This window comes from Amblyraja radiata, chromosome 5 (assembly GCF_010909765.2).
Source record: "Amblyraja radiata isolate CabotCenter1 chromosome 5, sAmbRad1.1.pri, whole genome shotgun sequence".
Taxonomy (NCBI): domain Eukaryota; kingdom Metazoa; phylum Chordata; class Chondrichthyes; order Rajiformes; family Rajidae; genus Amblyraja; species Amblyraja radiata.
Genome location: NC_045960.1, coordinates 112,674,671 through 113,251,386, shown reverse-complemented (window position 1 = coordinate 113,251,386; position 576,716 = coordinate 112,674,671). Strand labels below are relative to the sequence as shown.

The following is a 576,716-nucleotide window of genomic DNA, read 5'->3' as shown; positions in this document are numbered from 1 at the left end:
ACTCCCGTACTAATCACAAATCTGTCAATCTCAATAGAAAATAGACAATAGGTGCAGGAGTAGGCCATTCGGCCCTTCGAGCCAGCACCGCCATTCAATGTGATCATGGCTGATCATCCCCAATCAGTACCCCGTTCCTGCCTTCTCCCCATATCCCCTGACTCCACTATCTTTAAGGGCCCTATCTAGCTCTCTCTTGAAAGCATCCAGAGAACCTGCCTCCACCGCCCTCTGAGGCAGAGAATTCCACAGACTCACCACTCTCTGTAAAGAAGTGGTTCCTCGTCTCCGTTCTAAATGGCTTACCCCTTATTCTTAAACTGTGGCCCCTGGTTCTGGACTCCCCCAACATCGGGAACATGTTTCCTGCCTCTAGCGTGTCCAAACCATTAAGAATCTTATATGTTTCAAAAAGATCCCCTCTAATCCTTCTAAACTCCAGAGTGTACAAGCCCAGCCGCTCCATTCTCTCAGCATATGACAGGTCCGCAATCCCGGGGATTAACCTTGTAAACCTACGCTGGGCTCCCTCAATAGCAAGAATGTCCTTCCTCAAATTAGGGGACCAAAACTGCACACAATACTCCAGGTGTGGTCTCACTAGGGCTCTGTACAACTGCAGAAGGACCTCTTTGTTCCTATAATCAACTCCTCTTGTTATGAGTACTTCATAGCAATCTCACTATCTTTTTTATCCGTCTCCCTGGTGTATACTCATTTAGTAGATTAGTTTGGTGAAAAGATACCGCACGGACTCAGGCCCTTCGGTTGACCGAGCCCACGCCGCCCAGCGCTGTAAGGCAGCAGCTCTACCGCTGCTCCACCATGCTGCCCCTAACCTCTGATAGGCAGAAGGTGACACGCAGCTACTGAATGGGAGTGGGCTGAGGCTGGGACTAGCACTCTGCTAGATGAAGCATTCTCCGAGTGCCGTTTGGTTTCCTACACCGACCACACTTCCAGCTCACCCCTCGTGGCCCCGATGCATAATTTAATCCCTGTCGTATAAATGCTGTGAGTCAGTTTTCATTAATTAAATGGGAGCTGCTACACAGCAAGATTTGTTACCAGAGCCTTTGTGTGGGGACTGCCGTTGGCTGCAGCTTGGATGTGTCGTGCAGGTCAGCACACATGATGACCCCGACACCTCGTTCCATCGGCCTCCCACCGTAGAGGGTGCGCCAACTACTATGGCCACGGTGGTGCAGCGGTAGAGTCGCTGCCTTACAGCGCCAGAGAGCCGGGCTCCATCCTGACTACTAATTGTATGTGGAATTCTCTGCCTCAGAGGGCGGTGGAGGCAGGTTCTCTGGATGCTTTCAAGAAAGAGCTAGATAGGGCTCTTAAAGATAGTGGAGTCAGGGGATATGGGGAGAAGGCAGGAACGGGGTACTGATTGGGGATGATCAGCCATTGAATGACGGTGCTGGCTCGAAGGGACAAATGGCCTACTCCTGCAACTATTGTCTATTGTCTATTGGGCTGTCTGTACGGAGTTTGTACCTTCTTCTTTTCATGACCCGCGTGGGTTTTCTCCGAGATCTTCGGTTTCCTCCCACACTCCAAAGGCGTGCAGGTTTGTAGGTTAATTGGCTTCAGTAAAATTGTCCCCCTGTGTGTGTGTGTGTGTGTGTGTGTGTGTGTGCGTGTGTGCGTGCGTGCGTGCGTGCGTGCGTGCGTGCGTGCGTGCGTGCGTGCGTGTGTGTGTGTGTGGTATCGTTAGTGTGCGGGGATCGCTGGTCGGTGTGGACTCGGTGGGCCAAAGGGCCTGTTTCCGCGCTGTATCCCTGAACTAAATTACATTAGGAAGGGCACCGTATTTTTCAAGCATTGAATAGGCTGCCCTCATCAATCAGAATGGACATCTGATTGAATTTTACGAGAACAACACTATTGCATTCAATTTTAATCAGACCAGGCAGTTGATTGTTGACTTGGGGAAAGGAAACCCAGGGATCCACAAACATGTCCTCATCAAAGTGACGGCAGTGGTGAGAGTCAACAGCTTCAGGTTCCTGGGCAAGCATATCTCTGGACATCCAACACGTTGATGCAACCATGAAGCAAGCTCATCATTGCTTTGTTACAATAAGGGATTGAGGACAAATGTCGACAAATGCTCGATCTTCCACAGACATTCGGTAGAGACCACACTGACTAGTAGCATCACGCCCTGGTTCAGTAACACAAACGCCCAGGTATGAAGGGGATCTACAGAGAGTCATGGACACTGCCCGCTCCATCACAGGTACTGACCTCCCCACCATCGAAGGTCCATCACAGGTACTGACCTCCCCACCATCGAAGGGATCTACAGGAGGTGCTGCCTCAAAAAGGCAGCCAGCATCATCAGAGACCCACACCACCCTGGCCACGCTCTCATCTCGCTGCTACCATCGGGAAGAAGGTACAGGAGCCTGAAAACTGTGACCTCCAGGTTCAAGAACAGCTTCTTCCCAGCAACCATCAGGCTCCTGAACACTGCACAACACTAGTATTTTACTTCGGAGTCACGTGAGTGACTACGTGAAGAAGGGCCGTCCGTCTGCGTGCGCGTCATTACGTCTGAACGCAACGCGCACGACGGACTGGCAGGCACTGTGTCCTCCCAGCCGTCGGGATGGGCAGGTAAGGAAAGTTGAACTACTTACCTGCGTTCTTTCGGGCTTGAAGCTTTTTTTGTAGTTTCAGAGCCCAGATGTCGAGGAGACGGCCCGCGGGGATGTCGGCTGCCGAAGACCGCAGCATTCCAAGTAGCGGGCGACGGTCTTGTTCCCGACATTAGCGCCGACAGCAGAATCGGCAGGAGACTTTGTGCGGGAGGAGGAGCTCCATGGTGGTCCTGCGGGACGTAATACCACCCGCAAGTCTAACAAACCCGTTGACTCAGATGAGTCCGGGGAAGAGGGATACCCTCCCTCAACGGAGAGCGTCTGAGGACGACTCTCCCACATGGAGCAACTTATGGAGAAGTTGCTCCAACAATGATCTGCTCCGAAGGAGGGAGCAGTATCAGCACGGCCTACAGCAGTGCCGGTGCCGGGAGCCTCGCACATGGGGCAGCCCAATGTCTTCCCCATTGGAGGGGGAAGTACATATGGAAGAAACCACTCTGAATCAGAGTACAAAAGAACAGGGGGGGAAACCTTCCCAGGGACAAGCAGAAGAAAGGAAGTAAGTAAGTAAGTTTTACTTATATTGCACTGTTCAAGTCAACTCGCATTGACATCAATGCTTTACATAAAAGGAATAATAAGCTTCCATACAAACAAACAGAAAATAAGTACTTCTGCAATCATCCAGGTTCCACTGGGTGCTTCCCTGGATGGAGATCTAGCTAATTGACAGCCCGGGTATTATGGAGAACCCGCAGGCAGCAGCACCTGTTTCAGGGCTGCACAAATGTCTCCTGCTCTGAGGAGAGGAGCATTCATGGTCCGTTTCAGTCTGACCCAAAGCTAGAACCTCATTTAGGTCCACTGGAAGGGCCATGTCAGCACAGGTATCCTCAGGGGCCTGCGGCAGCACCTGTTTTCAGGGCTGCCTACGAATCTCACTCTCAGTGGAGGGGAGTGTGAGTGATCAGTAGGTAACTGATCTCGAATTTAAAGTATGAACATACTGAAGCACATGCATATGGCCTCAAGAGCCAGCAGTTGGCAGAATATCCGCACGCTACAATGCCGGCAAGGGAACAGCGCTATCAGCCGCCGAATCCTCTCTTCAGGTAAGACCAGAAGAAGGAAGCAAAAGCTGTCGGACCAATCAAGGTACCAACGACAAGCAAACTTCATCAGTAGGCGACAACACACCCCACACCTCCATAGGGGGTAAGCGGTTCACTGAATCCGGTGGTAGCTTGAAAGCTGGGCACGGAAATATGATCAGAGTCGTCTTTCAAGGCAGACTCAGAATTATGGCCAGAATTGTCCTACAAGGCAGGCTCAGTATGATGAGGTTTTCAGACCAGACCCAAGCAGAGGTCAGGAGAAACATGGAATCCACACTCCCTACCAGTCCTACTCCCAATCAAGGAGAGAAAAAGAACCCGCATCAGGGGCCTTTGGGCTTACCACAAGACCACCGGTAGCCATGGAGGTAGGTGGGTCTGGGTTTACTGAAACAAGGGATTGTGGACCAGTTACATGTTGGTAATTTTACTCTTGTGTTTTTGTTCAAAATGACAATAACATGAATTTTCAGATCTGGTTTTAAAAAACAAATAATAACATGTGATTATTTTTACTGCACAACATACATAGGTTCCAAGCAGACTTGGAACTTGGACTGGAGTTGTCTTCGAGGCAGGCCCAGTATTTTGGGCAGGATTGCCATTCAGGACATGTGACAGATGAAGGATGTCACTTCATCCAGGTTTAACTCATATGTGCAGTATAGACTTTCAGAACAGCAATTTTTGTTACGGTCTAACAACTGTTTTATAGGAGCTTCCTATAAAATGGTCACATGGCATGCATCAACCTCAAAGATGCATACTATTCGGTGTCTATTCACTAAGAACAGGAGATATTTGAAGTTTAACTGGATGGTATGGATCTGCCAAATGGGTTGACATCAGCTCCTAGACTATTGACAAAACTACGGAAACCAATTCTGGGACTACAAAGGTCTCAGAACCACATAGTAATGGCATATTTGCACAATTTCATTTGGAGTCACCAAGAATTGGCAGAAGCATCAGTCAAAGCAAACCAAAACCCTGTTTGATAGAATTGGTTACCTCATCCATCCAGTTAAATCAAAATTGACACCTACAAGGGTAATTGATTACCTAATTTACTATCAAAAACAGTAAATATGTTGGTGACTTTGCCTAGGGGCAAACGACTATATTAATCAAGCCTGCTATGACCTGATAGTCAAATACTAGCCATCTATCAGGTAAACAGCGAGTGTAATTGGCAAATAGTAGCTGCATTCCCAGCAGTACGTACGGACCTTTGCATTACCAGAATTACAGCGAGCAAAGGAACGAACACTCAGATTCCATGCAGGCCAAATTGGCAAAACTATGGATTGCCAGCAGAGGCCATTGTTGAATAACTATGGTGGATAACGAACGTGAGAAAGCTCAAGGTAAATTTTGCTTGAAAGCCATCGAGGGTTCTTCAGACCTATGCAAGCGGCTAAGGATGGGGAGCCACTAACACAGTCTAGAGCTGTGGGGGCAGATGGAATGAGCAGGAGTCTGTAATTCCCCAACACATGGAATCAATTACCCAGAATTGTTGGGGGCACAATTTGGACTCAAGGGTTTCTGTAGCAATATGCAACCGGTGCTTGTTCAAATTCAGATTGATAACACCACTGCGGTGGCACATATCCATTAACAAGGGTGGTGTAAAATCTGTATCTTACGACAGATTGTCGAACCTCATTTGGCACTGGTGTATCAAGAGGAATATTTGGGAAATCTACGAGGTAGATATAACACGGTGACAGATGCTGGATCACGAATGTTTAATAACAACACAGAATGGATGTTGAATCAGGCAGTATTTAACGAAATAACTACACGATTTGGCATACCAGATATTGATCTGTTTGCATCTAGACTAAACCATCAGTTACCCAGATATGTGTCCTGCAAGCTGGATCCAGGAGCAAAGGCAGTGGATGCTTTCTCCCTCAATTGGGGAGGATTGTTTATGTATGCTTTCCGCAAATTTGTCTCACAAACCGATGCTTGACCAAAATCAAGCAAGACTAAGCCACAGGCATATTGGTAGTGCCAGATTGGCCTACTCAAGCCTGGTTCCCAAAATTTTTGGGAACTATAGTCCAGCCAGTTATGGCTGTACCCAAGAGCAGGGACCTCCTAGTGAACCCAGTTACAGGGAGTAATCATCCACTACACGAACGTATTAACTTGTTGGTCTGCAGATTCTGAGGAGGCCATTTCAAGGCATAGGACTGTCCGAACAAATACAACACAGTTCGGATAACAGATGTCTTGGAGTTTCCTATCAACTCTGTACTATAACTATAAACAAAGTTATAGTGCAATCTATAGTGCCAGAGGCGCACTCTCCTCCAATCTGATGCTGGAAGCAGGGCACGGGTCGATAGGAACGCACCCCTTTACAACAAAATTCATGAAGGGAATTTACAATTTAATACCTCTAAGGCCAAGGTACACGGACACATGGGATGTGAGCGTGGTACTAACCCTACTTTGACAGTGGGGACCGCCTATAACTAACCCTGAAGGTGGTATGCTGACAAAGAGTCCAGACACTGCAAAAGCTACGGTTGGACCACATGACCACCAATATGAACAACATAACATTCGTAATCAGGAACCTGATATAAACATAGCAGGCCAGGAATGCCAGGGATGGAGATCCAGTTCTTGGCATATCCAGAGGACCTACGGTTGTGTGTGTGGTAACATACTAACACCACTATCTGAGAGTTACGGAGAACCTCAGAGGCTCAGAACAATCGGTCCTCATCAGCCATAAAAAAAAATTTAAAAAATAAAATTTTCAAAAAACCACACCAGAAGGTGTCAACTCAAACCATCTCCAGATGGTCAAAGGGGGTAATGGCGGTAACAGAGTGAACATTTATATGGTTAAATCTCACTCCACCAGGGCTGCATCTACGTCGGCAGCAAGAGCTATGGACGTGCCTCTTGACGACATCCTAGTGGCTGCAGGATGGATGAATGAAATAACGGTCCACCGGTTTTATAACAAACCTATAACCGGACTGGGGGTGTTTGCACGTACCATTTTAAGTTCTGTCCCTTAGTTTACCCCCAAGGTTGGGAGGGGTAACTAGTTTTTTAAAAAGTTTCTTTCATTTAAAGCATCAGTGTCTTTACTTAACTACATAATGTCTGAATGCTTTAATGATTACACTCATCCATGGTCAATCCATTCAGTGTGTGACGCCTGGATTCGTAACCGGCGTAAAATCACAGAGCTTTGAAATCTTCACGTAGTCACTCACGTGACTCCGAAGTAAAATAGTAAGATTAAACGAGAACTTACCAGTTTGAAGTTTGATCTTGATTTTATGAGGAGTTACGATGAGGGATTACGTGCCCACCGCTCCCACCCTCATACTATCAAGGTCATATGGAAGTTCAAGTTTCTTCACAATCTTACTATTCTCAGGTCATCTTTTTATCTGTGATTTAACACCGCTGCTTTGAAGATTGACGCGCTCGCAGACGGACGGCCCTTCTTCACGTAATCGCTCATCGTAAATCCTCATAAAATCAAGATCAAACTTCAAACTGGTAAGTTCTCATTTAATCTTACTATTTTGTTGGTTCACATGCTTGATCAATGGTGTTTTATCATTAATGTTTTATTATTATTAATGTTTAGTGTTTTCTGAGTCATTTGTAACTGTCACTGTATGTCATGTTGTTACTTGTGGGCGGAGCACCAAGGCAAATTCCTTGTATGTGAATACTTGGCCAATAAACATACTTACTTACACTGACCTCTACTTCAGCAACTATGGTGTCCTATAGACTTTAATTTGCTGCGTTATGGACATATGTTTTATTCTATTATGGTGGGATTACCTATTATTACTGAGGCGGATGAAGGCTGCAGCAGAAAAGGGTCTCAGGTCGTCTTGGACTCCATGCCACTGGATCCTGACCCAGATCTGTCAAGGACCGTGTGGTGGCTGTCTGTGCACCAGTCTCCCCACGTTAAACAAAGTCACGCACAGGCGTCCTCCAACCCTGGAGACTGTGACTCTGTGTCTCTGTGTCTCTGTGTGTCTGTGTCTCTGTGTCTCTGTGTCTCTGTGTCTCTGTGTGTCTGTGTCTCTGTGTCTGTGTGTCTCTGTGACTCTGTGACTCTGTGTCTCTGTGTCTCTGTGTCTCTGTGTCTCTGTGTCTGTGTGTCTGTGTCTCTGTGACTGTGACTCTGTGTCTCTGTGTCTCTGTGACTCTGTGTCTCTGTGTCTCTGTGTCTCTGTGTCTCTGTGTCTCTGTGTCTGTGTCTGTGTCTCTGTGACTGTGACTCTGTGACTGTGTCTCTGTGACTGTGACTCTGTGTCTCTGTGTCTCTGTGACTGTGACTCTGTGTCTCTGTGTCTCTGTGTCTCTGTGACTCTGTGTCTCTGTGTCTCTGTGACTGTGTCTCTGTGTCTCTGTAACTGTGTCTCTGTGACTCTGTGTCTCTGTGACTGTGACTCTGTGTCCCTGTGTCTCTGTGTCTCTGTGTCTCTGTGTCTCTGTGTCTCTGTGACTGTGTCTCTGTGTCTCTGTGTCTCTGTGACTCTGTGTCTCTGTGTCTCTGTGTCTCTGTGTCTCTGTGACTCTGTGTCTCTGTGACTGTGTCTCTGTGTCTCTGTGTCTCTGTGTCTCTGTGTCTCTGTGTGACTGTGTCTCTGTGTCTCTGTGTCTCTGTGTCTCTGTGTCTCTGTGTCTGTGTGACTGTGACTGTGTCTCTGTGTCTCTGTGTCTGTGTCTCTGTGTCTCTGTGTCTCTGTGTCTCTGTGTCTGTGTCTCTGTGACTGTGACTCTGTGTCTGTGACTCTGTGTCTCTGTGTCTCTGTGTCTCCGTGTCTGTGTCTCTGTGTCTCTGTGTCTCTGTGTCTGTGTCTCTGTGACTCTGTGTCTCTGTGACTCTGTGCCTCTGTGTCTCTGTGCCTCTGTGTCTCTGTGTCCCTGTGTGTCTCTGTGTCTCTGTGTCTCTGTGTCTCTGTGTCTGTGTCTGTGTGACTGTGACTGTGACTCTGTGTCTCTGTGTCTCTGTGACTCTTTGTCTCTGTGACTCTGTGTCTCTGTGTCTCTGTGACTCTGTGTCTCTGTGTCTCTGTGTCTCTGTGACTCTGTGTCTCTGTGACTCTGTGTCTCTGTGTCTCTGTGTCTGTGTCTCTGTGACTCTGTGTCTGTGTCTCTGTGACTCTGTGACTCTGTGTCTCTGTGACTGTGACTCTGTGTCTCTGTGACTGTGACTCTGTGTCTCTGTGTCTCTGTGACTCTGTGTCTCTGTGTCTGTGTCTCTGTGACTGTGACTCTGTGACTGTGTCTCTGTGACTGTGACTCTGTGTCTCTGTGACTGTGTCTCTGTGACTCTGTGACTCTGTGACTCTGTGTCTCTGTGACTGTGTCTCTGTGACTCTGTGACTCTGTGTCTCTGTGTCTCTGTGACTGTGTCTCTGTGACTGTGACTCTGTGACTGTGTCTCTGTGACTGTGACTCTGTGTCTCTGTGACTCTGTGTCTCTGTGTCTCTGTGACTCTGTGTCTCTGTGTCTCTGTGACTGTGTCTCTGTGACTCTGTGTTTCTGTGACTGTGTCTCTGTGACTGTGACTGTGACTGTGTCTCTGTGTCTCTGTGACTGTGTCTGTGTCTCTGTGTCTGTGACTCTGTGTCTCTGTGTCTCTGTGTCTCTGTGACTGTGTCCCTGTGTCTCTGTGACCCTGTGACTCTGTGTCTCTGTGTCTCTGTGACTGTGTCTCTGTGTCTCTGTGACTGTGTCTCTGTGACTCTGTGTCTCTGTGACTGTGACTCTGTGTCTCTGTGTCTCTGTGACTGTGTCTCTGTGACTCTGTGTCTCTGTGACTGTGACTCTGTGTCCCTGTGTCTCTGTGTCTCTGTGTCTCTGTGACTGTGTCTCTGTGTCTCTGTGTCTCTGTGACTCTGTGTCTCTGTGTCTCTGTGTCTCTGTGTCTCTGTGTCTCTGTGTCTATGTGTCTCTGTGTCTCTGTGTCTCTGTGTCTGTGTGACTGTGACTGTGACTCTGTGTCTCTGTGTCTCTGTGTCTGTGACTGTGTCTCTGTGTCTCTGTGTCTCTGTGTCTCTGTGTCTCTGTGTCCCTGTGACTCTGTGTCTCTGTGTCTCTGTGTCTCTGTGTCTCAGTGTCTCTGTGTCTCTGTGTGACTGTGTCTCTGTGTCTCTGTGTCTCTGTGTCTCTGTGTGACTGTGTCTCTGTGTCTCTGTGTCTCTGTGTCTCTGTGTCTCTGTGTCTCTGTGTCTCTGTGTCTGTGTGACTGTGACTGTGTCTCTGTGTCTCTGTGTCTCTGTGTCTGTGTCTCTGTGTCTCTGTGTCTCTGTGTCTCTGTGTCTGTGTCTCTGTGACTGTGACTCTGTGTCTGTGACTCTGTGTCTCTGTGTCTCTGTGTCTCTGTGACTCTGTGTCTCTGTGACTCTGTGTCTCTGTGTCTCTGTGTCTCTGTGTCTGTGTCTCTGTGACTCTGTGTCTCTGTGACTCTGTGCCTCTGTGTCTCTGTGCCTCTGTGTCTCTGTGTCCCTGTGTGTCTCTGTGTCTCTGTGTCTCTGTGTCTCTGTGTCTGTGTCTGTGTGACTGTGACTGTGACTCTGTGTCTCTGTGTCTCTGTGACTCTTTGTCTCTGTGACTCTGTGACTCTGTGTCTCTTTGTCTCTGTGACTCTGTGTCTCTGTGTCTCTGTGTCTCTGTGACTCTGTGTCTCTGTGACTCTGTGTCTCTGTGTCTCTGTGTCTGTGTCTCTGTGACTCTGTGTCTGTGTCTCTGTGACTCTGTGACTCTGTGTCTCTGTGACTGTGACTCTGTGTCTGTGACTGTGACTCTGTGTCTCTGTGTCTCTGTGACTCTGTGTCTCTGTGTCTCTGTGTCTCTGTGACTCTGTGTCTCTGTGTCTCTGTGTCTCTGTGACTGTGACTCTGTGACTGTGTCTCTGTGACTGTGACTCTGTGTCTCTGTGACTCTGTGTCTCTGTGACTCTGTGACTCTGTGACTCTGTGTCTCTGTGACTGTGTCTCTGTGACTCTGTGACTCTGTGTCTCTGTGTCTCTGTGACTGTGTCTCTGTGACTGTGACTCTGTGACTGTGTCTCTGTGACTGTGACTCTGTGTCTCTGTGACTCTGTGTCTCTGTGTCTCTGTGACTCTGTGTCTCTGTGACTCTGTGACTCTGTGACTCTGTGTCTCTGTGACTGTGTCTCTGTGACTCTGTGACTCTGTGTCTCTGTGTCTCTGTGACTGTGTCTCTGTGACTCTGTGTTTCTGTGACTGTGTCTCTGTGACTGTGACTGTGACTCTGTGTCTCTGTGTCTCTGTGTCTCTGTGTCTCTGTGTCTCTGTGTCTCTGTGACTCTGTGACTCTGTGACTCTGTGACTCTGTGTCTCTGTGACTGTGTCTCTGTGACTCTGTGACTCTGTGTCTCTGTGTCTCTGTGACTGTGACTCTGTGTCCCTGTGTCTCTGTGTCTCTGTGTCTCTGTGACTGTGTCTCCGTGTCTCTGTGACTGTGTCTGTGTCTCTGTGTCTGTGACTCTGTGTCTCTGTGTCTCTGTGTCTCTGTGACTGTGTCCCTGTGTCTCTGTGACCCTGTGACTCTGTGACTCTGTGTCTCTGTGACTGTCCCTGTGTCTCTGTGTCTCTGTGACTGTGTCTCTGTGTCTCTGTGTCTCTGTGTCTCTGTGACTGTGTCTCTGTGACTCTGTGTCTCTGTGACTCTGTGTCTCTGTGTCCCTGTGTCCCTGTGTCCCTGTGTCCCTGTGTCCCTGTGTCTCTGTGTCTCTGTGTCCCTGTGGCCCTGTGTCCCTGTGTCTCTGTGACTGTGTCTCTGTGTCTCTGTGACTCTGTGTCTCTGTGACTCTGTGTCTCTGTGTCTCTGTGACTCTGTGTCTCTGTGACTCTGTGACTCTGTGTCTCTGTGACTGTGTCCCTGTGTCTCTGTGACCCTGTGACTCTGTGACTCTGTGTCTCTGTGTCTCTGTGACTCTGTGTCTCTGTGTCTCTGTGACTCTGTGTCTCTGTGACTCTGTGACTCTGTGTCTCTGTGACTGTAGTGTAAAACCCATGCGACTATCTGTGCGCTAACAACAGGAGCAAATCTACAATCACATATTACAATCGATCCACACTCTTAAATCTTTACATTTACAGCAACGTTTCTTATTCCCTTATCATGCAGCTGTACACTGTAAATCGTAGAATAGACTGGGTCTATTCACTGTACCTGCTATCAGGCAATTGAATCATCCTACCACAACCAGAGAGCAGTGCGGAACTACTCTCTGTGTTAGATGGAACTACAGATGTTGGTTTAAACCGAAGATAGACACAAAATGCTGGAGTAACTCAGCGGGACAGGCAGCATCTCTCAGGTGAAGGAATGGGTGACGTTTCGAGTCGAGACCCTGTCCCGCTGAGTTACTCCAGCTTTTTGTGTTCATGTTCTATCTACCTCATTGGTGACCCTCGGACTATCCTTGATCGGACATTGCTGGCTTTACCTTGCGCTAAACGTTATTCCCTTATCATGATTAGTACGGGCATCAGGGTTTATGGGGAGAAGGCAGGACATTCTTCCTATTGAGGGAGTTCAGCGTAGGTTTACAAGGTTAATTCCCGGGATGCTGAGAGAATGGAGCAGCTGGGCTTGTACACTCTGGAGTTTAGACGGATAAGAGGGGATCTCATTGAAAAATATAAGATTTTCCAGGGTTTGGACACGCTAGAGGCAGGAAACATGTTCCCGATGTTGGGGGAAACACTTTTTCACACAGAGAGTTGTGAGTCTGTGGAATTCTCTGCCTCAGAGGGCGGTGGAGGCAGGTTCTCTGGATACTTTCAAGAGAGAGCTAGATAGGGCTCTTAAAGATAGCGGAGTCAGGGGATAATGGGAGAAGGCAGGAACTGATTGTGGATGATCAGCCATGATCACATTGAATGACGGAGCTGGCTCAAAGGGCCGAATGGCCTACTCCTGCACCTATTGTCTATTGTCTGATTGTCTATTGAGAATGGGATTAGGAGGGAGAGATAGATCAGTCATGATTGAATGGCGGAGTAGACTTGATGGGCCAAATGGCCTAACTCTACTGCTATTCCGTGTTCAAGAAGGAACTGCAGATGCTGGAAGATCGAAGGTACACAAAAATGCTGGAGAAACTCAGCGGGTGCAGCAGCATCTATGGAGCGAAGGAAATAGGCGACGTTTCGGGCCGAAACCATTCTTCAGGCTTTTCCACACCAGGGCATCGGAAATGTCCTCGTTCTTCAGGGAACGGGGATTCCCCTCCGCCACCATAGATGAGGCTCGCACCAGGGTCTCATCCATACCCCGCAACACTGCTCTCTCTCCCCATCCCCGCACCCGCAACAAGGGCAGAGTCCCCCTAGTCCTCACCTTTCACCCCACCAGCCGGCAAATACAACACATAATCCTCCGCCATTTTCGCCACCTCCAACGTGACCCCACCATTCGCCACATCTTCCCATCTCCCCCTATGTCTGCCTTCCGCAAAGACCGCTCCCTCCGCAACTCCCTTGTCAATTCTTCCCTTCCCTTCCGTACCACCCCCTCCCCGGGCACTTTCCGTTGCAACCGCAAGAAATGCAACACCTGTCCCTTCACCTCCCCCCTCGACTCCATTCAAGGACCCAAGCAGTCGTTCCAGGTGCGACAAAGGTTCACCTGTATCTCCTCCAACCTCATCTATTGCATCCGCTGCTCTAGATGTCAGCTGATTTACATCGGGGAGACTAAGCGGAGGTTGGGCGATCGTTTCGCCGAACACCTCCGCTCAGTCCGCAATAACCTACCTGAACTCCCGGTGGCTCAGCACTTCAACTCCCCCTCCCATTCCCAATCCGACCTCTCTGTCCTGGGTCTCCTCCATTGCCAGAGTGAGCAACACCGGAAATTGGAGGAACAGCACCTCATATTCCGCCTGGGTTGCTTGCGTCCGGATGGCATGAATGTTGAATTCTCCCAGTTTTGCTAGCCCTTGCTGTCTCCTCCCCTTCCTTAACCCTCGAGCTGTCTCCTCCCATCCCCCTGCCCTTGGGCTCCTCCTCCTCCCTTTTTCCTTCCTTCTCCCCCCCACCCCCCATCAGTCTGAAGAAGGGTTTCGGCCCGAAACGTTGCCTATTTCCTTCGCTCCATAGATGCTGCTGCACCCGCAGAGTTTCTCCAGCATTTTTGTGTACCTTCTACTGCTATTCCTATTGATTCGATGACCTCATGTTTGTATGCACTGTGAATGGCTCGATTGTAATCATGTATAGTCTTTCCGCTGACTGGATAGCGCGCAACATAAGCTTTTCATTGTACCTCGGTACACGTGACAATAAACTAAACAGAACTGAAGGGTTTATGACTTTGACTTCATGATTCCATGAATCTGTGCATATTTCTGAAGATCTCTCCTGGTCCGAGAACACTGATGCAATTATAAAGAAAGCACATCAGCGCCTCTACTTCCTGAGAAGATTACGGAGAGTCGGTTTGTCAAGGAGGACTCTCTCTAACTTCAACAGGTGCACAGTAGAGAGCATGCTGACCGGTTGCATCGTGGCTTGGTTCGGCAACTTGCGCGCCCAGGAGTGGAAAAGACTACAAAAAGTAATAAACACTGCCCAGTCCATCATCGGCTCTGACCTTCCTTCCATCGAGGGGATTTATCGCAGTCGCTGCCTCAAAAAGGCTGGCAGTATCATCAAGGACCCACACCATCCTGGCCACACACTCATCTCCCTGCTACCTTCAGGAGCCTGAAGACTGCAACGACCAGGTTCAGGAATAGCTACTTCCCCACAGCCATCAGGCTATTAAACCAGGCTCGGACAAAACTCTGATTATTAATAACCCATTATCTGTTAATTGCTCTTTATCAATTTATTTATTCATGTGTGTATATATTTATATAATGGTATATGGACACACTGATCTGTTTTGTAGTCAATGCCTACTATGTTCTGTTGTGCTGAAGCAAAGCAAGAATTTCATTGTCCTATCAGGGACACATAGAAACATAGACACATAGAAAATAAGTGCAGGAGGAGGCCATTCGGCCCTTAGAACCAGCACCACCATTCATTGTGATCATGGCTGATCGTCCCCAATCAGTAACCCGTGCCTGCCTTCTCCCCATATCCCTTGACTCCACCAGCCCCTAGAACTCTATCTAACTCTCTCTTAAACCCATCCAGTGATTTGGCCTCCACTGTGACAGGGAATTCCATAAATTCACAACTCTGTGGGTGAAACAGTTATTCTCACCTCAGTCTTAAATGACCTCCCCTTTATTCTAAGACTGTGGCCCCTGGTTCTGGACTCGCCCAACATTGGGAACATTTTTCCTGCATCTAGCTTGTCCAGTCCTTTTATAATTGTATGTGTTTCTATAAGATAACCAACCCCTCATCCTTCTAAACTCCAGTGAGACTCCATGAGAATAAACTCTCTTGAATCTTGAAAGACTCTGTGACATAAAACCACGATGACATTATGACGCGGCCCCATTAGCTGATGCTTGTGCTCACACCCTCTCCCCTGTCACCCTCTCAGTGCTGGCCTCTCTCTGACAGCTTGCGATGCTGCGCAGATTTTATAAATTCATTGTTAATCCCAGCAGTTGTCACCCAGGGCATTGGTTTTGTTATTAGCAACCTGATGGGACAGAAACACCATTGAAAAATTAGCGCACACACATCGCAAATTGGTTTCACACGAGGCTACTTGCCTGCTGTAGGGTGATAACATACTGCCGTTGCCAGCCCCGCTCACGGGCTGCTTTGTGAAGGGGAGGAAACGCAGGGAGACGTTTCAGCGTCTGATCGCCGTGGCAATATGACAGGCAGGAAATGAAACACTGTTATTCTCTGCGCTTCTTTCAACAAACTGCGATCTAATCCCACGCCAGCGTGACGGCAGAGTATCATGTTCTGAAAGCAGATCAGAGGCTCAAGCAAGCCCCGTTTCATCCACTCAGAGAGTCGGGCAGCACGGAAACAGGCCATTCGGCCCATCTCATCCATGCTGACCAAGATGAATGAATGAATGAATGAATAGGTTTTTTGGCCAAGTATTCACATACAAGGAATTTGCCTTGGTGCTCCTCCCGCAAGTGACAACATGACATACGGTGACATGTGCTGAGAGAATGGAGCGGCTGGGCTTGTACACTCTGGAGTTTAGAAGGATGAGAGGATATCTCATTGAAACATATAAGATCGTTAAGGGTTTGGACACGCTAGAGGCAGGAAACATGTTCCTGATGTTGGGGGAGTCCAGAACCAGGGGCCACACACAGTTTAAGAATAAGGAGTAAGCCATTTACAACGGAGACAAGGAAAGACTTTTTCACTCAGAGAGTGGTGAGTCTGTGGAATTCTTTGCCTCAGAGGGTGGTGGAGGCCGGTTCTCTGGATACTTTCAAGAGAGAGCTAGATAGGGCTCTTAAAGATAGCAGAGTCAGGGGATATGGGGAGAAGGCAGGAACGGGGTACTGATTGGGGATGATCAGCCATGATCACATTGAATGGTGGTGCTGGCTTGAAGGGCTGAATGGCCTACTCCTGCACCTATTGTCTATTGTCTATACCTCTCATGATCGTATACACCTCTATACGATCATCCCTCATCCTCCTGCGATCTATCTCTCCCACTCACCCCCATTCTACTGCCTTCTCCCCATAACCTTTGCCTCCCGAACTAATCATGAATGACAATCTTCATCTTAACAATACCCAATGACTTTGTCTCCACTGCTGTCTGTGACAATGAATTCCAATTTGAAGCATGGAGACAGATCATATTCATTACGTGCAGTGCAGGGTGCAGCAGTGTGTTCGATTCATCTTAGTTAGAAGATTAATGTTATATCAGGGTGTTGTATCAGAGTTGCCTCGTGCGCACGCTTTGCTGTACAACTGTAGACAAAGTCAGTGTTCCCCCAACTGGAAACCACAGATTAACCGGGCGGATCGCAGGACGATGAGGTCACTGCATGTCATGTTGTCACTTATGGGTGGAGCACCAAGGCAAATTCCTTGTATGTGAATACTTAGAGACATAGAAACATAGAAAATAGGTGCAGGAGTAGGCCATTCGGCCCTTCGAGCCTGCACCGCCATTCAATATGATCATGGCTGATCATCCAACTCAGTATCCTGTACCTGCCTTCTCTCCATACCCCCTGATCCCTTTAGCCACAAGGGCCACATCTAACTTAAATATAGCCAATGAACTGGCCTCAACTACCTTCTGTGGCAGAGAATTCCACAGATTCACCACTCTCTGTGTAAAAAATGTTTTTCTCATCTCGGTCCTAAAAGACTTCCCCTTTATCCTTGAACTGTGACCCCTAGTTCTGGACTTCCCCAACATCGGGAACAATCTTCCTGCATCTAGCATGTCCAACCCCTTAAGAATTTTGTAAGTTTCTATAAGATCACCCCTCAATCTTCTAAATTCTAGCGAGTACAAGCCGAGTACTTGGCCAATAAACTTATTTATTCATTCATTCATTCATTCAGTTAGCAAAGATGGATATCTATAATTGCAACAGGATCTTGATCGATTGGCCAGGTGGGCTGAGGGATGGTTAATAGAGTTTAATGCAGATAAGTGCTAGGTGTTGTATTTTGCAAAGTCAAACCAGGGCAGGCACTAGACAATAGACAATAGACAAGAGGTGCAGGAGTAGGCCATTCGGCCCTTCGAGCCAGCACCGCCATTCAATGTGATCATGGCTGATCATCCCCAATCAGTACCCCGTTCCTGCCTTCTCCCCATATCCCCTGACTCCGCTAGTTTTAAGAGGCAGGACCTTTCCAGTGAATGACAGGGCTCTGGGGAGTGTTGTAGAGCAGAGGGATCTTGGATTGACGTACATAGTTCACTAAAAATGTATCATAGATCTCTACACCCCTCCCTCCACCCTCCCTCTCAACCCCTCCCTCTGTATAGGGATTGTTTAGAGGTATATACGATCATGAGAGGTACAGATCAAAGTCAGTCAAATTTATCGGGTAGATGCACAGATCAGATAGATGCAGAGTCTCTTGCCCAGAGTAGGGGAATCGAGGACCAGAGGACATAGGTTCAAGGTGAAGGGGAAAAGATTTAATAGGAATATGAGCGGTAACTTCTTCACACAGAGGGTGGTGGGTGTATGGAACAAAATGCCGGAGGAGGCAGTTGAGGCTGGGACCATCCCAACATTTAAGAAACAGTTAGACAGGTACATGGATAGGACAGGTTTGGAGGGATATGGGCCAAATGCAGGCAGGTGGGACTAGTGTAGCTGGGACATGTTGGGCGGTGTGGGCAAGTTGGGCTGAAGGGCCTGTTTCCACACTGTATCACTGTGAGTCTATGACTAGTGTAGCTGGGACATGTTAGTCGGTGTGGGCAAGTTGGGCTGAAGGGCCTGTTTCCACACTGTATCACTCTATGACTAGTGTAGATGGGACATTGTTGGCCAGTATGGGCAGGTTGGGCTGAAGGGCCTGTTTCCACACTGTATCACTCTATGACTATGACCTGGCTGCTAATGGCCAGAGGTACATTCAGAGCCTCTCGAAAGGCCCTGGCATTTTATCTACCCCGACTGAGCTCGCCTTTTTGTTTCCATTGACATATTGAATGGCAGTTGACGTCACGACTGTACAGACTCATGTCGACCTTGCCTGCATCTGGCCCTGTGAGTCACATTACGAATGGGCTGACCCAGGAAACTTGCGTGCTGGCAGTGGCAATGCCGGCGATTAACCTTCTGGACACGATGTTGGAGAATTAGATCCATTAACTCCACATCCTGAACACAATTATCAATTCCCTCCATGAAGCATGGTCTACAATTGGAAGAGTAATCGCTAAACGCCTCTTCCATTGCACCTGGAAGAGGGACACAGAGCCAACAGGCTAGGAACTAGAAGTTAGAAGATGGAGGGGGAATCTTATAGAAACTTACAAAATTCTTAAGGGGTTGGACAGGCTAGATGCAAGAAGATTGTTCCCGATGTTGGGGAAGTCCAGAACAAGGGGTCACAGTTTAAGGATAAGGGGGAAGTCTTTTAGGACCGAGATGAGAAAAACATTTTTCACACAGAGAGTGGTGAATCTGTGGAATTCTCTGCCATAGAAGGTAGTTGGGGCCAGTTCATTGGCTATATTTAAGAGGGAGTTAGATGTGGCCCTTGTGGCTAAAGGGACCAGGGGGTATGGAGAGAAGGCAGGTACAGGATACTGAGTTGGATGATCAGCCATGATCATATTGAATGGCGGTGCAGGCTCGAAGGGCCGAATGGCCTACTCCTGCACCTATTGTCTATGTTTCTATGTTTCTATGTTTCTATGAACCAGGCCCATGTCGTCCAAGCCCCTGGTCACTCCCTCTTCTCCCCTCCCCCCTCAGGCAAAATGTATAGAAATGTATGGAGTAACTCAGCGGGTCAGGCAGCATCTGTGGAGAACATGGATAGGTGACGTTTCACAGAGTGCTGGAGTAACTCAGCGGGTCAGGCAGCATCTGTGGAGAACATGGATAGGTGACGTTTCACAGAGTGCTGGAGTAACTCAGCGGGTCAGGCAGCATCTGTGGAGAACATGGATAGGTGACGTTTCACAGAGTGCTGGAGTAACTCAGCGGGTCAGGCAGCATCTGTGGAGAACATGGATAGGTGACATTTCACAGAGTGCTGGAGTAACTCAGCGGGTCAGGCAGCATCTGTGGAGAACATGGATAGGTGACGTTTCACAGAGTGCTGGAGTAACTCAGCGGGTCAGGCAGCATCTGTGGAGAACATGGATAGGTGACGTTTCACAGAGTGCTGGAGTAACTCAGCGGGTCAGGCAGCATCTGTGGAGAACATGGATAGGTGACGTTTCACAGAGTGCTGGAGTAACTCAGCGGGTCAGGCAGCATCTGTGGAGAACATGGATAGGTGACGTTTCACAGAGTGCTGGAGTAACTCAGCGGGTCAGGCAGCATCTGTGGAGAACATGCATAGGTGACGTTTCACAGAGTGCTGGAGTAACTCAGCGGGTCAGGCAGCATCTGTGGAGAACATGGATAGGTGACGTTTCGGGTCAGTATACCTCTTCAGACTGATTGTGGTGGGCGTTAAGAAAGCTGGAGAAGAGAAGATGCAGGAGAAAGTGCGACAGGTGACACAGGCGAGGGGGGTATTCGATATGCTGATGGTTGGTACAGAGGCTTCTGATTGTTAGGGAATGGTAAGTGGAGTTAATATGCTTAGCAACGGAGAGAACCTGCAGGCCCTGCCAGACAGACTGAAATTAAATCCAATGTTTTATGCATAGTAAAACGGAAAGTGATGCTAGTTTAATACAATTTTTTGCGAGATTCATATATTATATTGTTCTCTTCTAGATTTTCAAGACATCAATATGACTCGCATTAAAAATTGAAATTCTCCAATTCGTACATTTTTAAGCATTTTGGCAAAATGGGAATGATTCATAGAGAGATGTTGAGAAATGTAATAATTATATTTAAGTGTACATTATTACAGCCGTCAAGTGACCAGGCTCATCGTCCCAGACCAGGGACTGTGTGATATCTCTTCAGATGCCACCGACGCAGCTGGTCTGATGGCCTGAAGAATGGTCTCCACCCGAAACGTCACCAATTCCCTATCTCCATAGATGCTGCCTCACCCACTGAGTTTCTCCAGCATTTTTGTCTACCTTAGATAATAAATATATTTCAGATGAAAGCTCGTACCATAGTGGTGATGCAAGACCACAGAGTTGTCAATAAACAACAGACAATGGACAATAGGTGCAGGAGTAGGCCATTCGGCCCTTCCAGCCAGCACCGCCATTCAATGTGATCATGGCTGATCATCCCCAATCAGTACCCCGTTCCTGCCTTCTCCCCATATCCCCTGACTCCGCTATTTTTAAGAGCCCTATCTAGCTCTCTCTCGAAAGTATCCAGAGAACCGGCCTCCACCGCCCTCTGAAGCAGAGAATTCCACAGACTCACAACTCTCTGTGAGAAAAAGTGTTTCCTCATCTCCGTTCTAAATGGCTTACTCCTTATTCTTAAACTGTGGCCCCTGGTTCTGGACTCCCCCAACATCGGGAATATGTTTCCTGCCTCTAGTGTTGTGAGTCTGTGGAATTCTCTGCCTTAGAGGGCGGTGGAGGCCAGTTCTCTGGATGCTTTCAACATAGAAACATAGAAATTAGGTGCAGAAGGGAGGAGGAGCCATCTTGGGGAGCGGCTGCAAACCAGCAGCCGTCCGTTTAATTCACTTTTTTTTTGTAGTTCTAGTGAGTCCTGTGTTTTGTTTGTGGGAGAAATAGACTTTTTAATGTGGGGGGAAGGGGGTAACTATATTTCTAGGTCCCTACCTGGTCGGTGAGGCAGCTTTTTTTCCGAGCTGCCCCGTCGACCCGTCCTCGTGGCCTACCAGCGGGCGTGGAGCGCCGTGTCCTGGCGGGGATCGCCCAGCACCTCGGCTTCGGTGGCGGCACAGCACTGGAGCGCTATCGCGGAGCGGAGCGGGCGATGCCTTGCCTGGGTCGCCGCGCTGGATCGACGCGCTGGAGCTCCGGTGAGCTGTGACCGCCGAGTTCAACACCTCCGGGCTGCGGGTCTGCGGAGCGGAGCGGGCGGCGCCGACTTCAACATCGGGAGCCTGGGAGCTCCAAACCGGCACGGCCTTGTCGGCTTCGGAAGCCGCGGTCCCCAGTCAGGAAGTGGCCGTTCCAGGTGGCCCAGCCGCTGTGAGGACTCTCCCGACGCCGGGGCAACACCACCCGGCCAGAACGGCCAGGAACATCGGGCCTCCGTAGAGGCAACAGCGGAGGCCTCAATAAGCCTGACTTTGGGAGAACTGGGGATGGGGACTGGACATTGTGCCTTCCCCCACAGTGGTATCCATTGTAGGGGGATGATTTTTGTGTGTAAGTGATTATGTTAGTCTGTGTCCAAGATGGCTGTCGGAAGGGAGAGTGGACGCTGGCGCGGTTTAGCTGCCGCTGCTCTCTCTTCACATTGTGTTTTTGATTTTTTTGTCTTTGGATCGAATTCTGTCTTTAATTTGTGTATTGGTGATGTCTTTATTATAGATTTTACTCCGATTATATGTTTTTTACTCTTGTTAATCTCTGTAAGGTGTCCTTGAGACTTTTGAAAGGCGCCCACAAATAAAATGTATTATTATTATTTTTAAGTAGGCCATTCGGCCCTTCGAGCCAACACCGCCATTCATTGTGATCATGGCTGATCGTTCCCTATCAATAACCCGTGCCTGCCTTCTCCCCATATCCCTTGACTCCACTAGCCCCTAGAGCTCTATCTAACTCTCTCTTAAATCCATCCAGTGATTTGGCCTCCACTGCCCTCTGTGGCAGGGAATTCCACAAATTCACAACTCTCTGGGTGAAAACGTTTTTTCTCACCTCAGTCTTAAATGGCCTCCCCTTTATTCTAAGACTGTGGCCCCTGGTTCTGGACTAGCCCAACATTGGGAACATTTTTCCTGCATCTAGCTAGTCCAGTCCTTTTATAATTTTATATGTTTCTATAAGATACCCCCCTCATCCTTCTAAACTCCAGTGAATACAAGCCTAGTCTTTTCAATCTTTCCTCATATGACAGTCCCGCCATCCCAGGGATCAATCTGGTGAACCTACGCTGCACTGCCTCAATCACAAGGATGTCCTTCCTCAAATTAGGAGACCAAAACTGTACACAATACTCGAGATGTGGTCTGTTGCGTGTTGCGTGTTCTGTGCTCTGTGTTCTATGTTGTGTGTTCTGTGTTGCATGTTCTGTGTTGCATGTTGCGTGTTCTGTGTACTATGTTACGTGTTCTGTGTTCTACACTCATAAACACACTGTTGCTGATGGGCCTTTAATATTTGACAGTTTAATTTCATGCTTGGCTTGGACATGAATTATCTTTGCTTCGTGCGTTCCTGGATGATCTATTCTTTTTGCTCTGGCTGATCAGACTCTGTGTCACCAGGCGAGCTGTTGGCCAGAGTCTAGCAGCCGGCACCACATCCCCTGTGGCATGTGTATCCCCCACTGGCTCAAAGAACGGGGTGTACGTCGGGTCACTAATGCTGCTCTTTCTCAACACTTCCCGCAGTTATTTACAGAAAAGGGGATCTTATAGAAACATATAAAATCTTAAAGGATTGGACAGGCTAGAGGCAGGAAAAATGTTCCTGATGTTGGGGGAGTCCAGAACCAGGGGCCACAGTTTAAGAATAAGGGATAAGCCATTTAGAACGGAGATGAGGAAGCACTTTTTCACACAGAGAGTTGTGGGGCTGTGGAATTCTCTGCCTCAGAGGGCAGTGGAGGTAAATTCACTGACTGTTTTCAAGAGAGAGTTAGATTTAGCTGTTAGGGCTAACGGAATCAAGGGATATGCCTGACCCGCTGAGTTACTCCATCACTCTGTGAAACGTCACCTATCCATGTTCTCCACAGATGCTGCCTGACCCGCTGAGTTACTCCAGCACTCTGTGAAACGTCACCTATCCATGTTCTCCACAGATGCTGCCTGACCCACTGAGTTACTCCAGCACTCTGTGTTTTGTTGACGATTCCTGCATCTGTTTTTCTTTTGTCTGAATGTTAACATTTGATGTTTGCTGAGGAATATACTGATGAAAATACCACAGTAAAGATAGATCATCTTCAGATATTGGATTGTAAGATAAAGCTTCTTTTGACATAAATGAAATAAATAAACACTGATTGTAGATAAAGTGAATGCTTTCAGGGAATGCTGTGCCAGAGATATTTAATGTCTCAGTAATTAATGTAACTAGCACTAAGTAAACATGTGCAGGAAGGAACTGCAGATGCTGGTTTACTCCCTCTCTACCCCATCCCTCTCTCTACCCCCTCTCCCTCTCTACCCCTCTCCCTCTCTACCCCACTCCCTCTCTACCCCCCTCCCCCTCTCTATGGATAGAAGAGGAAGGGTGAAGAGGAGGAGTAGGGAGTGCTGGGGGATGAGGAGAAATGAGCCGCACCTGCACAATTGGGGGCTATGCGTGAGTGGTGCAATATTGCATTGGGGGCTATGCGTGAGTGGTGCAATATTGCGTTGGGGGCTATGCGTGAGTGGTGCAATATTGCGTTGGGGGCTATGCGTGAGTGGTGGAATCTTGCGTTGGGGGAACGGGTGAGTGGTGGAATATTGCATTGGGGGAGCAGACCCAACGGCTCTGCACTGAGCCAGCACAGTTACGCCTCCATCTTCTACGTCACAACGGGAATCCGTCAGCCGCGCTTGCGCTGTTGGGATCTATGGGTGAGTGGTGGAATATTGCGTTCGGGGACCAGTCCACCCATGTGACGCTGAAACTCCCCCCCTCCCCCCCCACATTGGGGGATGGGACCCAATGGGTCCCACTTGGTCTAGTATGACAATAAAACACTCTTGACTCTGTGGACGGCTTGACTGTAATCACGTGTCATCTTTTCTTTGTCTGGTTGTCACGTAAACAAAAGCTTTTCTCTGTACCTCGGTACACATGACGATAAACTAAACTGAACTTTGACTCTAAACGTTGGTTCTTGACTGGTGAAACCCACACGGTTGGATGTAGAACGTGCAAACTCCACACAAACAATTTGCGAGGGATTCCATGAGCTACGATTCCAAGGACCGCTGTGCCCTGCGGCCTGGTTGCACCCGTTCATCCTGGTGCTCCCGTCTCACGGCCAAAGGCCCGTGTCCACCGACGATATGGACCAATATGGACCAAGCGCCAGCAGGGGGGACTTGTGTAGCTGGGACAATGTTGGCCGGTGTGGGCAAGTTGGGCCGACACCAGGTTCTGGGAAGTACAACGGGATCTGGGGGTCCTTGTTCATCAGTCAATGAAAGTAAGCATGCAGGTACAGCAGGCAGTGAAGAAAGCCAATGGCATGTTGGCCTTCATAACAAGAGAAGTTGAGTATAGGAGCAAATAGGTCCTTCTGTAGTTTTACAGGGCCCTAGTGAGACCACACCTGGAGTATTATGTGCAGTTTTGGTCCCCTAATTTGAGGAAGGACATTCTTGCTATTGAGGGAGTGCAGCGTAGGTTTACAAGGTTAATTCCCGGGATGGCGGGCCTGTCATATGCTGAGAGAATGGAGCGGCTGGGCTTGTACACTCTGGAGTTTAGAAGGATGAGAGGGTATCTCATTGAAACATATAAGATTGTTAAGGGTTTGGATACGCTAGAGGCAGGAAACATGTTCCTGATATTGGGGGAGTCCAGAACCAGGGGTCACAGTTTAAGAATAAGGGGTAAGCCATTTAGAACGGAGACGAGGAAACACTTTTTCTCACAGTGAGTTGTGAGTCTGTGGAATTCTCTGCATCAGAGGGCGGTGGAGGCCGGTTCTCTGGATACTTTCAAGAGAGAGCTAGATAGGGCTCTTAAAAATAGCAGAGTCAGGGGATATGGGGAGAAGGCAGGAACGGGGTACTGATTGGGGATGATCAGCCATGATCACATTGAATGGCGGTGCTGGCTCGAAGGGCCGAATGGCCTACTCCTGCACCTATTGTCTATTGTGTATTGACCAAGCAGACAAGGCAAGACCAGCGTTGCTTTGACTTTCGAGGGGAGGAGGAAAGGTGTTGAGTTCAATTCCACGCATTCCTAAAGCCATCATCAAACATTACATTACACATTCAAAGCCGGAGATAAATGTTGTAGCGAGTTTTTTCCATTAAGATATTGCTCAAGGCAATTCCTCTCTTCAGTGGCTGGTTGCCAAGTTACATTTTCATCAAAGACAGAAGAACTGAGCGTTTAACGGAAGGAATATTACAACTGGTGGACACGTTGGTAGGCACAAGATGCTGGAGTAACTCAGGCAGGCAGGTTCTGGGAAGTACAACGGGATCTGGGGGTCCTTGTACATCAGTCAATGAAAGTATACATGCAGGTACAGCAGGCAGTGAAGAAAGCGACTGGCCTTCATAACAAGAGGAGTTGAGTATAGGAGCAAAGAGGTCCTTCTGCAGTTGTACAGAGCCCTAGTGAGACCACACCTGGAGTACTATGTGCAGTTTTGGTCCCCTAATTTCAGGAAGTAAATTCTTGCTATTGAGGGAGTGCAGCGTAGGTTTACAAGGTTAATTCCTGGGATGGCGAGACTGTCATATGCTGAGCGAATGGAGTGGCTGGGCTTGTACACTCTGGAGTTTTGAAGGATGAGAGGAGATCTTATTGAAACATATAAGATTATTAAGGGTAGAGGCAGGAAACATGTTCCCGATGTTGGGGGAGTCCAGAACCAGGGGCCACAGTTTTAGGATTAGAATTTAGAACGGAGACGAGGAAACACTTTTTCACACAGAGAGTGGCGAGTCTGTGGAATTCTCTTCCTCAGAGGGCGGTGGAGGCCGGTTCTCTGGATGCTTTCAAGAGAGAGCTAGATAGGGCTCTTAAAGATAGCGGAGTCAGGGGATATGGGGAGAAGGCAGGAACGGGGTACTGATTGGGGATGATCAGCCATGATCACATTGAATGGCTCGGGGCCGAATGGCCTACTCCTGCACCTATTGTCTATTGTCTATAGTCTATTGTCTTTCATCTCAACATGCAAACTACTAGTCTAACAGATAGAGAGAGAGATAGCTCTCTAATAAGCCTATGGGCAGAGCCACAGTATGAGTGACAATCTACAGCATAGCATATATTACTTTACCTGTGTGTTACAATGTTGTGATCTATATTCTGCACTTTGTAGTTTTCCTTTCACTTTATCCTTCCTTCCTTTTTAGTTTAGTTTAGTTTAGTTTCGGGAGACAGTTTACAAACCAGCTAATTGGCCCACTGAGTCCATGCCAACCATCGGCCACCCCCTTTCACAGTAGTTCCACGTTATTGAATTAAATCATCCCGCTTTCTCATCCATTCCCTACACACTAGAGGGCAATTCCCATCAGTTTAATCCTGTCTCTGGGCTGTGGGTGGAAAGCGGAGCACCAGGAGAAACCCCACGCGGTCACAGGGAGAATATCATGCAAACTCCACACAGACAGCACCCGAGGTCAGGATGGAACCCGGGTCTCTGGCGCTGTGAGGCAGCGGCTCCACCCGCTGCGTCTTTGTAGAGCCCTATTGTGCTTGCTCCATTCTATTATATAAAGCATTATATAATAAGGACATTCTTGCCATAGAGGGAGTACAGAGAAGGTTCACCAAACTGATTCCTGGGATGTCAGGACTTTCATAAGGAAGAAAGACTGGATAGACTCGGCTTGTACTCGCTAGAATTTAGAAGATTGAGGGGGGATCTTATAGAAACTTGCAAAATTCTTAAGGGGTTGGACAGGCTAGATGCAGGAAGATTATTCCCGATGTTGGGGAAGTCCAGAACAAGGGGTCACAGTTTAAGGATAAGGGGGAAATCTTTTAGGACTGAGATGAGAAAAACATTTTTTACACAGAGAGTGGTGAATCTGTGGAACTCTCTGCCACAGAAGGTAGTTGAGGCCAGTTCATTGGCTATATTTAAGAGGGAGTTAGATGTGGCCCTTGTGGCTAAAGGGATCAGGGGGTATGGAGAGAAGGCAGGTACAGGATACTGAGTTGGATGATCAGCCATGATCATATTGAATGACGGTGCAGGCTCGAAGGGCCGAATGACCTACTCCTGCACCTATTTTCCATATTTCTATCTATCTATTATCTGACGTGATTGGATAGCATGCAAGCTTTTCATTGTAGCTCGCTACACGTGCAAACCCTTATCTCATGACCAGCCGTTGTTTTGTTGAGGGTTGTGTCTGAAGATCTGTCAGTATTGGCCTCATAATGTAACGGATAAAGGATTTTGTCTGCTTCTTGTTCAGTGACATGGCAAATAATAGAGATTGTTTGATTAATAAATTCTCCAAATCAAATTAAGCATAAAATTCCCCTGAGCTCGCTGGAACAAATGCGGTCTGCAAAGTCTGCTCAATAATTTTATAACCAACCTTGATCTCAGGAGAAAGAAAGAGGAGCCCTTATTGATTTTAATAGTGGAGGTAGTTTTATCCGCATTCAGCCAACACTCAATTTCGGGTCAATTTTATCATTCGGTAATTAAACAATTCCTAATTGCCTTACCGTGTCTCTAGAGTATTCAGGAAATTAAAGTATCTTCAAAGGAATTAGGAGACGGCAGCTAATGTTGAGGAAAGAGGAGGCTCTAAGGCAGGGAACTGAATTAATATCATTCTAATGGGGACTAGTTTATCAGATACAGAGATACAGCATTGAAACAGGTGCATCGGCCCATAAACTTCATCCCATGCATTGATCACCCACTTAAACTAGTTCAGAATTATTCCACTTTCTCAGCCACTCCCTACATACTGAGGGCAAATCACAGAGGCCAGGTAACCTGCAAAAATGTGTGCCTTTGGGATGTGGAAGGTAAACCGGAGCACCTGGAGAAAACCCACGAGATCACAGCCAGAACATGCAAACTCCACACAGGCAGCGCATGAGGTCAGGATCGAACCCGGGGTTTCAGGCGCTGTGAGGCAGCAGCCCTACCTGCTGCCCACCGTGTGAACATAGAGTAGTAAACCTTTCATTTGCAGTCGCAGTTGTGAAATGCTTAATACAGTCAACTTAAAATCAGGGTGAGATCAGAAATGTCTACGGTGTTTTAAATAGTTGACAAAAGAACAGCGACTGGCAACTCAGAAGAGTTGACTACATCTCCTCGATATCCCCGCAGCTCCGCTCTCACTCCCCACCCCCACCCCCCCACACCCCCCACTCGTAACAAAGTCCCCCTTCTCCTCACCTTCCACCCCACCAGCCGACATTTACAACAGATAATCCTCCGACATTTCCGCCACCTCCAACGGGATCCCACCACTGCCTACATCTTCCCATCTCCTCCCCTGTCTGCTTTCCGCAGAGACCGCTCCCTCCGTAACTCCCTGGTCAATTTGTCCCTTCCCACCCAAACCACCTACACTTGTCGCTTTACCTCCCCCCTCGACTCCATTCAAGGACCCAAGCAGTCGTTCCAGGTGAGGCAGAGGTTCACCTGTATCACCTCCAACCTCATCTACTGCATCCGCTGCTCTAGGTGTCAGCTGCTCTATATCGGTGAGACCAAGCGTAGGCTTGGGGATCGTTTCGCCCAACACCTCCGCTCGGTTCGCAATAACCAACCTGATCTCCCGGTGGTTCAGCACTTCAACTCCCCCTCCCATTCTGAATCCGACCTTTCTGTCCTGGGCCTCCTCCATGGCCAGAGTGAGGCCCACCATAAATTGGAGGAGCAGCACCTCGTATTTCGCTTGGGTAGTTTACACCCCAGCGGTATGAACATTGACTTCTCCAATTTCAGGTAGTCCCTGCTTTCTCCCTCCTTCCCCTCCCCTTCCCTGCTCTTCCACAGCCCACTGTCTCCGCCTCTTCCTTTCTTCTTCCCGCCCCACTCCCCGACATCAGTCTGAAGAAGGGTCTCAACCCGAAACATTACCCATTCCATCGCTCCACAGATGCTGCCTCACCTGCTGAGTATCTCCAGCATTTTTGTCTACCTTCGATTTTTCAAGCATCTGCAGTTCTTTCTTAAACACTGCGAAGAACATGATTGGTTCAGGTTTATTGTTGTCACATGCACTGAGGTACAGTGAAAAGCTGATCAGATCAGATATGCCATACATATAAGGTAGGCACAAAATGCTGGAGCAACTCAGCGGGACAGGCAGCATCTCTTGGAGATAAGGAATGGGTGACGTTTCGGGTCAAAGGTTTCAAAGGTTACAAATTGTCACATGTACCAATTAAGGTACAGTGATATTCATATTACCAGACTAAAAACAAGAAGACACACAATTATATAAAAGTTAACATAAACATCCACCACAGTGGATTCCCCACATTCCCCACTGTGATGGAAGGCATTAAGTCCAGCCTTCTTCCTCCTTCTTCTCCCGCGGTCGGGGCAGTCGAACCATCCGATCAAAGCCCCCGCTACGGGGCGATCGAAGCCCCCACGTTGGGGTGGTCGAAGCTCTTGCGGCTTGGAGCTCCCGAAGTCGGTCTTGAACCAGGGACCGCGAGTTCCACTATAGTCAAGTCCACAGGTTCCCGCAGTTGGAGCTCCCGAAGTCTGTCCTCCAGCAAGAGGCCACCAGCTCCACGATGTCAGGCCGCAGTGCGGACAGAGATACGATACGGAAACTCTCAGCATTGTAGCGCATCAGTTCCACAGACAAAGTCCAATGTCCACAATGGGGTAGAGGTGAATCGGACAGGACCCTAGCTTATGGAAGGGCCGTTCAGAAGCCTGATAACAGAGGGGAAGAAGCTGTTCCTGAGTCTGGTGGTGCGCGCTTTCAAGCTTCTGTACCTTCTGCCGGACGGGAGCGGGGAGAAGAAGGAATGACCGGGGTGGGACAGGGACAAGTCTTTGATGATGTCGGCTGCTTTCCTGAGGCAGCGTGAAGTGTAGATGGAGTTAATGGTGGGGAGTGTGGTGTGTGTGGGACTGGGCTACATCTACAATGGTGGGGAGTGTGGTGTGTGTGGGACTGGGCTACATCTACAATGGTGGGGAGTGCGGTGTGTGTGGGACTGGGCTACATCTACAATGGTGGGGAGTGTGGTGTGTGTGGGACTGGGCTACATCTACAATGGTGGGGAGTGTGGTGTGTGTGGGACTGGGCTACATCTACAATGGTGGGGAGTGTGGTGTGTGTGGGACTGGGCTACATCTACAATGGTGGGGAGTGTGGTGTGTGTGGGACTGGGTTACATCTACAATGGTGGGGAGTGTGGTGTGTGTGGGACTGGGCTATATCTACAATGGTGGGGAGTGGGGTGTGTGTGGGACTGGGCTACATCTACAATGGTGGGGAGTGTGGTGTGTGTGTGGGACTGGGCTACATCTACAATGGTGGGGAGTGTGGTGTGTGTGGGACTGGGCTATGTCTACAATGAGGGTCATTTAGAAGCCTCTGTGCCTAACATTCTAATAAAACTCACAGCCCCGATCGTCAGACAGAGATTGTCACCAACATTACTACCAATGGCCTTCAATCTGAGACAGGTCAGTCTGAAGATGCGACCCAACTCGAAACGTCACCTATTCCTTTTAGACAACAGATAACAGACAATAGACAATAGGTGCAGGAGTAGGCCATTCAGCCCTTCGAGCCAGCACCGCCATTCAATATGATCACGCCTGATCATCCCCAATCAGTACCCCGTTCCAGCCTTCTCCCCATATCCCCCAACATCGGAACATGTTTCCTGCCTCTAGCGTGTCCAATCTACTTCAAACTTTGGCCCTCTCACTTTCAGGCTAGATTTTTTTGTCATTTTTCCATCTGGGAAAAAGCTTCTGACTGTCTACCTTATCTATAATCTCTCATAATTATATGCACATCTTTCAAAGCTTCCCTCAGCCTCCGACGTTCCAGACAAAAACAATCCGAGTTTGTCCGACATTCTTCTTTAGAAACATAGAAACATAGAAAATAGGTGCAGGAGTAGGCCATTCGGCCCTTCGAGCCAGCACTGCCATTCAATATGATCATGGCTGATCATCCAACTCAGTATCCTGTACCTGCCTTCTCTCCATACCCCCTGATCCCTTTAGCCACAAGGGCCACATCTAACTCCCTCTTAAATATAGCCAATGAACTGGCCTCAACTACCTTCTGCGGGAGAGAGTTCCAGAGATTCACCACTCTCTGTGTGAAAAATGTTTTCCTCATCTCGGTCCTAAAAGATTTCCCCCTTATCCTTAAACTGTGACCCCTTGTTCTGGACTTCCCCAACATCGGGAACAATCTTCCTGCATCTAGCCTGTCCAACCCATTAAGAATTTTGTAAGTTTCTATAAGATCCCCCCTCAATCTTCTAAATTCTAGCGAGTACAAGCCGAGTCTATCCAGTCTTTCTTCATATGAAAGTCCTGCCATCCCAGGAATCAGTCTGGTGAACCTTCTCTGTACTCCCTCTATGGCAAGAATGTCTTTCCTCAGATTATGAGACCAAAACTGTACGCAATACTCCAGGTGTGGTCTCACCAAGACCCTGTACAACTGCAGTAGAACCTCCCTGCTCCTATACTCAAATCCTTTTGCTATGAATGCAAACATACCATTCGCCTTCTTCACTACCTGCTGCACCTGCATGCCTACTTTTAATGACTGGTGTACCATGACACCCAGGTCTCGTTGCATCTACCCTTTTCCGAATCGGCCACCACTCAGATAAAAGACTTCCCCCTTATCGTTAAACGGTGACCCCTTGTTCTGGACTTCCCCAACATCGGGAACAATCTTCCTGCATCTAGCCTGTCCAAACCCTTAAGAATTTTGTAAGTTTCTATAAGATCCTCCCTCAATCTTCTAAATTCTAGCAAGTACATGCCGAGCTCTTGTTGTGTGTTAATTTCCTGCATAGTTTCCACCACGGGAGTCTATGATGGTTCTGGAGGTAAGTACTGATATTGAATGATATAGGCAGCAACTAAAGACTTTTGGAATAAGTTTGAAAAAATCTTTGTGCTTTATTACTTAATCAATACCACTCTGCATCGTAACAAGGAAACACTGTAGCATTTCATCCAATCTGATGTGAGTATCCCACAGGCTCGAGGGGCCGAATGGCCTACTCCTGCACCTATTGTCTTTCTTTCTTTTATAAACCATATAACCATATAACAATTACAGCACGGAAACAGGCCATCTCGGCCGAACAACTTTTTTCCCTTAGTCCCACCTGCCTGCACTCATACCATAACCCTCCATTCCCTTCTCATCCATATGCCTATCCAATTTATTTTTAAATGATACCAACGAACCTGCCGCCACCACTTCCACTGGAAGCTCATTCCACACCGCTACCACTCTCTGAGTAAAGAAGTTCCCCCTCATGTTACCCCTAAACTTCTGTCCCTTAATTCTGAAGTCATGTCCTCTTGTTTGAATATTCCCTATTCTCAAAGGGAAAAGCTTGATCACATCAACTCTGTCTATCCCTCTCATCATTTTAAAGACCTCTATCAAGTCCCCCCTTAACCTTCTGCGCTCCAGAGAATAAAGACCTAACTTACTCAACCTATCTCTGTAACTTAGTTGCTGAAACCCAGGCAACATTCTAGTAAATCTCCTCTGTACTCTCTCTATTTTGTTGACATCCTTCCTATAATTGGGCGACCAAAATTGTACACCATACTCCAGATTTGGTCTCACCAATGCCTTGTACAATTTTAACATTACATCCCAGCTTCTATACTCAATGCTCTGATTTATAAAGTCTAGCATACCAAAAGCTTTCTTTACCACCCTATCTATATGAGATTCCACCTTCAAGGAACTATGCACGGTTATTCCCAGATCCCTCTGTTCAACTGTATTCTTCAATTCCCTACCATTTACCATGTACGTCCTATTTTGATTTGTCCTGCCAAGGTGTCCTGCCAAGGTTTAAAATCTTTTTATTAGCTTTTTTTCAAAAACAAAAACAAAACAACAACAAAAAGAATAATGTTAAACATAACAATGATATTGATACATAGGGATCAGGATTACATTAATAACAGGTATAACCTAAGTATGAGTCCAGTGTCAAAATACACATTGAATATAGACCTCCCGATCTCCATGTAAATATAGTTAAAAGTTTAAAAGAAAACTTATATATAAAAAAAACAAAAATATAAAAAGAAAAAAAAGAGAAAAAAGGAAAAAAACAAACCCCCCTAAACTAAAGAAGAAAAAAAAAGCAAAACATAATCTGGGCTGCAAAGAATGTCAACAATTTAAGTCCCTGTTTGTGGTCAAGTCCGTTCCACCGTATAAAGGTAAACATTTTTTTATAACGGTTGGAGAGGGGACAATTTATGTCGTGTGAAAATGTTGAATAAAACTTCCCCAAGTCCTATCAAATTTAACCTAGGGTTCAACAATGTCACAGGTACACAAAAATGCTGGAGAAACTCAGCGGGTTGCAGGTATGTTTGCATTCATAGCAAAAGGATTTCAGTATAGGAGCAGGGAGGTTCTACTGCAGTTGTACAGGGTCCTTCGCTCCATAGATGCTGCTGCACCCGCTGAGTTTCTCCAGCATTTTGTGTACCTTCGATCTTCCAGCATCTGCAGTTCCTTCTTGAACACTTCAACAATGTCACTCCTGATTTTTTCTAAATTTAAATATAATATCGTTTCAGAGTACCAATGGAGTCTGGTCATCCCCAATCAGTACCCCGTTCCTGCCTTCTCCCCATATCACGGAGGGAGAGAGTACAAACTGCGTACAGACAGCACCCGTAGTCAGGATGGAGCCCGGGTCTCTGGCGCTGTGAGGCAGCAACTCTACCCGCTGCCCCTGATGCTCGCAGTCTCCTCAGCTCCACATTCCAAGTCGAAGGCTAACTCGGTTATTAACAATAAATACTGCTCTGCAGCTGCAAGGCTGATGATTTAAAGGCACTTTAGTTGTTTAAGTGGCCATAATCCCAATATATTTTTTATGCTGCCCCCATATTTTAGACTTCATCATATTTTATTGCTCTCAGTGCAAATATATAGGCAGTCCAATCAGACGGAAAAATTAATCAATGTGTTTCAGTGTGTCAGTGGGCGGTGGGGCTGAGGTTTTATAAGGAGCTGGTCAGACCGCTGTTGGGACTTTGGCCTCCATATCTGAGCAGGGATGTGCTGGCTCTGGAGAGGGTCCAGAGGAGGTTTACAAGAATGATTTTTAAGAATAAGGGGTGAGCCATTTAGAACGGAGACGAGGAAACACTTTTTCACACAGAGAGTTGTGAGTCTGTGGAATTCTCTGCCTCAGAGTGCGGTGGAGGCCGGTTCTCTGGATGTTTTCAAGAGAGAGCTAGAGATCTTCGGCTTTCCTCCCGCACTCCAAAGACGTGCAGGTTTGTCGGTTAATTGGCTTGGTGTAAATGTAAATATTGTCCCCAGTGTGTGTAGGATAGTGTTAATGTGCGGGAATCGTTGGTCGGCGCGGACCCGGTGGGCCGAAGGGCCTGTTTCCGCGCTGTATCTCTAAACTAAACTAAAATGATGAGATGCATCGATCGGGAAGAAGACAAACCCTTTTCCCAGAATGGAAATGCCAAAGATGGACCTCAATGTGTGGAGCAAGTTTTTTACTCAGAGGGTGGTGGGTGCCTGGAACGCGCTGCCAGGGGTGGTGGTGGAGGCAGATACGATAGTGGTGTTTAAGAGGCTTTTAGACTGGCACGTGGATATGCAGGGAATGGAGCGATATGGATTTAGTTTGGCATGGAGTTTGTGGGCCGAAGGGCCTGTTCCTGTTCTATGGTGTATGTTCAATGCCCTAAGTTATAGACAATAGAAACATAGAAACATAGAAAATAGGTGCAGGAGTAGGCCATTCGGCCCTTCGAGCCTGCACCGCTATTCAATATGATCATGGCTGATCATCCAACTCAGTATCCTCTACCTGCCTTCTCTCCATACCCCCTGATCCCTTTAGCCACAAGGGCCACATCTAACTCCCTCTTAAATATAGCCAATGAACTGGCCTCAACTACCTTCTGTGACAGAGAATTCCACAGATTCACCACTCTCTGTGTAAAAAATGATTTTCTCATATCGGTCCTAAAAGATTTCCCTCTTATCCTTAAACTGTGACCCCTTGTTCTGGACTTCCCCAACATCGGGAACAATCTTCCTGCATCTAGCCTGTCCAACCCCTTAAGAATTTTGTAAGTTTCTATAAGATCCCCCCTCAATCGTCTAAATTCTAGCGAGTACAAGCCGAGTCTATCCAGTCTTTCTTCATTTGAAAGTCCTGACATCCCAGGAATCAGTCTGGTCCTGGAAGTAAAGGTCCTGTCCCACGGTACGAGTTCATTCCAAGAGCTCTTCCGAGTTTAAAAAAAATCAAACTCGTGGTAAGCACGGAGAATTAACGTAGCGGGTACGTCGGAGCTCGGGGACGTCTCTTAGCGGCTCGTAACGCTAACGGCAGGTACTCGGGAGGACTCGCTAACGGCAGGTAAGCACGGGAAGACTCGTGAAGATTTTTCAACATGTTGGAAAATGTCCACGAGAGCCCCGAGTACCGACGAGCGGCCATTACCGTAAATTTCCGAGTTCGAATCAGGGGAAACTCAGGAGAGCTCTTGGAATGAACTCGTACAGTGGGACAGGGCTTTAAGGCTTTAATATTGTGGAGTAAGTAACCACAGATTCTAAAACTAGAGGGCAGAGGCCTACTGTGAGAGGGGAAAGAAATATCAGGGACATCAGGGGCAACTTTTTCACTCCGAGTATGGTCCGTATCTGGAATGAGCTGCCAGAGGAAGCTGTAGAAGTGGATCAAATTTAATAATAATAATAATAATACATTTTATTTGTGGGCGCCTTTCAAAGTCTCAAGGACACCTTACAGAAATTAACAAGAGAGAAAAAACATATAGTCGGAGTAAAATAAATAAGGACATCACCAATACACAAATTAAAGACAGAATTCGCTCCAAAGACAAAAAATCAAAAACACAATGTGAAGAGAGAGCAGCGGCAGCTAAACCGCGCCAGCGTCCACTCTCCCTTCCGACAGCCATCTTGGACACAAACTAAAATATTCACATTACACACAAAATTCATCCCCCCACAATGGATACCACTGTGGGGGAAGGCACAATATCCAGTCCCCATCCCCAGTTCTCCCAAAGTCAGGCCTATTGATATAGCCTCTACGGAGGCCCGATGTTCCTGGCCGTTCTGGCCGGGTGGTGTTGCCCCGGCGTCGGGAGAGTCCTCTCAGCGGCTGGGCCACCTGGAACGGCCGCTTCCTAACTGGGGACCGCGGCTTCCGAAGCCGACAAGGCCGCGCCGGTTTGGAGCTCCCAGGCTCCCGATGTTAGAGTCGGCGCCGCCCGCTCCGCTCCGCAGACCCGCAGCCCAGAGGTGATGCTCTCGGCGGTCACAGCTCACCGGAGCTCCAGCGCGTCGATCCATCGCGGCGACCCAGGCAAGGCATCGCCCGCTCCGATCCGCGATAGCGCTCCAGCGCTGTGCTGCCACCGAAGCCGAGGTGCTGGGCGGTCCCCGCCAGGAAACGGCGCTCCACGCCCGCTGGTAGGCCACGAGGACGGGTCGACGGGGCAGCCCGGAGAAAAAGCTGCCTCACTGACCAGGTAGGGACCTAGAAATATAGTTACCCCCTTCCCCCCCACATTAAAATGTCTATTTCTCCCACAAACAAAGCACAGGACTCACTAGAATTAAATGGACGGCTGCTGGTTAGCAGAGAAGGTTAGCAGCCGTTCCCCAAGATGGCTCCTCCAAATTTACAACATATAAAAGAGATTTGGACAGGTGGGAAAGAAGAGTCTAGACGGATATGGAGGAAATGCAGGCAAGAGTATAGTGCATCATTTACCAATACCAGCCTTGCACCTGTCACAGATAATTCAGGGAAGGACAGAAATGTATTAAATGATGATCTTTGTGCAGTTCTGGGGGGGGTCCAAGATGCTAAAAGTAAGTAAGTAAGTTTATTGGCCAAGTATTCCCATACAAGGAATTTGCCTTGGTGCTCCGCCCACAAGTAACAACATGACATACAGTGACAGTTACGAATGACTCCGAAAACACTAAACATTAATAATAATAAAACATTAATGATAAAACACCATTGATCAAGCATGTGAACCAACAAAATACCAGATCTAAGGGAGGCTACAGATTTTTGGCTGTTGAGTAGAGCAACTACTCGTGGATAAAAACTGTTTTTATGTCTGGCTGTGGCAGCTTTGACAGTCCGGAGTCGCCTTCCAGAGGGAAGTGATTCAAAGAGTTTGTGGCCAGGGTGAGAGGGGTCAAGCTCTTCCAGTCCGTGGTCCTCCCTACAACCTTCTCTGCCAGTGAGACATGGAAAATCAATGTGAAGATGACAAGGAAATTGGATGCATTCCAACAAGGCGGCTTGAGGAAGATCCTGAAGATGAGACTGTCATATGCTGAGAGAATGGAGCGGCTGGGCTTGTACACTCTGGAGTTTAGAAGGATGAGAGGTTATCTCATTGAAACATATAAGATTATTAAGGGTTTGGACACGCTAGAGGCAGGAAACATGTTCCCCATGTTGGGGTAGTCCAGAACCAGGGGCCACAGTTTAAGAATAAGGGGCAAGCCATTTGGAACGGAGACGAGGAAACACTTCTTCATACAGAGAGTTGTGAGTCTGTGGAATTCTCTGCCTCAGAGGGCGGTGGAGGCCGGTTCTCCGGATACTTTCAAGAGAGAGCTATAGACAATAGGCAATAATAGACAATAGGTTCAGGAGTAGGCCATTCGGCCCTTCGAGCCAGCACCGCCATTCAATGTGATCATGGCTGATCATCTCCAATCAGTACCGATCAGTGCCCAATCAGTAGCTAGATAGGGCTCTTAAAGATAGTGGTCAGGGGATATGGGGAGAAGGCAGGAACGGGGTACTGATTGGGGATGATCAGCCATGATCACATTGAATTGCGGTGCTGGCTCGAAGGGCCGAATGGCCTACTCCTGCACCTATTGTTTATTGTCTATTGTCTACAATAGGTAGAGCAGAGGGTGGGCAGAATATTGAGTGCAGTGGGAGCAGCCCAGAGTGCAGATTATATTTCTCAGCATTAGGAGACTCCTCCTAATAGACGAACTAGAACAATTCTTAATGAGTTGGTCCCCATTTATTGATCCCTTGGATTCATGTGGCGCCACAGTGTCGTGAAAATTAAAAGTTTCAGGTATGGGTGAAAGACGATCTAGATCCTAAAAATTCATCTCCTTGTGGCGATTGCGTATACTCCCTCCTGCTTTCCCTTCTCACTTATATATTTTCTTCACTATTTTCTTTATCTGCCTTTCACTCACGCTCACTAGTATATCCTTCACTTTCTACAACCACTTCTTCCTTTTTCTCTTCTTAATTTTCTCTTTAACAAAAAAAAGGAAGCTGTACAGAGAATGTAATATGTTAACATAATTTTACTTACTTCTAAGAAATAAAATTAGTTGAAAAAAATATTTTGTTGCACAGGAGCATATCAACAGTGGCCTGTCCAAAGTGATGGGATGGTTTACTTAAACAAAAGTGCTGGAGAAACTCAGCGGGTGAGGCAGCATCTATGGAGCGAAGGAAATAGGCGACGAAACGTCGCCTATTTCCTTCGCTCCATAGATGCTGCCTCACCCGCTGAGTTTCTCCAGCACTTTTGTCTACCTTCGAATTTTCCAGCATCTGCAGTTCCTTCTTAAACGATGGCTTTTGCTTTGTTGTGTTTTATTGTTACTGAAAAGAGCAATCACATTTGCTGAAAGAGCTTTTCATGTGGAACAGTGCCCTTCACGTTAATGGCTCTTGTGCTTTTGACATGAAGAGGATTCCTCTGTCCTTTCAACCCTAGTCCGGTGCCACGAGGCACCGATACTGACAGCATCTATCATCTACACCCGCTCCGTCCACAGCTATGCTGAATTATTGACTCAAGCACATCAACGCTGGCTGCAGCCTGGCTGATTGAATGGTGACTGGAGTACCGTGTGTAGTCCTGCTCGCCCTGCCAGAGGGAGATGTGTGGCATTACGCTGCATAGTGAAAGATTCACAAGGCTTTTCAAGGGCTGGAGGGCTTCAGTTACAGGGAGACAATAGACAATAGACGCAGGAGTAGGCCATTCGGCCCTTCGAGCCAGCACCGCCATTCAATGTGATCATGGCTGATCATCCCCAATCAGTACCCCGTTCCTGCCTTCTCCCCACACCTGGAGTATTGCGTACAGTTTTGGTCTCCAAATCTGAGGAAAAGCATTCTTGCCATAGAGGGAGTACAGAGAAGGTTCACCAGACTGATTCCTGGGATGTCAGGACTTTCATATGAAGAAAGACTGGATAGACTCGGCTTGTACTCGCTAGAATTTAGGAGATTAAGGGGGGATCTTATAGAAACTTACAAAATTCGTAAGGGGTTGGACAGGCTAGATGTTCCTTCCCCCCATATCTCCTGACTCTGCTATCTTTAAAGGGGCTGTCCCACTTGGGCAACCTAATTGGCGAGTTTAGAAGCGTTTAGCTGAGGCGTTGAGTACACGGAGACCACTCTCGAGCATGAAGGAGAGTTACAAACACCTCCTACGACCTCGTGTCGACCATGCTGCGAGTATGAGTCGAGGGCAAACTCGCCAGAACTCGCAGATTAGGTCGCCCAAGTGAAACAGCCTCTTAAGAGCCCTATCTAGCTCTCTATTGAAAATATCCAGAAAACTGGCCTCCGCTGCCCTTTGAGGCAGAGAATTCCACAGACTCACAGCTCTCTGTGTGAAAAAGTGTTTCCTCATCTCCGTTCCTAATGGCTAACCCCTTATTCTTAAACTGTGGCCCCTGGTTCTGGACTCCCCCAACATCGGGAACATGTTTCCTGCCTCTAGCGTGTCCAAACCCTTAATAATCTTCTATGTCTCAATAAGATACCCTCTCATCCTTCTAAACTCCAGAGTATACAAGCCCAGCCGCTCCATTCTCTCAGCATATGACAGTCCCGTCATCCTGGGAATTAACCTGGTGAACCTACACTGCACTCCCTCAATAGCAAGGATGTCCTTCTTCAAATGAGGGGACCAAAACTGCACACAATACTCCAGGTGTGGTCTCACTAGGGCCCTGTACAACTGCAGAAGGACCTCTGTGAGAGGTCAGATAGTTTTACTTTTTAGTTTTTAGAGATACATTCACGGAAACAGGCCCTTCGGCCGACCAGCGATCCCCGCACATTAACACCCACCGGGTCCGTGCCGACCAGCGATCCCCGCACATTAACACCCGCCGGGCCCGTGCCGACCAGCGATCCCCGCACATTAACACCCACCGGGTCCGTGCCGACCAGCGATCCCCGCACATTAACACCCGCCGGGCCCGTGCTGACCAGCGATCCCCGCACATTAACACCCGCCGGGCCCGTGCCGACCAGCGATCCCCGCACATTAACACCCACCGGGCCCGTGCCGACCAGCGATCCCCGCACATTAACACCCACCGGGCCCGTGCCGACCAGCGATCCCCGCACATTAACACCCGCCGGGCCCGCGCCGACCAGCGATCCCCGCACATTAACACCCGCCGGGCCCGTGCCGACCAGCGATCCCCGCACATTAACACCCGCCGGGCCCGTGCCGACCAGCGATCCCCGCACATTAACACCCACCGGGCCCGTGCCGACCAGCGATCCCCGCACATTAACACCCGCCGGGCCCGTGCCGACCAGCGATCCCCGCACATTAACACCCGCCGGGCCCGTGCCGACCAGCGATCCCCGCACATTAACACCCACCGGGCCCGTGCCGACCAGCGATCCCCGCACATTAACACCCGCCGGGCCCGTGCCGACCAGCGATCCCCGCACATTAACACCCGCCGGGCCCGCGCCGACCAGCGATCCCCGCACATTAACACCCGCCGGGCCCGCGCCGACCAGCGATCCCCGCACATTAACACCCGCCGGGCCCGTGCCGACCAGCGATCCCCGCACATTAACACCCGCCGGGCCCGTGCCGACCAGCGATCCCCGCACATTAACACCCGCCGGGCCCGTGCCGACCAGCGATCCCCGCACATTAACACCCGCCGGGCCCGTGCCGACCAGCGATCCCCGCACATTAACACCCGCCGGGCCCGTCCCGACCAGCGATCCCCGCACATTAACACCCGCTGGGCCCGTGCCGACCAGCGATCCCCACACATTAACACCCGCTGGGCCCGTGCCGACCAGCGATCCCCGCACATTAACACCCGCCGGGCCCGTGCCGACCAGCGATCCCCGCACATTAACACCCGCCGGGCCCGTGCCGACCAGCGATCCCCGCACATTAACACCCGCCGGGCCCGTGCCGACCAGCGATCCCCGCACATTAACACCCGCCGGGCCCGCGCCGACCAGCGATCCCCGCACATTAACACCCGCCGGGCCCGTGCCGACCAGCGATCCCCGCACATTAACACCCGCCGGGCCCGTGCCGACCAGCGATCCCCGCACATTAACACCCGCCGGGCCCGTGCCGACCAGCGATCCCCGCACATTAACACCCGCCGGGCCCGTGCCGACCAGCGATCCCCGCACATTAACACCCGCCGGGCCCGTGCCGACCAGCGATCCCCGCACATTAACACCCGCCGGGCCCGTGCCGACCAGCGATCCCCGCACATTAACACCCGCCGGGCCCGTGCCGACCAGCGATCCCCGCACATTAACACCCGCCGGGCCCGTGCCGACCAGCGATCCCCGCACATTAACACCCGCCGGGCCCGTGCCGACCAGCGATCCCCGCACATTAACACCCGCCGGGCCCGTGCCGACCAGCGATCCCCGCACATTAACACCCGCCGGGCCCGTGCCGACCAGCGATCCCCGCACATTAACACCCGCCGGGCCCGTGCCGACCAGCGATCCCCGCACATTAACACCCGCCGGGCCCGTGCCGACCAGCGATCCCCGCACATTAACACCCGCCGGGCCCGTGCCGACCAGCGATCCCCGCACATTAACACCCGCCGGGCCCGTGCCGACCAGCGATCCCCGCACATTAACACCCGCCGGGCCCGTGCCGACCAGCGATCCCCGCACATTAACACCCGCCGGGCCCGTGCCGACCAGCGATCCCCGCACATTAACACCCGCCGGGCCCGTGCCGACCAGCGATCCCCGCACATTAACACCCGCCGGGTCCGTGCCGACCAGCGATCCCCGCACATTAACACCCGCTGGGTCCGTGCCGACCAGCGATCCCCGCACATTAACACCCGCTGGGCCCGTGCCGACCAGCGATCCCCGCACATTAACACCCGCCGGGCCCGTGCCGACCAGCGATCCCCGCACATTAACACCCGCTGGGCCCGTGCCGACCAGCGATCCCCGCACATTAACACCCGCCGGGCCCGTGCCGACCAGCGATCCCCGCACATTAACACCCACCGGGCCCGTGCCGACCAGCGATCCCCGCACATTAACACCCGCCGGGTCCGCGCCGACCAGCGATCCCCGCACATTAACACCCGCTGGGTCCGTGCCGACCAGCGATCCCCGCACATTAACACCCGCAGGGTCCGTGCCGACCAGCGATCCCCGCACATTAACACCCGCCGGGCCCGCGCCGACCAGCGATCCCCGCACATTAACACCCGCCGGGTCCGTGCCGACCAGCGATCCCCGCACATTAACACCCGCCGGGCCCGTGCCGACCAGCGATCCCCGCACATTAACACCCGCCGGGCCCGCGCCGACCAGCGATCCCCGCACATTAACACCCGCCGGGTCCGTGCCGACCAGCGATCCCCGCACATTAACACCATCCTACAACCACTAGGGACATTTACAACAAGCCAATTAACCTACAAACCTGCACGTGTGGGAGGAAACCGAAGGTCTCGGAAAAAACCCACGCAGGTCACGGGGAGAACGTGCAAGCTCTGTACAGACAGCACCCGTAGTCGGGATGGAACCCGGGTCTCTGGCGGTGCATTCGCTGTAAGGCAGCAACTCTACCACAGCGCCACCGTGACTGCCCAGTGTAGTCTAGGAGTGTCGGAGGATGAGAGGTGACCTTATTGAGGGGCACAAGATCATGAGGGGGGCATGGATAAAGTGAACGCTCACAGTCTGTTTCCCAGGGTAGAGGGTTCAGAAACTAGTGTATGTAATAGTAAAGGAGGCAATATGGTATAAGTTCATCTCAGAGAAATAGAATGAGCTATTCAGCCCATCAAGTCTACTCCTGCCATTCAATCATGGCTGATCTATCTTTCCCTCTCAACACCATGTTTGCCTTCATTTAGTATTAAGGGCCTGTTGTCCCACTTGGCCATTTATTTCGGCTTCTGCCGGCAACATATCAGGGTCACCAAAAGATATTGAGCATTTCAAAATCCAGCGGCGACAAAAATAAATGTTGCGATATTTGAAAAAACACTGCCCATCAATACATCATCACGCCGCATCATGCAGCGATTTTTCTTGGTGACCTGATACGTCAGTCAATGATGCCGGCAGTCGCCGAAAAAATATCGGCAAGTGGGACAGGCCCTTAAGACACAGGAAGTCATGTTGCAGTTGTCTCGGACTTTGGTTGGACCGCATTTGGAGTATTAGAAACATAGACATAGAAACATAGAAACATAGACAATAGGTGCAGGAGTAGGCCATTCGGCCCTTCGAGCCTGCACCGCCATTCAATGTGATCATGGCTGATCATCCAACTCGGTATCCCATCCCTGTATTCTCTCCATACCCCCTGATCCCCTTAGCCACAAGGGCCACATCTAATTCCCTCTTAAATATAGCCAATGAACTGGCCTCAACCACCTTCTGTGGCAGAGAATTCCACAGATTCACCACTCTCTGTGTGAAAAATGTTTTTCTCATCTCGGTCCTAAAAGGTTCCCCCCTTATCCTTAAACTGTGACCCCTTGTTCTGGACTTCCCCAACATCGGGAACAATCTTCCTGCATCTAGTCTGTCCAACCCCTTAAGAATTTTGTAAGTTTCTATAAGATCTCCCCTCAATCTTCTAAATTCTAGCGAGTACAAGCCGAGTCTATCCAGTCTATTGCGTGCAGCTCTGGTCACCCCATTAGAGGAAGGATGTGGAGGCTTTGGGGAAAGTGCAGATGAGGTTTACCAGAATGATGGTAGACAAAAGTGCTGGAGAAACTCAGCGGGTGCAGCAGCATCTATGGAGCGAAGGAAATAGCAAACGTTTTGGGCCAAAACCTTTGTTAGGGAGGGTTTTGCCACAAGAGGTTGATTACTGTGGCGGGGACCTGATAGATGTGTATACGATGATGAGAGGCATAGATAGGGCAGACAGTCAGAACCTTTTTCCCAGAGGGGAAAGGTATAAAACCAGAGGGCGTTGCTTTAAGATGAGAGCGGGGGAAAGTTTAAAGAAGATGTGCGGGACAGGTTTTTTTACACAGAGGGTGGTGGAACGTGCTGCCAGAGGTGGTGGTGGAGGCAGATACCATAGTGGTGTTTAAGAGGCTTTTGGATAAGCACGTGGATATGCAGGGAATGGAGGGATACGGATCACGTGCATGCAGAGGGGATCAGTTTAACCTGGCGTCATGTTCGGTATGGACATTGTGGGCCGAAGGGCCTGTTCCTGTGCTGTACTGTTTCATGTGTAGGAAGGGACTGCACATGCTGGTTTACACCGAAGGTAGACACAGAATGCTGGAGTAACTCAGCGGGTCAGGCAGCATCTGTGGAGAGAAGGAATGGGTGAAGATTTAGGTTGAAACTGAAGACTGAGGAAGGGTCTTGATCCAAAACGTCACCCATTGCTTTTCTCCACAGATGCTGCCTGACCCGCTGAGTTACTCCAGCACTCTGTGAAACGTCACCTATCCATGCTCTCCACAGATGCTGCCTGACCCGCTGAGTTACTCCAGCACTCTGTGAAACGTCACCTATCCATGTTCTCCACAGATGCTGCCTGACCCGCTGAGTTACTCCAGCACTCTGTGAAACGTCACCTATCCATTTTCTCCACAGATGCTGCCTGACCCGCTGAGTTACTCCAGCACTCTGTGAAACGTCACCTATCCATGTTCTCCACAGATGCTGCCTGACCCACTGAGTTACTCCAGCACTCGGTGAAACGTCACCTATCCATGTTCTCCACAGATGCTGCCTGACCCGCTGAGTTACTCCAGCTTCTTACGTCTGTCTCCCAAGTTGTTCCATGTTGAATCTTGTACGCTCCATGTGGTTAATTCAACATTGTGTGTTCTACGTTCGTGCCTGTGTTGGCATTGTCCATTTTCTTCCTCATTCACAAGCACCATAGGACAGAGAGGTGGGAAACATAGAAACATAGGAACTAGATGCAGGAGTAGGCCATTCGGCCCTTCTAGCCAGCACCGCCATTCAATGTGATCATGGCTGATCATCCAAAATCAGTATCCCATTCAGTTTTTTCTTCCATATCCCTTGATTCCGTTAGCCCTAAGAGTTATATATCACTCTCTTAAAAAATCCAGTGAATTGGCCTCCACTGCCTTCTGTGGCAGAGAATTTCATAGATTCACAACTCTCTGTGTGACAAAGTTTGTCCTCATCTCAATTCTAAATGGCCCCCCCCTTATTTGTTAAACTGTGACCCTGGTTCTGGACTCCCCCAACATCGGGAACATTTTCAAGAGAGAGCTAGATAGGGCTCTTAACGGTAGCGGAGTCAGGGGATATGGGGAGAAGGCAGGAACGGGGTACTGATTGAGGATGATCAGCCATGATCACATTGAATGGCGGTGCTGGCTCGAAGGGGCAGAACTGTTGACATTTTTTGCAGACCAGATTGTGTTTTGTTTTGTTTTGCTAACTTTAGTCTAGGGGGTTTTGTTGTTACTTTTTTCTCATTTTCTCTTTATTAAAATATATATACAGTTTCTCGTTTAACCGTTTATCTATATTTACATAGAGACTGGGAGGTCTATACCCAATATGTAGTTTGACACTGGATTTATATTTAGGATACATTTGTTATTAATGTAATCCTGATCCCTATGTATTAATATCACTGTTATGTTTATCTTTATTTTTTAAATTGAAATATTAATAAAAAGATTTAAAAAGAAAAAAAGAATGTTATATGTTTCTATAAGATCTCCTCGCATCCTTCTAAATTCCAGTGAAGGAGAGGGAGAGGGGCGCAACGTATTAGACAATAGACAATAGGTGCAGGAGTAGGCCATTCGGCCCTTCCAGCCAGCACCGCCATTCAATGAGATCATGGCTGATCATCCCCAATCAGTACCCCGTTCCTGCCTTCTCCCCATATCCCCTGACTACGCTATCTTTAAGTGCCCTATCGCGGATTAGGTCGCCCACGTGGGACAGGCCCTAAAGAGCCCTATCTAACTCTCTCTTGAAAGGATCCAGAGAACCGGCCTCCACCGCCCTCTGAGGCAGAGAATTCCACAGACTCACAACTCTCTGTGAGAAAAAGTGTTTCCTCGTCTCCGTTCTAAATGGCTTACCCCTTATTCTTAAACCATTGCTTTTTGCACTATTATTGTTTGTTTGTTTGTAAGGGTATGTTCTGTGTGGCTGTGTGTGTATATATATATATATATATATATATATATTTATATACACATACTAAACTTGTTTCGTCGTTTCTGATATTGTTTACAGTGTACTATGTTTACATATTCTCTTGTGCTGCTGCAAGTAAGAATTTCAATATTCATAAGATCATAAATTATAAAAGTATATTTAGGCCATTCGGCCCATCGTCTATGCCGCCATTCAATCGTGGCTGATCTATCTCTCCTAACCCCATTCTCCTGCCTTCTCCTCATGGCCTCTGACACCCGTTCTAATCAAGAATCTATCCATCTCTGCCTTAAAAATATCCATTGACTTGGCCTCCACAGCCGTCTGTGGCAAAGAATTCAACAGATTCACCACCCTCTATCTAAATAAATTCCTCCTTCCTAAAAGAATGCCCTTTAATTCTGAGGCTGTGACCTCTAGGCCTCAGCTCACCGATATGCGATTGGATCCTGAACTTTCTCACGGAGCGACCGCAGGCAGTGAGACTGGGCCCGCACCTGTCCCCCACCATCACCCTGAGCACCGGCACACCACAGGGTTGTGTACTAAGCCCCATGCTCTACTCCCTCTTCACTCATGACTGTGTCCATGCATTCGACACCAACACCATCGTGAAGTTTGCAGACGACACAACAGTGATTGGGCTGATCACCAACGGTGATGAAACAAACTACAGAGCGGAGGTGCAGAACCTGGCGGACTGGTGCGCCAATAACAACTTGTCACTAAACACCTCCAAGACCAAGGAGCTGATTATTGACTTCAGGAGGTCCCATTCTGGTGAACACGCCCCAATCTCCATTTATGGGGAAAGTGTGGAGAGAGTGTCCAGCTTTAAGTTTCTGGGCACTCACATTTCAGAAGACCTCACATGGTCCACAAACACCGCTGCGCTGGTCAAGAAGGCACAGCAACGACTGTTCTTCCTGAGGACATTAAAAAAGACTGGTCTGCCCCAACAGCTGCTGACAACGTTCTACCGCTGCACCACAGAGAGCATATTAACGTATGGCATCTCTGTGTGGTATCTCAGCTGCACGGAGGCGGAGAGGAGAGCTCTTCAGCGCGTCGTCAACAGAGCGCAGCAGATCATCGGGACAGAGCTACCAGCCTTGGAGGGCATCTACCACACGCGGTGCCTCAGGAAGGCCCTCAGCATCCATAAGGACTCATCACACCCCTGTCACGGTCTGTTTCAACTACTTCCCTCCGGCAGACGTTACAAGGCCTTCTACGCCCGAACCTCCAGACTCAGGAACAGTTTTATCCCAAGAGCTATAGCGGCTCTGAACCGGCCCTAATGAGTGCCCCCCCCCACCCACCCCCTTTGGACAGTCTCCCTCAGATGGTCACGTCAATCAATTCAGCTTGTTTATTTATGTATTGTATTTATTTACCTTTCTTGTACATCAGTGGAGCTGCACACTAAATCTCGTTGCACTGACGTGCAATGACAATAAAATATATATTATTATTATTATTATTATCCCACTAGTGGAAACATCCTCTCCACATCCACTCTATCCAGGCCTTTTAACTATTCTGTAAGTTTCAATGAGGGGCCCCCTCATCCTTCTAAACCCCAGCGAGTACAGGCCCAGTGCCGTCAAACGCTCATCATAGGTTAACCCACTCATTCCTGGGATCATTCTTGTAAACCTCCTCTGGACCCTCTCCAGAGCCAGCACATCCTTCCTCAGATATGGGGCCAAAACTGCTCACAATATACCAAATGTGGTCTGACCAGCGCCTTATAGAGCCTCAGCATTACATCCATGTTTTTGTATACAAGCCCTCTTGAAATAAATGCCGGCATTGAGTTTGCTTTCTTTACTAACTGATTCGACTTGCAGATTCACTTTTTGGGAATCCTGCACCAGCTCCCAAGTCCCTTTGCACCTCCGATTTCTGGATTCCCTCCCCATTTAGAAAATAGTCCACGCCTTTATTCCCACGACCAAAATGCATGAGTCCACACTTTGCTCCACTATATTCCATCTGCCACTTCTCTGCCCACTCTCCCAACCTGTCCAAGTCCCTGCTTCCTCTACACTACCTGCCCCTCCACCGATCTTCGAATCACCCGCAAACTTGGCAACAAAGCCTTCAATCCCCTTGTCCAAATCATTAATATACAACGTGAAGAGTAGCGGCCCCAGCACCGACCCCTGCAGCACTCCGCTAGTCACTGGCAGCCAACCAGAAGCAGCCCCCTTTATTACCAGCCAACCTGCTATCCATGCTGGATAGACACAAATGCTGGAGTAACTCAGCGGGACAGGCAGCATGTCTGGAGAGAAGGAACGGGTCGAGACCGTTCTTGAGACATTTTTCTAATTTTTATTAGACTATTTCAAACTAATTGTTTCTCGTCCTGTTTTTGCAATTATATCTTGCTTTTTCTTCTTTCCGTTACTATGCCGTATGTATCATTTATGTATAGTGATATTTTAGTGTGTTGTCATAAGTCTATCTGCTTGTGTCGCTGCTGTGAGCAATATTTTTAATTGTAACTGTATCAAACTGTACTCGTGCATCTGGCAATAAATGTGACTTGAACTTCAATCAATCAATCAATCAATCAATCAATCAATCAATCAATCAATCAATCAATCAATCAATCAATCAATCAATCAATCAATCAATCAATCAATCATTCAATCATTCAATCTTTATTGTCATCTTGCAAAGCAACAGTTGTACAGTGCAAAATGAGAAGACGTTTCCCAGGGAATACCGGAGCATCGCACATGAAACTTAAAACATTTCACACATAATAACAGTAAAAACAATCCAGTCCCTGATGAAACAGTATAAATAGTTAAAAGCAGGTAAAACAGCAACATTAAAATACAGTAAAAACAGTCATTAAATTGTCCAGGGCAACTGATTTGAGTGGCCAGTGCCAGAGTTATTAAAATGTCAGTACAAAGCAGCAGAATCAGGTGGAGTGACTGTTTAGCAGCCTCACAGCCTGTGGCAGGAAGCTGTTTAGCAGTCTGGTAGTCCGGGCTTTGATGCTACGGTATCACTTGCCTGATGGCAGGAGATCCAGGTGTGTGTGGATGGGGTGCATTTTGTCCTTAGCAATTCTCTGAGCTTTTTTCAGACAGCGGCTCTGGAACAGTTCTTGTACCGAGGGTAGGGAGACGCCAATGATCCTCTCTGCTCCCCTCACTACCCTCTGCAGAGCCTTCCTGTCCGAGCAGTTGCAGGTGGAGTACCACGTATTTATGCAGTACGTGAGTACAGACTCCACTGTGCCCCTGTAGAAAGTCCTGAGGATGTTGGTGGGGAGTGAGGCCTGTTTGAGTTTCCTCAGGAAGTGCAGTCGCTGATGGGCCCGTTTGACAATCCCAGTGTTGTTCCTGGACCAGGTGAGACTGTCTGTAATTTGCACACCGAGGAACTTAATACTCTCCACTCTCTCCACCGTGGTGCCACTGATGTTGAGGGGTGTATGTTTTGGCTGCGCCTTCCTGAAGTCGACAATCATCTCCTTAATGCTAGATTGTTGTTGCCGCACCAGACCACTAGTTGTTCCACTTCCTCCCTGTAACATGATGCCAGCGTGGTCATTGTAAACTCCTCTATAGAGCGGCATGGTGGTATGGCGGTGGAGTTGCTGCATTACAGCGCCAGAGAGGCCTGGGATCGATCCTGACTACGGGTGCTGTCAATATCAATATCAATATCAGTTTTATTCGTCACATTGCACGTATGTGCAAGTGAAATGAATTTGCCAGCAGCGGTACAATGAAAAAGAACACACAAAAACACAATAAAGATTTAACACAAACATCCACCACAGCATTCGTCACTGTGGTGGAAGGCACAACATTTGGCCAGTCCTCCTCCATTTTCCCCCGTGGTCGAGACCTCAACTCTCCACAGCCGCCGCTGCGGGCGTCCAGATGTATAGACAGGTAGAGTCCAGACAAAGTCCAGGTAGGTCCTGAATCAGTGCTTCCCCACCGGAGACCGCGGCTTCAGGTTGGTGTCGGTCGCAGGCCGGCGGTCGAAGATCAAAAGACCCCGCCGTGCCGCAGCCAGAAGCACCGCTGACCGCAGGGCCGGCGGTCAAAGCTCCTCTCCAGGGGTCTGGCCATATGGAAGTAACTCGTTCTCCCAGTGACCGTGTGGGTTTTCGACGGGTGCTCCAGTTTCCCCCCCAACACATCTCAAAGACGTGCAGGTTTGTAGGTTAATTGGTTCTGTAAATTGTCTTTGGTGTGCAGGTTAGAACTAGTGTACAGGGTGAATGCTGGTCGGCCCGGATTCAGTGGGCCGAATGGCCTGTTTCAACAGTAACACTAAATCATTAAAAAAAAAAATGAGCACATCTTAATCCAATTTAAAATATTACATAGACTATATTATTCGAAAACTAAACTGAATAAAACGTTCCCAAATGTCTCCCCCATCTGTGATAAATGCTTATCTCAAGAAGCAACTATAGCACACTCCTTTGTCTCTTGCATAAAACTCCATACATTTTGGAAATAAATCTTTGAAATCTTCACAAAATTACTTAAAATAAAAATGGCCCCCCATACAGAATTGATTATTTTTGGAATAACAGGAGCTAACTACATTTCAAAGACGTTTCCATAATTACGGCCTGATAATGGCAAAAGAACTAATACTCAAATTTTGGAAAAATGCATCCACCCCAACACTCAAAATGTGGATAACAAGCATGTTTGAGAAGCTACATCTAGAAGATATGAGACTCGTCTTAGCAGGAAATTCAGAGCAATTTTTAAAGATATGGTCTCCTTTCATTGATTTATTACAAGCTGGGATGTAATGTTAAAATTGTACAAGGCATTGGTGAGACCAAATCTGGAGTATGGTGTACAATTTTGGTCGCCCAATTATAGGAAGGATGTCAACAAAATAGAGAGAAGTACAGAGGAGATTTACTAGAATGTTGCCTGGGTTTCAACAACTAAGTTACAGAGAAAGGTTGAATAAGTTAGGTCTTTATTCTCTGGAGCGCAGAAGGTTAAGGGGGGACTTGATAGAGGTCTTTAAAATGATGAGAAGGATAGACAGAGTTGATGTGGACAAGCTTTTCCCTTTGAGAATAGGGAAGATTCAAACAACAGGACATGACTTCAGAATTAAGGGACAGAAGTTTAGGGGTAACATGAGGGGGAACTTCTTTTCTCAGAGAGTGGTAGCGGTGTGGAATGAGCTTCCAGTGGAAGTGGTGGAGGCAGGTTTGTTGGTATCATTTAAAAATAAATTGGATAGGCATATGGATGAGAAGGGAATGGAGGATTATGGTATGAGTGCAGGCAGGTGGGACTAAGGGGAAATAATTGTTCCGAGATGGCCTGTTTCCGTGCTGTAATTGTTATATGGTTATATTGTTATAGTATGGTGCACCGATTCTGAACTGGGTGATGGGTGTAGTGAGATATGAAGTATGCATATCCCTTCTCTGTTACTAATCTTTCTTTTTTCTCTTTTTTCCTCTTTCTCTCTTTTTCTTCTTCTTTATTTTTCTACAAGTTATCACTTGTTAACCCCAGGCACTCCAGGGGTTTACACGAAACAACTTCTTTCACTCTTTCCTTTTCTCTCTTTCTATTTCTTGTCTTATTTTTCTTTTGTTAAATTTAAAATAGAAGTTGTACACAAAATGTATTATGTCCTATGCCACGCTTTATGTTACTGTACACTGCTTCTAATAATTTTTATTTTTTTAAACCCAAAATAAATGAATAAATAAATGGATATATTTATTATTCGGTTCTAGATTCCCCTACTCTGGGTAAAATATTCTGTGCGTCTACCCGATCTATTCCCCTCATGATCTTATACACCTCTATAAGATCACCCCTCAATAGGCAATAGACAATAGACAATAGGTGCAGGAGTAGGCCATTCGGCCCTTCGAGCCAGCACCGCCATTCAATGTGATCATGGCTGATCATCCCCAATCAATACCCCGTTCCTGCCTTCTCCCCATATCCCCTGACCGCTATTTTTAAGAGCCCTATCTAGCTCTCTCTTGAAAGCATCCAGAGAACCGGCCTCCACCGCCCTCTGAGGCAGTGAATTACACAGACTCACCACTCTCTGTGAGAAAAAGTGTTTCCTCGTCTCCGTTCTAAATGGCTTACTCCTTATTCTTAAACTGTGGCCCCTGGTTCTGGACTGCCCCAACATCGGGAACATGTTTCCTGCCTCTAGCGCGTCCAAACCCTTAATAATCTTATATGTTTCAATAAGATATCCTCTCATCCTTCTAAACTATAGAGTGTACAAACCCAGCCGCTCCATTCTCTCAGCATATGACAGTCCCGCCATCCCGAGAATTAACCTTGTAAACCTACGCTGCACTCCCTCAATAGCAAGAATGTCCTTCCTCAAATTAGGGGACCAAAACTGCACACAATACTCCAGGTGTGGTCTCACTAGGGCTCTGTACAACTGCCTAAGGACCTCTTTGCTCCTATATTCGATTCCTCTAGTTATAAATGTCATTGTCCTGTCATGGGTGCAGATGACAATTAAACTCTCTTGCCTTTCCTGAGTTTGATAATCCAGTCAGCGTATGCTCGATGCTCTAATTATCCTTAGGCGTGTAGCTTCCACCCACCTGTCCCTCACCCTGCCTCACGCCCACAACTGTGCTGAAGGTTTTGTTAATGGAAGGACTATTTTAGTGCCGTACCCTTCATTCAGTGATCTATCGTGGATTATCAAACAGCGAGTTCAAACTCACATTCATCTGCAACGTGTCGGAAGGAACTGCAGATGCAGTTTGCAACGAAGATAGGCACAAAATGCTGGAGTTACTCAGCCGCTCAGGCAGTATCTCTGGCGAGAAGGAATGGGTGACGTTTTCGGGTCAAGAACCTTTTCGTCATAGAAGCCGTCCGTCCCACTGAGTTACTGGAAACTTTTAAGGAGTAAGTCATTTAGAACGGAGACGAGGAAACACTTTTTTACACAGAGAGTTGTGAGTCTGTGGAATTCTCTGCCTCGGAGGGCGGTGGAGGCAGGTTCTCTGGATACTTTCAAGAGAGAGCTAAATAGAGCTCTTAAAGATAGCGGAGTCAGGGTATATGGGGAGAAGGCAGGAACGGGGTACTGATTGGGGATGATCAGCCATGATCACATTGAATGGCGGTGCTGGCTCGAAGGGCCGAATGGCCTACTCCTGCACCTATTGTCTATTATCCCCATATCCCCTGACTCCGCTAGATGAAGGGTCCTGACCCGAAATGTCACCTATCCATGTGCTTCACAGATGCTGCCTGACCCGCTGAGTTACTCCAGCACTCTGTGAAACGTCACCTATCCATGTTCTCCACAGATGCTGCCTGACCCGCTGAGTTACTCCAGCACTTGGTGTCTTTTTGTGTAAGTCAGCATCTGCAGTTCCTTGATTCTACTAGTGTTTGTTTGCCTTCTGACCTGAAGCTCCTCTCTGCCAACGATTTGCATTCCCATCACAGATAGGACGTGCGTGTACTGTAACCCACTCCTTGCAGCCATCACAGGCTTGGATCAAGTGGTGCAGCCTCATGGTTTCAGGTTGGTGATGATAAAATATTAAAACATCTTCTCAACCTGACCCTGATCAGCGTGAACTACAAATCTGCTTAAACCTTTACTTAACCCAGGTGAAGACGTCACCACAGCTTGCTCTGAATCCATGGAAATAGAGTCTTTACCCCAGGGGTGGGGAATCAAGCACTAGCGGAGAAGCAAAAAGGCACAGAGTGCTGGAGTAACTCAGCGGGTCAGGCAGAATCTGTGGAGAACATGGATAGGTGACGTTTCACAGAGTGCTGGAGTAACTCAGCGGGTCAGGCAGCATCTGTGGAGAACATGGATAGGTGACGTTTCACAGAGTGCTGGAGTAACTCAGCGGGTCAGGCAGCATCTGTGGAGAACATGGATAGGTGACGTTTCACAGAGTGCTGGAGTAACTCAGCGGGTCAGGCAGCATCTGTGGAGAACATGGATAGGTGACGTTTCACAGAGTGCTGGAGTAACTCAGCGGGTCAGGCAGCATCTGTGGAGAACATGGATAGGTGACGTTTCGGGTCAGTATACCTCTTCAGACTGATTGTGGTGGGCGAGAAGAAAGCTGGAGAAGAGAAGATGCAGGAGAAAGTGCGACAGGTGACACAGGCGAGGGGGGTATTCGATATGCTGATGGTTGGTACAGAGGCTTCTGATTGTTAGGGAATGGTAAGTGGAGTTAATATGCTTAGCAACGGAGAAAACCTGCAGGCCCTGCCAGACAGACTGAAATTAAATCCAATGTTTTATGCATAGTAAAACGGAAAGTGATGCTAGTTTAATACAATATTTTGCGAGATTCATATATTATATTGATCTCTTCTAGATTTTCATGACATCAATATGACTCGCATTAAAAATTGAAATTCTCCAATTCGTAAATTTTTAAGCATTTTGGCAAAATGGGAATGATTCATAGAGAGATGTTGAGAAATGTAATAATTATATTTAAGTGTACATTATTACAGCTGTCAAGTGACCAGGCTCATCGTCCCAGACCAGGGACTGTGCGATATCTCTTCAGATGCCACCGAGGCAGCTGGTCTGATGGCCTGAAGAATGGTCTCGACCCGAAACGTCACCAATTCCCTATCTCCATAGATGCTGCCTCACCCATTGAGTTTCTCCAGCATTTTTGTCTACCTTAGATAATAAATATATTTCGGATGAAAGCTCGTACCATAGTGGTGATGCAAGACCACAGAGTTGTCAATAGACAACAGACAATAGACAATAGGTGCAGGAGTAGGCCATTCAGCCCTTCCAGCCAGCACCGCCATTCAATGTGATCATGGCTGATCATCCCCAATCAGTACCCCGTTCCTGCCTTCTCCCCATATCCCCTGACTCCGCTATTTTTAAGAGCCCTATCTAGCTCTCTCTTGAGCTGGGACTCTTCTTCAGACTGGTTGTTGGGAGGGGGGGGGGGGGAAGGGTGGATGAGGGGAGGGGCAGGACACCAGCGAGGGGGTGTTTGATAGGCAGATGGTTGGACAAAGGCCAGAGTTCAAAGTGGAAGGGACGAGGGAGTATTGAAGAGCAGTGAAGCCAGAGGGAGGGAAGTATCAGGAGGGGGAGTCGGTGGCAGAGCAAGTGGAAGGCCGCAGGCTGTGGCTACACCTCCTGGAGTGGGAGCCGTGTCCCAGCCTCGTCTCCTGCTCATTCTTAAGGACCGGGAGCTGGAGATTGAAGGTGGGCGGGCGGACAAGGAGAGGGACGATGATTCACTGGACGATCCGGACAGAGGCAACGGATGCAACGGGCCTTTTTAGCCAACTGTAGCAGGCCCTGTGAAATGGCAACAAAACCAGGTGCTGCACTGGGCTAAAGGGCCTGTTTCTATGCTGTACTGAACTATGTTATAGACAATAAACAACAGACAATAGGTGCAGGAGTAGGCCATTTGGCCCTTCCAGCCAGCACCGCCATTCAATGTGTACTGATTGGGGATGATCAGCCATGATCACATTGAATGGCAGTACTGGCTCGATGGGCCATATGGCCTATTCCTGCACCTATTGTTTATTGTCTATTGATCATGGCTGATCATCTCCAATCAGTACCCCGTTCCTGCCTTCTCCCCATATCCCCTGACTCCGCTATCTTTAAGAGACCTATCTAGCTCTCTCTTGAAAGCATCCAGAGAACCGGCCACCACCGCCCTCTGAGGCAGAGAATTCCACAGACTCACCACTCTCTCTGTGAAAAAGTGTTACCTCATCTCCGTTGTAAATGGCTTACCCCTTATTCTTAAACTGTGGCCCCTGGTTCTGGACTCCCCCAACATCAGGAACATGTTTCCTGCCTCTAGCGTGTCCAAACCCTTAATAGAAACATAGAAACATAGAGAATAGGTGCAGGAATAGGCCATTCGGCCCTTCGAGCCTGCACCGCCATTCAATATGATCATGGCTGATCTTATATGTCAGTCAATAATCTTATATGTTTCAATAAGATTCCCTCTCATCCATCTAAACTCCAGTGTACAAGCCCAGCTGCTCCATTCTCTCAGCATATTCTATGTTTATCTGAACTGTGAGTCCAAAGAAGGGTCATGCCCTGAAACGTGGTCTGTCCATTCCCTCTACAGATGCTGCCTGACCAGCGGAGTTGCTCCAGCACTTTGTGCTTGGTTCAAGATTCCAGCATCTGCAGTTCCTGTGTCACCACATAGCCACTATATACTTTAGAGATACAGTGTGAAAACAGGTGCTTCGGTCCATAGAGTCCATGCCGACCAGCGATCACTCCCTTTGCTAATCTATACACAAGCCAAATCATCTACAAACCTGTACGTCTTTGGAGCGTGGGAAGAAACCGGATCACCCGGAGAAAACCCACGCAGGTCACGGGGAGAAGGTACAAACTCCATACAGACAGCGCCCGTAGTCAAGTTGGAACCCGGGTCTTTCAAGTCAAGTCAAGTCACTTTTATTTCTATAGCACATTTAAAAAACAACTCTCGTTGACCAAAGTGATTTACATTGGTAGAGGTACTAACGTTATACAACATTGGTTCATAGATTAAGTACATACATAAATACACACATATAGCCCTCACTCAGAGGATGTCAAGAAAGGCTTGGGAGTAAAGATGAGTTTTTAGTCTTGAATTAAAGGAGTCGATGGAGGGGGCAGTTCTGATAGAAACATAGAAACATAGAAAATAGGTGCAGGAGTAGGTCATTCGGCCCTTCGAGCCTGCACCACCATTCAATATGATCATGGCTGATCATCCAACTCAGTATCCTGTACCTGCCTTCTCTCCATACCCCCTGATCCCTTTAGCCACAAGGGCCACATCTAACTCCCTCTTAAATATAGCCAATGAACTGGCCTCAACTACCTTCTCTGGCAGAGAATTCCACAGATTCACCACTCTCTGTGTAAAAAATGATTTTCTCATCTCGGTCCTAAAAGACTTCCCCCTTATCCTTAAACTGTGACCCCTTGTTCTGGACTTTCCCAACATCGGGAACAATCTTCCTGCATCTAGCCTGTCCAACCCCTTAAGAATTTTGTAAGTTTCTATAAGATCCCCCCTCAATCTTCTAAATTCTAGCGAGTACAAGCCGAGTCTATCCAGTCTTTCTTCATATGAAAATCCTGACATCCCAGCAATCAGTCTGGTGAACCTTCTCTGTACTCCCTCTATGGCAAGAATGTCTTTCCTCAGATTAGGAGACCAAAACTGTACGCAATACTCCAGGTGTGGTCTCACCAAGACACTGTACAACTGCAGTAGAACCTCCCTGCTCCTATACTCAAATCCTTTTGCTATGAAAGCTAACATACCATTGGCTTTCTTCACTGCCTGCTACACCTGCATGCCTACTTTCAATGACTGGTGTACTATGACACCCAGGTCTCGTTGCATCTCCCCTTTTCCTAATCGGCCACCATTCAGATAATAGTCTACTTTCCTGTTTTTGCCACCAAAGTGGATAACCTCACATTTATCCACATTATACTGCATCTGCCATGCATTTGCCCACTCACCCAGCCTATCCAAGTCACCTTGCAGCCTCCTAGCATCCTCCTCACAGCTAACACTGCCCCCCAGCTTCGTGTCATCCGCAAACTTGGAGATGTTGCATTCAATTCCCTCGTCCAAATCATTAATATATATTGTAAATAGCTGGGGTCCCAGCACTGAGCCTTGCGGTACCCCACTAGTCACTGCCTGCCATTGTGAAAAGGATCCGTTTACTCCTACTCTTTGCTTCCTGTCTGCCAGCCAGTTCTCTATCCACATCAATACTGAACCCCCAATACCATGTGCTTTATGTTTGTATACTAATCTCTTATGTGGGACCTTGTTGAAAGCCTTCTGAAAGTCCAGATATAACACATCCACTGGTTCTCCCTTATCCACTCCACTATTTACATCCTACACAATAACATGACAAATGTTATTGACACACAGCTTTGTACAACTAGAATACTGTCTACAGTTCTGATATAAGGCTACGGAAATGAAGTGACTGCTTCAGAGAGAGGACAAATGAGATTTACAAGGATGAAGGACTCTAGTTGGACAGCCAGTGTTTATCTCCAAGGAAGTTTCATCTCAGATTCCTATCTAAATGACGTCAAGTTGGGAAAAGGGGAAGTACAATGGGATCTAGGGGTACTTGTACATCAGTCTATGAAAGTAAGCATGGAGGTACAGCAGGCAGTGAAGAAAGCGAATGGCATGTTGGAGAGAGGAATCGAATATAGGAGCAAAGAGGTCCTTCTGCAGTTGTACAGAGCCCTAGTGAGACCACACCTGGAGTATTGTGTGCAGTTTTGGTCCCCTAATTTGAGGAAGGACATTCTTGCTATTGAGGGAGTGCAGCGTAGGTTTACAAGGTTAATTCCCGGGATGGCGGGACTGTCATATGTGGATGGAATGGAGCAGCTGGGCTTGTATACTCTGGAGTTTAGAAGGATGAGAGGGCATCTCATTGAAACATATAAGATTGTTAAGGGCTTGGACACGCTAGAGGCAGGAAACTTGAGGGCGGTGGAGGCCGGTGGAGGCAGGTTCTCTCTATACTTTCAAGAGAGAGCTAGATAGGGCTCTTAAAGATAGCGGAGTCAGGCCATATGGGGAGAAGGCAGGAACGGGGTACTGATTGTGGATGTTTCACCTTCCATCACAGTGAGGAATGTGGAGGAGTCACTGTGGTGGATGTTTATGTTCAAATGTGTTTTGTGTGTTCTGTTGCTTTTTATTTGTACGACTGACTTGGCAAATGAAATTCCTCGTATGTTTCAAAACATACTTGGCTAATAAAGTATTATTCTGATCCTATTCTATTCTGATATCCTATTCAGGCTCGAAGGGCTGAATGGCCTACTCCTGCACCTATTGTCTGAAGAAGGGTTTCGGTCCGAAACGTTGCCTATTTCCTTCGCTCCATAGATGCTGCTGCACCCGCTGAGTTTCTCCAGCACTTTTGTCTACCTTCGATTTTCCAGCATCTGCAGTTCCTTCTTGAACACCTATTGTCTATTGTCTATTGTTCTGTTGTGTTGTGTCATTTTGCACAATCCCGCAGGCATTGCCTCGTTCACTTCACTGTACATCTTGTATGTGTCTGTGACAAATAAAGTTGACTTGACTTGACCAGGTTGTGAGAGTAGGATAATGGTGAAAGTTTTGTTCTAAGTGGCGGCACTCGTGGATATGAAGCAATAACTGTGAGTGATGCCCTGGCTCTGTCTTACTTCAGCGCTGTCATCGATGGCTTGCCTGACTTTGGTTTTTATGAAGACTGAGGAGACTTGCTAGTGAAGCCTTTGAGGACTTGAGCCGACAGACAATATCAAATGTCAGCAAGAAAGCAATAGGCACAATGAGAGGATAAAACTCAATCACGCCGTCTCCCTCAACTGAGTGCTGGCATTTATTGAAAAGTAATAGCTGAAGCTAATATGTCTCCGCGCTGGTGAACGTACGCAGACACACAGAGCAACAGCGATGGAACGAGCAACGCAACAGAGTAACAGCAAAGTTAGAGTTTGTCTTTAATGGTGTTCACGCTGCAATTATAGCAGCCTCAATAGACAATAGACAATAGGTGCAGGAGTAGGCCATTCGGCCCTTCGAGCCAGCACCGCCATTCAATGTGATCAGGGCTGATCATCCCCAATCAGTACCACGTTCCTGCCTTCTCCCCATATCCCCTGACTCCACTATCTTTAAGAGCCCTATCTAGCTCTCTCTTGAAAGCATCCAGAGAACCGGCCTCCACAGCCCTCTGAGGCAGAGAATTCCACACTCACAACTCTCTGTGTGAAAAAGTGTTTCCTCGTCTCCATTCTAAATGGCTTACTCCTTATTCTTAAACTGTGGCCCCTGGTTCTGGACTCCCCCAACATTGGGAACACATTTCCTGCCTCTAACGTGTCCAAGCCCTTAACAATCTTATATGTTTCAATGACATCACCTCTCATCCTTCTAAACTCTGGAGTATACAAGCCCAGCCGCTCCATTCTCTCAGCATATGACAGTCCCGCCATCCCGGGAATTAGATTAGATTAGATTAAACTTTATTAATCCCCTTATTCAGGGGAAATTCTGATGTCCTTGCAGCACACTAATAAAAATACAACATAGATTCAAAAAGAAGTTCAACACAAAAACATCCCCCCACAGTGATTCCCACTGTGGGGGAAGGCACAAAGTCCAGTCCCCATCCTCTTGTCCACCCATAGTCGGGCCTATTGAGGCCTCCACAGTCGCCGCCACGGCGCCCGATGTTCTCGCCGGGTGATGGTGCTTCGGCGTCGGGAGAACCCCAGCAGCTTGGGGTGCCAGGAACGGCCGCCTTCCCACCGGAGACCGCGGCTTCCAAGCCAACAGACCGCGCCGGACGGAGCTCCGCACACTGGCGATCTCAGCAAGAGTTCCCAGGCTCCGGGATGTAACGTTCAGCGTCGCAGCTGGCCGCTCCGCAGAACCGCGGCTCCACAATGTTCTTATCGGCGGTCCCAGCATACTAGAGTCCCAGCGCGGCGACCCAGGAAAGGCATCGCCCGCTCCGCAATAGCGCTACAGCGCTGCGCCGCCGCCAAAGCCGATGTTCTGCGCCGCCGCCAAAGCCGATGTTCTGGCCAGGTCCCCTCAGGGAAACGTCGCTCCAGGACCCGCTGGTAGGCCGCGAGGACAGGTCGAAGTCGCTGCTCGGAGGAAGGCAACCCCTCCGACCAGGTAGGGACTCGAAAAGCAGTTTCCCCCTTCCCCCCCACCACCCCCCACACATAAAAAGATTAGGCCCCCTGACTACACACTCAACGTACTAAAAATAATAAAAAAGAAGGGAAAAAAAACGGACAGCTGCAGGACAGGCAGCCGTTCAGGACAGCGCCTCCTCCGGTTAACCTTGTAAACCTACGCTGCACTCCCTCAATAGCAAGAATGTCCTTCCTCAAATTAGGGGGCCAAAACTGCACACAATACTCCAGGTGTGGTCTCACTAGGGCTCTGTACAACTGCAGAAGGACCTCTTTGCTACTATATTCGATTCCTCTTGTTATAAAGGCCAACATGCCATTTGCTTTCTTCACTGCCTGCTGTACCTGCATGCTTACTTTCATAGACTGATGTACAAGGACCCCCCAGATCCCGTTGTACTTCCCCTTTTCGCAACTTGACGCGGTGAGTGCTGCCCCAGTACGACTGTCTATCATTTTATGCTCCTTATCGTTTTCGCCGTAGACATAGTGTGGTGAGGATTCACTAGAACTGGTCCCAGTCCTGGCAGGTTTGTCAGCAAAGTGACTATCCTGCTAGGGGTAGGGGTGGCATGGTGACGCAGCGGGTAGAGCTGCTGCCTCACAGCACCAGAGACCCCATCACCCCGATCCTGGCCTCTCTCCACTGGCTCCCTGTGCAGTTCAGAATCAATTTCAAGATCCTCCTCTATGTTTACAAAGCCCCTAACGGGCTTGCCCCCACCTACATCAAAAGTCTGCTTACCCACCACACCACCTCCAGGTCCCTCAGATCGGCCGACTTGGGGTTACTGAACATCCCGCGGTCTAGGCATAAGCTCAGGGGCGACCGTGCCTTTGTGGTTGCAGCTCCTAGACTGTGGAACAGCAACCCTCTTCCCATATAACCCCACTTTTTAAAAAGGGAGGGAGAGAGAAAACGGGGAATTACAGACCAGTTAGTCTAACGTCGGTAGTGGGGAAACTGCTAGAGTCGGTTATTAAAGATGGGATAGCAGCACATTTGGAAAGTGGTGAAATCATTGGACAAAGTCAGCATGGATTTATGAAAGGTAAATTATGTCTGACGAATCTTATAGAATTTTTCGAGGATGTAACTAGTAGAGTGGATAAGGGAGAACCTTGGATAGGCTGGGTGAGTGGGCAAATGCATGGCAGATGCAGTATAATGTGGCTAAATGTGAGGTTATCCACTTTGGTGGCAAAAACAGGAAAGTAGACTATTATCTGAATGGTGGCCGATTAGGAAAAGGGGAGATGCAACGAGACCTGGGTGTCATGGTACACCAGTCATTGAAAGTAGGCATGCAGGTGCAGCAGGCAGTGAAGAAAGCGAATGGTATGTTAGCATTCATAGCAATAGGATTTGAGTATAAGAGCAGGGAGGATCTACTGCAGTTGTACAGGGTCTTGGTGAGACCACACCTGGAGTATTGCGTACAGTTTTGGTCTCCTAATCTGAGAAAAGACATTCTTGCCATAGAGGGAGTACTGAGAAGGTTCACCAGACTGATTGCTGGGATGTCAGGACTTTCATATGAAGAAAGACTGGATAGACTCGACATACTCGCTAGAATTTAGAAGATTGAGGGGGGATCTTATAGAAACTTACAAAATTCTTAAGGGGTTGGACAGGCTAGATGCAGGAAGATTGTTCCCGATGTTGGGGAAGTCCAGAACTAGGGGTCACAGTTTAAGGATAAGGAGGAAATCTTTTAAGACCGAGATCTGAAATTCTCTGCCACAGAAGGTGGTTGAGGCCTGTTCATTGGCTATATTTAAGAGGGAGTTAGATGTGGCCCTTGTGGCTAAAGGGATCAGGGGGTATGGAGAGAAGGCAGGTACAGGATACTAAGTTGGATGATCAGCCATGATCATATTGAATGGCGGTGCCGGCTCGAAGGGCCGAATGGCCTACTCCTGCACCTATTTTCTATGTTTCTATGTTTCTATGCTCTTGTACTTAATGTCTCTACTTAGTTAGGTTTGATTTAGTTTAGTTTAGTTTAGTTTAGAGATACAGCGCGGAAACAGGCCCTTCGGCCCACCGGGTCCGCGCCGACCAGCGATTACTCCGTGCACTAACACTATCCTACCCACACCAGGGACAATTTACAATTTTATCAAAGCTTATTAACCTACAAACCTGCACGTCTTTGGAGTGTGCGAGGAAACTAGAGCACCAGGAGAGAACCCACGCAGGTCACGGGGAGAACGTACAAACTCCGTAGAGACAGCACCCGTAGTCAAGATCGAACCCAGGTCTCTGGCGCTGTAAGGCATAAAGTTCAGGATCACATTTATAGACAATAGACAATAGACAATATGTGCAGGAGTAGGCCATTCGGCCCTTCGAGCACCGCCATCCAATGAGATCATGGCTGATCATTCCCAATCAGTACCCCGTTCCTGCCTTCTCCCCATATCCCCTGACTCCACTATCTTTAAGAGCCCCATCTAACTCTCTCTTGAAAGCATCCAGAGAACCGGCCTCCACCGCCCTCTGAGGCAGAGAATTCCACAGACTCACCACTCTCTGTGAGAAAAAGTTTTCCCTCATCTCCGTTCTAAATGGCTTACCCCTTATTCTTAAACTGTGGCCTTTCTAACTATAAAACGCTAAATTCTGCATGTCTGAAATGTTACATCTCGAAGATATGAGATTTGTCCTAGCAGGTAAAGCAGACCAATTCCTAAAGAGTTGATCTCCTTTTATCGACTTATTACAAGTATAGTATGGTGCAACATAACTCTGGAGATTAACTGTTTCAGAACTGGGTGAGGGGTGTGGAAAGATATTGATTGATTGATTGATTGATTGATTGATTGATTGATATAATTTAATTGCCACACAACCAAGGTCGGTGGTATTTGGGTTGCCAGCAGCGGTACAATAATAAAGAACACAACCACAATAAAATTTTTACACAAACATCCACCACAGCATTCATCACTGTGGTGGAAGGCACAGAGCTTGGCCAGTCCTCCTCCATTTTCCCCCATGGTCGGGACCACCACCCTCCACAGCCGTTGCTGCGGGCGTCCAGATGGTAAGGGACAAAGTCAAAGTCAAGGTGAGTCCAGGATCGGCTCTTCCCAACCAGAGACCGCGGCTTCAGGCTGGTGTAGGCCGCAGGCCGGCGGTCAAAGTTTTAAAGTACCTGCCGTGCCGCAGCCGGAAGCACCGCAGTCTGCAGGGCCGGCGGTCGAAGCTCCCCTCCAGGGGTGATGTTAAGTCCATGCCGCACCCGCGGTAGAAGACGGCCGCGGGCCGGCGGTGGAAGCTTCTTCTTCCACCCGGGTCCCCAACGTGAGATCCCGGGCTGTAGACGCCGCACCAGCTGGAGTTCTGCAGACTGCGGCTTCAGGCTGCCGGCTGCCGGCTGCCGCGGGCCAGCGTAACGGAGCACTCCCCTCCAGCGAGGTCTCACCCGCTCCACGCCGAGAGTCCACGCTGTGCCCGCCGCTGAAGCTCCGGGCGCGTCTCCGGGAAAGTCGGCGCCGATCCATGCTGTTAGGCCACGGGGGAGGCGACCTGAAAAAGTCGCCTCTCCATGGAAGAGGCGGCCGAAACGGTTTCCCCCTCACCCCCCCCCCCCCCCACACCACCCCCCACACATAACACACAAAGAAACATTAAAAACACACTTTTAAACATACTAAAAAAAGAAAAAAATGTTGGAAAAAAACGGACACGCTGCCGACAGGCTGCTGCCAGTGCAGGTATGAAGCAGGTATATCATAGAAACATAGAAACATAGAAAATAGGTGCAGGAGTAGGCCATTCGGCCCTTCGAGCCTGCACCGCCATTCAATATGATCATGGCTGATCATCCAACTCAGTATCCCGTACCTGCCTTCTCTCCATACCCTCTGATCCCTTTAGCCACAAGGGCCACATCTAACTCCCTCTTAAATATAGCCAATGAACTGGCCTCAACTACCTTCTGTGGCAGAGAATTCCACAGATTCACCACTCTCTGTGTGAAAAACATATCCCTTTTCCCTTTTATTTTTTTCTGTTTTGTTTTCTTATTATTTTTTTTTCTTTTCTGTTTTTTCTCGCCTTTTTTCTTCTCTTTCTTGATATATTTACGGGTTCTTTCTATCTATTCTTTCATGAGCTATCAATATCGTTACTTTACTTAACTTTCTCTTCCCCTCTCTTTTTTGCTTCTGTTACTTTTCTATTATTAAATTAAAAACAAGAAGTTGTACAGGTAATGTATTATGTTATACACGGTTTATACGACTGCACATTGCTTCTAATAAAAATATTTTAAAATAAATTTTTTAAAAAACTCTTAATTCCTCCGTTGATTTTTGGAAATTTATCCCCAATCTCTATTTCCGAGAACCTTTTCAGAATCGTTCCCTGTGGTATATATATAGTCTTTCTTCCACTTTCCTGCCAAAATGTAGCACTTTGCATATCCTTGCATTAAACTTCACCCGCCCCATGTCCGCCCATTCCACCATCCTGTCTAGATCCTCTGGCAAGCTTGTTATTATCATCCACACAGTTCACTTCACTTCCCGAGTTTGTCTCATCGGCCGATTTGGAACTTGTCTCAAGTCAAAGTCATCAGAAAGGGCATCACCCTGCCGCAGGAGCAATGATGTGAAGCTGGAAAGAACGCAGATAAGTTTGGGTCTCGGCACAAAACACCACCCGTTCCTTCTCCCCAGAGATGCTGCCTGTCCCGCTGAGTTACTTCAGCACTGTGTCTACCTTAGATGTACCAGGATGTTGCCAGGACATTAGACAATCGACAATAGACAATAGGTGCAAAAGGTGATCACATTGAATGGCGGTGCTGGCTCGAAGGGCTGAATGGCCTACTCCTGCACCTATTGTCTATTGTCTATTGTCTATTGTGTAGGCCATTCGGCCCCAATATGATCATGGCTGATCATCCAACTCAGTATCCTGTACCTGCCTTCTCTCCATACCCCCTGATCCCTTTAGCCACAAGGGCCACATCTAACTCCCTCTTAAATATAGCATATGAACTGGCCTCAACTACCTTCTGTGGCAGAGAATTCCAGAGATTCACCACTCTCTGTGTGAAAAATGTTTTTCTCATCTCGGTCCTAAAAGACTTCCCCCTTATCCTTAAACTGTGACCCTTTGTTCTGGACTACCCCAACATCGGGAACAATCTTCCTGCATCTAGCCTGTCCAACCCCTTAAGAATTTTGTAAGTTTCTATAAGATCCCCCCTCAATCTTCTAAATTCTAGCGAGTACAAGCCAAGTCTATCCAGTCTTTCCTCATATGAAAGTCCTGATCAGTCTGGTGAACCTTCTCTGTACTCCCTCTATGGCAAGAATGTCTTTCCTCAGATTAGGAGACCAAAACTGTACGCAATACTCCAGGTGTGGTCTCACCAAGACCCTGTACAACTGCAGTAGAACCTCCCTGCTCCTGGCTGATCATCCCCAATCAGTACCCCGTTCCTGCCCTCTCCCCATATTCCCTGACTCCGCTATCTTTAAGAGCCCTTTCTAGCTCTCTCTTGAAAGTATCCAGAGAACCGGCCTCCACCATCCTCTGAGGCAGAGAATTCCACAGACTCACCACTCTCTGTGTGAAAAAGTGTTTCCTCGTATCCGTTCTAAATGGCTTACCCCTTATTCTTAAACGGTGGCCCCTGGTTCTGGACTCCCCCAACATCGAGAACATGTTTCCTGCCTCTAGTGTGTCCAAACCCTTAACAATCTCATATGTTTCAATAAGATGCCCTCTCATCCTTCTAAACTCCAGAGTGTACAAGCCCAGCTGCTCCATTCTCTCAGCATATGACAGTCCCGCCATCCCGGGAATTAACCTGGTGAACCTACGCTGCACTCCCTCAATAGCTAGAATGTCCTTCCTCAAATTAGGGGACCAAAAACTGCACACAATACTCCAGGTGTGGTCTCACTAGGGCTCTGTACAACTGCAGAAGGACACGTGAGCTTGAGCTATAGGGGGTGGTTGGGCAGTTTAATTTAGTTTAGTTTAGAGATACAGCGTGGAAACATGCCCTTCGGCCCACTGAGTCCGCGCCGATCAGCGATCCCCAAATACTAACACTATCCTACACACTAGGGACAATTACACAAAGCCAATTAACCTACAAACTTGTAGGTCTTTGGAGTGTGGGAGGAAACCGGAGATCCCGAAGAAAACCCACAGACTCACAACTCTCCGTGAGAAAAAGTGTTTCCTCATCTCCATTCTAAATGGCTTACCCCTTATTCTTAAACTGTGGGTTGTGAGTCTGTGGAATTCTCTGCCTCAGAGGGCGGTGGAGGCCGGTTCTCTGGATAATTTCAAGAGAGAGCTAGATAGGGCTCTTAAAAATAGCGGAGTCAGGGGATATGGGGAGAAGGCAGGAACGGGGTACTGATTGGGGATGATCAGCCATGATCATATTGAATGGCGGTGCTGGCTCGAAGGGCCTGAATGGCCTACTCCTGCACCTATTGTCTATTATCTATTGGGCTGAATGGCCTGTTACCACTCTCTGACTCTATGAGACGAAGGAACACTGATCCATTGCTTCCCACAGCTCAATTAGCTTAGCTCTCTGTTCTCAAGTTACTGACCTCTCTGCTGAGCGAAATACTTGTTAGTTTATCTCTCCTGATCTTACACAGTAAATCTGACCTCAACCTCATGTGTTCCAATACAAACAGCGCCAGCCATGGAAACGCCCTTGCAAATCTCTGCACTCACAGCTATCACAGTCTTGCTCTTTGGTGGTGACCAGATACAGATATCTACATCCCTGTATCAGGTCTCCCTGCAGCCTACAACACTCTAGGGAAAGCAATCCATGTCTGTCCAACCTCCTCTTGTATCTGATACCCTGTAATCCAGACACCATTCTGGTAAACCTCCTCTGCACCATCTCCAAAGCCTCCACTCCCTTCCTGTAACTGCACGCAATACTCCAAATACGCTCTAACAATAGACAATAGGTGCAGGAGTAGGCCATTCGGCCCTTCGAGCCTGACCCGCTGAGTTACTCCAGCACTTTGTGAAACGTCACCTATCCATGTTCTCCACAGATGCTGCCTGACCCGCTGAGTTACTCCAGCACTCTGTGAAACGTCACCTATCCATGTTCTCCACAGATGCTGCCTGACCCACTGAGTTACTCCAGCACTCTGTGAAACGTCACCTATCCATGTTCTCCACAGATGCTGCCTGACCCACTCAGTTATGGTGCAGCAGCATCTATGGAGCTAAGGAAATAGGCAACGTTTCGGGCCGAAATCCTTCTGGAAATAGGCAACGTTTTGGGCCGAAACCCTTCCGGGTTTCGGCCCGAAACGTTGCCTATTTCCTTAGCTCCATAGATGCTGCCTGACCCGCTGAGTTACTCCAGCACTCTGTGAAACGTCACCTATCCATGTTCTCCACAGATGCTGCCTGACCCGCTGAGTTACTCCAGCACTTTGTGAAACGTCACCTATCCATGTTCTCCACAGATGCTGCCTGACCCGCTGAGTTACTCCAGCACTCTGTGAAACGTCACCTATCCATGTTCTCCACAGATGCTGCCTGACCCGCTGAGTTACTCCAGCACTCTGTGAAACGTCACCTATCCATGTTCTCCACAGATGCTGCCTGACCCGCTGAGTTACTCCAGCACTCTGTGTCTTCCATTGTAAGCTAAGTTTAGTTTAGTTTATTGTCACATGTACAGAGTTGCAGAGAAAAACCTTTGTTGCGCGCTATTCAATCAGCGGAAAGACAATACAAGATTACAATCGAGCCGTCCACAGTGTACAGATACAGGATAAAGGGAATAGCGTTTAGTGCAAGGTAAAGTCCAGTAATGTCCAATTAAGGATAGTTCGAGGGTCCCCAATGAGGTAGATGGAAGGTCAGAACTGGTCTCTAGTAGGTGCTAAGATGGTTCAGTTGCTTGATTTATTCTTGCGAATGAAACATAAATAAACCAAAGGAATAGTTAGATCTCGCGCCGGGTGGGTGTTGAGCAGCCAGGTTGTTGTCTGTTGGTGTCAATATCTGCCAGGCCCTGACACAGCTCCATTTGGTGGGTGGTAGAGCGGGCACCCAGAGATGACATGGTTGGCTGTCTGTTGTTCTGCTCCACATTCACAGGCTGGGCTCTGGTGGAGGGAGCCCCCATCTCCACACACTGGCATTGAAACGCCCAACTCCAGTACCAAGTCTGTTGAGCTTCACCCATCCACGCACCTCTGAGGAGCTCAGACCCTGGACAGCTTTTATCTGGTGAAGAGATGTAGCTGTGTAATGGGGATGAGGTTGCCTGATAACAGAAACTGTCCCTGAATCTGGAGGTGTGCGTTCATTTTCACACTTCTGTACCTCTTGCTCGATGGAAGAGGGGAGAAGAGGGAGTGGCCAGGGTGAGACTGGTCCTTGGATGATGCTGCTGGCCTTGCCGAGGCAGCGTGAGGTGTAGATGGAGTGGATGGAAGAGTGTGTGATGGTCTGGGCTGAGTTCACAGCTCATAGAAACATAGAAACGTAGAAAATAGGTGCAGGAGGAGGCCATTCGGCCCTTCAAGCCAGCACCGCCATTCATTGTGATCATGGCTGATCATCCCCTATCAATAACCCGTGCCTGCGTTCTCCCCATATCCCTTGACTCCACCAGCCCCTAGAGCTCTATCTAACTCTCTCTTAAATCCATCCAGTGACTTGGCCTCCACTGCCCTCTGTGGCAGGGAATTCCACAAATTCACAACTATCTGGGTGAAAATGTTTTTTTCTCACCTCAGTCTTAAATGGCCTCCCCTTTATTCTAAGACTGTGGCCCCTGGTTCTGGACTCGCCCAACATTGGGAACATTTTTCCTGCATCTAGCTTGTCCAGTCCTTTTATAATTTTATATGTTTCTATAAGATGCCCCCTCATCCTTCTAAACTCCAGTGAATACAAGCCCAGTCTTTTCAACCGATCCTCATATGACAGTCCCGCCATCCCAGGGATCAATCTCGTGAACCTACGCTGCCTCGTGAACAATCTCGTGAACCTACGATGTCCTTCCTCAAATTAGGAGACCAAAACTGTACACAATACTCCAGATGTGGTCTCACCAGAGCCCTATACAACTGCGGTTCCTCCTGGAGCAGACAGTGGAGAGAGGGAGGCTGCACCAAGAGAGGGAGGTAGGTGGATTCCCACATCTCCCTGAGCACCACTTCAAACTGTTTTTGTTCTTCAAGGATTGACCAAAGGACGGCTGGCGGTTGAGGCTAGAGTGAGGGGAATGCAAACCATACATGGTCCCGAGCAACGTTATCAGTGCAGTCTACAGCACATGACTCCTGTCACCAACACCAGCTGAGGGCCGGCCACTTAGATAAACAAATGAATCACACCGCTAAACTAAACATTACCACTCTGACTTGGAACATGGCACCAGTTCAGTATCGGTTCATAGAACACAGTTGTGTACAGTTTTGGTCTCCTAATTTGAGGAAGGACATCCTTGTGATTGAGGCAGTGCAGCGTAGGTTCACGAGATTGATCCCTGGGATGGCGGGACTGTCATATGAGGAAAGATTGAAAAGACTAGGCTTGTATTCACTGGAGTTTAGAAGGATGAGGAGGGATTCTTATAGAAACATATAAAATTCTAAAAGGACTGGACAAGCTAGATGCAGGAAAAATGTTCCCAATGTTGGGCGAGTCCAGAACCAGGGGCCACAGTCTTAGAATAAAGGGGAGGTCATTTAAGACTGAGGTGAGAAAAAACTTTTTCACCCAGAGAGTTGTGAATTTGTGGAATTCCCTGCCGCAGAGGGCAGTGGAGGCCAAGTCACTGGATGGATTTAAGAGAGAGTTAGATAGAGGTCTAGGGGCTAGTGGAATCAAGGGATATGGGGAGAAGGCAGGCACGGGTTATTGATTGGGGACGATCAGCCATGATCACAATGAATGGCGGTGCTGACTCGAAGGGCCGAATGGTCTACTCCTGCATCTATTGTTCTATGTTTCTATGTTTCTATGTTTCTATGTAACACAGAACAGTACAGCATGGGAACAGGCCCTTCGGCCCGCAATGTTCATACCAAATATGATGTCAAGTTAAACTGATCAATCGATCAATCAATCAGTTTTATTCATCACAAACACATGTAAGTGCAGTGAAATGAATTTGCCAGCAGCGGTACAATAAAAAAGAACGCACAATACACCATAAAATGTAACCCATTCTCTACTGTGGTGGAAGGCACAAAGTTCAGTAATCTCGTCTGCCTGCATGTTATCCATATCCATGTGCCCGTCAAAAAGCCTCTTAAACACCACTATCGTATCTGCCTCCACCACCACCCCTGGCAGCGCGTTCCAGGCACCCACCACCCTCTGTGTAAAAAAACCTGCCCCGCACATCTCCTTTAAACTCTGCCCCTCTCACCTCAAAACTACGCCCTCTAGTGTTGGACATCTCCACCCTGGGAGAAAGGTTCTGAATGTCTACCCTATCATATTGAAACATATAAGATTATTAGGGGCTTGGACACACTAGAGGTTAGGAAACATGTTCCCAATGTTGGGGGAGTCCAGAACCAGGGGCCACAGTTTTAGAATAAGGGGTAAACCATTTGGGACCTATGATGAGCGTTTGATGGCACTGGGCCTGTACTCGCTGGAGTTTAGAAGGATGAGGGGGTACCTCATTGAAACTTATAGAATAGTGAAAGGCCTGGATAGAGTGGATGTGGAGAGGATGTTTTCACTAGTGGGAGAGTATAGGACTAGAGGTCACAGCCGCAGAATTAAAGGGCGTTCTTTTAGGAAGGAGGAATTTATTTAATCAGAGGGTGTTGAATCTGTGGAACTCATTGCCACAGAAGGCTGTGGAGGCCAAGTCAATGGATATATTTAAGGCAGAGATAGATAGATTATTGATTAGAGCAGGTGTCAGAGGCCATGGGGAGAAGGCAGGAGAATGGGGTTAGGAGGGAGAGATAGACCAGCCATGATTGAAATGCGGTGTAGACGATGGGCTGAATGGCCTAATTATACTTCTATCACTTATGATCTTACGAACATTGAAATTCTTGCAGCAGCACAACAGAATATGTAAACATAGTACACAGCAAACAATATCAGAAACGAGGAAAAACATTTAGTGTGTGTATATACATATATATATATACACCCACACAGACATACTTAAAAACAAATAAACAATAATAGTGCAAAAAGCTACAGTTTAAGAATAAGGCGTATGCCATTTAGAATGGAGACGAGAAAATGACAATAGTCAATAGACAATAGACAATAGGTGCCGGAGTAGGACATTCGGCTCTTCGAGCCAGCACCGCCATTCAATGTGATCATGGCTGATCATCCCCAATCAGTACCCCGTTCCTGCCTTCTCCCCATATCCCCTGACTCCACTATCCTTAAGAGCCCTATCTAGCTCTCTCTTGAAAGTATCCAGAGAACCAGCCTCCACCACCCTCTGAGGCAGAGAATTCCACAGACTCACAACTCTCTGTGAGAAAAAGTGTTTCCTCGTCTCCGTTCTAAATGGCTTACCCCTTATTCTTAAACTGTGGCCCCTGGTTCTGGACTCCCCAAACATCAGGAACATGTTTCCTGCCTCTAGCGTGCCCAAACCCTTAATAATCATATGTTTCAATAAGATTTCCTCTCAACCTTCTAAACCCCAGAGTGTACAAGCCCAGCCGCTCCATTCTCTCAGCATATGACAGTCCCGCCATCCCGGGAATTAACCTTGTAAACCTACGCTGCACTCCCTCAAGAGCAAGAATGTCCTTCCTCAAATTTGGAGATGGAAACTGCACACAATACTCCAGGTGTGGTCTCACTAGGGCTCTGTACAACTGCAGAAGGACCTCTTTGCTCCTATATTCGATTCCTCTTGTTATGAAAAGCTGGCGACTCTTGCATATGGACACAGTGAGCTGTTTCTGTGTATTATGTATTAATCAGAGGTTGTATTTATGACAATAACCTAACTGATCTGGATGCAACAAAGTGAGTTTCACTGCAGCTTGGTGCATGCGATAATAATGAAGCATTGTCTAGGTGATGTAAAAATCTGTGTGAAACTGCGGGCACAGTTAATCATCAGTTCTCTTTGCAGGAGACGTACTGACACCAGGAGAAAAAGAGCCTCTTGCCGTGTCTTGCAGTCAGCTGGCTTTGCTGCTGAGAATGAACAGTGCTAACAGGTATTGATCGGATCCCCGTCCCTGCAGTATTTGGTGTCGATCCAGCTCCTCTCTGCCCTACACCTTCCCTCTGTCACTGGGAAATTACAGGAACCATTCTCTGCCTCATGCAGCACAGACACAGGCCCTTCAGCCCAGCTCACACCTGGATTCTTGGACAAAAGTGCTGGAGAAACTCAGCGGGTGCAGCAGCATCTATGGAGGGAAGGAAATAGGCAACATTTCGGCACAAACCCTTCTTCAGACTGATGTAGGGTGGTGGGTGGGGCGGGGAGATGAAAGGAAAAAGGAAGAGGAAGAGCCCTAGGGCTGAGGGAGAGCTGAGAAGGGGAGGAGACAGCAAGGGCTACCGGAAATTGGAGAATTCAATGTTTAAGCCGCTAGGGTGCAGACTGCCCAAGCGGAATATGAGGTGCTGCTCCTCCAGTTTCAGGTGGGACTCACTCTGGCCATGGAGGAGGCCCAGGACAAAGAGGTCAGATTGGGAATGGGAGGGGGAGTTGAAGTGTTGAGCCACCGGGAGGTCAGGTTGGTTAATGCACATCTGCAGTTCCTTCTTAAACACCTGGATTCCTGGATCTTGGTCCTCCAAATGGAATTTATACAGGTTTAAGGTGGCGGTGGGTGGACTTAAGCAAAAAAGGGTTCTTGGAGAAGAAGAGCTCCCTTAAAAGTAGTTGCGTCTGGTTGGGTAACTATAGTAGGGTGAAGACTATTCCATGCTTTAATTGTGCGGGGGAAGAATGAATTGCTCTATACATCTGTCTTGGCAGCTGGTATGTTAAATTGGATCTGCTCCTGATATGTTTGGGTTTGGTGTAGGTTTAGTCATCTATGTCGAGCTGACCATTTAACATTTTGTACAAACAGGTCAAACTATGAGCTTCATGTCTGTCTTGGAGAGGGTTCCACCCCGTCCAGTCAATTCAGGAGTTTGGTGACACTCGCTTCTCTCTCATAGGTATTCGTAACAAATTGAGCTGCCTGTATTTGGACACGTTGGATGGAAGAAATGTTTCTATTTGTGTACGGGTCCCTTCCTCCCACACTCCAAAGACGTGCGGGTTTGTAGGTTAATTGATTAATTGGCTTGATAAAATGTAAAATTGTCCAAGTTGGCGATATGTGGAGTACTGCCCTGCCGACAACAAAATTCAGAAGGTTTAGAAGGTAGTGTACGGGGTGATCGCTGATCAGTGTAGACTTGGTGGGCTGAATGGCTAGTTTCCACGCTCCTGGTGACCACGTGGGTTTCCTCCGGGTGTTCCGGTTTCCTCTCACACTCCAAAGACGTGCAGGTTAGAAACATAGAAACATAGAAATTAGGTGCAGGAGTAGGCCATTCGGCCTTTCGAGCTGATCATCCAACTCAGTATCCCGTACCTGCCTTCTCTCCATACCCTCTGATCCCCTTAGCCACCAGGGCCACACCTAACTCCCTCTTAAATATAGCCAATGAACTGGCCTCGACTACCCTCTGTGGCAGGGAGTTCCAGAGATTCACCACTCTCTGTGTGAAAAAAGTTCTTCTCATCTCGGTTTTAAAGGATTTCCCCCTTATCCTTAAGCTGTGACCCCTTGTCCTGGACTTCCCCAACATCGGGAGCAATCTTCCTGCATCTAGCCTGTCCAACCCCTTAAGAATTTTGTAAGTTTCTATAAGATCCCCTCTCAATCTCCTAAATTCTAGAGAGTATAAACCAAGTCTATCCAGTCTTTCTTCATAAGACAGTCCTGACATCCCAGGAATCAGTCTGGTGAACCTTCTCTGCACTCCCTCTATGGCAATAATGTCCTTCCTCAGATTTGGAGACCAAACTGTACGCAATACTCCAGGTGTGGTCTCACCAAGACCCTGTACAACTGCAGTAGAACCTCCCTGCTCCTATACTCAAATCCTTTTGCTATGAAAGCTAATATACCATTCGCTTTCTTCACTGCCTGCTGCACCTGCATGCCCACTTTCAATGACTGGTGTACCATGACACCCAGGTCTCGCTGCATCTCCCCTTTTCCTAGTCGGCCACCATTTAGATAATAAAGGTTTGTATGTTTATTGCCCTCAGTACATTGCCTCTCGTTTGTTGGGAGTGGGATATCATAAAACCCGTGTGAAGGGGGGATCGATGGTCAATAGACAATAGACAATAGACATTAGGTGCAGGAGTAGGCCATTCGGCCCTTCGAGCCAGCACCGCCATTCATAAAGACTGCAGAGAGGATTATCAGAACGGAACTCCCCTCCAAGGACACAATCTACACACAGCGCTGTCAAAAAAGAGCAGAGAGAATCATCAGAGACACACTACATCCAGCTCACTCCCTGCTCAAACACAAAAACTGCACATACAACCTCAGGCACAGACGAGCAGACAGCTTCGCCACAAACAGAACACGCTTTTTTAAGAGCTTCTTCCCTGCCACAGTGAGACTCTTGGCCAAAACAAAATGAACTGATGTCCTGACCTACCTCATAGCATATCATATTATATCATATTATATTGTCTCCTGGGCCTGTGCAATTTACAATGCAATCGACACTTTTATATAGGGTTTGTGCAAGTTACAATGCTCTCACTTTCCCCTTTATATAGGGTTTTAGGCACTTTCTTTTCTATTTCTAGAGAAGTATATGTTTTTATAGATTATGTGTCTTTCTGTGTGTCTTTTTAATTTGACTTGACTTGACTCTCTGAACAACCGCACAAGAGTTCCTATGTGTGTAAGCACAAATGGCAAATAAAGTTTTTGACCTTTTGACCTTTGACAATGTGATCATGGCTGATCATCCCCAATCAGTACCCCGTTCCTGCCTTCTCCCCATATCCCCTGACTCCGCTATCTTTAAGAGCCCTATCCAGCTCTCTCTTGAAAGTATCCAGAGAACCGGCCTCCACCGCCCTCTGAGGCAGAGAATTCCACAGACTCACAACTCTCTGTGAGAAAAAGTGTTTCCTCATCTCCGTTCTAAACAGCCTACCCCTTTTTTTTTAAACTGTGTGGCCCCTGGTTCTGGACTCCCCCAACATCGGGAACATGTTTCCTGCCTCTAGCGTGTCCAAACCCTTAACAATCTTAGATGTTTCAATGAGATACCCTCTCATCCTTCTAAACTCCAGAGTGTACAAGCCCAGCCGCTCCACTCTCTCAGCATATGACAGTCCCGCCATCCCGGGAATTAACCTTGTAAACCTACGCTGCACTCCCTCAATAGGAAGAATGTCCTTCCTCAAATTAGGGGACCAAAACTGCACACAATATGTGGTCTCACTAGGGCCCTGTACAACTGCAGAAGGACCTCTTTGCTCCCATTTAGCAAGAATGTCCTTCCTCAAATTATAGTCGGTGCGGAGTCGGTGGGCCGGAGAGTCTGTTTCCATGTTGTATCTCCAAACTAGACCACAATATGTTGCCTGACCTGCTGAGTTCAGCACTCTGTATTTTGCCCATGGTTCCAGCATCTGCTGTTCCACGTAACCAGCGACAGAGTAGTAGAGGTTACTAGAGATTAATAGTCAACTCCATAGTAACTGGGACAATGCTCTATTTTAGTAACGCATCTACGACAACAGGAGCACTGTAGAAAAGGTAGGACTATAATCATATCGCTATGGTAACTGCAGGAGGCCATTAACGTCAGCATGATAGTAATATTAGCTGGGACTGGCAGCGTTGCAGTGGGGGCAAGGAGCTCTGTGGCACCAGAGATGGTCCATCTGCCCATTGCGTCGGTTTTAGCTTCAAGACTCAGCGTGGAAACAGGCCCTTCGGCCCACCGAGTCCACGCCGACCCCTTCATACTAGTTCTATGTTATCCCTCTTTCTCATCCACTCCCTGCACACAATAGGCAATCAACAACAGACAATGGACAATAGGTGCAGGAGGAGGCCATTCGGCCCTTCGAGCCTGCACCGCCATTCAATGTGATTATGGCTGATCATCCCCAATCAGTACCCCGTTCCTGCCTTCTCCCCATATCCCCTGACTCTACTATCTTTAAGAGCCCTATCTAGCTCTCTCTTGAAGGCATCCAGAGAACCGGCCTCCACCGCCCTCTGAGGCAGAGAATTCCACAACTCTCTGTGTGAAAAAGTGTTTCCTCGTCTCCGTTCTAAATGGTTTACCCATTATTCTTAAACTGTGTGTGGCCCCTGTAGATGCCTTCGATGGTGGGGAGGACAGTACCTGTGATGGACCGGGCAGTGTCCACCACTCTCTGAGGTCTGAAGAAGGGTTTCGGCCCGAAACGTCGCCTATTTCCTTCGCTCCATAGATGCTGCTGCACCCGTTGAGTTTCCCCAGCAATTTTGTGTACCTTCGATATTCCAGCATCTGCAGTTCCCTTTTGAACACTCTCTGAGGTCTCCTTTGTTCCTGGGCGATCGTGTTACTGAACCAGGCCGTGAAGCAACCAGTCAGTGTGCTCCCCACATTACACCTGTAGGTGTTCGATAGAATATTCAAAGACATACGAAATCGTCCCAGGACAAAGAGGCGTTGATGTGACTGTAACGGACCTTCTCAATGCCCAAGAGATGGAGCCAATCCAAGATGCATTCAGGAAAGCGAGTCCTTCATATTTTGGACCTTAACGCCACATTTCATGGAACCGATTCAAGGGAGTTCTCTCATCTCCGCTCGAATGATTCCCATTGATTCCTTCCACTTACTGCATTGACTGTGTGCCTCTCAGCTTCATCTTTGCCAATTGCTCTTTGCAGTCCTTCTTGGTAATTTATGAGATTTTTTATTGGCTTCCTTGCCAGGTACTAAAGGCCCAAAGCCCACTAATGCTTCCTGGAGACTTATTCTTGGGACAATTCCATGGTTTGATAAGCCTGGCTTAATCGCACTTGTAAAGCTGGTGTCACTACAGATTAAAAAAGTATGCCTCAATTCTAGAAGTTGTTACTTCCAATAGTGTGAGTTTCCATCCAGTGTTATATTCAGCGTCAGGCAACTGACCCACCCTAAAACAACTAGAGAGCAGTCATAGAAACATAGAAACATAGAAACATAGAAAATAGGTGCAGGAGTAGGCCATTCGGCCCTTCGAGCCTGCACCGCCATTCAATGTGATCATGGCTGATCATCCAACTCAGTATCCCATACCTGCCTTCTCTCCATACCCTCTGATCCCTCTAGCCACAAGGGCCACATCTAACTCCCTCTTAAATATAGCCAATGAACTGGCCTCAACTACCTTCTGTGGCAGAGAGTTCCAGAGATTCACCACTCTCTGCGTGAAAAATGTTTTTCTCAGTCCTGAACTACTATATCCCGGTGGCTCAGCACTTCAACTCCCCCTCCCATTCCCAATCCGACCTTTCTGTCCTGGGCCTCCTCCATGGCCAGAGTGAGTCCCACCGCAAATTGGAGGAGCAGCACCTCGTATTTCGCTTGGGTAGTTTACACCCCAGCGGTGTGAACATTGACTTCTCCAATTTCAGGTAGTCCCTGCTTTCTCCCACCTTCCCCTCCCCTTCCCAGCTCTCCCACAGCCCACTGTCTCCGCATCTTCCTTTCTTCTTCCCACCCCCCCCACATCAGTCTGAAGAAGGGTCTCGACCCGAAACGTCACCTATTCCTTCGCTCCATAGATGCTGCCTCACCCGCTGAGTTTCTCCAGCATTTTTGTCTACCAACGATCTACTGTACCACATTGGAGACTTTCAGACTATCTTTGATTGGACTTTACTGGCTTTATCTTGCACTAAAATGTATTCATATTATTCCCTTTATCACGTATCTGTACACTGCGAATGACTGGTTAACACACAACAAAAGCTTTTCACTGTACCTCAGCACACGTGGCAATAAACTAAACTGAACTGAACCCAAAGCAATGGACGAGATCCTTGAGGGACATGTTCCCGATGTTGGGGGAGTCCAGAACCATGGGCCACACAGTTTAAGAATAAGGGGTAAGCCATTTAGAACAGAGACGAGGAAACACTTTTTCACACAGAGAGTTGTGAGTCTGTGGAATTCTCTGCCTCAGAGGGCGGTGGAGGCCGGTTCTCTGGATACTTTCAAGAGAGAGCTGGATAGGGCTCTTAAAAATAGCGGTCAGGGTATATGGGGAGAAGGTAGGAACGGGGTACTGATTGGGGATGATCAGCCATGATCACATTGAATGGCGGTGCTGGCTCGAAGGGCCGAATGGCCTACTCCTGCAACTGTTGTCTATTGAAATAGACAAGTTAAAGCAAGTTCAGGAGGCACGACACACAGGGGGCAGGGAGGGAGGGAGGGACATCTGATGGACACCTATCTCCTGCTCGATGCCCGCACAAACCCCTGCCACCAATGTTTGCTTTAACCTCCTGGCCGTTGATAGTCCTGAACCCAATACAATAAGGCATGCCGGCTCCACTACTTTCTTAGAAAACTATAGGTATGTACCATCGGCACATGGTGCAGCGGGTAGAGCTGATGCTTCACATCGTCATAGACCTGGGTTCGATCATGACCTCAGGTGCTGTCTGTGTGGAGTTTGCACGTTCTCCCCGTAACCAGCTGCTCCAGTTTCCTTCCACATTCCAAAGACATTCCCCTCTTTTGACCCGATATGTCAACTATCCATTTTATCCAGAGATAAGAAAGCTAATGGAATGTTGGCCTTCATAACAAGAGGATTTCAGTATAGGAGTAGAGAGGTTCTTCTGCAGTTGTATAGGGCTCTGGTGAGACCACACCTGGAGTATTGTGTACAGTTTTGGTGTCCTAATTTGAGGAAGGACATCCTTGTGATTGAGGCAGTGCAGCGTAGGTTCACGAGATTGAAAAGACTAGGCTTGTATTCACTGGAGTTTAGAAGGATGAGGGGAGATCTTATAGAAACATATAAAATTATAAAAGGACTGGACAAGCTAGATACAGGAAAAATGTTCCCAATGTTGGGCGAGTCCAGAACCAGGGGCCACAGTCTTAGAATAAAGGGGAGGCCATTTAAGACTGAGGTGAGAAAAAACCTTTTCACCCAGAGAGTTGTGAATTTGTGGAATTCCCTGCCACAGAGGGCAGTGGAGGCCAAGTCACTGGATGGATTTAAGAGAGAGTTAGATAGAGCTCTAGGGGCTAGTGGAGTCAAGGGATATGGGGAGAAGGCAGGCACGGGTTATTGATTGGGGACGAGCAGCCATGATCACAATGAATGGCGGTGCTGGCTCGAAGGGCCGAACGGCCTCCTCCTGCACCAATTTTCTATGTTTCTATGTTTCTATAGGCACAAAATACTGGAGTAACTCAGCAGTGATTTTGTTACATTCTGTTTTGTAGTTGTTTTGCACAATTCGCGAGCATTGCCACTTTTCATTTCACTGCACATCTCGTATGTGTACAGTATGTGACTAATAAACTTGACTTGACTTGGCTTGACAGGCAGTATCTCTGGAGAGAAGGAATGGGTGTTGTTTTTGGGTGGAGACCCTTTCTCAGACTGAGACTCCAGAGATGCTGCCTGACCCACTGTGTTACTCCAGCATTGTGCATCTGTACTGCTCCATGTGTCAGTGAGAACCAGTATAAACTACTTGACGTAGGTTAGGTGAGTAAGGGCTGGATTTGGTTACAGGTGTGAAAACATTTGATCACCTGTATGTTCTCTCTGGCTTCTTGAGTTCAATGTCAAGGGGCAGCTTATTGAGTTCCCACATTTTATTCCACGCACTGATGTCAACATAAATATGACTGATCAATGGAAAGGTGAGAAAGATGGTGAAAACAGTTTCGTTTAGTATAGTTTAAATATACATTGTGACCACACCTGGAGTATTGTGTGCAGTTTTGGTCCCCTAATTTGAGGAAGGACATTCTTGCTATTGAGGGAGTGCAGCGTAGGTTTACAAGTTTAATTCCCGGGATGGCAGGACTGTCATATGCTGAGAGAATGGAGCGGCTGGGCTTGTACACTCTGGAGGTTAGAAGGATGAGAGGGGTCTTATTGAATAATATAAGATTATTAAGGGTTTGGACACACTAGAGGCAGGAAACATGTTCTCGATGTTGGGGGAGTCCAGAAACAGGGGCCACAGTTTAAGAATAAGGGGTAAGCCATTTAGAACGGAGACGAGGAAGCACTTTTTCACACAGAGAGTGGTGAGTCTGTGGAATTCTCTGCCTCAGAGGGCAGTGGAGGCCAATTCTCTCAATGCTTTCAAGAGAGAGTTAGATAGGGCTCTTAAAGATAACGGAGTCAGGGGATATGGGGAGAAGGCAGGAACGGGGTACTGATTGTGGATGATCAGCTATGATCACATTGAATGGCGGTGCTGGCTCGAAGGGCCGAATGGCCTACTCCTGCACCTACTGTCAATTGTCCATTGCTCTCTCTGTGCCTGCGCGGGTTTCCTCCAGATGTTTGTGGGCCTGTTGTGTTCCTGCAAATAAGAATTTAATGATTCCGTTTCAGGATATTTGATAACAAAACACTCTCGACTATATACACTGGTGCTCCAGTTTCAATGGTCAAAGGTGGACAAAAATGCTGGAGAAACTCAGCGGGTGAGGCAGTATCTATGGAGCGAAGGAAATAGGTGACGTTTAGAAATAGGTGACGAATAGAAACGTCACCAATTTCTTCGCTCCATAGATGCTACTTCACCCGCTGAGTTTCTCCAGCATGTTCATCTACCTTCATGGGTCCATAAGTCGTAAGCATAGAATTAGGCCATTTGGCCCATCGAGTATTCTCCTGGATGAAATTCAGTACATCACTCCAGGAATGAGTAGGTTAGCATACGATGTGCGTTTGACAGCACTGGGCCTGAACTCACTGGAGTTTAGAAGGTTGAGGAGGGACCTCATTGAAACTTACAGAATAGTGAAAGGCCTGGATAGAGTGGATGTGGAGAGGATGTTTCCACTAGTGGGAGAGTCTAGGACCTGAGGTCATAGTCTCAGAATTAAAGGGGGCTCCTCTCGAAAGGATGTGAGGAAGAACTTCTTTAGTCACAGGGTAGTTAATTTGTGGAACTTCTCGACACAGAGGGCTGTGGAGGACACGTCAGTGGATATTTTTGAGGCAGATATAGACAATAGACAACAGACAATCGGTGCAGGAGTAGGCCATTCGGCCCTTTGAGCCAGCACAGCCATTTGGCCCTTCGAGAAAGCACCGCCGTTCAATGTGATCATGGCTGATCATCACCAATCAGTACCCCGTTTCTGCCTTCTCCCCATATCCCCTGACTCCGCTATCTTTAAGAGCCCTATCTAGCTCTCTCTTGAAAGTATCAAGAGAACCGGCCTCCACCGCCCTCTGAGGCAGAGAATTCCACAGACTCACAACTCTCTGTGTGAAAAAGTGTTTCCTCGTCTCCATTCTAAATGCCTTACACCTTATTCTTAAACTGTGGCCCCTGGTTCTGGACTCCCCCAAATTCGGGAACATGTTACCTGCCTCTAGCGTGTCCATACCCTTAACAATCTTATATGTTTCAATGAGATACCCTCTCATCCTTCTAAACTCCAGAGTGTACAAGCCCAGCCGCTCCATTCTCTCAGCATATGACAGTCCCGCCATCCCGGGAAATAACCTTGTAAACCTACGCTGCACTCCCTCAATAGCAAGATTCTTGATTAGAACGGGTGTCAGGTGTTATGGGGAGAAGGCAGGAAAATGGGATTAGGAGATCAGCCATGATTGAATGGCGGAGTGGGCTTGATGGGCCGACTGGCCTAATTCTACTCCTATAACGTGAATTTGTGAGGCGCTGCCTCAAAAAGACAGCCAGCATCATCAGAGACCCGCACCACCCTGGCCACGCTCTCATCTCACTGCTACCATCGGGAAGAAGGTACAGGAGCCTGAAAACCGTGACCTCCAGGTTCAAGGACAGATTCTTCCCAGCAACCATCAGGCTCTTGAACACCGCAACCACCAAATAAACTCCAGTCTACAATGACTTGGGGGCTTTGGTTTTGTCTTTGCACAATAATTGTTTGTTTGCTTCTATATATGCAGTATATATATATATATATTCTGTAGAGTCCATAATAAACACAGTACTAGAAACATAGAAACATAGAAAATACTGTAGGTGCAGGAGTAGGCCATTTGGCCCTTCGAGCCTGCACCGCCATTCAATGGCTGATCATCCAACTCAGAATCCTGTACCTGCCTTCTCTCCATACCCCCTGATCCCTTTAGCCACAAGGGACACATCTAACTCCCTCTTAAATATAGCCAATGAACTGGCCTCAACTACTTACTGTGGCAGAGAATTCCACAGATTCACCACTCTCTGTGTGAAAAATGTTTTCCTCATCTCGGTCCTAAAAGATTTCCCCCTTATCCTTAAACTGTGACCCCTTGTTCTGGACTTCCCCAACATCGGGAACAATCTTCCTGCATCTAGCCTGTCACATAAAAGCTCAGGCAATGCTGCAGCCTTGATTGAAGGCCGAGAAACTGCAGGATCTTGTACCTTGCGTAAAACACAAACTTTTGGGGATATGAGTGGTCAACATTTTGGATTGGGACCCTTGTTCAGATTAGTTCTGTCTTCAGAATTCTCAGTTCTGAAAAATAGACATCGACAATAGGTGCAGGAGTAGGGCCATTCGGCCCTTCGAGCCAGCACCGTTGTTCAATGCAAACATGGCTGGTCATCCCCAATCAGTACCCCGTTCCTGCCTTCTCCCCATATCCCCTGACTCCACGATCTTTAAGAGCCCTATCTAGCTCTCTCTTGAAAGTATCCAGAGAACCGGCCTCCACTGCCCTCTGAGACAGAGAATTCCACAGACTCGCAACTCTCAGAAGGGTTTCGGCCCGAAACTTTGCCTATTTCCTTCGCTCCATAGATGCTGCTGCACCCGCTGAGTTTCTCCAGCACTTTTGTCTATCTCTGTGAGAAGAAGTGTTTCCTCGTCTCCGTTCTAAATGGCTTACCCCTTATTCTTAAACTGTGGCCCCTGGTTCTGGACTCCCCCAACATCGGGAACATGTTTCCTGCCTCTAGCGTGGCCAATCCCTTAATAATCTTATATGTTTCAATAAGATACCCTCTCATCCTTCTAAACTCCAGAGTGTACAAGCCCAGCCACTCCATTCTCTCAGCATATGACAGTCCCGCCATCCCGGGAATTAACCTGGTGAACCTACGCTGCACTCCCTCAATAGCAAATAGAAAGTTCCCGACCTGAGATGTCGTCTGTCCATTCCCTCCACCGACGCTGCCTGACCCACTGAGTTCCTCCAGCACTTTGTGTTTTTGCAGCCTTGTTTGTCTCCAATCAGAACAATGACATGACAGAAAAAGACTTCCTTGTTCACCCCAAGTGGCCAAAGAATGATCCTTGTAACCTCATAGTCAAACAGCCGTCACATCTGTTATGTGGCATTCAGTACAATTTAAAAATGATCACACTGTCAGATGACACTCTGCAGCTCAATAGCTTCTGATTTGACTGTCACTGCCATCTCCAACGCAGTGAGCCCCAGACTGCTTGAACTTGCTACTATCTCGAGAAACTAATTTGAGCATTTTACTCCTTGTCACCACAGTACAACTACTGCGAGCCTTTTCCAAAGCTTACAACAATCCAATTCTGTTTGAACAGATCAACTGCCCTGATCTGTTTAGAGTGAGGTTTTGATAGCATTATTTGCTTTTAGACTTCAGAGTTAAACCACAGTCCCACTGTATGAGTTCATTCCAAGAGCTCTCTGATTCCAAGAGTTTGCCCTGATTCGAACTCGGAGATTTACGGTAATGGCCACTCGTCGGTACTCGGGGCTCTCGTGGACATTTTTCAACATGTTGAAAAATCTTCACGAGTCTTCCCGTGCTTACCTGCTGTTAGCGAGTCTTCCCGAGTACCTGCCATTAGCGTTACGAGCCGCTAAGAGACGTTCCCAGGCTCTGACGCACCCGCTACGTCCATTCTCCGTACTTACCACGAGTTTGATTTTTTTTAAACTCGGGAGAGCTCTTGGAATGAACTCGTACCGTGGGACAGGGCTATTACCGCGCAAAAAACAGGCCATTCGGCCCACCGCGTCCAAACCGACCAGCAATCACCCTGTACAATAGTAAGATTAAACGAGAACGTTATTTTATGAGGAGTAACGTTGAGGGATTACGTGAAGAACCCGCTAGGACGCATGCGTGTCATTCTTCAAAGCAGCGGCGTGAAATCACAGATAACGGTAGCGACTAAACATAGTAAGATTAGAGAAGAGATACCAGTTAAGTATATGATCAAGGGTGGGAGCGGAGGGCACGTAATCCCTCAACGTTACTCCTCATAAAAATTTCCCTTTGAGAATAGGGAAGATTCAAACAAGAGGACATGACTTCAGAATTAAGGGACAGAAGTTTAGGGGTAACATGAGGGGGAACTTCTTTACTCAGAGAGTGGTAGCGGTGTGGAATGAGCTTCCAGTGGAAGTGGTGGCGGCAGGTTCGTTGGTATCATTTAAAAATAAATTGGATAGGCATATGGATGAGAAGGGAATGGAGGGTTATGGTATGAGTGCAGGCAGGTGGGACTAAGGGAAAAAAGTTGTTCGGCACGGACTTGGATGGCTGAGATGGCCTGTTTCCGTGCTGAAATTGTTATATTATATGATAAAATAACGATCAAACTTCAAACTGGTAAGTTCTCGTTTAATCTTACTATTTTACTTCGGAGTCACGTTAGTGACTACGTGAAGGTTTTAAAGCTCTGTGATTTCATGCCGTGGAAACGAGTCCATGCATCACATCTGCCTTGATTATGGGGAGAATAGTGTTAACATCATTAGACATCAATACGATATTGAAAACCCAACGATAAATATATTAACACCAAATTATAGCCCCTATTTATGGGCTATAAATAGAACTTAAAATTGTTTCTGCAAATGTTCCAGGTTTAACGACTGGATTGTTATAAAATCGTTGGAAAGTTTTCTCCGTTGACCATCCTGCTGTCTTGAGGATTTGGTCCATAGGAACATCCAACTTCATAGCTGCCGATGTAGCGGCAGCCCTGGTGGAGTGAGATTTAAAATGCTAGTGTCTACTCCAGCCTTATTAGGATCTGTTTTAGCCATCTAGAGATGGTCTGGACTGTCACTGTTTTGAGTGGCTGTTTGTAGCTGATTAAAAGTGACATTTCTTTCCCTCTGATGATCTTAGTATACTCCATATATAATAGTAAGTGTGTTACACTACCGAGACGATCATCTGTCGGGTAGGCCCTGAATTCTGTTTTTAGGCCTGCTGACCCCTGTCTGTTCTGTTTGACTAATTAATTGATGTGAAAAGTGAAATTTCCAGATGAAATAGTCATGTTGTCCAACCTTAGTTTCTGTAGTGACTGGACGCTTTGTGCCGTGACCAAGCCATCAGCATGACTGTTTTCATAGTCAGTTTCTGTAGGGACAGAGCTGTAGCTGGAGACCAGTTCTTAACATGGTCAGTACAATGCTCACATCCCATATTTGGGAGTACCTGGTTCTTGGGGGATTAACATTAAAATGCCCCTCATGAGTTTGGTTACCAGGGTGTGTCCCAACAGAATGCCGCTCTGTTCCTTGCCACAGGTATGTTGACAGAGCACTTCTGGCGCAGTTGATGGCACTATGACTGAGCCTCTCATCATAATGGAGGCTTGCCAGGAATTCCAGAACAGACGGGATGTTCATAGATCTGTGGGTGATCTTTCCTTTGTTACCGGATGGACCAGTAAATTAGGTCTATGATGGATATTGATGCATGGTTCTAATACCATGTCGAGTATCACCGGGAACCATGGTTGAGTAGGCCAATCGGGTACTATCAAAATACCAGACGCCGAGTCTTGCTGTATTTTCCTTAATACCTGACTGATGAGGCAGAAAGGAGGGAATGCATAAATAAACAATTCCCCCCAATGCAGCGAAAATGCATCTGTTGCCGCTGCCCCAGGTCTGGTTCCCATGAAACATAATTTGATAACTGGTGATTGAGCCTGGATGCGAAAAGATCGATATCTGGTGTTCCATACCATGCTGTAATTTCAGCAAATACATTTTTATCCAACATCCATTCAGTGTTTTCATTGAATTTGCGTGACCTGGTGTCTGCCACTAAATTTAGTTTACCTGGTAAGTAGGTAGCTGATATCCAAATATTTCTCTGGATACACCATTGCCAAATTGTGTTGGCCAGATTGTCACATGATGTCGATTTATTTCCACCCATATGGTTGATATATGCTACCACGGTGGTGTTGTCAATTTGTAGTCTAACATGTTGGTGATTTAACCCAGAACAATATGACTTAAGGCCATGGAATGCACTTAACATTTCCAGGTAGTTCATGCCCAGTGTTGTTAATAATGATGCCTCCTGTGCATTCCATCTCCCTCGACAGCTGGAGATGGAATTGGTAGCTCCCCAACCAAGTGCACTGGCATCAGTTTGTAGTACCATAGACGGGTTGCTGATAATTAGTGGATTGGAACAATACTTGATGTTGTTTTCCCACCATTTTAGTTCCATCATGGCCTCTGTTGGTAGCTTCATTGGTCTGTCAAAATGGCCACCATTAATTTTGAGTGCTCTTATTTTTGCTCTCTGTAAATTTCGATAGTGTAAAGGTCCAAATTGTGTGGCTGGAAATACAGCCACTATTTTCCCAATTATTCTAGCTACCAGTCTAATGGATGGTTTGGTGATGTCAATGATTTCGCTACAAGCCTCTTTTAAGGCTGTAACCTTTTCTTTCGGCAAAGTCACTGACATGAGAACTGAGTTAATGGTGAACCCCAGATAATCCATTTTTGTTGAAGGCGTTAATTTAGACTTAACTGGATGGATGATAAATCCCAGTTCTTCAAACAATTGTTTTGTGGCTGTTACTGCTTGTTTAGTCAATTCCAAAGTTTTGCCAACAATAAATATGTCATCTAGATATGCCAGTACCATGTGTTTTTGTTTTCGCAGTAACGCTAGGGCTGGTTTCAAAATGTTTGTGAATAACCTGGGGGCTGATGTCAGCCCATTAGGTAGTGCCCTGTATTGCCAGTGCTGACCCATCCAGTTGAATTTTAAATAACATCTGTGGTCACCTCTTATGGGTACTGTATAGTAAGTATCTTTTAAATCAATGCTTGCCATGTAGTAGCCTTCGGAAATCAATTGCTTAGCAGTAACAAAGGTTTCCATCTTGAAATGAATATATTGTACAAAGGTATTTAAAGTAGTCAAATCGATGATGATGCGGCAACCACCATCTTTCTTGTTTTTTATAAAGATATTGGACACGAATTCCTGTGATTTGTGTTGGGTGTGTTCAATTACTCCTTTTTTATATAGTCGTTGTAGTTCAGCATGTGCTTTAGATTTCTCTATGCCTATGAGCACGAACATTCAGTTCGGTACATGCTGTACTGGAGGGTTATGTTTTTGTATAAATTCTATGGTATAACCCTGGATACTGCATAAAATGTAAGTGTCGGTAGTTATCTTATTCCATGCATCCAAATAATATCGTAATCTCCCACCAACTTTCATGCTCCCTTTAATTTTTAAGGAACCAGACCCACCTACCTCCATGGTTACCAGTGGTAGGTGTGTTATTTCTTCGGCATCCTCCTTGGACGTTGAGGCGCCGTTGTCTGGGTCTGTTGTTGGGATTGTGTTGAAGGTTTGCGCATTTTCCAGGACAGTCGGTCTGGGCCATGGCCTAAAAAAGACCGATGTTGGGTGTTCCTGGTTTTTGCGCTAGCTCCGGTTTGTATTGGCCGACTGGGGGGTCCGTAGGGGTGATATTTTTGGCCGTAGTAGCTTTTGGTTGCTGGTTTTATGAGCCCCAGTGTTTTTGCCTCTTCTTTGACTTGTTTTGGTAAATCCCCTCCAAATAGTTGTATTGGCGGTTTGGAGGTTCCAGGTTTACAGAGGCCGGCAAATTTGGGGTCTAAAGCTGGTTGGATAGCACTTTTCCTGATGTTGTTCAACTCATATTGTGAGTTGCAGAGTAAAGCCAGTGCATCTTGGTGGTCTTGGGTCATGTTTTGCTCCTTCAATGTGCGGGCAAAAGCGGTAATTCCTGCCGTTAGGACTTTTAGGACTTTCTGAATTTTCAAGTCCCTGGTTCTAATTGATGTCCCCACATGTTTCCAGATGCACTGGTTTACACTGGGAACATTTAGCGACTTGCAGTTCCCTGGTGGTAAATGTCGTGCCATGGTGCCTGATAGTGCCTGTGCCTGTAGTTGGTTAAATGACATATAGTCAATGCTTGCCACTATTTTCGGCTCCAGGTCTTGGCCAGTTTGGTCTGGTTGGATAAACTGGGACACCATGTCCAGCATGTTTTCTGTCACCCCAGGCATACTGGGGGTATGTTGTTCACTCCCCTCTTCAGGGTCAGCCCAGAATTGACCCTCCGTGCTCTCCTCTGATGAGGGAGAGACACTGTGCAGCCCCACAAGGGGTACTGCTGTGGGGCTTACTAATTGCCCACTGTGGCTAGCCTCCATCTCCCGGAGACTGCCACTTTGGAGTATTTCCTCCAGCAGCCGCTCCAACCGGCTCCAATGCTCACGGGCACTGGCCGCTCGCGGCTGCTCATCATCCTGCAGCCGCTCCAACCGGCCCTGGTGCTCACGGGCACTGGCCGCTCGCGGCTGCTCGTCATCCTGCAGCCGCTCCAACCGGCTGCTCGTCATCCTGCAGCCGCTCCAACCGGCCCCGGTGCTCACGGGCACTGGCCGCTCGCGGCTGCTCAAAGTCAGACTCATCGGAGTCTGGCATTCGGTCCGTTGTTTGCTTCGCTTTCCCGCCCGGCTTTGCCGGTGCGGGAGCGAAGTCGGGCACAGCTGTTCCCATTTCGGGAGATTGGCGTGCCGTTGGCTGCTGCTGCCGGCTGCCCGCAACTCCGCGGTTCTCCCCCGCCAGCTTTTCCGCAGCCTTCGTGGATCTGGTCCATGTCTCCACCTGTAAGGTAAGTGGAAGGAACGCAGAGTCTCCTTACCTGCTGTTCCCAGCTTTCAAATTCTGCCGCTAAGGGAACGTCGTTCCCCCTGCTGTGACTCATTGCAATGCGTGTAGCGATATGTCACGCATGCGTCCTGGCGGGGTTCTTCACGTAGTCACTCACGTGACTCCGAAGTAAAATAGCACTATCCTACACACTAGGGACAATTTACAATTTTACAGAAGCCAATTAACCTACAAACCTGTACTTCTTTGGAGTGTGGGAGGAAACCGGAGCACCCGGAGAAAACCCACGCAGTCACAGGAACAACATACAAACTTCATACATTTTGAGTTACAGCATGAAAACAGGCCCTTCGGCCCATCAAGTCCACCCCGACTAAGACACGACATTTAGAGTATTGTGTTCAGTTTTGGTCACCCTGTTATTGGAAGGATGTTGTTAAGCTGGAAAGAGTGCAGGAAATATTTACAGATATGTTGCCAGGACTCGAAGGCCCTGAGCTCTGGGGTGGGGTTGGGCAGGCTAGGACTTTATGTTTCATAGGACACAAGGATGAGGGGTGATCTTATCGAGGTGTACAAGATCATGAGAGGAATAGATGAGGTAAAAGGTACAGAGTCTCTTGCTCAGGGTAGGGGAATCGAGAACCAAAGAACATAGGTTTAAGGTGAGGGGGGGAAGACTTAATAGGAACCAGAGGGGCAAGTTTTTTACACCAACGGTGGTAGATGAATGGGTAGTTGAGGCGTGTATTGCAACATTTAGACAATAGACAATAGACAATAGGTGCAGGAGTAGGCCATTCGGCCCTTCGAGGCAGCACCGCCATTCAATGTGATCATGGCTGATCATCCCCAATCAGTACCCCATTCCTGCCTTCTCCCCATATCCCCTGAATCCGCTATTTTTAAGAGCCCTGGATACATGGATAGGACTGGTATAGAGAGACAAGGGCCAAACATAGGCAGCTGGGATTTGTAGATGGGACATGTTGGTCAGCATCAGCAAGCTGGATAGGTAGTATTTCGGGTTGAGATAGATCTTCGGGAAGAAGGCTGACCCGAAATATCACCTACCCATGTTCTCCACAGGTGCTGCCTGACCCGCTGAGTTACTCCAGCACTCTGTGAAACGTCACCTATCCATGTTCTCCACAGACGCTGCCTGACCCACGGAGCTAAGGAAATAGGCAACGTTTCGGGCCGAAATCCTTCTGGAAATAGGCAACGTTTCGGGCCGAAACCCTTACGGGTTTCGTCCCGAAACGTTGCCTATTTCCTTCGCTCCATAGATGCTGCCTGACCCGCTGAGTTACTCCAGCACTCTGTGAAACGTCACCTATCCATGTTCTCCACAGATGCTGCCTGACCCGCTGAGTTACTCCAGCACTCTGTGAAACGTCACCTATCCATGTTCTCCACAGATGCTGCCTGACCCGCTGAGTTACTCCAGCACTCTGTGTCTATCTTTGCAGAATGAAATATATTGTATTGTGTCAATAATATGAACAGGAGTTTATTTGTGATGCATGCCTGGAGCTGGAGCAGTTTGAGATATTATGTCCCTCCCAGAGAGCAGGAAATGAGTTTGGTTTGTTTCCCGAGCTTTCCTATATTAAAGCAAGAAGTGTTTTATCAGATGACATGAGAGTTGAGGAGCCCATCAGTCATTGGCTTCCCTTTTAATCACAAGCAACCTCTATCGACCTGCCTCTGTAACAATATTCACTTCTCTGGATCCTGCCGGATATTTACACAGCGGAAATCTACGCAAGATAATAATTTCCAAAACACCTTTTGGTTCCATGGCCTACAATGTTCGTCCATACTCTTATTTTCCAGAGTCAGGCAAAGAGGCATATAGCATGGAAACAGGCCCTTCGACCCATCTCGTCCATGCTGACCAAGATGACCCATCTTGGACACTTGTTTAGAAGGATGAGTTAGTAAGTAAGTTAGTAAGTAAGTAAGTTTATTGGCCAAGTATTCACATACAAGGAATTTGCCTTGGTGCTCCACCCACAAGTAACAACATGACCTACAGTGACAGTTACGAATGACTCAGAAAACACTAAACATTAATAATAATAAAACATTAATGATAAAACACCATTGATCAAGCACGTGAACCAACAAAATACCAGATCAAAGGGAGGCTACAGATTTTTGGCTGTTGAGTAGAGCAACTACTCATGGATAAAAGCTGTTTTTATGTCTGGCTGCGGCAGCTTTGACAGTCCGGAGAATATAAAAGGAATATTACCATTATCAATCCTATTTCGGATACAGATTATGATCAACCGGCCTGGAGCAGTGGGTCACCAGGATGTTGCCAGGACCCGAGGGTCTGAGCTACAGGAAGAGGTTGGGCTGGCTGGGACTGTATTCCTTGGAGCGCAGGTGGATGAGGGGTGATCTTATCGAGGTGTACAAAATCATGAGAGGAATAGATCGGGTAGATGTCAGGAGAATTTTACCCAGAGTAGTGGAATAAAGAACAGCACTTCAAAGACACTTGGACATGGATGTGGATAGGAGAGGTTGCCTGGGATATGGGCTAAACACAGGAAAAAGGGATTAGCTTAGACAATAGACAATAGGTGCAAGAGTAGGCCATTCCGCTGTTCGTGCCAGCACCGCCATTCAATGTGACCATAGAAACATAGAAACATAGAAATTAGGTGCAGGAGTAGGCCATTCGGCCCTTCGAGCCTGCACCGCCATTCAATATGATCATGGCTGATCATCCAACTCAGTATCCCGTACCTGCCTTCTCTCCATACCCTCTGATCCCCTTAGCCACAAGGGCCACATCTAACTCCCTCTTAAATATAGCCAATGAACTGGCCTCGACTACCCTCTGTGGCAGGGAGTTCCAGAGATTCACCACTCTCTGTGTGAAAAAAGTTCTTCTCATCTCGGTTTTAAAGGATTTCCCCCTTATCCTTAAGCTGTGACCCCTTGTCCTGGACTTCCCCAACATCGGGAGCAATCTTCCTGCATCTAGCCTGTCCAACCCCTTAAGAATTTTGTAAGTTTCTATAAGATCCCCTCTCAATCTCCTAAATTCTAGGGAGTATAAACCAAGTCTATCCAGTCTTTCTTCATAAGACAGTCCTGACATCCCAGGAATCAGTCTGGTGAACCTTCTCTGCACTCCCTCTATGGCAATAATGTCCTTCCTCAGATTTGGAGACCAAAACTGTACGCAATACTCCAGGTGTGGTCTCACCAAGACCCTGTACAACTGCAGTAGAACCTCCCTGCTCCTATACTCAAATCCTTTTGCTATGAAAGCTAACATACCATTCGCTGAAAGCTAACATACCATTCGCTGATCATTCCCAATCAGTACCCCGTTCCTGCCTTCTCCCCATATCCCCTGACTCCGCTATCTTTAAGAGCCCTATCTAGCTCTCTCTTGAAAGTATCCAGATAACCTGCCTCCACCGCCCTCTGAGGCAGAGAATTCCACAGACTCACAAATCTCTGTGAGAAAAAGTGTTTCCTCGTCTCCGTTCTAAATGGCTTACTCCTTATTCTTAAACTGTGGCCCCTGGTTCTGGACTCCCCCAACTTCGGGAACATGTTTCCTGCCTCTAACGTGTCCAAACGCTTAATAATCTTAAATGTTTCAATAAGATCCCCTCTCATGTCATGTTGTTACTTGTGGGTGGAGCACCAAGGCAAATTCCTTGTATGTGAATACTTGGCCAATACACTTACTTACTTACTTATACGCAGGATTGGTCCATGTGGTTCAGAAAGCCCTTTGGTCTAATACGGTGGCGCAGCGGTAGAGTTGCTGCCGTACAACGCTTGCAGCGCCAGAGACCCGGGTTTCATCCTGACTACGGGTGCTGTCTGTACGGAGTTTGTACGTTCTCCCCGTGACCGCGTGGGTTTTCTCTGAGATCTTCTATTTCCTCCCACACTCCAAAGATGTACAGGTTTGTCTTGGTAGAAAGTGAACATTGTCCCTAGTGTGTGTAGGATAGTGTTGGTGTGCGGGGATCGCTGGTCGGCGCGGACTCGGTGGGCCGAAGGGCCTGTTTCTGCGCTGTATCTAAACTAAACTAAAAAACAAAAGACTGCCTATCCTATCAACGCCACTCATTATTTTATATACTTCTATCAGATCTCCTCTTTAAACTCCGATATTATAGAGAACACAATTCATATCTGTCAAACCTCTCAATATTGCAGGTAGAATTATGGAGACATACAGACTGGAAACAGGCCCTTCGGCCTAACTTATCCATGCTGACCAATATGCCTTAACCACACTCGTACCTGCTTGCCCACATTTGCTCATATCAATAGACAATAGACAATAGACAATAGGTGCAGGAGTAGGCCATTCGGGCCCTTTGAGCCAGTACCGCCATTCAATGTGATCATGGCTGATCATCACCAATCAGTACCCCGTTCCTGCCTTCTCCCCATATCCCCTGACTCCGTTATTTTTAAGCCCTATCTAGCTCTCTCTTGAAAGCATCCAGAGAACCTGCCTCCACCGTCCTCTGAGGCAGAGAATTCCACAGACTCACCACTCTCTGTGAGAATTCCACAGACTCACTACTCTCTGTATCCATTTAAACCTTTTCTATTTACTGTATGTCCCTGTTGAAATGTCTTTTAAATTCTGTTATGGTGCCTGCCTCCAATATTTGCCATTCATACCCTTATGATAAGTCTCTGCATACCATCATTGTTCAATAACTCTATATTAAAACCAGGCCAATTCAACTCCCCCAGGAGATCACTGTGTAAAATAAATATTACATTTAAAATACATTATTCTGACCTTTGGAATCCTGTTGAGAAATTCCAATTTTAAAAGCGCTCAAGGTTTTGCTCAGAGCTGACATTTGTACCATGTTCTTGGCATCTAACCTGCCCAGTTCAAACCTAGACCGTCAGGGTTAGTTTTATTACTGACACATGAATCAAGGTACCGTGAAAATCGTGTTTTGCATGCTATCCAAAAATATCAGATAATACCATATATATATATACAATCTAGTCTGAATAAGGGTCCTGACCTAACACGTTTCATATCCATGTTCTCCACAGATGCTGCCTGACCCGCTGAGTTACTCCAGCACTCTGTGAAACGTCACCTATCCATGTTCTCCACAGACGCTGCCTGACCCACGGAGCTAAGGAAATAGGCAACGTTTCGGGCCGAAATCCTTCTGGAAATAGGCAACGTTTCGGGCCGAAACCCTTATGAGTTTCGTCCCGAAACGTTGCCTATTTCCTTCGCTCCATAGATGCTGCCTGACCCGCTGAGTTACTCCAGCACTCTGTGAAACGTCACCTATCCATGTTCTCCACAGATGCTGCCTGACCCGCTGAGTTACTCCAGCACTCTGTGAAACGTCACCTATCCATGTTCTCCACAGATGCTGTCTGACCCGCTGAGTTACTCCAGCACTGTGTGAAACGTCACCTATCCACTCCATAAAATACAGATCTAGCTTACCCGGCCTCTCAGGCACTCGAGTCCTGGCAATATTCTCGTTAATCTTCTCTATATGCTTTCCTGTTTAATGATATCCTCTCTAGAAGGTCACGCAATAATTGTCGCCGATTGTAAAAGGGTTAATATTGCAGGTTGATAAAATGTTGTCAGCAACCATTAGTTCCTATTCTTGGCAATTTCAGTTTAAACCAATAATCACAAAACTGAGCTAGATTTGGAGACATGGTTTGGCACGGGGAAGAGGAAGCAATCTAACTACATTCAAGTCAAGAGTGTTTAATTATAACATGCACCAGCAATGCAACAATTACATTCACACTAGCTGCAGCATAGTAAGTAAGTAAGTAAGTAAATAAGTAAGTTTATTGGCCAAGTATTCCCATACAAGGAATTTGCCTTGGTGCTCCACCCACAAGTAACAACACGACATACAGTGACAGTTAGGAATGACTCAGAAAACACTAAACATTAATAATAATAAAACATTAATGATAAAACACCGTTGATCAAGCATGTGAACCAACAAAATACCAGATCAAAAGGAGGCTACAGATTTTTGGCTGTTGAGTAGAGCAACTACTCGTGGATAAAAACTGTTTTTATGTCTGGCTGTGGCAGCTTTGACAGTCCGGAGTCGCCTTCCAGAGGGAAGTGATTCAAAGAGTTTGTGGCCAGGGTGAGAGGGGTCAGAGATGATCTTGCCCGCTCGCTTCCTGGCCCTTGCAGTGTACAGTTCATCAATGGAGGGAAGGTCCCATTATGCAAAAATACACAGATAGATATATAATAATCAATGATAAACGGCAGGAAGGGCCGAATGGCCGACTCCTACATCTATTGTCTATTGTCTAATATAGGTGGCACAATAGCGCTGCAGGTAGAGCTGCTGCTTCATAGCGCCAGAGACCGGGGTTTAATCCTGATCTCGGGTGCAGTCTGTGTGGAGTTTGCACGTTCTCCCTGTGACCGTGTGGATTTCCTCCGTTTGCTCCGGTTTCATCCCACATCTCAAAGACGTGCGGGTTTGAGGGTTAATCGGCCCTCTGTAAATTGACTCCAGTGTTTCGGGGGTGGGTGGGAAAGTGGAATTAAATAGAACTAGTGTGAAGTGGGGGATCGATGGTCAGCATGGGCCTGGTGGGCCGAAGGGCCTGTTTACTGGTGCCACGTGCTGGTATGGGCATGAAAAGGAAGATAGGACAGGTGAATGTGTGACTGAGGAGTCGCGCAGGGGACAGGGATTCAGATTATTGGAACAATAGACAATAGGTGCAGGAGTAGGCCATTCGGCCCTTCGAGCCAGCACCGCCATTCAATATGATCATGGCTGATCATCTACAATCAGTACTCCGTTCCTGCCTTCTCCCCATATCCCCTGACTCCGCTATCTTTAAGAGCCCTATCTAGCTCTCTCTTGAAAGCATCCAGAGAACCGGCCTCCACCGCCCTCTGAGGCAGAGAATTCCACAGACTCACAACTCTCTGGGGCAGTGGGGCAGGTCGCACCTTAACCGGAGGTGAACCAATATCCTGGCACTGATGGCCTGAAGTGCATTTATTTCAATGCAAGGAGTATAGTGGAGAATGCCGATGAATTCAGAGCCTGGATCAGTGCTTGGGATGATGTTGGGACCATTGCGGAAACGTGGTTGTGAGAGACACGACAATATTCAGGTTGGAGGTCTGTGACCAGCGGAGTTCTCAGGGATCTGAGCTGGGGCTGCTGCTGTTTGAGATACTGTATATATAGACGACTTAGCTATAACCATAAAAGGGAGACATAAATGCTGGAGTAACTCAGCGGGTGAGGCAGCATCTATGGAGCGAAGGAATAGGTGACGTTTCGGGTCGAGACCCTTCTTCAGACTGATGTGGGGGTGGTGGGGTCGGGAAGAAGAAAGGAAGATGCGGAGACAGTGGGCTGTGGGAGAGCTGGGAAGGGGAGGGGAAGGAGGGAGAAAGCAGGGACTACCTGAAATTAGAGGTCAATGTTCATACCGCTGGGGTGTAAACTACCCAAGCGAAATACGAGGTGCTGCTCCTCCAATTTACGGTGGAATGGGATTCGGAATGGGAGGGAGAGGTGAAGTGCTCGGCCACCGGGAGATCAGGTTGGATCCCATTCCGAATCCCATTCCGAATCCGACCTTTCTATCCTGGACCTCTTCCATGGCCAGAGTGAATCCCACCGTAAATTGGAGGAGCAGCACCTCATATTTCGCTTGGGCAGTTTACACCCCAGCGGTATGAACATTGACTTCTCCAATTTCAGGTAGTCCTTGCTTTCTCCCTCCTTCCCCTCCCCTTCCCAGCTCCCCCACAGCCCACTGTCTCCGCCTCTTCGTCCCGTCCCCCTCCCCTCCCCCCACATCAGTCTGAGGAAGGGTCTCGACCCGAAACATCACCTATTCCTTCGCTCCATAGATGCTGCCTCACCCGCTGAGTTTCTCCAGCATTTTTGTCTACCTTCGATTTTTCCCGCATCTGCAGTTCCTTCTTAAACAGTGTTCGATGGTGTTCTAATTAATCCTCAGCTGTAAAAAAAAAACCTTTTATGTCTTGGAGATGAATTTGATTAAGGCAGATATTCCCAACGGAATACTTTCAATGAATGGGTTGTCGACCTTACAAACATCAATGCAGGATTTCATTATTGCTCAGCACATTCCATGATATTTATTTGCATTTTTTCACCAATGAATCAATGATTTACTCCTTCATTTGATCCTCCTATTCTTCGGGGATAATGAAGGCCTGGACAATTTGAACAGGGGAGCAGTATTAAAGATCACCAGTTTTCAAAGGTGCTGCAATCTTAATTAACAACTAAAGGGCCTGTCCCACTTACGCGACTTTTTCGGCGACTGCCGGCACCCGTCATAGGTCGTTGCAGGTCATTGAAAATCCAGCGGCGACCAGAACAAGGTACGACTCTTTGAACGACTACTCACGACCGTACAGGCTTCACCCCGCGACATGTCGCCTGTACGGTCATGAGTCGTCTCCTCAGTCGCCCAAAGAGTCGTAGCGTCTTTCTGGTCGCCGCTGGATTTTCAACATGTTGAACATTTTCCCAGACTATGACAGGTGCCGGCAGTCGCCGAAAAAGTTGTGTAAGTGGGACAGGCCCTTTCAAGCCCCTGTCCCACTTAGGAGACCCAAACAGCAACCTCTGGTGACCTTGCCCGCCACCCAAGGTTTCCATGAGGTCACCGGAGGTTTTGGTCACTCTCCCTAATGGTTGAAAGTGGTTTCCGCGTGGTTGAGGCTTCATCTAGGTCGCTGCTATTTTTTCATCATGATTAATACCGGCCTCGACTAAAAATAGGTTGCCGTTTTAAAAATCAATCATTTTTTAGTCGCGGGTCTAGCCGAACCCGGTTTTTTTCATAGTCGAGGAAGGTTTTCAACATATGCGTGGGAGGTGGTAGGAGGTTGCAGGTCACCTCCACATTGATTTATTTTTGGGTGGTGGGCAAGGTCACTAGAGGTTGCTGTTTAGTTCTCCTAAGTGGGACAGGGGCGTTAGCTTCACATAGTTACACATTATTACAGCACAGGACATAGATCAATATAGCACAGAAACACGATGCTGTTTAACTAATCCCCTCTGCCTGCATGTCCCTCCCTGCATAGCCATGTGCCTGTATAAAAGCCTCATAAACCTCTGCACCCGCTCCAAATCCTCCACATCCTTCCTGCATCGGGACAGCAGGACTGCACGCAAGACTCCAACTGTGGCCTGACCACAGTCCTATAAAGTTGCATCATGGCTTCCTGATACTCGGTGCCCCGACCAACAAAGGCAAGTACCGTGTGCCTTCTTTACATCAGATGGAAGCCGCACTGGGCCACCCCCTGTAATTTTCACTGCCCTTTGATTCTGTTGCCGCACACATACCAAAAAGGCTGATGGTGGCGGGGTGAAAATAGACAATAGGTTCAGGAGTGGGGATGATCTTGGCTGATCATCCCCAATCAGTACCCCGTTCCTGCCTTCTCCCCATATCCCCTGACTCCGCTATCTTTAAGAGCCCTATCCAGCTCTCTCTTGAAAGTGTCCAGAGAACTGGCCTCCACCGCCCTCTGAGGCAGAGAATTCCACAGACTCACCACTCTCTGTGAGAAAAAGTGTTTCCTAGTCTCCGTGACAAATGGCTTACCCCTTATTCTTAAACTGTGGCCCCTTGTTCTGGACTCCCCCAACATCGGGAACATGTTTCCTGCCTCTAGTGTGTCCAAGCCCTTAACAATGAGATCTCCTCTCATCCTTCTAAACTCCAGAGTGTACAAGCCTGCCATCCCGGGAATTAACCTTGTAAACCTACGCTGCACTCCCTCAATAGCCAGAATATCCTTCCTCAAATTAGGGGACCAAAACTTCACACAATACTCCAGGTGTGGTCTCACTAGGGCCCTGTACAACTGCAGAAGGAACTCTTTACTCCTATATTCGACTCCTCTTGTTATAAAGGCCAACATGCCATTCGCTTTCTTCACTGCCTGCTGTACCTGCATACCTACTTTCATAGACTGATGTACAAGGACCCCCAGATCCTGTTGTACTTCCCCTTTTCCCAACTTGACGCCATTTAGATAGTAGTCACGTGGTCACAGGGAGAACGTGCAAACTCCACACAGACAGCACCTGAGTGTCAGGATTGAACCCGAGTCTCTGGCGCTGAGAGGCAGTGGCTCTACCAGCTGCGCCTCTGTATCATGTAGTTAACTATGTGTCCTGAACAAAAAGCCCACTATTCAATAAGGCTTTGCAAACTGAGCTATAACCCAGTTCAAACACAACATGCCCAACACACACAGAACCAGTTCATTACTGTCAACACATCAGCATCTGACTGACATTCTTCCAACGTAGACACAAAATGCTGGAGTAACTCAGCATCTCTGGAGGGAAGGAATGGGTGACGTTTCGGGTCGAATTGCTTTCAGTGTCTGATTAGATCGCTGCTGACCTCATGAAGCATCCATGAAGAATCCAAGCGAGTCTGTTTGAGGAAAATAGGTGTCCGCATTCAAATCCAGTATCAAATCGATCAAAGCAGATTGCAAAAAGCGATGGACACTGCCCGCTCCATCACAGGTACTGACCTCCCCACCATCGAAGGTCCATCACAGGTACTGACCTCCCCACCATCGAAGGGATCTACAGGAGGCGCTGCCTCAAAAATACAGCCAGCATCATCAGAGACCCACACCACCCTGGCCACGCTCTCATCTCACTGCTACCATCGGGAAGAAGGTACAGGAGCCTGAAAACCGTGACCTCCAGGTTCAAGAACAACCATCAGGCTCTTGAACACCACAACTTCCAAATAAACTCTGAACTATATGGACTTGGAGGAATTAGTTTTGATCTTTGCATTATTATTAGTGTTAATATTTTTTTATAAACTGTACTGGATTTTTATTATGTTTTATTATCGTGTTTACAAAGTACTGTGTTTAGAGTCATAAAAACAGGTCCTCCAGCCCAACTTGCCCACGCCAACCAACATGCTACCATTTACACTAGTCCCACCTGCCCGTATTTGGCTCATATCCCACTCAGCGTAACAACATGTACCTATCCAAGTGTCAGTTTAAATGCTGAGTACCTGCCTCAGCTACCACCAAAGATAGACACAAAATGCTGGAATAACAGCGGGTCAGGCAGCATCTCTGGAGAAAAGGAATAGATGCCATTTCGGGTTAAGTCACTCTTCAGACTGCAGCTTAATAACATCTTTCCTATAACACGGTGCCCAAAACATTTACATATTCTGTTGTGCTGATGCAAGAAAAGGGCCTGTCCCACTTGGCGATTTATTTCGGCGACTGCCGGCATCATTGACTGACGTATCAGGTCACCGAAAAATACGCGGCGTGACGACGTGATGACGTATCGACGCGCGGTGTTTTTTCAATTTCCGCAACATTTTTTTTGTCGCCGCTGGATTTTGAAAAGTTTGAAATCTTTTGGCGACACTGACATGAAGCCGGCAGTCGCCGAAAAAATCGCCAGGTGGGACAACAGGCCCTTTAGTAGGTTATTGTTCCATTTTGGGCCATATGGCAATGAAACACTCTTCACAACTTGAGTATCAGACACTTCAATCATTGATTTAGCATCAAACCTGTAAAGAGATCAGGAAGTCTCTGAAAATGAAACTATATTTATAGTACATTTAAAAGTGAGTCTGTGGTGATAATGTGACACGTGTAGAATAGTTATTGTGCTGCCTCTTCCAGCTTTCTTGCCCCCCTAGAAACAGTCTGAAGAAGGGTCCCAACATGAAATGTCACCTAGCCATGTTCTGCAGAGATGCTGCCTGACCCGCTGAAAGTCTTCAGCATTTCCTGGACCCTTCAGGGGTGGAGGCCAACTTCAAAGCCGTCATACCGTGAGATTTTACAGTGGAGTAGCATGATGTAGAAACGAGGAACGCTAGATACTGGTTTACAAAAGAAGGGTCCCGACCCGAAACATCACCTTAACAGCTGCAGCCCACCTGCAGTCCGTCTGGGGTTTTTTCTTTCTTTTTGTTCCTTTGTCATGTTTTAGTTAATTTTGTTTTATTAAGTTGTGTATGTGTGTGTGTGTGGGTGGGTGAAACATAGAAACATAGAAACATAGAAATTAGGTGCAGGAGTAGGCCATTCGGCCCTTCGAGCCTGCACCGCCATTCAATATGATCATGGCTGATCATCCAACTCAGTATCCCGTACCTGCCTTCTCTCCATACCCTCTGATCCCCTTAGCCACAAGGGCCACATCTAACTCCCTCTTAAATATAGCCAATGAACTGGCCTCAACTACCTTCTGTGGCAGGGAGTTCCAGAGATTCACCACTCTCTGTGTGAAAAAAGTTCTTCTCATCTCGGTTTTAAAGGATTTCCCCCTTATCCTTAAGCTGTGACCCCTTGTCCTGGACTTCCCCAACATCGGGAGCAATGTGGGTGGGAGAAACATGTTTTGGTCTCTTCCTTCGGGGGATGCGACTTTTTTTCTGTCGTATTCCCAGTCCCCGTCTCCGTCTGCGCCGAGGCATAATGGCGGAGCTGGCGGCTTCGGAGCTGTGGCGGCGGCGGCAGCGGCAGCGGAGACCTGACTCGGCCCCGGAGCTGTGGTGACAGCGGCAGCGGCAGCGGAGACCTGACTCGGCCCCGGTGCTGTGGTGACAGCGGCAGCGGCAGAAAAGACCCGACTCGGCCCCGGAGCTGTGGCGGCGGCGGCGGCAGCGGCGGCAGCGGAGACCCGACTCGGCCCCGGAACCGTGGCGGCGGCAGCGACCACCCGCGGAGTTTGAACCAGCCCGTTCGCGGAGCACGGTTGAGCCGCAGGATTTACCATCACCCGGTGGGGTCACAACATCTGGAGCCTGGATCGCCTCGGCGCAGAGGGAGAACAAATAGGGAAGAGACAGAGACTTTAAGATTTTGCCTTCCACCACAGTGAGGAGGTTTGGTGAACTCACTGTGGTGGATGTTAAATTTGTGTTGATTGTGTGTTTTTGTCATTTTTTATTATATGTATGACTGCAGGGAAACAAAATTTCGTTCAGACTGAAAGGTCTGAATGACAATAAAGGAATCTAATCTAATCACCTACCATGTTCTCCACAGATGCTGCCTGACCCGTTCAGTTACTCCAGCACTCTGTGGAACGTCACCTATCCATGTTCTTCACAGATGCTGCCTGACCCGCTGAATTACTCCAGCACTCTGTGAAACGTCACCTATCCATGTTCTCCACAGATGCTGCCTGACCCTCTGAGTTACTCCAGCACTCTGTGAAACGTCACCTATCCATGTTCTCCACAGATGCTGCCCGACACACACACACTCATGCACACACACTCATGCACACACACACTCACACACACACGCATGCACACACACACTCACACACACACACACACACATACACACACACACACACACACTCACACATACACACACGCACACACTCACACACACACACACGCACACACACACACACTCATGCACACACACTCACGCACACACACACACACACACGCATGCACACACACACTCACACACACACACACACACATACACACACACACACACACAATCACGCACACACGCGCACGCACACACGCACACACTCATACACACACACACACACACACACACACACATACACACACACACACACACTCACACATACACACACGCACACACACACACACACACGCATGCACACACACACACACACATACACACACACACATACACACACACACATACACATACACACACTCACACACACACACACACACACACACACATACACACACACACAATCACGCACACACGCGCACGCACACACGCACACACTCACGCACGCACACACATGACTGACTGAACTTTGTGCCTTCCTCTACAGTGATGAATGCTGTGGTGGATGTTTTGTGTTTTAAATGTTATTGTATTGTGTGTTTTTTATTGTACCGCTGCTGGCAAATTCATTTCACTGCACCTTCATTGTGTATGTGACGAATAAAACTAACTATTGACTATTGACGTACGCACACACACGCACGCACGCACACACTCCCATGCACTCACGCGCACTCACTCACACGTGCATACATGCACGCATTCATAAGCTCGCACTCACGCTCACGCACGCATGCATTCACACGCACACAAACTCGCACACTCACACTCACATACGCACATACACATGCACGCACACACACACGCACGTACGCACACACTCACATGCACTTACGCGCACTCACTCACACGTGCACACACGCACGCATTCACAAGCTCGCACTCACACTCACGCACGCACACACACACATGCACACACACTCACACGTACACACACGCAGACACACTCACATTCACACACTCGCATGCACATCTGCACATGCACACACATGCACACACACTCACACGTACGTACACACTGACACACACACACTCACACGTACGTACACACTGACACGCACACACACACACTCACACGCACACACACACTCGTGCGCACACACACGCACACGCACACACACACTCACACACACTAACATAGTTGTTTGATGATTTTGTAACATGGCGGTGGGGATGTCATCACCGTTTAGGCTTTTTTAGTTTTTGTATCGTGTTGAAATTAAATAAATTATTTTTTGATACTAATAAAAAGAAACTTCCTCAATGACAGAGAGCTGAGCTGCGTGCAGTGGGATGAACGGGGGCCAGAGTTACTCATGCCTCCACCACACACACACACACACACCCATCTCCTGGTTTCACATCCTCTCTCACAGCTCCTGCCCTTGCGGTTTGCTTCCTCATTACTCTCTGTTCAACGATGTCCACGGCTAGTTCTCCAGAGAGACGTCACCTTCCTGTTTTTGATCTCAGGATCACCGACCTTGCTCTCAATCCAACACCCCAGGCTGTGAACTGACCGCAGAGAATTACTGCTCCCTGACCAGTGTTTTGACCAACACGCCCGTTGTGTGACCATCGGCACTGCAGCTGAGTGAGTCGCAAACTCCCGACTTCCTCAGGACAACTCTTTCAGATCCCATGGAGCGCAGAGGCCGAGGGGTTAGACAATAGACAATAGACAATAGGTGCAGGAGTAGGCCATTCGGCCCTTCGAGCCAGCACCACCATTCAATGTGATCATGGCTGATCATCCCCAATCAGTACCCCGTTCCTGCCTTCTCCCCATATCCCCTGACTCCTCTATCTTTAAGAGCCCTATCTAGCTCTCTCTTGAAAGTATCCAGAGAACCTGCCTCCACCGCCCTCTGAGGCAGAGAATTCCACAGACTCAACACTCTCTGTGAGAAAAAGTGTTTCCTCATCTCCGTTCTAAATGGCTTACTCCTTATTCTTAATTCCCATTGTTTAAGAAACAATTAGACAGCTACATGGATAGGACAAGTTTGGAGGGATATGGACCAAGCGCAGGCGGGTGGGACTAGTATAGCTGGGACATTGTTGGCCAGTGTGGGAGAGTTGGGCCGAAGGGCCTGTATCCACACAGTATCACTCTATGTCTCTCTCCCGCTATATCACAGGGGAACCTTTAAATACAGATCTAGCTTACCCAGCCTCTCAGGCCCTCGAGTCCTGGCAATATCCTCATTAATCTTCTCTACAACCATACCAGTTTAATGATATCCTCTCTAGAAGGTCAGGCAATATTTGTTGGAGGTGAACACAAGGTTAATATTGCAGGTTGATCAAATGTAGTCAGCAACCATTAACCTTCATTAGTTCCTATTCTTGGCAATATCAGTTTAAAACAATAATTACAAAACTGAGGAGGTAGTTGAGGCAGGGACTATAACAGCATATTGGACAGGTACATGTTGAAGAAGGAACTGCAGATGCTGGAAAATCGCAGGTAGACAAAAACGCTGGAGAAACTCAGCGGGTGAGGCAGCATCTGTGGAGCGAAGGAAATAGGCGCCGTCTTGGGTCGAGACCCTTTTTCAGTCTGAAGAAGGGTCTCGACCCGAAACGTTGTCTATTTCCTTCGCTCAATAGACAATAGACAATAGACAATAGGGTGCAGGAGTAGGCCATTCGGCCCTTCGAGCCAGCACCGACATTCAATGTGATGTGATTCAATGTGATTCAATAGATGCTGCCTCACCCGCTGAGTTTCTCCAGCGTTTTTGGACAGGTACATGGTTCAGAAAGGTTTGAGAAAAGTATCGGGCAAATGGGATTCGCTTAAATGGGGCATTTGGGTCGACAGGGAGAAGTGGGACCAATGTTTCCAGTGGATGCAAGGAGTTGCAGATTCCGGATTACAAAACGAGGCATAAAGTACGGGAGTAATTCAGTTGGTTAGGGAGCATCTCTGGGGAACATGGATAGGTGATGTTTCAGGTCGAGATCCTTCTTCAGACTGATTGCGCTGGGGGGTTTGGCAAAGCTGGTTGAGAAGTGGTGATGGGACAAAGTGTGGCAAGCAATGGGAATATACAGAGGAGGGGTGGGTGGTTAATGAATGAATGAATGAATACGTTTATTGGCCAAGTATGTACACATACAAGGAATTTGCTTTGGTGCTCCGCTCGCAGTAACAACACGACACACAGTAACAATGAAGCCAATAGACAATAGACAATAGACAATATACAATAGACAATAGGTGCAGGAGTAGGCCATTCGGCCCTTCGAGCCAGCACCGCCATTCAATGTGATCATGGCTGATCATCCCCAATCAGTACCCCGTTCCTGCCTTCTCCCCATATCCCCTGACTGTGCTATCTTTAAGAGCCCTATCTAGCTCCCTCTTGAAAGCATCCAGAGAACCGGCCTCCACCGCCCTCTGAGGCAGATAATTCCACAGACTCACAACTCTCTGTGAGAAAAAGTGTTTCCTCGTCTCCGTTCTAAATGGCTTCCTCCTTATTCTTAGACTGTGGCCCCTGGTTCTGGACTCCCCCAACATCGGGAACATGTTTCCTGCCTCTAGCGTGTCCAAGCCCTTAACGATCATATGTTTCAATGAGATGCCCTCTCATCCTTCTAAACTCCAGAGTGTACAAGCCCAGCTGCTCCATTCTCTCAGCATATGACAGTCCCGCCATCCCGGGAATTAACCTTGTAAACCTACGCTGCACTCCCTCAATAGCAAGAATGTCCTTCCTCAAATTAGGGGACCAAGACTGCACACAATACTCCAGGTGTGGTCTCACTAGGGCTCTGTACAAACTGCAGAAAGACCTCCTTGCTCCTATATTCGACTCCTCTTGTTATAAAGACCAACATGCCATTCGCTTTCTTCACTGCCTGCTGTACCTGCATGCTTAATTTCATAAGGCTTTGTAAACCGAGCTATAACCCCAGTTCAAAGACAACGTGCCCAACACACACAGAACCAGTTCATTACTGTCAAGACATCAGACCTGTCAGCAGTCTGACTAACGTTCTTCCAAGTTGCTTTCAGTGTGTGATTAGATCGGTGCTGACTTCATGAAGTGTTAAATCCAAGCGAGTCTGTCTGAGGAATAGAGGTGTCTCAGTTCAAATCCCGTATCAAACAGACAAAACATTGATTTAACATCAAACCTGTAAAGAGATTAGGAAGTCTCTGAAAACTGGCGATGAAACTATATTTATAGTAATGTCAAAAGTGGTCTGTGGTGATGATGTGAAATGTATAGAATACTTATTATTCCCCACAGATGCTGCCTGACTCACTGAGTTACTCCAGCACTCTGTGAAACGTCACCTATCCATGTTCTCCACAGATGCTGCCTGACCCGCTGAGTTACTCCAGCACTCTGTGAAACGTCACCTATCCATGTTCTCCACAGATGCTGCCTGACTCACTGAGTTACTCCAGCACTCTGTGAAACGTCACCTATCCATGTTCTCCACAGATGCTGCCTGACCCGCTGAGTTCCTCCAGCACTTTCTGTAAATGAAAGGGTGAGGTGTACCTCTATGCATGACTATACAAAGCTTTGGAGGTTGATGTGTGTGGATGTAATGTGATCCCGTTGGACAGGAAGGTCATGTTGAATTAAAACCAGGAAGTGCTGGGAACACTCAGCAGGTCCGGCAGCATCTGCGGAAAGTGAAGCAGTTGACTGGGTTATGACCAAGGATACTCACACCCAAGACATCAACTCTGCATGATTCTAAAAGTCTCTTGAATGTCTGCCTTCTCCACCACGTCTGGCAGTGAGCTCCACGCACCCACCATTCTGTAAAAAAAACCTGCCCCACCCATCTCCTTTAAACTTTGTCCCTCTCACCTTAACACTATGTTCTTTCGCCCCTGGTTCTGGACTCCCCCAACATCGGGAACATGTTTCCTGTCTCTAGCGTGTCCAAACCATTAATAATCTTATATGTTTCAATATTCCATTCGCTTTCTTCACTGCCTGCTGTACCTGCATGCTTACTTTCATTGACTGATGAACAAGGACCCCCAGATCCCATTGTACTTTCCATTTACCCACCATTTAGATAGTAATTTGCCTTTCTGTTTTTGCTACCAAAGTGGATAACCTCACATTTGTCCACATTAAACTGCATCCGCCATGCACCTGCCCACTCACCCAACCTGTCCAAGTCACCCTGCATTCTCACAGCAATAAACTAAACTGGAAATCTATATAACTAAAAGTCTCATCTTGACCACTTCCTGTTTGCGCTGTATATTGATTTTAGTAAAAACGCTACCCTATATCGCTATAATTTGGGCCATCTTACTCACAGTCCTCCACTGAGGCAGCCCCGAGGATTTTTCCGATCGATGAAAATTAAAAAAGTTATGGATGTTTAAAAAATCTTGAGATCAGCTGATTGGTCCTCTCGCCTGTCAATCACCAAGATGAAGGTAACGCCCCGTCAGGGGGGGGGGGGGGGCGGGGGGGGGGGGGGCAGGACTATAAAACCCCGGATGCCTGGACGTGAGTCAGTCACTCTGGAAGATCGCGAGGAAGAGACAACAACTGTGATTCTGCTGTGAGTCTACTGAACTGTGAGTCTACTGAACTGTGAGTCTTCCTTTTATGTGCTTTGTGTGGTTATGTGCTTTATGTGGTTAACCCTTTATGTGCTTGCAATAAATGATTTGTTAGCCAGCAACGTGCTTGCAATGAATGATGATTTGTTAACCATTAATGTGCTTGCAATAAATGATTTATTAGCCCTTAATGAAATGAGTTGTTTGGCCTACCCTGTGCTTGAAATTGAAATGGAAATTAAATGAAATTAGTTATTTGGCCTGCCCTGTGCTTTTGCTCTTGCTTTGCCTTTGCTTTGCTTGAGCTCACCTGAAATGAAAGCAAATGGATTGTATTGTTGGCTGGCCCCGCCTGCCCTGTGCTTGACTTGACTTGAAATGGATTGAAATGGATTGTTGGCCCTGCACTCACTGTGCTTGACTTGACCCATGCTAGCATTCCAGAACCCCCCCTCCCCCACTAGCCACCAATATTGGAATTGGTGGAGAGGTGGAATATTGCGTTGGGGGACCAGCACTCCTGTGTGAACCTGGAACCCAATGGGGCCCACTTAGTCTAGTTTACCATATGGCTTCTTTCCCACTATCTACTTGTGTTGCCACTTTCAGGGACCGATGAACTTGGACCCCAGGACCTAATGAAATCTGATTACCTGTTCACCATCCTTCCCCTCAGCCAAACACCAGAGGCTACGCACTGAAAGCAAAAACCGTTGCTAATCTAAACCCAATGTTTTCCGTCAGGTTCACTGCAGATCCATTAAATGAAGAGCAAAGTGGACTGGCCTTTAGCCAATGAGGCATGATATCCATGTACAACCATCTGCTCATATACACAGTAAGTTGTCCTAATGACAAGCAAGCTGGCCATCAGGCAGTATCACCTCATTTATCCACATTCATTAACTAGATTGTATGAGCATATTAAACACCATTACCACTCATAAGGGCTGTGGACACGTGGCATGATGATGAGCCCACAGCACTCAACATATCAAATTATAAAAGGACTGGACAAGCTAGATGCAGGAAAAATGTTCCCAATGTTGGGCGAGTCCAGAACCAGGGGCCACAGTCTTAGAATAAAGGGGAGGCCATTTAAGACTGAGGTGAGAAAAAACTTTTTCACCCAGAGTGTTGTGAATTTGTGGAATTCCCTGCCACAGAGGGCAGTGGAGGCCAAGTCACTGGATGGATTTAAGAGAGAGTTAGATAGAGCACTAGGGGCGAGTGGAGTCAAGGGATATGGGGAGAAGGCAGGCACGGGTTATTGATAGGGGACGATCAGCCATGATCACAATGAATGGCGGTGCTGGCTCGAAGGGCCGAATGGCCTCCTCCTGCACCTATTTTCTATGTTTCTATGTAACAGAGCGGCTAACATCTGTAACAACAGCAACCCTATCAACAGTTTAAAACAAATTTGGACACGCACACGGATAGGTAAAGTTTAGAGTGATAAGGGCCAAACCCGGCAAATGGGACTAGTGTAGATGGGGCATCTTTGCCATAGAAAGATACCTGAACAGGCACAAGGATGGGAAAGGTTTAGAGGGATAAGGGCCAAAAACGGGCAAGTGAGACTAGTGTAGAGGGGGCATAGAGTCTTTGTCATAGAGTCATACAGCACAGAAACACGTCTTTCAGCCCAACTTGCCCACGCCGACCACCATGCCCATCTACACTAGTCTCACCTGCCTTGGCCGATATCCCTCTAAACTTTTCCCACCCTTGCGCCTGTCCAGGTGTCTTTTAAATGTTGTTATAGTGGACAATAGACAATAGACAATAGGTGCAGGAGTAGGCCATCATCCCCAATCAGTACCCTGTTCCTGCCTTCTCCCCATATCCCCTGACTCCGCTATTTTTAAGAGCCCTATCTAGCTCTCTCTTGAAAGCATCCAGAGAGCCTGCCTCCACTGCCCTCTTAACAATAATCTTATACGTTTCAATAAGATATCCTCTCAAAGAAACATAGAAACTAGGTGCAGGAGTAGGCCATTCGGCCCTTCGAGCCTGCACCGCCATTCAATATGATCATGGCTGATCATCCAACTCAGTATCCCGTACCTGCCTTCTCTCCAGACCCTCTGATCCCCTTAGCCACAAGGGCCACATCTAACTCCCTCTTAAATATAGCCAATGAACTGGCCTCAACTACCCTCTGTGGCAGAGAGTTCCAGAGATTCACCATTCTCTGTGTGAAAAAGTGTTTCCTCGTCTCCGTTCTAAATGGCTTACTCCTTATTCTTAAACTGTGGCCCCTGGTTCTGGACTCCCCCAACATCGGGAACATGTAATAATAAATACTTTATTGATCCCCTCAGGGAAATTCAGACAATGTTTCCTGCCTCTAGCGTGTCCAAGTCCTTAACAATCTTATATGTTTCAATGAGAAACCCTCTCATCCTTCTAAACTCCAGAGTGTACAAGCCCAGCCGCTCCATTCTCTCAGCCTATGACAGTCCCGCCATCCCGGGAATTAACCTTGTAAACCTACGCTGCACTCCCTCAATAGCAAGAATTGTGGTAGCTCATTGGCTGCAAGACTCCCAGGTGAGTCTGGTGGCCATGGGTGGCCTTCAAGCAGCTGAGGACAGCACCTTGCTCAAGCCTCCCCTCCGTTGCATTTGAGCCTTGGAGCCTCGGTCGTGAAGTGGAGCTTCTGGCGGCAGGCGAGGAGCGGACCTTTCATCGTGTAGCGGGCGATCCCTGGCCGGGGGTCTCCGGAGAAGAGCTCCGACCGCTAGCCTGCGGCCTACAGCATCTGGAAGCCGCGGTCTCTGGTAAGGAGGTGGCCGATTCGGGAGCTCCGGGCCGCGGGGTGTGCTCGACCTGTCCCGACGTCGGCGTTCCGACCATCCCGACCAGAGGACTTGATCATCGGGCCGTCCGTAGCAGCGACTACGGTGGGTCAGGGCCCTGTACACGGGTGGACAAGGGAGGAGGAGGAGGAGGACTGTGTGAAGAACGGTTTCGGCCCGAAACGTCGCCTATTTCCTTCGCTCCATAGATGCTGCTGCACCCGCTGAGTTTCTCCAGCTTTTTTGTGTACCTTCGATTTTCCAGCATCTGCAGTTCCTTCTTAAACACGAGGAGGACTGTGTGTGAATTGTATAGCCTTCCACCACAGTGAAGAATGCTGTGGTGGATGTCTGTGTTGAATTATGTTGTGTATTGGTCCTTTTTTAATTGTAACTCTGCATGGTCAATTATATTTCACTGCACCTTACGGTGCATGTGGCAAACACATTTGAACTTGAACTTGAAGCATCAAAGAGCTGTGGGAACAGGGTGGGAGGGCTCTCTGATGTCCAGGAGGGCCAGAGGAATGATTCCAGACATGCCGATTGCTAGCACACTGCCGGTGATAATTGCAAGGGCACCCCAGTTAACCTGGTGTCCTCAAGGATTACATCTGGGACTGCCAGCGCCTGTGGTAGTCCCTCATCAAGGTTCACGGTGATTTCCATTGACCAGTTGTGGCCAGAAGGGAAATGGTCTTCGACTGTGGGTCTGGTCTTAAAGTCGACGACAACTGCAACCCTTCCCCCTTGAACAAGACACAAAAAATAAGATGCTGGAGAAACTCAGCGGGTGCAGCAGCATCTATGGAGCGAAGGAAATAGGCAATGTTTTGGGACGAAACGTTGCCTATTTCCTTCGCTCCATAGATGCTGCTGAACCCGCTGAGTTTCTCCAGCACTTTTGTGCACCTTCGATTTTCCAGCATCTGCAGTTCCTTCTTAAACAAAAAATATGATGCTGGAACATAGTCATGGAACACAGAAAACAGGGAATTATAGACCAGTTAGCCTGACATCGGTGGTGGGGAAGATGCTGGAGTCAATTATAAAAGATGAGATAGCCGCACATTTGGATAGCAGTAACAGGATCGGTACGAGTCGGCATGGATTTACGAAGGGGAAATCATGCTTGACGAATCTTCTGGAATTTTTTGAGGATGTAACTAGGGAAATGGACAAGGGAGAGCCAGTGGATGTCGTGTACCTGGACTTTCAGAAAGCATTTGATAAGGCCCCACATAGGAGATTAGTGGGCAAAATTAGGGTACGTGGTATTGGGTGTAGAGTGCTGACATGGATAGAGAAGTGGTTGGCAGACAGGAAACAAACAGTAGGGATTAACGGGTCCCTTTCTGAATGGTAGGCAGTGACTAGTGGGGTACCGCAAGGCTCGGTGCTGGGACCGCAGCTATTTACAAGATATATCAATGATTTAGAAGAAGGGATTCAGTAACATTGGCAAATTTGCAGATGACACAAAGCTGGGTGACAGTGTGAACTGTGAGGAGGATGCTATGAGAATGCAGGGTGACTTGGACAGGTTGGGGGAGTGGGCAGATGCATGGCAGATGAAGTTTAATGTGGATAAATGTGAGGTTATCCACTTTGGTAGCAAAAACAGGAAGGCAGATTACTATCTAAATGGTGTCAAGTTGGGAAACGGAGAAGTACAACGGGATCTGGGGGTCCTTGTACATCAGTCAATGAAAGTAAGCATGCAGGTACAGCAGGTAGTGAAGAAAGCGAATGGCATGTTGGCCTTCATAACGAGAGGAGTTGAGTATAGGAGCAAAGAGGTCCTTCTGCAGTTGTACATGGCCCTAGTGAGACCACACCTGGAGTATTGTGTGCAGTTTTGGTCCCCTAATTTGAGGAAGGACATTCTTGATATTGAGGGAGTGCAGCGTAGGTTCACGAGGTTAATTCCCGGGATGGCGGGACTGTCATATGCTGAGAGAATGGAGTGGCTGGGCTTGTATACTCTGGAGTTTAGAAGGATGAGAGGATATCTTATGGAAACATATAAGATTATTAAGGGTTTGGACACACTAGAGGCAGGAAACATGTTCCCGATGTTGGGGGAGTTCAGAACCAGGGGCCACAGTTTAAGAATAAGGGGTAAGCCATTTAGAACGGAGATGAGGAAACACTTTTTCACACAGAGAGTTGCGAGTCTGTGGAATTCTCTGCCTCAGATGGCGGTGGAGGCCGGTTCTCTGGATACTTTCAAGAGAGAGCTAGATAGGGCTCTTAAAGATAGCGGAGTCAGGAGATATGGGGAGAAGGCAGGAACGGGGTACTGATTGGGGATGATCAGCCATGATCACATTGAATGGCGGTGCTGGCTCAAAGGGCTGAATAGCCTAGTCCTGCACCTATTGTCTATTGAACATACAACCAAGAACCTAGAATCTAAAACATTAACATAGAACATACAACACGGAACACAGCGCAGAGCCAGCACATCCTTCCTCAGATACGGGGCCCAAATTTGTTCGCAGTACTCCAAATGTGGCCTGACCAGCGCCTTGTAGAGCCTCAGCATTACATCTGTTTTTGTATTCCAGTCCTCTTGATATAAATACTAGCATTGAATATGCCTTCCTTGCTACAGATTCGACTCGCAAATTAACTCGCAAGTCCCTTTGCAACTCCGAGTTCTGGATTCACTCTCCATTTAGAAAATAATCTACGCCTTTATTCTTTTTACCAAAATGCACGACTCCGCACTTTGCTGCACTGAATTTCATCTGCCACTTCCCTGCCCACTCTCCTAACCTGTCCAAGTCCTTCTACAGAGTCCTTGCTTCCTCTACACTGCCTGCCCCAATCTTAGCATCATCTGCAAACTTGGCCACAAAGCCTTCAATCCCCTTATCTATATCAATAATATGCAAGGTGAAGAGAAGCGGGCCCCAGCACCGACCCTTGCGGAACTCCACTAATCACTGGCAGCCAACGCATTTATTGCAACTCTTGGCCTTCTGCCAACCAGCCATAAAGGGTAGACTCACAGTTCAGTAGACTCACACCATCCTTGCTAGTATCTTCCCTTTAATACCATGGGCTCTCATCTTCCCCAGCAGCCTGACGTGCAGCACCTTATCGAAGGCCTTCTGTAAATCTAGGTAAACAACATCTACAGCCTCCCCTCTATCTGTCCAGCTATTCATTTCCACATAGAACTCCAGCTGATTCGTCAGGCAAGATCTTCCCTTCACAAAACTATGTTGACTTCAGCCTGTTTATCGTGAACTTCGAAGTACTGCGTAACCTCATCCTTTATAATTGACTCTAAAGTTTTACCAATTCAGCACCTATCATTCATGACCTTATGTCTTTATGATCATAGTATAATATCGGTGCCAAACATGATGCCATTAAACTGTCATATGTTGATAGAATGGAGCGGCTGGGCTGGAGTTTAGAAGTATGAGAGGGGATTTAATTAGACCTTATAAGATTATGCGGGGTTTGGACACGCTAGAGGCAGGAAACACGTTCCCGATGTTGGGAGAGTCCAGAACCAGGGGCCACAGTTTTAGAATAAGGGGTAAGCCATTTAGAACGGAGATGAGGAAAATCTTTTTCACACAGAGGGTTGTGAATCTGAATTATCTGGTTCAGAAGGCGGTGGAGTACAATTCTCTGGATGCTTTCAAGAGAGAGTTAGAGCTCTTAAAGATAGCGGAGTCAGGGGATATGGGGAGAAGGCAGGAACGGGGTACTGATTGGGGATGATCAGCCATGATCACAGTGAATGGCGGTGCAGGCTCGAAGGGCCGAATGGCCTACTCCTGCACCTATTGTCTATTGTCTAATCTCTTTTGTCTGCATATCCATCTTAAAGTTCAGAGTAACTCAGCGGGTCAGGCAGCATCTGTGGAGAACATGGATAGGTGACGTTTCACAGAGTGCTGGAGTAACTCAGCGGGTCAGGCAGCATCTGTGGAGAACATGGATAGGTGACGTTTCACAGAGTGCTGGAGTAACTCAGCGGGTCAGGCAGCATCTGTGGAGAACATGGATAGGTGACGTTTCACAGAGTGCTGGAGTAACTCAGCGGGTCAGGCAGCATCTGGGGAGAACATGGATAGGTGACGTTTCGGGTCGAGACCCTTCTTCAGACTCAGATGTTTTCAAACTTTGTGTTCTGCTGAAGATTCCAGCTACATTTCAGTTCCTTGCGACTTGCAGTTATGAATAATAAAATGTAGAATAATATCAGCGCAACTTGCCACGATTGAATACACAGTGACAAGGTTGCATATATTAATAATTGCCTAAATTTGTGTTTTTATTTCCGATGCCTTGGAATGTACCAACATAGTTTGCAACACTTCTCTGGTCGATAGTCAGTGATTGATAGAAAGAAATATCTTTGCTGAAGTTCTGCTTGTTTTATGGAAACTGTTAAGTCGAGGTTGCAGTGAAGAATCAGACATGATTTGGCAGCGGAGGTTAGGAGCTGCGAGTTCCAGCTAGTCTGCGCGGCTCCAGGTCCCCAAAGAGATCTTCAAACAGACAGTCCCAACTCACACCTGTCAAGAGTGTCAGATCTACTATGCCATGTAATAGGCCGTCAGCTCAAAGAAATGCTTGGCCCATCACCTCTCTCTCTCCCTCTCTCAGGCTGAAAGGTTTTTAGAACCTCTTGGTTCATGTTGATCCTTTAAAAACAAGAGTATTCCCAAGATCTGGAGCTCACTGGAGTTTAGAAGGATGAGGGGGATCTTATAGAAACATATAAAATTATAAAAGGACTGGACAAGCTAGATGCAGGAAATATGTTCCCAATGTTGGGCGAGTCCAGAACCAGGGGCCACAGTCTTAGAATAAAGGGGAGGTCATTTAAGACTGAGGTGAGAAAGAACTTTTTCACCCAGAGAGTTGTGAATTTGTGGAATTCCCTGCCACAGAGGGCAGTGGAGGCCAAGTCACTGGATGGATTTAAGAGAGAGTTAGATAGAGCTCTAGGGGCTAGTGGAGTCAAGGGGAGAAGGCAGGCACGGGTTATTGATTGGGGACGATCAGCCATGATCACAATGAATGGCGGTGCTGGCTCGAAGGGCCGAATGGCCTCCTCCTGCACCTATTTTCTACGTTTGTATGTTTCTATCGCTTCCATTCTTATCTACTCAGTCAGAGGCAGGAATTTCTCTTTCTGCTGCCGACTGTTTCATCTGGTATCCTCCAGCACTCTATCCTGTTTGCAACTTAACATTGAACGTAGAACAGTAGAGCACAGGAACAGGCCCTTCGGCCCATAATGTCTGTGCTGAACACGATGCCAAGTTAGTTTGACCTTACACAGGATCCATATCCCTCCATTCCCTGCATATCCATGTGGCTGTTTTAAATGCTTCTATCATCCCTGTCTCCACCATGTTCATGGTGGCCTCTACTCTCTGTGTTAAACATATGCCCCACAAATCTCCTTTAAACTTTGCCTCTCTCACCTTAAAGCTGTGCCCTCAAGTCTTTGATATTTTCACCCTGGGAACTAGGTTCTGACTAGCTACCGTATCTGCACCGCTGTATTCTGTATTCCTGCTATTGAGGGAGTGCAGCATAGGTTTACAAGGTTAATTCCCGGGATGGCGGGACTGTCATATGCTGAGAGAATGGAGCGGCTGGGCTTGTACACTCTGGAGTTTAGAAGGATGAGAGGATATCTTATTGAAACATGTAAGATTATTAAGGGTTTGGTCACGCTAGAGGCAGGAAACATGTTCCCGATGTTGGGAGAGTCCAGAACCAGGGCCCACAGTTTAAGAATAAGGAGTGAGCCATTTAGAACGGAGACGAGGAAACACTTTTTCTCACAGAGAGTGGTGAGTCTGTGGAATTCTCTGCCTCAGAGGGCGGTGGAGGCCGGTTCTCTGGATGCTTTCAAGAGAGACCTAGATAGGGCTCTTAAAGATAGCGGAGTCAGGGGATATGGGGAGAAGGCAGGAACGGGGTACTGATTGGGGATGATCAGCCATGATCACATTGAATGGCGGTGCTGGCTCGAAGGGCCGAATGGCCTACTCCTGCACCTATTGTCTGTTGTCTATTGTCTAATGTCTATTGCAGTCTTTTCAGCTTAGTCATAGAGTAACAGCACGGAAACAGGCCCTTCGGCCCAACTCATCGATGCCGACCAAGATGCCCCATCTGTGCTTGTGTCACTTGTCTGCATTTGGCCCAAGTCCCTGTGAATCTTTGACATCCATGTACCTGTCTACAATCCATTATAAAAGCAGTCGAGGCCATTTGGCTCGAAGGGCCGAATGGCCTACTCCTGCACCTATTGTGTTTTGTCTATGACTATGACGCTAGGGTATAAGACTTTGTGCATAACTGCACAGACATCTGGGTCCCGACCCAAAACATGGCCTAACCATGTCCTCGTGAGATGCTGCCTGACCTACTGGGTGACTCCAGCACTCTGTATTCTGTTCACGGTTCCAGCATTGGCTGTTCTACCTTTCTCCTGTGGACTATTGTTTGTCCCAGGCAACAGATAAGCCACGAGAATGTGAATATTAAGAGCATTGTTCGACTGTGACATGTATTTATACTGAATGTAAACCGCATCAATGTGCTGGCAAGTCTGCCACTGAGTCCACACAGTTAGTGGTATTCACTATTTCACAGTTGCCGCAGCCCCCATTATAACCCTATCCCCATGATATGCAAAAACAAACATATATTTGTGAATAACTCTCATCATGTAACAATGAAACCTGTTTAACAGGACACATGAATTTGCAATCTGCTGATGCAAGCTATATTCAATAGTAATTTATGCAGCATTTTGTTGGCAATGTAACAAAGCTGCAGCTACTGGAGGCTGCTGTAAAGATTGAATCTAGATTCAATTTTCAGTCTGCAATTTCTTTTGATCTCAGACTAAAACAAAATGTTAGCATTGATTTTTCAAGGTTTTCCAGCGCGGTTGTTGTTCTGCACATATATAGTTTTCAGATCTAGTTTCAGATACAGCATGGATACGGATGTTGTCCTAGTTTTACATTTAAGTTGCGATTGTTCCATTGATTGACGGAGAGACACAGCATGGAAACATGCCCTTTGTCCCAGCGGGCCCACGACGACCATCGATCCCCGCCCGCTCACGCCAGTTCAACGTTATACCACTTAATCATCCAGGATCTCTCCTGGTCCCAGAACACTGATGCAATTATTAAGAAAGCTCATCAGTGCCTCTACTTCCTGAGAAGATTACGGAGAGTCGGTTTGTCAAGGAGGACTCTCTCTAACTTCTACAGGTGCACAGTCGAGAGCATGTTGACCGGTTGCATCGTGGCTTGGTTCGGAAACTTGAGCGCCCTGGAGAGGAAAAGACTACAAAAAGTAGTAAACACTGCCCAGTCCATCATCGGCTCTGACTTTCCTTCCATCGAGGGGATCTATCGCAGTTGCTGCCTCAAAAAGGCTGGCAGTATCATCAAGGACCCACACCATCCTGGCCACACACTCATCTCCCTGTTACCTTCAGGTAGAAGGTACAGGAGCCTGAAGACTGCAACGTCCAGGTTCAGGAATAGCTACTTCCCCACAGCCATCAGGCTATTAAACCTGGCTCGGACAAAACTCTGAACATTAATAGCCCATTATCTGTTATTTGCACTTTATCAGTCTATTTATTCATGTGTGTATTTACATATATAATGGTATATGGACGCACTGATCTGTTTTGTAGTAAATGCCTACTATGTTCTGTGTGCTGAAGCAAAGCAAGAATTTCATTGTCCTATCAGGGACACATGACAATAAACTCACTTGACTTGACTTGACTCCCTTCACACCAGGGACAATTTTCAGAGGCCACATAACCTACAGACCCGCACGTCTTTGAGATGTGGGAGGAAACCGGAGCACCCGGAGGAAACCCACGCGGTCACAGGGAGAACGTGCAAACTCCACACAGACAGTACCCGGTCAGGACCAAACCTGGGTCTCTGGCGCTATGAGGCAGTGGCTCTACCAGCTGCGCCACCGTGCCGCCCGTGTTATGGGAAGAGGAATTAGATGAGGACCAACAGATGAAGTTTCCAATGAAGATTATGCATGATTCTAGTTCCAGTCTAGATTGAGAAATACGTTTATTCTAATCCTGACCTTCAGGAAAATGTCTTTCTCAGGTCACATACAGCACGGAATCTGGCCCTTCGGCCCAACTTGGCCAAGCAGGCCCAGGTGCGCCTTCTAAGCTCATCTCATTTACCCACTTTTGCCCATATCCCTCTAAACCTTTCATGTAGAGACATAGAAACATAGAAAATAGCTCCAGGAGTAGGCCATTCGGCCCTTCGAGCCAGCACCGCCATTCAATATGACCATGGCTGATCATCCCCAATCAGTACCCCGTTCCTGCCTTCTCCTCATATCCCTTGGTTCCGTTAGCCCTAAGAGCTAAATCTAACTCTCTCTTGAAAACATCCAGTCAATTGGCCTCCACTGCCTTCTGTGGCAGAGAATTCCACAGATTCACAACTCTCTGGGTGAAAAAGTTTTTTCTCACTTCAGCCTAAATGGCCTACCCCTCAATCTTAAACTGTGACCCTTGGTTCTGGACTCCCCCAACATTGGGAACATGTTTCCTGCATCTAGCGTGTCCAAACCCTTAACAATCTTATATGTTTCAATGAGATCTCCTCTCATCCTTCTAAATTCCAGTGAATACAAGCCCAGTTGATCCATTCTTTCATCATATGACAGTCCTGCCATCCCGGGAATTAACCTGGTGAACCTACGCTGCACTCCCTCAATAGCAAGAATAGGGATTATTAGAATATAGAATAGAATATCCACATATCTGTCCCGATCTCTTAAAGATGAAATGTTCTTCTTCGAAGACTAGTAATAAATCCAAACAGAAGACAAAAAAAAAAATCACTTTCATGTTGACCTTTCTGGACTTGAATGCAACAGAAGCACTGTGGGATATTGAAATAAACAAAACAATGTCTTTCATTGAAATTTGCATTTTTCTCTGTAGTAAACTGTAGTAAAATTAAAATATGCTGGAAATGCTCAGCAGGCATTATTAGGGATAGGAACAGCGTAAACATCTTTCATCGGGTCTGACAAATGTATTTACTCTGTCATTTCTACCATATAATTGGCCTCTGTAATCTCTCATTATAGCCATCACAGCCGATAGGCACGAAACTTGGAAGACTTCACCATGCGCATCCTCCTTGTACAAAATCTGGATTCATTCATTGTTACAACTAAATCCCAGTACATTACGGATTATATCAATAGACAATAGGTGCAGGAGTAAGTCATTCGGCCCTTCGAGCCAGCACCGCCATTCAATGTGATCATGGTTGATCAGCCCCAATCAGTACCCCGTTCCTGCCTTCTCCCCATATCCCCTGACACCGCTATCTTTAAACATGGAAACATAGAAACATAGAAAATAGGCACAGGAGGAGGCCATTCGGCCCTTCGAGCCAGCACCGCCATTCATTGTGATCATGACTGATCGTCCCCTATCAATAACCCGTGCCTGCCTTCTCCCCATATCCCCTGACTCCGCTATCTTTAAGAGCCCTATCCAGCCCTCTCTTGATAGTATCCAGAGAACCTGCCTCCACCGCCCTCTGAGGCAGAGAATTCCACAGACTCACAACTCTCTGTGTCTAAGTGTCTCCTCGTCTCCGTTCTAAATGGCTTACCCCTTATTCTTAAACTGTGTGGCCCCTGGTTCTGGACTCCCCCAACATCGGGAACATGTTTCCTGCCTCTAGCATGTCCAAACCCTTAATAATCTTATATGTTTCACTGAGATCCCCTCTCATCCTTCCAAACTCCAGAGTGTACAAGCCCAGCCGCTCCATTCTCTCAGCATATGACAGTCCTGCCATCCCGGGAATCATCTGCCTATCAATCCCCTTCCCCGTATCCACCTATCCTATCAAACGCTCCCTTGCTTGTTCACTTAGGACGTGCCAGGCTTCCAGCTTTCTTTCCCCCCCCCCCACCCCAATCAGACTGCAGAAGGGTCCCAACCCAAATTACCACCTGTCGATATTCTCCAATTATGCTACCTGACCCGTTTAGTTACTCCAGCACTTAGTGTCTTGATTTGTAAACCAGCATCTGCAGTTCCTTGTTTCTATATCTCACATCCAGGAGACTACTTTGTAATAGACTACATTGAGGTGAAGAAGGTTTAGGCTTATTATTGTTATGTATACCAAGGTGAAAATCTTGCGAGCTATTTATTCAGATCAGAAAATACTACACTTAAATACACTTAAATACAACCAATACAACTCGTACAAAAGGTGGTGCAAAGGAAAGATGCAGAATGCAGAATATACTCAGCAGTGAATAGAAATCCCATTCGCCAGGACAGACATTTAGAAGAACTCATTCTTTGTAAGAACCTTAAGGGGATGGAATAAACTAGACAACAATATAGTCATCACCTTCACTAGACAGTTTTAAGGGGGGCACTAACAGCATGTTAGTATGCACAACACATCCAAGTTGGAGATATGCAGAGTGCATAGAAACTTACAAAATTCTTAAGGGGTTGGACAGGCTAGATGCAGGAAGATTGTTCCCGATGTTGGGGAAGTCCAGAACAAGGGGTCACAGTTTAAGGATAAGAGGGAAATATTTTAGGACCGAGATGAGAAAAACATTTTTTACACAGAGAGTGGTGAATCTGTGGAACTCTCTGCCACAGAATGTAGTTGAGGCCAGTTCATTGGCTATATTTAAGAGGAAGTTAGATGTGGCCCTTGTGGCTAAAGGAATCAGGAGGTATGGAGAGAAGGCAGGTACAGGATACTGAGTTGGATGATCAGCCATGATCATATTGAATGGCGGTGCTGGCTCGAAGGGCCGAATGGCCTCTGCTCCTGCAGCTATTTTCTATGTTTCTATGTTTACTACATAGCTAGATGTAGGAAAAAAATTCCCAATGTTGGGCGAGTCCAGAACCAGGGGCCACAGTCTGAGAATAAAGTGGAGGCCATTTAAGACTGAGGCGAGAAAAAACGTTTTCACCCAGAGAGTTGTGAATTTGTGGAATTCCCTGCCACAGAGGGCAGTGGAGGCCAAGTCACTGGATGGATTTAAGAGAGAGTTAGATAGAGCTCTAGGGGCTAGTGGAGTCAAGGGATACGGGGAGAAGGCAGGCACGGGTTATTGATAGGGGATGATCAGCCATGATCACAATGAATGGCGGTGCTGTCTCGAAGGGCCGAATGGCCTCTTCTTGCACCTATTTTCTATGTTTCTACTGCCCTGCCGACTACACATTCAGAAGATTCAGAAGTTTCATTGTAGCACACCTTGTCCCGAGACAAAGTCCAATGTGTGCAATGGGGAAGAGGTGAATCGGGCAGTATCCTAGCTTATGGACATTCGGCAACTGACCACATTTTGGTGACAAGGGCCTTTGGCTCACAAGTCTTCATTAGTCAGAGTATTAAGTATAGCAGTTAGGATATTATGTTACAGTTGTATATGACGTTGGTGAGGCCGCATTTGTAGTATTGTGTTCAGTATTAGTCACCATGTTACAGGAAAATGCCATGAAGCTGGAATGAGCGCAGAGAAGATTTACGAGGATGTTGCCAGGACGAGAGAACCTGAGCTACAGGGAAAGGTTGAGCAAGCTAGGACTTCATTCCTTGGACAACAGACAATAGACAATAGACAATAGGTGCAGGAGTAGGCCCTTCGAGCCAGCACCGCCATTCACTGTGATCATGGCTGATCATCCCCAATCAGTACCCCGTTCCTGCCTTCTCCCCATATCCCCTGACTCCGCTATTTTTAAAGCCCTATTTGCTCTCTCTTGAAAGCATCCAGAGAACCGGCCTCCACCGCCCTCTGAGGCAGAGAATTCCACAGACTCACCACTCTCTGTGAGAAAAAGTGTTTCCTCGTCTCCGTTCTAAATGGCTTAACCCTTATTCTTAAACTGTGTGGCACCTGGTTCTGGACTCCCCCAACATCGGGAACATGTTTCCTGCCTCCACAGTGTCCAAAGTGGCATGCACGAGATGAGAGGTGATCTTATAGAGGGGTATAAAATCATGAGAGGAGTACACAGGGTGAATGGCAGTGTAGGTGGAGTAAGAAGTAGAGGACATAGGTTGAAGGTGAGAAGGGCTAGGTGTAAAGATGTGCGAGGAGTGGTGAGTGCCTGGAACAGGCTGCCAAGGGAGGTGATGGAGGCAGATATGATAATGGCAATTTAAAAGACATTTGAATAGGCACATGGATATGTTGTGAATGTAGGAATATGGAAGGTAGACAAAAATGCTGGAGAAACTCAGCGGGTGCAGCAGCATCTATGGAGCGAAGGAAATAGGCGACGTTTTGGGCCGAAACCCTTCTTCAGACTGATGTAGGGCGGGGAGAAGAAAGGAAAAAGGAAGAGGAGGAGCCCGAGGGCTGAGGGAGAGCTGAGAAGGGGAGGAGTCAGCAAGGGCTACCAGAAATTGGAGGTCAAAGTTCATGCCGCTAGGGTGCAGACTGCCCAAGCGGAATATGAGGTGCTGCTCCTCCAATTTCCGGTGGTGCTCACTCTGGCCATGGAGGAGGCCCAGGACAGAGAGGCCGGAGTCGGAATGGGAGGGGGAGTTGAAGTGCTGAGCCACCGGGAGATCAGGTTGGTTAATGTGGACTGAGCGGAGATGTTGGGCGAAACGATCGCCGAGCCTATGCTTGGTCTCACCGATGTAGAGCAGCTGACATATCAGCAGGAATATGGAATATGTGCAGGCAGATAAGTTGGTCTTGGAATTATGTTCAGCAGAGACATTGTGGGCCGAAGGGCCTGTTCTTGTGCTGTACTGTTCTTTGTTCTACGTTCCATGTAAAGCAGTCTTTCCAACTCCAATAGAATGATGTTGCTGCACCCACTTGGCCCCCACCAATGCTGAACACCGTCCTTTCTTCCATAGGCCATTGTCTCATCCCTAACCCAGCTCTCGGTCACTGCACCAGAGACCCGGGTTCGATCCTGACTACGGGTGCTGTCTGTATGGAGTCTGCACGTTCTCTCAGTGACCCGCGTGGGTTTTCTCCGGTTTCCTCCCACACTCCAAAGACGTGCAGGTATGTAGGTTAATTGGCTTCTGTGAATTGTTGCTAGTGTGTGTAGGATAGTGTTAGTGTGTGGGGTGATCACTGGTCGGCACCTCGATGGTGCACCACCAACCTTTCCATCCACGCCGACTTGAACATTCTGCCCGACATGCGCCTGAACTCCCGCAAACCCTTCTGGTCTTCCGTTAAACCCCTGGAAGACTTTGACTCCCAATACTGATAATGGAAAGATGCCGACACCAACAACGGAGAGGTCATCGTAGACCCCACCGTGGTGAAACCACCGGGTTTTGGCCCATCGCAACCAATGGCCGACCCTGAACAGAACCCGCACCCTCCATGCAAGAACAGCCCATCACCTCCATCAGTGGGGGATGACAGACAGCTCCTGCTTGTGACTGTGGACATCCAGACTAGACCGTCCCACACATGGTGAATGACTGCCCACTGAGGCACTATTTTTAAGAGCCCTATCTAGCTCTCTCTTGAAAGCATCCAGAGAACCTGCCTCCACCGCCCTCTGAGGCAGAGAATTCCACAGACTCACAACTCTCAGTGAGAAAAAGTGTTTCCTCATCTCCGTTCTAAATGGCTTACTCCTTATTCTTAAACTGTGTGGCCCCTGGTTCTGGACTCCCCCAACATCAGGAACATGTTTCCTGCCTCTAGCGTGTCCAAACCCTTAACAGTCTTATATGTTTCAATGAGACACCCTCTCATCCTTCTAAACTCCAGAGTGTACAAGCCCAGCTGCTCCATTCTCTCAGCATATGACAATCCCGCCATCCCGGGAATGAACCTTGTAAACCTACGCTGCACTCCCTCAATAGCAAGAATGTCCTTCCTCAAATTAGGGGACCAAAACTGCACACAATACTCCAGGTGTGGTCTTTAGGCTGTGCATGCTATACGCATGAAGAAGACTGGTCGGCACAGACTCGGTGGGCTGAAGGGCCTGTTTCCAAGCTGTATCTCCAAAGTGTAAAGTCAAGTCCTCCCTATCATAGTCCTTTCTCCCACCAATCTCTGGCCCACAACCTCTCTCTGGTCCCTTCCTCTCCAGATCACAGTCCATCCCCTCAGGTCGACGGAGCCAGGAAGCGAGCGGGCAAGATCATCTCTGACCCCTCTCACCCTGGCCATAAACTCTTTGAATCACTTCCCTCTGGAAGGCGACTCCGGATTGTCAAAGCTGCCACAGCCAGACATAAAAACAGTTTTTATCCACGAGTAGTTGCCCTACTCAACAGCCACAAATCTGTAGCCTCCCTTTGATCTGGTATTTTGTTAGTTCACATGTTTGATCAATGGTGTTTTATCATTAATGTTTTATTATTATTAATGTTTAGTGTTTTCGGAGTCATTCGTAACTGTCACTGTATGTCATGTTGTTACTTGTGGGCGGAGCACCAAGGCAAATTCCTTGTATGTGAATACATGGCCAATAAACTTACTTACTTACTTACAAGAGTGTTTGCACCAGAGCAGAGTGGGCCTACCTCTGGACTTGCCAACATGAATCCTTCAAACATCTTCAGCGAGGCTGTAATGTACCCCCTCTGCTGCTCGGGGGGGATGTTGCTGCGTGCAAGCTGACACTTGCGTTTTACAACAGCAATTATGATGTAAAATGTTGTTTCACTGGGAACGGTTTTGAGGTGGCCTGAGGGTATAAAAAGCCCTGGATAACAACCTTCTCTCTTTGGATGCAGTCTCTACATACACTGACAGATTTGCACCCTGTAGCTGTTGGTATACTGTGCAGGAACTCTCTGTATTCCAAAGACATTTCAAATGTGCATTCTGTTTAAGAAGGAACTGCAGATGCTGGAAAATCGAAGGTAGACAAAAATGCTGGAGAAACTCAGCAGGTGAGGCAGCATCTGTGGAACGAAGACCCTTCAAGGGTCTCGACCCGAAACGTTGCCTATTTCCTTCACTCCATTGATGCTGCCTCACCCGCTGAGTTTCTCCAGCATTTTTATCTACCTTCATATGTGCATTCTTTCTGTTTACTGCAAACCTTCATAAGTGGGGGGTTATGTTGATTCTGAAGAGCCTGAAGTAGGGTCCCGATCCGAAATGCTGTCTGGCCATTCCTTCCACTACCCAATGAGTTATTCCAGCACTTTGTATTTTGCCCAGGTTTTGGCATCTGTAGTTCCTTGTGTCGCTATTATATACATTTCTCTCATTCTCATCTCTCTCAGATGAGGTGCAGTGGGTGTATGGAACGAGCTACCAGGGGAGGTAATTGAGGCAGGTACTATGACAATATTTATAATGCACTTGGACAGGTACATGGACGGGATAGGCATAGAGGGATATGGGTCAGGTGCAGGCAAATGGGACTAGTTTAGATGGAGAATCTTGGCATGGACGTTGGGCTGAAAGGCCTGTTTCTGTGCTGTATTAACCATGTCTCCATGAGTAATCTTTGTCACTGACTGAATATGCCATTTTGTGTGTCTATTGTCATAGTCAGAGTGCTGTACAGCACGGAAACAGGCCATTCGGCCCACCTTATGTTCCCAATGTTGGGCGAGTCCAGAACCAGGGGCCACAGTCTTAGGATAAAGGGGAGGCCATTTAAGACTGAGGTGAGAAAAAACTTTTTCACCCAGAGAGTTGTGAATTTGTGGAACTCCCTGCCACAGAGGGCAGTGGAGGCCAAATCACTGGATGGATTTAAGAGGGAGTTAGTTAGAGCTCTAGTGGCTAGTGGAGTCAAGGGATATGGGGAGAAGGCAGGCACGGGTTATTGATAGGTGACGATCAGCCATGATCACAATGAATGGCGGTGCTGGCTCGAAGGGCCGAATGGCCTCCTCCTGCACCTATTTTCTATGTTTCTATATTTCTATGAAACTCAGCGGGTGAGGCTGCATCTATGGATCAAAGTAATAGGCGACGTTTCGGGTCGAGACTCTTCTTCAGTGGAGTCAGGGGATGTGGGGAGAAGGCAGGAACGGGGTACTGATTGGGGATGATCAGCCATGATCACATTGAATGGCGGTGCTGGCTCGAAGGGCCGAATGGCCTACTCCTGCACCTGTTGTCTATTGTCTATTGTTGCCTATTCCTTTGCTCCATAGATGCTGCCTCACCCGCTGAGTTTCTCCAGCATTTTTGTCTACCTTACACTTTTTTATTTAAACCTCTGGATTAGTCTAGTAATTGAACCATTATGTTACAATTCAAACTCCAAACAAGCTTTGGGTTGGAGTTGGACTTTATTAGAATAATCAGTGCTAAGTGACCTGAGTTGATACAACAATATCCTATCAGATTATTGAATTATTAATAGTGTTTTTATTTGGCTGTCTATTTCAGAAGCCGGTTGGTTCAGTTACAGGAACACTTCCTGACGTGAAGCTTGAGATTGTCACATACCAACTGGTATCATCAGCTAAATCAGGGGATGAATGATTTAAGGTCTATCAGAATAAATAAGTAATGAATGAGTATAATGAGGGTGACCAGTGTTAAATATCAGTGATGGCGAACGCAGGTAAGAGACCAAGTATAATGCATCGCTGAGGTGAGAAAGGATGGTGAGGAAGAGAGAAGGGAAGGACACAACTCAGAGAGTAGTCTTGCTTGGAATGAGCTGCCAGAGGAAGCTGGAGAAGCTGATCCAATTACCACTTTTAAAAGACATTTGACAGATATATCAATAGGAAACATTTAGAGCAGGGGTGGGGATCCTTAAGCCCGCATGTGGCCTTCCAGCCCATTAAGTGCGGCCTTTTGAATGAATCCAAATTTTATTTTTATTAATATGTTTTTGTTCGTCTATTATTATTTTTATTTTAATCTTAAAATGAACGTATTAATGCCCCTGTCCCACTTAGGAAACCTGAACGGAAACCTCTGGAGACTTTGCGCCCCCACCCAAGGTTTCCGAGCGGTTCCCGGAGGTTGCAGGTGGTTGCCGGAGGTTGCAGGTAGTGGAAGCAGGTAGGGAGACTGACAAAAACCTCCGGGAACCTCTGGGAACCTCCGGGAACCGCACGGAAACCTTGGGTGGGGCGCAAAGTCCCAGGGATTTCCGTTCAGGTTTCCTAAGTGGGACAGGGGCTTTAAGCGACTCCGGACTGTCAAAGCTGCCACAGCCGGATATAAAAAATGTTTTTATCCACGAGTAGTTGCTCTACTCAACAGCCAAAAATCTGTAGCCTCCCTTTGATCTGGTATTTTGTTTGTTCACAGGCTTGATCAATGGTGTTTTATCATTAATGTTTTATTATTATTAATGTTTAGTATTTTCTGAGTCATTCGTAACTGTCACTGTATGTCATGTTGTTACTTGTGGACGGGGCACCAAGGCAAATTCCTTGTATGTGAATACTTGGCCAATAAACTTACTTACTTAGTTAAAATACCAAAGAGTACAAGAAGATTCAACAAAATAATCCTATATCTAATTGACGTTTCTTGGATGCGGCCTAATTAGATTACAGCTAACTTAATGTGGCATTCCAACATGAAAAGGTTCCCCATCCCCTGGTTTAGAGGGATATAGGTAGTCAAATCTGACTAGCCCTCTATGCCAACTTGGTAGGCATGGACAAGGTGGGCTGAAGGGCCTGTTTCCATGCTGCTTGGCTCTCTATGACTATATGGCAGACATTAGATAGTTTTCAAACATGTTAACCACACCTTGTGTCGGATCCAAATCATTCATTCAGGTGACAAAGAGCAATGGACCCAGCACCGAGTCCTGAGGCATCAGATAGTTTGTGTAGGAAAGAACTGCAGATGCTGGTATAAATCGAAGGTAGACACAAAATGCTGGAGTAACTCAGTGGGACAGGCAGCATCTCTGGAGAGAAGGAATGGGTGACGTTTCGTGTCGAGACCCTTCTTCAGACTTAAGAAGACCTCCCCTTTATTCTAAGACTGTGGCCCCTGGTTCTAGACTCGCCCAACATTGGGAACATTTTTCCTGCATCTAGCTTGTCCAGTCCTTTTATAATTTTATATGTTTCTATAAGATATCCTCTCATCCTTCCAAACTCCAGTGAATACAAGCCTAGTCTTTCCTCATATGACAGTCCCGCCATTCCAGGGATCAATCTCGTGAACCTACGCCGCGCTGCCTCAATCACAAGGATACAAGTTTCTCCAGCATTTTTGTCTACCTTCGATTTTTCCAGCATCTGCAGTTCCTTCTTAAAAATAAAAAAGTGTGGTCAAATCCCACTAAAAAATTGAGAGATTTAAATCCATTTTGGTAAATAAACCTGGATATTTTTTTGGAGATACAATATCAATAATGGTGACCATGAGTTTGGTAGATTGTCATAAAGCCTTTTGGGTTTGTTGATGATCTTCTGGTAATGAACTAGAGTCACACAGCATGGAAACAATCCCATTGTCTCCGCCATAGACCCATTGTCCCAATCCCATAGACCCGTTGTCTGTTCGTGCCCTGAAACAAACGCCAACTCTTGGACACCTCCTCCTACTTACCCCTGGACCATGTCCCCACGGACAAGCACCAGGCCACTATCTCTAGCACCATCACTAACTTCATCCACTCCCGCTCCCTGCCCCCCCCCCCCCCCCCGAGCCTCCAACCTCATCGTTCCCCAGCCCCGCACACCCCAATTTTACCTTCTCCCCAAAATCCACAAACCTGACTGTCCTGGTAGACCCATTGTCTCTGCCTGTTCGTGCCCTAAAACAAGCCAGTCTGAAGAAGGGTTTTGACCCGAAACGTTGCCTATTTCCTTCGCTCCATAGATGCTGCTGCACCCGCTGAGTTTCTCTAGCACTTTTGTCTACCTTCCATTTTCCAGCATCTGCAGTTCCTTCTTAAACACATGGAAACAATCCCTTCAGCCCAACTTGCCCATGCCGACCAAGAAGCCCCCATCTACACCAGCCCAACTTTCTCTCATCATCCAAGCTTTCTTGCTCCCTAGCTCTTCACCCTAACCAGAACATGCATGCCCTGAAATCTTGTCATCACAGGTTTAAAAGCATCCCAATATCCGTACGTCCCTTTTCCCACAAACAACCTGCTCCTATCAACTTGAGCAAGTTTCCTGTGTAATACCATCTGTCATCCTTACCCAGTGCAGACTGTGTTTGACTTCACATGCACAGCAGTGTGCCTCATTCTTAACTACCATATCTCAGCAAGCTATTTATTGATTCCAACCTGCTACATAAACACCTGATACGCATCAGAAGGACCGCAGGGGTCCTGGGTAGTTTCCTGCCGTTTCTCAGCAGCATGTACGTTGTCATAGAGTCATAGAGTTGTACAACTTGGAACCAGGACCTATAGACCATTTTGTCCATGCCAATCAAGTTGGCACACGGGCCCAGCCCCATTTGGCCCAATCCATACATCCATACATCTGTCTAAAAGTCTTTTAAAAGTACTTTAAAAGTAAAATGTCTTCTAAATTGTACTCGCTAGAATTTAGAAGATTGAGGGGGAATCTTATAGAAACTTACAAACTTCTTAAGGGGTTGGACAGGCTAGATGCAAGAAGATTGTTCTCGATGTTGGGGAAGTCCAGAACAAGGGGTCACAGTTTAAGGATAAGGGGGAAATCTTTTAGGACCGAGATGAGAAAAACATTTTTCACACAGAGAGTGGTGAATCTGTGGAATTCTCTGCCATAGAAAGTAATTGAGGCCAGTTCATTGGCTATATTTAAGAGGGAGTTAGATGTGGCCCTTGTGGCCACATCTAAGGGGATCAGGGGGTATGGATAGAAGGCAGGTACGGGATACTGAGTTGGATGATCAGCCATGATCTTATTGAATGGTAGGGCTGAATGGCCTACTCCTGCACCTATTTTTTATGTTTCTATGTTCTATGATTCAAAAAGTCGTAATTATATCCACCAATACAGCTTCCTCTGGCAGCTCATTGGAAACATGAACTACAATCTGAGTGAAAAAATTGCCTCTGAGGTCCCTTTTAAATCTCTCCCCTCTCACCTTAAGCCTGTTCCCTCTAGTTTTAGAATCCTCTACCCTGGGAAACAGACTGTGAGCGTTTCCTTTATCTGTGCCCTCATGATCTTGTACACCACAATAAGGTCACCCCTCAGCCTCCTACGCTCCAAAGAAAAAAGTCACAGCCTATCCAAGCTTTCCCCATCGCTAAAGCCCCCAAGCCCAGGTAACATCCTGGTGAATCTCTTCAATGTGCTTTTCAGATGTCAAATGATTCCAGTTCCACCTCTCTGACAAGTACTGAGTTCAGATCATAAAAAGTGTATAAGAAGGAATTGCAGATGCTGGAAAAATCGAAGGTAGACAGAAATGCTGGAGAAACTCAACGGGTGAGGCAGCATCTATTGAGCGAAGGAATAGGTGGTGTTTTGGGTCGAGACCCTTCATCAGACAGATGGTCTGATGAAAAGTGTGTAGTTCACATTCCTGTATCTTGTTGTGGTGGTGTTGGTGGAGGCAGCTGCAAGATCCAGGGAGCGAGTGCATTAAGCACAGCGTGGGCATGCACAAGAGTGTGTTACTGTGATAACAGGCCCGTACAAAGCTTTTCAAAAAGGGGGGTGGCATGATAGGATTACAAAAAATTTAATGTGAAATAATGTGCGCGCTGCGCACATCACGTGCACGAAGCGTGAAGTCCCTCGATGCCTGGGGTTTTTAGATGCTCTCTGATGCATTCTTATTTTATGACCAATATTTCAGAAATTAACAGGAACCTGAGAGGTAGCTTTTTCACACAAAGGGTGCTGGGTGTATGGAACGAGCTGCCAGAGGAGGTAGTTAAGGCTGGGACTATCCTACTGTTTAAGAGACATTTGGACACGTACATGGATAGGACAGATTTAGATGGATATATGGGCCAAACGCGTGTGAGTGGGACTAGTTTAGATGGGACATGTCGGTCGGTGTGGGCAAGTTGGGCTGAAGGGCCTGTTTCCACACTGCATCATCCTATGACTAAAAAGTGAAGAAGAAAAATGCATGTAGATAAGTAGAGCAGATTTGAAAGAGGAGTGAAATGTAAAGGCAGAGAGAGGTTTATGGGTGGAAAGGAACATAGGAAAGGAGGGGGGAGAGTGGGCTTGGGCAGATGGGTGAAGGGAAAATAGACACAGAGTGCTGGAGTAACTCAGCGGGTCAGGCAGCATCTGCAGAGAACATGGATAGGTGACGTTTCACAGAGTGCTGGAGTAACTCAGCGGGTCAGGCAGCATCTGTGGAGAACATGGATAGGTGACGTTTCACAGAGTGCTGGAGTAACTCAGCAGGTCAGGCAGCATCTGTGGAGAACATGGATAGGTGACGTTTCACAGAGTGCTGGAGTAACTCAGCGGGTCAGGCAGCATCTGTGGAGAACATGGATAGGTGACTCTGCTGCCTTAGGTGATGCAGGACAGGACAGGACACGAGCTTTGGGACACGGTGTGAAGCTGTTGCAGTCTGTCCCAGCATGGTAAAAACCTGGATGGAGTGGATGTGGAGAGGATGTTTCCACTAGTGGGAGAGTCTAAGACCAGTGGCCACAGCCTCAGATTTAAAGACATTCCTTTAGGAAGGAGATGAGCAGGAATTTCTTAAGTCAGAGGGTGGTGAACTGTGGAATTCATTGCCACAGACAGCTGTGGAGGTCAAGTCAATGGACACTTTTCAGGAGGAGATTGATAGATTCTTGATTGATAAGGGTGTCAGAGGTAATGGGGAGAAGGCAGGAGAATGTGTTTGAGGGGGAAAGATAGAGTCATAGAGTGATACAGTGTGGAAACAGGCTCTTCGGCCCAGCATGTCCCATCTGCACTAGTCCCACCTGCCCATGTTTGATCCATATCCCTCCGAACCTGTCCTATCCATGTACCTGTCTAACTGTTTCTTAAATGTTGCGATAGTCCCTGCCTCAACTACCTCCTCTGGCAGATTGTTCCATACACCTACCACCCTTTGTGTGAAAAACATACCCCACAGATTCTTATTAAATCTTTTGCCCTTCACCTTAAACTTATGTCCTCTGCTCCTCGATTCACTTACTCTAGGCAAAAGACTCAATCATGATTTTATACACCTCTATTGGATCCTCATCCTCCTGTGCTCCATGAAATAGTCCCAGCCTACTCAACCTCTCCCTAGAGCTCTGGCTCACTAGTCCTGGCAACATCCTCATAAATCTTCACTGTACCCTTTCCAGTTTGATGACATATTTCCTATAACATGGTGCCCAGAACTGAACACAATACTCGTGGCCTCACCAACTTCTTATGCAACTGCAACATGACCTCCCAACTTCTATACTCAGCCTGACCCGCTGAGTTACTCTAGCACTCTGTGAAACGTCACAGAACAGGGCAAGATTAGCAAGTTTGCTGATGATACAGAAGTGAGTGGTTTTGCAGACAGTGAAGATGGTTGTGAAAGATTGCAGCAGGATCTGGATCGATTGACCAGGTGGGCAGAGGAATGGTTGATGGTTGTATGGTTCGTGTCGCAGGTATATCAGGTGGTCAAAAAGTATTTTGGCACTTTGGCCTTCATCAATCAGAGTATTGAGTATAGAAGTTGGGAGGTCATGTTGCAGTTGTATAAGACGTTGGTGAGACCGTATTTAGAATATTGTGTTCAGTTCTGGACACCATGTTATAGGAAAGATGTCAAACTGAAAAGAGTACAGAGATCCCATCCTGGATCAGTCCAATCAGGGTTGTGTCATCCGCAAACTTGAGAAACTTGACAGAGGTGTCTGTGGATGTGCAGTCATTGATGTGGCGAGAGTAGAGGAGAGGGGAGAGTACGCATCTTGTGGTGCTCCTATGCTGAGCGTTTGCGGGTCCAAGATATGCTTTCCCATCTCACATGCTGCTTCCTGTCTGTCAGAAAGCTGGTGATCCACCGACAGAGGGGTTCAGGCACAGTCAACTCAGAAAGTTTGGAGCGTAGTAGCTCTGGCACAATGGTGTTGAATGCAGAGCTAAAATCAATAAAACAAAATCCTCGCATAGGTTCCCTGGCGGTCTAAGTGCTGGAGGATGAAGTGCAGGCCCAGATCATCCACAGATCTATTGGCCCGATATGCAAAATGCAGAGGGTCCAGCAGAGGGATTGTGATATTTTTCAGCTTGGCCAGCACAAGCCTTTCAACGGTCTTCATGACTACAGAGGTCAGTGTAACAGGCCTGTAGTCCTTAGGACCAGTAATCCTTGCCTTTTTGGGTACAGGGACAATAGTGGAAACTTTGAAGCAGGCAGGGACTGGTTAAAAATGAGTAATTGGGTGTGAAGTGGTGATTGGAGTGGGATGGGTGTAGAAGGGTCCAGTGTTTGCAGACTGAGGTCAGGCTGTGAGTAGGTGTGAAGTGGTGAATGGGAAGGAGAGGGTGCAGGGTCCATTCTTTGCAGACTGGGGTCTGGCTGTGTTTGTTGGGGAGGGGGTACCAGGGTTACGTTTCTGATTTTCAAACTTGCAGTAAAACACATTCAGGTCTTTCGTCAGCTGACGATTGTCCAAAGAGCGGGGGGCTTTCCTCTTATAGCTGGTGATTTCTTGCATGCCCTTCCAAATTGAAGAAGAGTTTATTAGCTGAGAACTTGCTCCTCAACTTCTCAGAGTATCTTTCCTTGGCAGCTCTGATTCCTCTTCTCAGCTCTTTATCGATTTGGCTATCTTTTAACTCTTTAACGATTAGGCTATCGGCTTGACGCATATTTGACCCCAACCCCCCCCCCCCCCCCTCCCCCCGATCTCGAAATTGAAATGTTACAAAGAAAGCAGTTCCAATTGTTTGATATTATTTGATATTGTTTAATATTATTCATATGGAGGAGAAAATATAATAGCTCTAAAACCTACCTTAATTTTAATCCCCCTTTCCCTCTCGCCTCCCCCATCTCTCTCTCCCGTCCCTTCCCCTCTCTCCCTCCCCCTCCCCCCTCTCACATCCCCCCCTCTTTCTTGCGGGGGGGGCGAAGATGAAGGTGGTACGGGCCCAGTGGGCGAGGGGGCCTGAGCCCAGCGGGGGTGGTGTGAGCCCAGCGGGGGTCAGTGGGGGTGGCGTGGGCCCAGCAGGGGTCAGCAGGGGTGGCGTGGACCCAGCGGGGGTGGCGTGGGCCCAGCAGGGGTCAGCGGGGGTGGCGTGGACCCAGCGGGGGTGGCGTGGTCCCGGCAGGGGTCAGCGGGGGTGGCGTTGGCCCAGCAGGGGTCAGCGGGGGTGGCGTGGGCCCAGCGGGGTGGGGTGGGCCCAGCAGGGGTCAGCGGGGGTGGCGTGGACCCAGCGGGGGTGGTGTGGTCCCGGCAGGGGTCAGCGGGGGTGGCGTGGGCCCAGCAGGGGTCAGCGGGGGTGGCGTGGGCCCAGCAGGGTCAGCGGGGGTGGCGTGGGCCCTGCGGGGGTGGCGGAGTTCAGTGAGGGTGACGTGGACCCAGCGGAGGTCAGCGGGGGTGGCGTGGGCCCAGCGGGGGTGGCGTGTGCCCAGCGGGGGTGGCGTGGGCCCAGCGGGGGTGGCGTGGGCCCGGCGGGGGTGGCGTGGGCCCAGTGGGGGTGGCGTGGGCCCAGCGGGGGTGGCGTGGGCCCAGCGGGGGTGGCGTGGGCCCAGCGGGGGTGGCGTGGGCCCGGCGGGGGTGGCGTGGGCCCGGCGGGGGTGGCGTGGGCACAGCGGGGGTGGCGTGGGCCCAACGGGGGAGGCGTGGGGGGAAGATGGCTTGGGCCACGGCGGCAGGGGAGGCGAGGGGAGCGGGCTCTGCCGCAGCGGCGTCTGGTGTTGGGGTTACAGCTGTTAGGTTCAGATTCAGCCACTCTTGCCCGGCGATGGGAGAATAGAGAACTGGCCGTTTCCAAAGTGGAAACGTTGATTTTTTTTCCCCCCAATTTTTTTTTGGAGATTTTTTTTTTTTTTGGTGATTTTTTTCGGACGGCCATGGATAATGTACCAATATGGAAGAATGAAATTCTTCCTTGCATTATGCCACAGCATAGAAACATAGAAACATAGAAATTAGGTGCAGGAGTAGGCCATTCGGCCCTTCGAGCCTGCACCGCCATTCAATATGATCATGGCTGATCATCCAACTCAGTATCCCGTACCGCCTTCTCTCCATACCCTCTGATCCCCTTAGCCACCAGGGCCACATCTAACTCCCTCTTAAATATAGCCAATGAACTGGCCTCGACTACCCTCTGTGGCAGGGAGTTCCAGAGATTCACCACTCTCTGTGTGAAATCCCTTTGATGGTGGGGAGACAATAGGCAATAGACAATAGGTGCAGGAGTAGGCCATTCAGCCCTTCGAGCCAGCACCGCCAGCATAATGTTCGTACACACGGCATTCAATACATATAATAAGCAAACAAAAACAAGTTCAAAAAATAAGAAACCCAAAATAATGCAAGAAATAAAACAAGGCCCCTAGTCTTTCGTGAATCTAAGACAGTTCGTAGTTCAGTTCGAGTTCATAGTGTTCAAAGGTTTTTGGAAGGAAGTTGCTCTTGAATCTGAACACTAATAGCCCTGTCCCACGGTACGAGTTCATTCAAGAGCTCTCCCGAGTTTAAAAAAAATCAAACTCGTGGTAAGCACGGAGAATGAACGTAGCGGGTACGTCGGAGCTCGGGGACGTCTCTTAGCGGCTCGTAACGCTAACGGCAGGTACTCAGGAAGACTCGCTAATGGCAGGTAAGCACGGGAAGACTCGTGAAGATTTTTCAACATGTTAAAAAATGTCCACGAGAGCCCCGAGTACCGACGAGTGGCCATTACCGTAAATCTCCGAGTTCGAATCAGGGCAAACTCAGGAGAACTCTTGAATGAACTCGTACAGTGGGACAGGGGTTTAAAGTTTTCAGACTCCTGTACCTTCCTTCTAATGGCAGGAGTTAGGTGAGAGGGTGGTCAGGGTGCTCTGGGTCCCTGATGATGCTGGCTGCCTTTTTGAGGCAATGCACCCCGTAAATCCCTTTGATGGTGGGGAGACAATAGGCAATAGACAATAGGTGCAGGAGTAGGCCATTCAGCCCTTCGAGCCAGCACCGCCATTCAATGTGATCATGGCTGATCATCCCCAATCAGTACCCCGTTCCTGCCTTCACCCCATATCCCCTGACTCCGCTATCTTTAAGAGCCCTATCTAGCTCTCTCTTGAAAGTATCCAGAGAACCGGCCTCCACCGCCCTCTGAGGCAGAGAATTCCACAGACTCACCCCTCTCTGTGAGAAAAAATGTTTCCTCGTCTCCGTCTAAATGGCTTACTCCTTATTCTTAAACTGTGGCCCCTGGTTCTGGACTCCCCCAACATCGGGAACATGTTTCCTGCCTCTAGCGCGTCCAAGCCTTTAATAATCTTATATGTTTCAATGAGATACCCTCTCATCCTTCTAAACTTCAGAGTATACAAGCCCAGCCGCTCCATTCTCTCAGCATATGACAGTCCCGCCATCCCGGGAATTAACTTTGTAAACCTATGCTGCACTCCCTCAATAGCAAAAATGTCCTTCCTCAAATTAGGGGACCAAAACTGCACACTGGAGAATTTGTGAGTAACTCAGGAAAGTGGGACAGGGGGTTAAGACAGCAACTCTACTGCTGTGTCAATGTACCGGCCTATCAAGTCGACTATCAGTTCATTGATTTTATTGACGTTACAAACAAGGTTGTTGCTCTGGCACCATTCAATCTCCGTCCCACGCTCTGACTCATTGCCCGTAATTTGTCCAACAATGGTGATGGAGTTGGAACTGTGTTGGCTACCCAGTCACGGGGTTGAAGTGAGCAGAACAGGGGGCTGGAGGTGCTTCTGTGCTGATGGTTATTGAGGAGGAAGTTATCAATTCATACCCATTGTGTTCCGTTGATGAGGAAGCTGAGGATCCAGTTGCAGACGGATATACACAGACACAATTCCCTCAGCTTGGTAACCAGTTTTGAAGAGATGATGGTGTTGAATGCCGAGCTGTAGTCTATGAACAACGGCCTGACGTATGTCTAGTTTAGGTAGACAAAAATGCTGGAGAAACTCAGCGGGTGAGGCAGCATCTATGGATCGAAGGAAATAGGCAACGTTTCGGGTCGATATCTTTCTTCAGACGAGGTCTCGACCCGAAACGTTGCCTATTTGTGGAACAGCATCCCTCTTCCCATCAGAACTGCCCCCTCCATCGACTCCTTTAAGTCGAGACTTAAAACTCATCTTTACTCCCAAGCCTTTCTTGACGTCCACTGAGGGAGGGCTATATGTGTGTATTTATGTATGTAATTAATCTATGAATCAATGTTGTATAACGTTAGTACCTCCACCAATGTAAAGCACTTTGGCCAACGAGAGTTGTTTTGTAAATGTGCTATAGAAATAAAAGTGACTTGACTTGACAATTTCCTTCGCTCCATAGATGCTGCCTGTCCCGCTGAGTTTCTCCAGCAGTTTTGTCTACCTTCGATTTTCCCACATCTACAGTTCCTTCTCAAACAGTATGTCTAGTTTAGATAGTTCATTGTCAGGTGTACTGGGGCACAGTGAGAAGCTTTTGTTGTGTGCTAAGCAGTCAGCAGAAAGACCATACATGATTCCAATTGAGCCATCCAGTGTACATGTAGTCCAGTGCAGAGTGGAGAGCCAGCAAGATTATATCCCCTGGGAGATCACTCTTGCACTTCACTTCCATTTAAGGGTCAGGAATGTTTAATTGTCATTTATACCAGCAAAACAACAATGAAATTCTTACTTGCATAACAGGTATATAAACACAATGCTGGTGGATAATGAATAATACACAAAAATTTCAATAAATTAATAACCCTAATATTTGTACAAAAATGTAACACAAAGTCCTTAAGCCCCTGTCCCACTTTCACGACCTAATAACCATATAACCATATAACAATTACAGCACGGAAACAGGCCATCTCGACCCTTCTAGTCCGTGCCGAACACGTATTCTCCCCTAGTCCCATATACCTGCGCTCAGACCATAACCCTCCATTCCTTTCCCATCCATATAACTATCCAATTTATTTTTAAATGATAAAAACGAACCTGCCTCCACCACCTTCACTGGAAGCTCATTCCACACAGCCACCACTCTCTGAGTAAAGAAGTTCCCCCTCATGTTCCCCCTAAACTTCTGTCCCTTAATTCTCAAGTCATGTCCCCTTGTTTGAATCTTCCCTACTCTCAGTGGGAAAAGCTTATCCACGTCAACTCTGTCTATCCCTCTCATCATTTTAAAGACCTCTATCAAGTCCCCCCCTTAACCTTCTGCGCTCCAAAGAATAAAGCCCTAATTCACGACCTCTGCCGAGTTTGCCCTTGACTCATACTCGCAGCATGGTCGTCACAAGGTCGTAGGAGGTCGTAGGTAGGTCGTAATCCAGAACCAGGGGCCACAGTTTAGGAATAAGGGGTAAGCCATTTAGAACGGAGACGAGGAAACACTTTTTCTCAGAGAGTGATGAGTCTGTGGAATTATCTGCCTCAGATGGCGGTGGAGGTAGGTTCTCTGGATGCTTTCAAGAGAGAGCTAGATAGGGCTCTTAAAGATAGCGGAGTCAGGGGATATGGGGAGAAGGCAGGAACGGGGTACTGATTGTGGATGATCAGCCATGATCACATTGAATGGCTGTGCTGGCTCGAAGGGCCTACTCCTGCACCTATTGTCTGTTGTCTATTGTCGTGATGTTAGTCGTAGGTACTCGTGGCATCAAGTAGGTCGGGGCGTTTATCTAGCCTGATGAAAAATGTCCACAAGTAAAGCAGGTAGTGAAGTAGGTGGTGAAAGTGGGACAGGCCCTTTAATGCAACTATTTACAATCTGTTGCAAGTAATTGTAGTTAGTCTTGTGCAGTGTTCAAGAGGCTGGTGGTTACTGGGAAGAAGCTGTTCTTGAACCTGGAGGTCACGGTTTTCAGGCTCCTGTACCTTCTTCCCGATGGTAGCAGGGAGATGAGCACGTGGCCAGGGTGGTGTGGGCCTGCGGTCAGTGAGATGAGCACGTGGCCAGGGTGGTGTGGGTCTCTGATGATGCTGGCTGCTTTTATTCACATCACATCCATTCTGCTCCCGAATGGACTCTGCAAGGTATCACGCACTGTTGCAGCAATAGTCCTTGTGATAGTATTTCTCCCTTGTTTATTTATGTGTCAATGACTCAGTGCCAGCAGAGTTATTGATTGATTGAAAGATACAGCAGGGAAACAAGCCTTTAGCCCACAGACCCCAGGCTGACCATCAATCACTGGTTCACACAAGTTCTGTTTTCCCATTTTCTCATCCACTCCCTACACACCAGGAGTAATTTACAGAGGCCAATTAATCTACAAACCGCACGTCTTTGGGATGTGTGGAGAAACCAGAGCACCCTGAGAAAACTCATAGGTTTACAGGGAGAATTAAAGGGCCTGTCCCACTTACGTGTCCTTGGCACGCAAATTACGTGGCCTCATGGTCGCGTTGACCCTCGACGGTCCCGCAAAGATCGGGCGCGATTACATGTGTACGCACAGCTGTCTGGAGAGCGTGACGTCATTTTAAGATAGACACAAAGCTGGAGTAACTCAGCGGGTCAGGCAGCATCCCCGGAGAGAAGGAATGGATGATGTTTCGTGTCGGGACTTTTCTTCAGTCTGAAAAGAAGGGTCTTGACCCGAAACATCACCCATTGCTTCTCTCCAGAGGTGCTGCCGGTCCCGCTGAGTTACTCCAGCATTTTGTGTCCATCTTCAATTTTCTTGGCCCCGCTCTGGGAGTAGACGTGGGGGCGGATCCGGACCGCAACGGCCGTGAGCCCCAGGCCGAGCTCGGCGATCGTTTGCCTGCTTCTGCTGCTGTTGGATGTGAGACGTTGCGTTGTGTCAGGGTCTTGGGCCTGTCCCACTTTGGCCGTCAGTTCCGCGACAGGCTGTTGGCGCGCGAAGATTTCGTTCTACAAAAATTTCGGAGCCCCGCGCGGTGTCGTGCACAACTACATACCCCTCCACGTTTCTCAGTGGGACCGGCCCCGCGTGGCCATACGGTGACCGTACGCCTCAACACGACCACGAGGTCGCGTAATCTGCATGCTAAGGACACGTAAGTGGGACAGGCCATTTACTAACTCCACACTGACAGCACCTGAGGTCAGGATTGAACCTGGGTCTCTGGCGCAGTGAGGCAGCAGCTCTACCCGCTGCACCACTGACTATCCACAAGCTCTGATGTCCTGCTTCACATTGCACCACCTGATCTGCCATCTCCTATATCCCGTGTCTACTCGGTAAGCCTGTCAAAAACTTTATTACACTCAGACCACAAGCAGAAACTGCTTGAATTTGGGCTCAACCCGCTGGACATCTAGCGCAAGGGTGGCAGTGGTGAAACTATCCGAGTGTCCCTGTCTCCACTCAAAGCGACTCACTTCCCAGTGCCCGGTGTCGGGATATTGACCAGGAATCTGAAGTTCCTCTTTTTTTTAGAGAATTTGTTTTAGGAAAAAGTATTCCAACAAATAAAGTGTTATTATTTTTTGATCACTTAAAAAAAAAATTTTTTTTTTAAACTTTGTAAACCTGTCATCTTTCATTGAACATGAAAGCACTGGGGATATTATTACAGAAAGCCTCGTTTACATGAAGAATTACAATTATTGACGGCCAGTGCTCCAACTTCTGCACTAAATCCTCACTCTGACCAAATGCTCAGCATGCACCCTGCTTACAAAGGCTCTGTATAGTTAAAGCTGCCAGGTCTCTGTTAGCAGACCAACATTCACTTTCACTAAGGGCGGCACAGTGCTGCAGCTGGTAGAGTTGCTGCCACACAACACCAGAGACCCCAGTTTGTCTGTGTGGAGTTTGCACGTTCTCCCTGTGACCGCGTGGGCTTCCTCCGGGTGCTCCGGTTTCCTCCCACATCCCAAAGACGTGCGGGCTAGTAAATTGCCCCTAATGTGTAGGGAGTGACTGAGAAAGTAAAATAACACAATTAGTGTGAACAGCTTGTTTAAGAAGGAACTGCAGATGCTGGAAAATCGAAGGTAGACAAAAATGCTGGAGAAACTCAGCGGGTGAGGCAGCATCTATGGAGTGAAGGAAATAGGCAACATTTTGGGCCAAAACCCTTCTTCAAAATGGACAGGTGATTGATGGTCAGCATGGGCTCAGTGGGCTGAAGGGCTATGCTGTTTGTCTAAACAGATGGAACAGGGAGAAATGGTTGTTTGGCAAATGACACTAATAAGTTTTCACTTATCCAATACCGACCCTCATTAAAATATCTCTCACCAAAGGCAGTGTTGAACGAGTGGACACAACACTTGCAGCAAGATCCAGTTTGTAAAATGGTATTTGCAAACGGTTCTATCAATGAATTAATTCCAGCTCAGCAGATGAACAAATTACTATTTGGTCATTTTAATTTCTCCCCTGTGGAAGCCAGCTGTCTCTTTAACTCAAACTGATTAACTTGTCTACCATTCAGCGGCAACTTTCCCAAGGGAGGAAATGGTCATTTCCACTAATGCTTCGGTCTCTGAGGTCATGCTCACCTAACCTCAGCTTCATAGAACAGCACAGCACAGGAACAGGCCCTTCGGCCCACAATGTTTGTGTCGAACATGGTGCCAAGTTAAACTGATCTTCACTGCCTGTTTGTGATCCATATCATAGAAACATAGAAACATACAAACATAGAAAATAGGTGCAGGAGGAGGCCATTCGGCCCTTCGAGCCAGGACCGCCATTCATTGTGATCATGGCTGATCGTCCCCTATTAATAACCCGTGCCTGCCTTCTCCCCATATCACTTGACTCCACTAGCCCCTAGAGCTCTATCTAACTCTCTCTTAAATCCATCCAGTGACTTGGCCTCCACTGCCCTCTGTGGCAGGGAATTCCATAAATTCACAACTCTCTGGATGAAAAAGTTTTTTCTCACCTCAGTCTTAAATGACCTCCCCTTTATTCTAAGACTGTGGCCCCTGGTTCTGGACTCGCCCAACATTGGGAAAATTTTTCCTGCATCTAGCTTGTCCCGTCCTTTTATAATTTTATATGTTTCTATAAGATCCGCCCTCATCCTTCTAAATATCGCTCCAATCCCTGCGTATGTTCATGTCATATGTAAGGTCTATGTAGTTTGGAGCCTATTTGGTCATCATTAATGGCCTGATGGTTCAGTTTAGTTTAGATACAACATGGAAACAGGCCCTTCGGCCCACCAAGTCTACACAACCAGCGATCCCTGCACACTAACACGGCCAATTATCCCTGCACATAACACATAACAATTTTTTTTTTTTTTAATTTATTTTATTAGCAGCAATTGTACAAGAATAAAGCCATCGACATGAAAGTTATACAATTCTCGTACAGCTTCATCTTCTTCTTTCGTGTGGCGTGCACGGCCTAAAGTTGTTGGACAACTTGTTCTATTTGATCTTCCGTTTGTGCACGTCGAGTTAATTGCATTAGTTGAAACAGGGCGGTTGCAATCTTCCACCCTGTACAGCTTCATTTTTAACATTAATACATAAATTTTAAAAAAAAGAGAAAAAAGGAAAGAATGAAGAAGAAGAAAAATGCAAAAAGAGAGAGAGGAAAAGATCCCTAAACTACCAAAGAAGTGCGAGAAGAAAAAAGAGAAATTAGAAAAAAGGAGCTGGAGATATGCCCCACTGTCCTATCCCCCCCGCCCCCCCCCCCCCCCCCCCCCCCCCCCCGCTCACCCATCCCAAGCATCAGTTTTAAATTTGTGTTCAACCATTCTGTTGTTGAAGAAATTCAGTGAAAGGAGACCATGTTTTGAAGAATTGGTATGCTTTTTCAGCCAAGACAAGCCTAATATTTTCTAAATGTAGTGTCTCGGGCATGTCAGTAAGCCACATCTTCACTGTGGGAACTGGTGTCTTTTTCCAGAATCTCAGTATGAGTTTATATCAAACCAATTAACCACGTCTTTGGAGTGTTGGAGGAAACAGGAGCTCCTGGAGAAAGCCCACGCAGGTCATGGGGAGAACGTACAAACTCCGTACAGACAAGCACCCATAGTTAGGATCGAAACCGGGACTCAGGCGCTGTCAGACAGCAACTCTAGCGCTGCGCCCACTGCGCTTGGTTGTTGGGAAGAAGCTGCTTCTGAACCTGAGCATGTTTTCAGGTTTCCTATACCTACAGAACTTCTCAATGGCAGGAGTGAAATAAGAGCATGGCCAGAGTGGCGTGGGTCTCCGATGATATTGGCTGCTTTTTTGAAGCAGCGACTCTGGTAGGGTGGGGAGGTCAGTCCCTGTGAAGGGTCGGACAGTGTTCACCACTGTTTGCAATCTTCTTCGTTCCTGGGCCTTGGAGTTTGCAAGGATGCAAACAGTCAACATGCTCTCTACCGTACACCTGTGGAAGGGAGTATTTGTTGACATACCCAATCTCCTCAATCTTCTCTGGAAGCAGTGGTATTGATGGTGTCAGGTCTCGCGTTTGATCTAGTTTCTGTTTCTTATTGGTTTTTAGTATTAGAGTTTGCATTCTTGTTTTATTTTGGTGTCTCACATCTCCTCTTGTTTCAGGTCCCATTTCCTGTCAGGTCGTTTACCCTCATGTGATTGTTGGCCACGCCCTGATGTGTTTCACCTGTGTCTCGTTATCCCCTGCTAGTCTGTATTTAAGCCTTTTGTGTTTTAGTTCCCATTGCCAGTTCGTGGTGTATGCTACTTGGTATCACCTCGTTCCAGCTCTCGAAATCTTGTGACCTTGTGATCTCGACCTTTGCCTGTATTTTCGACCACTGGTTCTTGCCTGCTCCTATATGGTACTGTTGCCTCTGTTTTGCCTACCTGTGTACTGACTTGGACCAATTAAACGCCAAAGACTGATCTGCCCTGTGTCTGAGCCTGCATTTGTGTCCTCCTCCTCGTTCAGTTCTGACATTACGAACTGGCCAACAATGGACTCAGCGGGCTCTGATCCTTTTCGTGCAGCGCTCCAGAAGCAAGAGGAGCGCATCTCGCATTACGAGGGTCAACTCTCCTCGATCGTCGCCAGGTTCCGGGATCTCGGCGAGCGTCAGCAGGGGTTCCAGGTGAACACTTTAAGTTCTCGGTTTGAAGACCTGGTTACTCGGCTGAATTCTTTGTTTCCTGCTGCGGCTCCCGTGCCTGCCGAGTCTGTTTCCTTGTCTGTGTCTCCAGGAGCTCCGACGGCCACGGCTGCCGCAGCGTCTCCATTCGTCCACCTGGCAAGACCGGAACACTTTTCGGGGGAATCGGAGAAATGTAGACCTTTTTTGATTCAGTGTGGACTGCATTTCGAACTTCAAGCGGCTTCCTTTTCATCAGAACGCTCAAGGGTAGCCTTTATCATCACGCACCTGTCGGGTAGGGCGGAGGCTTGGGCCACGGCGGAGTGGTCTCGGAATTCTCCTGTTTGCCAGACATCGGTCCTGTTCATGGAAGCTCTGTCCCGCACGTTTGATCACTCCAATCCTGGCCGAGAGGCTTCACAGAACCTGGTCTCCATGAAACAAGGTAATCGCTCTGTTATGGATTTTGCTATTGACTTTCGAACTGTTGCTGTTAAGGGTGGATGGAATGAGGCTGCTTTGTTGGATGCTTTTCGCAATGGATTGTCTGAAGCTATCAAAGATCAATTGGCTCCTCTAACCCTGCCTTCCGACGTCGAGTCTATGATTTCCCTGGCTATCCAAATTGACGCTAGGCTCAGAGAGAGAGATCGAGAGAGGAGATCGGCTGCAGTTCGGTCCTCCTCCCAGCAGTGGCGGCAGCGTCGCCCTTCACCTTCCAGTCGGGACTTCTTCCCTCTCGGCCGGTCCAGTCAGCCTACAGCGCCACCTGCATCTTCGGAGGAGCCCATGCAGGTGGGACGAGCCAAACTCAGTCCGGAGGAACGGCAGCGCCGCCTAAGGGAAATGAGGTGTTTTTACTGTGGTGAACTGGGACATTTGTTGAACAGCTGTTCAGTAAAAGACAAAGCTCACCAATGAAAGAGAGGACATTGGTGAGTTGTACCGCTCCTATGAGCCGTTCCTCTCGTCCATTGTCGACGGTACAATTGTTGGTGCATTCCCAGTGGCACTCCCTGCAGGCTTTGGTTGATTCTGGGGCAGATGAGAACTTCATGGACATTCGCTTGGCTGATGAATTGAAGCTGGAACGTGAACAGCTTCAAGATCCTATGGAGGCTAGTGCACTGGATGGGCGCCTATTGTACAGGGTAATTCACCGAACTCAACCTGTTCAACTCATCGTGGCAGGTAATCACCTTGAGACCATCAGTTTTCATCTCCTCGACTGTCCTCTTCATCCTCTGGTTTTGGGGCTCCCTTGGCTGTCTTACCATAATCCTCACATGAACTGGGGTACTGGGGAAGTAATTTCTTGGGGGAATAACTGTAAACTCATCTATCTGCATGATTCTTCTCCTGAGTCTATGAAGGATCCGTCAAGGAGCAGTTTGCTGGGATCTTCCAGGACCACCCTCCGGCAGCCTCCCCGTTCAAGGGAGGAGGATTTTCCAGATCTCACCAAGGTTCCCTCATATTATCTAGACCTAAAGGAGGTGTTCAACAAGGCCAAGGCCACATCTCTTCCACCGCATAGACCGTACGACTGCTGCATCGACCTTCTGCCAGGTACAGCGCCTCCTAAGGGCCATCTCTACTCCTTGTCTTCACCTGAGCGGCTCGCCATGGAAAAGTACATTGACGATGCCCTTGCTGCTGGGATCATCAGACCTTCTTCTTCACCTGCAGGAGCTGGATTCTTCTTTGTGGATAAGAAGGATGGAACACTTCGGCCCTGCATTGACTACAGAGGACTCAATGACATTACTGTTAAGAACAGATACCCTCTTCCTCTTATCTCCTCTGCATTTGAACTGTTAAAAGACGCTGCAGTATTCACTAAGTTAGATCTTAGAAATGCGTATCATCTGGTGAGGATAAGGGACGGGGATGAATGGAAAACTGCGTTTAACACACCCAGTGGTCATTATGAATATCTGGTCATGCCGTTTGGTCTTACTAATGCTCCAGCAGTTTTTCAAGGCATGGTTAATGATGTATTACGGGACATGCTGAACCGATTTGTGTTTGTGTACCTTGATGACATTTTGATTTTTTCTCCAGACGAGACTTCCCATGTGCAGCATGTACACCAGGTGCTAGAACGTTTGCTCCTGAATGATCTGTTTGTGAAAGCTGAGAAATGTGAATTTCATGTTAACACTGTTCAATTCCTTGGTTTTGTTGTATCACCTGCTGGTATACAGATGGACCCGAGCAAGGTCAGTGCTGTGGCCACCTGGCCTACACCCTCCAGTCGTAAGCGACTTCAGGGGTTCCTTGGGTTTGCTAATTTTTATAGGAAGTTTATCCGGAACTTTAGTGTCACTGCTGCACCACTCCATGCTCTTACCTCACCCCACAGGCCTTTCTCTTGGTCCTCTCAAGCAGAAACTGCATTTATGAGACTCAAGAGGAGCTTCTCCTCAGCCCCCATCCTGGTTCACCCTGACCCGTCACTCCAGTTCGTGGTTGAGGTGGACGCCTCGGGTGTGGGCATCGGGGCCGTACTCTCACAGAAATCCCCCACAGATGGTCGATTACATCCCTGCGCTTTCCTCTCAAAGAAGCTTTCTCCTGCTGAGAGAAATTACGATGTGGGTAACCGTGAACTGTTAGCGGTTAAAACAGCCTTGGAGGAATGGAGACATTGGTTGGAGGGTACCAAGCAGCCGTTTCTAGTTTGGACAGACCACAAAAACCTGGAATACATCAAGTCAGCCAAACGCCTCAACTCGCGCCAAGCAAGGTGGGCTCTCTTCTTTAATCGATTTGATTTTGTACTGTCTTACCGCCCTGGTGCCAAGAATGGCAAACCTGATGCTCTCTCCAGACAGTTTGATCCTGACCCATCCCCTAAGGTTTCAACTCCCATTCTGCCTGCTTCCTGTTTTGTTGGGGCGGTTACTTGGGAGATTGAGAAGAGAGTTTCCGAGGCAACTGCTGGTGTTCAGTCTCCGCTAGGGTGTCCTTCTAATCGTCTGTTTGTTCCCGAGTCTCTTCGTTCACAGGTGATTCACTGGGCTCATACGTCTCGGATCTCCTGTCATCCCGGTGTCCGCCGAACCCTGTTTGTGGCCAAACAGCGGTTTTGGTGGCCTTCCATGGAGAGGGGGATTAAGGAGTACGTCGCTGCCTGCAGTATTTGTGCTCAGAACAAGACCTCCCGTCGGGCCGCCTTTGGTCTCCTGAATCCTCTGCCTGTCCCCTCACGCCCCTGGTCAGACATCTCCATGGACTTTGTCACGGGCTTGCCCTCTTCTGAAGGTAACACCTCAGTCATGACTGTAGTGGACAGATTTTCTAAGATGGTCCATTTCATTGCGTTGCACAAGCTTCCCTCCGCCAAGAAGACGGCAGAGGTCATGCTGTCTCATGTTTTTCGCATCCATGGATTTCCCAGAGACATTGTGTCTGACCGGGGGCCTCAGTTCGTGTCCAGGTTTTGGAAGGAGTTTTGTTCTCTGTTGGACGCCACGGTCAGCCTTACATCTGGTTATCACCCGGAATCCAATGGACAGACTGAACGCCTTAACCAGGAATTGGAGACAGGACTGCGGTGCTTGGTGGCACAGAACCCTTCAACTTGGAGCAAACACCTTATTTGGGTGGAGTATGCACACAACACACTTCCTTGCTCATCCTCTGGTCTCTCTCCATTCCAGTGTGCCTATGGTTATCAACCGCCATTGTTCCCTGCTGTGGAGAAGGAGTCCAGTGTGCCCTCCACTCAGGCTCTCGTCCGTCGCTGTCGCAAGGTTTGGAATGGGGCTCGTCAGATGCTGTTGCGCAGTTCTGCGCGTTACAAGAGGATGGCTGACCGTGGAAGAACGCCGGCTCCAGTATACTCGCCTGGTCAAAGGGTGTGGCTCTCCACTCGAGACTTACCGCTGAGGGTGGAATCCCGGAAGCTGGCTCCTCGTTTTGTTGGTCCTTTCCCCATATCGAAGGTCATCAATCCTGTGGCGGTTCGTCTCAAACTCCCCCGTGCCATGAGGGTCCACCCTACTTTCCATGTCTCCCGTCTGAAGCCATTTAAGGAGAGTCCTCTGGTCCCTGCCTCCACACCCCCTCCGCCCCCCCGGTTCCTTGATGGGGGTCCAGTGTTTACGGTCAGCCGGTTGCTGGGGATGCGCCGGCGTGGTCGTGGTTGTCAGTATCTTGTGGATTGGGAGGGGTATGGACCTGAGGAGCGGTCTTGGGTGCCAGCTCGCAACATATGCGACCCGGAACTTATCAGGGACTATCGGCGCCAACATCCTGAAGATCCTGGGCCGTCAGGAGCCGGCCGTGGAGGGGGGGGTATTGTCAGGTCTCGCGTTTGATCTAGTTTCTGTTTCTTATTGGTTTTTAGTATTAGAGTTTGCATTCTTGTTTTATTTTGGTGTCTCACATCTCCTCTTGTTTCAGGTCCCATTTCCTGTCAGGTCGTTTACCCTCATGTGATTGTTGGCCACGCCCTGATGTGTTTCACCTGTGTCTCGTTATCCCCTGCTAGTCTGTATTTAAGCCTTTTGTGTTTTAGTTCCCATTGCCAGTTCGTGGTGTATGCTACTTGGTATCACCTCGTTCCAGCTCTCGAAATCTTGTGACCTTGTGATCTCGACCTTTCCCTGTATTTTCGACCACTGGTTTTTGCCTGCTCCTATATGGTACTGTTGCCTCTGTTTTGCCTACCTGTGTACTGACTTGGACCGATTAAACGCCGAAGACTGATCTGCCCTGTGTCTGAGCCTGCATTTGTGTCCTCCTCCTCGTTCAGTTCTGATAGATGGGATTTCTTCATGATTACATCAATGTGCAACGGCAGGGGAGGACATCCATATGGGAAAGGGAGTCAGTATGGGAATGTGGATGGGAGGTCAGTATGGGAATGTGGATGGGAGGTCAGTATGGGAATGTGGATGGGGAGATCAGTATGGGAATGTGGATGGGGGAGTCAGTATGGGAATGGAGAGGTTAGAATGGGAATGGGAAGAAGTCAATATATTAATGTGATGGGAATATGTCGGTGTGGGAATGGGAAGGAGAGATATCGACATGAGAATGGGAAGAGGAGATCAGTATGGAGATGGGATAGGGAGGTCAGTAGGGGAATGGGGAGGTTAGTATGGGAATGGGAAGAATTTATTATGGGAATGTGATGGGAATATGTCGGTGTGGGACTGGGAAGGAGAGATATCGACATGAGAATGGGAAGAGGAGATCAGTATGGAGATGGGATAGGGAGGTCAGTAGAGGAATGGGGAAGGGAGATCAGTGTGGGAATGGGAAGATGGTCAAACACTTGCATTTGTTGTCCACATTATGTGAATGAATAATTAAACCCTGACTGAGATCACTCGTGCCAGACTGTAAAATATAAGCTTCCTTAATCTTCGCTCATGGCTTATCTTCTCCACCTTTGGCATCAGTTTTGTTGATTGTCTCTACATGCTGAATATATAACCCTTCTGCAGAGTGCTGATTAGAATTGTACACAGTGTCCCAAGCACTGCGGAACCACTGAAGTGGAACATCACGCCCCAAGCTCTATAGAGGTGACACACCAACGTCAGCCCACAACTTGCTGCATTGTGTGTTTCTTTGATCGGAAGTGTTTCCCCCTCATTACCAACAGCAATAACAATGGCTTGGTGTTTTGGAGCTTTTTTTTATGTAAAAACATTGCAACTTCAGATGTTCTGCAGAAAGTACCTCAACTGATTGCACCGCACGTGGCCTGGTGTGGCAACTCCAATGGCCAGTGACACGGGGCTGCAGAGTGGTGGACTCAGTCTGGTCCACCATGTACACAGCCCTCGCCTCCATCAAAAACATTTACATGACTTGCTGCCTTAAGAAGGCAGCATTTATCAGTTAGGATCCCCACCATGCTGGCCATGCCCTCTTGCCACTGCTACCGTCAGGCAGGAAGTTCAGAAGCCTGAACTCGCACAACACCAGGTACAGGAACCATTTTTTTCTTGCAGTGGCACAACAGTAGATTTGCTGCCTTAAGGGTCTGTCCCACTTGGACGACTTAATCCACGAGTTTAGAAGACCATAGACGAGTTGAAAAAAATGTCAAGGTTGTGTTGACTCACCGAAGTAAAAGACCTCCTACGTCTATGTCTACGGCCTCCTATGACTGTCTACAACCTCTTACGACCCCCATCGACCTCAGTCTTCCACACCTAACACGAACTACGACTAGCTACGAGTACACCTGGTCAATTCGTCCCTTCCCACCCTTCCCACCCCCTCCCCGGGCACTTTCCCTTACAACCGCAGGAAATGCTACGCTTGTCGCTTTACTTCCCCCCTTAACTCCATCCAAGGACCCAAGCAGTCTTTCCAGGTGAGGCAGAGGTTCACCTGCACCTCCTCCAACCTCATCCATTGCATCTGCTGCTCTAGGTGTCAGCTGCTCTACATCGGTGAGACCAAGCGTAGGCTTGGGGATCGTTTCGCCCAACACCTCCGCTCGGTTCGCAATAACCAACCTGATCTCCCGGTGGCTCAGCACTTCAACTCCCCCTCCCATTCCCAATCCGACCTTTCCGTCCTGGGCCTCCTCCATGGCCAGAGTGAGGACCACCGTAAATTGGAGGAGCAGCACCTCATATTCCGCTTGGGTAGTTTACACCCCAGCGTTATGAACATTGACTTCTCCAATTTCAGGTAGTCCCTGCTTTCTCCCTCCTTCTCAGCTCTCCCTCAGCCCAATGTCTCCGCCTCTTCCTTTCTTCTTCCCACCACCCCCCCCCCCCCCCCCCACCCCCCCCCCCTAACATCAGTCTGAAGAAGGGTTTCGGCCCGAAACGTTGCCTATTTCCTTCGCTCCATAGATGCTGCTGCACCCGCTGAGTTTTTCCAGCATTTTTGTCTACCTTCGATTTTCCAGCATCTACAGTTCCTTCTTAAATATTCCAAAGACATGCAGGTTTGTAGGTTAATTATACTCAGTAAATTGTCTCTAGCATGTAGGGAGGGGATGGGAAAGTGGGATAACGTGGAACCAGTGTGAGCGTGTGATTGATGGTCAGCGTGGACTCAGTGGGCCGAAGGGCCTGTTTCCATGCTGTATCTTGGAACTCAAGCAGCAGGTTCTTGAACCAATGTAAAGGGTACTAAATATTGTACCCTTTATACATTACCTGCACACTGTGGATGGCTTGATTGCATTCATGTAGTCTTTTCTTTGACTGAATAGCTTGCAAACTAAAGCCTTTCACTGTATCTCGGTACTCATGACAATAACAAACTAAATAAACTCTGAACTAAGATAGTTGTGCAGTCATTGTGCTCATTGGTTCTTCTATCCCCATTCATCCTCTCCATTATTTGTTGTCGCCCCTCTCCTATCCACCCAATAAAGTTATCCCATGTCTTCCTGTTTGCATCTATTTATCTGTCAAAACCAATTTGTTGTGCCACATATTTTTTAATTACATATATTTTTGCCAGAAATATTAATCTTAGACAATAGACAATAGACAATAGGTGCAGGAGTAGGCCATTCAGCCCTTCGTGCCAGCACCGCCATTCAACGTGATCATGGCTAATCATCCCCAATCAGTACCCCGTTCCTGCCTTCTCCCCATATCCCCTGACTCCGCTATCTTTAAGAGCCCTATCTAGCTCTCTCTTGAAAGTATCCAGAGAACCTGCCTCCACCTGAGGCAGAGAATTCCACAGACTCACCACTCTCTGTGAGTCCTTCTGGTCCATTCATGAAACTCCAAAGTTAGGCCTATATGAGGAGCTCCTGCTTTCACCATCGCATACAGTTAAATTGTTAATGTTCGGCCCTAAAATCCTACCCCAAATCCTTCCCTTATCGCAACACGGGCGGCACAGCAGTAGAGTTGTTGTCTTACAGCGCCGGGAACGCGTGTTCGATCCCGACTATGGGTTCTGTCTATACGGAAGCTTTACATTCTCCCCGTGTTTTCTCCGAGATCTTCAGTTTCCTCCCACACTCCAAAGACATATAGGTATGTAGGTCTTCTTCTTGTTGCGTACGGCGTGCACAGCCTAAAGTTGTAGGACAACTTGTTCTATTTGATCTTACTTGATTGTGCACGCCAGGTTGATTGCATTCGTCGAAACAGGGCGGACCATGTGAAGGTTGCAATCTCCCACCCCGGTATGTAGGTAAACAGGCTTGGGAAAAGTGCAAATTGTCCCTAGTGTGTGTAGGATAGTGTTAATGTGCGAGGATCGATGATCGTTGCAGACTCGGTGGGCCAAAGGGCCTGTTTCCGTGCTGTATCTCTAAACTAAACTAAAACTAAACGCAAGTACACCTCAAGGTACTTAAAGAGTTTTGGAATGGTTTGAAACTCTGCAAAGTGAATTAGTCCCACAAGGAGATACGCTAAGATGGAATCACGGAAGCTAACGAAGAAATTGCTGAGATATATGAGGCATCACAAGACATGGGTGAGATGCCGGAAGAGTGGACAGTGCCTAATGTTTCTATATTTAAGAAGGGCTGCAAATAAAAGCCAGGGAACTATAGACCAGTGAGCCAAACATTTCCTAGATTGGCACCGGAGTGAAGCAACTCATTGCATGATGGTCCACAACAATTGCTCCATTCTTTTAAATTTTTATTTCAACAGCAGCATTTCTTACTGAACACTTTACTAAATGTTGTTACGTTTATCCTTTATCTCACAGAGAGTGGTGAGACTGTGGAATTCTCTGGAAGGTGAATGGCCTGGCAGGAAACATGCTCCCAATGTTGGGGGAGTCCAGGACCAGGGGCCACACAGTTTAAGAATAAGGGGTAAGCCATTTAGAACGGAGACGAGGAAACACTTTTTCTCACAGAGAGTGGTGAGTCTGTGGAATTCTCTGCCTCAGAGGGCGGTGGAGGCAGGTTCTCTGGATGCTTTCAAGAGAGAGCTAGATAGGGCTTTTAAAGATAGCAGAGTCAGGGGATATGGGGAGAAGGCAGGAACGGGGTACTGATTGTGGATGTTCAGCCATGATCACATTGAATGGCGGTGCTGGCTCGAAGGGCTGAATGGCCTACTCCTGCACCTATTGTCTATTATCTATTGTCCTTTATCTGTGCACAGTGGATGACTTGATTGTTATCATGAATAGGCTTTTCTTTGACTGGATAGCACGAAAACAAAGGCTTTTCACTGTACCTCAGTACACATGACAATCACAAATTAAACAAAACTAGCAAATTACTAGAGAGGATTCTGAGGGATAAGATATACAGTATATGCATTTGGATAGACAGGGATTAGGAATAATCAGCATGGTTTTGTACGTAGGTGATTGAGTAACCAAAAAGGGCAAAACTGTAGGTGTTGTCTACATGGACTTCAGCAAAGCTTTTGATAAGGTTTGCATGGTAAACTGCTCTGGAAGGTTAGATCACACGGGAGCTAGGGAAAGCCAGCCGACTGGATAGAAGTAGAGTGTCATGTTGAACGGTTGGTTCTTGGACGCGAGGCCTGTGACACAAGGATTGGTCCTGTTTGCTGTTTGTGGTTCATATCCACAATTTGCATGAGATTGTGGAAGGCATGATTAGTAAGATTACTAAAATGAGTGATATCATGAGTGTACATGCAGGTACAGCAGGCAGTAAAGAAAGCAAATTACATGTTGGCCTTCATAACAAGAGGAGTCGAGTACAGGAGCAAAGAGGTCCTTCTGCAGTTGTACAGGGCCCTAGTGAGACCACACCTGGATACTTTCAAGAGAGAGCTAGATAGGGCTCTTAAAGATAGCGGAGTCAGGGGATATGGGGAGAAGGCAGGAACGGGGTACTGATCGGGGATGATCAGCCATGATCACATTGAATGGCGGTGCAGGCTCGAAGGGCCGAATGGCCTACTCCTGCACCTATTGTCTATTAATGACGTAAATTTCAGCGAGAGCACCTGCAACTTCCTCACAAGCTTCCCACAGTTCCTTAGATATATCCCACAGTGTCCTCGGATAATTCCCAGGCTGTTCCCTGCAGGCTTTCTTAAATAGAAGCACATTTGCCACGTGTCTTCAGGCTTTTTTGCACTAATATTGCATTTTTAAATTCATTACACTCGTTTTTGTTTATCATTATCTATGTGTTTGCAGACCTATTATGCTGCTGCAAGTAAGAATTTCATGTTCCGATTCAGTACATATGAAAATTAAATACTCCTGAACTTCATTTTATCTCCTCATTACCTTCAAAGGAAAAGTAGATTACATCGTCATTAAGTGTTTTTTGTGTGTGGAGATTGCTGTGCGATAGGGTGTACAGCATTTCCAGCATAACAGCAAAAAGTACACTTCAGTTATTTTGCTTGTTGTAAAGAGCTGAGACGGCAAAATGTGCCAAAGATAATGAATGTTGCTGGATCTGTACTCACCCAAGCAAACACAAAACACTCCATCAACCCCCTTTCCTCTCTATACTCCAGCTACCTTCCCCCTACACCCCCAGTCGAACATAAAATACTGGAGTAACTCAGCCGCTCAGGCAGCATCTCATGATCAGCCTGAAGAGGGATCCTGACCTGAAACGTCACCTATCCATGTTCTCCACAGATGCTGCCTGACCCGCTGAGTTACTCCAGCACTCTGTGAAACGTCACCTATCCATGTTCTCCACAGATGCTGCCTGACCCGCTGAGTTTCTCCAGCACTCTGTGAAACGTCACCTATCCATGTTCTCCACAGATGCTGCCTGACCCGCTGAGTTACTCCAGCACTCTGTGAAACGTCACCTATCCATGTTCTCCACAGATGCTGCCTGACCCGCTGAGTTACTCCAGCACTCTGTGAAACGTCACCTATCCATGTTCTCCACAGATGCTGCCTGACCCGCTGAGTTACTCCAGCACTCTGTGAAACGTCACCTATCCATGTTCTCCACAGATGCTGCCTGACCCGCTGAGTTACTCCAGCACTCTGTGAAACGTCACCTATCCATGTTCTCCACAGGTGCTGCCTGACCCGCTGAGTTATGGTGCAGCAGCATCTGTGGAGCTAAGGAAATAGGCAACGTTTCGGGCCGAAAACCTTCTGGAAATAGGCAACGTTTCGGGCCGAAACCCTTCCGGGTTTCGGCCCGAAACGTTGCCTATTTCCTTAGCTCCATAGATGCTGCTGCACCCGCTGAGTTACTCCAGCACTCTGTGAAACGTCACCTATCCATGTTCTCCACAGATGCTGCCTGACCCGCTGAGTTACTCCGGCACTTTGTTTCTAAACCAGCATCTGCAGTTCCTTGTTTCCACGTCTCTGGGGGATGTGGACAGGCTACTTTGAAGAAATTCATCACCAGCCTGAAGAAGGGATCCAACCAAAAATGTTGCCGGTCTATGCCCCCCAGAGATGCTGCCTGACCCGCTGAGTTACACTTTATGTTGTACACATGATTCCAGCATCTGCAGTTCTGGAAGAATTTCCCCTCAGGTTACTATTAAACCTTAGATCTCATCATAACCCAATGTCCTCTGGTTCTTAACTAAGATGGCACTGACGATGGCTGCCACGGTAAACTACTCCTTCCTGTTTTGTCTGTGTTTGTTCATTTATGCCTTCTATGGAAATCTCACAAAGATTATTTTCTTGAGAGAGGAACTCATCAACATCAGACATTCGGTTCCTCCAAAACATTGTTCTGGGTTTCACTCACTCACTGGACTATCTGGACATACTTGTCGGCGGGGCTGTGGTTATGTTCAAGGCCATGAGATGTACGAGGAGTCGGGGAAAGCGCTCTGGAGCATTCATCCAACTCCGGCAATGAGGATTACGTACACTGCCCCCGAGTATATTCCTTGCAAACCCATGTTCTCTCAACAACAAAGTGGACAAATTGCAACTCCTGTGCCAAACAAACAAGGACCTCTCTCGATCCGCTGCCCTGTGCTCCACCGAGATCTGGCTGTGTGAGTCGACCCCGGACTATGCGCTGCAACTGGCTGGCTTTCAACTACACAGAGTGGACCGCCAAGCGGAGGCAGTGGGAATATCATGAGGCAGTGGAATATGCGTCAAGTCAAATTCCTTAGCCGTACTTGGCTAATAAATTTATTCTGAGTTTGATTCTGATTGTGCTATCTTTGGTAAGAACTCGATAAGATCAAGGAATAATGTCCCAGCCTGCCCAACTTCTGCCTAAGCCCATTTTGACTTGATTCTTATTTCCCCAATCAAACACTTGCCGGGTTTTTGATGTATATGATTTTGAATACAGAAGTTGCAAGATGGAGAATGGCCAGGCAGGAAACTTGTTCCCCATGTTGGGGGAGTCCAGAACCAGGGGCCACAGTTTAAGAATAAGGAGTAAGCCATTTAGAACGGAGACGAGGAAACACTTTTTCCTCACAGAGAGTTGTGAGTCTGTGGAATTCTCTGCCTCAGGGGGAGGTGGAGGCAGGTTCTCTGGATGCTTTCAAGAGAGAGCTAGATAGGGCTCTTAAAGATAGCGGAGTCAGGAGATATGGGGAGAAGGCAGGAACGGGGTACTGATTGGAGATGATCAGCCATGATCACATTGATCATTTATCACTATCAGTTTATTTATTCATGTGTATATATATTTATACAATGGTACATGGACACACTGATCTGTTCTGTATTCATGCCTACTATGTTCTGTGTGCTGAAGCAAAGCAAGAATTTCATTGTCCTATCAGGGACACATGACAATAAACTCACTTGACTTGACGACTTGAATGGTGGTGCTGGCTCGAAGGGCCGAATGCCCCACTCTTACACCTATTGCCTATCGTCTATTGCCATTCCTAAAACATAGAAACATAGAAACATAGAAAATAGCTGCAGGAGTAGGCCATTCGGCCCTTCGAGCCTGCACCGCCATTCAATATGATCATGGCTGATCATCCAACTCAGTATCCTGTACCTGCCTTCTCTCCCTTTAGCCAGAAGGGCCACATCTAACTCCCTCTTAAATATAGCCAATGAACTGACCTCAACTACCTTCTGTGGCAGAGAATTCCAGCGATTCACCACTCTCTGTGTAAAAAATGTTTTCCTCATCTCGGTCCTAAAAGATTTCCCCCTTATCCTTAAACTGTGACCCCTTGTACTGGACTTCCCCAACATCGGGAACAATCTTCCTGCATCTAGCCTGTCCAACCCCTTAAGAATGTTGTAAGTTTCTATAAGATCCCCCCTCAATCTTCTAAATTCTAGCGAGTACAAGCCGAGTCTGAGAGGGGCAAAGAGGGCAAAGTTTAAAGGAGTTTTGCAGGGCAATGTTTTTATACAGAGGCTGGGTGCCAGGAACGTGTTACCGGAGGTGGTGAAGACAGGTATGATAGTGATGCTTAAGTGGCTTTTAAATAGGCACATAGTTATGCGGGGAATGAAGGGGTGGGGATTATGTGCAGACAGATGAGATTAATATAGCTTGGCATCATGATCGCCACAGACATTGTGGGTCGAAGGGCCTGTGCTGTATTTTTCTACAATCTAAGTTCTATAACAGCAAAATGTACCATTTGGTACATCAGCAAACTGCATGTGGTGTTACCCGTGCTAACTCAAATGGAACCACTGGAAGTCATTGTAATATTCTGCTGCAGATCATGGCAGTGCCCAAAACTGTAATATCCCTTTAAGGTTTATTGTAAAGTATTATTGGTGCAAATGATCACAGCTGGGATCAATTGCCAGCTAATTGCAGTTATATATATTCTGAAGCTAAGTGACCACTCATTATTCCAGGCAAGGCTCTTTGGGAATGGTAGGTAAAGGCTTTTAATTTTGTATTTTAAAAAAAATGATTTTATTTTGGTGCTTGGTTGCTTCTTTCTTGTAGTATATTTTGTATTATTTATCTGAATTTAATTTTGTGACCATTGTTAGTTGGGTTTTTTTGCAACATTGTCATCACCTCAACACCAGCATTCTGTTGCTCCATTCCCATTTACAGATATCAATAGAACGCTTTCCTGCCTTTCCTTCCATATTTCCAGATTATTTATGTCACGTGCAGGTTAACTGGCTGCATGCCAGTTTGCAGAATTTGCATTTGAGCAAATAAACATGAATCATTTTTTGATATGAAGCAATTATTTGATGCAGTTTAACTATCTAGGTCCATTTGGCAGCGGTTGCCTCGGTGTAATGTGCACTGCATTGTGAATTACCTGGCTCTGTGACACAGTCCAATAGCAGTAATTTCTGCTGTAATAACAATCTTGCAGACAGATCAGACCTGACATTCTTGAAAACTGCTTAACACTCTCCTGTGTGGCTTATTGATGGTGGCTGTTTTTGTCTTACAAGCTGTTGAACAAATGGCAGACATTTAACTTACTTCTGAATATGTAATGTTAAATGTATTGTACAGGAATATTTATCTGGTTACACAGTGAGTGGCTCTGTGAGACTGTCTCTGCTGTGTGGAATGATTTATGTAGGCACAATTGGATGAATAAATAGCTCATGGATAAGATTTTGACATAAGGCTTTACTATCTGTTTAATATAAATGTGGATGTGAAAGTGGCTGGCTAGATCCTCTTTTGTTTTAACCAATGTCTAACTGTTACTGCTGAATCCATACTGGCCATAAAAACGTTATCATTCACGTGCTGAGTCCAACTAAAGACTGCCAGACAATACAGTTCAGCACCACTAAGTTAGTGTTGGGAACCAACCCATGTATGGAAGCAAAAGCGGAAAATTACAGATAAGCTCAGACAGAGTTATGCAAACCATGTTTAGAGACACTTAAAGGACAAGAATCTTCCCTGATGCCCGACTTAAATGTAGAGAAGCTACTGAATGCTGCCTTTTTCCACAAAGCTCCCAACGGCTGCAGGAACTCTCCTAAGGTAGGCTGCACAACTGTATTGCTTTTAACACTCATTTTCTCAACATGTATTCCTCATTCTGTCGGCTCCTATCACACCAGGATGCTGACTCTCTCCAAAGAAAGAAGTAACAAGAATTCGGCCCAAGCTATTCCGAGTTAAGGAGAGGTTAGACAAACATGGATTGTTTTCTCTGGCACGTCAGGTTGCGGGGGGAGGGGGGGGGGAGAGAGAGGGAGAGAGAGAGAGACCTGACAGAAGTATGGAAAATTTAGGCATAGATAGGGTAAATGGTCAGAACATGTTTTCCCAGTGCGGAGATGTCAAAGACTAGAGGGCAAATCTTTAAGATGAGAGAAACCAAGTTTAAAGGAGAGGTGAGGGGCAAATATTTTAGTGGGTGCCTGGAATGTGCTGCCAGAGGTGGTGGTAGAGGCAGAAATGATAGTTGCATTTATGGGGCTTCTCAATAGGCACACATATATGCAGGGAACGGGGTGATATCACCATCTGTGGGCAGACATTAGTTTATCTTGGCATCCTATTTGGCACATATTTTGTGGCCCATTAGCCTGTTCTGTTGATTTGTTCATATTTTAATAAACATTGCTTCATGAGTGAATGTTTAAACGTTGAGATAATTAATGCAATAATTTATAGAAATGCATTTTTACATTAACTCTAACCCAGGTGTCATCTACTTCAACATTTCTTGCATAATTGGTGCTGAGGATTTGTGGAAAGTGAGCTGTATTTTCCTAACGTACCATTTGACTTGTAATAGGAACATCGATTATTTCTCATTCTAAAGCTTGGTTGTTTATTCACTGCAGGTGATTGAAATTCTCCTGAATATTGATTTTTAGCATTGACCAAGTTGCCTGAAAGACCATTACCAAAGATGAGTCTAAACATTGGGTGTGAGGGTGGTGCAATTGGATAGTCTGAAGTGACGTCCGAGTCCATCAACACACACTGCCAGTAGGAAAACCCTACTGATCGAACAAACCTGCCTTTCCCCAACCCGAGTGCCAGGGAAAGCTGTAATCAGTCATATAGCATAAAAACTGGCCCATGCTGACCAATATGCCCTGTCTAACCTAGTCCCATTTGCCCATGCATGCCCCATATCCTTCTAAACATTTCCTCTATACATGTCCAAATGCCTTAATAAATGCTATTGGTACCTGCCTCAACTACATATTCTGACAGCTCGTTCCATATACTTGCCACCCTGAGTGAAAACATTGCCCCTCAGATTCCTAAGAAATGTTTCCCCTCTCGCCTTAAACCTATGTCAATAGACAATAGGTGCAGGAGTAGGCCATTCGAGCCAGCACTGCCATTCAATGTGATCATGGCTGATCATCCCCAATCAGTACCCCGTTCCTGCCTTCTCCCCATGTACCCTGACTCCGCTATCTTTAAGAGCCCTATCTAGTTTTCTCTTGAAAGTATCCAGAGAACTGGCCTCCACCGCCCTCTGAGGCAGAGAATTCCACACTCGCAACTCTCTGTGAAAAAGAGTTCTCGAGTTCTTGATTTCCCCATACCCCAAGAAAAAATATCTCTGCATTCACCCTATCTATTTCCCTTGTGGTTGTCTACACCTCTATAAGATCATCTCTTTCTCCTGTGTGCCTGTGAATAAAGTTCTAGCTTGCCCAAGTTCTCCCTATAAGCTCAGGCCCTTGACTCCTGACAACATTCTCATGAATCTTTTAGACAATAGGAGCAGGAGTAGGCCATTCGGCCCTTCGAGCTAGCACCGCAATTCAATGTGATCGTGGCTGATCCCATTCCTGCCTTCTCCCCATATCCCCTGACTCCGCTATCTTTAAGAGCCCTATCCAGCTCTCTCTTGAAAGTATCCAGAGAACCGGCCTCCACCGCCCTCTGAGGCAGAGAATTCCAGACTCACAACTCTCTGTGAGAAAAAGTGTTTCCTCATCTCCGTTCTAAATGGCTTACTCCTTATTCTTAAACTGTGCCCCTAGCTCTGCACTTTACAGCTTGCATTTCCTTCCTCTTGCAAAGATGCTATCCCCTATTTTCTATTATTCTGTCTCCACTGTATCTGCTCCCTAGATTAAATATGTCTTTCTCTTGTACACTTGATTTCTCCCCTTCTGTCAAATATCAATACCTCACCCTTGGTGTCCCTTGCATCTGCTCTTGCTCCCTCTCCATTTTGCCTTCCACCCCACCAGCCTTCATATCCAACACCATCCTCTGACATTTCTGGCACTTCTGACATGATCCCACCAACTGTCATGTCATTCCATTCCAGCCTCAGAAGGCAGTGGAGGCTGATTCTCTGGATGCTTTCAAGAGAGTATAAGATAGAACTCTTAAAAATAGAGGAGTATAGGGAGAAGGCAGGAACAGGGTACTGATTGTGGATGATCAGCCATGATCACATTGAATGGTGGTGCTGGCTCGAAGGGCCGAATGGCCTACTCCTGCACCTATTGTCTATGTATCTATATACATAGATTCTCCACGTTCTGCAGAGACTACTCCCTTTGCAACTCTATGGTTCACTCATCTCTTCCCACTCAGACCACCACCTCCCTAGCTGTCCGTTTTTTCCCCTTCTTTTTTATTATTTTTAGTTCGTTAAGTGTACAGTCAGGGGGTCTAAATCTTTTATGTGTGTGGGGGGAAGGGGGAAACTGCTTTTCTAAGTCCCTACCTGGTCGGAGGCGTTGCCTTCCTCCGAGCAGCGTCTTCGACCTGTCCTCGCGGCCTACCAGCGGGTCCTGGAGCGACGTTTCCCTGAGGGGACCTGGCCAGAACATCGGCTTTGGCGGCGGTGCAGAACGTCGGTGCGGCAGGCGGCGCAGAACATCGGCTTTGGCGGCAGTGCAGCGCTGGAGCGCTATTGCGGAGCGGGCGATGCCTTTCCTGGGTCGCCGCGCTGGGACTCCAGTATGCTGGGACCGCCGAGAAAAAAACATCGTGGAGCCGCGGTTCTGCGGAGCGGTCAGCTGCGACGTTGAACTTACATCTCGCCGAGATCACCAGTGTGCGGAGCTCCGTCTGGCGTGGTCTGTTGGCTTGGAAGCCGCAGGCTCCGGTGGGAAGGCGGCCGTTCCTGGCACCCCAAGCTGCTGGGGGTTCTCCCGACGCCGGAGTACCATCTACCCGGCGAGAACATCGGGCGCCGTGGCGGCGACTGGGGAGGCCTCAATAGGCCCGACTATGGGTGGACAAGAGGATGGGGACTGGACTTTGTGCCTTCCCCCACAGTGGGAATCACTGTGGGGGGATGTTTTGGTGTTGAATTTCTTTATGAATACTGTGTTGTATTTTTATTAGTGTGCTGCAAGGACATCAGAATTTCCCCTGAATAAGGGGATTAATAAAGTATTTATCTATCTATCTATTGCTCCCTGCAATCACAGATGTAACACCTGTCCTTGTACCTCCTCCCTAGCCTCCATCCAGGGACATGAACGGTTCTTTCAGATGTGTCACAGGTTCATATGCACCTCTTCCAAACCCCTCTTACTGCATCTGGGAAGTCGCTGCCTTGCAGTGCATGAAAACCGGATTCAATCCTGACTACAGGCCCCGTCTGTACGGGGTTTGTATGTTCAGGGATTATGGGGAGAAGGCAGTAGAATGGGGTTGAGGGAAAGATAGATCAGCCACAATTGAATGGAGTAGACGAGCCCAATGGCCTAATTCTGCCCCTAGAACTTTGATCTCCTGGTGACTACGTGGACCATCTCCAGCTGCTCAGTGGCCTCCCACACTCCAGATGTGTAGGTTAATTGGCTTCAGTAAAATTGTAAATTGTCCCTTGTGTGTGTAGGATGGTGCTAGTGGACGCGGACTCTGGCCCAAGCATAGACTTGATGACCATTTTGCTGAACACTTGTGCTTGGTCTGCAAGGCATGTGGGGTCTGCCGAGGCCTACACGATACCCCAGTTGCTAACCACTTCAACTTACCTTTCCATTCTGGCCTTTCTGTCCTGGGCTGCCTCCATTGCCAGAGTGGGGCCAAATGGAAACTTGAGGAACGACATCTCCGGTTCCACTTTGGTAGCTTGCACCCCAACGATTTGAACACAAACTTTAAGTAACCTTAAAATCCTCCTCCCCTGAGCCCTGCCTGACCTTGCATTTATTTCCCCTACATTCCTTCCCCAAACTACATAATCTACACTTTGTCCATCCTCTACCTTCACAATTCAAAACTCTCTAATCATTTTGCCTTTCAGCTTGTGTTCATCTGTGCTACCACCTGTCTATTGAAAGGTCCCTCACCTGTTTACCTACGACCTACAATGCTTTGTTCTGTCCCTCCACTCGTCTAGCTTTCTTTCACTCCCACAACCCCGCAATCTGTCTGAAGTCCCAACCCGAAACGTCACCTATCCATCTTCTCCACAGATGCTGCCTGACCCAGAGTTACTCCAGCATTCTGTGAAACGTCACCTATCCATGTTCTCCACAGATGCTGCCTGACCCACTGAGTTACTCCAGCACTCTGTGAAACGTCACCTATCCATGTTCTCCACAGATGCTGCCTGACCCGCTGAGCTACTCCAGCATTTTCTTTCGTTGGGAAAACCAGCATTTGCCACTCCTTGTTTCAACTATATTCCCAGTGTAGTGTTGATCTTGCTCAATCGATTTCTATTTAATTATTTGCGAAAATGAACAAAATTAAACTAAATGCAGGGAAATATAGTAGATTGAGAGATCATGCAATCTGATCATGTTCCTTTTACCAGTTCCATTTGAGTATCGGAATTGGTGTTCCTGTAGGGTTTGACCACGATAGATTACACAACCGGCCACTAAAACGGGGCGGTGGGGGGGGGGGGGGGTTCAATTGTTGAATGTCCATAACCGTAAGAACTCGAAAGGCTTGTCCTAATCAACACAAGTGAAACGAGCAGATCCGTGGAACAGAAACGGATGTGGTCTAGAATGCTGATATTGCGTACAGTACAATGCAATCTATTCTCCATTCCAGTAAGAAGTTCCATAAAATCATCAGCACCCCTTGGTGACGCTTTCAACAGTGTATTGTCATAAGAATCTTTAGTCCCGCTTTCCAGGGAATACTTCGTCTCAAATTACGCTTTCAGTTAAGACTGAGAAATTTGTCAAACCAAATACAATATTTACACCCAAGGAAACTGATCTGCTTAAAGGTCGACTCTATTTTCTAGCTATACATAATGTGCATTGTTTCGGTTATTTTCCGGCTCCTGACCACGTTTCTTTTGATACAATGTGCGTTCATTTATTAGCATTGAACACTGCAGTAATTCGCTAGTTTGCCAGGGGGCACGGTATTAATTCCTTCCTTCCAAGCGCTCTGCATCAATCCCTTGACAAAATATGTTATCAGGTGATTATATTACTGACGTTGAAAAGTGAAATTCATACCCACTTGAGCAAGGAGCTGTAAACGGAGTGGACTATTGCCTTGCGATCGGGTGACATTTAACCATGCAGCGTTCGGGAAGGAACGTAATTTACATTTATTAACCGTGTTTCAGATTGTCACTCAAGTTTATGTAGAATTAAATTGTGTTCGTGTGAATAACCGGAATATATGGTGGTGAGAACATGTAATGTGCTTGTCTTCACGCGTCGGGACTGGAAGGTAACTGGTATATTACAGTACTTTAGGAAACTGGAGTATTATCCGTGCCATCCTGGTACACAATGTGAAGGTTGTCAGTCGTACAGCGTAGAAACAGCCCCTTCTGCCCAACTTGCCACACCGACTCACCTCCCCGTATCCGTCCAAACCTGTCCTAGCCATAAACCTATCGAAATGCTGTTTAAACGTTGCCATAGTATCTGCCTCAACTAATTCCTTCGGCAAATTGTGTTGGAAAGAACAGCAGATGCTGGTGCACAGTAAATCGAAGATAGACACAAAATGTTAGAGTAACTCAGCGGGACAGGCAGCATCTCTGGAGAGAAGGAATGGGTGACGTTTCGGGTCGAGACCCTTCTTCGACCTGAAACGTCACCCATTCCTTCTCTCCAGAGATGCTGCCTGTCCCACGGAGTTACTTCAGCATTTTGTGTCTACATCTTAATTCCTCCAGCATCTCGTTTCATAATCCTACAATACTATTGTGTAGAAAAGTTATCCCTCGGATTTCAAATCTCCCCCCCTCCTCCCCCCAATCTTAAACGTGTCCTCTGGTTCCCAATTCCCCTACATGGTTTGACCCAATATTTTCTTCATTATTTTGTACACCTCTGAATCCTCCTGCATTCCAAGAAATCAAGCCTGCTCAACTTGTCATAGCTCAGGTCCTCATCCTGGCAAAATCCTTGTAAATCTTTCCATCTTGACAGCATATTTCCTACAATGAAGCCCAAATTTGAACACAATACTCTAAATGTGGCCACACCAACTTTGCTACACACTGATGGCCAATGTGCCCAAAGCTGCCTTGCCCACTCTATTCACATGTGGTGGCACTTTCAAGGAGTGGTGTCTTTCAATCACAGCGTAGTTGCATTGAAGAGGGGAGATTTACCTGGTTGTTTCCTAGGCAGGACACTGGGTATGGAGAGATATGAATAGGCTGGAAATGTGAGGGATTGCAGATGCAGGAAATCTTGCATACAACAGTGCTGGAGTAACTGAGCAGGTCGGGCAGCATTTGTGGAGGGCATTGATAGGTGACATTGGATCTGGGTCCTTCCTTCAGACTGGATAAGCTAATTTGTTTTCCTTGGTGTTGAGAAGGGTGGCCTGATTGAAATGCACACAAATTGAGGTGTATATAGCACAGACGGCTTAATCTATTTCCCCATAATACAATTATACCCTCTGGTTTTTTTTATACTTTTAACGTGAGGAGTTGCACTGAAGGCCTGGTTCTGTGCTGTGCAACCCCATGACCCTGCCCTAATTATAGCATTTGGATTAAATTGTATAACAATTGGAATTTATTTTTGGTTTTGTGAGGCATAAGTGCTGACTGGGAAGCAAGAAGTCTCATGGTTAAACATGAATCAATCATACTTTATTAGCCATGTATTTTTTACAACATGGTCCCATTCACAACAAAAGCCCTACACCTTCAACAGTCCAGCAAACTTTAAGGCCAGGGTGCACTAAATTCTCCAGTGGAGATTGAACCCACAAATGTTCAGTTTCAGACTGAATTATGCCACTGCCAAGTCATGGGTTTTTATTGGAAACCCACCTTGGATTACTGACTTGTTTTGGGAAATGATTCACATCGTCTTACTTGCGTACTGCCTATTATGCGTCCTGGCATGTAGGGCAGCAATGAAGGTCCTCCACTCCTGTCTGTTCTGGGCTAGCTTCTGGACACTACCCAGGTCAGGTCCATTGTTTTCATTTCCTCCTCTACAGTTTGACGCCAGGTGGTTTTGGGTCTCCCTCTTTTCCTTTCCCTTCCGGTGTCCAGTGCAGGGCTATTCTTGGGATGCTGTCTGGTACATTCATGCTAGCATCTGTCGATAGCCCTGGAGGTCCATCACGCCCAGTCGTGTTGATTCCTTCAGTTGCTGTTTCCATAACATATTTGTTTTTCGAGAAAGGGTTGTTAGCCCTGTGCTCAACCCCCAACCTGGAGGTCCAGTGGATTGCTCTTTGTCTCGCCTCTACCCTTCGACCTGTCCAGCATGGGAGATCCTAACAGGAGACAAATCTCCCCCTGGCATAGCTCTTGGGGTCACTGAGGCACACAAGCTCCCCGAACACGACAAGGTTGCAATCCAACGGGGAGCACATCATTTTAGCTGAAAGAAAAGTGTGTTAAAGCTTATTTATTGAAATGGAATTGGTTATCTTTGAAACGTGCTGTTTCCTCTCCAGCACCAGAGGTAGTAGTAATAGAAGTATATACAATTGAGGGTATAGTCAACCTTTCTCCTAGCATGGAAGTGTAAAATACTGCAGGGCATGGCTTTAAGGTTTGATGGACAAAGTTAAAAGGACATGTGTAGGGCAAGATGGTGGTGTGCCTGGAATGTGCTGCCAGGGGTGATGGAAGCAGATACAATTGTTAGCCGAGGCTTTTAGGTAGGCCTGTTGATATGATTCACATGCAGGCAGATTAGTTAACTTTGCATTATGTTCAGTAGATACTGTGGACTGAAGGACTTGTTCCATGTATTCAATCTTCCTGTTTCCCTATAGGCAATTTGAATCCCTCCAATTTAATGTTCAGACTGGGAATGCCCAGGTCTGCTGATGACATTGGTGGTCCAGTAAAAAGTGAAAAGATATAGAAATAAATTATATGGTGAAAAGTCTTGCAAACCTATTAATTTAATCGCTTTAAAGCTGCCTCAAAACTTTCCTTCCGTCAGCTTTGAGGCTGCCAATTTAATAATAAATGGTATGAACAACCTTGTTTTTGCCATTGAGCCAGGCAGGGCATTTACTCTACAACAGCAGTCTGCAGACTCTGAGATGGCTGCAATTTGCAATAATACAGCTTGCAAACATTTTCCAAACTAAAGATTCATTGTAACGGTCGCATATTTCAACCTGCACTATGTATTTCCAAAATATGCCTGGCAACTGGTTTTTGGCCTCTTTGACTGGAATTGTTGATCACTAAACTAGCTTCCCTCCAAAGGATTTGGTCACTGAAATGTGCATAAGTAACATCCCAATGTATTCAAATTGATTGTGTGCACCAGGTTTAGTTGTCCATCCCAGTTCAGCAAATGAAAACTGGGGCAACATTGATGAATGAACAAACCTTGAACAACTAAATTGTTGGAACGCAAGGCTTCAATGAGCATGAATGGTTTATGAGAGGCTTCATGATTATGTGAGCTGCTCAGATGACAGTGCCGGAAGTATGTTCTGAAATATTGCTATTACATCATTTGATTAAATTATTAAAGAGACTGCAGCTGCTTGACTTGCTTCTCACTATTGTCTACCGACTAAACAGAAAGGCATATCATCTTGAGCAAAGGGATATCAGATAGAAATAGAACGGGCAACTGATCTTTTGCAATGGAAACCAGTATTTTCATTCTGATCTATATTACAGTATCTCCATAATGTTTAGGATAAAGACCCATCATTTATTTATTTGCCACTGTACTCCACAATTTGAGATTTGTAATTTAAAAAAATCACGTGGTTGAAGTGCACATTGTCATATTTTAATAAAGGCCATTTTTATACATGGTAGACAGAAATGCTGGAGAAACTCAGCGGGTGAGGCAGCATCTATGGAGAGAAGGAAATGGGCAATGTTTCGGGTCGAAACCCTTCTTCAGACCCGAAACATTGCCTATTTCCTTCACTACATAGATGCTGACTCACCTGCTGAGTTTCTCCAGTATTTTTGTCTACCTTTGATTTTCCAGCATCTGCAGTTCCTTCTCAACCATTTTTATACATTTTGGTTTCACCAGAAATTACAGCAATGTTTATACATGATGTTGCTCCCATTTCAGGGCACCATAATGTTTGGGACACAGCAATGTCAGTGTCCCGCAAGGCTCAGTGCTGGGACCCCAGCTATTTACAATATATATTAATGATCTGGATGAGGGAATTGAAGGCAATATCTCTAAGTTTGCGGATGACACTAAGCTGGGGGGCAGTGTTAGCTGTGAGGAGGATGCTAGGAGACTGCAAGGTGACTTGGATAGGCTGGGTGAGTGGGCAAATGTTCAGGCAGATGCAGTATGATGTGGATAAATGTGAGGTTATCCATTTTGGTGGCAAAAACAGGAAAGCAGACTATTATCTAAATGGTGGCCGACTAGGAAAAGGGGAGATGCAGCGAGACCTGGGTGTCATGGTACACCAGTCATTGAAAGTGGGCATGCAGGTGCAGCAGGCAGTGAAGAAAGCGAATGGTATGTTAGCTTTCATAGCAAAAGGATTTGAGTATAGGAGCAGGGAGGTTCTACTGCAGTTGTACAGGGTCTTGGTGAGACCACACCTGGAGTATTGCGTACAGTTTTGGTCTCCAAATCTGAGGAAGGACATTATTGCCATAGAGGGAGTGCAGAGAAGGTTCACCAGACTGATTCCTGGGATGTCAGGACTGTCTTATGAAGAAAGACTGGATAGACTTGGTTTATACTCTCTAGAATTTAGGAGATTGAGAGGGGATCTTATAGAAACTTACAAAATTCTTAAGGGGTTGGACAGGCTAGATGCAGGAAGATTGCTCCCGATGTTGGGGAAGTCCAGGACAAGGGGTCACAGCTTAAGGATAAGGGGGAAATCCTTTAAAACCGAGATGAGAAGAACTTTCTTCACACAGAGAGTGGTGAATCTCTGGAACTCCCTGCCACAGAGGGTAGTCAAGGCCAGTTCATTGGCTATATTTAAGAGGAGTTAGATGTGGCCCTGGTGGCTAAGGGGATCAGAGGGTATGGAGAGAAGGCAGGTACGGGATACTGAGTTGGATGATCAGCCATGATCATATTGAATGGCGGTGCAGGCTCGAAGGGCCGAATGGCCTACTCCTGCACCTAATTTCTATGTTTCTATGTCATGTAAATGAAAGTAATCATGTTTAGTATGTTGTTGTATATCCTTTGCATGCAATGACTGCTTGAAGTCTGCGATTCATGGACGTCACCAGTTGCTGGGTGTCTTCTCTGGTGATGCTTTGCCAGACCCGTATTGCAGCCATCTTTAGCTTGTGCTTGTTTTGGGGGCTAGTCCCCTTCAGTTTTCTCTTCAGCATATAAAAGGCATGCTCAATTGGGTTCAGATCGAGTTATTGACTTTGGCACTCAAGAATTTACCATTTCTTAGCTTTGGAAATACTCCTTTGTTGCTTTAGCAGTATGGTTGGGATCATTGTCTTGCTGTAGACCGAACTGCCAGCCTATGAGTTTTGAGGCATTTGTTTGAACTTGAGCAGATAGGTTGTATCTATACACTTCAGAATTCATTATGTTACTACCATCAACAGTTGTATCATCAATGAAGATAAGTGAGCCAGTACCTTCAGCAGCCATACATGCCCAGGCCATAACACCCCCACCACTGTTTCACAAATAAGGTGGTATGCTTTGGATCTTGGGCAGTTCCTTTTCTCCTCCATATTTTGCTCTTGCCATCACTCTATGTTAATCTTCATTTCATCTGTCCACAAGACCTTTTTCCAGAATTGTGGTTGCTCTTTTAAGTACTTATTGGCAAAGTGTAACCTGGCCATTCTATTTTTGTGGCTAACCAGTGGTTTGCATCTTGCAGTGTAGCCTCTGTATTTCTTTTCATGAAGTCTTCTGCAGACAGTGATCAATGACAAATCCATACCTGAAGAGTGTTTCTGATCTGTTGGACAGGTATTTGAGGATTTTTCTTCAGAGAGAGAATTCTTCTGTCATCAGCTGTGGAAGTCTTCCTTGGCCTGCCAGTCCCTTTGTGATTAAGCTCACCAGTGCTCTCTTTCTTCTTAATGATGTTCCAAACAGTTGATTTTGGTAAGCTTAAGGTTTGGCTGCTGTCTCTTAACAGTTTTATTTTTGTTTCTCACTCATTATGGCTTCCTTGACTTTCATTGGCACAACTTTGGTCCTCGTGTTGATAAACAGCAATAAGTTTCCAAAGGTGATAGAAAGACTAAGTGCTGAGAGCTCTCTTATACCTGCATTAAGGAGGCAATTAAACACACCTGAGCAATTACAAACACCTGTAAAGCCATGTGTCGCAAACATGATGGTGCCCTGAAATGGGGACTATGTATCAACACAGCTGAAATTTCTACACGGTGAAAACAAAATGGATAAAAATGGCCCTTATTAAAATCTGACAAAGTGCACTTTAACCACATGTGATTTCTTTTCTATTACAAATCTCAAATTATGGAGTACAAGGGAAAATAAATAAATGATGGGTCTTTGTCCCAAACATTATGGAGGGCACTGTATGAACCATTAAGTGTTGGTTAGTGATGGAGCAAATTAACCTGTGTTCATTGAATCAGGTGAAGTTTTAAGCAATTATAACACTTTAAATATGTCTTGCAAAAAACACAGTGGCTTGCTATTTGGAAAAACCTCTACAATGTAACTTTGGAAGAAAACTAAACACAAATTAAGTTTTTTGGGGATTGGACTTTGCATCAATCCTTGTGAAGGTAAGTGGCAATTAGAATTGTGTAGGATGACAGAATTAATATTGCATACATGAACTTGCCAAAGATGGCGCAAGTCCCTAATCTAGACATTGGCTCTTGAAATTGAAGGGACAGGTTTTTATTTACTGGCTGCAGCCATCAATGTCGGCCAGCATAAATCATCCAGCCTTATTACATTAAGGAAGAGACTTGAAGTGCTGTTGGGTTCACAATTCCAGCAAGATGGCTCCATTTGCAATGATGAATTGTGACTTTTTTCAAGGTTGGAGTGGGATGTTTTCCTGATGGTTAGTTTTATTCGTGTTCTGTGTACTGGGGTACAGTGAGCTTTGCATGCTTTCCAAACAATACACAGGTACAATTAAGTTGAACTTTAGTGCCATCGAGCAAAGGGGAAAGTAAAGTGCAGAATATGGTTTGCAACAGCTCCCATCCATTGGACTTTTGTCCTATTTTTAGATGGAGGTTGGCGACTTGGTAGGCCCTGTTGATAAAGCAAGATGCAATGTTGGTAGGGTGCCCAAGCTATGGAAATCGAGAACCAGAGGCCATAGGTTTACGATGAAGGATTTTATAGGAATCTGAGGGTTAACTTTTTCACACAAGGTGGGTGTATGGAACAAGATGCTGGAGGAGGTAGTTGAGGTGGGGCCTATCGCAACATTTAAGAAACACACAGGTGCATAAAACATGTTGAGCGAGATTTGGGGCAAATGCAGCCAAGTGTATCAATAGGACATGTTGGTTGGTGTGGGCCACTTGGGCTGAAGGACCTGTTCCCACACTGTATGACTCTGACTCTAAATGCAGTGTATTTTACTCCTGGAACATTTGTAATGGTGGTAAAATATTAGATTATTGAAGGGATGCTAATCAATTTGGCTTTTCCCCCTCGAGGACTAAGTATTTTTATTATGCTGAGTATTTTGTTAATGTGCCTTGGAGCTGGAGACAGAATGGTATGTTGGGAGTTTTCCATTGCTGGATACCCAGCCTGGTTTACCTTTGCCCCAGTGCCCCTGGGATACTGCTGATAAATCGTCCATAATGCTCTGAAAGTGGCAACAGTAGTGATAAAGGCATGTGGTCTGCTTGCCTTCGTCAGTCAGGCCATTGAGTAGATGTAGCTTTAAAGGGCGTTGCTAAGGCTGCATTTGGTGTATTATGTGATGTTCTAGTCAATGCATTGGTGAAAATATTAAATGCTAGAGGATATCTCTTTAAAGTGAGAGGTGGTGAGTGCCTGGAATGTGCTGCCAGGGGTGGTGGAGGCTAATTCAGTAGTGGCATTAAAGATTTTTGGATAGGCACATGGATATGGAGGAATGTGAATTGATGCAGGCAGATACAAGTTAGTCTTGGCATCATTTGGTAGACATTGTGGATCAAAGGACCTGTTCTTGTGCTGTACTGGTCTACCCTGTATGCCATGTGCTGAAAGTTGTGCTCTCAAATGCTCAGTGGCAATGTTGGCCATTCCCCTGCACAGTGCAGGTGTTAACCTGCCACTTACCTGCTCAAATTAGATGAAAATCTGAGGGCACGTCATAGTCTGAGGATTTTCAAATGGAATCTTGTCTGCAATCTCAGTCGGCATCCTCACTTCGGCCCTGACGTGAAGGTAGTTTCACTGACTTGATGAAAGTGAAATTGGTTAAGGTATAGGACGTATAATAGTGAATTATTATTCTCCGTGGAAAGTTCAGTGGTTATATTTGAAACTCAATTGGGGTTGCTATTCTGTGTGCTTGAATAACTAGGATAGAGATAAATTCCTTAGTTCACTGATCTCTGAATTTGTCAAGGTGATAATTCATTGAGGAAAGCTTTGGCATGACGAGTATAGATGCAAACTAATCTGACAAACATAGATAAAATATTTTAAAAATTTATGCCTTTTGGGTAGTATTCCCTGAGTGGAGAAATGTAGCGAGTAAATAGTAATTGTAGGTGAAAGATCAGACCAAGGCACCATTGTTCAAATTTCAAGATTATATGGCCGGTACTTGAAGCATTTCCGCTAAACTCTTTTGATCGCATTGGCTAAGACATGGTTGTCTAACAGCCATTTTTTGGGGGATGTCAAAGTTGAGTTGACTGTAATGGTACTATAGTGCTTGGGGTAGGATTAATATCCTTGGAATAATGAAAGCTATTGGTAGATTTCATAAACTCTTTTCAGCTACTGTAGCAGCAAAATTAAGTTAATTGCCAAAAGTTCAGGACAAGGGGTCACAGCTTAAGGATAAGGGGGAAATCCTTTAAAACCGAGATGAGAAAAACTTTTTTCACACAGAGTGGTGAATCTCTGGAACTCTCTGCCACAGAGGGTAGTTGAGGCCAGTTCATTGGTTATATTTAAGAGGGAGTTAGATGTGGCCCTTACGGCTAAGGGGATCAGAGGGTATGGAGAGAAGGCAGGTACGGGATACTGAGTTGGATGATCAGCCATGATCATATTGAATGGCGGTGCAGGCTCGAAGGACCAAATGGCCTACTCCTGCACCTAATTTCTATGTTTCCAGAGGTCTCTTATGGTCAGTTGTTATGGAGGGGATAAAATAGCCAAAAGACTGGTGGAATCAAATTGAATAATCTTAAAAGATCTGGATGTGATATTCCTAGCAGAGAAAAATGATGTACTCATTTGGATAGACAATAGATGCGGGAGTAGGCCATTCGGCCCTTCGAGCCAGCACTGCTATTCAATGTGATCATGGCTGATCATCCCCAATCAGTACCCCGTTCCTGCATTCTCCCTATATCCCCTGACTCCGCTATTTTTAAGAGCCCTATCTAGCTTCTGGAGTTAATACAAATATTAGACCTAATCTGATAGCTTCTAGAGCTTGTAGAAGTACGCTAGACTAAATGTACCAGCTTTGGTAATTGTAATACCAGAACTGTTATGCTCTTCTGTGAAGAGTAGCCAATACAATTTGGGGAAAACTCTGTATCCAATTTGTACACAGCAAAGTGATACACATTGAAATCTGTTGCTCTTGTGAGTAGTACAATAAGATCTTTATATTCTGGTGTGGAGTTTCTCAATACTGCACTGGGATTGCAGGTATATCCTCTAGAATGGGACTTGATCCCATAAGCATCTAGCAAGAGACCCAGTAGCTGCTCCTGGTTAACCTGGAAATGTAATTGTATTATAGGTGTTTGGATATTACCAGGTTCTTGCTAGCAATGACAAATCAGCCAATCAATCACTTTCTTCCTTCCTCCACCCCCTCCCAAGCAAATGTATTTGATGCATTGATTAACCACACAAGCATTAATGAAATTGTCTCTAAATCAATGCTACGTCGAATCACTGTAGAATTGCTTTCACCCCGAAGGTTCTGATAAAGAAAAAGAATGCCACTTCAAGTTTTTTTTTTCATTTTAATAAAAAAGCTACTTAATGGTTTATTATTCCCTGGGTGCCACATGTCAACCTTAACTGCCTTCAGTGGCTGTTCCTATGAAATGGAAATTGGATTTGCCTTGCAGTTCCATTGTTTCTTGTATTAATTATCAAATGGGCCAATCATTTTAGTGTACATTTAATTTGTAAAGACAGTTTTGTATTAATCAAGTCTAACTGTTCCTTGCACTGAAAACTTCAAGGACAGACAAGCAATGCCTCAGCCATTAAGTTTGACGACTGCTACAAACCTAATTTAGTTTTGACGATTATTGAAGTAATGCGGATCCAAATGCAATAGCAACAAGTGATTGATTTATGCTACATTTGTAGTAACTTGCTATTCATTACTGGATCAAAAATATAGTCTAAGTGTATACAGGTTACAAAACGGTAGCAAGCATGTCTGATGTCGTCAATATTTGAGACTTTTGATAGCACACTTGGTATACATGCCCAAATGTCTGCAGATGAGAGTTTATCTGCCTCCTTCAAACTAATGGTTGAATCCTACATTGCAACTGCAGAGACACGAATTTGGAGATGAAGGCAGTTCACCCCTGGCTGATTAGTGCGTAGATATTTTACAGCCATCCCAGAACCAAAAAAGGTAGTAACAGCGATTCCGAACACTAGGTGTTTCCTTTCGCAAATAGGAAGGAAAGCGCAATTACCCATTCACTTGCATTAATCTGGGCTTTCCGAAGGACATTTTCGTTAAAGCTTTATTGTTAAAGCGGTCCCTTTGTTGGATTTGACTTGCCGTGCTCGCTGGAGAGGGTTCTGCTTTAAGACGGTTAGCAGAATGATCAATGAAGTAGGTGGATCGTACGGAGATAAGGATGCTGGCAAGGGGCCCATGATGCACTGCAAGCCTGGGCTTTCTCACGATCAGAAATAGGAAAATACTAGTTGCCTTGGATAGCCGCGGTGTTCCGGTTGCACAGTGCACGGACGCTTGGGGAGCACGGTTGTATCACGCAGGCATGCTCCACGCATAATAATGGAACCATAATGCGGAGAAACTTTGACAATTCCACCTCTGCTAGGTTTGATCTCTGCTTTCTACTTTCTCCAAGAACCATTAATATTTTCTCCAGCCAGCGTCTAGCGGGTTTCATTTGGCTCGTTCCTCTTTTTTTCTTCCGAGCGCGATGATGGTGAAATCGCTCTGCTCCTGATTTGCAAGAAAGGCAAAGGCAAGTGGACGTCAGATCCAGGAACCACCGATTGAACGCCGTGGTATGTTCGCCTTGCTTTATACAGGATGTGTTTTTTTTGAGATTTGTTTTGTAAATCATTTTTTATGCTTATCGCCCACCAGATTCTGAATCCCGTCAGGGGCTGGAGTTGCACCACTCACTTGGTGTATTTTTTTTAAAAGGTTGCTTACACGGAAATATTGTGTCATGCCGAAGTCTTTATTTTAAAAGTGGGAAGAGTCTCTGTGCAATGTAACAAAGTGACATGGAAATTTTTAAAATCAGTATAGTAACGAGGAACTCCGGCATATTTCGTGGTTAACGGTGTAACATTGCAACTGACATACGTGACTCATTTGCTCATTTCCGAATGCCCCTTGTAGTAATATTTAGGACATATCAGATGACACTAGTTTAGACAAATTAATGTAGTCGAAGTTTTTTTTAATTCTTGGTATAGAGAGGCAAGCGTGTTTATTATCATATGCAGCGGAACAATGGGATTCTTGCTGCAGTTTTACAGGCACATTAGACGCAAGGACTATAAATATGATGTACTATAAATCGGTCTTTGGAGTAAACTAGACCACGGTGTAATTAAAAAAAACCTGATGTGACCATGGTCGTGCAAAGTCGGTTGTGGTCCCGTGAGGCAGGGCGATTGTTGGACCGAGAGAACCACCCTGCACAACGCTACCTCAGCACCGATCCGCTAGGCTGATTCCTGAACTACCCGGTTTGGGATGCGGGACTTGCTTTATTCGCCAATGTTGCTGAATTATACAAGCGAATTGTTTCCCCGCGCTGCCGTGTGGTAGCATCGGGTAGGATTAACCCTGTTACATACCCATCTGTACCTCTTTTTTTTGGATCGGAAACGCCCCATTCATTTGACGGGGAAACGCTCCCGCATCGGCTTTTACTGCATGAGTATGAGAATGCCACTGATCTTGTTTTTTAATTTGTGTATTTTAGATTGAGGCTGGACTCGTGCCGAGGGCCACCATGGTGGGTTCGTGGACGAATGCTGGGTGTCTGCTGGCCGTCTTGTTCAGCTGCCTTCAGCAAGGAGAGGCTGATATAGGCGACGTTAACAACTCCGACTGCACCGGCACGTACAAGTGCAAGGAGGGCGTGATTCTGCCCATTTGGTACCCGCAGGACCCGTCGGTGGGCGACAAGGTGGCCCGGGCCATCGTCTACTTCGTGGCCATGATCTACATGTTCCTGGGCGTGTCGATCGTGGCCGACCGCTTCATGTCGTCCATCGAGGTGATCACATCGCAGGAGCGGGAGATCACGGTGAAGAGGCCGAACGGCGAGACGACCACCACCACGGTGCGCCTGTGGAACGAGACCGTGTCCAACCTGACGCTGATGGCGCTCGGCTCGTCCGCCCCGGAGATCCTGCTGTCGGTGATCGAGGTGTGCGGCCACGGCTTCCACGCCGGCCAGCTGGGCCCCAGCACCATCGTGGGCAGCGCCGCCTTCAACACCTTCGTTATCATCGCCATCTGCGTGTACGTGGTGCCCGACGGCGAGGTGCGCCGCATCAAGCACCTGCGAGTCTTCTTCGTCACGGCCGCCTGGAGCATCTTCGCCTACGCCTGGCTCTACCTCATCCTGGCCGTCATCTCGCCCGCCGTCGTCGAGCTGTGGGAGAGCCTGCTCACCTTCGTCTTCTTCCCCATCTGCGTGCTCTTCGCCTGGGTGGCTGACCGCCGCCTGCTCTTCTACAAGTACATGTACAAGAAGTACCGCGTCGGCCGCCACCGGGCCGTCATCATCGAGTGCGAGGGGGAGAGGCCGGAGAAGGCGGACATCGAGATGGACGGCAAGGTGCTCAACTCTCACCACCACTCGGCCTCGGCCGCCGCCAACGCCGGAGGGGAAGACGACGGCGGCGGCGGCGGCGACTCCTCCAACACCGCCGTCACGGCGACGGGCAAGGAGCAGAAGGAGGAGGAGCAGCGGCGGGAGATGGCGCGCATCCTGAAGGAGCTGAAGCAGAAGCACCCCGACAAGGAGATGGAGCAGCTGCTGGAGCTGGCCAACTACCAGGTGCTGAGCCAGCAGACCAAGAGCCGAGCCTTCTACCGCATCCAGGCCACCCGCCTGATGATCGGCGCCGGCAACGTCCTCAAGCGGCACGCCGCCGACCAGGCGCGCAAGGCCGTCTCCATGCAGGAGGTGAGGCCCGAGGTGGACGAGGGCCCGGTCAGCCGCGTGTACTTCGAGCCGGCCGCCTACCAGTGCCTGGAGAACTGCGGCTCGGTGGCGCTCACCGTGGTGAGGCGGGGCGGCGACCTGACGCGTACACTCACCCTCGACTACCGCACCGAGGACGGCACGGCCAACGCCGGCTCCGACTACGAGTTCACCGAGGGCTGGCTGGTCTTCAAGCCGGGCGAGACGCGGCGGGAGATCGTGGTGGGCATCATCGACGACGACATCTTCGAGGAGGACGAGAACTTCCGCGTGCACCTCAGCAACCTGAGGGCGGGAAGCCCAACGGCCGCCGGCCCAATCGCCGCGCGCGCGCACTCGCCCAAAGCCGGCGCGGGGGCGGGGCCGGCCTCTGTCGCCGGGGCAACGCAGGCGCCCGCCGCCGGAGTGACGGGCGAGGCGGCCAACGAGGCGTCGTCCGCCTCCAACGTCACCACCAGCACGGTTTTGGCGGGAACCAATCACGCGGGGGCGGGGGCGGGCGGCACCTCCGGCGCGTGCGCGCTGGCCGACGTCGCCTGCCTGGCCGAGCCCAGCACGGCCAACGTCACCATCTTCGACGACGACCACGCGGGCATCTTCAACTTCGAGGAGCGGCTGGTGCACGTGAGCGAGAGCGTGGGCGTGATGGAGGCGCGCGTCCTGCGCTCGTCGGGGGCGCGCGGCGCCGTGCTCGTGCCCTACCGCACGGCGGAGGGCAGCGCGCGCGGCGGCGGCGAGGACTTCGAGGACACGGCGGGAGAGCTGCAGTTCGACAACGACGAGATCGTGTAAGTCGGGGGGGTCCGGGGCGGGAAGGCGGGGGGGTGGGTGGGGCGGAGGTGTGAGTGAAGGCCGGGGGTATGAGGAGCGGGCAAGGGCGGGACGGGAGAGGGGTAAATCAATGGCAGTGAGTGAGGGGGTTGGAGAGTGAATGAAGGCCCGGGGGATACGAGGAGAGGGAAAGGGCGGATTGAGGTGTGAGGGGTTGGCTGGGGAGTGAGGTTTGAACAGGTGGGAGAAGGGGCTGGGTCTAGGGTGTGAGTGGGTGGGAAGGTGAGGGCGTTGGGGTGGGGGCTGGGGAGTGTGGATTTAGGGGGGGGGGGGGGAAGATCAGGACTTTGGAGAATGTGGTTGGTGGGGCTGTGAGGGGTACGGCCCTGGAGGGCAGTGAGGTGGAATTCCAGGGTGGGGGTAAAGGGGCTTTTGGGAGGGCCTGTGGGACAAATTGAGGTGGGGAGCACCATGGGGGTAACGGGTGGGAAGCTTGAGGGTAGGGAGGAGGGACTGGATGAGGGGAAGCTGGCAGGTGGAAGGATTTTGAGGGAGAGGGGCTTGAAATGAGGCGGTGACGGAGGCTGAGGGGATGGGTTGATATAGCGGGGGGGGGGGGGGGGGGGGTCAGTAGCTGGGTTTGGATAGGTTTGAGGATACCTGCCCCTCACCTTTTGCTATTGTTAAACCTATTGCTGTGTGCAGTTTGTCAATGGTGCCATATTCTCTTGCATTGGAATGAGGGGTGATGGTGTTAGATTCACCAGCCTGAATGTTCAATTTGGTCTTTCCCCACACACGCTCCAAAAAATGCCCATTGTCTTCACCCTTTAAACCAAACGGTGCTGAATCCTGTGTGTTGTCCTTTATTCAATCAAGGCATCTAAATATAGTATAATGTCTTGGCAACTAGTTGCATAGAAGCGCTGAATGACCCATGTTCCCAGTTGGGTATTGCAACTTCAAGGTTACTTAAGTAAAATAGTGCAGCTATCCTAAATATATTGTAAATACCTGAAATATTTCTGAGCAAGACGGCAAAATCTCTTAAGTAATGCAACTAGTAATCTTTAAAACCTACCTGGTGTTGTGGTTGGGGACGAAAAGGGGAAATACTTCATGTTCCTTACAGATCAAACGTTCTAAATTGAGGTTTTTGGTCAGTTGTTGTCTATGTGACCAGGGTATGTAAATGCAATATAACTTGACCAGTAGTTTAAAGGATTGGTACATAGAATAGAATGCCTTTTATTGTCATTCAAACAGGTTTGAACGAAATTTCATTCCTGCAGTCATGACATTACAAAAAAAAAACCAACACACACTTAACACAATTTACACTGGGTTGGTTGGCCTGTTTCTTGTTGGATTTTGGAGCCATAAGGAATGAAGCCTTTATGTTCTGGAAGAGAAAAATATTATATTGCGGAATCCTTGATGTTAGCGTGGTTATTTTATCTGTCGTTTTGAGGCCATTTCAGTGTGAAAATGTTGCCTGATAATCAATGTTTCCCTATTTCTTGAGTGCAAGAGATGTGGATCGCTATTGTTATAATTTGAGAATAGAATTTGTATTCAGTGGGCCGATGGGCCTGTTTCCATGTGGTATTTTATATATATTTTTGTCTTTGGTGGGTTGAAGGAGATTTGCTGCAGCTTAAACTTTGATTCACAATTTTTGCTCCTTTTGACAGAACGGCATTCGTATGTTATAGGTGCAGAATTGGGCCATTCAGACTATCAAGTCTTCTTGCCCATTCAATCATGGCTAATCTATCTTTCCCCCTCGACCCCATTCTCTTGCCTTCTCCCCATAACCCCTGGGTTTTGGTCAACTCTTGCTGGTTTCAGAGAGACAGAATGGGAGCAGTAGTAAGTAGTCTGTGGCAAGAGCGGAACTCGCTATGAAAACATGGAGGGGACGGGGGACACCATTTTTTGGCGGGCATGCGCACACACGCACGCGAGGCTTCGGAGGCTCAATCCAGCGCTAAATGCAGCTCAACTCTGCCTGTCTCACCGGGTTAACTACAGCCCTGCCTGGACTGATGGGATACCAGCGCTGCTTCTCCGCGCTGGCCATATTTCCCGCAAGTCCAGGAAGGGTTGTAAGCTCACCTGGCGGGTCAGGCAGAGTTAGCTGGGTTTAGCGGTTTCTCTGCGCTGGCCCGCCTGACTGCCGACCAAAGATCCTATAGCAGAGGATCTTTGCTGCCGACCTCTCTGGCCACCCGCGGGGGGGCACTCGGGTGGGGACGGGGCAACGCCGGAGACCCGGCTGGGATCATCCTGGCTGCGGATGAGGCGCAGGTCTGTGCCACGTCTGTGCACACAGTGGCTCCTCCAATCCTCTATCCTCAGTCCCCCCCTCCCCCCCAACTCCCTCCTCCAATTATCGTGCTAAACCATGTCCCGCCCCCATTGCCTGCCGACTGACGTCTCTCTCCTCCAATCAACGCCCTCGATCTCCGGATTTTAAAATCCGGATTACAAAAACTTGGGGGGGGTTGTCCCCCACCTCTCAAAATATGGAAGGGACATGTCCCCTCTGGCCCCCCCTGGTTTTCCACCCCTGGTCTGTGGGCTTGCAAGGAGAGGGAGGTGGCCGTTTGAAGAAATCTTGGTTCTATTTTGTGACTTGACACAATTCTGCAACCTGTTGTGACCAGCTCTGTTCATAACTACTTTCACTTTGAGGTGCCCGGAACTGCATGTGATGTGGTTGTGATTAACATGGTTGCACAATTTGAAGGGTAGCACTTGGGTTTAGACCAAAGCTATAATTTTCACTGCCTCTTTGTTGCACCAATGAACAACCAGCATAATAAGCATTTTAAGCAGGAACTTGAAATGCCTGTAACTTTAGGTTGTTCCTCCAGAAAGTGGTTAATAGAGATGCATTGTTTGTTGGGCTAATGATTTCGTTTTATGCCCCATCTATCTTTACAGCCATGAGTGGGAACCTGATAGCGCATTGAACATGAGACTGTGCCTCTATTCATTTACATCATGGCTGACCTTTAGATAAACTGTTTATTCTTCATTGCTCGGTGTCATTTGATATACTTTAAAAATCTGTTTGATTTTGATCCTAAACTTCGAAAGACAAACTATTCTCAGCTAAATGGCGAAGGCTTTGAATGGGCCAGTATTTTTATCAGTTGAAAAAAATGTTAATTTAGTGTTTTCCTGGGGCATAATTTCTATAGTTTGGAGCAACATGGGTATGTGTTCATCATAATAATCATGGTAATTTATTAGCCAATTATGTTTTGCAACATTTGAGGAATTTGGTTTGCCATAGTCATACCAAAAAAGCAAACAAGATGCACAACTACATAAATTTGACATAAACATCCACCACAGTGGCTCCTCCATTCCCCACTATGATGGAAGGCAATAAAGTCTTATCTTCTTTCCTCCTTTACTCCTGCGTCAGGGCGGTCGAAGCTCCTGCAGGTTGGATCTCCTGAAGTTGGTCTCTAACCAGGGACTGCGAGCCTCCACGATGTTAAAGTCCGCAGGCTCCCGCGGTTGGAGCTCCGAGATCCCAGCAAGAGGCCGCCAGCTCCACGATGTTGGGCCGCAGTGCAGACTGTGATACGACGCGTACAAAGTCACATTTCTGTTGCAGAAAGACATAAAGATTCCCCGACCTCTTCCCCCCCCCCCCCCCCCCCCCCCCATACATAATACAAAACTAAAGATAAACTAAAACATACATTTTACAACAAATTAAAAACACCAGAGGAAAAAGACGAGACAGACCGTTGACGAGGCAGCCATTGTACAGCGCCCCCTGCTGGTAATTGTATTGAACCTTGCTGTCATTAGCCTGATTAACAAGGATATTATCGTAAAGGCATAGGAACTGTAGACGTTGCCTTGCAACTGAAGATGCTTGCTGAAATAACACAGCGGGTCAGGCAGCGTCTCTGGAGAGCAAGGATAGATGACGGGACCCTTCAGATTGATTTTCAATCGGCAATATTTCAGATTGGGACCCTTCAGACTTTTTAAAATCCATCTGAAGGGTCCAGACCCGACAGGCCACCTATCCATGTTACCTTGAAATTATTTCATCTTTGTTTTCATGTGCATTACCATGTCTAGATACAGTGGCTTGCAAAAGTATTCATACCCCTTGAACTTTTCCACATTTTGTCACGTTACAACCACAAACGTAAATGTATTTTATTGGGATTTTATGTGATAGACCAACACAAAGTGGTGCATAATTGTGAAGTGGAAGGAAAATGATACATGGTTTTCAAATTTTTTTACAAATAAAAAACTGAAAAGTGTGGTGTGCAAAAGTATTCAGCCCCCCTGAGTCAATAATTTGTAGAACCACCTTTCGCTGCAATTACAGCTGCAAGTCTTTTGGGGTATGTCTCTACCGGCTTTGCACATCTAGAGACTGACATTTTTGCCCATTCTTCTTTGCAAAATAGCTCAAGCTCAGTCAGATTGGATGGAGAGCGTCTGTGAACAGCAATTTTCAAGTCTTGCCAGAGATTCTCAATTGGATTTAGGTCTGGACTGACTGGGCCATTCTAACACATGAATATGCTTTGATCTAAACCATTCCATTATAGCTCTGGCTGTATGTTTAGGGTCGTTGTCCTGCTGGAAGGCGAACCTCCGCCCCAGTCTCAAGTCTTTTGCAGACTCTAACAGGTTTTCTTCCAAGATTGCCCTGTATTTGGCTCCATCCATCTTCCCATCAACTCTGACCAGCTTCCCTGTCCCTGCTGAAGAAAAGCATCCCCACAGCATGATGCTGCCACCACCATGTTTCACAGTGGGGATGGTGTGTTCAGGGTGATGTGCAGTGTTAGTTTTCCGCCACACATAGCGTTTTGCATTTAGGCCAAAAACTTCGATTTTGGTCTCATCTGACCAGAGCACCTTCCTCCACATGTTTGCTGTGTCCCCCACATGGCTTGTGGCAAATTGCAAACGGGACTTCTTATGGCTTTTTTTCAACAATGGCTTTCTTCTTGCCACTCTTCCATAAAGGCCCGATTTGTGGAGTGCACGACTAATAGTTGTCCTGTGGAAAGATTCTCCCACCTGAGCTGTGGATCTCTGCAGCTCCTCCAGAGTTACCATGGGCCTCTTGGCTGCTTCTCTGATCAATGCTCTCCTTGCCCGGCCTGTCAGTTTAGGTGGACGGCCATGTCTTGGTAGGTTTGCAGTTGTGCCATACTCTTTCCATTTTCGGATGATGGGTTGAACAGTGCTCCGTGAGATGTTCAAAGCTTGGGATATTTTTTTATAACCTAACCCTGCTTTAAACTTCTCCACAACTTTATCCCTGACCTGTCTGGTGTGTTCCTTGGGCTTCATGATGCTGTTTGTTCACTAATGTTTTCTAACAAACCTCTGAGGTCTTCACAGAACAGCTGTATTTATACTGAGATTAGATTACACACAAGTGGACTCTATTTACTAATTAGATGACTTCTGAAGGCAATTGGTTGCACTGGATTTTATTTAGGGGTATCAGAGTAAAGGGGGCTGAATACTTTTGCACGCCACACTTTTCAGTTCTTTATTTGTAAAAAAATTTGAAAACCATGTATCATTTTCCTTCCACTTCACAATTATGCGCCACTTTGTGTTGGTCTATCACATAAAATCCCAATAAAATACATTTACGTTTGTGGTTGTAACGTGGCAAAATGTGGAAAAGTTCAAGGGGTATGAATACTTTTGCAAGCCACTGTACATTACCAAAGCAATGAATACTTCCACAGATGGAGCACTCTGGTATAGGGAAGGCTTACAAGAACTGTTTTAAGTATTGATTGTCTAGACCAGGGATTCAATGGCAGAGCATCTTAGAGGCTTGGAATATAGAATCTTGAATTGAGAAATCAAGGGTTTATTTGACAAATGTAAAACAAAAACACGATATAGATTTGATTGAAGATGAGTATGTTTCCCATCCAAAAGAATGATGGGAATTCTGATGTCCTGCCAGAAAGGATAGAAGGCAGAAAATCTTAAAAGGTACTTGAACACAATAATTGTAATTTGGGAGGTGGGATGTCAGAATAAGTTGTGGCTCCATTTTGTTCAGCGTGGATATAAGGTGCTAAATAGCTTCCTTCTGTGCTGTAAATTTCTGATATCTAAAAGTTGGCTCAAGAACACTTCATGCAAGATAAAGAATTTGGCAACAGTTTTGTCATCCCCTTAGTGACAATTACCCCATGGGTGAGAACATAACAGCAGAGGAACAAGCTCTCGGCCACAATGTCTGTGCTGAATTTGATGCCAAGTTCCACTAATTCCCACTTGCACATGATCCATTCCCAGCATATTCATGTACAGATTTAAAAGCCTCTAATACCACTGTTGTATTTGCCTTCCCCATCCCCAGCAGCATGTTCCAGGTACTCATGATCCTCAGTTAATATTTATTTTTTATTTTTTATGTACTGCACATCTCCTTTAAATTTTTTCCCACTGACCTTAAAGCTATGCCCTCTGGTAGGTGATATTTCCACCCTGGCAATAGATTCTGACTGTCTACTCTAGCTATGCCCCTCAGAATTCTATATACTACTTTGGTCAACCTCCAGTTAGTGAAATAATCCAAATCTGTCAAATCTCTCCAATCCAGGCATCATTCTGGTTCCAATTAAATCTTTCCTCTCTTACCTTAAACCGAATGGCCCCTAGTTCTTTATTCCCATTTGAGTGGGTGGGGGGGGGGGGGGGGGGTGGTGGTGGAAAGACAGCACACAAATCCTATAATTACACACCCCCCCCCCCCCCCCCCCCCCCCTGCCATGCTTGATTTTTTATCACTTGAAAGATCACCCATCTGCCTCTGGCATTCCGAGGAACAAGTCCAATCCTGCCCAACCTCTCTCTCTGGCCCACAACGTTAAGTCCTGGTAGTATCCTCATTTATAGTTTTCTGACTAGGTCAGTATTCACATTGTCCATGACGTTATTTCTCATTTATCATCTTGTGCCTAACACTGCCCAGGTGTTGAATGCATGCTTGGATTGCTTCATTTATGGAGATGCAAAATGAATTAAATTGTGGCCAGCATAATAGCCCACATGTCATTGATAGGACATTGAAATTTCTCCATGGAATACTTTGAGTTGAGGTCATGGCCTTGAAAAAAAAAGATTCTGATTGTAAATTATGACTCCAGTTGGCAGAAGTATTGTCTTGGATCTAATTTACGTCTATTTTACTAATGTATCTTGATGTTACTCTTTTAGCTTGGAGGACATGCACTCTCTCGTATCTGAAATTTGGCTGCTGCCCATTTTGACGGTTAGAAGGTCAAGAATTTATAAGGCTTGGAGCCCTGAGTGTATGGTATCTTTCGGTGAAATATTAAGCATCCCATGACATTTCAAAGAGAAAGTGACACTTATCCCTAAAGATCACTAAAAATGGATTAATTGATCACTATCTGGTTGTTATGTAGGAGGTTGAACTTTAATGAATTGGCCATCACATTACTCGCATTGCTACCCTGACTAATTAACAAACATACCTTTGACTCCAAGGCTTTCTTTCATAACAAACATAACTAGCTCTTTATTTGTGCAAGTTTAACTGGTCTAACACCTGCACCAAATATAAGATTCTAGATTTCTCTCAAAGTTGGCTTTCTGAAAACTTTTCAGACAATTGCCTTCATTTAACTTCACCTTGACTAATGGTAGGCTTCCCTCTATCTAAACCCTTTTAAGTATAACTAATAGAGCCTCAACAGTTTGTTTCGAGGAGCACTCATCACTATCTACAGAACTGACTCTGTGCATTTGGTAATAAATATACCAAAATTTGCATATCCCTGCAATCACTTCAGTAAATATTTCTATAAGCTCTAAAGCTTGCATTGTTTCCTAAAACATAGCCCAGAATTGGATGAAGCTGTTTAGTAAATGTTTTTCATGTCTCGGAACATAGGACAGAAGTATAGCCCAGGAAGAGGCCTTTCAACCCACAATGTTGTGCTAAGCATGATGCCAAGTTAAAATGTCCAATGCCTACACATTGTATCCCTCCATTCCCTGCCTATCTAAAAGCCTCTTCAACATCGCTGTCTTATCTGCCTCCACCATGCCTGGGCAGAATGTTCCAGGCACCCATCACCCTCTGTAAATAATTGTGCGATTAGTTTAATGATACAACGCAGAAACTGGCCTTTCAGCCCACCAAGTCCGCACCGACCAGCAATCCCCACACACTAACACTATCCTCCTACACACACTCAAGACAATTTGCATTTATCCAAGCCAATTAACCTACCAACCTGTACGTCATTGGAGTATGGGAGGAAACCAAAGCTCTCTGAGAAAACCCATGCGGTCACGGGGAGACCGTGCAAGCTCTGTACATGCAGCACCTGTAGTCAGGATCAAATCCAGGTTTCTGGTGCTGTAAGGCTGCAATTCTACCGCTGCACTACCGTGCCACCCATATCTTAAACGAGTACTTTGTTCGTGTCTTCATCCCAGAATGCTCAAGGAGGTAGCCCTTGAAATCGTGGATGCATTGGTGATCATTTTTCAATGTTCGGTAGAATCTGGATCGGTTCCTGTGGGCTGGGGGGTAGCTAATGTAACCCCACTTTTTAAGAAAGGAGGGAGAGAGAAAACCCAATTATGGACCAGTTGGTAGTGGGGAAGACGTTGAGTTGATTATTAAAGATGTAATAGCAGTGCATTTGGAAAGCTGTAACAGGATCGGTCCAAGTCAGCATGGATTTATGAAAGGGAAATCATGCTTGACTTAGCTACTGGAATTTTTTTGAGGATGTAACTTTGAGGATGTAACAAGTAGAATGGATCAGGGAGAGGTAGTAGATGTGGTGTATCTGGAATTTCAAAAATCCTTTGACCAGGTCCCACACAAGATGAGTGTGCAAAATTAGAGCACATGGAAATTGGGGGTAGGGTATTTACATGGATAGAGAACTGGTTGGCAGACAGGAAGCAAAGAGTAGGAATTAACGGTTGTTTAAGAAGGAACTGCAGATGCTAGAAAATCAAAGGTAGACAAAAATGCTGGAGAAACTCAGCGGGTGAAGCGAAGGAATAGGTATGTTTCGGGTCGAAACCTTCAGAATTAATGGGTCCTTTTCAGAATGGCAGGCAGTGACTAGAAGGGTGCCACAAGGCTCAGTGCCTTGTAATATATTTACAATATTAACAATTTAGACAAGGGAATTAAATGTAACATCTCCAAGTTTGTGGCTGACAAAGCTGGGTGGCAGTGTGAGCTGCGAGGAGGATGCTATGAGGCTGGTGACTTGGACAGGTTGGGTGAGTGGGCAGATGCGGTATAATGTGGATAAATGTGAGGTTATTCACTTTGTGGCAAGAACAGGAAGGCAAGTTATTATCTGAATGGTGTCAGATTAGGAAAAGGGTAGGTACATCGAGACCTGGGTGCCCTTGTACATCAAGCACTCGGGTAAAGCAGGCAGTGAAGAAAGCTAATGGCATGTTGGCCTTCATTGCAAGAGCATTTGAGTTTAGGAGCAAGGAGGTCCTACTGCAGTTGTACAGTGAGAATCAGTCTGAAGAAGGGTTTCGGCCCGAAACGTTGCCTATTTCCTTTGCTCCATAGATGCTGCCGCACCCGCTGAGTTTCTCCAGCATTTTTGTCGTACCTTCGATTTTCCAGCATCTACAGTTCTTTCTTGAGCAGTTGTACAGGGCCCTGGTAAGACCACACCTGGAGTATTTTGTGCAATTTTGGTCTCTTCATTTGAGGGACGACATTCTTGCTGGTGTGATGGTGTGCAGCATCGGTTCACCAGGTTAATTCCCAGGATAACTGGACTGACATGATGAAAGAATACATCATCTGGGCTTGTATTTGCTGGAATTTAGAAGGATGAGAGGGCATCTTATAGAAACGTATAAAATTCTTAAGGGTTTGGACATGCAGGAAAAATGTCCCTGGTGTTGGGGGAGTCCAGAACTAGGGATCACAGTTTAGGAATAAGGGGTAGGCCATTTAGGACTGAGATGAGGAAACTTTTTCTCCCAGAGTTGTGGATCTGTGGAATTCTCTGCCTCCAGAAGGCAGTGGAGGCCAATTCACCAGATGTTTTCAAGAGTTAGATTTAGCTCTTGGGGCTAATGAAATCTAGGAATATGGGGGAAAAAGCAGAAAGGGGGTGCTGATTTTGGATGATCAGCCATGAACGTACTGAATGGTGGTGCTGGCTCGAAGGGTTGAAAGGCCTCCTCCTGCACATATGTTCTATGTTTGTTACAGAATTAATTCTGTGGTATACTACTGGTTACAGGCTCAGGCGAAAAAATACTTTCTGCCCTTATTTTATTACCAAGGCAACCTTTGGCTCCAATTTACCATTCATCCTATATACTTTAACTTTGTGACAAGTTGCCCACATTAGATCTTAGTAGAGGATTTGGTCAGGATGTGTATTATATGCACATGTATGGTGAGGCACATATGCAATACAAATCTTGTTTTTGTAGGACCATCACAGGCAGACTTGGACAGCACACTAAAACACATTGTATGTTGCACAAATTTGACAAGACAGTGCAAAGGAAAGACTAAAGTCTTGTAAAACGCAGGTAGAAAATAAGTGCAAAGTAGTCCCAAGAAGCCTATGTGGTGTTCTGTTGCTGAGTTATTGTTGTGCAGGTTAAGAACCTTGTAGAAAGTAGAGGATGCCACCATTGAGGATGTCCTGGATAGTGGGATAATGATGGTGCTGCCATGAAACAGCGCCTCGTGTAGATGGCCTGTGGATGTGATAGTCCTGTATTCTTTGCAGTCTCTGCATTCCTATGTTTGGAATTGTTGCACCAGGCTGTATGGGACCTGTTGGGATAATTTCTACAGTGCATCTGTGTAAGATCTAGTATTTGAGCCATATCTTTCTACTCCAAGAAAGTGGAAGTGCCAATGTGCCACTTTTGTAAAAGCATCTACATGCTGAGCCTAGGACAAGTCATCTGAGATGTTAACAAAAAAATTAAGCTGCTAGCTAACTCGACCATCAATCAAAACTAGCACATGGTAAGCCAAGTTCCACTCAAGTCTAGGATTAGTTCCTAGGTTTTGTTGACATTGGACAAGTGGTTGTTGTTGCAGCACCATTCAACCAGCTTCTAGCTATACACTGACTCGCGACCACTTGTGATTTAGACAAGTGATGTCATTGGTGAATATGCAGATGGAGTTGGAGCTGTGCTTGGCCACAGTTTTGTCTGTAAAGAGTAGAATGGGCCTGGACTCTGGCCGCTTAGACAAGTCACCATTACCTTTCTGAGTCACTGGCATGATAGTTGCCCATTTGAAGCAGGTGGGAACCTTTGCACACAGAAGTGAAAGTTTAAATATGTCCGTGACTAATCCAGCGAGTTGGTCCACATAGGTCTTTAACACTTGGCAAGGTACACCACCTGGGCCAGTCACTTTGCCTGGATTTGCACTCTTGAAGTCTGTCGACTACATCACCAGCACTGCCCTCGTCAATATTCTGCTACTGGACATACCCAGACAATTTTATTCCAGCTCTGTTAGATTGTGTGATAGTTCTGGAGCACAATAAGCTACATTGCCATTGGGACTTGGTTCTGCTGTATCCAGTGCCCTGCTTATTACAAAAAAATGAATCAATCAGTCATCTGTGCGCAAGAAAGTAAAGCAAGGATCATTGGGCACTTTTGGGTGAGGATAGTTGAATTATCAGCTATCACTTGCATTCCAGGTTGCTCTGCTGCCCACAAGGAATGGAAACATCCCTTTAATTGTCTGGGACCATTTGCTTATAGATGTATCATGTCTTCAGAACTTTGTTTACTTGGTTGCAAAATAGCTTTATAGTACGTAAGGGACTGTACACCACAAACGGGTCATCCAATCCAATTTGCCTTAACTGCTGATTGCTGATCTATGTTACTTCCACTGTTAATTCCACTATCTATCTCACCGCTGTTCTTATCCAAGAACCTTCCCAAATGCCCTTTAAACATTGCTTCCTATTTAGCATGCATGTTGTCCTCTGGTGTAGCTTCACAGAATGAACTGAAGACGATTCCGCACTCCAAATTTTGCTGAGCTAGCATTTGATAAAGTCCCTCGTGGTAGGCTGATCCAGAAGATTAAGGTGCATGGGATTCATAGTGTCTTGGTAGTATGGATTTGGAAATAGCTTTGTTAGAGGGTTGTGGTGGCCAGGCACATGGATGTTTAGGGAATGGAAGGATATGGATCATGTGCAGGCAGATGAGATTAGTTCAGCTTGGCATGATTGGTGCAGACATTAGTAATGATATTACTAATGCTTTATTGAGGACCAACCGCATTGATGCGATGGCTACAAAAGCACACCAAAGCCTCTACTTCCTGAGGAGTCCGATGAAGTTGGGTATGTCTCCAGTGACTTACAAACTCCTACCGATGCAACAAAGAAAGCATGCTGTGTAGGAAAGAACTGGAGATGCTGGTTTAAATCGAAGGTAGACACAAAATGCTGGAGTAACTCAGTGGGACAGGCAGCATCTTTGGAGTGAAGGAATGGGTGACATTTCGGGTTTGGACCCTTCAGACTGTCAGGGTAGTGGGCGGGACAGAGATGGATTGTAGTCGGAGACAGTAAGACTGGTGGGAGAACTGGGGAGGGGATGGAGAGAGAGAAAGCAAGGACTATCTGAAGCTGGAAAAGTCAATGCTAATTGGAGGAACAGCACCTAATTTTTCGCTTGGGTAATTGGAGGAACAGCACCTCATATTTTGCTTGGGCAGCTTACACCCCATCAGTATGAACATTGACTTCTCCAACTTCAAATAGCCCTTGCTTTCCCTCTCTCTGCATAGAAAGCATGCTGCCAGCTTGCATTACAGCTTAGTTTGGGAACAGCTTTGCCTTAGACTACACAAAATTGCAGAGTTGTGTATGTAGCCCAATAAATTACGGAGACCAGCCTTCTCACCATTAACTCCATCTGCACTTTGCATTGACTCAGAAAAGCAGCCAACATAATCAAAGACATGTCCCACTCCAGTTTTTTTTGGGGGTTTTTTCCCCTCCCTGTTCCTGTCCAACAAAAACTTTAAAGTGCTCATCACCAGACTGAACATCTTCTTCCCCTCTTATCAGGCTTCGGAATGGTTCTCCCATAAGCTAGGGTACAGTTCGATTCACCACTATCCCATTTGAGGACATTGGACTTTGTCTAGAGAACTTGGGCACTGCAATGCTGAAAATTATATGTGCTGCTCTCTGCATCTTCTTTGCTCTACCTATAGTACTTGAGTTTGACTTTATGTATGCCATATGTCAGGGGCCGGCAACCTTGTTCTGCATAGGGGCCAGGACCCATGCCTGTGAGCAGATGGAGGGCCACGTCTATTGCCATAGTTAATAAGTGGAGGTAATAATTGTACTGGCAGATTATTATATCATTCAAGGAATCTTTCCTCTAGCCACTATGATTGAAGACTTAGTTAGGAGATTATTGAAACTCATTTACGAGCTCTCCACGCACCTTTCAATGCCGTCGAAAGATAAATCTTGCAAAGCACAGTATCTTAATTAATAGTTTACCCAAACATCTTGTTTAAGTACATTTTGATCTTGCTCATAGTCAAACTCGTGCATGGTCGAAAGCTGTGACCTCTCCCCCATGCTTCTTCAAACTAACACTAAAAACTACTAGGGTGTCTGCGCGAGAATCCCAGCAGTAAACACGCCTCCGACTACGTAATAAATCCCACCCACATAATTACAGGTAGATAAAATTTAAAGTTAATTGGTTATAGTTATAACATACTGAGTTAAGCTAAATGGCTACTACAATATTAATACATACTGATTTAATTAGTAATAATACATAAAATAGTAATAATACATACTAATAATACATACTAACTAGTGTGACACTTGGTGTTTTTCACATTAGTTTTCACGTGTTTTTCAATTGGTTTTCTGCACTTCCCAGGTCACCTGCGTGCCCTGGGACTGGCTGCAGCGCCCAGGTCACCTGCGAGTCGCGGGACTGGCTGCAGCGCCCAGGTCACCTGTGTGACCTGGGTCTGGCTGCAGTTCGCAGTTGCTAGGTCATCTGCGAGCCCCGGGACTGGCTGCAGCTGCCAGGTCGCAAAAACTGGTATCTGTGATCATTTTGGATAGCATGTAAAACAAAGCTTTTCACTGTACCTCGGTACATATTGCAATAATTGCCTGGCATACTGGTAGAGAGATGCCATGCTAGGAGTCTGGTGTTGTAGTGGACTACCTGCTACCCCATAGTGACTCTTGCATAGGCTTTAAAAGGTGGACGTTACTGTTTTGTGTAGTCCTGTGGGCTTGCCATGCCAGCAGGCAGGTAGTCATTTATGTAGAGGTAGTTCCTGTTTGCTCTAAGACTGTGGCGATTACTGTCACAAATAAATACGATGGTTATATTGGTGAGTATTTGATTATTGCGTCTCCCAATTTGTGATTTAAACAAAATGCATAATTCTTGTGTTATTAGAGGTGATGCTAAGAAAGTGGTCTTGCACTCTGAAGCACCTCTCCAGTATGTTCTGCCTTGAGTATTTCCAAATGTTATTTAAGCTAGGTACAGCTGCAGGAGGATGACTGGTAGTATTGTGTGTCATTGCTCGGGTTTCTTGATTCCATGGGCCTCTGAGCAAGTGTAGGCTAAAGGCTGCAACTCCTGTTTACCATTGTGTTAGCACCTATGGGTACATAATGGTGATAGAGGTAGCTGGTTGCAGTATAATGTGGATAAATGTAAGGTTATCCACTTTGGTGGAAAAAACAGGAAAGTAGATTATTATCTGAATGGTGGCCGATTAGGAAAGGGGGAGATGCAACGAGACCTGGGTGTCATGGTACACCAATCATTAAAAGTAGGCATGCAGGTGCAGCAGGCAGTGAAGAATGCGAATGGTATGTTAGCATTCATAGCAAAAGGATTTGAGTATAGGAGCAGGGAGGTTCTACTGCAGTTGTACAGGGTCTTGGTGAGACCACACCTGGAGTATTGCGTACAGTTTTGGTCTCCTAATCTGAGGAAAGACATTCTTGCCATAGAGGGAGTACAGAGAAGGTTCACCAGACTGATTCCTGTGATGTCAGGACTTTCATATGAAGAAAGACTGGATAGACTCGGTTTGTACTCGCTAGAATTTAGAAGATTGAGGGGGGATCTTATAGAAACTTACAACATTCTTAAGGGGTTGGACAGGCAGGAAGATTGTTCCTGATGTTGGGGAAGTCCAGAACAAGGGGTCAGAGTTTAAGGATAAGGGGAAAATCTTTTAGGACTGAGATGAGGAAAACTTTTTTCACACAGAGAGTGGTGAATCTCTGGAATTCTCTCCCGCAGAAGGTAGTTGAGGCCAGTTCATTGGCTATATTTAAGAGGGAGTTAGATGTGGCCCTTGTGGCTAAAGGGATCAGGGGGTATGGAGAGAAGGCAGGTACAGGATACTGAGTTGCATGATCAGCCATGATCATATTGAATGGTGGTGCAGGCTCGAAGGGCCGAATGGCCTACTCCTGCACCTATTTTCTATGTTTCTATGGTTCCACGACAGACTAATACAATTTAAATGTTACTATTGTACAATTCTGAGCAATTGTGTAGTTGATAAGCTCTGTGGAGTTGTAGAAACTGTAGTGTCTTTGGGTTAATTCCACTTCTCTCCTTTGTCCCTGCTCTGTAAACAAACACTGACAAACCTGGCAGAAAGCCCCCAAATATTTATGTAGACTTGGCACGATTGATGGGACTAGATGTACCATTGTCTGAATCATCTGTCAGGACTGCAGACTTGTCTGCTTGCTTCCTTCTCGATGTTTGCAATGGTTTCTTAAAGTGGTGGTTTTAATGCTTTAAAAAATAAAAAATAAAAATGCAGCTAATTGTGATCTTGTGTTGGCGACACCATAAGGATAGCAGGTTTCCTTCCTTGAAGGATACGAGTGAACTAGGTAGGTTTCTAGAACAACTTTAAACAGTAAAATTCTGCTAGACATCTAACCTTGTGGAAAGAGGTGTAGTATGCATTTTGAGCGTCTATTTTATTTTAATAATGTGGTGCCTGTTGGTAGTATTGACTAGAGTCGTTGATAATGCATCATTTCCTCACTATAATGAGCCCCTTTAATGCTGGTCCTCAACTCCCAATAATAATAATAATGCATTTTATTTATGGGTGCCTTTCAGAACGCGCAAGGATACCTTACTGTTAAAACAAGCAAATTACAAATATATAAATAAAATGAAACAAACAACATCCATGAATTTGATAAAGTGGAGCTATGTGGGATAGACCAGTTAGTGCACACATTCCTGGGATTGCATCTCAAGCACATGGTGAGGTACATTTATATTTTACATTTGAATCATTCTACTTGAATGGGCAACTGGATAGGAAAGGGTTTGGAGGAATATAGAGCAAACCCACTAGTGAGACTAGTGCACAGATGGAGCATCTTGATCAGCATGGACCAGTTCAGCCGACAGGCCTGTTTCTGTGCTGTATGACAACATTGTCACCAGCTTGAATGGTTCTGCTTAACATCTGAATAGGGTGAAACTTTGCTTCTAAATTTAGATTGCATACTTTGTGCAGGTACCAGGTATATACTTTGTCAGTCGCCATCCGTTTATTAAGATGTTGAATCATTGTTGACTCTAATTGGTAGTTAAAGTGCACCAATTAAAGTCTAATTGGTGCACAAAGTTAAATGTTGCCCCATCACAGTCTTGATTGTCATTCTTTCCTCTATCACTGTGGAAAGGCAATTTATTGCTTTGACATTACTGTTTGGATCTTGGGTACAATAATTACATGTCCATGTAATATCCTTTCCATTTCAAACTACTTATCTGTGAAGTATAATGAGGCACAAGCTTTGAAATGACTTACTCAGTTCAATTTCTGATAAGCTAATGGAAGGCTGGCCTTTAAAATGCAGAATTTGCGTTGTTCTGCCGAGCCTTGGTCAGATTTCATTTAGTAATATTTCAATGTGGGCCGGAGGGATTGATAAATGAAGAATTCTGTGCCTGAGGATCATGAAGAAAATGCTAATTGAGGATAAAGGATGCAATCTTGAGGATAAACAGTTAGGAGGACAATCTAATTATTGAAATGCAAAATGGATTTGACAGAAGTAAAAAAAAAAAAGAATTTCTCTTGTCGAATATCCTGATCAAGGGGACATAAATTGGAGGTTAGTCATTCATTGATAAAATCGGGAAGCGCTGTTTCAGATCTGAGGAAAATGCATTTTCTCACCCCAAAAGGCCTTGGCAACTTGGTCAATTGAAAATCTCAAAACTGAGGTGGATTTAGGATTGAAGAAATTTGGTTCAAAAATCTAATTGAATAATGGAACGGACTTGAGGGACCAGATATTTTACTTGAGTCCTTTTTGTTCCTGTGTAGATAATTAGAACTAATCCCTGAGCAGTGCCACTTCATGTCTGAGATCCTCACCAGCTAATTGTTGTAATTGTATTGAATCTCTCACATTGGGTGACTTTATTTATTTTGTAGTTGTATTCCTCCAACATAAATACAGTTTAATTGCACGACATAGCTGTGCTAAAAGTGACAAATTGAGCTAATTTGTACTGATCTATATCTGAAAATGATTAGTTGGTCTAATGGGGGTTAGAATGGAAACGCATGCAATTGCTTTTAAGGGGTTTATCATTGGAGATAACTTGTGTACGTGTTTATTCTTAGTGGCCTGTACTGGCAATTGTTTTTCCTAAAGGGTTTGACTAAGCTTGATTGTCTTTGATTAACTTTTTTTTTCAAACCACTTTCTTAAATGAGCCTAGTTCTTGTGCTTTTTGAGTATCCCCATGACTTTTCATTTGGGTGTGTTCTACATTGTACCCTGAATAGTGAGCGTGTTGGCAAAGAACTTGGTACTGAAAAAGCAAATTGCTGAGGCTCCCAAATGACATTTTGACAGGTACATGGATAGGAAAGGCTTGGAGGGATATGGGCCAAATGCAGGCAAATTGAACTATTCCTATATGCCAACTTGGCCAGCATGTAAATGGTGGTTTGAAGGGGCTGATTAATGCTATAACTCTGACTTTGTTTGCACAAACTATTCTGACTTTCACCAATAAGCCCATGCTCTTCAAATACCAGATTTAAGAAATTAAAACAAACTGTCAATTTAGTTTTGTAGTGTTAAAATGGCTGATTATAGAAAACATATTGCTATACTGGGGCAAAGGTGTATAATATTTTGATCAACCATGGAAATGTTAAGCTTCATAACATTTGGTCATTTTAAAGATGACAAGCCTTTTATTCCCAGTTGGAGACATTGATCTGACAACAATGGGTTGATAAATCCCCTTCAAAACAGTAACTGGAATCAAGAGTAATCATCTATTAAATTGAAGTAATGCTAATTTTTTTAAGCAGTGGGGGTAATATAAAATAAAAATAGGGCAGATCTTCTGTCACATTTATCTTAATCTGGTTAAATTGTAGTTCTGCTTATTCCCACAGTGATTTAAAAAAAAACCTCTTGGATTCCTGAATGCCACGCAAATTGTCATCCAGCCTCCTATCTAACTATCGACTGCCTTTGGGGCGATCGGACCTCCATCTCTGAATCTATGGAATTCATTGCCACAGATGGCTGCGAGGTCATGTCATTGGGTATTTTTAAAGTGGAAACTTTTAGGTACCTGATTAGTAAGGGCTTCAAAGGTTACATGGAGAAGACGGGAGGATGGGGTTAGGGAAAAATGGATCCGCCGCAATCAAATGGCATAGCAGACCCGACAGGCCAAATGGCCTAATTCTGCTCATGTCTTGCGATTTCCTTGACCATTTTGAACCTCAAGTTCTAAATTGGATTTGGCAAAATCTGAGTTGGATGTTTTCCAGTGCTATTATGGAACAGGCCTCATTTCTTACCAGTCCACCGTAATATTGGCCCTCTCTCCTTCACTGTTAATGGATAGGAAAGGTTTGGAAAGATTATAGGCCAATGGGACATTATGATTATAGGTTAAATGAGGCATCATTGTCTGCATGGATGACTTGGACCGAAGGACTTGTTTCCCTGCTCTGACTGATTATAACTATTTATTTAACCTGTGTTAATGACTTGGTCCCTTGTCTACACCCATTGGTAATAATGGCAACAAAATACTGGAATCTCACAAGACCCTTGATGATTGAAGACTACATGCTATAGTTCAAAATGGCTCTCTATTTTAGCATGCTAAAAAAAAGTAATGATATGATAACATGAGCAGCAGCAGCTTCACACTATGTATGAAGAATGTGGTTGGCCCCATTGCGCATATTAGCATAATGCCTGAAGGTACAAGCTGTGCTCTTTTTATAAAGAAATCCACCACTTCCAGTTTAAATTCCATTTGGAATATTTTGGAGGACCAAGAACCAAATGAATCAATTTTTTCCTCATATATCATAAACATTGTTACAGAAAGTTTTAAGGCTGTAATATTTAGAAATTTGGATAACTACTTGTTTTGCGCGTTTGAATATTAAGCTTCTTGTAAACCTGTCAAAACACTTCCCATCTATTCGTTGGCCAATAAAACATGAAATGAGGTTGTGTATACAACAGATTTCACTGAAGCTTTTTTACATAATTGCACAATTTATAATTAAATTTGATTTGAAGTGTCTCTTTTTTTGCCAAATATTGTCTAAAGTAGTTTGAAGTAGTATAAAAATGATATTTACCTGCAGGGGATACATTTCAGACCATCAGTTTTAAACATAACAGCTGATCAGTGGCTAATTCAAAGGAAATATTTAAAGAAATGGGAATTTAATTCATTTGCAAAGTGTTTCATTTAAATGAAATATTTCCAAGAATTTTAAGCAGAGAGAAACTAAGCAATCTAACAGTGGGAACACATTTGTCACTATGCTTTAAGGGTTTCAGATTGTAATTTTAATCCATAGAACAGTACAGCATAAGAACAGGCCCTTCGGCCCACAATGTATTTGCCAAACATGATGCCAAGACCATCACTTATCTACTTGCATATAACCATATCCCTCTATTCCAAATATGCCTTTCTGAAACATTTTAAATGCCACTAATGTATCTGCTTCAACCACCACTTCTGGCAGCGTGTGTACTCGCCATCCTCTGTATTTATATTTAAAAAACAAGAAACTTGCACCACACATCTCCTTTATACTTGTCTTAAAGCAATGCCCATTTTTTTTTCTTTTTTTTTCTTCCATAGTGGAAAAATGTTTCTGACCAGCCTATGCCTCTCATAATGTTCTACTTTCTATGGTCATCCTGCAACCTCTGGTGTTCCAGATAACTTATTTCTATGAAATATTAAATAAGAAATTTGTAATGTTAAATGGTTAACAGTCAACTGGTCGGGAAAATATCAAAGAAAGTGGAGTCATTCAGTGGGTCAGGCAGCTTCTCTGGAGAATGTGGATAGGCAAAATTGTGGGATGGAAAATGTTCCCTTGGCCATCAAATGGAGGTGAAAATGTGCCCATTAGAATTTCTGTTGGAGCAAAATGCTTGTAATTAATCTGAGCTTCATAAACGTCAATTAACAGGCTTTTAAAATGCAGTTATGAACTTAGCTATTGATTGTCACTTTTTATTCTGGTTTAAACTGAAGGAAGACGCAAAGCTAGAGTCATGGAGTCTGGAAACAGGCTCTACGACCCAACTTACCCACACCGGCCAACAATGTCCTAGCTACATTAGTCCCACTTGCCTGTGCTTGGTCCAAATCCCTTCAAACCTGTCCTATCCATGTACCTGTCTAACTGTTTCTTAAACTATGGGATAGTTCCAGCCTCAACTACCTTCTGGCAGCCTGTTGCATAGGCCCACCACCCTTTGTGTGGAAAAAGTTACCCCTCGGATTCCTATGTTTAAGAAGAAACTGCAGATGCTGGAAAAATCGAAGGTCGACAATGCTGGAGAAACTCAGCTGGTGAGGCAGCATCTATGGAGTGAAGGAATAGGTGACGTTTCGGGTCGAGACCCTTCAACAGATAATCCTCCGACATTTTCGCCTCCAACAGGATCCCACCACTGGCCACATCTTCCCATCTCCTCCCCTTTCGGCTTTCCGCAGAGACCGCTCCCTCCGTAACTCTCTGGTCAATTCGTCCCTTCCCACCCAAACTACCCCCTCCCATGGTACTTTCCCTTGCAACCGCAGGAAATGCTACACTTGTCGCTTTACTTCCCCACCCCCCCTTGACTCCATCCAAGGACCTAAACAGTCTTTCCAGGTGCTGCAGAGGTTCACCTGCACCTCCTCCAACCTCGTCTATTGCATCCGCTGCTCTAGGTGTCAGCTGCTCTACATCAGTGAGACCAAGCGTAGGCTTGAGGATCGCTTCGCCCAACACCTCTGCTCAATTCGCAATAACCAACCTGATCTTCCTGTGGCTCAGCACTTCAACTCCCCCTCCCATTCCAAATCCGACCTTTCTGTCCTGGGCCAGAGTGAGTCACATCGTAAATTGGAGGAGCAACACCTCATATTTCGCTTGGGTAGTCTACACCTCAGCAGTATGAACATTGACTTCTCCAATTTCAGGTAGTTCTTGCTCTCTCCCTCTTTCCCCTCCCCTTCCCAGCACTCCTTTAGCCCACTGTCTCCGCCTATTCCTTTCTTCTTCCCTTCCCCCCCCCTCCACCCCCCCCCGATGTCACCCTATTCCTTCGCTCCATAGATGCTGCCTCACCCGCTGAGTTTCTCCAGCATTTTTGTCTACCTCTGATTCCTATTAAATCTTTTCCCCTTCACCTTGAACCTATGTCCTCTATTCCCCTACTCTGGGCAAGCAACTCTGTGCATCTTCCCAATCTATTCCTCAGTGATTTTGTACACCTCAGCAGGATAGGCAGCATCTCTGGAGAGAAGGAATGGGTGACGTTTTGGGTTGAGACCCTTCTTCAGACTGGTTAGGGGTAAGGGAAACGAGAGATATAGACAGTGATGTGGAAAGATAAAGAACAATGAATGAAAGATATGCAAAAAAAGAATGATGATAAAGGCTATTAAGCCGTTTGTGGGGTGAAAATGAGAAACTAGTGCAACTTGGGTGAGAGTGAGAGAAAGGGAGGGAATGCCAGGGCAACCTGAAGTGAGAGCAATCTATATTCATACCACTGGGCTGTGAGCTTCCCAAACGAAATATGAGATGCTGTTCCTCCAATTTGCGTTTAGCCTCACTGACAATGGAGACTGAAGACAGAAAGGTCTGTGTAGGAATGGGAAGGAGAATTAATGTCCAGCAACCGGGAAATCAGGTTGGCTCACGCGGGCTGAGCGAAGGATTCCCACCAAACGATCGCCCAGTCTGCGTTTGGTCTCGCCAATGTACGAGTCCACATCTTGAACAACGGATATAGTAGATGAGGTTGGAGGAGGTGCAAGGGAACCTCTGCCTAACCTGCAAGGACTGTCGGGGTCCCTGGACAGGGTCCAGGGAGGACGTATTGCGACAGTGTTGTATCTTCTGCGGTTGCAGGGTGTAATGTATATAATGTAATTAGCATATGTTATGTCTTGTGCGATGGGGAAGCATGCGCTAGAGGAGACTCATGGTGGCGTCCAGCAATAAAGAAGCTTGTTAGTTTACTCCTGTATCTGAGAGTTCTTTTGAGTCAGTTCCAAGTACCCAAAATACACTACACAGGGGAAGGTACCTGGGGATGGGGTGGTTTGGGTGGGAAGGGATGAGTTAACCAGGGAGTTGTGGAGGGAAGTGTCTCCACGGAAGGCGGAAAGGGGTGGAGATGGGAAAATGTGGCTAGTGGTGGGATCCTGTTGGAGGTGGCGGAAATTTCGAAGGATTGTGTTATGCGACAGCTGATGGGGTGGAAGGTAAGGACTGGGGGACTGTCTCTGTTGTGATGAGGGGGAACAAGGGCGGAGCTGCGGGGTACCGAGGAGATGCGAGTGAGGGCCATGTCTGATGGGAGCGGGGAGCCCCTGTTCCCTAAAGAAAGCGAACATCTCAGATGTTCTAGTATGGAACCTCATCATGGGCACAGATGCGGCGTAGACGGAGGAATTGGGAGTAGGGGATAGAATCTTTGCAGGAAGCAGGATGGGAAGAAGTGTAGTCGAGATAGTTGTGGGAGTCGGTGGGTTTGTAATAGATGTCAGTCAATAGTCTATTTCCTGTGATGGAGACAGATCAAGAAAGGGGAGGGAGGTGTTGGTGGTGGTCCAAGTAAATTTGAGTGCAGGATGAAAATTGGTGGTGAAGTTGAAGTCCATGAGTTCTGCATGGGTGCAGGAGAGTTGAGGGAGTGTTGTGCAAACTTGTTTTTGGCAGTGAAGTTTAAATGAATGTTGGACTAATTCAAAAAATGCACATTTTCTATATTATTGTTTATTTAGCTTGGTTCAATTTTCATGTTAGACTTTGATGGAAAATTATTATTGCAGATAACATTTAACTTTAAAAAGGCACAATTTTGCTAATCTGTTAATTTAACTTGGCTGCTCTTTGTGACACGATGTCTGGGGAAAATTGGTCAACGCATTAATGAAATTTCTAAATGAATTCCAATTTTTCAGATGTAGCTCAATTTAATGAAGTCTTAAGAAACATGGTTTAGATGGAATGAGGATTTCCTTCCTAAAACATTAAATACTAGATGTTAAGAAGAAAATGATCTCTCGTGAATGCCTGGAATGTGCTGCCAGATGCAGTAATGGATGCAAATATGATGGGTGGCATTTAAGAGGCTTTTAAAGAAGACATGTATATACAGTGAATAATGAGAAATGGTTCGTGTGCAGGGAGAGATTGGTTTAACTTGGCATCCTGCTTGTAACAGACATTGTGGCTGAAGACTCTGTTCCTGTGCTGTGTTCCTGTACTGTTCTGTGTAGGAAGGAACTGCCGATACTGGTTTATACCAAAGATAGACACAAAACTAGTTTCTCCAATTTGCGTGTGGCCTCACTGACAGTGGAGGAAGCCCAGGACCATAAGGTCAATATGGAAAGTGGAGTTAATGTTGGGCAACTGGGAGATCGCGCAAGCCAAGACAGATTAAACGCTAGTGTTCAGCGAAACAATCTCTAAGTCTGAAGAAGAGTCTCTACCTGAAATGTCACCTATTCCTTCACTCCATAGATGCTGCCTCACCCGCTGAGTTTCTCCAGCATTTGTTTTCTACCTCCAAGTCTATGCTTGGTCTTGCTGATACATAAGAGCCCCGGATACAGTCGATGAGTTTGGAAGAGATGCAAGTAAACCTGCCTCACCTGAAAGCACTGTTGAGATCTTTGGATGAAGTCTTGGGAGGAGGTACAAGGACAGGCATTGCACCTCCTGTGGTTGCAGGGGAAAGTCCCTGCGGAGAGGGTGGTTTGGGTGGGAAAGAATGAGTAAGCCAGGGAGTTGCGGAGGGAACGGTCCCTGCGGAAAGCAGAAATGGGGTGGAGATGGAAAGATGTGACTAGTGGTGGGATCCCATTGAAAGTGACAAATGTTGGAGGATGTGTTGTATGTGATGGCTGATAGGGTGAAAGGGGAGCACATCCAGTGATCATTGAATCCGTGTTTCTGGAGCTGTAAGGTAGCAGCTCTACTGCTGTGGTGCCCCGTGAAGATGATAATTGAAAACACTGTAATAAGCAACGTATTTCTATTGCACTTTCATACCATCTTTTTCAGAAGCATTATTGCACACGATTGGCATAAGCCGTGCACCATATGGGACTGGGTTTTGCCAGCAGTTGCATGAGGAATATTGGCATTTCCCTACACACGTGCAACCAAATCCAAGGTTATTCTGTAAATGTGATTGTGAAAGCGTTGAGTGTGTTTGCTGCTCTTCACTTAACAGCTTTCCAAACTGGGGTCTGATGTTGGACTCCAATTGTAGGCACAATATTGTGACAATTTCCCAGCACTTTCACTGGGGAATTTGCCCTCCAAGTTTGGATGAGGTTAGACCTGGCACAGGAACAGAATCTCCATTCATTACATTGAGGGAAAAACTGCAAGGAAAAAGCTGATTTAATCGGGTAGAGTTGAAAATTCCCTTGCTGTTTTTCATGTAGGTATTCCAAACTTTTTTTACTAGAATGATCTTAATTATTGGGCTAATGGTAGCATGTGCTATAGATTAATTCTTTTTGCAAGTTCTAATTGATTTATTTAACATTACAATCTTTTGCATAGAATTATTCATAATTTCAAGTTTTACCAAGCCCTGTACCTTTAGCCAAGGTAACTCGTGGGTAGACTGCTTCTGTAATCAAAGTGTAATCTTGTTTTGTCTAGAGGTTCAGCACCAAAAGTGGCTTTGGCCCACAAGAGTCCACACTGGCCATCAATCACCCGTTCTCCATAGTTCTGTTATCTCACCTACATAGTAGATATGGTAGTGATAATTTATAGGACAGTTCACCTACAAACCCACATGTCTTTCGAACGTGGGAGAAAACCAACAGCACCCACATGAAACACACATAGTTAGAGAACATGCAAACCCCACACAGCACCCAAGGTCGGGATTAAACCAGCATTTCTGGCACCGAGGCAGTTGCACTACCAGCTGCACAATTGGTGGATTGAATCTTGGCTATTATGCCACATTAATGCTATAAACAAATCTGAATCACTCTTGATACCAATGTCTTTGGTTAAGCACAATTATCAAATCTGTTTCATAGATTATAAATTGTAGTTATGTTGGTGAAGCAATTTGCCTCGTGTACCTGACAAGTTCCACCCTACCTCTGTATCCTTGCAGATGTTTCCTCGTCATGTATTACACAATTCCCTATTAAAGGTCATGCTGGAACATGCCTCCTGTACCTTTGGCAGTGCATTACATGCTTTAATTGCATGCTCCTTAATCTCCATTTATCTACCAAGAGCCTGAAGACAGACTATAACTACTCAGTCCTGACCCCTTGTCATTTTATGCTTCTATCGGATTTTTCTTTTTCTAAAGAAAACTGTTTTTGTATCTGCAATGTTTTGCTTCTGCTGGAAGCTGTCAGTAGGTTGGGTCACATCTGTGAAACGTGGAAGTTGATGCTTTGGGTTTAGAACTAGGAAAACTTCATTTTCAGTTGCAGTTAACGTGGGTGAGGGGCAGAATAGGAGATGCAATGGCTAATCGTGTTATCATTGTCGAGTTAAACTGCCCATGGGTTAATGGCATTTAGAGGAAATGAATAGACTGAGAAGGACAGTTAGAAGGTGGGAATATAAAGGAACAGCCACTGCTAAGAGAAGGGAAACGTTCCCTTTATCCTGTATCTGTACACTGTGTGAATGGCTCGATTGTGTGTATAGTCTTTACGTTGACTGGATAGCATGCAACAAAACGTTTTTCATTGTTCCTCGGTACAAGTGTTAAAAACCTAAAAAAGATAGATGTTGCCTACATAGCTGCATGGGAAAAGTATCACAAGTACATAGGAATGGAAAAGTAGGAGTTATGAAGGAAGAAGTACATTTTTGAACAGTGGGGAATCTTGAAGCTGGTTGGAAAATGGAACAATGGCCTGTTGAATACTGGGGCTGATCTGGTGGAAAGTTAGGACCAGGGGACTTGTTCTCCTCGCAGAGGTGAAGTGGTGAGAACAGGAGGTTGGGGAAATGGAGGTTTGGGTCTCTGCGAGAGTAGATGGAAAGCCATTGTCTACTTAAGCTCCAAATAGCAATGAACTGTTCTTGTTTAAAAATGTGAATGCAATGCTTAACACTGGTTGAGGGCTGAATAATGGATTTTGAATTGAAGGAACACGTGGATTGGGTTGCAGCTGGAGGCAGTGGTTTCAAAGGATTTATGAATGGAAATTTGCTGTGACTAATCTGTGGGTTCTATGGGCAATTTTATGGTTCAGGATGGCTGGAGATCTGTCGCAACTGCATGCAACTCAATTGGCCCTTCAATCCAATGATGGGTCCCATTGGCCCCTTTCCTTATTAAAGTGCTTATGCTCATATGCCCACCGATTGCCTCTTGCTGCTTAACCTATTTAGTAGCCTATCAGTCCACCTGCATGGAGTAAATCAAAGCATAGAGGAAAGCCATTACATTCTGGGGAATGTACAGTAAATAAATTCCATCATCTGAGATGGGATCTGAAGCTTGCACATGAGGCTGGAGCTCGCACTATCGCACCCTGGCACTTGTCTGATTATTTATTCTTAACTTGTTTTGATGAAAGGTCATTAACCTGAAATATTCCTCCCTCTGTGCTCCTAGGTATTATGCTTATTATGGAATTACGTGATTTGTACTTGAGTGATTACAAGACGTTGAATGATGCCTGGGTTAGGAGGTATTAGCTACAGGGAGAGGTTGGTCGCATTTGGTTTGTTTTCTCAAGCACCAGAGGTTGCACGGTAACCTGGGAGAAGCATATACAATTCTGTCACAGATAGGGTAGACAGTGAGAACCTTTTATGCAGGATGGAAAAATCAATACCAGAGGACATAGCTGTAAGGTGAGGGGAGCAAAGTTTAGATGTGCAGGGTAAGCTGTTTAAGAGGGTGGTGGGTTCATGGAACATCTTGCCAGAGGAGATGGTAGAGGCATATATGATAGTGCCGTTTGGATAGGCACATGGGTATACATGGAATGGAGGTATATTAATAATGTGCAGGCAGATGAGAGTTGGTCCTGGCGTCATGTACAGCATAGACTTTGTGGGTAGTGGAGCCTGTTTTCGTGCTGTACTGTTCTTTGTTGAATTTAATTGTTCTATCTGGAACATATGACAGTAAAACACCCTTGAGTTTGCTCTAGTTAAACGCGAGTCATAACCCTAATGTTTTTGGACTAATGAGGGAATCTTTGGAATTTCCAACCCCAGATATTTGTTGCTGAGGGATTCCACATGCTCTGTTGCAAATCACTTGAACTGAACAGGTGATGTGAGCAGAGAATGGACTTGAACAGCTGTGATCTCATTGACTAGTAGAAGGGTGGACAAGTCTAATTCTGTAATTTTCTTTTTTCTCTTTCACTTCCTAAGATGTTTCAATAAATAGCAAGATTTGCATCTCATTTTTTAAAGGCTTATCTGGCTCCTTTTAATGTAATAATGGTTTGAATGTTTGCTGTTACGTTGACAGATTGTTATTAGAATAGTGGGTGCTTTATTAAAAATGTAAATGGCACCCTGTAAAGCAATAACATAAGCAAATAGGATTATAGCAACTTTTTCTAGTTTATAGTTAAATTTTCCAGTAAAGGTTAATCATCAATTTTACACATTTATGGTGACATTTGAGAATGTTGCTTTATTGCAGTTGATATTTTGCTTACCCTTTAAAGTATTCTTCCCTAAAAGAATATGGAAACAGAGAAATTAAAGCCAATGTGGATATAAATGAAATGTAGTTTTACGAGTTTTGATTATGCAGAGGGGAACGTTGTTAATTTGAACCATGGTTGATTTATTAATAAAAAATAAAGAGCTTGGGATTAAAGGATGTGGATATAAATTGTACAAATGAATGGCTGTCTTCAGGTTTGAATAGTACATATTCACTATTGAATCGGAACAAACTTTGTTTTAATTTTTACTTGGATAAATAGGACTTTGTTTTCCACAGGGCATGGTATTTTATGTAATGTGTATCAGCTAGCAAAATGGACTTGTGGCGTTGAGCTAACGTGCAGTAAATATCATGTTTAAGAAGGAACTGCAGATGCTGGAACAATCGAAGATAGACAAATGTTGGAGAAACTCAGTAGTTGAGGCGGTATCTATGGAGCGGAGGAATGGGTGACTTTTCGGGTCGAGACCCGAAACGTCATCCATTCCTCCACTCCATAGATGCTGCCTCACCCGCTGAGTTTCTCTAGCATTTTCGTCTACCTCTGCAGTAAATATTATGTTTGTTTTAATAATCAGAAGATGCACTCTTATTTTTGCAAGTGTAGAGATACCATGTGTAGGCAGTGTAATTAGCTTAATTTGACACAGAGGTCAGCAGATATTGTGGCCAAAAGGCACGTTTTCATTAGGTGTATGTACAGTAATTGGCATTCTCCATTATGCTTCAATTGTCAAGGTCATCTGAGTTGGTGGATCTGTAATAAATCATTGATTCAAAACATGTCAACGGCTTCCACATGTAATCAGCATTTCAGGCTATGTACAGGGAATACCACCTGCCTTCCCAATAACCTTCCTGGAGAAGCTAGTTGCCAATTTCACATCAAGAAAGCTCTGGGGTTTTAACTGTGTGCTGAATCCCTAAAGCTTGACCTAGCAAGATGTGAGCACACAGCTCGAATGCAAGCATAGTAGCCTGTAGTATCAAGCATCTGTAGCCTCCCTTTGATCTGGAATTTTGTTGATTAACATGCTTGATCAATGGTGTTTTATCATTAATGTCTTATTATTATTATTAATGTTTAGTGTTTTCTGAGTCATTCGTAACTGTCACTATGTCATGTTACTTGTGGGCGGAGCACCAAGGCAAATTCCTTGTATGTGAATTCTTGGCGAATAAACTTACTTAGTAGCCTCTGGCATCTTCCATACCAGCGGAAGACAGATGGGGGTCTCCATGTCTGGGCGACTCATTGGAAAAAGCTACTGCACAGAAGCTGCACCTTTTTAGTAAACTTTGGTACAAGACCCTGAGCTATCTTTGTTGTTTAATTTTCAAAACTTCAGAGCTGTTAATTTGTTTGTTTGTGAATAGCACATTAACATCTTGGGGCACTGCCTGCTATTTAAACCCAGAGTTCTCCAGAAGAGAAACAAAGCGCTGTTCTAGTTTGAAGGTCACACAGGACATGCAAGGAGACTGTTCTCTTCAATTCAGTTGGTGGTATATATTTGCATCATAGTGTAACAAAGCTATTGGGCAGTGACCATTGTCAAACAGCGTAGAAACGGGTCCATTAGCCCAACTTGCCCATGCCAACCAAGATGCCCCACCTGCCTGCGTTTTGGCTTGTATCCCTCTAAACCTTTCCTATCCATGTATCTTCCCAAATAGCTTTTAAATGTCGCTATTGCACCTGCCTCGACTATTCCTCTTCCCCAAGTACACTTAAGTTCACCCCTCATCCTCTTGCACACCAAAAAATAAAAGCCTAGCCTGCCCAACATTTCCCTGAAGCTTAGGCCCTCTCCCCCTGGCAACATCCTTGTAAATGTGGCTGTGAGTGTACTAAATGTTGCTGCAGATGTCTGTTCATCTGTCTTTAAGTATACAGAAGGCAACTGAATGTTGATTGGCAGGAAGGTCACCTTGTATCACTTAAGCTGGTGCAACTGTAAAGGAAACATTGGGCTTGTGACTTTCCGCTGTGATCAGTTCCACATGGAACCCCAGATCATTGAGCATTGTCAACTAAGGTGGCTTCCTCTCTTCCAACTGCTTGATTTGTCTGCCAGTTTATGGATGATGCCCTACAGGAGTGCATTCCCATTTCCATTCTTCCAAATAAATACACCCCTAAAAAGCCTGTAATTCAGGAGTGGTATTGCTCAATATCTCCATGTCCTTGTCTTGTGATACATTTTGTTCCCTCCCGTTGCATGCTGCTTAACTCTCCTTTGTGTAAAACCTACATCAGTTCTGACAAAGTTACCTAAGTGCTCTTCACATCCCATGTTTTCCTAAATATTTCACAATCACAATAATACTTTATTAGCCAACTATGTTTTGCAACATACGAGGAATTTCATTTGCCAAGTTAGTCATACAAATAAAAGCAACGGAACATGTCATTTTAACATAAACATCCACCACAGTGACTCCTTCACATTCCTCACTGTGATAGAAGGTGAAAAAAAGTTTAATCTCTTCCCTTAGCTCTCCCGCGGTTGGGGTCCTCGAGCCCTCCGTTGACTGGACGATCTTGACTCCTGTAGCCGGCGGTGTTTTGGGCCCTCTGTATTGGTTTGATCCATCTACTGCATCGGCGGGGGGGGGGGGGGGGGGGGGGGTGGCCGAGCCTCTGCGTTCGTCGGAGCTTCCAACTGCGAGCTCTTGATGGTAAGGCCCGCGCGGTTGGAGCGATCCCAGGTAAGGGATCGGCTCCGATATCAAGTTCGTTCCACGTGGTGGGGCCCAAGGTCAGTCCGTGGAGGCTTCCAGCTCCATCGATGGTAGGCCGCAAAGCGACCGGAGACTCGACCCGGAAACATCGTGCCTCCGGCAAGGTAAACTGGAGAAAAAAAAGTCGAAAAAAACAAACTGACTGTTGGCGGGGCTGACAATCGTTCGGCGCCCCTGGTGGTCCAGCATTCACAAACATTTTTAAAATTAGAGATTTAATCGTGTCTAATGAAACTGGTTGAACTTTTAGTTTATTTTGCATTTGTTTGTGAGCTTATCAAAGGCATTTGATTAAGCATCTGCATGAGATTGCCTCCATTTTCACATTTAATTTTTGGCCAATGTTTTGCCATCAAGGTACACGGAGATACTGCACGTGTAGTTGGTGTGATTTGACCAGCGATGTATTTAATTATATTTGCTTTTAACAATATATTTCAGACGTTGGCTGTATGACAAGCCATTTATTTACCCGAACAGGGGCCGTGCGCCCCGAGCGGGATGGGGGGGCGGGATCCATTTGCATACGTGATAGATGTGGCCCGCCATCCGCTCACAGACATATGTCCTGGCCCCTATGCAGAACAAGGTTGCCGACCCCTGCTCTAAGCTAGTATAAAACTAATTGAAACACATATGCCGAGAAGTTGGATTCCACTGCAGAGTGTTGAAAGAGTGCTATGAAATGTTGATACTTTTTGAAGAAACCTGGAAAATTGAGACTTTCAGAATTGAAACATACCTCGCCTTTTTGCAGAGCTGGGCCGATCTGTAGTTATGTAACAAATTCAGCACTGCACCTTTCAACCTGCCAACTAATTAGAGCTCCCGCAAGTGTCTTGTCAGTCATTAAAAATGAGCACTGCCCAGATTTTGAACAAAACTGAATCCAGGAATCTCCATTCCGAATGCATCTTTCACAGCATTAGCCTCATTTTACAGTAGACTAGTTATTTGCAAGTTACAATTACTTCAATGGTGAGTATTTATTTCCAAGGCAAATAATTAAATGGGGATAGGATGCCACACAAGGTCACATTCCACTTCTTTCTCTTGGCAGTCTTGTCTTTTGCTGTAATGGCAGTGAGTCCTTAAGGTCTGACCTTCCTCTGATCATTGTGGTAATAACATGGTAGTTACAAGGTTTGTATGAAGCTCCCATCAGGAAATGTGCAGCTCAATTTACAGCTCAATTCTTGGTAGGAAATTCAGTGGTATGCTTTCAAAGAAACGCATCAAGTTAAGTAGTTTTCGATCGTTATTTTTGATGGGAAGGTGGAGGCAGGAGCTAACGGGCACAGATTCTAGAGCTTTAATGCACTGAAATAGATTCAGTCCAATTTCCAGCTAATATTCAAGAGACATGAATACAGCATGGTAAATCAATTTCTAGTGATTTCAGGCCCTTTTACCACCTTGTCCATGCTGAACAAGTTGACATACTGAATTCATTTGGTCCATAGCCCTCTATACCCACCCTATCCATATCTGTCCAAATGTCCCCTGTCTGAAGTTATATCTGCTTCTGTAGATTTCTCTGGAAGCTTATTCCAGATACAGACCACCCTGAGCAGGTCCCTTTTAAATCTATCCCCTTTCACCATGAGCCTTTGCCCTCTAATATTGGAATCCTCTATCTGGGAAAAATGAGTGTTCAGTTTATCAATGCCCCTTATGATTTTCTTTTTCATGAATTGATGTTTTCTCAATCCTGATGAGGTAAGAATATTGTAGGAGCAATGACATTTTGTCCTGAAATTGCTAAAATGCTGATTCACCAACTCTTATTGCACATGGGACTGCTGCTATCAAGACACGTGGATGATGATTAAAGTAGATAATGTTTAAGAAGGAACTGCAGATGCTGGAAAATCGAAGGTAGACAATGCTGGAGAAACTCAGCGGGTGAGGCAGCATCTATGGAGCAAAGGAAATGGGCAACATTTCGGGTCGAGACCCTTCTTCAGACATAATGTAATGACACGTATGTAACAAAGTCTCATATGAGACAAAGTACATAATGTAATGAGAGCAAGGGAGAGGAGAAAATTGTATCAGCACATAGTATTACATAATTAGTTCTGCGATTGTGTGGTGGTAGCAAAATACTGAAGTGAAACTTGAAAACAAGAATGAAATAACTTCAAGATGGAAGTAGAGCTCCTGTTTGACTTGAATGCGAACAAAACTAGTTATGACCAGGTTCCTTTGTACAGATGTACATAAGTCTTGACAGTCATAAGTCTACAGCATAGAAACGGGCCTTTCAGCATAGCTTGTCCTTGCTGACCAAGCTGCCCCATCCAAGTTAATCCCATTTGGTCCATATCCCTCGAAACGCCTCCTGTCCATGTACTTGTTCAAGTGTCTATTTTGTCCACGAGTCTGGAAATGCACAATTGCACGATAGGTAACCAAATCTCCAATAATGAATCATTTAAAGGCCAATTAACATTGCCTTCCCCACGCTAGTTACAATGGGCTGTCCCATGCTCAATGGTTGGTTTGGCTGGATGTGAAGTATCAGTGGCTGTTTCCTTGTTCAATAGATTACCAATGCACAGATATCAATGAAAGTGATTGCTTGTCAGCATGTCAATTTCCAAAGCAACTCTGAACTGTCCTCCAATGGTGAAGCTGGAAGTCTGTGAGAGGCGGTCAGTGTCTGTTACTGCTGGGAAGTTGCATGTTGGCTGTTTATTCAAGACTTGTTCTCATTTAAGTTAATATTTATGGGAGCTTGCTTTTATCAGAGTCCATGGAAAGGTGTGTGTATGCATGCAATTGAAACGGCTATTCACCTCAAACTATAAAGGAGCAGCAGTTAGATTCTATTCAGTCGCACTCAAAGCATAAGACGGGTAGTCCAAGGATTTTTAAAATGTCCTTTATGAAATTGAGGATTACGCAGGATGTCAGATCAGTCTGCCCTTGGCTAGATTCCTACTTGAAGGAATGCTCCATTGCCACTGCAAGCCACGGGTAATGATTCATGGCCATTTCAGTTGAATGAGAAAGTGGACTTGTGCTTGAGCTGCTACTGGCTACGCCACTCCTCTGCAGTTGCCATGGGGACTCCTAAAGCATGTGGTTAAAATCAGTTTTGAAGCAATCAAGATTTTAACCATCAGCTAATCAGTCATACAGCACTGACTCTGGTCCTTTGGTCCAACTCGCCCGTGCTGACCATGATGCCCCATCTACAGTAGCCCCACCTACCCACGTTTGTCCCATATCCTTCTAAACCTTTCCATGCACCCATCCTACTGGTCTTTAAATGATTTGAAGCTGCATCAATTTCCTCCTCTGCCACAGAAAGTAGTTGAGGCCAGTTCATTGGCTATATTTAAGAGGGAGTTAGATGTGGACCTTGTGGCTAAAGGGATCAGGGGGTATGGAGAGAAGGCAGGTACAGGATACCGAGTTGGATGATCAGCCATGTTCATATTGAATGGCGGTGCTGGCTCGAAGGGCCGAATGGCCTACCTGCACCTATTTTCTATGTTTCTCCTCAGGTAGCTCATTACATATACCCACCACCCTCTCTGGAAAAGGTTACCTCGGGTTTCTATTAAATGTCCCCCTTCCCCCCCCCCCCCCCCCCCTCACCTTTTAACACAAAACACAATGTTTTATTTTCTTCTAACATGATACTTCATACTTGCAGTGATAAAGAACAGTTAAACTTGACCAACAACAACCATCAGGATTAACTTGGAGTGGAACGAATGAGTTCATGTACCAAATCTGATCCTCAATATTTAACAAGTTCCAATACAGGAGTGCTGTCAGTCCACAATTGAGCCAACAAACCTTAGTGTTTTTGATCATTTATCTCTGTGGATTTAAAGAATTAGAATTCTTAATTGCTGTTTCTCTCAAAATGTTACATACTTGCACAAACGTGAATGGGTAACAAGAATTCATTTTAAAATTGGTTTTTATGTGGCAGATTTGGTGGTTTAACCTTATCAGCGGTACAACTGATGGCAGTCTTTTCACTTTGCAGCATGGAAAAGCTGCCCTAGAAATCGTTGCCCTGCTTATTTCAAGGTTACACAATTTAAAGAAAATCTACAGCAAAATGAAGTGGGATGTTCTACTTTAATCATTAAAATGGTCAGTTCCCAGCGTGAGTTGTATATAGAGATTGTTCCATCGATATGCATAGTAATGTTATTCCTGTTCATTGATCTTGAAACTATGTGAGGGCGGGGGAGGAAGGAGTAGGGTGGAAGAGGAGTGAAAGAACTCTGTCCAGGGAGAAAACGTCATTGGAAAATGCCAGGACAATAAAGTCTTGGATTGAAGTTAGGCCAAGCCTTTTACTTTCCCTTTATCCCTAGCAGTTAACTAACTTAGAAAATGGAATATAGAACAGAACGGGAGCAGGCCCTTTGGCCCACAATGTCCATGCTGAACATCATACTAAATTAAGCTGGATTTTGACACAGAACTGACCTCTGATCCTGACTTGGATCTGCAATTGCTGCCGTTGGTACTTTGGGTGCTATTCTGCACCAGTAAGCCCAGGTCCAAAACTGCTGCAATGAATCGTACACAAAGGGCCATTAAAACTTTTAGGCAGAAGTTGCTGTTTGAGGTATTAAACTGTACAGCAGGATAAATTTTGATTTCAAGTTCAATTCTTAACCCGCATTATAAATAGTCATTGATATTTTCCAGATTTCTTGGTGTTCAGTATTTGGTTAGGAAAAACTGCAGGCGCTGGTTTAAATCAAAGGTATAGAAACATAGAAAATAGGTGCAGGAGTAGGCCATTGGGCCCTTTGAGCCTGCACCGCCATTCAATATGATCATGGCTGAAGGTCTGAAGAAGGGTCGGGACCTGAAATGTCACCCATTCCTTCTCTCCAGAGATACTGCCTGTCCTGTGCTGAGTTACTCCAACATTACTCCAACATTTTGTCTACCTTCAGTATTTGGTTGAGTCTTTTTGGGTTTGGGGTGAATTTTGTTGCTAAAAATCAAGGGCTTGAGTAAAGATTTAGCGTAGAAACTGACCCTTTGGCCCGCCGAGTCAGCACTGACCAGAGATCCCCACACACACACTATCCTACACACTAGGGACAATTTAAAATGTTACCAAGCCAATTAACCTATAAACCTCCATCTTTGTGGTGTGGGAGGAAACTGGAGCTCCCATGGAAAAGCCATGCAGGTCATGGGGAGACCATACGAACTCCATACAGACACCATCCGTACTCTGGATCGAGCCCAGGTCTCTGGCATTGTAAGGCAGCAACTCTACACCTGCACCACCGTACCACCCAGTTATTGCTTATTCCTTGCAAATCTATGTTGGGTGAAAAATAGTTGAAGCCTTAATTTACAGATATATTGATATTATTTGGACATGTGAAACTAAGGCTTTGTATTTAAGTAAAGGAATAAAGATGAGTTGGCTGTGGTTGACAGAAAATATATTAGAATATTAGTGCGAGCATTTAAAGTTAATGGATATGCCAAGAATAGATTTTTACCCAAAAACCCAATAGTGAGTGTTCTATCCATGGGCAGATGGGTCTCGTCAGCCTGGGAAGGCAGTCCATCTAGAGGGAAAACTCTGATTTAAAACCTCCACTGCCTTGTGGCCATATCCAGTCATGGAAAAGGTTCCAGGAGTAAACCTCAAGAAAATCAGGAGTTGGAGCCCCTAAGGCAGTTCGTCGTTGTCTACAACCTCGCTCTGGCAGCTCCTGCGACGGCGCTGGTGCCAAACTGTAACGGCCCTGCTGTTCCTTTGGATCTATCAGCGACGTGGAGAGGGGGGACGTGCTGCATGGGCAACAGCCTGTCCTCCATATGACATCGCCCAGGCTGCATCCGACCCGGATGCATCACCCATGGTCAGTCATGACCGAGAGGGGCCTACTATCCATGGTAGAAGAAAATGAAAAATCTTTTACTTCAATTAAATACTATTGATGTCAGGAAAGGGCCTGAGGTTCAAGAGAATTTTAAATGGCAAAAGATGACCAAGAAATTGAGAGAAGGTGATTAATTTAAAACTCAGTTGCAAGTGGTTCAGTTTTCTGTGTAAATAGTAAAAGACTAAGGGTTCTCATTAAAACAGGTAATTAGTCAGCCATACAGCATGGAAACGGGACCTTCGTCCCAACTTATCCATGCCGACCAAGATGCCCCATCTACTCTAGTCCCCACCTGCCCACGTTTATAGTCATACGACATGGAAACGGTTAAAGTACAATAAATGAAATGGCAGAGAAGTTGAACACAAAGTGCACAAATATCTGCCAGACATAGAATTGTGTTTAAGGAAGGAACTAAAGGAAATCTATTTCAAATTCGGATTAGTTTGTCATATACACCAGGTTGCAATGAATATTAAATATTGACTCTTGATATTGGAGCTTAATACTGAAGAAGTCGAGAGTTAAATTTCACCAACTGGTGTTCAATTCTGGGCACCATGTTATAGGAAAGATGAGGTCAAGCTGGAAAGGGGACAGAAGATTTACGAGGATGTTGCATGGACTAGTGTCTGAGCTATAGGGAGAGGTTGAGTAGGCTGGGAATCTATTCCTTGGAGCGCAGGAGGATGAGGAGTAATCTTATAAATGTGTAAAATCACGAGGAATAGATCGTGTAGATGCACAGTCTCTTGGCCAGAGTGGGTGAATCGAGGACCAGAGGGCATAGGTTTAAGGTGAAGGGGAGATTATTTAATAGGAATCTGAGGGATAACTTTTTCACACAAAGGATGGTGGGTGTATGTAACAAACTATCTGAGGAGGTAATTGAGGCTGGGACTATTCCAATGTTTAAGAAACAGACAGGTATATGGATCTCCCCCCCCATGTCTGCCTTCCGCAAAGACCGCTCCCTCCGCAACTCCCTTGTCAATTCTTCCCTTCCCTCCCGTACCACCCCCTCCCCGGGCACTTTCCGTTGCAACCGCAAGAAATGCAACACCTGTCCCTTCACCTCCCCCCTCGACTCCATTCAAGGACCCAAGCAGTCGTTCCAGGTGCGACAAAGGTTCACCTGTATCTCCTCCAACCTCATCTACTGCATCCGCTGCTCTAGATGTCAGCTGATTTACATCGGTGAGACTAAGCGGAGGTTGGGCGATCGTTTCGCCGAACACCTCCGCTCAGTCCGCAATAACCTACCTGAACTCCCGGTGGCTCAGCACTTCAACTCCCCCTCCCATTCCCAATCCGACCTCTCTGTCCTGGGTCTCCTCCATTGCCAGAGTGAGCAACACCGGAAATTGGAGGAACAGCACCTCATATTCCTGGGTTGCTTGCGTCCGGATGGCATGAACATTGAATTCTCCCAATTTTGCTAGCCCTTGCTGTCTCCTCCCCTTCCTTAACCCTCGAGCAGTCTCCTCCCATCCCCCCGCCCTCGGGCTCCTCCTCCTCCCTTTTTCCTTCCTTCTTCCCCCCCCCCACCCCCCATCAGTCTGAAGAAGGGTTTCGGCCCGAAACGTCGCCTATTTCCTTCGCTCCATAGATGCTGCTGCACCCGCTGAGTTTATCCCGCATTTTTGTATACCTTCGACCTTCCAGCATCTGCAGTTCCTTCTTGAACACAGGTATATGGATAGGACCATTTTGGAGGTATATGGACCAAATCTGGGCAGGTGGGACCAGTGTAGCCGGGACATGTTGGGCCGAAGGGCCTGTTTCCATGCTGTATCGCTCCATGACTTTATTCCTACCATCCACATCCCAGTATTTTGAAAGTGTAGAAATGGGGATGCATGCTTTCGTTACCACTTTTAGATTGGTAACTGCAAGTGGAAAGATGACGAATGTCACCTTGCTATTTAATGGAAAAGAGAGTGAGCCATACCTAACATCAGCTGTAGAGAAAATGCTGTTGTCTATTATTACACTATTTATAGAATGTTGGATATTAATGATTTGGATGAGGGGATTGAAGGCTTTGTGGCCAAGTTTGCAAATTATATGAAAATAGGTGGAGGGGCAGGTAGTGAAGAGAAAGCAGGGACACTGCAGAAATACTTGGACAATGTGGGCAGAGAAGTGGCAGATGGAATATAGTGTAGCAAAGTGTGGAGTCGTGCATTTTAGTAGTAGGAATAAAGGAGTAGTCGTAGTCTCAGAATTAAAGGACATTCCTTTTGGAAGGAATGAAAAATGTCTTTAGTCAGTAGTGAATCTGTAGAATTCTTTGCCACAGAAGGCTGTGGAGACCAAGTTAATGGATATTTTTAAGTCAGAGATAGATTTTTGATTAGAACGGGTGTCGGGGGTTACGGGGAGAAGGCAGAAAAATGGGGTTAGGAGGGGGAGATGGATCAGCCATGATTGAATGGTGGTGTAGGCTTGGTGGGCTGAATGGCCTCATTCTGCTCTTGTCACTTATAACTTCATGAGAACTCTTAATAATGAATGAAAGCATTGAATTTATGAAAGGGAAACTTGTTTGAGGTGGAATAGATGAAGAGAAACTGGTAATGTTGTAGATTTTGACTCTCAGGATTTGAATAAGGTTTGGAGTGGAGGTTGGGCAACGACAGTGGCAACTTGAATATACTGGTTGGGATAGCGAATTGGCCAACAGTCTAAAACTGATTCTAGAGTTAGCAGGTTCATGAGGTGCTTTAGGGGTTTGTGCCTTTGGCCAAATGGCACAAACATTGTACATCCTAGATTGCAACTGATACAAAACTAGGTGGGATTGAATCAAGAAGGTGTAGATGCTTTGGAGGGATACAAGAACATGTATGGGGGGGACGACTGTGGTCATTCACTAAAAGCTTTGGTTATTTTGAACGTTAATGTTCAAAGGGACTTGCACATCCTTGTACACGAGTCACGTGAATGCCATCAGTTATGGAATTCATTCAAAACGGTTTGATATCCTGGGTTGAAAGGATGCATTGAAATCTTGAAGTGGGACCAAGGAATAGATGGCTAATGCTAGCGAGCAAATGACATGTTAAACCAAACTCTGCACTTTCTCCACACATTTGTGAGCATGTAAAAGACCCCTTGGTGCCAGCCGGACCAAGGATCTTGTCCTGATAAGAAGACTGTACTGGAGTAACTCAGCGGGTCAGGCAGCATCTCTGGAGAACATGGATAGGTGATGTTTCGGGTTGGGGGCCCTTAATCAGATGATTGTAGGAGGCCTTTCCCCAAATTAGAACTTTATTTTGTACACTAGTTCTGTCCTTTCCCCTAACTATTTTAACTAATTCAAAACTATCCCAATGTACCTGTCACCTGCCCATATTTCCCACGAGCGGGTCAAGATTTGCTCTCCCCTATATTCCTCTACATATTCCATGAGGAAACGTTCTTGAACACATTTGACAAATTCCACTGCGACCATGCCCTTGGCTCTGTGGCAGTTCCAGAGTAATTAGGAAAGTTTAAATTTCCCTTGTGACAACACTATTATTGCAGCTGTCTGCAATCTCCTGGCATATTTTCCTCCCATACCTGTTGACTATTTGGGGGCTGATGATGCCACCCAAACAAGTTGATCATCCCCTTATTTGTCAGCATGCCCCATAAGGTCTCGCTGGATGATCCCCTCAGTAACTTCATCTTGCTCCATTGTCTGAAATCAAAAGTGCAACTCCATCTCAATCCTGCCCGTAGCACCTGTATCCTGGAACATTAAGCTACTACTCTTGTCCATCACTTGGCCATGTTTCTGTAGTGAGTAACTGGCTAATATCCCAAGCTCATACTTATCCATGCCTTCACTTTCTCTGCCTTACCAGCCAGGCCTTTTAAATTGTGTTTTATCTCAATACAACTCACCAGTCTTTCCTTGCTCCTGCCAGACTTGTCCACTGAAATTGCTGTCATTGACTTCTGCCCCAGAAGAAACTAATGTTCAAAAATCTGAATCCTTGCCCCTGCAACAACTCTTCAGCATTTTATTAATCTTATGATTCCTACCCTCACTAGCACATGATGCCAGGAGTGTTCCAGAGATTTCTACCTTCAATCCTGCCTTTTTAACCTTCTGCATAACTCCTTGTATTTATGCTGCAGTATCTGGAAAAGCAGAACGTGTCTTTACACAGAATGAGATAATGTTTCCCATAATTTGAATGCCAGCTATACAAAAAATTACAGGACTTTGAGGTAACCTCTCAAACAAAAATTTTAAACTAGTCATAGATAAGTGTAACATCTGTTCATTCATTTATACTGAGAATTCAAATAGAATCATGTGTTCCATAAAGATCTGTTTATACAGCTGTGCTAATTATGTATTCACCCCAGGAACTCTCCCTTAGAATAGTATAATCTCTGATTCACTGAGCAGAGGCCTCTCGTTTATAGTAGATTATATTTTTGGAAAGTGCACAAGCTATTCTTCCTATTCATCATGGTTCGGCCATTACACTGCTTGTTGGCCCAGAATATGATTGCAGAAAATGTAAAAATTAAAGGGGAAATTGAACAAAAAAGAAGCAAAAGTTACAAATTGAATCGTTCAATGTTTTATCTGCCAGTCTTCTCTTTGAATTGCTGTTTTAATTGTCATTCCACTCGCACTCTAACCTGTCTGTGGCCTTTTGCACGATGACAGCAGCAACTAGAGCACCTTGTCTTCTATCTGGGTAAGTTGCAACCTTCTGCACATGATATAGACCTCAACTTTGGGTGACTTGCTTCCTATGTATCAGCCGGCCACTCCTGCAAGCAATCCAGCTGTGACGCTGGCTGTTTCCCTTGTGCATTAATAACATAGTCTGGACTGCTCGACATGCCCCACAGCCTGGCTATGAGCAACATGTAACACAGGAGCAGGATTATCTTCTAATTGTTTATAATCCATTTGACCCTATCATAGACATTCTTTGTCCTATATATCTCTCCTGCTATCTTTTCTGAAACTTGATACTTTTATCTCTCCCATTTCTGGCTGAAGATCTGACCTAAAATATTAAATGCTTCACTTTGCACGGATGCTGACTGACCTGTCTCCAGCTTTTTCTGTCTGATTATTTTCCAATTTACTTATTTTTGAGGTAAAGAGTAAGCTTGTCTCTGCAAAATTAAATGCATCACATTAGGAAGCTTGTTTGAAGCAAAATGTAGTGGAAACATTTAATAGGTACCAAGTAAAGAAGATTTGTTTTAAAACTAGAATCGGAAAATTCTTCAGAATGGGGTTAAGGTGAAATGGTATTTATGTGATTTGCACAAGAGGCAGCTATTTTGACCCATCGACTGTAGCAACACATTTTTGTCTTTGAAAATCGTCTTGTTTGAAGCACCCTTTGAAATACCCTCTGGTATTTTGCAAGGATAAATCCAGCATTTGCAAGAAATCTTAAAATTAATTTTAGATAGTTAACAGGTCAGGTGGCATCTGTGTAGAAAGAACTTGTTTTGGACTGAAATGTTATCAGATGGGAATGCTAATGAAAGGCAATTGATTTGAAATGTTAACTTTCTCTCTGCCACAGATGCTGCAGACATGCTGAGCAATTCCAGTGCTTTATTTCTAATTGTTGGCTTCTGCAGCTTCATCAGCTTATTTTTGTCAACTGCGAGATATCCTTGATGGTAAGCTATAAACAACTTTCAGGGCTGTGGGCTAAAATATGGTTTAGGCCCTTTAAAGGAAATTGGGTCCACCATGCTCTGCAGTAATCAAAGACCACTGGGCTTTAAAATTGTGTGAGCTTGAGGTCATTCCTTGACTGCTGTTACCTTGCACTTCTCCCAGAGGGTGGCCAGTGGTTGGGGAATTGGCCTTAGTGGCATTGCCTGCCTATCTTTGTATAGGCACAGTGGCACATTACACTTTACCTCTGAAGTAAGGCACCAATGACTTTTCACCTCGTATCAATCAATTTATTCTTCATGCCAGATTAAGTCTAAAGATATATTCAGACTGGTGATGATAAATGCAAGTAATCTTAGTTGATAGTTTTCATGAAATATTTAGCAAATATTGAAATGTTTTGGGTCTAGACCCTTCAGACTGAAGAGTCTGAAAGAAAGGTCTCCACAGGGAACTGTGGACTTGCATCACTGTTCAGCATGTATTTTGTGCTCCATGAATATCGTGTGCGTATATCCTACATCTATTTGACTTTCCAAAATGCATTGCCTTGCACATATTGGGATGAAATTCCATTTGTTAATGCTGTGCTTAACTTTTCAACTGATAAATATCGCAGCAGCCTTGGACAATCTTTTCACTATCCATAACACCAATCCTTTACCTGCTACATCCAAGTCGGTATAATCACAAATGACAAGGGTCCCTGGGGTAAACCATTAATTTCAGATTTACAATCAAAAACCTCCTTCCACTGCTACCTCTGACTCCTATCATCAAGCCAATTTTGGATCCAATTAACCAACTTTTCTTCGATCCAATATGCCTTGCCTTTTAGACCAGCCTACCATTTGAGACTTTGCCAAAGCCCATATAGGCAACATCTACTACCCTACTGTCTTCAATCAAATTAGTGAGAGAATTTCCTTCTCAAAACTATGGTGATCATCCCAGATCAGTCGCTGCCACTCCAAATGTACATACATCCTGTCCCCTTAATTTTCTCCAATATTTCTGATACTACTGGCATTGACTTAATTTCCATGAAGGGCAGTAATTGCTGCTATTGCTGGACCATGGGGCTTGTACCATGTTTAAAGTTTTCATCCTTAATTGCTGAATTGACCAATGGTTAATTTGATCTTCAGTACTTTCCTTCTGAGATGAATCTTCTGAGATATGAGTAGTCCAGGGTCCTGGTGTTAACCTGTCAGAGGGGCAGCTTGGGGGAAGATCTTGGCCTCGTGGCTGTTTCACAAGATCCATAAGCTCATGAGGAATAGTAGAATTAGGCAATTTGGCCTATCATGTCTACTCCGCCTTTCGATTCTGGCTGATCTATCTCTCCCTCCTAACCCCATTCTCCTGCCTTCTCCCCATAACCTCTGACACCCGTACTAATCAAGAATCTATCTGCCTCACTCACTGGCAGCCAACCAGGAAAAGCTCCCTCTATTGCCACTCTTTGCCTTCTGCCATCCAGCCAGCCTGCTATCCATGCTGGTATCTGCCCTTTGATACCGTAGGCTCTCATCTTCCTAAGCAGCCTATCATGTGGCAAATCCTCTTTAATTTGTGCTCGAGTGGAGAAGTTGATCAATACTCTGCTGTTTTTGATCAGGTGCTGTCTAAACCATATCCTTGACTGCGGAGGAGACTAAGTGCCAGAGTAACAGGCGGTATCTCTGGAGAAAACAGATCAGCGATGTTTTGGGTAGAGACTCTGAGGATCAGGATGTTAGTGCAGCTGACACAAATTGAAAGGTTTCCCATACATTTTGAAGATTAGCTCAACTCCCATGGGAAGTATGTTGGAAGACTAAGGAAAAATGTAGAAAGGTATCAAGAGACCCTTGCTTGATGCAAATATTCACTATTTATATTATTACATGCAAGCCTTAGCAATCCAACATTAAAAGCATTGAATTGTGATTGCTGGTAATGAGTGCAAACGTGTATGAGAAATGTATTTTTATTTTGGTTAATATACCAGTGGGGGAAAAATGATTTAAATGCAGATTGTGTATTCTGCTTGGAAATGCAGAAGCAATGGGCTGTAGTTCCACCACTGGTGGGAGGTTGTAGTTGCAAGTAATGGGGCTAATTTCTATGCAAGCACAGACCTAATTTTATAACGTATATGAACATGCAGACTGAAGCATTAGGCATGTCTGAAGTCTCTATATTCAAATTCCAAATGTTTCCAAGGACTTGTTTGAGAACTTCTCCAACATGAACATTATTTTTCCACATAAGGGCTATCTATAGATTCCTGTCCTTGGCTATCCAAAACATCAAACACCACCTGTAAAATGCATTGGCTGCAATTGATTTCATTCCCAAAAACAATGTACTTGGTGTCATGTGGCCAAATGCTAAATTTCTTTTGGTGTAGTGTGGCCAATGATTGTGACCAATGACTAACCAGTTTTCTCCACTGGACTTGAAAAATAGCATATAAAAACAAGTGTTTCGAGACAAATAAACTAAATTGTTTAGGTTTTATCTGAGATTTATTTCCTGGGATCAAAAATAAAGCTGTGTTCTGCATAATCTTTCTCTGGCTTTTTCTCATGCCTTGGCATAGATTCTTGTTTTGAATAGTTGTGTAAACTGCAGTTGGTTTTTCCATTGCCTAAATTTTTTTTCCAAGGTATAAATACTTGAGGGAAATAAATCGCTTGTTCAACAATGAGGAAAGAAATGTAACCGCAGATATACAAGGAAAGGATCTCTGGAGAGATGGACCCAAAACGTCACCCATTCCTTCTCCCCAGAGATGCTGCCTGTCCTGAGTTAATCCAGCATTTTGTCTCTGATTTAAACCAGCATCTGCAGTTCTATCCTGCACAAGGATGAATGTACTCTTTTCAAATGGCAGTTTTAAAAAGTGAATGTGGTTGCTAGAATAAGCGAGTTTGGTATTCCGACTGCATGTGCCCAGGTCACGGGTCACTCGCTATAAACATTCTCGGCAACTGTGGTGCGTTGTGTGAAGGCTTGCGTTTTGTTCGGGGACGAGCCCGGATCTCCAGCGCTGCGTGCATTGTTGAGTTGCTGCCGGGCCGTCCCATTCCCTGTCCGGGGCGGGCGAACGTGCCCATCCCTCTCTGGTGGCGGCCCCGGACTTGCAGGCAGTGCGGGGAGAGGTGCTGGCTCTGCTCCAGCTGCCGGGGGGGGGGGGGGGGGGCCGATCCCAGGCGGGCCAGTGACTGTCGGCCGTGCCTCTCGCCTTTTCCAGTGGCTGTTGAGAACTTGCATTCTCTCAATGGGAAAGATGCCCCTTGCCCCCTCCAGTCTTTTGCACTAGGGTATAACAGCCCCCACAAACCCGGGCCAGCTCCAACTCCAGGTCCTCCGTCTTGTACTTGGGGTGGCAGCTGAGGGAGCGCAGCTTGGCCAGGCCGTGGGCGAACTGGCACTATCTGGGAGCGGGTTCCTCTGGAGTTGGAGCGGGGCTGGGTTTGGCAGCACTTCTCCGTGCTGGCTATGGGCCTGAGGCTGCTGGTGTCATCGGTCCGGGGCTGTCGGTTGGCCTGGAGTGAGAGGCGGAGTTGAGCTGGGGTTGGCGCCACTTCTCCGCGCTGGCTGGGGGCCAGTGTCCCATTTGTCCGGACCTTTGTGGCCACCCCATGGTCGGGGATGGGACTTGCGGGGGGGGGGGGGGCACTCTGGGGGCCCGGGTTCAATCTTGGCTGCAGATGAGGCGCAGCTCTGTGTGCAGCTGCCGAGAATGTCTCTCTGCTCGTCCAGTCTTCTCTCCCCAACCCCCCCCCCCTCCCGTCTCCCACTCGCATCTGCCCCCTCTATCATGCTATTACATCCCGCTACCTGGCACCCTGTTCCTCAGATTACATATATTTTTACACATAAATCATGAATAAAGATAAGAATTTGCAGTTTATATAGTCAATGCTTCGTTCATAATTTGAGTCAGCCATGACAAATACAAGCTTGAAAAAAGACAATCTGACCCAAACTATACTTACTGCATCTACAGCGCTTTGTTCGATTTTTCTTTATAGCGTTTGACCTTTGACAAATCCCATGATTCCTTGTGTTTTTCGGAATACCAAACTCTCTTTTGGAAGATGCAGGGACGAGGAGGGAATGTGGGAGTGTGGATTGGCAATGGGGCTCAATTCCCCTTGTTGTCGTGTTGTCTGGAGATTAAAGAGCAGACAAATTGCTGGATGTTGTAAATGGGTTTTGTGGCAATGGTGATGGTAACCAAGAGTACAATGATTTGTCATAAGTACAGAGGTACAGTAAGCTATTTTGTTACATGCTGTCCAGTCAGTGGAAAGACTACAATCAAGCTGTCCACAGAGTACAGATACAGGATAAAGGCAACAACATTTGGTGCAAAGTAAACCCTAATAGTTGGAGGATCTCCAATGAGGTAGATGGGTCAGAAAAGCTCTGTCGTTGTTGGAAAGATGATCCGGTTGCCTGATAACAACTGGTAATAAGTTATCCCTGATTCTGGAGGTGTGCATTTTCGTACTTCTGTATCTCATGCCTGATGGGAGAGGAGAGGAGGATTGTTCAAGCGCTTTTGATTGCAACATGCGCCTTAATTTAGTTCAACAAAGAAACTGACAAGTTACTAAAGAACCTAAGAGAGGGAGAGGATGGGTGAGACTCGACCTTGATTATGCTGGTTGGTTTTGTAGAGGCAGCCTGAATGTAGATGGAGTCCATGGATGGGAGATTGGTTTGATCTCATGATTTGAGGGAAAGCAAGGAGGGAAGAGACAATGACTTTGGGACTTTAAACTGTGTTGAGTGTTATTTATTCTATGTTATGACTGCAGGCTAAACCATATTGTTTGTTTTGTTTTTGTTTTTGTCTTTTGTTTTTACCTTGTTTGGGATGTGTTTACTTTGTGTGGGACTAAAGATGGAATTTAGCTACTGGCTACAATCTTGCATATTACATGCAAATGTTTATTAATATGCACTGTCCCTAATAAAATCAATTCAAATCAATTCAATCTATGAATGTGATATTAAGGCTTTCCAACTAGTTCGGTGGGATTTGAATTTGCTTCTGGATTACTAATTTAGCTACAATGCAGCTATATAGTGCACTCGCATTGATGGTTTCAAATTGTAGATTAAAATGTTTGCAACTCGTACTACAGAAATTAGAAATTTCCATGAGAAATTACTAATTAACGTATTCAATTTAACACTGATCAACATTGTAAAACTCATTATGGTCGTAACAGAAATAATGTACTAATGAATGATTACTTTGTTAATAGTATACGCTAACATTTATAAATGGCTCATTAATTATTTACAAGCAGGTATGGCAATTAGTTGTCTGTTTTAGTACATTAGACATTATCTTTCAATACCTTGTCTCTCAGGACCCATTATTTTTCTCTCCAGATTTGAGTATCTTCTGTTGCAGTTATTTTCTCTGATGTATTTTTGGGCTAAATTTGAATAACAAACAATGAATGCCTTACTGGATGGGTTATTTCGCTTTTAATTGTCTCGTTTTATGATTCCATTAGAAACCAAGGATTATGTTGCAGTTTTACAAAATACTTCTAGCTATTCACTATTTAACATGTTATGACGGCACCATTTAACAACAACATATCTTGACTGTTCCAAAATATACCCTGCAAACATTTGAACTTGGACACGGGTATTTCACAACACTAATACCACTATGGGGAAGGGAATCTGCTATCCGTGCCTCGTTTGGTGGGTGTACATATGCACGTGCTTGACCCTGCACTATCTTGGTTCAAGGGAAATTGTGCATGTAATAGGGATGGGAGAATAAATGCCGGCAAAGTCTGCATCCCGTGAAGAATGTTTTCATCAGAGCAGAATTGTCTTCAAATGGATGTGGAAATGAAAATTGCAGACTTGAGCTACTTTTTGTTATGATGAGGATATGGATAGGAATTTTCAGTGGGATCTCAACCATCTGAAGAACAAACAACTGTATAGGGTGATTTCACGAAAGGTCACTGGAGCGTAGATCCGCACCCACGTGACCGAAAATTTTAACTGGAGTACATGCGTCACTTCCGGTACATGTTAGTGAATGGGAAAACACGCACTTTCACACCCGTTAAAAACATCGAAAACGGCCCGTTTTTGAGCTGCAATTAACTGTACAGTCGGGGTGACCGTGAGGAACAGCTACCTAAATTTACAGTCCAAAAAAAAGATAGAAACTAAGGTAAATTCAAGAGGGAGCTGAAGGTGTCAAAACGGCGGAAGTTGTTATCGGACATTTGCCGTGGAGATTTAAAGATCGAAAATATCGGGAATTATCGCGTTTGCTCACTGCATTTCATCAAAAGTGAGGCATTATTGACGTTTTATCTTTATTCATTTGTTATATGAAAAGTATTAAAAGTTAAAAATCCGTCAGTAAAATTGCAAAATCGCCCATGGTTCTCAGGTGGGTTTTAACATGCAAAATGAAAATGCTTCTGAAGCTCCATTTACCATTTAAATAATCGTAAACTATCAATGCGTTTTGAAATAAATTTTATTGAGATGCAAGCTAAGGAATGGGAACGTCATGCACGTGCAACAAGAAGAGAGTATTAAAGCAGATTTGGTCGCAGCTCAAGCATCTATAGCTCTGCAAGTTGATGGCGTTCTTGTGCACATTGTCTATCCTGCTCACAGTGGGTGCCCAAGCAGGATTGTTGACATCATTCCATGCTGCAGGCTTGTCTGTTATTAGACGATAAATAAATAAATAAGTAGTTTGGGTGATTGTGCAGGCTTTAAACAAGAAACATTGAGAAATATATTTTGGCAAATAATAAAATGTCCTGCTTTTGTCCAACTAACAGCTGACAATTATCCCATTTATCAATTTATTTCAAAACGCATTGATAGTTTACGATTATTTAAATGGTAAATGGAGCTTCAGAAGCATTTTCATTTTGCATGTTAAAACCCACCTGAGAACCATGGGCGATTTTGCAATTTTACTGACGGATTTTTAACTTTTAATACTTTTCATATAACAAATGAATAAAGATAAAAAGTCAATAATGCCTTACTTTTGATGAAATGCAGCGAGCAAACTCGATAATTCCCGATATTTTCGATCTTTAAATCACCACGGCAAATGTCCGCTATCAACGTCCGCCGTTTTGACACCTTCAGCTCCCTCTTGAATTTACCTTAGTTTCTATCTTTTTTTTGGACTGTAAATTTAGGTAGCTGTTCCTCACGGTCACCCCGACTGGTACAGTTAATTGCAGCTCAAAAACGGGCCGTTTTCGATGTTTTTAACGGGTGTGAAAGTGCGTGTTTTCCCATTCACTAACATGTACCGGAAGTGACGCATGTACTCCAGTTAAAAATTTCAGTCACGTGGGTGCGGATCTACGCTCCAGTGACCTTTCGTGAAATCACCCTATAGCGCAGGAACAGGTCATTCAACCCAAAATGTCTGTGCTAATCATGGTGTCAAGTTAAACTAATCCCCTCTACCTGCATGTGTACTACATGTATCCTAAGTGTACTTTTTGGTGTAATAATAGCAGTGATACCACCTGGGACTTGCTCAAGGCAACACGGCATTTTATAATTCAATAATTCCATTGCATTTGGAATTTTAAGAATGGTAGTCAGTGCAGCAGAAGACTTTAAATTATCTCTGCTTGAATGAAGCAAATAATATTAAGTGCGTATGTTGGTTTTCTAGAAAAAACTGAAAAATTGAGGATCATCTGTGGAAGGAATCCACAGATTTACTTATCAACCATGAGAAGTTGACTTTTCAGATGAAATCATTGATCTGAAACATTTAATTCTGGATGACCCAAGTATTCCCATCTCTTCCTGTCTTTGCATCAGACTCCCAGTTCTAAGTTCTCCCTAAGTTCATGTCTTAGGAGCAGAATTAGTACATTCAGTCCACCAAGTCTATTCCGCCATTCGTTCTCAGCTGATTTATCTCTCCCTCTCAACCCCATTCTCCTGCCCTCTCCCCATAACCTCTGACAACTAATCAAGAACCTGTCAATCTCTGCATTTAAAAAAACCCCAATTACTTGGCCTCCACAACCTTCTGTGGCAATGTATTCCACAAATTCGCCACCCTCCGACGAAATAAATTCCTTATCTCCTTTCCAAAGATGTGTCCTTTCTGAGCCTGTGCCCTATGATCTTAGACTCTCACTACCCACTCGGTCAACCTAATTTTGCCATCTTTTTGTTTAACCCGTACCGGAACATGTGGCCCTGATGTCTTTCTCTCTAAAATATTCCTTGGAGGTAAAATGCGTCCGCTCCCAATCCACTTTTGTCAGGACCTCTTACACTATTAAAATCGCCCCCCTCCCCGAACGCACGCACGCACGCGCACACACATCCCTTTCCCTGGACAGATTGGATTGTTTTTTAAGAAATGCCCAGAAGTTTAGGAGAGATGATTGAGTAGTCTGAAGAAGGGTCTCAACCTGAAACGTCACCCATTCCTTTTCTCTAGAGATGCTACCTGGCCTGCTGAGTTCCTTCAGCTTTTTGTGTCTTTCTGAGATTAGTTTGGTCTATTATTGTTAAGTGTACGAAGGTTCCAGTGATAAGCTTTTGTTATGTCCTATCCAGTCAAACAAAGGTTAATGCATGATTGCAATCAATCTGTTTACAGTGTACAGATAAGGATAAAATATTTAGTGCAAGATAAAGTCCGGTTAAAGATGCCTCTAAGTTCTCTGAGGTAGATGGGAGGTCAAGCTGCACTCTGGCTGATGAGAGGACAGTTGAGTTGCCTCATAGCTGGGAAGAAACTGCCACTGAATCTAGAGGTATGTGTTTTTAAACTTCTGTACCTCTTGTTTGATGGGAGAGGGGTGAAGAGGGAGTGACAAGGGTGAGACCAGTCCATGATTATGCTGGTAGCCTTGCCGAGGCAGCGTGATGTAGATAGTAAGTGAAAGGGAGATTGGTTTGCATAATGGTCAGAGCTACATCCACAACTCTGTAATTTCATGTGGTCATGGATGGAATTGTTTGCCAAACCAAGCTGTGATGCATCCTGATAAAATGCTTTCTACGGCGCATCTGTAAACGTTGGTGAGGGTTGGTGGACATGCTGAACTTTATTTCCTTAGATGGCATAGTGGGGAATCGGTATGCTATCTTGGCTATTGCTTCAATGTGACTGGTTTAGTTGCAGAGTCGTGTGTACAAGGAGTATATTAGATGGCTGTGAGGATTATCATATAGGATGATTCGTCACTAGTCTGTTGGTCAGGAAGTTAAGGTTCCAGTTGCAGAGGGGAGTGCTGACCCAGTTCCACAAGTTTGGAGACTTGGTCTATAAAATAGTGGACGTTTAGAACTTCCCCCCCCCCCCCCGTCGATATCGGTCTAGCGGCATTGCTTTAAAGCCCTGTTCTACTGTACGAGTTCATTCAAAGAGTTCTCCCGAGTTTGCCCTGATTCAAATTCGGAGATTTACGGTAATGGCCGCTCGTCGGTCCTCGGGGCTCTCGTGAAATTTTTCAACGTTGAAAAATCTTCACGAGTCTTCCCGAGCTTACCGCATTTCCCGAGTACCTGCCGTTAGCGTTACGTGCCGCTAAGATACGTCCACAAGGTCCGACGTACTCGCCACGTTCATTCTACGCGCTTACCACGAGTTTGATTTTTTTAGACTCGGGAGAGCACTTGAATGAACTCGTACAGTGGGACAGGGCCATTAAGGTAATGGGGGCAAAATTAAAGGAGATATGGGGGTAAAGTTTTTAGAGGGTGGCATTTTTGAGGCTTAGGTAAGCACATGGATATGGATTGTGCTAGCAGAGGGAATTAATTTATCTTGGAATCATGTTCAAGGCGGACGTTATGTGCCGAAGGGCCTATTCCTGTGCTGTTCTATGTTCCATTTCCATAGCTGCCTTAACTTGCAGAATTGGGTAACTGTTGCCAAAGTATTCCCAAAAGGTTAGTCAGGGCTTCCCTGCTGTAGGTAAACCACTGGAGCTACTCCAATAAGGTTTGGACGTAAAGCTTGGAGGTTCCAATTAAGATTGAATAACTGTTGTTCTGTTAAAACAAAATCAAAACATTGCAGATGTTGACATAAAGTCTGGACAAACCGCAACAGCAGAAAAACAGCAATAGTGTCTCAGTGATGACCTTTGAAGAATGCAGCTTTCCTCATACTTTATCAACTAGATTTCTAATAGGAAATTTGTTTTCTGAAGGCAACTATTGCAGTCTAATTTTCTGTACAAGCCTATTTTCTGAAATTATTTCCATTTGTGGTTATAATATCAAAATTGTGCCATGCTCTATTTTTAATGTAAAATTCCTGGAAATTAGATTTGTTTTTATTTTGAGGATTGCTGGTTGATCCAAACGTGTTATCAAAGTTAAGCTGAGGAATTATTCCATGCGAATTTCCATGAACTGAAAAGCAAGGCATTTATTTGTAATTGTCTACTGTATATAGTGTTACTTGCGAGCAAAGCACCAAGGTAAATTCCTAGGTAGATAAAAATGCTGGAGAAACTCAGCGGTGAGGCAGCATCTATGGAGCAAAGGAATAGGTGATGTTTCGGGTCGAGAACCTTCTTCAGACTGATGTGGGAGCAGGAAGAAAGGAAGAGGCGGAGACAGTGGGCTGTGGGAGAAAGCAAGAACTACCTGAAATTGGAGAAGTCTATGTTCATACCGCTGGGGTGTAGACTGCCCAAGTGAAATATGAGGTGCTGCTCCTCCAATTTACGGTGGGCCTCACTCTGCCCATGGAGGAGGCCCAGGAAAGAAAGGTCGGATTCGGAATGGGAGGGGGAGTTGAAGTGCTGAGCCACCGGGAGATCAGGTTGGTTATTGCGAACTGAGCGAAGGTGTTGGGCGAAGCGATCGCCAAGCCTGCGCTTGGTCTCACTGAAGTAGGGCAGCTGACACCTAGAGCAGCAGATGCAATAGATGAGGGTGGAGGAGGTCCAGGTGTACCTCTGCCGCACCTGGAAAGACTGCTTGGGTCCTTGGATGGAGTCGAGGAGGGGGGGGGGGGAAGGATAAAGCGACAAGTGTAGCATTTCTTGCGGTTGCAAGGGAAAGCACCAGGGAAGGGGCTGGTTTGGGTGGGAAGGGACAAATTGACCAGGGAGTTACGGAGGGAGCGGTCTCTGCGGAAAGCCAAAAGGGGAGGAGATGGGAAGATGTGGCCAGTGGTGGGATCCTGTTGGAGGTGGCATTCCTTGTATGTATACGTACTTGGCTAATAAAATGTATTAAATTTAATTATTTTGTTCACTGTACTAAGTGAACTCTATATTCATTAATTTCTAATGAATGTTTAATTGATGCTGATTCAGATTGCTATGATCTCATGTAAAAAAATGTTTGTGTGTTTTTTTTGATACATCATGAAAACGGGCCCTTTGGCCCACAGACCACATCAACCTGTTTTGAACAAGTTTCTGTTATCCCACTATTGCATCCACTCCCTACACTAGGGGCAATTTAGTGGTCGGCCAATGTACAAACCCACACCTTTGGAATGTGGGAGGAAAACCGAGCAACCAGAGGAAACCCATGCGGTCGCAGGGGGAATAATATTTAAACAGCATTTAAGTAATAATAGACCCGTTGGGTCTGCTCCACAACACAAGATTCCACCACTCACCCATTCCCCAATGCAAGCAGTTTCCCCCAAAGAAATATTAGAAACATAGAAAATAGGTGCAGGAGTAGGCAATTCGGCCCTTCGAGCCTGCACCGCCATTCAATATGATCATGGCTGATCATCCAACTCAGTATCCTGTACCTGCCTTCTCTCCATACCCCCGCAGAGGGAGAAGAGGAGGGAAGAGACAGTAACCCTAAGATGTTTGCCTCCACCACAGTGAGGAGGTGCTTGGAGGATACACTGTGGTGGTGTTAATTTGTGTTTATTGTTGTTTATTATTGTATGATTGTATGTATGACTGCAGGCACGAAATTTCGTTCAGACCGTAAGGTCTGAATGACAATAAAGGTATTCTATTCTATTCTATTCTATCCCTTTAGCCACAAGGGCCACATCTAACTCCCTCTTAAATATAGCCAATGAACTGGCCTCAACTACCTTCTGTGGCAGAGAATTCCACAGATTCACCACTCTCTGTGTGAAAAATGTTTTCCTCATCTCGATCCTAAAAGATTTCCCCCTTATCCTTAAACTCTGACCCCTTGTTCTGGACTTCCCCAACATCGGGAACAATCTTCCTGCATCTAGCCTGTCCAACCCCTTAAGGATGTTGTAAGTTTCTATAAGATCCCCCCCTCAATCTTCTAAATTCTAGCGAGTACAAGCCGAGTCTATCCAGTCTTTCTTCATACGAAAGTCCTGACATCCCAGGAATCAGTCTGGTGAACCTTCTCTGTACTCCCTCTATGGCAAGAATGTCTTTCCTCAGATTAGGAGACCAAAACTGTACGCAATACTCCAGGTGTGGAATCACCAAGATCCTGTACAACTGCAGTAGAACCTCCCTGCTCCTATACTCATCCTTTTGCTATGAATGCTAACATACCATTCTCTTTCTTCACTGCCTGCTGCACCTGCATGCCTACTTTCAATGACTGGTGTACCATGACACCCAGGTCTCGTTGCATCTCCCCTTTTCCTAATCGGCCACCATTCAGATAATAGTCTACTTTCCTGTTTTTGCCACCAAAGTGGATAACCTCACATTTATCCACATTATACTGCATCTGCCATGCATTTGTCCACTCACCCAGCCTATCCAAGTCACCTTGCAGCCTCCTAGCATCCTCCTCACAGCTAACACTGCCCCCCAGCTTCGTGTCATCCGCAAACTTGGAGATGTTGCATTCAATTCCCTCGTCCAAATCATTAATATATATTGTAAATAGCTGGGGTCCCGGCACTGAGCCTTGCGGTACCCCACTAGTCACTGCCTGCCATTTTGAAAAGGACCGGTTTACTGCTACTCTTTGCTTCCTGTTTGCCAGCCAGTTCTCTATCCACATCAATACTGAACCCCCAATACCGTGTGCTTTAAGTTTGTATACTAATCTCTTATGTGGGACCTTGTCGAAAGCCTTCTGAAAGTCCAGATATATTGCACCACTCGCGCGTAGCTCCCAACTGAGCAGGCACGGCTCATTTCTCCTCATCCCCCAGCACTCCGTCCTACTCTTCACCCTCCCTCTTCAATCCCCAGAGAGGGGGGGGTGTTAGAGAGGGAGGGGGAATGGGGGTACAGCGGGATGGGGGTAGAGGGAGGAGAGTAGAGGGGTAGAGAGGGAGAGGGCAAAGAGGTTAGAGAGAGAGGGAGAGGGTAGAGAGGGTGGAAGTGAGGTTAGATAGGGAGGGGGCATCTCCCTCCACTCCACCCCCCCCCCCCCCACCCACACATCTCCCTCCTCCACCACCACCCCCCCCCCCCCCCCCCATCACCCTGGCCCTGGCTGTAGACTCCAGCCATCAGCCCGGCCGCTGCCTGGTCTATAGTGTAGGCTCCGACTTCATCTCCAGACTCCAACCGTTAGCTTGGCCGCCGCCTGGGCTGTAGTGCAGGCTATGACTTCATCTCCTGGCTCGTCCCTGACCACGGACCCAGGCTCGTCCTTGGTTCCAGCGTCGGCTTCTTTCCCTCCCAAGCCCCGGGCTCAGCTCTCACTCCAGCTCGAGCACCAGGCTCGGCTCCAGGGCCCGCAGCTCCACCCTCGCCACCAGGCGTTGTTGGTGCCGGCAGTGCGCGCTGGAGTGGCCCCTCCCTCCCGGAGTGTCCTCTTCTGCCTTGCGAGTCCATTGTGACGTCACTTGGGGGTTTTTCCGAGAGGGTGAGTTTTTGGACTGTTTTTAAAACTTTAAATGATTAAAAAGTTTGGAAATATAGGTGGGAATGCGTCGGGAAGACTTTTATCGCCTCGAGAGGAAAAATTAGTAGAATGTGTGAAAATGGGAAGGCTGTGGCCTAGCGTTTGTAAGGAAATGCGAATCAAGCAGATTGTGCCCAGATGACGCGCATGTGCATACACGATGAGAGTTTTAGTTATATGGATGGCAAAGCAGAACAATATATTTCTTGCACTTGTACAAGCTTGCTTCATAGATCCAGATCCTCCTGTTCTCAACTCGGTCCTTTTCAATCAATTAATTTCTGTCCTTGCAGGGTTGAGAAGAGTCGGATTCATAATTGAGCTAAATGGATCTGTGGTTTTCCTTCATTTGATGTGAAGGATTGCAATGATGCAGTATGCTGATTATGGCAAGCTATTTGATGACCTATTGATCATGAATCAGTCGTGTCATGCCTAAATCAAATAATAGCTGACTGGAGGGTCTAACTACATATAATTCTCTCCAAGGACCAGCATACTGAGAATTTACTTAGAAGGCAGGCTTTATGAAGAATGATTCTGCACATGTTTGAGCCCTGCTACAGGACTTCTGTGGTTACAGTATTCCATAGAGTAATAACGCAAGCAATAATAATGTCAAATTCATTGGCAGGATATTACCTCACTTTTTCCATTTAACAACTTGATGAACACTTTGTTTTGGCTGTTAAATGCCTTTATCCCCAAAATAACCTTGAACTCTGATATTATGAAGTGTTCTTTACAGAATCAGAGTACAATGCTTAGTTTAGGAGACTATTTGGCCCATCTAGTCTGTACTAGCTCCAAGAACACTCCCACTTGGAATTTGTCTTTCAGATACTGAGCAGGTCCCTTTAAACGAGAAGATTTCGATAGTACATGATAGAGAATGAAATACTCGGAGAAAGAGGTGCAGCACACAGGCCTTGAACCTGGTGAGATGCAGGAGGAGCCCGGCCAGGACTCACCCCACAGAGTCCAGTCCCTCCACGCACTAGAGTCTCCCAACCCCTGCAGAGTAGTTAGTAAGATGGCTGATCCGTGGGCGGTTGCTGCTGGGATGCGAGTCGGGGCCTGATCAACCCCGGCTGGGTCGCCTGGGCGAAGGTGTCTGATGTTGTGAGACTCGAAACACCCTATGACCCCAGACAGTGGCGGACTGGGTCTAAAAATATTGGTTGCCAGGAGACAAAGGGGGCCCACTTCATCAGAGGCACACTTGATATAGAGGGCCCACTTCAACAGGGGCACACTTGATATAGAGGGCCCACTTCATCAGGGGCACACTTGGTATAGAGGGCCCACTTCATCAGGGGCACACTTGATATAGAGGGCCCACTTCATCAGGGGCACACTTGATATAGAGGGCCCACTTCATCAGGGGCACACTTGATATAGAGGGCCCACTTCATCAGGGGCACACTTGATATAGAGGGCCCACTTCATCAGGGGCACACTTGATATAGAGGGCCCACTTCATCAGGGGCACACTTGATATAGAGGGCCCACTTCATCAGGGGCACACTTGATATAGAGGGCCCACTTCATCAGGGGCACACTTGATATAGAGGGCCCACTTCATCAGGGGCACACTTGATATAGAGGGCCCACTTCAACAGGGGCACACTTGGTATAGAGGGCCCACTTCATCAGGGGCACACTTGATATAGAGGGCCCACTTCATCAGAGGCACACTTGATATAGAGGGCCCACTTCATCAGGGGCACACTTGCCATCGGGCAAGCTGACACCCTGGCCAGTCCACTACTGACCCCAGATCACATCACTGAGGATGCGTCCCAGCACATCTAGAAGATGTATATATTTTCACATGTTTATAGTAAAGGAAGTACTGATATTTAGCTGTTAACTTCCAGAAAATAGATTTTTATGGTCACTAAGAACTAAGAATTGCAGAGTTTGGGTTGGAAATTCTATTTTTATTGAGCAGACTGACGACATGAATATGTACAGCACAGGAACAGACTCTTCAGTCCACAATGTCTGTGCTGAACATGTCCCTTCAGCCCGCAACATTCATACTAGCGGTACAGAAAGCACTCCCCCCCCCCCCCCACTGGCCACCAATATTGGAATTGGTGGAGAGGTGGAATATTGTGTTGGGGGACCAACCCTCCCTTGTGAACATGGGACCCAACGGGTCCCACTTAGTCTAGTATTATTCTAATCTTTTCATATAAAAAATGCCAATGTTTGGTGCCAAGTTTGAAATTTATTTTGAATTTCATGTTGTCTTGAAGAAACGTTTATCATTTCTGCCCTCCCTCTGCTTCCAAAACTGGCTTGGTTATGACTATTTTGAAAATGTTTACTTAACGAGACGATCCATTTATATAATCTGTCAACAAATTGTATTTGCATGCAGACAGTTTTATCTATTTATGGATGGAAGAGACTGGGAAATGGGGCGGGGATCATTTGCTGAACCTGTTTAGTTAGAGATAAGAAATGGCAAGGCTAAGAAGTCATTGGTGTTAAATGGGGACCTTAACAGTGTGTTATTGTAATTTACCGTACTTCTAATAAAAATAATTTAAAAAAAACAACAACAAAAAACAGTACCCCATCTGTAGTTTTAGATATGTAGTACATATTATAAATCAATGTGCTTGTAGGAAAGACTCTACAATTGTGGATAATCCTAATTAGCTTTGAGGTTGAATTCCTAGTTGATTTCAAATGGCTTCTTCGAGCAGTATATTGAACCAAAGGGCAGGCATTTTGGATCTGCCATTGTGTGATGGGATTAATCTTCATATATTAATCCAGGAAAATAATCATACTATGTTTGGATTTCAAATTTAGTTTCAGTGCAAAACTTCTGATGCCTGTGTCTTAAGTTTAAAAGGAGGCATTTGCATTACTATGAAGACAGTCAATTAGGACTGTACAGCAGAGAAACTGACCCTTCACCCCGCCACATCCATGCTGACTTTTTTGCCCAATTACACATCTCATTTGCATATATTAGGTCCATATCTTCTACGCCTTGAATCTAAAAGCCTCTCAAATTTAGTGATTGTATCTTATTCCATTTTCTCTAGCAAAGTTCAAGATATAAACCAGTTTAAAAATAACTTTCCCCACAAATTCCCTGTAAAATTCCTGTTCTTTGCCTTAATCTGTATCCTCCTTTTGAAATCTTTCCTATGGGAAATATTATTTTATCTATCCTTCCTTTGTCTCGGCATTTTATATATATCTGTCTGGTAATCCTTCTGCCTCCATTAATCCAAGGAAAATGAGCACAGCATCCCCCTCAGAATTGAAATCCTCTAATCCAGGCATCATCCTGGTGAATCTCTTCAGCATAAGCACATGCTTCCCATACAGTGGTGAGCAGGAATGTACAAGTCACTCCAAGTATAGCATAACGGGTGTTTTTATAAAGTTTTAACCTGATATCTTGGCTTTTATATTTCATTGGCTCAATTAGACTGGAAAATAGATTAAAGGATAAATTAGGGGTGGGCAAACAGATTTCATAAATCTGAAAAGGTATTCCAGAGACTGAGAGCTTCACCAGAAGGATTCATTATTTGTGGTAAGCTAAAGAAGTTGATGGTATTAAATTGAAATAAAAAGCACATATTGTTGAGAAGGCCTATGGTAAGCCAGAGAGTTGGGAAATCTTTGCAAATTAAATCTCAATTTAATGAAAGCCAGCTGCTAATTTATAAACAGACGGTAAGTTTTTGTACACGTAGTTATAAAGGAGTACATTAAAGGCCCACTTCCCTGACATCAGTCTGATGAAGGGTCTCGACCCGAAACGTCACCCATTCCATCTCTCCAGAAATGCTGCCTGTTCCGCTGAGTTACTCCAGCTTTTTGTGTCTAGCCCCGATTTAAACCAGCATCTGCAGTTCTTTCCTATACATCAATTAAATGTCTGTCAATGCCGCTGAACGGAGCAGTCACTAGCTGTGACTGAAGAGGAAAGATGCTGTCTGGGCTGCCACGTGACCATCTAGAGGCTAACAATAAGACACACACCCAGGTCTGATCAACCTGCGGTGGGCCTGCCTCGACTGAGGGTGTCTTGTGATAAAAGGCCGAAACACCCAGTGACGTTGAGGTACACAACTGAAGATGTGTCTGATTGTTAGCAAATTCACCTAGTGGTCATACCCAAGAATGTCAATTGTAGTGAAATCTTAGGGATTGTAACATCCAGTCCTACTAATCAATCTGTCCCTTAGATGAGATGAAGGAACCTGGCAGCTTCTATATACTTTTGGTCTTCTTTGGAGAACTTAATGTGCATTGTTTGAAAACGTACAAGGCAAATTTGAATCTGAAGGCTGACAAGTTCTCTTACTGGCATTTAATGGTCTTGAAGGAATTGGCTAGAGATTATGGATGTGTTGATTTGCAATCTACCAACGTTCTCTGGATGCTGATTGAAGTGTTCCCAGAGAATTGGGGAACGCAAATTTAACACCACTGTTCTTAAAAATGAGACTGCAAAGGAAGAGACTTTCTCAGTTAACCTTTTATCTGTCTGAAGGAAATTATGAAATCCATCAAGGAGGCATTGGCAAGACTATGTTTATACACTTCTTGAAATAACAATCTTGAAATAATAAAACCTTGATTATTTGAATAACTTTTAGAAGGAAAATTATTTGATAAAGAAGAATTAATAATGTGTGGTGTTTTTGGATTGGAAGTTCCTTGGGGGTTATATTGATGAGGATAGGGAAGTGGCTAATAGAAATGTCAAGAAATTGGACTTTGAGAATAAGATTTGCCTTGAAAGGACAGAGTGTTGGAATAACTCAGCAGGTGAGGCAGTATCTCTGGGAACATGGATAGGTTATGTTCTGGGTCAACTGGGGAAACCTCACCTATTGCATGTTCACCAGTGATGCTGCCTGACCTGCTGAGTTACTCTGGCACTTTGTATCATTTTGTGTACAAACCAGCATCAGCACTTTGTTTCGAAGATTTGCTGTGATCCTATTGAGTGGCAGAACTGGTATGCGGAGATTAATTGCCATCTATTCCTCCATGTGGACTGGAATAGCCACATATACTGTGATTACTCGAGCAAGTGACCGGTTAGATATTCCTGCATTGATGTCATGTCTTCCTAGCACAAATATTTGGAGACTCGAGTCTGCAGATGCTAATATCTTGAACAGCACAATCTGATGAAGGAATTTGGTGGGTTGAGCAACATTCGTGGTGGGTGGGGAGAATTAAATGGCCTTTTCGGGCCTAAAATGTTAACCATTCCAAACACATGCTGCTTGACCTGCTGAGTCCCTCCAGCAGATTGTTACTCAAATCCTTCCTCCACCTGGCATGTAAGGAATATGAAGCAAGTCTTCACTACCTGGATGAATACAGTTCCAACAGCTCTCGAAATTCAATGTCATTTGAGGTTTGTCTGCTTGATTTTGGTATTGCATCTACCACCCTAAATATTTATATCTTCCATCAGTGCAGAGTGCATCTATACAATACACCTACAGTCGCTCGGAGACCTCCATCAAACCTGTGACTCCACTTCTAGAAGGCCAGGGGAATGCTGCCATCTAGAGGTCAAGTTGCACACCATCTTTGAAATGTCACTTCCTTCATTATTTTGAATCTAATTTCTAGAACTTCCCACAACGGCACCTTGCAGGTATCTGTTTAAGAAAAACTCTGCCTCACCTCCAGGTTCACCTGCACCTCCTCCAACCTCATCTATTGCATCCACTGTTCTAGGTATCCACTGCTCTACATCGGTGAGACCAAACGTGGGCTTGGCGATCGCTTCGCCCAACACCTCCGCTCAGTTCGCAATAACCAACCTGATCTCCCAGTGGCTCAGCACTTCAACTCCCCCTCCCATTTGGAATCCAACCTTTCTGCCCTGGGCCTCCTCCATGGCCAGAGTGAGTCCCACCACAAATTGGAGGAGCACCTCGTATTTCGCTTGGGTAGTTTACAATGAGGCAGAATAAAATGGTAAAATACAGCTCTCTCCGTAACTCCCTGGTACAACGCTCCCTCCGTAACTCCCTGGTATACCGCTCCCTCCGTTACACTCTTGTGTACAACAGATAATCCCCTGACATTTTTGCCACCGCCAACGGGATCCCACCATTGGCTACATCTTCCCATCTCCTCCCCTTTCGGCTTTCCGCAGAGATCGCTCCCTCCGTAACTCCCTGGTCAATTCGTCCCTTCTCATCCAAACCACCCCCTCCCCTGGTACTTTCCCTTGCAACCGCAGGAAATGCTACACTTGTCGCTTTACTTCCCCCCCTTGACTCCATCCAGGGACCCAAGCAGTCTTTCCAGGTGCAGCAGAGGTTCACCTGCACCTCCTCCAACCTCATCTATTGCATCCGCTGCTCTAGGTGTCAGCTGCTCTTCATCGGAGAGATCAAGCGTAGGCTTGGCGATCGCTTCGCCCAACACCTGATCTCCCGGTGGCCTAGAACTTCAACTCCCCCTCCCATTCGGTATCCGACCTTTCTGTCTTGGGCCTCCTCCAGGGCCAGAGTGAGTCCCACCGCAAATTGGAGGAGCAGCACCTCATATTTCGCTTGGGCAGTTTACACCTCAGCGGTATGAACATTGACTTCTCCAATTTCAGGTAGTCCTTGCTTTCTCCCTCCTTCCCCTCCCCTTCCCAGCTCTCCCACAGCCCACCGTCTCCACCTCTTCCTTTCTTCTTCCTGCCCCTTCATCAGTCTGAGGAAGGGTCTCGACCCAAAACGTCACCCATTCCTTCGCTCCATAGATGCTGCCTCACCCGCTGAGTTTCTCCAGCATTTCTGTCTTCCTTATGCAGGTATCTGCATCGGGGACTGGTGGTACAAGGTGGTGAATCACATTGGACCACCTGTTCCAATCTATTGCGTTCTATTTATCCCAGGTGATGCCCAGTTATGGATTACCATACCATTCAGATCCTGCCCCATCTGGCATGCTGTCACAACACAAGAGTATGCATGGTGTAAAGACTGCACTCTCGTCCTACAGGACTCATGTAGGTTAACTTGTCTCTGTAAATTGCCCTGAGTATGTGGCTAGTGGATGAGAAACTGGAAAGCAGAACTAGTGTGAATGGGTGATCGATGGTCAGCGTGAACTCGGTGAGCCATAGGGCCATTTCCATGCTATATTGTATTTTTAATGAAAAGCATTGCAATAGATAAATTATGGAAAACATCAAGTTTGAACTAGTGCAATGTATTTCTATCAATTCTTAGCAATATAAGAACATAGAGTACAGCACTGGAGCAGGCATGTTGGTCCACAATCTGTGCTAGACAGGATGTCAAGACCATCTCGTCTACCAACACATAATCCATATCTGTCCATTCCTTGCATATCCATATCCCAGCAAAGATCCATGTAAAACCCCACTAATCAGACATCCAGGCTGAATAATGCCCTTCCACTGGAACCCTGTTGTTGGAGCAAGATGGAAGGCATCGCAGAGTTAGTGTAACTGAGGAGCTAATCTGACGAGTGTCACTTTGGTATGGTTTTTATATACTCAAATGACAAAGATCACCAACAGTAAAACAAGGTCTTTATTACAGAATGGAGCTCATGGACTTCATTAGGTAACAGAATAAGATGAATATCCATAAGTCTAACTTTGTTAACAGTAGATCCAATTTTCTGTTACAAGGATGGGTATACACTTTGGCATAATCAATGAAGTTCCTGAAACTAGGGTATTGTCTTAATTAGTGCAGAACAGTGGCACAGTGGTAGAATTTCGGCCTTACTGCGCCTTACTTACTACCGGGTTGGATCCTGACTATGGGTGATTGTCTGTACAGAGTTTGTATGTTCTCCCCATGACCTGCATGCATTTTCTCCAGTTGCTCCGGTTTCCTCCCACACTCCAAAGACTTGCAGGTTTGTAGGTTAATTGGCTTGGTATTATTGTAAATTGTCCCAAGTGGGTAGGATATTGTGGGGATCACTGGTTGGGCCGGACTCGGTGGGCCGAAGGACTGTTGTAAACTAAAACTTAATTAGGTAACAAACAGAAGAAGATGATTATCCGCATGTCTCTTTGTTAATATTAGATCCAATTTTCTATTACAATGATGGGGAACGCTATAACATAATCAATGAAGTTCCTGATACTTGGGTGTCGTCACTGCTGCATTCCATGCCTCTACATTTCGGCTTTGCGGCTCCACATTAGCACAATCCACATCCCTATTTATTCGTTATTAGCCCTCGCTATTCTTTCCCCTACAACACCTGTCTTCTGTTGGTAATGTTCTGAATCCAAATGGCCATCACTGTTAATCCTGTTCACTTTAATCTTCTGGATAAGAATACTATGGGGGACTTTATCAAATGCTTAACTAAAATTCATGTAACAAACTTCCTCAACCCGACCCTCCTTCTTCTCGAGTCCACGCACAAGATGAGAGGTTTTTCAGCCAGAGCTGACCACACTTCTCGGCATCTGCACACAATGGTGTCTGTCTTGTGCTTCTTGTGCGTGGTGGTGGAAACAGGGCCGCGACGTGAACGCTCTTTCCTTGACCCCACCCTCATCGATCACCTTCATCGCTCAAAACTCCATTGTAATAAGACACTATCTACCATTTACAAAGCCATGCTCACTATCCCTAATTAACCTATTATTCCCCCCAAATGGGAGTAAATCGTATCATAAAATTCTCCCGAAGCTTCCCCATCACTGACATGAGGTACACTGGCTTATAATTCCCTGGATTCACTCTACTTCCCTTTTTAAATAAAGGGACCACATTATGTTTTTCCCCAGTCCTCCTAGACATTGCCTCTGGCTAATGAAAACATCAAAGCTCCTGCAATCTCCTCTCTTGCCTCTCCCAATAGCCTGGGAATGCAGTGGAGGCCAATTCACTGGATGCTTTCAAGTTGGATTTGGCTCTTGGGGCTAAGGGAATCGAGGGATATGGGGGGAAAAGCTGGAACAGGGGTACTGATTTTGGATGCTCAGCCAATGATCGTATTGAATGGGCCAAATGGCCAACTCCTGCACCTATTTTCTATGTTTCTTCAAGAGCCCATCACTGCCTCCTCAATCTCAAACTGCCCTTGCATATCGGTATTCTCCACACTTATTTCACTGTCCTCCATTTTGTTCTAAGTGAAAGCAGATACCAAATACTCAAAGCACAAATTTCCTTGATCTTGAGTGGTCTTACTTTCATCCTGGTTCCCATCTTGTTTTTAATTTGAGATTTTCTTTAGTCTGACTCACCAAAGCCACTTCATGGCCCCTTTTGGCCCTGCTCATTGCCCACTTGAGTTCTTCCTTTTCTTTGTTGACCTCAAAGACCCTACGCATGTGCTCCTTTTGACCAAATTTACAACCTTTGGTCATCAAAGGTTCCTTTACTTTGCCATTGTTATTCCTCCTTGCGGGAACATGCCTGTTCTGAACAATCAACTGCCTTTAAAAGACTTGCTCTTGTCTGATAGATTTGCCCGATGACAATTGGTCCTAATGAACCCTTCCAAGCTCTTGCCTGATGAAGTTGTAACTTTGTTATGAATCAAATTTGTTTGGAAATTATCCAAATCCTTTTTAGAAGCCAAAAACCTTAAAGTAATCTGATTGACTATAGTTTGAACACTGGCTGCTGGAGTAGTGCTGGAAATGAGATTGTATGGAAGACGTAATTCAAATTGTGAAAGGGTGAAGCAGGTCATCTTCAGCAGTTTAAAGTTAAGGACAAGTTTAGAACACTGCAGGAGGAATTTTAGTTATGAAACTAGAATTTGGTGGTTAATCGGGAAGTTGTGAAAAATTGGATGGGAGAAATGCCTGAAGGGATGTGGCTGGGTGAGTGCACCCAGAGCTGCATTAAAGCCCAACAAATCCATGCTGTAATTTTGTGTTTTACCAATGCTGGTGCAAATTGAATTCATTATACAATGAGGCAGAATAAAATGGTAAAATACAGCTCTCTCCGTAACTCCCTGGTACAACGCTCCCTCCGTAACTCCCTGGTATACCGCTCCCTCCGTTACACTCTTGTATACAACAGATAATCCCCCGACATTTTTGCCACCGCCAACGGGATCCCACCATTGGCCACATCCTCCCATCTCCTCCCCTTTCGGCTTTCCGCAGAGACCGCTCCCTCCGTAACTCCCTGGTCAATTCGTCCCTTCTCATCCAAACCACCCCCTCCCCTGGTACTTTCCCTTGCAACCGCAGGAAATGCTACACTTGTCGCTTTACCTCCCCCCTTGACTCCATCCAGGGACCCAAGCAGTCTTTCCAGGTGCAGCAGAGGTTCACCTGCACCTCCTCCAACCTCATCTATTGCATCCGCTGCTCTAGGTGTCAGCTGCTCTTCATCGGTGAGATCAAGCGTAGGCTTGGCGATCGCTTCGCCCAACACCTGATCTCCCGGTGGCCCAGAACTTCAACTCCCCCTCCCATTCAGTATCCGACCTTTCTGTCCTGGGCCTCCTCCATGGCCAGAGTGAGTCCCACCGCAAATTGGAGGAGCAGCACCTCATATTTCGCTTGGGCAGTTTACACCTCAGCGGTATGAACATTGACTTCTCCAATTTCAGGTAGTCCCTGCTTTCTCCCTCCTTCCCCTCCCCTTCCCAGCTCTCCCACAGCTTACCGTCTCCGCCTCTTCCTTTCTTCTTTCCCCCCCCTCCCCCCCACATCAGTCTGAAGAAGGGTCTTGACCTGAAACGTCACATATTCCTTTGCTCCATAGATGCTGCCTCACCCGCTGAGTTTCTCCAGCATTTTATCTACCTTCTGAATAAAATGAAGATCTTTAAATTTCTGACATTCCATGTTAGCAAGCTTAAACTCGTGTCTTGAAACCTAAGATTTTTAAAAATCAACATCAGATATTTAGGAAGCTGCAATCATTGTGAATTTATGAAGGGAAATTCACACTTAAATCCTTTTTACTGCCCCTGACAGCTGACAACTTTGAAAGATTGATTTAAAATACACACATAGCTGTAATTTAAGGGCACTGACAATTTGTGGTAAAAGTGAAAAGAAAGGCTGAATGACAGGAAGAAGCTAGCTTTGTTAATGAAGTTGTCAGGTTGAGCCCACCACTACATGGCTTGGTGTTGGAAATCCTGTAGGTAATTTTTAATGCATACTACCAGACCTTTTTCTGCCCTAGACAGCCTTGATTCATTGTAGTTTGACTACCATTGCAACAGGTCCATGGCAAATGCCATCTCCATGGTCATTGACTCATTGCTGGAACATCTAGATAACAAGGACTCCTATATCACATACCATAAGTTCATAAGTCATAGGAGCCCATTTGGCCCATCGAGACTATTTGCCATTCAATCATGGCTAATCTATCTTTCCTTCTCAACCCAATACTCCTGCCTACTCCCCATACTCCCCTTGACACCCTTGCTAATCAAGAATCCATATTTAATGACTAGCTCTATCTTCACCATAGTCCTAACTGAACTCTTGGATCTAGGAATCAACATTCACCTCTTCAACTGGATCCCTGACCCATAGACCAGTCAGAGGATTGGTGAAAAACATTCTCCTGGATAATTCTCAACATTGGTATCCCACAAGGATAGTTCTCAGGCCCTTGCTATGCACCCTGTACACATGACTGTGGCCAAATTCTGCTTGGACTCCATCAACAAGTTTACAGATGGCACCATTGTCGTGAGCCAGAACTTGGAACAATGACAATACTGTTATCAAACTACTGAAAGGTCTTCCTATAAACTCTGGTGTAGTCCCAATCTATAATGCTATTACGTTACATTCTGCAGTCTATCTTTCTCTTTGCATTCCTGTTCTTGCACATAGTTTGACTTGTGTGATTTGACTTCCAAACAAAATAATTTCACTATCTCTGAACAATGACAATATACTAATACCAACCTAAGTAGTATTCCTGGAAATGTAAAATTGTGCAAATAGACAAAATAGCAAGTTAAAAATTACTGCACTTGTGGATAAAGTATTCTATGCACAAAAGCAAAATTAATGGCACAAGTACTCCATAACATGATCCTTTATATATGGAGTTGGTATCAGACCCTTGCTTTAAGGATGCTTTCTACATAAGCTTGGGAAATTTAGTATTGTAAGAGTTCTTGACTAAAACTATATTACTGAGAGTCTTGTGTCGCATCTTGTAAACTACCTGTAATGAAGTATCTGGGCAGCTCATCAGACTTCCTGTATAGCACTTATTTCCCTTTGTATGTATTATAGTAGTGTAATGGTTATGCCACTGTATTAGTAATCCAGCAGCCTAGTCTAATAGTGCAGCAGATTTGATCTAAAATCCCTAAATAGCAGGTTTGATTTTGGAATTTGATATAAATCTGGAAAGATTTACTTCTGTAATTGCAAAAGTCATTATTAATTCCTTTTGTGGAAGGAAACCAGTCATCCTTGTCTGATCTGTGACTAAAGCTTAGCACAGCACCATAGTTGGTGGGAGGTGATAACAGACCTTGCATAAATGATAGTCCTATGACAATTGGACAACAGGAGCAAGATGTAATTATGCATTGGAGCAAAATTGTTTTAATGCTCATTAAACATATAATTATTGCAGCAATTTCAAGAATGCAGGTGATTTTGCATTTAAATGCTACTTCTTCCAGGGGTTGGAATACATGCCCAATACAAATATGTTAATGTTGAAGTATGTAAATCTCATGGCATGTGTATATCGTATAGTCTTATCGTTGTTTCTCAAGAGACTGGAACTAACAACTAAAGAGGATCCAAAGTGGTTCCCCATTGTCTTCATGGATCACTTTTGAGTACCTATTTTGATGTGAACGTCAATGACTCAAAGATCACTTTCTTGGTGGTGTCTGAAATAAATGACACTCAAATTGTGGAAAGCATGGGGGTAAAACATTATTGGGACTCCAGTTTGCATTGGACAGAGCATCGAGGACAATAGATGGAAAATGTTGCAACTTTACAAGAAGCCTGGCTGGGAACATTGTGCCATTCTGGTTGCCATACAATAGGATGTCATTAAACTTGATGGTGCAGAAAAGAATCTCAAAGACTGGCATGCTTGCTTTATGGGAAGGGTTTGGATAAGTAGGAATTGTTTTCACTGGAATGAAGGAGGCGGAGGGATGACCTTAGAAATGTGTAAAATGAAGAGGGGTATAAATAAGGAGAATAATCTGTCTGCTTCCCAGGATAGAGGAGTCAAAGAATAAAACTAGTGGGCATGCATTTTAAGGTGTATAAAAACTTAGTGGACTTTGTGAGGCAATCTTTCCACAAAGGATGTGGGCATGTGGAAATGCCAGAGGAGAAGGTAGAGTTGGGTGCAATTACAATGCTTGAGATATTTGGACAGGGACATGGATGGGAAAGGTTTTGAGGAATAATCAGTTTAGCTCAGAAGGAATTTTAGTTGTGTTCCACATAATTAATTATGATCCAGCCCATGGGAGTGGGTTTTGGGCCCTGCACAAATAGAAACTGGTGTAAATGCTCCATCTATAGAGAATTGATGGATCAACATTTTGGTGCAGATCATTGGCTCACGGCCCCCTGACAGGTTTCATTGTTTGAAATCCTGTAATTACTGCAGATGAAGAAAGACCACCAGAAATTCCTGGTGGTTTTTGTATGTATATCCACCATATTCTGGTTCACTTGCTTCAGATGGAGTAAATCTAAGGAAGAGTTTGGACCTAAAACATCTCATATCCATGTCCTCCAGAGAATCTGCCTGCCCTGAGTTGGTCCAAAACTGTGTTCTATGATAGACTTCAAAGTCTTCCCAATCAGTCATCTGAACATCTTTGTATTGGGCATGTATTCCAACCCCTGTAAGAAGTAGCATTTATTGAATAAGTAATGAAATAAAATGGCATGAGATAGAGGCAATGGCTTAAATTAATGAAGTCTTCTTCTTCTTGCGTATGGCGTACACAGCCTAAAGTTGTAGGACAACTTGTTCTATTTGATTGTGCACACCAGGTTGATTGCATTTGTCAAAAAAGGACGGACCACGTGAAGGTTGCAATCTCCCACCCCAATGAATGAAGTGATATACAGCAATAAATGAGGACGTGTTAAACTGATGTATATAAAACAGTAAGAGAAATGGTGATCATAAATTCTACTGAATAACACCAGATTTCAAGATGCAGCATGAGGGGGTATGAACTGGTTATACAGCACAGAGATGCAGCTTATAGAAACTGCATTGAACATTTCATTTCAGTCATTCTATTTTCTGTAACCAAATGTAATCCAAGTTATTAAATGCCTGGATGAACATGCTCTGTTTCATATTGTTGCTGCACCAGATGAATCCCAGCTCAAAAACCTTTGCAATGAGTTTTTATTTCATCAAAATAAGCATTTGATTTGAAGCACTGCACAATGCTTGCCGTTATACATTATTGCAACGGTCTGTCGGCTACGAGTGGTGAATCCTGTTTCACTTAAATAAAATGCTGCACTGAAGAGTTGATAAAACATTTGAAAACAAATTAAGGCCATGAACTCTTGAATAATGTATGAACTGATCATTTAAAGCTGATTATTAAATTGTCACTTAAATTTTGAAAAATGACCTTTTGGCTGTAGAAAAAATGGTATAAGCAAACAATTTATGGATTACATTTGTGGTCCAATATCATTATTTTAAAATTTGTTCAGGTTTTTCAGAATGATTCTGATAGTATGCGTGACATTTTAAAATGAGATTTGAAACAGTGTAGAAAATTCAGTAGCAAATCTGTGAGGTTGGTTGACATTTCTTGAATTAATTTAACTAAAGGCAGTGATGAATATGTGCTATACCTTGTAAGAAGATTAATATGATTCTATCATGACATTTAATACAGCACACAGTAAAGATTAGTTAAAGATTGTGCGTATGGTGTGTCAATTCCACCACAAGCTGTCACTCCTGTCATTCTTTTCATTACATTTGTGGTGACCCAGCGATTATCCTCATCGTTGCATGCCTTCCAGCTTCTGTCTACCAAGTGATTGGCACTGTCTGCAGGTGTTGTCTAATTTGCATCTCCAGCTGATGATACTTGTTCCTCATCACAAGTCCAACCCATTTCAGCTACTCTGTTTCTGCCTGTTTCTTCCATAAGGAGCAAATGTTTTGGCAGAAGCCTCCTGCCTTTGAGCCCATTCAAGAAAGGTTAAATGTTCATGACCGTTTAGATCATTGAAAAATCTCTGGCCACACCAAAACTATGGAGACATTACCAGAGTAACGGAATTTATATGTCACAGATTATAGAATAAAATAAAAAAATGTACAATAGTTTCTATAGCAACTGGCAGCTTCTCTGGAGAGAAGGAATGAATGACGTTTCAGGTTGAGACCCTTCTACAAGAGGAACTGCAGATGCTGATTTAAACCAGATGTATACGAAGCTGGAGTAACTCAGCGGGTCAGAGCATCTCTGGAGAAAAGGAATAGATGACGTTTCTGGTAGAGTCTGAAGAAGGGTCTCTACCCAAAACTTCACCTATTCCTTTTCTCCAGAGATGCTGTCTGACCCACTGATTTACTCCAACTTTTTGTGTCTACCCTGTATATTCTAGATGGGTCGTTTACAACCCAGTGGTATACAAAAAAAAAAAATCTCCAATTTCAAGTAACATTCCCCCTACCATCTCCTGTGCACCCTTACCCCCTCCCACCCTGGTGTGCACACTTCTATCTTGCCTCCTTTCCCCTCTCCATTCTACCTATATCCATTCCTCTAGGTTTAAATTTCACTCATCCTTGCCTGACACTCCTGTCTCATTTTCACCTCAAGCTTTTCTTACTTATTTCACTCATCTGCCAATTAAACTCCTCTCGCCTGTACCGTCCATCACTTGCCAGGCTTTGTCCTGCCCCCAGAGATTGACACAATGCTGGAGTAACTCGGCAGGTCAGGCAGCGTCTGGAGAAAATGGATAGGTAACATTTCAGGTTGGATCTCTTCAAACTGATTGTTGTGGGGAGAGTGAGGGTAGGGTGGGGGGGGGAGATAAAGCTAACGTAAGAAACAGGACAATTTTGGTCTGGTAACAGATGATCTCTGGCAAGGAAATTCCCTGATATGCTGACTGTTGGTTAGACTTATGGGCCTCTCCCACTTAGGCGACTGGAAAGGCGACTGTCACAGTGGCACGCACACCCCACACCCCCCCCCCCCCCCGCCCCCCATGAAATGTACCGGCTACAACCTACAAGAACCTGGCGACCTACCTACGGCACAAGAATTCTCGCTACTCTCCGTGGCGGCTTCATTCTAGTCGCCAATAGTTTTTCAACATGTTGAAATTTTCTCGGCGACCATAATGAGGCTGGGACTAGTTCCCACAATGCGGGAACTCCTCACGACCATGAAGGCAACTCCCCGGCAACCACCCGCCAACATGTGGCGACTGCACGGTCTCCTGAAGCCGCCTAAAAAGTTGCCTAAGTGGGACAGGCCCATTATGAACCCAAGAAGGATACATAATTGCAAACTGTCTCCTGCCCCTACCTCTATCAACTTTGGGCTGCCACGGTAGCGCAGCGGTAGAGTTGCTGCCTCACAGCACTTGCAGTGTCAGTGACCCGCGTTCGATCCCGACTACAGAGTTTGTACGTTCTCCCCGTGACCGCATGGGTTTTCTCCGAGATCGTCGATTTCCTCCCACACTCAAGATTTACTGGTTTGTAGGTTAATTGGCTTGGTGTATGCATAAATTGTCCCTAGTGTGTGTAGGATCGTGTTAATGTGTGGATCGCTGGTCGGTGTGGACTCATTGGGCTGAAGGGCCTGTTTCCGTGCTGTATTTCTAAAACTGAAACTTAATAAAAAAAAACTTCTTTCCCCCCCCCCCCCCCCCACTACATTACTCTAATACCCGTTTCTGTCAAAAACTGGTGGTCACGATTTTGACCCAATGGCCCAGGTGTGTCATTGATTATGGCACCTTTACTTCCATTGGTCACTAACCTGCTCCCATTTGCATGAGTCAGCATTTTGACGCCGTGCCCTGTTCTTGGAAACCCACTGCAACACATTTTAAGCACTAATGCTGTAAGGTATAGGAAGCTAAATTTTGGATTGACCTACATAAGGAACTATTGGGACAGATGCCCAAAGGTTCAGAGACGGGTTTAAAAAGCATCAAAGAAATTGAGAGCAGCAGTTTTGGGAAACAATTCAAGGCACCAGCTGCTGAGAATTTAAGAATTGAGATTTTGTTGATGGGGAAGGTCACAAAGATCTTAAAATCTTAGTTGCATAAATTTGGGTCGGAGTCCACGAGCAATGGATGTACAAAACTTGGTGTGTTAAATCCAGTTTCCAGTATAAACAGGTTAACTTTGATAGCATTTAACTTGGTTCTCACTGAGGTTCACAACTCTCATTTACCATGCAGAGTGCACTGCCTCCATCTTCAGCTGTAAATAGTGCTGTTTAATGCAGGAAATACTGGTTCTGTTCTATTCTGTTCTGTTGTTTTTGCACAATCCGCAGGCGTTGCACTTTCATTTCACTGCACACCTTGTATGTGTATGTGACAAAGTTGACTTGACTCTGTAAATGAAAATGGTTGTAGCATTCACTTAAGAGACTCCATATGAATTCTAGCTCTTCCACTACATTTTGGGAGCAGTGGAATATAGACACTGCTTTTCATTTGGAGTCTTAAATAATTTAGTTTTCTGGTGAATTTGGTGATGGAAGTCTCTCTGGTCTTTCCACATTAGCAGGAAAACTGCTCCATGCAGTGAGTGGTAGCTTTTATATTAACGATTTCAAACCATTCTGAAGGAAATGGCAAGATTTTGGAGGTGGAGTGTGGCTGGAATGCGCTGCCAAGAAGAGTTAGTCTGAGGCAGATACAATAATGGTTTTCGATAAGCACATTGATCGCTTGGGCTGAGGAATGGTTGATGGAAGTTAGGTGTTGCATTTTGGAAAGTCTAAAGTGTTGCAGTTATATAAGACATTGGAGAGGCTGCATTTAGACTTTAGTGTTAGAAAAAGTTGCAGAGAGGATTTACGTTGCCAGAATTCGAGGGTCTGTGCTATATGGAGAGGATGAGCAGGCTTGGGACTCTATTCCCTTGAGGATAGGAGGATGAGGGGTGATCTTATAGAGGTGTATAAAATCACGAGAGGAATAGATTGGGTGGATGCACTGTCTCTTGCCCAGAGTTGGGGAAATCACAACGTTTACTAAGCAATTGGACAGATACATGGATAGGCCAGGCTTAGAGGGATATGGGTCAGGCACAGGCAAGTGGGACTAGTGTAGATTGGATCCTGTATGTTAGTCAGTGTGGGCAAGTTGGGCTGAAGGGCCTGTTTCCACACTATGACTATTACTCTATGATTATGCAGGGAGTGGAGGAGTTTGACCAATTTCTCTCCAGGGATAAATAAAGTTGTATCGTATGGTAATATGGATTATGTGCAGCCAGAGGTTTGATTATTTTGGTATCTTGTTCGGCACAGACGTTGTGGGTTGAAGGTCCTGCTCTTGTGTTGTAGACAATAGATGCAGGAGTAGGCCATTAGGCCTTTTGAGCCAGCACCGCCATTCAATGTGATCATGGTTGATCATCCCCAATCAGTACCCCGTTCCTACCTTCTCCCCATATCCCCTGACTCTGCTATTTTTAAGAGCCCTATCTAGCTGTCTCTTGAAAGCATCCAGAGTTCCTGCCTCCACCACCGAGGCAGAGAATTCCACAGACTCGCCACTCTCTGTGAGAAAAAGTGTTTCCTCGTCTCCGTTCTAAATGGCTTACTCCTTATTACTAAGTTGTAGTTCTATGTTTTGTGATTGGAGGGAGCACTCTGCTCCCATTTAGTGCAAAGATGTTCAACAGCTTGTACACCTTCACTTGCCTCGTGCATAAATGGCAAATGGAGATTTGAGCATAAACAGAATGACAAAGAATATTAATAGCAATATTGTCTTTTAATGACTTTTGTCATAGGTGATGAGTGCATCCAGTGGTTGCTACTTTTGCATGCTTTTAGCAGTGTTAAACTAATTTTCCATCCACCTACGTAAAATTTGTTCAAGGCCTCTTGGTCTGAAGTAGGCCTTGATTCTGCAGGCTTGACAATTAAATGACCTTGTTTACCTGTTCTAAGGCATCAATCTTTTGGCTATATAATCCAATGTATTTTCATCCCAACCCTTCAAGTAGGGTATGATTATCACAGTGTAGAACAATGTGCTGGAGTAACTCAGTGGGTCAGGTTGCATATCTGAATGAAATGGATTGCCGATGTTTCAGGTTGGAATCCTTCAGATCTGAAATATTGCCTGTCCATGCCCTCCACAGATGCTGCCTGACTTACTGAGTTGCTCCAGCACTGTTTTATACAAGATTGCCGCATCTGCAGTTTCTCGTCTTTATCAGGCCAGTGTCCAGAAATAAGAAATCAAATGTAAAGTGTCTAGAAAGGAAATGCATAATCGGCACCAATTTTAGAACTGATCAGGCTTGACTAGCCCCCAAATATTTTGCAGGGATGTTAGCCGTAGTAAAGTGGATATTATTTAGGTACATTTCCAAAAGATTGTCATAATGTATCTCATCTTGCTCTAATGAATAAGAGTATGTGGAGATGGTGGAGAGATATGCAGCAAAATTGATTGCTGGCTCTTTCTAAGATGGAATACACAATTCTGATTATTTGGTACAAGATGTTGCTCTTCTGCCAGAGTTGGTACCAATTCCATAGCTGCTCATAGTTATCAAAGAAACGTGACTTTAAGATGAAAGGAGCTGAGTTTGAAGGAGACATATGGGCACGTTTTTTTTGAGTGGTGGGCGCCTGGAACGTGCTGTCAGAGGGCTTGGTGGTGGAGGCAGATATAATGGCATATGAGGCTTTTAGATAGGAACGTGAATATGCAGAGTACAGAGGGATATGGATCCCGCACAGGTAGAAATAGGTTTAACGCATCATGTTTGGCATGGAAATTATGGGCTGAAATGTCTGTTCTTGTGCTATGTGGTTCAATATGGCTTCACAGTAACATATCATTGAAACGTACAGAATAGTGAAAGGCTTGGATAGAGTGGATGTGGAGAGGATGTTTCCACTAATGGGAGTGTCTAGGACTAGAGGTCAGCCTCAGAATTAAAGGACGTTCCTTTAGGAAGGAGATGAGGAGAAATTTATTTTGTCAGAGGGTGGTGAATCTGTGGAATTCTTTGCCATAGAAGGCTTTAGTTGCCAAGTCAATTAATATTTTTAAGGCAGAGATGGCTAGATTCTTGATTAGTACAGGTGTCAAGAGGTTATGAGGAGAAGCTTTATAGTTGAGTTAGATAGAGCTCTAGGGGCTAGTGGAATCGAGGGATATGGGGAGAAGGCAGGCACGGGTTATTGATTGGGAACGATCAGCCATGATCACAATGAATGGCGGTGCTGGCTCGAAGGGCCGAATGGTCTCCTGCACCTATTTTCTATGTTTCTAAGGCAGGAGAATGGGGTTAGGAGGGAGAAATAGATCAGCCATGATTGAATGGCGGAGTAGACATGATGGGCTGAATTGCCTAATTCTATTCCTTATGACCTTATGATCCATCTGATTTGAGCTATTAATTATTTTTTCCTCCTTGGTATGATTGCTATGGATTGTTTAATTGTGGAAATAAGTCCCCTTGAGGGTAGCGAAGCAATGAAAACTTTATAGTTAGTGTTTACGGTGAAGGTTATTGTGGATATTTCAGCCCTGTCAATTCCTCGGAGGTAGAATGTTCATGCAGCCCTTTACTTTCCCTTGGTTCGTCTACCACCAAATAAGATCAGAATTGTCAAACTTCAGTTGTGGTTCTGCTGCCAACCAAATTGTAGGCGAAACTAACACTTCAATAGACTATTATAACGAGTTGGGACATTTAGACTTGCTGTTTCAAGAGAAGCAGTTTTTCACATACCTGGGACACATGTAATATTTAGAGCTTGCTGAATCCACTAATCTGTGCGAAGTGGCTCTTTTTCACTAAATATTGAGCTGCATCATACTGACAGATAGCCGGGAGTTTATTTTGTGATTCTATTAGAATTATTTAATGTGAATTGTTATTGTAGTTGAATATTCTCTGCCCAGCTGCAGAAATTAACGATTTTCAGTACAACCAGATGAAGGCATTTATCTTTTTTTCTGCTATAAGATCTCATTTGTGAATGGTCCTCTAACATGGCTAAGTACAATGAAGCTGTGTAGTTTTGAGAATAACTGACCTGTGCAAAAGTGTTGAGCTAAATATTGATCACATATTTTCACTGGGACTTGAGTATAATTTCTATAAATGGTGTTCTTGCACTATCTTTTCTTCCCTCGACTAATAAAGGTATGTCGGTCCATAGAGGCAACTTGAGATAACTGAGATAAATGGCAACGGACATAGTCTGAAGAAAGGTCCTGACCCAAAACATCACTTAAAAAAAAATAGAAACATAGGAAATAGGTTCAGGAGTAGGCCATTCAAGCCAGCACCGCCATTCAATATGATCATGGCTGATCATCCAAAAGCAGTACCTTGTTCTGGCTTTTTTTCCCCATATCCCTTGATATCAATGTTCTCCACAAATCCCAATGTTCCCGATGTTGGGGAAGTCCAGGACAACGGATCACAGTTTAAGGATAAAGGGGAAATCCTTTAGGACCGAGATGAGAAAAACATTTTTCACACAGAGTGGTGAATCTCTGGAACTCTCTGCCACAGAAGGTAGTTGAGGCCAGTTAATTGACTATATTTAAGAGGGAGTTAGATGTGGCCCTTGTGGCTAAAGGGATCAGGGGGTATGGAGAGAAGGCAGGTACAGGATACTGAATTGGATGATCAGCCATGATCATATTGAATGGCGGTGCAGGCTCGAAGGGCCGAATGGCCTACTCCTGCACCTATTTTCTATGTTTCTATGAAACAGTTAAACAGATACATAGATGAGATATGTTTTGAAGGATGTGGGACTAGTGTAGATGGGACTTGAGGGGGAACAGCTGTTGGTCAGTGTGGGCACGTTGGGCCAAAGGGTCTGTTTCCACACTGTATGAATCTGACTCCATGACTGAGATGCTCCTTGACCTGTTAAGTAGCTCCAGCACTTTGACTTTTTTTTAGCAGAAATCCCTCATTAGTTTGGGAACACCACACATCTTAAACCCATTGGACAGCCCATATCAATGGGCACATGCCAAAGTTCATAGATATAAATAATTCATCCAATAAAAATAATTGTAGTATATACACAATAGGGAATAACAAGAATAAGCCTGCTGTCACTTCTCCCCAACATATTCCTGGCAAGATTTATGCTTGTGATCAGTAGTTAAAGAGCTCACCTGGTTTCAATGAGCATGAAATTTGGTTGATTAAGTTTTATCTCAAGTCAGAAGGTTGAGCTTGGGTCTCGTAGTATGCAAGCATAAGAGCCATGTGGTATGGGAGCTGCTATAAATCACAAAGACAGTAATTATCTGGAAAATGTTCCTTGTACCAAGGCAGCTGCAGAATTTCAATTCAGTTAATTAAATCTGGAATTGTAAAATGGAATAATTATCTCTAAGTACTACCATTTTCTAATGTTCCTGGAACATTACATGGTGGCTTGCTGGTGCCATCTCAACCCCATAACTGAATTTACAACAATTATTTAAGCTCAAAAAAACAAAGCTATTTAGTACTATTTAGTGTAGTCCATCACTGGCTTGTTGCTTCCTTCCACCCAGCCCGACTTCAGTGCAATGCAGCAGAAAAGCTGAGTAACGTCAATGACGCCTGTCACCCTGGCCATTCCCTATTAAATCCTCCCCTCTCACCAGGATGTCCGGACTTAAGCACAGCTTCCCCCCCCCCCCCCCCCCCCCCCCCCCTTAGATGACTCTTAGATTCATACAGTATGGGAACTGGCACTTTGGCCATGCCAAACAAGATGCCCCATCTAAGCCAGTCCTGTTTGGCCAATATCCATGTGTCAATGTCTTAATGCTATAGTACCTCCTCTGCCAGCTGTGTACCCACCACCCTCTGGAAAAATTCCCCTGTGGGTTGAAAGCGACAGGGGCAACATTTAATAGGAACCTATGTCCTCAATATTTTGAAGAATCGAGAATCAATTTGAAAGCGTATGGAAGTTCTGTTCGTATTTACATTACAAACTAAACTTACCTCATCATTATCACACTGCAAGTTATGCAAATTTCCTATTGCATTACGAATGTTACAGTAAGGAATGGGGGGATATAAGTCACTTGCAGGTAGACGAGATTAGTTTGGCTTGGCATATTCAGCACCGACATTGTGGGCCCAAGGGCTTGTTCCTTTGCTGTTCTATTCTATGATGAACCTGGCTGTCCTTTGCCCTCCAGCTCATTCTGACAGTGAATGGTGACAGCTACCGCAGCATAATGAAGTCTGCGTTAGTCTTGAATCGGCTTGAGTATAGGAGTTGGGACGTTGTTACAAAACATTGAGGCTGAACTTTGACTATTGTGTTCAGTTGTGGTGACGCTGCTATGGATGCTGTACTGTTCTATGTAACCATGTTTCGGTGGTACTCAACGGCTATAAAGGGATGGGCAGAACATGCAGTGGCCGCAAAATGATATTATACATGTTCATTTCTGTACATTTATCAAGTTGGTCTAATTATCTGCTTTATTATAATATTCAGTTCTATATTCGTTGACATCAGTGATCCAACAAATTAGCCTCTGGAAATCATTATATGTTCACTTAAAAAAAAAAAAAATGCTGCAGGAGTCCAGATCTGTAATTTGTACTATAATTCTAATAGAGATTAAAGTGGTGAAAATATGTACCAATTTTTGAAGCTGATGCGCCATGAATTAAGGATTGGTTCAGAGACTAACCACAGGAATAAATGTGCCATTTTCAGGTTGGAAGATTGTGGCAAGTGTAGTCCTGCAGGGTTCTATGCAGGAGCCCAGTTATTCAGTTTTATATTGATTTTGATGAGCGTTCTGAGAATAATATGACCAAATGTAATACAAAGCTAGTTGGCAGTGAGCTTGGAAAATCCAAGAAGTGTCAGAGGGAATTGGACAGGGCAAGTGAATGGCCATAGACATAGTGGAGTTTAGTTTGTCACCATAGGGGTACAGTGAAAAGCTGCTTGCGTGCCAACTGGTCAGCGGGAAGATTGTACATGATTACAATTGAACCGTCCAGTGTACAGATGCATGATAAAGCGAATAATGTTTAGTGCAAGATCAAGTTGGATTAAAGATAGTCGATGGGTCTCCAATGAGGTAAATAGTAGCTCGGGACCACTCTCTAGTTGTTGATGGGATAGTTCTGTTGCCTAGGAAGAAACTGCCCCTGAATCTTGAGGTATGCCTTTTCATGCTTCTGTATCTCTTGCCTGATGGGTGAGAGGAGAAGAAGAGGTGACCAGGGTGAGATTTGTCCTTGATTATGCTGGTGGCCTTGCTGAGTCAGCGTGAGGGAGTGTAAATGGAATCTATGGAAGGGAGGTTGGTTTGTATGATGCGTCAGCAATTTCTTGCCGTCTTGGATGGAGCTGTTCCCAAACCAAGTTGCGATTCATCCCGATAAAATACTTTCCAGTATATCACTAGAGTTGTATTTCTAGACTATGGGTGGTATTTCCTCAACAACAAAGCATAAAGCATTGCATGCTTAGTCCAGAGCCTTCCTTGCTTTCTACTTCAAAAGAATGAAAATCCAAGCAGTTTCTGAAAAGTTACAGTTCTGTGACTTTCTTTTTGGATTCTTGCCAAGGTGCAGCTTAATGCCAAGGTTGTAAAACCTCCTGTCAGAATTGAGTCATGGTCAGTCGTACAAAACACACAGGCCCTTTGGCTCAACTGGTCCATGCTGACCAAGATGCCCCATCTAAGCTGGCTCCATTTGACCCATATAACCTCTTTTCCTTTCCTATGTGTACCTTTATTTTAAATGCTGTTGTAGTGCTTCCCTCAGCCATCACCTCTGGCAGCTCGTTTGTGGTGTTGCAAGAGCAAGAGCTACTAGATAATATCGCCAAGAGCTTGTTAGAAAGGAGGGAAAGGTAATTCATGAAAAGGATTGTGTGTTTATTGAATCTTAGTTTCTGAAAAGATTGTAAATGGAGATTGAAGTCAACCCGAATGGAATCTGCGACTGCATCCTGCTGATCAAACTTGGTGACCACACAAGTGTCCTGATGTTGATTTTATGCATAGAAATCGGATCAACCATGATCTTGAAGAGTGCAACAGACTCAAACGTTTGCATGGCTGCCTCCTATTTATCTTAGTCATAGAGTCATACAGTGTGGAGACTGGCCCTTCAACCCAACTCACCCACACCAGCAAACAATGTCCCAGCTAAACACACAATGCTGAAGTAACTCAGCGCATCAGGCAGCATCTCTGGAGAGAAGGAATGGGTGATGTTTTGGGTCGAGACCCTTCTTCAGCTACCTTAGTCCCACATGCCTGCGCTTGGTCCATATCCCTCCAAACCTGTCCTATCCATGTACCTGTCTAACTGTTTCTTAAATGGTGGGATAGTCCCAGCCTCAACTTCCTCCTCGGGCAACTTGTTCCATACACCCACCACCCTTTGTGTGGAAAAAGTTACCACTTTGATTCCTATTAAATCTTTTCCGCTTCACCTTGAACCTATGTCCTCTGATCCTCGATTCTCCTTGATGGGCAAAAGACATCTACCCCATCTATTCCTCTCATGATTCTATACACCTCTATAAGATCATCTCTCATCCTCCTGAGCTTCATGGAATGGAGACCCAGCCTACTCAACCTCTCCCTATAGCTCAAGTCCTCTAGTCCTGGCAACATCCTCGTAAATCTTTTCTGAACCCTTTCAAGCTTGACAATATCTTTCCTTCATCATGGTGCCCAGAACTGAACACAATATTCTAAATGTGGTCTCACCAACATCTTGTACAACTGCAACATGACCTCCCAACTTCTATACTCAATACACTGACTGATGAAGGCCAAAATGCCAAAAGCCTTTTTGACCACCTTTTCGACCTGCATCTCAACCTTCAAGGAACCATGCACCTGCACTCCTAGATCCCTCTGCTCTACAACACTACCCAGAGGCCTACCATTCACTGTGTAGATCCTACCCTTGTTCGATGTCCCAAAATGCAACACCTCACACTTCTCTGTATTAAATTCCACCCACCTGGTCAATCGATCCAGATCCTGCTGCAATCGTTCACAACCATCTTCACTATCTGCAAAACCACTCACTTTTGTATCATCAGCAAACTTGCTAATCTTGCCCTGTATGTTCTCATTCAAATCACTGATGTAGATGACAAACAGTAACGGGCCCAGCACCGAACCCTGAGCCAAACCACTAGTCACAGGTCTCCAGTCTGAGAAGCAACCTTCCACCATCACCCTCTGCTTCCTTCCATGGAGCCAATTTGCTATCCATTCAGCTTTCTCTCCTGGGATCCCATGCGATCTAACCATCTAGAGCAGCCTACCATGCAGAACCTTGTTGAACCCCTTACTGAAGTCTATGTACACAACATTTACAGCTCTGCCCTCATCAACCTTTTTGGTCACGTCTTCAAAAAAATCAATCGGATTTGTGAGACACGGCCTCCCACGTACAAAACCATGCTGACTGTCCCTAATCAGCCCTTGCCCATCCAAATGCCTGTATAACCTATCCCTCAGAATACTCTAACTTTCCAACTATGGATGTTAAGCTCACCGGCCTATAGTTCCCTGCGTTTTCCCTGCAGCCCTTCTTGAAAAGAGGCACAACATTTGTCAGTTTTCCAGCACCTCTCGTGTATTTAAGGATGACTCGTAAATTTCAACCACGGCTCCCACAATTTCCCCTCTAATTTCCCGCAATGTCGTCTGATATATCTAATCAGGCCCTGGAGATTTGTCTACCTTCAAACATGACCGTACCTTCAGTACTTCTTCGACGGCAACCCTAACTGCTTTCAAGACACTTCCAGTGACTGCTCCAATTTCCTCCGTCCTACTGTCTCTCCTTGGTAAATACAGAGAAATACTCATTTAGGACCTTCCCCATCTTCTGTGGCTCCACACAGAGGTGACCGCTTTGATTCCTGAGAGGTCCCACTCTAGTTCCCCTTTTCCCCTTTATGTATTTATGAAATTAAATTTTGGGATTGTCCTTAATGCTACCTGCCAGAGCTATCTCCTGGCCCCTTTTTGCCCTTCTGATTTTCTTTTTTGGTTACTCCTTCGTTCCTGAAACTCCTCCAGGGATGCACTTGATCCCATCCTGAGCTTTCTTCAGTACACATTTAAAAACATCCCACTTGGCCGATGTTCCTTTCCCCTCAAATAACCTGCTCCAGTCAACTTGAGCGAGATCTTCTCTCGTACCCTCAAAGTTGGCCTTACCCAGGTAGAGCATTTTTTTGGTGAAATCAGTTATTTCTATGGAATAATTGTCTTGTTCTCATTAGAAATTGATTTTAGTTGCAACTGCATTTTCTGTCCTGCTTTTTCTGAGTAGATTGTATGTAATATATGCAATGTCTCTCCAACTCCAACTGGCAAATGCAGCATTATCAATAATTATACAAATTGCAGATTTGTCTTGATTTACACAGCAAGAATCTCCAGGCATGGCATCCAGGCATAGATTTTACCATTTAGTGGTCTAATAAAAGGACTGGAATAAATTATGGTAGAATAAATCATTTTTATTATGCCTGTAACTGTAAATATCAGCAATATAAAATGACTTTCCTGAGTACTGAAGATCATGACTAAATTGAAGGAGCATTTTGGTTGCACTTATTCAAATTATGACCAGTGACAAACCTCTGATTTACTATGTTGTCCAATATTGGGAGTTAGAGGGTACTTTAATAAATTGACATTTTAATTAAAATGCAGGCAAACAACTGGTAGTCAGAATGGTTTGAATAGATTGGTTCTGTCAACCGAAAAAATAGTAAGGTATATTTAGATTGGTTAGTAAATGTAATAACTAACTGTTTTAATCTATTTTATTCAAAACCATTTATTTATCTATTATTGTCTGAAGAAGGGTCTCGACCCGAAAAGTCACCTATTCCTTTGCTCCATAGGTGCTGCCTCGCCTGCTGAGTTTCTCCAGCATTTTTGTCTTTCTTCGATTTTTCCAGCATCTGCAGTTCTTTCTTAAACATCTATTATAGGCTGGGTACGTGTGTGTGATGTCTAGCCTTAGCATTGTGATCTTTTTAAAACTTCAGTTAAGGAAATGTTTAATAAGCTGGCACATCAAGACTGAAGGCAATGGAAAAAATATCCTAGCAAGATAGATGAAATTAAAGAAGTTACAGTGAGGTCTTTTGTTTGGCTGGTTTACAGTGGAGTTTCCCGGATTTTGGTTCTGGCTACATTGGTTTTTCTTAGTGTATATTGATAATTGGGCAGACAAAAGTACTGGAGAAACTCAGCGGGTGCGGCAGCATCTATGGAGCGAAGGAAATAGGCAACTTTTCGGCCCGAAACCCTTCTTCAGACTTGATAATTGGGCAGCTGTGGATGGTACAATGTCCAGAGATATTGGCGATCTTTCCCCTTCTCCTCGATCCTGTTACAGGGTCTTGACATGAAATGTCAGCATAGAACAGTACAGCAAGAACAAGCCCTTCAGCCCACAATGTCTGTGCCAAACATGATGCCACGGCCATCACTTACCTACCTGCACATAACAAATATTCTCTGCATATACATATACCTATCCAAAAGTCTTAAATGCCACTAATGTATCTGCTTCAACTGCCACCCCAGCAGCATGTTCCACAGGACCAGTTCCTTTTAACATTTCTCATCATCATGACAAGGGGGTGGGAGATTGCAACCTTCACGTGGTCCACCCTGTTTCGACGAATGCAATCAATCAGATCAAATAGAACAAGTAGTCCTACAACTGTGCACGCCATACGCAAGAAGAAGATCATGACAAGGAAAATGGCGGTTCTTTTCCTCGTGTTCAGAACCACTGAATAGATGGATGGAAGAAAAAAACCTGGAAGGATTCATTTTTACTGTTAGTAAAAGTTAACTGTAAAACCTGCATGCATGACTTTCTGCAAAAGTCGAGGGTTTTATTGTCAAATATACCAACACTGAACAATGAAATACTTTCTTGTAGCAGCACAACACTCAATAAAAGCATAATAAACCAAAATTAATAATTAAAAAACCCAATGGTGCAAAACAAAGCTTGACATCCCTTGTGCAACCTGGGTAGTTTGTAGTTTGAAGTTTCGTTGGAGTTCCTAGTGTTGGTTAGAAGCTGGACTTGGATGTCACCTATGCCACCTTCCCAATGACAGGAGTAAAATGAGAGCATGATCATGCTGGTGTGGGTCTTTATGCTGCCTACCTTTGAAGCCGCACCTCCTGTAGATCCCTTCAATGGTGGTGAGGTTAGTACATGTGGAGCGGGCAGTGTCCACCACTCTCTGTAATCTCCTTCATTCTTGGTCATTTGAGCTGTTGAACCAGACCATGATGCAACAAATGTGCTCCCTTCCCTACACCTGTAGAAGTTTGATATTTGATTGACATGCCAAATCTCTTCAATCTTCCAAGGAAGTGGAGGTGTTGATGGGCTTTCGGTGTGATTGCATCCATGTGAATGAATGAATACGTTTATTGGCCAAGTATTCACATACAAGGAATTTGCCTTGGTGCTCCACCCGCAAGTGACAACATCACATGCAGTGACAGTTGGGAATGAAACATTAAACTGTGCTAGGGTTTCGGCCCGAAACGTTGCCTATTTCCCTCTCTCCATAGATGCTGCTGCACCCGCTGAGTTTCTCCAGCATTTTTGTCTACCATCTCACATCTTCCTAGAGATGCATGCTCAGGAATTTGTGGTTTTTCCTCCACCGTCTTCTCTATCCTCCCCCGTCACTTGGAAGACTGGTTTGTGGACCCTCGTCCTTCTCTTCTAAAGTCTGTAATCAGCTCCTTGGTTTTATTGACATTGAGAACAAGGTTTTTTTTTTCTGGCACCACTTCAATCACACAAAGGCTAAAAGCAAAATAACGTCAAATAATAAATTAGCCCCTGGGGCACCCTAGGTCATCAAGAGTTTGATCAGATTAATGAAATATTCCACCTTGAGGTGACCCAGTCTGGTGAAGGGTCTAGACCCGTAAAGTCGTATGTACTTCTCTCCCACCCTTGACCCATTGAGTTCCTCCGGCACTTTATTTTGCTCATAAATTATGCTGTTGCGTTTAATGTTGGTCGCTAGAGGCTGCAATGGTATTTTGTGCTCTGAGCTGTCTGGCAGCAAGAGACTACAAAAGTAAAGAGCCTGAATATTTGGAGTAAGATGAGGCAACCTATGAGTAGATGTAATTGTAGAAGTAATTGGTTAATGCATCTGTTTTTAAATTGTTGACAAGGATGAAGCTTCCGTTTACTTTCTAAAGTGTAAAACAAATGTTGCTTAGTCTTTCAATTGCAGTGCCAATCTCTATCAGAAGAACAAACCAAGGAGACCTTCCAAAAAAAAAAAATTTGTAGTGTGTATTTCAATTACTTTAATTTGTACTTCAAATTACCTTTGAAGTAATTGTAAAATGTGTATTACCCCCTCCATTTTTAAAGTTTTGGGAGAGCTATCCTGCAGATGTAGTATTATGAAATTGTGAACCTTGTATCAGTGGTAGAGAAAGTTTACCACTGATACAAGTAGTGGAATCAAGAACCAGAGGACATAGTTTAAAACAAATTAGTTGGAACCTGAGGGGCAACTTCAGAGTGGTGGGCATATGGAATGAATTGCCAGAGGAGGTAGTTGAGACTGATACTATAACAGAATCTAAAAGACACTCAGACAGGTACACGGATAGGAAAGGTTTAGAGGGATATGGGCCAAATACAGGCAGGTGGGACTAGTGTCGATGAGCCATATGCAAATATGGCATGGACAAATTGGGTTGAAGAGCCTATTTCTGTGCTATATGACTCTGACTCTATTGGAAAATATTCTTGGGCAGTGTTTGCTTTTTTGCAAAACATGGACATTGAGGATTGTCTTCATTGTTTGCGTGAGGGATAAATGACTTGTTTTTGAGGTGACAAAGATTGAGGTAGGGCAGTGGGTGTTGTCTATATGGACTTAAGTAATGCTTTTAACAAGTCCCTCGTGGAAAGCAGGTCCAGAAGATTTAGTCGTATAGGATCGCAGTTATCTAGTAAATTGGATTGATGATAGAAAACAGGACTGTGATGGAGGCATGAATTTCTGACTGGAGGTAAGCAATTTGTTCAGCAAGGATTCGTGCTTGGATCTCTTTGTCATGCATATAAATGACCTGTACGGAAATGTTGATGGTCTGATTAGCAAGTTTGCAGCCAATACAAAAATTAGAATTGTGGATAGCGAGGAACGTTATCAAAGGCTACCACAGCTGTAGATCAGTTGGAAATTTGGACTGACAAATTACTGTTTAATTAGGACAAGTGTAAGGTGTCTCATTTAGGAAGGTCAATTGCAAGAGGAAAGTGTAGAATAAATAGCAGGATCCTGAGGTTTTGGTTTAGTTTGTCACATGTACTGAGGTACAGCAAGGCTTTTGTGCTATCCAGTCAAAGAAAAGACTATCATGAATACAATCAAGCTGTGCACAGATAAAGGGCACAGCATTTCATAACTTAAAGAAGTAGAATTGGGCTATTTGGCCCATCAAGTCTATTCTGCCATTCAATCATGGCTGATCTAACTTTTCCTCTCATCCCCATTCTCCTGCCTCAATAAGTTATTAGTGTTTAATGCATTTGCATTTAATGCAAGATAGTCCAATTAAAGATGGCTCAAATGTTTCTAATGATGTAGATGGGAGGTCAGGGCTGCGCTCCAGCTGCTGATGTCTGTTCAGTTGCCTGAAAACAGCTGGGAAGAAACAGTCTCCGAATCTCAAAGTATGTGTTTTTAAACTTCTGTGCTCTTTCCCTGATGGGAGAGGGGAGGAGTGTGGGCAGCACGGTGGCTCAGTTGCTGCCGTAAAACACCAGAGACCCGGGTTCAAACCCGATTACGGGTGATGCCTGTGCGGAGTTTTTGCATTTTCCCCGTGACTGCGTGGGTTTTCTCCGAGATCTTTGGTTTCCTCCCAGGGTCCAAAGATGTACAGGTTAGTAGGTTAATTGGCTTGATATCAATGTAAATTGTCCCTAGTGTGCGTAGAGTAGTGTTAATGTGTGGGAATCGCTGGCCGGTGTGAACTCTGGGCTGAAGGGCCTGTTTCCGCACTATATATCTAAATTAAACTAACCAGGATGTGAATTTTGCTGGCAGTCTTGCTGAGGCAGCACAAAGTGTAGGTGAAGTCAACGGAATGAAGGTTGGGTTGATTGATGGTCTGGGCTATGTCCTTTTCAATTTCTTGCAGCCTTGGATGGAACTGTTCCCAAACCAAGCATTGTATCCTGATAATCCTTTCCATGACACACCAGTAGAAGTTGGTGAGGGTTGTTGGGGACATGCCAAACATCCTAAGCCTTCTAAGGAAGTAGAGGTAATGGTGTGCTTTGTGGCTGGTCCACGACATTGTGCTGGGCGGTCTTGTGTTATGATCTTGTGTGTAAGTCTCTAGCTCCCTGAAAGTGGCAATACAGTAGACAGGGCAGTAAAGATCAGTCTGCTTTGATCTGTTCTTTTCAATTCTTGCATGTTCTTTGTACTGTTCCATATCACGTTTCCCTCTCCCGTGATCCTGTCTGAAGAAGGGACTCGACCCAAAACGTCACCCATTCCTTCTCTTCAGAGATGTTGCCTGTCCCACTGAGTTACTCCAGCATTTTGTGTCTATCTAAGGTGGTAAAGAAGTCGCACGGCATGCTAGCCTTCATCGGTCAAGTCAGCGTAAAAGCTGGGAAATCGTATTGCATCTGTATAAAACATTGTTCAGGCTAAATTTGGAGTATTATGTGCAGTACTGGTTGCAACCTAACCAAAACAATGTAGAATTTTTGGAGAGTCTTCAGAAGGGATTTGCCAGGATGTTGCTTGGATTGGCGTGTGCTAGCTTTAAGGAGAGGTTGGACAAACTTGGATTGTTTCTGTGGAGCTTCAGAGGCAGAGGGGTGACCAGATAGAAATGTACAAAGTTGATGTGCAGTTTAGTATTTTTCTCTGGATGGAAAGGTCTCCTACTAGATGCATAGCTTGTGGATGAGAGAGGGAGGGAAAGAGTGTAAAGGAAATTTGCAAAGCAAGTTTTGACAGCTAGTGTCTACATGGTGCTGCCAAGGGAGGTGATAGATGGGGGCTGAAGCAGATGTCAAGTCAAGAGAGTTTATTGTCATGTGTCCCAGATAGGACAATGAAATTCTTGCTTGCTGCAGCACAACAGAATATAGTAGGCATAAATACAGAACAGTTCAGTTCCATATACACACAAATAAACAGATAAAGTGCAATAGGCTGTTACAGTACAGAGTCTGTTTGTTGGCGAGTTTAATAGCCTGATGGCTGTGGGGAGAAGCTGTTCCTGAACCTGGATGTAAAAGATTTCCAGCTCCTGTACCTTCTACCCGATGGTAGCGGGGAGATGAGTGCGTGGCCAGGATGGTGTGGGTCCGTGATGATGCTGGCAGCCTTTTTGAGGCAGCGACTGCGATAGATCCCTTCGATGGTGAGGAGATCAGAGCCGATGATGGACTGGGCAGCGGTCACAACTTTCTGCATTCTTTTCCGCTCCTGGCCGCTCAAGTTGCCGAACCAAGCCACGATGCAACCAGTCAGCATGCTCTCTACTGTGCACCTGCAGAAGTTTGAGAGAGTCCTCTTTGACATACCGACTCTCCGTAATCTTCTCAGGAAGTAGAGGCGCTGATGTGCTTTCTTTATAATTGCATCAGTGTGCTGGGACCAGGAAAGATCTTCGGAAATTTGATGATGGATGAGCAAGCACGGACCACATCCTGGCATGTGGGACTAGTTTAGGATGAGTTGCACCCGGCCACTCCCTCTTCTCTCCCATCGGGCAAAATGTATAGAAGTGTGAAAACACATTCCTCCAGATTCAGGGACAGTTTCTTCCCAGCTGTTATCGGGTAACTGAATCATCCTACCACCAGCGAGAGAGTGGTTCTGAGCGACTATCTACCTCATTTGGAAACCCACAGACTATATTTGGTCAAACTTTATCTTGCACTTATTTACGTAATTCCCTTTATCACGTATCTGTACGCTGTGGGTGGCTCGATTGTAATCATGTATTGTCTTTCTGCTGACTGGTTAGTACAATCAAAGCTTTTCACTGTACCTCTGTATATGTGACAATAAACTAAATTTTAATTTGGTATTTTCAGCACAAAAATGGTGGACTGCAGGACAAAAATTGTGTCAAGTTGGCAAAAGGGGAAGTACAACAAGATCTGGGGGGTCCTTGTTCATCAGTCAATGAAAGTAAGCATGCAGGTACAGCAGGCAGGGAAGAAAGCGAATGGCATGTTGGCCTTCATAACAAGAGGAGTTGAGTATAGGAGCAAAGAGGTCCTTCTGCAGTTGTACAGGGCCCTAGTGAGACTACACCCAGAATATTGTATGTAGTTTGGGTCTCCAAATTTGAGGAAGGAAATTCTTGCTATTGAGGATGTGCAGCGTAGGTTCACAAGGTTAATTCCCGGGATGGCGGGACTGTCATAAGCTGAGAGAATGGAGCAGCTGGACTTGTATACTCTGGAATTTAGAAGGATGAGAGGGAATCTTATTGAAACGTATAAGATTATTAAGGGTTTGGACACGCTAGAGGAAGGAAACATATTTTTGATGTTGGGGGAGTCCAGAACCAGGAGCAACAGTTTAAGAAAAAGGGGTAAGATCTTTAGAACGGAGATGAGGAAACATTTTTTCACACAGTTGTGAGCCTGTGGAATTCTCTGCCTCAGAGGGCGGTGGAGGCTGGTTCTCTGGATACTTTCAAGAGAGCTAGATAGGGCTCTTAAAGATAGCAGAGTCAGAGGATATGGGGAGAAGGCAGGAAAGGGGTACTGATTGGGGATGACCAGCCATGATCACATTGAATGGCGGTGCTGGCTCAAAGGGCCGAATGGCCTACTCCTGCACCTATTGTCTATTGACATTCCTGTTTTGTTCATTGGCAAAGCCTCTTCTAAAAAATCAGATTTCCTTGTATTCCTTGTTTCTTTCTGCATCCATGACTCTCAAACCTGACAATTTTACTGAGTCTCTTTTGCACATCACTTTATTCTTAATCCTTTTGACAGGATTAATTTACCCCATTGGCTGTTTGAGGGTTCAATAGTGTGCAAAGAGCTGCCAACCTGTTATATCATAAAGCATTTCATGCAGCTAAAATGCACCATCCTCGTTATCTGTGAAACTCTCAATAGTCCAAGGAAGTTTATTATTATGCTATAAAGTCTTGCTGAGGAAAATTTGCATCTAATCTATTTGGCTGTGTCTCTGCCATTAGATTAATGTACATAATACAAGCGACCTAAATTGAGTTATTCCATGCTTGCTGTGGTAAACCACACTTGAAAGTAGCACAACTTTAAGAATTGGCACAACAGCTTCTCTTGCCTTTCACCTTATTACATGCTGGAAGCATGGCAAGTGCTTGATTTACCTCACGTGCTGTTTGCAATTAATTTAGATAATATACAATAGGTGCAGGAGTAGGTGATTCGGCCTTTCGAGCCTGCACTGCCATTCAATGTGATCATGGCTGATCGTCCCCAATCAGTACCCTGTTCCTGCCTTCTCCCCACATAATAGACAATAGGTGCAAGTTTTTCTTCATGTAGATCTTGGAAATATTATGCTACCATGGTTCAAAATGAAAATCTTATTTTTAAAGTTGGATAAATATTTTTTTTGAGGCTTGTATAACATTCTCAAGTCAACTTTATTTGTCACATGCAAGATGTACAGTGAAATGAAAGTGGCAATGCCTGCGGAATTGTGCAAAACAACGGAACAAAACAGAACCAGTATTTACATTTTTTTTAAAGACGAAACCGTAATTAGTCCCTGGTGAGATAAGAGTTTACAGTCCTGATGGCCTGTGGGGAGAAACTCAGTCTCATCCTCTCTGTTTTCGCAGCGTGACAGTGGAGGTGCTTGCCTGACCGTAGCAGCTGGAACAGTCCGTTGCTGGGGTGGTAGGGGTCCTTCTGGACAGGATGCTTTCTACAGCCCCAGAATAGAAGGATCCTTAGAGAGACTCTGAATTTCCTTAGCTGTCTGAGGTGGTAAAGCGCATGCCTTGCCTTACTCACCAGTGCAGCAGTGTATGTTGTCCATGTCAGATCCTCTGTGATGTGGACTCCCAGGTATTTAAAGCTGCTCACCCTATCCACAGTAGTCCCATTTATCCCCAGTGGCGTGTACGTCCTCGGATGTTGAGCCCTTCTAAAGTCCACAATCAGCTCCTTAGTTTTAGTGACATTCAAGAGGAGGCTGTTATCCTGACACCAGAGTGTCAGATCAGCCACCTCATCCAGGTAGGCCTTCTCATCGTTGTCTGAGATCAGGCCCACCACCACAGTGTCATCAGCAAACTTGATGATGGAGTTGGAGCTGAACCTGGCCACACAGTCGTGTGTACAGGGAGTACAGTAGGGGGCTAAGGGCTCAACCCTGGGGGGATCCTGTGTTCAGGGTGAGGGGGTTGGAGGTATGTCTCCCTATCTTGACCACCTGGGGCCTGGCAGTGAGAAAGTCCAGGGCCCAGGCACACAGGGGGGTGTTCAACCCCAGTTCCAGCAGCTTCTCAGCAAGTCTGGTGGGGACTATGGTGTTGTAAGCTGAACTAAAATCAATGAACAGCATCCTCACATAGCACCCTTCCTTCCCCCCCCCCCCACACCCCCCCCCCCCTACTTTCTGTCAAGGTGAGAGAGTAGTGTGCAAAACCTCCTCACGTCATGCTCGCACACAGAAAATGTGTGCTCATCCCCAGCAGTGGACCTCCCTCCAGCCTCGCTAGCCAGCGCGCTGACGATGTTGTTGTTAGCCGGCGAGCTAGGGGTGTTGCCCATTCTGGACCTTATTGCAATATGTAGAGTGATAAGAGAAGATATTATTGTTATGCTTTCTATAATGAAGCTTCAGATAAGCCTCCTCTAACTGCCCTTTCCCAAGGGAATACATATGAAGAAAAACTGGTGAAAAAAAGTTTTAAATGATGATAGATAATGGGACATGATCTCATATAAAATGAACAATGAGATAGATGATGATTCCATTAGAGGAGCTATGGATGTCTAAGATTTAGACAAGTTAGGAAATTAGGAGTTTGTTTGCATGGTTAGTGGTTGAAGTAGGAACTATCAACATTAGGATTAGATGATGTAATTAGGTGGATGGATCAGTGTGTGCCAATAGAGCAGATTGGAACCATTTTTGCACACAGTAAACGGCAACATACTTGATGGGTCAACTGGCATGACTTCACATTGTCAAATGTATATCAGTGGTTCGCAGTTAAATCGGAGATCTGTACAAATTAATATCTTCATATTTAGTTAGTATGAATGTAAATGTAAATGGTGTGAGGGTCTGTGCCTGAAGAATACTTTAATCAATCATAAAATGAGTGGTCAAAGCCAAGAACAGTTTTGTATGTTTATCTTGCACGTTAATCCACTTGAACCAATGTGTATACATTTGTTCAACACTAACAACTCCCAACATCCATTCGACATATTACTAATTATGGAATTAGCTTTACCTCCTCCAAAGAAAATGGGATTAGCTTGCTCAAAATGCATGTTCTTAAACCAGAACCCCCTAACTTGGGAAAGCAAAACAGTACTGGAGTAATTCGGTAGATCGGGCAGTATCTGGGGAGAGAATGGGCAGGTAATGTTTCGGGTTGGGATCTGTCAGACTCGCAGGCAATGTCCCTGTCGTTCCCTCAGATGCAGTCTGACCCTGCTGAGTTCTTCCAGGGCTCTGTTTTGCTCAAAATGTCAGTATCAGCAGTTCCTTATCTCCAATTTATTTATTGCCATGGGTGACTTGACAGACGCCTCAGCACTCGTTGTAAGGCAAGGCAGCGCCTTTACCACCTCAGGCAATTGAGGAAATTCAGAGTGTCTCCGAGGATCCTCCAGTGCTTCTACGCAGCGGCGGTGGAAAGCATCTTGTCCAGGAACATTACCATCTGGTTTGGGAATTGCTCTGCCAAGGACAAGAAGGCTCTGCAGAGAGTAGTGCGTTCGGCCGAACGCACTATGGGAACTTCACTTGCCCCCCTGCAGGAACTATACATCAGGAGGTGCAACTCCAGAGCCAACAATATCATGAGAGACCCCTTCCACCCCTGCAACGGACTGTTCCAGCTGCTACGGTCAGGCAAACGCCTCCGTTGCCATGCGGTGAGAACAGAGAGGTTGAGAAGGAGTTTCTTCCCAGAGGCCATTCGGACTGTAAACGCCTATCTCACCAGGGACTAACTCTACTGAACGTTTTTCCTTCCATTATTTATTATGTAAAGGTATATGTGTGTTATGATTGTGTTTATAGTTTGTTTGTTTGGTTGTTTGTCTTTTTGCACAAAAGTCCGCGAGCATTGCCACTTTCATTTCACTGCACATCTCGTATGAGTATGTGACAAATAAACTTGACTTGACATGGCCTCGAGTATTACCCCTTCTCTCCTTTATTCTTCTACACTGACATTGTCTAAAAATCTAGAATCGGTTTTAAATATCCAATGTCGGTATCCCGTATGGCTCTGGTCATATTCTCTATCAACGGCCTGTCCCACTTAGGCAATTTTTTTTCGGCGACTGCCAGCAACTGTCAGTCGTAGCCGGTCGTCGAAAAAGCGGTGACTGGACCCCCCCCCCACGACAATGTCTACGGCAACCTGCCACCACCTAGTCAACGTCAAGCTACGGCAAGCTACTGACAACCGGCGACTTAATCATCGCGATTTAGGACGCCCACCTACGACAACCTACCACCACACAGGCGACAACCTACGTCCACCCGCAAAAAGCAACGACCCTGTTTGTGACAACTGAAGACAATTCAGTCGCCGGTACCTGTCGCCGGTCGGCATAGGTAATTGCCAATGGAATTCACAGAAGTCAGCACCCTGCGACATCCAACGTCACCTAGCGACAACATACGACAGGAGAAGACGGGCAACGTCAAGCCCACTGTCACCGAAAGGTTTTGAACATTTCAAAATCCAGCGGCGACAAGAAAAAGTTCCGACACTTGAGGAGACAACTCACAACAATACAGGCGTCGCCCTGTGACCCTATGGCAACAGCTTCTTTTTCCAGCTGTCGCAGAAAAAATCGCCTAAGTGGGACAGGCCCTTAACTGTCGATAATGTCGGACCTTTCTGCAAACATGCTGCTTAAATTCAAGTGGTATTTAGAATCTAATAAGATTTATTCACCTTTGTTTCTCTCTAATCTATGTTGCATTCAAAACTTTTCATCTGAAGTTAAATGACTTGCTTCAGAATTAATGTTGAAAATTGCACGCCGAGGAATTTTTCAGTAATGTAAATTGTAATGAATGTTCTCAATGCATCATATTCCCTTCAGAATTTTTGTAAGCTTTAATTATGCAGCAGATTTGTGTTTGAACAGTAAATGTAGCCAGTAAGCTAATGTTGTCTTTGCCTTTGTCCTTGTGGAATTGGGATGATTTGCATCTATAAAACTCTTTGCATTTTGAACAGTTGTTTCCTTACTGACTTGGCAATCATGTCAAATCTAATAAAGGTTCCTCTTGGTATAAATAAAATTCACAGGCATGGCTATTTGTCATTAACGTGGTGAAAATCGTGACTTGTAAAAGTGCTCAGGTGGGCCGAGGAATGGTTGATGGCATTTAATACAGAGAAATGTGAGGTGTTGCATTTTGGGATGTTTAACAAGAGCAGGACCTACACAGTGAATGATAGGCCTCTGGGTAGTGTTGTAGAGCAGAGGGATCTAGGAGTACAGGTGCATGGTTCCTTGAAAGGTCGAGGCACAGGTAGGTAAGGTGGTCAAAAAGGCTTTTGGCACTTTGACCTTCATCAGTCAGAATATTAAGTATAGAAGCTGGGAGGTCATGTTGTAGCTGTATAAGACGTTGGTGAGACCGCATTTAGAATGTTGTGTTCAGTTCTGGGCACCATGTAAAAAGGAAAGACATTATCAAGCTTGAAGGGGTTCAGAAATGATTGACGAGGATGTTGCCAGGACTAGAGGGTGTGAGCTATAGGGAGAGGTTGAGGGGGCTGGGTCTCTATTCCTTGGAGCGCAGGAGGATGAGGGGTGATCTTGTAGAGGTGTATAAAATCATGAGGGGAATAGATCGGGTAGATGCACAGAATCTCTTGCCCAAAGTAGGGGAATCGAGGACCAGAGAACATAGGTTCAAGGTGAAGGGAAAAAGATTTAATAGGAATCTGAGGGGGAACCTTTTCACACAAAGGGTGGTGGATGTCTGGAACAAACTGCCAGAGGAGGTAGTTGAGGCTGGGACTATCCCAACGTTGAAGAAAAAGTTAGACAAGAAACATGGATAAGATAAGTATGAAGGGATATGGACCAAACGCAGGCAGATGGGACTAGTGTCGCTGTGACATGTTGGCTGGTGTGAGCAAGTTGTGCCAAAGGGCCTGTTTCCACACTGTATCACTCCATGACTCTAATTTGGTAAAATTTGTTTTTCTGATTTCAGAGAAAAAAAAATTCACTGAGCAAAATTGGAAAAGGATAATGGTCTTGATAGATCCTTCTAGGGATTGTTGGGGAAGCATGTTTTGTAATACCTTAATTTGAACGCTAACCACTTCAGTTCAGTTCACAAACGTGCTCATACTCTCATATTGGATAGGTGAAATCACTGTCGAATGCTTGTTGTATTTTATTTTATTAAAAAAAGATCAGTGCTTTACTGCAGAACTAAATTAAGCAAGGGTACAAGTATTAGCAAAGGTAGTTGCAACATTCATCACTTTAGCTCATTCTAGCAGTTCTAGTTGGCTTAAACCTGGATGCTGACAACCTGTAACTAGAGAATCTGTAACCAACTTGATTGGAAATAGCTGTTGAAAATTATTTGGGGGGGGGGGGTTATATTTCCTAAAGTAATAATCAGTAGTGGCAGTTCTTCACTGAAGATATTTTATTAAATGGAAGGAAAGACTTTGAACTTAAAGGATACAAGATGGTGCTGGGAAATGTGGCGACTCTTGTGTGCTGCTTCGGTGTAATCTACTATTCCTGTACTTGAGTATGATTGTGCCTAATCTATAGTGGGATTTTTACAGTACTGCATGCAAATAAAGAATTTCACTGTACCTAGGTATGTGTAATAATAAAGTACCACGAACTTGGCTAGAAGTTGGATTGCATTGGATTGCATTGTTAACTGCAAAATTGGATTTTGCCTTGCGTTAAACATGCCAGCATACATTTCTGTATGAGTGGATTGGGCAAATCTGCGTGATCCATGTTGGCACACCTGACCTTTCAGTATGAGTTGTGCACCTAATGACATTATTCATGCAGCCCATTTTTGCCCTAACCATCAAAGCTCAGCTTCAAAGTACAACTAATGTGGATCAGTCTTGCTAGAGGTTAGAGCAGTGCACTACTTTACTTTAAATAAAAAGATGCTGTAGGCTGTTCAAATGCTTTCTGGTCAGCCCTCCTGATTTTAGTAGTCAGTTGTGAAGCTGTCCATGGTTTTTGGTGATGTAAATGACAATATAACTAGGACTGAGCTGAGGAGAGTAAAATGAGACGATATTCAGATGATTATGACTCAGAATAAAAAAGACAGTGATGGAGTAACTCAACGGGTCAGACAGCATCTATAGCGAACATGGATATGTAATGTTTTGGGTTGGGAATCTTTAGATGTTTCAGGTAGGGACTCTTCTCCCTGACCTGAGTCACTCCAGCATGATGTCTTTTTTGTAAACTTGCATCTGCAATTCCTTGTTTCTACATGTGCTGAAGCAAAGCAAGAATTTCATTGTCCTATCAGGGACACATGACAATAAACTCTCTTGAATCTTGACTAGGCACAAGTCTGGACCTTGCAGTCAGTGGGGAAAAAAGGCAGATGTTTTAATCGAGGGATCGTTGAGTTGAGCGATTGTAATGCGTGATTGTAGATCCACTTCTGTAGCGAGCACAGTCGCCTGTGCTGGGCGCCATCTTGGATAGATTCTCAAGTGTGGTGCTTGGGAGGCCAAATGTAATGGGAAATTATACATTAAAAATTCTAAGATGCGCAGATAAGGTAGGTTATCAGGTGGAAATGTCAAAGATGTCAGAGGGCATAGCTTTAAGGCAGAAGAGGCAATGTTTAAAGTTGTGTGGAGTGTTTAAGAGGATGGTGGGCGTCTGGAACAGCTGCAGGCAGATGGTGGAGGCAGATACAATATTGGTATTTAATAGGCTTTTGGGCAGGCGCATGGATATGGAGAGATATAGGATTATGTTTGGGCAGAAGGGCCTGTGCTTGCACTATTGCGTGTTCTATGAGAAGTATTATCGACACAATAAATATGGAGAAATTTCAAAGGAGTGCAAACTTGTCATCGCTGAAAGCCAAATTACTCCACTCATTTCCACTCGTGCACCACTCACTACCAGCAGCAAAATGCACCAAAAATTGGGTAAGGAAGGCCAGATGACGCATTTCATCCTGCCTCAAGAGTCTATTACTACAGGATATCATGTGAATCATATTCCTGTTCACTAACTGAGTCTGAAGAAGGGTCTTGACCCGAAGTGTCGCCCAATTCCTTCGCTCCATAGATGCTGCCTCACCCGCTGAGTATCTCAAGCATTTTTGTCTACCATCCTATTAACTAACTGACTTACTGCAGCATTTGTGATTTACAATTACAATCTTGCTTTAAGAGCCCAGACAAGCACTTATCTGCGAGGATCTGCCCTCTGCATGTGAACATTGGTAGCCAGATTGTCACGACCTTTTCAGTCAAGGCATGACATTTCTTTCAACTTTTTCCATTGTGTGGAATAACATTGCTGTTGAATATTACTGTAACCAGTCCCTGCTAGTCTTAACTTTGAACTGGTGTGTCTCTGCGGTTCTTCACTGGCATGCGTAAGGCAAGACTATCCTTTGCATGCTGTGTCTCTTCTATGGCAGACAAAGTACATGTTTCTCTGTTCTGGTTTTCATTAGGATTGTTTCTTAAGGGCTGATGCTCTTCTGATTGTTGCACAGTGGAGTGCTGGGAAGTGCACCAAGCAGTGTGTGGTCTCATGCAGAGTTACACAAGAACTGTTTTTAGTGCCGTAGCCAGCATTTCCAATATCTTTGATCAGTTTTGCCATTATTGTTTTGGCTGGGGACCCAGCAGAGCATTAACTGTAAAAACAGCCATCTAACGGTACAATAAAATCCTGTCTTATTTCTAGCATTGGACGTGTGTTTCCTGTCAATGGTTCTAGTATACTTTGAAATCATATGCAAGGAAATGCAGCATCCTCTTGCCAAGAGCAAATACTGCTACTTGAGAAATACCATTGAAGTACAAGGTTGACAAAAAAGCTGGAGAAACTCAGCGGGCAAGGCAGTATCTATGGAGTGAAGGAATAGGTGATGTTTCAGGTCGAGAACTTTCTGGGTCACCTATTCCTTCATTCCATAGATGCTGCCTCACCCGCTGAGTTTCTCCAGCATTTTTGGCTACCTTCGATTTTTCCAGCATCTGCAGTTCTTCCTTAACCATTGAAGCACGAGTTCTGTTAGTCCAAAAAGCCCCTATTTTCTTAGACTGAATTGTTAGCCAAGATGCCCTTGTCTAACCTTTTGAACTGTGCCTCTACCAAGTATGTAGTAATTCTCTTGAGTATAAGTGAATTGTAATCTGGCATAATGACTTTAATCCATATCTTTAAAAAAAATCAGATGCATATGTACCATATTTTGCATCATTTGCATTATGACTTCCTAAATCAACTAATTGACAAGGACATTAATTTATTATGAATTGGTTTATTGTCACATGTGCTGAGGTACAGTAAAAAGCTTTGTGTGCTAGTGTTGACCGGGTTGCATCTGCAACGTTGGAGCCAGTGAGGAAGTGCATGGAGGTAGAGACAGAGGCTGGCTGGTAAGTGCAGGTGCAACAGATGTAAATGCCTGACTCCTGAGTAAATGGTGATACATTAGGACATGGGGAATAGAATTTCCAGACTGCTCTTAAATCCCATGTTGCATTTATGGAACAAATAATCCACGCAAATCAGAGGTATCAATTCCTTTGTTTTTACATTCAATTGCATAACTTGAGTTTGAGATCCAATAGCATTGTACAATAAGCAAGCTCTATAGTCTGTTTACACTGCACATAGCTTTGGAGCATGATTTTGAATGTGAAAATATTTGACAAATATTTTGAAATTTGGCTCTTTTGGAATTTATTTTGGTTGCAACTCTTACTATGAATTCATCTTTAAAGCTAAGAGCAGCTTAGTTGTCTGTTCAACTTTATACTTCATTGTTAAAGTATTCAATTTTGGTCTACCTTGTCCAATCTGACCAAGTTGGAAATCTGGGCTAGTCCCATGTGCCTGCATTTGGCCCATATCCTCAACCCTTCCTACCTATTGATCTATTTAATGTTGCAATTGGATCCACTTTCGTAGCTTCCCCTGGCAGCACGATGTGGATACAGGCAACACTGAGTGAAAATGTTGCTCCTGAGGTCTCTCTTAAATCTCTTTCCTCTCTCACCCTAGGCCTGTATCCTCTAGCTTTTTTTAATCCTCAACCCGAGGAAACATTCAATTTATACCCCTTAAGGGAACTCAAGGCAAAGGAGCCATTAGGAGATGAACATAATATCATTTTTAATCTACTATTTGAGAGGGTGAAGGGAAAATCAGAAGTCAGTATTACAGTTGAACAAAGGGGACTATGGAGGCATGAGGGAGGAGCTGGCCAAAGTTGACTGGAAAGAGACCCTAGCAGGGATGACACTGGAACAACAATGGCAGGTATTACTGGAATAATACAGATCAGGATCAGTTTATTCCAAAGAGGAAGAAAGATTCCAAGGGGAGTAAGGGGCGACCGTGGCTGACAAGAGAAGTGAAGGACAGTATAAAAAATAAAGGAGAAAAAATATAACATAGCAAAGATGAGCAGGAAGCCAGAGGATTGGGCAACGTTTACAGAGTAACAGAAGGTAACTAAAAAGGCAATACGGAGAAAAGATGAGGTACGAAGGTAAGCTAGCCAAGAATATAAAGGAGGATAGTAAAAGCTTCTTTAGGAATGTGAGGAGGAAAAATATTAGTTAAGACAAATGTTAGGTCCCTTGAAGACAGAAACAGGTGAATTTATTATGGGGAACAAGGAATGGCAGACGAGTTGAACAGGTATTTTGTGTCTTCCTGTCCTACTTATGGGCCTGTCCCATTTAGGCGATTTTTCAGTCGACTGTCAAGTTGTAGCAGGTCGCTGAAAAACCGGCCCAAGCACACACACGTCAGCTATGCAGGCGGGGGACAGGGCAAGCGGGGGGGAGGGGAGCGCTGTGAGTGAAATTCACACGGTGCAAAGCCAATGTGATACAGACACGCCGCGATGAACAGGAAGGTTGGTGCTGTAATTAAGACGGTGAAAGCACAGTGTACGTGAAGGCTCACTTAAGTCCTTTAAAAGAGAGGAGGGGGGGGGGAGAGCGGGGAGAAGGGGGAGACGGGGTGGGGAGTAGGAGTGGAGACAACTTTTAATAAGCCAGAGATACACGACTGTGAAGCTCGGCAGACATTAACATTACCGGTCGGTTATCCTTGGTCCAGAAAACTACCGTTTACGTTTTTTTCCCATATGAGCCAATGAAATTCACTGGTCAGCACCGGCAACAACCTACGACCTCCTACCGACCTACGGCACGAGAATTCTCGCTACTCTCCATGGCGGCTTCATTCAGGTCGCCTCTAATTTTTCAACATGTTGCAAGTTCCTTCCACCTTCCAAAGTAGAACATGGGATTAGTGTAAAAGGGTGGTTGATAGCAATGCTCTGATGGGAAGAAGGGCCCCATTCCACTACATCTGATTCTGCCACTGTCACAGTAGAGAAATCTCTTCCTTCCAGATATCTGTACTGTCTGAAAATATTTATAGTAATCCTGCCCTAGAGTGTGCTGTACCTTGTTCTTAAATTCTCCACTTTAAATTTAAGATGGTTTTGGAATTTAAGCTTGAAGGGTTTAACACATCAAAACGTTTAACTGTTACTGGATTTGGTAATAATATTCTCTCTGGTGGTAATCTGTGACAGGCTCAAGCCTGAAAGCACAGGCATTTTAACTAGCATAGTTTGCATAATCTAGAGTTGACCATTGCTATTTTTAAATCACGGCACTCTTTCCCTTGATTACCTTCCCCATAAGGTAGGCCCAAAATGTGAATCTCAACATGCTCATGGACAATAATAGCAGAAACAGAGGCAATATAACTTTAGGTTGCAGAGACTTCCATGCCAGCAACAGAAACTTGCTGAAGCGTCCCTACCTGAAACGTCACTTATCCTTGGTAGACAAAAGTGCTGGAGAAACTCAGCGGGTGCGGCAGCATCTATGAAGCGAAGGAAATGGGCAACGTTTCGGGCCGAAACCCTTCTTCAGACTGAACTCCGCCCTTCCAACTCTACGACCACTAGGTCACTTATCCTTATTGTCCAGAGGTGCTCTCAGACCTGCTGAGTTACTCCCATCACTGTCTTAGGTAGACAAAAATGCTGGTGAAACTCGGCGGGTGAGGAAACTTCCCTCCAACTACGACTGCGAAATCCCATCACTGTCTTTTTTTGTTTTTCAGTAACTTGAAACACTGCTTGCTGCTATAATTCTCAGTGAATTGTCCTTGGATGGGAGGGGTACACATCTGAAACCAGATTTGTACACGTCCTGTAGCTGAGACTACTTGTTAGAAATGATGAAGCATTGCTAACCTCGTATTACTACAAAGGCAAAACCATTAATTTTCTTTTCCTTGCATCAGAAATGCAGACTACCTGTAGATAATGCAGTGTAGCTCAGCGGCATGAAGGAACACTAGGAGACTGCAAATGGTATCTTTTCAAGATTATAAAATGAATATTTAATTTCTGGTAGGCTCCCTATTGTGTGGTTAGAATACCTGAGCAGTACATTTATAAATGGTAAGAGACAAGTTTTCTCAAGCTGGTCTGTTCTCTAGTTAGCACTTATTGCCCTATTCCCTTCTGATATTTTAATATTTCCCTACCTACTAATTTCTTCATTATTAATTACAATTATGACATTGAAGACCATTTAGAAAAGGCCCCATACAAACAATGTAATGGAAAATTCAATGTTCATCTGTGATTAATAGGAAAGAACTGCAGATGCTGGTTTAAATCGAAGGTGGACTAATCAAAATGCTGGAGTAACTCAGGGGGACAGGCAGCATCTCTGGAGAGAAGGGACAATAAAATTGCTGAAGTAATTCGTCAGGACAGGCAGCATCTCTGAAGAGAAAGTCTGAAGAAGGGTCTCGACCCGAAACATCACCAATTCCTTCTATCCAGAGATGCTGCCTGTCCCGCTGATTGTCTTGCTACAAAGAAATGAGACAAGTTGGGAATGAAAATGTTTGTTTGACCGTGGGCTTCAGATCTAAAACCTATTCTCATTGGACAAAATTGGATTAATCGAGGACAGTGTCCGGGAATTTAAAGTAGACAAAAATGCTGGAAAAACTCAGCGGGTGTGGCAGCATCTATGGAATGAAGGAATGGTGACGTTTCGGGTTGAGACCATGGTACAGGTGCACAACCTTTTATCCGAAGATCCAAATAACGAAAACCTCCGAATAGCGGACATTTTTTCGGTCCTTGAAAACGTTCACCGAGGGCGGCCCGCAGAGGTGACAGCGGAACCTCCGGTCGGTCCTCGAAGAAAGGGGAACTAAATCCCCATTCATAAAAGAGAAGGTGAGGGTATATTGCGCGGGAGGGTTAATAATTGACAATATGCTGCTGCCTGCCCGCTGAGTTAAAAAGTTCCCACGGTAGACTCACGATACAGAGTGTATCGTGAGTCTTGCGTGGGAACTTTTTAACTCAGCGGGCAGGCAGCAGCAGATTGTCGCTCCCTTCAAATTCACCCCACCTACACCCCTCTGCTTCCCGGCCATGTGTGTGACCCCTTCCCTCCCCTCTCCAGCTCCCCGCCCATTGCACCGGCGCGGGGGCTTTGCACTGTCTTCACGTCGGCGATGCAAGTCACCGGAGACGTCAGGACCAACGGGACACCGACCCCCAGGCCCACTGCAAGCACGGAGATCCCAGAGACCCACAGCCAGCAGCAGCCCAGCGCCGTTCCAACTCCAGAGGAAAACTGCAAACTGGCCGGATACATCAGGACCACCAGAAACCGCTCCCCGATGGGCCGCTACGGCGACAAGTGGCAGTTCGCCCACAGCCCGAGCTGTGCCCCCTCATCGGGACACCGACCCCCAGGCCCACTGCAAGCACGGAGATCCCAGATCAGCAACTCCAGCCCAGCCCCGCTCCAACTCCAGAGGAACACGCTCCCCGTAGGGGCAGAAGTTGATGGTGTGCAAGGTACGTCTTGTTCTTGGGGTCGCGCAGCTCGGGCTGTGGGCGAACTGCCACTTGTCGCCGTAGCGGCCCATCGGGGAGCGGATTCCTCTGGAGTTGGAGGGGGGGTATTGTGCTGTTTGATCGCCCCCTACTATCCCAGGGACAGGGAGACAGGACGTTCACTGAGGGCGGCCCGCAGAGGTGACAGCGGAACCTCCGGTCGGTCCTCGACGAAAGGGGAACTAAATCCCCATTCATAAAAGAGAAGGTGGGGGTATATTGCGCGGGAGAGTAGGAATCCCAAGACAAAGTTGAGTGAGCGTTCACCGAGGGTGGCCCGCAGAGGTGACAGCGGAACCTCCGGTCGGTCCTGGAAGAAAGGGGAACCAAATCCCCTTCATAAAAGAGAAGTGGAGGGTATATTGCCCGGGAGGGTATATCGCCTACCTGGAAGAAACCGGACATTTTTTCCAGGATGTCGTCTGCACACCAAAGCTCACCAAAGCTCACGTTTGGCGCCAAACGCACGTCGCCTCTGCTGCACACGGATATAAGAGTGTGAAAATGTCGCCTTTGGCCGCCTAAGGGCATGTAGCCCCGCTAAGGTGACATGAGTGCGAGAGGTGATTCAATGCTGCGGTCACATTTACAAATTCAGGAATTCATTCAACACACTGCATTTCATACAGACATTTATTCTGCAAGAAAAACTACATTGAAGACTCAAACTCGCGACCGAGGAACTGCCGGGATCAAGGCGCAAACTCGCGACCTTGCGGATATGAGCCGAGCACTCTACCACTGAGCCAGCCATTAAAATCTACGCTAAAAAAAATCCATTCCAAAGGCCGACAAATTCCGAATTACGAAAAGTGTCTGGTCCCAAGGCTTTCGGATAAAAGGTTGTGCACCTGTATTTAAAGGAACAGATTAACAGGAGTGTGAAAAAAATAATCTCATTAGAATCATTTGAACATTACTAGTACTTGCATTCAAGTGCATTTTATAAACCAGGTTGTCGTAGTCAAAATACTTTGTACACCAGATGTGAACCTGAATTACATAAATTTCACCAAATTAAAAGCCATTCTCAGTATCGGTTAGGCTGTTTTCCATGTTCTGATCACATACTATTGAATATTTGTGTAGCAGTGACTTTAATAACTTGGTTGCCTTACTAAATCTATCATATTTTCATTGTTTTTGCTGTTTAATTTGCAAAATGCAAGTAACTACTCTCATTGGCACAGAAATTCAGATCACAGAAGTTCAGATCAGCAGTAACATCACAGGACTTAATTCAGATTAAAGATGCATGGCAGGTCAGACGGGTTGCTCCATATAACTTCAAATTTTGTAACGTCAAGTTTGAAACAAATGTTTGATTTCAACATGTTGAGTAACCAAACTTTTGGATGTTGGGAATAAACATGTTAAAGCCTTGTCCCACTGTACGAGTTCATTCAAAGAGTTCTCCCGAGTTTGCCCTGATTCGAACTCGGAGATTTACGGTAATGGCCACTCGTCGGTCCTCGGGGCTGTCGTCGACATTTTTCAACATGTTGAAATATCTTCACGAGTCTCCCTGAGCTTACCGCGTTCCCGAGTACTTGCCGTTAGCGTTACGAGCCGCTAAGAGACGTCCCCGAGCTCCGACGTACCCGCTACGTTCATTCTACGTGCTTACCACGAGTTTGATTTTTTTTTTAAACTCGGGAGAGCTCTTGGCTGAACTCGTACAGTGGGACAGGGCTTTTATTTTAGTAACTCTTGAATAACCTGGTTACAAAAACAGACACTGTCTGCTGTAGTTTACTTCTGCACTCGTGAAATATGTTTCCTTGTGGAAAAGAACATCTTACTGACGTGGCAGGTCATTCAATAGCTAGCAATAGAACATTGAATAATTTTGGCCCATTGGAACTGCTGGGAAAAATGGTCAAACAAAAGCACATTATATGGAGTATTCATCTAGGTAAATGGGAAGACACTGCAGTAGCAGATGTTTCAAAGAATGAAGTGTTTGCGTGGTAGTAAATAATATTGCGAATATAGGGTGTTTTTGAACTGATTCATTTCACAAATTACCATTTGATGAAATTAAACTGTGATCAGCTCTCCTTGTTTAATGGAAAATGCGGCTCCTTTGAGACAAGATGCCAGATGTTGCATGGTGATCGGCCTACCTCTTTACAAAAACCTTGGGGAATGTAGCTTTAACAATGTCTTAAGCTCTACACATGTTTGAACATTCTGATTCACACCCTTTCCAATCACCTTTTTTTAAGTAGTTGCAGCTAATGAAGCTGCTACCTCACCGTGCCAGAGAACCAGGATTGATCCTGACCTTGGGTGTAATGTGTGTAGTTTGCACGTTCTCGCTCTAACTTTGTGGGTTTCCTCAGAGTGCTCTGGTTTCCTTCCACATCTCAAAGATGTGCAGGTTTGTAGGTCAATTGGCGTCTATAAAATTGCCCCTAGTGTGAAGGGATTGGATGGAAAAAGTTGGATAACATGGAACTAGTGTGATTGAGTGATCAATGGTCAGGGTGGAGTCAGTGGGCCAGAAGGACCTTTTCTATGCTGTATCGCTAAACTAATCCAAACTGTGGCCAGCCAGGAGTTAAATGCAATTTTGCCAAGGAATAAGCGAGTTCAGTATTCCGAAAAACGCAAGGAATCATGAGATTTGTGAAAGGTCACTTGCTATAAAGAAAAAGCAAACAAAACGCTGACAGTATGAACTATGTTTAAATTCTTATCTTTATTCATGATTTATGTGTAAAAAATATATTTAATCTGAGGTATGGGGGTGCCTAGTAGTGGGAGAGCAGGGAGTAACGGCGAGAGAGGGAGCAGATGCGAGGGAGACTCGACCGGCGGAGAGACATTATCGGCAGCTGCGCGCACACAGACCCAATAAATAATTCATAGTTTGAAAGCAGTATTTTCTTAGCTATAAGAATCAAAGCTGGAAAAAACGGATGAAATGTGTGTACAGCTCCACTGCTTCCAGCATTGTTTATCCAGAGTGACCTTTGACCTGGGCATGCGCAGTCGGAATACCAAAATCGTTTATTGTCGGCAAAGCTTATAAATTCAACCTCTGCCATTTGCAAAGGCCGAAAATGCAGTCAAACGGCACGTCCTCAAAGTTCTCTCCCAAATGACAAAATATTTTGAAAGAAAACTTGGTGCTGGAGTAATATCCAGTAATATCTGAGGAATACCTGTTGGGGTTCATGAAGGCATCTTGTCACCACTGATTTTTATTTTTAAACCCCTCTTGCAAAACTCTGGTCATGGATGTGGCCTCCAGTCCACTAGTCTAGTTTGGGATCTCAACCCAAAACATTGTCTGTCACAGATGATGCCTGACCACTGACTTTCTCCAGCACAGTATTATTCCACCAATCCATGGCTTCTACCCCCACCCCATGCTGCCTTTATGGCCTCTAGGTGTCCATGGCTTTAGATCTAGGTCAGTATCATTTGCAGCTCAGAATTGGTAGGTGTAAATAGATGAAAATAATCAACATGGCGAAGATGTTTAAGAAAGAACTGCAGATGCCGGAACAATCGAATGTAGACAAAAATGCTGGAGAAACTCAGTGGGTGAGGCAGCATCTGTGGAGCGAAGGATTGGGTGATGTTTCGGCTCGAGGTCCTTCTTCAGACGGATCTGAAGAAGGGTCTCGACACAAAATGTACCCATTCCTTTGCTCCATAGATGCTGCCTCACCCGCTGAGTTTCTCCAGCATTTTTGTCTAACATGGAGAAGTTGATTGGGAGAGTATAATGACAATGTTAAGAATGATAGTGAAGCTGGGATTAGCTGTTCCGATACTAGAGCTAGATTTTGTGGAGGGTGAAGGGAAACCTGTTATTACGTGGTGACATGCAGAAATCCTTAGTCTATCTTTCTGCTTTACATCATGTCATTGTATTCTAGATTGTGGCGATTTATTTATGCTTCGAGAGCCAAGTTAAGATACTTGGCACCCATTTTTGTGACTACAACATTTTCCTTTTGGCTTGGGTTCTGTTTTGTAGTTAAAATATGTTTCTTATTTCCTCCTTGGTATGTGAGCATTGCTGGCCTTTGAGTTGACTGTGTTGCTGCAAGTCTTGGAATTGGTGAATCCTGTCCAGTCTTGCAATGCAATGCAAGTCTTGCACTAAACTTTATTTGTGTTATTCCCTTTCTGTGGAGGGCTCGATTATAATCCGCATAGTCTTTCTGCTGACTGGTTTGCAAGCAACAAAAGCAATTCATTGTACCTCGGTACACATGACAATAAATGAAACTAAATTAAGTTAATCACACAGCACAAAGGTAGATTTTCCCATGAGAGCATTTTGTTTTGTGCTTTTAGACACCAGAAACTGCAGATGCTGGTTACCAAAAAAGACTGCTGGAGTAATTCAGCTGGTCAGACAGCATCTCTGGAGAACGTGATGTTTTAGGTTGGAACCTTTCTTCAGACTTTTGCTTTGTTGCTATCTGCTGCAATGCTGCTGCACCTTGGCTCTGAAGTGGGACTAACCTGTCGGGTGAATAGGGAAGCAGTTAACTGATGTCGCCTTCACTCCAGAACAAAGTCAAATCCCTAAGTCAACAATCAAGATGCAGAACACAGATGGACCTTGCGTGTGCATGCGCACATTCAGGGGCGCCAAGACATTGACTCGTTCACTGACATGTGAAAAAATTGGGCTTGCTCTTCTGGAGTATGATGTCACTTGTCCATCGTGTCCCAACTGTGCAGTACTGCCCTATGACAAAGATCCAGAATGAGGCTGGGGGCAAAGTGATCTCCTTACTTTATCTTGGGAGTCCTCACTGAAGAGAAGGCAGATAATGATGAAATTCACCACCCCCCTCTGTGTGCAGAACACCCTATGCTTTCTCATGAAACGTTTGAAAAATTCAGATCCCAAACAGCACACAACACATTGTAATCTTTTGGGGAATTATTAGTAGCTGCCTTCAGGATTCTTTTGAGATGTGGACAACTAAACTGTGAACCTTTAGTGTTGGGTTGATGCTTTCCCTGCAAACTTCTCAATTTGGTGCCAGGATAAGCAAGTTAATGTTGCCATTTTTCCTCAAACCAAGTTCCAGCATTGAGAATCGAATTATACTGTGGCCTTCTGGCCAGGCATTATTTTTCATGTGCCAAAATCAATTTTCAAAATAGATTCTCAACTCTGCAAACGACATGCGATTACCAAATGGGCAGATGAAAGCGTTCAAGGATGATATAAAAACGTAATAAAATGTAACACTCCTACCAGCACTTGAGAATACGTGACCTATAACGTCTCAGTGAAGCGGCAGAATTTAGAATGGTATGATGGATGATCCTGACCCCCTTTTCATTGGGCACTCGCCCAAGTGTCAATGACTAGAGAAGACAAAGGAGCTGCAGATGCTGGAATTTGAAAACAGCGTTGGAATACTTCAGTGGGTCAGGCAACGACTGTGGAGGATGTGGGGAGGTGAAGCTTTGGTTCAAGACCGTTCAGTAATGCAGGGTACCTTGGCTGCTGCATTCAGCACCACCTGCAGAAGTGTCTGCAGACCCAACATTAGCTTCTAAGGGGGTTCAAGTCACAGAGCTGGAGTAACTGTTACAAGCAATATCTCTGGAAAATATGGATAGGTGACGTTTTAGGTCGCAACCAAAAGAGTCTGAGGAAGGGTCTTGACATTTCAGATCGGGAGCCTTCTTTAGACCTTTCTGGTCCCGACCGGAAACGTCGTCTAATCATGTTCTCCAGGGATTTTGTCCAGCATTTTGACACTTTTGCCATATTATCCTTTTGAATCTTGATCTCAGCTATGTCTTAAATGATCCATTACGAAATAGAGATTTGGGTAATCACTTCTGTAAAGATGTGTATCAACAGTATTGCACCTTATACCTCCAATGGTTGAATTAGGGTGATTGCTGTTGTGGAACTGGTGGTTATTCTGCCTCTTGGGAATCTACTGGTAGTGATGCCAGTGTTAGGTGGACTCAATTGACTTCCGAAATATTTTTGTAGCTTCCTTCCATTAAATAAACAAAGTCTCCAGTTGAATAGTCTGTTACATATGATGAGTATCTAACAGCACTGAGCCTGTACTGGAGTTTAGGATTATCTGGGACCTCATTGAAGTAAGGGTGTCAGGGATTATGGGGAGAAGGGGGTTGAGAGGGAATGATTAAAGTGCAGAGTAGACTTGTTGGGCCGAATGGACTAATTCTGCTCTTATGAGCTTTTCAGTCATAAAGCTTGAAAATGGGCACATTTGTCCATGGTAAGATGCCCATTCTATTTGGCCCATATCCCTCTAAACATTTCCCATTTGTGTACCTGTTTCAAATGTATTTTAACTGTTATAGTACCTACCTCAACTGCTTCCTCTGACACGTTCCATATACCCACCACCCTCTGTATGTAAAAGTTGCCCCTGAAGTTCCAATTAAATCTTTCCCCTCTCGCCTTAACCCTATGCCCTCTAATTCTTGATTCCTCTACCCTGGGGGAAAAAGACTCCGAAAAATTCCCGTCATGATTTTATACACCTCAATAAGATTACCCCTGTGCTCCAGGGAATAAAGTCTAACATGTCCAATCTCTAGCTACAGCTCAGGGCCTCAAGTCCTGGGAAAATCCTCAAATCTCTCTGCACCTTTTCCAGCGTAACAGCATCTTTCCTGTAGCAGGATAACAAACTTAACGCAGTACTTCCTTCATAATTAACTTGCAGGGATCGTTACTACTAAGTTTAATTTTGGTTTTGTTCAGACTGGCCATATTGTACACATTCCAGCAGTATACGGAGAATTGGAATTCATATTGCATCTCCATTTAAAAATGCTGGATTTATGAACTAATTATAAAAAATGGCTTTCTATTTTTCTTGTATTTTAGTCTGCAATTCTAAAATGCAGAAACCCAGCTTGGACATCAATTTCCCCAACAATTGCCTTGCAGAATAATATGATCCTGATGTGGCCTTATTTGCCTTTAACCCGATCATGATATGGGGTTCTACAGTCAATGGTGACAAAAGCCATTTTTCTCAGTGGTATAAACTCCAATCCATAGCTAGTTGTAACACCATCCTGCTGGCAATTGATGCTAAACCAGATTCACATTTGATGCAGAGAAGAGATTCTAATTTGAGGAAGGACATTCTCACTATTGAGGGAGTGCAGCGTAGGTTCAGAAGGTTGCTTCCCGGGATGGCGGGACTGTCATATGCTGAGAGAATGGAGCGGCTGGGCTTGTATACTCTGGAGTTTAGAAGGATAAGAGGGTTTCTTACAGAAACATATAAGGCTTTGAACACGCTTGAGGCAGGAAACATGTTCCTGATGTTGGGGGTCTAGAACCAAGGGCCACAGTTTAAGAATAAGGGGTAAGCCATTTAGAACGGAGACGAGGAAACACTTTTTCCTCACAGAGTTGTGAGTGTGGAATTCTTTGCCTCAGAGGGCGGTTGGAGGCTGGTTCTCTGGATACTTTCAAGAGAGAGCTAGATAAGGCTCTTAAAGATAGCGGAGTCAGGGGATATGGGGAGAAGGCAGGAACGGGGTACTGATTGGGGATGATCAGCCATGATCACATTGAATGGCGGTGCTGGCTCGAAGGGCCGAATGGCCTACTCCTGCTCCTATTGACTAACAATTTTTGCAGCATTACTAAACTATTTTGTCTCCATGATATTGCCAAGCTCCTGTCCTGGTGTGGGTTATGCTGGCCCTTTCTATCTCAAGTATACTTTTAGTTAACTTTCCTTATTCTACTCTTTCTAATCATTGAACAATGTGCAGCATCCTAACTTATACTGTCAAGTCCCTTGAATCTGTTTGCTTATTGACATTCCATAGCTTCCACTCCCCTGTAATTGTACCCTATTCCAACTCTGCAAAAAAACAGTGCTGGAGTAACTCAACATGTCAGGCAGTATATCTGGAGCGAGTTTTTTGATAAACAAGCATCTGCAGTTCATCGTGTCTCCAGCTCGGCAAACCTTGGTGATCTCTACATTTATCCAATTCTTGAGACATGGACAACTAAATTAGAGTTATACATTTCTATTCCTAAATATATCTACTTTCAGACACCTTTTTGAGGCCACTTTTTTAATAAAGCTTATTGAGGTCTGTTGCATATTGCGTAGCTCTGTGTTAAAATTTCCCACACTGATTCACAAAACATAAATACAATTTCCCTCTTTACCCAGGCCCTAGAGTACATCAAAGCCCTACAATATCCCATCCCCTTCCACTTGTATCCCTTCCCGTTTCACATTTCACTCCTTCTCCCCTTATCTAAGTCCTGCCTTTTCATCTCTGGCCTTTTGTCCACCCATCTGCCAATCAAACCTCCCTCACCTGTACCTCCCTATCACTTGCTAGGTTTTGTCCTGCCCCCACCCGTCTTCCTGCTTTATCCCGCCTACTAGATTTGAAGAATGGTCTCGACCTGAAACATCACCTAACCATGTTCTCCAAGATGCTGCCTGACCCTCTGAGTTGCTCCAGCACTTGCATCTTTTTGTGTGCCAGCTTCTGCATTTCTTTCTGACCTCATCCACTTTAATCAGAATCTGTCCGGAATAGATACTATTATAGTAATGGCCAACAGTTGAGAATTGTTGATTTACCATGTTTATGCTGTTGCATACTTTAAAAAAAAAAACCCCACAGCTAATCTGCCAGGTGGTCTTTGGCAAAAAACATTCCTCATTTGTGCGCCCAGCTGCGCCTTTAATTCCTTTTAATAGACATTGAACATTTAGAACTAATGCAGGAACTGAATGGATCCAAATGGAAATTTAACACAATATAATTCATTTGAAAGTAAATTTGTGGTGCGGTTCATGCACTGTAAGTAAGTGTAACCATGCTTGGTTTAACTTTATTTTCGAGTGCCCTCAGCTGGACTAATCAGGGCAGTAATGGCCTCTGGAGTTATTCCTATTTAAACGGTGATGCAAGAGAACTGAAGATGTTGGAAATCTGAAATTAAAGCAGAAACGGTGGAAACATCCAGGCAGCATCTGCGGGGAGAATAAGCAAATTGGTTTAACTTAGTGACGTTTCAGTAGTCATGGAGTCTCTCTGCATGTAAACAGGCCATCTGGTCCAACTGGTCGACATAATAGACAAAAACTGCAGGTGCTGGAATCGTCAGCAAAATGTCATGCTACAGTAATGGCAAGGCCCTGGGGAATGTTGTAGATTCAAGGGGTTGAGAAATGCAGGTACAGAGTTCCTTGAAAGTGGTGTCAAAGAGTAGATAGGATTGTCGAGAATGCTTTCAGTGCTACTATTGCTCTTCATCAATCAGAGTATCGAGTATAAAAGTTGGGATGTTATCTGACTCCACATTTGGAGTACTGTGTTCACTTGGTCACCCTGCTGTAGGGAGCATGTTAAACTGGAAAGGGAGTAGAGAAGATTTGAGGATGTTGTCAGGACTAGAGAGGCTGGGCTACAGGGAGAGGTTGGGCAGGCTCGGACTATATCCCTTGGAGTGCAGGAGAGTGGTAATTTTATACAGGTGTACAAGATCATGAGGGGAACAGAGGGTGAATGCCCACAGTACAGGAATCAAAAACCAGGGAACATTGGTTTAAAGTAAGAGGGAAAGATTAAATAGGAACCTGAGGGGTAACCTTTTCACTCCAAGAGTAGTGGATATATGCAACGTTGCCAGAAGAGGTAGTTGAGTCGGGTGCTATAGCAACATTTGGAGAGGTGACTTCTGACACCATGTAAACACCTTAGTCTCACACAGGTTGAAGCACAAGCATCTTTATTGTTTAGTTCATCATCATATAAGCAGTACATCACACGTTCTGTCTACTGCAGCTACTGAAGACTTACACTATAAAACATGCATTTAGGCGGAGTTATAATTGCTAAGCATTCAAGATTCAAGAGACTTTATTGTCATGTGTCCCTGATAGGACAATGAAATTCTTGCTTTGTTTCAGCACAACTGATTGGCTAACATGCAATGGCCAATCTACAAGAGGTATATGGATATGAAAGGTTTAGAGGAATATGGACTAAACATGGGCAGATGGGACCAGTGTAGATGGGGCATCTTGGTCAAGTTGGACCTGTTGCCGCGCTCTGATTCTGATTCAGTTGGTCAGGCAGTTTCAAGAAGGGTCCCATCTGAAATATCGTCTGTCCATTCCCTCCACTGATGTTGGGTTCCTCCACTTCAAAGCCTTTGTTAGGACTTGAATACAGGTTTCCTCTCTTTTACAGCCTAATCTACTGAGTATAGAAACATAGAAAATAGGTGCAGGAGTAGGCCATTCAGCCCTTCGAGCCTGCACCGCCATTCAATATGATCATGGCTGATCATCCAACTCGGTATCCTGTACCTGCCTTCTCTCCATACCCCCTGATCCCTTTAGCCACAAGGGCCACATCTAACTCCCTCTTAAATATAGCCAATGAACTGGCCACAACTACCTTCTGTGGCAGAGAGTTCCAGAGATTCACCACTCTCTGTGTATCTCCAACATCTACTGTCATTTAATAATTGATTCATTTTAAAAGGTTCTGATTGGACATGACTTGAGAATTAAGGGACAGAGGTTTAGGGGTAACATGAAGGGGAACTTCTTTACTCAGAGAGTGGTAGCTGTGTGGAATGAGCTTCCAGTGGAGGTGGTGGAGGCAGGTTCGATTTTATCATTTAAAAATAAATTGGATAGGTATATGGATGGGAAAGGAATAGAGGGTTATGGTCTGAGTGCAGGTATATGGGACTAGGGGAGAATAAGTGTTCGGCATGGACTAGATGGGCCGAGATGGCCTGTTTCCGTGCTGTAATTGTTAGATCGTTATATGATTACAGGTTTTAAATGGGAATAGTAGTTCCTAGTACAGATTCTTGTCATGGACGGCAAAGAAAAGTGATCTAAATTTAAGTTTGATTTTATGGACCACCTGAGGAAGAGGAGTACTCCTGGGATAACTAGTAATGAGGGCAGCTGGTACTTCACAACTGAACTTTCAGTTTGGCTGCAGCTTATCTTGTTGGCTGGATATCCTGGCTAAATTCCAGTGTTTAAACTGGTAGGCAGCTTTATAGGGCTTTGGTTAGGCTGCATCTGGAGGATTGAGTGAGTTCTGGACCCCCCATTACAGGAAGGATGTGGAGTCTTTGGAGTGGTGCAGAGGAGGTTTACCAGAATGCTTCCTGAAGTTGGCTGTAAGAAGTTGGATTGTTTTCTCTGGGGTGTTGTGGCTGAGGAGAGGCATATATAGTCCCTTTTTACCCAGAGTGTAAATGTCAAAGACTAGTGGGCATAGCTTTAAGGTAAGAGGAGGAAAGGTTTAAATGAGCTGTGCAGGGCAAGTCTTTAGTCGTGGATGCCTGGGAAACGTTGCATGGCCAGCGGTGGAGCTGGTGATCTTCAAGTACATTCAAGATGTATAAATCTTGGGGTAGGGGATTGATAAAGTGTTTCCTCGGACATTGTGGGAATAAAGAGGAAGAGAATGCAGCGGCCCCCTGAAGAAGGATCTCGACCTGAAACGTCACCCTTTCCTTCTCTCCAGAGATGCTGCCTGTTGCACTGAGTTACGCCAGCATTTTGTGTCTACCTTTGATTTAAACTAGCATCCGCAGTTCTTTCTTACACAAAGTGACGTGCATATTGATGTGGAAAGTTAGATTGCATGGGATCCAGAAAGAGCTAGCCAACTGAATGGAGAATTTACTTTGTGGCAGGAAACTGGAGGGTTTTTTCAAGCTTGAGGCCTGTAAATTGTGGTGTGCATCAAGGATTGGTGCTGGGCCAATTGCTGTTTGTAGTTTATATCAACAATTTGGATGGTTAAATTTGCAGATTACCTCAAAGTGGATGGTATTGTAGATAGCGATGATGATTATCAAAAATTACAGCAGGATCTTCAGTTGGACAAATCGACTGAGGAATAGTTAATGAGCTCAATGCAGATGAGTGAGGTATTGCATTTTCAAAAATCAAACCAGGGCATAACCTACCTGAATGGTAGGTTGCGCCGAAGGGTCTGTTCCCATGCTGTATGACACTTGACACCATAACTAAGACTGGAGGGTGGGTAATGTTGTGCCTTATAAGAGGAGGTGCAAGTACAAGCCAGGGAATTACAGGCTGGTGAGCCTGACATCAGTAGTGAGAAGGTTACGAGAGAGAGAGAGAGATTTTAAAACCTCTTGTTTTTTAAGAGGTGACCAAGAGGATTGACAGATTTTAGCAAGGTCTTTGATAAGATCCCCCGGTAGACTATTCTAGAAGGTTATTTTACATGGGATCCAGGATGAACTAGCCAATTGGATAGAAAAAGGGGTAGCACAGCGGTAGTTGCTGCCTTATGGCGCCAGAGACCCAGTTTTGATCCTGACTTCGGGTGCTGTCTATACGGAGTTTGAATGTTCTCCCCATGAACTGTGTGGGTTTTCTTCAGGATCTCCAGTTTCCACCCACACTCCAAATATCTACAGGTTTGTAGGTCCATCACATCTCCATTCACCCATTGAGACCTCATCTTGTGCTTCCTCTTCCCCTTCTGCCTTTCTTAAAAGGCTGCTGAAGCAAAAGGGCTACTGCAAACAGCAGTAAAACGTACATGGTCGAAGCCAGTCTTCAACATGGTTGAAGGAGGTCTTCATAGTCGTGGGAGGTCTTCAAAATAGTCGTAGGAGGTCGTAGACATGGTCGTGGGAGGTCATAGGTTACCACGACCTTGATTTTTTTTTAAGGTCGTCAGAGGTTGTGAATTAGGTTGTGAAAGTGGGACAGGCCCTTTTCAAAATTTAAAGTAAAGGGCCTGTCCCACTTTCACGACCTAATTCACGACCTTTTCTACTCGTGGACATTTTTCATCAGGCTAGAAAAAACGCCCCGACCTACTTGATGCCACGAGTTCCTACGACTAACATCACGACCTGCTACGACCTACCTACGACCTCTTGACGACCCTGCTGCGAGTATGAGTCAAGGGCAAACTCGGCAGAGGTCGTGAAAGTGAGACGGGCCCTTTACTTTGCATCGGAGATTAATGGCAATACATTTTGATTTTCTATACAATGCCATGGATGAATAAAATATTAATTGCTTCCAAAATGTAATTCATACATATCAAGGTTATCCTGTTACCCTGTTATCCACAAATGTATTAATAACTTTACTCTGCACCATTTTAATATAGCATTTAAATAAAGCATCTAAAAATGTAAGTAAACAATCTAACTTCCTTCAGTCCTTGCTAAAACGCTGAATGATGTAGATTGCAGTCTGATTAAATGAGCAGCAATCTTTTAGCAAGAAATCTTGTCACCATTTGGCGAGATGAAAAAAAACCAGTCCTGCTTGTTGAGGACCATTTTAATATTAGCTTTGAAGAGCGCAGTGTAGAACATCGCTGTACAGTACAGAATCTGGTCCTGAAGCTCGCCTTGTCCATGCAGACCAAGTTGACATACTGGATTAGTCCTATTTCCCTACATTTGGCCCTTATCCCCCTAAACCCTTCCTATCTATATCAGTCCAAATGTTTATTAAAAGTCAGAATTTTATCCACTTCTCTTGCTTTTTCTGGCAGCTTATTACAGGGAAACACTACCATCTGAAAGAAACTTGTCCCTCTTCAATCTCTCCCCTTAAGCCTATGCCCTCTAGTTTTGGAATCCTCTCCCTCCTTGGGAAAGAGACTATGTCCCCTTTATTCAAGCCCATCGTGATCTTGTACACTTCATCCCTCAGCTTCCTATGCTCCAAAGAAAATAGTCCCAGCGCATCCAACCTATCCCTATAATGACCCTATAATATGAACAGTGCTCCTTAAATGATAATTACAGCTGAGGGCACATTGGTTTGTGCTGGTCTTGTGCTGGTCTTGATCAGAAAAGTAACTTCTAGTGTATCACATGATCATTATCGGCGGTCACTGGAAACGAGTATAATTGTCCTCTCATGGAGGGCGCCTGTGCGTGACTTTGTTTAACGTGGGGAGACTGGTGCACAGACAGCCACCCCACGGTCCTTGACAGATCTGGGTCAGGATCCAGTGGCATGGAGTCCAAGACAACCGGAGACCCTTTTCTGCTGCAGCCTTCATCCGCCTTCCCAGCCGTTGTGACGCTCCACTAAGGTCAGCCATTGTCCTCTGCCTGTTCCACTGTTGAGGTCTTGGTTGGATTGCTCTTTGTCAGAGACCTCCCCCTCGACCTTACCACTGTGGGTGGCCCTACCAGGAGCATAGCTCCAGACGGCATCGCTCTCAGGATCTCAGGACCACACAAGCTTCTCCACCACGACAAGGTGACAATCCACGGAGAAGTGTATCACATGAACATAGAATATTACAGCACTGGAACAGGCCCCTTGGCCCATTCTCTGTAAATATTACTAACTTAACTCTACTACAGAAAGTTGCAAACACTTGTAAAATACCAGCAGTAGGTATCAGCTAACACGCAAGTAGCCCCTTTAAAGAATGATGGTGGTTGGCTTTCCTGATGTTCAACACTTGAGTTAAGGCATTATCTCAATTGAATTGAATTGAATGGAATTGAATTGAATTGAATTGAATTGAATTGATAGCGTGCTAGATATGCTAGATGGAGCATAATCAATATTTGAATAATTAAACATCTTTCTAAATAACTACTGTAATTATGCATATCTCAAGTCCCTTTTCAATATTAATGTTATGTTAAAACTTGCGGTGTTAGCAGTAAGCTCAATTGATTAGAAATTAAACACCTATCCAATTTTAATGCATGTTGAACTTCAAATTGATTTGAATGCATATTGAGTTTCAGATGTGTGCAAGGACATAGTGAATAAACAAGTCAAGAAAAGTCAATAGTGATTTGCAACAGTCCATCTCAAACTCATGCCTTTAGTATTCCTAATAATCATAAAGTCTGTTGATTAGATTTTGGATACTGAAGCTTGCTTATTGAACTCCCTGATAAATTATTGCAGATGTTTATCAAAATGTTGAAGAAATTTCCAATCGGTTTATTTTCAGTCCAGGCGTAGTGTTATTTTAACCCGCTGAAATATTTAGTTCTCGGCTGTTGTGGCAGTAAAATATTTCATGGCACTATTGTGAAGAGGATATTATTCCCTCCCAAGTATCGTGGTCAATATTTAATCCAGCACTAACATAAAAACAGCCCATCTAATTAATGTAATTCATTTTCTAAAACACTTTGTTCAATTTGTTTTTGTGCTTTCTATGTTACAATAAAACAAGGTTAATACAAGGTTCACAAAATTGCTGGGGAAACTCAGCGGGTGCAGCAGCATCTATGGAGCGAAGGAAATAGGCGACGTTTCGGGCCGAAACCCTTCAATTCCCGGGATGGTGGGACTGTCATATGCTGAGAGAATGGAGCGGCTGGACTTGTACACTCTGGAGTTTAGAAGGATGAGAGGGAATCTTATTGAAACATATAAGATTGTTAAGGGTTTGGACACGCTAGAGGCAGGAAACGTGTTCCTGATGTTGGGGGAGACCAGAACCAGGGACCACAGTTTAAGAATAAGGAGTAAGCCATTTAGAACTGAGACGAGGAAACACTTTTTCTCACAGAGAGGCGTGAGTCTGTGGAATTCTATGCCTCGGAGGGCGGTGGAGGCAGGTTCTGTGGATGCTTTCAAGAGAGAGCTGGATAGGGCTCTTAAAGATAGCGGAGTCAGGGGGTATGGGGAACAGGCAGGAACGGGGTACTGATTGGGGATGATCTGCCATGATCACATTGAATGGTAGTGCTGGCTCGAAGGGCTGAATAGCCTACTCCTGCACCTATTGTCTATTGTCTACATGTCTAGAATACTTTTATTATCTGTGGAGCCTTTGTAGCATCCTCATAGAAAATCTAAAGTATCTTTACACACCAAATGTACAAATAGTTCTACTGCATGAACCAATGATTTGGTATATTTCTTTGGGAAACATTCTGGTACTAAAAAGGTAGCTCCATAACTTCATAATCTTTTAACGAAAAAATAAAAAGGGTGGAGGAAAACTGAAGGGGCCCGTCTCAAAACATCTGTCCCTTTCCCTCTGCTGCTGCCATTTATTTTTTATCTAGATTTTTCCCCAGTATCTGCTCCAGACTAATTTAAGACTGCATCTCACCTGTATCCACCTATCATTGGACATGCAATGGAAGACATTTAAAGACTGCATGGATGAACTACAAAAATTGTTCATCCCAGTTTGGCAAAAGAATAAATCAGGGAAGGTAGTGCATCCGTGGATAACAAGGGAAATCAGGGATAGTATCAAAGCGAAGGATGATGCGTACAAATTAGCCAGAAAAAGCAGCATACCGGAGGACTGGGAGAAATTCAGAGACCAGCAGAGGAGGACAAAGGGCTTAATTAGGAAAGGAAAAATAGATTATGAAAGAAAACTGGCAGGGAACATAAAAACTGACTGCAAAAGTTTTTATAGATATGTGAAAAGAAAGAGATTAGTTAAAACAAATGTAGGTCCCTTGCAGTCAGAAACAGGTGAGTTGATTATGGGGAACAAGGATATGGCGGACCAATTGAATAACTACTTTGGTTCCGTCTTCACTAAGGAAGACATAAATAATCTGCTGGAAATAGCAGGGGACCGCGGGTCAAAGGAGTTGGAGGAATTGAGTGAAATCCAGGTTAGCCGGGAAGTGGTGTTGGGTAAATTAAATGGATTAAAGGCCGATAAATCCCCAGGGCCAGATAGGCTGCATCCCAGAGTACTTAAGGAAGTAGCTCCAGAAATAGTGGATGCATTAGTAATAATCTTTCAAAACTCTTTAGATTCTGGAGTAGTTCCTGAGGATTGGCGGGTAGCAAACGTAACCCCACTTTTTAAGAAGGGAGGGAGAGAGAAAACGGGGAATTACAGACCAGTTAGTCTAACATCGGTAGTGGGGAAACTGCTAGAGTCAGTTATTAAAGATGGGATAGCAGCACATTTGGAAAGTGGTGAAATCATTGGACAAAGTCAGCATGGATTTACAAAAGGTAAATCATGTCTGACGAATCTTATAGAATTTTTCGAGGATGTAACTAGTAGCGTGGATAGGGGAGAACCAGTGGATGTGGTGTATCTGGACTTCCAGAAGGCTTTCGACAAGGTCCCACATAAGAGATTAGTTTACAAACTTAAAGCACACGGCATTGGGGGTTCAGTATTGATGTGGATAGAGAACTGGCTGGCAAACAGGAAGCAAAGAGTAGGAGTAAACGGGTCCTTTTCACAATGGCAGGCAGTGACTAGTGGGGTACCGCAAGGCTCAGTGCTGGGACCCCAGCTATTTACAATATATATTAATGATCTGGATGAGGGAATTGAAGGCAATATCTCCAAGTTTGCGGATGACACTAAGCTGGGGGGCAGTGTTAGCTGTGAGGAGGATGCTAGGAGACTGCAAGGTGACTTGGATAGGCTGGGTGAGTGGGCAAACGTTTGGCAGATGCAGTATAATGTGGATAAATGTGAGGTTATCCATTTTGGTGGCAAAAACAGGAAAGCAGACTATTATCTAAATGGTGGCCGACTAGGAAAAGGGGAAATGCAGCGAGACCTGGGTGTCATGGTACACCAGTCATTGAAAGTGGGCATGCAGGTGCAGCAGGCAGTGAAGAAAGCGAATGGTATGTTAGCTTTCATAGCAAAAGGATTTGAGTATAGGAGCAGGAAGGTTCTACTGCAGTTGTACAGGGTCTTGGTGAGACCACACCTGGAGTATTGCGTACAGTTTTGGTCTCCAATCTGAGGAAGGACATTATTGCCATAGAGGGAGTGCAGAGAAGGTTCACCAGACTGATTCCTGGGATGTCAGGACTGTCTTATGAAGAAAGACTGGATAGATTTGGTTTATACTCTCTAGAATTTAGGAGATTGAGAGGGGATCTTATAGAAACTTACAAAATTCTTAAGGGGTTGGACAGGCTAGATGCAGGAAGATTGCTCCCGATGTTGGGGAAGTCCAGGACAAGGGGTCACAGCTTAAGGATAAGGGGGAAATCCTTTAAAACCGAGATGAGAAGAACTTTTTTCACACAGAGAGTGGTGAATCTCTGGAACTCTCTGCCACAGAGGGTAGTCGAGGCCAGTTCATTGGCTATATTTAAGAGGGAGTTAGATGTGGCCCTTGTGGCTAAGGGGATCAGAGGGTATGGAGAGAAGGCAGGTACGGGATACTGAGTTGGATGATCAGCCATGATCATATTGAATGGCGGTGCAGGCTCGAAGGGCCGAATGGCCTACTCCTGCACCTAATTTCTATGTTTCTATGTTTCTATCATTCACCAAGTTTTGTCCTGCCCCTCTCTTCCAGCGCTCTGACACAAAATGTCACCTCTGCTCTCCAGAGCTGCTGCCTGAACTGTTCAGTTACTCCAGCACTATATTTAAACCAGCATCTGCAGTTCCTAAATGACACAGTGCTGGAGTAACTCAGGAGGTCAGGCAGTATCTCTGGAGAATATGGATAGGTGACGTTTCAGGGTGACTCGAAACGGCACCTCTCCATGTTCTCCAGAGATGCTGCCTGACCTCCTGAGTTACACCTGCTCTTTGTTTCCACATCTGCAGGTCCTTGTATCTGGGATATATTTAGATAATCAAAATATCCTTTTATTTAGCAATTGACTGGATTGGATCTGTCTTTATTATGGAGCTGATGTTCGTAGCATTTGGTATCACATGGATCAAATCAAAGTAGTACACTGGCTTCTTTAATGGAGGAGAAATCTCTGGAGGTGGTTGAAATGGATCACCCACTAGGCATCTCAAGCATGCGTTTCAACTTTTCCTATGGCATCAAGTAGATGGTGATAAAGGTATTATTGCCTTCAGTGTTTGGGGATAAGACTTTGATTAAGCTGCATTTTATATTGAGATTAGAGTTGCCCCATTACAGGAGGATGTCTAGGCTCTAGAGATGGTGCAGAAGAGGTTTATCGGAATGCCTGGATTAGGGGGTGTTAACTATAGAAGAGGCTGGACAAATTTGGATTGTTATCCCTGGAACAGTGACAGTTGAAGGGAGACTTTATAGAAGTGTATATAATTGTTCCATTCCTCATTGAGGCATTTTAGGGTAGACGGTCAGAGCCTCTCTCCCAGGGTGGAAATATCAACAATTACAGAACATAGCTTTAAGGTGAAAGGGGCAATGTTTTTAAAGGGAATGTGAAGGGCGATTTTGTAAGTGGAGGGTGCCTGGAACCTCTGCCCCCGCCACCACCCCCAGCAAATTGTGGCATTTTAAGAGGCTTTTGGATAGGCACATGAAATGCAGGTAATGGAAGGATATGATTGCAAGCAGGCAGAGGAGATTAGTTTAACTTGGCATCATATTCGGCACTGACTTTGTAGGACGAAGGGCCTGTGCTCTTTTAGGTTCTAATAATAACTTGATGTTGAAAAAGGTAATTGGTGGTTAAAACTAAGATATTAAGCCTAAACTCAAATGGAACAGATGGAAGTTGAATTTTTCTTTGAGGAGTTATAATCTGTATAACCTTTGCTTGGTTATATAATCAATTGAATCTTGAATTATTTGTCCCCTTCTCGGTGTTTTGTAAGACATTCTCCTGTACGCAATTATTAATAGGTTTAAGGGACAATGTTAGTAAACGCCCAATTTGGTCCCACAGACAAATGGCGACGAGGGGTTAATGCAAGTTTTGAATCTTTACAGAGCAATCATTTGATTTATATTTAAAAATAGACCTGCAGCTTGAACACCGAGGGGAATATCCTGTGTGGATATTAACTTTAATGAGAAGGGATACTCCTATCTTTTCTCGCTCAAGCTGCTTGACCTATTTTGACCTTCAAGCTAATCTCTTGCAGCCAAGAAGAACCATGAACTTGCACTCCACTTACTCATGTGTGAGAAAGATTACCTTTTGGTTGTCTTTGCACGCACAAGGCCATCCATCCGATGGCTCAGTGCTTCCAAGTGATTCCTGGATGCTCTAATACGATTTGCTTTCTGCATATAGTTTCCCAATATACTCTCATCTGTGATCTTCAAGCCCATATACAGGCTTCCTGCATCCTGTCAATCTTGTGCATTTGTCTGGGCTGTACAATATCAGTTTGGGTTTATTGTCATGTGTGCTGAGTTAGTGAAATGCTTTGTTTTGCATGCTATCCAGAGCAGATACCATGCATAAATACAATCAAGTCAAACTCCAGTGCGATAGATAGTTCTCGGCATTGCAGTGCAACGGTTCCAGAGAAAAAGAAACAATGTCTACAATAGAGTGGAGGTGAATCGGACAGTGGCCTAGCTAATGGAAGGACAGTTCAGAAGCCTGATGAGTGGGGAAGAAGCTGTTCCTGAGTCTGGTGTGTGCTTCCAAGCTTCTGTACCATATGAGCAAGAAGAAGTTAATGGGTGGGGATGTCTTTTCCCAATATTATCAAACTAGTGCGACTGTGGGGCTTTTGTTATTATTATTATTATTATCTTGAAAGCATCCAGAGAACCTGCCTACACCACCCTCTGGGCAGAGAATTCTACAGACTCACAACTCTCTGAGAAAAAGTGTTTCCTCGTCTCCGTTCTAAATGGCTTACTCATTATTCTTAAACTGTGGCCCTTGGTTCTGGTGGTGTTTCGGGTTGAGACCCTCCTTCAGACTGAAGAAGGGTCTTGACCCGAAACGTCACCTATTCCTTCGCTCCATAGATCCTGCCTCACCCGCTGATTTTCTCCAGCATTTTTGTCTGCCTGCAGTTACTGTTTGCATCTTAAGTAATAGAAACATAGAAACATAGAAAATAGGTGCAGGAGTAGGCTATTCGGCCCTTCGAGCCTGCACCGCCATTCAATATGATCATGGCTGATCATCCAACTCAGTATCCTGTACCTGCCTTCTCTCCATACCCCCTGATCCCTTTAGCCACAAGGGCCACATCTAACTCCCTCTTAAATATAGCCAATGAACTACCTTCTGTGGCAGAGAATTCCAGAGATTCACCACTCTCTGTGTGAAAAATGTTTTCCTCATCTCGGTCCTAAAAGATTTCCCCCTTATCCTTAAACTGTGACCCCTTGTCCTGGACTTCCCCAACATCGGGAACAATCTTCCTGCATCTAGCCTGTCCAACCCCTTAAGAATTTTGTACGTTTCTATAAGATCCCCCCTCAATCTTCTAAATTCTAGCGAGTACAAGCCAAGTCTATGGCAGTTTCCAACAGAATTAAACTGTTTATTTGGATCTAGCAATCCTCAGATGACAATTACTCAAATCTAGACACCACTGTCACTTATCTAAAATGCTTTGAGTGTCACCAAATAAAATGTTTGAGACATTTTAATATATTCAAAGATATATTTAACGGCACAGATTTTGAACATTAAAGGGGATATAATTTTAGAGAATTGCAGAGTAAAGCTGTAGCTAAAAGATCAGATTTGGAGGAATGTTGATAATCTCTGCAGGATTAATAGTGAACAGCTAATCGCAGCAAACCCTAGGCTGTGGATGTTTTAAATAATGTCAGCCACCTGTTGCCTTGCGAGCATTACAAACTAATTTTGCCCCTGGATCAGAATTTGGAAATGTTGGGAAAAGCAAATTCTAATGGGAGGTGGTGTGGACCAAAGCGTGGTGTTTGGTGAGGATCACAATGTGTGGAGCATGAAGTTGTAGTTAACCCATGGATAAGGGTTTCAACTGAAACTGAAGCAGCTTGGAGTTTGGTTGCGTTATGGAAGAGGACTCTTCATTTGTTGGTGCAGAGATGTAATCTAAAACCAGTCTGATTCTAAAGTGAAACAAATTGGCAGCAAGGGAGATGGATGGAATAGCAGCTGGTGAACCATTTCTCTTGAGAAAATGAGAAATATCCTTGGTCTTCCATCACTGAAGATTTATCCTCCCGTTCTGGATGTCACATTTGACAAATTCCAAATCCAAAAATTGACTTCTCCCCATAACTCTTGCCGCCCTTGCTAGTCAAGATTCTGTCAATCTCCACGTTAAAAATACCCAAAGGCTTAGCCTCCACAGCCATCTGTGGCAATAAATTCCACAGATTTGCCACCCAGGGACATTAAGCTGCCAGTCCTGTCCCTCTAGCCAGGTTCATCTGGCTTGCCTATCGGGCCTCTCACATTAAAATAACTACAATTCAAAGCCCTGTCCCATGGTACGAGTTCATTCCAAGAGCTCGCACAAGTTTGCCCTGAATTGAACTTGGAGATTTACGGTAATGGCCACTCATCGGTACTCTGGGCTCTCGTGGACATTTTTCAACATGTTGAAAAAACTTCACGAGTCTTCCCATGTTAACTTGCCGTTAACGAGTCTTCCTGAGTACCTGCCGTTAGCGTTACGAACTGCTAAGAGACGTCCCCGAGCTCTGACGTACCCACTACGTTCATTCTCCGTGCTTACCACGGGTTTGATTTTTTTTTAAACTCGGGAGAGCTCTTGGAATGAACTCGTACCGTGGGACAGGGCTTTCAATCTTTCCTCTGTCCCTTGTCCATATTCTGTCTGACCTCTGTTGATCATGCAGCCATTGAATTCTGTATCGACATCCAACCTCCCACCCACCGCATTGTATCTCAACTCTCTTTAATATAGGTTCAAAAATCAAACTCAAATGAAGTTTGGGGCTTGCTTGTTCATATCACTTAATCTGCATTTTAGACCATTCTGCTTGATGGCTCAGTTGAAATTCTAAGAGATGAACTCTCAGCTAACATTTTAATTGAGAAAATGTTTCACCATTTGCAGCTGACGTTTGAGAGTGCTCACTTAGAAGATGCACCTGCAGTCTCTTTCCGTGCCAGCCACAACTGTTCACTACTAAATGCTTGATGTGATTCATAAGTGGTGTAATTTAGCAGTCACACATGGGTCACCACAGCGCTGCATTGCCAGCTGAAGTTCATGAACACATCAGCTTTATGCAATCGGAACTGCTTTGTGTAGCTTAAATAAGGGTTCCTGTTGACAAGAGACTTGTGGTGTTGATTCTTTAATATTGAGAGTTTCAGAAATCCTCGAGTCTTTGGCTCATGGGGTTTAGTAGATCTATAACATTTGTGTTGTCTTTGGCACATGGAATTTATCTACATTTTTCAATCTAGAGGAAAATAAATGAATGCAAGGAAAGGTTTCAGCTTTCTAATCCTATTCAAAAAGAAGCAAATTGTGACTGCAATTTAACGAGGGTTGATAATAGAAGGTAGACAGAAATGCTCGAGAAACTCAGCGGGTGAGGCAGCATCTATGGAGCGAAGGAAATAGGCGACGTTTCGGGCCGAGACCCTTCTTCAGACTGATGTGGGGGTGGGGTGGGGTGGGAAGAAGAAAGGAAGAGGCGGATGCAGTGGACTGTGGGAGAGCTGGGGAGGGGAAAGAAGGAGAAAGCAGGGACTACCTGAAATTGGAGAAGTCTATGTTCATACCGCTGGGTGCCGCTCCTCCAATTTGCGGTGGGACTCACACTGGCCATGGAGGAGGCCTAGGACAGAAAATTCGGAATGGGAGGGGGAGTTGAAGTGCTGAGCCACAGGGAGATCAGGTTGGTTATTGGGAACCGAGCGGTGGTTTTGGGCGAAGCGACCGCCAAGCCTACGCTTGGTCTCACCGATGTAGAGCAGCTGACACCTAGAGCAGCGGATGCAATAGATGAGGTTGGAGGAGGTGATAAATCATTTATGATGCTCTTGAAATAAATAGGTCTGTCATAGTGCCCATAATTTATTAGTTCTTGAAAACCAACCAATTTTCTAAATGAGGGCAACAGTAGCAACCTTAGCCTTGCACTTTTTGTTTATGGGGCATGGCAAGTCATAGTCATAATTACTGCTGACGGCACTGTTAAGAATAGTGGTTTCACCCCTCTATGGCAATGAATTCTGCAGGTTCAATGCCCTTCCGAGTGAAGATGTTTCTCAACACTCTGCTTACCTTGTATCAGAGACCGTGATCCCGCATTCTAGACATCCCAAGATGAGGGGGGAAAACCCCTTTTTACAACCAGTCTGTATAGCCCTGGCAGCACTTTGATTCAATGAGATGTGCTCTTACTTTCTCTTCCATGTTCCATGTTCTCAGGATATTTAAATCCAAATTTTATTAGTTATTGATGTCATGACATCGGTTTGAAGCTGCATACCAAATCTTGTTGCGCTTATGTGCAATGACAATAAAATATATTATTATTATTATTGTTATTATTAATGGATGTTGACCATCTGTCAACGTCTGTCATCTGACAGTCTTGTGTCCATACTGCAGATCCACTGTCCCAAGAAGCAGTCTGGTAAAACTGGTGTAGCACTCCCTATACAGCAATCTGCACACACACCAAGATTACTGCAGGACCATACACCTGATGCAGTTTTACTTAGACCTGTATAATTGTATCAGGATATCTTTTTGCTCCTGTACGCTAATTTATTTTTGTTGCAATGGCCACCATACAATTTGCTGCTATATCTACAAATGTTTTCCTTAGCTTGTGTACAAGAGTATCCTAATCTTTAACTGACACCATTTTCTCTCTGCCTGCTTTTGTCTCTGTCGCCCTCTTCATTTCTGGCCTTTGTCCACCCATCTGCCTATCAAATACCCTTGATTAACACACAATGCTGGGTCAGGCAGCATCTCTGGGGAAAAGGAATAGGTGACATTTAGGGTCAGAACCCATCAGACAAATGTTTCATTTATTGTTACATGTACCAGTCAAGTCAAGAGAGTTTATTGTATGTGCCCCAGATAGGACAATTAGAGTCCTGGAGCAATTCAGCAGGTCGGGCTCAGCAGGGGGTCTCTGTAAACCAGCATCTACAGAGACTCGTTTCTGCGCGTTACTCCAGCACTTTGTTCTGGACCAGATTTCAGCATCTACAGTTCCTTGACTCCTGTGCACCCCAATCTTTGTATGGACAGAACATAGAAACATAATAAAATACGTGCAGGATTAGGCCATTTGGCCCTTCAAGCCATTCAATATGATAATGGCTGATCATCTAAAATCAGTACCCCATTCCTGCTTTTACCCCATATTCCCTTGATTCCTTTAGCACTACGAGCTAAATCTAACTCTTCCTCAAACTATCACTACTTTTTGACACTTCAACAATCTACCTTCCAGTTCTCCCTACTGAAGTGGATAGCTTCACATTTATCCACTTGCTGCTACATGTGCCATGGTTTTGCTCACCTGCTCAATCTGCTTTGTAGCCATGAAGCCTCTAATGTTCTGCATCCTGTCTAATTTAATTTTTATAGATGTGAGACTGAAGCACTGATGCAAACATTGCATGCTAGCTTATGTGAGACTTTTATCCAAAATTCAATATACAACATCCACAGTTTTATCATCGCATCTACCTGTTCCTTTAAAAAAAAAAATCTAAGGCTTTCCATACTTGGCTTCCTTGCAGAAATCCAATTTGACTTTGTCTGAAACAATTGATGGTTTTCAAGTGCCTTGTTGTCTCGTCCTTGATGGTAGCCTTGAGTTGTTCCCTCCTGATATTTACAAGTAACCTTGGGTTTCATCTCCATGGAACTAATGAACTGAAAAATAAAATAGTCAATCAAAGCGGAGGAGTAAATAGAAAACTGCCATCCCCACTGGGTTTGAGCTCTCGGGATCTGTTTCAGTCTTGGTTCATTTAATATTATTTACTTCAAGCTGTTATTGTGAAGAAGTTGGAGATTCCGTAATCAGAAAACATCAGATAGTAATTTAAAAAACAACATGGATTTACTGGGGACTGCCAGCTTAATGCAGCTTTGGTGTCTATTTTGTTATAGGCAGCACAATGGCACAGCAAGTAGAGCTGCTGCCTCAGCGTGCTGGAGACCAGGGTTCGATCCTGACCTTGGGTGCTGTCTGTGTACAGTTTGCACTTTCTCCCTGCGACCATGTGGGTTTCCTCCAGGTATTTTGCTTTCAATAGACAATGGGCGCAGGAGTAGGCCATTCGGCCCTTTGAGCCAGCACCGCCATTCTATGTGATCATGGCTGATCATCCCCAATCAAGTTCAAGTTTACATTTATTGTCTTTTATTATAAATTTACATTTATTGAGATTTGGGTTGGCATACAGCCATACAAATAAAAAGAACACAACACGATAGAATTTAACATGAACATCCCCACACAGCAGAATCAGCGTTTCCCACTGTGAGGGAAGGCAATAAAAGTTTAGTCCACTTCCTCCATGTTTACCCGTGGTCGGGGCCTATTGAGGCCTCCGCAGTTGCCGCAACGGCGGCCCGATGTTCAGGCCCTCTCGCCAGATGATGGAACTCTGGCGTTGGAAGAACACTCTCAGCGGCTTGGAGTTCTGCATCGGCCGCTTCCTACCGGAGACCGCGGCTTCCGAAGTCCACAGGCCGAGCTGGGCGGAGCTCCACCCAGCAATCCTCGGCGAAAGATCACAGGGCCCCGCGATGTTAAAGTCAGCGCCGCCCGCGGCTGGAAGATCCACAGACCACATCTCTGCTAAGTTAGAGTCGGCAGTCCCAGCACTTCGGAGCTCCAACACGGCGACCCAGGTATGGCATCGCCCGCACTGTGATGGTACTTCAGTGCTGCGCTGCTGTTGAAGCTGAAGCTTGGCCCGGTCTCCGGCCGCGCCAATCCCGATGGGAGGCCGTGAGGAGGGGGTGAAGATGCGGCTTGGAGGAAAAAGTTTCCCCCTTTTTTTCCCCACCCCACCCCTCACATAAAAAGACTAAAAGACCTCCAAAAACAAAACTTTTTGACAGACTAAAATTTTTTAAAAGGATGAAAGGACGAACAGCTGCAGGCGAGGCAGCCATACTCAACGGCGCCACCCTCCGAACACATCAGTACCCCGTTCCTGCCTTCTCCTCATATCCCCTGACTCCGATCTTTAAGAGCCCTATCTAGCTCTCTCTTGAAAGTATCCAGAGAACCCTCTGAGGCAGAGAATTCCACAGTTTCACAACTCTCTGTGAGAAAAAGTGTTTCCTCATCTCCGTTCTAAATGGCTTACTCCTTATTCTTAAACTGTGGCCCCTGGTTCTGGACTCCCCCAACATCGGGAACATGTTTCCTGCCTTTAGCGTGTCCAAACCCTTAATAATCTTTTATGTTTCAATAAGATATCCTCTCGCATCCCAAAGACTTGCGGGTTTGTAGGTTAATTGGCCTCTCTAAATTGACCCCTAATGCGTAGGGGAGTGGATGCGAACCTGGAACCAGTGCGAATGTTCTATGAGGATGTGGTGGGCCAAAGGGCCCGTTTCCAAGCTCTGTTTCTAAACTAAGCTGCATTTGTAGTTTTCAGTGTTCCTGACAGAAGTGAATGCTTCGTGGTCAGTGAAAGACAGGCGTTGATGTCATTTAGATCTTGGCTTCATCATTGCCTCTTGCTGAACAGGCTGGATTGGTGGGCAGGCAGAGTTCTCTGCTGCTAACAAGAAATGACCAGAACAAAATTTCTGCAATTTGCAGCTTTATGGGCCTGTCCCACTTACGCAACTCTTTCGGCGACTTCCGGCACTCATCATAGGTCATTGCAGGTCACCGAAAATGTTCAACATGTTGAAAATCCAGCGGCGACCAGAAAGACGCTACGACTCTTTGGGCGACTGAGGAGACGACTCACGACCATACAGGCGACATGTCGCGGGGTGAAGCCTGTATGGTCGTGAGTAGTCGCACAAAGAGTCGTATCTTGTCCTGCTCGCCGCTGGATTTTCAACATGTTGAACATGTTGAGACCTGCTGCGACTATGACGGGTGCTGGCAGTCGCCGAAAAAATCGCGTAAGTGAGACCGGCCCATAAAGGCTTTGCCCATTGGATGCATAAAGTCTGAATGCATTGCTGTTTATCATGTGCCCCTCTTGGGAAAGTGCTAAACACAATAAAGGCAATCAAGAAAAGCATTCTGACCCTATGCTGACTCTTTCACGGGGTGCAAGATAGGGCTCTTAAACATAGCGGAGTCAGGGGATATGGGGAGAAGGCAGGAACGGGGTACTGATTGGGGATGATCAGCCGTGATCACATTGAATGGCGGTGCTGGCTCGAAGGGCCGAATGGCCTACTCCTACACCTATTGTCTATTGACTATTGCTTTTGGGTAATTGGTAAATGTATGTGATAGAAGATTGTAATGTTAATGGATACAATTTAGTGATGTCGCAATCCTCCCAACTGAAGATGTAATTTTAAAATGTAATTTGATATGCGGTCCACAATGGTGGTGTCGTCTGCAAATTTGAAAATGGAGTTAGATTTGTACATGGCTGCACAGTCATGGATGTGCAAGGAGTAAAGAACGGGGCTGAGAACACATCCTTACGGAGCCGCTGTGTTGAGTATTATTGTGGGGGATGCTTTGTCCCCTATCCTCACTGATTGAGGTCTGTTGGTCAGGACGTCAAGGACCCAGTTGCTAGTTAGGTGTTTAGGTGTTAAGGAAATGCAGATGCTGGAAAATCGAAGGTAGACAAAAGTGCTGGAGAAACTCAGCTAGTGCAGCAGCAGCTTTGGAGTGAAGGAAATATTTCCTTCGCTCCATAGATGCTGCTGCACCCACTGAGTTTCTCCAGCACTTTTGTCTACCCACTAGTTAGGTGATGTGCTTGGATGGCATTATAGTAGAGCTGTAGACAATGAATAGGAGTCTGACGTAGGTATCTCTCTTATCCAGGTGTTCTAGGGATGTGTAGGGCTAGGACGATGGCATCGTATGTGAGCCTATTGTGGTGATAGGCAAACTGCAGTAGGTCCAAGGCCGCTGGGTAGACTGGATTTAATGTTCCATAACTAGCCCCTCAAAACATTTCACGATGGGGGATGTCAAGGCCACTGGACAATAGTCGTTTAGGCATGAGGTCTTGCTTTTTTTTTTTGGCACTGGAGTGATGGTGGTCTTTAAGCAGGTGCGTACCTCAGAACGGAGTAGAGAGAGATTAAAGATGTCCGTGAATACTCCTGCTAGCTGGTCCGCGCAGCTACACGCCAGGGCCGGAATCTCCGTCTGGCCCAGTTGCTTTTTGTGGGTTTACCCTCAGGAAGGCTGATCTAAACTCTGCTGCAGTCACCCTGGGGAGAGGCACACTTGAGTCTGAAGGGCCAGGTGTTGACCTTCTGCTTGAAGCGAGCATAGAAAGCATTCAGTTCATCAGATATGGTCGCACTATAAGCAATGATTTTGCCTGACCTCTTATTCAGACCATGCACATGCTCCGTGTGAGTGGTTATACTGGGACTCGAGTTGATCCCGGTATTGTCTCTTGGCATCCTTGATGGCTTTGCGGAGATCATAGCGGGCCTTCTTGTACCGCTTGGGATGGTTTGACTTGTATGCAGCAGACCTGGCCTTAAGCTGTGAATGTACCTCGCGGTTCATCCATGGTTTCCCGTTGGGGAACACTATGATTACTCAGGTAGACAAAAGTACTGGAGAAACTCAGCGGGTGCAGCAGCATCTATGGAGCGAAGGAAATAGGCAACGTTTCGGGCCGAAACCCTTCTTCAGATTTCCTTCGCTCCATAGATGCTGCTGCACCCGCTGAGTTTCTCCAGCACTTTTGTCTACCTATGATTTTCCAGCATCTGCAGTTCCTTCTTAAACTCTTATTTACTTTGCAGGCACAGTCTTCCACTCACTTGCTGATGAAGTCAGTCATGGCAGTGGTGTACTCATTCGGGTTAGCTGCGGAATCCCTGAATGTGGACCAGTCCACTAACTCACAGTAGTCGCGTAAGATATCATCCGTGTCTGTTGACCAGCATTTCACAATTCTCTGTAGCAGGTCCTCCAGCTTCAATGTTAGTTTATAGGCAGGGAACAGAAGCACAGATTTCCCGGTGGGGACGAGGGGCTGAGCGGTGGGCATTTTTAATTGATGTACAGCAGTGGCCAAGGGTGTTCTGGCCCCTGGTGGGAGCGGGCAGTACAAATGGAGTCAATGGAAGTGAGGTTGGTTTGTGTTTATGAAGGAACTGCAGATGCTGATTTTAACCTAATTTGAGGAAGGACATTCTTGCTATTGAGGGAGTGCAGCATAGGTTTACAAGGTTAATTCCCAGGATGGCGGGACTGTCATATGCTGAGAGAATGGAGTGGCTGGGCTTGTACACTCTGGAGTTTAGAAGGATGAGAGGATATCTCATTGAAACATATAAGATTGTTAAGGGTTTGGACACGCTAGAGGCAGGAAACATGTTCCCGATGTTGGGGGAGTCCAGAACCAGGGGCCACAGTTTAAGAATAAGGAGTAAGCCATTTAGAACGGAGACAAGCAAACACTTTTTCTCACAGAGTGGTGAGTCTGTGAGGGCGGTGGAGGTGGGTTCTCTGGATACTTTCAAGAGAGAGCTAGATAGGGCTCTTAAAAATAGTGGAGTCAGGGGATATGGGGAGAAGGCAGGAACGGGGTACTGATTGGGGATGATCAACCATGATCACATTGAATGATGGTACTGGCTCGAAGGACCGAATGGCCTACTCCTGCGGCTATTGTCTATAAACCAAAGATAGACACGATGCTGGAGTAACTCAGCAGGGACATGTAGCAGCATCTCTGGAGAAAAGGAAGAGGTGACGTTTCAGGTCGAGACCCTTCTTCAGACTCTGGTTGGTTTGTGTGATGGTGTGGGCTACCCTCAGAGGGCGAGGCAGCATCTCTGGAATACAAGGTAGGTTATGTTTTGGGTCGGGATCCTTCAGTCATTTGTAGACCAAGTGCTCTCCAAGTGTAATCCTCCAATTCTTGTCTTCTATTGCAAGCACTGAGCACCAGAATACATTTTGACTGTGACTGGACAACTTGCCATCCAAACATATCCCATCACCCTGCATGTACAAGTGTACACTTCCCACATGGAATCTGGTGTTTCTCCCTACTGACTGCTGGCTGAACTGTCCATCTGTGACAGGGGTTAGATCCTGTTGTACGAATACAGCAGCTAGCAGGGTATTTTGATCTGAATTTGCCAGTGCCTAATGTGATTCACAAATGAAATGATAATTCAAAAGAACGTTACAGCTTGCAATCTTAATCCTCCCCACTTCACGATTCTGTTTAATTTCAGTTTTTGTCATTGATGTGAATAATTATCTCAGAAAGCAAAGCTCAGCACTTTTATCCCCTCTTTTTTTCCCATCCTTCCAGTTGGTAATAGAAAGGTGTAGTTTGAATTCCTCTGTAATTGAAATCTCTACACTGAGTCAATGCTGCCTTACTGTAGGTATCGATGTTATAGATTGCTTCAGTTGAAGAGCTAATAACTGCAGCTTCATTGGCCTTGAAGTTGTTCAATTGAATCTTGACTGTGCAATGGGTTCAGTGCACATTTAGCTTGCAGCAAACATTCTGACAGCAAGCAGTCATGATGCTAACCCTCTTCCCCCAGGAGTAAATGGTGATGGGGGCAGCAGAGTGAGTTGAAGCTACAACCTGTTGCCAGGGCTCGAAGGCCTGAGCTGTAGGGAGAGATTGGACTTTATTCCTTGGACTGTAAGAGGCTGAGGGCTGATCTTGGAGGCGTATAGAATCATGACAGGAATTGATTGGGGGGAAATGCAGTATTTTACCTGGAGTAGGGGGATCAAGAACTAGACTATAAAGTGTAAGGTGAGATGGGAAAGATTTAATCGGCATTCTGAGGGGCACATTTTTTCACACAGGATGATGGATTTATGGAGCGAGCTGCCAGAGGTGGTAGTTGAGGCAGGTAGAGTAACAACATTTAAAAGACATTTGGAGAGGTACTTTGATAGGAAAGGTTTAGAGGTATATAGACCCAAGGGGTAAATGGGATTAGTTTATATGGAGCATCATGGTCAGATGAATTGAGCCAAAGGGCCTGTCGCTCATCTGTGCAACTATAATCCATGTTCAATGCTGATGTGGGACTGATTGTCCTCTTCTTCAATTTCCACTGGGGAGTTTATAGAAAATAGCTGCAGGAAGAGGCCATTTGGCCCTTGTATATGAAGATGGGGAGAATAAAATATGTTATCAAAGGTAGACAAAGCTGGACAAAATTCTGGCCAAAATGTTCTGATGCTTAAATATGTTACTCTACATCAAATGCTCTTGTTCTATATTTGATTTCAAAATTTAAAACCTTATATAAATATTTAAATAAATTATTACTAATTAATTTATCTAATGAAAGCCACCCTATCCATTGATGCTGGAAATCTTAAAACCAGAAATGCACTTGATTACAAGGCATGTTGGGCAGCATCTGTGGAGCAACATTTCAGACCAATGCCTATATTCCATTGTGTATATTTGAAACCTGTCTGGTTGAAAACTATGGCTGTTTTCATTTGAAAACTTTCATGACAGTTCAACAAATGACATTAGTCTAGAAATTCCAAGATTTCTATTGATAAGATAATCTAATAAGGTCCCAATTACAATCTTCTGTTTTTTCCTACTGATCTCTGGGGGGGGAAACAGGCTGGAAATATTTTTTTAGCTATTGTTTGTTGCCAAAGCAAGTCGGTACGCTAGTATCTCTAATTCAATTTTGTTCCACTGCCAGAACTTATTTGTTCAAATCAAAAAGAACAGTAAAAATGTCATGACAAGCAAAAGTCTTAAACAGCAAACATTTCTGGTATTGCAGATACTTAGTCCTGAATGGTTGAGCATTTTGTTTTGGTATTTAATTTGATAGACACAAAAAGCTGGAGTAACTCAGCGGGACAGGCAGCATCTCTGGAGAGAAGGAATGGGTGACGTTTCGGGTGGAGACCCTTCTTCAGACTTATTGCCCAGGTTTAGATTATTGCCCTTGTGTTTTATCTTTGTATCTATTTATTACTAGGTATGTGTGCTTTCAACAGTATTCAATAATAGAAGGTAGTAATAGTTGGATATCACAATCACTTTGGAACTTGTCCCCAGAGAGCAACAATTAATATTAAATGCAGCTGAATATAATCGCTCGTACAGCATGGAAACGGGTCCTTTTGGCCAACTAATCCAAGATGTCTCATCTACTCTATTTCCACTTGCCTGCATTTGGTCCATGTCCCTTGAAACCATTCCTAACAAACCACTCTCGTCTATATACTATCAAAATGTATTTTAAACATTGTTACTGTACCTCCTCAAATAATTCCTTTGGCAGCTCGCTCCATGTACCCATCACCATGTATTGGGAAAGGTTACCCATGAGCGTCTTATTAAATCTTTCCTCTCACCTCAATGTTCCTTCACAGTACCTAGAAAAGCAACAAGGATGCTTACCTTTAGGAGTATTTGCGTGCATTTGAATATGCATCTGACAGAATTGGATTACACCATCACTTACTAATAAACATAAGATGTTTTTAATCTGGATGTGTTTCTTGAGCTAACCTTGAAGTTGTAACTACCTTCTAAAGACATTTTTTTTTACAAGAGAAGAATGGAAAATAAATGAGTCCTGTGACTTGCACTAATCACACACACAGTGGCAGTCCTGTGTAGTGCTTCAGGTACAGACTTTTGGAAGTGGGTAGAACATGCAACTCTTTGGCAAGCCACCAAAAAAACATTTATTTCACAATGTAAAGGTCAGAGATGATGTGATCAGAAGAATATGGCATCATCTGACAAACTAGAATGTAAATTTGTTATGACAAGTTGTTCTTGATTTATTAAATATATAAAAGGTAATGAGGATTTTATGGGCATGTCGGAGATTTACAAATGGTAAACTCAATTGTTTAAATAATAGATTTTCAGATTAGAGCAATGCTTGATGTTTTGTTTGACTTTATCAAAGATTTTTTATTGTTTAACCTATTTGTATAATTGTTTACTTGTCATAGTAATTAATGTGACACAAAAAATGTTTAGAAAAAGTATGCTGTGATTTCAATATCAGCCTACTTCCCAGGAAGTCGATGCCAAGAACTCTAGCTTTTGAGGGTTGAAACAATTGGCATTATTTGCATTTTTCTGTTACTATGTACTGATCAGACATGAGAATGTTATTAGATATCCTATTTAGTGTTTTAAAGTACCCACTTTGTTGTTGAATTAATGACATTTATCAGCCACACTATTAAAAAGAGCAACAAATCAAACATTCTTATTATGCATTTGTGTTTAAGAAGGAACTCCTATTATGCATGTGCAAATGCAGTAAATGCTGCTAATCTGGAAATGTTTCTGATGGCTCTTTCAGAAAAAGACAACTGTCAGTATAAAAATTCAAATTACTTTAATAGGAAAATGCAGTGAATTACAATTTAGATTAAGACCACTTGGTTTATATGGGTTCAGTGATTTATAATGCCTATATTGTAAGGCTTGTAAACTAGAAGAGTTCTACTGTCTTGGCATTTTCTGAATCTTGGGCCTATTTGTTACCACTTTTATATCAAATTAATGACTTTTAACCTTCTTTCAATACTGCAGGTTCCTGTTTGTAAATCCAGTTTCTTTACTCTGGGTTGTGATTCTATTTCCTATACTTATTCTTGTTCTTTTAATCTTTAATGTTTTCCCATTCCCTATTTCTCATTCTAAAAGTCTGCAAACCTCAAATTTCAGGTTTTTATAACCCATGTTTTATTTCATGGATATTTAATTTGATATTTTGGGGTAATCTTCCAAATTGATTATGAAGAAAGATCATCTTCACTAATTCTGTTGGTTAGAAAATGGGTTCTTGAAGATACAAAGTGTTGGTGAAACTTGGTGGGTCCCTGGAGAACATGGATAGGTGACGTGTAGGTCCCAGACCCATCATGTTACCATAATCTTCAGAGATGCTGCCTGACCCGCTGAGTTACCCCAGCACTTTATTTTTGTAAACCAGCATCTGTAGTTTCTTGTATCTATTCCCTAGATGTATATTTGAATTTATTAAAAGCATTAGAAACAAAAATACTATTGGATTATGCTACAGTCTTCTTTTTGTCTCCTGCTCTTTGTTCTTAATTCTTGCCTTTTCTCCACCTCTCTCTTCTTCTCTATTTCAGCAAGACAATAGAAATCAGAGTAATTGATGATGAGGAATATGAAAAAAACAAGAACTTCTTCATTGAGATTGGGGAGCCACGCATTGTGGAGATGAGTGAGAAGAAAGGTGGGGTACCAGCTGAGAGCTAAAGGCCTTAATGCCATGCCTGAATGTTACTCAGGGATACTTGGCACTGTCCAATACCCAGAACATGATGCACACATTTAGATGGGTGTAATAGAGTCAATCTAATTACTAGAAAAATGGGATGTGGCATGCAGAATTGACTTCTGTGGTTTTAAATAAGCATTTGCAACTTCTCCAGAACACTCTGGATTTCCTAATCGGAGGCTCAAAAATAATTACCAGATAAAAGTTTGACAGAAGCACTCGATTTGGACAAAACTTTATCTATCTTATTGTTAATAAGTCAGATAAAATGTAAAATGGATTAAAATGCCATGGTAGTGTAATAAGTTTGTACCCTATTACATGCCAATGTTATCTGAATGTGGTGCAGGTTCCCTTCCTCCATAACATCTCACTAACCATCACTTAGTTTACTTAAGCATGTGTGATTGTGATGGACAACTCCAATCCATTGTTTGCCTTTGTCTTGTGTTCTTGCAGGAAAACCATTACCATTAATATAGTTGACCGTGAGGCGTATGAAAAGCAAGATAGATTCTTCATTGCACTTGGTGAACCTGTGTGGAACGGAAGAGGAGTGAAAGGTGTGAGAGTAATCAAAGACATTTTGAGAATTATTTTCTTCTCTTTGTGTGTCCTACTCTCACACTGACTTTCTCCTCTTACTTTACTATCCAGAGTCTTTGTCAAACCTGACTGTTGGGTGTTTTGTTTTCCTGGGTTTTTTTTACATGTTGAACTGTCTTTAATGCTGTACTGATTTATGAAGTCTTAATATTTTTATGACCAGTGCATTTTCTATTGAGATTAGTTTTCCCTCAGTACAACATACAAATTGATAACATAACAGGAACATTTCAATTTTTGATTTCTAATAAAGAAATCTAATGAATCAAAGAACTGATATTTTGTGAAAGACTCAAAGTTTAATAGTTGCGCTGTCATTATTCATATCTAGTGCATTACTGCTTGCTCTTTGATATTGTGCTTGAGATGGTGTCATGGGAGAATTATCTACACTAAACTTCTGCACAGTCCCCTCTACTAACTTTACTAGAATTTGCCACACTTCCCTAAATAGTAGCAGTCCATTCACATAGAATGCCAATGCTTGATTCAAGTGATAGTGAATACATCTGTCTTTTTATAATCCTTTCTTGTTCCATCTTTAAGTTAATTGTCTTTACTTTTCTTCACACGTTTTGTTCTCTTTACAGCCTTGTTATTGAGTGAGCTAGGTAAGCTTCCATGTCTTCTGTTTCCATTAGCTGTAATCTTTAGCTGTAACGTGCTGGGAATGGAACTGTGGGAGGGATGGGGGGGGGGGGGGGTTGAGATCAGGAGGAAGCTGGTTTGATTACATCTTAAAATTAAGAATCGCTAAAATTAATCTTTCAGGGGTGGCTTTGTGATAGACACAGTGCCCTCCATAATGTTTGGGACAAAGATCCATCATGTATTTATTTGTCTCTACTCCACAATTTCAGATTTGTAATAGAAAAAAAATCACATGTGGTTAAAGTGCACATTGGCAGATTTTAATAAAGGCCATTTTGGTTTCACCACGTAGAAATTACAGCTGTGTTTATTCATAGTGTGCCCCCCCCCCCCCCCCCATTTCAGGGCACCATAATGTTTAGGACACAGCAATGTCATATAAAGGAAAGTAGTCATGTTTAGTATTTTGTCGCAGATCCTTTGCATGCAATGACTGCTTGAAGTCTGCGATTCATGGACATCACCAGTTGCTGGGTGTCTTCTCTGGTGATGCTCTGCCAGGCCTGTATTGCAGCCATCTTTAGCTTATGCTTGTTTTGGGGGCTAGTCCCCTTCAGTTTTCTCTTCAGCATATAAAAGGCATGCTCAATTGGGTTCAAATCGGGTGATTGACGGCCACTCAAGAATTGACCATTTTTTAGCTTTGAAAAACTCCTTTGTTGCTTTAGCAGTATGTTTGGGATCATTGTCTTGCTGTAGAATGAACCGCCGGCCAATGAGTTTTGAGGCATTTGAACTTGAGCAGATAAGATGTGTCTATACACTTCAGAATTCATTAAGCTACTACCATCAACAGTTGGTTATCCTTGGCCTGCCAGTCCCTTTGCGATTAGTAAGCTCACCAGTGCTCTCTTTCTTCCGAATGATGTTCCAAACGGTTGATGTTCCTACGGTTTGGCTGATGTCTCTAACAGTTTTATTCTTGTTTCTCAGTCTCATAATGGCTTATTTGACTTTTATTGGCACAACTTTGGTCTTAATGTTGATAAACAGCAATAAAAGTTTCCAAAGGTGATGGAAAGACTGGAGGAAAGACTAGGTGTTGAGAGCTCTCTTATACCTGCATTAAGGAGGCAATTGAACACACCTGAGCAATGACAAATGCCTGTGAAGCCATGTGTCCCAAACATTATGGTGCCGTGAAATGGGGGACTATGTATAAACACAGCTGTAATTTTTACATGATGAAACCAAAATGTATAAAAATGGCCTTTATTGAAATCTGACAAGTGCACTTTAACCACATGTGATTTTCTTCCATTACAATTCTCAAATTGTGGAGTACAGAGGCAAATAAATAAATGATGGGTCTTTGTCCCAAGCATTATGGAGGGCACTGTAATATCTCCTGTACTTTGATTCTGACATGATTTCCAGTTAAAGCCATGCCTACGGTTGGTGTGTCACTTGCAAGTAAAACGCCATTGCATATCTTCATTCTGGATTAGCAAAAGAAAGATTGGGCAGATTGCACTTTCCAATGAGTCAGAAATACACAGATATGTGCCATTAATATATAGGACTAGACTGTGTTAAAATGGACACTTAACTTCTGGGACAGTGCTGCTAAGCTTATTGCTCAGTCTTTTTCCTGCTGGTAAGGGCCAAATTGTAATGAATTGCAACCTTATTTTACATTTCCTAGAATCCTGCCAATATTTTTATCACCTTGCTAGCCCAGGTCACAGGCCTTCTCAACAGCAAGCTATCATACACAAAACATGGGGCAAGGTGAAACGCATCACTCTCCTATCCATCTTTTGTGGAACATAGAACAGTACAGCACAGAAACAGGCTCTTCGGCCCACAATGTCTGCCGAAACATGATGCCAAGACCATGTCTTATCTAACTGCACATAATCCATGTCTCTCCATTCTCTGTGGAATATGGAAGATGTCATCCATATTTCTTCGATCCACCTGCCATTTCCTAATGTGTCCTGGTCATACTCCTGTATCCTTTCGTCCACTACATCTTCCAAGCTTGTAACCCCTGCAGAGTCATTTGGTCTTTGAGTATTCTGCAACTGCTTCTCCCACACTATTTGCCCCTTGATGACCTTCTGGAGCCCATTGCTATGATCATTTGTCCTTATCCCATCTTCAGATTCATTCAAATCGTCCTTGGAACTATTTATTTAGTCAATTCTCTGAACAGCTCCCACTTGTAATCCATCCCCTGTGTTCTATCCCCTTGTGCAATGACCCACCCCAATCCCCTAAAATCTGATTAATCAAATATGCTGTCTAATTAGTGGCAATTATCAACACAGCCACGACTGGGTGGATGCTGAATATTAACAACCCATCTTTGAAAATGTAGTGACGCCTTCATGGGATCCGTGATTAATATTAACGGAATAACCAGTCAAATTAATTGTCTGTTCTTATTTGGTTGCAATAATGAATCCAATTAGAAATTGTCCTTTGCTGTCCTTTCGCCATCTGGCTCCTCACTAAGATCTCCCAGTTGAATGTCTGCACTAAACATGATGAGAATTGATTTCATATTTAAAGAATTTTGCAATCACTCCTGTACCACAATGGACACATTTCCATGATTGTGTGACAGAGAACCAGGTATTCTTTGTGTGAATATCATTACTGATGGTTGATTTGGGGACGGGTGGGGAACAAGAGATGGAAACTAAACCGTGTAATGTTGCCATTGACGGAATCTTGGACAGGATCATTCATTGAATTTTCTTGGCACTGTTTTAATGTACATGCTTTTTCACAATGTACATCGTATGAACAATAACTTTTACTATTGTCCCAATTAGGACCCTTCACAAAAACAGGTATGCTGCTTGTTTGTTTTTCTAAAATTTCAAACTTTTTAAAAACTTGCAATATTTACAAATGATCTAACTAAACTCGCTATTATTTTTGTTTTGCTCGATTATGAAGCAAAGCACTTCAGTGGTAAGATTTTCTAAACTTAATACCCACTGCACTATGCAATATTTCATAAACTTTGTGGCACCTTTTTAACATCACACTAGAAAGTGAACAATTTTAGTAATAGCTAGAAGCTTCTCCACATTAGTATCTAACTTTCAGACAATAAAGACCAGGCAATAATTAACAAAATTGTTAAACTGTTTTATTAACCTGAAATTTGAGACTAACGATGAATGCATTGTGAACAAACTGAGCAGGTAAATTTATTTTTTCCTATGGATCATTCCCGTGTTTATAGGTCATGCTCTCTACAGGAAGGTTCAATGTAGGGACAATCCAATTCCATCGACTGTCATCTGCTTTGCAGGTATAATGATCACTTCTCTATAAATCACTGACTGCACTTCACTTACCACAGTGGAATTGCACTTAAGGCATTTTTGACTCGTTCAGCAATCTGTACCTCACTCTTTGGAAGCAATAATCTGTCAAAAGAGAGTGAAGCATCATAATTATATTACTACAATGTTCTGCGGTGAATATAAAATGCTGCTTTACACTTGTAATTGTCATCCTGTTACATTGGTAGTTATTAGTCACTCCTAATGCCACAAGGGTCGTCTTTTAATTCACATTGAACATGGCCTTTACAATCCACTGCCTCCTTCCGTGTGCCGGTTGTTCAACAGACTGCTCTTTGGTCCAACTTTAGATTTGTTTTGCTGTTAAAACTTTGCAATGAATTTATTTACAATATATATTACATGATCAGGGACTGACTAGTTGCTATAGTCACTTTCTCCTTTCAATTATTCCCAATTTGTGATTCAGTTCAGCCAATGCCAGTAAGTGTTCACTTACACTTTTTGAAAAGCTGTATTTCATTCTGCCATTAGTGCATTAAAGGGGCAGTTTAACCAATAAAGGGAGTACATTTCATAGTGTTAGATGAAGAGGGGTCTTGGGTGGGGTGGGGGTAGTCCGTAACTGGAATGCGCTGCCAGAGGAAGCTATGGTAGTGATAAAATTATGACTTTTAAATTTGATTTGGACAGATAGATACATTTGATAGGGAATGGGTTAGAGGGCTATGGGCTGACAGCAAGCAAATGGGGTTAGCCCAGAATACCCACTTGGTCAGCATGGATAAGGTAGGCAGACAGGCCGATTTCCACCCTGTACAGCTCTGACTCAGTGGATTAGGTGAAAACTGAGGCAGTCCTTGTGATTGAGGCAGTGCAGCATAGGTTCACGAGATTGATCCCTGGGATGGCAGGATTGTCATATGAGGAAAGATTGAAAAGACTAGGCTTGTATTCACTGGAGTTTAGAAGGATGAGGGGGATCTTATAGAAACTTATAAAAGGGCTGGACAAGCTAGATGCAGGAAGAATGTTCCCGATGTTGGGCGAGTCCAGAACCAGGGGCCACGGTCTTAGAATAAAGGGGAGGTCATTTAAGACTGAGGTGAGAAAAATCTTTTTTACCCAGAGAGTTGTGAATTTATGGAATTCCCTGCCACAGAGGGCAGTGGAGGCCAAGTCACTGGATGGATTTAAGAGAGAGTTAGATTGTGCTCTAGGGGCAAGTGGAGTCAAGGGCTATGGGGAGAAGGCAGGCACGGGTTATTGATAGGGGATGATCAGCCATGATCACATTGAATGGCGGTGCTGGCTCGAAGGGCTGAATGGCCTCCTTCTGCACCTATTTTCGATGTCTGTCTATGTGCCAGATTGCTCTAATTGTGTTGAACAGCTAGTTGGTGTACGGTGTGATTCCTTGTCTCCAGTGTTGATTGCTGGTCATAAACTACTGCAGGCTATAATGGGTATATAAAACCTCCTTTTCCCTGTGCCCCCCCCCCCCCCCATCTCACCACCATTTTCTTTCCCACTATTCCAACTATTTAGATGGGAATTAAAATCGTTAGATAACAAATGCTTCATGGGCACAGGCTTTCTAGTCCTCGTGGAGCAGTTCATGTGCATTTGTGACATACTTTCTGTTTGAATATTGAATGTGAAGTCTTTATGGGGTTTGTATAATTTCCTTCATCCCGCAATGATGGCAGCGCAGGAAGAGCCCAGTTGGCCTTGTCTGTATTGCCTCTAGGCAAGATCAGTGTCCACCTTCCCTGCAGCCCTGAGGTTCTTTATAGATGTCCATTTCTGATTCAGTTCTTGCATTACCGGAATCACCGGAAGTGGCGGCGCTGTGATACAGCTGCGGCTCGCCTGCAGTCTGTCTGTTTTTACTTTTTATGTTGTTTTTTTTTGTCTAGTTTAGTACATTTTTTGGTTATTAGGTGGTGTTATGTGTGTGGGGGGAGGGTGAAACAGAGCTTTCTGTCTCTCCCTTCGGGGGAATGCGACTTTTTGTCGTATTCCCCTTCTCTTCCCCCGTCTGCGCTGAGGCCTAATGGCGGAGCTGGCGGCCTCCAACCTGCGACCGACCTCGAGGGTCCGGAGGTAGAGCCAGCCAGGACTCACCAACGCGAGGCTGGCCGTCTTTGAGCTGTGGCGACGTCCGGGTAGCGGCACGACTCGGCGCTCCGGTGAGGGCGGACGGCGCGGAGCTGAGACACTCCTGTGCGGCCGGCACGGCTACTGGCTGGAAGGCGCTCCCGTGTGAGCAGCCTGGTGCGGGGCTGAGACGCTGCCGTGAGGGCGGACCAGCTCCCGGCTGGAAGGTGCTTCCGTGGGGGCAGCCCGGTGCGGGGCTGAGACGCTGCCTTGTGGGCGGCCCGGTGCGGAGCGGAGACGGTGCTACGGCGGCTGAGGCGGCGGCGACCTGGATCCGGGGCTCGGCCGCGGGCCAGTGGAGGACAATGTCAGGAGCTCGCAGGTCACAGGCTGGTGCCTGTTTTCCGGAGCACCCGTTGCAACAGCTGCGTCCTGGACTGGAGGGCGGCAGCTTTGACCACCCCCGGGCCGCGGAGCTTGAACCGCGGACTGACTTACCATCGCCCGGTGGGGTATCGCCTCGGCGCAGAGGGAGAAGAGGAGGGAAGAGACAGTAACTCTAAGACTTTTGCCTCCATCACAGTGAGGAGGTGTTTGGTGAACTCACTGTGGTGGATGTTAATTTGTGTTTATTGTGTTTTGTTATTATTACATGTATGGCTGCAGGCAACAGCATTTCGTTCAGACCGAAAGGTCTGAATGACAAATAAAGGTATTCTATTCTATTAACTGGAATCCTGCTGAGTTTGGGGAATTAGATGAATTGTAATGCATTAGAAGGATAATTAATATGTGGAATTTAGATTCGGTATTGGTTATCAAGGGTTTCCCACTTCAGCTGTGTGACTATGTATGAGCAATAATGTAGAAATGTTGGTGGTGTAAACATCCAAGACAGAAATGAGGGCAGGCTGTGTACCAGCCAAGGGAAATAACGCTAAAAACAAGCAGTTTAGTATATTTATGGATGTAGCATTGTTTAAAAAAATTGAAGGCATTAATTCTAGATGCATACGCCACAAAATCACTTGTCAGAATTCAAAGTGGCTGATGGGAAATGCTAGAATAATAAGTTATCTGCTGATTACAAAATGGATGCTGAGACACGCAACCAGGGGTTGTGATAGAGGCAGATACAATAGTGGTGTTTAAGAGACTTTTAGATAGGCACATGGATATGTAGGAATGTATTGATTATGTGCAGGTAGAGGAGATTAGTTTAACTAGATATCATGTTCGCAACAGACAGATGGACCAGTTCCTGTGCTGTTATTCTGTGAATTGATTCATTTGCCAAAGGGAGACACAAGATGGTTCTGGCAGATGAGAGTAAGGAAAATCCAGAGACGTGATTTATTGTGTGGGAAAAGGGTAATTGGAGAGAATAAGACCCTTCAAACCAAAGCAGTCATCGATGTGTGGAGCTACAGGAGATGGACATGACCATTGAGTTTAGAAGGATGAGAGGGCATCATTGAAATATATAAGATTGTTAAGGGTTTGGACACACTAGAGGCAGGAAACATGTTCCTGATGTTGGGGGGAGTCCAGAACCAGGGGCCACCGTTTAAGAATAAAGGGTAAGCCATTTAGAACAGAGATGAGGAAACACTTTTTCTCACAGAGAGTGGTGAGTCTGTGGAATTCTCTGCCTCAGAGGCAGGTTCTCTGGATGCTTTCAAGAGAGAGCTAGATAGGGCTCTTAAAGATAGCGGAGTCAGGGGATATGGGGAGAAGGCAGGAACGGGGCACTGATTGGGGATGATCAGCCATGATCACATTGAATGGCAGTGCTGGCTCAAAGGGCCGAATGGCCTCCTCCTGCACCTATTGTCTATTGTCCATCAGTCAGGGTACTGAGTATAGAAATTGGGAGGTTGTGTTACAGTTGTGCAGAATGTTGGTGAGGCTACACTTGGAGTATTGTATTTAGTGTTGGTCACGCTTATATACGATGGATGTTAACCTGGATAGAACAGCAACGATGTTTCCAGGACTTGAGGGCAGGTTAGGACTTTATTCCTTGGAGAATGGGTGGCTATGGGGTGATCATGTAGAGGTGTATATATTCATGAGAGCAACAGATGGTGAACGTGGTCTTACTCTGGATGATGAAATCCAGAACAAGCGGGTTTAAGATGTGAGGGGAAAGATTGAATTTAAAATCTTGGCAATATTTTCACAAAGTTTGTACATGGAACAAGCTGCCAGAGGAAGTAGTTGAGGCAGGTACTATAATAATATCTAAGACATTTGAACAGGTGCACGGATAGGAAAGGTTTATGGGGATAGAGTCATAGAGTGATACAGCGTGGAAACAGGCCCTTCAGCCCAACTCGCCCACACCACCCAACAATGTCCCAGCTACACGTCCCACGCCTGCCAACCATATCCCTCCAAACCTGTCCTATCCATGTACCTGTCTAACTGTTTCTTAAATGATAGGATAGTCCCAGTCTCAACTACCTCCTCTGGCAGCTTGTTCCATACACCCACCACCCTTTGCGTGACAAAGGATTCCCATTAAATCTTTTCCCCTTCACCTTGATCCTATGTCCTTTGGTCCTCTTCCCCTATTCTGGGCAAAATGCTCTGTGCATCTACCCGATCTATTCCGCTCATGATTTTATACACCTCTATAAGATCTCCCCTCATCCTCCTGCGCTCCATGAAATAGAGACCCAGCCTACTCGACCTCTCCCGATAGCTCACATCCTCTAGTCCTGGCAACACCCTCGTAAATCTTTTCTGACCCCTTTCAAGCTTGACAATATCTTTCCGATAGCATGGTGCCCAGAACTGAACACAATATTCTAAATGCGGTCTCACCAACGTCTTGTACAACTGCAACATGATCTCCCAACTTCTATACTCAATACTCTGACTGATGAAGGCCAAAGTGCCAAAAGCTTTTTTTAACCACCTTATCTACCTGCGACTCAACCTTCAAGGAACCATGCACCTGTACTCCTAGATCCCTCTGCTTTACAACACTACCCAGAGGCCGACCATTCACTGTGTAGGTCCTGCCCTTGTTCGACGTCCCAAAATGCAACACCTCACACTTCTCTGTATTAAATTCCATCAACCATTCCTCTGCCCACCTGGCCAATCGATCCAGATCCTGCTGCAATCGTTCACAACCATCTTCACTATCTGCAAAACCTCTCACTTTTGCATCATCTTTTGACATGAGACTAGCTGAGATGCGACATTTGTCTGCGTGGATGTGTTGGGCCAAAGAGCTTATTTCTGCGTCATTCAACACTCTGATTAACGTTGTTGAAGAATTATGCACATCTTGTAACTCTGCAACATCTTTGGTTGCTGTTGCATAATGGTTTGCTTCATTTGAACCTCTTATTTAAACTCCTTCGTTGCTGTTAGACTATTAATGTGGCAACACTAGATATTAATCAAAGTACTATTTGCATAATTTCTGCAGATATGAAAATTTAGTTATTTTATTTTGAACTTTTATTCTAATTCAGGCATAAATGTTGAATTCTAATTCCTTGTGATGTGTGGCCATTATAATCCATGGGCTACTATTTAAAGTGTGCAGTGGAAACATGTCCTGCAGCATCAACACTGAACATTATAGGCAAGGTAACTACGGTTAGTCGAGGCCAGCTTCACTATGGATGCACCTCTAACATCCAGCTGTGTGCTAGAGCATTTTAGTATAGAGATGCAGCGTAGTAACTGGCCCATCGGCACCGGGTCCGCACCGACCACTGATTCACACTAGTTCTGTTATCCCACTTTCTCATCCACGCCCTACACACTTGGGGCAATTTACAAAAGCCAATTAACCTACAGACCTGCACATCATTGGGATGTGGAGGAAACCCACGCTGTTACAGGGAGAACTTGCGCACTCTTCACAGACAGCACCCGTAGTCGGGATCGAACCAGTGTCTCTGGTGCTGTGAAGCAGCAGCTTTACTACTGTGCCTCCCATTTAAATGCTTGCCCTCCATGAAGGAGGTTGGCAAATCCCGCTCATTCCACGATTGGTTCTCTGCTGCCTGTGCATGCCTTCATGGACAGGGATCCAGTGTCTTGTGAAATATTCCCTTGGCACTTTGTTGCTGCCAAGTCTTTCTCAAAACCTCCTTCTGCCCCAAGGATGGATCGGCATAATTACTCCAGGCATTTTGTTGTTCATTTATACTCCGAATCTACTGAGCTGAAAGATGGGAGCCTTGAGCAAACCATCTGTCTCTGGTTTCCTTAAAACTAAGAACATTTAATTTTGGATGCTCAAATACTTGAATATTTTTTGTAAATTGGGCTTTCACCAATTGCTTTTAAAACCAGTGGTCAGCACACCTATTGTATCATGAATCTCAATGATGTTCTCCATAGTGCAAAGGAGGGTTAGACAATAGGTGCAGGAGTAGGCCATTCGGCCCTTCGAGCCAGCACCGCCATTCAATGTGATCATGGCTGATCAACCCCAATCAGTACCCCGTTCCTGCCTTCTCCCCATATCCCCTGACTCCGCTATCTTTAAGAGCCCTATCTAGCTCTCTCTTGAAAGCATCCAGAGAACCTGCCTCCACCGCCCTCTGAAACAGAGAATTCCACACTCACCACTCTCTGTGAGAAAAAGTGTTTCCTCATTTCTGTTCTAAATGGCTTACTTCTTATTCTTAAACTGTGGCACCTGGTTCTGGACTCCCCTAACATCGGGAACATGTTTCCTGCCTCTGGCGTGTCCAAACCCTTAACAATCTGATATGTTTCAACCAGGTTATATGTTTCAATAAGGTTACCAGAATACTTAGGGGATATTGGCAACAAGGAGAGGGTGGACAGACTTGGATTGTTTTCTCTGGAACGTCGGAGGTTGCGGGGAGACCTGATGGAGGTATAAACCTGAGGCAATGATAGGGTAAACTGTCAGAACCTTATTCCCAGGGTGGGAATGTCAAATACTAGAGGGCAAACCTTTAAGGTGAGAAGGGGTTTTATGGTGGTATGCAGTGCAGATGGTGGTGAGTGTCTGGAATGTGCTGGCTGGGGTGGTGGTGGAGACAGATACAATAGTGGTGTCTAAGAGGCTTTAAATAGCTACATGGACATGGAGGGGTGTGGATCTCATGCAGGCAGAGGAGATTAGTTTATCTTGGTCTATTCCGGTGCTGTATTTTTCCATGTTCCATGAAACACGCACTTGAAAGCATATCATCGAAAATTGAATAAATACCTTTTGGGTAACTTTCAAAACCATTATTTAGGTTTGTGGTAATATTGCCCAATCACGTGTGATTTCATCCCCTGAAAGTAATGTTAGGCAACATTGCAAAGTAAGTTGGCGCAAGACAGAGTGAGGCCCACCGCAAATTGGAGGAACAGCACCTCATATTTCCCTTGGGTAGTTTACACCCCAGCGGTATGAACATTGACTTCTCCAATTTCAAGTCGCACTTGCTCTCTCTCTTCATTTCATAGAAAACATAGAAAATAGGTGCAGGAGGAGGCCATTCGGCTCTTCGAGCCTTCCCCCCCTGCCCTTCCCAGTTCTCCCACTAGTCCCACTGTCTCCACCTGCATTCTTTCTTTGTACGACCCGCTCCCCTGACATCAGTCTGAAAAATGGTCTCGACCCGAAACATCGCCAATTCCTTCTCTCCAAAGATGCTGCCTCGCCCGCTGAGTTTCGCCAGCATTTTGTGTCTACCTGCAAAGTAACAAATGTTTCCTAAAATATCGATCACCCTGAGCAGCCCAAAGTCAATTTTACACAATCCTTTACATTTAGAATTCCGATTAACACTTTTTTTGTGTTTGATATGTTCTGTTTACACAAAATATTGAACATGAAGCAATCTGCATTTTATTCTTGGTACTAACCATTACAGCACACATTTGTTACTGAGTCAGCCAACTAGCCTCTAAATTATAATAAATACAAACTAAAATTGGATCCCCTGCCATTTAAGTGATCTGGATGATAGGGTTTTAATGTGTTGCTGAATCATTGAAATAATGGCTTGGGTTTTCTTATTAAACTTGGATGTAAATATTCCCTCGTGCAGACCTCTCCTATGGTCTTTGTTACACCCAGGTAGAAGCGCCCGTCTGTTTTTTGTCCTTCTGTTTGCCAATGGATAGACAAGGAAGTACTGCGCATTCATCCATGCACCATTGCTAGTTGTTAACATGGCAATGGAAGAGAGGAAGTAGTTGAGGCAGCTACTATATCAAGATTTAAGGTAGACAAAATTGCTGGAGAAACTCAGCGGGTGAGGCAGCATCAATGGAGCGAAGGAATAGGTGACAATTCGGGTCGAGACCCTATCAAGGTTTAAGACACTTGGACAGGTACATGGATAGAAAAGGCTTGGAGTGATATGGGTATCGCTAGGATGAGGCATGTTGGTCAGCATAGACGTTGAGCCGCTTTCCATCCCATGACACGGGCTTTAGAAATCTGTAGAAGCTCTTTTCACAAAATATTACATTCATTGTTTAGCCTATTATAAGATGAGAGCATGTAGTATCATTCAAAATAAATCTTTCTGTTTGCAGTGTATTAGTAAACAAAGCTGAAGGGAAAATTGATTTTGGAAAGCTGTCTGGTTTGCACTGGCAGGTTTGTGCAGACCTCTGTCACCAAAGCATGATCGCTAATACCTTTTAGATTTTTAGTTAAAGACTCTACCAATCACCTCTTTTACCATCCATAATGAGCATCTTCCATATTGTTCCAGCTACTCCATTTCATAGCTTCATCATTTTGATATTTTGTGCAAGACTTTACTAATTATTCCTCCATATATAAAATGTTTTTGTCTGTCTTGATGTGGATCTTCCTTTTACTATTTGTTATTAGGTATGTAATGGAAACATTCTAGTTGTAACAGTTCTGTGGCACGGCCACATAGTGGAATGTTTTCAATATTAAAGTTTTAAGAATATAGCAATCTAAAAATTGTCCTGCAGCAAAAGTGAAGTTGGGGAATGATAGAAAAGCCGACAAATGGGGTAAGTGCAGTAAAGGTTTACATGTAACTTGTTTCATTGTGGTTTCTGTTGATATCTAGTTGTGTAACTGTGTTGCAGGGAATGCTGAAGATAAAGCCATAGCAAACAAATATGAGGACGAGAAACGCATCGCGGAAATGGGCCGCCCTGTGCTCGGAGAAAACAGCAAGTTGGAAATCGTAATCGAAGAGTCTTATGAATTTAAGGTACTGAATGCCGGCTTCCCATTATTAAATGTCAGAGTTGTTGCTGTTGTGTTCAACATCGGTACCGGCAAGTTCAGTTTAGTTCATTGCCACGTGTACAGAGGTACAGTACTATGAAAAGCTTTTGGTGCCTGCTATCCAGTCAGCAGAACGAGGGGGGGGAGGAGGAAGAGCAAGAGGAGGGGAAGGGGGAGGAAGAGAGGGGGGGGGGAAGGGGGAGGGAGAGAGGGGGATGAGGAGAGAGAAGGGGGGAGGGGGAATGTCATGGTGACACAATGTGGGCATACTGAAGGATTTATCCACTATGGAGATATGGGAAGAGCTCAGAAATAAGGGTGCAATCACTCTAATGCGAGAGTACTATAGGCCCCTCAATAGCCAGCAGGAGGTAGAAGAACAGATCTGCTGCTGGCTATTAATTGGGACTTGCTCAGTGCAAGACACTTAAGACAGAATTTGTTAGATGTACTGAAACTGTATGTGGATAATCCAACTGGAGGGGAGGGGGAGGGACCATACTGGACTTTCTATTGGGAAGCTGGACTTGCCAGGAGACTGGTGTTTCAGTGGAAGAGCTTTGTTTTTGGAATATTGATCACAACTCCATGTTTTAAGATGGCCTTGACTAAATACCTTAGGGTGGGAGTGGGCGCGGGGGGGGGGGGGGTGAAGAATCATTTGGGAGAAGGGCAATTACATTATATCAGGAGCGAGAGTTAATTGGGAACAGTTGTCATTAGGTAAGTACACATCTGTGGACTTCTCTGTGGACACGTCTGGAATTCTCTGCCTCAGAGGGCGGTGAAGGCCGGTTCTCTGGATGCTTTCAAGAGAGAGCTAGATAGAGCTCTTAAAGATAGCGGAGTCAGGGGATATGGGGAGAAGGCAGGAACGGGGTACTGATTGGGGATGATCAGCCATGATCACATTGAATGGCGGTGCTGGCTCGAAGATCCAAATGGCCTACTCCTGCACCTATTGTCTATTGTCTATTACCTGACTGGTTTAAAGTCCAGCAGATCAGAGTTCGTGACCAGCATCGCCATACAGCACAGAATCGTGCCGTTCGGCCCAACTTTCCAAGATACCCCATCTTCCAGTAAAGAGGAGGGACGAGGTTGGCAAAGTAAGGGAGGCTTGGATGATGATGTAAATTGGGTCAAAAAGGAAGCATGTAAGGTTCGGGAAGATGAAATCAGATGAGCCTTAAACCAGGAAAGAACTTGTGCGGGGAATTAGGGCCAAAAGGGACAACAAGATGTCATGGGCAAGTGAGATTACAGAGTGCAAGACATTTTGTACACATGAATTACAAACGGGTACCCAGGTAGAAGGGAGGATGGCTGAAGGATAAAGGAGGGAAATTGTGTGTGGAATCGGAGGATGTCAGCAAGGCACTGAGCTGTGTCCTCCATGTCCTTCACGAAGGCAGATGCAGTGATATCAGTGCTGGGTGTACTAATGCTTGAGTATTTGCATCAAGAAGCTGGTCGTGTAGAGCCTCTTCAAGAGTATTAAGGTGGATAAATCCCCAGAGCCTCCTGCCACAGCTGATTGAGGCAAGATGCAATTGCAGGAAAATATTGATGAAAATATTTATTTTCTAGCCTCGGGTTTGTTCCTTATTCCACACTCTCGAAAAAGTTGCCCCTCGGGTTCCTACTAAATCTTGCCCCTCTCACCTTAAACGTATGTCCTGGTTCATGACTCTCCTTCCCTGGGATAAAGTGTTCACTTTATCCATTCCCCTCATGATCGTGTACCCCTCAAGAAGGTCACCCCTCAGCCTCCTATGTTCTCTCTAATCTGGAGTGCCTGAGCCATGTTGTACAGCGTCAATACAGGCCCTTCACTTCAACTTGCCCATGCTAACCCCCATGACACCCCATCTGCACTCGTCCCATTTGTCCACGTTTAGCCCCTATCCCTCCAAATCTTTGTTATCCATGTACCAGTCCTGCTTGACGACACACCTTTAAATGTATTTCTCATTGGAGCAGATTGGTGTTCAGTGCGTCAAAAACATTTGACTTGAGGCACTAAAATGTAGCAGTTCAATATACCCGAGTGGCTGTTCTAAGAATTAAGTTTTAATCTTCTAAAGATCCTGTGATTACTCCTGTTGAATGATGGCACATTTGTTTATGCATGATGAGTAAACTAAAGTATTTGTGATGATAGCCACGTTGTATTGTGCAGAATGTAACCAGTTCACTTTGCTCTCTACTCGCTGTTCTATGTTACTTTTTGTAATGGGCCTGTCCCACTTAGGCGATTTTTCAGGCGACTGTCAAGTGGTAGCAGGTCGCTGAAACCCGGTGACTGGAACGACGACTGTCAGTGTGGAACTCACACTCACACTTACACAGATCGCTTCCTTCACCAGCCAGTTATGCAGGCGGGGGACAGGGCAAGCAGGGGGCGCGCTGTCTGAATGAAATTCATACGGTGCAAAGCCAATGTGATGCAGACACACCGCGATGAACAGGAAGGTTGGCGCTGTAATTAAGACGGTGAAAGCACAGTGTACGGGAAGGGTCACTTAATTCCTTTAAAAGAGAGGAGGGGGGGGGGGGGAGGGGGAGAAGGAGTGGAGACAACGTTTAAGAAGCCAGAGATACACGGCTGTGAAGCTCGGTGGACATTAACATTACCGGTCGGTTATCCTTGGTTCTGAAAACAGCTGTTTACATTTTCTTTTCCCCAATGAGCCAATGAAATTCACCGGTCAGCAATGGCGACAACCTACGACCTCCTGACGACCCACTACCATTGCACCTACGTCACGAGAATTAAACAATAGACAATAGGTGCAGGAGTAGGCCATTCGGCCTTTCGAGCCAGCATCGCCATTCAATGTGATCATGGCTGATCATCCCCAATCAGTACCCCGTTCCTGCCTTCTCCCCATATCCCGTGACTCTGCTATTTTTAAGAGCCCTATCTAGCTCTCTCTTGAAAGCATCCAGAGAACCTGCCTCCACCGCCCTCTGAGGCAGAGAATTCCACAGACTCACCACTCTCTGTGAGAAAAAGTGTTTCCTTGTCTCCGTTCTAAATGGCTTACTCCTTATTTTTAAACTGTGGCCCCTGGTTCTGGACTCCCCCAACATCGGGAACATTTCCTGCCTCTAGCGTGTCCAGGCCCTTAACAATCTTATATGTTTAAATGAGAACACCTCTCATCCTTCTAAACTCCAGAGTGTACAAGCCCAGCTGCTCCATTCTCTCAGCAAATGACAGTCCCGCCATCCCGAGAATTAACCTTGTAAACCTACACTGCACTCCATGGCGTCAAAATTCTGATCGCCGCTAATTATTCAACATGTGAAAAAATTAGCAGTGACAAGAATGCTGTTACGACATGTTGCGAGTCTGATGGCGCTACTCACGACCATGAAGGCAACTCCCCGGCAACCACCCGCGAACATGTGGCGACTGCAGTCGCCTAAAAAGCTGCCTAAGTGGGACAGGCACATTAATCTTGCAAATGATCAAAACTGTTTAAACTTGTCACTGCTTTACACACAACACATCTGTTTTTCTGGTCAGGCCATTTCCAAGTGCCATTTTTAGATACCCATCCATAGCAACAGATTTTTCCTTCAAAATGCTATTGAAAACCTAACATGATTTGCTGCCTCACGGGACCACAAGTTAATTAGCCGTCAAATCTGCCTTTCTCGCATCCCATATGTTGCTCTTTCTGCTGAGGTGCCCTTGTTTTCTCAAATATTTCCAAATTGGTACTTCTTTCACGTAACTGGCACACCAATAATCTGAGACACAAGTGCACATGCTGAAATCAAAACATTCTGTCCATTCCATCCACAGATTCCCTCCCGACCGGCTGAGTTCCTGCAGCACTGTTTTACTCCGTTATAAATATTCACGTGTGAACCTACTCTCTCCATTAGTGTTTAGTTTAGAGATACAGCGCTGAAACAGGCTCTTCAGCCCACTGAGTCTGCACTAACCAGTGATCCCCGTACACTAACCATATCCTGCCATATATCAGGGACAATTTTACAATTATACCAAGCCAAGAAAAACCTATACATCTTTGGGTGTGGGAGAAAACTGGAGATCCCAGAGAAAATCCACACAGGTCACGGAGAACGTACGCATTCTGTACAGACAGCCACCCGTAGTCAGGATGGAACCAGAGTCTCTGGTGCTGTAAGGCAGCAACTCTACCACTACGCCCCGTGGTACAATGGTACATTATTGTCACATGTGCCTAGAAACAGTAATATTTCATTATTCCATACAGTTTAGTAAAAATCTTGCTTTAGAGGGGCACATCATACCCAAGTAATAATAATAATAATACATTTTATTTATGGGCGCCTTTCAAGAGTCTCAAGGACACCTTACAAAAATTGAGCATGTATAGGAAAAACATGTAAGGGGAATGAAATAAATAGTAGAGACATGACTAGTACACAAAGTAAAGACAGAATTCAATACAAAACACAGCATGAGGCAATTAATGCACAGATGAAAAGGGACGGGGACGTGGGGCTAAGGATAGGCAGAGGTGAAGAGATGGGTCTTGAGGCGGGACTGGAAGATGGGGAGGGACACGGAATTGCGGATCAGTTGGGGGAGGGAGTTCCAGAGCCTGGGAGCTGCCCTGGAGAAGGCTCTGTCCCCAAAACTGCGGAGGTTGGACTTGTGGATGGAGAGGAGACCGGCTGATGTGGATCTGAGGGACCGTGAGGGTTGGTAGGGGGAGAGGAGGTCAATGAGATATGTGGGGGCCAGATGGTGGAGGGCTTTGTAGGTGAGGACCAGGATTTTGTAGGTGATCCGGTGGGAGATGGGAAGCCAGTGAAGTTTTTTGAGGACTGGAGTGATGTGATGCCAGGATTTGGTGTGGGTGATGAGTCGGGCGGCTGCGTTCTGGACCAGTTGGAGTCGGTTGATGTAGGTGGAGCTGATGCCAAGGAGAAGTGAGTTGCAGTAGTCCAGTCGGGAGGAGATGAAGGCATGGATGAGTCTTTCAGCAGCAGGCGGTGTGAGAGAGGGTCTGAGTTTGGCGATGTTGCGGAGATGAAAGAAGAAGGTTTTAATGACATGGCGGATGTGAGACTCAAGGGAGAGGGTGGAATCAAAGATCACGCCAAGGTTGCGGGCCTGGAGAGATGGGGAGACAGTGGTGCCGTCGATGGTGAGAGTGGGGTTATTGATTTTGCTGAGTGTGGCTTTGGAGCCTATGAGGAGGAATTCTGTCTTATCGCTGTTGAGTTTGTATGTGACGGCTGTACAAGTACAAGAGTGTAAGAATAGAAGATTCGGTGCCATCTTGTATCCTTCAAGTTCGGAGTTGTTAAAAATGTAATCTTTTGGCCTTAAAGGCCCATTGTCCTGTCAGCGTCTGGGTCAAGGACTGACCCCACTGCAGGTGTCGGCACGGCCAGTCGATGTTCATGTCCTCCGCTGCTGCAGCTTGCACTCTATCTCTCATACTTTCTCTCTCACGGCAGCTTTTCTTCCTTTTAAACATCTCCTTTGGGAATCTGCTTCAGCAACTCCACTGAATTCTTGATTCGGTCCTTTTATACCCATTAGTGGTGCGCAAAAAATATATAGGAAAAAAAAACTCAGTTTAGCTCCGTTAGTTGGCAAGGTTAAATTAAATCTCATTCCTGATTGTTCACCGCAGTCCCAAGAGGAAAGCTGTATTTGCTGAGCCATCATCTTTCAGATGAAATTATGCCAAATCTGTCTATTCAGTGGATATCCAGGATGCTATAGCATTCATTAATAAGAACAATTAAGTTGGTCACACTGCATATAAATTAGCCCTTCATCCGTCCAAGATACCTAGATACCTCTTAGATGCACATCTAAGAGCCCTAGATTAAAGTAATATGGAAACTCGCCCTTCAGCCCAACTTGCCCACGCTGACCATCCACACTACTCCCCTTGCCTGCATTTGGCCCATATCCCTCCAAACCTATCCTATCCGTGCACCTGACCAAATGTTTAACAAACATTGTGATAGTACCTACCTCGACTACCTTCTCTGGGAGCTCGTTCCACATACTTCTGCGTATTTAAAAACAAAAAAGCTGCCACTCGAGTTCCCACACACCGGAAAAACTAGCCTCATTTGTCCTTGGGCACACACATGGGCCCCAGCTATGCCTGCCTATTTGTCGGTTACGTCGAGCAATCCTTGTTCAATACATACCAGGGTCCCATCCCCGACCTCTACCTCCGCTACATCGACGACTGCCTTGTGGCCACCTCCTGCACCCGCACACAACTGACTGACTTCATCCACTTCACCACTAACTTCCATCCGGCACTCAAATACACCTGGACCATTTCCGACACTTCCCTACCATTCCTTGACCTCACTATCTCCATTGCAGGTGATAGACTTCTGACCGACATCCACTATAAACCCACTGACTCCCATGGCTATCTGTACTACACTTCTTCCCACCCTACTTCCTGTAAGGACTCCATCCCCTACTCCCAATTCCTCCGTCTACGCCGCACCTGCTCCACGGATGAGGCGTTCCACACCAGGACATCGGAAATGTGCTCATTCTTCAGAGAACGGGGGTTCCCCCCCTCCACCATAGATGAGGCTCGCACCAGGGTCTCTTCCATACCCTGCAACACTGCTCTCTCTCCCCATCCCCCCACTCGTAACAAGGGCAGAGTCCCCCTAGTACTCACCTTTCACCCCACCAGCCGTCACATACAAAACGTAATCCTCCGTCAGTTTCGCCACCTCCAACGTGACCCCACCACTCGCCACATCTTCCCATCTCCCCCCATATCTTCCTTCCGCAAAGACCGCTCACTCCATAACTCCCTTGTCAATTCTTCCCTTCCATCTCGTACCACCCCCTCCCCGGGCACTTTCCCTTGCAACCGCAAGAGATGCAACACTTATCCCTTTACCTCCCCCCTCGACTCCGTTCAAGGACCCAAGCAGTCGTTCCAGGTGCGACAGAGGTTCACCTGCATCTCCTCCAACCTCATCTATTGCATCCGCTGCTCTAGATGTCAGCAGATCTATATCGGTGAGACCAAGCGGAGGTTGGGCGATCGTTTCGCCGAACACCTCCGCTCAGTCCGCAATAACCAAGCTGACCTCCCGGTGGCTCAGCACTTCAACTCCCCCTCCCACTCCGTATCCGACCTCTCTGTCCTGGGTCTCCTCCATGGCCACAGCGAGCAGCACCGGAAATTGGAGGAACAGCACCTCGTATTCCGCTTGGGGAGTCTGCATCCTGGGGGCATGAACATCGAATTCTCCCAATTTTGTTAGTCCTTGCTATCTCCTCCCCTTCCTCAGTCCCCCTGCTGTCTCCTCCCATCCCCCAGCCTTCGGGCTCCTCCTCCTTTTTCCTTTCTTGTCCCCGCCCCCCACCCCCGATCAGTCTGAAGAAGGGTTTCGGCCCGAAACGTTGCCTATTTCCTTCGCTCCATAGATGCTGCTGCACCCGCTGAGTTTCTCCAGCTTTTTTGTGTACCCTCATTTGCCCTTGTTTGGCCTATGTCTCTCAACCTTTCCTATCGTGTGTAAAAAAAGCTTTTCCTAGTGCAGTGGTTTACTTATGTCTTAAAGAGAAAAAGCGGAGCTGGTCATGGATTCACATGCACCCTGATAAATTAACCTATAACAAAAAATCCCAAACTAGTCACTGCTCTTGGTGTCACAAGTAGATAGGCTGGTCAAGGAACCATTTGGGACGTTAGCCTTCATCCATCAGGGTATTGAGTATAGAAGTTGGATGTTATGTTATAGTTGGTAACATAAGGGTCTCGACCCGAAACGTCGCCTATTCCTTCACTCCATAGATGCTGCCTCACCCGCTGAGTTTCTCCAGCATTTTTGTCTACCCTGAAGTACTATGTTCAGTTTTGGTCACCTTCCTGCAGAAAGGATGCCACTAAGCTGAAAAGAGTACAGAGAAGATTTGAGGCTGTTGCCAGGACTCTAGGGCCTGGGCTATTGGAAGAGGTTGGACAGGCTAGGACTATTCCTTGGGGGGCAGGCTGTCAAGTCAAGTCACTTTTATTTCTATAGCACATTTAAAAAACAACTCTCGTTGACCAAAGTGCTTTACATTGGTGGAGGTACTAATGTTATACAACATTGGTTCATAGATTAAGTACATACATATAGCCCTCCCTCAGAGGACGTCAAGAAAGGCTTAAGAGTAAAGATGAGTTTTAAGTCTTGATTTAAAAGAGTCGATGGAGGGGGCAGTTCTGATGGGAAGGGGGATGCTGTTCCATAGTCTAGGAGCTGCAACCGCAAAGGCACGGTCACCCCTGAGCTTATGCCTAGACCGCGGGATGTTCAGTAACCCCAAGTCGGCTGATCTGAGGGACCTGGAGGTGGTGTGGTGGGTAAGCAGACTTTTGATGTAGGTGGGGCCAAGCCCGTTAAGGGCTGAGGGGTGATCTTATATCGGTGTACCAAATCAAGAGAGGAATTGATAGATTTAATGCGCACTCTATTCATCTGGGCTGAGGAATTAAATACAAGGGGACATATGTTTACAATGATAGGGACAAGATTTAAAAGGAACTGAAGAAGCAACGTTTTCCACACAGGGTAGTGAGTAAATGGAATGAGCTGCCAGAGGAGTTAGTTGTACTGGAGCAGCATTTCTAAGACACTTTATCAGGTACGTGGATAGGAAAGGTTTAGAGATGTGGGGCTATCTTGGATGAGGCATCTTGGTCAGCATGGATGAGATGGGCTGAAGGGCCTGTTTGCATGCTGTGTGACTGACTCTAAAAATAACCTATTTTAAAGCAACCTAAAACGTTTAAAGGAGCAATAGTGATATGAAACTGATAACATTTTAAGCTTCAAACTGCTATGATGCCATGTGTCTGATCTGAAATGTCATCCTTGCATATCAAGTTAAAAAAAAATTTTAATGGATAATTTGGTCTTTCATTTTTTATTTCTCTAATGCAACAGAACACAGTGGACAAACTGATCAAAAAGACCAACTTAGCCTTGGTTGTTGGGACGCACAGTTGGAGGGATCAGTTTATTGAAGCTATCACTGTGAGTGCTGGTAAGTAAAATATCCTCACTACCTTATACATCTATTTGTGTATGGCGTGCACGGCCTCAAGTTGTAGGTCGACTTGTTCCACGTCATCTATGTGATTGTTTGTGCACGTCGCGTTGATTGCATTAGTCGAACCAGGGTGGACCACGTGAAGGTTGCAATCTCCCACCCCACTACCTTATTAAACACAAGATATAAATAAGGCATTGGAATCTTTTTAATCAGTGACTCAAAAAGAAAACATTAGACAATAGGTGCAGGAGTAGGCCATTTGGCCCTTCGAGCCAGCACCACCATTCAATGTGATCACGGCTGATCATCCCCAATCAGTACCCCGTTCCTGCCTTCTCCCCATATCCCCTGACTCCGCTATTTTTAAGAGCCCTATCCAGCTCTCTCTTGAAAGTATCCAGAGAACCGGCCTCCACCGCCCTCGGAGGCAGAGAATTCCACAGACTCACCACTCTCTGTGAGAAAAAGTGTTTCCTCGTCTCCATTCTAAATGACCTACTCCTTTTTCTTAAACTGTGGCCCCTGGTTCTGGACTCCCCCAACATCGGGAACATGTTTCCTGCCTCTAGTGTGTCCAAGCCCTTAACAATTTTATATGTTTCAATGAGATACCCTCTCATCCTTCTAAACATTGTAGGAGGATATTTGATATATTTTCCCCCTCAAAGCTCCTGACTCCTTGATCTCTCCATGGACTGCCTTTGGTTACACCACACACTTTGGTTTTGCACAATTGTAGTTACCTTAGATTACTTTAATTGATTGTGTTATTCATTATTCTATATTTGTGTGATATTGCATTAACGAGCCTTTTAAACTAAAGCAAGTGATTATTCCGTTGATTGCTCTGTTGTCAGTACGTATGACAATTAAACACTTATGACTCTTGATTAAATGGGTCCCTTGATTCATATGAAAAATGACAACAGCCTGTGGAGAGAGTCAAGAGTGTTTAACAGTGGAGGGATCTGTTTATTGAAGCTAACACTGAGTGCTGGTAAGTAAAACTAAAATCATCAGCATCTGCTTAAACAGTTGTGAATAAGGCGATGTTGGTTTTTTTTATCAGTCACAGAATAAAAGATAAAGGGAGACTATTTTAATCCCCTTCCCCCTCAAAGCCCCAGCCTCCTTGATCTTTCTATCTTTTCTGCGATGCATCACAGTCCCTGAAGCCCTAACCTTGTCTCGGCTGAAACCATTCGACAGGATATTGTGGAAAGGTGCTCGTCCTGGTTTCCCACCAGCAAAATTTACTTGCTCTCTTTGCCCCCACCCACCCCCTTCCAGATAAGGCCGCAATCGATATAACAAACCAGTTAGTGTTGTTTGTGTCTTATGACTAAATATTGTATTCCAGAGTGTGCTGGTGGCTCTGGAGAGCAGCTGGCTCATTGTATTAAACATTCTGGATGGTGCTCCTGCCCACTGCAGCGTGAAAGTCAGGCATGCATACCTGAAGCTCTTCTGTCCAACGCTCGCCCTGTTGGTGAGCGAAGATGCAAGATGTTTAAAAGACTGCAGAAGGGTTCCAACACAAAACATCACCTATTCCCTTTCTCCAGAGACCCTGGAGCTGAGCTACTCCAGTAATTTGTGTCTATCTAGTGTTTGAAAGACAGCTGGACAGGGACATGGATAGAAGTTTAGAGGGATGTGGGACTAGTGGAGATGGGGCATCTTGGTTAGCATGGACAAGTTTTGCTAGAGGGCCTGCTTCCAATAGACAATAGGTGCATGAGTAGGCCATTCGGCCTTTTGAGCCATTCAATGTGATCATGGCTGATCATCCCCAATCAGTACCCCGTTCCTGCCTTCTCCCCACATCCCCTGACTCTGCTATCTTTAAGAGCCCTATCTAGCTCTCTCTTGAAAGCATCCAGATAACCTGCCTCCACGGGTTCCATGCTGTATAATTCTATTACTTTTTGCCCCTCACTTCAAGCAGCATTACAGTAGGTGATTGTTTTTGGATTATCTCAACTTCTAGTTACTGGGTTTCATATTGATCATTTTAAATTTGCTTTGTACAGTTCATCTTTAGACATCTCTTTTCATTAGACAAGCAGCTTAGTTTTAGTTTGGAGATACGGTGTGGAACTTGGGTCTTTAGCTCACTGGTTCTGTGCCGGCCATCGATCGCTCTTCACACTAGTTCTGTCATCCTAGTTTCTCATCCACTTTACAGAGGCCAATGAACCTACAAATCCGCACATCTTTGCGATGTGGGAAGAAACCAGAGATTCAGGAGGAAACCCACACTGTCACGGAGAAGGTGCAAACTCCACACACAGCAGCCAAGGTCATGATGGAACCTAGGTCTCTGGCAATGTGAGGCAGCTGTTCTACCAGCTGTGCCACTGTGGGGGGGGGGGGGATCTGTCAAAGGGCCATGTGAGTGGTTCATACTGTTGTGATCTTGTCAGATTATACCTCCACAGAAGGGCTGTAACAGTGCATGCAGAATGTAAAATTGCAAAGAGAGTGCACTCACAGGGCAAGTGTAGGGATAAGTTACCTGCCCCATACTTACCTATGTTTAAATTTATCCTAGGTAGACAAAATTGCTGGAGAAACTCACCGGGTGCGGCAGCATCTATGGAGCGAAGGAAATAGGCAACGTTTCGCGACGAAACGTTGCCTATTTCCTTCGCTCCATAGATGCTGCCGCACCCGCTGAGTTTCTCCAGCAATTTTGTCTATCTTCGATTCTCCAGCATCTGCAGTTCCTTCTTGAACATTTTAAATTTATCCTCCCTACCATTCCCCAAAAGAATGAAATTATATACGATATAGGAATGGTAAGGGAGAAATAAATCTGCCCTGTCTTCTACACGCTGAAATATTAATTACAGAAATGCCCTCAAAAGAAAGAACATGAGTTTGAAGAAATATGGACCTGGTCACAATTTTTCTCAAAAATTTGCCTTCCGTGCTGGTCCATATTGAATAGAATCACATGAGCTGGCAAACAGCATGTCAGTCATTTTATTTTCTGAATTGCAATTAAATTGCAATTAATTCACTTATTACTCTCAAAATATTGTTTAAAAATGGGCAGATATTAAATCTAATGGACTTTTATCCTGATTCAAAACATCGTCTGTCCATTCTCTCCACAATTGCTGCCTGATGTGCTGAGTTCCTCCAGCACTTTGGATTTTTTTTTTAATTTTTTGCTTATCCCACTATGGCAAAGGCAGATCATGGTTTGTCAAATACACATTCAAGTATTAATTAAAGTTGCTGAGCTTTTCTGCCAATACCATCTATTTTAAAGCAGAGCTGCGACTTTAGACTTTAGAGAAACGGGCCATTAGCTATTTAATTGTCTACCTGCATTCACAACTACAATAGGAATGTCAACATTGTTCTGATTCCTTGATTGTGGCGTCACTTAATTCTGTCTGTTGTATGCTGCTTTGCATCTTCCAGGTTGGCATTTCATTTTTGTTTAAATAAACCTGCAGACGCAATAACATTTGAAAGACACTTGGACAGATACATGTATCGGAACGTTTGAGGGATATGGGCCAAAACGCAGGCACGTGGGGCTAGCCAAGATGGGGCATTAGTCAGCATGGGAGAGCTGGGCTCATATATCTGTGCTATGTGACTCTCTGACCTGCTGTTGCTACTTGTATGACCTTTATTAAAGGTTGATATGCAAGGGGCTAACTTAATTATTTGCTGCTTGCCACTGAGATACTTTAGTATTCATTCATCACCAGACATTAACGCTTCCTTTAAGCACTTGTGCATCCTTTCAAATGCTAGGTACCGAAACGCCAATCAAATGTGTTAAATATTTAACAGCTAATGTGCAGAATAATGTTTTTATACTTATGCATTCAAGGTCAAACCTAATGTTGTCTTCTGCTGTATTTAAATCCCTGTCCTAATGCACAGCAGATAGTCTACAGTTGTTCAGCTTTTGTGTCCTTTTGATTGCCCTGATTGGATTATGTTGACCTTCCATGTTTTGACGGCTCCTGGGGGAAATTAGAAGGATTTGCGGTTAATCCTATAAATTGCTTATTAATTTAAAATTATCTCTCCAGTTCAGTCGAGGACAATCTTTATTGCTCCCATCTGTTGCCAGGAATGTGCTTTTGTTCTGATATTGGAACAGTCCCCAAAGCCTTTTGAAACTTTATACCCCTTTGAGAGAATTTAATTCACTGTCCAGTGGGGACATGCTGAAGTGTAAAATAGTTAATTATCTCTGTAAAAGGCAAGCGTTTGAATATGACCAGATTATGAAAGGGGTTTAGATGTTACTTTCCCATATAATTGTTTCAATATAAGGTTCATTTATTGTCACATACACCAATTGGTGCAGTGAAATTTCACTGGCCAGGTCAGTCATACAATTTAAAAAAGCAACTAAAAAAAAAAAACACATTTTAACATAAACATCCACCACAGTGACTCCTACACATTCCTCACTGTGATGGAAGGCGAAATAAAGTTCAAGTCCTTCCCTTTTTGTTCTTCCTTCGTCGGAGGCCTCGAGCCCCCTCCGTTGAAGGGACGGTCTTGACTCCCGTAGCCGGCGGCGTTCGGGCCGTCCGCATCGAGGCGTTCAGCTCCTGCATCGGGGGGATGTCAGCTTCCCCGTGCCGGGTGATCGAACCTCGCGTCGGGACTAGTGAACCTTCTGTGGCGGTGGAGCTCCTGACTAGCCTCTCCCGGGACTGCGAACCCTTGTTGGTAAGTCCACAGGCCGCGGTGGGAGCGATCCCAGGCAAGGGATCCACTCCGATGTTAAGTCCGTGCCCCACGGTGGGGCTCCCGACCGTCAGAGGCGGCTTTTCAACTCCATCGATGGTACGCCGCAGAGCCCGGAGAATGTGATCTGAAACTTGATCACCTCTCCGGGAAGGTAAGAACCTGACCCCCCCCCCATCCCCCCACATCAAACAAACAGAAGAACATTAAAACAAAATTTAAACAAAAGCTAAAAATAACAAAAAGGATGAAAAAAACAAACACTGCCGGCAGAGCTGCCATCTTCCTCCTCCGGCGCCCCCTATAGTATTTCCAATATGAGGATCAATGCACAAACATTTCTCATGATCCATGCTTTTGTCACTTGACTCAACCTCCTGTGGCTCTGCAGCCTGCCCAAGGCATTCCAATTTGATCACTCCACCATAAACCAAACTTGCTTGTACCTTGAATTGATCTCAAATGTGGCATTGGAGACGTGAGGAACTGCAGATGCTGCTTTACAATAAAGGATGGTGTTGGAGTAGCACTATGCTTTGGAGAGGGTGCAGAGGAAATTTACCAGACTGATGTCTGGATTTGGAGGGGGGGGGGGGGTTGGCTACAGGGAGAGGTTGGACAGACTTGGATTGTTTTCTCTTTGGACGCTGAAGGTTGTGGGGAGACCTGATGCAAGTGTATAAAATTGAGAGGCGAGATAGGGTTGACAATTGGAATAATTTTCTCAGGATGGAACAAATCAGGAAGGCACAGCAATAAGGTGAGAGGGCAAAGTTGAATGTGCGGGGCAAGTTGTTTTACGGGGAGTGGTGAATGCCTGGAATGCATAGCTGGAGTTGGTGGTTGAAGCAGATGTTAGTGGCCTTTAAAATACTTCTGGATAGGCATACAGGGGTGGAGGGATATGGCTTATGTGCAGATAGATAAGTGATGGTCTAGGCATGTTCAGCACGGGTATTGTGGGCCGAAAGGCCTGTTCTGTACTGTTTCTGCTCTATCTAACAATCTTGGGTTATTCATTTGGATCACTCTTTGATTGTCTACATTTAGTTTAAAGATACAGCATGGTAATGTGTGAGGAATCCAGAGAAACCCTATGTGATAACAGGGTGCACGTACAAACTGTGCACAGACAGCACAAAGGGTTAGGATTGAACCCAGTTCTGTGGCGTGAGAAGCAGCACCACCGTGCTGCCCTTGTTATATAAACATTACCTGTGTGGCCTACCCTCAGGTTTACACCGTAGTGCAGCTGCTAGAACTGCTGCCTCAGTGCCAGACCCAGGTTTGATCCTGACCTTTGGTGCTGTCTGTAGTATTTTCCTGGCGACTACATGGGTTTCCTCCCACAGCCAGAAGGCATTTGGGTTTGTAGGACAATTGGCCTCTGTAAATTTCCCCTAGTGCGTAGGGAGTGAATGAGAAAGTGGAATAACACACAATTAGTGTGAACGGGTGATTGAAGGTTGGCATGCACCCGGTGGGCTGAAGGGACGATTTACATTTCGAATTTCAAAACATATAAGGTTGTTAAGGGTTTGGACATGCTAGAGGCAGGAAACAGATTTCCGATGTTGGGGGAGTCCAGAACCAGGGGCCACAGTAAGAATAAAGGGTAAGCCAATTAGAACGTAGACGAGGAAGCACTTTTTCACACAGAGAGTTGTGAGTCTGTGGAATTCTCTGCCTCAGAGGCCGGTTCTCTGGTTACTTTGAAGGGAGAGCTAGATAGGGCTCTTAATGGGGAGAAGGCAAGAACGGGGTACTGATTGGGGATGATCAACCATGATCACATTGAATGGCAGTGTTGGCTCGAAGGGCCGAATGGCCAACTCCTGCACCTATTGTCTATTGTCTACATTAAACATTCCCCTTTTGAGCCACAACCATCCTTGTCGATAAAGCATATTATTTGTACGGTATGTTGCACCCTGTTAATTGACCTGAGGTGGTAATTCTTGCCAACAAATATTGACAAACTACCTGTAAATAGCTGTGAAGCAAATATCCAATGATGTGCATAAACATGTCTTGTCTTTCACAGCATCATTTGATATTTAACAGTTCTGATTTCTAACTTGGGGAAATTGGGCCAGTTAATTAAAACCTTCTCTGATGCAAAGCTAATTCTTGCTATTGTATTTAGAGGTTGAGCAGGCATGAAGCAGCTTGATTTAGGCAAAAGACATCTTTTGTCCCATTGAAAACTGCAATTTAACTTTCTTTCAACCAGGATGATACAGCTGTTTTGGTGGCTCTGCCGGAAGTTCTTTTTCAGAACAGATAATTTTACCTTTTGCATTGAATTCTCTAATTGCACTTGACGGATTCAGACAAAGGATTCAGCCAAGTCTGTTCTGTAAATTGTAGATGGAAAGCTGGATTTTCTGTCCATGGCTTGAGTAGGCCGTAATTAGCAGACGTCTACACAATGACCACTTAAAAATGGCCATGGAGAAAAAAAATTGTGTATAAGCACAGAAGCTTATTCTGCAGCAGGAGAATGTGTTATTGTCAGACTGAATTCTGTCTTAATGTTTAATTGTTGCTAGCTGTTATTATGTTCAAAGGCTGTTATTTCAGCGACTTCTACACAATAATGAGGGTTATGCAGAGAAGAGACGTCAATAAATTTAGAAAGTAAAACACGGAACTGCAGATGTTGGTTTACAAAGGACACAGTGCTAGAGTAACTCAGCGGGTCAGGCAGCATCTGTGGAGAACATGGATAGGTGACGTTTCACAGAGTGCTGGAGTAACTCAGCGGGTCAGGCAGCATCTGTGGAGAACATGGATAGGTGACGTTTCACAGAGTGCTGGAGTAACTCAGCGGGTCAGGCAGCATCTGTGGAGAACATGGATAGGTGACGTTTCACAGAGTGCTGGAGTAACTCAGCGGGTCAGGCAGCATCTGTGGAGAACATGGATAGGTGACGTTTCACAGAGTGCTGGAGTAACTCAGCGGGTCAGGCAGCATCTGTGGAGAACATGGATAGGTGACCTTTTGGGTCGGGACCCTTTTTATGAATGACGAGGCCTGAACTTGCCCAAAAGGCAGCATAGCTTGGGATTTAGCCATCACTGCCAAGTAATGATGATGATGAGCCTCTGACCTTGAGAATGATGATTTTTATCTTGAAGCAATACTAGTGACTTGGCAACAATGTACACCTTCATCTCTGACAACCAACTAAACCTCACCTGCAATCAAGCTGCTGTCAAGTACTTCCATTAACCCAGGGCGCTATGTTGGCGCAGCTGTAGAGTTGCTGCCTCACAGCGCCAGAGACCTGGGTTCCATCCTGACTACGGGTGCTGTCTGTATGGAGTTTGAACCTTCTCCCCATGACCTGCATGGGTTTTTCTCCGGTCTGAAGAAGGGTCTCGACCCAAAACGTCGCCTATTCCTTCGCTCCATAGATGCTGGATCACCCGCTGAATTTCTCCAGCAATTTTTGTCTACCTTGGGTTTTCTCCGGGATCTCTGGTTTACTCTCACACTCCAAAGACGTACAGGTTTGTAGGCTAATTGGCTTGGTATAATTGTAAATTGTCCCTAGTGTGTGTTGTGTAGTGTTATTGTGTGGGAATCACGGGTGGGTGCGAACTCGGTCTACTCTGCGCTGTATCTCTAAACTAAACTATACCCGCTGCAGAGGGCAAGGAGGGTGGACATTGAGGAATGGAGGGGCATTGGGAGCAACAATAATAACTAACACCTTATTTATGAAATTGTGATTTGTGAACTCCACTCGGTGCTGCAATCAGAAACTGAATGTAAGAGACCTAATCTCTGCGTTTTTCCCCAGGCGCTATTCTGGCTTGGGTTTACTATATCACTATATGCTAATTAGGGCTTGGTTTAGTCTGAAATTGTAGTTGTATATGAGGCGCTTGTTGTTTACTGTTTCCCATTGTTCCCATGGGAACTGCACTGAGCCGGTTGAATCTTAATTGGAAGTGATGCTGTTGCATTTTTTAGCTCTAATAAATTGTTTCGAAGTTAGGATTTCTTGAGCACTACAATCAAAGCATTTAATCCATAGTAGATAGACGGCGATTATTTCATGGCGTCAGTATGCCTATCCAGAAACAGGGCTCTTAAAGATAGCGAAGTCAGGGGATATGGGGAGAAGGCCGGAACGGGGTAATAATAATAATAATGGATGGGATTTATATAGCGCCTTTCTAGAATACTCAAGGCGCTTTACTGATTGTGGATGATCAGCCATGATCACATTGAATGGCGGTGCTGGCTCGAAGGGCCGAATGGCCTACTCCTGCACCCATTGTCTATTGTCTATTGACTAGACATCACCTGCCGTTTAGTTTAGTGTCACGTGTAACGAGGTACAGTGAAAAGCTTTTGTTGCGTGCTAACCAGTCAGCAGAAAGGCAATACATGGTTACAATCGAGCCGTGCACAGTGTACAGATACAGGATAAAGGGAATAACTTTTTAGTGCAAGGTAAAGTCTGATCCAAGAGAGTCCAAGGCTCCCTGATGAGGTAGATAATAGTTCAGGACTGCTCTCTGGTTGTGGTAGGTAGGATGGTTCACTTGCCTGATTACAGCTGGGAAGGAACTGTCCCTGAATCTGGCGATGTGTGCAGTCCATGTGACTGTGCTGCAATAATGCAGCATCCTTTGGGAACATCTGTCACAAACACCATCATTGCACCCACACTGAAGGCAATGGTGCTGATCTTCACGGTTGGCTGAAGGAAATGACTGCTCAAACATTGGAAATCACCACATTTCAGGTCACTCACAACTCCTTATTCTTAAACTGTGGCCCGTGGTTCTGGACTCCCCCAACGTCGGGAACATGTTTCCTGCCTCTAGCGTGTCCAAACCCTTAATAATCTTATATGTTTCAATGAGAAACCTTCTCATCCATCTAAACTCCAGAGTGTACAAGCCCAGCTGCTCCATTCTCTCAGCATATGACAGTCCCGCCATCCTGGGAATTAACCTTGTAAACCTACGCTGCACTCCCTCAATAGCAAGAATGTCCTTCCTCAAATTAGGGGACCAAAATGTACACAATACTCCAGGTGTGGTCTCACTAGGGCCCTGTACAACTGCAGAAGGACCTCTTTGCTCCTATATTCGATTCTCCTTTCTCCTCACAATTCTCCTTTAAATTGTCCCCCTCTCCCCCTGCCCCCTAACATTTGACATCTCCACCCGAGGCCAAAATGAATTCCAGAAAGCTGTTGGTGCTCTGTGGGATTACCAACCTGAATCCATTACATTGCCTTCCCCCCCCCCCCCCTTGCTTTTGTTGTATTCACTGGATCTAAAAGTTATCACGGGATTCTGCTGCAAAGCTAATTTAAAACCTGTTGGGGGAAAAAAAGTTTAATGTCCTTTTTATTTATTGGCGTCAACCTTTGGAAATGTGAGCTCTTTAAATGTAACAATGAATGCAGATAGACACAAAATGCTGGAGTAACTCTGGAAAGAAGGAATGGGTGACATTTCGGGTCGAGACACTTCAGACAGAGTCAGGGGAAAGGGAAACGGGAAATATAAGCTGATGTAGAGAGGTATAAATCAAATGAATGAGAGATATGCAAAAAGGTAACAATGAAAAAGGAAACTGGCCACTGTTAGCTGTTTGCTAGTTGAGAATGAGAAGTTGGTGCTGCTTGGGTAGGGGATGGATGGAGAGAGATGCAGGGGTTACTTGAAGTTAGAGCAATCAATAATCATACCACTGCAACCCAGTGGTATTTTAAATTATTGCTGTAACTTATTCCCACTGATTGTGCTCTATGGGTCACTTGTATTCACTGGAGTTTAGAAGGATGAGGGGGCATCTTATAGAAACATATACATTTATAAAAGGACTGCACAAGCTAGATGCAGGAAAATGTTCCCAATGTTGGGCGAGTCCAGAACCAGGGGCCACAGTCTTAGAATATAGGGGAGGTCATTTAAGACTGAGGTGATAAAAAACTTTTTCACCCAGAAAGTTGTGAATTTGTGGAATTCCCTGCCACAGAGGGCAGTGGAGGCCAAATCACTGGATGGATTTAAGAGTGAGTTAGATAGAGCTCTAGGGGCTAGTGGAATCAAGGAATATGGGGAGAAGGCAGGCACGGGTTATTGATAGGGAACGATCAGCCATGATCACAATGAATGGCGGTGCTGGCTCGAAGGGCCGAATGGCCTCCTACACCTATTTTCTATGTTTCTAAAGTCAAGGATCCAGTGGCAGAGGGAGGTCTTGGATCCGGGATGAGTTTGGTGTTGAGTATGTAGAAGTGGTGATTAATTATTGTACGCCAGTGTCATACTGTGATCAGATGGCTTAACACATTTAATATTTCTTGCATAATTGTAAAATACTATCTTAATTAGTTTGTTTAGAAGTAATTAGGTGTACAGAGCTGTGAGTCGTGATTTATAAATCCAGCAGATTTTAATTTATATCAGAAGCTTCAGGCAAAGTTCATTATTTTGGATGCCAATAAATGTGTTCCATTTGGCATATTATGATAATGTATATGGAGTTTCTCTTAAATATATCATCAATGTTATTAAAATCATCAATCTCCCAAGACACTGTAAATAGGCATGCTTTAGTAATTAATAATTAACTTGCAAAGAGGATTTTCGGTGCTACAAGGAGACACATTTTCCAGTGGTGGCTTTTAATTTTCAATGTGTTGCACAACGTATGATTCCACTGTCAAATGAGTCATAGCAAATATCAGCAATACTAATTATGTAACTGCTCAATTAATATGAACCCCGTGATTAAGTTTATTTAGATTATCATGTTTTACTAATGCAGCAATCAGTAAAGTCACCATGTTACGTTTAGGTTTATCAATGCAATGCAAAATCTACTGTGAAAAGCTTTTTTGCATGCTATCAATCAAATGCGGTACCACTATCCATGAGGACAATCCACTCGAACTCGAGTACAGTCAGTAGAGCAAAGGGAAAGATACAGAGTGCAGAATATAATTCTCAGCATTGTAGCGCATCAGTTCCACAGACAAAGTCCAATGTCCGCAATGGGGTGGAGGTGAATCGGACAGTACCCTAGCTTATGGAAGGACCGTTCAGAAGCCTGATAACAGAGGGGAAGAAGCTGTTCCTGAGTCTGGCGATGCGGGCTTTCAAGCTTCTGTACCTTCTGCCGGACGGGAGCGGGGAGAAGGAATGACTGGGGTGGGACATCTTCTCGATTTCACCCAACAAACATCTAACAATGGGCTGTTTCCTTTATCATCGTTACTTTCTTGCATATCTTTCATTCATTGTTCTTTATCGCTCTACATCATCTCCTATATCTCTTGTTTCCCTTATCCCTAACCAGCCTAAAGGAGGTTTTTGAAAGAAAACGTCACCCATTCCTTCTCTCCAGAGATGCTGCTTGTCCCACTCCAGCTTTTTGTGTCTATCTTTGGTTTAAACCAGCATCTGCAGTTTCTTCCTACACATTTAAAAATGTATCTTTCATTTGGTCTTAAATACCAATGAGAACAATGTAGAAGCGGAATTCTACAGTATCTGTGCCGAACATGATGCCAAGTTAAACTGACATCCGCTTAGTGTTTTATGCAGGATAGGAGAATCAAAAACACGCACGCGCACACACACACACACATACACACGTCAAAAATCTGCTTACCTCAAAATTTCAAGCATTATTTCTTGAGTTATTTATGAAAAAGTTAAAAAATTTAACTTAGAAAATAAACGAGCTGATGACGTCACAATGGGTCTGCTCGCGTGTCCTGTGCGCCTGTTTTCCACACGCTGCCTGCTCCGCACTGCTTTCCATGCTCGGCCGGCCGTCTGCCCCGCGCTCGGGGTCATCAGGTCCATGACCGCCCGCTCGGCCGTGGCCTCCCACAATTCCACGTCCGCCCACAGCCCTCTCTGTGCCTCTGTGTCTCTCTCTGTGCCTCTGTGTCTCTCTCTGTGCCTCTGTGTCCCTCTTTTTCTACCCCCTTCCCTCTCTAGCCGCATCTGCGATTTGGGGGATATGCGTGAGTGGGTAGGGTGGGGGATGGGGTAAAAGGAGTGAATGAATAATATCAATGGGGGTGGTTAGTGTGTGTGCGTATGTGACGCCGCTGGCCGCCCCTCCCCCCCCCCCCCCCCCACAACCGTGCTTGAGGTGACGGGATCCAATGGGTCCCCCTTGGTCTAGTGTATTACTAAAGCTCTCATCATGTTTGTTATTATGTTTGTGGTTGTGTGTGTGTGTCCATGTGATCCTGTAATTATGCCAAAATGGTACATGATAGTGCTACAATTTCTGGCCCACCTTACTCGCCATTGTCCCGTGGTGTGGTGTATCAAGTTTCATAGAAACATAGAAAATAGGTGCAGGAGTAGGCCATTCGGCCCTTCAAGCCTGCACCGCCATTCAATATGATCATGGCTGATCATCCAACTCAGTATACTGTACCTGCCTTCTCTCCATACCCCCTGATCTAACATCTAACTCCCTCTTAAATATAGACAATGAACTGGCCTCAACTACCTTCTGTGGCAGAGAATTCCAGAGATTCACCACTCTCTGTGTGAAAAAAGTTTTCCTCATCTCGGTCCTAAAAGATTTCCCCCTTATCCTTAAACTGTGACCCCTTGTTCTGGACTTCCCCAACATCGGGAACAATCTTCCTGCATCTAGCCTGTCCAACCCCTTAAGAATTTTGTAAGTTTCTATAAGATCCCTCCTCAATCTTCTAAATTCTAGCGAGTACAAGCCGAGTCTATCCAGTCTTTCATTCAGATTGATGGTATATTTTACGTCATTTACATTTTAAACTGTACAAAACCCCACTTTGAAAAAAATCATGTGCCCTGGCAGTTAGCAGCGTAAACATCACAATAGGATCTCATGTACATTTAAAAAAGAAGTCTGTTTTAAAAAACACAGCAGCGTTCCATTCAGATTGATGTTGTATTTTACAAGCTATTCACATTATAAACTTTAAAAAATGAACTTTTCACTTTAAAAAATCAAACTTTTCCCTTCAAAACTTGTCCTGTCTGTTACAATGTCACCAAATGACAGAACGCCCAATGCAATGAGAGATTTGTTACATTGTTGTAAGGAGAGAGGTAGTGGAGGAGGGGGGGGGGGAGAAATGTTATTTAAACATTGTGTTTCATGGGGGAGTGGGATGGGGAGAGGTGAGGGGAGAGGAGAGAGAAGGGGGAGGATGAAGAGGAGGGGAAAGGAGTGCTGGAGGATGAGGGAAAATGAGCCGCGCCTGCGCAGTTGTGGGCTATGGGTGAGTGGTGAAATATTGCTTTGGGGAGCGCGTTGTTGGGACCAGGCCTCCCGTGGTGGCTATGAGAGAGTGGTGGAATATTGCATGGGGGAAATGGTTGCGTTGGGGCACCAGACCTAGTGTGAGTGTGTGCGTGCTTGAGTGTCGATAGCGCTAACATTTTTGGCCCACTTTACTCACCATTGTGCTGTGGCAAGTTTTGTTCGGATTGATGGTATATTTTAAAAGTTATTCACATTTTAAACTTTACATAAACCACTTTGACAAAAATCACTTCCACTTGCACTGTCCGTTAGCAGTGTATGATGTCATAATGGGATCCCGAATTTCATTTACATAAAAAATTGCTATTTAAAACAAAATCTGTTTTATTCAAATTCTTCCATTTTCATTCACAATGGGATCCCTCAGTTTTAATCAAATTGTTGGGGGGAGGTTTCATTGACAAAAAAAAACGTGATTTTCATTGTGTGGGGGGGGGATAGGGAAGAGGTTTGGTTTACAAAATAAAACGCGATTTTCATTGTGGGGGGGTGTGGGATAGGGGAGAGGTTTCATTTACCAAAGAAACATTGCGATTTTCATTATGGGGGATGGAATAGGTAGGAGGTGAGTGGGGGAGCAGGGGATAGAGGGAGAGGAGGATGGTAGGGAGGGGAGAGGGAGGGAGGAGGGGGGATAGAGAGTGAGGAGGGGAGATAGGGAGTGGGGAGAGGGCCAGTTGGGGAGGGTTGCCATGACTCGCGTCACAACGGGGATCTATGGCGTCATAACGGGAACCCGTCAGCCACGCCAGCGCTGTTGGGGGCTATGGGTGAGTGGTGGAATATTGCGTTGGGGGACAAAGCCCAACGGGTCCCACTTGGTCTAGTAACGGTTTAGAGGGCTGTGGGCCTAATGCAGGCAAGTGGCACTAGCTTAGGTAGTTGGCATGGACAATTTCTGTTGCAGTTTAGTTTATCGTCACATGTATCGAGGTACAGTGAAAGGCCTTTGTTGCGTACTATCCAGTCAGCGGAAAGACAATGCATGATCACAACCCAGTCAATTACAGTGTACTGATACATAAGGGAATAACCTTGGTTGGCATGGATTGGGCCGAAGAGCCTGTTTGCATGCTGTATGGCTTAGTCTGATCCATATCCCTCCATTCCTACATATTTATGTGCCTATCTAATTAGCCTCTTGAAAGCCTCTTTTGTACCTGCCTCCACCAACTGGCAGCATGTTCCAGGCACTTGCCACTCTGTGTGGAAAAAGACTTGGCCCTCGTATCTCCATTAAGCTTGACCTATCAATGGCAGTTTCAAGGGCACCAACTTGTCTGATGATACCAGCTGCAGCTTTTTTTATCTGAAGCTCTGCCTCCAAGGAAGTTACAATTCTTGTTGATGGTCTTCTATAATCTCTTCACAGCTGCTGATTGGACAGCAATACAAAAACTGGGCATCTGTACATAACTAAAACTCTGATCTTGTTATCTTCCGGTTTGGCGGTCTTTCTATTTGCGCAAAATCGGTTGAATGTCATAGAATTTAGCGAGGTTTAAAAAAAATCTTAAAAACCGCACGTGCGCAGATCGATCTCTTCTCCTGCCCGTCAGCACCACGTGGATTAGTCTCTTTCCCTGTCACTCCCCGGGACGGTCCGCCCCTTCCTGCGCCATCGCGTCTTTATTGGAGCTGAGAGTGGCCGGCGGAGGTTTCCAATCGGACTTTCGGAGGGGCCCCGAAGCAGCCACGCCCCAAGAATCCGCCCCGCCTCAGAGAGCCCAGCCCGGAGTCGGAGATGTCGCCAAACGGAAAGCAGAGACTCTGATCCCGGCGGAGGAGAACGACCAGCGACCAGCGCCCGCTGTGAGTCCCCATCGCACCACCAATTGCAGCTCTGGTCCCCCTCGCTGGCTCCTCTCCCCCCACAACTCCACCCCGCCCACACACGGGGTGCTCTCTGGATTACCAACCTGAATCCATTACATTGCCTTTTTCCCCCTTGCTCATGTATAATTCTTTTGATTTATTCACTGGATCTAAAAGTTATCATGGGATTCTGCTGCAAAACTAATTTAAAACCTGTGAAAAAAGGTTAATGTCCTTTTTATTTATTGGCATCAACCTTTGGAAATGTGAGCTCTTTAAATGTAACAATGAATGACGATAGATACAAAATGCTGGAGTAACTCAGCAGGACAGGAGAGAAGGAAAGCATCTGCAGTTCCTTCCTACACAATGAAGGCAGAATTGGAAGATAAATTTCAAAGAAGGCTTCAGTCAAGCATTAACAATTGTTCAGATGGAAATCTACCTGCTTTGGTTTAAGTATTAGAAAGAAATCTGATTAACATCTGGTTATTAAGAATGAGGACCACTAAATTAACTTTGAATGTTAATTCATGGAAAATCTATTGTCCTTTTCTTGACGTATTCGCAATGTAAAAAATCGCAGACGTTTCCTGTAAAACGAGCTAACCCGTGAGTTTCTCATTGCAGTTTCTGTTTTTAAGCAAGTGCTGGGTCACTTTCAAGATATACATAAAAAGCTGGAGTAACTCAGTGGGTCAGACAGCATCTCTGTAGAAAAGGAATAGCAGGTCACAGAAGTCTTCGGTCTGAACAAAGGTCTTGACCCAAAACGTTACATAATTCCCTTTTCTCCAGAGATGCTGTCTGACCCGCTGAGTAACTCCAGATTTTTGTGTCTATAGTTTAATCTAGCACAGGCATCCTTCCTACACAATGGGTCTCTTTGATTTTTTTAAGTTGCAGCTTGTAAGTTAAATTTGCGGTATTTTGATGTGTGAAAATTTGGATGCACTACCTCTTGACAACTAAATATAGTAGTTGATTATTGTGTGCCTGTCCAAACACTGAATACATCATTACTAATCAAATTAATGACCTAACATCTGTAGTTGTTTGTTCATGCAGTTCTTCAGTGCACAAGCCTTCACTTTCTTTTGTGACTGAACCATGAACATTTTGAATTTTCTACACTCAAACCCATTAAAGTATTAGTTCTGTTTGATGTAAAGGATTAAATAAACAGAAAAAAAAACGTTAAAATGCTGTAGTGAATTCCTCATTTGTGAATTGTTCATTTAGTAAACCTTGTACTTGGGACAATGTGAATTTGCTGAGTAAATTAGGCATGACCAGATGCATCACGTGTCACTGATCCAAAGTAATTGTCGATTGTAAATGCGGTAAAAATGATCTATTTTATGTTGGTCGACAAAAACGCTGGAGAAACTCAGTGGGTGAAGCAGCATCTATGGAGCGAAAGAAAAAGGTCGAGACCCGAAATGTTGCCTTTTTCCTTCACTCCATAGATGCTGCCTCACCCGCTGAGTTTCTCCAGCATTTTTGTCTACCTTCGATTTTCCAGCATCTACAGTTCCTTCTTAAATATTTTATGTTGGAATCTTTTATGAAGCATTCATGTATTGTAATTAAAAATAACATAATGAGGGGGAGGAATATAATCACCACTACTGTTGCCCTTTTCAACTAAAGGTCTAAATTTAAATAACTCTTTGAATGATGCCATGTGAACATTAATACTCTGATCCAGCATGAACACGGTTTGAACGGGACCATTAGTCATTTTATTTAATGATCTTTGTTCTTTTTCTACAGGGGAAGATGATGATGACGATGAATGTGCTGAGGAGAAACTTCCTTCGTGCTTTGATTATGTAATGCACTTTCTGACTGTCTTCTGGAAAGTTATTTTTGCAATTGTACCTCCTACGGAGTACTGGAATGGTTGGGCCTGCTTTGTTGTATCCATTATGATGATTGGCCTCCTAACTGCTGTTATTGGTGACTTGGCTTCACACTTTGGCTGCACCATTGGACTGAAGGACTCAGTAACTGCAGTGGTGTTTGTAGCACTGGGAACCTCTGTTCCAGGTAAGAAAAAAAAACATTCATTTGTTCTTCTAATGCCTTTCTTTTCTTTGGACACTACTCGGTAACAATTAACTTTGACAGGAATTACATTCTCTAATTTCAAGCTAAGGACTTGCTTTACATTGTCATAGCACGGAAACGGGTACTTCGGCCCAACGCCAGGCCAGCCAAGATGCCCCCGCTTATCTAGTCCAAGCCAGCCAGCATGCCCCAGCTTAACTAGTCCATGCAGGTCAAGATGCCCAGCTTAACTAGCCCATGCAGGTCAAGATGCCCAGCTTAACTAGCCCATGCCAGCCAGCATGCCCCAGCTTAACTAGTCCATGCAGGCCAAGACGCCCCAACTTAACTAGTCACATTTGTTCGCACTTTGTCTATATCCCTCTAATCCTTTCCTATCCATGTACCTATCCAAGTGTTTTAAATACTGAATACTTTCTTCAGCTATCACCTCTGGCAGCTCACAAACCACCAGTATACAAACCACCCTGTGTGAAAACGTAGCCCCTCGGGTTCCTAGTAAATCTTTCCCCTCCAGCAGACCCTCTGGCTTTTAGATTCCCCAACATGGGGAATTTACCCTGCATTTGCACTCTAGTCCAAGGGTTCTCAACTTGGGGTAAATTTCGCCCATCCAGGGGGTAAATTTGTTGATTGGGGATTTGTACATTTGTTCTCATTGACTGACTGTGTTTGGTTCTAGTATACCGGTATCTGTTCATCATTAGTTGTTCATAAATAAGTGAAATCACATTGTTATGTACTATTAAAGTTGCCAGGGGTAAACAGGACGATAAAGATTCGGAACCCCTGCACTAGTCACTCGAGATTTTTTAACTCTAAGCTCACGCCTCAGTTTCCTGCATTCCAAGGAATAAACTCCCAGCCTGTCCAACCTCTCCCCATAACTCAGACCCTCAAGTCCTGGCACCATCCTTGTCAAAACCCTTCCCCATTTGTAGTGTTTGAGTCACCCTTGCTGTGTTTTGTGGATTCTGGCTGCCTATCTTTCCCTATGTGATTGTAAATGAAAAATTTAATACTGAGGATTGAAATAGCAAATATTGCAACAATGCTAGTACCTTAAACTTACAATGCTGTAAAGTCAAAATGAAAAGATATTTCTTGAAATATGCAACAGGTGGTATTATTTCCCCCCTGTGATCAGAATGCTCTTCGGGGAGAGAGGTTTTTCTGGCATGGTTTCATATTGGCTGATGGACCATACATTCTCAAACATGTCTGTCTTTGACTGTTCTCTGATACCTACGAGTAGAAAATTATTTTTATTTCGAGAACTACAGCTTTATGACTGACTTTATACAAGATGAATTGCACGGATGTGGCCTGCAATGTGCTGATAGATGTTTGTTTGGTTCCTCATCCATTCAGACTTGGAACACTTAATACTGCTGAAGCATTTAATGCTATTGACTGGAGTTGTTTTGTTTTTGCGGCTTCGTTAGCTTAGAGATACAGTGAGGAAACAGGCCATTCAGTCCACCGAGTCTGTGCTGACCAGCAATCCCTGCTCATTAACACTATCCTACACACACTAGGGACAATTCTACCAAACCAATTAACCTACAAAACCTGTACAAGTGTGGGAGGAAGCCGGAGCTCCCGGGAAAACCCCACACAGGTCACAGGGAGAATGTACAAACTCCGTACAGTCAAGCACCCATACTCAGGATGGAACTCTGGTCTCTGGCCAGAAGGCAGCTGCACCGCTGTGCTGCACACTCCTTCTAAAGCTTCTGCTTTTTCTTTGCAGTTTTGAATTTTTTTTTTTTTAAATTTTGTCTATTCTCTGGTAAGAGTTTTGTAGTTGGACTATTTTGCACGCAATATTTCTAACAACAGTTCGAGGGCACTCTCTAACAGACCAGTTTTGGACCTTCAGTTTTGGCAAGGAATGGAGTAACAATTACCCTTGTTCAAAGGAGACACGAGACTGTAGATCAGGGGTCGGCGACCTTGTTCTGCATAGGGGCCAGACCCATGTTTGTGAAGGGATGGCGGGCCACATCTAGTTCAAGTTCAAGTTCGGAAGCCGGTTACGGAAACATCCTCGTAAAAATTAAAGTTATTTGGTAAAAATCTTCTCCTCATTTCCAGAATTTTAATTTATTAACACAACCTGTTCCCCCGCAATGCTGATTACACTGCTAGTCGGGTCGGGTTACAGAAATGGATGGAAAAAAATGCCCACGTTCCGTTCAGTTGCGCACTACACAGCCCATTGCATTTAGCAGGAGTGATCTATCTATAGGATCTTTGCCCTCACCCTCAACGACTTCTCCAAGCGACGGCAGTTCGGCATCGGACTCACAAAAATACGCCTGCGAGCCGGATGATTTTGGGCCGTAGCTTGCCGACCCCTGCTGTAGAAGCTGGAATCTTGAGTAAAAAATAAACTGTTGGAGGAACTCGGCTGGTCAGGCAGCATCTGTAGAGGAAATTAACATTGGGCGTTTTGGTTTGGGACTCTTCACACTGAGGAGGCATGTTCAATATTACACCAGATTAGTTGTGACTCTAGATTCCAGCATCGGCATCTTCTTGTGTCTGAATTTTGTGCCTCATTGGAAGTCTTGATCTTCAAATGTCCTTTTCAATCAATGAAAGACTGGAGCATTGAAGGCAGTGGTAGATGCGATGATTAATTTGAGGTGACTGTTGCTGATATATTGAAATTGTACAAGTTTTCCAGGATCACCCCGTGGCCTTAGAACGGAGACGAGGAAACACTTTTTCTCGCAGAGAGTGATGAGTCTGTGTAATTCTCTGCCTCAGTGGAGGCAAGTTCTCTGGATGTTTTCAAGAGAGAGCTAGATAGGGCTCTTAAAAATAGTGGAGTCAGGGGATATGGGGAGAAGGCAGGAACGGGGTACTGATTGTGGATGATCAGCCATGATCACATTGAATGGTGGTGCTGGCTCGAAGGGCCGAATGGCCTACTCCTGCACCTATTGTCTATGGTCTATTGTCCTTTGATATCAGTGCAGTATGGTACTGCACGAACAGATTGGTGGAGGATCTGTATCACGTAGATATCTTGTAATGCTCTTGTAAGATTCCACAGTGGCTCGGAGCTCAGCCTAATCTGCATGCTGAGCTCAATCACAGGCTTGGGCAACTTTGGTTCTGGTCTGTGGTTATTGAACAACTTCCCGTCGGTTTTGACGATTAGCTGCACTGTTGAGAAGATAAACAGCAGTGAGATGCAACATCATAGCGAGAAAGATTGAAAGTGTTGGATGAGCCTCAGATGTTGCTAATCTTCAAGGTTCCTTCTGTTGTAAACTCACTGGTTAATATAACTTGCATGCCAAAATGGAGCAAGTGTAAATTGCAGACTACTTTCTGAACAGCTGTATTCTGCGATAGTCAATGATCTGCAGGATTTTAGGAAGTATATATGTACAACAGTCCCTCCTGATGGAATCAAAGGCTCGAGGTAAAAAAAAAGGCAATGTATTAGTTGCTGGTGCTGCACCTCCAATTTTGTGTTGATTGTGTAAGAAGGAACTGCAGATGCTGGTTAAAACCGAAGATGGACACAAAGCTGGAGTAACTTGGCGAGACAGGCAGCATCTCTGGAGAGAAGGAATGGGTGATGTTTTAGGTTGAGACCCTTCTTCAGACTGGTTAGGGATAAGGGAAACGAGAGATATAGACAGTGGTGCGGAGAGATAAAGAACAATGAATGAAAAATATGCAAAAGATTGACAATGATAAATGAACAGGCTGTTTGTTTGTTGGGTGAAAATTAGAAATTAGTGTGACTTGGGTGGGGGAGGGATAGAGAGAGAGGGAATGTCGGGGCTACCTGAAGTGAGAGAAATCAATATTCATACCACTGGGCTGTAAGCTGCCCAAGCGAAATATGAGATGCTGTTCCTCCAATTTGCATTTAGCCTCACTCTGACAATGGAGGAGACCGAGGACAGAAATGTCTGTGTAGGAATGGGAAGGAGAATTAAAGCGTCCAGCAACCGGGAGATCAGGTTGGTTCAGGCAGGCTGAGCGAAGGTGTTCCGCGAAACGATCGCCCAGTCTGCGTTTGGTCTCGCCGATGTATAAGAGTCCACATCTTGAACAACGGATACAGTAGATGCGGTTGGAAGAGGTGCATGTGAACCTCTGCCTCACCTGAAAGGACTATCGGGGTCCCTGGACTGAGTCGAGGGAGTGTGTTGGATGTATTGGGATAGAGTATGATTCCGGGGGTCCCTGGACTGAGTCGAGGGAGTGGGTTGGATGTATTGGGATAGAGAATGATTCCGGGTGTCCCTGGACTGGGTCGAGGGAGTGTGTTGGATGTATTGGGATAGAGTATGATTCCGGGTGTCCCTGGACTGAGTCGAGGGAGTGTGTTGGATGTATTGGGATAGAGTATGATTCCGGGTGTCCCTGGACTGAGTCGATGGAGTGTGTTGGATGTATTGGGATAGAGTATGATTCCGGGTGTCCCTGGACTGAGTCGAGGGATGTATGTGTTGGATGTATTGGGATAGAGTATGATTCCGGGTCTGTTTCATGTTTGATTTTTACATTTCCCACAATCAAAATAAAGCGCCGGAGAAACTGTTAGCCAGCACTGATCAGTCTGAAGATGGGTCCCAACCAGAAACAACATCTGGCCATTCATGCCTGACCCACGAAGTTCCTCCAGCACTTTGCTCAAGATCGCAGCTTCTGCAGTTTCTTGAGTCCCAATATTTTCCACAAGGTTTTCTGCGTTCATTCAATATTAGCTGAAAATAGGCCTGAAGATTGTGACATGAATTGTGAGGGAATAGGGGAGAGCATGATATGCCAGTTACTGAGTCAGCTGCATCCTTGTTCTGAAGTCGAGTCACAAGCTGTAAGCAAGAACTCCATCTCAATGAGCCTGTTCATTTATTTTCTTTGGAAAGACAAATGTCAACATGTTTGAGCCAAACAGGATATGACAAGCTAGATGATAAGCAACATCAACGATATGGGCTTATTTTCCCCGAGTACCTGTCCTGTATTATAATGGAATTGACAGGATCTCCAGTAAGATCAACGGATGTGGGTAAGTGTTGTTGACATCCTCCAGGGTAGGAAATAGTTGGAAGTATGAAAGGAATAAAATGTGATTACAATCTGCTTAGTGTGATTGATGGATGGACTAGGGAGGCTTTTTCAAGTCGCATATTTAATTCGGTAACACATTTGAAATCTTCAAAGATCATTTCACATAGTCATACCACACGTAAATGGGCCCTCGGGCCTGACTCGGGCAAGATGCCCATCTATGGCCAGTCCAGTGTTGAGCCCAAATCTCTCTAAACCACTGAAGGGACCTGACCTGAAACGTCAGTCATTCACGTTCTCCAGAGATGCTGCCTGATCCACTCCACTTGCTTTCTCATCCATGTACCTGTCTAAATGTGTTTTAAATGTTGCTATACCTGCTTCAGCTACTTCCTTTGGTAACTAGTTTCACATCGTGCCCCTCGGGTCCCTATTCCCCACTGAACCCCCCCGGCCGAACGCACTATGGGAACTTCACTCGCCCCCCTGCAGGAACTATATAACAGGAGGTGCAACTCCAGAGCAAATAAAATCATGGGAGACCCCTTCCACCCCTGCAACGGACTGTTCGAGCTGCTACGGTCAGGCAAACGCCTCCGTTGCCATGCGGTGAGAACGGAGAGGTTGAGAAGGAGTTTCTTCCCAGAGGCCATTAGGACTATAAAGTCATATCTCACCAGGGACTAACTCTGCTGAACGTTTTTCCTTCCATTATTTATTATGTAAAAGAATATGTGGGTTATGATTGTGTTTATAGTTTGTTTGGTTGTTTGTCTTTTGCACAAAAGTCCGCGAGCATTGCCACTTTCATTTCACTGCACATCTCGTATGTGTATGTGACAAATAAACATGACTTGACTTGATCCGACTGCACCATTCTACTCTGCACACGCACGCTGCCTTTTAGATATTTCCTCTAAATTCACCCAGTTCCACCTCCCATCTGTATTGCAACACTACCCTCCACTCATACACTGCTTTCACCTTCATTCATAAAGATGTGCAGAACCCTCCACTTTCTAAATATTGCAATGGATGAAACAATTTTCTACAAATCCTGCCATGAACGGCTTCTGATTCCACTCCTTCCATGAAGCCAAAATCATCATTTTTCAAACTTATTTAAATAATCTGCACTATTGCCATTGCTTTCTTCTGTGTGTCCCAGTTGTACAGCATTGAAATGGGACCTTTTACCCAATTTGTTCATGACAACCAGAGTTTTATAACTGAGCTGGTCCCACCTGCACTTGCATGCATTTGCCCCATATCCTCAAAACCTTTTGTTATCCGTGTTCCTGTCCAAGTGTCTTTTTAAATGTTGTTATTGTACCTAACTCAACTACCTCCTCTGGCAGCTTGTTCCATACTCCCACCATCCTCTCTGTGGGAGAGATAGTTGACCCTTGTGTTCTTATTAAATCTTTCTCCTCTCACCTTAAACTTATGTCCTTGATTCCCCAATCCCAGTAAAAAAGATCCTGTGCCTTCACCCTATGTATTCCCCGGTAGTCAAAAATGCTGGAGAAACTCAGCGGGTGAGGCAGCATCTATGGAGCGAAGGAAATAGGCGACTCCATAGATGCTGCCTCACCCGCTGAGTTTGGGTCTTGACCCAAAACGTTGCCTATTTCCTTCACTCCATAGATGCTGCCGCACCCGCTGAGTTTCTCCAGCATTTTGGTCTACCTTTGATTTTCCAGCATCTGCAGTTCCTTCTTAAACTATGTATTCCCCTTGTGATTTTATAAACCTCTATTAGATCACCCCTCTGCCTCATCATCTGAGGTGATATGATTAGAGCTTACAAATAATAAAGGTGCCTTCACGCTAATGAGATTACACTATAGGCGTCCCAACAGCCAGTGGGGGATAGAGGAATAGATGAGTAGACAGATTAAGGAAAGATGTAAAAACAAAAGGGTTGTCATAGTGGGTGACTTGAACTTTCCCAAAGGGCTTAGACAGGGCAGAATGTGTCAGTAGTAACCAAGAGGAATTCCTGAATTGGTATGTGATGGTCCAAACTGAGAAGGGAACATACTGGGCTATAATAGCAGAAATGAGCCTGGCTGGGTGATTGGCATCTCAGTTGATCTGTGACATCTATGGTCAATGGGGGCGCTGCGAGTCGCCTGCCCTGCCAGCAGTGTGTTCGTTATTTTGACTTTTGGGGTTTTTTTTGGCTTGCTGGGGAGCTTGCTCCGATTGCTGGCCTGGTGACTTTGGCTTCATGGGGGTGTGGTCTGCGGAGCTTCTAGACGCGGGCGTGGCGTGGACTCACCATCCAGCGTCTGGGATCCCTTGCCGGGGATCGCTGGAGAAGAGCTCCGACCGCTGGCTGCGGCCGATAACATCCTGAACCCACGGTCTCCTGTAGGAAAGTGCCGATTTGGGCACTCAAAGCCGCCGAGTGTGTTCGACCGTCCCGACGTTGGAGGTTTGATCATCCCGACGAGAGGGCCTGTACATCGGGCCGTCCGTAGCGGCGACTACGGAGGGTCTATGGCCCCGACCAGGGATGAACAAGGAGGAGAATTAGCTGAACTGTGTTGCCTTCCACCACAGTGAAGAATGCTGTGGTGGATGTTTGTGTTAAATTCTATTATGTATTGTGTGTTCTTTTTAAGTGTATCGCTGCTGGCAAATTCATTTCACTGCACCTTCGGGTGCATGTGACCAATAAAATTGACTTTGACTTTGATCAAAGTTCAGGACTGGCAGAGACACAAAATGCTGCAGTAACCCAGCGGGACAGGCAGCATCTCTGGAGAGAAGGAATGGGTGACGTTTCGGGTCGACACCCTTCTTCAGTCTCTAGCATTTTGTGTCTGTCTCTGGTGTAAACCAGCATCTGCAGTTCTTTCCTACACATTCAGGACAGATGTTCCAGTAAGGAAGAGGGATAAGGATGGCAAGGTAAGCGGACCTTGGATGATTCGAGAGGTACTGAAATCGACAAAACATAGTCAACATGAAGGAGGTAGAATCTAATAGACAATAGGTGCAGGAGTAGGCCATTTGGCCCTTCGAGCCAGCACCTCCATTCAATGTGATCATGGCTGATCATCCCCAATAAATACCTCATTGCTGCCTTCTCCCCATATCCCCTGACTCCGCTATTTTTAAGAGCCCTATCTAGCTCTCTCTTGAAAGCATTTAGAGAACTGGCCTCCACCGCCCTCTGAGGCAGAGAATTCCACAGACTCACAACTCTCTGAGAAAAAGTGTTTCCTCGTCTCCGTTCTAAATGGCTTACTCCTTATTCTTAAACTGTGGTCCCTGGTTCTGGACTCCCCCAACATCGGGAACATGTTTCCTGTCTCTAGCATGTCCAAACCCTTAACAATCTTATATGTTTCAATGAGATACCCTCTCATCCTTCTAAAAGGTACATTGAGGTACATAACATCCTAAAATACATTTGCAAGCAAAGTGTTGGATGTTAAGTGGGGAACTAACTATTTTGTACTCTGGAAAGTTTCAAACCGGAGGAGATAATTAAAGTCCGTGGAATTATCGATTAGTGAAAGGCCTGAATGGAATGAATGTGGAGAGGATGTTTCCACTAGTCTAGGACCAGAGGTCACAGCCTCAGAATTAAAGGACGTACCTTTAGAAAGGAGATGAAGAGGAATTAATTTAATCAGAGGGTGGTGAATCTGGAATTCATTGCCACAGAAGGCTACGGAGGCCACCAATGGACATTTTTAAGGCAGAGATTGACAGATTCTTCATTATTATGGGTGTCAGGGTTTATGTGGAGAAGGCAGAAGAATGGGGCTAGGCGAGGGAGAGATAGATCAGCCACGATTGAATGGTAAAGTAGACTTGATGGGCCGAATGGCCTAACTCCCTTCCTATCACTTATGAACTTGAGATGAGGAGAAATGTATTTAGTCAGTGAACCTGTGGAATTCATTGCCACTGCCGGCTGAAGAGGCCAAGTAAAAGGATATTTTTAAGGCAGAGATAGATAGTACAGGTGTCGGGGGTTATGGGGAGAAGGCAGGAGAATGGGGTTTAGAGGGAAAAATGTAAATCAGCCAGGATCAAAGGACAGAGTAGATTTTATGGGCCAAATGGCCTAATTCTGCTCCGAGAACTTGTGAATGTATGAAATCTCTTCATCAGGAACGTCGATGATCGGTTGCTTTATACATTCTGCACTGAAGTAAACAGACTGGAGGACAAACGGTTGGCATTGCTATACCGCTCCATAATTGAAGTCTTGCTGCAGCTAACTCTGTGACACGCGCCTGAAAGCTCATCTGCCAGCACTTAAGGACACATGAACACAACATCACCAGCTTGCAGCTGCTGTAGTGGTGTTCATTTGCAAGTGACAGCAACAGTGATTCCTGAGGACAGGCGAGAGTAATCCCAGGGCTGGTGAGATGGGCGCAGAGAAACTCTGTGTGAAGAAGGGTCATGTTCCCCAGATATGCTGCCTGACCTGCCGAGTTACTCCAGCACTTTTGTTTAAACCAACATCTGTAGTTCTCAAACAGTGATTGAAACATAGAAAATAGGTGCAGGAGTAGGCCATTCGGCCCTTCGAGCCTGCACCGCCATTCAATATGATCATGGCTGATCATCCAACAGTATCCTGTACCTGCCTTCTCTCCATACCCCCTGATCCCTTTAGCCACAAGGGCCACATCTAACTCCCTCTTAAATATAGCCAATGAACTGGCCTCAACTACCTTCTGTGGCAGAGAGTTCCACAGATTCACCACTCTCTGTGTGAAAAATGTTTTTCTCATCTCGGTCCTAAAAGACTTCCCCCTTATCCTTAAAGTGTGACCCCTTGTTCTGGACTTCCCCAACATCGGGAACAATCTTCCTGCATCTAGCCTGTCCAACTCCTTAAGAATTTTGTAAATTTCTATAAGATCCCCCCTCCAAGATCCCCCCCCACCAGACTGAAGTAGGTGGTTTGTGGGCAGAGATATTTCTGGATGAGCAGAAAGCTTATGAAATTGAATACTGAGAGTTAAAGGTCTTCACGTTCCTGGGGGGCAAGGGCAAGGGTGTCGGGAGTAAGGAATCCTGGATGGTGAGCGATTGACGCTCTGTGTCAGAATGAAGGATTAGCATTGGTCTGGTAAAGACAACTGTGATCAGGTATCACCCTGGAGGAGTGGTGAATCTGAAATTCATTACCACAGAAGGCTATGGAGGCCGTCAGTGAATATTCTTAAGGCATAGTTAGATAGATTCTTGATTAGTACGGGTGTCAGTGGTTATGGGGAAAAGGCAGGGGAATGGGGGAGGAGGGAGAGATAGATCAGCCATGATTGAATGGTGTGGACGATGGGCCGAATGGCCTAATTCTACTCCTATTCCTTATGAGGAGTTTTGAGGAGCATACTTAAATTGAAAGAAGGGTCCCGACCCGAAGCGTCACCTATTCCTTTGCTCCATAGATGTTGCCTCATCCGCTGAGTTTTTCCAGCATTTTTGCCTACCTTCATACTAAAGTTGGAAATCAGGAAGGCCACAGGGGGCATGAAATGGCTTTGACAAAGAAGATTATTCAGAGATTGAGTATATTAAGGAAATTAGTAAGTGGGGAGATAATACAACAGGTGCAGGAGTAGGCCATTCAGCCCTTCCAGCCAGCACCGCCATTCAATGTGATCATGGCTAATCATCCACAATCAGTACCCCGTTCCTGCCTTCTCCCTATATCCCCTGACTCCACTATTTTTAAGAGCCCTAACTAGCTCTCTCTTGAAAATATCCAGAGAACCTGCCTCCACCGCCCTCTGAGGCAGAGAATTCCACAGACTAACAACTCTCTGTGAGAAAAAGTGTTTCCTCGTCTCCATTCTAATAGGGGGCCCAGTGACCAAAGTGAACATGTCTAGAGCAGCAGAAGGTGGGCTAGGTCTTCAATTAATCTTTTTCCTGTTGTTACTGTGAAGAAAAACATGAAGACTCAGGAACTTGTTGTAGTTAATGGGGGTGCCTTGGGGTAAGTCTGTATTATAATAGAGGAGATGCTCTGTCTTAAAACTTATGAAGGTAGATAAATCTCCAGGTCCTGCTCGGGTCGATCCAAGAACAATAGAAAGCTGGAGAAGAGGCTGAGATATGAATAGTATTGATTGAGGTGCTAGTGAACCAGGTGGATAATGTGGTGCCTCACCCACTGAGTTACTCCAGCATTTTGTGTCTACCTTCGATTTAAACCAGCATCTGCAGTTCTTTCTTACACATGATGTGCCTTTATATATGCAGAGAAAATCCTGCTGACTATAGATCAATAAGCCGAACATCCGTGGGAGGTAGGCTCCGCGAAGGGATCCTGAGGGATAAGATGCGCATGCATTTGAAAATACAAAGTTAATTAGGGATAATCAGCACAGCTTTGTGTGTGGGCGGTCATGTCTCAAGAAGTTGTCTGAGTTTTTTGAAGTAACCAAAAGGGTTGATGAGGGCAGGATGGTAGAAAGAGTCTTTGTGGACTTCAAGGCCCTGCAGCAAGCCCTTTTAAGGTTCTACTTGCTAAGCTACACTCAATGGCAGGCTGCTCGTAATTGATTTGACAGGAAGAAGATAGACACAATCAAAGATCCTATAGCGAGCAAGATAGATCACTCGACGAAAAAGACGTAGTACGGTCATGGGCAGATTCATGGGTAATTTTCGGCCCCATTTCTACAACCGGCTTCCGTCTCCGCACCAAAGATCCCGTAGGATACGAGTGCGGAGACGGAAGCCGGTTACGGAAACATCCTCTGAAAAATAAAAGTTATTTGGGAAAAATCTTCTCATTTTCAGAATTATAATGTATTCACACAAACTGTTCCCCCGCAACGTTGATTACACTGCGGGTCGGGTCGGGTTACAGAAATGGATGGAAAAATGGCCCACGTTCCACTCTGTTGCGTACCACACGTCAGTCCATTGCATTTAGCAGGAGTGATCTATCTTGCTTGCTATAGGATCTTTGGACACAATGCTGGAGTAGCTCAGCGGGTTAGGCAACATCTCTGGAGGAAAGCAGTAGATGACATTTTGGGTTGAGGCCCATCTTCAGATTTGATAGGAGGAAAGTTGTTTTTGAAGTGGAGGCCTGTGATTGGAGGTCTGCCTTGGTTCAGTGCTCGGCGTGTCGCTTTTTGTCAGCTACATCAACAATTTGGATGAACGTGTACAAGGCATAGTTAGTAAGTTTGTAGGTGACTCTAAAATAGGTGTCTTTTCGGCAGCAATAAAGATTAAGAGTTGTTTCTCAAGCTTGAGGAGGAACTCATTCTAACAATGCAGGAGGTCGGAGGGGTCCGAGTGCAAGTGGAAAGAAGAATTAACGTGGCAGATTGGGGTTGCTTCTGTGGACTAAGTACTGGTTCTCTAAAGCAGCTGCCAATATGCATTTGGTTTTGTCAATGCAGTGGAGACCACATGTGTCAGCACTGAATGTGGTACACCAGGTTAAGAAATACAGGTGAATGTTTGCAGCAACTGAAAATGCTCGACGGTGGGAATGTGCAGGGAAAGTGTCAAGGGGCATTGAATAGTAAGTGGAGATGGAAGAACTGACCAGGGAATTAAAGGGTAGGTAGATAAAAATGCTGGAGAAACTCAGCGGGTGAGGCAGCATCTATGAAGCGAAGGAATAGGTGATGTTTCGGGTCGAGACCCTTCTTCAGACTGATGTGGGGGTGGTGGGGGCGGGAAGAAGAAAGGAAGAGGCGGAGACAGTGGGCTGTGGAAGAGCTGGGAAAGGGAGGGGAAAGAGGGAGAAAGCAAGGACTACCTGAAATTGGAGAAGTCAATGTTCATACCGTTGGGGTGTAAACTACCCAAGCGAAATATGAGGTGCTGCTCCTCCTATTTGCGGTGGGACTCACTCTGGCCATGGAGGAGGCCCAGGACAGAAAGGTCAGATTCGGAATGGGAGGGGGAGTTGAAGTGCTGAGCCATCGGGAGATCAGGTTGGTTAATGCGAACTGAGCGGAGGTGTTGGGCCCACGTTTGGTCTCACCGATGTAGAGCAGTGGATACCTAGAACAGTGGATGCAATAGATGAGGTTGGAGGAGGTGCAGGTGAACCTGGAGGTGAGGCAGAGGTTTCTTTCTTAAAAAGATACCTGCAAGGTGCTGTTGTGCGAAGTTCTAGCAATTAGACTCAAAATAATGAAGGAAGTGACATTTCAAAGATGGTGTGCAACTTGACCTCTATTCAAGTCAAGTCAAGTCTATTCATCACATACACATACGAGATGTGCAGTGAAATGAAAAGTGGCAATGCTCGCGGACTTTGTGCAAAAAACATTCAAACTACAAACAGAATGGATCAGAATCACATATTACATATTTGTGGGAGGGAAGAAAAAGGAAAAAAACAGCAATTTTATTTTTAAAAAAACAGTAGAGTGGTTCAGTAAAGTTAGTCCCTGGTGAGATAGGAGTTTACAGTCCTAATGGCCTCTGGGAAAAAACTCCTTTTCATCCTCTCCATTCTCACCGCATGGCAACGGAGGCGTTTGCCTGATCATAGCAGCTGGAACAGTCCGTTGCTGGGGTGGAAGGGGTCCCCCATGATCTTGTTGGCTCTGGAGTTGCACCTCCTGATGTATAGTTCCTGCAGGGGGGCGAGTGTAGTTCCCATAGTGCGTTCGGCTGAACGCACTACTCCCTGCAGAGCCTTCTTGTCCTGGGCAGAGCAGTTCCCAAACCAAATGGTGATATTTCCGGACAAGATGCTTTCCACAGCCGCTGAGTAGAAGCACTGGAGGATCCTCAGAGACACTCTGAATTTCCTCAATTGCCTGAGGTGGTAAAGGCGCTGCCTTGCCTTACTCACCAGTGCTGCAACGTGTGATGTCCATGTCAGATCCTCAGAGATGTGGACTCCCAGGTATTTAAAACAGCTCGCCCTATCCACAGTATCCCCATTTATCCTCAATGGAGTGTACGCCCTCGGATGATGTGCCCTCCTAAAGTCCATGATCAGCTCCTTCGTTTTTTTGATATTCAAGAGGAGGCTGTTGTCCTGACACCAGAGTGCTAGATCAGCCACCTCCTCCCGGTAGGCCTTCTCATCGTTGTCTGAGATCAGGCCCACCACCACAGTGTCATCAGCATGATGGAGTTGGAGCTGAACCTAGCCACACAGTCATGTGTGTACAGGGAGTACAGTAGGGGGCTGAGGACGCTACCTTGGGGGGGATCCTGTGCTCAGGGTGAGGGACTTCGATGTATTCCCCCCCATCTTGACTACCTGGGGCCTGGTGGTGAGAAAGTCCAGGGCCCAGGCACACAGGGGGGTGTTGAGCCCTAATTCCAGTAATTCTCGGCCAGTCTGGTGGGGACTATCGTGTTGAAGGCTGAACTGTAGTCTATGAACAGCATCCTCACGTAGCCCCCCTTCTGGCTGTCCAGATGGGAGAGAGCGGTGTGCAAGACCTGGGAGACCGCATCGTCCGTGGATCTGTTCGGACGGTATGCGAACTGTAACGGGTCCATGTTGCGAGGGAGGAAGGCGCAGATGTGTTTCTTCACCAGCCTCTCAAAGCATTTCATGACTACCGAGGTAAGGGCCACCGGACGGTAGTCATTCAGACAGGCTGGGGAGGCATTTTTTGGTACCGGTACAATGATGGATCTTTTGAAGCAGGCAGGGACCACGGACTTGTCCAGGGAGAGGTTGAATAATGTAGTGAGCACCGGAGCTAGCTGCGTAGCACAGGACTTGAGTACTCGCCCCGAGATGCCATCAGGGCCTGCAGCTTTCCTCGTGTTCACCCCTGTCAGAGCCCTCCACACATCGTGCTCGGACAACGAGAATGTGTGCACATTCCTCCCTTCAGCTTCGGTAGCCAGCCCGCTGGCAGTATTGTCGATAGTCGGCAGACCTGGGGTGATGTTGCCCGTCTCGAAACGAGCGTAAAAGGAGTTCAGGTCATCAGCTAGGAAGGTGCCGGCACTTGCGGATGAGGGTGTCGTGCTCCGGTAGTTGGTTACAATCCGTAGCCCCTGCCACAGGCTTCTGGTGTCCTGCTGCTCCATCTGTAACTCCATCTTGTCTCTGTACCTTCTCTTTGCGTCCTTCACTGCCCTTCGCAGTCGGTACGACTCTGCCTTGTAGACGTCCATGTTTCCTGATGCCAGGCCCGAGTTGTAGGCAGCGGTGCGAGCATTCAGGGCCACACGAACAGACCTGTCTACCCAGGGTTTTTGATTTGGAAAGGTCCTTACCGTGGGGACGATGTTGTCGGTTATTGTTGCGATGAAGTCCGTGACCGGTTCTGCGAACTCACTGACGTCACTGGAACTTGCTTGGAACATATTCCAGTCGACATCACTCAGTGCATCTTGAGGCGTGGCCTCTGTCTGGTCAGACCACCGCTTTACGTCCCTCGTCTCTACCGCTTGCCGAACTATCCTCTGTTTATACTTCGGCAGCAGGAAAATGGCAGCGTGGTCAGATTTCCCTAGGGGAGGGAGTGTAGCCCTTCCGGAACGGCGTATAGCAGTGGTCCAATGTTCTCTCCCCCCTGGTGGCACACGTGATGTGTTGGTAGAAGTTCGGCATGACCTTCTTGAGATTTGATTTATTAAAATCTCCAGCCACCACCATAGCCGCATCCGGGTACTTGTTTTGGTGTCGACATAGTACATCGTGTAGGGCCGATAGTGCCACGTCGGTGTCTGTCTGCGGTGGAATGTAGACAGCTGTGACGATCACTGAGCTGAACTCCTGGGGAAGGTAGAATGGACGGCATGAGATCGTCAGGTGCTCCAGGGCTGGCGAGCAGGAACGGGAAAGCATCTTGATATTTCCAGGGTTGCACCAGTTGTTATTGGTTATGAAGCAGACTCCTCCACCCTTGGATTTCCCAGATGCTTCTGTTCTGTCAGCACGGTGAACAGCGAATTACCCGCTGAGTTTCCCCTGCATTTCTATCTACCACTGAGTTACTCCAGCACTTTGTGTCCATGTCAGAAATAAAACCTGTAAAGTTGCAGACAAAGGGAGGAGTGAGCAAAATGACTGGTGATTAGATGGAGACAGAGGGACTAATAACGTTAGGGTGCTAGTTGAGAGTGAGAAGTGAAGGCTTGTTATTCACATATAATCTGTGCAGAGGAGATCAGAATAGAAAGAATGAAAAACGGTAAGTTTAAATTATTTTAAATTATTTTTGTTGACACAATGGCAGCTGGTAGAGCTGCTGCCTCTGTCAGAGATGCAGGTTGGAAAGGTGCTGTCAGTGTGCTGTTCTTGTGACCGCATGGGTTTCCCCAGAGTGCTCCAGGTTCCTCTCATATCCCAAAGACGGGGGGGGTTTGTAGATGTGTTGGCCTCTTTAAAATTGCCCCAAATGTGTGGGGAGTGGATGAGAAAGTGGGGTAGCATAGAACTGGTGTGAACTGGTGATCGATTGTCAGTGTGGACTTGGTGGGCCGAAGGGCCTGTTTGCATTCTGTGCCTTTCAATCAGTCAAAGTTCCTGCCATGCCGCTTCTGGCAGCCTGGAATTTCATGTAGACTTAACAATTTAAGCATTTTCAAAAATGCTTAGCCACTTAATACATCCTCTTCTGGCGTTGCAAGGCAGCAACTCTACCCGCTGCCCCAACGTGCCCCCCCCCCCCCTACATCCACTTAATACATCCCCGTGGATATATCGTAGTGGCTCGTTATGCCAGCTGTAAGTACTCGGGGCTATTTATTTTACTCGTGGACATTTTTTATCAGGCTGGAAAAAACGTCCTGACTTACCTGATGCCCCGAGTACCTACAGTTGGCATAACGAGCCGCTACGATATATCCACGGCCTCCTACGGACTCGGTACGAACATTCTGCGAGTTTGAATCAAGGGGAAAACTCGGGAGAATTCGTGAATAACTCGGGAAAGTGGGACAGGCCCTTTAAGCATCATTAACTTGTTCTTCTATGTTTAGTTCAGAAATACAATGTAGAAACTGGCCCTTCGGCCCACCGAGTCCATGCAATCACCCTGTACACTAGCACTATCCTATACACTCGGGACAATCACAATATTTTTACCAAAGCTAATTAACATACAAAGCTGTACATCTTTGGAGTGTGGGAGGAAACCGGAGCACCTGTAGAAAACCCACGTGGCCACAGGGAGAACGTACAAACCGCACACAGACAGCGCCCGTAGTCGAGATCAAACCCGGGTCTCTGGTGTTGTGAGGCAGCAACTCTACCACTCTGCCACCGTTCTGCCCTTAATGCAGCTACAAAACTTCCCCGGATTTCCTAATTACTCTTTCACTTGCCCTCTCACACTGAGTAAATTTGCCCAGAGATTTCTGCTGTTGCATGAGCTTCTCATTGACTTTGCCTTGGCCGCACACTAGCTTAACTTGGAGACTTGTTGATTTGACAATCCTTCCTTGAACTTGTTTCTTTTGTTAATCACTCGGCCCCGTAGCCCACAATGTCTGTGCCAAGTATGGGGCTGTGTTGAGCTATTCTCCTCTGCCTGCACGGTATACATATCCCTCCTCCAACCTCATCTATTGCATCCGCTGCTCTAGGTGTCAGCTACTTTACATCGGTGAGACCAAGCGTAGGCATGGCGATCGCTTCGCCCAACACCTCCGCTCAGTTCGCATTAACCAACCTGATCTCCCGGTGGTTCAACTACCCCTCCCATTCCCAATCCGACCTTTCTGTCCTGGGCCTCCTCCATGGCCAGAGTGAGTCCCACCGCAAATTGGAGGAGCAGCACCTCATATTTTGCTTGGGTAGTTTACACCCCAGCGGTATGAACATTGACCTCCAATTTCAGGTAGTCCTTGCTTTCTCCCTCCCTCCCCTCCCCTCCCCAGCTCGCCCACAGCCCACTGTCTCCGCCTCTTCCTTTCTTCTTCCCCCCCCCCCCACATCAGTCTGAAGAATGGTCTCGACCCAAAACGTCACCTATTCCTTCGCTCCATTGATGCTGCCTCACCCGCTGAGTTTCTCCAGCATTTTTGTCCACCCCTCCATTCTCTGCATATCCACGTGCCTATGTAAAAGCCTCTTAAACTCCACTATCCTATCCGCCTCCACCACCCCTGGCAGTATATTCTAAGCCCATCACCCTGTGTTTAAAAGACAAACAAAACAAAAGTTGTCCTGCACATCTCCCTTAAATTGTGCCCCTCTCACCTTGAAGCTCTGACCACTGTTTTTTTGCAATTTTCATTCATTTGAGATTAATTTAAATATCCTTCAATGTCCCTTTTGCAAGACTGAGCAAAAGCAGAGAAGGCGCAGTTAATTGAAGGTGAATCGGTCTATAAAATCGATGCCAGCCTGGTGTATAACCTTTACCTTATTTTGTATTCCTTTTCCATAACTGTTAAATCTAACTGCATTATGATCGCCTCCACAAAAGCTATCCATTTAATATATTTTCTACCTGCCTCCACCATTATCTTGATTGAACATTACATATTGACTCTCATTCCCTGTTCCTTTCACACCAACTATGCCAATAGATAATAGGATAATTGAAGCATTTTTGTCGTGCTTTCACGCATACTGTAAATTTGCTCTTGCCTTCAGTCTATTTGGATATCTGTAGTGCACTTCCTGTCATGTAATTGCTTCATTTTGTGTGTCAGTTTAATCCATGTAGCTTCATCTGTTCATTCCTCTTGTGTATCGTGCTCCAGTTGATTTATTTTGTACTACTAGCGCCACTACCATACATTTTTAATTTTCCTGTCAACTGAAAACAAAGTATTCAAAGTGCTGGTAGACAAAAATGCTGGAGAAACTCAGTGGAGCATCTATGGAGTGAAGGAATAGGTGACGTTTCAGGTCGAGATCCTTCTTCAGATTGATGTGAGGGTGGGGGTGGGAGAGGGAAGAAGAAAGGAAGAGGCGGAGTGAGTGGGCTGTGGGTGTGCTGGGAAGGGAAGGAGAAGGCAGGGACTACCTGAAATTGGAGAAGTCAATGTTCATACCTCTGGGGTGTAAACTGCCCAAGCGAAATATGAGGTGCTGCTCCTCCAATTTGCAGTGGGACTCACTCTGGCCATGGAGGAGGCCCAGGACAGAAAGGTCAGATTCGGAATGGGAGGGGAAGTTGAAGTGCTGAGCCACCGGGAGATCAAGTTGGTTATTGCGAACCAAGCGGAGGTGTTGGACGAAGCGATCGCCAAGCCTGCGCTTGGTCTCACCGATGTAGAGCAGCTGACACCTAGAGCAGCGGATGCAATAGATGAGGTTGGAGAAGGTGCAGGTGAACCTCTGCCGCACCTGGAAAGACTGCTTGGGTCCTTGAATGGAGTCAAGGGGGGAGGTAAAGTGACAAGTGTAGCTTTTCCTGCGGTTGCAAGGGAAAGTGCCAGGAGAGGGGATGGTTGGGGTGCCATTCAAAGTGCTTGAGTAACTCAGCGGGTCAGGCAGCATCTGTGGAGAACATGGATAGGTGACGTTTCACAGAGTGCTGGAGTAACTCAGCGGGTCAGGCAGCATCTGTGGAGAACATGGATAGGTGACGTTTCACAGAGTGCTGGAGTAACTCAGCGGGTCAGGCAGCATCTGTGGAGAACATGGATAGGTGACGTTTCACAGAGTGCTGGAGTAACTCAGCGGGTCAGGCAGCATCTGTGGAGAACATGGATAGGTGACATTTCACAGAGTGCTGGAGTAACTCAGCGGGTCAGGCAGCATCTCTGGAGTGGGGTTGGCTCCTGCATTTAGCGGCCAATGACTCAAAATTTGTATTCCTCATATTTTCCCACTTCTCTCCTCTGAGATGCAGGTTTGGCCTTTATAAAAAATGTTGTGTTGTGTTCCTACCATCTCCTCCAAGGTGCAGTCAGGTTTTATTTACGTGTGAAATGCTCTGGCTCATTTTGCCACGTTGAAGACATTATGTGAAATCCAGTTGGCCCTTGTATTCCAGTTTCCTCTTCTGGTGTACCTTTTACTTTATCTACTGCAGTCTAACAGATGGGTTGATGTGAAATCAATATTAAACTAATATGAAGAGTGTAGTTGGAAGGAACTGCAGATGCTGGTTTAAATGGCGGTGCTGGCTCGAAGGGCCGAATGGCCTACTCCTGCACCTATTGTCTATTGTCTATAAACCGAAGATAGACACAAAATGCTGGAGTAACTCAGTGGGACAGGAAGCATCTGCCTGACTAGATTAGGCTGAAAGAGTGTCTCGACCCAGAAACGTCACCTATTCCTTCTCTCCAGAGATGCTGCTTATCCCGCTGAGTTACTCCAACAGTTTGTATCTATCTTTGAACTAATATGAACTGTTTTGGTCCCCAAGTTGTTCATCTTGTGCCTATATAGAGTGCAAGTTTACTGTGCAGACTCAATAGGCATCCCTTTGAAAAGGCTGTGTTGAGCCATGACCTTGAACTCCAGTTGTCTTCGAATGGAGATGAAGAATTTCTTTAGTCGGAGGAGGGTAAATTTATGGGATTTATTGCCACAGACGGCTGTGGAAGCCAAGTCATTAGACAATAGATGCAGGAGTTGGTCATTTGGCCCTTTGAGCCAGCACCGCCATTCAATGTGATCATGGCTGATCATCCCCAATCAGTACCCATTAGGTATTCATAAAGTGGAGAATAATAGATTCTTGATTAGTAAGGCTGTCAAAGGTTGCAGGGAGAAGGCAGGAGAATGGACTTGAGAGGGAAAAATAAATCAGCCATGATTATATCGTGGAGCAGACTTGATAGGCCGAATGGCCTAATTTTACTTCTATGTTTTATGGTCTTGACAGATACTCGGTGACATTAGGCAAGAGGTCATAGAAGCATACAGCGTAGAAACAGGCCCTTCAGCCCAACTTGGCCACCTAACCAACATGCCCCATCTGCACGAGTCCCACCTGCCCAAACTTAGCACACATCCCTCTAAACCTATCCTATCCATGTCCAAATGTCTCTTAAATGTTATGATAGTACCTGTGGTGCAGATTTAGACCAGTGAGGATGAAGGAGCAACAGTAATATTTCAAGGGCAGTGTATGCCTTGCAAGGGATATATATGTCCAGCTTTCTTCCTTTGATTCCTTAGTGATGAATGTTGTAGAAATAGCCTTGGCAATTTAATGCAGTTCAATGTATTCATGCACATGACAGCATAATGCACTGGTGTAGGATATATTAATGCCTGGAGTGATTTTTAACTGAGGTCCATCTATCTGCTGTCCAAGTTTGGATGGGTATTAAAGTGCCAACCGTGCCGGTTGGAGAATCATGCCCCAATCGGCATTTGTCCTTCAGTCAACGTACAAAACTGAGTAGTTGGTCATTTATCTCCTAATGTAATCATGCAATCTGCAAAATGAGTATCCTTGCGTCTGATTAGAAATTCAATGTATAATGCATGGGGATTTTGAGAAACATGCTTCAGTGTATATTGCATGTCTCTCACGGATTTAATAAAGTAATACTGTGATCGAAGAAGACTAAGGGGTAAAAATTGTAGTGCCTATATTGCAAAATTATGTTCTGAGTATGATTTTATTTTAATCCATCTTCTGGTTTGAATCTCAATATTTAATGAATTCACTGGTAATTTTGTTCTTTTCAATCTCATATAAACTCTCTCATGGAGCTTTACCTTTATATTTCTCATGTTCTCAATTTAGAGCCTCGAACATAGTACATTACAGCACAAGAGCAGGCCCTTCAGCCCACAATGTCCATGCATTGTCATACTATCTCCTCTGCCTGCACAGTTACAGTATAGTTTATTGTCACGTGTACTGAGGTACAGTGAAAAGCTTTTGTTGCGTGCTATCCAGTCAGCAGAAAGACAATGTACGTTATATTTCAATCTTATTGAAACATATAAGATTATTAAGGGTTTGGACACGCTAGAGGCAGGAAACATATTCCCGATGTTGGGAGAGTCCAGAACCAGGGGCCACAGTTTAAGAATAAGGGGTAAGCCATTTAGAACGGAGACGAGGAAACACTTCTTCACACAGAGAGTTGTGAGTCTGTGGAATTCTCTGCCTCAGAGGGCGGTGGAGGCCGGTTCTCTGGATACTTTCAAGAGAGAGCTAAATAGGGTTCTTAAAGATAGCGGAGTCAGGTGATATGGGGAGAAGGCAGGAACGGGGTACTGATTGGGGATGATCAGCCATGATCACATTGAATGGCGGTGCTGGCTCGAAGGGCCGAATAGCCTACTCCTGCACCTATTGTCTTTTGGTCTATATCCCACCTTGCCCTGTATATCCATATTTAAAAGTCTCTTAAACACCACAATTGCATCTGCCACCACCATCTCCCTGGCAGCATGTTCCGGGGAGATGGTGCTGTTCCTGGTGTTAAAAAAATAATCATTCTGCATATCTGTGATTATACTGTGTTAAATCTGTGTTAAAAAAATAATCATTCTGCATATCTCCTTTAAACTTTACCCCCTCCCCTTAAAGCTATGTCCTCTAGTCATTGGTATTTCCTGCCTGGGAAAAAGATTCTGACTGTCTACCATATCTATGCCGCTGAAACATTTTATACACTTTTATCAACTTCTAGTGCTCTAGAACATTGTTCTCTAAACAATCCATGTTTGTCGGGACAGTTCTTCAGACTTGTCCCCACCCAAAACTTCACCTATCCCTGTGTAAGAAAGAACTGCAAATGCTGGTTAAAATCATAGGTGGACACAAAATGCTGGAGTAACTCAGCGGGTGAGGCAACATCTCTGGAGAGAAGGAATGGGTGACGTTTCGGGTTGAGTCTCGGCAAGGCCAGCAGCATAATCAAGGACCAGTCTCACCCCGGACACTCCCTCTTCTCCCCTCTCCCATCAGGCAAGAGGTATAGAAGTGTGAAAACAAACACCTCCTGATTCTTGGGACAGTTTCTTCCCAGCTGTTATCAAGCAACTAAACCATCTTATCAGCTAGAGAATTATCCTGACCTAACATCTACCTCATTGGAGATCCTTGGACTATCTATAACCTGCTGGACTTTATCCTGTGCTAAATGATTTACCATCCGTGGCTTGGAATCCCTTGCCAGGGAAGAGCTCCAACCGCCGGCCTGCAGCCTATAACATCCTGAAGCTGCGGTCTCTGGTGGGAAAGTGTCGTGTTGGGACCTCCAAGCCATGGCGTGTGTTCGACCATTCATGGCTCTGACCATGGGTGAAACATAGAAACATAGAAACATAGAAATTAGATGCAGGAGTAGGCCATTCGGCCCTTCGAGCCTGCACCGCCATTCAATATGATCATGGCTGATCATCCAACTCAGTATCCCGTACCTTCCTTCTCTCCATACCCTCTGATCCCCTTAGCCACAAGGGCCACATCTAACTCCCTCTTAAATATAGCCAATGAACTGGCCTCGACTACCCTCTGTGGCAGGGAGTTCCAGAGATTCACCACTCTCTGTGTGAAAAAAGTTCTTCTCATCTCGGTTTTAAAGGATTTCCCCCTTATCCTTAAGCTGTGACCCCTTGTCCTGGACTTCCCCAACATCGGGAGCAATCTTCCTGCATCTAGCCTGTCCAACCCCTTAAGAATTTTGTAAGTTTCTATAAGATCCCCTCTCAATCTCCTAAATTCTAGAGAGTATAAACCAAGTCTATCCAGTCTTTCTTCATAAGACAGTCCTGACATCCCAGGAATCAGTCTGGTGAACCTTCTCTGCACTCCCTCTATGGCAATAATGTCCTTCCTCAGATTTGGAGACCAAAACTGTACACAATACTCCAGGTGTGGTCTCACCAAGACCCTGTACAACTGCAGTAGAACCTCCCTGCTCCTATACTCAAATCCTTTTGCTATGAAAGCCAACATACCATTCGCTTTCTTCACTGCCTGCTGCACCTGCATGCCCACTTTCAATGACTGGTGTACCATGACACCCAGGTCTCGCTGCATCTCCCCTTTTCCTAGTCGGCCACCATTTAGATAATAGTCTGCTTTCCTGTTTTTGCCACCAAAATGGATAACCTCACATTTATCCACATTATACTGCATCTGCCAAACATTTGCCCACTCACCCAGCCTATCCAAGTCACCTTGCAGTCTCCTAGCATCCTCCTCACAGCTAACACTGCCCCCCAGCTTAGTGTCATCCGCAAACTTGGAGATATTGCCTTCAATTCCCTCATCCAGATCATTAATATATATTGTAAATAGCTGGGGTCCCAGCACTGAGCCTTGCGGTACCCCACTAGTCACTGCCTGCCATTGTGAAAAGGACCCGTTTACTCCTACTCTTTGCTTCCTGTTTGCCAGCCAGTTCTCTATCCACATCAATACTGAACCCCCAATGCCGTGTGCTTTAAGTTTGTAAACTAATCTCTTATGTGGGACCTTGTCGAAAGCCTTCTGGAAGTCCAGATACACCACATCCACTGGTTCTCCCCTATCCACGCTACTAGTTACATCCTCGAAAAATTCTATAAGATTCGTCAGACATGATTTACCTTTTGTAAATCCATGCTGACTTTGTCCAATGATTTCACCACTTTCCAAATGTGCTGCTATCCCATCTTTAATAACTGACTCTAGCAGTTTCCCCACTACCGATGTTAGACTAACTGGTCTGTAATTCCCCGTTTTCTCTCTCCCTCCCTTCTTAAAAAGTGGGGTTACGTTTGCTACCCGCCAATCCTCAGGAACTACTCCAGAATCTAAAGAGTTTTGAAAGATTATTACTAATGCATCCACTATTTCTGGAGCTACTTCCTTAAGTACTCTGGGATGCAGCCTATCTGGCCCTGGGGATTTATCGGCCTTTAATCCATTTAATTTACCCAACACCACTTCCCGGCTAACCTGGATTTCACTCAATTCCTCCAACTCCTTTGACCCGCGGTCCCCTGCTATTTCCGGCAGATTATTTATGTCTTCCTTAGTGAAGACGGAACCAAAGTAGTTATTCAATTGGTCCGCCATATCCTTGTTCCCCATGATCAACTCACCCGTTTCTGACTGCAAGGGACCTACATTTGTTTTAACTAATCTCTTTCTTTTCACATATCTATAAAAACTTTTGCAGTCAGTTTTTATGTTCCCTGCCAGTTTTCTTTCATAATCTATTTTTCCTTTCCTAATTAAGCCCTTTGTCCTCCTCTGCTGGTCTCTGAATTTCTCCCAGTCCTCCGGTATGCTGCTTTTTCTGGCTAATTTGTACGCATCATCCTTCGCTTTGATACTATCCCTGATTTCCCTTGTTATCCACGGATGCACTACCTTCCCCGATTTATTCTTTTGCCAAACTGGGATGAACAATTTTTGTAGTTCATCCATGCAGTCTTTAAATGTCTTCCATTGCATATCCACCGTCAACCCTTTTAGAATTAATTGCCAGTCAATCTTGGCCAATTCACGTCTCATACCCTCAAAGTTACCTTTCTTTAAGTTCAGAACCATTGTTTCTGAATTAACAATGTCACTCTCCATCCTAATGAAGAACTCAACCATATTATGGTCACTCTTGCCCAAGGGGGCACGTACAACAAGACTGCTAACTAACCCTTCCTCATTACTCAATACCCAGTCTAAAATAGCCTGCTCTCTCGTTGGTTCCTCTACATGTTGATTTAGATAACTATTCCGCATACATTCCAAAAAATCCTCTTCCTCAGCACCCCTGCCAATTTGATTCACCCAATCTATATGTAGATTGAAGTCACCCATTATAACGGTTTTGCCTTTGTCGCACGCATTTCTAATTTCCTGTTTGATACCATCTCCAACTTCACTACTACTGTTAGGTGGCCTGTACACAACACCCACCAGCGTTTTCTGCCCCTTAGTGTTTCGCAGCTCTACCCATACCGATTCCACATCCTGCAAACTAATGTCCTTCCTTTCCATTGCGTTAATCTCCTCTCAAATCAGCAACGCTACCCCACCTCCTTTTCCTTTCTCTCTATCCCTCCTGAATATTGAATATCCCTGGATGTTCAGCTCCCAGCCTTGGTCACCCTGAAGCCATGTCTCCGTGATCCCAACTATATCATAGTCATTAATAGCTATGGAGGAGGACTGGCTGAACTTTGTGCCTTCCACCACCGCGAGCAAAGCTGTGGTGGATGTTTGTGTTAAATCTTATTTTGTTTTGTGTGTTCTTTTTAAGTGTATCGCTGCTGGCAAATTCATTTCACTGCACCTTCGGGTGCATGTGACAAATAAAATTGACTTTGACTGTAAATAAATCACGTATTGTCTCTGCTGACTGGATAGCACACAACAAAAAAGCTTTCACTGTACCTCGGTGCACATGGCAATGATTAACTAAACAAAATTGTTTTCATGAACCCTTTGTGGTCATTGCTGCTCTGACCCTTGCATGAAGTAACTATTGCTTCTTGTGTTTGTCCATAAAAATACTGTTGGATCAGCAAGCTAAGAATTGGTGGTAATGTAGAAACATAGACAATAGGTGCAGGAGTAGGCCATTCGGCCCTTCGGCCCTTCGACCCTGCACCGCCATTCAATATGATCATGGCTGATCATCCAACTCAGTATCCTGAACCTGCCTTCTCTCCATACCCCCTGATCCCTTTAGCCACAAGGGCCACATCTAACTCCCTCTTAAAGATAGCCAATGAACTGGCCTCAACTACCTTCTGTGGCAGAGAATTCCACAGATTCACCACTCTCTGTGTGAAAAAAAAAATTCTCATCTCGGTCCTAAAAGACTTCCCCCTTATCGTTAAACTGTGACCCCTTGTTCTGGACTTCCCCAACATCGGGAACAATCTACCTGCATCTAGCCTGTCCAACCCCTTAAGAATTTTGTACGTTTCTATAAGATATCCCCTCATCCTTCGAAATTCTAGCGAGTACAAGCCGAGTCTATCCAGTCTTTCTTCATATGAAAGTCCTGCCATCCCAGGAATCAGTCTGGTCAAGATAATCAAAATAATCTTTCAATGTGTATGAATCTATGAAAATGCTATTATTTGAGTGGATAATGCAAATACTAAAGAGTGCATTTTGCTTTCTCTTTTACAGATACGTTTGCCAGCAAGGTATCCGCGATTCAAGACCAGTACGCTGATGCTTCTATTGGTAATGTGACCGGGAGCAATGCTGTGAATATTTTCTTGGGAATAGGAGTGGCGTGGACAGTTGCAGCAATCTATTGGAATGCTCAGGGAAAGGATTTTGAGGTGCAGCCAGGAAACCTTGCCTTTTCCGTCACGCTCTATACCATATTTGCTTTCATAAACTTTGGTGTGTTACTGTACCGAAGGAAGCCGGAAATTGGTGGCGAGTTGGGAGGACCACGGACTGCCAAGCTTGTAACCACAGCACTCTTCACTCTGCTTTGGTTGTTGTACATCTGTTGCTCATCTCTGGAGGCCTATTGCTATATAACGGGCTTCTAACAAAAAAAAAAAACGGGGAAAAAACAAAACAAAAAAATCGACAGAACGTGAACAAAATGTAGTGTTTCACTTGCCTGACGATGGAATGCTAACTTCTGAGAGCATTCTTGTTGCTGGCCAGAAGTGGATCTTATCGTTCCACCTGCAGGGGCATCATTAACAATAAAGGCTATATGAGTGTAGGGCTTGGTCTGCTGCTGTGCAGAGTGGTTATACCAAATGGTAAAATATTTTTTATTGAGAATAAAGAGAGCCTAAAATAATATTTATGGCACTTGTACCCCCCAGTAGCATGCCCTCATCCATTCATGGAATGATGCCTCTGTACTAAATTGACTGTTTGAGATCAAGTTGCTTAACACAGAAAAAAAAAAATGACTGTCCCGTTAATTAGTTTTGTTTTGGTATCTGCGTGCCCTCATTTCATCTAACATACTGTGTGTGCTGACAACTCCTAATTGAAATCCAGTGTTGTCGACAATTGGAGGTTTTTTTTGGTTTAATTTAATTTGGGTTCCTTAGTTTATTAAAAAACAAAAAATGCACAGAATATGTGTAACTGCTAGACATTTACCCATACACGGTGTCATTGTTATTTTTGTACAATAATGTTAAATGTGAAACTGTACTGCTGTGCATGGTTAAGGCATTTGTCCTGTATGTAATATAAATAACATCACCAATCTCAAGATCTACTGTGTACTGTTTTTTTACCAGAAGCTGTTTGCGTAGGGTGAGGGGGTGAGGGGGAGACTAGCTTTTATCTGATATTTGCCACGTTTACAGAATAAGTGGTACTGTTGGAAGCAGCACCTTCACAAAGACGTACTTGATCTATAAATAAGACACTTTTTTTTTTGTTAATCTTAGAAGTTGAATGATATGTTATTAAAACTATTCAGGGTCACTTATTTTAGTTTTGTTTCAGAATGTCAGCATATTTATTTCTGTTGACTAGTTGCTTTTGTTGCTATCAGTGTTGTGGCACAATAAATCAAGCAGACAGCATAATTGGGACGGTGCATGTAAATTACCCCAGGCAGGAAGACTACAATTGTTTGCGTTGAAAGTTATTAAGTAGGCATCAAGGATATTGCTGGAGCAATCAACAGCTCATTGCTGTTGCCAGCTTTTGGAGTCATTTTCAATATCGTGCATTCTTGCAAATTACAGTCTAAACCATCATATGCCAATTCATAATCTTGTACCCGGACCTCCGTTCGAAGATAGGTTTGTCCCTCGTCGCATCACATGGCTTTCGGTTTTACTAATGAACAACTCCAGTGGAGCTCTTGATTGAAAAATTGCAGATGCTGTATTTAGAATCAATAATATATGTACGATGGAACTGAGAGAATTAATTGAAGCAAAAAGCTTGTTGTGAGCCCCGAGTGGTATTCACAACAAAGATGCGTGTAGTTGAATTAATGAATGAGTTAAGTGCAATAAGTGTTTTCCTTCAATGTTTAGTTTGCTCAATGTTTTAATAATACTAGAAAGGCAACGATTTGCATTTGGTGCCAGTTTGGACTCGTTGAGAGCCAGGTTAGAGACCTGACCTGCAGTATTTTGGATTCATCTTATCACAGAGAAAAAACAACCAGGGATTACACGTATGTAAAGCTAACATAGACATCATAGAAGACTAGTTTGTGCTGTGTTTTTGCCTTCCTGTCTTCCCACAGATCAGTTATCCTTCCCTTGACGTTAATTATGGAGCAAAATATGAGAAACTAGTTTGGTGGAAGAGATTGTAACAGAGATGCTCATTTTTCCATGCTTTTGTTTTTATTATCAAATGCGTTAGGTAAATTGACCAGTTTGCACATATGACAAAGCCATGGGACCACGGCGGAGTTAGTTTCTTGTCGTCTAGGGTTGGGACAGATGGTGTCAAGTCCACCTTGGGTCCTAGTGAAAGACGAATGGAGTGTCATGTTCATTCAGTTTGCATGAAGTACCTACCAGTCACTTCAGCCAGCTGGTGACCCGAGGTTTAAATGAAAACCAAATCAGGCCACTGACTTGCGACAGCTGAACAAGTCCGAGGGATCGAATTTCGCGGCTCCATCCATTTTTTAGTGAAACTGTAGACCAGTGGCCTCGATCATCAGTATTAATGTACAAAGCAATGTCACTCAAGATAACTCTTTCTGATCCCACGCTCTAGGATGTGTCACAATAGACTGTGGAAGATTGCAAGCAATACAAATCCGCTTAAAACAATTTGCGGCTGATTAGTTTTGCGAACAGTATAAAATGTTTATTTCTGTTCAGTACAGGAAGTGTTGAAAATGAAGTATTGCGGGGGGAACTATTTATTTCATTGACAGTATGCTCCTGTTCTTTACATTCCGGTCTGCTGCTCTTTGTATTTAAAGACACTATTACTGACAACACCCGTAATTTTAGTCTGTTACTGAACATTGACACAATCTAAACCTCTTTGTTTTGTTGCTTGAATTGAAAGGAGCTTTTAGTAACCGCTACATCAAGAAAAGACATCTCGTTGGCTCAGGGAGTGAATGTCAACCTGAAGTAGTGCAAAATAATTAGCCTGACTAAGTGTTTAAGAAGGAACTGCAGATGCTGGAAAAATCGAAGGTAGACAAAAATGCTGGAGGAACTCAGCGGGTGAGGCAGCATCTATGGAGTGAAGGAATAGGTGACGTTTCGGTTCCCGAAACGTCACCTATTCCTTCGCTCCATAGATGCTGCCTCTCCCACTGAGTTCCTCCAGCATTTTTTTGCCTAGCCTGACTAAGTGATGTTTTCAGAATAGTACCTGCATTGATTGTTGCTGTCCTTTACAGCTACATTTGCTGAAATTATCGTTAAGGTTTTTGTTAATCCAGGCACAGCATGAAGGATGGGACACCTTTTAGTGAGATATTGGAAGCTGCCAAATCCTTCAGTGGGACAGTGCACCCCAGTGATTTGCAGACGATTCTAACTGGAGTCCAAGAAGAAGCAAGCTGGGGAGGAAGCACTCCAGACTCTTCCCTTTCTCTCTGGGGGAAAGTGATTGTGTGGAGTGTTTGTTATGCAACCTTCTCGGCCACGCAGTTGAGGTTAGGGAAGGAACTGCAGATGCTGGAAAATCAAAGGTAGACAAAAATGCTGGAGAAACTCAGCGGGTGCGGCAGTATCTATGGAGTGAAGGAAATAGGCAACGTTTCGGGCCGAAACCCTTCTTCAGACTGGTCTCGACCCGAAACGTTGCCTATTTCCATCGTTCCATCGATGCTGCTGCACCCGCTGAGTTTCTCCAGCACTTTTGTCTACCAGTTGAGGTTAGAGTCTGACCACCAGGGACTCTGTAGATAATTGCCTGCCGACCACCTTATCTCCATAGCGCACAATGTCAGCACAAGAATGTACATTGTCACTGAGGCTTTGGGATTATTTATAGAGGTTAATTGGTTAGTGGAAGTACATTTCAAGCGGGGATTTGGTAATATAGTCGCACAAGCACACAGAATTATTTCTGTTTATTATTTGGCTTAATTTTATTTGCTTCTCTGGAATGTCAAGTGTTGAACTTCCAGCCAACTGTAAAGTAAGCATTTAATCGTTGGGTTTTGTTATTGTGAGGGTGTCACTTGACTCCGATGTGGTTGTCTGAGTCGGCAGATGTCATGATCCAAGATGGCAGATATAGTTTGTGCAAGAAAGCTACTTTCACGCTCAGCACTTTGTTTAATAGTTTGATCCTAACACACAGCTACAATTAATTACAATCTCCTTGTATAACCGAAGGTTTAGATAAAGGTATTGCCATCTGGGCAGCCTAACCACTCGATTCTCAAGGGCACAGTTTCTGACCAGAGTGTGATGCTCTTATTTATGTCCTCAATATTTATTGCCTTTACATCAGCATACGTTGCCTCATCCCACACTTTGAGAATGGTCGTTAAATATAATCTGGGCTCAATTGCAAAATTCTCTTTAGTCTCCATAAAACAGCCGATCTGATCTCCTGAGCAGCTGATTTAATTTGATGTTCTCCGCACTGATCTTTACACAGATGCCAGATGGACAACTTCTCATGGATAAATCCACCAGGGTTAAAATGAAGGTGATTGAATGAATGAATGAATGAATGAATGAATCTCTTTATGAAGAAGAGATTCATTCATTCATTCATTCATTCATTCAATCACCTTCATTTTAACCCTGGTGGATTTATCGGCTGTTTTATGGAGACTAATTTTCTACCTAGTTAAAACCTCATGAGGAAGGCAATGCACGGTGTCTTAAACAACTGAATCCAGCAGTATGCAGTAATTGCAACATCAGATTGATGCCACTTTCTGATCAGTGTTAGTCTAGCACTATTGAACATGTTGCGTTCACAGTTGCTATTTCACATTGTGGATTATCTCAGTGGTTTAAATAATCATCGGCACAGTAGCAGCTGAGAGCACCTTAAGTCAGTCAGCGGGCAGCCTGGCCAGCTAGTGGAATATCAATGACGCGTTGTTGTAATCTGACTGAGTGCCGACTGAGTGTTCCACTTTAAGGACGGTCGTCAAACTGTTGTGGTGGACAGATCATGCCAATTGAGAACAATTGTGGCAGCCTTTCAGATCTATCTGATAATGAATGGGTGTGTTTTGATGCGTGTAACCTTGTAACCTTAGTGCTGTATTGTTCCCTCTCCATCTCAAACGAAACTGATCCGTCAGTGATAGCACTCTTTTTAAAATGCCCAAAACATCTAGTGAAAAAAATTCTACAGCATACATGCAAGTCACACAAATGCATCGAGGTATTCAGCACTTATCCACTGTACATTGATGTATTACTTCATTAAATCCCTCCATTCTGCAGAGGCTATATTTTAATTGTACAAGCTTTGAATATTAAGTGTTAAATACAGGATAAAGGAACTACTGGCTTTGAGAAAATGAACGCAAAATCTGATTTTCAGTTATCGGTTAGCCGAAGAAACAAGTTATTGCTACTGATGGTACTACAGCTGAATTGCACCCATTCTTTCCTCATCTGCTATTTTAAGTGTTAAGCTCTTCAAAATATCGCGTGTTAACACACCTCCTCCCCCCCCCCCCCAAAAGCTGAGACTGAGGTACCTCATACAAGCATGCTATAGCCGACAACTGATCAAGTCTCGGTTCTATCACACAGAGAGAATAGCAAACATGTGTGTTTGGTTGGAGAGAAATTTAAGGGAGATTTGGCTGAAACGCAAGGATGGAATGCAGATGGCAATACCTTTATCTAACCTTCGGTTATACAAGGAGATTGTAATTACTTGTGCGTTTACTTGCTGCAGGACAGGTGGGAAGGCGATAAGACTGACATTCATCTTGCTCGTATACTGACAAAATTAGCTTGCCCGACTCTTTAACATCCCAGCAGTAACACATGACTGCCAGCCACCAGGGGTGCCAAACACCAGACAATGAGTCTGGGGAAGGGATGTCTGTAGTGTGGACATCCCACTCCATTGTAAGACCCACCCCAATCCTGTGACTTCCTAAAGTTTAGTTGGTTAAAACAGTCTTGTACACAAATCAAGGATCCATCCCAAAGCCAGTTCCAACATTACCCGACTTGCATTTCTTGATGGCAAATATGTGTGCTCTCCCTCAACTGTGGGGAGACATGTCAGTCCGTGTGTCTCAGTTCACTGCCTGCATTGAACAAGCCCCCACCACTGAGAACCAATGGGCTGAATTTGATATTGCAACCATGACTTTTTGGACGAGAGAATTTTCTGACCATCAGTATGGGCCACGTTGCTTGTCCTGTCAGCTACTGGTAACGAGTAACATTTCTACCTCCTGATCTGAATTATTTAAGCTGCCGTTCCTGTTTCAGAGCGCTGGGGTTTTTTTTTTAACGTATTGCCGTTATACTCTCACCTCAATCATAGTAAAGTCATAGCAATTTGGAAAGGATTACAAAAACACAAGCATGTTCAGAAGTTTGAAAGAACCATCATATTGGGCAAAGTTTAAGCTAAACAGTGTCTCTCCCACTTTTGGATTGATGTTGCATGAAATAACATGGTGATCATTTTTGTAAAGCCATGGTGTCATTGGTAAGTAACCAGAAATGCATCTATATTTCTATTGGCATGAATTGGATATGCAATACTCTGTGAGCAACATTAGCAGCTAGTATGGATTAATTTTGGTGTGACAGCGGTTCGACCGATTAATTTGCTAGTACATGTGAGTATCAATTATACAACAAGGAATATCAAGATGCTAAAAATATTCATGGCTCTTGCCCAAACTGTAAGGTGTATATACGAGACTTGGTTCAACTCCACTGTCAAAAACTGTTTTTTCAGTTTGCTCTGCTGTACCTGTCAAAATTTAGTTACTGTAAAATCTTTTTAAGAAAAGCGCCCTAATTTGTAAAGAGTATGATAATGATAATGGCTAAAAAAAAAAAATTTAAAAAAAATTAATTTTACGACACATTGTGGAATGGAAATTTATCTGCAAGATTTTTGCAGTTTTGGAAGAAATGATTCTTGCATGTTGCATATGTTGTGATTTGAGAAGCATTTATCAGTGACTAAAATGCCTTCTGCAAACTTTCATTGGTACATTATCCAGAGGTGGTCTGAAAATAATTCATCACCAATGCGTGGACTTTATGCTGTTTTATGTCATATTACTCAGCTTGATTTGTCCGTCATTTCTGTACTTCGTAATCTTTAATCTTGTAAAACTGTGGTGTGTATCTCCCATTGCCTGAAATGAATGGCTTTGTATAAATCAATGTCATAAGCTGTTCCCCCCCCTCTTGCCATATTTCCTAACACATTAAATATAGATGTTTGTAAATTCTCCATAATTTCTTGTTCATTCTGTGTGTCTTAATATAATCAAATCCAACAAGCATTTCATACAATATTACTGTTGTAAAATCCACTGTTATTCCAAGCTTGTCTTTGCTAATTAAATCATAGGTGTTTTACACGTGTAAGAAAAAAAAAGGTTACAAATTTAGTAACAGATTGCAATGCAACAAGAGTTTTGATCTTGGACTTAAATTTGGATCTGGAAATGTCAAGCCTTTTAAATTTACGGCCTTCACAATTGTGAAAACAATCAAAAAAAGCAATTTTAATCATTGTTAGGCACATAATTCCGACACTTTGAACTGCAGCCTACGAGTGTGTCTTGTATTCATGTCAAGTGTGACCTGTGGTACCCATCTTTGTGTGTCTTGTGGGACATTCAGGCATCCTGCTCAATGTTATCACTATAACACACATCTGTCAGGGGGAAGGAATATTTTGAATGGAATGATGACATTTGTTACCAGCTCATATTTTACGTTTTGTTTAGATTTGCCCTTTTGTCGTCACTTGTAATTCCCTTCACCTTTTCGCGTGGTGAAATCTTTTCAGTTGTAGACCAGAATAACAATGTTTCTTCACTGGCAGACATGAATATGGGGTTGCAAAGGGTCTCCGCTCTATGGCTTTAGGGAATGCATTGTAGGACTAACCTGTGCAATCTTGGTAGTGACCTGCCTCCTCTCGACGCAAAGTGCTGGAGTATCTCAGGTCAGGCAGCATCTCTGGAGAAGCTGGATGACATTTCAAATGTTGACTGAACAAATCAGACTGAAGAAGGGTCCCAACCCCAAACCATGTCTTCTATGCATGTCGTCTAGAGAGTGCTGTCTGACAAGGTTAATTCCCGGGATGGCGTGACTGTCATATGCTGAGAGAATGGAGCGGCTGGGCTTGTACATTCTGGAGTTTAGAAGGATGAGAGGGGTTCTCATTGAAACATATAAGATTGTTAAGGGTTTGGACACACTAGAGGCAGGAAACATGTTCCCGATGTTGGGGGAGTCCAGAACCAGGGGCCACAGTTTAAGAATAAGGGGTGAGCCATTTAGAACGGAGACGAGGAAACACTTTTTCTCACAAAGAGTGGTGAGTGTGGAATTCTCTGCCTCAAAGGGCGATGGAGGCAGGTTCTCTGGATGCTTTCAAGAGAGAGCTAGATAGGGTTCTTAAAGATAGCGGAGTCAGGGGATATGGGGAGAAGGCAGGAACGGGGTACTGATTGGGGATGATCAGCCATGATCACATTGAATGGCGGTGCTGGCTCGAAGGGCCAAATGGCCTACTCCTGCACCTATTGTCTATTGACCTGTTAAGTTACTCCAGCACTTTTTTGTGTAAACCAACATGTGCAGTTCCTTGCGCCTCCCCTCTACGATCCACTCAATATGCAATGTCCAGTCATCATTATCCATGATGTTCAGTGGCTAGATGCATCTTAACTATTATGAAGGTACTGCTCCAGTTAAGGCTAGCTTGCTTAAAGGGAAACACTTAATGTGGTTGAAAATTGAGGAATCGTACAGCATTGGGAGTTGGCATTTTGGATCTTGCACTGGGGAACTTTACAAAAACATAAACAACTGACCTGTATTACACTCCTATACAAGTATTACCCCCCCAGTTGTATACCAGTAATATACTGGTATTAGTGTAGGAGGGCATTTGCTGGGAGTAAGCAAGTGGCAAAAGGATAGGAATCCAGCCTTGGCCCTTCAGCCCAACTTGTCCATGCCTTCCAAGATTAGACGGTAGACTGGATACAGCGTGGAGACAGGACCTGCAGCCCACCGACTGTGCTGACCAGTGACCAGCGATCGCCTCATGCACTAACAGTATGCTACACACACAGGACAATTTGCAGAAGCCAATTGGCCTACAAACCTGTACGTCTTTGGAGCGAGGGAGGTAACTCACACGGCGGCAAGGAGAATGTACAAACTGCGTACAGACAGCACCCATAGTCAGGATCAACCCAGGATCTTTGGCGCTGTAAGGAAGTAAAGGGCCTGTCCCACTTATGTGTTCTTGGCACGTTAATTACACGACCTCATGGTCGGGTTGAGGCGCGACGATCCCGCGAAGGTCGCGCGCGACTTAATTCGACCGCACAGCCGTCTGGATCGCGTGACGTCATTTGAAGATGGACACAAAATGCTGGAGTAACTCAGCGGGACCGGCAGCATCTCTGGAGAGAAGGAATGGATGATGTTTTGGGTCGAGACTCTTCTGTCTGAAAGAAGGGTCTTCTCTCCAGAGATGCTGCCGGTCCTGCTGAGTTACTCCTGCATTTTGTGTATATCTTCAATTTTCTTGGCCCCGCTCTGGGAGTAGAAGTGGGGGCGGATCCGGATCAGCAACGGCCGTGAGCCCCAGGCCGAGCTCGGCGATCGTTTTCTTGCTTCTGCTGCTGTTGGAGGTGAGACGTTGCGTCGCGCCAGGGCCTTGGGCCTGTCCTTTTTTGGCCGTCAGTTCCACGACAGGCCGTTGGCGCGCGAAGATTTTGTTCGCTACAAAAATTTCTGAGCCCCGCGCGATGTTGGGCACAACTACACACCCCTCCACGTTTCTCAGTGGGACCAGCCCCACGAGGCCATTCGATGCCCGTGCGCCTCAACGCGACCACAAGGTCGCGTAATTTGCGTGCCAAGGACACGTAAGTGGGACAGGGCCTTAACTCTACTGCGCCACCCCTAAAATCCAATCAGCTTGCATTTGGCCCATCTCCCTCTAAACCTTTCCTATCCATGTGCCCTGTGTCCAAATGTCCTTTTAAATGTTATTTGAACTGATTCAATGCCATAATGTTCCACAGGCATCCCTGTGTCACTTGCTCCACCTGCAACACCAGCCTTGGACAAAGTTACTGGCTGATGAGCAAGAATCATTCCGCTGGAAAGCAAGCGGAGAAGATTCACGAGGTTGTTGCCGAAGCTCAAAGGCCCGAGCTGCAGGGATAGGTTGAGCAGGCTAGAACCTTATTCCTTGGAGAGCAGGAGGGAGGTGGTGGTGATATGAAACTAGCTGCTGGTGGAGCTGGTACTACAACAACATTTAAAAGGCATTTGGGCAGGTAGGTGAATAGGAAAAGTTCAACGACATGTGCCAAACAACAGACAACAGGTGCAGGAGTAGGCCATTCGGCCCTTCGAGACAACACCGCCATTCAATGTGATCATGGCTGATCATCCACAATCAGTACCCCGTTCCTGCCTTCTCCCCATATCCCCTGACTACGCTATCTTTAAGAGCCCCATCTAGCTCTCTCTTGAAAGCATCCAGAGAACCGGCCTCCACCGCCCTCTGAGGCAGAGAATTCCACACTCACAACTCTCTGTGAGAAAAAGTGTTTCCTCGTCTCCGTTCTAAATGGCTTACCCCTTATTCTTAAACTGTGGCCCCTGGTTCTGGACTCCCCCAACATCGATAACATGTTTCCTGCCTCTAGCGTGTCCAAACCCTTAATAATCTTATATGTTTCAATGAGATACCCTCTCATCCTTCTAACGCGCTGCCTGAGAAAGTAGTTGTGGGAGGTTCTATAAACAGTATTTAAAATCCATTTGGACTGGCCCATGGATAGGAAAGGTTTAAAGGGACATGGGCCAAACACAGGTCAATGGGACTAGGGTAGGTGGGACATCTTGTTTGGCATAGACGAGTTGTGTTGATGGGCCTGTTTCTCTGCTCTATGACCTGGTCTCATCTATCATTCACATGCATCCAACATACTTTATGCATCTTAGAATAAAGGGGAGGCCATTTAAGACTGAGGTGAGAAAAAACGTTTTCACCCAGAGAGTTGTGAATTTGTGGAATTCTCTGCCACAGAGGGCCGTGGAGGCCAAATCACTGGATGGATTTAAGAGAGAGTTAGATAGAGCTCTAGGGGCTGGTGGAATCAAGGGATATGGGGAGAAGGCAGGCACGGATTATTGATAGGGGACGATCAGTCACGATCGCAATGAATGGCGGTGCTGGCTCGAATGGCCTCCTCCTGCACCTATTTTCTATGTTTCTATGACTCTTGGCATGAATACTTTGGAGGTATAGAACATAACACAGCAGATGTTGCCCAACCCAGGCGACTATCTGCGCGCTGGCCACAGAGCAGATCTACAGTCACATATTACAATCACTCCACACTCTTAAATCTCTACTCCTACAACAACATTTCTTACTTTAAATATGATCTTCCCTTGTGTATCTATATACTGTAGAAGGCTCCATTATAATAATGTATAGCCTTTCTGCTGACTGGATAGCACGCAACAAAAGCTTTTCACTGTACCTCGGTACACGGGACAATAAACTAAACTGAACTGAAGCTCTCTCCCATTGGGAAGCATACAGCTACCACTTCAGCAGGAAACCAATACTGGGGCTGCAAATGGTTTGTTGTCTTAGGACCCACATGCCTCGATTGCCTCTTGGTCAACATTGCCTAATGCCCCTGTCCCACTTAGGAAACCTGAACGGAAACCTCTGGAGGCTTTGTGCCCCACCCAAGGTTTACGTGCGGTTCCCGGAGGTTTTTGTCAGTCTCCCTACCTGCTTCCACTACCTGCAACCACCTGCAACTCGCCCAACATTGGGAACATTATTCCTGCATCTAGCTTGTCCAGACCTTTTATAATTTTATATGTTCCCATAAGATCCCCCCTGACCCTTCTAAACTCTTTCATCTCGTATACCTCAAACCTTTCCAATCCATGTACCTGTCCAAATGTCTTGTAAATACCCTTATAGTACCAGCCTCAACAACCTCCTCTGATGGCTCCTTCCATATACCAACCGCCCTCTGTGAAAAATTTGCCCACTCAGGTTCCTATTAAATCTTTTCCCTCTCACCTTAAATCATCCTTCTGGTTCTTCACTTCCCAAACGCTGCGGAAAAAGACTTTGTGCATTCACTCTATCTATTCCCCTCATGATTTTATACACGTCTATAAAATCACCCCTCGTCCTGCACTCCAAGGAATAGAGTCCTCGGCTCTCCAACCTCTCCCTGTAACTTAGGCCCTCAACTCGTGATAACATCAACATCTTCTCTGCAGCCTCTCCAGCTTAATGACATCTTTGCTTTACCTCCAAGGCAATACTCCAAAGGAAATGCATTTGGCAGCACAGTAGTGCAACAGGATGATCTGTTGCCTTTCAGAGTTGGAGACCCAGGGTTAGCTCTGACGTCTGGTGCTGTCTGTATGGAATTTGCACGTTCTTCCTGTGACTGTGAGTGTGCCCTGGTCTTCCCCCACATCAAGAATCGAGGTGGGGTAGCGTTGCTGATTAGAGAGGAGATTAACGCAATGGAAAGGAAGGACATTAGTTTGCAGGATGTGGAATCGGTATGGGTAGAGCTGCGAAACACTAAGGGGCAGAAAACGCTGGTGGGTGTTGTGTACAGGCCACCTAACAGTAGTAGTGAAGTTGGAGATGGTATCAAATAGGAAATTAGAAATGCGTGCGACAAAGGCAAAACCGTTATAATGGGTGACTTCAATCTACATATAGATTGGGTGAATCAAATTGGCAGGGGTGCTGAGGAAGAGGATTTTTTGGAATGTATGCGGGATAGTTATCTAAATCAACATGTAGAGGAACCAACGAGAGAGCAGGCTATTTTAGACTTGGTATTGAGTAATGAGGAAGGGTTAGTTAGCAGTCTTGTTGTACGTGCCCCCTTGGGCAAGAGTGACCATAATATGGTTGAGTTCTTCATTAGGATGGAGAGTGACATTGTTAATTCAGAAACAATGGTTCTGAACTTAAAGAAAGGTAACTTTGAGGGTATGAGACGTGAATTGGCCAAGATTGACTGGCAATTAATTCTAAAACGGTTGACGGTGGATATGCAATGGAAGACATTTAAAGACTGCATGGATGAACTACAAAAATTGTTCATCCCAGTTTGGCAAAAGAATAAATCGGGGAAGGTAGTGCATCCGTGGATAACAAGGGAAATCAGGGATAGTATCAAAGCGAAGGATGATGCGTACAAATTAGCCAGAAAAAGCAGCATACCGGAGGACTGGGAGAAATTCAGAGACCAGCAGAGGAGGACAAAGGGCTTAATTAGGAAAGGAAAAATAGATTATGAAAGAAAACTGGCAGGGAACATAAAAACTGACTGCAAAAGTTTTTATAGATATGTGAAAAGAAAGAGATTAGTTAAAACAAATGTAGGTCCCTTGCAGTCAGAAACGGGTGAGTTGATCATGGGGAACAAGGATATGGCGGACCAATTGAATAACTACTTTGGTTCCGTCTTCACTAAGGAAGACATAAATAATCTGCCGGAAATAGCAGGGGACCGCGGGTCAAAGGAGTTGGAGGAATTGAGTGAAATCCAGGTTAGCCGGGAAGTGGTGTTGGGTAAATTAAATGGATTAAAGGCCGATAAATCCCCAGGGCCAGATAGGCTGCATCCCAGAGTACTTAAGGAAGTAGCTCCAGAAATAGTGGATGCATTAGTAATAATCTTTCAAAACTCTTTAGATTCTGGAGTAGTTCCTGAGGATTGGCGGGTAGCAAACGTAACCCCACTTTTTAAGAAGGGAGGGAGAGAGAAAACGGGGAATTACAGACCAGTTAGTCTAACATCGGTAGTGGGGAAACTGCTAGAGTCAGTTATTAAAGATGGGATAGCAGTACATTTGGAAAGTGGTGAAATCATTGGGCAAAGTCAGCATGGATTTACAAAAGGTAAATCATGTCTGACGAATCTTATAGAATTTTTCGAGGATGTAACTAGTAGCGTGGATAGGGGAGAACCAGTGGATGTGGTGTATCTGGACTTCCAGAAGGCTTTCGACAAGGTCCCACATAAGATATTAGTTTACAAACTTAAAGCACACGGCATTGGGGGTTCAGTATTGATGTGGATAGAGAACTGGCTGGCAAACAGGAAGCAAAGAGTAGGCTGGCAAACAGGAAGCAAAGAGTAGGAGTAAACGGGTCCTTTTCACAATGGCAGGCAGTGACTAGTGGGGTACCGCAAGGCTCAGTGCTGGGACCCCAGCTATTTACAATATATATTAATGATCTGGATGAGGGAATTGAAGGCAATATCTCCAAGTTTGCGGATGACACTAAGCTGGGGGGCAGTGTTAGCTGTGAGGAGGATGCTAGGAGACTGCAAGGTGACTTGGATAGGCTGGGTGAGTGGGCAAATGTTTGGCAGATGCAGTATAATGTGGATAAATGTGAGGTTATCCATTTTGGTGGCAAAAACAGGAAAGCAGACTATTATCTAAATGGTGGCCGACTAGGAAAAGGGGAGATGCAGCGAGACCTGGGTGTCATGGTACACCAGTCATTGAAAGTGGGCATGCAGGTGCAGCAGGCAGTGAAGAAAGCGAATGGTATGTTGGCTTTCATAGCAAAAGGATTTGAGTATAGGAGCAGGGAGGTTCTACTGCAGTTGTACAGGGTCTTGGTGAGACCACACCTGGAGTATTGTGTACAGTTTTGGTCTCCAAATCTGAGGAAGGACATTATTGCCATAGAGGGAGTGCAGAGAAGGTTCACCAGACTGATTCCTGGGATGTCAGGACTGTCTTATGAAGAAAGACTGGATAGACTTGGTTTATACTCTCTAGAATTTAGGAGATTGAGAGGGGATCTTATAGAAACTTACAAAATTCTTAAGGGGTTGGACAGGCTAGATGCAGGAAGATTGCTCCCGATGTTGGGGAAGTCCAGGACAAGGGGTCACAGCTTAAGGATAAGGGGGAAATACTTTAAAACCGAGATGAGAAGAACTTTTTTCACACAGAGAGTGGTGAATCTCTGGAACTCCCTGCCACAGAGGGTAGTCGAGGCCAGTTCATTGGCTATATTTAAGAGGGAGTTAGATGTGGCCCTTGTGGCTAAGGGGATCAGAGGGTATGGAGAGAAGGCAGGTACGGGATACTGAGTTGGATGATCAGCCATGATCATATTGAATGGCGGTGCAGGCTCGAAGGGCCGAATGGCCTACTCCTGCACCTAATTTCTATGTTTCTATGTTTCTATGAGAGTCAAGAAAGTTTATTGTCATGTGTTCCAGATAAGACAATTAAATTCTTGCATTGCTGCAGCACAACAGGATATTGTAGACATGAATACAGTTCAGTGTGTCTATATAGCATAGACCATATATATACACACATCAGTAAACAGATAAAGTGCAATAGGCTGTTATAGTTCAGAGTTTGTTTGAAGTTGTGTTCAATAGTCTGATGGCTGTGGGGAAGCAGCTGTTCCTGAACCTGGATGTTGCAGATGTCAGGCTCCTGTACCTTCTACCTGAAGGTAGAGGAGAGATGAGTGTGTGGCCAGGATGGTGTGGGTCCTTGATGTTGGCAGCCTTTTTGAGGCAGCGACTGCGATAGATCCCCTCGATGGTGGGGAGGTCAGAGCCGATGATGCCTTTTCTGCTCCTAGACACTCAAGTTGCCGAACCAAGCCACGATGCAACCGGTCAGCATGCTCTACTGTGCACCTGTAGAAGTTAGAGAGAGTCCTCCTTGACAAACCGACTCATCTTCTCAGGAAGTAGAGGCGCTGATGTGCTTTCTTTATGATTGCATCAGTGTGCTGGGACCAGGAGAGATCTTCGGAAATATGCACGCCCAGGAATTTCTTGACCCTTTCCACCATCGACCCCTGATATAAACTGGACTGTGGGTCCCCATCCTACCCCTTCAGTTCCTTGGTTTGCTGGTGTTGAGGGCCAGGTTATTGTGCTGGCACCATTTGGTCAATCGCTCGATCTCACTTCTATACTCTGACTTGTCCCCATCAGTGATACGGCCCACAACAGTGGTGTCGTCGGCGAACTTGATGATGAAGTTCGCACTATGTCCAGCTACACAGTCATAAGTATAGAGTGAGTACAGCAGGGGGCTGAGCACGCAGCCTTGAGGTGCTCCCGTGCTGATTGTTATCGAGGATGACACATTTCAACCAATACAGACAGACTGTGGTCTGTGGATGAGGAAGTCGAGGATCCAATTGCAGAGGGATGCACAGAGACCCAGATCTGAGAGCTTGGTCACCAGCTTGGAGGGGATGATGGTATTAAACGCCGAGCTGTAGTCAATGAATAACAGCCTGACATATGAGTTTTTGTTGTCCAAGTGACCCAGAGCGGAGTGGAGGGCCAGCGAGGTCGCATCCACCGTTGATCTGTTGTGGCAGTAAGCGAACTGCAGTGGGTCCAGGTTTTTGTCGAGGTAGGAGTTGATTTGCGCCATGATCAACCTCTCAAAGCACTTCATCACCACCAGCGTTAGTGCCACTGAGGCACGTCATCTTGGGCACCAGTATAATTGATGCCCTTTTAAAGCAGGTGGGAACCTCAGACCTCAGAAGTGAGAGGTTGAAAATGTCCGTAAAAACTCCAGCCAGTTGGTCCGCACAGATCTTTAGAGCACGACCGGGTATACCATCAGGTCCAGGCATTTTCTGAGGGTTCACCCCTCTGAAGGATCTTCTGACGTGGGCCTCTGTGACTGTGACTGGAATACCATCATGGCGAATGGGGGCTCTGGAAGGCACATCAGCGTTCTCCCTATCAAAGCGTACAGTCCATGCGGTGGATGAAGAACCCTTCAGGCTGGACCACTGAGTCTGGGGAGCTGGGGGTGAGCCACGTCTCTGTGAAACAGAACACAGAGCATTCTCTCAGCTCCCTTTGGTAAAGCAGTCCTTGCCCTTAAGTCCTCCACTTTGTTTTCTAGTGACTACATAGGCCAGTAGGATAGTAGGGAGATGGGGCCGAAGTCCCCTCCGCTTCAGTTTGACCTGTAGAATGCCCGACGGCCACGTTTCCGTACTCCATGAAGGCCTCCTCGATGTTTAAAGGTACAGTACTTATAAGTACTACACTTCTGTGTACTACACTTATAAGTACTACACGACTACCCTGGACTACACGTCTTCCCACCCTGCTTCCTGTAAGGACTCCATCCCCTACTCCCAATTCCTCCGTCTACGCCGCATCTGCTCCACGGATGAGGTGTTCCACACCAGGGCATCTGAAATGTCCTCATTCTTCAGGGAATGGGGGTTCCCCTCCTCCACCATAGATGAGGCTCACACCAGGGTCTCTTCCATACCCCGCAACACTGCTCTCTCTCCCCATCCCCCCCACTCGTAACAAGGGCAGAGTCCCCCTAGTCCTCACCTTCCACCCCACCAGCCGGCAAATACAACAAGTAATCCTCCGTCAGTTTCACCACCTCCAACGTGACCCCACCACTCGCCACATCTTCCCATCTCCCCCCATATCTGCCTTCCGCAAAGACCGCTCCCTCCATAACTCCCTTGTCAATTCTTCCCTTCCCTCCCGTACCACCCCCTCCCCGGGCACTTTCCCTTGCAACCGCAAGAGATGCAACACCTGTCCCTTTACCTCCCCCCTGGACTCCGTTCAAGGACCCAAGCAGTCGTTCCAGGTGCGACAGAGGTTCACCTGCACCTCCTCCAATCTCATCTATTGCATCCGCTGCTCTAGGTGTCAGCTGATCTACATCGGTGAGACTAACGCAGGTTGGGCGATCGTTTCGCTGAACACCTCCGCTCGGTCCGCAAGAACCTACCTGACCTCTCGATGGCTCAGCACTTCAACTCCCCCTCCCATGCCCAATCCGACCTCTCTGTCCTGGGCCTCATCTATTGCCAGAGTGAGCAACACCGGAAATTGGAGGAACCGCACCTCATATTCCGCTTGGGGAGCCAGCGTCCGGCGGGCGTGAACATTGAATTCTCCCAGTTTTGTCAGCCCTTGCTGTCTCCTCCACTTCCTCAGCACTCGGGTCCCTCCTCCTCCCCTTTTTCCTTCCTTCTCCCCGCCACCCCACATCAGTCTGAAGAAGGGTTTCGGCCCGAAACGTTGCCTATTTCCTTCGCTCCATAGATGCTGCTGCACCCGCTGAGTTTCTCCAGCATTTTTGTGTACCTTCGATTTTCCAGCATCTGCAGTTCCTTCTTTAACACTTATAAGACTCCGCGAGGATTCCCCTGAGATCGGGGATTCCCTTACCGTCGCTATCTTCGGGTGTTCGCAGTAGTGCTAACGCATTTAAATGCGTTAGCAGGTCGCTACTTACATCGCTGATTTCTGCAGATTCTTTGATACAGGTGAGCTCAGAAATACTATATTTGGCAAAACTATATTTGACAAAGTGTCGCCGCAGGTAGGCGCCATCTTGGATTCTTCCCCAAGACGCGCAGGTTTGTAGGTTAATTGGCCTCTGTAAATTGCCCCCTAGTGTGTAGGGAGTGGATGAGAAAGTGGGATAACAGAACTAGTGTGAATGGGCGATGGGTTGGAAGATCGGACTACACCCTAGCTTATGGGAAGACCGTTCAGTAGTCTGATAACTGCGGGAAAACTAGCGTCTGTGGAGGGAATGGATGGATAACATTAAGAGTTGGGACCCTTCTTCAGCTGTTCCTAAGTCTAGTGGTATTTGCTTTCAAGTGTATGTATATTCTAGCTAGTAGTGGAGGGGAGAAGGAGGAATGACGGGTGGGACAAGTCTTTGATAATGTTGGCTGCTTTCGTGAGGCAAAGTGAAGTGTAGATGGAATCAGTGGTGAGGAGTGTGTTATGTGCGATGGACTGGGCTACATCCACAACTCTCTGCATTTGTGGCAATGATAACTGAAGTAAATGTAATATTTTAAATGCATTGATCCCTTTTAACTAACATTTATGGAGGCATCCATCTGAATGTCTCCAGCCATGTATAGGTTTATTATTGTCAGTGAAAAGCTTTATTTTGCATGCTATCCAACCAGATCAGATAATACTATATACATAAATGCAATCAAGTCAAACTCCAGTACAACAGGTAGAGCAAAGGGGAAGATACAGAGTGCAGAATATAGTTCTCAGCATTGTAGCGCATCAGTTCCACAGACAAAGTCCAATGTCCGCAATGGGGTAGAGGTGAATCGGACTGTACCCTAGCTTATGGAAGGACCGTTCAGAAGCCTGATAACAGAGGGGAAGAAGCTGTTCCTGAGTCTGGTGGTGCGCGCTTTCAAGCTTCTGTACCTTCTGCCGGACGGGAGCGGGGAGAAGAAGGAATGACCGGGGTGGGACAGGGACAAGTCTTTGATGATGTCGGCTGCTTTCCCGAGGCAGCGTGAAGTGTAGATGGAGTCAATGGTGGGGAGTGTGGTGTGTGTGGGACTGGGCTACATCTACAATGGTGGGGAGTGTGGTGTGTGTGGGACTGGGCTACATCTACAATGGTGGGGAGTGTGGTGTGTGTGGGACTGGGCTACATCTACAATGGTGGGGAGTGTGGTGTGTGTGGGACTGGGCTACGTCTACAATGGTGGGGAGTGTGGTGTGTGTGGGACTGGGCTACATCTACAATGGTGGGGAGTGTGGTGTGTGTGGGACTGGGCTACATCTACAATGGTGGGGAGTGTGGTGTGTGTGGGACTGGGCTACATCTACAATGGTGGGGAGTGTGGTGTGTGTGGGACTGGGCTACATCTACAATGGTGGGGAGTGTGGTGTGTGTGATGGACTGGGCTACATCTACAATGGTGGGGAGTGTGGTGTGTGTGGGACTGGGCTACATCTACAATGGTGGGGTGTGTGGTGTGTGTGATGGACTGGGCTACATCTACAATGGTGGTAGCCCCAGAAATAGTGGATGCATTAGTGATAATTTTTCAAAACTCTTTAGATTCTGGAGTAGTTCCTGAGGTTTAGAGGGTAGCTAATGTAACCCCACTTTTTAAAAAGGGAGGGAGGGAGAGAGAAAACGGGGAATTACAGACCAGTTAGTCTAACATCGGTAGAGGGGGAACTGCTAGAGTCAGTTATTAAAGATGGGATAGCAGCGCATTTGGAAAGTGGTGAAATCATTGGGCAAAGTCAGCATGGATTTATGAAAGGTAAATCATGTCTGACGAATCTTATAGAATTTTTCGAGGAGGTAACTAGTAAAGTGGATAAGGGGAGAACCAGTGGATGTGTTATATCTGGACTTTCAGAAGGCTTTAGACAAGGTCCCACATAAGAGATAGAGAACTGGCTGGCAGACAGGAAGCAAAGAGTAGGAGTTAACGGGTCCTTTTCACAATGGCAGGCAGTGACTAGTGGGGTACCTCAAGGCTCAGTGCTGGGACCCCAGCTATTTACAATATATATTAATGATTTGGACAAGGGAATTGAATGCAACATCTCCAAGTTTGCGGATGACACGAAGCTGGGGGGCAGTGTTAGCTGTGAGGAGGATGCTAGGAGGCTGCAAGATGTCTTGGATAGGCTGGGTGAGTGGGCAAATGCATGGCTGATGCAGTATAATGTGGATAAATGTGAGGTTATCCACTTTGGTGGCAAAAACAGGAAAGTAGACTATTACCTGAATGGTGGCCGATAAGGAAAAGGGGAGATGCAACGAGACCTGGGTGTCATGGTACACCAGTCATTGAAAGTAGGTATTCAGGTGCAGTAGGCAGTGAAGAAAATGAATGGTATGTTAGCATTCATAGCAAAAGGATTTGAGTATAGGAGCAGGAAGGTTCTACTGCAGTTGTACAGAGTCTTGGTGAGACCACACCTTGAGTATTGCTTACAGTTTTGTCCTCCTAATCTGAGGAAGGACATTCTTGCCATAGAGGGAGTACAGAGAAGGTTCACCAGACTGATTCCTGGGATGTCAGGACTTTCATATGAAGAAAGACTGGATAGACTCGGTTTGTACTCGCTAGAATTTAGAAGATTGAGGGGGGATCTTATAGAAACTTACAAAATTCTTAAGGGGTTGGACAGGCTAGATGCAGGAAGATTGTTCCCGATGTTGGGGAAGTCCAGAACAAGGGGTCACAGTTTAAGGGTGGGGGAAATCTTTTAGGACCGAGATGCGAAAAAAAAATTTCACACAGAGTGGTGAATCTCTGGAATTCTCTGCTACAGAATGTAGTTGAGGCCAGTTCATTGGCTATATTTAAGAGGGAGTTAGATGTGGCCCTTGTGGCTAAAGGGATCAGGGGGTATGGAGAGAAAGCAGGTACAGGATACTGAGTTGAATGATCAGCCATGATCATATTGAAACATAGAAAATAGGTGCAGGAGTAGGCCATTCGGCCCTTCGAGCCTGCACCGCCATTCAATATGATCATGGCTGATCATCCAACTCAGTATCCTCGTTGCATCTCCCCCTTTCCTAATCGGCCACCATTCAGATAATAGTCTACTTTCCTGTTTTTGCCACCAAAGTGGATAACCTCAAATTTATCCACATTATACTGCATCTGCCATGCATTTGCCCACTCACCCAGCCTTTCCAAGTCACCTTGCAGCCTCCTAGCATCCTCCTCACAGCTAACACTGCCCCCCAGCTTCATGTCATCCGCAAATTTGGAGATGTTACATTCAATTCCCTCGTCCAAATCATTAATATATATTGTAAATAGCTGGGGTCCCAGCACTGAGCCTTGCGGTACTCCACTAGTCACTGCCTGCCATTGTGAAAAGGACCCGTTTACTCCTACTCTTTGCTTCCTGTCTGCCAGCCAGTTCTCTATCCACATCAATATTGAACCCCCGATACCGTGTGCTTTAAGTTTGTATACTAATCTCTTATGTGGGACCTTGTCGAAAGCCTTCTGAAAGTCCAGATATAACACATCCACTGGTTCTCCCTTATCCACTCTACTAGTTACATCCTCGAAAAATTCTATAAGATTCGTCAGACATGATTTACCTTTCATAAATCCATGCTGACTTTGTCCAATGATTTCACCACTTTCCAAATGTGCTGCTATCCCATCTTTAATAACTGATTCTAGCAGTTTCCCCACTACCGACGTTAGACTATCTGGTCTGTAATTCCCCGTTTTCTCTCTCCCTCCCTTTTTAAACAGTGGGGTTACATTAGCTACCCTCCAATCCTCAGGAACTACTCCAGACCGGTTGCATCGTGGCTTGGTTCGGCAATTTAAGCGCCCTGGAGAGGAAAAGACTACAAAAAGTAGTAAACACTGCCCAGTCCATCATCGGCTCTGACCTTCCTTCCATTGAGGGGATTTATCGCAGTCGCTGCCTCAAAAAGGCTGGCAGTATCATCAAAGACCCACACCATCCTGGCCACACACTCATCTCCCTGCTACCTTCAGGTAGAAGGTACAGGAGCCTGAAGACTGCAACAACCAGGTTCAGGAATAGTTACTTCCCATCAGCCATCAGGCTATTAAACCTGGCTCGGACAAAACTCTGATTATTACCAACCACTTTCTGTTATTTGCACTATCAGTTTATTTATTCATGTGTGTATATATTTATATCATGGTATATGGACACATTTATCTGTTTTGTAGTAAATGCCTACTATTTTCTGTGTGCTTAAGCAAAGCAAGAATTTCATTGTCCTATACAGGGACACATGACAATAAACTCACTTGAACTTGAACTAGAATCTAGAGTTTTGAAAAATTATCACTAATGCATCCACTATTTCTGGGGCTACTTCCTTAAGTACTCTGGGATGCAGCGTATCTGGCCCTGGGGATTTATCGGCCTTTAATCCATTCAATTTACCTAACACCACTTCCGGCTAACCTGGATTTCACTCAGTTCCTCCATCTCATTTGACCCCCGGTCCCCTGCTATTTCCGGCAGATTATTTATGTCTTCCTTAGTGAAGACAGAACCAAAGTAGTTATTCAATTGGTCTGCCATGTCCTTGTTCCCCACGATCAATTCACCTGTTTCTGACTGCAAGGGACCTACATTTGTTTTAACTAATCTTTGTCTCTTCACATATCTATAAAAGCTTTTGCAGTCAGTTTTTATGTTCCCTGCCAGTTTTCTTTCATAATCTATTTTCCCTTTCCTAATTAAGCCCTTTGTCCTCCTCTGCTGGACTGAATTTCTCCCAGTCCTCTGGTAGGCTGCTTTTTCTGGCTAATTTGTACGCTTCATCATTTGTTTTGATACTATCCCTGATTTTTCTTGTTATCCACAGATGCACTACCTTCCCTGATTTATTTTTTTGCCAAACTGGGATGAACAATTGTTGTAGTTCATCCATGCAGTCTTTAAATGCCTTCCATTGCATATCCACTGTCAACCCTTTTAGAATTAATTGCCAGTCAATTTTGGCCAATTCACGTCTCATACCCTCAAAGTTACCTTTCTTTAAGTTCAGGACCCTTTTTTTCTGAATGAACAATGTCACTCTCCATCCTAATGAAGAACTCAACCATATTATGGTCACTCTTGCCCAAGGGGCCACGCACAACAAGGCTGCTAACTAACCCTTCCTCATTACTCAATACCCAATCTAGAATAGCCTGCTCTCTTGTTGGTTCCTCTACATGTTGGTTTAGAAAACTATCCCGCATACATTCCAAGAAATTCTCTTCCTCAGCACCCTTGCCAATTTGATTCACCCAATCTACATATAGATTGGAGTCACCCATTATAACTGTTTTACCTTTGTTGCACGCATTTCTAATTTCCTGTTTGATGCCATCCCCAACTCCACTACAACTGTTAGGTGGCCTGTACACAACTCCCACTAGCGTTTTCTGCCCCTTAGTGTTTCGCAGCTCTACCCATACCGATTCCACATCCTCGAAGCTAATGTCCTTCCTTTCCATTGCGTTAATCTCCTCTCTAACCAGCAACGCTACCCCACCTCCTTTTCCTTTCTGTCTATCCCTCCTGAATATTGAATATCCCTGGATGTTCAGCTCCCAGCCTTGGTCACCCTGGAGCCATGTCTCCCTGATCCCAACTATATCATAGTCATTAATAGCTATCTGCACATTAAACTCATCCACCTTATTACGAATGCTCCTTGCATTGAGACACAAAGCCTTCAGGCTTGTTTTTACAACACTCTCACCCCTTATACAATTATGTTGAAAAGTGGCACCTTTTGATTTTTGCCCTGGATTTGTCTGCCTGCCACTTTTACTTTTCACCTTGCTACCTATTGCTTCTACCCTCATTTTACACCCCTCTGTCTCTCCGCTCACACACTTAAGAAACCCTTTCCCTTTAACTCCATCCTCGACTATCCCATTTGACACCCCACCCCCCTTATTCAGTTTAAAACCACCCGTGTAGCAGTGGCAAACCTGCCTGCCAGAATGCTGGTCCCCCACCTGTTAAGATGCAATCCGTCCCTTTTGTACAGTTCCCCCTTACTCCAAAACAGATCCCAGTGATCTAAGAATCTAAATCCCTGCCCCGTGCACCAGTTCCTCAGCCACACATTCAGGTCCCGTATCTCCCTGTTCCTGCTCTCGCCAGCACGAGGAACTGGAAGCAAACCGGAGATAACAACCCTGGAGGTCCTGCTTTTCAGCATTTTTCCGAGCTCTCTAAAGTCACGCTGCAGAATATTCATCCCCTTCTTTCCGACATCGTTTGTGCGGTTGAATGGCGGTGCAGGCTCGAAGGGCCGAATGGCCTACTCCTGCACCTATTTTCTATGTTTCTATGTGGGGAGTGTGGTGTGTGTGAGGGACTGGGCTACATCTACAACTCTGTGCAATTGTGACAACTATAATCAAAGTAAGCCTATTATTAATATCTACATTTGTTAGTTTGTTTTAAGTCGCACAGATGGATATGTGTCAGTGGTGTACAGGTAAGAATACTTGAACTGGACATTAGTGTCTACACATCAGAGCTGGCATTGAAGGTGTGTAACATTCCTGGCTGCACCAAACAACACTGGTGATATTAATTTCTAGGAGCAGAATTAGGCCCATCAAGTCTACTTTGCCATTCAATCATGGCTGATCTATCGTTCCCTCTCAACCCCATTCTACTGCCTTCTCCCCGTAACCCCTGGCACACACCACCTCAGCGATTCTTAAATATTGCAATAGATAATAGACAATAGGTGCAGGAGTAGGCCATTCGGCCCTTCGAGCCTGCACCGTCATTCAATGTGATCATCCCCAATCAGTACCCCGTTCCTGCCTTCTCCCCATATCTCCTGACTCCGCTATCTATAAGAGCCCTATCTAGCTCTCTCTTGAAAGCATCCAGAGAACCGGCCTCCACCGCACTCTGAGGCAGAGGATTCCACAGACTCACCACTCTCTGTGAGAAAAAGTGTTTCCTCGTCTCCGTTCTAAATGGCTTACTCCTTATTCTTAAAGTATGGCCCCTGGTTCTGGACTCCCCCAATATCGGGAACACGTTTCCTGCCTCTAGCGTGTCCAAACCCTTAACAATCTTATATGTTTCAATGAGATACCCTCTCATCCTTCTAAACTCCAGAGTGTACAAGCCCAGCCGCTCCATTCTCTCAGCATATCAGTCCCGCCATCCTGGGAATTAACCTTGTAAACCTACGCTGCACTCCCTCAATAGCAAGAATGTCCTTCCTCAAATTAATGGACCACAAATACACACAATACTCCAGGTGTGGTCTCACTGGCTCCGTACAACTGCAGAAGGACCTGTTTGCTCCTATATTCGATTCCTCATGTTATAAAGGCCGACATGCCATTCGCTTTCTTCACTGCCTGCTGTACCTGCATGCTTACTTTCATAGACTGATGAACAAGGACCCCCAGATCCCGTTGTACTTCCCCTTTTCCCAACTTGATGATAGGGCCTGTTTCCGTGCTGTATCTGTAAAGCCAACAACATGTGGCATTAATGTCGTTGCTGACCTCAGCCTTATTCCTTGCACCGTGCCCCCAGGTAAAGTGACCCTCAGTGTCTACCACTGTAGTGCTCTATGGAAAATGTAAGTGAGATACAATGAACTACAATCAGTGTGCAATGCATAATTTACTGCAGTGTTGGTGGAGTGATGGTGTACAACCCCAGTAAAGTATCAGCAAATGTGGAGTAATGCATTCAACTTTAATGTAATTGATCACAATAGTTCTTGATCATTGTATTACTTTAGTCAAGGAATGAATGTTTCACTTGCCCTTGGATGGTGAACTCATTCGACGTCAGATGTGGGCAGACAAAAGTGCTGGAGAAACTCAGCGGGTGCAGCAGCATCTATGGAGCGAAGGAAATAGGCAACGTTTCGGGCCAAAACCCTTCTTCAGATGTGGATCTGGTACGAGGAGGAAACTTCTCCCACAGTCATAGATAGAAACATAGAAAATGGGTGCAGGAGGAGGCCATTCGGCCCTTCGAGCCAGCACCGCCATTCATTGTGATCATGGCTGATCGTCCACAATCAATAACCCGTTCCTGCCTTCTCCCCATATCCCTTGATTCCACTAGCCCCTAGAGCTCTATCTAACTCTCTCTTAAATCCATCCAGTGACTTGGCCTCCACTGCCCTCTGTGGCAGGGAATTCCACAAATTCACAACTCTCTGGGTGAAAACGTTTTTTCTCACCTCAGTCTTAAATGACCTCCCCTTTATTCTAGACTGAGGCCCCTGGTTCTGGACTCGCCCAACATTGGGAACATTTTTCCTGCATCTAGCTTGTCCAGTCCTTTTATAATTTTATATGTTTCTATAAGATCCCCCTCATCCTTCTAAACTCCAGTGAATACAAGCCTAGTCTTCTCAATCTTTCCTCATATGACAGTCCCGCCATCCCAGGGATCAATCTCGCGAACCTCTAGAAGCCCTCCAGAACTTTAATATGAACCCGAGGGGCATGTTTTCAAGGATTAGCATTCAGATTCAGCACTCCTCCAGGGAGATACTTGATCCCAGTTGTCTTTAACAGACCAATGCTAATCCTTGAAAACATGAACCCGAGGGGCATGTTTTTCAAGCAGGGTGCCAGGCCACCAAATTCAAGTGCAGTTCATATCACTTCAAGCAGGGTGAAGGCCACCACATTAAAAGCATTCATATCATTTCAGTAACCAATAGACAATAGGTGCAGTAGTCAGGCCATTCGGCCCTTCGAGGCGGCACCGCCATTCAATGTGATCATGGCTGATCATCCCCAATCAGTACCCCGTTCCTGCCTTCTCCCCATATCCCCCGACTCCAGAGAATCCAGAGAACCTGCTTCCACCGCCCTCTGAGGCAGAGAATTCCACAGACTCACCACTCTCTGTGAGAAAAAGTGTTTCCTCGTCTCCGTTCTAAATGGCTTACTCCTTATTCTTAAACTGTGTGGCCCCTGGTTCTGGACTCCCCCAACATCGGGAACATGTTTCCTGCCTCTAGCGTGTCCAAACCCTTAACAATCTTATATGTTTCAATGAGGTATCCTATCATCCTTCTAAACTCGAGTGTACAAGCCCAGCCGCTCCATTCTCTCAGCATATGACAGTCCCACCATCCCGGGAATTAACCTTATAAACCTACGCTGCACTCCCTCAATAGCAAGAATGTCCTTCCTCAAATTAGGGGACCAAAACTGCACACAATACTCCAGGTGTGGTCTCACTAGGGCAACTGCAGAAGGATCTCTTTGCTCCTATATTCGATTCCTCTTGTTATAAAGGCCAACATGCCATTCGCTTTCTTCACTGCCTGCTGTACCTGCATGCTTGCTTTCATAGACTGATGTACAAGGACCCCCAGGATCCCGTTGTACTTCCCCTTTTCCCAACTTGACGCCATGAAGATAGTAATCTGCCTTCCTGTTTTTGCCACCAAAGTGGATAACCTCACATGTATCCACATTAAACTGCATCTGCCATGCATCTGCCCACTCACCAACCTGTCCAAGTCACCCTGCATCCTCATAGCATTCTCCTCACAGTTCACACTGCCACCCAGCTTTGTGTCATCTGCAAATTTGCTAATGTTACTTTTAATCCCTTCATCTAAGACATTCATGTATATTGTAAATAGCTGCGGTCCCAGCATCGAGCCTTGCGGTACCCCACTAGTGACTGCCTGCCATTCTGAAAGGGACCCGTTAATCCCTACTCTTTGTTTCCTGTCTGCCGACCACTTCTCTATCCATGTCAGCACTCTACCCCCAATACCATGTGCTCTCATTTTGCCCACTAATCTCCTATGTGGAGAACTTGTCAAAGGCTTTCTGAAAGCCACTGGCTCTCCCTTGTCCATTTTACTTGTTATATCCTCAAAGAATTCCAGAAGATTAGTCAAGCATGATTTCCCCTTCGTAAATCCATGCTGACTCGGACCGATCCTGTTACTGCTATCCAAATGTGCCTGCTATTTCATCTTTTATGATTGACTCCAGCATCTTCCCCACCACCGATGTCAGGCTAACTGGTCTATAATTCCCTGTTTTCTCTCTCCCGCCTTTCTTAAAAAGTGGGATAACATTAGCTACCCTCCAATCCACAGGAACTGATCCAGAAGTCTATAGAACATTGGAAAATGATCACCAATCCATCCACGATTTCTAGAGCCACTTCCTTAAGTACCCTGGGATGCAGACCATCAGGCCCTGGGGATTTATCAGCCTTCAGTCCCATCAGTCTACCCAACACCATTTCCTGACATGCGAATTATCCTTCAGTTCCTCCGTCGCCCCAGATCCTCTGGCCACTAGTACATCTGGTAGATTGTTTGTGTCCTCCTTAATGAAGGACAGAATCAAAGTACCTGTTCAACTCGTCTGCCAATTCCTTATTCCCCATAATAAATTCACCTGTTTCGGTTATCAAGGGACCCACATTTGTCTTAACTTTTGTTTTCCTCTTCACATACCTAAAGAAGCTTTTACTATCCTCCTTTATATTCTTGGCTAGCTTAATATTCAAGATTCAAGAGAGTTTATTGTCATGTGTCCCATGATAGGACAATGAAATTCTTGCTTTGCTTCAGCACAACAGAACATAGTAGGCATGACTACAGAACAGATCAGTGTGTCCATATACCATAGAATATATTTATACTGTACACACACATCAATAAACAGATAAAGTGCAATAGGCTGTTATAGTTCAGGGTTTGTTTGAAGTTGTGTTCAATAGTCTGATGGCTGGGCGGAAGAATCTGTTCCTGAACCTGGATGTTGCAGATTTCAGGCTCCTGTACCTTCTTCCCGATGACAGCGGAGAGATGAGTGTGTGGCCAGGATGGTGTGGGTCCTTGATGATGCTGGCAGATGAAGTACGGGGCTAGTTCACCTTCATCTTTTCTCCCTGTATTGTCTTTTTAGTTATCTTCTGCTGATCTTTAAACGTTACCCAATCCTCTGGCTTCCCGCTCATCTTTGCTATGTTATACGTCTTATCTTTTTATATATAATAATAATAATAATAATATCGTTTATTGTCATTGCACGTCAGTGCAACAAGATTTAGTATGCAGCTTCCAACCGATGTAAAAGAAGAGTAAAATAAATAATAAGCTGTGTGACGTGACCCTCCGAGGGAGACAGTCCAGGGGGGATGGGGGGCACTCAGCAGGGCCAGGTTCAGAGCCCTTTTAATTCCATACTGTCCTTGACTTCCCTTGTCAGCTACGGTCGCCCCCTACTCCCCTTAGAATCTTTCTTCCTCTTTGGAATGAACTGATCCTGCATCTTCTGGATTATTCCCAGGAATACAATAGACAATAAGTGCAGGAGTAGTCCAGCACCGCCATTCAATGTGTTTCAAAGTAAACATGCAGGTACAGCAGGCAGTGAAGAAACCCAATGGCATGTTGGCCTTCATAACAAGAGGAATCGAATATAGTAGCAAAGAGATCCTTCTGCAGATTGTACAGGGCCCAAGTGAGACCACACCTGGAGTATTGTATGCAGTTTTGGTCCCCTAATTTGAGGAAGGACATTCTTGCTATTGAGGGAGTGCAGCGTAGGTTTACAAGGTTAATTCCCGGGATGGCAGGACTGTCATATACTGAGTGAATGGAGCGGCTGGGCTTGTACACTCTGGAGTTTAGAAGGATGAGAGGGTATCTCATTGAAACATATAAGATTGTTAAGGGCTTGGACTCACTCGTAGGCAGGAAACATGTTCCCGATGTTGGGGGAGTCCAGAACCAGGGGCCACAGTTTAAGAATAAGGAGTAAGCCATTTAGAACGGAGACGAGGAAACACTTTTTCTCACAGAGAGTGGTGAGTCTGTGGAATTCTCTGCCTCAGAGGGCGGTGGAGGCAGGTTCTCTGGATACTTTCAAGAGAGAGCTAGATAGGGCTCTTAAAAACAGCGTAGTCAGGGGATATGGGGAGAAGGCAGGAACGGGGTACTGATTGGGGATGATCAGCCATGATCACATTGAATGGCGGTGCTGGCTTGAAGGGCCAAATGGCCTACTCCTGCATCTATTGTCTATTGATCATGGCTGATCATCTGACATTGTTGTTCCACTGTCATTCCTGCTAGGGTCTCTTTCCAGTCAACTTTGGCCAGCTCCTCCCTCATGGCTCCATAGTCCCCTTTGTTCAACTGCAATACTGACACTTCTGATTTTACCATCTCCCTCTCATTGCAGATTAAACATTATCCTATTATGGTCACTACCTCCTAATGGTTCCTTTACCTTGAGTTAGAAACATAGAAAATAGGTGCAGGAGTAGGTCATTCGGCCCTTCGAGCCTGCACCGCCATTCAATATGATCATGGCTGATCATCCAACTCAGTATCCTGTACCTGCCTTCTCTCCATACCCCCTGATCCCTTTAGCCACAAGGGCCACATCTAACTCACTCTTAAATATAGCCAATGAACTGGCCTCAACTACCTTCTGTGGCAGAGAATTCCAGAGATTCAGCACTCTCTGTGTGAAAAATGTTTTTCTCATCTCGGTCCTAAAAGACTTCCCCCTTTTCCCCCTTGAGTCCCCTTTTCAAATCCAGTTGGCTGGCTAGGTCTGTTCAACAACTTCATGGTTCTGTGCCAGTACATATGGCAATGAAACACTCGTGATTATTGATTCATGCCGTTGTCTTTTGCCTTATTCAGATTTTGGATATTTGGTTCAGATGGAAAAACTATTTTCAATTGTAATATTTGAGAAGGAACTGCAGATGCTGGAAAAATCGAAGGTAGACAAAAATGCTGGAGAAACTCAGCGGGTGAGGCAGCATCTATGGAGCGAAGGAATAGGTGATGATTCGGGTCAAGACCCTTCTTCAGACGGGGGGGGGATGGGAGGAAGAGGCGGAGACAGTGGGATGTGGGAGAGCTGGGAAGGGGAGGGGAAGGAGGGAGAAAGCAAGGACTACCTGAAATTGGAGAAGTCAATGTTCATACCGCTGGGGTGTAAACTACCCAAGCGAAATATGAGGTGCTGCTCCTCCAATTTACGGTGGGACTCAAGAGAGAGCTAGATAGGGCTCTTAAAAATAGCGGAGTCAGGGGATATGGGGAGAAGGCAGGAACGGGGTACTGATTGTGGATGATCAACCATGAACACATTGAATGGCAGTGCTGGCCCGAAGGGCCGAATGGCCTACTCCTGCACCTATTGTCTATTGACTCACTCTGGCCATGGAGGAGGCCCAGGACAGAAAGGTCGGATTGGGAATGGGACGGGGAGTTGAAGTGCTGAGCCACCGGGAGATCAGGTTGGTTATTGCGAACTGAGCAGAGGTGTTGGGCAAGCGATCACCAAGCCTGCACTTGGTCTCACCGATGTAGAGCAGCTGACACCTAGAGCAGCGGATTCTTGGTTTCTTGGTCCTCCAAAATATTCCAAATGGAATTTGAACTGGAGGTGTTGGAGGGAGGGATTAAGCCAGAAAGGGTTATTGGGAAGAAAGAGCTACTTTAAATGTAGTTGCGTCTGGTTGGGTAACTATAGTTGGGTGGAGATTATTCCATGCTTTAATTGTGCGTGTGAAGAACGAATTGCTGTACACATCTGTCTTTGTAGCTGGGATCACAAATTGGATCGAATGCCCTCGTCTGCTCCTAATTAGTTTGGGTTTGGTGTAGGTCTTGTAATCAATGGATGCAATAGATGAGGTTGGAGGAGGTGCAGGTGAACCTCTGCCGCACCTGGAAAGACTGCTCGGGTCTTTGGATGGAGTCGAGGGGGGAGGTAAAGCGACAAGTGTAGCATTTCCTGCGGTTGTAAGGGAAAGTGCCCGGGGAGGGGGTGGTTTGGGTGGGAAGGGACGAGTTGACCAGGGATGACCAGGAATTATAATATAATAATTCATCAGATTATGATCACTGTTCCCCGATGATTGTCCTATCAACTAATCCTGTCTCAATACACAATGTTAAATCTCAAACAGACTTATTTATTGCTCAATAGGCCAATCTAAAAAACCCATTGCTGTCCACCTCATGAATTCACCCTGTACACAAGCTGGGTCAATAAATCAATTATTCATTGCGCCATTTACACAGAATAGATCGGCAAAAGCAATGGAAGCTGTGAATAACATTATGAAGTGGGACCTGGGTAACGATTTGCTTTTATCTAGATTTGAACATAAATAGTTAGTTATCTGTGCAGGACAATGTGGACTTTATAGGGAAAACCTCCACGTTTAAGAGTTTAAATGAAATCAAATGTCAAAGTGATTACAATCCCTGCATGATCAATCTTTCATTGATACTTAAAAAGGAAAGGCTCGGCAAAGCTTGTCTCCTCTCCTTTCCTCCACTGTTTGTACCATCCGGTCTGCTTAGCAGAAAGTGGTTTTGATCTTGTATCAGTATCAGTTTAATTCGTCACATGAATTTGCCAGCTGCGATACAATGAAAAAGAACACACAAAAACACAATAAAAATGTAACACAAACATCCACCACAGCATTCATCACTGTGGTGGAAGGCACAACATTTATCCAGTCCTCCTCCATTTTCCCCCGTGGTCGGGACCTCAACCTTCTGCAGCCGCTGCTGCGGGCGTCTAGAAGTTCAGACAAAGTCCAGGTAGGTCCTGAATCGGTGCTTCCCCACCAGAGACCGCGGCTTCAGGTTGGTGTAGGCCGCAGGCCGGCGGTCGAAGATTTAAAGTTCCCGCAGCGCCGCAGCCAGAAGCACTGCAGACGGCAGGGCCGGCGGTCAGAGCACCTCTCCAGGGGTCTCCAGCGAGGGACCCCGCTCCTGATGGTAAGTCCCCGCCGCGCCCGCGGTAGAAGTTGGCCGCGGGCCGGTGGTCGGAGTTTCTTCTCCTCCCGGGTCCCCAACGAGGAATCCCAGGCTGCGGACGCCACGCCAGCTGGAGCTCCGCAGACCGCGGCTTCAGGCTGCCGCGGGCCAGTGAATGGAGTGCTCCCCTCCGGCGAGGGCTCCCCGCTCCACGACGAGAGACCACGCTGCGCCCGCCGCTGAAGTCCCGGGCATGTCTCCGGGAAAGGCCGCCTGATCCTCGATGTTAGGCCACGAGTGAGCCAGCACCACCATTCAATGTGATCATGGCTGATCATCCACAATCAGTACCCCGTTCCTGCCTTCTCCCCATATCCCCTGACTCCACTATCTTTAAGAGCCCTATCTAGTTTTCTCTTGAAAGCATCCAGAGAACCTGCCTCCACCGCCCTCTGAGGCAGAGAATTCCACAGACTCACCACTCTCTGTGTGGGTGGAAAAGAAGGCAATAAAGTTCAGTCATCTTCCTCTTTGTTCACCCGTGGTGGTCGGGGTTGTGAACAGGGCCATAGCCGACAGTCCGCTATTCGGTGCTGTATCTCTAAACTAAACTAAATGTAAATACCCGCATCGTACTGTAATTAATGACGTGATTGTGATCAATGGCAGGATACGTCCCGATGAATGCAAATTTCCTGGCTGGGCCCCTCATGTTTATACGATACAATGGAACATTATTATCAGACCGAGGTCTGAAATTTGTTAATGCATACAGCCATATAATAAAATAAAGAACACAACACACAATAGAGTCCAACATAAAACATCCCCAGGTAGACAAAAATGCTGGAGAAACTCAGCGGGTGCAGGAGCATCTATGGAGCGAAGGAAATAGGCAACGTTTCGGGCCGACTCAGAACTGCTGTAGTTTTGGGAGCAACAGCAGCAGGAGTTTAGCAAGAGATACGACTGATTGGCTCTAGCCCAAGTGGGAGGAGAGAAGTGAGTCAGTGTTGGGAAAACAGTTGAAAACTGAGGAATTTGGTTTGTAAATTGGTAAATCAGGCAATTTACAATACAATACACTATACAATACAATTCAATTTATTGTCATTTGGACCCCTTGAGGTCCAAACGAAATGCCGTTTCTGCAGCCATACATTACAAACAAATAGACCCAAGACACAACATAATTTACATAAACATCCATCACATCGATGTGATGGAAGGCCAAAAAAACTTATCTCTCCACTGCACTTCTCCCCCGATGTCAGAGTCAAAGTCAAAGCCCCCGGCGGGCGATGGCGAATTGTCCCGTGGCCACTAAAGCCACGCCGGGTGATGCAAGGTCGCACACCGGGTCTTGGTGTTAGAGCCCCCGGCGTGCGCTCGCAAACTCTCGCGGCCATTCCAAGCCGCGCGGGGCGGTGATGTAGTCCCCGCTCCAGGAGCTCTTCAACCCCGCAACTCGGGCGGGAGAAGTCGCCGTTGCGGGAGCCCTGAAAAGCGGTCTCCCTCCAGGTACCCGCGGGCTCCCGGTGTTACCGTCCGCCAAACCCGCAGTTGCAGCCACCGAATCTCCAGAGGTCGGGCCGCAGCAGCGTCCACCACAGCTCCACCCGCTCTGGACTCGGCCAGCTCCGCGACGGTGAGGTGAGTAGTCGGCACCAGAGCCCCCGGTCTTCCTGTTGGAGGCCGCTCCTCGTTGCAGCCCCAACGACAACGGAGACCCGACAAAGAAAAGGTCGGGTCTCCCGTGCAGGGAGAGATTTAAAAGTCACCCCCAACCCCCCCACACCACACCCACACCACCCCCACACACATACCCCAACAAAAATAACAAAAACTACATAAAAACATAGACATAAAATAATTTAAAAAACGCAGACGGACTGCAGAGGCCGCTGCTGACGAGAGTCGCGCCGCCCAATTTATCCGTCAATTTAAGCAAGACGGCTCTTAGCGAGCGGCAGTGAGTGAGCGGCCTTGCGAGGGAAGTGCCCTGTGAGAAAAGTGTGAGTCTTTGGCTCGAGAGTCTTCGGCGAGGAGACCACGCAATACGCTTGAGAGGGAGAGACGAAAGAAGGAGATGTCAGGCAAGCTGATTCAGTGCGATGCTTGCAGTATGTGGGAGGTCAAGGACACCGCCGGTGCCTCTGGCTGCTACAAATGCGAGAAGTGCATCCAGGTAGAGCTCCTGAAGGGCCGTGTTGGGGAACTGGAGAAGCAAGTGGATGACCTCCGGTTCGTCCGAGAAGCGGAGTCGTTCCTCCACAAGTCCTACAGTACGATTGTGACACCTAAGGTACTGGAAGAGAGAAGGTGGGAGACAGTGAGAACGGGAGGGAAGCATGGAATGCCAACGTCCCCGGGTGATGTACCTCTTGTGAACAGGTTCACCCACTTAGAAGCTGTCGGGACAGAAGACGTGTTTACACTGGGCGGCGGACTGGCTTGTGATGCGAATAGGGCTGTTAGGCCTAAGGCAGGCAACGCCATTGTAGTGGGAGACTTCATTGTGAGAGGTACGGACAGGGGTTTCTGCGGCAACAGACGGGATGCGAGGATGGTGTGCTGCCTTCCTGGTGCCAGGATCCAGGATGTCACGGACAGAGTGCAGAAAATCCTCAAGGGCGAAGGTGAACATCCGGAAGTGGTAGTGCATGTCGGCACCAACGATGTCGGAAAGAAGGGGATGAATATTCTGCAGCGTGACTTTAGAGAGCTCGGAAAAATGCTGAAAAGCAGGGAACACACACCTCCAGATTCAGGGACAGTTTCTTCCCGGCTGTTATCAGGCTACTGAACCATCCTACCACAACCAGAGAGCAGTCCAGAACTACTATCTACCTGATTGGAGACCCCCGGAGATGGGACTGTACAGGACTTTACCTTGCACTAAACGTTATTCCCTTTACCCTGTATCTGTACACTGTGGACGGCTCGATTGTAATCATGTATTGTCTTTCCGCTGACTGGTTAGCGCGCAACAAAAGCTTTTCACTGTACCTCGGTACACGTGACAATAAACCAATCTAATCTCTTAGACGTCACTATCGTATCTGTCTCCATCACCACCCCTGGCAGCACGTTCCAGACACCCACCACCCTCTGTGTAAAAAATCCTGCCCCGCACATCTCCTTTAAACTTTCCGCCTCTCACTTTAAAGCTGCATCTTTACAACAGGATCTGGGGGTCCTTGTACCTCAGTCTATGAGAGTAAGCATGCAGGTACAGCAGGCAGTGAAGAAAGCCAATGGCATGTTGGCCTTCATAACAAGAAGAGTCAAATATAGGAGCAAAGAGGCAGTTGTACAGAGCCCTAGTGAGACCACACCTGGAGTACTATGTGCAGTTTTGGTCCCCTAATTTGAGGAAGGACATTCTTGCTATTGAGGGAGTGCAGCGTAGGTTTAATTCTCGGGCTGGCGGGACTGTCATATGCTGAGAGAATGGTGCGGCTGGGATTGTGCACTCTGGAGTTTAGAAGGATGAGGGGGATCTCATTGAAACGTATAAGATTGTTAAGGGTTTGGACACGCTAGAGGCAGGAAACATGTTCCCGATGTTGGGGGAGTCCAGAACCAGGGGCCACAGTTTAAGAATAAGGAGTAAGCCATTTAGAACGGAGACGAGGAAACATTTTTTCACACAGAGAGTGGCGAGTCTGTGGAATTCTCTGCCTCAGAGGGCGGTGGAGGCCGGTTCTCTGGATACTTTCAAGAGCTAGATAGGGCTCTTAGAGATAGCGGAGTCAGGGGATATGGGGAGAAGGCAGGAACGGGGTACTGATTGGGGATGATCAGCCATGAAGGGCCGAATGGCCTACTCCTGCACCTATTGTCTATTGTCTATTGTCTTCATAAATGATCTGTAGAAAAATAATGTATTAACGATGGTACTAATTAGAATTTGATTTGTAATTCAACAATCCCAATTAAAATGGGGAGTTTAATCTCCAAATATTTTCTGATTGTTATCTCTGGATTGTTTTTAAAAATAATTTAAACATTTATTACATTGGCTACGCTGGCAGAAGAAGAAAAGATTGTGATTTTTATGATGGTTTAATGGTAACTAAAATGAGGGCTGGGAATATTTGTGGAGCAGTTTTATTCTCAAAGTTGATGGTACAAGTTAGTTGGAGAATACGTACACGTGGTTTTATTAAAATAAACAAACAAAGTTGTTATTGGACAGGTCACCAAATATTTCAACATTTAAAAAAAAAAACAGCTGTGACAGAATCATGGTAAGAAAATGTAGATTACATTTCTGGGAATTTTTTCAGAAAATCCCTTTTAAGGAGTTGATTTTTCTTAGGGGAATGTTGGCCTGAAGGGCCTGTCCCACTTACGTGATTTATTTTGGCGACTTCCGGCACCCGACATAGGTTGTCACAGGTTGCCGAAAATGTTCAACATGTTGAAAATCCAGCGGCGACCAGAACAAGGTACGACTGTAGGCAGTGCAGTGAAGAAAGCGAATGGCATGTTGGCTTTTACAACAAGAGGAGTTGAGTATAGGAGCAAAGAGCAATGTGTTTCAAAGTAAGCATGCAGGTACAGCAGGCAGTGAAGAAACCCAATGGCATGTTGGCCTTCATAACAAGAGGAATCGAATATAGTAACAAAGAGGTCCTTCTGCAGTTGTACAGGGCCCTAGTGAGACCACACCTGGAGTATTGTGTGCAGTTTTGGTCCCCTAATTTGAGGAAGGACATTCTTGCTATTGAGGGAGTGCAGCGTAGGTTTACAAGGTTAATTCCTGGGATGGCGGGACTGTCATATGCTGAGAGAATGGAGCGGCTGGGCTTGTATAGTGTGGAGTTTAGAAGGATGAGAGGATACCTCATTGAAACATATAGGATTATTAAGGGTTTGGACACGCTAGAGGCAGGAAACATGTTCCCGATGTTGGGGGAGTCCAGAACCAGGGGCCACAGTTTAAGAATAAGCAGTAAGCCATTTAGAACGGAGACGAGGAAACACTTTTTCTCACAGAGAGTTGTGAGTCTGTGGAATTCTCTGCTCAGAGGGCGGTGGAGGCAGGTTCTCTGGATACTTTCAAGAGAGCTAGATAGGGCTCTTAAAAATAGGGGAGTCAGGGGATAGGGGAGAAGGCAGGATCGGGGTACTGATTGGGGATGATCAGCCATGATCACATTGAATGACAGTGCTGGCTCGAAGGGCCGAATGGCCCCCTCCTGCACCTATTGTCTATTGACTCTTTGAGCGACTACTCACGACCATACAGGCTTCACCCCGCGACATGTCGCCTGTACGGTCGTGAGTCGTCTCCGCAGTCGCCCAAAGAGTCGTAGCGTCTTTCTGGATTTTCAACGTGTTGAAACATTTTCGGCGACCTGTGACATGTGCCGGCAGTCACCGAAAAAGTCGCGTAAGTGGGACAGGCCCTTGAGGATGTTGCCAGGACTCGAGGGCCTGACCTATAGATAGAGGTTGGGGCTGGCTAGGACTTTATTCCTTGTAGCGCAGGAGGCTCTGGAGTGATCTTATAGAGGTGTACAAAATCATGAGGGGAATAGATCGGGTGAAGTCTTTTATCCAGAGGAGGGGAATCGAAAACCAGAGGAGACTTTAATCCTAAAGGGAGAGAGAAAGATTTAATAGGAACCTGAGGGGCAACCTTTTCACACAGAGGGTGGTGGGTGTATGTAATGAGCTGCCAGAGGAGGTAGTTGAGGCAGGGACTATAACAACATTTAAAAGACATTTGGACAGATACATGGATAGGAAAGGTTTAGAGGGATATGGGCCAAACATGGTTAGGTGGGACAAGTGTAGATGGGGCATCTTGGACGGCATGGACAAGTGGGCCGAAGGGCCTGTTTCTGTGCTGCATGACTATGTCTATTAGAACGGAGACGAGGAAGCATTTTTTCTCACAGAGAGTTGTGAGTCTGTGGAATTCTCTGCCTCAGAGGGCGGTGGAGGCCGGTTCTCTGGATACTTTCAAGAGAGAGCTAGATAGGGCTCTTAAAGATAGCGGAGTCAGGGGATATGGGGAGAAGGCAGGAACGGGGTCCTGATTGTGGATGATCAGCCATGATCACATTGAATGGCGGTGCTGGCTCGAAGGGCCAAATGGCCTACTCCTGCACCTATTGTCTATTGGTAACACTGGGCCTGTACTCGCTGGAGTTTAGAAGGATGAGGGGGAACCTCATTGAAACTTATAGTGAATCTGAACTGCCCAGCGATCACCCCTCGCACTAGCATTAGCCTACACACACTAGGGGCGATTTAGATTTTTACCAAACCAATTAGCCTACAAACCTGCACGTCTTTGGAGTGTGGTTGGAAACCACAGCACCCAGAGAAAACCCACTTGGTCACAAGGAGCACGTGCAAACTCCACACAGACAGCTCCCGTGGACAGGATCAAACCCAAGTCTCTGGCGCTGTGAGGCAGCAACTCTACCGCTGCGCCATCGTGCCGCCCTACTCACTCCGCTGACTGATTAGCACGCAACAAAAAGCTTTTCACTGTATCTCGGTGACAATAATAACTAAATAAAATAAAGGCCGGCACGGTGGTGCAGCAGTAGAGTTGCTGCCTCACAGCGCCAGAGACCCGGGTTCCAGCCTGACTACAGGTGCTGTCTGTACGGAGTTTGTACCTTCTCCCCGTGACCTGCGTGGGTTTTATCCGGGATCTTCGGTTTCCTCCCGCACTCCAAAGACGTACAGGTCTGCAGGGTAATTGACTTGGTGTAAATGCAACTTAGACAATAGACAACAGGTGCAGGAGTAGGCCATTCGGCCCTTCGAGCCAGCACCGCCATTCAATGTGATCATGGCTGATCATCCCCAATCAGTACCCCGTTCCTGCCTTCTCCCCATATCCCCTGACTCCGCTATTTTTAAGAGCCCTATCTAGCTCTCTCTTGAAAGTATCCAGAGAACCTGCCTCCACCGCCCTCTGATGCAGAGAATTCCACAGACTCACAACTCTCTGTGAGAAAAAGTGTTTCCTCGTCTCCGTTCTAAATGGCTTACCCCTTATTCTTAAACTGTGTGGCCCCTGGTTCTGGACTCCCCCAACATCGGGAACATGTTTCCTGCCTCTAACGTGTCGAAGCCCTTAATAATCTTATATGTTTGGCTTACCCCTTATTCTTAAACTGTCCCTAGTGTGTGTAGGATAGTGTTAGTGTGCGGGGATCACTGGTCAGCACGGACTCGTTGGGCCGAAGGGCCTGTTCCTGCGCTGTATCTCTAAACTAGCTGTCCATGTGAGTGGGCTGAGCTGAGAGATAAACCTTGTGTGAGTGAGAGAGACTGAGGCAGTGCAGGCTGACACAAACCTTGCCTCAGTCCAGGCAATAGTTGGGCAGATCATTAACCCAGCTGTCAGTCCGGTTTGATGATCACATCTCCCAACCGCCCGCAGAAGATTTCCAGTGAAAACTCCTTCCAATTGCCCACCAGCTCTGGCCCTGCAGCCACTGTGCTATGATGCATGGTGCTGGAATCCAAACATCTTCATGCACTCCTCTGAAGTGTTCGATGAAGCGTCTCGCCAAGAAGCCAGCACTTGGGAGTTTGGCTATTACCGAGTGAAGTCCTTGCTCGAACAACTTCCACTTTACAGATACAGCATGGAAACAGGCCCTTGGTTATTCCCTCATCATGTATCTCTACGCTGTAAATAGCTCGACTGTAATCATTAGGTAGACAGAAATGCTGGAGAAACCCAGCGGGTGAGGCACCTCCACTCAGTCCGCAGTAACCAACCTGATCTCCCGGTGGCTCAGCACTTCAACTCTCCCTCCCATTCCCAATCTGACCTTTCTGTCCTGGGCCTCCTCCATGGTCAGAGTGAGGCCCAGCGCAAATTGGAGGAGCAGCACCTCATATTCCGCTTGGGCAGTTTACACCCCAGCGGTATGAACATTGACTTCTTAAACTCTTTGCTTCTCTAGGGAGCATTGGCCATTGGCAAATGTCCTCCACCTCACTTGGTTGTTGGCAGTTCTTGAACATTGACCTTCAATTTCAGGTACGAACATTGACTTCTCCAATTTCAGGTAGTCCCTGCTTTCTCCCTTCTTCCCCTCCCCTTCCCAGCTCTCCCGCCCCCCTGCCCCACCCCCCCACATCTGAAGAAGGGTCTCGACCCGAAACGTTGCCTATTCCTTCGCTCCATAGATGCTGCCTCACCCGCTGAGTTTCTCCAGCATTTCTGTCTACCTTCGATATTAAACATGTACTGTATTGTCTTTCTGCTGACTGGTTAGCACACAACAAAAAGCTTTTCGCTGTGCCTCAGTACACGTGACAATAAACTAAACTGATCTTTGACCAGCGATCACCCGTTCACACTAGTTCTATGTTCCATAGACCATTAAAAAAAGTAAATCCCCAGGTGAACCCACTTTCTCCTTCACTCCCTGCACATTAGGGGAGATTTACAGAGGTTACAAGTAACCTACAAACCCGCACGTCTCTGGGATGTGGGAGGAAACCGCAGCACATGGAAAAAAAACCCACGCGGTCTCAAGAAGAAGGTACAAACTCTGTACCAACAGCACCCGTAGTCAGGGTCAAACTCAGGTCTTTAACTTGCACTGAGTATTATTCACATAATTCCCTTGATCATGTATCTATCTATACACTGTGGATGGCCCGATTTGTGAAGGAGAAATGTTAAATGCTTTGCCTATCTCCTTGATTAAATGGTGAACACTGAAACATTACTGCTTGACCTATGCTCTAGACAGAAGCTGAGCATGGAAGCATTACACAATTAAATTGTTGGACTATATGAAACTGGCAAGGTTTACTTCATAATGCGGGCTACAGGCCAACAGCTAAAGGGCCTGTCCCACTTACGTGTCCTTAGCACGCAAATTACACGACCTTGTGGTCGCGTTGAGGTACACGGGCATCGTGTGGCCACGCGGGGCCGGTCCCACTGAGAGGCGCGGAGGGGTGTGTAGTTGTGCACGACATCGCGCGGGGCTCCGAAATTTTGTAGCGAACAAAAGCTTCGCGCGCCAACGGCCTGTCGCGTAACTGACGGCCAAAGTGGGACAGGCCCAAGACCCTGACACGACGCAACGTCTCACCTCCAACAGCAGCAGAAGCAGGCAAACGATCGCCGAGCTCGGCCTGGGGCTCACGGCCGTTGCAGTCCGGATCCGCCCCCACTTCTACTCCCAGAGCGGGGCCAAGAAAATTGGAGATGGACACAAGATGCAGGAGTAACTCAGCGGGACCGGCAGCATCTCTGGAGAGAAGCAATGGGTGACGTTTCGAGTCAAGACCCTTCTTTCAGACTGAAGAAGAGTCTCGACACGAAACATCATCCATTCCTTCTCTCCAGAGATGCTGCCGGTCCTGCTGAGTTACTCCAGCATTTTGTGTCCTTCTACAAATGACATCACAGGCCCTCAGCGATTAATTAATTACGTATGCACAGTAATTAACCCATACCTTGCCAGGTCTGTATTCCCAGGTACGAGAAGCCACTACCAGTTGAACACAGGGACAAGTCCATACTGTCAGCCTACGTACTGATAAGGTACTGGGATCGGATGAAATTGGAATTGTGTTGGAAGGGACTGTACCAGGTGTTATAGACAATAGACAATAGGTGCAGGAGTAGGCCATTCAGCCCTTCTAGCCAGCACCGCCATTCACTGTGATCATGGCTGATCATCCCCAATCAGTCCCCCGTTCCTGCCTTTTCCCCATATCCCCTGACTCCGTTATCTTTAAGAGCCCTATCTAGCTCTCTCTTGAAAGTATCCAGAGAACCGGCCTCCACCGCCCTCTGAGGCAGTGAATTCCACAGACTCACAACTCTCTGTGAGAAAAAGTGTTTCCTTGTCTCCGTTCTAAATGGCTTACCCCTTATTCTTAAACTGTGGCCCCTGGTGCTGGACTCCCCCAACATTGGGAACATGTTTCCTACCTCTAGCGTGGTGACATTAACTTTTGTTTTGTAATCTGTCAGTGACAGTGATAGCGGAAATGATTTAAAATATCGTCATATCTAGTTACTTAAATTGATTGCTTTCCGCACCCAATTAATTAATTCAATTGGTTTCTGTTGTCTGTTAGTAATAGATCATAATGTCCAAGCCTTGTAAACAGTCAGGCATCTTAATATGTTAGTTGGAGTAATTACTATACTGGCAGTATGATTTGGTGCCTTCGACCTGCTATTTAGTTTAGAGATACAGCACGGAAATCCACTGAGTCCGCGCCGACCAGCGATCCCCGCACATTAATAATAATAATAATAATGGATGGGATTTATATAGCGCCTTTCTAGAATACTCAAGGCGCTTTACATCGCATTATTCATACATTCCTCAGTCACACTCGGTGGTGGTGAGCTACTTCTGTAGCCACAGCTGCCCTGGGGCAGACTGACGGAAGCGTGGCTGCCAATCTGCGCCTACGGCCCCTCCGACCACCACCAATCACTCACACACAGGCAAAGGTGGGTGAAGTGTCTTGCCCAAGGACACAACGACAGTATGCACTCCAAGCGGGATTCGAACCGGCTACCTTCTGGTCGCCAGCCGAACACTTAGCCCATTGTGCCATCTGTCGTCCCATTAACACTATCCTACACAGTGACGGACTGGGTCTAAAAATATTGGTTGCCAGGAGACAAAGGGGGCCCACTTCATCAGGGGCCCACTTGCCATCGGGCAAGCTGACACCCTGGCCAGTCCGCCACTGATCCTACACACACTCAGGCAGTGGTTCTTAACGTTTTTGGCACCAGTACTTGCATAAGCAAACAAAATACTGTATGTGGTATGTACCTTTGTTAGACAATAAACAATAGGTGCAGGAGTAGGCCATTTGGCCCTTCGAGCCAACACCGCCATTCAATGTGATCATGGCTGATCATCCCCAATCAGTACCCCGTTCCTGCCTTCTCCCCATATCCCCTGACTCCGCTATCTTTAAGAGCCCTATCTAGTTCTCTCTTGAAAGTATCCAGAGAACCTGCCTCCACCGCCCTCTGAGGCAGAGAATTCCACAGACTCACCACTCTCTGTGGGGGAAAAAGTGTTTCCTCATCGGTAACATGTTTCCTGCCTCTAACGTCTCCAAACCCTTAACAATCTTATATGTTTCAATAAGATTTCCTCTCATCCTTCTAAACTCCAGAGTGTACAAGCCCAGCTGCTCCATTCTCTCAGCATATGACAGTCCCGCCATCCCGGGAATTAACCTTGTAAACCTACGCTGGGCTCCCTCAATAGCAAGAATGTCCTTCCTCAAATTAGGAGACCAAAACTGTACACAATACTCCAGGTGTGGTCTCACTAGGGCTCTGTACAACTGCAGAAGGACCTCTTTGCTCCTATATTCGATTCCTCTTGTTATAAAGGCCAACATGCCATTCGCTTTCTTCACTGATATGTTATTTGTGTCCCCTTCAGGACGCCAGGCAAAGCCCCAAATGACCCCCAGGTTAAGAACCACTGCACTAGGGACATTTGTACATTTACACCAAGCCAATTAACCTGTAAACCTGAATGACTTTGGAGTGTGGGAGGAGACTGAAGATCTCGGAGAAAACCCACGCAGGTCACGGGGAGAAGGTACAAACTCCGTACAGACAGCACCCGTAGTCAGGATCGAACCTGTGTCTCTGGCGCTGTGAGGCAGCAACTCTACCGCTGCACCACCGTGCCACCCTTGAATTTGATTTGATAGAACTAGTGTATGGGTGATCACTGGTGGACTGAAGGGCCAGTATCTCTAAACTAAAGTATAACTAAGATCAGATAATATTATACATTTAAAAGACACTTGGACAGTGGTTCAGAAGCCTCCTGGTGGCGATCCCTGGAAGCGACGACGCGAGGCACTCTGTGACGCTTCGGGCGACAATTCTGTCGACATGTTGGACAACGACAGAAGCCAATAGCGAGCGACATCGTCTGACACACAAGCGAACGAACGAACGACCACCTGTGGACAAATGGACCGAATGGCGCTAGCTTAGATGGGGCGTCTTGGTCAGCATGGGTGAGTTGGGCTGAACACAACGCCAGTTTAAACTGATCTCCTCTGCCCGCATGTGATCCGTATCCCTCCATTCCCTGTATGTCCACGTGCCTATCTAAAAGCCTCTTAAACACCACAATGGTATCTGCCTCCACCACCACCCCAGGCAGCACGTTCCAGGCACCCACCACCCTCCGTGTACGATAATGTCCCCCCACATCTAATTTAAACTTTGCCCCTCTCAACTTAAAGCTTAGTTAAGCTAAGAGATACGTCATGGAAACAGGCTCTTCGGCCCACCGAGTCCACGCTGACCATCAACCGCTACCTGGACGGGACGTCGAAGTTCGAGAAGCCGAAGTCCAGAAGTGGAAGCCAAGATACCGAAAGTACATCGCGCCGAAAAGCCAAGATACAGAAAGTACATCGCGCCGAATGGACACGAAGCCGAACGGACACCACGCCTCAAAGACAAGACGCAGAACGGACATGACGTCTCCGGGGACGGGATTTGTCCGACGCCTTGTCAGCGATTGTTCCAGACCCCCGCGTCCATCACATCACTGGCCAGAGGGAGACGGGAGCTGGGGGGGGATGCCTGAGCTTGCGTTTGTAAAATGGTGGCAGTGACTCCAAGCTGACTCTCTTGTCTTTGAGGCGTGGTGTCCGTTCGGCTTCGTGTCCTTTCTGCGCGATGTACTTTCTGTATCTTGGCTTTTCTGCGCGATGTACTTTCTGTATCTTGGCTTTTCTGCGCGATGTACTTTCGGTATCTTGGATTCCACTTCTTGGCTTCGGCTTCTCGTCCTTCGACGTCCCATCCGCACACGGACCAATCTCCCGTTCACACTCGTTCTATGCTGTCCCACTTTCCCATCCACTCCCTGCATAGTGGAGGCAATTTTACTGAGGACCGATTAACCTGCAAACCTGTACATCTTTGGGATGTGGGTGGAAACCGGAGCACCCGGAGTAAACCCGCGCGTTCACGGGGTGAACGTACAAACTCCACACAGGCAGCACCCATAGTCAGGATCGAACACAGCTCTCTGGCACTGTAGGTTAATTGGTTTGGAATAATTGTAAAATGTCCCCAGTGTGTGTTGGGTAGTGTTAGTGTGCGGGGATCGCTGGTCGGTGCAGACGTGGTGGGGATTTGTGATCCATTTTGTAAACCAGCATCTGTAGTTCCTTGTGTCTACAGCATGTTTTCTTTGAAGCACCCGTGACTTCTGCAGTGGAGGTAAGGTAGTCTGACCACACTGATCTCTCCGTGGCAAAACTGTTTCTTCCTTTGTGTAGGAAGGAACTGCAGATGCTGCATTACACTGAAGACAGACACAAAGTGCTGGAGTAACTCAGCGGGTCAGGTAGCATCTTTGGCGAAAATGGATGGGTGACGTTTCGGGTCGAGACCTTTCTTCAGACTCAGCAGGTCAGGCAGCATTTCTGGAGAGAACGTATAGGTTTAGTTTGGTTTAGTATAATAGACAATAGACAATAGGTGCAGGAGTAGGCCATTCGGCCCTTCGAGCCAGCACCACCATTCAATGTGATCATGGCTGATCATCCCCAATCAGTACCCCGTTCCTGCCTTCCCCCCATACCCCCTGACTCCGCTATTTTTAAGAGCCCTATCTAGCTCTCTCTTGAAAGTATCCAGAGAACCGGTCTCCACCGCCCTCTGAGGCAGAGAATTCCACAGACTCACCACTCTCTGTGAGAAAAAGTGTTTCCTCGTTGGTAACATGTTTCCTGCCTCTAACGTCTCCAAACCCTTAACAATCTTATATGTTTCAATAAGATTTCCTCTCATCCTTCAAAACTCCAGAGTGTACAAGCCCAGCTGCTCCATTCTCTCAGCATATGACAGTCCCGCCATCCCGGGAATTAACCTTGTAAACCTATGCTGCACTCCCTCAATAGCAAGAATGTCCTTCCTCAAATTAGGAGACCAAAACTGTACACAATACTCCAGGTGTGGTCTCACTGGGGCTCTGTACAACTGCAGAAGGACCTCTTTGCTCCTATATTCGATTCCTCTTGTTATAAAGGCCAACATGCCATTCGCTTTCTTCACTGATATGTTATTTGTGTCCCCTTCAGGACGCCAGGCAAAGCCCCAAATGACCCCCAGGTTAAGAACCACTGCACTAGGGACATTTGTACATTTGCACCAAGCCAATTAACCTGTAAACCTGAACGACTTTGGAGTGTGGGAGGAGACTGAAGATCTCGGAGAAAACCCACGCAGGTCACGGGGAGAAGGTACAAACTCCGTACAGACAGCACCCGTAGTCAGGATCGAACCTGTGTCTCTGGCGCTGTGAGGCAGCAACTCTACCGCTGCACCACCGTGCCACCCTTGAATTTGATTTGATAGAACTAGTGTATGAGTGATCACTGGTGGACCGAAGGGCCAGTATCTCTAAACTAAAATATAACTAAGATCAGATAATATTATACATTTAAAAGACACTTGGACAGTGGTTCAGAAGCCTCCTGGTGGCAATCCCTGGAAGCGACGATGCGAGGCACTCTGTGACGCTTCGGGCGACAATTCTGTCGACATGTTGGACAACGACAGAAGCCAATAGCGAGCGACATCGTCTGACACACAAGCGAACGAACGAACGACCACCTGTGGACAAATGGATCGAATGGCGCTAGCTTAGATGGGGCGTCTTGGTCAGCATGGGTGAGTTGGGCTGAACACAACGCCAGTTTAAACTGATCTCCTCTGCCCGCATGTGATCCGTATCCCTCCATTCCCTATATATCCACGTGCCTATCTAAAAGCCTCTTAAACACCACGATGGTATCTGCCTCCACCACCACCCCAGGCAGCGCGTTCCAGACACCAACCACCCTCCGTGTACGATAATGTCCCCCCACATCTAATTTAAACTTTGCCCCTCTCAACTTAAAGCTTAGTTAAGCTAAGAGATACGTCATGGAAACAGGCTCTTCGGCCCACCGAGTCCACGCTGACCATCAACCGGTACCTGGACGGGACGTCGAAGTTCGAGAAGCCGAAGTCCAGAAGTGGAAGCCAAGATACCGAAAGTACATCGCGCCGAATGGACACGAAGCCGAACGGACACCACGCCTCAAATACAGGACGCAGAACGGACATGACGTCTCCGGGGTCGGGATTTGTCCGACGCCTTGTCAGCGATTGTTCCAGACCCCCGCGTCCATCACATCACTGGCCAGAGGGAGACGGGAGCTGGGGGGGGGGGGGGGGGGGATGCCTGAGCTTGCGTTTGTAAAATGGTGGCAATGACTCCAAGCTGACTCTCTTGTCTTTGAGGCGTGGTGTCCGTTCGGCTTCGTGTCCTTTCTGCTCGATGTACTTTCTGTATCTTGGCTTTTCTGCGCGATGTACTTTCTGTATCTTGGCTTTTCTGCGCGATGTACTTTCGGTATCTTGGATTCCACTTCTTGGCTTCGGCTTCTCGTCCTTCGACGTCCCATCCGCACACGGACCAATCTCCCGTTCACACTCGTTCTATGCTGTCCCACTTTCCCATCCACTCCCTGCATAGTGGAGGCAATTTTACTGAGGACCGATTAACCTGCAAACCTGTACATCTTTGGGATGTGGGTGGAAACCGGAGCACCCGGAGTAAACCCGCGCGTTCACGGGGTGAACGTACAAACTCCACACAGGCAGCACCCATAGTCAGGATCGAACACAGCTCTCTGGCACTGTAGGTTAATTGGTTTGGAATAATTGTAAAATGTCCCCAGTGTGTGTTGGGTAGTGTTAGTGTGCGGGGATCGCTGGTCGGTGCAGACGTGGTGGGGATTTGTGATCCATTTTGTAAACCAGCATCTGTAGTTCCTTGTGTCTGCAGCATGTTTTCTTTGAAGCACCCGTGACTTCTGCAGTGAAGGTAAGGTAGTCTGACCACACTGATCTCTCCGTGGCAAAACTGTTTCTTCCTTTGTGTAGGAAGGAACTGCAGATGCTGCATTACACTGAAGATAGACACAAAGTGCTGGAGTAACTCAGCGGGTCAGGTAGCATCTTTGGCGAAAATGGATGGGTGACGTTTCGGGTCGAGACCTTTCTTCAGACTCAGCAGGTCAGGCAGCATTTCTGGAGAGAATGTATAGGTTTAGTTTGGTTTAGTATAATAGACAATAGACAATAGGTGCAGGAGTAGGCCATTCGGCCCTTCGAGCCAGCACCACCATTCAATGTGATCATGGCTGATCATCCCCAATCAGTACCCCGTTCCTGCCTTCCCCCCATACCCCCTGACTCCGCTATCTTTAAGAGCCCTATCTAGCTCTCTCTTGAAAGTATCCAGAGAACCGGCCTCCACCGCCCTCTGAGGCAGAGAATTCCACAGACTCACCACTCTCTGTGTGAAAAAGTGTTTCCTCGTCTCCGTTCTAAATGGCTTACCCCTTATTCTTAAACTGTGGCCCCTGGTTCTGGACTCCCCCAACATCGGGAACATGCAAGTCCTTCCAAACTGAAGAAGAGTCATTAGCTATGAACTTGTTCCTCAACTTCTCAGAGTACCTTTCCTTGACAGCTCTGATTCCTCTTCTCAGCTTGTACTTGGCCTGTAGAGGTCTGCATCCCTGCTCCTGTAGGCCTCATCTTTAAACTGGCGGAGCTGTCTGAGTTCTGCAGTGAACCAGGGCTTGTTGTTGTTGAACCATGTCCGGGTCCTAGTGGGAATGCAACTGTCCTCACAAAAGCTGACATATGATGTCACAGTGTTCGTATACTGATCGAGGCTTGTGGTTGCTTCCCTGAACACATTCCAATGTAGGTTCTCAATGCCCTCCCTCGCTTGTCCACCTTTTCATTGTTCTCACCGCAGGCAGGTGGGATTGGTGTAACTGGGACATTGTGGGTCGGTGTGGGCAAGATGGACTGAAGAAGGGATTCGGCCCGAAACGTCACCTATTTCCTTCGCTCCATAGATGCTGCTGCACCCGCTGAGTTTCTCCAGCATTTTTGTGTACCTTCGATCTTCCAGCAGCTGCAGTTCCTTCTTGAAAACAATGAGTTTTGAGGTATTTGTTTGAACTTGAGCAGATAGGATGTGTCTATACACTTCAGAATTAATTATGCTACTACCATCAGCAGTAGTATCATCAATGAAGATAAGTGAGCCAGTACCTTCAGCAGCCATACATGCCTTCCCCCTTACAATAAAGGGGAGGCCATTTAAGACTGAGGTGAGAAAAAACTTTTTCACCCAGAGAGTTGTGAATTTGTGGAATTCCCTGCCACAGAGGGCAGTGGAGGCCAAGTCACCGGATGGATTTAAGAGAGAGTTAGATAGAGCTCGAGGGGCTAGTGGAGTCGTGATATGGGGAGAAGGCAGGCACGGGGTACTGATTGGGGACGATCAGCCATGATCACAATAAATGGTGGTGCTGGCTCGAAGGGCCGAATGGCCTCCTCCTGCACCTATTGTCTATGTTTCTATGTTTCTACACTTAGACTAAACTAAATGTCGGGGATGAACTACTCACGGAGACGGCACTCTCTCTCTGCACTAACATTAAAACCAACCAGGCAATCCTCTTAGTCAGATTACATGAGGTCAGCCATCAGTCTTTCCACGTGATCCAGCGTTCATTGATCTGCTGAGGTTATTAACTGGAGCCGTGGGTGAACCCTGCCTCATTCATTCTGTCCTGCACTCTGAGCCTTATCCATCCTGACCTACTTACTCCATCGCCTGCCCCTTGCTTACTGGATATCTTCACAAGCACACGATGATCTGACCTTTCTGTAAGAGGTTTCTGAAGCAGTGTCGGCGATCTGCCCACAATATTCAATTGCGAAGATTGATATGAAGAATTCATCTCCAACATCTGGCAATTTCCTAATTCCAATCTTGCCTCCAGCATTATGTGCACAGGCCATATGGCTCCTAATATTACGATTATTTTATGTAATATTACTTAAAATAAAACCTGTTTTGCCAGCAGCAATCTCGTTGCCTGATCTCCTCTTCTAAAGCTTCTTGTGCTTATACTGAACTCAGCAGGAAACATGTTCCCGAGCCAGCATCGCCATTCAATGTGATCATGGTTGATCATCCCCAATCAGTACCCCGTTCCTGCCTTCTCCCCATATCCCCTGACTCCGCTATCTTTAAGAGCCCTATCTAGCTCTCTCTTGAAAACATCCAGAGAACCTGCCTCCACCGCCCTCTGAGGTAGAGAATTCCACAGACTCACAACTCTGTGAGAAAAAGTGTTTCCTCGTCTCCGTTCTAAATGGCTTGCCCCTTATACCTAAACTGTGTGGCCCCTGTTTTTTGGACTCCCCCAACATCGGGAACATGTTTCCTGCCTCTAGCGTGTCCGAACCCTTAACAATCTTATATGTTTCAAAAAGATCCCCTCTCATTCTTCTAAACTCCAGAGTGTACAAGCCCAGCCGCTCCATTCTCTCAGCATATGACAGTCCCGCCATCCCGGGAATTAACCTTGTAAACCTACGCTGCATTCCCTCAATAGCAAGAATGTCCTTCCTCAAATTAGGGGACCAAAACTGCACACAATACTCCAGGTGTGATCTCACTAGGGCCCTGTACAACATGTTGAAAATTTTCGGCGACCTGCAACGACCTATGACGGGTGCTGGCAGTCGCCGAAAAAGTTGCGTAAGTGGGACAGGCCCGTTATTGTGTGCGGGTGATCGCTGGTCTGCGTGGACTCGGTGGTGGGCCGAACGACTTGTTAGCAACACTGTATCTCTCAATAAACTAACAAAATGCAACTAAACTAAAACGAAACTAAGCGGAGTCATTTAAAAGCGGTTCTTTATTTGATATTAAATGCTTGGTGCTATTTTCTGCAAGAAATAACACATGACTTAATGGTCTCTCGTGCCAACAATGTTTTTAAAAATCTAATTAAGATTTGCAAGTGAGTGATTAAATTATATCGCTCCCAATTAAAATACAGAGCGGGTGATTAAGATGCAGGTTGGATGTGAGTAGAACCCGTCATCCCATTATGATCTATTAATTCAGGCTTTGATGTGCAATAGGCCGCGAATAACCCACCATTATTAACCCTTGAGCTTTGAATCTGCCGTAATTGTGACATATGTGTAGAAATGAACTGCAGATAGATGTAAAATGCCGGAGTAACTCAGCGGGTCAGGCAGCATCTCTGGAGAGAAGGAATGGGCGACGTTTCGGGTCGAGACCCTCCGTGAGAAAGGCCAGGCAGCGCCTTTACCACCTCAGGCAGCTGAGGGAATTCAGAGTGTCTCTGAGGATCCTTCAATCCTTCTACTCTGGGGCTGTAGAAAGCATCCTGTCCAGAAACATCTCGATTTGGTTTGGGAACAGCTCTGCCCAGGGCAGGAAGGCTCTGCAGAGAGTAGTGTGTTCGGCCAAACGCACCATGGGAACTACACTCACCCCCCTGCAGGACCTATACACCAGGAGGTACAGATCCAGAGCCAGCAACATTATGGGGGACCCCCTACCCCCCCAGCAACGGACTGTTCCAGCTGCTACGGTCAGGCAAACGCCTCTGCTGTCATGCTGTGAAAACAGAGAGAATGAGACAGTTTCTTCCCACAGGCCGTCAGGACTGTAAACTCTGATCTCACCAGGGACTAATTTACTGTTGTGTTGTGGCTTTTTATAATTTACTTCCTAAAATGTAAATACTGGTTCTGTTCTATTCTGTTCTGTTGTTTTGCACAATCCACAGGCATTGGCACTTTCATTTCACTGCACGCCTTGTATGTGTATGTGACAAATAAACTTGACTTGACTTGACTTCTTCAGACTGATGCTGGGGGAGGGTGCGGGACAGATATAGGATGTAGTCGGAGACAGTAAGACTGGTGAGAGAACGATACGATACAATTTATTGTCATTTGGACCCCTTGAGGTCCAAACGAAATGTCGTTTCTGCAGCCATACATTACAAACAAATAGACCCAAGACACAACATATTTTACATAAACATCCATCACATTGCTGTGATGGAAGGCCAAAAAAACTTCTCTCTCCACTGCACTCTCCCCCCCGATGTCAGAGTCAAAGTCAAAGCCCCCGGTGGGCGATGGCGAATTGTCCCGCGGCCATTAAAGCCACGCCGGGTGATGCAAGGCCGCACACCGGGTCTTGGTGTTAGAGCCCCCGGCGTGCGCTCGCAGTCCCGCGGCCATTCCAAGCCACGAGGGGCGATGATGTAAGGCCCCGCTCCAGGAGCTCTTCAACCCCGCAACTCGGGCGGGAGAAGTCGCCGTTGCGGGAGCCCTGAAAAGCGGTCTCCCCCCAGGGACCCGCGGGCTCCCGGTGCCGCCGTCCGCCAAACCCGCAGTTGCAGCCACCGAAACTCCGGAGGTCGGGTGGCAGCAGCGTCCACCACCGCTCCACCCGCTCTGGACTCGGCCAGCTCCGCGACGGTGAGGTGAGTAGTCGGCACCAGAGCCCCCGGTCTTCCTGTTGGAGGCCGCTCCTCGTTGCAGCCCCAACGACAACGGAGACCCGACAAAGAAAAGGTCGGGTCTCCCGTGCAGGGAGAGATTTAAAAGTTACCCCCTCCCCCCCACACCACCCCCACCCCCCCACACACATACCCCAACAAAAAATAACAAAAACTACATAAAAACATAGACATAAAATAATAAAAACGCAGACGGACTGCAGAGGCCGCTGCTGACGAGAGTCGCGCCGCCCAAAAACTGGGAAGGGGAGGGGATGGAGAGAGAGGGAAAGCAAAGGGCTATCTGAAGTTAGAGAAGTCAATGTTCATATCGCTGGGGTGCAGACTACCCAAGTGAAATATGAGGTGCTGCTCCTCCAATTTGCGCTGGGACTCACTCTGACAACGGAGGAGGCCCAGGACAGAAAGGTCAGATTGGGAATGGGAGGGGGAGTTGAAGCGCTGAGCCACCGGGAGATCAGGTAGGTTTAGACAGACTGAGCGGAGGTGTTCAGCGAAATGATCGTCGATCCTGTGCTTGGTCTCGCCGATATATAGGAGCCCACATCTGGATGCTGCCTGTCCTGCTGAGCTGCCCCAGCATTTTAACCTTTTCTCTGTTTATTGATTGCTGGTTTTGTGTACTGATTGGGGATGATCAGCCATGATCACATTGAATGGCGGTGCTGGCTCGAAGGGCCGAATGGCCTACTCCTGCATCTACTTTTTCTATCTTTCCATGAAATACCTGGCAGCAAACTTGCCTGGAGGTTTAAGTCGCTGTTTCAGTATTCCAGTGGTAACTCTGATTGTACAATCTGGAGTATTGTGTGCAGTTTTGGTCCCCAGATTTGAGGAAGGACATTCTCGCTACTGAGGGAGCGCAGCGTAGGTTTACAAGTTTAATTCCCGGGATGGCGGGACTGTCATATGCTGAGAGAATGGAGCGGCTGGGCTTGTATACTCTGGAGTTTAGAAGGATGAGAGGATATCTTATTGAAACATATAAGATTGTTAAGGGCTTGGACACGCTAGAGGCAGGAAACTTGTTCCCGATGTTGGGGGAGTCCAGAACCAGGGGCCACAGTTTAAGAATAAGGAGTAAGCCATTTAGAACGGAGACGAGGAAACACTTTTTCACACAGAGAGTGGTGAGTCTGTGGAATTCTCTGCCTCAGAGGGCGGTGGAGGCAGGTTCTCTGGATGCTTTCAAGAGAGAGCTAGATAGGGCTCTTAAAGATAGCGGAGTCAGGGGATATGGGGAGAAGGCAGGAACGGGGTACTGATTGGGGATGATCAGCCATGATCACATTGAATGGCCAGGGGAGCCGTTGGAGAGAGGAGGACTTACCTGCAGCTGTAAGTATAAATACAGCGCGGGGTTTGCTTCTACAGAGGCCCGGGGAGCCGTTGGAGAGAGGAGGACTTACCTGCAGCTGTAAGTATAAATACAGCGCGGGGTTTGCTTCTACAGAGGCCCGGGGGGCCGTTGGTGAGAGGAGGACTTACCTGGAGCTGTGAGTTACCCAATCTGCAACGTTCCATCTCACTTCCAGAGAAGGATTCTGGTGGAAACCTCTGATTGGTGGAAGAGGACCAGCGGAAGCAGCTGATTGGCTTGTATTGTATTTGTATTGTAATTGTAAGGCTTTATTGTATTTGGATAAGGGGGGAGAATGAAGGCCAGGGCAGTTTACTGTTCTGGATGTCAGATGTGGGAGGTCATGGAGTCTGAGTGCTCTCCAGACGTCCACATCTGCGCCAGGTGCGTCGAGATGGGGCTCCTAAGGGACCGCGTTAGGAACCTGGAGCAGCAACTCGATGACCTCTGTCTGCTCAGGGAGAGCGAGGAGGTCATAGAAAGGAGTTACAGGGAGGTGGTCACTCCAAGACCACGGGAGACAGAAAACTGGGTCACAGTTAGGAAGGGCAATGGGCAGAGGCAGGGACTGGTGAGTACCCCGGTGGCTGTACACCTTGAAAATAAGTACTCATGTTTGAGTAAGGGTGGGGGAGACAGCCTACCTGGGGGCAGCGACGGCGGCCGGGCCTCTGGCACAAAGACCGGTCCGGTTGCTCAGAAGGGTAAGGAAAAGAAGGGGAGGGCAATTGTAATAGGGGACTCTATAGTCAGGGGGTCGGATAGGCGATTCTGTGGACGCAGACAGGAGTCCCGGATGGTAGTTTGCCTCCCTGGTGCCAGGGTCAGGGATGTGTCTGAACGTGTCCAAGAAATCCTGAAATGGGAGGGAGAGGAGCCTGAGGTTGTGGTGCATATAGGTACCAACGACATAGGTAAAAAAAGAGAAGAGGTCCTGAAAGAAGAATTTAGGGAGTTAGGTAGAGAGTTAAGGAGAAGGACTGGAAAGGTAACAATCTCAGGATTACTGCCTGTGCCATGCGACAGTGAGAGTAGGAATGGAGCGAGGTGGAGGATAAATGCGTGGATGAGGGACTGGTGCAGTGGGTATGGATTCAAGTTTCTGGATCATTGGGACCTCTTTTGGGGAAGGTGCGACCTGTACAGAAAGGACGGGTTGCACTTGAACTCAAGGGGGACCAATATCCTGGCAGGGAGATTTGCAAAGGCTACTGGGGAGACTTTAAACTAGTATGGTTGGGGGGAGGGACTCAAATTGGGAAAGCTAGCAGTCAGTGTGTGAAGCAGGGGGCAGAGAATGGTAGCACTCTGACCCAAAATGTAGGGGAGAGAGAAGAAAAAGAAAATAATCAGAGAATAAGAGAGGGTGGGTTTCTTAAATGTGTATATTTTAATGCTAGGAGCATTGTAAGAAAAGTGGATGAACTTAGAGCCTGGATTGACACCTGGAAGTATGATGTTGTGGCGATCAGTGAAACATGGTTGCAGGAGGGCTGTGATTGGAAACTAAATATTCCAGGATTTCGTTGCTTCAGGTGTGATAGAATTGGAGGGGCAAGAGGTGGAGGTGTTGCATTGCTTATCAGGGAAGATATTACAGCAGTGCTTTGGCAGGATAGATTAGAGGGCTCGTCTAGGGAGGCTATTTGGGTGGAACTAAGAAATGGGAAAGGGGTAGCAACACTTATAGGGGTGTATTATAGACCGCCAAATGGGGAGCGAGAATTGGAAGAGCAAATATGTAAGGAGATTGCAGATATTAGTAGTAAGCACAAGGTAGTGATTGTGGGAGATTTCAATTTTCCACACATAGACTGGGAAACACATTCTGTAAATGGGCTGGATGGGTTGGAGTTTGTAAAATGTGTGCAGGATAGTTTTTTGCAACAATACATAGAAGTACCTACTAGAGAAGGGGCGGTACTGGACCTCCTGTTAGGAAATGAGATGGGTCAGGTGGCAGAGGTATGCGTTGGGGAACAGTTCGGGTCCAGTGATCACAATACCATTAGTTTCAATATAATTATGGAGAGGGACAAAACTGGACCTAGGGTTGAGATTTTTGATTGGAGAAAGGCTAACTTTGAGGAGATGCGAAAGGATTTAAAAGGAGTAAATTGGGACAGTTTGTTTTATGGGAAAGATGTGGAAGAGAAATGGAGTACATTCAAAGGTGAAATTTTAAGAGTACAGAATCTTTATGTCCCTGTTCGGTTGAAAGGAAATCGTAAAAATTGTAAAGAGCCATGGTTTTCAAGGGAAATTGGACACTTGGTTCGGAAAAAGAGGGATATCTACAATAGTTATAGGCAGCATGGAGTAAATGAGGTGCTTGAGGAGTATAAAGAATGTAAAAAGAATCTTAAGAAAGAAATTAGAAAAGCTAAAAGAAGATATGAGGTTGCTTTGGCAAGTAAGGTAAAAGTAAATCCGAAGGGTTTCTACCGCTATATTAATAGCAAAAGGATAACGAGGGATAAAATTGGTCCATTAGAGAGTCAGAGTGGCCAACTATCTGCAGAGCCAAAAGAGATGGGGGAGATATTGAACAGTTTCTTTTCTTCGGTATTCACCAAGGAGAAGGATATTGAATTATGTGAGGTAAGGGAAACAAGTAGAGTAGCTATGGAAACTATGAGGATCAAAGAAGAGGAAGTACTGACACTTTTGAGAAATATAAAAGTGGATAAGTCTCCAGGTCCGGACAGGATATTCCCTAGGACATTGAGGGAAGTTAGTGTAGAAATAGCAGGGGCTATGGCAGAAATATTTCAAATGTCATTAGAAACGGGAATAGTGCCGGAGGATTGGCGTACTGCGCATGTTGTTCCATTGTTTAAAAAGGGGTCTAAGAGTAAACCTAGCAATTATAGACCTATTAGTTTGACGTCAGTGGTGGGCAAATTAATGGAAAGAATACTTAGAGATAATATATATAAGCATCTGGATAAACAGGGTCTGATTAGGAACAGTCAACATGGATTTGTGCCTGGAAGGTCAAGTTTAACTAATCTTCTTGAATTTTTTGAAGATGTTACTCGGGAAATTGATGAGGGTAAAGCAGTGGATGTTGTGTATATGGACTTCAGTAAGGCCTTTGACAAGGTTCCTCATGGAAGGTTGGTTAAGAAGGTTCAATGGTTGGGTATTAATGGTGGAGTAGCAAGATGGATTCAACAGTGGCTGAATGGGAGATGCCAGAGAGTAATGGTGGATGGTTGTTTGTCAGGTTGGAGGCCAGTGACGAGTGGGGTGCCACAGGGATCTGTGTTGGGTCCACTGTTGTTTGTCATGTACATCAATGATCTGGACGATGGTGTGGTAAATTGGATTAGTAAGTATGCAGATGATACTAAGATAGGTGGGGTTGCGGGTAATGAAGAAGAGTTTCAAAGTCTACAGAGAGATTTATGCCAGTTGGAAGAGTGGGCTGAAAGATGGCAGATGGAGTTTAATGCTGATAAGTGTGAGGTGCTACATCTTGGCAGGACAAATCAAAATAGGACGTACATGGTAAATGGTAGGGAATTGAAGAATGTAGGTGAACAGAGGGATCTGGGAATAACTGTGCACAGTTCCATGAAAGTGGAATCTCATGTAGATAGGGTGGTAAAGAAAGCTTTTGGTGTGCTGGCCTTTATAAATCAGAGCATTGAGTATAGAAGTTGGGATGTAATGTTAAAATTGTACAAGGCATTGGTGAGGCCAATTCTGGAGTATGGTGTACAATTTTGGTCGCCTAATTATAGGAAGGATGTCAACAAAATAGAGAGAGTACAGAGGAGATTTACTAGAATGTTGCCTGGGTTTCAGCAACTAAGTTACAGAGAAAGGTTGAACAAGTTAGGGCTTTATTCTTTGGAGCGCAGAAGGTTAAGGGGGGACTTGATAGAGGTTTTTAAAATGATGAGAGGGATAGACAGAGTTGACGTGGAAAAGCTTTTCCCACTGAGAGTAGGGAAGATTCAAACAAGGGGACATGACTTGAGAATTAAGGGACTGAAGTTTAGGGGTAACATGAGGGGGAACTTCTTTACGCAGAGAGTGGTAGCTGTGTGGAATGAGCTTCCAGTGAAGGTGGTGGAGGCAGGTTCGTTTTTATCATTTAAAAATAAATTGGATAGTTATATGGATGGGAAAGGAATGGAGGGTTATGGTCTGAGCGCAGGTATATGGGACTAGGGGAGACTATGTGTTCGGCACGGACTAGAGGGGTCGAGATGGCCTGTTTCCGTGCTGTAATTGTTATATGGTTATATGGTTATATGGTGCTGGCTCGAAGGGCCGAATGGCCTACTCCTGCACCTATTTCCTAATGTTTCCATGAAATACTCGGCAGCAAACCTGCCTGGAGGTTTAAGTCGCTGTTTCAGTATTCCAGTGCTAACTCTGATTAATATTATCATTCAAAGCCAGCGCTGGTCCTCGGCTCGGGAAATCTCAGCATCTACAAGTTTCACTGGAGCGCCGGAGGTTGAGGGGAAACCTGATGGAGGGAGATAACATTATGAGATCCATACATAGGGAAGACAGTCCATGGAGATATTTAAGGCGGAGGTTGACAGATTCTTGATCAGTGCAGGTGTCAGTGGTTATGGGGAGAAGGCAGGAGAATGGGGTTTGGAGGGAGAGATACTGTAGAATTCAAGAGAATTCCAGAATTCAAGAGAGTTTATTGTCATGTGTCCCTGATAGGACAATGAAATTCTTGCTTTGCTTCAGCACACAGAACATAGTAGGCATGACTACAGAACAGATCAGTGTGTCCATATACCATTATATAAATATATACACACATGAATAAATAAACTGATAAAGTGCAAATAAACAGATAATGGGCTATTAGTTTTGTCCGAGCCAAGTTTAATAGCCTGATGGCTGTGGGGAAGTAACTATTCCTGACCCTGGACGTTGCAGTCTTCAGGCTCCTGTACCTTCTACCTGAAGGTAGCGGGGAGATGAGTGTGTGGCCAGGATGGTGTGGGTCCTTGATGATGCTGCCAGCATTTCTGAGGCAGTGACTGCGATAGATCCCCTCGATGGTAGGGAGGTCAGAGCCGATGATGGACTGGGCAGTGTTTACTACTTTTTGTAGTCTTTTTTGCTCTTGGGCTATCAAGTGCTCGATGGGCCGAATGGCCTAATTCTGCTCCTATCACTTCTGAATCTTCAGAACCTTCTTCCCAGGGTGGGGATGTCCACCACTAGAGGGCCACAGCTATAAACGAGAGGGGCAAAGTTTAATGTAGAGGTGTTGGGAAAGTCGTTTTACACAGAGGGTGGTGGGCACAGATTATAGAGCGGAGCGAGATGCGCCACTCAGCGAAAAAGCGTAGTATGACATGGGTGATTGTTGGCGCCATTTTACCGGGCTGCCTCGACTACCATAATGGCGTCTACATCTCAATCTTCAGCTCATTGCTCTGCTATAAATTGCACTAATATATATATGTGTATATACAGTGGCTTGCAAAAGTATTCATACCCCTTGAACTTTTCCACATTTTGTCACGTTACAACCACAAACGTAAATGTATTTTATTGGGATTTTATGTGATAGACCAACACAAAGTGGCGCATAATTGTGAAGTGGAAGGAAAATGATACATAGTTTTCAAATTTTTTTACAAATAACAAACTGAAAAGTGTGGCGTGCAAAAGTATTCAGCCCCCTTTACTCTGATACCCCTAAATAAAATCCAGTGCAACCAATTGCCTTCAGAAGTCACCTAATTAGTTAATAGAGTCCACTTGTGTGTAATCTAATCTCAGTATAAATACAGCTGTTCTGTGAAGGCCTCAGAGGTTTGTTAGAGAACATTAGATAGATAGATATAATTTAATTGCCACACAACCAAGGTCGGTGGTATTTGGGTTGCCAGCAGCGGTACAGTAATAACACAACCACAATAAAAAATTTACACAAACATCCACCACAGCATTCATCACTGTGGTGGAAGGCACAGAGCTTGGCCAGTCCTCCTCCATTTTCCCCCGTGGTCGGGACCTCCACCCTCCACAGCCGTTGCTGCGGGCGTCCAGATGGTAAGGGACAAAGTCAAAGTCAAGGTGAGTCCAGGATCGGCTCTTCCCAGCCAGAGACCGCGGCTTCAGGCTGGTGTAGGCCGCAGGCCGGCGGTCAAAGTTTTAAAGTACCTGCCGTGCCGCAGCCGGAAGCACCGCAGTCTGCAGGGCCGGCGGTCGCAGCTCCCCTCCAGGGGAGATGGTAAGTCCATGCCGCACCCGCGGTAGAAGACGGCCGCGGGCCGGCGGTGGAAGCTTCTTCTCCCCCCCGGGTCCTCCACGAGGGATCCCGGGCTGTAGACGCCGCACCAGCTGGAGTTCTGCAGACTGCGGCTTCAGACTGCCGGCTGCCGGCTGCCACGGGCCAGCGTAACGGAGCGCTCACCTCCAGCGAGGTCTCACCCGCTCCGCGCCGAGAGTCCACGCTGCGCCCGCCGCTGAAGCTCCGGGCGCGTCTCCGGGAAAGTCCGCGCCGATCCTTGCTGTTAGGCCACGGGGGAGGCGACCTGAAAAAGTCGCCTCTCCATGGAAGAGGCGGCCGAAACGGTTTCCCCCTTACCCCCCCACACCACCCCCCACACATAACACACAAAGAAACATTAAAAACAGACTTTTAAACATACTAAAAAAAATTAAAAAGTTGAAAAAAAACGGACACGCTGCCGACAGGCTGCTGCCAGTGCAGCGCCCCCTAAACATTAGTGAACAAACAGCATCATGAAGCCCAAGGAACACACCAGACAGGTCAGGTATAAAGTTGTGGAGAAGTTTAAAGCAGGGTTAGGTTTAAAAAAATATCCCAAGTTTTGAACATCTCACGGAGCACTGTTCAATCCATCATCCGAAAATGGAAAGAGTATGGCACAACTGCAAACCTACCAAGACATGGCCGTCCACCTCCATGGCCAGAGTGAGCACCACCGTAAATTGGAGGAGCAGCACCTCGTATTTCGCTTGGGTAGTTTACACCCCAGCGGTATGAACATTGACTTCTCCAATTTCAGGTAGTCCTTGCTTTCTCCCACCTTCCCCTCCCCTTCCCAGCTCTCCCACAGCCCACTGTCTCCGCCTCTTCCTTTCTTCTTCCCGCCCCTCCTACCCTCATCCCCACATCAGTCTGAAGAAGGGTCTTGACCCGAAATGTCACCTATTCCTTCGCTCCATAGATGCGGCCTCACCCACTGAGTTTCTCCAGCATTTTTGTCTAACCAGTGACTTAATTGGTGTCTGAGGGTAACAAACAGGGCTGCACGTTGGCTCCGCGGTAGAGTCTCTACCTCACAGCACCAGAGACCCGGGTTCCATCCTGACTACGGGTGCTGCCTGCGTGGCGTTTGCACGAGATTGATCCCTGGGATGGCGGGACTGCCATATGAGGAAAGATTGAAAAGACTAGGCTTGTATTCACTGGAGTTTAGAAGGATGAGGGGGTATCTTATAGAAACATATAACATTATAAAAGGACTGGACAAGCTGGATGCAGGGAAAATGTTCCCAATGTTGGGCGAGTCCAGAACCAGGGGCCACAGTCTTAGAATAAAGGGGAGGTCATTTAAGACTGAGATGAGAAAAAACTTTTTCACCCAGAGAGTTGTGAATTTATGGAATTCCCTGCCACAGAGGGCAGTGGAGGCCAAGTCACTGGATGGATTTAAGAGAGAGTTAGATAGAACTCTAGGGGCTAGTGGAGTCAAGGGCTATGGGGAGAAGGCAGGCACGGGTTATTGATTGTGGATGATCAGCCATGATCACAATGAATGGCGGTGCTGGCTCGAAGGGCCGAATGGCCTCCTCCTGCACCTATTTTCTATGTTTCTATGTTCTCCCTGTGACCGAGAGGGTTTTCTCTGGGCGCTCCAGTTTCCTCCCACATCCCAAAGACGTGCGGGTGTTCAAGTTAAGTGTCCCTCTGCAAATTGCCCCCTAGTGCATAGGGAGTTGATGAGAAAGTGGGATAACACGGAACATATGTGATCGATGGTCGGCGTGGGCTCGGAGGGGCCGAAAGGCCTGTTTCAGTGCTGCATCTCCAAATTAAACTTAACTAAATGAAAGAAATAATATTCAATTATAAATAATACTAAAAACCAGCATTAGAACAGTACCGGCATCCAGAGGTGCAGATGCATCAATAGTATCTTTACTAACGTCACAGCTGGTATAAAATGGGCAAATTTGTTTGAATTAGGGTCTGTAAAATATCCTTTGAAGCAACATTTATTCAAGAGCGTTTGATGTGATGGATTAAAAATATTCCCAATCTTTTTGTTTTCATATTATATGCTTGCAATATTGCAAAACTTTTTTTTTTTTTTTGTTAAATTATAATTTTATAGGAAGCAATTGTACAAAATAGAATGACTTAACAGTTCTACAACTCGAGCGCAACTTCAATTGTAACATTTTACAAACTGAATATTGAATTGAAATTTTAAAAAAAAATGAAAGAGAAAGATGAAAAGAAAGAAAAAGAAAAGGAGATATACCCATCGACCCTGCGCCCGCTCACCCAGCTTAACAATCGGTTTTGAGTTTTTCAACCAATGTATTGTTGAAGAAATTCAATAAAAGGAGACCATTTTTTAAAAAATGGATCTGGTTCTTGCTATTGAGGGAGTATCGTGTGCAGTTTTTGTCTCCAAGTTTGAGGAAGGACATTCTTGCTATTGAGGGAGTGCAGCATAGGTTTACAAGGTTAATTCCCGGGATGGCGGGACTGTCATATGTTGAGAGAATGGAGCAGCTGGGCTTGTACACTCTGGAGTTTAGAAGGATGAGAGGATATCTCATTGAAACATATAAGATTATTAAGGGATTGGACACGCTAGAGGAAGGAAACATGTTCCCGATGTTGGGGGAGTCCAGAACTAGGGGCCACACAGTTTAAGAATAAGGGCTAAGCCATTTAGAAAGGAGACGAGGAAACACTTTTTCACACAGAGAGTTGTGAGTCTGTGGAATTCTCTGAAGGCAGTGGAGGCCGGTTCTCTGGATGCTTTCAAGAGAGAGCTAGATAGGGCTCTTAAAGATAGCGGAGTCAGGAGATATGGGGAGAAGGCAGGAACGGGGTACTGATTGGGGATGATCAGCCATGATCACATTGAATGGTGGTGCTGGCTCGAAGGGCCGAATGGCCTACTCCTGCACCTATTGTCTATTGTGTATTGTCAATCAAGACAAACCTAATTTTTTCTAGATGTAGTGTCTCTGTCATTTAAAATATTCCCGATCTTAAGCGATTAGTTTCCTTCTGTTTATTCCTTTTCAATTCTCTGCATCTGATTATTTTTGGACTGGTCCTGATGATGTGCGGAGCAAACACACACACACACACACACACACACACACACACACACACACACACGCACAACATTTGCCGAGGCTGGTTGCTTGCTGTGATTTATGAAGTGCATTTCGGAGGTGAAATGAGAAGTCAGATTTCCTCTGCACAGAATTCCAATGAAGTGGCTTTGCAGTTTTATCGGCGAGCGTTGCATTAAAACCAGCTCTGAAGATTCATCACCTAGCTCAAGTAATTCCACCCATGCAGTACAGAAACACAAGCAAATGCTTCCGAGACCGTGCCCGGAATTGCACGCTGGCCACAGAAGCAGGTTTACAATCGCTCCACACTCTTAAATCTCTGCTCGACATATATCACAAAACGTTATTCTATTACCCTGTATCTGTGCACTGTGGACGGCTCGATTGTAATCATGTATTGTCTTTCCGCTGACTGGTTAGCAAGCAACAAAAGCTTTTCACTGTACCTCGGTACACGTGACAATAAACCAGTATAGGAGTAAAGAGGAGGTATACAAAAATGATGGAGAAACTCAGCGAGTTTCTCCAGCATTTTTGTGTACCTTCGACTTTCCAGCATCTGCAGTTCCTTCTTAAACACATAGGAGTAAAGAGGTTCTTCTGCAGTTGTATAGGGCTCTGGTGAGACCACATCTAGAGTATTGTGTACAGTTTTGGTCTCCTAATTTGAGGAAGGACATCCTTGTGATTGAGGCAGTGCAGCGTAGGTTCACGAGATTGATCCCTGGGATGGTGGGACTGTCATATGAGGAAAGATTGAAAAGACTAGGCTTGTATTCACGGGAGTTTAGAAGGATGAGGGGGCATCTTATAGAAACATATAAAATTATAAAAGGACTGGACAAGCTAGATGCAGGAAAAAAGTTCCAAATGTTGGGCGAGTCCAGAACCAGGGGCCACGGTCTTAGAATAAAGGGGAGGTCATTTAAGACTGGGGTGAGAAAAAACTTTTTCTCCCAGAGAGTTGTGAATTTGTGGAATTCCCTGCCACAGAGGGCAGGGGAGGCCAAGTCACTGAATGGATTTAAGAGAGAGTTAGATAGAGCTCTAGGGGCTAGTGGAGTCAAGGGATATGGGGAGAAGGCAGGCACGGGTTATTGATTGGAGATGATCAGCCATGATCACAATGAATGGCGGTGCTGGCTCGAAGGGCCGAATGGCCTCCTCCTTCACTTATTTTCTATTGTTTATTGACTTTGCTGGCTTTACCTTGCACTAACCATTATTCCCCTATCATGTATCTGTACACTGTGGACGGCTCGATTGTAATCATGTATTGTCTTTCCACTGACTGGTTAGCACGCAACAACAGCTTTTCACTGTACCTCGGTACACATGACAATAAACTAAACTGAACAGGGTTTAGTTTATAGGTAGATAAAAATGCTGGAGAAACTCAGCGGGTGAGACAGCAACTATGGAACGAAGGAGTAGGTGATGTTTCGGGTCGAGACCCTTCAATGGAGCGAAGTTTATTTTATTCTTATTTTATTTATTATTTTATTATTATTATTATTATTAGACAATAGACAATAGGTGCAGGAGTAGGCCATTCGGCCCTTCGAGCCAGCACCACCATTCAATGTGATCATGGCTGATCATCCCCAATCAGAGAAAAAATGTTTCCTCGTCTCCGTTCTAAATGGCCTACTCCTTATTCTTAAACTGTGGCCCCTGGTTCTGGACTCCCCCAACATCGGGAACATGTTTCCTGCCTCTAGCGTGTCCAAACCCTTAACAATCTTATATGTTTCAATGAGATCCCCTCTCATCCTTCTAAACTCCAGAGTGTACAAGCCCAGCTGCTCCATTCTCTCAGCATATGACAGTCCCGTGATCCCGGGAATTAACCTTGTAAACCTACGCTGCACTCCCTCAATAGCAAGAATGTCCTTCCTCAAATTAGGGGACCAAAACTGCACACAATACTCCAGGTGTGGTCTCACTAGGGCTCTGTACAACTGCAGAAGGACCTCTTTGTTCCTATATTCAACTCTTCTTGTTATAAAGGCCAACATGTCATTCGCTTCCTTCACTCCCTGCTGTACCTGCATGTATACTTTCATAGACAGATGTACAAGGACCCCCAGATCCCGTTGTACTTCCCCTTTTCCCAACTTGACGCCATAAGATATCATTATGGTTTAGTTTATTGTCAGTGAGGTACAGTGAAAAGCTTTTGTGCCATAGGCCTGGTGAAAGTGAGGGGCATCGGCCCACTCTAACCACGCTCCGCTGTATAGCGGTACGCCTTTGCCGGGGTTTACTATAGGTGAAGGTTTTTCCAAAGTTGGTCATCCCATCCAAACCGAGATCCAGCTACTCCATGTAGGACCAAACAAGGAGAGAAGCGTTCCAGAATTTCCAACTGCCCCACCCCTTCACTAACACCGTCTGAAATCTCCATCCATGTTTTAAGATGGACAAGGCTTAAAAGAAATATATTAAATTATGAGAGGCTTAAATTATGTTTAAGAAGGAACTGCAGATGCTGGAAAAATCGAAGGTAGACAAAAATGCTGGAGAAACTCAGCGGGTGAGGCAGCATCTATGGAGCGACCTTGGACAGGTGCATGGATAGGACAGGTTTGGAGGGATATTGACCAAATGCAGGCAGGTGGGACTAGTGTAGATAGGACATGTTGACCGGTGTGGGCAAGTTGGGCTGAAGGGCCTGTTTCCACACTGTATCACTCTATGACTAGTGTAGCTGGGACGTGTTGTTCGGTGTGGGCAAGTTGGGCCGAAGGGCCTGTTTCCACACTGTATCACTCTATGACTAGTGTAGCTGGGACATGTTGTTCGGTGTGGGCAAGTTGGGCCGAAGGGCCTGTTTTCACGCTGTATCACTCTGTGACTATTTGTGCCTATCTCCGGTGTAAACCAGCATGTGCAGTTCCTTCCGACACAGTCAGATCCACTGTAGCAGCTGCTGGAGGGGAGGTTTAGAATCATCGGGATTTGTCAGCACTCTGTCAGCCAACATTAATTCTTCCCACACCAGGTAGTTTTTCATGGTTAGCTGCCTTCGCAAGGTAGGAGATGAATCCTCAGCGGGGAATTAGCTTGTCAGCTGGCTGGAGTTGAAGTGTGATTAGCTACAGAGCATTTTGCAGTTTGAATCTGCCCGTGTGAGGAACTAAACAAGGTTACACAAACAACATCACCTGAACCCCAGAGTCTAAACCACAAGGAAACTATGGATATAGTTTAGAGATACAGTAGGAGATACAGGCCCTTCGGCCCATCGAGTCTGCACCGACCAGCGATCGCCCCGCACACTAGTACTATCTTACACACTAGGAACAATAGACAATAGGTGCAGGAGTAGGCCATTTGGCCCTTCGAGCCAGCACCGCCATTCAATGTGATCATGGCTGATCATCCACAATCAGTGGAGAACCGGCCTCTGCCGAGAATTCCACAGACTCACAACTCTTTGTGTGAAAAAGTTTTTCCTCATCTCTGCCTCAGTGGAGGCCAGTTCTCTGGATACTTTCAAGAGAGAGCTAGATAGGGCTCTTAAAGATAGTGGAGTCAGGGGATATGGGGAGAAGGCAGGAACGGGGTACTGATTGTGGATGATCAGCCATGTTCACATTGAATGGCGGTGCTGGCTCGAAGGGCCGAATGGCCTACTGCACCTATTGTCTATTGTCTATCATCTATCTCCGTTCTAAATGGCTTACCCCTTATTCTTAAACTGTGGCCCCTGGTTCTGGACTCCCCCAACATCGGGAACATGTTTCCTGCCTCTAGCGTGTCCAAACCCTTAATAATCTTATTATTTGCTTCTGCACCCGCTGAGTTTCTCCAGCTTTTTTGTGTACCCCTAATAATCTTAAATGTTTCAATAAAATCCGCTCTCATCCTTCTAAACTCCATTGTATACAAGCCCAGCCGCTCCATTTTCTCAGCATATGACAATTTGAGGAAGCTAATTCACCTACAAACCTGCACGTCTTTGGGAGTGTGGGAGGAAACCGGAGCACCCGGAGAAAACCCACGCGGTCATGGGGAGAACGTGCATAGGATAAAACTAGAGTGTGGCGTGATCGCTGGTCTGAGTGGGCTCAGTGGGCCGAAGGGCCTTTTTCTCTAAATTTCCAAAGGTCTAAAGTTTTGAGGAAGGGCATTCTTGCTATTGAGGGAGTGCAGCATAGGTTTACAAGGTTAATTCCCGGGATGGCGGGACTGTCATATGCTGAGAGAATGGAGCGGTTGGGCTTGTACACTCTGGAGTTTACAAGGATGAGAGGATATCTCATTAAAGGACGATAAATCCCCAGGGCCAGATAGGCTGCATCCCAGAGTACTTAAGGAAGTAGCCGCAGAAATAGTGGATGCATTAGTGATAATTTTTCAAAACTCCTTAGATTCTGGAGTAGTTCCTGAGGATTGGAGGGTAGCTAATGTAACCCCACTTTTTAAAAAGGGAGGGAGAGAGAAAATGTGGAATTACAGACCAGTTAGTCTAACATCGGTAGTGGGGAAACTGCTAGAGTCAGTTATTAAAGATGGGATAGCAGCACATTTGGAAAGTGGTGAAATCATTGGACAAAGTCAGCATGGATTTATGAAAGGTAAATCATGTCTGACGTATCTTATAGAATTTTTCTAGGATGTAACTAGTAGCGTGGATAGGGGAGAACCAGTGGATGTGGTGTATCTGGACTTCCAGAAGGCTTTCGACAAGGTCCCACATAAGAGATTAGTATACAAACTTAAAGCACACGGTATTGGGGGTTCAGTGTTGATGTGGATAGAGAACTGGCTGGCAGACAGGAAGCAAAGAGTAGGAGTAAACGGGTCCTTTTCAAAATGGCAGGCAGTGACTAGTGGGGTACCGCAAGGCTCAGTGCTGGGACCCCAGCTATTTACAATATATATTAATGATTTGGACGAGGGAATTGAATGCAACATCTCCAAGTTTGCGGATGACACGAAGCTGGGGGGCGGTGTTAGCTGTGAGGGGGATGCTGGGAGGCTGCAAGGTGACTTGGATAGGCTGGGTGAGTGGGCAAATGCATGGCAGATGCAGTATAATGTGGATAAATGTGAGGTTATCCACTTTGGTGGCAAAAACAGGAAAGTAGACTATTATCTAAATGGTGGCCGATTAAGAAAAGGGGAGATGCAACGAGACCTGGGTGTCATGGTACACCAGTCATTGAAAGTAGGCATGCAGGTGCAGCAGGCAGTGAAGAAAATGAATGGTATGTTAGCATTCATAGCAATAGGATTTGAGTATAGGAGCAGGGAGGTTCTACTGCAGTTGTACAGGGTCTTGGTGAGACCACACCTGGAGTATTGCGTACAGTTTTCGTCTCCTAATCTGAGGAAAGACATTCTTGCCATAGAGGGAGTACAGAGAAGGTTCACCAGACTGATTCCTGGGATGTCAGGACTTTCATATGAAGAAAGACTGGATAGACTCGGCTTGTACTTGCTAGAATTTAGAAGATCGAGGGGGGATCTTATAGAAACTTACAAAATTCTTAAGGGGTTGGACAGGCTAGATGCAGGAAGATTGTTCCTGATGTTGGGGAAGTCCAGGGCAAGGGGTCACAGTTTAAGGATAAGGGGGAAATCCTTTAGGACCGAGATGAGATAAACATTTTTCACACAGAGAGTGGTGAATCTGTGGAACTCTCTGCCACAGAAGGTAGTTGAGGCCAGTTCATTGGCTATATTTAAGAGGGAGTTAGATGTGGCCCTTGTGGCTAAAGGGATCAGGGGGTATGGAGAGAAGGCAGGTACAGGATACTGAGTTGGATGATCAGCCATAATCATATTGAATGGCGGTGCAGGCTGGAAGGGCCGAATGGCCTACTCCTGCACCTATTTTCTATGTTTCTATAACACGCTAGAGGCAGGAAACATGTTCCCGATGTTGGGGGAGTCCAGAACCAGGGGCCACAGTTTAAGAATAAGGAGTAAGCTGTTTAAAACGGAGACGAGGAAACACTTTTTCTCACAGAGAGTTGTGAGTCTGTGGAATTCTCTGCCTCAGAGGGCGGTGGAGGCCGGTTCTCTGGATACTTTCAAGAGAGAGCTAGATAGGGTTCTTAAAGATAGCGGAGTCAGGGGATATGGGGAGAAGGCAGGAATGGGGAACTGATTGGGGATGATCAGCCATGATCACATTGAATGGCAGTGCTGTCTCGAAGGGCTGAATGGCCTACTCCTGCACCTGTTGTCTATTGTCTATAAAGGAGGTAGTTGAGGCAGAACCTGCTTTCATGCTGTGTGTCTCCAGGTTGATTTTAGAGATACAGCATGACAACAAGCCCTGTGTCCATGCCGACCATTGGTCACCTGTTCACACTAGTTCAACGTTTATCCCACTTTCACATCCACTCCCGACACACGAGGGTGCAATTTACAGAGGGACAATTAGCTTACAGACCCGCACGTTTGTGGGAGTGTGGGAGGTAACCGGAGCACCCGGTGGAAACCCCCGTGGTCACTGGGAGAACGTACAAACGTACGGACAGCACCCGTAGTCAGGATGGAACCCGGTTCTCTGGCGCTGTGAGGCAGCAGCTCTACCCGCTGCGCCATTTGTGACACGATGATAGATCCTTTTATTGTAGGCTCACTGTAATATCAGAATCAGAATCAGAATCAGACTTTATCCGCCAAGTAAGTTTTGCAACATACGAGGAATTTCATTGGCCACTTCAGTCATACAAGTCCTTCCCTTAGTTCTCCCACGGTCGTGGGCCTCGAGGCTCCGTTGATGGGATGATCTTGACTCCCATAGCCGGCGGTGTTTTGGCCCTCCGCATCGAGACGTTCAGCTCCTGCATCGGGGGGATGTCAGCTCCCCCGCGCCGGGCGATCGAACCTCGCGTCGGGGCTGGTCGAACCTTCCGCGGCGTTGGAGCTTCACGACTCGGCCTGTCCCGAGACTATGAGCCCTTGTTGGTAGAGTCCGCGGTGGGAGCGGTGGGAGCGATCCCAGGCAAGAGATCCACTCCAATGGTAAGTCCGCGCTAGGGCTCAAAGTCAGTCCGAGGAGGCCGCAGAGCCCGGAGAATGCGATCCGAAATTTAATCACATCTCCGGGAAGGTAAGAACTTGATAAAAAAGTTTCCCACGATCCCCTCCCCCCCCCCCACACATAAAACAAAACCGAAGAACATTTAACTTTTAATTCTTCCCTTCCCTCACGTACTACCTCCTCCCCGGGCACTTTCCGTTGCAACTGCAGGAAATGCAACACCTGTCCCTTTACCTCCCCCCTCGACTCCATTCAAGGACCCAAGCAGTCATTCCAGGTGCGACAGAGGTTCACCTGTATCTCCTCCAACCTCATCTACTGCATCCGCTGCTCTAGATGTCAGTTGCTCTGCATCAGTGAGACTAAGCGGAGGTTGGGCGATCGTTTCGCCGAACACCTTTGCTCGGTCCGTAATAACCTACCTGACCTCCCGGTGGCTCAGCACTTCAACTCCCCCTCCCATTCCCAATCCGACCTCTCTGTCCTGGGTCTCCTCCATTGCCAGAGTGAGCAACACCAGAAATTGGAGGAACAGCACCTCATATTCCGCTTGGGGAGCCTGCATCCGGCGGGCATGAACATTGAATTCTCCCAATTTTGTTAGCCTTTGATGTCTCCTCCCCTTCCTTAGCCCTCAAGCTGTCTCCTCCCATCCCCCAGCCCTCGGGCTCCTCCTCCTCCCTTTTTCCTTCCTTCTCCCCCCCCACCCCCTATCAGTCTGAAGAAGGGTTTCGGCCCGAAACGTTACCTATTTCCTTCGCTCCATAGATGCTGCTGCACCCGCTGAGTTTCTCCAGCATTTTTGTGTACCTTAAACTTTTAACACATATTTTACGGAATTCGAGTTGTGGATCGTCATTCTTCTAATCCGAGGGGTTATTGAATCCGTCAGCGAATGGAACAGTGAGAGATAGCCTCTGAAATCACCTCATAACTTTGGAGTGAGGTCATTCTATTCAAAGCAGCATCTGCAGTCCCTTCCTGCTCATTTTATTCATAATATGGTTCATCCGTAATTGAATGAAAAGCTTTAAACTCACAGACCAATTAATCCCCAGCTGAGGAGCACCAACTGATGGATTGGCTCTGGTCCAGGGACAGTCAAATGATGAGAATTATTTGAATATGTATTGGATGTAGAGTTCTTCTAAAGTTAATGGTTGACTTTGAGGGCTTGTCGGTATTACTGCGACACGCCAAAAAGCTGACAGCTTTAACACGGAACTGATCACTCTAGGTACGTCTGAAGCCTGCTCTGAGCTATCACTATTTCAAAGACGTTTCCTTAATTATGGCCTGATAAAGACGAAAAAACTAATACTTAAATTTTGGAAACATACATCAGTCCCTACTCTTAAGATGTGGATTATAAACATGTCCGAGACGCTAAATCTTGAAAATATTAGACTTGTCTTGGCAGAAAAACCGGATCACTTTTCGAAGACATGGACACCATTCTCGATTTATTACAAGGATAGTATGGTACAACACAATTTCTTTTTGTCCTTTTATTTTTTTTCTACTGCTCTCTTCTTTCTTTCTTTTATTCACTCTTTAGCGACACTACTTTGGTAGTCTAGGGGTCCTATCTTTGCACCTCAATTTTTCCCTTTCTTGCCTTTTCTCCTTAAAAAAGAAAAAAAAAACACAAAGCTTGAACACGGTGCCGCAGAGGGTAGAGATGCTGCCTCACAGCGCCAGAGACCCGGGTTCCATCCGGACTACGGGTGCTGTCTGTACGGAGTTTGCACGTTCTCCCCGTGACCTCCAGGTGCTCCGGTTTCCTCCCACACTCCAAAGACGTGCAGGTTTGCAAGTTAATTGGCTTCAGTGTAATTGTGAATTGTCCCTAGATTATTAAGGGTTTGGACACGCTAGAGGCAGGAAACATGTTCCCGATGTTGGGGGAGTCCAGAACCAGGGGCCACACAGTTTAAGAATAAGGAGTAAGCCATTTAGAACGGAGACGAGGAAACACTTTTTCACACATGTGGAATTCTCTGCCTCAGAGGGCGGTGGAGGCCGGTTCTCTGGATGCTTTCAAGAGAGAGCTAGATAGGGCTCTTAAAGATAGCGGAGTCAGGGGATATGGGGAGAAGGCAGGAACGGGGTACTGATTGGGGATGATCAGCCATGATCACATTGAATGGCGGTGCTGGCTCGAAGGGCCGAATGGCCTACTCCTGCACCTATTGTCTATTGTGTGTAGGATACCGTTAGTGTGCGGGGATCGCTGGTCGATGGGACGGAGGGCCTGTTTCCGCGCTGAATCTCTAAACTAAACTAAGCTAAAAGATCCAAGTGCTGGGGGATCTGAGAGGACCTACTGAGTTCATCCGACACTTTGTTCCTTGCTGAAGATCACAGCGTTGCCGTTCTTGCATCTCCAAGCACAGACTTCGCTCAGTCTGACGCATTTTACCTTCCCTTCCAGTGCCTGACCAGTTAGAAGGACAGGTAGACAGGGTGGTCAGGAAGTCTTTCAGCACATTGGCTTTTATCACAGTCAGAGCGTTCAGTTCAGTTTATTATATTATCACACGTATAGTGAAAAATATTCTGAGCCGAAACGTCACTTATCCATGTTCTCCACAGATGCTGCCTGACCCGCTGAGTTACTCCAGCACTCTGTGAAACGTGTAGGGGTTTTGTTTTTCCCTTTACTCCACAAAAGGATTCCCCTAGGTTCTAGACCTCGGAATTATGGTGGGATATGATAAAAGGTTGAATTGACCAGAGTGTGCCGATGAGAGAAAACAGAAACCAAGATGGACTCAAAGCAAGTCTAAAATTTACAGGCTTTATTAAACAATGAGAAATCGAATCTCACCAACACTACACAATGCGTGGCTAAACTTATGCTTTAAACTAAAACTATGGACGAAAACTATCGGGCACGTCGTAAAACTTACTTTAACACAAGTTACTTGCAAGCATACTCCCCCTTGACCTTTCTCCCCTCAACCTCCTATTTCGGGAAATTCACCAGGTCACCAGGATACTCACAGCGAAGTCGATGCAGGCCCACGAGCTGTCCAGCAGAGCAGGAAGAGCAGGAAGAGAGAGAGAGTTCTGGCTTGACTTCGGCTTTTATACCTGAGCTTCCTTTGAAACCCCCAGGTGGTCCTCTGGATAGAAGGGGTTCTTTTGATGTTTCCCAGTTTCGATCTGGCATGAACAATAGGCTTCCGATGATAAGGGGTTTGCTGATGTCATGATCCCTCAGCCTGATCGTTATCATCCCCGATGGTGATTGTGCTTGTGCTGGCCTGTTTACCACCGTCTGCTGAGCTTGGTTCCTCCCTTTGTGTATCCAAGAGAATCTCGTTATCTCCGTCTCAGCCTTTCCCTGTTCACACCGTTGTGTGATGTCCAAGTCCACAGGCCAGACGGGTTTGATTCTTGATGTGTATTGGGGGGGGTTTTTCCGTTGCAGCCAGCAAATTTGTCTTTTAAGATATCCATGTGCTTATTCAATTTCTTCCATAATTTTGGAGGATTTGCCCAAATAACTTACATGCCCCTACGACACGTCCAGGCTCGCACGGACCGTGTCGATTGACAAAGTTAGTGGGCAATCCTCCAGCCTCAAGAGCTGTAAACACTCCTGGTGAGAAGGTGAAATTATGTACCCCGAAAGCCCCCTTAATCGCTAAACTAGGCCCTCGAAGCACATTAACTTACACTATACACATTTTACTTTACATCAATCCCACAAACCATACAGTACCCTCACGACCATTCCCTGAAAATGCAGGGATTACAACTTATGTACAAAAACTATTGCACTAGAGTACAGACATTTTACAGTGATGGGGTGTCGTTATGGTGACGTCGGGCGGCTCGATTTACCAGCTGTTGTAATTTGGCCATCCTCCTCCGCCTTTTAAATTTGCAATTAATGCATAGCAAATACACCACAATTATCATCTGGCAGATGATCAGAACATGGGACACGATGCGGACCCATGCTGGTACTATGATCCAGGACTCCAGGTCCCACCAACTTGGAGACTTGATCTCTTCGATCTCCCTGGCGATATCCAGAGTCTTTTGTTCCAGGGAGAAGAAGTGTTTGTGCGACAACTCGACCGCCACCAGCAACTCTTTTAATTTTTCATTCACTGGGGGAATATCATACCCAAAATGGGCAACATAGTCAAATAAGTCAGTTACATTTTCTCGTACCGAGAGGTGAACCGAAGAAGGTTCCGGGATGGGTAATATTCGCTGCTGTGCCACATGGACTTCTGCCCTGGGTTTAAAGCAGAAGCTGCTGTGCGGTATCGGGCACCACAGCTGTGATCCGTGCTGATACCGCTGGGCACTTGTGGTGACACAGTACGTCCCACTGCCTATATACGCCACCTGTGGAGGGACATGGTCTGCCGCCATCGCCTCCATGGTGCAGTTTATAGGCTGTGCCCCAACAGTCCTGAACCCACACTGAGGCCTAGCCTCAGCGCCCATGTGCTGGGGACACAGGATTACCTGTGCTCCCCGGCTCCGACAACCCAAAAGGTCAATGCCTGTCACAGCTTGCTCCCTCACTATGACATAGGGCGGGACCTTCCCGTAGCGAATATGCACCCCCCCACGAACAACTCCCACGTTCTCCACTCGGTACAGAGGAGCTGGTCGTGCCGAGGTTCCCATTACCGGGATTCGTACGACCACTCCCATTATGGTGTGATTGGATTTTCCGCAATCCACCGGTACCGGGTAGGCCTCGGAGGCCACACGAAGCTGACAAGGACTCAAAGTGCTGTTATAAGGGTGTAGCGCTGCTAGGTGCTGGTTGCTTATCCAGGAGGGGACCCGACCTTGCCTCAGGTCTTCCAGGTTGCTCCTCCCCTCCCCCAACAACCACGCACCATACAGCCCACACACCTCATTCTGTGCAGCCTGATCGGACGCATTCCGGTCCTCTTTAATCAAAGCGTTTATCGTTTTTGCATGTGTCTCCAATTGTGCTATGATTTCTTTTAGATGTAGAGTCATTGCCACCTCTTCGTGCAGTCCCGATCCTACCACCGCATTTTCCTCCCCCAGAACCTTTCTTAACTGGCCCTTCAACTGATTGATCTGCAAGGCCAGTTCTACGTTGTCCATGCTATTAATAATAGATGTCCCCGTGTTAAATGCTGTAAACCCGTCATTAACCACCCCTCGTCTTTGCCTACCGGACCCCAAAGTGAAATCCCCTCCCCCGCGGTACATCTCTTCTATGTCTATGTCCCCAAAATCCAGGTTGTGGAATTTCTGGAACATGTCTTTTAGCAGGGCCTGATATAATAATTCCGTCTCGCGGGGGCACCATGCGGGTAACCGCACTTCAGTCAAATTTAATACTACTGAGGCCACAGCGTAATGCACTCCCTGGTACAGCACCCTTTTTGTTGGGACAAGTGCTAACCCATTCTCCGGCCCTTTGGTGGTGGATGGACAGTTGTGAGGGTCGATCGGTTGGGCTGTGGGTAGGGGCTTCTTCACCTGAACCAGCAATTCGGTGGCTTTTACTGTCATCCCAGCCCTTGGGGCCACACATGCCTGCCCACTGCGGTCCCAATCTATCCCGTTCCCGGGGTTCTGCCACCACTTGACGAAAGTGATTGATGCCCCTACCGGACACGCCTTGGCAGACCCCCATAGACATAAATAAAGCCCCTGGTCATAGGCCCACCATTTGTCCCAACATACAGTGATCCCTCCCGGTGACCCCGTGATGGTCCGGTAGGTATCATTGTCCAGTCTTTCCCAGTCCGAGGATCGATCCCTCATGTTCAAGCTCAGCTTCCTGAGCCACCACCATCTCCCCAAAGGAACGTCCCCCTTACAGGTTAAACACACCCGCCTGCCCTCAGTCACCCTAACCCGGTCGGTAGCCATCTGTATCTCGGCACAGGGTATGGATGCTTCCCCGTAGGCGAAGCTCCTGTGGCTGGAGAACCTGGTCGAGTTCGACCCCAGCCACCCAGGCCATCTTCCCTCATGGGAGTATCCGGCCTGGCTATCCGCTACCAGGTTTCCTTGCCCAGTAGACACGAGGGGTGCTCTATCCCCTGAGCACCCATATACGATGGACTCCTCCGTGTCCCCGCGACGCGCCACGCACATTCGGAGGCACATCATTGCCATCATCCATACGGCGGGGTTATCCATCTGGAAAACAAAGCAAAACACCTCCTTGCCTCCACAAAGCTATCCGCCTAAAATGGCATTTGGGGTTTTGTTTTGTCTGTTATGGTCCACTTTTCCACAGCACATCCCTTCGATCCCGTACTGTCTGTCCCTGTACTCCCCTGTAGCTATACAAAACCTTATATCTAATTACCAAACACTACATCTACTTACACACAAACCAATGCTATATACAACGCCACCCGTCTCCGGGTGGCCAACTCATAACTGGTCCCCGTCACGCTGGGGCCACCCCTCTGGTGGGCCCTCCCGTGCAGGCCAGAACTCCTCCTGTCGAGGGGCCTGACTGCCCCTCACCTCCCTTTGCACTACGGGGTTTTGAGTTACCCCTACGTTCCCTGTGGAGACTGGGCTCCCTCCAGCCGCACTCCGTAGTGCCCTGTTTCGGCCACTCTCCTTCCCGGCCCTCCTGTGGCCAGCCCTAGCCCTAGGTTTAATTAGGGATGGGGACCACCTTACTGGGGGTTTAGTGACCCTGTCACTCCTACGTCTGACCGAGGGTTCCCACACCAGAGGTGATACCTCCCTCTCCTCTGCTTCGGCTAGTTCTGCCTCTCTTAGGCAGTCTACGGTACCTGCCTGCGGAGGGCTGGAGTCAGCCTCCTTCTCCGCTGCTTCCAGTCCTCGCCCTGGAACACAGCCGGCTACTTCAGGCTGACTACCTGTGGACTCGCCTGGCTCCCCTACGGTTTCTACATCAACCCGGGTCTGTTCTTGATCTTTACCCCCATACGGTCCCTCTATCATCTCCTGCCTGCAAATGGCTGCTGAGGCAGCCTTTAAAATGGGGTTTTGTGCCTGGACCATGGTCAGGTCCGGAGCCAAAACCACTCCCGCACTCTCCTTTTCTCGAGGCTGCTCCCTGGCTGCAGCTACCTGTCCTTCCTCATGGGGATCTAATGCTTTCCCACTCCTGGCTCCTTCCCTGGCCAAGCAATCCGCCCTCTGATTTCCCTCGCATCGTGGACTATAGGGTGCCCTACTAGATGGAGGGGATGTACGGGGGTTGTTCATGTGGACAATGCTACTGGAAGCACCAATGTCCAGCAGACAACTCCCGACCACATCCTGGACCTCCATCTTGACCCAGGGTCTCCCACATGGGCCACACTCTAACGGGCGTTGGAATGTGGGCTGTTTCGCTGGCAGTCATAAAGGTGCCGGGGGTACGGATATGGGCGCACCCTGGCCAGTTGCCATGGCTACCTGTCCAGACCCTCCCGCCTTTGACTGCAAATAGGTCAATAGATCACTTAAATCTATTGTTACCTCCGGGGCTGGGTCGGCTGTTACCGGGGTCCTACCCCCCACTGCTCTACTTAGGTTTCTGCACTCCCTCTTGTAGTGCCCGGGCTTCCCACACCCGTAGCACACCAGCCTCATCTCGGAAGAGGTCTGGCTGCCTTCCTGTTTCCACTGCCTCCTTTTGGGGGGTGCCGGTACTATTTCGTGCACCTTGCCCTTAAAGGGCTCCTCCTCACTTCTCACCCCATTGCGATACGCAAGGGTGAGCTTCCTGATCACCTCCGCCTCGTTAAGGTTTGGGTCAGCTGGGTCGAACCAGTGCTCGGCCTTTGCCCTAACTCGCGGGAGGCAATTCGCCACCAGAGACTTCAGCCAGTGAGCTGTTCTCCCATCTAAATTCTGCCTATCTAAAGGCATCCCACACGCTCCCTCATACACTGCCCACAGCCTGTCTGCGAACATGTCTGGGGACTCAGCTACCTGCTGCTTCGTCTCCCCCACCCTGGTGAAAGGACTACCCTGATTCAACCCCATGGCCTCCAGAACCGCTGTCTGTGCCGCTACCCATGTTTCAGGTCTTCCCCCTTCCCTGGAGGTCACCTGCCTTGCATAGGTATGAATCTAGGGTCATCAGTAGCAGCTTTACCCGTTCTACCTCATCGCAATCGTTTATGTCGGCTGCCTGCTGCACCTCCATAAAATGCAATGACGGGTCTCCTGCCCTGGTTAACTTGGGAACCTGAGCCACCATCCCCCTCAGCACATGTGCCCCATGGGGAATGATGATATCACTCTCTATGGGCCCCCTATCTGCCTGCCCTACCGGGGGACCATATTTCCTTTGCCGTGCCGGGCACATCTGCCCTACTCTGGGCTGTTGCCCCTTTACCCCTGGCTCTCCCACCATGATCGGTAACCCCACCACCTCGTGGTGTGCTACACATGGCGCGGAAGCCGCTAACTGAGGGTGCTCTCCCGCCCCTCCTTGGGCCTGTCCCTCCCCGGACAACCCGAACCCCACCTGCCGACCCGGACCTATCCCCGGCGCCTCAGGAGGCGGTCTATTCCCCTTTGCCACTGGGGAATCATCTGCTGAGGGAAGCCCTCTGCCCCCGGGGGACCCCCCTGGTCCTACCAGGTGAACCCGTCCCCTAGTCTTGGACAGAGTCTCCTCCAGCTGCGCTATCCTCGCCTGGCAAGGCCCGTGATCACTATTGCCTAGCTCGCTACGGGCCACCCTGTATGCTGCTTGTATATCCTGGAACTTTCCCTCCAGCTCCCTGCACTTCTGTGTACTCTGAGCCAGGAGTTCCTGGGCGTTCCTTTCCCTCTCCTTTGCCTCTACCACCTGGCATTGGAGGAATTCCTGGGCATTTCTGTGGGACTCCCTCGCCTGCAAGATACACTGCCTGGCTTTACTGCATTCCTCAGATAGCCCTTCCCCTTCTCTAGCGCTTTCTTCAGCGCTGGCCCTAGCTTCTCTCTGTTGCTCTTCCAGTCTATCTATCTGTCTCTGCATATTGGCTACCTGCTGTGATAGGCACGCTAGCCAAACTGCCTTTTCCTGCCCTTTATTATACAGTTTGCTTTCCGTCCATTGAGCTGCAGCTTCTGCGGGCTGCTCAGCTCTCAACAGTGCTATCACCCATTGTTTGGTGAGATTGATCTTTTTAAACAGATAAGAGGAGATTCTCTCCTCCATCTTGCTACGTTCTCTCACCCCCTCTGACAAATCACATATCCCAAACCACCGAGGTCCTGCCATGGTCGCCATTCTGTAGGGGTTTTGTTTTTCCCTTTACTCCACAAAAGGATTCCCCTAGGTTCTAGACCTCGGAATTATGGTGGGATATGATAAAAGGTTGAATTGACCAGAGTGTGCCGATGAGAGAAAACAGAAACCAAGATGGACTCAAAGCAAGTCTAAAATTTACAGGCTTTATTAAACAATGAGAAATCGAATCTCACCAACACTACACAATGCGTGGCTAAACTTATGCTTTAAACTAAAACTATGGACGAAAACTATCGGGCACGTCGTAAAACTTACTTTAACACAAGTTACTTGCAAGCATACTCCCCCTTGACCTTTCTCCCCTCAACCTCCTATTTCGGGAAATTCACCAGGTCACCAGGATACTCACAGCGAAGTCGATGCAGGCCCACGAGCTGTCCAGCAGAGCAGGAAGAGCAGGAAGAGAGAGAGAGTTCTGGCTTGACTTCGGCTTTTATACCTGAGCTTCCTTTGAAACCCCCAGGTGGTCCTCTGGATAGAAGGGGTTCTTTTGATGTTGCCCAGTTTCGATCTGGCATGAACAATAGGCTTCCGATGATAAGGGGTTTGCTGATGTCATGATCCCTCAGCCTGATCGTTATCATCCCCGATGGTGATTGTGCTTGTGCTGGCCTGTTTACCACCGTCTGCTGAAGCTTGGTTCCTCCCTTTGTGTATCCAAGAGAATCTCGTTATCTCCGTCTCAGCCTTCCCTGTTCACACCGTTGTGTGATGTCCAAGTCCACAGGCCAGACGGGTTTGATTCTTGATGTGTATTGGAGGGGGTTTTTCCGTTGCAGCCAGCAAATTTGTCTTTTAAGATATCCATGTGCTTATTCAATTTCTTCCATAATTTTGGAGGATTTGCCCAAATAACTTACAAACGTCACCTATCCATGTTCTCCACAGATGCTGCCTGACCCACTGAGTTACTCCAGCACTCTGTGAAACGTCACCTATCCATGTTCTCCACAGATGCTGCCTGACCCGCTGAGTTACTCCAGCACTCTGTGAAACGTCACCTATCCATGTTCTCCACAGATGCTGCCTGACCCGCTGAGTTACTCCAGCACTCTGCGTCTAACATTGAGTGCAGAGGTGGGAGGTCATGTTGCAGTTGTAGAAGACGTTAGTAGCTACTGTGTTCAGTTCTGGGCACCTTGCTACAGGAAAGGTGTTCAAGCTGGAAAGGGTTCAGAGAAGATTTACGTGGATGTTGCCAGGACTAAAGGGTTTGATATAGGGAGAGGTTGAGTAGGCTGGGTCTCTGTATGAGCTCCATATCCACTCTATCCATGACTCGATGGGCTGAAGGGCCTGTTTCCATGCTGTATGTCTCTGTGGCTGAGTGACTCATTCTTGCTGCAGTTATCACTGAGCCTAGAGGCCAGCAGCAGGCTGACCCAAGGGGTAACATCTGGCTGACCTTCCCCCCCAGCTGTTCACCGCTTCACCATGGCAACTACTCACAGCATCTTACATCCTCACATAAACTGAAGTGTAGAACTACTAACAACTACAAGGGCTTCAGTAAAAATTGTAAATAGTCCCTAGTGTGCAGGATAGTGTGTGGGTGATCGCTGGTCTGCACGGGCTCGGTGGGCCGAAGGGCCTGTTTCCGTGCTGTATCTCTAAACTAATACGAAAAACTGAAGCGGTCTTTGTGGACTTTATTCCCTCTCCCTGTGACCGCTGGGCGGTCTGGATTCACCCCACATCCTAACAGTGCATAGGTTATAAAGCCCCTGTCCCACTGTACGTGCTAATTCAAGAGTTCTCCCGAGTTTGCCCTGATTCGAACTGGGAGATTTACGGTAATGGCCGCTCGTCGGTACTCGGGGCTCTCGTGGACATTTTTCAACGTTGAAAAATCTTCACACGAGTCTTCACGAGCTTACCGCGTTTCCCGAGTACCTGCCGTTAGCGTTACGAGCCGCTAAGAAACGTCCCCGAGCTCCGACGTACCCGCTACGTTCATTCTACGTGCTTACCACGAGTTTGATTTTTTTTAAACTCGGGGGAGCTCTTGAATGACCTCGTACAGTGGGACAGGGCTTTAACTGTCCACTGTCAATTGTCGCTGGTGATGAAAGCGGTTAATGAATAGTCTGAGGAAGGGTCTCGACCCGAAACGTCGCCCATTCCTTCTCTCCAGAGATGCTGCCTGTCCCGCTGAGTTAAAGCCCTGTCCCACGGTAGCGAGTTCATTCCAAGAGCTCTCCCGAGTTTAAAAAAATCAAACTCGTGGTAAGCACGGAGAATGAACGTAGCGGGTACGTCGGAGCTCGGGGACGTCTCTTAGCGGCTCGTAACGCTAACGGCAGGTACTCGGGAAGACTCGCTAACGGCAGGTAAGCTCAGGAAGACTCGTGAAGATTTTTCAACATGTTGAAAAATGTCCACGAGAGCCCCGAGTACCGACGAGCGGCCATTACCGTAAATCTCCGAGTTCGAATCAGGGCAAACTCGGGAGAGCTCTTGGAATGAACTCGTACCGTGGGACAGGGGTTTTACTCCGTCATTTTGTGTCTATCATCAATGAATATTCTGAGCTGCCTATGTCTTTATCCCTTCTGCCTTTCAGGTAGTTTCTGGTGTGGGGAGGTCTATGTGTATGATTTATTACATCATTTACTTTGAAAAAGGCAGCCTGCTTCCAACTAACATTTGTGTTGCCATTAAACACAGCTGCAGTGTCAGAGTAACCTTTCCACCAACTCCCCGCATGTGAAACTCCGGTTACAATTACTATTATACCCGTGCTGCATTAAGTAGTGTGGCACGGCGGCGCAGTGGTAGAGTTGCTGCCTCACAGCGCCAGAGACCCGGGTTCCATCCCGACTACAGGTGCTGTCTGTACGGAGTTTGTACCTTCTCCCCGTGACCTGCGTGGGTTTTCTCCGGGATCTTCAGTTTCCTCCCACACTCCAAAGACGTGCGGGTTTGTGGGTTAATTGGCTTGGTATGAATTGTAAATTGTCCCTGGTGTGTGTAGGATGGTGTTAGTGTGCGGGGGGGGATCGCTGGTCAGTGTGTGCCGAGAGGCCAGATGACAATTAAAAACAAGAGGCGCATCGATATAAATGGTGATTTGAGGAAGGACATCCTTGTGATTGAAGCAGTGCAGCGTAGGTTCACCAGATTGATCCCTGGGATGGCGGGACTGTCATATGAGGAAAGATTGAAAAGACTAGGCTTGTATTCACTGGAGTTTAGAAGGATGAGGGGGTTCTTATAGAAACATATAAAATTATAAAAGGACTGGACAAGCTAGATGCAGGAAAAATGTTCCCAATGTTGGGCGAGTCCAGAACCAGGGGCAACAGTCTTAGAATAAAGGGGAGGTCATTTAAGACTGAGGTGAGAAAAGCTTTCTCACCCAGAGAGATGTGAATTTGTGGAATTCCCTGCCACAGAGGGCAGTGGAGGCCAAGTCACTGGATGGATTTAAGAGGGAGTTAGATAGAGCTCTAGGGGCTAGTGGAGTCAAGGGATATGGGGAGGAGGCAGGCACGGGTTATTGATTGGGGCCGATCAGCCATGATCACAATGAATGGCGGTGCTGGCTCGAAGGGCCAAATGGCCTCCTCCTGCACCTATTTTCTATGTTTCTATGTGATGCTAACTGTGTCTAGGGACTATAACAAAAATATCTTCCCTCATATTGTAGAGGCTGTAAAGACTAACACAGCCCGAACATTTTAACTATGATGATGACTTTATGACTGGATATACTGATTGCAACATCTCCCATTGCATGCTTACACAAACAACATCAATTCATTTTAATGATCAAACCAATCTCTCCTGACCCTGGAACAAAATGACCTAAGTGCTCTTTTTGTTGTGTGTCAAATTAAAAATAGAAAACGCTGAATTCACCCAGCGACTCAGGCGGTATCTTAGAAAGAGAAACATCTAACAGGTCAGGTCTGGGGCTGTACTTCAGTGTGGGAACAGAGAGGAAAGTAAGCATGCAGACACAGCAGGCAGTGAAGAAAGCCAAAGGCATGTTGGCCTTTATAAAGATTAAAGATAGCAGAGTCAGGGGATATGGGGAGAAGGCAGGAATGATTGGGGATGATCAGCCATGATCACATTGAATGGCGGTGCTGGCTCGAAGGGCCGAATGGCCTACTCCTGCACCTATTGTCTATTGTCTATTGAAAAGGTCGGTTTAACATAGAACGCAGTGCCTGGAGCATGCTGCCAGGGGTGGTGGTGGAGGCAGATATGAATCAGGGGTTATGGGGAGAAGGGAGGAGAATGGGGTTGAGAGGGAAAGGTAGATCAGCCACGGTTGAATGGCGGAGTAGACTTGATGGGCCGAATGGCCTAATTCTGCTCCTTGAACATGAATTAAAGATGCGCCGTAGAAAGCATATTGTCAGGTCTCATCACAGCTTAGTTTGGGAACAGCTCTGCCCACGACCACAAGAAATATTGTCAATGTAGCCCACTGATTAACTTATGAACGATTAGATGGGGACATGGATACGCAGGGAACAGACAATAGACAATAGGTGCAGGAGGAGGCCATTCGGCCCTTCCAGCCAGCACCGCCATTCATTCTGATCATGGCTGATCATCCCCAATCAATAACCCGTTCCTGCCTTCTCCCCATATCCCTTGATTCCACCAGCCCCTAGAGCTCTATCTAACTCACTCTTAAATCCATCCAGTGACTTGGTCTCCACTGCCCCCTGTGGCAGTGAATTCCGTTCTAAATGGCTTACCCCTTATTCTTAAACTGTGGTCCCATTTTCTGGACTCCCCCAACATCGGGAACATGTTTCCTGCCTCTAGCGTGTCCAAACCCTTAATAATCTGATATATTTCAATAAGATACCCTCTCATCCTTCTAAACTCCAGAGTATACAAGCCCAGCCGCTCCATTCTCCATAACCACACCTCTGCTACAGCCACAGTCACTCAAGGCGTTCCCCAAGGCTCCGTACTCGGCCCCCTCCTCTTCATCATCTACATCCTCCCCCTTGGTCAGATACTCCGCCACTTCAACCTGGACTTCCACTGTTACGCCGATGACACCCAGATCTACCTCGGCACCAAATCCCCCCACAACCCCCCCCCCCCCCTCTCCCATATCAACTCCTGTTTGTCAGTTATAAAAACCTGGATGCAACATAACTTCCTCAAACTCAACAGCGATAAAACAGAATTCCTCCTCATAGGCTCCAAAGCCACACTCAGCAAAATCAATAACCCCACTCTCACCATCGACGGCACCACTGTCTCCCCATCTCCCCAGGCCCGCAACCTTGGCGTGATCTTTGATTCCACCCTCTCCCTTGAGCCTCACATCCGCCATGTCATTAAAACCTCCTTCTTTCACTCTCCGCAACATCGCCAAACTCAGACCCTCTCTCACACCTCCCGCTGCTGAAAGACTCATCCATGCCTTCATCTCCTCCCGACTGGACTACTTGCAACTCACTTCTCCTTGGCATCAGCTCCACCTACATCAACCGACTCCAACTGGTCCAGAACGCAGCCGCCCGACTCATCACCCACACCAAATCCTGGCATCACATCACTCCAGTCCTCAAACAACTTCACTGGCTTCCCATCTCCCACCGGATCACCTACAAAATCCTGGTCCTCACCTACAAAGCCCTCCACCATCTGGCCCCGCCATATCTCACTGACCTCCTCTCCCCCTACCAACCCTCACGGTCCCTCAGATCCACATCAGCCGGTCTCCTCTCCATCCACAAGTCCAACCTCCGCAGTTTTGGGGACAGAGCCTTCTCCAGGGCAGCTCCCAGGCTCTGGAACTCCCTCCCCCAACTGATCCGCAATTCCGTGTCCCTCACCATCTTCCAGTCCCACCTCAAGACCCATATCTTCACCTCTGCCTATCCTTAGCCCCACGTCCCCCTCCCTTTTCATCTGTGCTTGAATTGCCTCATATTGTGTTTTGAAATGAATTCTGTCTTTAATTTGTGTACTAGTCATGTCTCTACTATTTATTTCATTCCGCTTACATGTTTTTCCTCTACTTGCTAAATTTTTGTAAGGTGTCCTTGAGACTCTTGAAAGGCGCCCATAAATAAAATGTATTATTATTATTATTATTATTCTCTCAGCATATGACAGTCCCGCCATCCCGGGAATTAACCTTTGAATTGAGGGATCTGGATCACGTGCCGGTAAATAAGTGATGGTCTTGGCACCATGTTCAGCATGGACATTGTGGGCCGAAGGGCCTGTTTCCTGTGCTGTTCTATGTTCTGAGAATGTGGTCTGGAGAAATGAACCAGAACAAGAATCATATGTGAAATAGAAGAGTTTGTGGCAGTAACATAATTAATATTGCAGTTAAAATGTGCTTCAAATGCAGTTAATGAAGAAGTAGGCTTGAAAATTAATTACATCCATTGGGATGAGAGAGAAAAAACAGCCTGTGGAGGAATTTGCAAAATAAGGACATTCGAGTTCTTTATAAGGCCTTCATAACAAGAGGAATCGAATATAGGAGCAAAGAGGTCCTTCTGCAGTTGTACAGAGCCCTAGTGAGACCACACCTGGAGTATTGTGTGCAGTTTTGGTCCCCTAGTTTGAGGAAGGACATTCTTGCTATTGAGGGAGTGCAGCGTAGGTTTACAAGGTTAATTCCCGGGATGGCGGGACTGTCATATGCTGAGAGAATGGAGCGGCTGGGCTTGTACACTCTGGAGTTTAGAAGGATGAGAGGGTATCTCATTGAAACATATAAGATTGTTAAGGGCTTGGACACACTAGAGGCAGGAAACATGTTCTCGATGTTGGGGGAGTCCAGAACCAGGGGCCACAGCTTAAGAATAAGGGGTAAGTCATTTAGAACGGAGACGAGGAAACACTTTTTCTCACAGAGAGTGGTGAGTCTGTGGAATTCTCTGCCTCAGAGGGCGGTGGAGGCCGGTTCTCTGGATACTTTCAAGAGAGAGCTAGATAGGGCTCTTAAAGATAGCGGAGTCAGGGGATATGGGGAGAAGGCAGGAACGGGGTACTGATTGTGGATGATCAGCCATGATCACATTGAATGGCGGTGCTGGCTCGAAGGGCCGAATGGTCTACTCCTGCACCTATTGTCTATTGTCTATTGAAAGGTTGGACAAATTTGGATTGTTTTCTCTTGAACATCACAGGCTGAGGGGGGAAACTTGATAAAAGTAAATAAAATGATGCGAGGTGTAGATAGGGTAGACAGTCAGAACTGCTTTTCGCCAGGGTGGAAATGTCCAACACTAGAGGGCGTAGCTTAAAGGTGAGAGGGGGAAAGTTTAAAGGAGATGTGCGGGGCAGGTTTTTTTACACAGAGGGTGGTGGGTGCCTGGAACGTGCTGCCAGGGGTGGTGGTGGAGGCAGATACCATAGTGGTGTTTAAGAGGCTTTTGGATAGGCACGTGGATATGCAGGGAATGGAGGGATACGGATCACATGCGGGCAGAGAAGATTAGTTACAGTTTACAGTTTAGTTTATTGTCACGCGTACCGAGGTACAGTGAAAAGCTTTTGTTGTGTGCTAACCAGTCAGTGGAAAGACAACACATGATTACAATCGAGACATTCACACATTACAATCGAGCATCTTCAGTCAGAGGCTGATTGCACCAATGTGCAAAACTGAGAGACATAGGAAGTCCTGTTTACCAGCTGCTATAAGATTATATAATGCGCATAAATAACTGCACTTTTTTTTTTTTTTTTTAATTAATTGTATTTTAACTTGTATTTTAACTTGTATTTTAACTTGTTAAGTATGGAAGCCATTTGAGGAAATGTGTGGTGTTATGTCTGTCTTGAAGCTGTCGTGGCACTGTAATTTCCTGTAAAGGATTATTAAAGGTATAATCAATCAATTCACAGTGTACAGATACATGATAAGGGAATAACATTTAGTGCAAGGTAAAGCCAGCAAAGTCCGATCAAGGATAGTCCGAGGGTCACCAATGTGGTAGATAGTAGTTCAGGACCGCTCTCTGGTTGTGGTAGGATGGTTCAGTTGCCTGATAACAGCCGGGAAGAAACTGTCCCTGAATCTGGAGGTGTGCGTTTTCACACTTCTGTACCTTTTGCCCGATGGGAGAGGGGAGAAGAGGGGGTGGACAGGGTGCGACTGGTCCTTGATGATGCTGCTGGCCTTGCCGAGGCAGCGTGAGGTGTAGATGGAGTCAATGGAAGGGAGGTTGGTTTGTGCGATGGTCTGGGCTGCGTCCACAATCCGCTGCAATTTCTTGCGGTCTTGGATGGAGCTGCTCGCAAACCGAGCTGTGATGCATCCGGATAAAATGCTTTCTACGGCACATGTGTAGAAGTTGGTGAGAGTTGTAGGGGACATGCCGAACTGCCTAAGCCGTCCAAGAAAGTAGAGGCGTTGGTGTGCATTCGTGGTCATTGCTTCAATATGGGTGGTCCAGAAGAAGTTGATGGCTATATTGACTCCGAGGAATTTGAAGTTTTCACCCATCTCTACCAAAGATCCTACAGCGAGCAAGATAGTCCACTCGACGAAAAAGACGTAGTACGGTCATGAGCAGATTCCTGGGTCATTTTCGGCCCCATTTCCGTATCCGGCTTCCGTCTCCACACCAAAGATCCCGTAGGATACGAGTGCGGAGACGGAAGCCGGTTACGGAAACATCCTCGTAAAAATATAAGTTATTTGGTAAAAATCTTCTCCTCATTTTCAGAATTTAAATTTATTAACACAAACTGTTCCCCCGCAACGTTGATTACTAGTGAGACCATGGAGTATTATGGGCAGTTTTGGTCCCCTAATTTGAGGAAGGACATTCTTGCTATTGAGGGAGTGCAGCGTAGGTTTACAAGGTTAATTCCCGGGATGGCGGGCCTGTCATATGCTGAGAGAATGGAGCGGCTGGGCTTGTGCACTCTGGAGTTTAGAAGGATGAGAGGGTATCTCATTGAAACATATAAGATTATTAAGGGCTTGGACACGCTAGAGGCAGGAAACATGTTCCCGATGTTGGGGGAGTCCAGAACCAGAGGCCACAGTTTAAGAATAAGGAGTAAGTCATTTAGAACGGAGACGAGGAAACACTTTTTCTCACAGAGTTGTGAGTCTGTGGAATTCTCTGCCTCAGAGGGCGGTGGAGGCAGGTTCTCTGGATACTTTCAAGAGAGAGCTAGATGGGGCTCTTAAAGATAGTGGAGTCAGGGGATATGGGGAGAATGCAGGAACGGGGTACTGATTGTGGATGATGAGCCATGATCACATTGAATGGTGGTGCAGGCTCGAAGGGCCGAATGGCCTACTCCTGCACCTATTGTCTATTGTCTATTACACTGCGAGTCGGGTCGGGTCGGGTCGGGTTGAAATGGATGAAAAAAAGGCCCTCGTTCCGTTCTGTTGCATACTACACGTCAGCCCATTGCATTTAGCAGGAGTGGTCTATCTTGCTCCGCTATAGGATCTTTGATCTCTACTTTGGTGCCGTCAATGCAAACTGGGGAATGCGAACCATTCACCTCGGCATCATGTTTGACACAGGCGCTGTGGGCCAGAGGGTCTGTTCCTGCCTTGTACTGTTCTAGCATCTACACTCTGTGAATGTAGTCCGGGGAAATGAACCAGAACATGAATCTGATCTAAACTAGAGCAGGGTGTGATTGGAGCATAATTAGGATTGTTGTAAAAAATGGTTGATTAAAAACCATGGGTTTGAAAATTAATTGACTCCAGTGGGATGCGAGGGAACAAGCGATGGATTAATTTGTGAAACAGCTCGTAGAGCAAGTGGTAGTTTGGGACTAAGACTTCCAACTACAGCTGATGTTCTCTGTGAGGCTGGGCGACCGTGGGTTTAGATCAAATCCAGGCATGTTTTTATCACACATGTGGGGATATAATATGGAGATAATGAGAGACACCAGGAACTGCAGCTGCTGGAATCTTGAGCAAAACACAAAGTGCTGGAGAAATTTAGCGGGTCAATAGACAATAGGTGCAGGAGCAGGCCATTCGGCCCTACGAGCCAGCACCACCATTCAATAGACAATAGACAATAGACAATAGGTGCAGGAGTAGGCCATTCGACCCTTCGAGCCAGCACCGACATTCAATAGACAATAGACAATAGGTGCAGGAGTAGGCCATTCGGCCCTTTGAGCCAGCACCGCCATTCAATTTGATCATGGCTGATCATCCCCAATCAGTACCCCGTTCCTGCCTTCTCCCCATATCCCCTGACTCCGCTATCTTTAAGAGCCCTATCTAGCTCTCTCTTGAAAGTATCCAGAGAACCTGCCTCCACCGCCCTCTGAGGCAGAGAATTCCACAGACTCACAACTCTGTGTGTGAGAAAAAGTGTTTCCTCGTCTCTGTTCTAAATGGCTTACCCCTTATTCTTAAACTGTGGCCCCTGGTTCTGGACTCCCCCAACATCGGGAACATGTTTCCTGCCTCTAGCGTGTCCAAACCCTTATATGTTTCAATAAGATACCCTCTCATCCTTCTAAACTCCAGAGTGTACAAGCCCCGCTGCTCCATTCTCTCAGCATATGACAGTCCCGCCATCCCGGGAATTAACCTTGTAAACCTACGCTGCATTCCCTCAATAGCAAGAATGTGCTTCCTCAAATTAGGGGACCAAAACTGCACACAATACTCCAGGTGTGGTCTCACTAGGGCCCTGTACAACTGCAGAAGGACCTCTTTGCTCCTATACTCAACTCCTCTTGTGATGAAGGCCAACATGCCATTCACTTTCTTCAACTTATAAAATTCTTAAGGGGTTGGACAGGCTAGATGCAGGAAGATTGTTCGCGATGTTGGGGAAGTCCAGAACAAGGGGTCACAGTTTAAGGATAAGGGGGAAGTCTTTTAGGACCGAGATGAGGAAATCATTTTTCACACAGAGGGTGGTGAATCTCTGGAATTCTCTGCCACAGAAGGTAGTTGAGGCTACTTCATTGGCTATTTCAGGGGGTATGGAGGGAAGGCAGGTACAGGATACTGAGTTGGATGATCAGCCGTGATCATATTGAATGGCGGTGCAGGCTCGAAGGGCCGAATGGCCTACTCCTGCACCTATTTTCTATGTTTCTATGTTTCACTGCCTGCTGGAGATAATGGGAGACACCAGGAACTGCAGCTGCTGGAATCTTGAGCAAAACACAAAGTGCTGGAGGAATTTAATGGGTCAGGCAGTGTCTGTGTGCAGTGGACATTTTGGGTTCTATTTCCGCGTCAGGCTAATGACAAAGGGATGGCGTTCTGACCTTCTGACTCCAAGAATGCAACGTAGAATGGCTCCGAATCCTGTTCTTTGTAGTTCTACACTCCAGTTTATGTGAAGGTGACAGATGCCATGAGGATGTTGCTGCTCACTTGGCTGCTTGGATTGCCATGGTGAAGCGGTGAACAGCTGGGGGAGGGGGAGGTCGGGCAGATGTTGGCCTTGGGTCAGTCTGCTGCTGGCCTCTATGCTCAGTGATAACTGCAGCAGGAATCACTCTCTCTTGTGTGTTTGAGGCAGCAGAGGTTCTGTAACAGCCTGCCATCACTGTAGCCAGTTCAAGTCACTTTTGTTTCTATAGCACATTTAAAAAACAACCCTCGTTGACCAAAGTGCTTTAGATTGGTGGAGGTACTAACGTTATACAACATTGGTTCATAGATTAAGTACATACATAAATACACACATATAGCCCTCCCTCAGAGGACGTCAAGAAAGGCTTGAGAGTAAAGATGAGTTTTAAGTCTCGACTTATAAGAGTCGATGGAGGGGGCAGTTCTGATGGGAAAGAGGGGATGCTGTTCCACAGTCTAGGAGCTGCAACCGCAAAGGCACGGTCGCCCCTGAGCTTATGCCTAGACCGCGGGATGTTCAGTAACCCCAAGTCGGCCGATCTGAGGGACCTGGAGGTGGTGTGGTGGGTAAGCAGACGTTTGATGTAGGTGGGGGCAAGCCCGTTAAGGGCTTCGTAGACATAAAGAAGGATCTTGAAATGTATTCGGAACCGCACAGGGAGCCAGTGGAGAGAGGCCAGGATCGGGGTGATGTGGTCCCTTTATCGGGTGCCCGTCAGGAGTCTCGCTGCGGCGTTTTGGACCAGTTGCAGGCGGGACAGGGAAGATTGGCTGATGCCAGTGTAGAGGGAGTTGCAGTAATCAAGGCGGGAGGAGATAAATGTGTGGATGATCTTTTCGACGTCGTCAAACTGGAGGAATTGTTTTATTTTAACTATCGTCTGAAGCATTGACTTGTTTGTCAAGTTTCAACGCTGAGTCAAATAGCCGGGAAACACTGCTCTCCGCTGATAGAATTCCTCATCGTGAAATGTTGCCCTTTCTATCTGCCGAGGGAATTCTCCGTAGTTTTTATTGTGGCTGTATATGTTGCTCCAAGTGCTAATGTCAATTCTAAGGCCAACGAAGCACTGGGAGCTCTGCATGACGCCATCAGTGAGTTCCAGACCAAATATCCTGATAGCTTCATTGTGGTGGCTGGGGATTTTAATCACACCAGCCTTAAGACTGTGCTCCCAAAATTCAAGCAATATGTGGATTTTGAGACCAGGGGAGAGAACATCTTGGACTTGGTTTACACCAACACCCCAGAGGCTTACAAGGCAGCCCCACGCCCTCACCCGGGCTACTCTGACCACATTTCAGTGTTTTTAACACCAGCCTACAGACCTCTGCAAAAACAAGTCAGAGCGGAGAGAAAACACACCAGGGTCTGGCCAGAGGGAGCAGCCTCAGCACTGCAGGATTGCTTCCTGCACACTGACTGGGATGTGTTCAGGACAGCAGCATCCTATGATGACCTCATCAACATCGAGGAGTACGCAGAGATTGTAACCAGCTACATTGCCAAGTGCACCGAGGATGTCACTATCATGAAAACCTTCACTGCACGTGGAAACGAAAAGCCATGGATGACAGCAGAGGTGCGCTCGCTGCAGAGGGCTCGTGATGCAGCCTACAGAGCCGGTAACACAGCCGCTCTTCCATCTACCAGGACTGCACTGGAAAAAGGAATCAGGGCAGCGAAACGTGCCTACGCGGGGAAAATCCAGGGACACCTCTGTGACACGAGACACCAGGAGGATGTGGAAGGGAATACAAACACTGACGGGGTACAAGGCAAGGCAGCAGGTAACCGACACGGACACTTCTCTCCCAGATGAACTGAACAACTTCTTTGCAAACACCACACCCAAGGGGAGAGCCAGCCCCTGCTTACAAACCGACCAGCCAGTCCTGACCATAGACTCAATGGACACACGGAGAATCCTGTCTAAGGTCAACCCGTGGAAAGCAGTCGGACCCGACAACATCCCAGGACGTGTGCTCAAGGAATGTGCTGAGGAGTTAGCAGATGTGCTAACAGACATCTTTAACATCTCCCTTAGTCAAGCCATTGTCTCCACATGCCTCAAAACTTCCACGATAATCCCCATAGCGAAGAAACCAGTGGTTGCCTGCCTAAATGACTACCGCCCTGTCGCCCTGACCCCAATAATAATGAAGTGTTTTGAACGCCTGGTGAAACCCCACATTACTGCCAGCCTCCCCTCATCGTTAGACCCCCTCCAGTTTGCCTATCGCCCCAACCGTTCTACAGAGAATGCCATCTCTACCACGCTGCACACAGTACTCACGCATCTGGAAAACAAAAACACATACGCCAGAATCCTGTACATTGACTTCAGCTCAGCGTTTAACACCATCATCCCGCAGAGACTTGTAGAGAAACTAACCCTGCTGGGCCTCAACACCACCCTGTGTCACTGGATCTTGGACTTTCTGACAGAGAGACCGCAGTCAGTCCGTGTTGGCAAGAACACTTCAGGCTCGATCACGCTGAGCACCGGCTCCCCTCAAGGCTGTGTGCTCAGCCCGCTGTTGTTCACATTGCTCACACATGACTGTGCTGCCAGATTCAGGGACAATAAGATCATAAAATTCGCGGATGACACAACAGTGGTGGGACTCATCAGCGGAGATGACGAATCAATGTACAGGGAGGAAGTAAAACAACTAGTGGACTGGTGCGGCAAAAATAATCTAGAATTAAATGTCGACAAAACGAAGGAGATGGTTGTCGACTTCAGGAGGGCGCAGCCAAAGCATACACCCCTCAACATCAGTGGCACTACAGTGGAGAGAGTGGAGAGCATAAAGTTCCTCGGTGTGCAAATTACAGACAGTCTCACCTGGTCCAGGAACACCACTGGGACCGTCAAACGGGCCCATCAGCGACTGCACTTCCTGAGGAAACTAAAACAGGCCTCACTCCCCACCAACATCCTCAGGACTTTCTACAGGGGTACGGTGGAGTCTGTACTCACGTACTGCATAAACACGTGGTACTCCACCTGCAACTGCTCGGACAGGAAGGCTCTGCAGAGGGTAGTGAGGGGAGCAGAGAGGATCATTGGCGTCTCCCTACCCTCGGTACAAGAACTGTTCCAGAGCCGCTGTCTGAAAAAAGCTCAGAGAATTGCTAAGGACAAACTGCACCCCCTCCACATACACCTGGATCTCCTGCCATCAGGCAAGAGATATCGAAGCATCAAAGCCCGGACTACAAGACTGCTAAACAGCTTCCTACCACAGGCTGTGAGGCTGCTAAACAGTCACTCTGTACTCACAGTCACTTGATAACTGGCACTGGCCACTCAAATCAGCTGCCCCGGACATTTTATGATTGGTTTATTGTATTTTAATGTTGTGTTTTACCTGCTTTTAACTATTTATACTGTTCCATCAGGGACTGGATTGTTTTTACTGTTATTATGTGTGAAATGTGTTAAATTTCATGTGCGATGCTCCGGTATTCCCTGGGAAACGTCTTTTCATTTTGCACTGTACAACTGTTGCTTGCAAGATGACAATAAAGATTGATGGATGGATGGAAATATCACGCCGAGGTTTTTGACGTGAGGTTTGAGTAATGGGGTAAGGTTTCCAAGGCTGCCTGCTATCGTTTAGATTGAGTCCGAGGGGCTGAGAAGGATGACCTCAGACTTACTCTTGTTTAGTTGGAGGAAGTTCTGGGCCATCCGGCACTTTATATCCTCGAGGCAGTGGGTAAGGTTAAGTAGATTTGATCGGTTGTTGGGATGAACAGTTCAACGTGCTGTTGTCGAGGGTCATGAGGTCTACCCCTCCACCGGGGGGGGCGGAGGACAGACAGCACAGTCGATAATGCCGTGCTGCTGCTGCACTGTTTGCTGGTCTGCTCCACACACATGCAGCTGCTGATGGTCGCAGCCCCCAGAGATGCATGTTGGCGTTGAACCGGCCGACCCCTGCACGGAGCCGGTTCATGGCCACCCACTCTTGGCCGGGCAGGTCCGTGCCGGCTGCACGGATGAGTCACCGAGCCACAGAGACATACAGCATGGAGACAGGCCCTTCAGCCCATCAGGTCATGGGTAGAGTGGATGTGGAGAGGATCTCGGAGAAATCCCATGCAGTAACGGGGAGAACGTACAAACTCCGTACAGGCAGCACCAGAAGCCTGATAACAGAGGGGAAGAAGATGTTCCTGAGTCTGGTGGTGGGTCCTTTCAAGCTCTCTGACTCTGACTCATAAAGACAATAGACAATAGGTGCAGGAGTAGGCCATTCGGCCCTTCGAGCCAGCACCGCCATTCAATGTGATCATGGCTGATCATCCCCAATCACTACCCCGTTCCTGCCTTCTCCCCATATCCCCTGACTCCGCTATCTTTAAGAGCCCTATCTAGTTTTCTCTTGAAAGCATCCAGAGAACCGGCCTCCACCGCCCTCTGAGGCAGAGAATTCCACAGACTCACCACTTTCTGTGAGAAAAAGTGTTTCCTCATCTCCGTTCTCAATGGCTTACTCCTTATTCTTAAACTGTGGCCCCTGGTTCTGGACTCCCCCAACATCGGGAACATGTTTCCATCACACGCACCACACTCCCCACCATTGTAGATGTAGCCCAGTCCATCACACACACCACTGCGCTGTCCTCCGCCTCTAGCGTGTCCAAACCCTTAATAATCTTATATGTTTCAGTGAGATCCTCTCATCCTTCTAAACTCGAGAGTGTACAAGCCCAGCCGCTCCATTCTCTCAGCATATGACAGTCCCGCCATCCCAGGAATTAACCTTGTAAACCTACGCAGCACTCCCTCAATAGCAAGAATGTCCTTCCTCAAACTTGGAGACAAAAACTGCACACAATACTCCAGGTGTGGTCTCACTAGGGCTCTGTACAACTGCAGAAGGACCTCTTTGCTCCTATACTCAACTCCTCTTGTTATAAAGGCCAACATGCCATTCGCTTTCTTCACTGCCTGCTGTACCTGCATGCTTACTTCATTGACTGATGAACAAGGATCCCCAGATCCCGTTGTACTTCTCCTTTTCCCAACTTGAGGTCATTTAGATAATAATCTGCCTTCCTGTTTTTGCTACCAAAGTGGATAACCTCACATTTATCCACATTTTACTTCGGAGTCACGTGAGTGACTACTTGAAGAAGACCCCGCTAGTCCGCATGCGCGTCATATCGTCGCTCGCATGGCGAAGCACCGGATTGGCAGGCGCGTCGCTCCTGGAAGCGGTAAGTTTAAACTACAGGTAAGTTTTGTATTTCTTACCTGGTTCTGTTTTTTCTTGCTGGAACCTCTTTTTACAGAGGTTTCCTGCTCGATATTTCCGCGAAGTCCGACGAGGGAATCCGGCTATGGGCTGTGGGGAGACCCCGGTTCCGACCGCGGAAGCGGGTAGCCGGCGAATGTCGGGTTCGCGATCCCAGTCACTGACAATATGGTCAGCGGCTCCCAGACCGCAGTGGTCCTCAGGATATGGGGTAAAACCAACCAGAACGGTCAGCCCTATGGACTCGGACGAGTCGGGCCGGGAGGGTTCCCCTCCGGTAATGTATAAATATTTGGAGAGCGACGTCCTATGGGAGAGCCCGCGCCAGCAGCACCTTGCACAGGGCTGCTTAATGTTGATGCCAAGTCTGTGGCAGCGACGGCCTATGATAGAGCCCACGCCAGCAGCACCTGGGACAGGTCTGCTTGAAGTCTCCCTCTTGGAAGAGGAGAGCATGCCGGGTCAGTGTAAATCTGATGCCGAGTCTGAGGGTATAGCCGTGGAGCATGCCTCAAGGGATGAAGGGCACGTGTCACATTCCTGGCAGCAAGGTTTGCCATCCCAACACAATCAGGGAGAAATGTTCCATCCTGGTATAGGTTCGTTGGAAGGGCCATATCAGAGCAGGTATCTTCAGGGACCTGCGGCAGCTCCTGTTTCAGGTCTGCCTATGATTCACCCTCTTTGAGGAGGGGAGTGTGAGTGCTCAGTATGTAACTGACTTTAATGTCTAAAGTATGTCCGTGGAACATACTGAACCACATGCGTGCCGGCAGTGAACAGCGCTATCAGGGGGACATTAGAGCCAGCCGCCGAATCTTCTATTCAGGCAAGACTTATTCAACAGGCAAAACCCGGAGGACGAAGCAAAAGCTGTCGGACCAATCAAGGCCAACGACGAGCAAAGCTTCATCGTTTCGGCGACAACGCCCCCCACGTCTTCATCGGCAGTAAGCGGTTCACTGAAGCTGGTGGCAGCATGAAAGCTGGGCAGAGGTTCCACGCACACTCTACCAGTTCTACTCTACAACTAAGGGACCACTTACAAGTTGGTAATATTTACACTTGGTTGTACAATACACAAATGGTTAAGACATTGTCATCTACTTAGAGGCATCTAACCATGTAAAACTGGATTCCAAGCAGGTTCGGAAATATGTGCAGAGTTGTCTTTCGAGGCAGGCTCAGAATTGTGGCCAGAATTGTCTTTAGAGACAGGCTCAGAATTATGGCCAGAGTTGCCTTTAGAGGCAGGTTCAGAGTTATCAGATAGGCTCAGTATTATGGCCAGGATTGTCTTGCAAGACAGGCTCGGAAATCGGGCCAGAGTTGTCGTTCGAGGCAGGCACGAAATGATGGCAGGTGTGGCCTGTTCATTATGAAAGGTGGAGATATTTGAAATTATCAGGAGAAGGCAATTGCTATGATGAGGCAATAATAACAGTGTGATGACAGAAAAGCATTGCAAAGAGGTCTACTCAGTTCAAAAACACTTGTTATGTCTTGTCTGGATGATATTTTAACGCTGTATTTTGCTAAAATCAACTGTTTCAGTCTCAAACTAGATTTGAGAAATTGGGCTCCTCTATCCAGTTAAAATTAAGTTGTTACCAAATAGACTTGTTGGTCATTGGGATTTACCTTTAGCTATTAAGTAGCCTATGACTCCGCCCTGGGCAACAGATTGGAGTTAATAGAAACCTGTAACAGCCTTGTTGTTATAAAGCAGCCTTCTATTCCTCAAGACTAATTGGCAATATAGTAGCTGTGATTGTGCTGTGCAAGTGGGAGAACTGGCATCGTGCAAAATGGCAACCTCTCAAGTGCCATTTAGGTCATTGTTAACACATCTATGCTATTACCAGCTGAAGCTACCAAAGTCACAATGATGGACAAACAGTATTCAGCATTGCTCCAGTAGTTTGGTCAGTAAAAATTTCAGTTATATTGCAAACTGATGCTAAGGGCTCTAATGTGGAAAATTGCGAATGTCATCTCTAGTTTGGAGGTGAAGGAGATTTGCACGAGTTACCAATTCTTTAGTTATTGGTATCAACTATCTATAGACCCTACGTGCATTCTATGGGTTAAAGAGTGATTGAGCGAATATGCATATCTGCATGCTCAACTTCAAGTTGATACACTATGATGCTGGCATATGTTAGTCACATGGGTGCAATCAAGTAAAAGTATCTTGTAATAGTTTACCTAATCTCATTTGCCACTGGTGTATCATCAAGTACAGATCAATGACAACACAGAATGGGTGTTGGATCACAAAATATTTATGAAATTATGGTTCGATGAAACGCCGAATATCGATATGTTGCTTTCATGCTTATTCATCGGTTGCAAAAATATGTGGCATAACAGTGGCGAAAGATACATTCTCGCTACAAGGAGGAGAAATGGTCTTTTGTGTCTTCCTCCATTTTGCCTCATCAGTCGGGTCTTCAAATAAAGTCATCAAGATCCCGCTTTAGGTTTTTCCTACTGTCTGATTGGCCTATGCAGCTTTGATTCCCGATTTTGTCGGGAATAATAATACAACCTTATACGATTATTCTAAACGTAAGCTTTGCTGGTTCAGCCTGTGGCTCGGGAAATCAGCCTTTGCATGATTAAAATCAATTTATGACTTGCAGATTCTGAATAGACTGCCCCTACGGCTTGGGTTGTCACACCTATCCTTGTATGTGTTCACTCCAGAGTGCTGGGATATCACCAAAAAAGCAGTACATTTCCTCTTCAGGAGATGGGAAGCGTTTTGTTTAATGCTAATGTTACATTTAATACGGTACAGATTACTGACGTCTTGGAGTTCATTTTTTAAATGGTCTTTTGACAATAATTGAGTTATAAGGCCATTAACTGTGCCCAACGTGCCTTCCCATCATATTTGCTGCAGCAAACGGGACCCACTCTGTCGGGTTTCATCCCCGGATATCGAGTTTGTAAAGGATATCTTTAACACAAGTTCCCCCAGGCCAAGTACAATGCAGTATGGGATATTGACATTGTGTTAACACTACTGCACCAGGGGGCTCAAGCTATATCCTTAGCTTTGGCCGGCTCTCATAAGGCAGTTATCCTCCTGGCAGCAAGGGTTATTTACGTTCCGCTGGACCACATCCTAACAGCTGCAGCATGGTCAAACGAACGAATTTCCAAACATTTTATAATGACCCATTGCCAGATCAGGGGTATTTGCCAACTATTTTACGTTCTATTTATAGTTTCCATCCGGATGAGAGGTGTGACTATTATTATTATTTCATTTAACAGCATCAGCATGTTTTAAATCTATGTCATGACTGTATGCATTATGAATGTTTCCCTCATCTGTCAATGAAGCAGTTGTAGTTGTGTGGACTCGTTTCTCACGGCATGAAATCACAGAGCTTTGAAATCTTCACGTAGTCACTCACGTGACTCCGAAGTAAAATAGTAAGATTAAACGAGAACTTACCAGTTTGAAGTTTGATCTGTATTTTATGAGGAGTTATGTTGGTGAGTACGTGCCCTCCGCTCCCAGCCCTCTCTCACAAAGGTCATCTGGTAGTTCTAGGTTTCTGATCTTACTATGATACTTCAATTACTGTTATCTGTGATTTCACACCGCTGCTTTGAAGATTGACGCACATGCAGACGAGCGGGGTCTTCTTCACGTACACACCAACGTAACACCTCATAAAATAAAGATCAAACTTCAAACTGGTAAGTTCTCGTTTAATCTTACTATTAAACTGCATCTGCCATGCATCTGCCCACTCCCCCAACCTGTCCAAGTCGTCTCTACTAACACACATCAGTATCAGCTGTGTCGTTTAGCAGTGCCACTGTTTTAAAAAGTAATTAAATAGACTTGCTTATGATTTAGCAAGGCCACCTGAGAGGGAATTCTGAAAGCGATAAAGCTATTACTCTAATTACAGGATTCAAGTATTTGTTCCTAAATGATTTGTCAAAGTCCTCTGCACAGTTCAGTCTAATTACAGTCACACATATTTGATTAATACGGGTGTCAGGGGTTATGGGGAGAAGGCAGGAGAATGGGGTTGAGAGGGAGAGATAGATCTGCCATGGTTGAATGGCGGAGTAGACTTGATGGGCCGAATGGCCTGATTCTGCTCCGCCTGAAGAAGGGTTTCGGCCCGAAACGTCGCCTATTTCCTTCGCTCCATAGATGCTGCTGCTCCCGCTGAGTTTCTCCAGCATTTTTGTGTACCTCAGATTAGTACTTTTATTACCAGGGCCCCATCCCCGACCTCTACCTCCGCTACATCGACGACTGCTTTGGTGCTACCTCATGCACCCACACACAACTGACTGACTTCATCCACTTCACCACTAACTTCCATCCGGCACTCAAATACACCTGGACCATTTCCAACACTTCCCTACTATTCCTTGACCTCACTATCTCCATCGCAGGGGACAGACTTCTGACTTGATGGTAAGTCTGCAGGCCGCGGTTGGAGTGATCACAAGCAAGGGATCGGCTCCGATGTTAAGTCCACGCCCCGCAGTGGGGCCCAAGGTCAGTCCGAAGAGGCCTCCAGCTCCATCGATGGTAGGCTGCAGAGCGACCGGAGGTTGCGATCCGGAATACAATCGCATCTCCGGCAAGGTAAGAAACTGAAAAAATGTTTCCCCCGATCCCCTCCCCCCTCCCCCACATAACACAAACCGGAAAACATTAAAACAAACTATTAACAAATACTAAAAATAAAAAAAGATGAAAAAACGAACAGACTGCCGGCGGAGCTGCAATCGCACGGCGCCCCCTGGTGGTTATGAATTAAAGTTGTACCACAGAAAGTATAATGTCGGGTTGCATCACAGCTTGGTTTGGGGACAGCTCTGCCCAAGACCACACTCTCCACCATTGTAGATGTAGCCCAGTCCCACACACACCACACTCCCCACCATTGTAGATGTAGCCCAGTCCCACACACACCACACTCCCCACCATTGTAGATGTAGCCCAGTCCATCACACACACCACACTCCCCACCATTGTAGATGTAGCCCAGTCCCACACACACCACACTCCCCACCATTGACTCCATCTACACTTCACGCTGCCTCGGGAAAGCAGCCGATATCATCAAAGACTTGTCCCTGTCCCACCCCGGTCATTCCTTCTTCTCCCCGCTCCCGTCCGGCAGAAGGTACAGAAGCTTGAAAGCGCGCACCACCAGACTCAGGCACAGCTTCTTCCCCTCTGTTTGATGGATACCTGATTCCCCATCACACAGTGTGGGAGCTTCAGCCAAACAGGAGAACCAACCTCCATCACACTTGGTAGCTGTCATATCCCCACAGAAAAATCGTGGCTAATTCTGTTTCTACTGAGATATTGAATTCGCTTTAGAAGAATGGTTGTCGTCGACCTTTAAGTAAATTAAAAAGTGTCGGTGGTGGATTGCCTGAGGCTGTTCGACACACTGCCTGCTGCCTCTCCTTCCTTGTGTCTCAACTCTTCTCTGCTCTGTCTCCACTGGTAATCTATGTTGATTTTCGTCACGTGTACCGAGGTACAGTGAAAAGCTTTGTTTTGCATGCATAGAGGGAGTCCAGAACCAGGGGCCACAGTTTAAGAATAAGGAGTAAGCCATTTAGAACGGAGACGAGGAAACACTTTTTCTCACAGAGAGTGGTGAGTGTGGAATTCTCTGTCTCAGAGGGGGGTGGAGGCAGGTTCTCTGGATGCTTTCAAGAGAGAGCTAGATAGGGCTCTTAAAAAATAGCGGAGTCAGGGGATATGGGGAGAAGGCAGGAATGGGGTACTGATTGGGGATGATCAGCCATGATCACATTGCTGGCTCGAAGGGCCAAATGGCCTACTCCTGACTGATCCATGGCTGATCATCCCCAATCAGTACCCCATTCCTGCCTTCTCCCCATATCCCTTAACTCCACTATCTTTAAGAGTCTTATCTAGCTCTCTCTTGAAAGTATCCAGAGAACCTGCCTCCACCGCCCTCTGAGGCAGAGAATTCCACAGACTCACAACTCTCTGTGAGGAAAAAGTGTTTCCTCGTCTCCATTCTAAATGGCTTACCCCTTATTCTTAAACTGTGGCCCCTGGTTCTGGACTCCCCCAACATCGGGAACATGTTCCCTGACTCTGAAGAAGGGTTTCGGCCCAAAACGCTGCCTATTTCCTTCGCTCCATAGATGCTGCTGCACCTGCTGAGTTTCTCCAGCACTTTTGTCTACCTGTTTCCTGCCTCTAGCGTGTCCAAACCCTTAACAATCTTATTTGTTTCAATAATCTCATCATTCTAAACTCCAGAGTGTACAAGCCCAGCCGCTCCAAACTCTCAGCATATGAAAGTCCCGCCATCCCGGGAATTAACCTCGTAAACCTACGCTGCACTCCCTCAATATACGCACATATACAGTGGATGCATATATAGAAACTGTTTTGCATATCAGTCTGAAGAAGGGTCTTGACCCGAAACGTCACCCAGTATTAATAACAATAATAGTCTATGTAGTTTATTGGAGATTGTAGTGTTTAATAGCCTGATGGCTGTAGGGAAGAAGCTGTTCCTGAATCAAGCACACAGCAAGGTTAAAGTTTGCTTTGAAAACACCCTTGTCTGTGGATCAGAAGCATCTTCAAAGATACGCATCTAATCTAAATTCTGCACAGCATATTTCAGTCAGCAAGTCGGATCATAGTCAGATGATCAAATCTCTTGCCGGAGTAGGGGAATCAAGAACCAGAGGGAATGTGTTTAAGGTGAGAGGGGAAAGATTTAAGAGGGGTAACTTTTTCACTCAAAGGGTGGTGGGTGTACGGAACGAGCTGCCGGAGGAGGTAGTTGAGGCTGGGACTATCCCAACATTTAGACAGGCACATGGATAGGACAGGTTCATTGTGTTTATGTTTGGCAGTGATAGGAGCAGAAATAGGCCATTCGGCCCACCAGATGTACTCCGCCATTCGATCATGGCTGATCGATCTCCCCAGTTACTCCAGCACTCTGCGCCTATCCTTGGTATAAAGCAGCATCTGCAGTTCCTTTGAGTTACTGCGGCATTTTGATGTCTATCTACCGCATAATATCTGCAGTCCATTGAGCACGCACACGCGGTTATTTCGTGTGGGAAGGAACTGCAGATGCTGGCGTACACCAAAGATAGACACAAAGTGCTGGAGGAACTCAATGGGTAGCAAATATTTTGTGTCGGCGGCTGAGACTGTTGCAGGATAATATTAGTTGCCCACAGGCAATGCATTATGCATGTAAGTGAACTGTCAACACTCAAGTACATCAGTACATATCAGAGCCTGCCACATTCGCCCAGCAAACTGATTGCAAAATGATACCAGCTCCTCAAATGCTGAAGGGTGTCAACTCATCGCCATTCATAATTCACGCAGCCACAGAGGAGAACGCACGCAGGTCGCTACGAGAGGAACTTTATGAATGCTTAATATCCAGCGGTGATTACTCATCAGAAACGGGCTTGCGAGTTATTGAGAAGAACCTTCCATGGAGTGAAGTATGTGGGAAGGAACTGCAATAGACAATAGGTGCAGGAGTAGGCCCTTCGGCCCTTCGAGTCAGCACCGCCATTCAATATGATCATGGCTGATCATCCCCGATCTGTGGAATTCTCTGCCACAGAAGGTAGTTGAGGCCAGTTCATTGGCTATATTTAAGAGGGAGTTAGATGTGGCCCTTGTGGCTAAAGGGATCAGGGGGTATGGAGAGAAGGCAGGTACAGGATACTGAGTTGGATGATCAGCCATGATCATATTGAATGGCTTGCCCCTTATTCGTAAACTGTGGCCCCTGGTTCTGGACTCCCCCAACATCAGGAACATGTTTCCTGCCTCTAGCGTGTCCAAACCCTTAATAATCTTATATGTTTCAATATAACTGCAGATGCTGGTTTACACCGAAGACAGACACAAAAAACTCAGCGGGTTCAGACTGAGAGTCAAGGGAGAGGGAGAGACTCAGATATATGGAAGGGTAAGGTGGGAAAACAATAGATCAAAGGGGATGTTGATCAAGGACACTGTAGAATAGATTGTTAGCTAGGGGAAGGTGACCACGAGGTGTATATATACTAGCCCCCCATCCTATTTTAGTTTAGTTTAGAGATACAGCGCGGAAACAGGCCCTTCGGCCCACCGGGTCCAAGCCGACCAGCAATCCCCGCATATTAACACTATCCTACACACACTGGGGACAATTTACATACACACCAAGCCAATTAACCTACCAACCTGCATGTCTTTGGAGTGTGGGAGGAAACCGGAGATCTCAGCGAAAACCCACGTGCAAACTCCGTACAGACAGCACCCGTAGTCGGGATGGAACCCGTGTTTCCGGCGTTGCACACGCAATAAGGCAGCAACTCTCCTTTGTTTCACCTTTCCTTGTTCATCGTTACTTTTCGCTTATCTTTGCAGATGCAGCCTCAGGCTATCCTTGATCGGACTTTGCTGGCTTTACCTTGCACTAAACATTATCCCCTTATCATGTATCTGTACACTGTGGACGGCTCGATTGTAATCATGTATTGTCTTTCCGCTGACTGGTTAGCACGCAACAAAAGCTTTTCACTGTACCTCGGTACACGTGACAATAAACTAAACTGAAACTAATCACTTTCATTCATTTGTTCGACTCTATATCGCTCTACATCACAGTCTATATCTCTCGTTTCCCTTTCCCTTGACTCAGTATGCAGAAAGGTCTCAACCCGAAACGTCACTTATTCCTTCTTTCCAGAGATGCTACCTGACCCGCTGAGTTACTCCAGCATTTTGTGTTTACCTTCAATTTAAACCAGCATCTGCAGTTCCTTCCTACACAAAATGCTGGAGTAACTCAGCAAATCACGTGGCATCTCTGGAGAACATGGATAGGTGACGTTTCGGGTCAGGACCCTGCTTCAGACTCAAATTTCTCCCATCTCAATCCGAAACTCCACAGATGCTGCCTGACCCGCTGAATTACTCCAGCACTCTGAAACGCCACCTATCCATGTTCTCCACAGATGCTGCCTGACCCGCTGAGTTACTCCAGCACTCTGTGAAATGTCACCTATCCATGTTCTCCACAGATGCTGCCTGACCCGCTGAGTTACTCCAGCACTCTGTGAAACGTCACCTATCCATGTTCTCCACAGATGCTGCCTGACCCGCTGAGTTACTCCAGCACTCTGTGAAACGTCACCTATCCATGTTCTCCACAGATGCTGCCTGACCCGCTGAGTTACTCCAGCACTCTGTGAAATGTCACCTATCCATGTTCTCCACAGATGCTGCCTGACCCACTGAGTTACTCCAGCACTCTGTGAAATGTCACCTATCCATGTTCTCTACAGATGCTGCCTGACCCGCTGAGTTACTCCAGCCACCTAAGCAGGGCCGGCTGGGCTGTTTAGAGGAATATGGGCCAAACGCAGGCAGGTGGGACTAGTGTAGATGGGACATGTAAGTCGGGATGGGCAAGTTGGGCTGAAGGGCCTGTTTCCATGCTCTATCACTCTGTAACTATAATCAGTCAGATCATTGAGTATAGATGTTGGGGAGTCATGTTACAGGATGAGAGGCGATCTTATAGAGGTGTATAAAATCATGAGTGGAATAGATCAGGTAGATGCACAGAGTCTCTTGCCTAGAGTACCAGATGACATAGGTTTAAGGTGAGGGGGGGAAAGATTTAATAGGAACCTGAGGGGTAACTTTTTCACTCAGAGGGTGGTGGGTGTATGGAACGAGTTGCCAGAGGAGATAGTTGAAGCAGGTACAATAGTTAAAACAACATTTCAAACGCATTTGGAAGAGTAGATAAGAGTATACCTGAGGCCAAACACGGGTATGGTATAGATGGGACACGTTGGTCGGCATGGATGAGTTGGGCCGAAGGGCCTGTCGTCACGTTGTATCACTCTATGACACCGTCCCACACTCTAAAGAGCTAACAGATGGGATATTATTCATATCTAAGCACACTTACCCATTTTGATATCACTTTTGTATTTGACCTATTAAAACATGTTAAAAGTGAACCCTAATATTGATGCAACATATGGTGATGAGTCGGGAGTGTGTGGCACTCACCAGCTGGTCAAAGATAAAAAGAATCTTTTATTTAACGCCGCAGACAGGAAGCAAAGAGTAGGAGTAAACGGGTCCTTTTCACAATGGCAGGCAGTGACTAGTGGGGTACCGCAAGGCTCAGTGCTAGGACACCAGCTATTTACAATATATATTAATGATCTGGACGAGGGAATTGAATGCAACATCTCCAAGTTTGCGGATGACACGAAGCTGGGTGGCAGTGTTAGCTGTGAGGAGGATGCTAGGAGGCTGCAAGGTGACTTGGATAGGCTGGGTGAGTGGGCAAATGCATGGCAGATGCAGTATAATGTGGATAAATGTGAGGTTATCCACTTTGGTGGCAAAAACAGGAAAGTAGACTATTATCTGAATGGTGGCCGATTAGGAAAAGGGGAGATGCAACGAGACCTGGGTGTCATGGTACACCAGTCATTGAAAGTAGGCATGCAGGTGCAGCAGGCAGTGAAGAAAGCGAATGGTATGTTAGCATTCATAGCAAAAGGATTTGAGTATAGGAGCAGGGAGGTTCTACTGCAGTTGTACAGGGTCTTGGTGAGACCACACCTGGAGTATTGCGTACAGTTTTGGTCTCCTAATATGAGGAAAGACATTCTTGCCATAGAGGGAGTACAGAGAAGGTTCACCAGACTGATTCCTGGGATGTAAGGACTTTCATATGAAGAAAGACTGGATAGACTCGGTTTGTACTCGCTAGAATTTAGAAGATTCAGGGGGGATCTTATGGAAACTTACAAAATTCTTAAGGGGTTGGACAGGCTAGATGCAGGAAGATTGTTCCCGATGTTGGGGAAGTCCAGAACGAGGGGGTCACAGTTTAAGGATAAGGGGGAAATCTTTTAGGACCGAGATGAGGAAAAAAATTTTCACACAGAGAGTGGCGAATCTCTGGAATTCTCTGCCACAGAAGGTAGTTGAGGCCAGTTCATTGGCTATATTTAAGAGGGAGTTAGATGTGGCCCTTGTGGCTAAAGGGATCAGGGGGTATGGAGAGAAGGCAGGTACAGGATACTGAGTTGGATGATCAGCCATGATCATATTGAATGGCGGTGCAGGCTCGAAGGGCCGAATGGCCTACTCCTGCACCTATTGTCTATGTTTCTCTGTTTCTATAACAATAAGTAAGTAAGTTTATTGGCCAAGTATTCACATACAAGGAATTTGCCTTGGTGCTCCGCCCACAAGTAACAACATGACATACAGTGACAGTTACGAATGACTCAGAAAATACTAAACATTAATAATAATAAAACATTAATGATAAAACACCATTGATCAAGCATGTGAACCAACAAAATACCAGATCAAAGGGAGGCTACAGATTTTTGGTTATTGAGTAGAGCAACTACTCGTGGATAAAAACTGTTTTCATGTCTGGCTGTGGCAGCTTTGACAGTCCGGAGTCGCCTTCCAGAGGGAAGTGATTCAAAGAGTTTGTGGCCAGGGTGAGAGGGGTCAGAGATGATCTTGCCCGCTCGCTTCCTGGCCCTTGCAGTGTACAGTTCATCAATGGAGGGGAAGGTTGCAGCCAATAACCTTCTCAGCTGATCGGACAATTCGCTACAGCCTCCTGGTGTCGTGCTTGGTGGCCGAGCCAAACCAGACCATGATTGAGAAGGTGAGGACAGACTCGACTATGGCCGTGTAGAATGCAGCGCCGGAGACCCGGGTTCCACCCTGAGTTCGTTTATTGTAGTTTTGTTTACACCGTGGAAACAGACCCTTCGTCCCACCGAGTCCACACAGACCAGCGATCCCAGCACACTAACACTATCCTACACACACTAGGGACAATTTACAATTTACACCAAGCCGATTAAGCTACAAACCTACACGTCTTTGGAGTGTGGGAGGAAACTGTGGATATCGGAGAAAACCCACGCAGGTCACGGGGAGAACGTACAAACTCCGTACAGACAGCACCCGTAGTGGTGGCCGACTAGGAAAAGGGGAGATGCAGCGAGACCTGGGTGTCATGGTACACCAGTCATTGAAAGTGGGCATGCAGGTGCAGCAGGCAGTGAAGAAAGCGAATGGTATGTTAGCTTTCATAGCAAAAGGATTTGAGTATAGGAGCAGGGAGGTTCTACTGCAGTTGTACAGGGTCTTGGTGAGACCACACCTGGAGTATTGCGTACAGTTTTGGTCTCCAAATCTGAGGAAGGACATTATTGCCATAGAGGGAGTGCAGAGAAGGTTCACCAGACTGATTCCTGGGATGTCAGGGCTGTCTTATGAAGAAAGACTGGACAGACTTGGTTTATACTCTCTAGAATTTAGGAGATTGAGAGGGGATCTTATAGAAACTTACAAAATTCTTAAGGGGTTGGACAGGCTAGATGCAGGAAGATTGCTCCCGATGTTGGGGAAGTCCAGGACAAGGGGTCACAGCTTAAGGATAAGGGGGAAATCCTTTAAAACCGAGATGAGAAGAACTTTTTTCACACAGAGAGTGGTGAATCTCTGGAACTCCCTGCCACAGAGGGTAATCGAGGCCAGTTCATTGGCTATATTTAAGAGGGAGTTAGATGTGGCCCTTGTGGCTAAGGGGATCAGAGGGTATGGAGAGAAGGCAGGTACGGGATACTGAGTTGGATGATCAGCCATGATCATATTGAATGGCGGTGCAGGCTCGAAGGGCCGAATGGCCTACTCCTGCACCTAATTTCTATGTTTCTATGTTTCTATGTAGTCAGGATCGGACCAGGGTTTGACTACGGCGCTGTCTGTATGGAGTTTGTACGTTCTCCCCGTGACCTGCGCGGGTTTTCTCCGAGATCTTCGGCTTGGTAAATTTAAAAATTGTCCCTAGTGGGTGCAGGATAGTGTTGATGTGCGGGGATCGCAGGTCGGCGGGGACTCGGTGGGACGAAGCACCTGTTTCCACGCTGCATCTCTGAACTAAACTAAACTAAAGAATCCTATTCCAAATCCTCCTTCAGCCATCTCCACGCCGGAGTACGTTTCTCTTTCTGCGTCACCAACTGTCCCTTCCTCACCCTGTTCTCCCATGTTAACAGTGGGTGTGACTTAGAATCCTGCAGAGGACATCATCTCCTTCTCCAATTTCAGGTAGTCCCTGCTTTCTCCCTCTTTCCCCTCCCCTTCCCAGCTCCCCCACAGCCCACTGTCTCCGCCTCTTCCTTTCTTCTTCCCACCCCCCCCACCCCACATCAGTCTGGAAGAAGGGTCTCGACCCGAAACGTAACCTATTCCTTCGCTCCATAGATGCTGCCTCACCCGCTGAGTTTCTCCAGCATTTTTATCTACCTTCGATTTTTCCAGCATCTGCAGTTCCTTCTAAAGCACCTACTTTGTAATATTTTAGATTAGAAACAAGGAACATCAGCTGCTGGATCACAAAAGTGCAGCCTGTCGTGCAATAGTGGTCACTTATCCATGTTCTCCAGAGATGTTGAATTACATCATGACATCATAAGTGATAGGAGCAGAATTAGGCCATTCAGCCAATCAAATAGACAATCGACAATAGACAATAGGTGCAGGAGTAGGCCATTCAGCCCTTCGAACCAGCACGGCCATTCAATGTGATCATGGCTGATCATGCACAATCAGTACCCCGTTCCTGCCTTCTCCCCATATCCCCTGACTCCGCTATCTTTAAGAGCCCTATCTAGCTCTCTCTTGAAAGCATCCAGAGAACCGGCCTCCACCGCCCTCTGAGGCAGAGAATTCACACAGACTATTCCACACACAAGTCTACTCCACCATTCAATCGTGGCTGATCTATCTCTCCCTCCTAACCCCATTCTCCTGCCTTCAAGTCCAAGTTTGCGTTTATTGCCACTTGCACCAATTAGGGTACAGTGATATGTGAGTTACCATACACCCATACATGTAACAATGTAACATAAACATCCACCACAGTGGAATCCCCATTCCTCACTGTGATGGAAGGCAATAAAGTTCAGTCATCTTCCTCCTTTGTTCACCCGCGGTCGGGGCCTTTGAACGGGGCCTCTCGTCGGGATGATGGAAACTCCGGAGTCGGGACAGATCGGAACACCCCGCGACCTGGAGCTCCCAGTATTCCCACTAGTTCTCCTACAAACCTGCACGTCTTTGGAGTGTGGGAGGAAACCGGAGCACTCGTAGAAAACCCACGCAGGTCACGGGGAGAACGTACATACTCCACACAGACAGCGCCCGTAGTCAGGATGGAACCCGGGTCTCTGGCGCTAGGAGGCAGCAACTCTACCGCTGCGCCACCGTGCCGCTCGCTATATGTGCTATTAATATCTTATCCTGTATCTCTATCCAGAAAGAGGTTAGCACATCATTATATTCTTACATTTATATCATCGTTTTGTGTGGCAATGCCATGTGGGTCCATGGTAACAAATAAATGGCAGGGACATAAATGTGTTGGAAGGAACTGCAGATGCTGGTTTATCCCAAAGATAGAGACAAGGTTCTGGAGTAACTCAGCGGCACAGGCAGCACCTCTGGAGAGCAGGGATGGGTGATATTTCGGGTCGAGACCCTTCTTCAGACTGAGTGTCAGGAGAGAGGGAAACGAGAGATATGGAACTTCCCATCTACCTGCGACACCACTTTCACTGCCACTATGTACCTGCAGCCCTCGATCCCTCTGCTCTACAACACTCCCCAGACCCCTGCCATTCACTGTGTAGGTCCTGCCCTTAGACAATAGACAACAGACAATAGGTGCAGGAGTAGGCCATTCGGCCCTTTGAGCCAGCACCGCCATTCAATATGATCATGGCTGATCATCCACAATCAGTACCCCGTTCCTGCCTTCTCCCCATATCCCCTGACTCCGCTATCTTTAAGAGCCCTATCTAGCTCTCTCTTGACAGTATCCAGAGAAACTGCCTCCACCACCCTCTGAGGCAGAGAATTCCACAGACTCACCACTCTCTGTGAGAAAAAGTGTTTCCTCGTCTCCGTTCTAAATGGCTTACTCCTTATTCTTAAACTGTGTGGCCCCTGGTTCTGGACTCCCCCAACATTGGGAACATGTTTCCTGCCTCTAGCATGTCCAAACCCTTAATAATCTTATATGTTTCAATAAGATCCCCTCTCATTCTTCTAAACTCCAGAGTGTACAAGCCCAGCCGCTCCATTCTCTCAGCATATGACAGTCCCGCCATCCCGGGAATTAACCTTGTTAGACTTCCCAAAATGCAAGACTTCACACTAATCTGCATTAAACTCCATTAACCATCCCTCAGCCCAACTGGCCAACTGATCACGACCCAGCTGTCAATATTGATTCTGAAGAAGGGTCTCGACCCGAAATGTCACCTATTCCTTCGCTCCATAGAGGCCGCCTCACCCGCTGAGTTTCTCCAGCATTTTTATCTACCTTCAATTTTTCCAGCATCTGCAGTTCCTTCTTAAACACTGCTGTCAATATTGACAACTATCTTTACTATCTACAATACCACCTGCGGTTTGTTTTCTAAGTCTCATGTCTTATGCCACGCATTGCCAATGCTTCTTGACATAAAACTATGTTTCGTTAAATAACTGCTTCACATAAATATTCAGCTAAATTAAATATTCACCTCCTTCCACCTCACTTCCATCAAGGGGATCTATTGCAGTCGCTGCCTCAAAAAGGTTGGCAGTATCATCAAAGACCCACACCACCCTGGCCACACACTCATCTCCCCGTTACCTTCAGGTAGAAGGTACAGGAGCCTGAAGACTGCAACAACCAGGTTCAGGGATAGCTACTTCCCCACAGCCATCAGGCTATTGAACTCAACTCAAACAAAACTCTGAACATTAATAGCCCATTATCTGTTTATTTGCACTTTATCAGTTTATTTATTCATGTGTGTATATATTTATATAATGCTACTAGACTAAGTGGAACCTGTTGGGTCCCAGCTTCACACGGGAGGGCTGGTCCCCTAACGCAATATTCCACCTCTCCACCACTTCCAATATTGCTGACCGGGGGGGGGGGGGGGGGGGGGGGGCTTTCTGGAGCGCTAGTATGAACCATTTTAGAACCAATATACATTTTTTTGCAAGCTTTAGAACCAATAGTCATTTTTTTGCAAGCTTGAGAACCAATAAACATTTTTTTTGCAGGCTTTAGAACCAATAGTCATTTTTCTTGCAAGCTTTAGAACCAATAGAGACACTTTTTGCAAGCTTTAGAACCAATAGACATATTTTGCAAGCTAGATGCAGGAAGATTGCTCCCGATGTTGGGGAAGTCCAGGACAAGGGGTCACAGCTTAAGGATAAGGGGGAAATCCTTTAAAACCGAGATGAGAAGAACTTTTTTCACACAGAGAGTGGTGAATCTCTGGAACTCCCTGCCACAGAGGGTAGTCGAGGCCAGTTCATTGGCTATATTTAAGAGGGAGTTAGATGTGGCCCTTGTGGCTAAGGGGATCAGAGGGTATGGAGAGAAGGCAGGTACGGCATACTGAGTTGGATGATCAGCCATGATCATATTGAATGGCGGTGCAGGCTCGAAGGGCCGAATGGCCTACTCCTGCACCTAATTTCTATGTTTCTATGTTTCTATGTTTAGAACCAATAGACATTTTTTTGCAAGATTTAGAACCATTAGACATTTTTTTGCAAGCTTTAGAACCAATAGACATTTTTTTTGCAAGCTTTAGAACCAATAGAGGCACTTTTTGCAAGCTTTAGAACCAATAGACATTTTTTTGCAAGCTTTAGAACCAATAGACGTTTTTTGCAAGCTTTAGAACCATTAGACATTTTTTTGCAAGCTTTGGAACCAATAGACATTTTTTGCAAGCTTCAAAACTAATAGAGCCACTTTTTGCAAGCTTTAGAACCAATAGACATTTTTTTGCAAGCTTTAGAACCAATAGACATTTTTTGCAAGCTTTAGAACCAATAGAGACACTTTTTGCAAGTTTTAGAACCAATAGACATTTTTTGCAAGCTTTAGAACCAATAGACATTTTTTGCAGGCTTTAGAACCAATAGACACATTCTGCAAGCATTTTAGAACCACTAAGGCCACTTACATTTGAGTAGACATGTGTTCAGTGTTATTCACAGCTCAGAGAAACGTGACCCTGCCTTCCTCCATCTTGAAGAGACTGTGAGGCACACCACTTCCTGGTTTTATAGTCCCTCCCCCCTGCCGCCAGCGGTGGCAGCAGAGAGAATGGGGAATTTTGTAAAAACATTAATATCTCTGTCATTTTTTCATCGACGGGAAAAATCCTCGGCACACATGCGGCGGAGGGGGGCTCTGAGCAAGGTGGATAAAAATGATGGCCGTAGGTGACGGCGTTCTCTCGGAAATCGCAGCACAGACGGCCAAAACCGGTCAAGAACAGACTTTTAGTAAATATATATATAAGATATGGACCCACTGATCTGTTCTGTATTCATGCCTACTATGTTCTGTTGTGCTGAAGCAAAGCAAGAATTTCATTGTCCTATCTGGGACACATGACAATCAACTCTCTTGAATCTTGAATCTATTGAATATTTTTTGAAGGACTCAGAACTGAAAGTTTCTGTTTATTCCCTCCACAGATGCTGTTTGACCCGCTCAGATCCTCCAGCACTTTGTGTTTTGCTTAAGATTCCAGCACCTGCTGTTCCTTGTGTTTCAGTATGGATTTTGTCATAGAGACATAGGCTGATACATATAAAACAGACCCTTTTGGCCCAACTTACCCTCACCGACGAACATATCCCATCTACACTAGTCCCACCTGCCCGCGTTTGGTCCATAACCCTCCAAACCTGTCCTATCCATGTACCTGTCTAACTGTTTCTTAAATGCTGTGATAGTCCCAGCCTCATCTACCTCCTCCGGCAGCTCGTTCCATACACTCACTACCCTCTGTGTGAAAAAGTTACCCCGCAGATTCCTATTAAATCTTTTCCCCAAGTTTGCTTTGCTTAAGAAAACTGGATCATTTCATGAATAATAGATATTTAAATTTTAAAATTGAATACATTTTATTAGCCATGTATGTTCACATACAATGAATTTGCCTTGGTGCTCCGCCCGCAAGTAACAACACGATATACAGTAGACAATTAAAAATATAACATTATAATTTAAACATGTGAATTAATTAAAATACCAGAGCAAAAGGAGGCTACAGATTTTTGGCTGTTGAGTAGAGTAACTACTCGTGGATAAAAGCTGTTGTTATGTCTGGCTGTGGCAGCTTTGACAGTCCGGAGTCGCCTTCCAGAGGGAAGTGATTCAAAGTGTTTGTGGCCAGGGTGAGAGGTGTCAGAGATGATCTTGCCCGCTCGCTTCCTGGCCCTTGCAGGAACCTACAGTTCATCAATGGAGGGAAGGTTGCAGCCAATAACCTTCTCTGCTGATCGGACGATTCGCTGCAGCCTCCAGGTGTCGTGCTTGGTGGCTGAGCCAAACCAGACCATGATGGAGAAGGTGAGAACAGACTCTACGATGGTCGTGTAGAATTTGGACCATCATTACCTGTGGCAGATTGTGCTTCCTCAGCTGCCGTAGGAAGTACATCCTCTGTTGGGCCTTTTTGACTGTGGAGTCGATGGTAGCCCCCCCACTTAAGGTGACATGAAATCCTTCTGACAACACATTTTCTTTTTTAAATTTGGCATTAATTAGTCAAATATTCTCCACTGCTGTTGATAGGATGCACGAAAGGTCAGTAAAATAAAATCGATCGCAGCATTTGGAGTAATGCTCACTTTGATGGAACATGGCCCACGCGGCAATCCAAATGCAGTCAGAATGTGGACAACAAAGGCAATGGAGAGATTATCTTGTCAGCGTTAATGAACTACTAATTAGCTGTACAAACTTTTTATACGGTAAGAGCTGAAGTAGCACTTTTGGGAGTTCGTTTTCTTCCATCATTCCACAGACGGCTGTGGACAATAGACAATAGGTGCAGGAGCAGGCCATTCGGCCCTTCGAGCCAGCACCGCCATTCAATGTGATCATGGCTGATCATCCCCAATCAGCACCTTGTTGCTGCCTTCTCCCCATATCCCCTGACTCCGCTATCTTTAAGAGCCCTATCTAGCTCTCTCTTGAAAGTATCCAGAGAACCTGCCTCCACCACCCTCTGAGAATTCCACAGACTCACAACTCTCTGTGTGAAAAAGTGTTTCCTCGTCTCCGTTCTAAATGGCTTACCCCTTATTCTTAAACTGTGGCCCTTGGTTCTGGACTCCCCCAACATCGGGAACATATGCCAGTCCCGCCATCCCGGGAATTAACCTTGTAAATCTACGCTGCACTCCCTCAATAGCTGGTTCAATTGCCGGGTAGGAAGGACATTCTTGCTATTGAGGGAGTGCAGCGTAGGTTTACAAGGTTAATACCCGGGATGGCGGGACTGTCATATGCTGAGAGAATGGAGCAGCTGGGCTTGTACACTCTGGAGTTTAGAAGGATGAGAGGGTGTCTCATTGAAACATGAAAGATTATTAAGGGTTTGGACACGCTAGAGGAAGGAAACATGTTCCCGATGTTGGGGGAGTCCAGAACCAGGGGCCACAGTTTAAGAATAAGGGGTAAGCCACTTAGGACGGAGATGAGGAAAATCTTTTTCACAGAGAGTGGTGAGTCTGTGGAATACTCTACCTCAGAGGGTGGTGGAGGCCGATTCTCTGAATACTTTCAAGAGAGAGCTGGATAGGGCTCTTTGGGATAGCGGAGTCAGGGGATAAGGAACGGGGTACCGATTGTGGATGATCAGCCATGATCACATTGAATGGCGGTGCTGGCTCGAAGGGCCGAATGGCCTACTCCTGCACCTATTGTCTATGGTCTGTTGTAACAGCTGGGAAGAAACTGTCCCTGAATCTGGAGGTGTGGGTTTTCACACTTCTGTACCTTTTGCCTGATGGGAGAGGGGAGAAGAGGGAGTGGCCGGGGTGCGACTGGTCCTTTATGATGCTGCTGGCCTTGCCGAGGCAGCGTGAGGCGTGGGATGGGACGGGCGGGAGCATGGTGCGGGCAGGTATGTGGTGGGCACGGTCGCGGGGAGATGCATGGCTTAATGTGGAGGAGCGTGCATGAGACTGTGGGTCTGGCACACTGAACCAGGTGAGGACTAATCTCCAAGCACCAGCATTGCTTTAGAGCTGTCTGTGTTGTGTTCTCTCCACAGAGGCTGTTGTTTCATTGCCGGCACCGTGCTGCCCTCTGCTGGCACCAGGTTGGAAAGAATAACATTCTTTGAGGAAGGACATTCTTGCTATTAAGGGAGTGCAGCGTAGGTTTACAAGGTTAATACCCGGGATGGCGGGACTGTCATATGCTGAGAGAATGGAGCAGCTGGGCTTGTACACTCTGGAGTTTAGAAGGATGAGAGGGAATCTTATTGAAACATATAAGATTATTAAGGGTTTGGACACGCTAGAGGCAGGAAACATGTTCCCGATGTTGGGGGAGTCCAGAACCAGGGGCCACACACAGTTTAAGAATAAGGGGGAAGCCATTTAGAACGGAGACGAGGAAACACTTTTTCTCACAGAGAGTGGTGAGTTTGTGGAATTCTCTGCCTCAGAGGGCGGTGGAGGCAGGTTCTCTGGATGCTTTCAAGAGAGAGCTAGACAGGGCTCTTAAAGATAGCGGAGTCAGGGGATATGGGGAGAAGGCAGGAACGGGGTACTGATTGGGGATGATCAGCCATGATCACATTAAATGGCGGTGCTGGCTCGAAGGGCCGAATGGCCTACTCCTGCACCTATTGTCTGTTGTCTATTGCCTCCAATTCAGTGTCTCCAGCCCTGTTATTCTGCTGCACGTCAGAATATCATTGTCCGTATAATGTCCTTGACTGTATAAAGGACTGAGATGAAATAATGAAAGATCACCAAACCGGAATGCTTATGTCCAATAAATCATTCGAGACTCAAGTGTTTAATTGTCATGTGTGCCAGGGAAATGAACAATGACATTGTTTTAGCTGCAGCCCAGTAAATGCTATAACACACACACATAGAAAATAAGTGCAGGAGTAGGCCATTCGGCCCTTCGAGCCAGCACCGCCATTCAATGTGATCATGGCTTGAAAGTATCCAGAGAACCAGCCTCCACCGCCCTCTGAGGCAGAGAATTCCACAGACTCACAACTCTCTGTGAGAAAAAGTGTTTCCTCATCTCCGTTCTAAATGGCTTCCCTCATATTCTTAAACTGTGTGGCCCCTGGTTCTGGACTCCCCCAACATCGGTAACATTACTCCTGCCTCTAGCGTGTCCAAACCCTTAATAATCTTATGTGTTTCAATAAGATAACCTCTCATCCTTCTAAACTCCAGATTATACAAGCCCAGCCGCTCCATTCTCTCAGCATACGACAGTCCCGCCATCCCGGGAATTAACCTTGTGAACCTACGCTGCACTCCCTCAATAGCAAGAATGTCCTTCCTCAAATTAAGGGACCAAAACTGCACACAATACTAGCTAATCCTAAGTGCAAAGTCCAACAGTAACCAAAGACACACTGAATAGAGGATCATAGACTCACAATCATAGTCCCACAGCATGGAAACAGGCCCTTCGGCCCAACCTGCCCATGCTGACCAAGTTGACCCATCTACACAAGTCCCACCAGTCCACATTAGGCCCATATAAATCTTTCCTATATTCATGTACATGTCCAAATAACGTTTAAAGGCTTTTATTGTCCCTGCCTCAACTACCTCCTCTGGCAGCTCGTTCCATAAACCCACCGCTCTGTGTGTGAAAAAGGTTCCCCTCAGATTTTGATTAAATCTTTCCCCTCTCACCTTAAACCTATGTCCTCTGGTTTCCGATTCCCCAACTCTGGGAGAAGGACCCTGTGCATTCACCCTATCTATTCTCCTTATGAGTTTAAACATATTAATTCAATAATCAATAGTCAGTTTTATTCGTCACATACACAATGAAATGCAGTTAAATGAATTTGCCAGCAGCAGTACAATAAAAAAGAACAGACAACACACTATAAAAAAATGTAACACAAACATCCACCGCAGCATTCATCACTGTGGTGGAAGGCACAAAATTTAGTCAGTCCTCCTCCATTTTCCCCCGTGGCCGGGACCACAAACCCTCCGGAGTCGCCGCTGTAGGCGTCCAGATGTACAGACAGGGTAAGTCCCAAATCGGCGTTTCCCTACTGGAGACCGCGGCATCAAAATGATGTAGGCCGCAGGCCGGCGGTCGAGGATTTAAATCCCCGCCGCGCCACGGTTAGAAGCACCGCAGACCGCGGCTTCAAGATCTCTCGGATGGCGGGACTGTCATATGAGGAAAGATTGAAAAGACTAGGCTTGTATTCACTGGAGTTTAGAAGGATGAGGGGGTATATTAGAGAAACATATAAAATTATAAAAAGGACTGGACAAGCTAGATGCAGGAAAACTGTTCCCAATGTTGGGCGAGTCCAGAACCAGGGGCCACAGTCTTAGAATAAAGGGGAGGTCATTTAAGACTGAGGTGAGAAAAACATTTTTCACCCAGAGAGTTGTGAATTTGTGGAATTCCCTGCCACAGAGGGCAGTGGAGGCCAAGTCACTGGATGGATTTAAGAGAGAGTTAGATAGAGCTCTAGGGGCTAGTGGAATCAAGGCATATGGGGAGAAGGCAGGCACAGGTTATTGATTGGGGACGATCAGCCATGATCACAATGAATGGCGGTGCTGGCTCGAAGGGCCGAATGGACTCCTCCTGCACCTATTTTCTATGTTTCTAAGATGTTGTAGGCCGCGGGCTGTGCGGGGGGAAAAAATAGTAAATTGTCTCTGGTGTGTAGGATAGCGTTAGTGTACGGGGCGGGGTCAAGGAAAGAGCATTCACGTCACGGCCTATCCTTTCCACTAATCTTTCCAACACCACGCACAAGAAGCACAAGAAGCGACAAGACAGACACCATTGTACGTAGATGCCGAGATGTGTGTTCAGCTCTGGCTCAACAACTTCTAATCTTGTGCGTGGACTCGATAAGAAGAAGTAGTGTACGGGGTGATCGCTGGTCAACGCACACTTGGTGGGCCCTAGGGCGTGTTTACATGCTGTGTCTCTAAAGAATAAGGAGTAAGCCATTCAGAACGGAGACGAGGAAACACTTTTTCACACAGAGTGTTGTGACATTCTGGTGGAGGCAGGTTCACAATAAATAGCGGTGCTGGCTCGAAGGGCCGAATGGCCTCCTCCTACACCTAGTTTCTATGTTTCTATGTTCTCTGGATACTTTCAAGAGAGAGCTAGATAGGGCTCTTAAAGATAGCGGAGTCAGGGGATATGGGGAGAAGGCAGGAACGGGGTACTGATTGGGGATGATCAGCCATGATCACATTGAATGGCGTTGCTGGCTCGAAGGGCCGAATGGCCTACTCCTGCACCTATTGTCTATGTTTCTAAGATGTTGTAGGCCGCGGGCTGTGCGGGGGGAAAAAATAGTCATCATTCGCGCGCCAATTACACGACCTGCTAGCGTGTGGGTAGCACGTGGGTAGCTCGTGGGTATCGCGGGATGGTCACATGGATTGGTGTGGTGGAGTGTGGACTTCGTCCTGCGCAAAATCTTTGCGCGCCAACGGCCTGTCGCGTAACTGACGGCCAAAGTGGGACAAGCCCAAGACCCTGGCGCGACGCAACGTCTCACCTCCAACAGCAGCAGAAGCAGGCAAACGATCGCCAAACTCGGCCTGGGGCTCACGGTCGTTGCCGATCCGGATCCGCCCCCACTTCTACCCCCAGAGCGGGGCCAAGAAAATTGAAGATAGACACAAAATGCTGGAATAACTCAGCGGGACCGGCAGCATCTCTGGAGAGAAGCAATGGGTGACGTTTCTGGTCGAGACCCTTCTTTCAGACTGAAGACCCGAAACATCATCCATTCCTACTGTCCAGAGATGCTGCCCCGGTCCCGCTGAGTTATGCCCCTGTCCCACTTAGGAAACCTGAACGGAAACCTCTGGAGACTTTGCGCCCCACCCAAGGTTTCCGTGCGGTTCCCGGAGGTTGCAGGTGGTTGCCAGAGGTTGCAGGTAGTGGAAGCAGGTAGGGAGACTGACAAAAACCTCCGGCATTTTGTGTCCATCTTCAAATGACGTCACGAGCTCCAGACGGCTGTGCGGGCGCACGATGACGCCCGCGACCGTCGCGCGTCAGTCACTACCGGCCTGTAGCGTAAATGATGGCCAAGTGGGACAGGCCCTTAAGTCTAAAGTCTAACAGTTGAAGTTAAACCTGTTTAGCAATGTAACATCTGAATCACATTCTGTTCACCTTGGCCCGCACTTGGCTCATCTCCAGCAGATATAACCTTCCCGCTTAGTAATTGGTTTTTGTTTTGTTCACTGCCAATCCTCACTCCATCTTTACTGAGGAAAGAGTGCATCGTTCCTGATCAATATCGGTCAAACAAATTGGCCTCAGAATCTTCTAGTACAAAGAAATAAATCATTTAAACGTATCCGATGCACAGATATTAGTGGGTGTATGGACCGAGCTGTCGGGGAGGTAGTTGACGCAGGTGCTATAGCAGCATTTAAAGGAAATTGGACAAGGACATTTAGAAGGATATGGGCCAAAGGCAGGCAAAGGTCTGAAGAAAGGTCCTGACTCGAAACGTCACCTATCCATGTTCTCCACAGATGCTGCCTGACCCGCTGAGTTACTCCAGCACTCTGTGAAATGTCACCTATCCATGTTCTCCACAGATGCTGCCTGACCCGCTGAGTTACTCCAGCACTCTGTGAAACGTCACCTATCCATGTTCTCCACAGATGCTGCCTGACCCGCTGAGTTACTCCAGCACTCTGTGAAATGTCACCTATCCATGTTCTCCACAGATGCTGCCTGACCCGCTGAGTTACTCCAGCACTCTGTGAAACGTCACCTATCCATGTTCTCCACAGATGCTGCCTGACCCGCTGAGTTACTCCAGCACTCTGTGAAATGTCACCTATCCATGTTCTCCACAGATGCTGCCTGACCCACTGAGTTACTCCAGCATTTTGAACCTGCAGGTCTTGTGTGCCGAAGCCCTTTCTCACAGCGTGCACCAGTAAACACAGCCCTGCACAATAGCATTTCTGAGGCCGTGTGTACTCCAAACTTTGTGTTTTACCTCTTATTGGATTATTTTCCACGCCCCGCAACTCCCAACATCCCGTGCAAACCCTCTACTTTCATGGCAACTGTAACAGACAGTGTACAGCAGGCAGTGAAGGAAGCGAATGGCATGTTGGCCTTCATAACAAGAGGAATCGAATATAGGAGCAAAGAGGTCCTTCTGCAGTTGTACAGGGCCCCAGTGAGACCACACCTGGAGTATTGTGTGCAGTTTTGGCCCCCTAATTTGAGGAAGGACATTCTTGCTATTGAGGGAGTGCAGCGTAGGTTTACAAGGTTAATTCCCGGGATGGCGGGACTGTCATATGCTGAGAGAATGGAGCAGCTGGGCTTGTATACTCTGGAGTTTAGAAGGATGAGAGGGCATCTCATTGAAACGTATAAGATTGTTAAGGGTTTTGACACGCTAGAGGCAGGAAACATGTTCCCGATGTTGGGGGAGTCCAGAACCAGGGGCCACAGTTTAAGAATAAGGGGTAAGCCATTTAGAACAGGAGACGAGGAAACACTCTTTCTCACAGAGAGTGGTGAGTCTGTGGAATTCTCTGCCTCAGAGGGCAGTGGAGGCCGGTTCTCTGGATGCTTTCAAGAGAGAGCTAGATAGTGCTCTTAAAGATAGCGGAGTCAGGGGATATGGGGAGAAGGCAGGAACGGGGTACTGATTGGGGATGATCAGCCATGATCACATTGAATGGCGGTGCTGGCACGAAGGGCCGAATGGCCTACTCCTGCACCTATTGTCTATTGTCTATTTCCACATGAAAACCAATCTCTTTCCACACAAGCACAGATCTCCCCTTTCCACATGGCAGCCTTTTCATTATTGTGTTCAGAAAGCTGAATGCTCTGTCAAACATCAAGGAGCATTTATTGAGATTAGCCCGACTGTGTTCAGTATTCTGCAAATACAGCTTCCCCTGATGATTGTATATCATGTGCTATTGATCCCTCCAGCATAGAGTTGGACACCTTTGCCCATGTGGACACACAAATCCGCATACATTCAGTAAAGATACGTATTGATCGGTTCAACATGATTATGTTGAGTCGGGGTGGTGCAGCGGGTAGTGCTGCTGCCTCACAGCGCCAGAGACCCGGGTTCCATCCTGACTACGGGCGCTGTCTGTACGGGGTTTGTACGCTCTCCCCGTGACCTGCGTGGGTTTTCTCCGGGTGCTCCGGTTTCCTCCCACACTCCAGAGACGGTGCAGGCTCGAAGGGCCGAATGGCCTACTCCTGCACCTATTTTCTATGTTTCTATGTTTCTATGTACAGGTCTGTAGGTTAGATGCTGCTGCACCCGCTGAGTTTCTCCAGCATTTTTGTCTACCTTCGATTTTCCAGCATCTGCAGTTCCTTCTTAAACACTTTGTCTACTCCACTGCGTAATCTCCTCAAGGTATGCCTACTTTGTAGGTTAATAGGTTTTGGTATAAATTGTAAATTGTCCCTAGTGTGTAGGATAGTGCTGATGTCCAGGAATCGCTGGTCGGCACGGGCTCGGTGGGCCGAAGGAAGTTTCCAAGCTGTATCTCGAAGCTAAACTAAACTAAACTAATATCAACTCCAATTAAATACATTTTATTGTATAAAATCAAAGCTACTCTGGAGTGTATTGAGCACAGAACATAGAACAGTACAGCATAGGAACAGGCCCTTCAGCCCACAATGTCCATGCCCAACATGATGTCAATAGACAATAGGTGCAGGAATAGGCCATTTGGCCCTTCGAGCCATGTGATCATGGCTGTTCATCCCCAATCAGTACCCCATTCCTGCCTTCTCCCCATATCCCCTGACTCCGCTATCTTTAAGAGCCCTATCTACCTCTCTCTTGAAAGCATCCAGAGCCCTCTGAGTCAGAGAATTCCACAGACTCACCACTCTCTGTGTGAAAGGAAGGAGTTGAGAAGGTAGACAAAAGTGCTGGAGAAACTCAGCAGGTGCAGCAGCATCTATGGAGCGAAGGAAATAGGCGACGTTTCGGGACGAAACCCTTAAGAAGGGATCTACCGGCCTATGTTTTTTTTTGTTTCATTTCTGTGACCTTCCACGTCACTTGCCGTTTCTAATCTGGTCCGAGGCTGCAGCTTGAAAATGTACATCTTGCTCATAGCAATTGGAAAGATGGATCCATCCATCCATGTCCAAGCAGTAGAGAGCACTGAGGCAGAGGTAATTGTCCTTGCACTGGAAGCACTTTGCCTTGCATGAGGCGATGAAACTAGACTGCCTGCTGATTTATGGAGTTGACATGCTCAAACTCACCGGAGACAGGATGATACATGGAATTATTATTCCCTCCACCTCCCCCGACTGTTAATCAGAATACACTGGTGAAATATGCCTTTCTTGTAGGTCTCTGCCTATGACACGAAAGGGATTATTAATGACATGAACGCTCCGGCAACTACTCAACGGCCCAGGAAACAAACCAAGAAAAGAACCACCACGGTAAACTTACGAACTTTTATAAATCTAATTTCATGACTTCTGTGAATCCAGCTATTAGAAATTTCATAATGGCATTCCGTTATGATTAATCTAAATGGGGTCAAGTTGGGAAAAGGGGGAGTACAACGAGATCCTGATTGTTCCCGTGTTGGGGAAGTCCAGGACAAGGGGTCACAGTTTAAGGATAAGGGGGAAATCTTTTAGGACCGAGATGTGGAAAACATTTTTCACACAGAGAGTGGTGAATCTGTGGAATTCTCTGCCACAGAAGGTAGTTGAGGCCAGTTCATTGGCTATATTTAAGAGGGAGTTAGATGTGGCCCTTGTGGCTAAAGGGATCAGGTGGTATGGAGAGAAGGCAGGTACAGGATACTGAGTTGGATGATCAGCCATGATCATATTGAATGGCGGTGCAGGCTCAAAGGGCCGAATGGCCTACCCCTGCACCTATTTTCTATGTTTCTACATTTCTATGATCTGTGGGGTCCTTGTTCATCAGTCAATGAAAGTAAGCATGCAGGTACAGCAGGCAGTGAAGAAAGCGAATGGCATGTAGTGATCAAGGCTGATCATCCACAATCAGTACCCTGTTCCTGCCTTCTCCCCATATCCCCTGACTCTGCTACCCGATCTATTCCTCTCATGATTTTGTACGCCTCTATAAGATCACCCCTCATCCACCTGTGCTCCAAGGAATAGAGTCCCAGCCTGCTCAACCTCTCCCTGCAGCTCAGGTCCAAGTCCTGGCCACATCCTCGTAAATCTTCTCTGCATGGTTGGTTAGTAAAATGATACCTGAGTCTTTGCAATACTGCTGAATCTGACACTCAGGAACCATTCACCATATCCATCCATCAGGAACATATAAAATTATAAAAGGACTGGACAAGCTAGATGCAGGAAAGGTTTTCCCAATGTTGGACGAGTCCAGAACCAAGGGCCACAGTCTTAGAATAAAGGGGAGGTCATTTAAGACTGAGGTGAGAGTTGTGAATTTGTGGAATTCCCTGCCACAGAGGGCAGTGGAGGCCAAGTCACTGGATGGATTTAAGAGAGAGTTAGATAGAGCTCTAGGGGCAAGTGGAGTCAAGGGATATGGGGAGAAGGCAGGCACGGGTTATTGATTGGGGATGATCAGCCATGATCACAATGAATGGCGGTGCTGGCTCAAAGGGCCGAATGGCCTCCTCCTGCACCTGTTTTCTATGTTTCAACCATTTGAAAGTTTAAAGACGGAGTGAAGTTATTTTTAAGGGGCTTTTGATACCATCATGAAGCAAGGGAATCTTATTGTCATATGGCCCAAAGCATAACAATGAAATTCACACTTGTAGAAGCACAACAGGTGTATAAACTTAGTACTCAGTGGATACCCTAATAACAGGTTACGGGGAGAAGGCAGGAGAATGGGGATGAGAGGGAACGATAGATCAGCCATCATCATCATCATAATCATACTTTATTGGCCAGTCAAAAACGCTTCACCAGTCCGAAGCCAAACTCCAGGATCAGGTGGAAGTAAATATCCCCGCAGTCCTTACCATAGTGATGATGGCTTCTGTCTTTAGGGTGGCACAAAGTCCCAGCGGAAGAGTTGTTCCCTCACAGCTCCAGAGACCTGAGTTCGATCCTGACCACGGGTGCCGTCTGTTTGGAGTTTGTACGTTCTCCCCGTGACCATGTGGGTTTTCTCCGGGTTCTCCGGTTTCCTCCCACGCTCCAGGTTTGTAGGTTAATTGGCGTCAGTAAAATTGTAAATTGTCCCTGGAGTGTGTAGGGTAGTGCTAATGTACAGGGTGATCGCTGGTTTGCACAGACTGAGTGGGCCGAAGGGCATGTTTCCATGCTGGATCTCTAAAGTCTCAAGTTTTAAAGATCTGCAGGGTTATGGATCTGGTGCTGGAGTTTGCGAGTTGACTATTGAGGGAGTGCAGCGCAGGTTTACAAGGTTAATTCCCGGGATGGCGGGACTGTCATATGCTGAGAGAATGGAGCGGCTGGGCTTGTATACTCTGGAGTTTAGAAGGATGAGAGGGCATCTTATTGAAACATATAAGATTGCTAGAGGCAGGAAACATGTTCCCGATGTTGGGGGAGTCCAGAACCAGGGGCCACAGTTTAAGAATAAGGGGTAAGCCATTTAGAATGGAGACGAGGAAGCACTTTTTCTCACAGAGAGTGGTGGGTCTGTGGAATTCTCTGCCTCAGAGGGCGGTGGAGGCAGGTTCTCTGGATGCTTTCAAAAGATAGGGCTAGATAGGGCTCTTAAAGATAGCGGAGTCAGGGGATATGGGGAGAAGGCAGGAAACATACATAGAAAATAGGTGCAGGAGTAGGCCATTCGGCCCTTCGAGCCTGCACCGCCATTCAATATGATCATGGCTGATCATCCAACTCAGTATCCTGTACATGCCTTCTCTCCATACCCCCTGATCCCTTTAGCCACAAGGGCCACATCTAACTCCCTCTTAAATATAGCCAATGAACTGGCCTCAACTACCTTCTGTGGCAGAGAATTCCAGAGATTCAGCTCTCTCCGTGTGAAAAATGTTTTTCTCATCTCGGTCCTAAAAGACTTCCCCCTTATCCTTAAACTGTGACCTCTTGTTCTGGACTTCCCCAACATCAGGAACAAACTTCCTGCATCTAGCCTGTCCAACCCCTTAAGAATTTTGTAAGTTTCTATAAGATCCCCCCTCAATCCCCTCAGGAACGCGGTACTGATTGGGGATTGAATTGAATTGAATTGAATACCTTTATTGTCATTCAGACCTTACGGTCTGAACGAAATTTCGTGCCTGCAGTCATACACACAATCATACAATAATAAACAACACTAAACACAAATTAACATCCACCACAGTGTATCCTCCAAGCACCTCCTCACTGTGGTGGAGGCAAAAATCTTAGGGCTGCAGTCTCTTCCCTCCTCTTCTCCCTCTGCGCTGAGGCGATTCCCCACCGGGCGATGGTACAAACAGTCCCGCGGCTCACCAAACCCCGCGAACGGGCCGGCTCAAACACCGCGGCCCGGGGTGGTCGAAGCTGCCGCCCTCCAGTCCAGCACACGCAGCCACTGGCCCGCGGCTGAACCCAGGACTCAGGTCACCACCGCCAGAACGCCGTCCCAGCCACCCGAGCACCGTTCCAGCCCCGAGCCGGATCAGCCATGATCACATTGAATGGCGGTGCTGACTCGAAGGGCCGTATGGCCTACTCCTGCACCTATTGTCTATTGTCTATTGACTGGAGAAATGTTTTTGACTGGCACAGATATGATATTGTATCTAAAACCCCTTTACCCAGGCACATTATCTATTCTGGTAAACCTGTTCTACACCTTCTCCAAAGCTTCCACATCCTTCCCACAATGTTCCCGATGTTGGGGGAGTCCAGAACCAGCGGCCACAGTTTAAGAATAAGGCCTAGGCCATTTAGAACGGAGACGAGGAAACACTTCTTCACACAGAGTGTTGTGAGTCTGTGGAATTCTCTGCCTCAGAGGGCGGTGGAGGCCGGTTCTCTGGATACTTTCAAGAGAGAGCTAGATAGGGCTCTTAAAAATAGCGGAGTCAGGGGATATGGGGAGAAGGCAGGAATGGGGTACTGATTGGGGATGATCAGCCATGATCACATTGAATGGCGGTGCTGGCTCAAAGGGCCGAATGGCCTACTCCTGCACCTATTGTCTGTCTATAATGGGAGACCAGAACTACACACGATACTCCAATAGCAGTCTAAACAAAATCCAATTAAGCTGGAACATGACATTTTGGTTGCATCGTGGCTTGCTGGACTTGTGTTACGATGTCAATAATTTTTTTGTGCTATTGTACTAGCTTTAATACAACCTTTAATTATCCTCCACATCCTAAAGTGCGGCCACGGTGGTACAGTAATGTAGTTACTGCCTTAAGGGCCTGTCTCACGAGCATGTGACCTGCATGCGGCAAGCGCGACCTAAAGGGCCGGTCCCACCAACATGCGCCTGCATGCGGCAAGCACGACCTAAAGGGCCGGTCCCACCAACATGCGCCTGCATGCGGCAAGCACGTCCAAACCAGAAGCAGGGGTCGCGCGGAGGTCGAGTGACATGAAGTTCGAGCGAAGTCCGTGGGAGTTCACGCGTGACGTACTGCGTCGAGGCGACTGCGGGCCGGCAGACTGTTGCCGCGCGGAATTTTTAAACACGGTCAGTGTTTCGGAGCCCCGCGCGATGTCGGGACCAGCTCCGCACAACTCCGTACGGCTCCGGCGATCGAAGTGGGACTGACCCCGCGAGGCCGTACGGCTCAAGCGACCACGTTAGGTCGCGCTTGCCGCATGGAGTCGCTTAGGTCGCACTTGCCGCATGGAGTCGCATGCTTATGGGACAGGCCCTTCACAGCGCCAGAGACCCAGGTTCGATCCTGACTACGGGCGCTGTCTGTACGGAGTTTGTACGTTCCCCCCGTGACCTGCGCGGGTTTTCTCTGAGTTCTTATTCTCCTCCCACACTTCTAAGACGTACAGATTTGCAGGTTAATTGGCTTGGTGTAAAATATAAATTGTTCCTAGTGTGTGTGGGATAGTGTCAGTGTGCGGGGATCGCTGGTCGGTGCGGACTCGGTGGGCCGAAGCTCCTGTTTCCGCGCTGTATCTCTAAACTAAACCTTTCCATACATTATTGGTACTTTGACCTATCAAAATACTGCAGATGTCAGCAATTTGTGATTGCAATTTGAAATGCCAGAAAGACTCAGCATGTCTGTCAGCGCCCATGCAGACTGAATGATTTAATTAGATCAGCATATTATCTTTTAAATTTTATTTTGACAGGGCAATACTATAATTGGACAGAAAACAATCAACTAAATGGAATCAATGTCAGATCAGCTATGATTCAAGACAGCCCCAAACAACGCAATAATCTAGCCAGTCCAATGTTGTTTTACATTCATTAAATCCATATATTGTGAATTGAAGAATCGGGTAGATGCACAGAGTCTCTTGCCCAGAGTAGGCGAATCGAGGACCAGAGGTCATAGGTTAAAGTGAAGGGGATAAGATTGGAATAGGAATCTGAGGGGTAACTTTTTCACCCAAAGCGTGGTGGGTGTATGGAACAAGCTGCCAGAGGAGGTAGTTGAGGCTGGCTTCGCCGTGGATTGTCACCTTGTCGTGGTGGAGAAGCTTGTGTGGACCTGAGATCCTGAGCGATGCCGTCTGGAGCTATGCTCCTGGTAGGGCCACCCATGGCGGTATGGTCAAGGGGGAGGTCTCTGACAAAGAGCAATCCAACCAAGACCTCAACAGTGGAACAGGCGGAGGACGATGGCTGACCTTAGTGGAGCGTCACAACGGCTGGGAAGGCGGATGAAGGCTGCAGCAGAAAAGGGTCTCCGGTCGTCTTGGACTCCATGCCACTGGATCCTGACCCAGATCTGTGAAGGACCGTGGGGTGGCTGTCTGTGCACCAGTCTCCCCACGTTAAACAAAGTCACGCACAGGCGTCCTCCATAGAGAGGCCAGTCATACTCGTTCCAGTGACCACCGATGATGATGAAGAGTTGAGGCTGGGACTATCCCAAGCGTTTAAGAAACAGTTAGACAGGTACATGGATAGGACGGGTTTGGGGGGATATGGACCAAACGTGTGCAGGTGGGACTAGTGTAGCTGGGACATGTTGGTTGATGTGGGCAAGTTAGGCCGAAGGGCCTGTTTCCATGCTGTATCACTTTATGACTATGATTATCATATGTTCTCATACACATATATATATATATATACATACAAACATATATATATACATATATATATAATATATGTGTGTGTGAGAGAACATAGGATAATCTTAACTATAGAGTGATACATATATATATATTATATAATATATATATACATATATATACACACACACACACACACATATATATATATATATATACACACACACACAAATGTACTGTATATATATATACTAGACCAAGTGCAGACCCGTTGGGTCTGGTCCCCGAACGTGCTTCAGACCCCGAGTACGGGGCGGGAGGGGGGGGGGGGGGTGTTGTTACCGAACTGAACTCACTGTGGAATGAAGTCAGCGAAAGCGGCGGTTAGGGAGTGTGAGGCCTCACATCCTCGACACTTCTGAGACGCCTGCTCTGTCGCGCTGGCTGTTCCCCCGCCGCTGGTAAAGCAGCGGTTGGAGATCTGATGTTTGGCTTGAGGCAGCGTGAAAGAGCCGGGCCGGAGCACCAGCGGCAGGGAAAAATGTCAGCAGGAGGCGACAAAATGAGTGAGTGGAGGGAGGATTTTATTTTAAAATGGGTACATAAAAAAGTAAAAATGTTTTGAGGAGTGCATAATTGAATGTAAAAGTGAATGAGCTAGCGAAATGGAAAAAATGACGGAGTTTCATGATGGAGTGCTGGCGGACCAAGGAATCAAAGGCCAAATCTGGCACCCACAAACACACATACACACACACACAGTTTTAATATATAGATATATATATATGATTTTTAAATTATATATATACTATCATATATATGCTATCATATATATATATATATATATATATATATATGATCTTTAAATTATATATATATATATGAGTTTGATAAATTATTTTGAGCTGCTGTGAGTAAAATGTAAACACAATTGAATAAAGATTCTCTTTATTCTAAAGGTCTCTTCCATACCCCGTAACACTGCTCTCTCTCCCCATCCCCCCACTCGCAACAAGGGCAGAGTCCCCCTAGTCCTCACCTTTCACCCCACCAGCCGTCACATACAACAAATAATCCTATGTCAGTTTCGCCACCTCCAACGTGACCCCACCACTCGCCACATCTTCCCATCTCCCCCAATGTCTGCCTACCGCAAAGACCGCTCCCTCCGCAACTCCCTTGTCAATTCTTCCCTTCCCTCCCGTACCACCCCCTCCCCGGGCACTTTCCGTTGCAACCGCAAGAAATGCAACACCTGTCCCTTCACCTCCCCCCTCGACTCCATTCAAGGACCCAAGCAGTCGTTCCAGGTGCGACAGAGGTTCACCTGCATCCCCTCCAACCTCATCTACTGCATCCGCTGCTCTAGATGTCAGCTGATTTACATCGGTGAGACTAAACGGAGGTTGGGCGATCGTTTCGCCGAACACCTTCGCTCGGTCCGCAAGAACCTACCTGACCTCCCGGTGGCTCAGCACTTCAACTCCCCCTCCCATTGCCAATCCGACCTCTCTGTCCTGGGTCTCCTCCATTGCCAGAGTGAGCAACACCGGAAATTGGAGGAACAGCACCTCATATTCCGCTTGGGGAGCCTGCATCCGGCAGGCATGAACATTGAATTCTCCCAATTTTGCTAGCCCTTGCTGTCTCCTCCCATTCCTTAGCCCTTGAGCTGTCTCCTCCCATCCCCCAGCCCTCAGGCTCCTCCTCCTCCTTTCTCCTTCCTTCTCCCCCCCCCCCCCCCATCAGTCTGAAGAAGGGTTTCGGCCCGAAACGTTACCTATTTCCTTCGCTCCATAGATGCTGCTGCACCCGCTGAGTTTCTCCAGCATTTTTGTGTACCATTGAATAAAGATTGTTTGCTGTACTATTGGTCAATTACTATTCCTTATTTAGCTCTAACTCCTTGGAGTTTGTGTTTTTTGTAGTTTAGTTTGTAATGTAATTATTGTCAAGACCCAACCAGTCTGGATAATTACACTTGTGCTCTATAATGTAAATTTTAATTAGACATCTCTAAGCCTCTCTGAATGGAAATGTATATATACCTGCACTAAAATCACATTTCACGTAACCCTTATACTGCATTTTGATAAGGTTAATTAGCTTCACTATTCTCCGTCAATGTCACAATGATGCAGTTGCTTCAGCAGTTTTTAAAGTTAACAGGTTCATGCAGGCTAGTTAAATCATTCCCAACGTGAGGAGGTGTCATCTAGATAGCAGTGGATGTGTGTGGGCTTGTGATGGATATCGGTTGCTAACTCATCCCTGAGATGGAGATGGTGAATGTGGACCAGGGGACCATGATTGAAGTCGAACTTGGCTTTAAAAGTGATCACATTTTTGAGTCCAGAACGAGTGCAGGAAGCAGCATTGCTGCAATCATCAATGTGCTGCAAAAAGGAAGGAGAGGTAGTTTAGACAAAAGTGCTGGAGAAACTCAGCGGGTGAGGCGGCATCTATGGAGCGAAGGAATAGATGACGTTTTGAGTCCAGATCCTTCATCACACTGATGTGGGGGTATCGGTGGGGGGGGGGGGGGGTAAAGTAAACTAAACTAAATATCTGCCACACCGCCCCCCTCAATTTTCTTGGTCATCTCTTCAAAAACTTCCATCAAGTTTGTGATGAATAGGTTTTGGTGAGGGGTGTGGAGTTGAGGCCCAGTTAGATGAGGAATTTCGGGGATAGGATAAAGGGGAGCAGAGTCTGCAGTGAAGACTTCAGAACTTCATGGAGGCTGTGATGGGGAGCGGAGAAGCTACGATCTCGGCTGAGGCTGGATGTTCAAGATCAGACAAGAGGAAGAGGATAGTGAAAGCACAATTTGGGGTAATAGACAATAGACAGTAGGTGCAGGAGTAGGCCATTCGGCCCTTCGAGCCAGCACCGCCATTCAATGTGATCATGGCTGATCATCCCCAATCAGTACCCCGTTCCTGCCTTCTGCCCTTATCCCCTGACTCTGCTATCTTTAAGAGCCCTATCTAGCTCTCTCTTGAAAGTATCCAGAGAACCGGCCTCCACCGCCCTCTGAGGCAGAGAATTCCACAGACTCACCACTCTCTGTGAGAAAAAGTATTTCCTCGTCTCCGTTCTAAATGGCTTACCCCTTATTCTTAAAAGTGACGCCACTGAACCACCATTGAAGGAGGCGAAAGCCCTGGAGGAGAATTAGAATTCACGACCCGTTCAATTGTGTGACCTTTGATGTCTGAAAAAGAAATTAAAAATCCCTTTGTATTGACAGTCTGACTTCAGGAAAGGATGGAGTGAATGGAGTCAGGCACTTCAGTCAGTGGAATCAAATATTGAATCGGTGGAGAGAGACTGCGAATGAGTCGAGCGCCAAGGAATTTAAGTGCATGATTCACAAAATGTTAACAGGCATTCAAGCAAGAAGTTAAGAAGGCAAAACAACACCCTGCCCTTTATTACAAGGGGGGTGAAGTACCGTGCCCAGTTTTGGTCCTCTTACTTACTACTGTTTAGTTTATTGTCATGTGTACCGAGGTACATTGAAAAGCTTTTGTTGCGTGCTATACCAGTCAGTGGGAAGACAGTACATGTTTACAATCCAGCCGTTCACAGTGTACAGATACATGATAAGGGAATAATGTTTAGTGCAAGGTAAAGCCAGCAAAGTCCAATCAAGGATAGTCCGAGGGTCATCGATGAGGTAGTGGATTGAGGGAGATAAATTAAAATGGCGGCGCTGTAATGGCGGCAGCCCCTGCAGTTCGTCTGTCCTTTTTTAAATTTTTGTCCCGTTCAATGTATAGTTTGTATATTGTTTTTAACTGGGTATATGTTGGGGGCGGGGGGTGGGGAACTTTTAAATCTCTTCCCTGCACAGGAGCCCCGACCTTTTCCCTGTCGGGTCTCCGTTGTCGTTGGGGTCTAGCACCGTGGAGCGTCTCCAACCGTAACGACCTGGGGGCTCCAGTCGCGGAGTCTGCGGGCTCACCATCGTGGAGCTGGCCGGCTTCGGAGCGGGGAGAGCTGTGGTGGCGCGCGGCTGTGACCCGACCCCGGAGCTCGGAGGCTCCAGCTGCAGGCCTGTGGACGGTGACATCGGGAGCTCGCAGGTCCCTGGTGGGAGCTTTTCGGAGCTCCCGCAACGGCAACTTCTCCCGCCCGATTTGTGCGGTTTTAAAGGCCGTGGGACTTGCCATTGCCCGCCGGGGGCTCCAACATTAAGACCCGGAGCAGGGCCTTACATCGCCGGCGTGGCCTTAACGGCCGCGGGACTTACCATCGCCCGCCGGGGGCTTTAAAATCGGGAGAGGATGGAGAGCAGGGGAGAGACAAGACTTTGCCTTCCATCACAGTGAGGAGGAGATTCACTGTGATGGATGTCTGTGTGAATTGAGTTGGTTGTGTGTCTTGTAAAATTGTTTCTTCTTGTTGTATGGCTGCAGAAACCAAAGTTTCTAACGGAAAAATAAATTGAATTGAATTGAAATTGAATAGTTCAGCACTGCTCTCTGGTTGTGGTAGGATAGTTCAGTTTCCTGATAACAGCTGGGAAGAAACTGTCCCTGAATCTGGTGGTGTGTGCGATTTCACACTTCTAAAGGATATACTGGCAATGGAGGCAGTCTAGAGGAAATTCATTAGGTTAATTCTCGGGGTTGGTGGAATGTCCTATTACGAAAGAAATCAATAGACATTAGGCAATAGGTGCAGGAGTAGGCCATTTGGCCCTTCAACCCAATGTGATCATGGCTGATCATCCCCAATCAGTACCCCATTCCTGCCTTCTCCCCATATCCCCTGACTACGCTATCTTTAAGCCCTATCTAGCTCTCTCTTGAAAGTATCCAGAGAACCTGCCTCCACCGCCCTCTGAGGCAGAGAATTCCACAGACTCACCACTCTCTGTGTGAAAAAGTGTTTCCTCGTCTCCGTTCTAAATGGCTTACCCCTTATTCTTAAACTGTGGGTACTGGTTCTGGACCCCCAACATCGGAAACATGTTTCAGATCAACATTTTTAGAGTTTAGAAGAACAAGGGTGATCTTGTTGAAACTAGAGTCGTCAATTCAAGAGGGTGAGGAGAGACCTGACAGAAGTATATAAAATTATGAGAGGCATAGATAGGGGAGACAGTCAGAACCTTTTTCCCGGTGTGGAAATATCAAATACTGGAGGGAATTGTGGGATATGAATTAGTGCGGGAAGATAAGAGTTGGTCTTGGCATCATGTTTGAATGAATAAGGTTATTGGCCAAGTATTCACATACAAGGAATTTGCCTTGGTGCTCCGCCCGCAAGTGACAACATGACATACAGTGACAGTTACGAATGACACATAAAACATTATTGATTAAATATGTGATTTAAATAAAATACCAGAGCAAAAGGAGGCTACAGATTTTGGTTATTGAGTAGAGCTACTACTCGTGGATAAAAGCTGTTGTTATGTCAGGCTGTGGCAGCTTTGAGAGTCCGGTCACTCCAGCTTTGGCACAGACAGATTGTGGGCCAAAGGGCCAGTTTTTGTGCTGTACTGTTCTATAGCTCTACATGGCTCTGTCTATAATGGAGACAGTGGAAGTGGTTCAGCTGGTATGATAACTCAGGATATGCATTAGATGCTTCTGGATTCCGCTTGGAGATTTGACTAGCAGAACTCCAGGCTGACCCACCTGTGCTGTATTAATGAAGGGCAGCAGTGTTAGAGGAACTGCGTCACAGGTAAGATGTCAGTACAAGGCCCAGTCTCTTCCTTCAAGTGGGCTAAGAAGATCCTGCCATTCCATTGTGTGAAAGAGGAGAGTTTCCCCTGAGCCTGAGCCAAAATGTATTGTTCATTCAATAACACCCTAAGCAGATTATCTGTTGATGTTCATTTTGCTACTAATGGCAGCTTGCTGTGTATAAATCAATGAGCATTGCACCAGCAGCCACACTGTGGAAGTATTTCAATGGCCATAAAGTGCCCTGGAATGTCCTGAAATACTATAGATATCAGTGCAAGTTGGTTTACTTCCAATGTCTGGTTGGGTATTTATCAAAGGGTTTTTAAAATTCAAGGCACATAACACCAACTGTGCTTTCTCGTTCTTCATTCCATCACATTCTCATAAATTACATTTTATTCTGCACAATCTCTAGCATAGCCATAACTTTTATTGCCTTACTTTTGGCAGGCCAGTCTAATTACCATTGGTGTCAACTGAAAGAACTTAAAAAGACCTATCTGTGAAAGTCCACTATTAAACACTGTGTTGAGGACCTGCCATCATCTACAGTATTGTGTTATTTTCATTCCTTTTGAAAGAAATGTTCTATTTCCTTACAAGTGCAAAATTCTTGGTCGTCATTCCATATCATTTCCTTTTAAGGATATTCATGCACTGTTCTGTGTATCTGCACTGTAAAGGCCATGTCTCATGCCCAGGCATGGAAATCACTATCAAAATATGGAGGGGACCGGAGGACACAATTTCTTGGCGGCCGCGCGCGCATGCGCACACTCACACACACACGCGCGAGGCTTCAGAGGCTTAATCCAGCGCTAAATGCAGCTCAACTCTGCCTGTCTCGCCGGGTTAACCTAAAGCCCTGCCTGGACTGACGGGGCCAGCGCTGCTTCTCCGCGCTGGCTGTAAACCTGGGCCATATTTCCCGCAAACCCAGGCAGGGCTGTAGGTTAACCTGGCGGGACAGGCAGAGTTGAGCTGGGTTCAGCGCTGCTTCTCTGCGCTGGTTGTGGGCCTACGGGCACAGCACCCGTCTGACTCCCGACCTCTCTAGCCACCTGTGTGGAGGGGGGGGGCGGGCACTCGGGTGGGGACGAGACAGCGGCGGAAAGCTGGGATCGATCCTGGCTGTGGACGAGGCACAGGTCTGTGCCGAGAGTGTTTTGGCACATCTCCCTCCTCCAATCACCGCACTCTATCGCCAGTCCCACCCCCCCCCCCCCCCCCCCCCCCACTCCTCCCTCTTCCAGTGATCGCGCTGAGTCATCATGTCCCGCCCCATTGCCTGCTGACCGACGGAGGTGGAACGTGTTTCCAGCTTCAGGTTTCTGGGGGTCAACATCTCCAATTACCTCTCTTGGACCCACAATACCTCAACTCTGGTCAAGAAGGCTCACCAGCGTCTCTGCTTCCTGAGGAGACTAAAGAAGGTCCATCTGTCTCCTCAGATTCTGGTGAACTTCTACCGCTGCACCATCGAGAGCATCCTTACCAACTGTATCACAGTATGGTAATGGCAACTGCTCTGTCTCCAACCGGAAAGCACTGCAGAGGGTGGTGAAAATTGCCCAACGCATCACCGGTTCCTCACTCCAGCAGGTCCAGGAACAGCTTCTTCCCTGCAACTGTTACACTACTAAACTCTGCACCTTGGCGATTGTCAGTCACCCACCGCGCGCCCCCCCCCCCCCCCCCCCCCCCCCAGACACTCCTTCCCCCAGAAAAATTGCACTAGTACTACTGTATGTACATATATATATTTTACTGCTCATTATTCTATGTCGCTCTTCTAGGGAGATGCTAACTGCATTTTGTTGTCTCTGTACTGTACACTGCACAATATAACCATATAACAATTACAGCACGGAAACAGGCCATCTCGACCCTTCTAGTCCATGCCGAACACGTATTCTCCCCTAGTCCCATATACCTGCGCTCAGACCATAACCCTCCATTCCTTTCCCGTCCATATAACTATCCAATTTATTTTTAAATGATAAAAACGAACCTGCCTCCACACCTTCACTGGAAGCTCATTCCACACAGCCACCACTCTCTGAGTAAAGAAGTTCCCCCTCATGTTACCCCTAAACTTCTGTCCCTTAATTCTCAAGTCATGTCCCCTTGTTTGAATCTTCCCTACTCTCAGTGGGAAAAGCTTATCCACGTCAACTCTGTCTATCCCTCTCATCATTTTAAAGACCTCTATCAAGTCCCCCCTTAACCTTCTGCGCTCCAAAGAATAAAGTCCTAACTGTTCAACCTTTCTCTGTAACTTAGTTGCTGAAACCCAGGCAACATTCTAGTAAATCTCCTCTGTACTCTCTCTATTTTGTTGACATCCTTCCTATAATTAGGCGACCAAAATTGTACCCCATACTCCAGAATTGGCCTCACCAATGCCTTGTACAATTTTAACATTACATCCCAACTTCTATACTCAATGCTCTGATTTATAAAGGCCAGCACAATGACAATAAAGATTGAATCTGAATCTGAATCTCGTCCAATCGGCGCCCTCGATCAGCAGTCCCACCCCCACACGGAAAGCAGAGATTTCACTGGGTTTTAAAACCCGGATTACAAAAATTTGGGGGGGGGGGGGGGGTTCGTCCCCCACCTCTCAAAACAGGGGGGGGAAGTGCGCCCCCCCACCCCGGCTCCCCCGGGATTTCCACCCCTGCCCATGCCGATATCAGTCATGCTTTCACCACCAAACCTTATCCAAATAATCTACTGGTTACAAGAATGATTCCAGGAATGAGTGGGTTAGCATCTGATGAGCGTTTGACAGCACTGGGCCTGTACTCTGCTGGAGATTAGAAGGTTGACAGAATGGAGCAGCTGGGCTTGTACACGCTAGAGTTTAGGATGAGAGGGCATCTCATTGAAACATATAAGATTATTAAGGGCTTGGACACGCTAGAGGCAAGAAACATGTTCCCGATGTTGGGGGAGTCCAGAACCAGGGGCCACAGTTTAAGAATAAGGGGTAAGCCATTTAGAAGGGAGACGAGGAAACACTTTTTTTCACAGAGAGTTGTGAGTCTGTGGAATTCTTTGCCTCAGAGGGCGGTGGAGGCCGGTTCGCTGTACACATTCAAGAGAGAGCTAGATAGGACTTGAAGATAACAGAGTCAGGGGATATGGGGAGAAAGCAGGAATGGGGTACTGATTGGGGATGATCAGCCATTGAATGGTGGTGTTGGCTCGAAGGGACAAATGGCCTACTCCTGCACCTATTGTCTATTGTCTAATGTTGAGGGGGGACCTCATTGAAACTTATGAACGTATGAATAATGAACGGCATAGATAGATGGATGTGGAAAGGATGTTTCCACTGGTGGGAGAGTCAAGAATCAGAGGCCACAGCTTCAGAATTAAAGGGCACTATTTTAGAAAGGAGGTGAGGAGGAACTTTTTTAGTCAGAGGATGGTGAATCTGTGGAACTCGTTGCCACAAAAGGCTGTGGAGGCCAAGTCAGTGGATATTTTTAAGGCAGAGATAGACAAATTCCTGATTAGAATGTGTGTCAAGGGTTATGGGGTGAAGGCAGGAGAATGGGGTTAGGAGGCAGAGATCAGCCATGATTGAATGGCGGAGTAGACTCGATGGGACGAATGGCCCAATTCTACTGCTATAACTTGTAAGAACTTGTACTGGTCTCAAATTCAACATTATTGCAAAATCTTCCTATACCTCCTCCCTCGACTCTGTCCAGGCACCCCGACAGTCCTTTCAGTCAGGCAGAGGTTCACTTGCACCTCCTCCAGCCTCATCTACAGTGTCCACAGTTCCAGGATTGGACTGCTATATGTCTGTGAGAGTCCTAGCGCACACTGGGCGATCGTTTCGCTGACACCTTAACGTCAAGTAACCCTTGCATCCCCTCTCTCTTCGTTCCTCCCTCACCCTAGTCATCGTACTAGTTTCAGAATCACACTTTATTCGCCAAGTATGTTTTGCAACATACGAGGAATTTAATTGGCCAGGTCAGTCATACAATTAAAAGTAACAGATCGCTCAAAAACACATTTTAACATGAACACCCACCACAGTGACTCCTACACATTCCTCACTGTGATGGAAGGCGAAATAAAGTTCAAGTTTCTTCCCTTAGCTCTTCCTCGGTCTGGGGCCTCGAGCCCCCGTTGACGGGACGATCTTGACTCCCGTAACCGGCAGCGTTTTGGCCCTCCGCGTCGAGGCGATCAGCTACTGCATCGGGGGGGATGTCAGCTCCCCCGCGCCGGGCGATCGAACCTCGCGTCGGGGCTGGTCGAACCTTCCGCGACGTTGGTGCTTCCCGACTCGGCCTCTCCCGAGCTGTGAGCTTGATGGTAAAGTCCGGGGTGGCCGTGGTGGGAGCAATCCCAGGCAAGGGATCAGCTCTGATGTTAAGTCCGCGCCCCGCGATAGGGCTCAAAGTCAGTCCGAGGAGGCTTCCAGCTCCATCGATGGTAGGCCGCAGAGTGCCCGGAGAATGTGATCCGAAAATTAATCGCATCTCCGACAAGGTAAGAACTTGAAAAAAAAGATTCCCCCGATTCCCTCCCCCTCCCCCCGCATAAGACAAACCGAAGAACATTGAAACAAACTTTTAACAAATACTAAAAATAACAAAAAGGATGAAAAAAACGAACAGACTGCCGGCGGAGCTGCCATCGTACAGCGTCCCCTGGTGGTTTGTCATCCTATTAGGTTTAACCATCTGTATAACTCATTATCACCTTCCCCACAGCTGACAATGGACAATTGTGGGCTCTACCTTTCCAGATCATGGTCCCTTTTTTGCATGTAGACCATGCCTCCAACTTTGGTATCATTTGCGAAATGTTGGAATTTTCAAAACAGTGGTCCAGTTTTGACCAAAAGGTGAACACTGCCCAGTCCATCACAGGTACTGACCTCCCCACCATCGAAGGGATCTACAGGAGGCGCTGCCTCAAAAAGGCAGCCAGCATCATCAGAGACCCACACCACCCTGGCCACGCTCTCACCTCCCTGCTACCATCGGGAAGAAGGTACAGGAGCCTGAAAACCGTGACCTCCAGGTTCAAGAACAGCTTCTTCCCTACAATCGACAGGCTATTAAACACTGCCATCAAACAAGCTCTGAACTACATAGACTTGAAGCAATGTTTTTGGCTTTACACTACTATTGTTTGTTTTGCTATATTTAAAAAATAAAAGTAGCAATAGATATATACCAGACTAAGTCGGAACCGTTGGGTCACATTTTCACACTGGGGGGTTGATCCCCCAATACAATATTCCACCTCTCCACCAATTCCAATATTGGTGGCCAGTGGGGGAGGGGGTGGGGGGCTTTCTGGAGCGCTAGTATGCATGTTGTGGGCCGAAGGGACTGGATTCCAGAGGGCTAGTATGGACATTGTGGGCCGAATAGATTCTTGGGCTGGCAGCTCAGTCACTCAGGCCTGGTGGGCTGGCAGCTCAGAAACTCAGAAATTCTGCCCAAAACAGGTGAGAGAGTCTGTGAGAGAGAAGGGGGAGGGTGGAAAATCAATTTTAGTCATTTTTCATCTTTTTCTGCAGATCACAGCAATGGAGGAAAGTCTATCCTGGCCTATATCTCACAGGAAGCCAATGAAGGGAGGGAGAAAAATACTGGGGCGAGGTTTAATACTTGCAGGGGGAATACTTACCGATGGGCCGAAGGGACTCCTCTTGGGCTAGTACAGGCCTGATGGCCCAAAGGGGCCCTTTAAAAAAAATCGGAGTGAAATCTCTGTGAAAGGCAATTTTTCTGGACTTTTCCTGGCCTGCACGGGCCTTTTGGGCCAAAGTGCTCCCCCTGGGCTAATGCGGGCATTTTAGGCAAAAGGGACTGGTTTCTCGACTAATAGGGGGCCTTGTGGGCCGAAATTAGTGGTTTCAGGCACACCAAACAACTTATTTCATTTCATTTCCAATTTCAAGCACAGGGCAGGCAAAACAACATTTCCATTTCCACTTCCATTGCAGTTTCAAGCATAGGCCAGGCCAAACAGCTCGTTGCATTTTCATTTCATTTCCATTTCCATTGCAGTTTCAAGTACAGGCCAGGCCAGACAGCTCATTGCATTTTCATTTCATTTCCATTTCCATTGCAGTTTCAAGTACAGGGCAGGCCAGACAGCTCATTGCATTTTCATTTCATTTCCATTTCCATTGCAGTGTCAAGCACAGGTCAGGTCAAGCAGCTCATTGCATTTTCATTTAATTTCCATTTCCATTGCAGTTTCAAGCACAGGGCAGGCCAAACAGCTCATTTCATTTCCATTTCCATTTCAATTTCAAGCACAGGGCAGGCAAAACTCATTTCATTTCCATTTCCATTGCAGTTTCAAGCATAGGCCAGGCCAAACAGCTCATTGCATTTCCATTTCCATTGCAGTTTCTAGCCCAGGGCAGACCAAACAGCTCATTGCATTTCATTTCCATTGCAGTTTCAAGCACAGGACAGGCCAGACAGCTCATTGCATTTTCATTTCATTTCCATTGCAATTTCAAGCACAGGGCAGGCCAAACAGCTCATTGCATTTTCATTTCATTTCCATTTTCATTGCTGTTTCAAGCACAGGGCAGGCCATACAGCTTATTGCATTTTCATTGCATTTCCATTTCCATTGCAGTTTCAAGCACAGGGCAGGCCAAACAGCTCATTGAATTGTCATTTCATTTCCATTGCAGTTTCAAGCACAGGGCAGGCCAAACAGCTCATTGCATTTTCATTTCATTTCCATTTCCATTGCAGTTTCAAGCACAGGGCAGGCTAAACAGCTCATTGCATTTTAATTTCATTTCCATTTCCATTGCAGTTTCAAGCACAGAGCAGGCCAAACAGCTCATTGCATTTTCATTTCAATTGCAGTTTCAAGCACAGGGCAGGCCAAACAACTCATTTCATTTTCATTAAGGGTTAACAAATCATTTATTGCAAGTACATTGCAGACTCACAGTTCAGTTGATTCACAGCTTAGAGGATCACAGTTGTGGCCTCTCCCTCGCGATCTTCCAGAGTGACTAACGCACGTCCAGTCATCCGGGGTTTTATAGTCCTGCCATGCCCCCCCCCCCCCCCCCAGGAAGGGGCGTAAGCTTCATCATGGTGATTGAAAGGCGAGAGGACCAATCAGCTGATCTCAAGATTTTTGAAACACACATAACTCTTATTTTTCATCGATCGGAAAAATCCTCGGGGCTGGCTCAGCGGAGGACTGTAAGATGGCCTAAAATCATAGCAATATAGGGTAGCGTTTTTTTCTAAAATTAATTTACAGCGCAGACAGGAAGTGGTCAAGATGAGACTTTTAGTTATATAGATAGATACTGAATATTGTTTTGCTATTTAGTATGGTGTTTACAGAGTACTAAGTTTACATATCTGTTGTGCTGCTGCAAGTAAGAATTTCATTGTTCTGTTTTGGGACATATGACAATAAAATATTCCTGATTTGACCCTTGGGGGAACATTACAGTTCACTATCTTCAGTCTGAAACACGACCATTTAGTCTGCTCTGCCTTTAGCAATTATCTTCTTCTTACTGCCACTGACTGCATCTGTCCAAGGGGTTCAATTCAGCTAATTTTTCCTTGCTAAATGTCTTTTGAAAATCCATACGGATGACATTTACTGCATTCTCTTCAGTAATCGCTTCTGCTGAAACCATCAAACAAAATCACACAGGTTAACTGAACGTGACTTGCGTTTTTTAGTGCAATCTTCTGCAAGTTCGTATCATTTCCACCTCCACTGGAGTTGCATCCATCATCTCCACCCACCGATTCCAATGGGCCTACCTCTAACCTCATATACTGCATTCAGTGATCCCGATGTGGCCTCCTGTTCATCGATGTGACCGAGCGTGGACTCGGCGACCGTTTCACCGAACACTTGCACATGGTCCACCAAGGCCTGCCGGTAGCTAAACATTTTAACCCTTCCCATTCCTATACCAATCTTTCTGTCCTGGGCCTCCTCCATTGCCAGAGTGTAGTAACAAACTGGAGTAATAGCATCTCATCGGTAGACAAAAATGCTGGAGAAACTCAGCGGGTGAGGCAGCATCTATGGAGCAAAGGAATAGGTGACGTTTCGGGTCGAGGCCCTTCTTCAGATGTGGGGTTTGGGGGGGGGAAGAAGAGAGGAAGAGGCAGAGACAGTGGGCTGTGGGAGAGCTGGGAAGGGGAGGGGAAGGAGGGAGAAAGCAAGGACTACCTGAAATTGTAGAAGTCAATGTTCATACCGCTGGGGTGTAAACATCTCATATTCTGTTTGGGTAGCCCCCCCCCCCCCCCCCCCTTCCAAATCTAGTGTGCACGAAATTCCCCCATTATTCCACCTCTTCACCCACCTGTTCTCTTCACGCACATATTCCCTTCCACCCATATCACTCCCTCCGGCTTTACATTTCACTCCTCCTCTTCTCTCCGCATCTGACTCCCTTTTGTCTCCTATTCACCTCCAGCCTTTGTCACTTACACCACCCATCTGCCACTCACCCCCTTCACCTCCATTCACCTATCACTCACCAGGCTCAGACCCTCCCCCAATCATTCCCAGCTTTCTCACCCCTACGCTATCAGTCTGAAGGGTCCCAACGCAAAATGGGACCTGATCATTCCCTCCACAGATGTTGCCTGACCCGCTGAGTTCCTCCGGCACTGTGTTTTACTCAAGCAATCTGGGGTTTGTGGATCTGTCCTTTTCATTAATGCCGTAATATTAGCACGTTCCCCAACTTTAGCATTTCCTCTACAAATAAGTATCGGACGTTTATGGAATTCCATTCTGTAATGACCACTGCCCTTTCCTGTGACGATCTAATGTATCTGCACAAGGTGACGGACAATGTTTAAGATTTCCTTTAAATGTAGCCAGTCTTTCTAGTGTCTCTGCTTTATCAATTTTCTACTACCCTACAGCACCAGAGACCCTGGTTCAATCCTAACCGGGTGCTGTCTGTATGGAATTTGCACGTTCTCCCTGTGACTCGTGTGGGTTTTCTCCGGGTGCTCTGGTTTCCTCCCACTTCCCAATGATGTGCAGGTTTGTAGGTTAATTGGTTCAGCAAATTGTCCCCAGTGTATAGGGAGTGGATGAGAAAGTTTCAGTTTAGTTTATAGTCACGTGTACCGAGGTACAGCGAAAAGCTTTTTGTTGCGTGCTAGCAAGTCAGCAGAAAGACAATGCGTGATTACAATCGATCAATTTACAATCTAGAAATACATGATAAGGGAATAATGTTTAGTGCAAGATAAAGCCAGCAAGGTCTGGTCAAAGATAGTCCGACGGTCATCAAAAAGGTTGATAGTGGTTCAGCATTGCTTTCTGGTTGTGGTAGGATGATTCACTTGCCTGATAACAGCTGGGAAGAAACTGCCCCTGGATCTGGAGGTGTGGATTTTCACACTTCTGTACCTTTCGCCTGACGGGAGAGGGGGTGGCCAGTGTGCAACCCGTCCTTGATTATGCTGCTGGCCTTGCCGAGGCAACAAGAGGTATAAACGGAGTCAATAGAAGGGAGGTTGGTTTGTGTGATGGTCTGGGCTGCGTCCACAATTCGCTGCAATTTCTTGCAGTCTTGGATGGAGCTGTTCCCAAACCAAGCTGTGATGGTTTGCCTGATAAAATGCTTTTTATGGTGCATCTGTAGAAGTTGGTTAGAATTTTAGGGGACATGCCGAACATCCTAAGCCGTCTAAGGAAGTAGAGGCGTTGGTGTGCTTTCTTGGTCGTTGCTTCAATATGGGTGGTCCAGGAAAAGTTGTTGGCGATAGGAATTTGATGTTTTCAACCATCTCTTCTTCAGCATTGTCAATGCAAACTGGGGTATATGTACCACTTCACTTCCTGAAGTCCATCACTATCTCCTTTGTCTTGCTGACATTGAGAGAAACGTTGTGTCTCGACACCAGGTGACGAGGTTCACAATCTCCTTCTTGTCTCATCATCATTTGATATCCGGCCAACAATAGTGGGATAAAAGAACTAGTGTGAATGGGTAATCGATGGTTCAATGCTGTGTCTTGAAACAATATCCCCTTCCACTGACATTCTGAGCATTTTCTTGATAAATACCTTGATAAATACCAATATGAAGTCCTATTCATTCTATCCTTCTCTGTACATAGATCACCTGTACATAGATCTCCCTATTGTTAACTCCCCTTCCTATTCCCACACTGACCTGGGCCTCCTCCATTGCCAGTGAGGCCACACACAAATTGGAGGAACAGCACCTCATATTTTGATTGAGCAGCTTACAACCCGTCGGCATGAACAGTGAATTCTTCAATTTTCCATAACTTACCCTCTCCCTTTATCCTCTTCCTCCTCCCGAGATAAATCACCATCTATCCATGTTCTCCACAGATGCTGCCTGACCCACTGAGTTATTCCAGCACTCTGTGAAACGTCACCTATCCATGTTCTCCACAGATGCTGCCTGACCCGCTGAGTTACTCCAGCACTCTGTGAAACGTCACCTATCCATGTTCTCCACAGATGCTGCCTGACCCGCTGAGTTACTCCAGCACTCTGTGAAACGTCACCTATCCATGTTCTCCACAGATGCTGCCTGACCCGCTGAGTTACTCCAGCACTCTGTGTACACCTTTACCTTTTTACATCCCTAATCATAATCTGTCATATCAATAAGATGATGGGTGTCAAGTCAAATTGAATTCACAAGCTCATAAGTGGAATTAGACCATTCGGCCCATCAAGTCTACTCCGCCATTCAATCATGGCTGATCTATCTCTCCCTCTCAACCCCATTCTCCTGCCTTCTCCCCATAACCCGACACCTGCTCCAATCATGAATCTATCTATATCCACCTTAAAAATATGTATTGATGGCCTCCACCACCATCTGCGGCAGAGAATTCCACCCTCTGACTAAATAAATTCCTCGTCATCTCCTCTCTAAAGGGTCGTCCTTTTATTCTGAGGCTGTTCCCTCTTGTCCTAGACTGTTCCATTTTTCTCTAAACTAAACTAACCATCCACTCTATCCAGGCCTTTCACTCTATTCATTATCAGATACACAAGTATTCCTCCTCGTCCTCCCCCTTCTCTTCTCCTCCCCACCCTCACCCCGATCTCTCCTCCTCCAACCCCCTCCACAGTTACATCACCTGGTGTAAACTCCACCATCCCCCCTCCACTCCTTCCCCATCCACACTCTTGCCCTCCTCCTTGTCCTTCCCCCTCGTCCACTCCCTTCCTTCCTCTCTCCCTCTACCCCTCTCCCTCTTCTCCTCGCCCCTTCTCCCTCTACCTCCCTCCTCTTCCCTCTTCCCTCCTCTCTCAACTCCCAGTGTTGTCATCCTCCCGATATAAATCCCTCCTCTCCTCCTCTGCCTCCCTCTCCTCCTCCTCCTCCTTCCCTTCTCCTCCTCCTCTCTCCTTCTCCTCCTCCACCCGCTCCTCCTCCTCCTCTCTCCTCCTCCTCCTCCTCTCTCTCCTCTCCTTCTCCTCCTCCTCCCGCTCCTCCTCTCTCCTCCTCCCTCTCCTCCTCCCTCTCCTCCTCCTCTCTCCTCTCCTCCTCCCTCTTTCTCCTTCTCCCTCTTTCTCCTCCTCCCTCTCCTCCTCCTCTCCTCCCCTCCTCTCCCCTCCTCTCTCTCTCCTCCCTCCTCCCTCTCCTCCTCCCTCTCCCCTCCTCTCCCTCTCTCCTCCTCCCTCCTCCCTCTCCTCCTCCTCTCCCCTCCTCTCCTCTCTCCTCCTCCTCCCTCCTCTCTCTCTCCTCCTCCTCTCCCTCTCCTCCTCTCTCCTCCTCCTCCTCTCCTCCTCCTCCCTCTCCTCCCTCCTCCCTCTCCCCTCCTCCCTCTCCTCCTCCTCCTCTCCTCCTCCCCTCCCTCTCCTCCCTCTCCTCCTCCCTCTCCTCCTCCTCTCTCTCCTCCTCCTCCCTCTCCTCCTCTCCTCTCTCCTCCTCCCTCTCCCCCCTCCTCCTCCTCTCCCCCTCCTCCTCTCTCCACTCCCCCCCTCCACTCCCCCCTCCTCCTCCTCTCCCTCCTCCTCCTCTTCTCTCCCCTCCTCTTCTCCCTCCCCTTCTTCTCCCTTCTTCTCCCTCCTCCTCCTCCCTCAGGGCCGCGCGCTGGCGGCAGTTGAATTTCAAACCCTCAGCCCGCGCGCCAGCGCCGCCCAGTTTCCCCGGCAACGGCCCGGTTTCCCCGGCAACCGCCCCGTCACCCCGGCAACCGCCCCGTCACCCCGGCAACCGCCCCGCTCCGTCACCCCGGCAACGAGCCCGCCCGCTCACCCCGGCAACGAGCCCGCCCGCCCGCTCACCCCGGCCATGCATCGCCCAGAGGACAGGCCCCGGGCCCCGTCACCACCCGCCGCCGCCTCCCCGGACCCCCCGCTCGCCGCCCGCTACTTCTGCACGGCCAGCCGCGGCCTGGAGCGCTTCCTGGCCCGGGAGGTGCGCGCCAGGCTGCCCGCCCGCCAGGTGAGAGAGGCCGCGCCGCTCGTTCCCGCCCGCTCCAGGCCGCGGGGCCGCGCATTCACATCCAGGAGACCATTCGACCCATCGCATCCTCGCCTGTAACCGCGCCCCGTCTCGTCCCTCCCCTCAAAAGTCCAATTTCACTACACCAATTGGTGTATGTGATAATAAATGTCCTTTATATTCTTTGTTTGTATCAGTGATAGGGGCAGAATGAGGCCATTCGGCCCATCAAGTCTACTCCCCCATTCAATCATGGCTGCTCTATCTCTATAATAATAATAATACATTTTATTTATGGGCGCCTTTCAAGAGTCTCAAGGACACCTTACAAAAATTTAGCAGGTAGAGGAAAAACATGTAAGGGGAATGAAATAGATGATTAGATTAGATGAACTTTAATTGTCATTCAGGTATACACATAGAGATAGTAGAGACATGACTAGTACACAAAGTAAAGACAGAATACAATTCAAAATATCTCTCCCTCCCCTCCCTCTATCTCTCCCTCCCTCTATCTCTCCCTCCCATTCTCCTCCCTTCTCCCCATAACCCCTGACACCCGCACTAATCAAGAATCTATCTATCTCTGCCTTAAAAATATCCATAACTTCCACTGACCCTCATCCTATTTAGCCTCCTGCACTCTAAGGAATAGAGTTAGACAATATGTGCAGGAGTAGGCCATTCGGCCCTTCGAACCGCCATTCAATGTGATCATGGCTGATCATCCCCAATCAGTACCCCGTTCCTGCCTTCTCCCCATATCCCCTGACTCCGCTATTTTTAAGAGCCCTATCTAGCTCTCTCTTGAAAGTATCCAGAGAACCTGCCTCCACCGCCCTCTGAGGCAGAGAATTCCACAGACTCACAACTCTCTGTGAGAAAAAGTGTTTCCTCGTCTCCGTTCTAAATGGCTTACTCCTTATTCTTAAACTGTGGCCCCTGGTTCTGGCCTCCCCCAACATCGGGAACATGTTTCCTGCCTCTAGTGTGTCCAAGCCCTTAACAATCTTATATGTTTCCAATCTTACAGTTGGAGCCTGCTCAACCTCTCCCTTTAGCTCTAGTCCTGGCACAGCCTCTAAAGGGCCTGTCCCACTTGGGCGTCATGTACGCGACATCATTTACGCGTCACTACGCGCGCAACGTGACGCGCATGGCGTGCATTATGCGGGCGTGGTGAGATGTGGCAGTGTAGGCAGTATGTGGCGGTAGCGTGCGGCGCCCCAGGATTCTCTAAAATCCTCGCGTGCCACCTGCGTGACGCGCAAATGACGTCCAAGTGGGACAGACCCTTAAGTCTGCACTCTCCAGCTTAATCCATCCTTTCCACAGCAGGGTGATTAAATCTGAAGTGAACACAGTCCACCAGATATAATGTGTAGGAAGGAACTGCAGATGCTGGTTTAAACTGAAGATAGACACCAAATGCTGGAGTAACTCAGCGGGACAGGCAACGTCTCTGGAGAGAAGGCATGGGTGAAGCGGGCGGGGGGGGGGGGGGGGGCAGCCTGCGGCGTCACACACACACTAACCACCCCCCAAACACACACAAACACTAACCAACACCCACACACATACACACTTACCATCCCCCTTGATATTATATTAATATTATTCATTCACTCCTTTTACCCCATCCCCTCCCTATCCACTCACGCATAGCCCCCAACTCGCAGGCGCATCTAGAGAGGGAGGAGGGGTAGAGAGAGAGGGCGGAGGCAGAGACAGGCAGAGAGGGGCAAAGACACAGAGAGAGGGGGCAGAGACAGAGAGGGGAAGAGACAGAGAGAGAGGGGGGGGAGAGGTGGGAGAAAGATGGGGCAGGGAGTGAGAAAGAGGTAGTCTGAAAATTGGTAACTGAGAGCATATTGTGGGTGGGATGCAAATTTGCCTTTAATCAGATAAAGTTGCAGTTTAAGACAAATACTACCACTGATTTTCCAGTCATCACATGTGAAATCCATTCCCATTAAAAGTGAAGAATGCTTATAAATAAGTAATTTGGAAGTGTGAAGTAATTTAGAAGTGACTGGTTTATAGAGAAAGTTGATTTGAAGCCCTTCATAAGAATGTAGTAGTTAAGAGTCAATAATGTTTTATGGTCATATGTCTCGGATAGAATAATGAAAATTACTTGCAGCAGCAGAATATGTAGACATAGTACCCTGTAAACAACATAATAAATGAGAACAAAAAGTTCAGTGTGTGAATCCATATGAAAACATTCATATATATATACATCATATGTATTTGGTATTACATAGTAGTAACTTAATCTTTCAAAAAATCTGTATATTTTTTAAATGATTTGTGAATGTTTCAAAATTGAATTACATGCAAAATTTAGGAGCTCCTACCACCTTTACAAAATATTTGTATTTAATATTTGCCTTAGACAGGCTTTAGCATTGTTGAACTGCAGATGCTGGTTTACTAAAAGGACACAGAAAAGTATGTTCTTTAACTGTTGTCTTACATACTTGCCACTGTTATTATCTGTTTTTGTTAAGGGTTTGGACACGCTGGAGGCAGGAAATATGTTCCCGCTGTTGGGGGAGTCCAGAACCAGGGGCCACACAGTTTAAGAATACGGGGTAGGCCATGTAGAATGGAGACGAGGAAACACTGTTTCACACAGAGTTGTGAGTCTGTGGAATTCTCTGCCTCAGAGGGCGGTGGAGGCCGGTTCTCTGGATACTTTCAAGAGAGAGCTAGATAGAGCTCTTAATGACAGTGGAGTCAGGGGATATGGGGAGAAGGCAGGAACGGGGTACTGATTTGGGATGATCAGCCATGATCACATTGAATGGCGGTGCTGTCTCAAAGGGCCGAATGGCCTCCTCCTGCACCTATTGTCTATTGTCATTCACAGCCTGCCCCATTCCAAGGTTGTGTTATAAGCATTCCTGGCTGTATGGCACCAGAAGTGCCCTCTATCCCAGCTCTTTGCAACCAGTGGGCATTGTAGGGGCTGGGGTGTACCATGGATCAGAAAATATTTAAGTTTAATAGATTTCACAGAAAGTTGTTGTGAGAGAGAAAAAACACGAGAGAAATAAGGGTCAAGGGTAAAGGCAAAATAATTACTGGTCTTTGTCTGTCTTCCCTTGTGCTTGTAGGTGGAGCAGATATCAGGCAAGGTGTTCTTCACAGCTGACGCAGATTTAAAAAGGATAAAGAGTCTGAAATGTGCCGAGCGACTGTTTTTGCTGGTGGAAAAGCTCCCGCCGTTCCAGCTGCCAAGACATAGAGGTGCTACGCGGTATCTTTATGACTTTCATTAGTATGTCTGATATTAACATTGATTTTTTGGCAGCTAGGTGGGGTTTGCATGTCTAGCCTTTTTCCAAATTAATTTTCTTTGCTGCAATATATCAAATACTGTAGATGCTGGCTGATTATCCAGGTATAACAAACCCATAAAGAAGGCTAAATAGAAACAAGGAAAAAACAAAATATAAAAAAAAACAAAGTGCTGAAGTCATAAGTTCATAAGTTTAGCAGATCATAAGCTCTAGGGACAAAATGAGGCCATGAGGCCCATCAAGTCTACTCCACCATTCAATCGTGGCTGATCTATCTCTCCCTCCTAACCCCATTCTCCTGCCTTCTCCCGTAACCCCTGACACCCGTACTAATCAAGAATCTGTCTATCTGAGTCTCTGCCTTAAATATATCCATAAACTTCCATTGATCCTCATCCCATTACCCCAATTAGGCTCCTGCGCTCTAAGGAATAGAGTTGTAGCCTGCTCAACCTCTCCCTTTAGCTCTAGTCCTGGCAACATCCTCTAAGTCTGCACTCTTTCCAGCTTAATCCATCCTTCCCACAGCAGGATAATCCAATCTGAAATGAACACAGTTCACCAGATATCATGTGTAGGAAGGAACTGCAGATGCTGGTTTAAACACAAAATGCTGGAGTAACTCAGAGGAACAGGTGGCGTCTGGAGAGAAGGAATGGGTGACGTTTCGTGCCGAGACCCTTCCTCGGATTCCGGATATAAAGGTTCAAAGGTTCTTGAGGGAACTGTGCGAAAACCAGCCTCCACTGCCCACTAGCAGTGTGATCCAGGTTCCAGTCACCCTCTGGGTGAATGACAATTCCTTTCATCCCTTCAATTAGCAGAATTAGGCCTCTCTTACCCTCTCAACCCCATTCTCCTGCCTTCTCCCCATAACCCCTGACACCCGTACTAATCAAGAATCTATCTCTGCCTTAAAAATATCCAATGACTTGGCCTCCACAGTCTTTTGTAACTAAATTCCACTGATTCACCATCCTCTGATTAAAGAAATTCCTTCTTATCTCCTTTCCAAAGGTACGTCTTTTTATTCTGAGGTTCTAGACTCCCAATAGGTGGAAACATCCGCTCCACATCCACTCTTATCAGGCCTTTCACTATTCTGTAAGTTTTGATGAGGTTACCCCTCATTCTTCCAAACTCCTCATAGTTCTAATACTTTGATCTGAATTTGATATTGCTTGTCCCTTTACCTCCCCCCTCGACTCCATTCAAGAACCCAAGCAGTCGTTCCAGGTGCGACAGAGGTTCACCTGCATCTCCTCCAACCTCATCTATTGCATCCGCTGCTCTAGATGTCAGCTGATCTACATCGGTAAGACTAAGCGGAGGCTGGCCGATCGTTGCGCCGAACACCTCCGCTCGGTCCGCAATAACCAACCTGACCTCCCGGTGGCTCAGCACTTCAACTCCCCCTCCCATTCCCCATCCGACCTCTCTGTCCTGGGTCTCCTCCATGGCCAGAGTGAGCAACACCGGAAATTGGAGGAACAGCACCTCATATTCCGCTTGGGGAGTCTGCATCCTGCGGGCATGAACAGTGAATTCTCCCAATTTTGTTAGCCCTTGCTGTCTCCTCCCCTTCCTCAGCCCTCGGACTGTCTCCTCCCATTCCTCAGCCCTCGGGCTCCTCCTCCTCCTTTTTCCTTTCTTCTCCCCGCCACCCCCCATCAGTCTGAAGAAGGGTTTCGGCCCGAAACGTTGCCTATTTCCTTCGCTCCATAGATGCTGCTGCACCCGCTGAGTTTCTCCAGCATTTTTGTGTACCTTTAATATTGCCAGTGTGGGTATATGGAATCCAAATCTTTTTTTGACATAAATTATTTTCTTTAACCGGTGCCATAAAGAAAATATCCTTGTGTGGCTGCAAACATATTGGTCTTGTATCCACCTCGTTTTTCCAGCTTTCTCCCCCGACTGCTCTGCTCATTCTGAAAAAGAATCCTGACACAAAGTGCCGCCTCTTCATTCCCTCCACAGATGCTGCCTGCTCGGCTGAGTTCCCCCAGCACTTTGTGTTTTGCTCCAGATTCCAGCATCTGTAAAGGGAAGGGCATCAAAATGGAAGGTAGACAAAAGTGCTGGAGAAACTCAGCGGGTGCAGCAGCATCTATGGAGCGAAGGAAATAGGCAACGTTTCAGGCCGAAACCCTTCTTCAGACTGATGTAGGGTGGAGGGGTGGGGGGCGCAGTGAGAAGAAAGGAAAAAGGAAGAGGAAGAGCCCGAGGGCTGAGGGAGAGCTGAGAAGGGGAGGAGACAGCAAGGGCTACCGGAAATTGGAGAATTCAATGTTTAAGCCGCTAGGGTGCAGACTGCCCAAGCGGAATATGAGGTGCTGCTCCTCCAGTTTCCGGTGGTGCTCACTCTGGCCATGGAGGAGGCCCAGGACAGAGAGGTCGGATTCGGAATGGGAGGGGGAGTTGAAGTGCTGAGCCACTGGGACCGAGCGGAGGTGTTCGGCGAGACGATCGTTGGTCAAAATTGAACTGTTTCTGGGAGAGATGGGACTTGGACAACTCCAGGGCCGATGTTCTTGGCGACGTTGTGTATGTGCCGTCTAGGAGGTTTGAACTGAAGAATGGGAACCTATGCAGAGGTACACATGAGGGGAAGCAAAAGGCAGGAAGGAGATGAGCAAAAATGGCAGAAAAATTAAGGACTTTGAGAATATGCAATAAGGTAGATGAATGAATCGCACATGGGCGTGAATGTGCGTGATATAACTGGGACTACAGAGACGGTGGCTGCAGCGATACCAAGGATGGGAACTGAAATCTGGGGTTATTCGATACTTAGAAAGAACAGCCAAGAAGGGAAGGTAGACAAAAATGCTGGAGAAACTCAGCGGGTGAGGCAGCACCTATGGAGCGAAGGAATAGTGACGTTTTGGGGCGAGACCCTTCTTCAGAAGGGAAAGGAGTTGGGAGAGTATGGGTAGAGGCTAGGAAATGCCAAAGGAAGGATTTCATAAGTCAGAGCAATTCACAACGGAACGTGAATTTTGAAAAGATGGTGGAAGTAAACTCTGCTTTGTTAAGGAGCTACTGAAAAAGCTACTTTTATAACTACTAAACCAGGTTCGCTTCTTAATAAACAGACACCACACAAACTGTTTGGTAGACCAGTTCACAACTTTACTTATTATCGGCCGATGGAAGGGAGGGAGAACTCCAGTCAAGTGACCATTACAGACACTTGACCGTCCTCCGTCCACCACACTGAACAACAGAATTACATTGCCTTAAATAGGGTTTTTTTGTCCCCTTAGCACATTTCACAGACATTAGTCATGGGCAGAGGTACAGGAAAAGGTTTCCACAGAATGCATCACATCAAAGGCCTTTTGTTTACAGTACAAGATAACATTGGCCATTTGGTTTACGACATTTTATCTTCACAGAGATCACCCTAGCTCTTTCGCTGCTTCCTCTCTGTCATTTGGTCCTTCATAAACATAGGCCATTTGGTTTATGGCATCTTACTTCAAAGATGTGACTAGCTGTTTCTTTCTCTGTCACTTCCTCACTTGGGAGACAATGTTATAGGATTTATTATCCCACACACCCGCAACCTGAGGCAAGCCTAATTTGAGACTAAATATAAGCTGTAAGCTAGCCCAGAAGCCAATTTAATATCTTCTTATATTTTAACTAAAATTCAGCTTCATCACTACTAGGTCAGGGTTCTGCAGACAAATGCAGTCTAGGTAGGTCACGGTGGCGCAGCGGTAGGGTTGCAGCCTTACAGCGGATGTAGCACCGGAGACCCGGGTTCCATCCTGACTACGGGTGCCGTCTACGGAGTTTGTACGTTCTCCCCGTGACATGCGTGGGTTTTCTCCGAGATCTTCGGTTTTCTCCAAAGACGTACAGGGTTTGTAGGTTAATTGGCTTGTTAAATGTTTTAAATAAATTGTCCCTGGTGGGTGTAGGATAGTGTTAATGTGCGGGGATCGCTGGTCGGCGCAGACCCGGTGGGCCGAAGGGCCTGTTTCCGCGCTGTATCTCTAAACTAAACCAAAAACTAAACAAGCATTTTTTACTTTGTAGATGATCTGTATTTTCAGTCAAGAGGCAAGAAGAGTTAAAGGGCTCAAATTCTGAATGTACAAAGAATCAATAAGTTGCTATAATAGGAACATGATCAGATTGGACTCCAGGAAGGATGAATTCTTTATTTGAACGTAAACTATTGGAATCTTTTTAATATAACCCAGTCGGTCGGTGCATTGCCATTAATATTTTGGCAAATTAGTCACTTGGGATTGTAGTGTTGGCCATTGATCCATTCACTGGGCTGGAATAAACCATATATGAACATAAAATAGTAATTTCATCCTATCTACAGTACATAATTAGTGTGATGAAATTAAAACAATTAAAGCCCTGTCCCACTGTACGAGTTCATTCCAAGAGTTCTCCCGAGTTTGCCCTGATTCAGACTCTGAGATTTACGGTAATGGCCGCTCGTCGGTACTCGAGGCTCTCGTGGACATTTTACAACATGCTGAAAAATCTTCACAAGTCTTCCCGTGCTTACCTGCCGTTAACGAGTCTTCCCGAGTACCTGCCATTAGCGCTAAGAGACGTCCCCGAGCTCCGACGTACCCGCTACGTTCATTCTCCGTGCTTACCATGAGTTTGATTTTTCTTAAACTCGGGAGAGCTCTTGGAATGAACTCGCACCGTGGGACAGGGCTATCATAACAATGATGCTTCTTCAAAGCAGGTTTGAAATATGGATTCCAAACTTGGATCTGTATTTATTTTGTCTTTTGATCATTAAACTTCGTAGCTCCCCAACGACCTGAATAATGTCAACCCCATCCAGACAAGCAACCTGCCAGACTGGCACTCCATCCACAATAGCTAAACGTTCATTTCCTCTTCCACTGAAACACTTTGTTTGCAGCATGTTCCAATTCTTAACGGTGGCGCGGCGGTAGAGTTGCTGCCTGACAGCTCTTCCAGTGCCAGAGACCCGGGTTCGATCCCGACTACGGGTGCTGTCTGTCTGGAGTTTGTACGTTCTCCCCATGAAAGCGCGGTTTTCTCCGAGATCTTCGGTTTCCTCCCACACACCAAAGGCGATGAGTTGCTCCATCACTTTGTGTCCTTTTATGGTATATCTGATCTGTTTGGACAGTAGGCAAAACAAAACATTTCACTGCACCTCGGTACATGTGACAATAATAAACCTAAACCTAAACACTACCATCTACAGGTTCTCCTCCAGGATGCACACCATCCTAACTTGGCAATATATTACTCTTCCACAATTGTCACTGGACCTAAATCTTGAAACGCCTTACCTAACTGATGTGGGATTACCTTGATTGGAACATTGCAGCATTTTAGTTCAGAGATATTCTAGTTTAAAGATACAGCGCAGAAACAGGCCCGTCGGCCCACTGAGTCCGCGCCGACCACCGATCCCCATACACTAGCACTAGTATTTTACACACTGGGGTCAATTTACAGAAGCCAATTAAGCGACAAACCTGCACGTCTTTGGAATGTGGGTGAAAACCGGAGCACCCAGAGGAAACCCTCATCTCTATTTAACAAACTACAGGAAGATATCAGCAGGTCAAGCAACATCTGTGGTGGCAAGGGGAAACGTCGAATTTTCTGCTTAAGGCGTTGCACCAGGACCTGAAATGTTGAATATCCTTTTACCTCCACAGATGCTGCCCCCAGCAGTTCATTGAGGCATTTCACAAAATCTAGAGCAGTTGGGGTGGGCAATTAATGGCAACCTTGCCAGCCACACCAACATCCTGACACATTAACGCATTTTATGTGGTTTGTCTTTTAAATTAAACGCTGGTAACCTTGGAAGCGCAAGTTGAGAAATCTCATTGATCAAGATTAATTGTTCGAGCTGTATGGACTGAGCAGCAGATCTAGTCCCTGATAGGTGCTGAATTAGCTTAGTTTAGAGATACAGTGTGGAAACAGGCCCTTCGGCCCACCGAGGACGCACCAACCAGTGATCCCCGCACAATAACAATACCCTACACAAACTAGGGACAATTAGCACTTATACCAAGTCAATTAATCTACAAACCTGCATGTCCTTGCAGTGTGGTAGGAAACCGAAGATCTGGGAAAAAACCCATGAGGAGAACGTACAAATTGCATACAGACAGCACCTGTGGTCAGAATCAAACCTGGGTCTCTGGCACTGAGGCAGCAACTCCACTGCTGTGCCACCGTGCCACCCTAGCTAATTAGGGGGGATCTTATAGAAACTTACAAAATTCTTAAGGGGTTGGACAGGCTAGATGCAGGAAGATTGTTCCCGATGTTGGGGAAGTCCAGGACAAGGGGTCACAGTTTAAGGATAAAGGGGAAATCCTTTAGGACCGAGATGAGAAAAACATTTATCACACAGAGAGTGGTGAATCTCTGGAACTCTCTGTCACAGAAGGTAGTTGAGGCCAGTTCATTGGCTATATTTAAGAGGGAGTTAGATGTGGCCCTTGTGGCTAAAGGGATCAGGGGGTATGGAGAGAAGGCAGGTACAGGATACTGAGTTGGATGATCAGCCATGATCATATTGAATGGCGGTGCAAGCTCGAAGAGCCGAATGGCCTACTCCTGCACCTATTTTCTATGTTTCTACAACCTGGGTTAGCATGTAAAATTAATAATCCATGATTTTTCATTATAATCTGATAACCTTTGGATATTATAATGTGAAGACAGGATCAGATTAATAGCCACCCTGCAGCTCGGGAAAATATTCCCCGTTATAGTGACATACGATTATTGCAACCATGTGGGAAATGGGAAAGAGACCAGACAGACAAATGCATATCTACTATAGTAACCAGAGTGAAATAAATGCAAGTGTATTCTGCGGATTTCAGTCATTGTAAGTTCTGGTAGTTCTAGGGTTAGCCTTGTAGAAACAAAATGATCTTGTAAAGGTGTATCGGCAAGTGTTATGTAATCTGAGAGAGTTGACATTAAGGCTACAAGTCATGATATTATTTAAAGGCAGGTTCATTAAACTTGCCTGTTGTACAAATTGTGTTTCACCAATCTTGGTTAATGAATGCATTTATTTGATTTGTAGTTTTCCACATGTGAGTTGAACTGTATGTTGCACAAGAAAATGTGAATAAGTTTTTCTTTCCAATTCTTAGGTAAAGGAATTCATGCCATCTCAAAGTATGTGATCGGGGAGCCTCAGAAATGGCTGGATGTTGTTTCCAAATGGAAGTCCCTTTGGAATCTTGACAAAGTACAGGAATGTAGTATGGAGGTTGAAGAAACTGGGATTAAACGGTCAACACAGCAGGAGAGTGGCCAAAGCAAAAGGCCAAAGCTAGAGGTGGATAACCCTCATGCAGCTCAAACAGGACACAGTCATTCACTTCATCAAGGATGTAGTCAGGACAATGCGCTGATGGAGGAACCACCTTCACCTGCAAAGCTACCTAATCCCAGGAGTGAAGGGGCTGCATCCTGTATGCCTTTCAGAGTATCTTGTCGCTGTAGTGGGAAGATTGCTAAACAGTTTACTTCACAGGTAAATGCATTGTTTCCAAATCAGTTCCGTGTTTAAAACTCAGAAATTAACAGTTAAGCAACGCTGCAAACCTAAAATATATATATAGTGCAGGTTCGCAAAACTGAGGCAGATTTGCAATTTGGACATTAACATTATTTATTTTTTAGATCCTTTACCAGTAGAAATATGTGTTTGTGTCTGAACGAGTGCTTGTAATGATATTAGGATTCTCCTGTTTGTGCTGTTGTTAATTTGCAAAAATAACCGAATATTTCTAAACTGGGGAATTGCGTGCATGAGGTGGAGGAGCAGGTAGTGTAAAGAAAGCAGGGACTCTGCAGAAGGCCTTGGACATGTTGGGAGAGTGGGCAAAGAATTGGCAGATGAAATACAGTGTAGCTAAGTGTGCGGCCACGCACTTTGGTAGTTGGAATAAAGGCGTAGACTATTTTCTAAATGGGGAGAGGATTCAGAAAATCAGAGGTGCAAAGGGACTTGGGAGTGCTGGTGCAGGATTCCCAAAAGGTTGATTTTAAAGTTGAATCAGTAGTAAGGAAGCCAAACACAATGTTAGCATTTATTTAGAGAGGACATGAATATAAAGACAGAGATGTAAGTTTATAAGGCACTGGTCAGACTGCAATTAGAGTTTTGTGAGCAGTTTTGGGCTCCATATCTGAGGAAGGATGTGCTGGCTCTGGAGAGGGTCCAGAGGAGGTTTACAAGAATGATCCCAGGGATGAGTGGGTTAACATATGATGAGCGTTTGACAGCTCTGGGCCTGTACTCGCTGGAGTTTAGAAGGATGTGAGGGGGGACCTCATTGAAACCTAACAAATAATGAAAGGCCTGGATAGTGTGGATGTGGAGAGGATGTTTCCACTGGTGGGAGAGTCTTGGACCAGAGGGAACAGCCTCAGAATAAAAGGATGTACTTTTGAAAGGAGATGAGGAAATAAAGAAAGACTAATTTCTTTAGTCAGGGACGTCGTGGATGCCAAGTCAACGCATATCTTTAAAGTGGAGATTGACAGCTTCTTGATCAGTAAGGGTGACAAAGGTTAAGGAGAGAAGGCAGAAGAATGGGGTTGAGATGGAAAGATAGATCGGCCATGATTGAATGGTGGAGGACTCGATGGGCCGAATGGCCTAAATCTGCTCCTATGACTTATGAACATATTAATTAACCAGATGTGAGACAGCATCTGTGGAGAGAAGGAATAGGCGATGTTTCAGGTCGAGACCCTTAACGTCGTCTATTCCTTCTCTCCATAGACGCTGCCTCACCCGCTGAGTTTCTCCAGCATTTTTGTCTACCTTCGATTTTTCCAGCATCTGCAGTTCTTTTTTAAACAATTAACCAGATGTGCTATTTTTAAGAGCCCTATCTAGCTCTCTCTTGAAAGTATCCAGAGAACCGGCCTCCACCGCCCTCTGAGGCAGAGAATTCCGCAGACTAACAACTCTCTATGCAAAAAAGTGTTTCCTCATCTCCGTTGTAAATGGCTTACCCCTTATTCTTAAACTGTGTGTGGCCCCTGGTTCTGGATTCCCCCAACATCGGGAACATGTTTCCTGCCTGTAGCGTGTCCAAGACCCTTCTTCTCGACCTGAAACGCCATCCATTCATTCCCCCCAGAGATGCTGCCTGTCCCGCTGAGTAACTTCAGCATTTTAAGTGTCTATCTTTGGTTTAAGCCAGCATCTGCAGTTCCTTCCTGCACATTTTGTTAGAAGCTTTGTCTCTGCCCATGCTGAGAGCAGAACGGTATGAAACGCGCCACTAAAGCTATTAATGGAGGAACTATCACTGGTGAGCTTAATTAAATATTAAAAATAAATCACAGCCCCAATGAAATCATTCTAATAGACAGGCAGCTTCGATGATCACATGATTTTCAATGATCCCCAACGGCCATTTCGGACAGTTTGTTAATATAAGAAGCTATTCCAGTTATGGATGATTGGATTGGGTGCTGTAAATCATCAAATGTACCAGTTGAATTTAATGGGTTCACTCGTACATAATTCTTCCATTATGTCTTTTGACCTTGATGTTAATGGTGCTTTATACACAGTGGCATTGGAGTATAAGAAATCCTCTGCGTGGAACTTGATGGTATATTCATCAGCTTAGGAGATTGGTTATTGACAGAGTATTAATCCTCTCTGGAGTCCTGCAAAATAACACGTGGGCGTCTGAAGGAGAGGCATCTACTTGTCCCGATAGTGTAGAAAGCAGCGCCGTCTATCTCTAACTAGAGTACATTCACTAAAGCTGGTTGGGTAAAAAGCAGACTGGAACTAAAGGAAAATCTCCTTATTCCATTGTCGCTAGTTTTTCTGTGTGTTTGGAAACAAAGGCTGAACATATACTTCACCATTGTGCCATTTCGTTATTTTGAAGGACAATAGACAATAGGTGCAGGAGTAGGCCATTTGGCCCTTCAAGCCAGCACCGCCATTCAACGTGATCATGGCTGATCATCCCCAATCAGTACCCTGTTCCTGCCTTCTCCCCATATCCCTTAATCCGCTATCCCTAAGAGCTCTATCTAACTCTCTCTTGAAAGCATCCAGAGAACCGGCCTCCACCACCCTCTGAGGCAGAGAATTCTGTGTGAAAGCGATAGTAGGTACTATTGCAACATTTACGAAACATTTAGACAGGTACATGGATAGGACAGGTTTAGAGTGATATGGGCCAAACGCCGGCAGGTGGGACTAGTGTAGATGGGGCATGTTGGTCGGTGTGGGCAAGATGGGCCTATTTCCACGCTCTATGGCTATGACTCTATAACATTTACAACAAACAATCTGATGGAGGAACTCGGCATCTGGGGTGGAAAGTAATGGTTAATGTTTAGGGTTGCAATCTAGCATCAGGACTGAGAGTGGAGAAGTGATAAAGAAGAGAGGGGAAGGGGTGAGACCAGGTGAGAGATGGACCAAGGAGGGAAGGTGAGTATAAGGATCAAGGAAGGGGAGAGAGAGGTTCAGGTTAGGACCAGACTGATCCAGGGAGACTTCTCGCTCTGACTGGACCATTTCTTAAAGGACCACAATTAGTCTGAAGAAGGGTCTCGACCCAAAACGTCGCCTTTTGAGGTTGATGAAGGGTCTCAACCCGAAATGTCGCCCACTCCGTCTCTCCATAGATGCTGCCTCACCCACTGAGTTTCTCCAGCATTTTTTGTCTACCTACAATCAGTCTGAAGACGGGTTCCCTCCCTAAACATTCTCCAGAGATGCTGCCTAAGCTGCTGAGTAACTGCAGCACTTTGTGTCTTTTGTTGTAAACCAGCATCTGCCGTTCCTTGTATCTACAAGTTGTACAGACCAGATGTGCAGCCAGAGTACGCAACACTTGTGTCGGGAATGTGGTTAGGTCTGCAACTGGAGCCAGGGCCTGCGGGGCTTGTATGTTTTACTTGTTGGGATAGGAGTGACATCCAATTATCCAGAAAAACTGGCACAGCCAAAGTCCCGAGGGTGCTGGATTATTACCTGAGTTTTGCAGTACCTGGTTTGTGATACAGAAGTCTGGCAGTTTTACTGAAAGGAATCATTTTATAACTATAGTAACGAGTGACTGTTTTGTGGCAAATCATTCCCTAATTGGCTCATCTCCCAGTTGGCAGACAGAATGGCCTTGGGGGTTGGACAAGATTAGAAAGGCCCAGATAGAGTGGTTATGGAGAGGATGTTTCCAGTAGTGGGAGAGTCTAAGACCAGCGGGCACAGCCTCACAATAAACGGACCTACCTATAGAATGGAGATGTGTAGGAATTTCTTCAGTCAGACGGTGGTAAATCTGTGGAATTCATTGCCACAGACGGCTGTGGAGGCCAAATGAATGGGTATTTTTAAAGCGGAGATTGATAGGTTCTTGATAGGTCTGAGGAAGGGTCTCGACTCGAAACGTCACCCATTCCTTCGCTCCATAGATGCTGCCTCACCCGCTGAGTTTCTCCAGCTTCTTGTCTACCTTCGATAGGTTCTTGATTAGTAAGGGTGTCAAAGGTTACGGAAGAAGGCAGGGGGTTGAGAGGGAAAAATAGATCAGCCATGATAGAATGGCGGAGTAAATTTGATGGGCCGAATGGCCTAATTATACTCCTATGTTTTAATATGTAATGTGTTCTATTGCAGCAGTTTTGTTAAGGGCCTTGGTTACCTAATCCGCGAGTTCTGGCGAGTTTGCCCTGTGCTTGAAACTGCAGTGGAAATGGAAATGAAATGAAAATGCAATGAGCTGTTTGTCCTGCCCTATGCTTGAAACTGCAGTGGAAATGAAAATGCAATGAGCTGTTTGGCCTGCCCTGTGCTTGAAATGCAATGGAAATGGAAATGAAATGAAAATGCAATGAGCTGTTTAGCCTGCCCTGTGCTTGAAACTGCATTGGAAATGGAAATGAAATGAAATGAGCTGTTTGGCCTGCCCTGTGCTTGAAACTGCAATGGAAATGGAAACGAAATGAAAATGCAATGAGCTGTTTGGCCTGGCCTGTGCTTGAAACTACAGTGGATATGGAAATGAAACGAAAATGCAACGAGCTGTTTGGCCTGCCCTGTGCTTGAAACTACAATGGAAATGAAAATGAAATGAAAATGCAATGAGCTGTTTGGCCTGCCCTGTGCTTGAAACTGCAGTGGAAATGGAAATGAAATGAAAATGAAATGAGTTGTTTGGCCTGCCCTGTGCTTGAAATGGAAATGGAAATGGAAATGAAATGAGTTGTTTGGCCAGCCCTGTGCTTGAAACTGAAATGGAAATGAAATTAAATGAGTTGTTTGGCCTGCCTGAAACCACTAATTTCGGCCCACAAGCCCCTATTAGCTGAGAAACGTCTCTTTTGCCCAAAATGCCCGTATTAGCCTAGGAGGAGCATTTCCTGCCTTCTCCCCATATCCCCTGACTGCTATTTTTAAGAGCCCTATCTAGCTCTCTCTTGAAAGCATCCAGAGAACCTGCCTCCACCGCCCTCTGAGGCAGAGAATTCCACAGACTCACCACTCTCTGTGAGTAAAAGTGTTTCCTCGTCTCTGTTCTAAATGCTCCTTATTCTTAAACTGTGGACCCTGGTTCTGCACTCCCCCCAACATCGGGAACATGTTTCCTGCCTCTTGCGTGTACAAACCCTTAACCATCTTATTTGTTTCAAATCAGTTACCCACAGAAATTACAGCCTTGAGAAGGGTCTCACCCATCCATGTTCTCCACAGATGCTGCCTGACTCGCTGAGTTACTCCAGCACTCTGAAACGTCACCTGTCCATGTTCTCCACAGATGCTGCCTGACCCGCTGAGTTACTCCAGCACTCGGTGAAACGTCACCTATCCATGTTCTCCACAGATGTTGCCTGACCCGCTGAGTTACTCCAGCACTCTGTGAAACGTCACCTATCCATGTTCTCTACAGATCCTGCCTGACCCGCTGAGTTACTCCAGCACTCTGTGAAATGTTACCTATCCATGTTTTCTACAGATGCTGCCTGACCCGTAAGTTACTGCAGTACTGCAGGATGAGGGGGATCTTATAGAAACATATAAAGTTATAAAAAGACTGGACAAGCTTTTTCACCCAGAGAGTTGTGAATTTATGGAATTCCCTGCGACAGAGGGCAGTGGAGGTCAAGTCACTGGATGGATTTAAGAGAGAGTTAGATGGAGCTCTAGGGGCTAGTGGAATCAAGGGATATGGGGAGAAGGCAGGTACGGGTTATTAATTGGGGATGATCAGCCATGATCACAATGAATGGCGGTGCTGGCTCGAAGGGCCGAATGGCCTCCTCCTGCACATAGTTTCTATTTTTCTACTTTGTGTCTCTTTTTTGTAAAACAGCATCTGCAGTTCCTTGTATCTACAGATTGTGCAAACCAGGTGTACAGCCAAGGTGAGCAACACTTGCTGAGTTATTCCAGCACTTTGTACCCACATAAATTGATTGTTTTTCCACAGGAGCTAGGAAGAGCAATTGGGATTGCACTCGGCAGACAAATGGGTTGGAAAGCTGAACTGAGGAACCCCATGCTGGAGGTAAGAGCTGGAGGTTAAGTCAACCTGTCACAATGACTGAGGTTTAAATGTTGAGACGTCAAAGAGAACTTTCTGTGGAAGTGTCACATCTGCATTTCCTTTATTGTACGACCCAATTTTTCCTTGGTGAAATATTTTTTACCATTTCAGAGCAAATTATAATAAACCATATAATAACTTAATATTACATTTTAAGGACATCCTTGCTATTGAGGGAGTGCAGCGTTGGTTCACCAGGTTAATTCCCGGGATGGCGGGATTGTCATATGCTGATAGAATGTAGCGACTGGGCTTGTATACTCTGGAATTTAGAAGGATGAGAGGATTCTTATTGAAACATAGGATTATTCAGGGTTTGGACACGCTAGAGGCAGGAAACATGTTCCTGATATTGGAGTCCAGAACCAGGGGCCATAGTTTAAGAATAAGGGTAAGGCATTTAGAACGGAGATGAGAAAATACGTTTTCACACAGAGAGTTGTGAGTCTGGAATTCTCTGCCTCAGAAGGCGGTGGAGGCAGGTTCTCTGGATGCTTTCAAGAGAGAGATAGATAGAGCTCTTAAAAATAGCAGTCAGGGGATATGGGGAGAAGGCAGGAACGGGGTACTGATTGGGGATGATCAGCCACGATCACATTTGTAGATTAACCCATATTAGACAATAGACAATAGGTGCAGGAGTAGGCCATTTGGCCCTTCGAGCCAGCACCGCAATTCAATGTGATCATGGCTGATCATCCCCAATCAGTACCCTGTTCCTGCCTTCTCCCCATATCCCCTGACCCCGCTATTTTTAAGAGCCCTATCTAGCTCTCTCTTGAAAGCATCCAGAGAACCGGCCTCCATTGCCCTCTGAGGCAGAGAATTCCACAGACTCACCACTCTCAGTGAGAAAAAGTGTTTCCTTGTATCCGTTCTAAATGGCTTACTCCTTATTCTTAACCTGTGGCCCCTGGTTCTTGACTCTCCCAACATCGGGAACATGTTTCCTGCCTCTAGTGTGCCCAAGCCCTTAACGATCTTACATGTTTCAATGAGATCTCCTCTCATCCTTCTAAACTCCAGAGTGTACAAGCCCAGCTGCTCCATTCTCTCAGCTTATGACAGTCCCGCCATCCCGGGAATTAACCTTGTTAATCCATGCCATTTATAATCTCCACTACACATATGTGCATGCCACCCTTTACATGGTATTACGGTACTACACAGCTTTACACTAGTAAGGTCAGCCGGCTCTCACACAATCCACGCCAAGCTGGATGAGAATGGCGGGCAGTTTAAATGTTCCTGTTTGTTTATGGAATAAAGACTGATCTTTCACTATGTGTGTTGTAACATTGTCATAAACAACATTGAATGGCGATGCAAGCTCGAAGGGCCCACTCCTGTACCCATTGTCTATTGTCTAATGACTTCAATCATAGCAACAAAGACATTACCTGCAATTTGAGTCTGACGTGTCCAGCCTGAAGATGAACATTTTAAGTGGTTTGGGTACGTCTGATGGAAACCCAGTCAGATAATCAAAATTCACTAGGCTAAATCAATATCGAGCAACGGGCAGTGGGGAGGATGTTTCCAGTAGACCAGAGAGCATGGCCTCAGAATAAAAAGGACATACCTTTAGAAAGGAGATGAGGAATTTCTTGAGTCAATCTGTGGAATTCATTGCCACATACTGCTGTGGTGGCCAAGTCATTGAGTATTTTGAAAGCAGAGATTGATCAGTAAGGGTGTCAAAGGTTACGGAGAGAAGGCAGGAGAATGTGTTGAGATCAAATGGTGGAGCAGACTTGATGGGTCAAATGACCTAATTCTGCTAGTATGTCTTATCGTTATACAACCTCATATATATCATGGAATGTAAAGCATAACGATTCCATATTCCCATCTAGAGGTGGGAAAAATATGTTTTATCTGGAACTCTGGCGAGAATGTTATGTATCTTTTTACCTAATCAGGTCCTGCAAACTTGCGTCAGTAAAAATACTGAATCAACTGTGGTGAGGTAAAAAAAAAGACAAATCACCCCTCTCACAGTCTTAAAACCTCACGGCTGTTTTTAATTACCTCATTCACAAGCTTCAATTAAAGATTTAAAATATTATAAATGTGTACCTTACATTTCCCTCCAGCTATTCCAGTGAAACATGTTATAGGGACAATCTCATAACTAGGTGATTTTTTAAAATTCCTGTATGGGAGAGTACTGTGCTGAATCGTGAAGCACCTTAGCTGGCGAATAATGGACCTGTCCCACTTACGCGACTTATTCGTCACAGCTCGTTGCAATTTGCCGAACATTTTCAACATGTTGAAAATCCAGCGGCGACCAGAAAGACGCTACGACTCTTTGGGCGACTGAGGAGACGACTCACGACCATACAGGCGACACAATAGACAATAGGTGCAGGAGTAGGCCATTCAGCCCTTCAAGCCAGCACCACCATTCAATGTGATCATGGCTGATCATCCCCAATCAGTACCCTGTTCCTGCCTTCTCCCCATATCCCCTGACCCCGCTATTTTTAAGAGCCCTATCTAGCTCTCTCTTGAAAGCATCCAGAGAACCTGCCTGCACCGCCCTCTGAGGCAGAGAATTCCACAGACTCACCACTCTCTGTGAGAAAAAGTGTTTCCTCGTCTCTGTTCTAAATGGCTTACTCCTTATTCTTAAACTGTGGCCCCTGGTTCTGGGGACACCCTGGCGACATGTCGCGGGGTGAAGCCTGTATGGTCGTGAGTAGTCGCCCAAAGAGTCGTACAGGTGCACAACCTTTTATCCGAAAGCCTTGGGACCAGACACTTGTCGGATTTCGGAATTTTTCGGATTTCCGAATGGAAGATTTTTAGCGTAGATTAGGTAGGTAGCGCGGGCGGCTTGAAAAGTCTGGAGCGGCTGCCTCCTCCCCGGAGACCGGGGAATCATTGCATAAATGTTAGTCAGTTAGTTTGGAGGGATTTTATATGGTGGGGGGGGGTGAAGGGGGAAACTTTAATTCTTAGTCCCCTACCTGGTCGGAGAGGCGGGGAGCGGGCAATGCCTTACCGGGTCGCCGTGCAGTAAGCTCCGGAGCGCTGTGGCCGCCGACTCCCAACATCGCGGAGCTGGGGGCTGCGGGCGTCCGGCCGCGGTTGGAGCTCCGACCCCGGCAACTCTACCCCTGGCTGCGCTCCAAACTAACTGACTAACATTTAAGCAATGATTTACAGATGTTTAAGTGTCTCCCCGGTCTCCGGGGAGGAGGCAGCCGCTACAGTAGTACAGACCTGGGTTGACCGTGGGTCGTTTCGGGTCAAGTTTGGCGCCAAACGCGAGCTTTGGTGTGCAGACGACATCGTGGAAAAAATGGCCGGTTTTCGGAGTTTTTCGGTTTCCGGAACTCCGGATAAAAGGTTGTGCACCTGTACCTTGTTCTGGTCGCTGCTGGATTTTCAACATGTTGAAATTTTTCGGCGACCTGCAACGACCTATGACGGGTGCCGGCAGTTGCCGAAAAAGTTGCGTAAGTGGGACAGGCCCTTAAAGGAGAATAGGAGGGATGAGAGTAAAGGAAGGAAACATGTGCAGGTGGGGGTAGGGAGAGAGAAATGATAAAAGTTTGAATGTGAAGTTTTTTTTCACTGATCCATTTTAAGAGATCCAGTCAGAAATAACGAGGTTAAGATTAGGATTGTAGTTTAGAAATATAATTCATATTCCAAGTATTGTCACCACTGAATCTTCAAGACCCTTTGTAATAATCCCTATTCCTACTTCAGTCATTCCCAATAATTGTAAGTAGTTTAACATATAATTCTTCTCAGGCCCCCTTCGGTCGTGGCTGACCTGACCATGGGTGTCTCCAGGATTGGAGGACGCCTGTACGTGACTTTGTTTAACGTGGGGAGACTGGTGCACAGACAGCCACCCCACAGTCCTTGACAGATCTGGGTCAGGATCCAGTGGCATGGAGTCCAAGACGACCGGAGACCCTTTTCTGCTGCAGCCTTCATCCGCCTTCCCAGCCTTGTGACGCTCCACTAAGGTCAGCCATCGTCCTCCGCCTGTTCCACCGTTGAGGTCTTGGTTGGATTGCTCTTTGTCAGAGACCTCCCCCTCGACCTTACCGCCATGGGTGGCCCTACCAGGAGCATAGCTCCAGACGGCATCGCTCTCAGGATCTCAGGCCCACACAAGCTTCTCCACCATGACAAGGTGACAATCCAAAGGGAAGAACATATAATTAAACGACAATTTTATTTGTTCATGGTTTTAAAGCATTGTAGTATTGTGCCTTCTCAAAACAAATGAGACTGAGTATGTTATTCCATCCAAGCTTGATTTGATTTTGTTTTACAGGTCTACGTTCATTTAAATGACGTTCATTGTGTGGTTGGAATTCCTATTCTAAGGTAGAACATTTTTAGTAGTGAACAATTAAAAATGTTCTGACAGTTGCCATGTTTTAACACGCAAACAAATGTATCAAAACTAGTGACATCATTAGGAACTGTTAAGAAACCAATGGAGGAACAAGATGATTTTATGTTTGCATTTCTTATTTTTACACATTAATTACCTGTACAGTGGCACTAAAGTTGTTTTTTATGCTTCTAGACTTCCGTTGGCCAGCAGGGATTACATTAAAAATCCAGGGCTGAGATCTACTGTGGCTTGGGCCATGGCATATCTCGGTGATATCCAGGTAGGTAAGACAATATTTAGGATTTCCATCCCCACCCGAAACGTCACCTATCCATGTTCTCCAGAGATGCTGCCTGACCCGCTGAGTTTAGTTTAGTTCAGAGATACAGAGCGGAAACAGGCCATTTGGCCCACCGAGTCCGCACCGACAAACTATCCCCACACATTAACACTGCCCTACATACACTAGGGACAATTATACATTCATGCCAAGCCAATCAACCTACAAACCTGTACATTTTTGGAGTGTGGGAGGAAACCGAAGATCTCGGAGAAAACCACATGCAGGTCACAGGGAGAATGTACAACCTCCATACAGGCAGCACCCGTAGTCAGGATTGAACCCGGGTCTCTGGTGCTGTGAGGCAGAAGCACTGCCACTGTGCCGCCCGCCCAGTTACTTCAGCACTTTGAGTCTTTTTTTGTAAACCAGCATCTGCAGTTCCTTGGGTCCACATTTCCCTTTATATAGGCAAATAAAGCAACAACAACTGGAAGAGTCCATGAAATCATAAATGTAGGCAAATGAATACTGAAATGAAGTTATAGAATTATACATCATAGCGAGCGAAACTTTTCTGTCCATTATTTCTGTATAGATCCTTCAAATCACTTGATTTGGTCCCTTCCCCTGTTTTTCATGTCTTTGGAGCAGAATTAGGCCATTCAGTCTACTCCGCCATTCAATCGTGGCTGATCTATCTTTCCCTCTCAACCCCATTCTCCTGCCTTCTCCCTGTAACCTTACCTGTAGGAAATGCAATATTTTCCTTCAGTTATAATCAATCCCTTCTGAAGTTGCTGTGAATACTCACTATTCATGCAGTGCATTCAAAATCAGAATGCATTGGTGTATTCAAACAAAAATAAACTTCGATTTTTCTAACACGTCAATAATAAGATACTTTATCAAGTGTCTTTGGAAGCCGACATTAACCATAGAGTAGACACAAAATGCTGGAGTAACTCAGCGGGACAAGCAGCATCACTGGACAGAAGGAATGGGTGATGTTTTGGATCGTGCCCTTTCTTCCCTTCTTCATCTTGCGAATGAAACATAAACCAAAGGAATAGTTAGATCTCGCGCCGGGTGGGTGTTGAGCAGCCAGGTTGTTGTCTCTGTTGGTGTCAATGTCTGCCAGGCCCTGACACAGCTCCATTTGGTGGTTGGTGGAGCTGGCACCCAGAGATGACATGGTTGGCTGTCTGTTATTCTTCCCTTCTCGACCCGAAACGTCATCCATTCCTTCTCTCCAGACATGCTGCCTGTCACGCTGAGTTACTCCAGCATTTTGTGTCTATCTTCAGTATTAACTAGCATCTGTAGTTCCTTCCGACATGAGTTAAGGGCCTGTCCCACTTTCACGACCTAATTCACGACCTTTTTTACTCGTGGACATTTTTCATCAGGCTAGAAAAACGCCCCGACCTACTTGATGCCACGGGTACCTACGACTAGCATCAAGGCTTGCCACGATCTCCTACGAACTCCTACGACCTTGTGACGACCATGCTGCGAGTATGAGTCAAGCGCAAACTCGGCAGAGGTCGTGAATTAGGTGGTGAAAGTGGGACAGGGGCTTTATATTCTCAGTTCCCTCGAGTAGAAATATACCAGGTATGAAACATTTCTAGACAGTAGTTTCTAACGTGAAATTAATAGCCTCTTCTTCTTCTTGCGAATGAAACATAAACCAAAGGAATAGTTAGATCTCAAGCCGGGTGGGTGTTGAGCAGCCAGGTTGTTGCCTCTGTTGGCGTCAATGTCTGCCAGGCCCTGACACAGCTCCATGTGGTGGGTGGTAGAGCGGGCACCCAGAGATGACATGGTTGGCTGTCTGTTGTTCTACGCCACATTCACAGGCTGGGCTCTGGTGGAGGGAGCCCCCATCTCCACACACTGGCATTGAAACGCCCAACTCCAGTACCAAGTCTGTTGAGCTTCACCCATCCACGCACCTCTGGGGAGATCAGACCCTGGACAGCTTTTATAAGGTGCTGAACCAAATAGCTGATTAATAGCTGAAGCAGAGGATTGCATTTTACTCGGTGCAACCTTGGATTTGTAGGATAACAATACTCTGAATAAACAGACAAATCCATTTCATTCTAGGCTGGATCAATCGTGCTGGATCCAATGTGTGGATTAGGCACCATCTTACTGGAAGCTGCCAAAGATTGGCCCGTGAGTATTATCCACCCTGCTTGCTAACGGTCCTGATGTATGGGAGGCAAAACTTCACATTCCTCTGACAATGTTTTAGGAATATTACATTACGTGTCTTTATATTGGATTTAACATTTATTCAGAACTGCTACGCCGTATGTTGCTGTACTGCAAAACAACAAATTAAAAGATAAGATGAAAATCATTTTCAAGCAATGCATAACAAATTAATGGAATTCTGTGGAAATGTCTTTATTATATTGTGTCAACAAAAATAATGTACCAAGCTCTATGTGTTGGCACGGTTGTGTTCCAATTCCAGGAATGTGTGGGCAACTCAAATCATTTTCCTTTTATCATGTCCATTAACATCCTGCTGTGATTGTGTATGGTTTAACTTCAAATTATTACCGTCTTATACAGTAGATCAGGCATCCTCATCTGGCATTCACCATAATCATGGCTCATTCACTTTCCTGCTGAGCCCCTCACCACCATTTCCATCAATATCCAAAATGCAAGGCGTCTCAGCAATGGACAATAGGTGCAGGAGTAGGCCATTCGGCCCTTCGAGCCAGCACCACCATTCACTGTGATCATGGCTGATCATCCCCAATCAGTACCCCGTTCCTGCCTTCTCCCCATATTGAATGACGGTGCTGGCTCCGAGGGCCGAATGGCCTGCTCCTGCACCTATTGTCTATTGTCTAATTTAGAATTTTATCGTAGCCAATCCACAATCAGTACCCCGTTCTCCCCATATCCCCTGACTCCGCTATCTTTAAGAGCCCTATCTAGCTCTCTCTTGAAAGCATCCAGAGAACCGGCCTCCACCGCCCTCTGAGGCAGAGAATTCCACGGATTCACAACTCTCCGGGTGAAAAAGTGTTTCCTCTTCTCCGTTCTAAATGGCCTACCCCTTATTAGACAATAGACAATAGGTGCAAGAGTAGGCCATTGTTGATCATCCCCAAACAGTACCCCGTTCCTGCCTTCTCCCCATATCCCCTGACTCTGCTATTTTTAAGAGCCCTATCTAGCTCTCTCTTAAAAGCATCCAGAGAACCTTAAACTGTGGCCCCCTCAACATCGGGAACATGTTTCCTGCCTCTAACGTGCCCAAACCCTTAATAATCTTATATGTTTCAATAAGATACCCACTCATCTAAATTCCAGTATATATAAGCCCAGTCGCTCCATTCTATCAACATATGACTGTCCCGCCATCCCAGGAATTAACCTCGTGAACCTACGCTATTTAGCATTCAATGATAGTGTAGTGCGTGGGTCTCGGAATGAAGCACAAAGTCGTGTTTTGAGAGACACTTTTTATTCAGCTCCTCCCGGTTGTAGGGAAGACCAAACGAGAGGAAGATGGCACCCAAACCCCTGCCTTTAAAGCCTCCGGCTAAGGGCCGCCTCCGGACTGAACCACTCCTGTGCCGAGGGGTTCGACACTAAGGTGGCACGACCCTTGGGAGCCACCACAGGACCCCCCCCCCAGAACCAGAGGCACGAAACGCACCGGCGGGCGAACGACCCGGCCGGCCCGCGTGCGGAAGTTAGCCGCTCGTGGGGCTGGCGGAGGCATAGGTGGAGGGACAGGACGAGGGACCGGCGGGAGGACAGGTGGAGTGACAGGCGGAGGGAGCCGTGAAGGGGGGCGCCGTCGAGGCCGAGGTTGGGCAACCCTTGGGAGCCGCCACAATAGAGTACTAACAGTTTTCAAACCACTGCATAGTTTAATTTTTTCTCGTGTTAGTCCGAGGCAGCAATCCCTTAAACTAACGTTATTCCTGCAAGTTCTAGATTTCCCTTCCTAAGGAAAACAGCATCTACTCTGCCAGCCCGTTCAAAATCTTTAATTTAGTTTGAGATACGTCGTGGAAACAGGCGGTACAGCCAACCGAGTCTGTCGACCAGCGATCACCCATATACTTGTTCTATACTTTCTTCTGCAGTTGTATAGGGCTCTGGTGAGACCACATCTGGAGTATTGTGTACAGTTTTGGTCTCCTAATTTGAGGAAGGACATCCTTGTGATTGGGGCAGTGCAGCGTAGGTTCACGAGATTGATCCCTGGGATGGCGGGACTGTCATATGAGGAAAGATTGAAAAGACTAGGCTTGTATTCACTGGAGTTTAGAAGGATGAGGAGGGATCTTATAGATACATATAAAATTATAAAAGGACTGGACAAGCTAGATGCAGGAAAAATGTTCCCAATGTTGGACGAACCCAGAACCAGGGACCACAGTCTTAGAATAAAGGGGAGGCTATTTAGGACTGAGGTGAGAAAAAACCTTTTCACCCAGAGATTTGTGAATTTGTGGAATTCCCTGCCACAAAGGGCAGTGGAGGCCAAGTCACTGGATGGATTTAAGAGAGAGTTAGATAGAGCTCTAGGGGTAGTGGAGTCAAGGGTTATGGGGAGAAGACAGGCACGGGTTGTTGATTGGGGACGATCAGCCGTGATCACAATGAATGGTGGTGCTGGCACGTAGGGCCGAATGGCCTCCTCCTGCACCTATTTTCTATATTTCTATCCTACACATGAGGGACAATTTACAGAAACCAATTAACCTGTACTTTGGAGTGTGGGAGGAAACCGGGGCACCCAGAGAAAACCCACGCAGTCACAAGGAGAAGGTGCAAACTCCACACAGACAGCATCCATAGTCGTCATCGAACCTGGGTCTCTGGCGCTGTAAGGCAGCAACTCTACTGCTGAGCCACTGTGCTGCCCCTATAGGTCCTGTAAGTCAATCAGATACACTCATTCTTCAGAACTCCAGTGTACTTAGCCCCGTCACACTCAATCTTGCTTCACCAATAACTCGCCCGTCCCTGGATTCACCCCATCTTCTGAACATCTCTGTTATAATGAGGAACTGATCATACACCAGATGTTTGTCCATCTGGAGGGTAAATGCTTGAGCATACAGCTCGAACCATTCTGATGTACCGTTAGATAGCTGGGCTTGTAAATTACATTTTTCTTCTACCGAGAGGTAATTGAAGGAGACAAGTTGTATTTTTCCAACAATCTCAGTGGAAACCTGTCCTGCTTGTAGAACGAGCCAATCTCCTGGGGCAGCTCCCATATTATTTTCTTGTTTCCCTCAGAACGCCTATTATCACGGAATTGACAACACGGTCTCGCAGTTGCAGATGGCATCTGTTAACGTGTGCTTTGCCAAGCTGGAGAGCAATATTGACTTAACAAGAGCTTCTGTCACAGGTAATGAGGTGCTCTCACAATCAAAGCAGCAGCTCCCCAAGGCTTTGCTGGGGGAAAATTGTTACTATTCATCTCTGCAATAAATGCGTATAGTTTGTGGCGGAAATGTACTGTGATATTTCAAGGGTCAAGAGTGTTTTATTGTCATATGTCCCAGATAGAACAATGAAATTCTTACTTGCAGCAGCACAACACGATATGTAAACATAATAATCTGTGACAGGTGAGCTCAGAATGACAATATTTGATTATTTTCTGTTGTGCTGCTTACAGCATCACCAACAGGCACCATCTTCACATAGATAACCGCAGAGATCTCTGTATTACGGTAAGATAGATAGACAGATGGACGGATGGATGGACGGATGGACGGACGGACGGATGGACGGACGGATGGACGGACGGATGGACGGACGGATGGATGGACGGATGGATGGACGGATGGATGGATGGATGGATGGATGGATGGATGGATGGATGGATGGATGGATGGATGGATAGATAGATAAAAAAGCTGGAGAAACTCAGCGGGTGCAGCAGCATCTATGGAGCGAAGGAAATAGGCAACGTTTCGGCCCGAATCGTTGCCTATTTCCTTCGCTCCATAGATGCTGCTGCACCCGCTGATTTTCTCCAGCTTTTTTGTGTACCTTCGATTTTCCAGCATCTGCAGTTCCTTCATAGATAGATAGATAGATAGATAGATAGATAGATAGATAGACAGACAGACAGACAGACAGACAGACAGACAGACAGACAGACAGACAGACAGACAGACAGACAGACAGACAGAGCTTCCTTTGATGCATTCATCTTGTTCATATTTCTGGATGAACCACATGAACGATTGATTTAAATGGAAATGTGAATTGTATGTGTGGAAGGACTTTTGATTCACCTCTAGTTCGGGGTCAAAATATTCACAGCAGGCAATGCTTTCCATTCCAGTGCAATTGTAAGGAAAAATTTCATGGACGTAATAATTTATCAGCTCATATGACAATAGACAATAGTCAATAGGTGCAGGAGTAGGCCATTCGGCCCTTCGAGCCAGCACCGCCATTCAAGAGAGAGCTAGATAGGGCTCTTAAAGATAGCGGAGTCAGGGGATATGGGGAGAAGGCAGAAACGAGGTACTGATTGGGGATGATCAGCCATGATCACATTGAATGGCGGTGCTGGCTCGAAGGGCCGAATGGTCTACTCCTGCACCTATTGTCTATTGTCTATTGAATCTTCACGGCAAAGTGAAACAATTTGCATGCTCTCCAGTCAACTCATACTCTACATGAGTATAATCAAGCCATACTCAAGTAGAACTGGTGGTGTAAAGAGTAAAATAGCAGAGTGCAGAATCGAGTGTTACAATTACAGGGAAAGTGCAGATAAAAAAGTGCAAGGACTGCCGTGAGGTCAGTTGGAAGACGGGGACTACTCCCGTAGCTTATGAGAGGTCTGTTCAGTAATCTGATGATCGCAGGGGAAAGCGGTTCCTGAATCTGGTGGTTCGAGCTTTCAAGCTTTTGTTTCAGTTTTGGTTTAGTTTATGGTCACGTATACCGAGGTACAGTGAAAAGCTTTTGTTGCGTGTTCATCAGCCAGCGGAAAGACAATACATGATTACAATCGAGCCGCTCACAGTGTACAGATGCAGGATAAGGGAATAATGTTTAGTGCAAGGTAAAGTCAATAAAGTCTGATCAACGGTTGTAGTTCAGGACTGTTCTCTGGCTGTGATAGGATGGTTCAGTTGCCCGATAACAGCTGGGAAGAAACTATCCCTGCCACATTTTCCCATCTCCTCCCCTTTCTGCTTTCCGCAGAGACCGTTCCCTCCGTTATTCTCGGGTCAATTCGTCCCTTCCCACCCAAACCACCCCCTTCCCGGGCACTTTCCCTTGCAACCGCAGGAAATGCTACACTTGTCGCTTTACCTCCCCCCTTGACTCCATCCAAGGATCTAAGCAGTCTTTCCAGGTGAGGCAGAGGTTCACCTGCACTTCCTCCAACCTCATCTACTGCATCCGCTGTTCCGGGTGTCTACTGCTCTGCATTGGCGAGATCAAGTGTAGGCTTGGCGATCACTTCGCCCAACACCTCCGCTCAATTCTTACTAACCAACCTGATCTCCCGGTGGCTCAGCCCCCCCCCGACATCAGTCTGAAGAAGGGTCTTGACTTGAAACGTCGCCTATTCCTTCTCTCCATAGATGCTGCCTCACCCGCTGAGTTTCTCCAGCATTTTTGCCTACCACTGAATCTGGAGGTGTGTGTTTTCACACTTCTATGAGGGTGGGCAGGGAGCGACTCATTCTTGGTTATCCCGCTGGCCTTGCCAAAGCAGCGTGAGGTATAAATTGAGCCAATTTTGTATCTTTTGCCCAATGTGAGAGACAGAAAGACCAGGCTGACAAAGATCTTTGATTATGTTCATCAGGTCATAAGGAATAGTGGAATTAGGCCATTCGGCCCATCAAGTCTACTCCGCCATCCACTCATGGCTGCTCTATCTCTCACTCCTAACCCCATTCTCCTGCCTTAGAAACGTAGAAAATAGGTGCAGGAGTAGGCCATTTGGCCCTTCGAGCCTGCACCGCCATTCAATATGATCATGGCTGTTCATCCAACTCAGTATCCTGTACCTGCCTTCTCTCCATACCCCCTGATCCCTTTAGCCACAAGGGCCACATCTAACTCCCTCTTAAATATAGCCAATGAACTGGCCTCAACTACCTTCTGTGGCAGGGAGTTCCAGAGATTCACCACTCTCTGTGTGAAAAATGTTTTTCTCATCTCGGTCCCAAAGGATTTCCCCTTTATCCTTAAACTGTGATACCCTTGTCCTGGACTTCCCCAACATCGGGAACAATCTTCCTGCATCTAGCCTGTCCAACCCCTTAAGAATTTTGTAAGTTTCTATAAGATCCCCCCTCAATCTTCTAAATTCTAGCGAGTACAAGCCGAGTCTATCCAGTCTTTCTTCATATGAAAGTCCTGACATCCCAGGAATCAGTCTGGTGAACCTTCTCTGTACTTCTATGGCAAGAATGTCTTTCCTCAGATTTGGAGACCAAAACTGTACGCAATACTACAGATGTGGTCTCACCAAGACCCTGTACAACTGCAGTAGAACCTCCCTAATCCTATACTCAAATCCTTTTGCTATGAATGCCAACATACCATTCGCTTTCTTCACTGCCTGCTGCACCTGCATGCCTTCTCCCCATAACCCCGGACACCTACACTAATCAAGAATCTATCTATCTCTGCCTTAAAAATATCCATGGACGTGGCCTCCATAGTCTTCTGTGGCATTGAATTCCACAGATCTACCACCTTTGTTGGTGACATTAACACCCGGGAACTTGAAGCTCTCGATCATCTCCATTCCGACATTGTTGTTGCTGATTAGGGCATATACATCAGCTCGTCTCCTGAAGTCAGTAATTAGCTCCTTCGTCTTGCTGACATTGAGCGAGAGCTTGTTGTCTTGACAACATGAGTTGTGTTGACACCATAATAAGTTGGGGCGGTAAGATCATTTATTAAAAGTTCATTTGGTGCCAGCGAGTGTGTGATAAATGACTTCTGTGGTCTTGCCTCCTCTGTGATGTGGACTCCCAGGTATTTAAAGCTGCTCACCCTATCCACAGTAGTCCCATCTGTGGTCTTGCCTCCCTCCGTAAGGAAGCCTTGATCTTATAGTTACATTGCTAGATCATTTTCCTTTCACAGGGACTCTTAATAAAGTGCAGTCTTATCATTGTTTAAAGCAAACCTGTTCAAAATTAATGAAGGCAGAATACAAAGTTGACTTTCACGTTTTGTATCTACCCCCTTAAAGGAAACTCAAAATGGACTGGTAATCTGTAGTAGATTTAGCTTTAAGTTTAGTTTTAGTTTTGGTCCCCTAATGCACCTCCTGGTGTATAGTTCCTGCAGGGGGGTGAGTGTAGTTCCCATAGTGCGTTCGGCCGAACACACTACTCTATGCAGAGCCTTCCTGTCCTGGGCAGAGCTGTTCCCAAACCAGATCGAGATGTTGCTGGACAAGATGCTTTCTACAGCCCCAGAGTAGAAGCACTGAAGGATCCTCAGAGAGACTCTGAATTTCCTCAGCTGCCTGAGGTGGTAAAGGCGCTGCCTTGCCTTCCTCACGAGTGCGGCAGCGTGTGTTGTCCATGTCAGATCCTCTGTGATGTGGACTCCCAGGTATTTAAAGCTGCTCACCCAATCCACAGTAGTCCCATTTATCCCCAGTGGCATGTTGAGCCCTTCTAAAGTCCACAATCAGCTCCTTAGCTTTTTTACATTTATACCAAGCCAACTAACCTACAAATCTGTACGTCTTAGGAGTGCGAGAGTAAACCGGAGCACCCGGAAAAAACCCACGCGGTCACGGGGAGAACATACAAACTCCGTACAGACAGCACCCTAGGTCAAGATCGAACCTGGGTCTCTGGAGCTGTAAGGCAGCAACTCTACCGCTGCACCACCACGCCACCCACAAACATTATTTGATTTTTTTTGTTGGTGGGCTGCAGAATTATTTCTTTAATTTTTATTGTAATTCTGACTACAGATCTGTGTGTTTCAGAATTACCTCTACTTGATGAAAGCATTGACGTAGTCATCTGCGATATTCCATTTGGGAAGAAGTTCAAGATTACTCAGGACACAAAAGCAATGATGCCCTATATCCTCAAAGAAATGGTGAGGTAGGTGATTTCTGTAGCTTTCAGTTGTTCAAATAATCTACTCTGATCTTTTCTCACTTAAGAGATGTCTTCGAAGCAACCAGCTATTCATTCGATAGATACAAAATGCTGGAGTAACTCAGTGGGTCAGGCAGCTTGCTATTGAGGGAGTGCAGCGTAGGTTTACAAGGTTAATTCCCGGGATGGCGGGACTGTCATATGCTGAGAGAATGGAGCGGCTGGGCTTGTACACTCTGGAGTTTAGAAGGATGAGAGGGCATCTCATTGAAACATAAAAGATTGTTAAGGGTTTGGACACGCTAGGGGCAGGTAACATGTTCCCGATGTTGGGGGAGTCCAGAACCAGGGGCCACAGATTAAGAATAAGGAGTAAGACATTTAGAACGGAGCCGAGGAAACACTTTTTCTCACAGAGAGTGGTGAGTCTGTGGAATTCTCTGCCTCAGAGGGCGGTGGAGGCAGGTTCTCTGGATACTTTCAAGAGAGAGCTAGATAGGGTTCTTAAAAATAGCGGAGTCAGGGGATATGGGGAGAAGGCAGGAACGGGGTACTGATTGGGGATGATCAGCCATGATCACATTGAATGGCGGTGCTGGCTTGAAGGGCCGAATGGCCTACTCCTGCACCTGTTGTCTATTGTCTAGATTTAGATTATACCTTTAATAATCCTTTTCAGGAAATTACAGTGCCACGACAGCTTCAAGACAAACATAACACCACACATTTCCTTAAATTGCTTCCATACTTAACAAGTTAAAATACGTTAAAATACAAGTTAAAATACAATTAATTTAAAAAAAGTGCAATTATTTATGCGCATTATAAAGTCTTATAGCAGCTGGTAAACAGGACTTCCTGTATCTCTCCGTTTTGCACATTGGTGCAATCAGCCTCTGACTGAAGATGCTGCTCTTGATCACCTTCAGGGCATGGAGTGGGTGAGTGGGGTTTGTCATTATAGAACCTAGTTTATTTAGAGTTCTGGCCTCTGCCACCTGCTGGACCGTTCGTTGCTCAGCCCCGACCACTGAGCATGCCTTCCTGATTAGTTTGTCCAATCTGTTTTTATCCGCTATACGGGCGCCATCTCCCCAACAGGCCACAGCAAAAAACAGAGCACTGGCCACCACTGAATGGTAGACACTGCACAGTAGGGGTTGGCAGATATTAAATGACCTCAGCCTCCTTAAAAAATACAGTCGGCTTTGTCCCTTCCTGTACACCGCCTCCATATGACACTTCCAGTTCAGCTCACTGTCAAGCTGCACCCCAAGGTACCTGTGATTAGCGACCACCTCCACCTCAGTGCCCTTAATGGTGATCGGCGTTGCTTGAGTCCTCCTCCTCCCCCTCCTGAAGTCCACAACTATCTCCTTTGTTTTTTTGGTGTTAAGATGGAGGTTATTGGAGGTCTATCTCTGGAGAGAAGGAATGGGTGACGTTTCGTGTTGAGCCCCTTCTTCGGATTGAGAGTCGGGAGAGGAAGCTGAGAGATATGGAAGGGTAAGGTGTGAAAACGACAGATCAAAGCAGACGCTGCTCTTCCATATCTCTAGTCTCCCTCTACCCTGACTCTGAATAATGTCCCAATCCAAAACGTCACCCATTCCTTTTCTCCAGAGGTGCTGCCTGTCCCGCTGAGTTACTCCAACATTTGTGTCTATGTTCGGTGTAAACCAGCATCTCAGGTCAAGTTTATTCGTCACATACACATACGAGATGTGCAGTGAAATGAAAAGTGGCAATGCTCGCGGACTATGCAAAAAACAAACAAACAAACAACAAACAGAATGGAACAGAATCATATAACCGTATAACCATATAACAATTACTGCACGGAAACAGGCCATCTCGACCCTTCTAGTCCGTGCCGAACACGTATTCTCACCTAGTCCCATCTACCTGCACTCAGACCATAACCCTCCATTCCTTTCCCGTCCATATACCTATCCAATTTATTTTTAAATGATAAAATCGAACCTGCCTCCACCACTTCCACTGGAAGCTCATTCCACACAGCCACCACTCTCTGAGTAAAGAAGTTCCCCCTCATGTTACCCCTAAACTTTTGTCCCTTAATTCTCCAATCATGTCCTCTTGTTTGAATCTGCCCTACTCTCAATGGAAAAAGCTTATCCCCGTCAACTCTGTCTATCCCTCTCATAATTTTAAAGACCTCTATAAAGTCCCCCCTTAACCTTCTGCGCTCCAAAGAATAAAGACCTAACTTGTTCAACCTTTCTCTGTAACTTAGGTGCTGAAACCTAGGCAACATTCTAGTACTAGTAATCTCCTCTGTACTCTCTCTATTTTGTTGACATCTTTCCTATAATTTGGCGACCAAAATTGTACAGCATACTCCAGAATTGGCCTCACCAATGCCTTGTACAATTTTAACATTACATCCCAACTTCTATACTCAATGCTCTGATTTATAAAGGCCAGCACACCAAAAGCTTTCTTTACTACCCTATCTACATGAGATTCCACCTTCAGAGAACTATGCACTGTTATTCCTAGATCCCTCTGTTCAACTGCATTCCTCAATTCGCTACCATTTACCATGTACGTCCTATTTTGATTTGTCCTGCCAAGGTGTAGCACCTCACACTTATCAGCATTAAACTCCATCTGCCATCTTTCAGCCCACTCTTCCAAATGGCCTAAATCTCTCTGTAGACTTTGACTCTGTAGACTTTGAAAATCTACTTCATTATCCACAACATTATCCACACCATGTCTTGTGTAATATATTCACATATTACATATTTGTGAGAGGGAAGAAAAAGGAAAAAAACAGCAATTTTAAAAAGACACCACACAACAGTAAAATGGTTCAGTAAAGTTAGTCCCTGGTGAGATAGGAGTTCACAGTCCTAATGGCCTCTGGGAAGAAACTCCTTCTCATCCTCTCTGTTTTCACAGCATGGCAACGGAGGCGTTTGCCTGACCGTTGCTGGGGTGGAAGGGGTCTCCCATGATCTTGTTGGCTCTGCAGTTCTTTCGAAGGTAGACAAAACTGCTGGCGAAACTCAGCGGGTGAGGCAGCATCTATGGATCGAAGGAATGGTCATTCTTTGATACACATTCCTTTGGGGACTTGTTTTGCTTTGGTTTGGTTGCTGAGTTTCTTTCCCCATCAGCTTCCTCCACTGTGTGTATGCTATTATTTGGTTCCTGGTCTTATCTAAGCTCCAAGTATTGGAGCATGAATGTTCTCTTCCAATTCTGTACCATGCTGGTCTGCACTGTTCATGTGGACGAAAGCATTCAAACTGGTCACTGTCCATGAAGATGCAATATGTCTGGCACAATAATATTGTGTAGAATCTAAATAAATAGTCCCATGCAAACTAATCTTTGAGTCATAGACTCATACAGCATGGAAACAGACCCCTTGGCCCAACTTGCCCACACTGGCCAAGATGCCCCATCTACACTCGTCCCACCTGCCTGCATTTGGCCCATATCCCTCTAAACCATTAATATCCATGTAGACAATAGACAATAGGTGCAGGAGTAGGCCATTCGGCCCTTCGAGCCAGCACCGCCATTCAATGTGATCATGGCTGATCATCCCCAATCAGTACCCCGTTCCTGAGTATACAGAGTGTACAAGCCCCGCCGCCGCATTGTCTCAACATATGGCAGTCCCGCCATCCCGGGAATTAACCTTGTGAACCAACGCTGCACTCCCTCAATAGCACTCCCTCAATACCTGTGCAAATTTTGTGAGAGTATCTGCCTCAACTACCTCCTCTGGCAGCTTGTTCCATACACCCACCACCCTCTGTGTTACTGCTCAGGTTCTGATTAAAACTTTCACCTCTATAGGATAACCTATATCCTCTGGTTCTTGATTCCTCTACTCTGGATACTCTGTATATCTAATCTATTCCCCTCATGATTTCATACACCTCTATAAGATCACCCCTCCCCCTGCACTCCAAGGAATAAAGTCCGAGGCTGCTGTATTTCTCCCTGTAGCTGGGTAATGAAGAAGGCTTGCCTTCATTGCTAAGGGCATTGAGTACAAGTCAGGAAGCCCTGATGCAGCTGTACAGAATTTTGCTCAGGTCACATTAGGAGTATTGCATGCAGTTGGATTCGAGGATTTCTGTAAAATTGTAAATAGTCCTTAGTATGATGGTGTTAGTGTGCGTGGATCGATGGTGGATGCGGACGCAGTAGACCGAAGGGCCTTTTTCTGTACTCTCTAAACTAAACTACAGTTTCTGATATGTGTAAGAAGGGACTGCAGATACTGGTTTACACCAAAGATAGACACAAAATGCTGAAGTAACTCAGCGGGACAGACAGCATCTCTACTGAGAAGGAATGGGTGACGTTTCGGGTCGAGATCCTTCTTCAGAATCTATCTCTGCCTTAAAAATATCCATTGACTTGGCCTCCACAGCCGCATGTGGCAATGAATTCCACAGATTCAACCACCATCCTCTGACCAAAGAAATTCCTCCTCATCTCCTTCCTAAAGGATGGTCCTTCTATTCTGTGGCTGTGGGTCAGGGCAGAGCGACAACTTGAGATATGGAACAACGGTAAGGTGCGAAGACGAGAGTTCAAAAGGGGGCAAAGATCAAGAAAAATGTGGAATAGTTCGATAGGGGATGGTGACTATTCAAAATTTTAATCAGGAGGACAGTCAGACTGTTGGGAGAACTAGGAAGGGGGAGGAATGGAGAGAGAGAGAGAGGGGGAAAGCAAGGGTTGCTTGAAGTTAGAGAAGTTAATATTGAATATTCTTACCGCTGGGTTGTCTAATTCCCGGGATGGCGGGACTGTCATATGCTGAGAGAATGGGGCAGCTGGGCTTGTACACTCTGGAGTTTAGAAGGATGAGAGGGTTTCTCATTGAAACATATAAGATTGTTAAGGGCTTAGACGCACTAGAGGCAGGAAACATGTTCCCGATGTTGGGGGAGTCCAGAACCAGGGGCCACAGTTTAAGAATAAGGAGTAAGCCATTTAGAACTGAGACGAGGAAACACTTTTTCAAACAGAGAGTGGTGAGTGGAATTCTCTGCCTCAGACGGCGGTGGAGGCAGGTTCTCTGGATACTTTCAAGAGAGAGCTGGATAGGGCTCTTAAAGATAGCGGAGTCAGGGGATATGGGGAGAAGGCAGGAACGGGGTACTGATTGGGGATGATCAGCCATGATCACATTGAATGGCGGTACTGGCTCGAAGGACCAAATGGCCTACTCCTGCACCTATTATCTATTATCTGTTGTCTAATGATTGCGGTGGCCTTTTTACACAGAGTGCTGCGGGCTGAAGGGACCCTGGTGCTCCTGCTCAGCCAAGAGCTGTCTGTGGATATACAGCAGTGGCAGAGATCACGGGGCCAGCAGAGCGAAGAAGGACAGCCTGCAGTCCAGGAGGAGCAGAGTTCAGCACCACTGGAAACTGCTGGCGTGAAGGAGTCGGCTGCTGCTGAAAATGAGCTGTCTCAGGTGAAAGCAGAAGCCTGGGCCTCTCTGATACCCGAGGGGATCTTCCCCGTTAGTCTGGGAGTAACAGAAGCCTCTATACACAAGTACAAGAAAGTCCCCCACAATGTGAGTGAGAACGTTGACAGAGATCTCGGGCAGCACTCAGAGCCGCCTTCAGACTGAAATTAAACAGTTGCCGACCCGAAACATCACCTCTCCATCCACGCCACAGGTCATAGAGTGATACAGTGTGGAAACAGGCCCTTCGTGCTGCCTGACCTGCTGAGTTCCTCCAGCACTTTGTGTTTTGCTCCAGATTTCAGCATCTACAGTTCTTTGTGTCAATAGACAATAGACATTAGGTGCAGGAGTAGGCCATTTGGCCCTTCGAGCCAGCACCGCCATTCAATGTGATCGTGGCTGATCATCCCCAATCAGTACCCCGTTCCTGCCTTCTCCCCATATCCCCTGACTCCTCTATCTTTAAGAGCCCTATCCAGCTCTCTCTTGAAAATATCCAGAGAACCGGCCTCCACCGCCCTCTGAGGCAGAGAATTCCACAGACTCACAACTCTGTGTGAAAAAGTATTTCCTCGTCTCCGTTCTAAATGGCTTACCCCTTATTCTTAAACTGTGTGGCCCCTGGTTCTGGACTCCCCCAACATCGGGAACATGTTTCCTGCCTCTAGCGTATCCAAACCCTTAATAATCTTATATGTTTCAATAAGATCACCTCTCATCCTTCTGAATTCCAGAGTGTACAAGCTCCAGATTCCAGTGTCTCCAGTTCTTTGTGTCAATGTAGACCCAGGGTATGTTCGGTTTGCCACTCGCAATGCGAGAATTCAAAGTGTACTGAAGTCTACAGAAAGATACGTAAAACACAAAGTGCTGGAGTAAAAAAGTTAACGTTAGAAAATCTTCAAAAAGATAACATTAGTGATTTATTGGAACCATCACATTAACTTTTAGAAAGCGCAGATGGTGGAGTTTTGCACAGAGGCGCTGGAGTAACCCAGCAGGTCAAGCAGCATCTGTGGTGGGAATAGACAGGCGACGGTTCCAGTCGAGGCCCTTCATCAGCATGATTCACTCTGAATAAAGATCCCGACCCAAAACGTCACCTGTCCACTCCCTGCCTCGCTCGGCCGCATTTCCAGATGAATCGTCAGTGTGGGGCTTCAATTATTCAGCTTTGATCAGTGTTCATAAATAATATGAGCAGAAATAGGCCATTCAGCCCATCAAGTCTACTCTGTCATCTGCCTTAAAAATCTCCATTGACTTGGCCTCCACAGCTGCCTGTGGCAATGAATTCCACAGATTCACCACCCTCTGACTAAAGAAATTCCTTCTCTTCTTCCTAAAGGAACGTCCTATTATTCCGAGGCTGTGCCCTCTAGTCCTAGACTCTCTCACTATGGAAACATCCTCTCCACATCTCTCCCTCTCAACCCCATTCTCCTGCCTTCTCCCCATAACCCCTGACACCCATACTAATCTAGAATCTATCTATGTGTCAGAAGGAACTGCAGATGCTGATTTACACTGAAGATAGATACAAAATGTTGGGGTAACTCAGCAGGACAGGCAGCGTCTATGGATAGAAGGAATGGGTGACGTTTCAGGTCGAGACCCTTCTTCAGAATCTATCTATCTCTGCCTTAAAAATATCCATTGACTTGACCTCCACAGCTGCCTGTGGCAATGAATTCCACAGATTCACCACCATCTGACCAAAGAAATTCCTTCTCTTCTCCTTCCTAAAGGAACGTCCTTTTATTCCGTGGCTGTGCCCTCTGATCCTAGACTCTCCCACTAG

The 576,716-nt window shown here is 46.1% G+C and overlaps 2 protein-coding genes and 1 long non-coding RNA gene across 7 annotated transcripts; all 3 read left to right on the top strand.

Moving 5' to 3' along the window:
- The first annotated feature begins 161,302 nt into the window (after positions 1 to 161,302).
- slc8a1 (solute carrier family 8 member A1) lies at positions 161,303 to 390,173 on the top strand. 5 transcript variants are annotated; one of them, XM_033022011.1, is made up of 11 exons: positions 161,303 to 161,392; positions 179,061 to 181,081; positions 321,132 to 321,238; positions 322,480 to 322,500; positions 325,324 to 325,341; positions 325,451 to 325,465; positions 325,743 to 325,811; positions 334,981 to 335,108; positions 344,075 to 344,174; positions 361,819 to 362,094; positions 389,112 to 390,173. In XM_033022011.1, the coding sequence occupies exons 1-11, from the start codon at positions 161,312 to 161,314 to the stop codon at positions 389,486 to 389,488; spliced, it is 3,213 nt and encodes a 1,070-aa protein (XP_032877902.1). In that variant the 5' UTR covers positions 161,303 to 161,311; the 3' UTR covers positions 389,489 to 390,173. The 5 variants fall into 5 exon arrangements, with proteins under 5 accessions (XP_032877902.1, XP_032877903.1, XP_032877907.1 ...); XM_033022013.1 differs by lacking the exon at positions 161,303 to 161,392 and adding an exon at positions 177,996 to 178,125; XM_033022012.1 differs by lacking the exon at positions 325,451 to 325,465.
- Positions 390,174 to 392,653: 2,480 nt separating this feature from the next.
- LOC116973706 lies at positions 392,654 to 396,312 on the top strand. Its single transcript, XR_004412109.1, has 2 exons — positions 392,654 to 392,691; positions 394,919 to 396,312. It is a non-coding gene; the product is annotated as an uncharacterized LOC116973706 (long non-coding RNA).
- Positions 396,313 to 537,550: 141,238 nt separating this feature from the next.
- Positions 537,551 to 575,168, top strand: thumpd2 (THUMP domain containing 2). Its single transcript, XM_033022010.1, has 10 exons — positions 537,551 to 537,760; positions 540,883 to 541,015; positions 548,223 to 548,608; positions 554,553 to 554,630; positions 558,973 to 559,025; positions 559,231 to 559,318; positions 561,431 to 561,502; positions 564,611 to 564,725; positions 569,322 to 569,442; positions 574,723 to 575,168. Exons 1-10 carry the CDS (start codon positions 537,608 to 537,610, stop codon positions 575,075 to 575,077), a joined length of 1,554 nt encoding a protein of 517 aa, XP_032877901.1. The 5' UTR covers positions 537,551 to 537,607; the 3' UTR covers positions 575,078 to 575,168.
- The last annotated feature ends 1,548 nt before the right edge of the window (positions 575,169 to 576,716 follow it).

Excerpts from the sequence above, each read along its gene's own strand:
- slc8a1 (XM_033022011.1), top strand. The coding sequence starts at position 161,312 with ATGCCCGACTTAAATGTAGAGAAGCTACTGAATGCTGCCTTTTTCCAC. Across the intron at positions 335,109-344,074 it reads AAGAGTCTTATGAATTTAAG|AACACAGTGGACAAACTGAT; the intron begins GTACTGAATGCC and ends CTAATGCAACAG. Across the intron at positions 344,175-361,818 it reads AGCTATCACTGTGAGTGCTG|GGGAAGATGATGATGACGAT; the intron begins GTAAGTAAAATA and ends CTTTTTCTACAG.
- thumpd2 (XM_033022010.1), top strand. The coding sequence starts at position 537,608 with ATGCATCGCCCAGAGGACAGGCCCCGGGCCCCGTCACCACCCGCCGCC. Across the intron at positions 537,761-540,882 it reads CCAGGCTGCCCGCCCGCCAG|GTGGAGCAGATATCAGGCAA; the intron begins GTGAGAGAGGCC and ends TTGTGCTTGTAG. Across the intron at positions 559,319-561,430 it reads CATATCTCGGTGATATCCAG|GCTGGATCAATCGTGCTGGA; the intron begins GTAGGTAAGACA and ends ATTTCATTCTAG.